General features: G+C 42.7%; 6 protein-coding genes, 2 non-coding genes and 3 pseudogenes across 21 annotated transcripts; 6 read left to right on the forward strand and 5 right to left on the reverse strand.

Annotated features, from left to right (window-relative positions):
- Positions 1–6,346: 6,346 nt before the first annotated feature.
- Rubcn (rubicon autophagy regulator) lies at positions 6,347–64,938 on the reverse strand. Of its 4 annotated transcripts, none has more exons than XM_004671714.2 (20): positions 64,711–64,938; positions 54,472–54,625; positions 47,262–47,345; positions 44,393–44,552; positions 42,899–43,005; positions 41,760–41,916; positions 39,826–40,374; positions 36,285–36,329; positions 29,997–30,112; positions 27,022–27,232; positions 26,111–26,212; positions 18,333–18,393; positions 16,686–16,818; positions 15,543–15,688; positions 14,605–14,669; positions 13,942–14,180; positions 11,568–11,629; positions 10,983–11,136; positions 9,137–9,230; positions 6,347–8,921 (listed from the first exon to the last, which is right to left on the reverse strand). In XM_004671714.2, the coding sequence occupies exons 1-20, from the start codon at positions 64,773–64,775 to the stop codon at positions 8,743–8,745; spliced, it is 2,883 nt and encodes a 960-aa protein (XP_004671771.2). In that variant the 5' UTR covers positions 64,776–64,938; the 3' UTR covers positions 6,347–8,742. The 4 variants fall into 4 exon arrangements, with proteins under 4 accessions (XP_004671771.2, XP_045003509.1, XP_012807457.2 ...); XM_045147574.1 differs by having other exon boundaries at positions 47,223–47,345; XM_012952003.2 differs by lacking the exon at positions 36,285–36,329.
- Positions 64,939–95,008: 30,070 nt separating this feature from the next.
- Fyttd1 (forty-two-three domain containing 1) lies at positions 95,009–154,423 on the forward strand. Its single transcript, XM_004671715.2, has 9 exons — positions 95,009–95,192; positions 97,540–97,668; positions 114,332–114,480; positions 132,610–132,722; positions 135,695–135,791; positions 136,308–136,369; positions 140,322–140,396; positions 145,394–145,520; positions 151,226–154,423. The coding sequence occupies exons 1-9, from the start codon at positions 95,072–95,074 to the stop codon at positions 151,322–151,324; spliced, it is 972 nt and encodes a 323-aa protein (XP_004671772.1). The 5' UTR covers positions 95,009–95,071; the 3' UTR covers positions 151,325–154,423.
- On the reverse strand, positions 108,238–108,365 carry LOC123460327 (annotated as a pseudogene).
- A 2,139-nt stretch (positions 154,424–156,562) lies between the features above and the next one.
- Lrch3 (leucine rich repeats and calponin homology domain containing 3) lies at positions 156,563–275,492 on the forward strand. Of its 5 annotated transcripts, none has more exons than XM_045147420.1 (20): positions 156,563–156,827; positions 186,645–186,789; positions 190,613–190,739; positions 195,398–195,503; positions 202,705–202,841; positions 204,991–205,100; positions 210,933–211,026; positions 213,612–213,732; positions 216,059–216,207; positions 219,194–219,270; positions 234,132–234,183; positions 236,847–236,996; positions 239,218–239,268; positions 244,150–244,203; positions 250,230–250,278; positions 250,794–250,901; positions 252,581–252,687; positions 258,541–258,678; positions 262,965–263,042; positions 273,758–275,492. In XM_045147420.1, exons 1-20 carry the CDS (start codon positions 156,563–156,565, stop codon positions 273,887–273,889), a joined length of 2,250 nt encoding a protein of 749 aa, XP_045003355.1. In that variant the 3' UTR covers positions 273,890–275,492. The 5 variants fall into 5 exon arrangements, with proteins under 5 accessions (XP_045003355.1, XP_045003353.1, XP_045003356.1 ...); XM_045147418.1 differs by lacking the exon at positions 273,758–275,492 and adding an exon at positions 267,578–268,395; XM_045147421.1 differs by lacking the exons at positions 250,794–250,901; positions 273,758–275,492 and adding an exon at positions 267,578–268,395.
- Positions 242,193–242,300, reverse strand: LOC123460483. The gene has a single exon (XR_006637036.1). It is a non-coding gene; the product is annotated as a U6 spliceosomal RNA (small nuclear RNA).
- A 7,654-nt stretch (positions 275,493–283,146) lies between the features above and the next one.
- Positions 283,147–323,650, reverse strand: Iqcg (IQ motif containing G). 5 transcript variants are annotated; one of them, XM_045147665.1, is made up of 11 exons: positions 323,485–323,646; positions 320,049–320,119; positions 318,749–319,007; positions 316,984–317,192; positions 314,376–314,504; positions 313,065–313,146; positions 293,709–293,870; positions 291,264–291,338; positions 286,441–286,572; positions 284,070–284,171; positions 283,147–283,490 (listed from the first exon to the last, which is right to left on the reverse strand). In XM_045147665.1, exons 2-11 carry the CDS (start codon positions 320,054–320,056, stop codon positions 283,356–283,358), a joined length of 1,293 nt encoding a protein of 430 aa, XP_045003600.1. In that variant the 5' UTR covers positions 320,057–320,119; positions 323,485–323,646; the 3' UTR covers positions 283,147–283,355. The 5 variants fall into 5 exon arrangements, with proteins under 5 accessions (XP_045003600.1, XP_045003598.1, XP_045003597.1 ...); XM_045147663.1 differs by having other exon boundaries at positions 323,470–323,646; XM_045147662.1 differs by having other exon boundaries at positions 323,509–323,645.
- On the forward strand, positions 295,832–296,189 carry LOC123460132 (annotated as a pseudogene).
- LOC123460398 lies at positions 311,495–311,598 on the reverse strand. The gene has a single exon (XR_006636963.1). It is a non-coding gene; the product is annotated as a U6 spliceosomal RNA (small nuclear RNA).
- A 217-nt stretch (positions 323,651–323,867) lies between the features above and the next one.
- Positions 323,868–332,187, forward strand: Rpl35a (ribosomal protein L35a). Of its 2 annotated transcripts, none has more exons than XM_004671717.2 (5): positions 323,868–323,980; positions 324,718–324,763; positions 325,022–325,174; positions 330,322–330,466; positions 331,995–332,187. In XM_004671717.2, the coding sequence occupies exons 2-5, from the start codon at positions 324,753–324,755 to the stop codon at positions 332,016–332,018; spliced, it is 333 nt and encodes a 110-aa protein (XP_004671774.1). In that variant the 5' UTR covers positions 323,868–323,980; positions 324,718–324,752; the 3' UTR covers positions 332,019–332,187. The 2 variants fall into 2 exon arrangements, with proteins under 2 accessions (XP_004671774.1, XP_004671775.1); XM_004671718.2 differs by having other exon boundaries at positions 323,976–324,026.
- Positions 332,188–335,832: 3,645 nt separating this feature from the next.
- On the forward strand, positions 335,833–419,679 carry Lmln (leishmanolysin like peptidase). Of its 2 annotated transcripts, XM_045148530.1 has the most exons (17): positions 335,833–336,072; positions 339,049–339,146; positions 340,225–340,255; positions 341,432–341,514; positions 342,178–342,295; positions 345,395–345,573; positions 349,861–349,966; positions 353,824–353,918; positions 365,611–365,728; positions 369,924–370,031; positions 375,883–375,959; positions 384,468–384,578; positions 392,852–392,984; positions 397,750–397,909; positions 405,955–406,085; positions 413,019–413,229; positions 418,259–419,679. In XM_045148530.1, the coding sequence occupies exons 1-17, from the start codon at positions 335,872–335,874 to the stop codon at positions 418,357–418,359; spliced, it is 2,061 nt and encodes a 686-aa protein (XP_045004465.1). In that variant the 5' UTR covers positions 335,833–335,871; the 3' UTR covers positions 418,360–419,679. The 2 variants fall into 2 exon arrangements, with proteins under 2 accessions (XP_045004465.1, XP_045004464.1); XM_045148529.1 differs by lacking the exon at positions 384,468–384,578 and having other exon boundaries at positions 335,849–336,072.
- LOC123460095 lies at positions 411,906–412,630 on the forward strand (annotated as a pseudogene).
- Positions 419,680–464,592: the final 44,913 nt, after the last annotated feature.

The following is a 464,592-nucleotide window of genomic DNA, read 5'->3' on the forward strand; positions in this document are numbered from 1 at the left end:
GCTGTGCGGTACAGTAGACATTGATGTTGTCCAGTGAGCGCGCTGCGCTGCGCTGTGCGGAAATCACTGAACTGCTCCCCCAGCCATGAACTCACTGACATTCTCACCCACCACTGGGCACACTTAGCTGCATTGTGTAGTAGATGGTAATTGTCAACAAACCGAGCTGCATTCTAGTAGATCCTGAGGTCCTTCCCTCCAGAGGGCAGATGGAGCTGTGCTCTATAGTAGACGCTGACATTGTCCCCCACCAGGGAGCCGACTGTGCCTTGCTGTGTGGTAGAAACTAACATTCTCTCCCAGCAGTCTTCCGACTCAGCTGTATCACGTAGCACACGCTGCCCCCTTGCCAGTGAGCAGACTGAGCTGTGCTGCATGGAAAACACTAAGGTTCTCCACCTGTGAGCAGACAGAGCTGCCCTGCGTAGAAGAAAATGACATTCCCACCCACAACTGAACAGAAAGACCTGTACTGTATAGAAGACGGTAATCCTGACACCCCTCAGTGAGCAGACTGAGCTATGCTGTGCAGTAGAGACTGGCCTTTCTCTTCCAGCAGTGAGCTGACTGGTCTGTGCTATGTAGACACTAACGTTCACACCAGCCATGACCACACTGATCTATACTATATAATAGACACAGATTTGCTCCTCACCACAGAGCTGACTTCCCTGTAATGTATAGTAGACACTGGTATTTTCCCCACCAATTAGCAGACTGAGCTGCACTCTATAGGAAACACTGACTTGAGCCAGGCGTGGTGGTGGATCGCCATGAGTTCAATGCCGCCCTGAGACTCCATAGTAAATCCCAAGTCAGCCTGGTCTAGAGTGAGACCCTAACTTAAAAATCCAAAAAAAAGAAGAAGAAAGAAAGAAAACACTTAACTTTCTCCCTTCTCCCCAACCAGTAAGCAAACTAAGCTGTCCTGTATACTATACACAGACATGATCCCCACCAAGAAGCAGACTGCATGCAGTCCTGAACAGTAGACCATGACGTCCTCCCCTCCACCCAGTGTGCAACTCAGCTGTGTTGTATAGCAGTCGTTTTCGCCCCCAAAGCGAGGATGCTTAGCTGTACTCTATAGTAGACGCTGACACTGTCCCCCACCAGTGAGCTGACTGAATTGTGCTGTATAGTAGACAGTCATGTTTTCACTCACCAGTGAGCAGACTGAGCTATTTTGAACAGGAGACACTGACACATTCTCACAACTGAGCTGACTGGACTGAACTGTATTATGTATAGTAGACAGTAATGTTGTCACCAAGCCATGGGCTGACTGAGCTGCACTGTATAGGAGACTCCTGTAGGTGGTTTTTAGCCTGTCACATTCTGTTTGCAGACTATTCGGTGATCCTGCTGACCCTATGTTTTGAGAAGGATACCTGTGCCTTATCCTGTAGTACTGGGAACAGTGCTTGTGGTGTCTGTTCTCCAGTGTTAGGAAGGTCTAATATTCATCTATAGCCATAATCTGCACAAACTCTGCATGAACCCTATACACAGAACTGTTCTAATAACAATCCTGCAAGCTGCTGCCTCTGGGCCCTTGTGCAGAAGAAATCACCTGGAGTCCCCTAGTTCTGTTGACCTTCCCCAGTCTCAGCTCAGTGCCTCAGCACCAGTCATTCAGGACCCGGAAGCAGGGTCAATTGGCACCCAGCAGGTGATGATGCCAACAGGGTGGCGCCCAACATGGGGCACCTGACCTAGGCACAGTGGAACCAAGGAAGGCTGGAGAGGTATGTGGTTCTGGAAAAGCTGCAAGGAACCCACTCCAGGACGACAGGGTAAACATGGGTCAAAGCTAGAGTAAAAGGGTGGATTATATGCGCTTTGTTGCACAGCATGCTGAAAACATTAGGAACAGCAACAAAAAATTTTTTATGAACTCTGAATTATATAGATAAGTATTGCTACTGGCTATCTCTGCAGGGCACTCTGCAGATGCAACAGTGGAAGGAAGTTTTAAAATCTTTGAAGCAAGCTCACTGGAGAAGTAAAATTATTCCTCTAACTATTTGGTCTTTGTGCAATCTTACTACTTTAGCTCTCCAGCCATTACAAACTGCTACCCCACCTGTAGCTGGAGACCCCAAGGGTCCCACAGGCACTGCAAGAGATAAAACTTAATTATGAGGAGGATGGTCTGCCCTCCGCACCCCACCATTGAGGAAGATGAAAAACCTCAAGCCGCCTCTTTGCTTTGAATGGTAAAATCACAGGTTTAAAGTCAACAGATTACAAACAAAAAATAAGCCGAGCGGGGTAGCACACACCTTTAATCCCAGCACTCGAATCCCAACACTTGGGAGGCAGAGGCAGAGGATCACCATGAGTTTGAGGCCACCCTGAGACTCCTTAGTGAATTCCAGGTCAGCCTGGGCTAAAGTGAAACCATACCTCAAAAAAAAAAAAAGGAATGAATACATAAATAAAAATTAAAAATATTATTCTTCAGCCCCGGACCCAGAGACTTAAGGGGGAATGTCAAAGAATTCAGTCTTGAGGACACTCCAATAACATGCCACACACAGTAAGAAATGAGAGGAGGAGGGTACGGGAGTACAGTTTAGATGGGGCAGGCCCAGTCAAAGGATAGGGAATTATATATTCAAACTTCAAAAAGAAAAAAAAAAATAAGATTTTTTTTCTTGTTTGTTTTTCTCTCTAGTCCAGGCTGACCTGGAATTCACTATGTAGTCTCAGGGTGGCCTTGAACTCAGTGATCCTCCTACCTCTGCCTCCCGAGTGCTGGGATTAAAGGCATGTGCCACCACGCCCAGCTATAAAAAATAAGAATTTCTTAACAGAGCAGCCAATATTCAAGTTAAACAGCTGCAGCAAAAGAATAAGGAAAAATTTATAATGAGCTTCCCTTTCTTCCTTCCTTCCTTCCTTCCTTCCTTCCTTCCTTCCTTCCTTCCTTCCTTCCTTCCTTCCTTCCTTCCTTCCTTTCTTTCTTTCTTTCTTTCTTTCTTTTTTCCCAAGGTAGGTTTTCACTCTAGCTCAGGCTGTCCTGGAATTAACTATGTAGTCTCAGGGTGGCCTTGAATTTACAGCAATTCTACCTATGCCTCCCGATGCTGGGATTAAAGGTATGCGCCACCACACCCGGCTTCTTCTGTTTTTCTTTTTTTTTTTTAAATATTTTATTTTTATTGATTTATTAGAGAGAGAAGAGGCAGGTAGAGAGAAAGAGACAGAAGGCATGCCAGGGCATCCAGCCACTGCAAATGAACTCCAGACACGTGGGCCAGCTTTGCAGGCAAGAGTCTTAAATGCTAAGCTATCTCTCTCTCCAGCCCATCTTCTGTTATTTATTTATTTAAGAGCAACAGACAGAGGCAGAGAGAAAGAAAATGGGTGCACGAAGGCCTTTAGCCACTGCAAACAAACTCCAGATGCATGTGCCACCTTGTACATCTGGCTTACGTGGGTCCTGGGAAATGGAGCCCCGAGCTGGGGGTCTTTAAGAGGCAAGCGCTTAATCGCTAAGCCATCTCTCCAGCCCTGTCTTCTGTTTTAAAAGGAAGGATGATAGCATAGGATTCTAAATATATATATAATTTGTGGCCACTTTAATTTTTCATTATATTTTTGGTATACTAAAAGTGTGAATGTAAATGTTTAATGATATATTAAAAAGCCTTGTACATACATATTTATGAACTTAAGTTGTCCTAAGTTTTAATTTTTTTAGTTTTTCAAGGTAGGGTCTTACTCCAACCCTGGCTGACCTGGAATTCACTATGGAGTTGCAGGGTGGCCTCAAACTCACGGCAATCCTCCTACCTCTGCCTCCCGAGTGCTGGGATTAAAGGCGTGTGCCACCACGCCCAGCTAAATTGTCCTAATTTTTAAAACCCTGTAAAAATATTATCTTTATATTTATTATATGTTTCATGAAATCTTAAATGTTACTTGTTTAGGTGATATACTATTCGTTGTAGTGTTCACATGACTATAAAGGTTAATATTAGATACATAGATTTTGATGATTTCCTTCCAAAACAGGTTTTAAAATAATTGTAATTAGAGCTGAAGCAATGGCCTGCAAAGCCAAAGGACCCAGGTTCAACTCCCCAGGACCCACAGATGCACAAGGGGGCACACGCATCTGGAGTTCATTTGCAGTGGCTGGAGGCCCTGGCATGCCTATTTCTCTTTAAAAAAATGGTATTTAATTTTTCAATTGTCATAGCTAATAAAAATATTAAATACCTCTAATATACATTAAGGGTCATTTAATTAATTGGTTACAATGGATTTCTTTTTCAGGATAGATATACAAGTAAGCAAAACAGTCTTTATTTTATAAGCTTGTTGGGGATTTTTATGTTAAACATCTTTTTTTTTTTCTTCAAGGTAGGGTCTCACACTAGCCCAGGCTGACCTGGAATTCACTATGTAGTCACAGGATGGCCTCACAGAGATCCTCCTACCTCTGCCTCCCAAGTGCTGGGATTAAAGGCATGCACCATCTCAACTGGCTAAATGACTTTTTGACAATGGAGATTTCAAATGACTCAATTCCAAAAAAATGGTGACATTCAGAATCTCAGTGGGCCAATTTGAGTGTAATATATATATGGGCTACTTTTGTTTATATTTTTATAATGCTTATATATTATCAAACTGATAAATCATCATATAAAAATATACTGTTGTTAATCCAGATTCCTTCTAAAGGCTAAACATCAAACACCAAGACAATGAATTATTTCTGTTAATTAACATATTTAACTTATTTCTGTTAATTAACATATTTGAGTGAATATTTGCCTAGAGGTATACAGAGTAACCACTGAAAAATGCTTTATATAGCAAGAATGCCAAGATGTTCTGCCGTGTGGGATTACTTAAGTGTTATGAAGATAATAATTATTTAACTTTGTGATTTTTTTTTTCCAAGGTAGGGTCTCACTCTGGCCCAGGCTGACCTGGAATTCATTATGTAGTCTCAGGATGGCCTTGAACTCTTGGCGATCTTCCTACCTCTGCCTCCCGAGTGCTGGGATAAAAGGCATGCACCACTATGCCTGGCATAATAATTTAATTTAGCCTGACAAATTTATAAGCTATAAATTTTATTTGGTCTTTGTGGAATATATATGTGTGTGTATATATATGTATGTCTATGTTGTATATTGCTGCTACAGTAATGTTGCCCTCAGTGGCTGTCAGGCTAGCATTGAGAGCAGCACTCATGTTTAAATTGCCACTTCCTCTATAATGTCTCCTGGGTGCTGGCAGGTGTGCTAAAAGCGGCTTGTCTCATGCTAGGCACTTGGCTATTCCATTCACAAGATTCCTACATTGGAGCCAGTGCGTCAACTCTGCTTCCACAAATACAACTCCTGATAATGAACCAGGAGTGTGGACGGTAATGTCAGAGACATTAAGACATATGCAATCTAAAGGGACGGCGTGGGGGCTGGGGAAATGGTTTAGCAGTTAAGGCATTTGCCTGTGAAAGGATCAAATTTGCTCCAGTTTACCGTTAGGCCTAAGTTTCAGTTTCCTGGAGAGACAGGCAAGACTTCTGGGAAAAAACACAAAGGATGTATGTCCAAGGCGGTGGGCTCTGGAGGCTGAGTCAGTTTCTAGAGACATGTCCCTTTCGGAACCCTTTGCGCCTTCTGCCCCAACCAATCAGAGATGTACAACTTTAACTGCTGCTTGCCTAGCCAATCATTTTAAAAAAGATTACCTAACCCACCTGGAATTCCCCTAGTTGTGTTCCTCTTGGGGCCATTTTGTGTGAATGGTTGACCCCCACATGCTGGCTGTCTCTGCAGAATAAACACTGTTTTTACATACTATTTGGGTTTGGGGGTCTTTCTTCAGCGATTCTTGGACCCTTACATCTGCAAAGCTTAAGGATCCCAGTTCAATTCCCCAGGACCCACATAAGCCCGATGCACAAAGGGCACATGCGTCTGGAGCACGTTTGCAGTGGCTAAAGGCTCTGGCATGCCCATTCTTCTGTTCTCTTTATCTGCCTCTTGCTCTCAGATAAATAATATTTTAAAAGGGAAGGTGTGGAGAAGGTGAAAGAAAAGTGAAAGGTCAGAAGCATGTAGCCCAGGCTGGCCTTGAATTTATATTGGTTCTCCTACCTCAGTCTTCGGAGAGCTGGGATTAAAGGTGTGAGCTACCACACCTGGCCAAAACTCTTGTTTTTCTTGGAGGACCATGTCACACATGTGTGCCTTCAAACACATAAACACACACACATCATAATAGATGAATAAATAAACAAAGCCAAAGATAATGATAATAATAAAACAAAAACTCAAGAGTCATGTGGGGAGACTGCACAAAAACCACAAGTAAATAAATGGCAGGATTTAATTTCCTTAGTTTATTAAAGAGGATTATGAACGGTTAAGCTGTCCAAGAATTACAGCAAGTAAAAACCCAGTTTAAGACACAAGTTGTACACAAACACGACATCTCCGGTTACTCCTTTATGTTAATTTAACAAAAGCTCTACAACCTTGGCAGAGAAGTCATTAACAGCCTCATTCAAGTGGAAACTGGAGTTCTGCTTCTCTGCAATGTGCGGAGTTTTGTCTTCGCCTTGTTAGCAAACTCCTTTTCCCTTTGGGTACAGTCAGGAATGCTTCCTCCCTCCCGCCTCACTCAGAAGGAACTCCCTTCAGTGCATATAGAAGCTTCTCCCACAACAGTGGGGGACTTTCAGATATGGTTAAATTGCAAAGTGCTTTCAAAACACCCCTCTTAGGCCCTCTCTCCCCCACTCCCCTAAAAATAAATAAAGAGGCATTTGGACAGTAACGGCAGCACAGGGTCAGTCAGGGGTACTAAGACAGATAGAATCTAGAGGGAAGGCGAGGAGGAGGTGAAGGAGGAGAGAAAGGCCAGGCGCATGTAAGACTTGAGCTCAGTTTTCACCCCATGTTGATAGGAAACAGGCAGGAGAACAAGACGGCATGCTCTCCTCCAGTGTAGTGACTTGGAGTACGCAGCTGGAGTGGAAATTTAGACCCACGTCGAAAGCGGAGTTGATCATTCTTACAAACCCTAACGTGTAGTGACATCTGCATTTCAAGGGTCATTCTCAAAGCTCCTTCAGAGATGCCATGATTTCTCATCAGCCTTTCAAAACAGGCGTGGCCTTGGCTTTCAGAGCTGCGCCCAAGAAGCGGCCAGCAGCTCCTGTGTCTGATTAAGCGCCGCAGCCCAACACCGCCGTCAGCTCCTAAGCATGAGGCAGAGCCTTTGGCTGTTACTGCAAAGCGTGCCCCCCACCCCCCACTCACTGGGAGACCCCTTGCTTCCTCCATTCAGGTACTTATCAGCTTCCACCAACCATGTGCAACTTTCTGCTTGGCTTCTTGGGCCTGTGCCCAGGCCGACATTTTCCCTCTGACAACCAACTGTGGGAAGACAGGTACACAGAAAGAAGCCCATTCCAGAACAAAACCACCATGGACTCCCGTTCACAGAGCTGCCCTGACCAGTGTTTCACGGGAGGTTAGGAGCCATAATAAATTAAAGGGAACCACAAACATACCTGGCCCAGGCCAAGAACTTTTCCCACCAAGCCACACATTCAATTATGGGGAAAGCATGTTAAAATCAGAAATATGAAAAGAATGATTTAACATATATTAACCAGGCTAGATAAAGAGTTAAGTGCATAAATGGTATAAAGGCTCTTGTTATCTCAAGAAAGCAGAATGTTCACATTCAGAGCTAAGTTCTCCAATGCTGCCAATAGTGGAAGGTTGCTTCCAAATGGAGAAAATGAACGAAGGCATGAGATTAGCCAGCAGGGCTCTCTCAGCTCTGCTGGAGGACGGGAGCAGAGCGGTGACGGATCAGTGGCCAACTCAGGACAGTTCAGTAAGGAACCCATTAATGATGGTGGGTGGGGTTTGCTCTCACCTCGAGTTGGCAACGGAGACTTGCCTGAGCTTGAAGGAGCATGCCTGTACTCAAAAGCCAGGTGAACCGAGAGACTGAACAACCAAGGGGAGGCTGGCAGCTCCTCGGTCTGAATAAATGCTCCTTGAGGAATGGCTGTAGCCTCAATCATGCTTTTGGCAAAGGCTACACAACCTGGCTTATGCCTCGCTTATGCTCATTAAGAGCTTCAAGCCCACCAGAGTACATAGAGCCAGTTTAGGCCATCATGAATGCCTAAGAGATTGCAAGGTCATGGAAAGTCATGGCTGCCTCCTTGAGGTCTCAGGATTCTGGGCAGTACTGCTTCTGTTGGTGAGCACACCCTCCCCCAAATACCTAAGTAAATTGGGCAAAATGCCCACAATGTAGTGCCATTCTCTTGGCTTGGCTTCTTGTCTCTCTCAGGCCTGGGAGAGCAAGCTCCATCTCCTGTCGGCAGCAGAGGAGAAGAGCTGGTGGGAGGAGGCCTGGCTCAGCAGCTAGAGGCAGATCTGGTCCTGGGGAGGACAGCACCGAGTCTCCCAGGCACTCCCCGGACAAGAGGCGCCAGACGCCTCACTGAAGGACCCATGTTTAAATTCTGACGGAAACACCTGGTGCCTGCACATATCTGTCACAACACACTGGACCCATCAACCTAACAAAGGTCGAATGACTTGGACGTTAGACAAGTAATAATAAAAAAAAAAAAAAAGAATAATTTTTTTAAAGGCCCCCAAGGGGGGAAGTCCTTGAAAGTGTGGCTCAGTTCTGCATCATGTGTAACCCTAGTCTCTTAAAGGCCTTAGTGTGCACTCCTCAGGTGGTCTCCAGGACAGTGGCTTCCAGTGCCAAGGCTTCACTGGGCTCCTCCTCATAGTCTGACATGTAGGACTCCAGGCTCTGCTTGGCCAGCAACTCCCGCCGGGCCTGCAGCCGCTCACACCGAGGACAGCGTCCAGACTTGAAGCAAGCTTTATGGTAACACGCTCTGCACTCTACCCGGGTTGAAAAGGTGAGAGAAGAGAACAATCCGAATTATTTCAGGCTCCGTGCACCTTGCCGCCACAGCCCCTTCTCATGGGCACGCTTGGGGGTCCGGTGGCGGAACGGGGAGCGGCTCACTCAGCCCTCATGCTTGCTAATGGGTGGCTCACGGTGATCAACTGACTTTCTGTTGAGCCCCGCTTACCCCACCGGCTCGAGCTCTCACCTTCGCAGGTCCGGCACTTGTGCAGCTCAAAAGGAAAGATGACATCATCCTCATTCTGGCAGAACTCACAGATGAAGCCCTTGGCTTGGCAGAGCTGGGGAGGAAAGACGGGAGCAAGGTGAGGGCCTGGCACAGGAGGGTGGACTCCAGGGAGGGGCTGGCGAAACCTAACTAAGCCTTGGAGAGGATGAAGGGTTCCAGTGCACACAGGGAAGACACCTAGGGATACACTTATTAACAAGACAACCAAACAAGGGCCAGGGGCTGGGCAATGCCAGGCAAGGCTAACAGAGAGGCAGAGACTTGACAAGGCCTCTCACTACAGCAGCTCTCCACGAAGAGAAGATGGAGGGCTTCCTCACACTGATGCGGCAGCCTGTGCACCATGAAGCAGGAAGCACTGCTAATGAAGACACCGATGCCACCAGCCTCTTCTCCAGTTATCATGCCGCACATTCAACTCCCTGCCTGTACAGCATTCCCTATGCATGGAACTTTAATCCCAGAAGTGCCACAGAAACACAAAGCAAAGCCGAGATGGGTACATCTAAAAATGTTATTTCCTAAAAAGCCGGGCGTGGCGGCGCACACCTTTAATCCCAGCACTCGGGGGGTGAGGGGGGTGTGGGAGGGGGAGAGGTAGGAGGATTGCCGTGAGTTTGAGGCCACCCTGAGACGACATAGTGAATTCTAGCCTGGCCTAGAGTGAAACCCTACCTCGAAGAAAAAAAAAAAACTAATAATTTCTTGTGCTGCAGAGATGGCCCAGCAGTTAAGGCACTTGCCTGCAAAGCCTAACAGCCTGGGTTAAATTCCCAGTACCCACGTAAAGCCAAGTGCACAAAGTGGCATATTCATCTATAGTTCGTCTGCAATGGCTAGAGGCCCTGGCATGCCCATATGCACTCTTTCTTTCTCTTTTGCTCTGTATATCACTGCTTGCAAATAAAATTAAAACTAAAAAAAAAAAAAAAATTTGAGCTGGAACAATGGCTTAGCAGTTAAGATGCTTGCCTGGGAAGCCTAAGGACTCCTGTTCTGCTTTCCAGGTACCATGCAAACCAGACACACAGTGACACAGCATGCAAGGTGACGCATGCGCACAAGGGGGGACATGTGTCTGGAGTTCAACTGGAGTGATTGCAGGCCCTGGCCTATCAATTCTCTTGGGCTTGCCTTAAAAAAATTTCTGGATTTCCAGTATGTTGAGTGTCTCATAAAATGATAATAACTTGCACTTGTAGAATAGAATTTTTGCAAAATGCTATCACATAAATTATTCCAACAGTCCTCAAGAAGTACAAGGGGAAAGGACAGTATCTATAGCTATTTTCATTTCAGAGAGGACTGTGGATCTTTTTTTATTTTGGTTTATTCAGATAGAGTTTTGCTTTAGCCCAGGTTGACCTGGAACTTACTATGTAGTCTCAGGCTGGCCTCAAACTCACAATGATCCTCCTACCCCAGCCTCCCAAGTGCTGGGATTAAAGGCATGAACCACTACACCCAGCACAGGAACTTTTTTTTAATTTTTTTTTATTTTGGTTTATCCAGGTCGGGTCTTGCTTTAGCCCAGGCTGACCTGGAATTCACTATGTAGCCTCAAGGTGGCCTTGAACTCATTGGCGATCCTTCTGCCTCTGCCTCTTGAGTTCTGGGATCAAAGGCGTGCGCCACCACGCCTCGCCCAAGCACTTCTTAATTCTCATTAACCTAGGGAACAGCAACCCTGTCCAGTTTCTCTCTGTGTCAACTGGCCATCTCTACAGCTAAATGGCAAGAGTCTTGAGTCCACCAACTCCTGTATCCCTAAGCAAGGGCTCAGGGTAGAGCGAGGCTTTCTCACCATGCATCGCTCCACATGGGAAGCCCCTGCTCTGGTGAGCTCGGCAAGCCGGGGCCCCAGCTCTCCCCTCTTGGTAGCTGTCAGGTCGTTCAGCGAGTATAGGTGGAGATCCTCTGTCAGGTGGCCTGGGACTGTGTCAAAGGAATCCAAAAGCCTACAGAAATTAAGAGGAAGTGTGGGTGGGGAGCAATGAACATTTTGTATGGTACATCCCAGGAGAAAATTCCCTTCAGCAGGGGAGATTAGCTACTGGGGGTGGGCAACCCTTAGCCAGCCCAGGTGCCCCACGCCACCCAGCTTTCTCCCACACTACCATGTGCGTGAATGACAGAAGTTTGTTTATAACCCTCTGCACTTACCACGCCAACTTGAAAAGAGTACTGTTCTGGCCCTGGACAGAATAAGCACAGATATTCCCTCCAGAGAGGACAGAGATACAATTACACCTATGGCTTCTCCTTTAGCAGCTCTGGACATTTTGCAATCCCTCTTCCCCACCCTCTTTCAGGTAATACTGCTTTCAGGTCAACTGCTGGGATATGCCCCTTTCAGAGACAAACACTCTGGCCTCCACACAAGACTCACTCTTTGGCCAGTCGGCATGTCTTAAACATGTTCTTCATGTGACACAGCTGAATCCGCAGCAGCTGAAGAGACAGACGTCGGGTGGAGAAGAGGAGAGAATGGACTGTTAGAAAGGCAGACAATGTCTTCAAACGCAGGGCCAGAGGCTCTGCTGCAGCAGCTACAGCTGGATTGCCTTCTACACCTCTACTCAACAGCTCATTCAAAGTGATCTCTAGCCAAGGAAAGCCCTCTCCCAGGTCGGCATACTCATCCAAACACACAGCCGCCAGCAGCTGAGAACTATGGAATTCACACTTCTGCTCCTTCCTTAATATTTTCAGTGAATGGAGAAATTCCACATTTGACCTCAAATGCTACCTATAGCTTCAGAGCTGCAGTTACCAAGTTTGAGGTGTTGACTAAATGTGTACGTGGGAAACGAGAGAGCTTAAGAAAGCACCTAGGGACTAGAGAGATGGCTCAGCAGTTAAGGCTCGTCACTGCAAAGCCTAAGGACCTGGATTTGATTTTCCAGTATCCTCCTATAGCCACCTGCACAAAGTGGTGTGTGTATCTGGAGTTTGTCTGCAGCAGCTGGAGGCCCTAGCATGCCCATTTTCTCTGTCTTTCTTCTATCTCTCTCCACTTGCAAATAAGTAAATAATTTACTTGTTTCTTTTTAAAGAAAAGGATATTACTGAAGATTCCACGAGCCTGAACTATACAGTAACTGAGAAATCAAGCTGAGCTGAAAACCTGCTCCCTGTAGGCCAGCTGATAGAAAGCTGAAAAAAAGTTGCTCTGGGGCTGGAGAGATGGCTTAGCGGCTAAGCGCTTGCCTGTGAAGCCTAAGGACCCTGGTTCGAGGCTCCATTCCCCAGGACCCATGTTAGCCAGATGCACAAGGGGACGCACGCATCTGGAGTTCGTTTGCAGTGGCTGGAAGCCTTGGCATGCCCATTCTCTCTTTATCTGTCTCTCTCCCTCTCTCTGTCACTCTCAAATAAATAAATAAAAATGAACAAAAAAAAATATATATATATAAAGTTGCTCTGCACGTATCCCTATGGTAGACAGAAGTCATGAGAGGTGAAACCAGTGGGACACTGCAAACTCAAGTTTGGCCAGCTAGGCCAAATGACCAAACCGGTGGAACAGTGGCAGGTCCGCTATGGAGGAAACCAACTGCTCTCGAATTGGACTGGAGGCCAATGCTACTTTCACTTTTGGTTAGAAAAGCTTCTCTTTTCAGATAGCAGTGACCACTGGGATGAGCCAAAAGGCAACACAGTGTTGAGAAGTGACAGAGGAGTGTTCCACACTGAAATATCTTTATGATATCTTGCAAGGCTCAGGGTCCATTGCAAAAGAGGTGGTGGAAAGAATGTAAGAGCTAAAGGGTAGGACTGCTCACAACGCAATCATTCAGACACAAAATGGCCTGCACATCCATGAACTCTCAGTGCTTAGCACTATCTTCACAAGACCCTCATAACAGGAGGAAAAGATGATGACATCAAAATAAAAGAGACTGGAAGGGGGAGGGAAGATGATGGAGAGTGGAGTTGTGAAGGGGGAAGTGGGGGAGGGGAGGGAACTATTATGGTTTATTGTCTGTAAGCATAGAGTTGTTAATAAAAAAAATATTTAAAAAATAGCTGGGTGTGGTGGCGCACGCCTTTAATCCCAGCACTCAGGAGGCAGAGGTAGGAGGACTGCCATGAGTTCGAGGCCACCCTGAGAATCCATAGTGAATTCCAGGTCAGCCTGGGCTAGAGTGAGACCTTACTTCAAAAAACCAAAAAAAAGTTAAAAAAAAGAAAGTACCTAGGTTGGGCGTGGTGGCGCATGCTGTTGATCCCAGCACTCAGAAGGCTAAGGTAGGAGGACGCCTATGAGTTGAAGGCCAGCCTGAGACTACATAGTGAATTCCAGGTTAGTCTGGGCTACAGTGAGACCCTACCTCGAAAAACAAAACAAGCTGGGCGTGGTGATGCATGCCTTAATCCCAGCACTTGGGAGGTAGAGGTAGGAGGATCGCCATGAGTTCGAGGCCACCCTGAGACTCCATAGTGAATTCCAGGTCAGCCTGGGCTATATAGTGAGACCCTACCTGGAAAAATCAAAAAACAAACAAAAAAAAAAAAAGAAAAGAAAAACAAAACAAAACAAAACAAACAAAACAAAACAAAAAAAAAACACTGTAAGAGGCTAGGGTATTGCTAGATGGTAAAGTGCTTGCCTAGTATGCATAAGTTCCATGCTGGCTTTAAATCCCAGCATCAGGAAAAAAACAACACGGAGCAAGGAGCAAGAATCCCAGAAGCCCTGTGTAAACAGAGAGGGAGGAGGGAGAGGTTAGCATCACGAGTTTTCATTTCAGAAGTCTTACCCGGACTTGATTGAGCAGCTTGACCTTCCTATAAAGGGCACTATTGATGTCCTGCACATTGAAGAGTGGGTCGTTCCAGATCTTAAGGAGCAGGTCCTTGGAGAAATTGCTGATATAGTACTTGCTGAAGTCCCACTTGCGCAACACCCGGCTGGGGATGACCATCTGGGCGTTCTCGTGGCAGCACTGGCAGAAGAACCTGCCCAGGTACTCACAGTACCGCAGCCGCTTGATATAATCTGGAAACACGGCAGAGTCAAAAAAGCAGTGTGACTTCCCACCTGTCGGCTGGTAGGGCAGCTCTGTTGAGCCTTCAGAGGACGGGAGGAAGGGCCAAGGGGCTTCTAGCCACTCTGGGCGAGCTCTCCAAAGCTGAAAGAAAGTCACACTGCAGGGCCTATGGCTCCTACGTCCCTCACGGAAGCCAGTAAGGAAACGAAGCCCACCACAGCTGATAAGACCTAGTCTCTAAGAACCCAGCTGCAACTGGCCAATTTCCCCAGGACACAGTTCTGATAATGGGCTGCTCCCTAGCATAACTTCCATACCCTTGTCAGCTCTTTCTCCCCAAGTCTGCTCTGTCACCTCCTCTTACTACCTCCGATGGGCGTGGGGGAGAATGAGGCTCTTGGAATCAGCAGTGTCGTGCCAGAGGAAACTCACCAGGCTCAGTTCGGATGCCGCATCCTGCACAGCGGTAATTCTGCTTGGCTACAGCAATCTTCCTCCTACAGACGGTGAAGGGGGGATTAGCAGACAGCAGCAAAACGGGGCCACTGAAGTGTGAAGGACGAGGACACAAGGAAGATTTTTGTTAAGGATGGAAGAGAGGGATACAACAGTTGAACAAAATGAGAACATACTGAAGGAACAAATTCAGACAATAGAAGGAAAAAAAGCATCTTTATATATTTATTTATTTACAAGGAGAGAGAGATAGAGTGTGTGTGTGTCTGTGTATGGGCATGCCAGGTCCTCCAGCCATTGCAAACAACCTCCAGATGTATGTGCCACTTTATGGATCTGGCTTTATGTGGGTACTGGGGAACCGAACCCAGGCTGACCTGCTTTGTATTGTAAGCAAGGCCTTTAACCACTGAAAAGTGTCTCCAGTCCATCCATCTTAAAAAGAGAAGAAGCCAGGTGTGGTGGCACATGCCTAAACCCAGGACTCAAAATGGAGAGGTAGGAGGATCGCTGTGAGTTAGAGGCCACCCTGAGACTACATAGTGAATTCCAGGTCAGCCTGGGCTAGAGTAAGACCCTACCTTGAAAAACAACAAACAAACAAACAAACAAACAAATATATATATATATGCATATATATACATGTATACAGAGACAGAGAGAGAACGGAGCAAGCTCAAAAGTATTGGGAGGTGTCAACAGGCTGGAAGTAACACTGTTATAAATGCCTTATTTCCAGTTAGGTTTGGTCTGGGAAGGACTTAGATCAAAAGAACTTACCCTCTGCTTTTAAGTGAACATGTTGAACTGTGTGGAAAGTACAAATGGAGACATAAGACAAGAGGGTGAGCAGACAGACCTGACAATCTAAACACGTATCCATTTTCCAAAGGACAGAGCCACTGGGTACTCACGTTGGAGCTGGATGAACATTAAAAATTATCTGAGGCCTAGGTGGAGCCCACTCCAGGTTGCCACGAACACGGATACGCAGCTTATAGATGTCTGCGTGCTGCCCATCATCTGGCGAGATGGGCAGTGAATCAGGAATAGGCAGGAGCTGCAGGAAGAAAGCACAGGTGAGCGAACGTGGACAAGCTGGGCAAATACATATGCTTAAACCTTCTGGCCACCACAGAAGCACAGCTGACAAAACACAGGTAGGAATTATCACAGGCTAAGGACCTCAGGGAACCTTGACCTCAAAGCAAACCAGTTAGTACCGAGCTACTGGAAGCAAAACATGAGGCTTCAAGAAACAAGTAGAAACAGCATCCCAGGGTGCCGGCACCCAGTGCTGATGCAGCCCTGCAGCATCCTCACAGGCGCTGCAGACCTTAACTATTCAATGGCAGAGCAGAGTGGGACAATTCACTTTTGCATAGTGTAGTAGACAGCTTCTCGATGCTGGAATGAGCATCCAGCCAGTGTTTGTGGGAGGAAGCTTACAGATCCAGGGGAAGTTCCATCTATGGCAGAAGAAGCTGGCTCCCTTTCACAGATCCAAGCAGAGAGAAAACCTACTACCACCAAACAGCACACGCCAAAAAGCAGCAAGCACAAAGTGGCAGAAAGCGGGACCCCCCAGAGCTCAGACTGCTCCCTTACACCTTTGGGCTAGAATTCAGATCCACTCCCTAGGGACACCTTAGGGCTGGGCTCCAGGATCCACCCCCAGGGACACCTCCTCAATCCAGGTGGCTGGAGATCCAAGTTACAAGTTTAATTTTAACACCTGAGTCAATGGGGGACATATTCAAACTACCACATATGATATCTCAAAGTGGGCACCAAAATACGACTTCTTCCTCATTACTAGCAGAGCAGTTAAGTAGAACAGGACCACAAAGGAGCTATCACATCCTATTTTGATAATTGCCAGAGAAAACCTAGGCAATAAATTCATTAATTATTCATTCAGCCAGCACCTTTGTAACAAACAGTTGTTATGAATAAGGAAGGGCACAGGCTCATTCCAGACTGGGGCTTCATAAGAAAGGCAAACACAGCCAGAAAGGTCGGGAGCTCCCAGGCGGGCCACGTTCCCAGGAGCCTACCTTCTGAGGCGCGTCGTGCTCTGGGACTAGCCACTCCAGCTCCGAGGCCGCTGGAAGCTGCATCCCTTCAAACTGCTTCAGAAGTCCCATAGCCACTGCCTCAGCAGATGTGGAATGCAGAAAGCAATGGGAGCTGGAAAGGAAAAGCATTAAGCAGAGAGAAAGCTTAGGGGGCAAACAGGAAGATCAGAGGTTTCCCCTTAGGATCTGAGACCATATGCAGTAATTGCTCAAACTAGGAACAATTTCTTTTGTTTTTCTTTTGTCTTTCTCCCTTCCTTCCTTTTCTTTCTTTATTTCTTTTTCTTTTTCTTTTTTTTTTTTTTTTTTGGTTTTTTGAGGTAGGGTCTCACTTTAGCCCAGGCCAACCTAGAATTCACTACGTAGTCTCAGACTGGCCTCAAATTCACAGCAACCTTCCTACCTCTCTCTTCCGAGGGCTGGGATTAAAAGCATGTGCCACCATGCCTGACTGCTTAAATTTTTTTTTTTTTTTTTGCAGTTTTAAAATTGTTTATTTGTTTATTTATTTGACAGAGAAACAGGGAGGGAGGGAGGGAGAGAATGGGCGCGCCAGGGCTTCCAGCCACTGTAAATGAACTCCAGACACATGAGCCCCCATGTGCATGTGGCTAACATGGGTGCTGGGGAATTGAACCTGGGTCCTTTGGCTTTGTAGGCAAACGTCTTAACCACTAAGCCATCCCTCTAGCCCTCAATTTATTTTAATTTTAATTTAATATAATTTTGCCGTGTCAGGGCCTCAGCCCCTGCAATGGAACTCCAGACACTTGCACCACCTAGTGGGCATGTGTGACCTAGCACTTGCACGACTTTTTTTTTTTTTCTTCCCGAGGTAGAGTTTCACTCTAGTCCAGGCTGACCTGGAATTCACTATGTAGTCCAAGTGCTGGGATTAAAGGTGTGCGCCACCACACCCAGCTCTTGCCTGACATTTGTGTGCTTGGCTTATGTGGAGTCTAGAGAGTGGCTCGAACATGGGTCCTTAGGCTTTGCAGGCAAGCATTTTAACTGCTAAGTCATCTCTCTGGCCCTCTGTTCAATTTCTTTAAACATCTTCAGACCCACATGTATAGTAAAAATAAATACTGCTCTTATAGTCTTATAGCCTTAAGTTCAAATCCCAACTACCAACAGTATGTGGCATGGTTAGTTAAGAGAACTATAATTTCCTCTCTGAACTACAGTTTCTTTAACTGTAAACTGGAGACTATAATGCCTGTTTATAAAGTGAGTAAAGCTGCCAACATACTGCCCAGGTGAGCTAGTTTACACGAAAGATCTATTCTTTCTTCCCTTGGGTGGCCACCATCAGGCAGGCTTGCCACTTGAATCTTGCCTCCTAAAATGGGATGGCTTTACCTGTAGCCTTTCCCAACCACAGGCCAGGAACTGGGTTTGTTTCTCCATGTACTCCAAAGGCACTAAAAAGGAAAACACAGCCGGGTGTGGTGGCGCATGCCTTTAATCCCAGCACTCGGGAGGCAGAAGTAGGAGGATCACTGAGAGTTCGAGGCCACCCTGAGACTCCATAGTAAATTCCAGGTCAGCCTGGACTAGACCCTACCTCAGAAAGCCAAAAATAAATAAATAAATAAAAAGAAAAAAGCAAACAAAAGCACTTACAAGTTCTGGGAGGAGATGGAGGATTTGCTGTTTGAGGCTGTGCTTCTTCCTACGTCAGCATCTAAATGGAAACAAGAGACACTGTGACAGGAAGCAGAAAAGAATAATGGAAACCGTGGCGTGGTGGTGTCAGCTAAGCATGCAAGGTGGCAGGCAGGTGCCACAAGCTACACAGGATAACAGGCTGGTGAAGCTCGAGAACTTAGACTCTGGCTCTCTCCAAGTCACAACCAGGCTGAACTGGTGACATGCACAGCCCTGAGAAGGTCAAAGTGGTTACAAAAGTGGTTAAAACACCCACTTAGATCTGACGGAAGATGGTGACTGAGCATTAAATTTGGCCACTCAGGCCAAATAAGCCAATGGCAGCAATAAATGGCACATCTGTTATGGAGGAAACCAACCACTCTCCAATTGGACTGGAGGCCCGTTCCATGGGAGGGAATACATCCCTGATACTGAAAACCTACAACAGGGGTAGTCATGAGCCCTAGGGGTGAATGTCTGCTGCTGTCTGGTTAAATGTATATACTATGTTCATCAAACTGCCTGGTAAGCACTTCATACTTATATATTAATGCTACTCTCACTTTTGGTTAGAGAAGCTTCTCTTCAGATGGCAGTGACCTCTGGGATGACTCAAAAGACACCAATGTGCTGAGAAGAAGTGACAGGAGTGCTTAGTATTGCAATATCTCTATCATACCTTCCAAGGTTCAGGGTCCATTGTGGAAAAGGTGGCAGAAAAATGTAAGAGCCAAAGGAAGGATAGGACTCTTTACAACGTGCTCCTCCACACACAAAATGGCCTGAATATCCACAACCTCACAGTGCCTGACACTACCTACACAAGACCCTCATAATAGGAGGAAAAGATGATGACATCAAAATAAAAGAGAGACTGATTGAGAGGGGGAAAGGGTATGATGGAGAATGGATCTGCAAAGGGGAAAGCATGGAGAGGGAGAGAATTACTATGTATTATTGTCTACAATTATGGAAGTTGTCTTTTTTTAAAAAAGCTAATAATTTCATAGTATTGGTATAAAACCTGTCATGTGTACAAAAATTTTAAGGTTTCCAAATTGGAGAAGGAAGGACTTAAGGAAGACCAAATAATGGTATGTCTTATGAATAAGGCTGTTTGAATAGGTGCTGATGTAAATTAATGTTAGAATAAAATGTAACCGCTCAGAAACAGAATAAAAAGAATCTCATTAACTCATTACTTTTATTTCTCTAAACCTTGATTTAACCTCTGTAATTATGTAAATTTAAAATTCTAACAGTTGGAGCTGGGTAGATGGCTTAGCAGCTAAGGCACTTGCCTGTGAAGCCTAAGGACCCAGGTTCGATTCTCCAGGTCCCACATAAGCCAGATGCACATGGTGGCGCATGAGTCTGGAGTTCATTTGCAGCAGCAAGAGGCCCTGGTACACCAATTCTCACTTTCTCTGTTTCTCTCCCCTCCCCTCTGTCTCAAATAAATAAAAATAAAATCTTTTTTAAAATTCTAACAGTTCACAATCATAAACAATTGTATTAATATGACTAAGATTTCTGGTTCATGAAACTAAGTGTTCCTAATTACAAGTTCTGAGTTATATTTTCAAATCATTTTGAATAGATAACTTTCCTTCTTTCAGCTAGTCCCACCTACTGAAAGCCTCTTTGAATGACAGAGCAATTGATAAGGTCAAACATTTATAGCAGTAACACCTAACTGTATATGAAATATTTAGAAGAGATAGCTCTCTCAAAGTTGGCTCTGCAAATTCAAAATTCAAAAGAGACACAAGGCTTCATGCCATTCTACGCTACCTTTGCTATGTGAACGAAGCTATCCAGTCTTGGAAGGAGCCTACATAGCAGAAGATACAAAGTCCACTCCTGCTGGGTACTTGTGCTACAGTTGTGAACCCCAAGACCTGAGAGATAGGTTTGAACTAAAATTCCTACTCTTGAGCTGGGCGTGGTGGCACACACTTTTAATCCCAGCACTTGGGAGGCAGAAGTAGGAGAATCGCGGAGAGTTCGAGGTCACCCTGAGACTACATAGTGAATTCCAGGTCAGCCTGGGCTAGAGTGAGACCCTGCCTTGAAAACCCCAAAATAAAATACAATTCCTAATCTGACTCTTTCTAAACTTTCACTACCTACATGAGTCACATGACTACTTAATCTAAAATTGTCATTGCAGGGAAAAATAAACAAGAACAAACTTAATGTGAGGGCCGTTAAGAGTTATAGGAGATACAGTACCTAAATTGTTCCTGGGTTATGTTCAATCTTTCCTATTAGTTCTCCAGACCATTAGTCCCTGTAACCCTGACAGGTACTACATGGTCAAATACAAAAGCAGCTTCTCCTACATGCCCATCCACGTTTCCAACACGGGATACCAAGGAACACGGAGGCTACTGAAGCTGAGAGTCCACTCTTAGTCAGGTGAGTCAGGTCAGACCTTCGCTACCATCTGTGTGATAATAATTATAAAAGGGGTCCACCCTTTCGTTTTCTGAAAGCAAGTAGATTGGTAAGAAGACGTCTATACCGCATGTTTTGGGGATTTGGACCAAACTTCTGCTCTAAAAAGAGGGAATGGAGCTGGGGAAATGGCTTAGCAGTTAAGGAGTTTGCCTGCGAAGTCTAGGGACCCCAGTTTGATTCCCCGGGGACCCATGTAAGCCAGATGCACAAGGGGGTGTATGCATCTGGAGTTCGTTCATTTGCAGTGGCTGGAGGCCCTGGTGTACCCATGTTCTCTTTTTTTCTTTTTCTTTTTTTTTAAATTTATTTATTTGAGAGCGACTGACAGAGAGAGAAAGAGGCAGATAGATAGAGAATATGCACGCCAGGGTCTCTAGCCAATGCAAAGGAACTCGAGACGCGTGCGCCCCTTGTGCATCTGGCTAACGTGGGTCCTGGGGAATTGAGCCTTGAACCGGGGTCCTTAGGCCTGACAGGCAAGCACTTAACTGCTAAGCCATCTCTCCAGCCCAAGCTCTTTTTTTTTTTTTTTTTGGTTTTTCGAGGTAGGGTCTCACTCTAGCCCAGGCTGATCTGGAATTCACTTATGGAGTCTCATGGTAGCCTCGAACTCATGGCAATCCTCCTACCTCTGCCTCCTGAGGGCTGGGATTAAAGGCATGTGCCACCACGCTCGGCTGCTCTCTTTTTTCTATCTGCCTCTTCCTCTCTTTCTCTCTAGCAAATAAAATATTTTAATTTTTTTTTTTTAAAGAGGGAATGATTTTTACAAACTTATATACACAGGTAAGGCTCACTCTAGCTTAGAAGAAAGTTAATGCCACTTCTTAAAACCTAAGATAGTGGTACTCAAGTAGATACTTTTTTTTCTTTTTCTTTCTTTTTTATTTTATTTTATTTTTTTTTTGTTTTGTTTTTTGAGATAGGGTCTCGCTCTAGCCCAGGCTGTCCTGGAATTCACTATGTAGTCTCAGGGTGGCCTCAAACTCTCTGTGATCCTTATACCTCTGCCTACCAAGTGCTGGCATTAAAGGTGTGCACTACCACACCTCTTGCTAAGTAGAGACATTTTTGACTGTGGACAGGATATTGCTAGCATTTGGTGTGCAAAGGCCAGTGATGATAGGAAACACCTCATGCATAAGACAGTCCCTCAAAACAAAAGAATTCCAGGACCTAGAGGTTGAGAAACCCTGCTCTATGGTCATTTCCCTTAAGGATGTCTGTTCTGAGCCAACAAGAGAATTTGTTGATTAACTTCAAAAATAGTTCAAACAAGAATGCACGCTGTGGGCTGGAGAGATGGCTTAGTGGTTAAGGTGCTTGTCTGCAAAGCCAAAGGAAGGGTAGGACTCCTTACAACGTGCTCCTCCAGCCATAAAATGGCCTGGATATCCGTGACCTCACAGTGCCTGACACTACCTACACAAGACCATCATAATAAGAGGAAAAGATCATGACACCAAAATTAAAGAGAAACTAATTGAGGGGGAAAAGGAATAAATGGAAAATAAGTTTGTGAAGGGGAAAGTGGGGAGTTGAGGCAGTTATCATGGTTTATTTTCTATAATTATGAAAGCTGTCAATAAAAAAAAAAAAAGAATCTATGGCTTTCATGGATGAAACTTACAGAACTATGTCCTCTAATCATGACGCGGTCATTGGCATTTTGAAATCAGAACAGCTGTGGTTGTTCACATTCAGCAAGACTCCCACAAGGCTGGGTGTATTAATATTCCCTCACAGGATGGGAGGAGCTGTCGTAGTGGTGCATGCCTTTAATCCCAGCACTGGTGAGGCAGAGGTAGGAGGATTGCCACTGAGACTACATAGCAAATTCCAGGTCAGCCTGGGCTAGGGCGAGACCCTACCTTGGGAAAAAAAAAAAAAAGAGGTGAGATCACTAAAAGCTCCAGACCCTCACTCCCCCACATACCTGTAATCAATCCTATCCTAGCTACACATGGTCATGGTCTTCGAAGGTGTTAGTGTCTAGGAGGTGGAAATCTGGAAAGTTAACTGAAAGGACTCCATCCATGCAGCTTTTAGAAGAATGTCTCCCATGCTGGGGTGGGTTTTTTGGTGATGAAGCTGTTTTGGGGTCACCTACATTTCTATAAATAACTCTCCTCCCATGCTAAAAAAATAATAAATAAATTTTACACAGCGGTAAAGAAAAATGAAATTTGCAGGAAAATGGATGGATCTGGATAGGATTATACTAAGTGAGGTAACCCAGGCCCAGAAAGGCAAATGTCACATGTTCTCTCTCATATGTGGATCTTAGTTACAGATGATTGGACTTCTGAGTGAGTAGGAAGAAAACTCAGTAGCAGAGGCCAGAAAACTAGAAAAGAGATAGAAAGGGAGGGAGGGGAGGACTTAATAGGATGGTATTTTATATATGTAAGTAGAAGAACAGATTAATGAGGGTGAAAAGGCCTAAGTGAGGTCAGGGGAAGAGATTGAGTAAAGGAAAGGTAGAGGGAGGGTTAATCAAAATCTAAGAGGATATAAATAAGTCATAAGGAAACTTACTGTTTTGGACAATGGAACACTCACAGCCATAGATTGTTACTAGAAAATTTTCAGTGCCAGGGATGGGATACCTTCCAGTGAGTTGTTGGCCAGGGAGATCCCTGGTGTCCTCAAAACATTAAAGGCTATTGCCGAGGTCCTTGGTTTCCCATCAGGAAGAGATGGTAAGACCCTATTGCTGAAGACTGCACACACTTGGGCTGCAAAGTCACTAAGAAATCCTGTTGGAATTGAGCTGAAAACCTCTATGTAGACCAACTGACAGAAAGCTGGAAAAAGGCAATCTGCATGCAGGTCAATGGGAGAGAGAGAAATCACCAATGAAGATACTCCACAGTGGACACTGCCAGCCTTAAATTTGGCCAAACAGGCCAAATGAGCCAATGGTGTAATAGTGGCATGTCTGTTAAGGGGGAAACCAACTGCCCTCTAATTTAATTGGAGGCCCACTCCATGGGAGAGAGGGAATACATTCTTTTTTTTTTTTAATTTTTATTTATTTATTTATTTGAGAGCGACAGACACAGAGAGAAAGACAGATAGAGGGAGAGAGAGAGAATGGGCGCGCCAGGGCTTCCAGCCTCTGCAAACGAACTCCAGACGCGTGCGCCCCCTTGTGCATCTGGCTAACGTGGGACCTGGGGAACCGAGCCTCGAACCGGGGTCCTTAGGCTTCACAGGCAAGTGCTTAACCGCTAAGCCATCTCTCCAGCCCGGGAATACATTCTTAATACTGAAAACCTACAACAGGGGTAGTCATGAGCGCTAGGGGTGTAACATCTACTGCTATCTATACTATATACTATGCTCACCAAACTGCCCGGTAAGCACTTCACACTCATATATTAATGCTACTCTCACTTTTGGTTACAGAAGCTTCTCTTTTCAGATGGCAGTGACCTCTGGGATGACTCAAAAGACACCAATGTGCTAAGAAGAAGTGACAGAGGAGCGCTCAGCACTGTAATATATCTCTATCACACCTTCCAAGGCTCAGGATCTAATGCAGAAGAGGTGGCAGAAAGAATGTAAGAGCCAAAGGAAGGATAGGACTCCTTACAACATGCTCCTCCAGACACAAAATGTCCTGGATATCCCTGACCTCACAGTGCCTGACACTACCTACACAAGGCCATCATAATAGGAGGAGAAGATGATGACATCAAAATAAAAGAAAGACTGAGAGGGGGAAAGGGTATGATGGAGAGTGGAATTGCAAAGGGGAAAGCATGGAGAGGGAGCACGTTGTAAGGAATCCTACCCTGCTGTGCCCATTCTCTCTCCCCAATCCAAATAAAAAGAACAGGCCTATTCAGGGAGGGCCCTGATGCCCCCAAAACATTATAGGCCAGTGCTGAGGCCCTTGGTTTCCCACCAGGAATCGATGGTAAGATCATGGTGCTGGAAAGAAGTGACTAGAATATTGAGTAATATCTCGATCACACCTTCCAAGGCTCAGGGTCTAATGCGGAAATGGTGGCGGAAAGAATGTCAGAGCCAAAGGAAGGGTAGGATTCCTTACAACATGCTCCTCCAGACACAAAATGGCCTGGATATCCATGACCTCACAGTGCCTGACACTACCTACACAAGACCATCAGAATAGGAGGAAAAGATCATGACATCAAAACAAAAGAGGGACTGATTGAGAGGGGGAGGGGATATGATGGAGAATGGAATTTCAAAGGGGAAAGTGGGGGGAGGGAGGGAATTAGCATGGGCTATTGTTTACAATCATGGAAGTTTTAATTATGAAAAATTAAAAATTAAAAAAATAAATTTGAAAAAAAAATTAAGCCCAATAAATGTATTGGTTTACCAAGATGGGGTTGGAATTATTTCTTTGGTCTGTCACTGATGCCCTATCTGGGATGAACAGAAGTAATGTTATGGGGACATTAATCTGATTGGAGACAAACGCCTTCTTAGTGGTGGCTCTCCCTTTCTCTGCACTGACACTTCTAGCAAGGCTGTGAGGCAACTGTAACACAGGATTAAAGTTAAAGCTCTGCTTTTTTGTAAGCTTGATATCTTTCTTTTCTTTCTTCCCATTGATTCTTCTCATATTTTTTTTCTAAGATTGCAGTAAAGGTCCTTTTGAATATTTTGAAACAATTTCACTTGTGTTATAGGCATAGAATACAGTTCTGATTTTTGTGATGTGGCTCAGCCCAAAGAGCTTGAAGGAGGAACCTGAGAAGCGAACAGAAAGATGCAAATGACCAACAAGCACCAGGGGAATTTCAAGAGCCAGCCACCTGGAACAGTTCCTTTCAGGGTTCTCTTCTGTGAATTTTAATTTTTTTGGGGGGGGGCAAGAAAAGCCATCATTGAGCTGGAGAGATGGCCTAACAGTTAAGGTGCTTAGGTGCTTGCCTGTGGAACCTAAGAATACATGGTCGAATCTTCAGGTCCCATATAGCCAGACGCAAGTGGTACAAGCATGCAATGTTGCAATACACCACAGGGGGCGCACGTGTCTGGAGTTCATTCACAGAGGTGGAAAGGTCCTGGTGCACCCATTATCTCTCCCTCTCTGTTTCTCTCTCTCTCTCTCTCAAAAATAAAATAATAATAATAATAAAGAAAAACTATCCCTTATAGTAACTAACAACATTGGATCATACACCATAATGAAGATGTACTTAGTCTCTCAGCTTGTTTCCAAATTAAAAAAAACAAGTAATAAAAGTTCCCTTGTTAAAACAAACAAACAAAAAACAACAAAAGAAAAACCTGTCACTTCTTACCTTGTATTTCAAATTCATTGACTTCATCAGCAGATCCAGAGTCAGAGAACTGTGCAGAATCATGTGAACTAAACTGGGAGCTGCTGGAGGTAACCTGAAAGCCTGATACATTAAAAAATAATATAAGAGAGGGCTGGAGAGATGGCTTAGTGGTTAAGGCAGTTGCCTGCAAAGCCTAAGGACCCAGATTCATTTCTCCAGTACCCACATAAGCCAGATGCACAAGGTGGCACATGCGTCTAGAGTTTGTTTATAGTGGCTGGAGGCCCTGGCGCACCCATGCTTTTATTTCTCCCCCTCTCTCTCAAATAAATAAGTAAACTATATAAAAAAACAAAATAGAAGAGAAAGAGATCTATCACCTCTCCCAATGTCCCAATAAAAGGGGCCTGGCATGGCTTTTACTAGAAGTGAAGTTCTTCTTGCTGGTTTATTCCTTTAGAACGCTTCATGTAAAAAGGAGGTACTGCCCGGCGTGGTGGCGCACGCCTTTAATCCCAGCACTTGGGAGGCAAACATAGGAAGATCACCATGAGTTCAAAACCACCCTGAGACTACAGAGTGAATTCCAGGTCAGCCTGAACTAGAGTGAGACCTTACTTCAAAACAACAACAAAAAAATAAATAAAAATAAAGGAGGTACTGTAATTGGGAGTCATCTCTGGGATCAGTGGTATTAATTCTTACACTGGAAATCTATTTTGGAAGGAAGCTATTTCTGATGTAGCAAGCGGATGAACTGTAGGATGAATATTCTTACACTGATAGGAAAATAAAATTGAACAACACAGTATTATCTTTCCGACAGCACAGGAACCCTTGGCTGGGGTAAAACATCCAAGTGAGGACCAGAGGTGCATGCAGGGGCCTTTGTAAAGAAGCAGGATCGCAGGCATTCATGGCTAACTCACTGCCGTGCTCTGTCTCCTGGTACGCAGGGAGCAGGTTCATGGTGCGGATCTGCTGGCGCCGAAGGCGGATCTTCTGCTTCAGCTCCTGGATCTCTCTGTCACTATCTTCCTCCTCTACCTCCTCCTCTTCTAAGCACTGGCTCATCATATTGCATTTCATTAGCTCGATGGCAGCAATCAAGGACTCTGAGATACTAAAGTGGGCATTTTCCTGGAAGAAGAAGGGCACCGATTAAGTTGCTTGGCAAGGGCCTAGTTCAGTACTGAAACCCTTTCTTACGCTAATATGGGACAGCAAAGCCATCATGTCATTTCATCTCATGCTTCCTCTTAATGAAGACACCAGGGGAAATACACCTGTCTGCTGAAAGGAACCTGTTCTGGATTCTCTTTGCTCTTTCTTGCTGGCTCTGACTGTCTCCTCCTCTGTTCCACTTTCTACATAAAAATAAGAAGAAAATAAATAAATAAATAAATAAATAAATAAAAATAAGAAGAGAGGGGCTGGAGAGATGGCTTAGCGGTTAAGCGCTTGCCTGTGAAGCCTAAGGACCCTGGATCAAGGCTCGATTCCCCAGTGCCCACATAAGCCAGATACACAGCGTGGCACACACGTCTGGAATTCGTTTGCAGTGGCTGGAAGCCCTGATGCACCCATTCTTTTTCTCTCTCTCTTTTTCCCCCTTTCTGTACCACTTTATCTCTCTGTCTGTCACTCTCAAATAAATGAATGAAAATAAACCAAAAAAATATTTTTAAAAAAATGAGAAAAGGAAGCCAGGCATGGTGGCGCATGCCTTTAATTCCAGCACTTGGAAGGCAGAGGTAGGAGGATTGCCATGAGTTCAAGGCCACCCTGGGACTCCATAGTGAATTCCAGGTGGCCTGGGCTAGAGTGAGACCTTACCTCAAAACAAAAAAAAAAAAAAAGAGAGAGAGAGAGAGAGAGAAAAGAATGTCAGCTGGTCCGCCCAACACCCTCAGAGTTACACTCTTAGTTTCCACACCAACATAATGAAAGAAACCATGGTGAAAAAGTCATCACACTGGAGGCAGTGAGCAATTGTGGGAGAGAAACTTCTCAAGAGAGAAGGTGGTTCACAGAAAAGCCACAGCAGATGCTTAAAATCATAAGTTTCCTTAAAAGGGTAGGCTTAAAATAGTAACTATGGTACTGCAGAGATTAACGTGTTTACAAACCAGGTAACAGTTATATGCTTTCACAACACTAAAGTTCAGGCATCTGGCTTACATTATTATAGGCTTCAGACCCAACGCAACTGACAGAAATGTCATGGTAACTTAAAACAGCTAGGTGCAGACAGTCTAATTTTTTTTTCTGTCTCAATACTTTTAATCATTATGGACACTTTAGAAAATAAAGTCATGTTTAACTATGGCTATGAACAAAATACAAAACATCAGTAATTTTATTTATATATACAGAATCTATAAATATCCACAGCAAGTCCATGAAGCACTTCCACTGTATATATTAAATATATATAAAATGTTTCTATTCAACAAAACTAAGGTATTCACAAAAAGCTGCAGAAAACTCATGCAATTAATGAAAGTTGAAATTGATAAATTAAAAACAGTCTTCTATACATAATGTACAGTTCAGACAGACTAATTTGAAACTAGATGAACTCACTCTGGAGGCAAACTGGTCTCAAACTCACAGCAACCCCACCTTAGCCTTCAGGAGAGCTGGGATTAGAGGTGTGTGCCACCACACCCAGCCTATAGCTAACTAAACTGTTAAGGCCTGGGGAAAATGTGTCAACAAAGGTTAATAAAGTTCTTTGCCTAGTTCAAAGAGAAAAAGACTGAGAGGCAGAATGCCCAGGAATCTCAACTAGCCTCTTCTTTCAGTCATCTATTTGAGTCATTCTATGTTTTTGGGTTTTTGTTTTATTTATTTATTTATTTATTTATTTTTGGTTTTTCGAGGTAGGGTCTCACTCTAGCTCAGGCTGACCTGGAATTCACTATGGAGTCTCAGGGTGGCCTCGAGCTCACCGTGATCCTCCTACCTCTGAGTAAGGAGAGAGCTGCCCCAGCATACCTCAAAAGAGGCCCGACTGAAACTAAGGAAAATTGGCGAAACAAGCAAGGGTGTTTGTTGTTTTCCTGATGAACTGGATACCAGCACAAAGGGGAAGGAGATCAACACAGAAAAATCAGCTCCTATCAAATCAGAGAGCCAGAGCCTCAGTGGCCCCCAACACCTCAGCACTGAAGCAGACCAAAAATGAACCCAACACGGCTCAGGGAAATTTTGCAGAAGAGGGGGCGGAAAGAATGTCAGAGTCACATGTTGGGTCATGGTATGCAGAGACATTTATCGTACCAATAACCGTGGGCTAACTCCACAATGCATGACCCATTTATATCAACAACGAGGGGCCATTGGGAGGGGGTAGGTCATGGATGAGCCTAAACAATGGTACCAAACTGCCTATATTTGCTGAAAAGAAAACTAATAAATTCAATTAAAAAAAAAAAAAAAGGCAGGTGTGTCGGGCTGGAGAGATGGCTTAGCAGTTAAACGCCTGTGAAGCCTAAGGACCCTGGTTCAAGACTCGATTCCCCAGGACCCACATTAGCCAGATGCACAAGGGGGCACATGAGTTTGGAGCTTGTTTGCAGTGGCTGGAGGCCCTGATGCACCCATTCTCTCTCTGCCTCTCCGTCACTCTCAAATAAATAAATAAAAATAAACAAAAAAATTTAAATTAAAAAAAAGGCAGGTGTGATGGCACATGCCTTTAATCCCAACACTCTGGAGGCAGAGGTAGGAGGATCACCATGAGTTCAAGGCCACTCCGAGACTACATATGAATTGCAGGTCAGCCTGGGCTAGAGAGACCCTACCTTGAAAAACCAAAACCCCTCACATTAGAACAAATGACAACAAGCCCCTCAGGCCAGATCCCCAATGCATGAGCTCTTCATCTTTGATTCCTCACCTTCTCCAGGTCTGCACAGCTGCCAAAGTCTTGCTCAGAGAGGTAGCTGATGAGGGACTGTCCTTCTGATGGTCTTCGAAACATGCCTTCTCCTGAGCACAGGTACTGACCACTCTCTGTAGGAAAACAGAGTAGATCTAAAACTTATGATCTAACCATGCTTCCTCAAGATTTCTGAACATTTTAATATACACATGCTCTCAAGCCTTCCTAGGTATAAGGAATTAGAGGGTGAAAAGATGTCTATCTTCTAATGAAACTACCTGGGCCTTTAAGTGTCCCCAGACACTAAGCCACAGGAAGAGTGGAATAAATGGAGAGCCCAGAGACAAATCTTTTACTATCTACTATTTATAGATAATATCCTCTCTCTCCCTCACACTCCATTAAAAAGGAATAAAATTACGGCCTGGCGTGGTGGCACATGCCTTTAATCCCAACACTCAGGAGGCAGAAGTAGCAGGATCACTGTGAGTTCAAAGCCACCCTGAGATTACATAGTGAATTCTAGGTAAGCCTGAGCTAGCATGAGACTCCACCTTGAAAAACCAAAAACAAACAAACAAAAAAAGGAATAAAGCCGGGCGTGGTGGCGCACGCCTTTAATCCCAGCACTCGGGAGGCAGAGGTAGGAGGATTGTCATAAGTTCGAGGCCACCCTGAGACTCCATAGTTAATTCCAGGTCAGCCTGGGCTAGAGTGAGACCCTACCTCGAAAAACCAAAAAAAAAAAAAAAAAAAAAGAATAAAATTTTAAAACGCTGAAACGCTGTGCTAAGTGTTAGAAAAGGACACAGATGCCTTCTCTTATGCGTGATTTCCATGGGAACTTGTCTTCTGTCTGGTAACGACACAAAGGCCTACTGTCAAGCCCCCTGTTGCTCACTCAGAGGACCAATGCACCGGACCAAGAGACACACATGAGGATGACATCCAGAAGCTCCTCGGTGAGGACCAGGAGCAACACTGTGCGATGGTTAGCACAGAGGTGGAAAGTAGCAAACTGCAGGCGAGATGTCTGAGATGAGCTTCAAAGCTCGAAGCTGAGCAGGCCCAAGGGGACAGCAGAGACAACAGGTGGCTTCAGCCCTAGCTTTCCTAATGCTCACTGGCCACACTGCACACTCCACGTACAGAGAGCTGGGGTGCTGACTTCACGGCAGGGGGGAAACAGGCCTCTCAAGTTCCACTATCATTGGAGGAGTCTAGTGGCAGTGACCACCCAAGAAAGTGAAAATATGCTTACAAGGAAGCAACAAACAGGAAAGAGGTGGTACACCAAAGGTAAATAGCCCCAAAATACAGAACATGTGGAGGAAATGAGATGGAAAATCAGTGTACTCTAGGGGAAAGAGAAAGCACCATCAACAATGGAGCAACAGAGGCTGGAGAGATGGCTTAGCGGTTAAGGTGTTTTCCTGCGAAGGCTAAGGACCCATCTTCAACTCTCCAGGTCCCACGTAAGCCAGATACACAAAGGTGAGGCAAACACAAGGTCACACATGCCCACTAGGAGACACAAGCATCTGGATTTTGACTGCAGTGTCTGAGACCCTGGCACGCCAATTCTCTCTCTCTGTCTGTCTGTCTGTGCTCTCTCTCTCTCTCTCTCTTTCTCTCGCTTGCTTGCTTTCCCTAAAATTAAAAAACAATGGAGGGCTGGAGGCATGGCTTAGTGGTTAAGACACTTGCCTACAAAGCCAAAGCACCGTGGACTGATTCCCCAGGACTCACATAAGCCAGATGCACAAGGTGGTACATGCAACTGGAGTTCGTTTGTAGTGGCTGGAGGCCCTGGTGCATCCATTCTCTCTCTATCTGCCTCTCTGTATCTCTCTCAAATAAATATTTTAAAAAATGGAACAACAAAAATATAAAAAACAGCTGGGTGTACTGGTGTATGCCTTTAATCCCAGCACTCAGGAAGCAGAAGTAGGAGGGTCACCATAAGTTCGAGGCCACCCTGAGACTACATAGTGAATTCCAGGTCAGCCTGAGCTAGAGAGAGACCCACCTAAAAAAAAAAAAAAGAAAAGGAACATTAAAATCAAAATATGCTCATTTGGGCTACAGAGATGGTTTAGCAGATAAGGGACTTGCCTGCAAAGCCTGAGGACCCAGGTTTGATTCCCCAGTATCCACGTAAACCAGATGCACAAGGTGGTGCATGTATCTGGAGTTCATTTGTAGTGCCTGGAGGCCCTGGCACACCCAGTTTCATTCTCTCTTTCTCTCCCACAACTCAAATAAATAAATAAATAATAAAAAAACAATATTGTAGGGCTGGAGAGTTTGATTCACCAGGACCCACAAAGCCAGATGCACAGGTAGCATACATGTCTAGAGTTTGTTTGCAGAGGCTGGAGGCCCTGACATGCTCATTCTCTCTGTCTCTCTCTCTCTCTCTCTTTCTCTCAAATAAATAAATATAAGTAAAATACATATATTAAAGTAGTTTAGCCGGGCGTGGTGGTGCACGCCTTTAATCCCAGCACTTGGGAGGCAGAGGTAGGAGGATCACCATGAGTTCGAGGCTATCCTGAGACTACATAGTGAGTTCCAGGTCAGCCTGGACCAGAGTGAGACCCTACCTTGAAAAAGCAAAAAAGTAGTTTAAAAACTAGATTCATTTACCTCTCCTTTCTTCCTTTTCTAACCAAATGTAATACTAGCAAGTTGCAAATCTCTTGACAAATTAATTTAGGAAACAGTCTTCATGTGGCAACACAAAGATAGATATATTTCCAGCACTTGGGAGGCAGAGGTAGGAGGATCACTGTGAGTTTGAAGCCACCCTGACACTACATAGTGAATTCCAGATCACCCTGGGCTAGAGTGAGGACCCTACTTCGAAAAACCAAAAACCAAAGACAGTCACACTGGAATTTTTCCAGTACATTGTTGCTAAAACATATTGCTTTAAAACACTATATTTTAAAATGTTAGCTTTTGCCAATATAGCACCCATGCAAAACAGAAAGCACCTCCCTTCCAAATCTGAAACTGTGCAAAGGCTGTGGACACCAGAAAGGCAGATGAAAGGCACCTATATCCACAAAAAGATCCACACGTGCAAGAGCCCAAGGCACTGGGCCTTATGCCCTGGGAAGGGTGCCCCAGGAGAAACAAGATGACCACCATGTGATCATAAAGTTCCCCTGACCACAGAGTCAACCATGGCGAACACAGAAGACAGCGATACCAAGTCCATTGTGGATGTCAAGGCCAACAACACAGGCTGTGAAATGGATGTGCCAAAGTCAATGCCCTGGTCAGGCCTGACGGAGAGAAGTTACAAGCTTGGCTGGCTCCTGATTACAATGCTTTGGATGTTGCCATCTAAAGTGGGATCTAGGGGCTGGGGAGATGGCTTAGCGGTTAAGTGCTTGCCTATGAAACGTAAGGACCCTGGTTCAAGGCTCAATTCCCCAGGACCCACATTAGCCAGATGCACAAGGGGGTGCATGTCTGGAGGCCCTGGCAGTCCATTCTCTCTGTCTGCCTCTTTCTCTCTCTGTCTGTAACTCTCAAATAAATAAATAGGAAGGAAGGGAGGAGGGTACTTCATAGGTTGATATTGTATATATGTAAGTACAATGATTGTGATGGGGAGGTAATATGATGGAGAATGGAATTTCAAAGGAGAAAGTGTGGGGGGAGGGGGAAATTAACATGGGATTTTTTTTATAATCATGGAAAATGCTAATAAAAATTTAAATAAATAAATAAAAATGAACAAAAAAATTCTTAAAGTGGGATCTCCTGAACGGAATCTAGATGCCTGGTTCTAAATCCATGAGGTATTTTTCACCTTATTAAAAAATGTCAGGCCAGGTGTGGTGGCTCACGCCTTTAATCCCAGCACTTGGGAAGCAGAGGTAGGAGGATCACTGGGAGTTTGAGATAAACCTGGATTACAGATGGAGTTCTAGGTCAGCCAGGGCTAGAGTGAGACTCTACCTTGAGAAAAAGAAAAAAAAAAGTTAGCTGGGCGTGGTAGGCATACCTTTAATCTCAACATTTGGGAGGCAGAGGTAGGAGGATCGCCGTGAGTTTGAGGCTACCCTGAGACTACATATTCTAGGTCAGCCTGGGCTAGAGCCTACCTTCAAAAACCAAAACACAGCCAGGCGTGGTGGCGCACGCCTTTAATCCCAGCACTCGGGAGGCAGAGGTCCCGTGAGTTCAAGGCCACCCTTAGACTACATAGAGAATTCCAGGTCAGCCTGAGCTAAAGTGAGACCCTACCTCATAAAACAAACAAGCAAACGTACAAAAAAAACAAAGCCAGAAGATCTATATTCACTAAGTAATCAAAATAAAACTCAGAAAAGTCCTTAAAAGCAGTATCAAGACAATTCTGGAGAAGCCTCAAAAGCAAAGAAGCTCAGTCACCAGAGAAGGAAGAGAGTGAAGACCAGCAAGGCAGGCATGGGGCACATGCCCGGTAGCTCGGCACTCCCAAAGCTAAAGCAGGAGGGCTTCCATGGGTTTGAAGCCAGCCCAGGCTACATAGTGAACATAAGACCAGCCCGGGCTACTCAGCGAAACTTTGTCTCAACAAAACAAAACCCCAAATCAAACAGCAGTAAGAAAACAAAACAAAAGGAGGCTGGCAAAGCGGAAGGTGCCCATGAATAGGGTGGTGAGAGTGAGGAACAGAGACATAGTGGCTGGTAAGGCCCATAAAGAACAAGAAATGGATGCTCTTTAAAAGCAACACAATTTCCAGTGTCATGTCAGGAAAAGCACAAGGATGCCTCAGAAAGAGTAGTTGGCTCTGGGTGAGAAAATGATAAAGCCGTATCAAACTATTTCCCTCATAAGTAATGCCAACTTGTCAGGTGTTCCTTCCACAAATGTTACTTCAAGGGAAGTGATAATTTGGTGCTCTCCTTGAACATCAGAGCCTTGGCAGTAAGTTCTGCTCCTCACTAGTAAACAATGGGGAACTAGCAATCACTGTGACCCCTTCATGAGAAACCATGAAAGTAGAAGTAGAAGGAGTGCTGTGAGTTCAAGGCCAGCCTGAGACAACAGAGTGAGTTCCAGGACGGCCTGGGCTAGAGAGACCCTACCTTGAAAAACCACAGAAAAGAACGAAAGAAAGAAAGAGAGAGTGAGAGAGAAAGAGGAAGGAAGGACAGATGAACCTATCGTGAAAAAAGACTTCTGAGATCCCCAGTCAAACTCAGAACATACTATAAACTCCAACAGCATGAACTTGTATTTTTTTTTCTTTTTTTTAATTAAGTAGAAATTTTACATGGACTTAACTTCTTATAATATGTAGCTATTCAGCCTCTGCTTACTGAGCTTGCTACCTCCTGAGGCTACCCATTCATCTAATTCTTAGCATTTCTTTATATTCATTCAAAATATGTCTTCTTGGCCAGGCATGGTGGAGCATGCCTTTAATCCCAGCACTCAGGAGGCAGAGGTAGAAAGATTGCCATGAATTCGAGGCCAGCCTGAGACTACCTAGTAAATTCCAGGTCAGCATGGGCTAAAGTGAGATCCTACCTCGAAAAACCAAAAAATAAAAAAATTAAACTAAATTAAAAACTACCTTCTTACAATTTCTTATCTCCTTAAGTTTCTACAGATTTTCTTCCTCTTTAACTTTCTGTTTGCCAAGATAACAACCTCATGGCTTCTCCCAGGACCAGAAGGCCATGGTTCAACTGACATCTATAATAATCACCCCAGAAATTATATGCTCAGAATGGGACACAAATCTCAATTTGAAAGTCACCACAAAAACCATAGAAACAGACTTAAGTCACTAGGAAACATTCAGTGCCTGAAATGGAGTGCAAAGGGGAGTGAAGACAGGTGAAAGAAAAAGGAACCAGGGACTGAGACAAGCAAAAGAACATGCCAGTGTATCCAAGACCACGGAAAAGAAATAAAACACGTTCTGGTGTTAAATCAAGGAAAATAAGATAGTCTATGGTAAATATTCAGTTTTAAGAAACATTCTTCCACTGATTCATTACAAGACCTTAGACCAACAGCTGGCCTCAGTTTCCCTTAGGGCAAAATAGAATTGCTGAGTCTTGATTCGGCCTTCCAGAAGTGCCTGGAAGACTGAGGCATTTGGAAGTCGTAGGCAAAACAATTATCATGTGAAATACTGGTGTCATTTCACATATAGTTTCCAGCATCACAGTGAGACCTGCCTAGCCAGACTTGATTTGACACCAGACTGAAAAAGATGGTTTTGAAATAAACAAGGTCATCACAGAGGAACAGAAGGATGAAGAGGTGAAGGACCAGCTCCCAAACCTGCAATGGGATCTTCAACTATAATGGTGATATTCCTGGGGCCTCCTGCAGGTCAACACGCACAAAGGAAAGTCCAGACAGAACAAACAAGATTAGAGAAGAAGAAGGAAAACACGCCCAGTGTCCTTTTACCTGGTACAAGCGTTCACGTCTCCTAACAGGGAGCCCCAGGGCTGAAGCAGGGTGGACGACACTAAGGGGAGCAAAGCTAACCATGACCGTCGTTCCCTCAGTCTCCTGCATAGGTTTTCCCTGGCTCCCTCCCCCCTGTGCAGGTAATCATCGTTTCTGGAATCCACATGAATTCAAGAATGGGGCCGGGGATGGTGGGGATATAGCTCACTAGAGCTCTTGCCCGTCACGAACAAGGTCCTGGGTCCAGTACTCAGAACCACTGAATAAAAGGGGTACGGACAGAGACGTCTATGTGCTCAAAGGCCAGTGATCTGTAGTGCAGCAGATATCAAACCTGCAGTAGGAAATGCGACAGATGGATCTCCCCCAAACACCCTTCACATGTAAGAAGGCTCATGGCAGGATAGCCTTTGATTTGGAATATTTTTTTCTCCTAAAGAGTTTTAGTTAATCATATCAAATTCTTTGTGGGGGGGAAATAGAGTTAAATAACTGTATCAGGCTGGAGAGATGGCTCAGCAGTTAAGGCACTTGCCTACAAAGCCAAAGGAACCAGGTTCGATTCCCCAGGACCCACATAAGCCAGACACACAAGGTGGTGCATGTGTCTGGGGTTCATTTACAGTGGCTGGAGGCCCTAGTGTGCCCATTTTCTCTCTCTCAAATAAATAAATAAAATATTAAACCAAGAGTGGTGACACACATCTTTAATCCTAGCATTTAAGAGGCAGAGGTAGGAAGATCACTATGAGTTCAAGGCCATCCTAAGACTATACAGTGAATTCCAGATCAGACTGAGCTAGAGTGAGAACCTACCTTGAAAAACTAAAAATTAATTAATTAATTAACATATTTTTTTAAAGTCATTCACAAGGTTTTAGTTAAAACTCCCTTAATTATTTTTTGTTGTTGTTGTTGCTTTTGTTTTTTAATTTATTGGGCTGGAGAGATGGCTTAGCAGTTAAGGTACTTGCTTGCAAAACCTAAGGACCCAAGTTTAATTCCCCAGTACCCACGTAAGTCAGATGTACAAGGTGGCACATGTGTCTGGAGTTCGTTTGCAGTGGCTGGAGGCCCTGGTGCACCCATTCTCTCTCTCTCTCTCTCTCTCTGTTGTCTTTCTGCCTCTTTCTCTCTCTTGCCCTCAATAAATAAAAATAAAAAAGATATAAAAAATAAAAAAAAAGATATAAAAGCTGGGTGTGCTGGCACATGCCTTTAATCCTAGCATTTGGAAAGTCAAGGTAGGAAATTGAGTGAGTTTGAGTCCACCCTGAGACTACATAGTGAATTCCAGATTAGCATTGCCTAGAGTGAGACCCTACCTCGAAAAACCAAAGAAAAAATTTTTTTTTAAATTAAAAAGCCCTTTTTATTGATACTTTCAGATATGTGCATAATGTATTATGATCACGATCCCCTCCCAATACCTTTGTTTGTCCTCCTTCCCCATCCCCCTTCCACTGAATCCCTGTCTACTTTCACTTTCATTTTTTATTTTATATATATTATCCCCTCATCACTACTCCCCTCACCCTGGGGGTCCTCCTCAGTGGGGTTATGGTATTCACTGTGGGGTCATGAAGGCCTCAGTCAGTCCCTGAAGTGTAGCAGGGGGACCATGACTTAAGAAATTACCACCCTTTCTGTGGCTCTTACAATCATTTCACCCCCTCTTCTGCAAAAGGTCCTTAGTTTTCAAGACATCAGGCAGCTCCAGTTGCTGAAAGGAATCCCTTTTTGTCTTACTAAATATGTTATTTTTATTCATTTATTAAAGAGAGAGAGAGGGCTGGAGAGATGGCTTAGTGGTTAAGCGCTTGCCTATGAAGCCTAAGGACCCTGGTTTGAGGCTCGATTCCCCAGGACCCACATCAGCCAGATGCACTAAAGGGTGCACGCTTCTGGAGTTCATTTGCAGTGGCTGGAAGCCCTGGTGCACCTATTCTCTCTCTCTCTCTCTCTGTCACTCTCAAATAAATAAAAATAAACAGAGAGAGAGAGAGAGAGAGAGAGAGAGAGAAAGAGAGAGAGAGAGAATGGGCACACCAGGACCTCTAGCCATAGTAAATGAACTTCAGACACATGTGCCACCTTGTGCATCTGGCTTACATGGATCCTGGAGAATTGAACCTGGGTCCTTAGGCTTCACAGGCAAGCGTCTTAACTGCCAGCTCCTAAATATTCTACTTTTATATTTTATATCTAGGCTTTGTGCACAAAAGCCAATGTTGTACTTGCTGTAATGGGATTCTACTACAAATGACACCCAAACAAAACCTGTCAAATACCACTAACTCAAGAAAGATGATGGCAAGGAGATGGCAAAAGCAATGAGACCCCACCTTTCTCCACAGCTAGGTCTGCTCCCCACCCTCAGCTAATGTTCTATGAGGGAGGGCCTCCTTACCTGACTCTCAGTCTGAATTAATGAGGCAGCAGTCAGCCCCAAATGCTGGGTTACAGGTCACACTGTCCCATACTCACTAGTCATAATTAGGAAACCCTATCATTAGTCTGCTTCTCTCATATTGGTCTTACATCCTGACCAGACTTCTAAGGAATCACAGGAAGAGGAGGAAATTCATGAGCTTACTTATAAAACACTTTAATACTCTCCCTTAGTCTGAGAGGTACTTTTATTTTTAATTTTTGTTTTTGTTTTGTTTTGGTTTTTCGAGGTAGGGTTTCACTCTAGCCCAGGCTGACCTGGAATTCACTATGCAGTCTCAGGGTGGCCTCGAACTCACAGTGATCCTCCTACCTCTGCCTCCCTAGTGCTGGAATTAAAGGCATATACCACTACACCCAGCTTATTTTTAATTTTTTAAATATTTTATTTCTTTTACTTGAGAGAGAGAGAGAGAGAAAGAATCAGATAGAGACAATGGGCACGCCAGGGCCACCAGCCACTGCAAACAAACTCTAGATGCATGCGCCACCTTGTACATCTGGCTTATGTGGATACTGGGGAATCAAGCCTGAGTCCTTAGGCTTTGCAGACAAGCCCCTTAAGCACTAAGCTATCTTTTTGGATTTTTTGAGGTAGGGTCTTGTTCTAGCCAGGCTGGCCTGAAAGTCACAGAGATCCTCCTACCTCTGCCTCCCCAGTGCTGAGATTAAAGGCATGCGCCACCATGCCCAGCTAAGAGGTAATTTTAAAACATAAACTGTAATGAATCCCTCTATCCTCTGAGGCTCAGGTGAAGGAATCTAGGAAAGCAGTTAGTACCTAGCATTATAAAAGGGAGCAGACTGACTCACACTTCTTCAGGACCAATATTGCATTATAAGCTCCATTATAGATCAGAATGTTAAGTCATCAGAAACCTAACTTTTCTGTCACCTGCAAAGCATCCAGAACAAACCCTCCCTCCCACCCTGAGCTGAGGACAGCGGCGCTCACCTGGGGCTCCTCTGGAGGCAATGCTGGTATCTGAATGGGAGCGGATATGACTCTTCTTCGTTCCGCTGGGGACAGTGACTGTCTGCCCTTCTGAGAAGCTTGACCTGCGAAGGACACCGGCTGGGTGACTCTGCCTACCTGACTCTTGGTCTCCTAAAGAAGCAGCAGCAGAATTCAGCTTTTGGGAGCTGCTGGAAGAGAACAAATTAGAGCTGCTACTCTCGGTGCTGCTGCTGCTGCTGCTGCTGCTGCGACTCTGACAGCGTGAGGCCCGGGCGCCGGGGTCTGGGTTGCCGATGGCCAGGTACTCGGGCCCCTCACTGGCATCTCGCGGGGAATCATTCTGGCTGCTGACCCAGGAAGCCTCCATGGGGCTGGTCAGAGTGCTGGGACTCTTCTCGTTTAGGGTCAGTGGGGAACCCTGGGCTAGTGTAGAGTCTGAAAGCAGCAAGGCTTGGACAGTTTGGTTCTCTGCTGGTGAGAGGTGTTCTCTGCCTTCTTGAGGTTTCCGAGGAGGGCCAGAGAGTGAAAAGGAAGTAGATCTTCTCTCTAGGATATAAAAAAGAAAAGCTAAGAGGAGAGAAAGGTGAGCTAGGGCTCACTGGTACTTAGGCAGATCCACAGCAAGAGTGCCTAGGATACGCGCTACCTAAGGAAAGGTAAGTCAATTCAAGCGAACAACTACTTAGAAGCATCTGAAAGAATGGCTTTACTGCTTTTAGGCATGCATCCTTCATGGGTGACATTAATAATAATACAGACCTCGTAGGGCTGTTTTAGGGGTCAAATGTGATAATATAAGCAAACTGATTGTTAACAAAGCCTAGCATGCTGTAGGCACTCAATAACATTAACTATTATTGAGAAACATTATTTGCGATGTGGATTAGAAGCACCAAGAGAATCTAAAACCATCTCTTTCCTCTATTACTTCAATGATTCTACTAAATTATTTTACCATAGCTGCAATATAACTTTCTGGTCTTGGGTGTGGTTGGTGTGTGTGTGTGTGTGGTGTAGTGTGTATGATGTGTGGTGTATACACAAGTGGGTGTACAGATGCACACTCCAAGAATGTGCATATGGAAGCCAGAGAACAGTGGGCATGGTCTTATCACTCGTCCATAAACTTCCTTGGGATGGGGACTCTCACACAACCTGTCCGCAAGCCCCAGTGACTCTCTGGTCCTGCCCTCACCTAGCTGTATGTGCCATGTCCAGCTTTTACATGGGTCTTAGGAAGTCAAACTTGGCAGGCAGTCTCTGACCCCAGACGTCCTTATATATAAGTGGTAGTGCTTTTAACCTCTGAGCCATCTCCCAGCACTGTTTGTTTTTAGAGGTAGAGTCTCATTGTAGTCCAGGCTGACCTAGAATTCACTATGTAGTCTATGTTTGAACTCACGGTGATCCTCCTACCTCTGCCTCACAAGTGCTGGGATTAAAGGCATGAGCCACCATGCCTGGCTTTTTTTTTTTTTTTTTTTTTTTTTTGAGGTACGGTCTCATTCTGGTCCAGGCTGACCTGAAATTAACTCTGTCATCTTAGGGTGGCCTTGAACTCATGGCAATCCTCCTACTTCTGCCTCCCGAGTGCTGGGATTAAAGGTGTGTGCCACCATGCCTGGCTTTTTTTTTTTTTTTTTTTTGATACAAGGTCTCATTACATGGCCCTGACTAGCCTAGAACTCTATATAGACCAAGGTGGCCTTGAACTTGCAGCAACTCCTACTCTGCCCTCCAAGTGCAAGGATTAGAGTAGTGTGTCACCACACTTGACAACTGCTACTGTATAACATTAAAAGATGTCCACTGCTAAGACATCAAGTTTGACAACCAATACTAACCCAAGGTTCAACGCCCAGCCTGTGAACTCTCACAAGAATCCTCTTTCCAGGCCTGCAGAGACACATAATGACCTCCTGCATCCATACCTGAGCTGTAGCTGGGCACGGACTGGTGGAGGCTGGAGGAGGACCCAAAGTAGGCATGTTGAACATAGCTGGTTGGAGGGGTATATGTGGAACCTGGCAGAGCTGTCAGGCTCTGGCTCTTTGTAACCGGCAATGGGCTTTCATGCTTCCTGGCAAACTAGAAATAAAGAAAACACGTCGGGATCAGATGAGAGGCACTCATTACTGTAGAAATGCTACAGAAGCTGGTCTATAGCAGCATGCCTAGACCATAGCAGAACCAGCAGCCACAGTGCAGCTACGCTCCATGGTAGCACACGATTATGAGACCATGTTGTGTGTCACAGCTCCCAGGCCAGAATCCTGCTAGGTGGTCAAAGCAGCACAACGAAGTACTTAAGACTATGCATGTGGCATCAGAAGTCAGAGAGAACAGGAGTCTATCCATACCCTAGCATTTAGCCATTTGGTCTGAACCGGCTTTCTCTGTGTCCTTTTGGGAGTTCAGAAGATAGAGTCTTGCATAGCCTTGGCTGGCCTGGTAGTCACTGTGACCCCCAGGTAGCCTTGAATTTACAATCCTCCTGCCTCAGCCTTCTGAGTGCTGGGATTACAAGCTTAAGCCACCATGACAAGCCCCTCAATGACTTTCTTTACAAAGAGGTTACTTCCTGCTGCACAGAGTTGTGTGGATTAAGATGATGCACGCTTGTCCCATGTACCACTAAGCCACCCGAGGCCTGACACTATACACCCTCCTCCTGATTCAAAACCATCCTGCTTCCCTTCAGCTCTCTTAACCCTGCCTTCAGTGAGGTACAGACTTAAAAGCTTAAAAAACTCTTTAGAAAGTGCTCAACAGTAAGTAACTCTCCATTCCAAGTTTTTTGTTTGTTTACTTGGTTTTTTGGACATAGAGGCTCATACCCCAGGCTGAGCTGTAATTCCTTATGAAGCTCAGACTGGCCTCCACCTGATGATCCTCCTGCCTCAGCTACCCAACAGCTGGTATTATAAGCACACTCTTTCTCAGAATTTTAAATATATATATAAGCCTGTCTGCTAACAACTGTTCAGTGAAGAAATCCTTTGCTACCAACTCCTGTCTCCCAATGAGGTGTGAAGGCCCAGCACAGATGCATGGGTCTTTGTCTCTTTACCATAGATGCGTCAATCTGAGCCAGGAGGCGAGGGTTGTTCTGTTCCACGGCTTCTAGGCACTGGAGCATGGCTGTGACATGTGCGTCACTTAGCAGGAAAGCGCTTTCTAGGAAGAAAAGAGAGACCGAGGTGATGGAGCCCAGCAGGGAAGGCTTGGCCTTCCCCTTATACCCTGAAGAGAAGCTCAGAGAAAGAGGTAGAGTGAAAAGGAATTAAGGAGCATCTGGCCAGGAAAGAGGACCCAGGGCCAAGTAAGGCAGAGGAAAAGCTAAGTCAGTGCATATGACAAAGAGGATACAGTAAACCAAACAGAATTCTGGCTCTGAGTGGCTGGCCAAGTCCCTGAGCCGCTCTGAATTCTGTTTCTCTGGTCAGAAAATAAGGTTACTACTACCCGACCCTTGGGACTACTGGGAAGACCACGGGAAACTCCAGGACTGGTGTTTCTTTCTACTGGCTCATGTGCATCAGCATAGGGGAATACCTTTGCATACAGTTAGACTGAGTTTTGTTTTCTCTTTTTTTTTTTTTGGGGGGGGGTTCAGGGTAGGGTCTCACTATAGCTCAGGCTGACCTGGAATTCACTATGTAGTCTCAGGGTAGCCTCGAACTCACAGCAATCCTCCTACCTATGCCTCCCAAGTGCTGGGATTAAAGGTGTGCGCCACCACACCCAGCTTTTCTTTCTTTTTTTAGTATATTTTTTAATTATTTAAATTTTTATTTTTTTATTTTTAAAAATTTTTTTTGTTCATTTTTTATTTATTTATTTGAGAGCAACAGACATAGAGAGAAAGACAGATAGAGGGAGAGAGAGAGAATGGGCGTGCCAGGGCCTCCAGCCACTGCAAACGAACTCCAGACGCGTGCGCCCCCTTGTGCATCTGGCTAACGTGGGACCTGGGGAACCGAGCCTCGAACCGGGGTCCTTAGGCTTCACAGGCAAGCGCTTAACCGTTAAGCCATCTCTCCAGTCCTAAATTTTTATTTTTAAAAAATATTTTTATGTATTTGAGAAAGAGAGAGGCAGATAAAGAGAATAGATGTGCCAGGATGTGCCACCTTGTGTATTTGGCTTATATGGGTCCTGGGGAAACTGAACTTGGGTCCTTAGGCTTCACAGGCTTTAACTACTAAGCCATCTCTCCAGCCCTGATTTTTTTGTTTTTGTTTTTGTTTTTGTTTTTCAAGGTAGGGTCTTGCTCTAGCACAGGCTGACCTGAAATTCAATTGGTAGTCTCAGTGTGGCCTTGAACTCACAGCAATTCTCCTACCTCTGCCACTCAAGTGCTGGGATTAAAGGCGTGCGCCACCATGCCCAGCTTCTGATTGTGTTTGTTAAGGGAGAAGAGAGGGAAGACTGAGTATGTGTTTCAGAGTGAAATCTGTGGCATTAAGTGAAAATTATGAGGCTCTGGGTTGAGAAGGAAACAGTAGAGAAATAGTGAGACGGAAGAGAGTAAGTACATGCAAAGCCGTAAGTGACATCTTACCTGTGTAGAACTTTCTGATGTACTGCCTGTCCCCAAGCAGAGGCCGCAGCTGGGCAGACAGGCAGTGGCACTGCAAGCTGTGCTGCAGCCACAGCTCTGCAACAGCACGCTCACTTACGCCGTCAGCACTGCTCTGGCCATTCTCATGCAAGCTGATGAACTGGGAGGCAGAGAGGCACAAGTCAAAACACGCATCCTTGGCCGGGCGTGGTAGCGCACGCCTTTAACCCCAGCACTCGGGAGGCAGAGGTAGGAGGCTCGCCATGAGTTCGAGGCCACCCTGAGACTACATAGTGAATTCCAGGTCAGCCTGAGCAAGATAGTAAGACCCTACCTCGAAAAACCAAAAAAATAAAACTAAAGAAAAAGAAATGTATCCTGGTCAACACAGCAAGACTGAGGCTAAATGGCCCAGAGCCTTCCGTTCAGACAGGGAAGGGAAGGCAACCGGAGGTATGAAGGGATTAAACTTGGTTCCCAGTGAGGGACTAAGCAGTTAAGATCTGACATCTAACTCCAGGAGAAACAAAGCTGCTATGCCTGGCTCCTTAATGCTCTCACTTCAAAGAGGCATCTGTTCTGGGATAGCCATGAAGAAGAAAACGGGAGTAAGACAGCTTTTTGTAAGCAGTTAAAGGCAGGCCCAAGCAGAAGCCGCCTGCCCTGGCAGAACTAGAATTCAGCATCTGACCCTGGTTCACCCATGCTGGCTACAGTGCTCCCTACTGCTTCCCCCAGTGCAGCACACCTAGGTGTGAACCAGCCTGTGGGTCAGCCCCGAATCCACAATGCAACCAGGTCTCTCCTTGACACACCGGAGTGTGACGACAAAATCCATCCTCGAGTGCTTGTTACACGTCTCTTGGCGGTGTTCTCCTGACATCGCTTCTTCTTCCCGCTTTCCCAGCCTGGCTTGGGGAGGGAAGGGGAGTTACTAGCTGTCTTCCATTTTGGCAGCCTGACCGACCTGTGCTTCGTTCACCTGAACACCCCAGCTGGGAGATGGAAGGGCTCCTTTTTATTTATTTATTTTATTTTTTTTTCTTTACTTATTTGAGAACGACAGACACAGAGAGAAAGACAGATAGAGGGAGAGAGAGAGAATGGGCGCGCCAGGGCTTCCAGCCTCTGCAAACAAACTCCAGACGTGCGCCCCCTTGTGCATCTGGCTAACGTGGGACCTGGGGAACCGAGCCTCGAACCGGGGTCCTTAGGCTTCACAGGCAAGCGCTTAACCGCTAAGCCATCTCTCCAGCCCTCCTTTTTATTTTTATTTTTATTTTTTTGTTGTTTTGAGGTAGGTTTTCACTCTGGCCCAGGCTGACCTGGAATTCACTATGTAGTCTCAGAATAGCCTCAAACTCACGGCAACCCTCCTACCTCTGCCTCCCAAGTGCTAGGATTAAAGGCATGTGCCACCATGCCCAGGGGGTAGAGCTCTTTTGTTACTTGCCTCAATATTTTTCTGTTTATTTCTTACATATATTTTCTTTACAGATGTCTTTCCACTTTGCTATATGTGTGATTTTTCTTTTGTTTGTTTTGTTTGTTTGTTTTTCAAGATAGGTCTCACACTAGCCCAGGCTGCCCTGGAATTTACTACGTAGTCTTAGGCTGGCCTTGAATGCATGGCAATCCTCCTACCTCTGCTTGGCTCTGCTTTAATGCCCCACCCAGTGCTGGGATTAAAGGTGAGCTCAGGGCCTTCCATGTGTATAATCATTCTCTTGGTTACTCGTTCTATAGCTGTCTGAATTTTCCAGTCTAGCCCTTTGTACTTTGTACTCAGTTACATGTATGATCTCTGACCTCTTGAGTCCTTTGCTATTTCTTAACTCTCTCTGGTCTGCTATGTGAAGGGCAGCTTTTGATTCTTACACTATACCTTCCACGTGTGGGTGTACGCACTCCTCCATCCCCATCTCTCTGTGACGGAAATCCTCTCCACACCCCCCTTCCAGTGGGGCAAGGGGAGGAATTCCCTTCTGGCCTGAGTCTTTTTAAACCTCATAAATCATATTTTCTCCCTAGATAAACTCAATAACTCATAATTATCCTTCCCATAGTCTGTTTTCGCAATTCTTTGTTAAAATAAACAAGAATTCCAAAGTTGGGGCTTATGGGTTATTCTGCATCAGTCACAGGAAAGGTGAGCTTGACCCCTTGGTTGCTCTTAGAGCCTACTATTTCAAGTGGCCTCCAGAAAAAGAAATGTGACAAAAATCTGGGGTGGGTGAAGATATGGAAAAAAATGCTACCAAAGATTCAGCAGCCAAGACAAGCATAGAGGAGCCCAAGCTGTTAGGGACACATGCTCGGTTTCACTTGAATTTGGCCTCCAGGAACCTCGCTTTGCTTTCTAAAGTACTTTCTTGAACAATTATCAGCATATCATGCACATTTCCCTTATTATAACAAGGAAAGTCTTGTCATTTGTGGCAGATTGTGAAGTTTCATTCTGGTCATAGATATACACTTTTCTCACCCCTTTCCCAGAGGAGAGAAAATAATTAACAGATTTGTAAGGCTGGTTGGTTTGTTTATTTATCTAGTTGGCTTTTTGAGGTAGGGTCTCAATCTAGCCCAAGCTGACTTATAATTTACTCTGTAGACTCACAACGATCCTCTTGCCATGTTCACTCTGCTGGGATTAAAGGCATGCAACACCACGGCCAATTTATAAGGGTCCTTTTTCTCTTTTTTCATAGCAAATAATCCTCCCCTCGAAGTCAGGGCTACGGGGATGATTTCCTTTTCTGGTTGGTGGGAACCCGGAGGGGCTCCATCCTAACGAAGAAGGTGCTTGCAACACAGTATCAGGGAAGCTTACCACCACATCCCAGCAAAGCAGCACTTCTCTCGCTCCTACCTTCTCAACATGGAGGGCTGAGTGGGGACTGAGCCACCGGATATCTTTCACAAACTGCCAGTAATCAGCTTGGCGGCAGCACAGCTAGCAAAAGAACAGCAAAGGGAGCGAGTTACTATCATCCAGGATCAAATCTAATTTGACAGTTGACAATGAGAGAGAGAAAAATAAGCTGGGTGTGGTAGTGCCCACCATTTAAACGAGCTTGGGAGGTGAAGGCAGGAAGAACTGGAGTTCAAAGCCAGCCCCAGCTCCATGGCAAGACCTTGTCACCAGAACAAAAACAAAACCAAAGGGGTGGGAGAGGGAAGGAGGAAGACAGGTAGATGAGGAAGGAGAGAGAGAATAGGAATGACCTTCCCTTACTTCAACAAAGATTCTTCAGAGCAATGAGAGGAATATAAACATATGTTCATGGGACTGAAGAGCTGGCTCAGTGTTTAAAGGCACTTGAATTTCGCGTGATGGCCTGGGTTCAATTCCCCACTACCCATGTAAAGCCACATTCACAAAGTGGTGCATGCAGCTAGAGCTCATGTGCAGAAGGAAGAGGCCCTGTCACACCTATTCTCTTTCTTGTTCACTCTCTTGTTCCCCAATAAATAATAAATAAAATATTTAAATAATAGTAATAATAACTTGGCTGGGAAGATGGCTCAGTGATTAAGAGCTCTTGCCACTTAAGCAAGGGTTCTGAACCATGAGGGCCTCTCAGCCCAGAGACTGCCAAGGTCAACTCTCCAGAATCGACACGAAAAGCTGGATGTGGGCTCAGCTGTTGGGACACTTGCCTATAAAGCCTGACAATCCAAGTTTGATTCCCCATTACCCACATAAAGCCAGCACGAGATGGCTCATGAGCCTGTTTGCAACACACACACACACACGCGCACACACACACACACACACACACACACAAAAAGGGGGGGGGAAATGTACCAGCTGGGTGTGGTGGCACTCGTCTTTAATCCCAGCACTTGGGAGGCAAAGGTAGGAGGGAGGATCGCCGTGAGTTTGAGGCCACCTGAGACTACATAGTGAATTCCAGGTCAGCCTGAGCTAGAGTAACACCCTACCTTCAAAAACCAAAATACATAAATAAAAGTTGTGCATGGCCACACACATTGGTAACCTCAAATAGCTCATTAGCACACAGCAGCACTGGGTTGAGGGAAAGACTTTGTCTCAAGGAAACCAGATGAGTGATAATAAAATACCCAGTGTTCCTCTCTGGTGTCCACAGATGCACATGCTACACACAGCACACCACACACACCGTACACATATCCATGCACATACATACAAAAAAATCATGAAAAAATATTGAAACTGGGCTGGACAGAAGGCTTAGTGGTTAAGGTGCTTCCATGCAAAGCCTAAGGGCTTAACTTCAATTTCCCTGTGCCCACGTAAGCCACATGGTGGTGCATGCATCTAGATTTCATTTGCAGCAGCTAGCGTACCTGGTGCGCCCATTCTCTCTCTCACACATAAGTAAATAAATAAATATTATTGAAACTGTTCTTCTAAGTAAGTAATTCATGCATATGACATAGAAGGTACACTAAAAATGTATTCTACACTTCTCTCCACTCAGTATTCTACAGGTAGTTCTATTTTTTTTTTTTTTTTCAATTTTTCAAGGTAGGGTCTCACTCTAGCTGAGGCTGACCTGGAATTCACTATGTAGTCTCAGGGTGGCCTTGAACTCACAGTGATCCTCCTACCTCAGCCTCCCAAGTGCTGGGATTAAAGGCACATGCTACCATGCCTGATGGTAATAATAAGGCAATAAGAGCTGATCAAAACCTATAACCAAGTAGCAGGATACAAAATAAATACACAGAAATCAGTAGCCTTCATGTATGCTAACAACAAACACACAGAGGTTGAAATCAGAGAATAGCTCCCATTCACAATTGCATCAAAAAAAATAAGGTACCTTGGAATAAACCTAACCAAGGAAGTAAAGAATCTCTACAATGAGAACTTTAAAACACTCAAGCGAGAAATTGCAGAGGACACTAGAAAATGGAGAAACATCCCCTGTTCCTGGATTGGTAGAATCAATATTGTGAAAATGGCAATCTTACCAAAAGCAATCTACACATTTAATGCAATCCCTATCAAAATTCCAAAAGCATTCTTCATGGAAATAGAAAAGACAATTCAAAATTCATTTGGAATAACAAATACCTCGAATATCGAAAATAATACTGAGCAACAAAAATAAGGCTGGTGGTATCACCATACCTGATTTTAACCTATACTACAGAGCCATAGTAACAAAAACAGCGTGGTACTGGCACAAAAACAGACATGTAGATCAGTGGAACAGAATAGAGGACCCAGATGTAAGCCCAAGTAGCTATAGCCACCTGATATTCGATAAAAATGCCAAAAATATACATTGGAGAAAAGACAGCCTCTTCAGCAAATGGTGTTGGGAAAACTGGATATATATCTGCAGAAGGATGAAAATAGATTCTTCTCTCTCGCCATGCACAAGAATTAAGTCCAAATGGATTAAAGACCTTAAGATCAGACCTGAAACTCTGAAACTGCTAGAGGAAAAAGTAGGGGAAACCCTTCAACATATTGGTCTTGGCAAAGACTTTCTGAATACAACCCCAATTGCTCAGGCAATAAAACCACAGATTAATCACTGGGACCTCATGAAATTACAAAGAGTTTGCACTGCAAAGGACACAGTGAAAAAAAGCAAAGAGGCAACCTACAGAATGGGAAAAAAATCTATGCCAGCTATATATCTGATACAGGATTAATATCTAGGATATACAAAGAACTCAACAAGTTAAATAATAAGGAATCAAACAAGCCAATCAAAAAACGGGCTATAGAGCTAAATAGAGCATTCTCAAAGGAAGGAATACGAATGGCATATAAGCATCTAAAAAAATGTTCTACGTCACTAGCCATTAGGGAAATGCAGATTGAAACTACATTGAGATTCCATCTCACTCCTGTCAGATTGGCCACCATCATGAAAACAAATGATCATAAATGTTGGTGGGGATGTGGAAAAAGAGGAACCCTTCTACACTGTTGGTGGGAATGCAATCTGGTCCAGCCATTGTGGAAAACAGTGTGGAGGTTCCTAAAACAGCTAAAGATTGATCTACCATAAGACCCAGCTATAGCACTCCTAGGCATATATCCTAAGGACTCATCTCATTTCCTTAGAAGTACATGCTCAACCATGTTTATTGCTGCTCAATTTATAATAGCTGGGAAATGGAACCAGCCTAGATGTCCCTCAACTTATGAGTGGATAATGAAGATGTGGCACATTTATACAATGGAGTTCTACTCAGCAGTAAAGAAAAATGAAGTTATGAAATTTGCAGAAAAATGGATGGACCTGGAAAGGATTATACTAAGTGAGGTAACCCAGGCCCAGAAAGCCAAGCACCGCATGTTCTCTCTCATATGTGGATCCTAGCTACAGATGACTGGGCTTCTGCGTGAGAATGAAAATACTTAGTAGCAGAGGCCAGTAAGTTAAAAAGGAGACATACAGGGAAGAGAAAGGAAGGGAGGAAGGTACTTAATAGGCTGAGATTGTATATATGTAAGTACAATGATTGTTAAGGGGAGGTAATATGATGGAGAATGGAATTTCAAAGGAAAAAGTGTGGGGAGGAAGTAAAACGGGATTTTTTTATAATCATGGAAAATGCTAATAAAAATTAAAAAAACAAAACAAAAAAAACATATTTTTTTTTTATTTGCAAGTGGGGGTGTGTGGAAAGACAGACAGACATAGAGTATGGGTGCATCTGGGCCTCCAGACACTGCAAATACTCTCCAGATGCAAGAACCACTTTGTGCATCTGACCTTATATGGGTACTGGTGAATCGAACCCAGCTCATTAGGCTTTGCAGGCAAATGCCTTAACTGCTGAGCCTTATCTCTAGCCCTTACACATAGTTCTTAATCCTGGTGAAGAGTTATTAGCTAAAAGCCAGAGGTGGGGGCTCGTTGAGTCAGGTTTGCATTGCTGGCAGAAGACACCTGACCAAAAACAGCTTATGCGGAACAAAAGGTTTATTTTGGCTTACGGACTAAAGGGGAAGCTCCATGATGGCAGGGGAAAATGAGGGTACGAGCAGAGGATGAACATCACCTCCTGGCCAACATCAAATAGACAATAGCAACAAAAGAGTGTGGCAAATACTGGGAAGAGGAAGCTGGCTATAACACCCATAAGCCTACCTCCAACAATACACTGCCTCCAGGAGGATTCAATTCTCAAATTTCCATCAGCTGGGAACCTAGCATTCAGAACATCTAAATTTATGGAGGACACCTGAATCAAACCACCATATTATGTTCCAAGCCCCCATAAACTAACAACCATACATGATATAAAATACAACGCATTTAGCCCAACTTAAACAGTTCCCATAGTTTTTATCAATCCCGATGATGTTCAAACATTCCCATAGTCCAAGGTCTTTTAACTGAGCTACAATACCAAAATAAATAAAGAAAAACAAAAAATAATACAAACAAAAATAAACAAAAAAATCATAATGGCACAGAATAAACATTCACACTGCAAAAGATGGCACTAGGCAAAGCAAAGAAATATTCAACTAATACAAGATAAAAACAGGGCAAACATAAAACTCTGTAGCTCCAAGTTGAATAACTAACCAGCGATGACTCCCCAAGTCAATTCTTTTTTTCTTTAAATTGTTATTTATTTATATTTGCAAACAGAAAGAGAGAAAGAGACAGAGAGAGAATGGGCATGGCAGGGACTTTCCATCCCTCCAGCTAGGTTACTCATAGCCCAGTTTCACATGTATTTTAAGAATGAATTCCCAAGCTAGAGAGATGGCTTAGTGGTTAAGGCACTTGCTTGAAAAACCTAACAACCCATGTTCAATGCCCCAGGACCCACATAAGCCAGATACACAAGGTGGCACATGCATCTGGAGTTCGTTTGCAGTGGCTAGAGCCCTGGCACCCCCATTCCCTCTATCTGCCTTCCTCCCTCGCTCTCTCTCTCTCTCTCTCTCACATAAATAAATAAAAATAAAACAAAAACAAAGAATGAATTCTCACTACTCCTGGAAGGAAACTACAATTATTTTTATTCTGTTACTAATTTAAGGTAACAATAATAATAGCAAAAGTCTAAATTTAGAGAAATCCAATTCAAAGAGAGTCAGAGGAAAAAATGATGGCTTATTGGTTAAAGGAATTTGCTCTGCAAGTCTTCTGACTGGAGCTCAGAATCTCCAGCACCCATGTAAAGCAGGATGCAAAAGCAGCGCACCCATCTGTAATCTCAATGTGCCTATCACAATGGGAAGTGGAGTGAGGAGAATCCCAAAGCTTATGAGTCAACTAGCCTGGTCTTCCAACAAGGTGGGAGGAAAGAAATAACATGACAAGATGACAAGATTGTCCTCTGATCTCTACATGCACACCATGGCACATACATGTTCACGCCCACAATTATATAAAGAACACTTTATTAAAAAACAAAAAAAAGCCGGGCATGGTGGGGCACACCTTTAATCCTAGCACTTGGGAGGCAGAGGTAGGAAGATCACTGTGAGTTCAAGGCCACCCTGACACTACATAGTGAATTCCAGGTCAGCCTGAGCGAGCGTGAGACCCTACTTTGAAAAACCAAAATAAATAAATAAAATAAAGAAAGAAAGAACCAAAGTGGCAACTCAGGAACCAGGTTTTGGAACCGGGGTTTCTGGCCTGAGGTGGAGGAGCAGGATGTCAGCACACAGGCCATGTCTCATGCTCATGTCAGTCAAGTGGGAGGGCAGCCCATACTTCCATTAGAATCCAATCCTGGAGCTCTGAACTGGAAGCTTGAATTAAGGGATTTGGGGGGACCACTTAACTGAAGGACTGCTAGCTTTGGAACGTCTTTGTAAGAGTCGGACCGGCACAGAGGCAGCAGAATGGAAGGCTAGGCAACAGGGTCACACTTGTCTGTGTAGCCAAGGACTTATGTTCGTATGTTTGTATGAATTTTTATTCACTTTTCAAATATACTGAAGTGTGACTCTTAGCTGCTGAGCAAACATTTTTGTCTGGTTTTTGTTTGTTTTTGTTTTTCTGTGGCATGGTCTCACGCTAGCTCAGGCTGACCTGGAATTCAATGTGTAGTCTCAGGGTGGCCTTGAACTCATAGCAGTCCTTCTACCTCTGCCTCCACAGTGCTGGGATTAAAGGCGTGCGCTACCATGCCCAGCTGAGAAAACATTTATAGCTTGTGCAATGGTAGAATAGGTCCAAAGCTTAGTGTTGCAACCCATTTTGAAAATAAATATCTTGAAATAAAAATTATTCAAAAAGAGCTGGGTGTGGTGGCACACACCTTTAATCCCAGCACTCGGGAGGCAGAGGTAGGAGGATGGCCGAGAGTTCGAGGCCCCCCTGAGACTACATAGTGAATTCTATGTATGGGCTGGAATGAGACCCTACCTTGAAATACCAAAAAAAAAAAAAAAATTTAGCTGGGCATGGTGGTGCACGCCTTTAATCCCAGCACTTGGGAGGCAGAGGTAGGTGGATCTCCTTGAGTTTGAGGCCACCCTGAGATTACATCGTGAATTCCAGGTCAGTCTGGGCTGGAATGAGACCCTACCTCAAAAAAAAAAAAAATTAAAAAGAGAATGGGAGCTGGAGGGATGGCTTAGTGGTTAAGGAATTTGCCTGCAAAGCCAAAGGACCCAGGTTTGATTCCCCAGGACCCACATTAGCAAGATGCACAAGGGGGCGCATGCATCTGGAGTTCGTTTGCAGTGGCTGGAAACCCTGGCGTGCCCATTTTCTCTCTCCCTCTTTCTCTGTCAAAATAAATAAATAAACAAACATAAATATTAAAAAAAAAAAAGAGTGGCCAGGCATGGTGGCACACACCTTTAATCCCAACACTTGTTAGGCAAAGGTAGGTGGATCACTGTGACTTCAAGGCCACCCTGAGACTACATAGTGAATTCCAGGTCAGCCTGGGTTACAGTGAGACCAAAAAAAAAAAAGGTAAGGAAGGAAAGCAGAGAAAGAGAGAGATACTGGGTATCAATTCTGCCCTCAAGAACTCACAGATTAGTGGCCTTCATCTTGGCCCTGCCAAACCAGCTTAATGCAACTGTTTCTTTCCTACAAGTGACTCAGACAACTAGGAAAAAAAAAAAAAGATCTACATACCTGGTCATGGATGAGCCCATGATAGAGAATGCTCTGCATGTCCCTGCAAAGACGCTCCAGGCCACCGTACTTAGACCAGACATTGGGACAGTTGGCTGACACCAAACCCTCCACTGTAGTCTTCAAGTTACCCAGCAACTGCCAATGCTCCCTCCTGCAAACACATCAATGGTGAGTTAACTTTATTAACCCGAGCTGATCATGCTTGTCAAAGAACATCAAAACCAGAGCTTCCTGCTCCACACTCTAACAGTCTTTCCCTTATTAATTTCTCACTTGGGTACAAGACTCAACTCTGACAGGACTAAAGTTGTAAAGACTAAAATTGGTCTGGAAACATGCCTTAGCAGTTAAGGTACTTGCCTGCAAAGCCTAAGGACCCATGTTTGATCTCTCCAGATCCCACGTAAGCCAGACGCACAAAGGTGAGGCAAGTACAAGGTCGCACATGTGTATAAGGTGGCTCACCCACCAGGAGTTCAACTGCAGTGGCTGGAGGCCCTGGTGTACCAATTCCTCCCCCACCTTCAATCTCATTTTAAAAAAGAAACAAAGAAAAGAAAAAGACTGGAGAGATGGCTTACTGGCTAAGGTGCTTGCCTGCAAAGCCTAAGGACCCAGGTTCGATGCTCCAGGTCCCACATAAGCCAAATGCACATGGTAGCACATGCGTCTGGACATTTGGCAGTGGCTAGAGGCCCTGGCACACCCATTCTCACTCTCTAATAAACAAAAATAAATATTTTTTAAAAAAGAAAAACGAGAGCCGGGCGTGGTGGCACACGCCTTTAATCCCAGCATTTGGGAGGCAGAGGTAGGAGGATCTCCGAGAGTTCGAGGCCACCCTGAGACTACATAGTGAATTCCAGGTCAGCCTGAGCCAGAGTGAGACCCTACCTCGAAAAACCAAAAAAAAAAAAAAAAGAAAAGAAAAGAAAAACGAGGGCTGGAGAGATGGCTTAGCGGTTAAGCGCTTGCCTGTGAAGCCTAAGGACCCCGGTTCGAGGCTCGGTTCCCCAGGTCCCACGTTAGCCAGATGCACAAGGGGGCGCACACATCTGGAGTTCGTTTGCAGAGGCTGGAAGCCCTGGCGCGCCCATTCTCTCTCTCTCCTCTATCTGTCTTTCTCTCTGTGTCTGTCGCTCTCAAATAAATAAATAAATAATATTTTAAAAAAGGAAAAAAAAAAAAAAAGAAAGAAAAACGAAGCTGGGCATGGTGACACATGCCTTTAATCACAGCTTTCGGGAGGCAGAGGGAGGATAGGTGTGAATTCAAGGCCAGCCTGGGCTAGAGTGAGACCCAACCTCAAAAAATCAAACAAACAAAAAAAGAATTTTTAAAGACTAAAATAATAATAATAATAATAATAATAATAAAAACCTCACAGCATTGTACTTTGTAAACTTTTTCTCTCTTGCAATGCCTATACAAGTAGTCTACAGTCCTGTATTTTGAGGAGTACAACCCACTAAGACCCTTTTCTAAACCAGGGTAGTTAGTACATGGGCAAAAAAAGATGAGAGACTTAGCAGAATCAAAAGGCTTGGGGCTGGCGGGATGGCTTAGCGGTTAAGCGCTTGCCTGTGAAGCCTAAGGACCCCAGTGGGAGGCTGAATTCGCCAGGACCCACATAAGCCAGATGCACAAGGTGGCGCATGCATCTGGAGTTAGGCCCTGGCACACTCATTCTCTATCTGCCGCTTTTCTTCAATTCACGTTTTTTTTAAAAAATGTATATGCCTCTGTATGGTGTGTATGTACGCAAGCTCATATGTGTGTGGGTACATGAGTGTAAGGACGTGTGTGGAGACCAGAAGTCAATGTGTATGCGTGGTCTTCCTTAGTCTCTCCACCTTATTCTTTAAGACAGGGTCTCTTGCTAAATCTAGCATGTACACACACACACACACACACACACACAATTCTGCTTTTGTTCCTATACATACACTGCCAATACTAAGGTTAGTGTTTATACTTATAGATTATTAAAAAAAAAAAAAAGGCTGGAGAAATGGCTTAGTGGTTAAAGTGTTTGTCTACAAAGCCAAAGCACCCAGGTTCAATTCCCCAGGACCCACAGTAGCCAGATGCGCAAGGGGGCGCATGCGTCTGGAGTTCATCTGCAGTGGCTGGAGGCCCTGGCATGCCCATTCTCTCTCTCCCTCTTTCTCTGTCAAATAAGTAAATAAATAAAATATTAGCTGGGTGTGATGGCTCATGCCTTTAATCCCAGCACTCAGGAGGCAGAGGTAGGTGAGTTTGAGGCCACCCTGAGACTACATAGTGAGTTCCAGGTCAGCCTGGACGAGAGTGAGACCCTACCTTGAAAAACCAATAAATAAATAAATAATAATAATAATAATAATAATATTTTTTAAAAAGCCAGGCATAGGGGTGCATGCCTTTAATCCCAGCACTCCAGAGGCAGGAGGATCACCATGAGTTCAAAGCCAGCCCGTAACTACGGAGTGAATTCCAGGTCAGCCTGGGCTAGGATGAGACCCTACCTCAAAAGAAAAAAAAAAAAAAGGTCCGTTCTTTCAACTATTTATTAACTACTATACAACACTGTAAATAGCATAAACCCATATTTAAGGAAACCCTGGGGAAGATAAATATCATCCCAAAGCACTGTGGCACTTTGCTTGCCCATATATGGAAAACAGTACAGGCACTCATGATATACAACATGCTAGGGTGAACCTGAAGCTAAGTCAATGCCGGTCCCCAATGTCCCAGTCAGACAGAGGAGCCATGGAAACAGGAAGAGCAAGCCCTGCCTCCGCGATAATCACCCCAGGACGACATGCCCAGCCTGCTTCAACAAAAACAGACTGTGGGGAAGTAATGACTGCACTCTGGCACATACCAGACATTCTGTGAGAACCTGAGCTCACTATTTTTTTTTTTTTTATTTTATGTTTTGGTTTTTCAAGGTAGGGTCTCACTCTAGCCCAGGCTGACCTGGAATTCACTATGTAGTCTCAGGCTGGCCTTGAACTCACGGTGATCCTCCTACCTCTACCTCCCAAGTGCTGGGATTAAAGGTGTGTGCCACCACGCCCAGCTGAGCTCACTATTTTATTGAATTCTTACACAAAGACTAATGCCTCACTCATGCAGGACTCAGTAACTTGACAAAGTTAAAACACACAGGGCTGGAGAGATGGCTTAGTGGTTAAGGGGCTTGCCTGCAATGTCAAAGGACCCAGGTTTGATTCTCCAAGACCCATGTAAGCCAGATGCACAAGGTGGCGCATGTGTCAGGAGTTTGCAGCAGCTGAAGGCCCAGGTGCACCCATTCTTTCTTTCTCTATCCACATCTCTTGTCTCCTCTCTTTCAAATAAATAAATAAAATAAAAATAAAAAGTAGTAAAAACACACACATCACAAGCCAGGCGTGGTGGTAAATGCATTCAGGAAGCAGAGGTAGGAGGATTGTTGTGAGTTCAAGGCAACCCTGAGACTACATAATGAATTCCAGGTCAGCCTGGGCTAGAACAAGACCCTACCTCAAAAAAAAAAAAAAAAAAAAAAAAAAAAAAAAAAAACAGCACATAAGCAAGGGATCAAATAGTTTTAGGATGTGGGAAATGAAGCTAAAAGTACAAAGTTTTGCTCTGAGGGGGTCTAACTTGGTTGATTGAGTGGAAAATGCTATTAACTGATAGAGAACATAAAAGATTTCAGGTGGCTGTAAAGCTTTATTCACATTTCATTATTTCAACTACCTTCAGAAAATACAGTAAAAAGTTGTGTCTTCACCTTCCAAGGCTCAGGGTCTAATGCGGAAGAGGTGGCGCAAGAATGTAAGAGGCAAAGAAAGAGTAGGACTCCTTACAACGTGCTCCCTCCAGACAAAAAATGGCCTCGATATCCATGACCTCATAGTGCCTGACACTACCAACACAAGACCATCAAAAAAGGAGGGAAGGATCATGGCATTGGAATAGAGGAGAGACTTATTGAGATGGGGAGGGCATGTGATGGAGAATGGAATTTCAAAGGGGAAAAGGGGGGAGGGAGGGTATTACCATGGGATATTTTTTATAATCATAGAAAATGTTTAAAAAGTTGAGAAAAAATTTAATTTAATTTAATATAATAAAATTAGTATCAGAAAAAAAAAAGTTGTGTCTGTCCTGCTTAAAAAGGCTTTTGGAACTGGGTGTTTCCGTGGCCATAGAAAGTTTACTACATTTGCAGTGATCAAGCCAGACTGTCTCAATTCTCAGGCACAAGGCACTCCCTTACTAATGCTGTCTGCAGCTGAGGAGGCCAACAGCTCCATGAGGCCTCATTAAATACACATTACGAGTTACAACCAACAGAGGGTAGCTCTGTAACAATAATTTGAGTGATGTTAAGGAGGAAATCCCACTGCTGAAATTGTTTTGACTAAAGCTTTCTAGTTAAGAGGCAAGTATAAAATGGTAATTAACAAGAAAAGATACCTGTGAACAAGCTGTCCTACTGGCTTAAATGACAAGGACAGAGCAGTGTAAAATTTAATACTATCTTGTAGATTTGCCACTTGAACATAATGGAAGACAGAATTGTATAGATATTAAAAGTGCCTGGATAAATAAATAAAATAAATATACATACACACATGCACACACACACAAACATATATATATATATTTTGGTTTTTCGAGGTAGTGTCTCACTCTAGTCCATGCTGACCTGGAATTAATTCATTATATAGTCTTAGGCTGGCCTTGAACTCACAGCGATCCTCCTACCTCTGCCTCCCGAGTGCTGGGATTAAAGGCCTTAGCCACCATGCCCAGCAAATAAAATATATGTTAAAAAAAAAAGGGGGAGGGGGAAGGAAGCCTGGTGTGGTGGCACACACCTTTAATCCCAGCACTCGGGAGGCAGAGGTAGGAGGATCGCTGTGAGTTCAAGGCCAGCCTGATACTACATAGTGAATTAATTCCAGGTCAGCCTGGGCTAGAGTGAAACCCTACCTAAAAAAAGGGGGAGGGAGGCTGGAGAGACAGCATAGTGGTTAAGGTGCATGCCTGAGAGCCTGAGGTCCTAGGCTCAATTCTCCAGGTCCCATGTAAACCAGATGCACAAGGTGGCACATGTGTCTGGAGTTCATATGCAGTGACTAGAGGGCCTGGTGCAACCATTCTTACTTACTCTTTATCTCTCCCTCTCTCTGTATCTAATAAATAAATAAAAATAAATCTTAAAAAGGGGGGGAGTTCTGGAGAGATGGCTTAGCGGTTAAGGCATTTGCCTACAAAGCCAAAGGATTCCAGTTTGATTCTCCAAGACCCATATAAGCCAGATGCACAAAGGGGTGTATGTATCTGGAGTTCGTTCACACTGGCTGGAAGCCCTGGGGCACCCATTCTCTTCCTCTCTCTTTCTCTCTCTCTCTGCCTCTTTCTCTCTCTCTCTCAAATAAATAAATAAATATTTTTAAGTGCCTGTGTGAGAATTCCAGTCCCACCAGGGACTCATCCTATGACCATGGCAATTTATTTAACCTGTTCCTATCTCAGCTTCATCTATGAAATGATAATCATATATCTACCTGATATGATTGTTAAAACATTAAGTAAATTGCTGGGCGTGGTGGTGCACACCTTTAATCCCAGCACACTGGAGGCAGAGGTAGGAGGATTACCAACAGTTCAAGGCCACCCTGAGAATACATAGTTAATTCCAGGTCAGCCTGGCCTAGAGTGAGATCTCACCTTGAAAAACCAAAAAAAAAAACACCATTAAGTTAAAGTTTGTAAGGTTGCCCAGCAGACAAACAAGTGTTCACTAAATAAATTAGACAACTAATGCAACTAATGCAGCTCCAGCTAAATGGGGAAAAAAAAGAAAACACTGAACTTAAATATCTGACCTAGCCTGCTCCACAAAGAAGCAATACAAGAAAATCAAATAACCCTGAACTTTTGTAGACTTTACAGGGTACCTTTTTTCTTTTTTAATTTTACTTATTTATTTATTTAACAGAGAAAGAAAAGGATAGAGACATAGAGAGAGAGAGAGAGAGAGAGAGAGAGAGAATGGGCGCACCAGGGCCTCCAGCCACTGCAAATGAACTCTAGACATGTGCGCCCCCTTGTGCATCTAGCTAATGTGGGTCCTGGGAATCGAACCTGGGTCCTTTGGCTTTGCAGGCAAACGCCTTAACTGCTAAGCCATCCCTCCAGCCCAATTTATTTACTTTTTATTAGTTTTGTACTCAGTGAATACAGTCAAGTTGGTGCCATTGTTAGCCTTCTCCCTGTCCTTTTTCTTTGTTCTTTTTTTTTTGTGTGTGTGTGTGTGTGCTTTTTGTGGTAGGGTTTCACTCTAGCCCAGGCCGACCTGGAATTCACTATGTAATCTTAGGGTGACCTTGAACTCACAGCAATCCTCCTACTTCTGCCTCCCAAGTGTCAGGATTAAAGGCGTGCATCACTACACCCAGCTACTCTTTTTTGGTGTTTTGAGGTCTCTAGCCCAGGCTGACCTAGAATTCACTATGTAGTCTCAGGGTGGTCTTGAACTCACAGCAGTCCTCCTATCTCTGCCTCCCAAGTACCGTGATTAAAGGCATGTGACACCACGGCCCGGCTCAGGGTACCTTTTACATGAAACATGTTACAGACATCCGTGAAAGAATAAATAGCCAAATAAACCTAGATGAAACTGAAAGGTGGAAAAGGGAAGTAAAATGTTCAGTTTCATTTAATACACATTATTCAAAACCTCGGGCTCCAAAGTTCTGTTACTCTGGCTTTGTTCAGCAGAGCCCTCATCAAAGTGGATTCCTGGCAGACAGGGGGATGGCTCAGTGAGTAAAGTGCTGCTGCACAAGCGTCAGGTCCTGAGTTCAGATTCGCAGCACCCACGCAAAAATGCTGAGACTTGCACCGTAATCTTGCTGCTGGGGAGGCAAAGAAAAGGAGTCCCTGGAGCTCACTGGCTAGCCTGTGTTAGCCAGTGAGCTCTAGGTTTAGCAAGAGACTCTACCTTAAAGAAAAAGATGGAGGGATGGCTTAGTGATTAAGGCATTTACCTGCAAAGCCCAAGGACCCAGATTCAATTCCCCAGGACCCATGTTAGCCAGATGCAGTAGGTGGCCCACGCATCTGGATTCGTTTGCAGTGGCTGAAGGCCCTGGCACACCCATTCTCTCTCACTCTCCTTCCCTCCTTCTGTCAAATAAAAAAAAAAAAAAAAAAAGGTTTTTTAAAAAGAAAAGAAAGTAGCTGGTGGTGCATGCCTTTAATCCCTGCACTTGGAAGGCAGAGGTAGGTGGATCACTGTGAGTTCAAGGCCACCCTGAGAGTATATAGTGAGTTCCAGGTCAGTCTGCACTAGAGTGAGACCCTACCTTGCAAAACCAAAAAAAAAAAAAAAAAAAAAAAAAAAGGCGTAGGGTTGGAAAAATGGCTTAGTGATCAAGGCGCTTGCCTGAGGAGCCTAAGGGCTCATGCTCAACTTTCCAGGTCCCACATAAGTCAGACACACAGTGATGCAAACACACAAGGTCGCACATGTGCACAAGGGAGCACAAACATCTGGAGTTCGAATGTAGGCTGGCGAAATGGCTCAGCAGTTAAAGTGCTTGCCTGCAAAGTATAAGGACCTTGATTTTGATTCCCAGGTAGCCACATAAAGCTTGATACACAAAGTGGCATATGTGTCTGGAGTTAGTTTGCAGTGTCTAGAGGCCCAGATGTGCCCATTCTATCCCCCCCTCCCTCTCATAAATAAATAAATATATTTTAAAAAGGCAGTCTGCTGGGCTTACCTCAAAAAAGAGAATAAGGTGGAGAGACTGAGGCAGACCACACATACACATTGACTTCTGGTCTCCATACACACCCTCAAGCATGTGCACCCGCACACATACAAACATGCATGCATGCACATCACACACAAACATATACGCTTTAAAAAAAAGAACACACCTTTATTCCCAGCACTCGGGAAGCAGAGGTAGAAGGACTTCTGGGAATTTAAGGCCAGCCTGAGACTACATAGTAAATTCCAGGTCAGCTTAGACTAGAGTGAGGCCCTGCCTCAAAGAAAAAAAAAAAAAAAAGTGAAGTCCATTAAAAGCAGCAAAATCTTTATTTGCCTCTAGTCTTTGGACCTGAGGTGTTCAGGACCATCATATCTGAAACTACTTCTCTATGTCAAGAAAGACTTTCTTGGACTGGAGAGATGGCTTAGCAGTTAAGGTACTTGCCTGCGAAGTTTAAGGACCCACGTTTGATTCCACAGTACTTACCCATGTAAACTAGATACACACGTGCAGTTGCTAGAGGCCCTGGTGTGCCCATTCTCTTTCCCTTCTTCCTTTTCTCCTTCCCTCCCTCCCTTGGCCAAATAAATAAAAAATATATATATTTTAAATTTTTTTTTAAATTTATTTGAGAGCGACAGACACAGAGAGAAAGACAGATAGAGGGAGAGAGAGAGAATGGACGCACCAGGGCCTCCAGCCTCTGCAAACGAACTCCAGACGCGTGCGCCCCCTTGTGCATCTGGCTAACGTGGGACCTGGGGAACCGAGCCTCGAACCAGGGTCCTTAAGCTTCACAGACAAGCGCTTAACCGCTAAGCCACCTCTCCAGCCCCAAAAATTTATTTTTTAAAGCCAGTTAAAAAAAAGACTCTTGGCTGGGCGTGATGACACATGCTTTTAATCCCAGCACTTAGGAAGTAGAGGTAGCACGATTGTTGTACATTAGAGGCCACCCTGAGACTACACAGTGAATTCCAAGTCATCCTGGGCTAGAGAGAGAATCTACCTCAAAAAAAACAAAAAAGAATCCAAGTGGGGGGGCTGGAGAGATAACTTAGTGGTTAAGGCTCTTCCCTACAAAGGCTTTATTCCCCAGGACTCACGAAAAGCCAGATGCGTAAGGTGGCACATGTGTGAAGTGCCACCCAGCCTGGCCCCTGTTTCTATTAAAAAGTTAAGACAAGCCGGGCATGGGGGCACACACCTTTAATCCTGGCACTCGGGAGGCAGAGGTAGGAGGATGCCATGAGTTCAAGGCCACCCTGAGACTATGTGGTGAATTCCAGGTCAGCCCTGACTAGAGTAAGACCCTACCTCAGGAAAAAAAAAAAAAAAAATTAAGAGAGTCTGTGGGGGGGAGGGAGGGAATTACCATGGGATTTTTTTTATAATCATGGAAAATGCTAATAAAAATTTTAAAAAAAGAAAAACAAACAAACAAAAAAAAAAGAGAGTCTGTCGGGTGCATGTCTTTAATCCAAGCACTCAGGGGGCGGAGGTAGGAAGGTCGCTGTGAGTTCAAGGCTACCCTCAGACTCCATAGTAAATTCCGGGTCACCCTGGGCTAGAGAGAGACCCTACCTTAAAAAAAAACCCAAAACAAAACAAAAAGGTTAAGACATGTTTCTGTTCTTAGGGTGCTGAGGAGGGAAGCAAATGCTTCTGCATACTAGGAAGTAAATGTTCTATCGCTGATCTCCACCTCCAGTTATTAATGATGCAAACCCTAAAAGGGAATCCCACCTCTACAGACAGTCCAACTGATTGTACAGCCAAAGTAGTTTTCAAAGTCTTAAATCCTCTAATTTCTGACAACAGCTGCACAGAGGGAGGCTTTCAGATGTAATGACCGAGGGATCTATCTCGTCAGGGATCCAGGAACAACCAAAGGCTTGCACACAACTTCGGTTCTCATCAGCAAGTCCACACTGAGTGCAATCAGTGACTTTTCATCCACAGCCCCTCCTCACGTGCTCACCCACGTTCCCTGCCTCACCTTCCGAGGCCAGTCATAACCTAAAACATTTGCTCGCGCAAATTCTTACATCACTCTCCTAATACTGGTCTCATTTGCTGTCACAAGTTTCAGGGCAGGGCACCTACCTTGTCCCTGCTCCCATCTACAGAGTCAGGCCTATGAAAGCTCACTAGGGCGCCTCGGCGCTTTTCTCCCCGACTAAAGGTTCAGTCTGCAGCATGTGGCATCTGAGCTTCGCTCCTTGCTATTCCCGGGTCCTCAACGAATCCTACCCGCCCTCCCCAAGCCCCTCTAACCGCGCTCCCCACCTCCTGCTCACCCACGCCCTGACGGTCTCGGAAATTCTTCCCAAACTAGTCACCCGCGGTGGCTGTTCTCAGACCCGTCGCGCCTGGCCTCTCCCTCGGGCTCTTCGAGCCCTGCCAAGCCTCCCCGAGCCCCCGGCCACCCTGCGGCGCCCACCTCCCTGCCCTCGCAGCCCACCGGCTCTCCTCCGGCAGGCGCTCCTCGCAGCCGCCGAGGTCCATCCCCGCGCCCTCCGGCCGCATCGGGGACTGCAGGGGCCCCTCCTTGATGGACAGGGTCTCTCCGCTCCGTCCGCCAGGAAGCGCCGAGACTACTCCAGGCAGAGGCGGCACCCACGGCCGGTGGGCTCGGAAGAACGCCCGGGCGGCGTCAGCTACAAGGACTGCAGTCTCAGCTGCAGTTTCTGCCGGCGCCACCCCCACTTCCGGCTCCGAGAACTACAACTCCCAGCAAGCCCTGGGAGAGGTCCGTCCAGGCGGCGCTCCGGGCGGGCACCGCCCTACGCGATGCGCGGTCGGACTCGCCCTTGCGAGCTACCCAGCCGCGTGCGTGGCCGCTTCCCTCCCCGCTGGCCTGCGGCCACCAGGGTCCGAAGCTCCGTCAAATAAGAGTCTTAGGACTCTGCCGGTGCACTCTTATTACACGTCACTACGGGAGAACGACTCAGTTAAAGGCTAAATTGGGAAGTTAAAGCTGTTTCCATATTCGGTTCACTTCATTTCAGTCTATACTTGTTTTAAAAAAAAAAACCTGTTGGTGGGGAAGGAGAGATGGCTTAGAGGTTAAGGCGTTTGCCTGCAAAGCCAAAGAATCCCGGTTCGATTCTCCAGGACCCATGTAAGCCAGCTGGACATGGGGACGCATGTGTGTGGAGTTCCTTTGCAGTGGCTGGAAGCCCTGGCGAGCACATTCTCTCTCTCAATAAATTAATAAATTACCATGTACACACATACATACATACATACATACATACATACATACATACATACATACATACATACATAGAATCCTGTTAGTGGGGCCAGAGAGATGGCCTAAGGACACAGGTTCAGCTACCCAGAACCCGTGTAAACCAGATGCACAAGGTGGACCATGCGTCTGGAGTTCTTTTGTGGCGGCCGGCTGGAGGCCTTGGAGCACCCATTCTTTTTCTCTCTCAAAATATCTTAGGACAGACAGACAGAGAGAAAGAACTTATCTTCTTCTCTTGGTCATCAAATTCTAACCCCAGGACCTCAGAGAAATCTGCGATGTCATTCATGTCTTTGGTATAAACTGCAAATGAGAGTTTAGCTGGACCTGCTTCCAGGCGAGGGAAATTAATGGTTCTAAAGAAAGCGTGCTTCCTGGGGTCATCAGACTTTTCTTCCATAGTTTCACAGTTTCTGGATACAGTGAGAATGGATGTTTGTGGCTCAAGGTTCTCATGAATAAATATGTCAACCCACGCTGTGAGTATGTGACACTTCCACTGAGGTTGGGATACCTACTTCCTATAATATATATACATATATATTATATATGTATATATATAATATATATTATAAATATATAATATTATACATATATACATACATATATATATATATTTTTTTTTAGAGCCGGGCGTGGTGGCTCACACCTTTAATCCCAGCACTCAGGAGACAGAGGTAGGAGGAGCACCATGAGTTCGAGGCCACCCTGAAACTGAAGAATGAAACCCTACCTCAAAAAAACTAAGTATATATGTGTGTGTGTGTGTGTGTGTGAAATTTAAAAACCTGTTGGTGTTGAAGGGCACAGGTTGCTTTGGGATCACAAAAGAAGAGCAGAAGAAAGACTCTGAGGGAAGATCTTCTGGAGTATTGGTGAGGTAGGGTTTTGCTCTAGCCCAGGCTGACCTGGAGTTCATTATGTATGACTCAGGGTGGTCTTGAACTCACCAGCATGCCCGGCTGGGGTTTTTCTTTTTTGTTTGAGATGGTGTCTTGCTACATAACACAAGTTGACCTCCAGATCCTCCTGTTTCAGCCTCTTTTCTTTGTTTCTTTTCTTTTCTTTCTTTTTAATTGATGAGAGAGAGAGGCAGATATATAGAGAATGGGTGCACCAGGGCCTCCAGCCACTGCAAACGAACTCCAGACTCATGTGCCACCTCGTGCATTTGGCTTACATAGGTATTGAGGAGTTGAACCTTGGTTCTTGGGCTTTGCAGTCAAGTGCCTTAACCACTGATCCCCTCTCCAAGCCCCACTGCTTCAGCCTTCTGAATGTGAATTCCAACAATGCCCAACAAAGCAGTTTTGACGAGTGAGCCAGGAAAAAGAGGAAGAGAAACCAGCTCTGGCATTAGGAAGTATGCTGCTTTGGCAACTGCTGGCTGAGTAGTAATCAAAGCCAGGAAAGGGTGGGAAAACAATGATTTTGGCATTGCCATGTAGACAGACTGGGCCAAGAAGTGACATTTTGAGTTTGGGATTTTAATCTGAAAACAGCATATATCAAGGACGTGCAAATCAAGTGATTTGATCAAACCTGCCTACAAAGCTAATCTCAACAATGTGGAGAGCAGATGGCATACTTTCATTTTAGACAGACCTAAAGTTGCCAGGTACTCTCATTTTTGTTTTAAAAGAAGCTGGAATCTGCCTTTTAAGGTACAATTCCCAAATGGCCAAATGTGGGCAACTGTCTGTATGTGTGTGTGTATGTGTGTATGCATGCATGTATATATAAATGGGCTGGAAATGTTGCTCAGCACTGTATAAACCAGCATGACACTGGGGCGGTAGAGGATAAAAAGTTCAGAGCCATCCTTGGCAATATAGTGAGTTCAAGACCAGCCTGAGCAACATGAGACTCTCAAAAAAAAATGATTTTTTTTTAGGTCGGGTGTGGTGGCACACACCTTTAATCCCAGCACACGGGAGGCACAGGTAGGTGGATCACCATGAGTTCAAGGCCTTCCCGAGACTACATAGTGAATTCCAGGTCAGCCTGGGCTAGAGTGAGACCCTACCACAAAAAAACAAATAAACAAAAAATGTTCTTTTCAAACTTGAGAAAAGTTTTGTGAATGAGGACTGGGGCAGTAGTTCAGTACTAAAGCACTTGGCTAGCATGTGTGTACACCTGAATCGAATCCAGTACAACAAACTGACTTGTTTGGGTCTGGGGAGAGGGTTCATTGGTTAAAAGCACCTGCTTACAAAGCATGCCGACACTGGTTTGATTCCCCACAACCCACATAAAGCCACATGCACAAAGTGGCACATGCATCTGGAGTTCATTTGCATCAGCAAGAGGTACTAGTGTGCCAATTCAAATTCTCATATTCTCTCTAACTCCAACATAAATAAAATATAAAAAATTTTAAAGAGGGCTGTAGACTCTAGATGGCTCAAAAGTTAAGGGCTTGTCTGTGAAGCCTAAGGACCCAAGTTTGATCCCCCAGAACCCACATAAGCCAGATGCACATGGTGGCACATGTGTCTGGAGTTCATTTGCAGTAGCTAGAGGGCCTGGTGTGCCCATTCTCTTTTTCATTCACTCATAAATAAATAAAAATAAAATATTTTAGGGCTGGAGAGATGGCTTATTGGTTAGGGTGCTTGCCTGCAAAGCTAAATGACCCAGGTTTGATTCACCAGGACCCACATAAGCTAGAGGTACAAGGTGGTGCATGCATCTGGAGTTCATCTGTAGTGGCTGAGGTCCTGGCATGCCCATTTATTTTCTCCGCCCCCTTTCTATCTGCCTCTTTCTCCCTCTCCCTCAAAGAAATAGATAAAAAAAAAAATTTAAGTGAAATGAGGGCTGGAGAGATGGCTTAGTGTTTAAGGTGCATGCCTGTGAAGCCTAAGGACCCAGGTTCAATTCTCCAGGTCCCATGTAAGCCAGATGCACATGGTGGCACATGCGTCTGGGGTTTGTTTGCAGTGGCTAGAGGCCCTGGCATGCTCATTCTCTCTCTCTCCCTTGTATGCCCATTCTCCCTCCCTCACTCTCATAAAGAAAAATAAAATATGCTTTTCAAAAGTGAAATAAAAATTGATTGTTGGGCTAGAGAGATGGCTTACCAATTAGATGCTAGCCTGCAAAGCCAAAGGACCCAGGTTTAATTCCCCAGGACCCACGTAAGCCAGATGTACTAGGTAGCATGTGTCTGGAGTTCATCTGCAGTGCCTGGATGCCCTGGCATGCCCATCCTTTCTCTACTCTCTCTACCTGCCTCTTTCCCTCTCTCTCAAATATATAAATAAAAAAATAAAATATTTTAAAAATGTGATTGTTAAAAACATTGTGCTGGCACACACCTTTAATCCCAGCACTCTGGAGGCAGAGGTCCAAGGATCACTATGAGTTTGGGGCCACCCTGAGACTAAGTAGTGAATTCCAGGCCAGCCTGGGCTAGAGTGAGACCCCACCTCAAAAAAGCAACAAACAAACAAACAAAAAGATTGTGTTTTAACTTTATAAAAAAGAATGTTAGGGAAAGGGAGGACTTCCCGTTAAGATGGCGGCGTAGGTACCACGCCAAAGCAGCCTAGGGGGGAAAAAGACCAAAAAAAAACCTCAGCAAAATACACACTTTTACTAAAAAGTGAGGTGTATAGGAAAGTGAGGCGGCAGCGGAGAAGTGGAAGAGTTCCTGAGCATCCAGAGCCTGCACAGGCGGGAACAGTGGCTCCGGGATGGCTCGGCCACCCGCCGCAGCTGCGGAGCGGCAGAAAACCGCCGGACTCTCGGCTCGAGCCGCAGGACAAGCCAGGTGCGGGATTTTCCCCTCACACCGCGCTCTCCGCAACTCGGGAAACGTGAGGGGAGAACGGCAGCGAGCAACGGAGGGAGGAGCAGACCGCGAGGTAAAAGCACACGTGGAGAAGCGATACAACCAGAGCAGCCGCAGCTCCCTCCCCTCCCCCGCTGCCTGAACCCAGCTCCAGCGAACACAGCAGCGGCCCGGGACCGGCCACGCCAACTTGGGCTGACAGCGGGACCCAAGCAGGAGCAGAATTCGGCAGCAACTTCAGCGGCTCCAGCACCGGTACCAGTGGCCCCAGCAGCAGCGGTCCCAGGAGCGGCAGCGGTGGCAGATCCCGCAACAGCGGCTTCGGGGTGAGCAGCGGCGGTGGACACGGCAACGGCAGCTTCAGCAGCGGTGGTGGCTCCGGGGGTGGCAGCTACAACAGCAGCAGAGGCGGCAGCAGTGGCTCAGTTTGCCCCGTAGGAAAAGCAAGTGCCCAGCTCCAGAAATCAGAACAGCAGCCCGACGACCCAGGCAGCAACTTGACTGAGACCACAATCACCCAAGGTAACTGGGATTGCACCAGGGAAGGGTCTCACTTGGTCACAAGCTGACTTGGATCCCTCAACAGACCAGAAATCTAAACCTCTTTATTGATAGAGGATCTGGTCATTATAATAACTACTCTTGCATACATACTCGGGGCTGTTTTTGATGGAATGTGTACAGTGTTTAGTTAAATTTTAGAATCTACCAGTATTTTATTCCACTTAGCCTGTTTGAATACTCCTATAGCAGGGAAACTCAACCCCTAAGAACATCTTTGTAGATACTCTGAGAGTCTTAAGAGCCACACCTAATACCTTAAGGTCCTACCCTGAAAATATATTACATCAAATCAATTGATACAGCTAAGAATACACAGCTAGCTAGAAAATCCAAGCATTAACTTAATCGAAGATGCAAAAATATATACATTATAACACAAGAAACACTAAAAAGCAAGACGATATAAATCCACCTAAAAGTATTAATGCATCAGAAATGTCCTCCAGTGAGAAAGAGTTAGAGGAAATGCCTGAGAAAGAGTTCAAAAGAATAATTATAAATATGTTCAAAGAGGTCAAAGAACACATGAAAACAATCAAAGAAGAAATCAAAGAGGAAATCAAAGAGGAAATCAAAGGAATCAAAGAAGAGGCAGGACACCAATTTAATGAAATAAAGAAGGCAATACAAGACATAAATAGAGAAATAGAAATAATAAAGAAAAACCAGTCAGAATTACTAGCAATGAAGAACACAGTTAATGAAATAAAAAACTCTGTAGAAAATCTCACCAGTAGGATGGATGAGGGAGAGGACAGAATATCTAAGCTAGAAGATCAGGTGGCAGACCTAATGCAGTCCAACAAAGAGAAAGACAAACTTATAGAAAAGTATGAGTGGGAATTTCAAGATATTCGGGACACTATGAAAAGATCCAATATAAGAATTCAGGGCATAGTAGAAGGAGAAGAACTCCACTCCAGAGGCATAGTAGGCATCTTCAACAAAATCATAGAGGAAAATTTTCCCCAAATTGGGAAAGAGGTGCCAATACAGATACAGGAAGCCTTTAGAACCCCAGCCAGACAAAACCCAGAAAGAAACTCTCCTCGCCACATTATACTCAAACTTCCAAACACACAAACCAAAGAAAAAATATTGAAAGCAGTTAGAGAGAAAAATCAAGTTACCTACAAAAGCAAGCCCATCAGGATTACAGCAGATTATTCAACACAAACTTTTAAAGCCAGAAGGGCTTGGAGTGATATATTCCAAGTTCTGAAAGATAACCACTGTCAACCAAGGTTACTTTATCCTGCAAAGTTATCCATCCAAATAGATGGAGAAATAAAGATATTCCATGACAAAAGCAGGTTAAAGGAGTATCTGAAGACAAAACCAGGTCTACAGAAAATACTTGATAGAATCCTACATGCTGAACAAAAGGAAAAGCACACATATAAGGAACCTAGAAAAAACCAGCCATACTCAAATACCAGTTAACAGAAGAGAGCACAGGTAGAACAAGTAACACACACACACACACACACACAAATGGCAAACATAAATACACACCTTTCAATAATATCTCTTAATATCAATGGTCTCAATGCCCCAACGAAAAGACATAGATTTGCAGACTGGGTTAAAAAGCAGGATCCTACAATTTGTTGTCTCCAAGAAACTCATCTTTCTACAAAGGATAGACATTATCTTAGGGTGAAAGGTTGGAAGACGGTGTTTCAAGCAAATGGGCCTAGAAAACAAGCAGGGGTTGCTATCCTAATATCAGACAGGGTGGACTTTAGTCCGAAGTTAGTCAAAAAAGATAAGGAAGGTCACTTTATATTGATTAAGGGCACACTACAACAGGAGGACATTACAATCCTAAACATATATGCACCTAACATGGGGGCTCCCAAATTCGTCAAACAAACACTATTAGAACTAAGGTCACAGATAACACCAAACACAGTGGTGGTGGGTGACTTTAACACCCCACTCTCATCAATTGACAGGTCATCCAGGGAAAGAATAAACAGAGAGGCATCTGGACTAAATGAGGTCATAGAAGGAATGGACCTAACAGATATATACAGGACATTTCATCCAAAGGCTGCAGAATATACATTCTTTTCAGCAGCACATGGAACATTCTCTAAAATAGACCATATATTAGGACACAAAGCAAATCTTAACAAATTCAGGAAAATTGAAATAATTCCTTGCATTCTATCTGACCACAATGGAATTAAACTACATATCAGTAGCAAGAAAGGCTATAGAGCATACACAAAATCATGGAAACTAAACAATACACTACTAAATGATGAGTGGGTCAATGAAGAAATCAAAAAGGAAATCAAAAAATTTATAGAGTCAAATGATAATGAGAACACAACATACCAAAATCTCTGGGACACAATGAAGGCAGTTCTAAGAGGTAAATTTATAGCCTTAAGTGCCTATATTAAGAAATTAGAAAGGTCGCAAGTAAACGACCTAATGCTTCGCCTTAAAGCCTTGGAAAAAGAAGAACAAGGCAAACCAAAAAGTAGTAGACGGGAAGAAATAATAAAGATTAGGGCAGAAATTAATGAAATAGAAACAAAAAGAATAATCCAAAGAATTAATGAAACAAAGAGTTGGTTCTTTGAAAGGATAAACAAGATTGATAAACCCTTAGCAAATCTGAACAAAAGAAAGAGAGAAGAGACACAAATTAATAAAATCAGAGATGAACAAGGTAACATCACAACAGATTCCAGAGAAATTCAAAAAATTATAGGGACATACTATAAAATCATATACTCCACAAAGTATGAAAATCTGAAAGAAATGGATGATTTCCTTGATCTATATGACCTACCTAAATTAAATCAAAATGAGATTAATCACTTAAATAGACCTATAACAAACATGGAGATCCGAGCAGTTATCAATAATCTCCCAACTAAAAAAAGCCCAGGCCCGGATGGATTCACTGCTGAATTTTACCAGACTTTTAAGGAAGAGCTAACACCATTGCTTCTCAAGCTTTTCCAGGAAATAGAAAAAGAAGGAATTCTACCAAACTCCTTCTATGAGGCCAGCATCACCCTGATACCAAAACCAGGCAAAGATAGAACAAAAAAAGAAAATTACAGACCAATCTCCCTCATGAACATAGATGCAAAAATTCTCAACAAAATATTGGCAAACAGAATACAAGAGTATATCAAAAAGATCATTCACCCTGACCAAGTAGGCTTTATCCCAGAGATGCAGGGATGGTTCAACATACGCAAATCTATAAATGTAATACATTACATAAATGGGTTGAAGGACAAAAATCACATGATCATCTCATTAGATGCAGAGAAAGCATTTGACAAAATCCAACATCCCTTCATGATAAAAGTCCTACAGAGACTGGGAATAGAAGGAACATATCTCAATATAATAAAGGCTATTTATGACAAGCCTACAGCCAACATATTACTAAATGGGGAAAAACTGGAAGCTTTTCCACTAAAATCAGGAACAAGACAAGGGTGTCCACTGTCTCCACTTCTATTTAATATAGTTTTGGAAGTCTTAGCCATAGCAATAAGGCAAGAGACACACATAAAAGGGATACAAATTGGAAAGGAAGAAATCAAGTTATCATTATTTGCAGATGACATGATTCTATATATAAAGGACCCTAAAGACTCTACTAGCAAGCTGTTAGAGCTGATCAAAACCTACAGCAATGTAGCAGGATACAAAATAAATACACAGAAATCAGTAGCCTTCGTATATGCTAACAACAAACACACAGAGGATGAAATCAGAGAATCACTCCCATTCACAATTGCATCAAAAAAAAATAAAATACCTTGGAATAAACCTAACTAAGGAAGTAAAGAATCTATACAATGAGAACTTTAAAACACTCAAGCGAGAAATTGCAGAAGACACTAGAAAGTGGAGAAACATCCCTTGTTCCTGGCTTGGAAGAATCAATATCGTGAAAATGGCAATCTTACCTAAAGCAATCTACACATTTAATGCAATCCCTATCAAAATTCCAAAGGCTTTCTTCATGGAAATAGAAAAAACAATCCAAAAATTCATTTGGAATCATAAAAAACCTCGAATATCTAAAATAATACTGAGCAACAAAAAAGAGGCTGGTGGTATCACCATACCTGATTTTAACCTATACTACAGAGCCATAGTAACAAAAACAGCATGGTACTGGCACAAAAACAGACATGTAGATCAGTGGAACAGAATAGAGGACCCAGATGTAAGCCCAAGTAGCTATAGCCACCTGATATTCGATAAAAATGCCAAAAATACTCATTGGAGAAGAGACAGCCTCTTCAGCAAATGGTGTTTTGAAAACTGGATAAATATCTGCAGAAGGATGAAAATAGATTCTTCTCTCTCGCCATGCACAAGAATTAATTCCAAATGGATTAAAGACCTTAACATCAGACCGGAAACTTTGAAACTGCTAGAGGAAAAAGTAGGGGAAACCCTTCAACATATTGGTCTTGGCAAAGACTTTCTGAATACAACCCCAATTGCTCAGGCAATAAAACCACAGATTAACCACTGGGACCTAATGAAATTACAAAGATTTTGCACCGCAAAGGACACAGTGAAAAAAGCAAAGAGGCAACCTACAGAATGGGAAAAAATCCTCGCCAGCTATATATCTGATAGAGGATTAATATCTAAGATTTACAAAGAACTCAAAAAGTTAACTAATAAGGAATCAAACAAGCCAATCAAAAAATGGGCTAAGGAGCTAAATAAAGAGTTCTCAAAGGAAGAAATACGAATGGCATATAAGCACCTAAAAAAATGTTCTACGTCACTAGTCATCAGGGAAATGCAGATTAAAACTACATTGAGATTCCATCTCACTCCTGTCAGATTGGCCACCATCATGAAAACAAATGATCATAAATGTTGGCGGGGATGTGGAAAAAAAGGAACCCTTCTGCACTGCTGGTGGGAATGCAATCTGGTCCAGCCATTGTGGAAAACAGTGTGGAGGTTCCTAAAGCAGCTAGAGATTTATCTACCATATGACCCAGCTATAGCACTCCTAGGCATATATCCAAAGGACTCATCTCATTTCCTTAGAAGTACATGCTCAACCATGTTTATTGCTGCTCAATTTATAATAGCTGGGAAATGGAACCAGCCTAGATGTCCCTCAACAGATGAGTGGATAATGAAGATGTGGTACATTTATACAATGGAGTTCTACTCAGCGGTAAAGAAAAATGAAGTTATGAAATTTGCAGAAAAATGGATGGACCTGGAAAGTATTATACTAAGTCAGGTAACCCAGGCCCAGAAAACCAAGCGCCACATGTTCTCCCTCATATGGGGATCCTAGCTACAGATGACTGGGCTTCTGTGTGAGAATGAAAATACTTAGTAGCAGAGGCCAGTAAGTTGAAAAGGAGACATAAAGGGTGGAGAAAGGAAGGGAGGAGGATACTTAATAGGTTGATATTGTATATATGTAATTATAATGATTGTAATGGGGAGGTAATATGATTGAGAATGGAATTTCAAACGGGAAAGTGTGGGGGTGGGGAGGGAGGGAATTACCATGGGATATATTTTATAATCATGGAAAATGTTAATAAAAATTTAAAAAAAAAAAAAAAAGAATGTTAGGGCTGGAGGGATGGCTTAACAGTTAAGGCATTTGCCTGCAAAGCCAAAGAACCCAGGTTTGATTTCCCAGGACCCACATTAGCCAGATGCACAAGGGGGCACACACATCTGGAGTTCCTTTGCAGTGGCTGGAGGGCATGGCATGCCTATTCTCCTCTCTCTCTCCCTCTCCCTCTTGCTCTGTCAAATAAGTAAATAAATAAAAATAAATTTTTTTTAAATAAATGTTAACAGTTGAAGTGGTAGCTTACTGGCTTACTGGTAAAATATTTGTCTTGCATGGGCAAATACACAATTTGAGCCCCAGCACCACAAAATAGGAAAAGAATTTTAAAATATAATAAGATGAGCCAGGCGTGGTGGTGCACACCTTTAATCCCAGCACTCCAGAGACAGAGGTAGGAGGATCCCACGAGTTTGAGGCCATCCTGAGACTCCATAGTGATTTCCAAGTGTCAGCCTGGGCTAGAGTGAGACCCTACCTCGTTAAAAAAAAAAAAGAAAGAAAGAAAGAAAAAGAAGAAGAGAATATGGGCTGGAGAGATGGCTTAGCAATTAAGGCACTTGCCTGCAAAGCCAAAGGACTCAGGTTCTATTCCCCAGGACCCATATAAGCCAGATACAAAAGGTGATACATGCATCTGGAGTTCATTTGCAGCAGCTGGAAGCCCTGGCATGCCCATTTTCTCTTTTTCTCTCAAGTAAATAAATAAAATATTAAAAAAAAAAAACAAGAGGGGCTAGAGAAATGGCTTATCACTTAAGGCACTTGCCTGTGAAGCCCAAGGACCCAGGATTGATCTCCCCCCTCCACAAAAAAAAAAAAAAAACAGGGAATGGGGGCACAACCTTTAACCCCAGCACCAGGTAGGACAGTCACTGTGAGTTCAAAGCTAGCCTGGAATACAGAGTGAGTTCCAGGTCAGCAATAAGAAATAGTATTAAGCCAAGTGTGAGAAACTTAAAAAAAAAAATAGTATTAAGCTTCATTTATTCTTTGGGGCCTTATTTACTTATTTATTTTTTTGGTTTTTCGAGGTAGGGTCTCACTCTAGCCCAGGCTGACCTGGAATTCACTATGGAGTTTCAGGGTGGCCTTGAACTCATGGCGAACCTCCTACCACTGCCTCCCGAGTACTGGGATTAAAGGTGTGTACCACCATGCCCAGCATTTTCATTGGTTTTTAAGGTAGGGTCTCACTGTTGCCCAGGCTTACCTGGAACCACTATGTAGTCTCAGGATGGCCTTGAACTCATGGAGGTCCTCCTACCTCTGCCTCCCAAGTGCTGGGCAGGAGTTATCTACAAAAATTATTTGTTAATTTGAGTAAGATAGAGAGGCTTGGAGAGGAAGAGAATGGGCACACCAGGGCCTTCAGCCACTGCAAATGAACTCCGGATGCATGAGCCACATTGTGTATCTGGTTTACATGGTACCTGGAGAATCAAACCTGAATCCTTAGGCTTTGCAGGCAAGTTCCTTAACTGCTAAGCCCTGGGAACTTATTTTTAAAATTAATACTATAGTAATAAAATTCATGTCATGTGTCACTATATATAATATATACTTCATTGATTTTTATTATTATTACTTTGGGTGGGTGTTGAAGTAAGGTGAGATGAACTAAACAGACAGTTTATGGGAGGGATGGGATTTATTTCAGGCTTACAGATCCAGGGGAAGTTCCATAATGACAGAAGAAGATGGCCTCCTTTAACAAATCCAAGCAAAGAGGAAAAAAAAAAAAAAAAAAAAAAAAAAACCAGCCAGGACGATAAGCAAGCAAGAAAGCAAACACAATCCTACAGCAACTGGAACCCCAGAGCCTCACACCTTTGCATACCTTAGGCTGGAATTCACATCCGCCCCCAGTGATTCATTCTCCTGTTGCAGGAGTCTGCCTCATAGGAGCAGAAGCTGCAAACTCAATTTTGTTTTATTTTATTGTTATTTTTAGAGAGACAGAGTGTGTGTGAGAGAGAGAAAAAACTAGGGTGCCAAGGCCTTAGCCCCTGAAATAGTCAAACTCCAGATACTTGCACCACCTAGTGAGCATGTGTGACCTTGTGCTTGCCTCATCTTTGTGTGTCTGGCTTAAGTGGGATCTGGAGAGTCAAACATGGGTTATTAGGCTTCACAAGCAAGCATCTTGACTGCTAAGCCATCTCTCCACCCCCTGCAAACTCAATTTCAATAACACCTAAATCTATGGTGGGGGTACATACATTCAAGCGACCACTTTCTGCCCCAGCCCCCAACATCTCACATTGTAAATTTTATTCAGTACAAATTCAAAGGTCTCCATAGTCTTTGTCAACTTTACCATTGTTCTAAAGTTCTAGGTCTCCCTGGGTGTGGTGGTGCATGCCTTTAATCCCAGCACTTGGGAGGCAGAGGTAGGAAGATTGCTGAGAGTTCGAAGCCACCCTGAGACTAGACAGTGAATTCAGCCTGAGCTAGAATGAGTCCCTACCTCAAAAAACAAAGCAAAAAAAAAAAAAAAAAAAAAAAGCTGGGCATGGTGGCGCACGACTTTAATCCCAGCATTTGGGAGGCAGAGGTAGGAGGATTGCCGTGTGTTCCAGGCCACCCTGAGACTACCTAGTGAATTCCAGGTCAGTCTAAACTAGAGTGAAACCCTACCTTGAAAAACCACAAAAAGAAAAAATAAAAATTGAAAATAAACAAATAAAAAATAAACAACCAAGTCTCATCTGAGATTTAAGACTGTCTCTAAACTCTAAGTCCTGTAAAATCACAAGTTACATACTTCCAACATATAATGGCACAGAGTAAACATTTCTATTGCTATAAGGTATAACAAGGAAACTGGACCAATGCAAAATCAATAACTATTAGGCAAACATCAAACAGTTCAAGTCTGATATCCATAACTAGTGACCAGTGGCAAGTCTCTGGACTTTACAATTCTGCCTCTCCAGGTGGGCTGAGTAGCCAGGGAAAACTTCCATCCTGAGCCTATAGCACTTCATGGTAGCACTTGCACAGTTCTGGTATGCCCAAAACATCTTCAGTTCTCCACTGCAAACTATGGTCCATCTTCCCTCTTAGGACTGCCTTCATTATGTCCCAAAAGTTTTGGTATGTTGTGTTCTCATTATCATTTGGCTCTATGAATTTTTTTATCTCCTTCTTGATTTCTTCACTGACCCATTCATCATTTAGTAGTGTACTGTGTAGTTTCCTTGTGATCAGGTAGAATGCAAGGAATTATTTCAATTTTCCTAAAGACTCTACCAGCAAACTGTTAGAGCTGATCAAAACCTACAGCAATGTAGCAGGATACAAAATAAATACACAGAAATCAGTAGCCTTCGTATATGCTAACAACAAACACACAGAGAATGAAATCAGAGAATCACTCCCATTCACAATTGCATCAAAAAAAAAATAAATAAATAAAGTACCTTAGAATAGCTGGGCATGGTGGCACACACCTTTAATCCCAGCACTTGGGAGGCAGAGGTAGGAGGATTGCTGTGAGTTTGAGGCCACCCTGAGACTTCCTGGGCTAGAGCAAAACCCTACCATGAAAAACAAAACAAAACAAAACAAAAAAAATACACACACACACACACACACACACACGTACACACACACTCTCACACCTTGGAATAAACCTAACCAAGGAAATGAAGGATCTCTACAATGAAATCTTTAAAACTCTCAAGTGAGAACTTGCAGAAGACACTATGAAATGGAAAAACATCCCTTGTTCCTGGATCAGAAAAATCAATATTATGAAAATGGCAATCTTACCAAAAGCAATCTACACATTTAATACAATCCCTATCAAAATTCCAATGGCATTCTTCACAGAAATAGAAAAAACAACCCCAAAATTCATTTGGAATCACAAAAAATCCTGAATATCTAAAACAATACTGAGCAACAAAAATAGGGCTGGTGGTATCACCATACCTGATTTTAACCTATACTACAGAGCCACAGTAACAAAAACAGCATGGTACTGGCACAAAAGCAGACATGAAGATCAATGGAACAGAATAGAGGACCCAGATGTAAGTCCGGGAAGCTATAGCCACCTGATATTCAATAAAAATGCCAAAAATACTCATTGGAGAAAAGATAGCCTCTTCATCAAATAGTGCTGGGAAAACTGGATATGTATATGTAGAAGGATGAAAATAGAATCTTGTCTCTCTCCATGTACAATAATTAAGTCCAAATGGATTAAAGACCTTAACATCAGACCTGAAACTCTGAAATTGCTAGAGGAAAAAGTAGGGGAAACCCTTCAACATATTGGTCTTGGCAAAGACTTTCTGAGTATAACCCCAATTGCTCAGGCAATAAAACCACAGATTAACTGCTGGGACCTCATGAAATTACAAAGATTTTGTACGGCAAAGGACACTGTGAATAAAACAAAGAAGCAACCTACAGAATGGGAAAAATTCTTTGCCAGCTATACATCTGATAGAGGACTAATATCTAGGATATACAAAGAACTCAAGACCGCCCTGAGATTATAGAGTGAATTCCAAGTCAGCAAGGGCTAGAGTGAAACCCTACCTCAAAAAACCAAAAAAAAAAAAAAAAAAAAAAAGGTTGGAGAGATGGCTCAGCAATTAAGGTGCTTGCCTACAAAGCCAAACAACCTAGGTTCAATTCCCCAATACCCACGTGTGTGTGTGTGTGTGTGTGTGTATCGCTGCTTACAAATAAATAAAATACTCATTTAAAAGCATATCTTATATACTACATGAAATATAGCAGAAATAAATTGCTATTTATCTGAAACATGGGGCATATCATTGTTCACTGTTGGAAATCTGGCTTTATTGTCTTATCAGTACTTTATGAATTAGGCTTCTAAAGAAGGGGGCTGCTTGAAATGTTAACTTAAATAAACTTGTTGACCTGCTCTACTCCAGGTAAAGAATATATGCCCAGTATCTTGTACAATAATGCATTATCTAAGTAAGCACTCAGGAAATACCTTTCCTTTGCAAACTATGTGAACAGAGGTACTAAATCGATGTTTACCACTTTATCCCCAGAGTCTCCTACTACACCCAGTGCTCAATGAATATATGATTAATTGAATAGCTGACTCTCATGCCCAAGAAAGTTGCAAAGTTGACCTTTGAATTTCAGCTTTTGTAGCTGGATGATAAACAACTTAGTCAAGACCTGGTTTGATTTGTCACTTTCCATTTTTGTATGTTTCTCAGTGGCTATTCTGGCTTGTTTTGTATAGCCTATTAGCTGACCTGTTATTACTACAATGCTTCACTTTTTTCTGTATGTGTATAATTTTTTTTTATTTTTAAATTTTTATTAACATTTTCCATGGTTATAAAAAAATATCCCATGGCAATTCCCTCCCTCCCCCCTGACACTTTCCCCTTTGAAATTCATGCTTCACTTTTGTATTCTTGCCAAGTTTGGAATCTGGGAGATTGTTCTGAATATCTGATACCTCAGCACTTGGGAAAACTTGGAACTCCAAAACACAAGGACTAGCTGGGTGTGGTGGTGTACACCTTTAATCCCAACACTCAGGAGGCAGAGATAGGAGGACTGCCAAGAATTCAAGGGTGACCTGAGACTATATAATGAATTCCAAGTCAGTCTGGGCTAGAGTGAGACCCTACCTCAAAAGGGGGGGAAGCTGGACAGATGACTTCACAATTAAGGTGCTTACTTGTGAAGGCTAAGGACCCATGTTTGACTGTCCAGATCCCTTGTAAGCCAGACACACAAAGGTGAGGCAAGAACAAGGTCAAACATGCCCACTTGGTGGTAGAAATGTCTGGAGTTCTATTTTAGTGGCTGAGGCCCTGGAATGGCAATTCTTTCTCTTTCTCTCTCTAAAATAAAACATTTAAAAAAATTAAAACAAAGAGACAAAAAAACCCAAGGACTGTTAGATGAATTGAAGTATGTCCTAATATGGAGATTTGAGGTATAAGTTTTAGGTACCATTTTTTTTTCTTTTTTTTCTTTCAAGGTAGGGTCTCACACTGGCTCAGGCTGACCTGAAATTAACTATATAGTCTCAGGTTGGCCTCAAACTCACAGTGATCCTCCTACCTCTGCCTCCCAAGTGCTGGGATTACAGGCGTGCGCCACCACACCCGGCTTGAGGTATAGCTTTCATCTTGCAAAATGACCAGGATTAAATGGAATGTTCATTATATTGGTGGTAGGAAGGATTCTATATATTTGGGATACTTGTTATCTGTCCTATAAATACTTAAAATTCAAAAACTTCCAAACTCTAAACATATTTTCTCTCTCTTTCTTTCTTTCTTATTTCTTTTTCTTTTTTTTAGGGTCTTGCTCTAGCCCAGGATGACCTGACATTTACTATGCAGTCTCAGGGTGGCCTTGAACTCATGGTGATCCTACTAACCTCTGCCTCCCAAGTGCTAGAATTAAAGGCATGTGCCATCACAGCTGGTTCTAGCTAAGGCTAGGGGGGAATAAAAAAAGCTGTATCTTGAGATCTCAAACTCCAGGATGCAGATCTGGTGTATCAGTTTTCTTGTAGTTTTTTCTTTTTTACCCAATAAAACTTTGCCTCACATTCCGTGTGTGACTCTGGACCCCATAACATCTTGGGGGCCTTTCTGGGATCCACATTTCAAGACCTTTTAATCTTGGCCTGAGACCCATATCTCCATCTGTCTGCATGTTCCTGGTTTTGGAGTTGGTAGCAAGCCATTGATGGGGAACTTTTTCCTAGGACTGCCAGCCCCCCCTGTATTGGTCTTACAAAGAGTCCAGGAGTCCACTGTTCCAGCAATCAAGGCTGCTTTTCAGACACACCCTGTTTGCCCCCATCCCCTTTCAGCTTGTTGACAGAGTTCAGAACAAGAGATACCACATTGCAACATGGGAAGGGCCCCCACCAGCTCATCCTCACCACTTCAATGGTTGTGAAAGTAGAGGGGAAAAAATAGAAGAGGATTAGACTTACTATTTACTAAACAAGGGGGCCTATGTATGGCTTTAGGTAAAACTTGTTGCCTTTATGCCAGTCAGTTGGGAATAATCCAAAATGCACTGGCTTTAGTTAAAGATAATATCAAAGAAACAGAACTTCAGAGACAAGCCACTAGTAACTGGTTTCAGTCTATGTTTAGTTGGTCCTCATGGCTAAATTGCCTTGTCTCTTCTATTGCTGGCCCCCTGATACTCCTGCTCGTAGGACTTACCATAGGACCGTGCAATATTAATGCTCTAAGTAGATATATAAAGAATGAATTCCATTAAATGCATGGTATTGCAGATGCAATACAGCCCCTTAGATGAAAACACCCAGACACTGTTCTTCACAAGTCAAGGATTTGACTTAGTGTCATATCTGAGGGGGAAATGGAAAATAGAATGTGAAAGGAATGAGATGATCCCTCTGTCTAATGCAGGCGTTTACTGTTACCTAAGGAATAACCTCTCTGTGCAATGTACCATGACCTTCCTATATCTCTTTATTTCTAAATATCTTTGTGATTATATAGCATAGAATGTTTCTTGCCTCAGTTCTGCCTATGTGACCTTTGTAGCCTTGTGACTTCTTATAATATCATCTCCCGTTGTATAACAGTATGTAACTTTGTGGTTTAATTCCCATCCTGTTTTTACTCTAAACATCATGTGGTTATTTCCAATAAAAGCTGACATCCCAAACAGTTCAAGGCTGCATCCTGAGATCCCAACTTCTGGGATGCAGATCTGGTACACCAGCTTTCTTCTATTTCTTTCTTTTTTACCCAATAATTCTTTGCCTCACCAAAAATAAATAAATAAATAAATGAAAAGAAAAGAAAGAAAGAAAACAAGGTAGAGAATGGGAAAATCAAGGCCTCTAAGCCTCTAACCACTGCAAACAAACTCCAAATACACATACTACCATGTGAATCTGGCTTATGTGGGTAGTGTGGAATTGTACCAGAGTCCATAGGTTTCACAGACCTGTGCCTTAGCAGCTAAGCTATCACTCCAGCACTGTTTTTATTTTTTTTTTAATTTTGAAAGTGACCGAGAAAGAGGGAGAGGGAGAGAGAGAGAGAGAATGGGCATGCCAGGGCCTCCAGCCACGGCAAAAAACTCCGGACATGTGCATCCTCTTGTGCATCCGGCTAACGTGTAACCTGGAGAATTAAGCCTCAAACCGGGGTCCTTAGGCTTCACAGGCAAGTGCTTAACAACTAAGCCATCTCGCCAGCCCAAGCACTGTTTGTTTTTATTCCCACTCTGGCATAAATAATCCCTGCTGGTTTTGATTGTGAATATTTCACAGCTGCATTTTGGAATTGGAATATAATTTGCTCCACATAGCCTACCAGAATATGTGAATAACAAGCAAAGCCAATACCTACAGTCACTTCTGCTGCTACACTGTAATATAAGAGCCATACTTGGTGACTTAGGAACTTCTTTATTGTTTGGTTGTTTTTCTCAAAGGAGAGTCTCACTTTACCTGGGGCTAACCGGGAACTCACTCTGTAGTTCCAAGGTGGTCTGGAATTCACAGACCCTCCTACCTCTGCCTCCCAAGTTCTGGGATTATAGGCATGTGCCACCATGCCCTGTAAGATATGTAGCTTCTGATTTACACACCTAAGAATATAACAAATTAGAAAACCAAAGCATTGAATTAACTCAAGATGCAAAAATCTCCACATTATAATGCAAAAAAATAAAAAAAATCAAGACAATATAATTCCACCAAAAAGTATAATTCCATCAGAAATAAAATAAAACCATAAACCAAGATTACAATACCCAGCAAAACTATTCATCAGGGCTGGAGAGATGGCTTAGTGGTTAAGCGCTTGCCTGTGAAGCCTAAGGACCCCGGTTTGAGGCTCGATTCTCCAGGACCCACGTTAGCCAGATGCACAAGGGGGCGCATGCGTCTGGAGTTCGTTTGTAGAGGCTGGAAGCCCTGGCATGCCCATTCTCTCTCTCTCTCTCTCTCTCTCTCTCTCTCTCTCTCTGCCTCTTTCTCTCTCTATCACTCTCAAATAAATAAATAAAACTGAAAAAAAAACTATTCATCATATTTGATAGAGAAGTAAGAAGTTTCCACAACAAAAATGGGCTAAAAGAATGCCACTAAGCCAGCTCTACAGAAAATACTTGAAAGGATCCTTCACACTGAAGAGAAAGAAAAGTGCATATATGAGAAAGCAGGAAAAAATAAGCCATACTGAAATAATAGTTAATGCAAGAGAGTAAAGGAAAAACAGGAAGCACTACGAAGCAAGAAGAATGACAAGAATACATACATACCTTTCAGTAATAAATTTTAATCTCAATGGCGTCAAATTCCCAACCAAAAGACACAGGCTTACAGACTGGATTAAAAGGCAGGATCCAGTTGGATGTGGTGATGCATAACTTTTTTTTTTTCTGTGCAAGTTATTTTCATTATTTTTTATTTCTAAATACTTTTTAATTGACAACTTCCATAATTATAAACAATATCCCAAGGTAATTCCCTCCCTCCCCCCACTTTTCCCTTTGAAACCCTACTCTCCATCATATCCCCTCCCCCTCTCAATCAGTTGCTCTTTTATTTTGATGTCATGATCTTTTCTTCCTATTATGATGGACCGCAGCAGACATTACATTCCTAGGGCTCATGACTACCCCTGTTGTAGGTTTTCCATATCAGGGATATATTCCTTCCTATGGAGCAGGCCTCCAGTCAAAATAGAGGGCAGTTAGTTTCCCCATAACAGACGTGCCACTGTTGCACCCATTGGCTCATTTGGTCTGGCTGCCAAATATAATTTGCATTTCCCTGATGACTAGGGATGTCAAACATTTTTTTAGATGTTTATATGTCGATTATCAGGTGGCTATAGCTACCCAGATTTACATGTGGGACCTGTTCCATTGATCTACATGGTGTTAGCATATAGGAAGGCTACTGATTTCTATGTGTTCATTTTGTATCCTGCTACATGGCTATAGATGTTTATCAGTTCTCACAGTTTTCTGGTAGAGTCTTTAGGTCCTTGATATATAGAATCATGTTATCTACAAATAATGATAATTGAGCTCTTCCTTTCCAATTTATATCCCTTTTATGTGTGTCTTTTGCCTTATTGCTATGGCTCAGACTTCCAGTACTATATTAAATAAAATTGGGGACAATGGACACCCTTGTCTTGTTCCTGATTTTAGTGGAAAAGATTCAAGATTTCCTCCAATTAGTATTATGTTGAATGTAGGCTTGTCATAAATAGCCTTTATTATGTTGAGATATGTTCCTTCTATTCTTAGTCTCTGTAGGACTTCTACAATGAAGGGATGATGGATTTTGTCAAATGCTTTCTCTGCATCTAATGAGATGATCATGTGATTTTTGTCTTTCAGACCATTTATATAATGTATTACATTTATTAATTTACATATGTTGAACCATCCCTGCATCTCTGGGATAAAGCCAACTTGGTTGGGAGGAATGATCTTTCTGATATATTCTTGTATTCTATTTGCCAGTATTTTGTTGAGAATTTTTGCATCTATGTTCATGAAGGAGATTGGTCTGTAATTTTCTTTTTTGTTCTATCTTTGCCTCATTTTTTGTATCAGGGTGATGCTGGCATTATAGAAGGAGTTTGGTAGGGTTACCTTTTTTTCTATTTTATGGAAAAGCTTAAGAAGCAATGGTATTAGTTCTTCTCTGCAGGTCTGATAAAATTCACCAGTGAATCCATCTGGGCCTGGACTGTTTTTAGTTGGGAGATTTTTTTTTCTAAATTTTTGTTAACATTTTCCATGATTATAAAAAAAATCCCATGGTAATACCCTCTCTCCCTCTCCCCACTTTCCCCTTTGAAACTCCATTCTCCTCCATATCCCCTCCCCATCTCAATCAGTCTCTCTTTTATTTTTTTATTATTATTATTTTTTATTTATTTATTTGAGAGTGACAGACACAGAGAGAAATACAGATAGAGGGAGAGAGAGAGAATGGGCGCGCCAGGGCTTCCAGCCTCTGCAAACGAACTCCAGACGCATGCGCCCCCTTGTGCATCTGGCTAACGTGGGACCTGGGGAACCGAGCCTCGAACCGGGGTCCTTAGGCTTCACAGGCAAGTGCTTAACCGCTAAGCCATCTCTCCAGCCCAGTCTCTCTTTTATTTTGATGTCATCATCTTTTCCTCCTCTTATGATGGTCTTATGTAGGTAGTGTCAGGCACTGTGAAGTCATGGATATCCAGGCCATTATGTGTCTGGAGGAGCATGTTGTAAGGAGTCCTATCCTTCCTTTGGCTTTTACATTCTTTCTGCTACCTATTCCACATTAGACCCTGAGCCTTGGAAGGTGTGATCGAGATGTTACTCAGTATTCCAGTCACTTCTTTCCAGCACTATGATACCTTCTGAGTCATCCCAAGCTCACTGCCATCTGAAAAGAGAAGATTCTCTACCCAAAGTAAAAGTAGCATTAATATAAGGGTATGATTATTAAGAGAAGTGCTAACTGTGCAGTTTGATAAGCATAGTATATACATTTTTTCCAGACATCAGCTGATGTTATACCTTAGGGCTCATGACTACCCCTGTTTTAGGTTTTCAGTATCAGGGATGTATTCCCTCCCATGGAGCGGGCCTCCAGTCCAATTGGAGGGCAGTTGGTTTCCACCATGATAGACGTGCCACTATTGCACCTGTTGGCTCATTTGGCCTGGCTGGCCAATTAAGTTGGGAGATTTTTGATTACTGCTTGGATCTCCATACTTGTTATAGGTCTACTTAAGTGGTTAATCTCATCATGACTTAATTTAGGTAGGTCATATAAATCAAGGAAATCATCCATTTCTTTCAGATTTTCAAACTTAGTGGAATATATGTTCTTATGGTAAGTCTCTATGATTTTTTTTATTAACATTTTCCATGATTATAAAATATATCCCATGGTAATTCCCTCTCTCTATGATTTTTTAAAATTTCTCTGCTATATGTTGTGAGGGTGACCGTTTCATCTGTAATTTTATTAATTTGTGTCTCTTCACTCTTTCTTTTGGTCAGATTTGCTAAAGGCTTATCAATCTTGTTTATCCTTTCAAAGAACCAACTCTTTGTTTCGTTCTTTTTTTTTTTGGTTTCTATTTCATTAATTTCTGCCCTAATCTTTATTATTTCTTCCCATCTACTAATTTTCAGTTTGTCTTGTTCTTCTTTTTCCAAGGCTTTAATGTGAACCATTAAGTTGTTGACTTATGACCTTTCTAGTTTTTTTTTTTTTCAAGGTAGGGTTTCACTCTAGCCCAGGCTGACCTGGAATTCAATACATATTCAGAGGGTGGCCTCAAACTCAAGACCATCCTTCTACCTCTGCCACCTGAGCTGGGATTAAAGGCATGTGGCACCATGCCTGGCTTTTTTTTTTTTTTGAGAGAGATACAGAAATAGACAAGTAGACAGAGAGAATGGGCACACCAGGGCTTCCAGCCACTGCAAATGAACTTCAGACACATGCGCCCCCTTGTGCATCTGCCTAACGTGGGTCCTGGGGAATTGAGCCTCGAACTGTGGTCCTTAGGCTTCACAGGCAAGCACTTAACCGCTAAGCCATCTCTCCAGCCCATGTCTGGCTTTAAAAAAAAAAAAACATTTTGTTACTTTTATTTATTTTCTTGAGAGTGTCAGACACACACAGAGAGAGAATGGGCGCACCAGGGCCTCCGGCCACTGCAAATGAACTCCAGACGCATGTTCCCCCTTGTGCATCTGGGTAAGGTGGGTCCTGGGCAACTGAGCCTTGAACTGGAGTCCTTGGACTTCACAAGCAAGTGCTTAACTGCTAAGCCATCTCTCCAGCACTCTAATTTTTTAATATAGGCACTTAAAGCTATAAATTTCTCTTAGGACTGCCTTCATTGTGTCCCAAAGGTTTTGGTATGTTGTGTTCTCATTATCATTTGACTCTCTGAATGTTTTGATTTTCTTCTTGATTTCTTCATTGACCCATTCATCATTTAGTAGTGTACTGTTTAGTTTCCATGATTTTGTGTATGCTCTATAGCTTTTCTTGCTATTGATTTGTAGTTTGATCCCATTGTGATCAGACAGAGTGCAAGGAATTATTTCAATTTTCCTGTATTTGTTAAGATTTGTTTTGTGTCCTAATATATGGTTTATTTTATTTATTTATTAATTATTATTAACTTTTTTTTGGTTTTATGAGGGAGGGTCTCCCTCTAGCCCAGGCTGACCTGGAATTCACTATGGAGTCTCAGGGTGGCCCCGAACTCATAGCGATCCTCCTACCTCTGCCTCCCGAGTGCTGGGATTATAGGTGTGCTGGGGCTTATATTGTCTATTTTAGAGAATGTTCCAAGTGCTGCTGAAAAGAATGTGTATTCTGAAGCATTTGGATGATATGTCCTGTATATATCTGTTAGGTCCATTTGTTCTATGATCTCATTTAATCCAGAAGCATCTCTGTTTATTTTTTGCCAGGATGACATGTCAATTGATGAGAGTGGGGTGTTGAAGTCACCCACTACAACTGCATTTGGTGTTGTCTGTGTTCGGTGCATATATGTTTAGGATTGTAATGTCCTCCTGTTGGAGTGTGCCTTTAATCAATACAAGGTGACCGTCTACCTTGTCAGATATTAGGATAGCAACCCCTGCTTGTTTTCTAGGCCCATTTGCTTGAAATACCATTTTCCAACCTTTCACCCTAAGGTAGTGTCCATCTTTGTAGAAAGGTGAGTTTCTTGGAGGCAACAAATTGAAAGATCCTGTTGTTTAACCCATTCTGCAAACCTACGTTTTTTGGTTGGGACATTGAGGCTGTTAATAATTAAGAGTTATTATTGAAAGGTGTGTACTTATTTTTGCTATTTTTCTTGTTTTGTCCTTCTTCTGGTTTTACTTTTGCTTTCTTGTATTAATATTTGAGTATGGTTTGTTTTTCCAGGTTCCTTATTCGTGTGTTTTTCTTTTTATTATGGAGGATCCTTTCAAGCATTTTCTGTAGAGCTGGCTTTGTCTTCAAATATTACTTTAGCCTGCTTTTATTGTGGAATGTCCTTATTTCTCCATCTATCTGAAGGGATAGCTTTGCAGGGTAAAGTAACTTTGGTTGACAGTTGTTATCTTACAGAACTTGGAGTACATCATTCCAAGACCTTCTGGCTTTGAAAGTTTATGTTGAGTAATCTGCTGTGATCCTGATAGGCTTGCCTTTGTATGTGACCTCATTTTTCTGTTTGTTTTAAATATATTTTCTTTGGTTTGTGTGTTTGATAGTTTAATTATAATATGGCAAGGAAAGGTTCTTTCCTGTTGGGCCTTGAGAGGTCCGGGCGTGAGGCCCTGTGGAACTTCCTGAGCCTAGTTAAAGTTTGGTGATCTGCTTCAGGCCAGCTACATCTAGTGGCTTCTGGCCTGCTACTTCCACATAGGAGTTGGAATTCCCACGCTTGGGACCAATTATCTCAAAGGTTGCGTTTTACTATTGGCCCTTACCTCTTATCACTCCCCATCCTAAAATCCCTGCCTTCATTCTCAACATTATTTAGGCAACTGCTTGTAACAATAAAGTGAGTTCCTGCTTTGACAAGACTCCTGCCTCAGTATGGTTTTTCTCCGGTGACTAGGAGAGGTTCTAAGTCGTCCGATATTCACCCTTCTTCCTTAACCCCTTGGGAGGAACCAGCAGGCCTGGTCCCACCTCAGCACTACCTACCTGTCGGGGAGGAGCCCGCTACTTTCCAGGTTTTGTCTTTTTGGTGTCCTAAAGGCTTCCCGTATCTGCATTGCCACCTCTTTCCCAATTTGGGGGAATTTTTCTTCTATGATTTTGTTGAAAAGGCCTACTATGCCTTTGGAGTGAAAATTTTCTCCTTCTACTATACCCTGAACTCTTACGTTTGATATTTTCATAGTGTCTCGAATATCTTGAAATTCCCATTCATACTTTCCTATTAGTTTGTCTTTCTTTTTATTGAACTGCATTAGATCTGCCACCTGGTCTTCTAGTTTAGATATTCTGTCCTCTCCTTCATCCATTCTACTGGTGAGATTTTCTACAGAGTTTTTAATTTCACTGACTGTGTTCTTCATTGCTAGTAATTCTGAATGGTTTTTCTTTATTTTATTATTTCCTCTTATTTATGTCTTGTATTGATCTTCTCATTTTATTAAATTGGTTTCCTGCATCTTGTTTGATTCCTTTGATTTCCTCTTTCATTCCTTTGATTTCCTCTAAAATATTCATAATCATTCTTTTGAAATCTTTCTCAGGCATTTCCTGTAAATCAGTCTTACTGGAGGTCATTTCTCATGCATTAATACTTTTTGGTGGATTTATATTGTCTTGATTGTCTGTGTTTCTTGTGTTATGATGTACATAGTTTTGCATCTTGGATTAATTTAATGCTTGGATTTTTTAATTAGCTGCACTATTATTAGATGTATCAATCAATCTGATGTTATATGTATCTTCAGGGTAGGAGCTTAAGGTGCTAAGTGTGGCTCTCAAGACTCTCAGAGTATCTGCAAATATGATCCTAGATATTTTAGGTTTGCCTGCTATGAGAATATTCAAGAAGGCTAACTGGAACAAAATACAGGCAGATTCTAAAATTTAATTAAACAATGTACACATCCAATGAATAACAGAACAATGAATTTATGCAAAAGTAGGTATGAGTACTAGATCCTTAAACAAAATCACTGTCCCTTATGATGTGTTTTGCCTCACACCCTTGATCCTGTCAACTAGGAGACTTTCTTGCCTATTGAGGGTTCCAAGTCAGATTGTGACCATGTGTAATCCCAGTTACCTTTTGGAATGATTTTGGTCTCAATTATGCTGTGCTCCTGCTTGGGTCCCTCTTTGCTGTGCTGTGGGTTCAGGTAGGCTGGCTGGGTCACTGGATCACTGCTCTGATTGTCTGTCAGGTGCTGTGTAGGTGAGCTCCCTTACCCAGGTCTCTGGTGCTACCTGGTGCTTATGCTGGCAGTTGGGGAGGGGTGGCTGATGTTTTCATGATGGTCCTCACGATCGCCTTCCCCACGAGCTGCTCCTGCATTCTTTCCTGTTGTCCTCCTTCATGTTTCTTGAATTTATGAGGAGATCTGGTGTGAGTGGAGAGTCTCCTCACCTGGCTTTTCCTGTGGCTCAGGCCAAGCCTTAGAGCTGTGGCCCTGTGGACCTGGTGCCTCCACTGCTGGAGCCCCTTCTGCTTGCCTATGTGGGCTCTAGATGCTCTGGATCTCTCCTGCTTCTCTGCTGCCATTGGCAATTTCTTATACACCTCACTTTTTAGTAGAAGAGTATATTTTGCTCATTTTTTTTGGTGGTGGGGGGAGGCTTTTTCTCCCTTAGGCTGCTTTGGCATGGTTCCTATGCCACCATGTTAACCGGAATACACTATGTAGTCTCAGGGTAGTCTTGAATACATATGATCCTCCTACCTTTGCCTCCCAAGTGCTAGGCAAGTGCCACCACGCCTGGCTTGATGCCTACCTTAAATCCTAGCACTTGGGAGGCAGAGGTAGCAAAATCACAGCAAGTGTGAGGCCACCCTGAGACTCTTCCCACCACCTCTTCTGCAATGGACCATAAGTCCAGACCTTTCACATTAACATTTCCTTTATCCTTTGATAGGCTTGTGCTATGTGATCAACTCTTCCGATTCAGTTATGTAAAGAGAAAGAAAAACAACTTTAAAAAAATAGAAAGGGGGCTGGAGAGAAGGCTTAGTGGTTAAGGCGGTCGTCTGAGAAGCCTAAGGACCTGTGTTCGACTCTCCAGATCCCAAGTAAGGCAGATCCAAAAAAATGATGCACACAGAAAGTCGCTTATGCCCACCAGGTGGTGCAAGCATCTGGAGTTTGATTGCAGTGGGTGCCCTCTCTAAATTAAAAGTGCTTTCTATTTGGTCCAGAGGCCCTCTCTATGAGAAGGAATACATCCTTGATACTGAAAACCTACAACAGGGTTAGTTATGAGCCCTAGGGATGTAACATCTTCTAGGGATGTAACATCTGCTGTCTGGCTAAATGTATATACTATGCTCACCAAACTGCCCAGTAAGCACTTCTCTTAATGTTCATACCCATATATTAATGCTGTTCTCAGTTATGTTTAGAGAAGCTTCTCTTTTCAGATGACAACGACCTTGGATGACTCAGAAGGCACCATGGTGCTGAGAAGGTGAGACAGGAGTGACAGAGGACTCCTTACAACTGTTCCTCTAGACACAAAATGGCCTTCATATCCATGACCTCACAGGGCCTGACACTACCTACACAAGTCCATCATAATAGGAGGAAAAAGATCATGACATCAAAATAAAAGACTGATTGAGAGGAGGAGAAGATATGGTGGAGAGTGGAGTTTGAAGGGGAAAGTAGGGGGAGGGAGGGAATTACAATAGGATATTGGCTACAATTATGGAAGCTGTCAATAAAAAATATTTTAAAAATTAAATAAAAAAATTTTTCTTGGTTTTTTGAGGTAGGGTCTCTCTCTAGCCCAGGCTGACCTGGAATTCACTATGGAGTCTCAGGGTGGACTCGAACTCCCAACAATCCTCCTACCTCTGCCTTCCAAGTGCTCGGATTAAAGGCGTGTGCCACCACGTCTGGCTAATTTAAATTTAAAATAAAGCTGGGTGTGGTGGCGCACGCCTTTAATCCCAGCACCTACCTTTAATCCCAGTACTTGCCTTTAATCCCAGAACTAGGGAGACAGAGGTAGGAGAATCTCAGTGATTTCAAGGCTACCCTGAAACTACATAATGAATTCTAGGTCAGCCTGAGCTAGAGTGAGACCCTACCTTGAAAAACAAACAAAATAATAATAATAATAATAAATATAAAGAGATGGCTAGATCAAAGGAATGCATCACCATGATTCACACTTGATTTTCTTATTTTTTATTTATGAGAGAGAAACACTAAGAGAGAGAGAGGCGGGGAGAAAATGGTTAGAGGTAGGATTGTTGTGAGTTCTAAGCCACCCTGAGACTCTACAGTGACTTCCAGGTTAGCCTGGGCTAGAGTGGAGATTCTAACTTGAAAAAAAAAAAAAAGAGAGAAAAACAACTTGACCTTTTAGAATACGGAATTACTTATATTTCCAAAAGTCTATGAAAAATGATCGTTTTTCTCTAGATGAAACCACCCTGGCTTACAAACGGACAAAAGCCATTGTTTTCAGTTGGGATTGTAATTTGATTTGGCTCTTGGTTTTATCCATGTTACACATACAGGAGAAATTAGCATGTAGGTTTATTGTTGAAAATGACCCGGTAATTGCCACCACAGTCTTTACTTTGAATTCCTACATGAGAAGGTTAGATGACATATAGTGAGGATTTTGTTGAGTAAAAGTGGAAAATAAACTACTAATAAAGGTATTTGTGCATGAGATATATATGTATATATATATTTTTAATTTAATTTATTAGTATTCTTTTCAGTAAATACAGGCAGTTTGGTACCATTATTTAGGCTCATCTGTGATTTACCCCCTCCCATTAGACCCTCCTTGTTAATGAAAATGGGTCGTGCATTGTGGAGTTAGCCCCCAGTTATTGGTATGATAAATGTCTCTGCAAATCATGACCCAACATGTGACTCTGACATTCTTTCCGCCCCCTGTTCCGCAAAATTTCCCTGAGCCATGTTGGGTTCATTTTTGGTCTGCTTCAGTGCTGAGGTGTTGGGGGAACAGGAGATGGCTTAGAGAGATATTTTTAATCATGAGATCTTCAAGCAAAAAGTAGTAGATGGTGTCATGGGGATTGAAGTTGGAAACCACGTGACCTTGTGACACTATTAAATTATATATAGAACACTGGGGTTTTCAGAGACATTTCAGGTTGTCTGGCAGATTTCCCCCTCCCCACCCCCACCCCCATGAAAATGTTTGAGATAGTCTTAAGGTGTTATGAGGGTCAAGTGACATTCAATGTTCCCTCACAAGGGCGTTGTGAAAGGAGATTGTGAAGTAAGGAGACTATCAAGGAGGAAACAAGTTATTAAGGAGGGATTTATCAAATAAATATTTAGTTCTCCTAGGAGGATGATTGGTGGGGAGTGTGTGTGGGGGGGGTGGAGAATGCTGCTATGACAACGCAGCGCATCTAAGCCGACATTAGTACTCACCCTCCCAGGGGAAGAAGAGCTCTTACTATACGGTAGGGCGAACCTTGCGCAAAGGTTTGCAGTGTGCCGCGCGGCCGGTGTAGCAGTTACGGGCAAGAACGTTAGCATCTAGTTTTTCTTGTTAAGTGACGTAAGAATCGCCCCCGCAGCTTCGCGTTCAGCCCGCGCCACAGGTGGGAGACGGCGAGCGAACGCGGCGCCGCAGTCTCCCGGCTCCGAGAGCGCTCGTGATTGGCTCGGACGCCCGGAGGGGAGGGTGGCCGCTCTAGCCGACCGCTCGTCTCGGTGGCCGTGGGAGGAGTGCGCAGCCGCCGCCGTTGCGCGTGCGCGCGTGCGTGCGCGTGCGTGCGCTCAGCCCGTCTGCGTGCGTGCGTGCGTGAGTGGGAGGTGGCGCTCGTCCGACTCCGGCCTTGCCCGGCTGACGGTTTCGGCGCTCCGGCTGTCCAGTCATGAACCGGTTTGGTACGCGGTTAGCGGGCGCCGCGGCCGCCCCGCCGCCGCCGACCACGACGACGACGACGACGAAAGCCCGGAGCAACGAGAACCTGGACAAAATCGACATGTCTTTGGGTGAGAGTCCGAGTCGGGCCGAGTCGGGGTGGGGGGAGGGCGCGGGTGGGCCCGCCGGGCGCGGGGCGGGAGCGGGGTAGCGGTTGCCCGCCGTCGCCCGTGGAGTTCAGGCCGCGGGCGGGCCGAGCTCGGCGGGGGCCGGCGAGCCTGCCGCCGGGGAGGTGGACGCCGCGGACTAGCCGACGGTCCTGTCCTGTCTTGTCCCCCGCTCGGGCCGCCACCCGTGGCCGGTGCCCGGCTCTTTGTGAGGACCACGGCTCCCTTCTCCCCCACCCGAGCGGAGTGCGTGGTACGCGTTTGTTTTTATTTTTATTTAATTTTTTGGGGGGTGGTTAGGGAGCAACGGTTCTGCCTGTCGTCCTGATGGAGGATGGTACACAGCCAGGCTGCGGAGGACATGGCCTCCTACCCAGCTTGTTGAACATGATTTGTGCACAGATTCTCCCTCCCCCCCCCCCCCCACACCACACACATCCCCGGCCGACCCCGGGGCAGGTCCCCTGGAAGCCCTCAGGACAGTCGGACTTGGCTGGAAAAAGCCGTCAGGATTATCTGTCAGGTCAGCAAGGGCCCCCCCTCCCCCTCCGAGGGCTTCGTGTAGGAGGTGACGACCAAAGCACATTCCCCATCCCGTCCTCAAAAAGTTAGCCAGTTAGAAAACAAGCAAGCAAGTAAATAAATAAGTAAACTAACAAAACCGAGGGTTTGCTGAGATGCCAGGTGTTCCAGGCCCATTGAAGGAGGATGTCCGTGATTTGATGCTGATTATGTAAAGAACAAAACAGGATTTTACAATTTTTCTGTTAATCAGGTCTCACACCTACCGAGACACGGAGTCCTCCTCTGTATTTTGCTTATCAGGTCTAAAAGTGATTTTCTCGAGAGTCCAGTTACGCTATTGGACATATGTAGGCAAACTCTGCCTGCCTGTTTATTTTTTGATATTGGAAAGTCAGGGCTGGAGAGATGGCTTAGCGGTTGAGCACTTGCCTGTGAAGCCTAAGGATCCTGGTTCGAGGCTCGATTCCCCAGGACCCACGTTAGCCAGATGCAGAAGGGGACGCACGCATTTGGAGTTTGTTTGCGGTGGCTGGAGGATGTGGTGCGCCCATATTTTCTCTCTCTCTCTCCCTATTTCTCTGTCTCTCAAATAAATTAAAAACAATTAAAAGTCAGTGCCTGACTAGTGAGTTCAGAGGTGTATATAACTTTTTGAAGGATGCAGGCTCAGTGGTTAAGGTGCTTGTCTACAGAGCCAAATGAACTTGGTTCAATTCTTTTTTTTTTTTCTTTTGAGGTAGGGTCTCATTATAGCTCAGGCTGACCTGGAATTTACTTTGTAGACTCAGGGTGGCCTTGAACTCAAGACAGTCCTCCCACCTCTGCCTCCTGAGTGCTGGGATTAAAGGCGTGCACCACCAAGCCTGGCTCTGGTTCAATTCTTTACTACCCACGTAATGGAGTTAGTTTGTAGTGATTGGAGGCTCTAGAGTGCCCACTCTTCTTGTTTGTCTCTTCATTGCTTAAAAATAAATAATTTCTGTAAAAATATCATTCAGGTGGGCAAGAGAGATGGCTTAGAGGTTAAGGCTCTTGCTGGCAAAGCCAAAGGACCCAGGTTTGATTCCCCACTATCTACATAAACTAGATGCACAAGGTGGCACATACATCCATCAGCAGCAGCTGGAGGCCTTGGTGCACCAATTCTCTCTTTCAAATAAATAATAAAATACTAAAAATTTTTCTTTAGGTATTTTACCAAGCATAATAGTTAATTTAAGTTTAGGGAATGAGAGAAGAGGATCAGAAACCCAACCTAGGCTGTATAGCAAGTTCAAGACAAGCCTGGACTGTATACTGATAGTGTCTCAAAAATCCAGGATGATGATAATGATAGAAAAGAAGTTAGGGATCTGAACATGGTGGCACATGTCTTTAATCCCAGTACCTGGGAAGCTGAGGTATGAGAATTGTCCTGAGTTCAAAGTGAGCCTGGGCTACAGAGTAAACTCCAGTACAGCCTTGGTGAGAGTGAGACCCTGCCTCAAAAAAAAAAAAAAAAGAAAAAAGAAAAAATCTAGGGAGCTAGAGGTATGGCTTAGCGATTAAAGCATTTGCCTGCAAAACCAAAGGACTCAGATTATTCCCCAGGACCCACCTTAGCCAGATGCACCAGGGGCCGCATCTGGAGTTAGTTTGCAGTGGCTGGAGGTCCTGGAATGCCCATTCTCTCTCTTTCCTTCTTTCTCTGGCAGATTAATAATTTTTTTTAAAAAGGGACCTAGAAGAAATGTTTCAATTAGTCATTGTTACAATGAGAGTAATTATGACATTTTCTCTATTGGAGATGATATTATCAAATTGAATCGAAAGGAAGGAAAGAAGCAAAACTTTCCAAGACTGAATAGACGACTTCAGCAAACTAGTACCCGTCAATTCAGGATGAGAGTACGATGGGGAATCCAACAGAATTCTGGTGAGTTTTGAAAGTAAATGTTAATAAGATGCTATTATGTATGAATTTGTGGTGTACTATGTTTATTATAGACTTAAAACTTACAGGAAATAGCATTAGTACCTTTTGTAATTTATATTTTATGTATTTATTTGTAAGCAGAGAGTGAGACAAGAGAGAATGGGCATGCCTCCATGAACTCCAGAAGCATGCACCATTTTGTGCATCTTGCTTTTATGTGAGTGCTGGGTAATTGAACCCAGGTCATTAGACTTTGTAGAGAAGCACCTTAGCTGCTGAGCTATCTTTCTATCTCCTGACAAATTATTTTCTAAAATAAGAAACAGATTATTCTTTCTGAAAAATACTTAGGGCTAGAGAGATGGCTTCCTGGTTAAGGAGCTTGCCTAAAATGCTAAAGGACCCAGGTTCGATTCCCTAGTACCCACGTAAGGCAAGATGCACAAGGTGGTACATGCTTGTGGAGATTGTTTGCAGTGTCTAGGGGCCCAGGTGCACCCATTCTCTATCTCCTCTCAAATAAATAAGTAAATAAATAAATAAAAAAATTTTAAGTGTTTTTCAAAAGCTTTGGATTGGAGGGATGGTTTAGCAGTTAAGGCATTTGCCTGCCAAGCCAAAGGACCCAGGTTTGATTTCCCCAGGATCCACATTAACCAGATGCACAAGGATGCGCACGTGTCTGGAGTTTGTTTGCAGTGGCTGGAAGTCCTGGTGCATCCATTCTTTCTCTCTCTCTCTTCCTGTTTCTGTGTCGAATAAATAAAAATACAATATATATAAACAACTTTTAAGTCATGGGCTAGAGAGATGGCTCACTGGTTGCTTGCCTGCCAACCCTAACAACCTGAGTTGTATTCTCCAGTACCCACATAAAGCCAGACACACAAAGTGGTACATGTCTGGAGTTCGTTTGCAGTGGTTAGAGGCCCTGGTATGCCCATTTTCTCTCTTCTGTCTCTCTCTGGTTTTAAAAAAATTGGTAAAAAAATTAAGTCATTCTAAAGATAATTTCAGTGTATTAGTAGCCTAAAATATGTCATGGGACGTAAGAGGTGGATCAACACTTAAAGGAACTTGCTTGCAGAGCTTATCAGCCTGGATTCAATTCCCCAGAACCCATAAAAGCCAGATGCACCAAGTGGCACATGCATCTAGAGTTCATTTGCAGTGACAGGAGACCACGGTGCACCCATTCTTTCTCTCTGTCTCTTTTCCTTTCTTTTCTTTCTTTATTTATTTGGTTTTTCGAGATAGGGTCTCGCACTAGCCCAGGCTGCCCTGGAATTCACTATGGAGTCTCAGCGTGGCCTTGAACTCACGACAATCCTCCTACATCTGCCTCCCGAGTGTTGGGATTAAAGGCATGTGCCACCACACCTGGTTTATTTTACTTTATTTTTGTTTGTTTGTTTATTTATTTATTTATTTACTTGAGAGTGACAGAGAGAGAAAGAAGCAGAGAGAGGGAGAGGGAGGGAGGGAGGGAGGGAGAATGGGCGTACCAGGACCTCTGGCCACTGCAAATGAACTCCAGACATGTGCGCCCGCTTGTGCATCTGGCTACCGTGGGTCCTGGGGAATTGAACCTGGGTCCTTTGGCTTTGTAGGCCAACGCCTTAACCTCTAAGTCATCCCTCCAGCCCCAATAATTCAATTAAAAAAATATTTTTATTTATATTCAAGAAAGAGAAAGAAGGCTGGAGGGATGGCTTAGTGGTTAAGCGCTTGCCTGTGAAGAATAAGGACCGAGGTTTGAGGCTAGATTCCCCAGGACCATATTTAATATTTTATTTTTATTTAATATTTAAATTTTAATTAATTATTTTGTTTTTTTTTTTGAGGAAGGGTCTCACTCTGGTCCAGGCTGACCTGGAATTAACTCTGTAGTCTCATGGTGGTCTTGAACTCATGGCGATCCTCCTACCTCTACCTCTCAAGTGCTGGGATTAAAGGCGTGTGCCACCACGCCCGGCTCAAATTTATTGTTATTTAATATTTTAAAAATAAAATACTAAAATTGAATTCCTTTTTAAAATTTATTTTATTTATTTCAGAGAGAGGGGAGAGAGAGAGAAAGCATGGGTGCGTCAGGGTCTTCAGCCACTGCAAATGAACTCCAGATGCATGTGTCACCTTGTGCATCTGGCTTAACGTGGGTCCTGGGGAATCGAACCTGGGTTCTTTGGTTTGGCAGGCAAATGCCTTAACCACTAAGCCATCTCTCCAGCACCAAAATACATACATACATGCATACATATATATATATGTATGTGTATATATATATATATATATATATATATTTTTTTTTTTTTTTTTTTTTTTTTGAGATAGGGTCTCACTCTAGCTCAGACTGACCTGGAAATCACTCTGTAGTCTCAGGGTAGCCTCAAACTCATGGCAGTCCTTCTACCTCTGCTTTCTAAGTGCTGGGATTAAAGGCATGCGCCACCATGTCTGGCCAAAATATTTATTTTTCTCAATTTTTATTAACATTTTCCATGATTATAAAAAAAATCCCATGGCAATACCCTCCTCCCCCCACTTTCCCCTTTGAAATTCCATTCTCCATCATATCCCCTCTCCATCTCAATCAGTCTCTCTTTTATTTTGATGTCATGACCTTTTCCTCCTTTTATGATGGTCTTATGTAGGTAGTGCCAGGCATTATGAGGTCATGGATATCCAGGCCATTTTATGTCTGGAGGGAGCACATTGAAATAAAATATTTTGTAATATAAAAAGATTTTTAAAGATAATTACTTACTTAGCCAGGCATGGTAGCACATGCCTTTAATCCCAGCACTTGGGAGTCAGAGGTAGGAAAATCCATGCCAGTTCAAGGCCACCCTGTGACGACATTGTGAATTCCAGGTCAGCCTGGGCTAGAGTGAATCCCTACCTCAAAAAACTAAAAAAAAATTATTTTCAAGCAGAGAGATAGAAGAGAGAGAGAATGGGTGTACCAGGGCCTTCAGTCATTGCAAATGAACTCCAGATGCATGCACCACTCTGTACATCCATCTGGCTTTATGTGGGTACTGAGGAATTGAACATGGGTCATAAGGCAAGCACCATAACCACTGAGCAATCTCTCTACCCCTAAATACATGGTTGATAGTTGCAGTAGAGCTTATATACATCATTAGTTCCTATCTCCTTCCCAGTGACATATTATGTTAAAGTTTGATAGATAACTAGCCTGGACTAGAGTGAGGACCTATCTTAAACAAAAGGTCAGCTTTGAAAACCCAGTGGGGCTGAGCTGATAAACTTTAAAGCCTACTTTGACACACCTCCTGCAGCAAGGCTCCACCAGGTAGTAATGAAGTATGAGGCTTAATCACAAACACATGAGGCTGTGGAGGACATTTTACATTCAAACTACCACAGTAGCCAAAAAATTAAATAATAGCGATAAATACCTTTGGGCCTTATTTCCCCTTTCCTGAATGAAGCCATACCATAACCTCTTGAATGACAAAGAAATTCATCTAGTTGCTATGCTAAAGTGACAAACTAGGAAGATGCCAATGGATAGGTGTGTGGTGCCACTTAAATTCACTATGGAGATAAGTCAGGATGAGATAAGAACCAGACAGATGCCTGAGATACAAAATTATGCATCACTTAAATTTTGAACCATCAGTATTTCTGTAGTAGCACCATAATATCAATGTGGGGGTAAGGAGACTGGTGAATATCCTTTGTCCTAGCCATAGGAATAAATTATGAGTCCACTTGAACGTGAAAAAAGGTCCATTGCCCTCCAGAAACTGTCCAGCACCCTCTACTGGGCATCATGCTTGCAGACAGAACAGTAATGTTCCAGACAGGGAGTAGAGGGTAAGTTGGGAGCTGAGCTAAAATAAGTAGATAGTGATTCATCTACTCCATAGCATAATGGGGTTTCCTGTCATGATGAACTGTCATCTCAAAATTATTAATAGGGATACCATACAAAAGAGCTCAAGAGGTATACAAAGTTGCCAGTGACATATGCTTTTATCCTCCCCTTACAGATTCATATTAGTACTGAGCAATCCTACAGTTAAAAAAAAAAAAACAACGGTCATGGTAGCACACGCCTTTAATCCCATTCTCTCTCTCTCTCTCTCTCTCTGCCTCTTTCTCTGTCTGTCACTTTCAAATTAAAAAAAGAATAATTGCTAAGCTGGATGTGGTGGCGCATGCCTTTAATTCCAACCCTTGGGAGGCAGAGGTAGGAGGATTGCTGTGAGTTTGAGGCCACCCTGAGACTACATAGTGAGTTCCAGGTCAGCCTGGGCTAGAGTGAGACCCTACCTTGAAAAAAAACAAAAAAAAAAAAACAGCCAAAAATAATTATTGCTGACCTGGGCATAGTGATGCATGCCTTTAATTCGAGCACTGGGGAGGCAAAGGTAGGAGGACTGCTGAGAGCTTGAAGCTAGCCTGAAGAATACAAAGTAAATTCCAGGTCAGCCTGGGCCAGACTGAGACCCTACCTCAAAAACAACAACAACAAAAAACCTCATTGCTAAAGCATTAAAAAAAAAAAAAAGTTAAAATAGGGCTTGAGAGATGGTTTATTGGTTGAGGTGCTTGCATATAAAGTCTAAGGACCCAGGTTTGATTCCCCAGTAGTCATGTAAGCCAGCTGCACAAGGTGACACATGTGTCTGGTGTTTGTCTACAGTGGTTGGAGGCCCTGGCATGCCCATTCTCTCTCTCTCTTGTTCAACTAAACAAAAAATATTTTTCAGCCGGGTTATAGTGTTGCATGCTTTTAATTCCAGCACTTGGGAAGCAGAGGTAAGAGGATCATCATGAATTCAAGGCTACCCTGAGACTGCATACTGAATTCCAGGTCAGCTTGGACTATCAAGACCCTACCTTGAAAAAAAAAATTAAGTTAAAAAAACTTAAAAAATTGGGCTGGAGAGGTGACTTAGCAGTTAAGCACTTGCCTGAGAAGCCTAAGGACCCCAGTTTAAGGCTCAACTCCACAGGACCCACGTTAGCCAGATGCATAAGGGGGTGCATGTGTCTGGAGTTCGTTTCCAGTGGTGGAGGCCTTGGCACACCCATTCTGTCTTTATCTGCCTTTCTCCCTCTGTCTGTTGCTCTCAAATAAGTAACAAACAAAAAAAGACTTTAAAAAATTATTCTGTGCATTTTGACTGTGTGCATGCACATGGTCGATCATACCAGGGTCTTTTGCCACTAAAACTGAACCCCCATCTGACTTTACGTGGGTGGCTGAAGAATTAACCCAGATCTATAGGCTTTGTAAGCAAGCACCTTTAACCACTGAGCCATCTCCCTAGCCCTCTAAAATACTTTGTTTGTTTGTTTTTGAGGTAGGTCCAGGCGGACCTGGAATTCACGATGTAGTGTCAGAGTGCCCTCAAAATCACAGTGATCCCCCTACCTCTGCCTCCTGAGTGCTGGGATTAAAGGTGTGTGCCACCATGCTTGGCTAGGGGTCCATTTTTTGAGCATGGCAGCACCTCTGGCTGTAAAATGAACCCATGCATCATTGGCATGTCTTACATGCAGGGTGTGTTCCAGGAGAATGGCGATGGAGTTCCCAATCTCTTCTCTATAGGGGCAGTTTTCAGCAATGGAAGTCTGTCTCATCCATGGCTTTGGGAACTTGGCCACCATTCCACCTTTCCAGTGGGGTAGTCTCTATTGCCTGCCCCTGCTCACCAGTGGCTTGGATTTCCAGTTTATCATCCAACATCACAGTCCCATTCTTCTAATGGCTTTGGAAGAAAGGAAGCAAACAAGACTTGTCCTGCACAGGTTGAAAACATGACCACAGAACAAGACATCTGCTCAATGAGCTCCTGCTGTCAATGCTGCAGACAGTCCCTAGCCAGGTGATGGAGTTTCATGTGTGTTTCAGAAGAGCCAGTTCCTGGAGGGAGACCTTCCACTAAACCTCTGTTTAGAAATCCACCTCCTGGGAGTTCTGGTGTTGCTGACAAAATGGCTCAGTCTCTGTGATTTACCAGATATTCTGTGAGAATTCAGGTGGGCTGTATGGACTCCCTAACCAAGAAAGTGGGGGGATGCAGTTTGTACCTTCTTACTGTGAAGACATTACAGATGAGTAGAGAGCCAAAGTTCTAGGGGACCAGAATGTTGGAGTTGTGGAAAACAAAGCTATGAGGTCAAAGCACTGGCCTAGAGTTGACCATGGGTTAGAAGAAAGGAATGGATATAGGACGATTCCCGATGTCCAGTCCTCTGTGTAGAGGAAGCCAGAGGTCAGGATCATTTGGGTAGAAGCCAGAAAAACATGCAGTCAGACATGTGGGAATCCTCCCATGGAAGGCAGCTCCAGCAGGAAAGGCAGGGGTCATCAGCATGGCAGGCAGAGACCTCAGGTGGAAGGTAAAGGTCAGCGAGGGCAAGGGAAAGCCCTGCTCCCCAGAGAGCCACTGGCCCTCACACAGGTCAGTAGCGTGGATGAAGAAGTCCACTTCTGCTCCAGGGTGACTGATGAGCAAAGCCCAGTGTCGTGGCTCTGGTCGGAGGCCTGAGGTAGACTGGGAGGTGCAGGGGGACACAGAGCCCTTGGAGCAGGAGGCTGATGCTGAGGTGTGCAGTACTGCGGAAGTGGCCATTTCAGAAGCTGCCAGCTCTTGGGGGGAATATTCTTGGACAACTGTCTACAGGTGTCAGATGGTGTTTGGCAACCCAGTTGATGAAGCCATTCAGTGTGACGTGGGCTGTTCTGAGAGGCCCTATCTAATGGGCTGTGATTCTTTCAGTTGTGATTGGGAGTCTGAGGAGGAGGTTATTGAAGCTTGCAGCAAATCTGAACAATCATGTGAAGTCCAGGAAGTGGTCCCGTGTGACCTGTGCAGAACTGAGAAGTCACACCTGATGTGCCTCCTGGGTGTGACTCTCAGTCTGACAGAGGCTTGAAGCCTAGTGAAAAAGTCAGTAGAGAAGTCCAGTGTGATCTCCCTGAGAAAGGGGTTCGAGTGGTGGGTCAGCGTTCTTTACTCCATAAAGAGCCAATGGCAGACAGGCCAGCCACTGTGCAGACAGCAATGAGGAAAAGGGGCTCAGATTAGATCAGAAGTAGGGTGCACAGTGCAGGTGAAGAAATGGAGATGAGTGATGAATGTGAGGAGGCCAGGGAGGAAAACATGGAAGAGCTCAAAAGGCACGCAGCCAGAAGCCTTTGCTCTGTCTTCAAATGGAGAGATGATCTGTGTTGAAGAGGAATTTTAGATTGAACGCCATGCTTCCTGGTGATGATGAAGGTTACGGGGATGGTGATGCTGAAGGTGTTGTGCATGAGACAGCGATTTTCAAGAAGCTAGGGGACAGTGTCAGCTGATTGTCCACAAGGGCAGCCTTTATCGAAAGGTAGGCAGTGTGATGAGCTGGGAGTTGAAGCATCCCCTCCCTCCCCTGTTTTCAGTTGGTCATGCTGTGAGAAGGAGCAAGCTGGAGTGTACCACATACGCGAGCATCCCTGTGGCCTCCGGAGTGAATGGGAAGGAGGGCTGTGCAGGTACGGGTGGCAAATGAAATCATCCATGGCCAAACCGGATGACCTGTAGTCCAGAGTTGATAAAGCAACTCATTATGACATGAGCTCTTCTGAGGGGACACCTCTGACAAGATGTGAGCCTTGTAGTACTGATCTGAAGTCTGATGTGGACCCTAAGCTGTACCCAGGGGAGGATGATTCTGATGTGCAGAACAAATTGGAACTTTCATGTGCTGAAGACCCTTGGGAATCACTTGAATGGTGTCCCTTGCAAATGGAAAAGTTGACTAAGGCATTTTCCTTTTGAAGTAACAACTTGTATGCAACAAGCAAGTGAAGAAATGCATAACAGGTGGGCACCATGACGCATTCCTGTAAGCCGAGCTACTAGGAAGACTGAGATGAGAGAGTTGCTTGAGTCCGGGAGTTTGAGATCAGACCCATCTTGAAAAACAAACCTCATTTTGTAAAAGCAACGAACAATAAATTCTTAAAACTGGAAGAAAAAAAAAGAGAGATGAAAATGCCCATTAATCACAAAGATATCTCCCAAATCAGAATTAGGAGGAGAATTCCCACTTTTTCAGTAGTTAACTCATGAAGTTTCTGGCTGTTGCTTTAAGAATTTTTTAAAAAAATTTTTTTAATTTTTATTTATTTGAGAGAGAGAGAGAGAGAAGCAGAGAGTGAGAGAGAGAATGGATGCGCCAGGGCTCCCAGCCACTGCAAACGAACTCCAGACACATGCGCACCTTGTGCATCTGGCTAACGTGGGTCCTGGGGAATCGAGCCTTGAACCGAGGTCCTTAGGCTTCACCAGCAAGCACTTAACCACTAAGCCATCTCTCCAGCCCACTTTAAGAAAATTTTAAAAAATTATTTTGATTTTGATTTTACATTTGCTTGAATGACTTCTTCAGGTAGCTGGCTGGCCTTTAAGTTGATAGTTAGTTGAAGGTGGCCTTAAGTTGTTGTTGTTTTTTTTTGTTTTTTGAGGTAGGGTTTCACTCTAGCCCTGGCTGATTTGGAATTCACTATGTAGTCTAGGGTGGCCTCGAACTCACAGAGATCTGCCTACCTCTGCCTCCTTAGTGCAAGGATTAAAGGCATACACCACCATGCTTGGCAACCTTAAACCCTTGAGTTTGTTGCCTCTACCTCCAGCTGGGATTCCAGGTATGCAATATTTCTCGGGGGTAGGGGGAGAGCTGTTCTGTTCACATCGTTACCTAGTCCCAGGATTCAGGCCTCTCTGGAAATTTCTCAGCAAGCTCATCACTCTAACAGCTGTCGTTACATACTTAATTCCGTGCACCTGCTATTATTGACTTTCTAGTCTTTGCTGCTTCATGTGGTCTGTCCTGAGCTCTGGGGTCAGTTGGTAGGAGAAGGCTGCTTCTATCTCCAGAAGAACCAGAGCCTCCAAACTGTTGAGAGCGGGGAGGGACAGACGGTCAATATACAGCCAATGGTGACTGTTTTACTCATCAGGGTAATGGTGGGGTGATAGAAGCTGAGCATTGATTGGCCATTGGTATGAAAAGTGGGTCCATACCAGTTCTCGAAGTCCAAGACCAAGATTCAGTGTGCACTTAGGGCATGTTTCTTGTGGATGGCACTTCTTCTGTGTTTTCACATGGGTGAAAGGAGGGAAAAGACCACACTGGTCCTCTTTCTGTCCCATTTCTGGAGCTCTTTGTTACTTCATCATATCTCATGCCCATGTCTGAATATCTTCACTGTGGTTTTAGCTTTCAACATACAACTCACAGAGAGGCTCAAACATATAGAACATAGCCATCTCCAAGAAATTCAAGAGCTTGTACTTTGACACAGTCACTTTAAGAAATATTTAAAAATTGAGATAAACTGAGCTGGATGGTACACACCTTTAATCCCAGCACTCAGGAATCTGATGTAGGGGCTTCACCATGAGTTCAGGCCCAGTCTGGGCTACAAACTGAGTTCCAGGACAGGCTGGGCTAGAGGGAGTCCCAACCTTGGAAAAAATAAAAAATAAGAACTGGAATGGAGAGATGTCTTAGTGGTTAAGGCACTTGCCTGTGAAGACTAAGTACCCAAGTTTGATTCTCCAGGTCACACGTAAAACAGATGCACATGGTTGCGCATGTGTCTAGAGTTCATTTGCAATGGCTAGATGCCCTGGTGTGCCTATTCTTTCTCTAATAAATAAATAAAAGTAAATAAACTTTAAAAATGAAATAAAATTGAAGTGCAGTTATTGCCAATCCTCCTATCTCTGCCTTCTGATTCTTGGGATTAAAGGTATGTGCCACTATGCCCAGCTAGAAATACACACACACACTTATATATAATTTTTTTTTGTTGTTGTTTTTGTTTTTCGAGGTAGGGTCTCACTCTGGTCCAGGCTGACCTGGAATTAACTCTGTCATCTCAGGGTGGCCTTGAACTCATGGTCATCCTCCTACCTCTGCCTCCCGAGTGCTGGGATTAAAGGCGTGTGCCACCATGCCCGGCTTTATTTTTGATTTTTTGAGGTAGGTCTCACTCTTATCCAGGCTGACTAGGAATTGACTATGGAGTCTCAGGGTGGCTTCTAAATCATGGCAGTCCTCCTACCTCTGCCACCCAAGTGCTGGGATTAAAGGTATATGCCAACATGCCCAGCTAAAGTAGTTTTTAAAAGTAGTAATTAAGTATAATTAGGTTACAGCTCAGAGGTAGAGTACTTGTTTAGCATGTACGAGGCCCTGGGTTTAAGAACCAGAAAAAAAAAAAAATAGTAACTTAGGCCTGGGAGTTTAGCTCAGTGAGCATATGCCTCATGTGATGGCGATCTGAGTTTCATTCCACGTACCACCAAAAGATAAAGTTGTAACAAAATCTTAATAGTGCCAGGCATGGTGGTACACACTTTAATCCCAGCACATGGGGTGCTGAGTTCAAGGTCATCCTGCGATTACGTAGTGCATTCCAGTTTACTTGGGTAAAGCCAGGTCCAACCTCAAAGTCTTAATAGTTTGGTATGGCAATATGAAACTTAAAATAGAAAGGAATCTTTTATATGATAATAAAATGACTAGAAGTAATTAGTTTACGCACGTGCAAGACTTAGGGGAAGAAATCAGAATTTCTTTTTCAATTTTTTTTTTTCAATTAGCAATAATCGCGCCTCGGATAAACCTCATTGGCTACGATACTGCCACTGCGCAAAGCTCAAATTTTTTTTTATTAACAACTTTCATGATTATAAACAATATCCCATGGTAATGCCCTCCTTCCCCCACTTTCCCCTTTGAAACTCCATTCTCCATCATATCCCCTCCCCCTGTCAATCAGTCTCGCTTTTATTTTGATGTTACGATCTTTTCGTCCTATTACGATGTTCTTGTGTAGGTAGTGTCAGGCACTGTGAGGTCATGCATATCCAGGCCATTTTGTGTCTGGAGGAGTACATTGTAAGGAGTCTTATGCTTCCTTTGGCTCTTACATTCTTTCCACCACCTCTTCCGCAATAGACCCTGAGCCTTGGAAGGTGTGATAGAGATATTGCAGTGCTAAGCACTCCTGTCACTTCTTGCCAGCACCATGATGCCTTCTGAGTCATCCCAAGGTCACTGCCATCTGAAAAGAGAAGCTTCTGTAACCAAAAGTGAGAGTAGCATTAATATATGGGTATGAACATTAAGAGATGTGCTTACTGGGAAGTTTGATGAGCATTTAGCCAGACAGCAGCAGATGTTACACCCCTAGGGCTCATGACTAATCCTGTTTTAAGTTTTCAGTATTGGGGATGTATTCCCTCCAATGGAGTGGGCCTCCAGTCCAATTAAAGTTTAGTAGGTTTCCACCATGACAGACGTGCCACTATTACACCCATTGGCTCATTTGGCCTGGCTGACCAAATATAAGGCTTACAGTGTCTACTGTTGAGTATTTTCACCGGTGTTTTCTCTCTCTCCCATTGAACTGCATGCAGAATGGCTTCTTCCAGCTTTCTGTCAGCTGGTCTACATGGAGGAGGTTATCAGCTCAGTTCCATTAGGATTTCTCAGTGGCCTTACAGCCCAAATATGTGGAGTCTTCAGCAATAGGGTGGCAAAACAAGGGCCTTGGCAATGGCCTATAATGTTTTGGGGGCCTCAGGGACCTCCCTGGCCAACAACTCACTGAAAGGTATTCCATCCCTGGCACTGAAAATTTTCTAGCAACAATCTACAGCTCCTGAGTGTTCCATTGTTCAAAAAAGAAGGTTTCCATATGATTTATTTATTTTTTAATTTTTATTAGCATTTTCCATGATTATAAAAAAAATCCCATGGTAATTCCCTCCCCACCCCCAACACTTTCCCCTTTGAAATTCCATTCTCCATCATATTACCTCCCCATCTCAATCATTGTACCTACATATATACATTATCAACCTATTAAGTACCCTCCTCCCTTCCTGTCTCTTCCCTTTATGTCTCCGTTTCAACTTACTGGCCTCTGCTACTAAGTATTTTCATTCTCACACAGAAGCCCAGTCATCTGTAGCTAGGATCCACATATGAGAGAGAACATGTGGCGCTTGGCTTTCTGGGCCTGGGGTTACCTCACTTAGTATAATCCTTTTCAGATCCATCCATTTTCCTGCAAATTTCATAACTTCATTTTTCTTTACCGCTGGGTAGAACTCCATTGTATAAATGTGCCACATCTTCATTATCCACTCATCTGTTGAGGGACATCTAGGCTGGTTCCATCTCCCAGCTATTGTGAACCTAGCGGTAGTAAACAATGTTGAGCAAGTATTGTTAAGGTAATGAGATGAATCCTTTAGGATATATGCCTAGGAGTGCTATAGCTAGGTCATATGGTAGATCAATTTTTAGCTGTTTTAGGAACCTCCACACTGATTTCCACAATGGCTGGACCAGATTGCATTCCCACCAACAGTGCAGAAGGGTTCCTCTTTTTCCACATCCTTGCCAGCATTTATGGTCATTTGTTTTTATGCTGGTAGCCAATCTGATAGGAGTGAAATGGAATCTCAATGTAGTTTCAATCTGCGTTTCCCTGATGACTAGTGATGTAGAACATTTTTGTATATGTTTATATGCCATCTGTATTTCTTCTATTGAGAACTCTATTTAATTCCATAGCCCATTTTTAATTAGCTTGTTTGGTTTCTTATTATTTTTTTGAGTTCTTTGTATATTCTAGATATTAATCCTCTATCAGATATATAGCTGGCAAAGATTTTTTTTCCCATTCTGTAGGTTGCCTCTTTGCTTTTACAGTGTCCTTTGCTGTACAGAATCTTTGTAATTTCATGTGGTCCCAGTCTTTAATCTGTGGTTTCATTGCCTGAGCAATTGGGGTTATATTTAGGAAGTCTTTGCCAAGACCAATATGTTGCAGAGTTTCCCTTAGTTTTTTCTCTAGCACTAGTTTCAGAGTCTCAGGTCTGTTGTTAAGGTGTTTAATCCATTTGGACTTAATTATTGTGCATAGGGCGAGATTAGGATATATTTTCCTCCTTCTACAGATACATATGCAATTTTCCTAGCACCATTTGCTAAAGAGGTTGTCTTTTCTCCAATGAGTATTTTTGGCATTTTTGTTGAATATCAGGTGGCTATAGATACTTGGACTTACATCTGGGTCCTTTATTCTGTTCCATTGATCTACATGTCTGCTTTTGTGCCAGTTCCATGCTGTTTTTGTTATTGTGGCTCTGTAGTATAGGTTAAAATCAGGTATGGTGATACCACCAGCCTTATTTTTGTTGCTCAGTATTGTTTTAGATATTCTAGATTTTTTTAAATTGTTTTTTCTATTTCTGTGAAGAATGCCATTGAAATTTTGATGGGGATGGCATTAAATGTGTAGGTTGCTTTTGGTAAGATTGCCATTTTCACAATATTGATTCTTCCAATCCAGGAACAAGGGATGTCTTTCCATTTCCTAGTGTCTTCTGCAATTTCTCGCTTGAGTGTTTTTAAAGTTTTCAATGTAGAGATCCTTCATTTCCTTGATTAGGTTTATTCCAAGATACTTTATTTATTTATTTATTTTTTGATGCAAGTGTGAATGGGAGTGATTCTCTGATTTCATTCTCTGTGTGTGTGTTGTTAGCATATACTTCTGTGTGTTTATTTTGTATCCTGCTGCATGGCTGTAGGTGTTTATCAGCTCTAACAGTTTGCTGGTAGAGTCTTTAGGGTCCTTTATGTACAGAATCACATCATCTGCAAATAATGATAACTTGATCTCTTCCTTTCCAATTTGTATACCTTTTATGTGTGTCTCTTGCCTTATTGCCATGGCTAAGACTTCCAGAAGTATATTAAATAAAAGTGGGACAGAGGAGAACCTTGTTGTTTTGTTCCTGATAGTGGAAAAGCTTCCAGTTTTTCCCCATTTAGTAATATGTTGGCTGTAGGCTTGTCTTAAATAGTCTTTATTATATTGAGATATGTTCCTTCTATTCCCAGTCTCTGTAGGACTTTTATCATGAAGGGATGTTAGATTTTGTCAAATACTTTCTCTGCATCTAATGAGATGATCATGTGAATTTTGTCTTTCAGTCCATTTATATAATATATTTCATTTATCAGTTTGTGTATGTTGAACCATCCCTGCATCTCTGGGATAAAGCCTACTTGGTCAGGGTGAATGGTCTTTCTGATATATTCTTGTATTGTTTGCCAATATTTTGGTGAGAAATTTTGCGTCTATTTTCATGAGAGAGAATGATCTGTAATTTTCTTTTTTTTCTATCTTTGCCTGGTTTTGGTGTCAGAGTGATGCTGGCTTTGTAGAAGGAGTTTGGTAGGATTCCTTCTTTTTCTATTTTATGGAAAAGCTTAAGAAGCAATGGTGTTAGTTCTTCTCTGCAGGTCTGGTAAAATTCACCAGTGAATCCATCTGGGCCTAGACTGTTTTTAGTTGGGAGTTTTTTATTTTTATTTTTATTTTTTGTTTTTTCGAGGTAGGGTCTCACTCTGGTCCAGGCTGACCTGGAATTAACTCTGTAGTCTCAGGGTGGCCTTGAACTCATGGCAATCCTCCTACCTCTGCCTCCCGAGTGCTGGGATTAAAGGCGTGCGCCACCACGCCCAGCTTAGTTGGGAGTTTTTTTTTTTTTTTTTAATTATTTATTTTATTTATTTGAGAGCAACAGACACAGAGAGAAAGACAGAGGGAGAGAGAGAATGGGCGCGCCAGGGCTTCCAGCCTCTGCAAACGAACTCCAGACGCGTGCGCCCCCTTGTGCATCTGGCTAACGTGGGACCTGGGGAACCGAGCCTCGAACCAGGGTTCTTAGGCTTCACAGGCAAGCGCTTAACCGCTAAGCCATCTCTCCAGCCCAGTTGGGAGTTTTTTGATACTGCTTGGATCTCCATACTTGTATAGGTCTATTTTAAGTGATTAATCTCATCTTGATTTAATTTAGGTAGGTCATATAAATCAAGGAAATCACTCATTTCTTTCAGATTTTCATACCTAGTAAAAATATATGCTTTTATAGTATGTCCCTATGATTTTTTGAATTTCTCTTGGTATCTGTTATGTTGCCTTTTTCATCTATAATTTTATCAATTTGTGTCTCTTCTTTCTTTCTTTTGGTCAGATTTGCTAAGGGTGTATCAATCTTCTTTATCCTTTCAAAGAACCAACTCTTTGTTTCATTGATTTTTTGTTTGTTTGTTTGTTTCCATTAATTTCTGCTCCAATCTTTTTTATTTCTTCCTGTCTACTGATTTTCGGTTTGCCTTGTTTTTTTCCAAGGATTTAAGGTGAAGCATTAGGTTGTTTACTTGTAACCTTTCTAATTTCTTAATATAGGCACTTAATTAAGGCTATAAATTTCCCTCTTAGGACTGCCTTCATTGTCTCCTAAAGGTTTTGGTATGTTGTGTTCTCCTTAATCATTTGACTCTATGAATTTTTTGATATCCTTCTTGATTTCTTCATTGACCCATTCATCATTTAGTAGCATATCGTTTAGTTTCCATGATTTCATGTATGCTCTATAGCTTTTCTTGCTGTTGATTTAAGAAATCAGAATTTCACTGAGTCAACTTAGTGATGCAAAATGACTTGAATAGGTGAGGAAATCGCCATATTTCTAAGTCAGACGATGCTGTAAAGATGCTTGAAGTTAACTATAAGCAATCTGATATATTTTTTTAAAGGTGTTATTTTCATTTATCTATTTGAGGCAGAGAGGGGGAGGAGAGAGAGAGAGTGTGAGTGAGTGAGAGAATGAGAATGGGCATACCAGGACCTCTAGTCACTGCATGTGCCACCCTGTGCATCTGGCTTACGTGGAACCTGGAGAATCAGACCTGGGTCCTTAGGCTTCACAGGCATGCGCCTTAACCACTAAGCCATCTCTCCAACACCCAAATTTGATAGTTTTACTAAATCAGTAAAGGAAATTATTACTTAGCCACAGAAAACTGGCTTATGAACATAGCACCTCATTAATGAAAGAGTATACATCCTCAAAAGCACATGGGAAATGTTTACTTTCACTAGTAATCTTCAGGTGTAGTGGTGCATGCCTTTGATATTAGTACTTTTTAGGTAGAGGTAGGAGAATTGCTGTGATTCTAAGCCAGTCTGAGACTACATAGTGAATTCCAAATCAGCCTGAGCTAGAGTAAGACCCTACCTCGAGATACAAACAAACAACAACAAAAAGAAAGAAAGAAAAACAAAACCAAGTTTTAGGGCTGGAGAGATGTCTTAGTGGTTAAAGCCCTCAACTGTAAAGCCTAAGGACCCAGGTTCCATTCCTGAGTACCCACGTTAAAAATCCCAAAAAAAGAAATAAAAAAGAAATTTCCAGCTGGGTGTGGTGGCACACACCTTTAATCCCAGCACTTGGGGGACAGAGGTAGAAGGATTGCCATGAGTTGGAGGCCACCTAGAGACTGCATAGTGAATTCTAGGTCAGCCTGGGTTAGAGTGAGACCCTACCTCAAAAAAAAAAAAGTTACTTTTGCACAAATGCAGTATAGATTATCTTATTGAGAATTTAATGATGGTCTGGGGATGCAGTTCAGTGGTAGAACATTTGCCTAACACATGTGAGGCCCTAGGTATGATTCTGAGTGCTCATATAAACCACCCAGCTTGAGAGCTCTCAAATGCATTCTAAATTGATACTCTATTTCTTTTCTTCTCCAGGATTTGGTAAAACTAGTATGACCCGTAGAGGAAGAGTCCTGCCTGGAAAGAGACGTCCTTACGGAGTTATCACCGGCCTTGCAGCTAGAAAAACAACTGGCATTCGAAAAGGAATTAGTCCTATGAACCGTCCTCCTCTAAGTGACAAGGTAGAAGGATGGCTTAATCCTGAACTGGATATCCTTTTCCTTTATTTACACTAATATTTTTATTAGTAAGCTTTAGAGAATTTTGGTTCTTATATATTATTTATGGTGCTAGGAATTGATCTCAAAGCCTTAGACATGTTAAATAAGTACTATGCCACTGAGCTTTATGTCCCCAACCCTGATTTTTAATTTTTTTTTTTCCAGCGCGACCATGTTACTACATTTAATGAAGACCTTGTTTTGAATATTTGGTATTGCATAAAATCTGGTTTTTAATTTTTAAAAAGTTTTTTTTTTTTTTATGAGAGAGAGAAAGAAAGAGAGAGAGGGGTGGGGGAGAGGAAGAGGAAGAAAGAAAGAATATGGACACACCAGGACCTTCAGTCTCTGCAGGCAAACTCGACATGTATGTACCACCATGTGCATCTGGCTTTACATGGGTCCTGGAAAATTGAACCTTTCTCCAGCAAGCACCTTAACTGCTAAGCCATCTCTTCAACCCCTGATTTTTAATTTTTTGAAACAGTCTGAATTAGGCCAGGCTGGTCTCAAAACTCACTATAGAACTGAGACTGGCCTTAAAGTTCTTTCTCTTTTTCTTTTTAATATTTATTGAGTTATTAATGGATTTTTCAGAGTAGGTTCTCAGTCTAGACCAGGCTGATCTGGAACTCACTCTAGTCCTAGGCTGGCTGGGAACTCACAGGGATCCTCCTACCTCTGCCTCAGAAGTGCTGGGATTAACCACCATGCTCAGCTTTGGCCTTGAATTTCTGAATTCCCTGCTTCCACCTCCTAAGTGCTGCAATTATAAGCAGTTTGCTACTTTGTCTAACTCCTGTGATTATTTTGTTTGTTTGTTTGTTTATGTATTTATTTATTTATTTGTTAGAGCGAGAGAGAATGAGGCAGAGAGAGAGGGAATGGGCACACCAGGGCCTCCCACCACTGCAGACGAACTCCAGATGCATGCGCCACCTTGTGCATCTGATTTATGAGGGTCCCGGGAAATTGAACCAAGGTCCTTTGGCTTTGCAGGCAAGCACCTTAATGACCAAGCTATCTTTCTGGCCCCTGTGATTACTGTGAGGGCTGGAGTTTTCTTGCAGTGGCTTGAGGTCCTGGCCCACCCATATTCATATTTTCTCTCTCTCAATAAAATGTTAAAAAATTACTTTGAGGCTTAATAATAATAATTATCATTATTTGAGGTAGAGTCTCACTGTAGCCCAGGCTGACCTGCTAAACCATCTCTCCAGCCCTTTTTTTTTTTTTTTTTCTCAGGTAGGGTCTTCTTCCAGCCCAGGCTGACCTAGAATTCACTATGTAGTCTCAGGGTGGCCTCAACGTCATGGCGATCCTCCTACCTCTGCCTCCCGAGTGCTGGGATTAAAGACATGCACCACCATGCCCAGCTTAAATTTTTTAAAAATAATTTATTGACAACTTCTATACTTAAAACATGATAATTCCCTCCCCTCCCCCACTTTCCCCTTCACAACTCCACTCTCTATCATAACCCCTCCCTCTCTCCATTAGTCTCTCTTTTATTGTGATGGCATTGCCTTTTTCTCCTATTATGTGGGTCTTGTGAAGATATTGCTAAGCACTGTGAGGTCATAGATATCAAGGCCAATTTCTGTCTGGACAGTTGCATGGTAAGGAGTGGTACCCTTATGTATTAGTCAGGGTTCTCTAGAGGGACAGAACTGCTAGAACAAATTATTTTAAAAAGGGAATTTATAAGGCTGGGCATGGTGGCACACGCCTTTAATCCCAGCACTCGGGAGGCAGAGGTAGGAGAATTGCCATGAGTTCGCAGCCACCCTGAGACTCCATAGTGAATACCAGGTCAGCCTGGTCTAGAGTGAGACCCTATGTCGAAAAACCCAAAAAAAAGGGGAGGGGGAATTTATTGGATTAGTTTACGATAGTCCAATAGCAGTTGCAGGCCCAAGAATCAGGGAACCTGGTAGCTGCTCAGTCCATGTGGCCAGATGCCTCAGCAGTCCTGATCCTGCACTGCAGATGGCACCAGAAGGCCTGAAGGCTTACAGAGGAGCCACTGGGTTTTGATTCACTCGGGTCTTCAGTTGATGCTGGTCTTCAGTCCGTGCTCGTCTTCAATCCAAGCTGAAAGGCAGCTAGCAGCTCTGGCAGCCAAGTGGGAAGAAGGAAGGGGCTCTTTTCACTCAGAGCTTCCTTATATGAAGTCCCCCTCTGAGCAGGGCCACCTGCTCTGGGGGAAGGGCTCATTCTGGGGGAAGGATTTCCTCCTTCAGTTCTTGGAAGCAACCTCAAGGATCCACCCAAAAGGGATTTCTGTTGATTACTAAACAGATCAAGTCGGCAACACCTTAACTATCACAAGTCCATCCCTTATCAACTTGACACCAAACCATATCTCCTTTCATCATACTTAAGTTCCAAATGAAAACAGTAACAAGCTCATAATTCCACCTAACATGTTATAACTATCCCACATTCAACAGAAACCAAAAAATCTTCCCCACAACACAAAGCTTAGTCTCTAATATAAATTCAACAACAGTTAGCTAGTGATATAATCTTAATATTGGTGTAGATATGTACAAACACTTCATGTCAAAGTAGGACAGAAACATTGCAGTTACAATCCTTGTTTCTGTACTGGTCATGTGGCCTTAGCTGGTATTTGTAATTGCCTTCTTCTACTACCCATTCTGTATTTTCTCCACCTTCAGCAAGCACCTCAGCAGGTTTTGGTTCTTTACGGGGGGGGGGGGAGGGTGACCCATACCTTCATTCCTGAAGGATCTGGGCCATTTATCACACTACTTCTACTGGGTTGTCGCAATCGTCCATTGACTTTGATAACAGGGCATGGTAACACTACGAGACATCCTAAAGACATCCTGCACTCCAGACATGCTCTTCCTTACCTCCACTGCGGAGGAGTAGTCCAATTTCCCCCTGGTAGTCGGGATCAATCATCCTTGCTATCATTGTAACTCCTTTCTCAGCCTGTTCACTCAAGGGCATTAGGAGTCCAAAGTGACCAAGGGAAAGAGTTAGCCTCCAGTTCAATGGAATGTTCTTTGTGTCTCCTGGCAAAAGCACTCCCCTCTCTGGAATAGACCAGCAGAGTGTAAGGTTGCGGGAACAGGAAGCAAAAATTTAGCTAATGGGCCTCTTGGGGTGATGGTAAGTGGGATCATTCCCATTTCCACCTCTTTCTTTATATAATATTTTTTTAATTTTTTTTAAAGTATTATTTATTTATTTATTTGAGAGCGACAGACACAGAGAGAAAGACAGATAGAGGGAGAGCGAGAGAGTGGGCGTGCCAGGGCTTCCAGCCTCTGCAAACGAACTCCAGACGCGTGCGCCCCCTTGTGCATCTGGCTAACGTGGGACCTGGGGAACCGAGCCTCGAACCAGGGTCCTTAGGCTTCACAGGCAAGCGCTTAACCACTAAGCCATCTCTCCAGCCCTTTATATAATATTTTATTTATATTTAAGAAAGAGAAAAAAGGAGAGAGAGAGAGAATGGGTGCACCAGGGCTTGCAGCCTTGCAGCTAAACTTCAGATGCATACACCACCTTGTGCATCTGGCTTACGTGGGTCCTGGGGAATCAAGCCTCAAACTGGGGTCCTTAGGCTTCACAGACAAGCACTTAACCACTTAACCACTAAACCATCTCTCCAGCCCCCATTTCCACCTCTAGCAGAAACAGTACCATGTATAGGACGCTGATTCAGAACATGTACAGCCTGCTGGAGGACACTCCCCTAGCTCTCCAAGGTCTTGCCACCTGGTTGGCTCTGTAGCTGTTTCTTTAAAAGGCTATTCCACCGTTCTTATCAAGCCAGCTGCTTCAGGATGATGAGGCACATGGTAAGACCAGTGAATTCCATGATCATGAGCCCACTGCTGTACTTCCTTGGCAGTGAAGTGAGTTCCTTGGTCAGAAGCAATGCTGTATGGAATGCCATGATGGTGGAGAAGGCATTCTGTAAGCCCACGGATGGTAGTTTTGACAGAAGCACTATGTGCAGGAAGGGCAAATGCATACCCAGAAAAAGTGTCTATTCCAGTAAGGATAAAATGCTGCCCTTTCCATGATGGAAGTGGTCCAGTGTAGTCAACCTGCCACCAGGTTGCTGGCTGGTCACCCTGAGGACTACCACCATATGGGGGTTCAGAGTTAGTCTGTGCTGCTTTCAAATTTGGCACTCAGCAGTAGCCGTAGCCAGGTCAGCCGTAATTAGTGGAAGTCCATGTTGTTGGGCCCATGAATAGCCTGCATCTCTGACTCTATGGTCACTTCCTTCATGGGCCCATTGGGCAATGACAGAAGTGGTTGAGGAAAGAGTTGACCACTATCCACAGAACGGGTCAGCTTATCTACTTGATTATTACAGTCATCCTCCAATTAGGTCACCTTCTGATGAGCATTAACATGGGACACAAGTATCTTTATATCCTTTGCCCATTCAGAGAGTTCTGTCCACATACATCTTCCCCAAATGTCCTTCTCACCAATTTTCCAATTGTGCTCTTTCCAAGTCCTGGACCAGCCAACCAAACCATTGGCCATAGTCCATGAATCAGTGTATAACTGCACATCTGGCCATTTTTCTTTCCAAGCAAAATGCACAACAATGTGCACTGCCCAAAGTTCTACCCACTGTGAAGGCTTCACTTTGCCACAGTCCTTCAGAGTTGTTCCAGAAAGAGGCTGTTATGCTGCAGCTGTCCACTTCTGGGAGGTGCCCACATAACATACTGAACCATCTGTAAACCATGCCCTTGCCCTCTCCTACTCAATTGATCATAGAGCACACCTCATGATATCATAGGTGCATGCTTGGGAACAGAAGGCATTGTAACAGGAGTAACAGCTATAGGCATTTGGGCAAGTTCCTCATGTAAATTACTTGTATTTTCAGGGCCTGCTGGAACCTGATTACATATATACCACTTCCACTTTATGATGGAGTGCTGCTTTGTACACCCACCTCATAATGGGCAGCTCAGGTCTCATAGTAACTTTATGGCCCATTGTCAAACATTTGGTTTCCACTAAGGCCCAGTGGTAGGCCAAGAGCTGTCTCTCAAAGGGAGAATAATCCCCCACCTCTTCCGCAATTGGCCCAGAGCCTTGGGTGTGATAAAGATGTTTCAGTGCTGGATACCACTCTGTCACTTCGTCTCAGCACTGGGTTGCCTTTTGGGTCATCCCAGTGGTCACTACCATCTGAAAAGAGAAGCTTCTCTAACCAAAAGTAATAGTAGCATTAATAAATGAATATGAACATTAAGTGTAGTGCTTTCAGTGCAGTTTGGTGAGAATAATATATGCATTTAGCTCATGACCGCCCCTGCTTAATAAAAATTTTAAAAAATAAACCTTGACATTCAATCAGAATGTATTTCTGCATTCTCAAATAGTTGTCTTTTGAAAAAATATATTTGTTTATTTATTTGCAAACAGAGAAAGAAAATGGGCACACTAGGGCCTCTGGTTCTGCAAACACTTCAGATGCACGGGCCACTGGGTACTGGGTAATAGAACCAGGGTTGTTAGGCCCTTTAGGCACAGGCCTTAAACATTAAGCCACCTCTCCAGCCTTTTTTTAAAATGATTTAAAAAATATTTTTTATTTTTATTTATTTATTTGAGAGTGACAGAGAAAGAAAGAGGCAGATAGAGAGAAAGAGAATGGGCATGCCAGGGCCTCCAGCCACTGCAAACAAACTCCAGATATGTGCGCCCCCTTGTGCATCTGGCTAACTTGGGTCCTGGGGAATCGAGCCTCGAACCAGAGTCCTTAGGCTTCACAGGCAAGCTCTTAACCGCTAAGCCATCTCTCCAGCCCTTTTTTAAAAAAAAAGTTTTACTCTCTATTTGTTATCTAGATTTTTTCCCTTTTTTTTTTGACAACTTCCATGATTGTAAAAAATATCCCATGGTAATTCTTTCCTTCCCCCCACTTTCCCCTTTGAAACTCTATTCTCCATAATATCACTTTCCCACTCAGTCACTCTCTTTTATTGTCATGATCTTTTCCTTCTCTTATGGTGAGCTTTTGTAGGTAGTGTCAGGCACTGTGAGGTCATGGATGTCCAGGCCATTTTGTGTCTGGAGGAGCATGTTGTAGGGAGTCCTACCCTTCCTTTGGCTCTTTCATTATTTTTTTTAAAAATATTATTTATTTATCTGACAGAGAAAGAAGGAGGGGGGTAGAGAGAATGGGTGCACCAGGGCCTCCAGCCACTGCAGATGAACTCCAGATGCATGTGCCCCCTTGTGCATCTGGCTATATGTGGGTCCTGGGCAATTGAACCTGGGTCCTTTGGATTTGCAGACAAACATCTTAACCACTGAGCCATCCCTCCAACATGGCTTGTACATTCTTTCTGCCATCTCTTCCTCAATGGACCCTGAGCCTTGGAAGGTGTGATAGAGATATTGTAGTGCTGAGCACTCCTCTGTCACTTCTCAGCACTGTGATGCTCTCTGAGTAATCCCAAGGTCACTGCCATCTGAAAAGAGAAGATTCTCTAACCAAAAGTGAGAGTAGTATTAATATAAGGGTATGAACATTAAGATAAGTGCTTACTGGGTAGCTTGATGAGCATAGTATATACATTTAGTCATACAGCAGCAGACGTTATACCCCTAGGCCTCATGACTACCTCTGTTTTAGGTTTTCAGTATCAGGGATATATTCCCTCCCATGCAGTGAGCCTCCAGTACTATTAGAGGGCTGTTGGCTTCCCCCATAGCAGATGTGCTACTATTGGTACCTGTTGGCTCATTTGGCCTGGCTGGGCAAATACAAGGCTTGCAGTGTCAAATGCTGATTATCTTCAGTGAGGATTTCTCTCTCTCCATGCAGAGTGGCTTCTTCCAGCTTTCTGTCAGCTGGTCTACATGGAGGAGGTTATCAGCTCAGCTCTAGCAGGATTTCTCAGTGACCTTGCAGCCCAAGTATGTGGAGTCTTCAGCAGTAGGGTTTTAACATCTATTCCTGATGGGAAACCATGGGCTTCAGCAATGGCCTGTAATGTTTTGGGGGCTTCAGGGACCTCCCTTGCCAACAACTCCCTGGAAGATATTCCATTCCTGGCACTGAAAATTTTCTAGTAACTATCTATGGCACCTTTCCTTTATATCTCTTTTTTAGTTTTTGGCCTCTGCTACCAGTTTTCTTCTTACTCATATAGAAGTCCAATCAATTGTAGCTAGGATCCACATATGAGAGAGAAAATGTGACCTTTGGCTGCCTGGGCCTGGATTACCTCACTAAGTATAATCCTTCCTAGATCCATCCATTTTCTTGAAAATTTCGTAACTTCATTTTTCTTTGCCGCTGAGTAGAACTCCTTTGTGTAAATGTGCCACATCTTCATTATCCACTCATCAGTTGAGGGACATCTAGGCTCTTGCCATTTCCCAGCTGTTGTGAATAGAGCAGCAATAAACATGGTTGAGCAAGTATCTCTAAAGTAGTGAGACAAGTCCTTAGGATATATGCCTAGGAGTGGAATAGCTGGGTTATATGTAGATCTGGTTTTGGCTGTCTCAAGAACTTCCACACTGATTTCCACAATGGCTAGTCCTGATTGCATTCCCACGAACAGTATAGAAGGACTCCTCTTTTTCCATATTCTTGGCACCATTTATGGTCATTTGTTTTCATGATGGTAGCCAATCTGAAAGGAGTGAGATGGAATCTCAACGTAGTTTTTTTTTCTAATTTGTTTTTGATTTATTAACGACTTCCATGATTATAAACAATATCCCATGGTAATGGCCTCTCTCACCCCACTTTCCCCTTTGACACTGCATTCTCCATCATGTCCTCTACCCCTCTCAATCAGTTTCTCTTTTATTTTGATGTCATGATCTTTTCCTCCTATTATGATGGTCTTGTGTAGGTAGTGTCAAGCACTGTGAGGTCATGGATATCCAGGCCATTTTGTGTCTGGGGGGAGCATGTTGTAAGGAGTCCTATGCTTCCCTTGGCTCTTGCATTCTTTCTTCCACCTCTTCTGCAATAGACCCTGAGTCTTGGAAGGTGTGATAGAGATACTGCACTGCTGAGCACTCCTGTCACTTCTTGCCAGCACCATGATGCCTCTGAGTCATCCCAAGGTCACTGCTGACTGAAAAGAGAAGATTCTCTACCAAAAGTGAGAGTAGCATTAATATAAGGGCATGAACATTAAGAGAAGTGCTTAATGGGCAGTTTGATAAGCATAGTGTATATATTTAGCCAGACAGCAGCAGATGTTACACCCTTAGAGCTCATGACTAACCCTGTTTTAAATTTTCACTATCACGGAGGTATTCCCTCCCACGGAGTGGGCCTCCAGTCCAATTAGAGGGCAGCTGGTTTCCACTATGAGAGATGTGCCACTATTGCACCTGTTGGTTCATTTGGCCTGGCTGGCAAAATAAAAGGCTTGCAGTGTCCACTGTTGAGTATCTTCACTCGTGATTTCTCTTTCTCCAATAGAACTGTATGCAGAATGGCTTCTTCCAGCTTTCTGTCAGCTGGTCTACATGGAGGAGGTTATTAGCTCAGATCAAGCAGGATTTCTCAGTGGTCTTACAGCCCAAGTATGTGGAGTCTTCAGCAATAGGGTCTTACCATCTATTCCTGGTGGGAAACCAAGTGCCTTGGCAGTGGCCTATAAGGTTTTGGGGGCCTCAGGGACCTCCCTTGCCAACAACTCACTGGAAGGTATTCTATCCCTGATACTGAAAGTTTTCTAGCAACAATCTACAGCTCCTGAGTGTTCCGTTGCCCAAAAAAGAAGGTTTCCATATGATTTATTTATATCCTCTTAGATTTTGATTAGCCCTCCCTCCACCTTTCCTTTTCTAAGTGTTTTTCCCTGACCTCACTTTGGGCCTTTTCACCCCCATTAATCTATTCTTCTACTGAAATATATACAATACCATCCTATTAAGTACCCCCTTCCCTTCCTTTCTCTCTTTTCTAGCTTATTTGCCTTTTTATGTGTGTCTCTTGCCTTATTGCTCTCTCTAAGACTTCTAGTACTATATTAAATAACAGTGGGGACACTGTTTTATTTCTGATTTTAGAGGGGAAGCTTCCAGTTTTTCCCCATTTAGTAATATGTTGGCTGTAGGCTTGTCATAAATAGCCTTTATTATGTTGAGATATGTTCTTTCTATTCCCAGTCTCTGTAGGACTTTTATCATGAAGGGATGTTGGATTTTGTCAAATGCTTTCTCTGCATCTAATGAGATGATCATGTGAGTTTTGTCTTTCAGTCCATTTATATAATATATTTCATTTATCAGTTTGTGTATGTTGAACCATCCCTGCATCTCTGGGATAAAGCCTACTTGGTCAGGGTGAATGGTCTTTCTGATATATTCTTGTATTCTGTTTGCCAATATTTTGGTGAGAAATTTTGCATCTATTTTCATGAGAGAGAATGATCTGTAATTTTCTTTTTTTGTTCTATCTTTGCCTGGCTTTGGTGTCAGAGTGATGCTGGCTTTGTAGAAGGAGTTTGTTAGGATTCCTTCTTTTTCTATTTTATGGAAAAGCTTAAGAAGCAATGGTGTTAGTTCTTCTCTGCAGGTCTGGTAAAATTCACCAGTGAATCCATCTGGGCCTGGACTATTTTTAGTTGGGAGATTTTTGATAACTGCTTGGATCTCCATACTTGTATAGGTCTATTTTAAGTGATTAATCTCATCTTGATTTAATTTAGGTAGGTCATACAAATCAAGGAAATCACTCATTTCTTTCAGATTTTCATACCTAGTAAAATACATATTTTTACAGTATGTCCCTATGATTTTTTGAATTTCTCTTGGTATCTATTGTGATGTTGCCTTTTTCATCTATAATTTTATTAATTTGTATCTCTTCTCTCTTTCTTTTGGTTAGATTTGCTAAGGGTTTATCAATCTTCTTTATCCTTTCAAAGAACTAACTCACTTTGTTTCATTGATATTTTTGGATTTTTTTTGGGGGGGGGGTTCTATTCCATTAATTTCTGCTCTAATCTTTTTAATTTCTTCCTGTCTACTGACTTTTGGTTTGCCTTGTTTTTCCTAGGGTTTTAGGTGAAGCATTAGGTTGTTTACTTGAGACCTTTCTAATTTCTTAATATAGGTACTTAAAGCTATAAATTTCCCTCTTAGGACTGCCTTCATTGTGTCCCAAAGGTTTTGTTAACATAGTTTTCATCTGCATAACCCTGAACATGGGAATGTAGAACATTTTTTTAGATGTTTATATGCTATCTGTATTCCTTCCTCCCTCCCTCCCTCCCTCCCTCCCTCCCTCCCTCCCTCCTCTTTCCTCTTTCCTCTTTCCTCTTTCCTCTTTCCTGTGTTTCGAGGTAGGCTCTCACTTTAGCACAGACTGACCGGGAATTCACTATGGAGTCCCAGCGTGGCCTTGAACTCACAGCAATCCTCCTACCTCTGCCTCCCGAGTGCTGGGACTAAAGGCGTGCACCACCATGCCTGGCTTTTTGTATTTCTTCTTTTGAGAACTCTCTATTTAGTTCCATAGCCATTTTTTTAATTGGGTTGTTTGATTTCTTATTTAATTTTTTGTGTTCTTTGTATATCCTAGATATTAATTCTCTTTCTGATGAATAGCTGGCAAACATCTTCTCCTATTCTGTAGGTTGCCTCTCCTCTATTCATAGTGTACTTTGCCATACAAAAACTTTGTAGTTTCATGAGGTGCCAGCGGTTAATCTGTGGTTTTATTGTCTGAACAATTGGGAGTTATATTCAGAAAGTCTTTGCTAAGACCAATATGTTGAAAGGTTTCCCCTAGTTTTTTCTTTAGCAGTTTCAGAGTGTCAGGTCTGAAATTAAGGTCTTTGTTCCATTTGTACTTAATTCTTGTGCATGTAGAGAGAAGAATCTATTTTCATCCTTTTACAGATACATATCCAGTTTTCCCAGCACTATTTGCTGAAGAGGCTGTCTTTTCTCCAGTGAGTATTTTTGGCATTTTTGTTGAATATCAGGGGGCTGTATTTACCTGGACTTACATCTGGGTCCTCTATTTTGTTCCATTGATGTACATGTCTGTTTTTGTGCCAGTACCATGCAATTTTTGTTACCATGGCTCTGTAGTATAGGTTAAAGTCAGGTATGGTGATACCACCAGCCTTATTTTTGTTGCACAGTATTATTTTAGGTATTCTAGATTTTTTTGTGCTTCCAAATGAATTTTTGGGTTGTTTTTCCTATTTCCGTGAAGAATGCCAATGTTTATTTTTATTTTTTATTTGAAAGTGACAGACGTAGAGAGAAAGAGGCAGGGGGGGGGGAGGGAGGGAGGGAGGGAAGGAGGGAGGGAGGTAGGAAGAGAATGGGTGCGCCAGGGCCTCCAGCCACTGCAAATGAATTCCAGACACATGCGCCCCCTTGTGCATCTGGCTAGTGTGGGTCCTGGGGAATTGAGCCTCAAACCAGGGTCCTGTGACTTCAGTGGATAACGCTTAACCGCTAAGCAATCTCTCCATCCTGAAGAATGCCATTGGGTTTTTGATGGGGATTGCATTATATGTGTAGATTGCTTTTGGTAAGATTGCCATTTTCACAATATTAATTCTTCTGATCTAAGAACAAGGGATGTCTTTACATTTCCTAGTATCTTCTGCAATTTCTCACTAAGTGTTCTAAAGTTTCATTGTGGATATTCTTTACTCCTTGAGTAGTTTTATTCCAAGGTACTTTATTTATTTATTTACTTATTCATCTTATTTAAAAAAATTTTTTTTGTTTATTTGAGAGTGACACAGAGACAGAAAATGGGCAGATAGAGAGAATGAATGGGCGCGCCAGGGCCTCCAGCCACTGCAAACGAACTCCAGCATGTCCCCTCTTGTGCATCTGGCTAACATGGGTCCTGGGGAATCGAGCCTCGAACCAGGGTCCTTGGCTTCACAGGCAAGTGCTTAACTGCTGAGCCATCTCTCCAGCCTTATTTATTTATTTTTTGGTGCAGTTGTAAATGGGAATGATTCTTTGATTTCATCCTCTGTGTGTTTGGTGTTAGCATATAGGAAGGCTACTGATTTCTATGTGTTTATTTTGTATCCTGTTGTGTGGCTATATATAGGTGTTTATCAGCTCTAGCAGTTTGCTGGTAGAGTATTTAGGGTCCTTTCTGTATAGAATCACATCATCTTCAAATAATGATAACTTAATCTCTTCCTTTCCAATTTTTATCCCTTTTATGTGCATCTCTTGTCTTATTGTTATGGCAAAGACTTCCAGTGCTATATTAACTAAATGTGGGGACAGTTGATACCCTTGTCTTGCTGCTTATGTTAGTGGGAAAGCTTCAAGTTTTTCTCCATTTTGTAATATGTTGTCCTCTAGCTGAGGCTGACCTGTAATTCATTGTGTAGTCTTAGGTTGGCTTTGAACTCACGGCAGACTACCTACCTCTCCCTCCTGAGTGCTGGGATTAAAGGCATTTGCCACCCCGCCTGGCATAAATAGCCTTTTTTGTGTCACTGTATGTTTCTTCTGTTCCCAGTCTCTGTAGGTCTGTTATCATGAAGGAATGTTGGATTTTGTCAAATGCGTTCTCTGCCTCTAATGAGGTGATCATGTGATTTTTGTCCTTTAGTCCATTTATATAATACATTTATCCATTTGTGTATGTTGAACCATCCCTGCATTTCTGGGATAAAGCCTACTTGGTCGGGTGAATGATCTTTGATATATTCTTGTATTTGGTTTGCCAATGTTTTGTTGAGAATTTTTGCATCTATGTTCATGAGGGAGATTGGTGTATAATTTTCTTTTTTTGTTCTATCTTTGTTTGGTTTTGGTATTGTAGGAAAAAAACCCCGCAGGGGGCCCCCACGTTCTGCCCGGATAAGGCGACACCCCAAATCACTCACGAGAAGCGGTCTTGATGCAAACTGCAAGAGGATTTTATTCCAAGCGCGCTGGGGCCCACAGTCGTACACCTCACAGGGGTAGAGGACTGCAGAGCCCCGCATGCAGGAACGGGACAGTTTTTATAGGGTTTCTAACAAAGCCTGTGCCTTAGACCAATCATTTTCTAATATTAGGAGCCCCGCAGGGTGTTAGCCAGTCAGTTGGTGCCACCCCATAGTTTCTAAGCCAATTAGTTTATGACCTTGGTGGTCAGCATTTGCGCAGGTCCTTGGGTGGGAGTAGCAGAGTGTGGTTCCAGTCTTCTATGACCTTGGAGGTCAGCACTTGTGTAATTCCTTAGGTGGGGGTAGCAGAGTATGGTATCAGCCTCCTATGACCTTGGTGGTCTGAGGCAGGCTGCTACAGCTTATGGTGCGAGCTACTAAGGCTAACAGTGTGGGCTATTAAGGCTTATAGTGCAGGCTATTTACAGAAACCAAATAAGTGGTTCACTTCATTACTCATTTCCCATCCTTGAGGGCTATCTCATGCCCTTTTACCTAGTTTTATATTAGGAGTGGGCTCTGATATAATGAGAAGAGGGATTCTTTACTTGCTTCCAACAGAGAGTAAAGCCTGGAGTTTGAGGTATGCAGGGAGCCCGCTTAAGCTCCCCTTGGAGCGTGATAGTATTTCTGAGCTTCTGAATTCTTGGGCCTTTCAGTATCAGGGTGATGCTGGCTTCGTAGAAGGAATTTGGGATGATTCCTTCTTTTTCTATTTTATGAAAAAGTTTAGGGCCGGACATGGTGGCGCACGCCTTTAATCCCAGCACTAGGGAGGCAGAGGTAGGAGGATCACCATGAGTTCGAGGCCACCCTGAGACTACATAGTGAATTCCAGGTCAGTCTGGACTAGAGGAAGACCCTACCTTGAAAAACCAAAAAAAAAAAAAAAAAAAGTTTAGGAAGCATTGGTGTTAGTTCTTCCTTGAAGGCCTGGTAAAATTCACCAGTAAATTCATCTGGGCCTGGACTTTTTTTTAATTGCAGATTTCTTATTTTTATTTTTATGTTTTTGAGGTGGGGTTTCACTCTAGCTCATGCTGAACTGGAATGCACTATGTAGTCTTAGGGTAGCCTCCAACTTATGGTGATCCTCCTACCTCTGCTTCCTGAGTGCTGGGATTAAAGGTGTACGCCTCCATGCCTGGCAAATTGGGGATTTTTGATAACTGCTTGGATCTCTATACTTGTTATAGGTCTATTTAAGTTCTTAATCTCATCTTGATTTAATTTAGGTAGGCCATAGAAATCAAGGAAATCATCTATTTATCCTTTCAAGGCACCAACTACTTGTTTCATTGATTCTTTGAGTGGTTTTTTTGGTTTCTAGTTCATTAATTTCTTCCCCAATCTTTATAATTTCTTTCTGTCTTCTGATACTCAATTTGCTTTGTTCTTCTTTTTCCAAGGCTTGAAGGTGAAGTACTAGGTTGTTTACTTGTGACTCTTCTAATTTCTTTTTTTTTTTTTTTTTTTTTTTTTTTGGTTTTTGAGGTATGGTCTCACTCTGGCTCATGCTGACCTAGAATTCACTATGTAGTCTCAGGGTGGCCTAGAACTCATGGTGATCCTCCTACCTCTGCCTCCTGAGTGTTGGGATTAATGACGTGTGCCACCATACCCAGTCCTTCTCATTTCTTAAGATAGGCCCTTTAAGCTAGAAATATCCGTCCTAGTACTGCCTTCATTGTGTCCCAAAGGTTTTGTTATGTTGTGTTCTCATTATCATTTGACTCTGTGAATTTTTTTGATTTCCTTCCTGATTTATTCATTGATACAGTCATCATTTAGTAGTGCATTGTTTAATTTCCATGATTTTGTATATGCTCTCTTCCTGTTTATTTGTAGTTCAATCCCATTGTGATCAAATAGAGTGCAAGGAATTATTTCAGTTTTTGTTAAGATTTGTATTTGTTAAGATTTGCTTTGAATCCTAATATATGGTCTGGTTTAGAGAATGTTCCATGTGCTTCTGAAAGGAATGTATATTCTGCAGCATTTGGAATAAATGTCTTGTAGGTATTGGTTAGGTCCATTTGTTCTATGATCTCATTTATTCCAGAAGCCTCTCTGTTTATTTTTTTGCCACGATGACCTGTCAATTGATGAGAATATCTTGAAATTCCTACTTATACTTTTCTATTAATTTTTCTTTCTCTTTGTTGGACTGTATTAGATCTTGTACCTGTCCTTTTCATTTAGATATTTTGTCCTCTCCTTCATCCATTCTACTGGTGAGATTTTCTATAGAGTTTTTTATTTGACTTAATGTGTTTTTTATTGCTAGTAATTCTGACTTATTTTTCTTTATTTCTATTTCCTTATTTATGTCTTGTATCGACCTCTTTATTTCATTAAATTGGTTTCCTGTGTTGTCTTTGATTTCCTCTTTGACTTCTTTGGACATATTTATAATCATTCCTTTAAATCCTTCTCAGGCTTTTCCTCTCAATCAGTCTCACTGGATGTCATTTCTGATGCATTAATACTTTTTGTTGGATTTATATTGTCTTGACTTTTTTGTGTTTCTTGTATTATAATTACATTTTTTGCTTCTTGAGTTAATTTAATTCTTAGATTTTCTAATTATCTGCAGTATTACTAGATGTTTCAATGAATCTCATGATATACATCTTCAGGGTAGGAGCTTAAGGTGCTAGGTACGGCTCTTAAGAATCTCAGGGAAACTACAAAAGTGATCCTAGGTGTTTGGCCTGTCTGCTACGAGAGTATTCTCAAGTAGGCTGCGTGGGACAAAATGCAGGTAGATTTTAAAATTTAACTAAACAATATACATATTCAATGAAAAACAGCACACGGTATTTATGCATGAATAGGTATTATGACAACCAGATCCTCTAACAAGTCACAATCCCTTAAGATGTGTGTTGCCGCATGTTGCCGTCCGGTTCACTTTGCTGGTAGAAATCACCCAACCAAGAGTAGCTTCTGGGAAAAAGAGGTTTATTTTGGCTTACAGGCTCGAGGGGAAGCTCCACGATGGCAGGGAAAACGATGGCATGAGCAGAAGGTGGACATCACCCCTTGGCCAACATAAGGCGGACCACAGCCACAGGAGGGTGTGCCAAACTCTGGCATGGGGAAACTGGCTATAAAGCCCATAAGCCCGCCCCCAACAATACACTCCCTCCAGGAGGCGTTAATTTCCAAATATCCATCAGTTGGGAATCTAGCATTCACAACACCTAAGTTTATGGGGGACACCTGAATCAAACCACCACACCGCACAACCTTAGTCCTGTCAAAGGTATGTGCCACCATGCCAAGCCTGGATTTTTTTCTTGTTCTTTTTTGTTTCTGGAGGAAGGGTCTCACTTTAGCTCAGGCTGACCTGAAATTCACTAAGCAGCCTCAGGTTGACTTAAAACTCACATTAATCCTGATACCTCTGCCTCCCAAGTGCTGGGATTAAAGGCCTGTGCAACCATTTTCATCTGGACCCATTTCTCTCTCTCTCTCTCTCTCTTTTAAGGTAATGACAACAGCCTGGCCTTTTTCAATTTTATTCTTTTTTTTTTTTTTTTTTTAAGTGGAAGGAGAGAATGAGAATTGGTGTGCCCGGGCCTCTAGCAGTGTAATCAAACTCGACGCTTGTGCCACCTTGTGCACATGTGCGTTTTGCACACTTGTGTCACGTTGTTCATCTGACTTAGGGGATATGAAAAGTTGAACATTGGTCCTTAGGCTTTGCAGGCAAGCATCTTAACTGCTAAGCCATCTTTCCAGCCCTAATTCTGTTTTTTCTTTTCTTTTTTTAATTTGTTTGCTTGAGAGAGAGAGAGAAAGACACACACAAAGTGAGAGATTGGGCATGCCAGGGCTTTTAAGCCACTGCAAATACAAAGTCTAGATGCATGTGTCACCTTGTGTATCTGGCTTATATGGGTCCTGGGGAATTGAAGCTGGGTCCTTTGGCTTTTTATTTGGGCTGGAGTGGTGGCATCGTGGTTAAGACACTTGCCTGGGAAGCCTAAGGACCTAGGTTCAGGGTTTTGAAGGTGCTAGTGCAAGATTTGGAGTAGAGGATTAGCAAGTCCCAATGCTTTGGACCTATAGTGAGATAGCACATCATGGCAAAAGAAGGTAGTATAGCAAAGTGTTTTCCTCAAGACTAGAAAACAGAAAGCTTAAGGGATAGATTCGCCACATGCATATCCTCGGCCATCTGAGAATATCTGGACCCCTTGATTCTTAGATTCCAGAGTCATATTTCCCCATTACCTGTGCCCCTCTCAGCGATACCTTAGGTATTTTAAGAATAATGTGGAGGGCTGGAGAGATGGCTTAGCGGTTAAGCGCTTGCCTGTGAAGCCTAAGGACCCCGGTTCGAGGCTCGGTTCCCCAGGTCCCACGTTAGCCAGATGCACAAGGGGGCGCACACGTCTGGAGTTTGTTTGCAGAGGCTGGAAGCCCTGGCGCGCCCATTCTCTCTCCCTCTATCTGTCTTTCTCTCTGTGTCTGTCAATCTCAAATAAACAAATAAATAATTTAAAATAAAAAAAAAAAAAAAAAAAAAGAATAATGTGGAGTGCCAGGCCTAATGGCACACGCCTTTAATCCCAGCTCTTGGTGAGGTAGAGGTAGGAGTATCACTGTGAATTTGAGGCCACCCTGAGACTACATAGTGAATTCCAGGTCAGCCTGGGCTAGAGGGAGACCCTACCTTGAAAAAAGCAAAATTAAAAAAATTAACATGTGGTGCTGGAGAAATGGCTTAGGGTTTGAGACGCTTGCCTACAAAGCCTAACGACCTGAGTTCAGTTCCCCAGTGCCCATGTAAAGCCAGGTACACAAGGTGGCATATGCATCTGGAGTTTGTTTGCAGTGGCTTGAGGCCCTGGTATGCCCATTCTGTCTTTCTGCCTCTGTTTCACACTCTAATCAAACAAACAAATAAATAAAATGCTTTTTAAAAGAAGAATAATATAGCATGAGCTAGAGTGACACCCTACCTCAAAAAACCAAAAATAAAATAAAATAAAAATAAAAAGAATACTGTAGTTGTCATCTTTTCAGGTCTTTTTATCCATCTCCCTTTTACGCATATCCAGACAATTGTTGTTCTTTCTCATTTTACACTAAAAATGATTTTTTATAGTAATGAAAATAAATAATCTGATTAACATTTTTTCTTACCTTTTGAAAGAATATAGAACGATATTTTCCTGCATTAAAAAGGAAGGCAAATCTTCTGAAACAAAGTGAAGTACCAAGGAAACCAGTTGCAGTTCTTAAGAGACCTAACCAGTTAAATAGAAAGTAAGTACTCAAATCATTCAAAATTGGGAATTCTGAAAGGTGAATTGGTCATCTAGGCTTGATGGCTGTTAGTTAAATACTGAATTGTTGCTGGCTGGTGGCTTATATCATTAATCTCAGCACTGGGGAGGCCTAGGTAGGAGGATCTCCATGAGTTTTCTAGTCAGTCTGGGCTAGAGTAAGACCCTGCCTAAGAAACGAAACAAGCTTTAATCCCAGCACTCAGGAGGCAGAGGTAGGAGGATCACTGTGAGTTAGAGGCCAACCTTAGAGTACACAGTTAAATCTAGGTCAGCCTGGGCCAGAGTGATAGCCTACCTCGAACCCCTCCCTCACCTCCCCCAAAAAAACCAAACACCAACTCACTGAATCACAATTTAGGCTATACGTGGGAAAAGCAAGTTACAAAGAATTTTACATTAAAATTTGTGGCTTTTTATTTCCTTGTATATTTTGAAATTTGCTACATAGTCTTAGGCTGACTTCGATGTCAGCTATCCTCCTACCTCTGCCTTCTAAGCGCTGTAATTTAAGGCATGCAGCTCTGTTTCTGGCTCTTTTCTTTTCCTTTCCTTTCTTTTTTTTTTTTTTTTTTATTGAAGCACTCTTGCCTGTGTAGTTCTAGCTGATCTGGAATTAATCATGTAGACCAGGCTGGACTCAAATTTGTAGCAATTTTCCTGTCTTGCTTTCCAAATGCTGGGATTTTAGGCACCTGACAGCAATACTTTGTGCATGAATTTTTTCTTCCTTCCTTTCTTTTTTTTTTTTTTCAAGGTAGGGTCTTACTGTAGCCAGGATGACCTGGAATTCACTATGTAGTCTCAGGGTGGCCTTGAACTTACAGCAGTCCTCCTACCTCGGGTTCCCTAGTGCTGGGATTAAAGGCGTGTGTCATCATGCCCCTCTTGCATGAATATTTCTTAAATTAAAACTAATTATACAAAATTGAAAGACATACAAAACCTAAATTTGTGAACTGTTGTGGCAGTGCTCCTGATAAGAAATAAGGGTTACACCCAGGCCCAGAAAGCCAAGCGCCACATGTTCTCACTCATACGTGGATCCTAGCTACAGATGATTGGGCTTCTGCATGAGAAGGAAAAAGCTCAGTAGCAGAGGCCAGTAAGTTAAAAAGGACATATAAAGGGAAGAGAAAGGAAGGGAGGAGGGTACTTAATAGGTTGGTATTGTATATATGTAAGAAGAATGATTGAGATGGAGAAGGGATATAATAGAGAATGGACTTTAAAAGGTGAAAGGGAGGGTATTACCATGGGATATTTTTTATAATCATGGAAAATGTTAATAAAAATGGAGAAAAAAAAGAAATAAGGGTTACATTATTTCAATTTAATATGCCATCATTTATCTTAAAAAACAATTCATGGGCTGGAGGAATGGCTTATCAGTTAGGCGTTTGCCTGCAAAGCCAAAGGACCCAGGTTTGATTCTCCAGGACCCACGTTAGCCAGATGCACAAGGGGGCATATGCGTCTGGAGTTCATGTGCAGTGGCTGGAGTCCCTGTTGCACCCATTCATTCATTCTCTCTCCCTCACTGCTTATCTCCCTCCCTCCCTCCTTCTCCCTCTCTTTTTCTCTCTCCCTCAAGTAAATAATTTAAAATATAACACATAGTAAATAAAACCTATAATGAGGTCTATATCAATGGTATGGCTATAATTGCAATTTTACTTTAGATATCATTTGGTAGTATGTTTTCTGAAAGAGGGACCTTTACAAATTAGAACTTGTCATTTACATGACACTTCCATGTCAACATTGTGCTACCTAGGGAAATTCAAGCCTGTATACAAAGGGAAGCAAGATTAAGTAATCTGCTAAACTCTTGTTACAGATAAGTTTGTTTTTTCATATTAAGTGGTAAAAAGTAAGTTAAATATAATACATTTTAGTGTACATTGTTTTGTCCATGAAAATTAAAAATTAAAAAGTAGAATGTAGTTTTTATATGTACATATAGATGGTTTTTATATATTTGTACCTTTTTTTGTATTTTTCAAGGTTAGGTTTCAATGCAGTCCAGGCTGGCCTTAAACTCACAGTAGTACTCCTACCTCTGGAGGTAAAGTACTGAGAATACAGGTGTATGCTACCACACCTTGCTCATACCTATATATTTTTAAAATTTTGATTAGCAAGGGGGGAGGGGAAGAATGAGAATGGCCACACCTGGGCTTCCTGCCACTGCAGACAAACTCCACACACATGTGCCACTTTGTGCATCTGGCTTTATGTGGGTACTGAGAAACAGAACCCAGGTTGTCAGGTTTGGCAAGCAAGTGCATTTAACTACTGAGCCAGCCCATCATAGCTATTTTTTCCCCTTGCCTTACTGAAAATTGAACCCAGGGTCTAGGCATGCTGGGCAAACACAGTGAAGTACATCCCCAATCATGTTATTTATGTTACCATATAAGGATTTCTAAATCAAATGGGAAAAAAAAGTAAAGGATAGGTTGTTTATTTCAAGTGTATATTTTTTTGACTATGAATGTGTCTAGGTTTGATTTTCTTTGTTAATCATGTACACAATCTAAATTTTTGTTTTTATTACATTTTTGATAAGTAATAGGATTTTATTTATTTTGTGGTAGGGTCTCACTCTAGCCCAGGCTGACCTGGAATTCACTGGTTTTTCAAGGTGAGCTCGAACTCATGGTGATCCTCCTACCTCCGCCTCCCAGGTGCTAGGATTAAAGTCATGTGCCACCATGCCTTGAGCATTACTATTTTGAAGATAAATTAGTTCAAATCAAGTGGTTGTGCTGCAAAGGGAGATAATTTATAAATCAAAATTAGTAGCTTCACATAAATAAGGTAAATTAGGAGTCTTTATGTTACACATCAGGTTTTCAGCTTATAAATTTAACTACTTTTGCTTATTTTCTCAAGATCCTTGAAAGCAAAGTGGGTGAGATTACTCATGATATGTGGTTTTTGTTGCAGAAATAACATCCCAGCTAATTTTGCCAGGAGTGGAAATAAATTAAGTCATCAGAAAGATACTCGTCAGGCAACTTTTCTTTTCAGAAGAGGCCTGAAGGTATTAAACGAGCTTGATTGTGTTTCAATTTACTCACAGTAGATCCTGATCAGCACCCTTAATAATAATTAATAGGCTTGGCTCATGGTTGAGGAAGAGATTAAGTTTTAGGTGGACATTAAGTTAGTTCTTATAAACATACATTAACACACTTTTTTTTGTTGTTGTTTCCTGGCTTTTCTTGCCCTCAGTAGCATCTTGTAAGAATTCAATACACTATTTACTAATAAACTTTTGTTTGCCATTTATTCAAATCCAGGAATCCCAACAGAGTAGGTGGGTTTCCCCCCCCCCCCCCCCCAGTGATCCTCCTACTCCTGCCTGGGATTAAAGGTGTGTGCCACCATGCCAGGCTCCAACAGAGTACTTTTGCCAGAATAGTTTTGGCTCTTTTCCTGCATTCATGCACATACTGCTCTGGGTTACAAAGTTGCAATGCATGATTAGCTGATTGAATTTAAATCCTCTGCATTCTATTAGATCTGCTGGGTTTTTTGTTTGTTTGTTTTTCACTAGGTTCAAGCCCAGTTGAACTCAGAACAGCTGCTGGATGATGTGGTAGCAAAGAGAACTCGTCAGTAAGTTTTAATTTGCCTTTTCCAAATGTCATTTCTAAATGGATGAAATTGGAAATAATTATACTAAGTGAGGTATCCTAAGTCCAGAAAAAAAAAAATCACATGTTCTCTCTCATATGCAGATCCTAACTTAGCATGTAACTAGGGGGTGTGAGAGTGCATGTAGGTTGTGATTTGCCACTAGAGGGAAATGAGGTGACGTGGGTGGGCGAGACTGAAGGAAACAAAGTGTGAAAGCAGAAAGGAGGCTATGATGAAGACAGGGACAAGGGGGCCACGGAAACACCATCATGAAACTAATTCTTTGAATGTTAATAAAGATAGTTTTTAAGCCAGGAATGGTGGCACACGCCTTTGATTCCAGCACTTGGGAGGCAGAAGTATGAGGATCATCATGAGTTCAAAGCCATCCTGAGACTACATTGTGAATTCCAGGTCAAACTGGGCTAGAGTGAGACCCTACCTTGACCCCCCCCCAAAAAAAGAAACTAATGAAACTTAAAATAAAACTAAGGCTGGAATAGATAAGTCTTAGAGCTTCCTCTCCCCACCAGGTAGGGTCTTGCTGTAGCCCAGGCTGACCTGGAATTCACTAGGGAGTCTCAGGGTGGCCTTGAACTCATGGTGATCCTTCTACGAAGCTCTGCCTCCCCAGTGTTGGGATTAAAGGCATGCACCACCATGCCCGGCCTTTTTTATTTATTTATTTATTTATTTATTTAATTTGAGAGCGACAGACACAGAGAGAAAGACAGATAGAGGGAGAGAGAGAGAATGGGCGCGCCAGGGCTTCCATCCTCTGCAAATGAACTCCAGACGCATGCGCCCCCTTGTGCATCTGGCTAACGTGGGACCTGGGGAACCAAGCCTCGAACCGGGGTCCTTAGGCTTCACAGGCATGCGCTTAACCGCTAAGCCATCTCTCCAGCCCCCCCTTTTTTTTTAATGAGAGTAAGAGAATTGTCACCTACGTAGGGCCTCCAGCTGCTGCAGTTGAACTCATGTGCCACCTTATGTGCATGTGTGGCCTTGTGCCCCTGCCCTTGGGATTATAAGGGCACGTGCCATCCATGTACAGCTTTAGAGCTTCTTTTCTCTCCTCAAATCCTTATTTTTTATTTTTTTTATGAGAGAGATAAAGAGCATTCATATGCGACCAGGGCTTCCGGCCACTGCATTCAAACTCCAGGCACGTGCCCCATCTTGTGCACATACGTGACCATGTTTGCTTGCATCACCTTGTGCATCTGGCTTATGTGGAATCTGGAGAGTTAAATATGAGTCTTAAGGCAGGCAAAATTCTTTTTTTTTTTTTTTTAATATACGGAACACGTATTTATTTTCGAACAGTTTCTTTGGGTCAGAAGCATGGGCCCAGCTTAGCCTGGTTCTCCACAGGGCCTCGAACAGTAATCAGGATGCCAGCCAGAGCTGTCATCTCACTTGAGGAGTTGAATGCCAAGCTCACTCGGCCATCAATGTCTGGCTTCAGTTCTCCACAGCTGTTGGGCTGATGGTGACAGTGACGGTGACAGTTCTTTGCTGGGCAGGGCTGATGGTGACCCTGGGCTTCATGCTTGGGGACCTCTCCAGTTCATTTCATCACACACGAGAAGAGGGATGAGGAAGAGAGAGAGGACAAGAGGGAGGTGAAGGTCTGTAACCATCACTGTTTAGGCAGGCAAAATTCTTAACCGCTATAAGCCATTTCTCCAGCCCTCAAAGCCTTTTTGTGGATGTACTGCACCCCAAACCAAGACCGCACATGGTTTTATAAGTGCTGTCACTGAGCTTGTCTCTAGTCCCTCAATGTATTTTGAGTGCTCATATTTCAGTGTTATAACAGTTTCAGTGCCTAGGAATTTACCTTTTTTTCCTATTTATTTCATCTACTGGATCAATTCCTTACTCTAGTCCAAATGTCATGGTAAGAACAATACAGCATGATCATGAACAGTCAGTATTAGGAAAGGAAGCTGAGCCTGACATTGCCATTTTCCTTCAAAACAGGGAACAAAGCAATGGCAACCATAAGGAAGAAAACAATAGCATATTTGCTTATTCAGTAAAGGGGTTGAGATACAATGAAAGTAAAATAATAATACAGTCTTCAAAATTTTTAGAAGTAGATAGGAAGAGGTCTGGGGAGGTGACTCGGTGGCTGAAGGTGCTTGCTTGCAAAGCCTTTCAGGCAGGGTTCAGTCCCACACTTCCCACCCAGTCAGACACAAAAAGTGATATCTGGCTTTCACTTGCAATGGCAGGAGACCCTGGCACACCCATACATATACACATACATGTAAATAAACTTTTTATATTTTTATTTTTGGCAAGAGAGTTAGGGTCTTGGCCAGGCCAACCTAGAATTTACTATGTAATCTCAGGGTGGCTTAGAACTCAAGGCAATCCTCCTACTTTGCCTCTCGAGTGCTGAGATTAAAGGCATGAACCTCCCTGCCTGACTAATGAATTTAAAAAAAAATTCTGGGAAATCATCAAAATTTACCAACAATAAAAAACAGGGAAATTGGTGAATAATGTGATGAGCTTGGTCATCTTAGGAAGATTTTTCTACATAAACATCTGGTTTAGATTAACTGGAAGCAAGCAGTAAAAACAGGAAAGGTCAGAGATGATATCCCTAGGGAGTGGAACTGTTAAGAAGACTGAGGTTTCATTAGAAGCCCTTCTGTATTCATTTGCAAGCAGAGTGGAATAGAGAGAAGAGAGAGAGAGAATGGGTGTACTAGGGCCTCCAGCTGCTACAAACTCCCAATGCATGCATCACTGTGTATCTGGCTTTACATGGGTACTGGAGAACCCAGGTCCTTAGGCTGTGAAGGCAAGTGCCTTACCCGTTGAGCCATGTCTCTAGCCCCTGAATGTTATTTTAATTTATTTATGAGAGAGAGAGAATGGACATGCCAGGGTCTCCTTGGTTGTTAGGCTTCCCAGGCAAGCACATATAACCACTAATCCATCTTTCCAGCCTTAATTTGTTTTTTCTTTTTATTCAAGGTAGGGTCTCCCTGTAGCCCAGGCTGACCTGGAATTCACGTATTCTCAGGCTGGACTCAAACTCACAGTGATCCTCTTACCTCTGCCTCCCAAGTACTGGGATTGAAAACATGCACCAAACCTGAGGTGTTATTGTTATTATTATTTTGTTGTTGTTAAATGTTTCAAGGTAAGGTTTGACTGTAGTCCATGCTGACCTGGAATTCACTATGTAGTCTCAGGGTGGCCTTTAACTTTAACGATAATCTTCCTACCTCTGCCTCCTGGGTGCCGGGATTAAAGGTGTGCACGCCACCATGCCAAGCTCAGAAAAGCATGCACCACCACACCTGATGTCTTATTTTTGAGTGCATATATTTATCGCCGTGAAAAAAATACTTAATACAGCTGAGAAGATAGCTCAGTCAGGAAAGTGCTTTCTGTACAAGCATGAGTACCTGAGTTTGATCCCCAGAACTCACATAGTAAAATGCCAGGCATGGTGATATGTACTTGTAGTCCCAGCACTTGGGAGAAGCAGACAAATAGATCTCTTGGGGTCACTGGCGAGTCAGCAAATTCTCTCTCAAAAACAGTGGAACAGTCTTTTAAGGCCAGACGTGGTGGCACACACCTTTAATCCCAGCATTTGGGAAGCAGAGATAGAATTGTAGTGAGTTTGGGACCACCCTGAGACTGCATAGTGAATTCCAGGTCAGCCTGGGCTAGATGATCCTACCTCAAAAAAAACAAAACAAAACAAAAAAAGGCTAGTAATAAAATATGTAATACAGGTTCATTTACACTATGAAAACCTGGCTCAGTCCCCAGTACATGCATGTGTGCATTTATGGATGTGTACACCCATACATACAAAGAATATGTGTGGGATATGCTTACTGTAGGGCTTAAAAGTTTTCATTTAAAGAATTTTTCATTTCTTTATTGACACTAGATGGCGGACTTCTACCACAAATGGAGGGATTTTGACTGTATCCATTGATAATCCTGGAGCAGTACAGTGCCCAATGTAAGTCTTTATTTTTGCAAAATTTGTAACCTCTTAGCATAGGAGATAAAAGTGTATTGGATTTGTGCTCTGAGTATGATGTCTAAGTCAGCATAAAATGAGATGTAAAGGTAATACTCATGACACAAATTGGAATGGCTGAGGTGTTTGTGGTGACCCAGGACTATAATCCATGTATTTAGGAGGCTAAGGCAAGAGGATTGCCATGAGTTCAATGCCATTCTGAGATACATAGTGAGTTCCAGGCAAGCTTGGGCTACAGAGTGAGAGCCTGTCTCAAACAAAAAGAAAACAAAAAATAATTATAAATAGCATGTGATCCTCTTACCTTTGCCTCCCTAGTGCTGGGATTAAAGGCATGTGCTACCACTCCCAGCGCTGTGTTGGTTTTTTTTGAGGTAGGGTCTTCAGCCCAGACTGACCGGAAATTCACTATGTAGTCTCTGAGTGTCCTTGTACCTCTGCCTCCCGAGTGCTGGGATCAAAAGCATGCACTACCACGCCTGGCTTCCACCCATTCTTTTTGTTTAACTTTCTTCTTTTTTTCTATTTTGGTTTATCAAGGTAGGATCTCAATCTAGACCAGGCTGACCTCAAACTCACAGTGATCCCCCTACCTCTGCCTCCCTAGTGCTTTGATTAAAGGTATGCAACACCATACCCAGCTGAAGTCCACTGTCTCTTGCTGATTTTGGAGCTTACCATGTTTGTTTGTTTGTGAACTCAGGCAGTTTTTAAGTTTCTGCTTCCCATTTGACTGGGCTTCCAAATACATGTGGTTATATCCAGGTGTTTATGTGGATCCTGGGAATTAAACTTTTAACAGTTTTTCAGGCCCTTTGAGGCCCTCATGCTTGTGCAGGAAGTGATTTTTTAAATTTTAATTTATTTATTTGAGAGAAAGAGGTACAGAGAGAGAGAGAGTATGGGCACACTAGGGCCTTTGGCCACTGCATATGAGCTTCAGACTCATTCACCACCTTATGCATCTGGTGTACATGGATCCTAGGGAATTGAACCTGGGTTCTTAGGCTTTGCAGGTGAGTGCAGTAACTGCTAAGTCATCTCTCCAGCCCAGGAAGTGTTCTTTTTTTTTTTTTTTTTTTTTTAAACGCATTTGTATTTCTTTTTTTTTCCCCAAGATTTATTTTTACTTATTTTTATTTTAGGGAGAAAGAGACAGAGAATGAGAGAGAATGGGCACACCAGGGCCTCTAGCCACTGCACACGAACTCCAGATGCATGTGTCACCATGTGCATCTGGCTAACATGGGACCTGGAGAATCAAACCTGGGTCCTTAGGCTTTGCAGGCATGCACCTTAACTGCTAAGCCATCTTTCCAGCCCTATTTTTATTTGTTTATTTGTGACAGACACAGAAATAGAGGGATAGAGAGTGAGAATGGGCACACCAGGGCTTTGAGCCACTCCAAACGAGCTCCAGAAATAGGTGCCATAATGTGTATCTGGCTGGGACCTGTAGGATAGAACCTGGGTCCTCAGGCATTACAGACATGCTCCTTAATGGCTATGCCATCTCTCCAGCTCCCAGGAAGTGCTCTTAACTGCCTTTTGGCAGAGGGGGTTCGAGACAGGTTTTCGAGCCCATGTTGACCTGGAACTCATGTAATTCTCCTGCTTCATCTTTTCAAGCAGTGGCATTAAAGGATATGTGCCTTAACCTTTAAGCCATCTCTCCAGACCCGCCTGGTTTTTTTTTTTTCCTGTTTTTAATTTTTTTTTTCAAGGTAGGGTCTCACTCTAGCCCAGGCTGATCTGGAATTCACTATGGAGTCTCAGGGTGGCCTTGAACTCATGGCATTCCTACTTCTGCCTCCCTAATGCTGGAATTAAAGGCGTGCGCCAACACACCGAGCTATTTTATTTTTTTATTGACAACTTCCATAATTGTAAACAATGTCCCATGGTAATTCCCTTCCTCCCCTCATTTTCTCCTTTGAAACTCCACTCTCTCATATCCCCCTCCCCTCAATCAGTCTCTTTCTTATTTTGATGTCATGGTCTTTTCTTCGTATTATGATGGTCTTGTTTTGCACTTGTTTCTTAGTGATGGAGTCTTGCTATGTAACATATACTGGCCTTGAACTTAGGATTCTCTTGTCACAGTATCTTGAGTGCTGAAATAATAGGCATACACCACCATGCTTGGCTCTTGTATATTTTTGGTTTTAACATTTTCTCTATAGATAGCAAATTATTGTATTTTCCATGGGGGGGGGGGAATGTATGTGTTGAGGCCTGTTGTTGACATTGTCTTTTTAATTGTTCTACCCCCTTTTATTTTAGTGCCAGTGATTGTGCAGATATGAACACACATGACTGCCAGAGGTCATTGTTTGATTTCCCCCTCTGTTGCTTTCCCTTTGTTGAGACAGCATCTTTCACTGAATCCCGAGCTCACTCATGCAGCTAGTTTGCCCTGGGATTTGTCTGTTTCTTCTTCCTGAGGGTTGGAATCACAGGTGTGTACCACCACACTTGGCACACTCGCTCATCTCTCCAATTCCTCTATGCTTTTGCCTTGGCCTGACTGAGATGGGAGAGATCCACCTTATTTTTGAGATAAAATCTTTTTCTAAACCTGTATTTTACTAAATGGGCTAACTTAACTAGCCCTCCTCCTCAGCACTGGGATTACCCGTGAGTGTTATATGTGTGCTCAAGATTCAAATTTAGTTTCCCGTTGCTTGTAATGCAAACAGTTTACATACTAAGTCATTTCCAAGTTTCATTTGCATGCTTTTTGATGTACTTATTTATTTATTTTTTTTGAGGTAGAATCTCTCTCTTGCCCAGGCTGACCTGGAATTCACTATGTAGTCTCAGGCTGGCCTTGAATTTACAGAGATCCTTCTACCTCTGCCTCCTGGGAGCTGGGATTAAACATGCATCACCATGCCCAGCATTTTTTGATGTATTTAAATGAGATGACGCACTATTTCCTACATCCAACCTGATGTATTTTGGATGCCTTCACTTTTTCAGACCTTCTCTTTAAAGAGTACGTAGTATATATTTTCTTATCAGAATGAACTTAACGTAGTTAATCATTTCTTTATAAACTTTCTATGTTTAGGAGTTTCTATTCAATTTGGCTCTCTTAATAAAATTAAAATGAAAGCTGGGTGTAGTGACACATGCCTTTAATTCCAGTACTCAGCAGGTAGAGGTGGGGGATTGCTGTGACTTCAAGGCCTATTTGAGACTCCATAGTGAATTTCAGGCCTGATAGAGGCCCTGGTAGGCCCATTTTGTTTCTCTCTATCTGGTTTTCTCTCCCTCTCTCCCTCCCTCCCTCCTTCCCTTCCTCTCTCCCTCTCTCAAATACATACATACACACATACATAAATAAATAAAAATGTTTTGTTTTCTTTTTTTTAAAGAAATATTTGGGATTGGGGGATGGCTCAGAAAAAAAGACTCCTGCAAAGCCTGCTGCCTGTATTTTGATTCTCCAGAACTCACATACAGTCAGATTCATGAAATGGCACATGCATCAGAAGTTTGCAACAATACATGATAATTTATATTTATTTATTTGACAGAGAAGGAGAGAGAATGAGAATGGGCATGCCAGGGCCTCCAACCACTGCAAACTCACTCTAGACATGTGCACCCCCTTGTGCATCTGGCTAACATAGGTCCTGGGGAATTGAACCAGGGTCCTTTGGCTTTTCAGACAAATGCCTTAACTGCTAAGCCATCTCTCCAGCCCAATATATGATTTTTTTTATAAAAGAAATAGTCTTTGGCTGGGTGTGGTGGCACATGCCTTTAATCCTAGCACTCAGGAGGCAGAGGTAGGAGAATCGCCACAAGTTCAAGGCCACCCTGAGACTACATAGTGAATTCCAGCTCAGCCTGAGCTACAGTGAGACCTTACTTCAACTCCCCCCACAAAAAAAAAAAAAAAAAAAATAGTCCTTGAGGGCTGGAGGATTGTTCAGTGTTAAGGTGCTTGCCCATAAAGCCTAATATTGCAAGTTTGAATCCCCAGTACCTATGTAAAAGATGCACAAAGTGACACATGCATCTGAACTTCATTTATAGCCCTGTTGCACCTATTCTCTTCCTCCCTCTCTCCCTTGAGTGGTGGGCACACACCTTTAATTTCAGCACTTAGTAGGCAGAGGTAGGAAGATTGCTGTGAGTTTGAGGCTAGCCCGAGACTACACAATGAATTCCAGGTCAGTCTGGGCCAGAGTGAGACCCTGCCTCGAAAAACCAACAAATAGATATTTTTTTCTATAAGTATTTATAAATTTTATTCTATAGTAAGTCAAAAGGCTGATACTTTTCTTTTGAAAGCATGATGAAGTAGCTCTAATATATTTGAACATGTATACATGTCAGGAAATTTTTTTTTTTCTTTTGGTTTTTTGAGGTAGGCTCTCACTGTGGTCCAGGCTGACCTGGAATTAACCTCTTCATCTCATGGTAGCCTTGAACTCATGGTGATCCTCCTACCTCTGCCTCCTGAGTGCTGGGATTAAAGGCGTGCGCCACCACACATGACTACATGTCAAGAAATTTTATTTTCATTTTATTTATTTATTTATTTATTTTTGGTTTTCCGAGGTAGGGTCTCACTCTAGGTCAGGCTGACCTGGAATTCACTCTGTAGTCTCAGGGTGGCCTTGAACTCATGGTGATCCTCCTACCTCTGACTCCCAAGTGCTGGGATTAAAGGCGTATGCCACCATGCCTGGCTCTATTTTTTTTTTTTTTTTTTGAGAGAAAGAGAGAATGAGTGTGCTAGAGCCTCCAGCCACTGCAAATGAACTCCCAGACGCATGCACTGCCTTGTGGATCTGCCTTACGTGGGTCCTGGGGAATCGAACCAAGGTCCTTAGGCTCTGCAGGCAAACACCTTAACTGCTAAGCCATCTCTCCAGCCCCCACATCAAGAAATTTTAAGTATGGTTTATCTTTCTGTTCTGTTGTTAAACTAAGTTAATTTTTATTTTTCCTAATAGAACTCAGAAACCACGATTAACTCGTACAGCTGTACCACCATTCTTGACCAAACGAGAGCAGTCTGATGTAAAGAAAGTTCCTAAAGGTGTCCCTCTACAATTTGACATAAACAGTGTTGGAAAACAGGTAAAACCAATAGCAGCAAGGTTTTCTTTATTTCTTTGGACTACTTACTGACAGTATTTCCTTAACAAAAAAATTATTGTTGGCCTGGATATAGATGGCTTAGCAATTAAGGCACTTGCATGTGAAGCATAAGGACCCAGGCCCAACTTCACAGAATCCATATAAGCCAGATGCCCTAGATGACACATGCACACAAGCTCACACATGAGTGTAATGTGGCTCACATGTCTGGAATTGGATTATAGTGGCTAGAGGGCCGACACATTAATTCTCTTTTTTGCTAAAAAAAAAATTGGGCTGGACAGATGGCTTAGTGGTTAAAGTGCTTGCCTGTGAAGCCTAAGGACCTTGGTTCAAGGCTCGATTCCCCAGGACCCACGTTAGCCAGATGCACAAGGAGGCACACATGTCTGGAGTTTGTTTGCAGTGGCTGGAGGCCCTGGTGCGCCCATTCTCTCTCTTTGCCTCTCTGTCTGTTGCTCTCAAATAAATAAATAAAAATAAACAAAAAAAATTAAAAAAAAATTGTTAGCCAGGCGTGATGGTGCACACCTTCCATCCTAGCACTTGGGAGACACAAGTAGAAGGTTTGCAGTGAGTTTGAGGCTACCCTAAGACTACATAGTGTATTCCAGGTCAGCCTGGACGTGAACAAGACCCTACCTTGAACCCCCCCCCCCACAAGACCTCTGTGTGTGTGTGTGTGTGTGTGTGTGTGTATGTAGTTGTGTAGCAAATTAAACAGGCAGTCCAACGCCCCCCTCCCCAAAGCCTAGGCAGCTAGTAATCTTCTGTCCTTTAAGGATTGCCTGTTATGATATTTCATATAAATTGGATCATTTATGATCTTTGTTGCTGGTTGCTTTTTGTAAAAGTTTTGGGCTGCCTAGATGAGGCACTTGATTGCAAAGCATAGGGGATTGGGTTCTATTTCCCAGTACCCACATAAAGCCAGATGCACATTGTGGTGCATGCATCTGGAATTTGTTTGCAGTGGCCAGAAGACCTGGTCTTCTCTCTCTCCCTTCTCTCTCTCCCTTCTCTCTCTTTTTTTAAATTTATTTTTATTTATGTTGAGAGCGACAGAAAGAGGCAGATAGATGGAGAGAGGTAGAGGGAATGGGTGCAACAGGGCTTTAGCCACTGCAAAATAAACTCCAGATGTGAGCGCCCCCTTGTGCATCTGGCTAACGTGGGTCCTGGGGAATCGACGAGCCTTGAACTGGGGTCCTTAGGCTTCACAGGCAAGCGCTTAATTGCTAAGCCATCTCTCCAGCCCTCCTTTCTCTCTCTCGTTGTAAATAAATAATAAGTTTTTGGCTGCTATGAATAATGCTTATTTGAGCATTTTTTTTGGAAGATTAAAAAATTTTTTTTGTTTATTTTTATTTATTTATGCGAGAGCGACAGACAGAGCAAGAGGCAGAGAAAGAGAGAGAGAGAATGGGCAGGCCAGGGTTTTCATCCCCTGGAAATGAACTCCAAATGCATGCGCCCCCTTGTGCATCTGGCAAACGTGGGTCCTGGGGAATCAAGCCTTGAACCAGGATCCTTAGGCTTCACAGGCAAGTGCTTAACTGCTAAGCCATCTCTCCAGCCAGAAACATTTTTATTTATTTCTTTGAGAGAGGGAAAGAGGCAGACAAAGGGATAGTGATTATGCATGTTGAGAGACCTCCTGCTGCTGCAGACGAACTCCAGACACATGCACCACTTTGTGTACCAGGCTTTACTGGGGAATCAAACGGGCTGTCAAGCTTGGAAGCAAGCACTTTTAACTGCTGAGCCCTCTCTCCAAAAAAAAATTTTTCTTTTTTCTCTCTTATTTGCAAGCAGAGAGACACATAGAGAGAAGCAGAGACTATGGCATGCCAGGACCTAGCCACTGCAAACGAACTCCAAATGTATATGCCAGTTTGTGCATCTGGCTTATGTGGGTACTGGGAAATTGAACCCAGGTTCTTGGGCTTTGCAGGCTAGTGCTTTAATTTCTGAGCCATCTCTATAGCCCCTATATATATATAAGTTTTAATGTAAGCATATATTTTTATTTGTTTGCAGTGAATACTAAAGAACATTTGGTAGATTTTGGCAAATTATATGGCTACTCCAGATTTTGCCTTTTAAGGAATTATCAAACTGTTTTCCAAAGAAATAGTTGTGTCTTTTTACATTCCCACATTTACATCCCCAGCATATATGAACTTTCTAAATTGCTCCATATTCTTGGGAACATTTGTTGTTATTTTTTTGGGGGGTGAGGTGGTTTCAAGGTAGGGTCTTACTCTAGCTCAGGCTGACCTGGAATTCACTATGTAGTCTCAGTGTGGCCTCAAACTCATGGTGATCCTCCTGAGTGCTGGGATTAAAGGCATGCGCCACCACACCCGGCTTATTATGTGTTTTTTTTCCAATTAATTTATCTTTTGCTAATAACTTTCATGATTGTAAACAATACAATACCATCCTATGAAGTCCCCACCCCCTCCATTTCTGTTCCCTTTATATCTTTGTGTGTGTGTGTGTGTGTGTGTGTGTGTGTGTGTGTGTGTGTGTGTGTGTTTTGTTTTCAAAGTAGGGTTTCACTCTAGTCCAGCCTGACCTAGAATCTGTAGTCTTAGGGTGGCCTCTAACTCATGGTGCTCCTCCTACCTTTGCCTCTCAAGGCTTTTATTTATTTATTTATTTTTTTTGAGGTGGCGTCTCACTCTAGCCCAGGCTGACCTGGACTTCACTATGTAGTCTCAGGGTGGCCTTCAGTACAAAGTGTTCTTTTTTTATTTTGTTTGGTTTTTCGAGGTAGGCTCTTACTCTTGTCCAGGCTGACCTGGAATTCACTTTGGAGTCTCAGGGTGGCCTGGAACTCACAGTGATCCTCCTACTTCTGCCTCCCAAGTGCTGGGATTAAAGGCGTGCTCCACCACGCCTGGCCCAAGTGTTTTTTTAAAAACATTTTTATTTATTTATTTGAGATAGATAAAGGGTCGTCAGGACCTCCAGCCACTGCAAACAAACTCCAGATGTGTGCACCCCCATGTGCATTTGGCTTATGTGGGTCCTGGGGAGTTGAACCTGGGTCTTTTGGCTTTGCAGGCAAGCACCTGAACCTCTTAAGCCATCTCTCCAGACTTTTGTTTTGTTTCTGATGTCGGGTCTTGGTCTAGCCCAGGCTGACTTGGACTTTACTATGTAGTTTAGCCTGGAACTCACAGTGAGAAATTCTCTTACCGCTGCCTCCCAAGGGTTGGGATTAAAATGTGCCACCATACTCACCTTATATTACCTGTTTTTATTATTACCATTCATGTAAGTTTAAGGTGTTAACTCATTGTAGTTTTTACCATCTGTAGTGTTTGTATTCTTTGATTTTGTTAAATTCATTTAAGTTTTTTAACTCAGTTATTAGATTTTTTTAGTATTTTCTATGTAAATAATCACTGCTCTCTAAATTTGTTTTCCTTATTTAAACCCTTTCTCTGTCTTGTTTTATTCTGATGACTAGCACCTCTATTATAAAAAGAAATGGTAAGCCTTATATGCTTTCCCTTTTCTAAAGCCCGAGGAAAAAACATTAAATGTTTCACCATTCATTCAGTGTAAGACTCTTAGCTTAGTTTACTATAATTTATTATAATAATTATAACTTATAATTTCCCTTTTTCAGATTGAGGGAGCAAGACCCTGTTGTATTAATTTGCTAAGAATTTTTTAAAAATATATTTTATTTATTTGACAGAGAAAGAGGTAGAGAGAATGGGTGAGCACTGCAGCCATTGCAAACGAACTCCAGATACATGTGCTCCCTTGTGCATCTGGCTAACATGTGTCCTGGGGAATTGAGCCCAGATCCTTTGGCTTTGCAGGCAAAGGCCTTAACTGCTAAGCCATCCCTTCAGCCCTTGCTAAGAAATTTTTATAATGAATAAATGTTGGGGCTCATCATATACTACTTTGGAAAGTAGTTAAAACAGTTTTGCAGAAATAGGATGCTGAAATTTAAAATTAGAAGTATGAAAATAATGGAGATATTGTTCAGTGGTCCTTATGCCAAGAAAAAGACAAATTTCATTTGCTTACTTTTATTTTGCCACTATCGTTACTTTGCTTTAAGTTATCTATAGGACATTCAAATATTCAAGAAAATTTATAACTCTTCAGTTTTTTCAAGGTAGGGACTTGCTCTAGGTGGAAGTCACTCTGTAGTCTCAAGGTGGCTTTGAACTCACAACCATCTTCCTACCTCTGCCTCCTGAGTGCTGGTATTAAATGTGTGTACCACCACACCTGGTTATAACAACTCTTTTATCAGAGGCATCATTAGAATTAGTGGTAGTGTGTGCAAAAACCAAAAACATTTTCGTAAGGGTATCTTGAGTATATGATTTAATTTTTTTTTCTTTTTTGATTTTAAAGTTTTTAAAGGGATTCAATAATTTTTTTTTACTGGCAACTTTCATAATTATCAACAATAAACCATGATAATTCTCCCCTCCCCCATTTTCCCCTTTGTAACTCCATTCTCCATCATATCTCCTCCCCCTCTCAATTAGTCTCTTTTGTTTTATTTTTATTTATTTATTTATTTATTTATTTATTTATTTATTTATTTATTTATTTATATTGGTTTTTCGAGGTAGGATCTCACTCTGGCTGAGGCTGACCTGGAATTCACTACGTAGTCTCAGGGTGGCCTCGAATTCACAGCAATCCTTCTGCCTCTGCTTCTTGAGTGCTGGAAATAAAGGTGTGTGCCACCACGCCTAGATCAGTCTTTTTTATTTTGATATCATCATCTTTTCCTCCTATTATAAGGGTCTTGTGTAGATAGTGCCCTACACTGGAAGAGTGCATTGTAAGCAGTCCTACCCTTCCTTTGGCTTGTACATTTTTTCTGCCACTTCTTTCTCAATGGTCCCTGAGCCTTGGAAGGTGTGATACAGATGTCTCAGTGGTGCGCATTCCTCTGTCACTTCTTATGAGCACTGTGGTGCCTTTTGAGTCATTCCAGAGATCAGTGACATCTGTAAAGAGAAGTTTTCCAAGATAAATCTTGCTCTCTAGCCCAGGATGACCTGGAATTCAGTATGTAGTCTCTGGGTAGCCTTTAACTCACAGTGCTCCTTCTACCTCTGCCCTCCCAAGTGCTGGGATTAAAGGCTTGTGCCACTACCTCTGGCTAATTATTTATTTGCAAACAGACAGAATGGGAGCACCATGCCTCTAGACTTTGCAAATGAAATCCAGATGCATGTGCCACTTTACGCCTCTGACTTTATGTGTGTGGGTACTTGACAATGTAGTTCAGGTCCTTAGGTTTTGTAGGCAAGCGCCTTAACTGCTTAGCCATCTCTCTAGCCTAAGTATATGATTTTATATAAGCATTATAGGATGTATTTTATATGGTCTGTAAAATAGGATATTTTTATATGGTATGTAATATAGACATTATAATGATTAGAAGATAGGATTCCTATAATGGTCTATCTATTTAAAATTTAATACTGTAAGCATTTTCAATACTGTACGCAACTCAGTACTGTAAATATCTAATTTTACCTATTCCATAATTTTTCTGGGGTCAATGAAATTATATAAATAACTCAGGGTATGTTAGCTGTTATTACTACATATTAATAATAATAAAATACATTTTAAACAATAAGGTTTTTCAAAGTCTAGTTACTAATTTTTCCTCCTTTTTATAGACAGGGATGACTTTGAATGAACGATTTGGGATACTCAAGGAACAAAGATCTACCCTCACATTCAACAAAGGAGGAAGCCGCTTTGTAACCGTGGGGTAGAGCCCATGTCAACAGAACTTTTAAATACTGACTGTTTGAAAAATTGAATTGCTTGAAGAGTTCATAACAGAATTTCAAGAAACTTCAAAATATTCACAAGGCTAAATAACTTTATTTTTGAAGGTTTTGGTTTCTTCTTCTTCTTTTTTTTTTTTTTTTGTAATGTATAAATAATACCCTGAAAGAATAACAGGGACTATCCCTTTCAGTTCTTAAGATTTCATGTTTGGCCCAAACAGAGTAGTTCTCTGTTGAGTTCTTTGGTTCCTCGTGCAGCAGAAGTAAGACAGAAAGATAGAAAATGATTATTTTTATGATAGTGATATTTAGAATAGTAACCTTTACCCACTTTTTATTTTAAGATTTTGCCATGGTAAATCTTAATTGTCAGAAATATGAGTAGGCCCCTTTGTTGTTGTCACTTGTCCATTAATAGTGTTGATGTAATAAATGCAACCGCCTTTTCTCCATTGAGATAGTTCAATACCTTTTTAAAAATATTCTCAGTTTTGGCTTTTAAGATTTATGGAAATAACTGGAACTTGGTCCATTTTTTCAGGTTGTATTAGCATAAACCCCAGAGTTGTAAATATTTAATGCTGAACTTTTAGCAAGGACTTTGAGTCAAAAATGTTGTTTCAAGACTTTAAATGCATATTTACAAAGTTATTTGATAGGACCTTGATGAAGAAGGTCTGATAAAAGAATCTGAAAGTTTTGTGTTTAATAAATGAAGACAACATGAAAGGAAATAGCAAGTTGAAAGACTGAAAGCAGGTGAATAACTTCAAATCCCAGATCATAGTTACATTCTTTGGATTTAAGGTAGACCTGAGCCTAGTTGCTACAAATTCTATAAATGGTGTTTATTAGAATTACAGTTTTTAAAGTAGATTGAGTCCCTTGGATATTTTGTTACTAAATTTAATAGCCATAAAGTCCTACACTTCATATTCAAAAAGTTAAAATTTACAAGCTTTTCATCTTGAAAAATTAAGCAATTTATAGTTCCTAAAATAAAAATACTTGTATATGTTAAAAAAATACAAAATTATATTGGAGTTACATTGTAATCTCATACTTTTCACTTTATATTCTGTACAATACAAAGTTGAAGCATTTAAGGAGAGAGAAGTTTTTTTTGTCTTACTCTTGAGGGTTGAGAAGAATTAGTCTAATGTGCCAAGAGTCCTCAGATATTTGTATACCATAAGTGGACAGTAAAATGCCAATGTTCAACAAGATATTCCAGCTGGCAGTTAACAAATTGGGTCATTTTGAAACTTGACCTTTTGGTTTTTCATAATTTTCAAACTTCTGAGTAGATGGTGAAGTATGTTTAGTGTTGGCTTCTCTTATAAAACAGAAACAAAGCATTATGCCTTCATGTATTCTAGGCTTCACTGTTTCTCATGTTCCTTGAGCTTCTTAATGGTTTGTGCTGGCCATGTAAAGTTACTGGTAACAGTTCCATGCTTATACCAAAGAATTAAATCTGATTCTTCATATCTGATATTTTGGCAGTACTTCTACTTGACAAAGGATTTTTGGAAGCCAATCACAGAATTTGAAAATAAACAAATTTCTACATAACTATGATGCTTTCATAGAGGCCCAAGAACTTGTTCTAAAAACATGTTTGCTAATACAAATATTTATATTTGGTCAGGAATAAAAAAATTGAGGGTGGTTTAGACTTAATGGTATTTTAAGCAAAGAAAAAGCAACTGAGCACGAGTTTGCTATCTTTAGAACAGTTTATGCAAATATGGTATAAAGATCTTACTTTAATATTATTTTAAATATTGAGAGGTATTAATGCCATCTTTTTTGGAAAACCATTAAATTGCTCTAAATGTTGGCAATAAGTTTATCAAAGGGTTGTCTTTGGTGTATTAAACATTTGCTCTTCATGCATCTTTAATTTTCTTTCAAAGTCAATTTTGCCTTTGAGTGCTTACATGTTGTATATAAACACAGCAATATACTTCGTTGCAGGAAATTTTCCTTTCTTGGAATGTGGTTGTAGTCATCCTTGTTCAGTTCCTGAATTTTGTTTTCTTTTTAAACAGGATGCAATTTATAATTTCCTTTGCATCAAGGTGTATGCAAAACATTGATGCAGTGCATCACAAAATGAAAGTTTGTATTTAATGAGGAGGTGCTTTACACTGTACTTTTTGGTGTTTTTTGGTAAAGGTACATTTAGATCTGAAGCTGTTCATTTTTAACAAATAACATGTAACAGGTTCCACATGAGTTATTCTTAGCTACAGATGTTGAGCTATGGTTTTTAAATTGTTCTGTTAACAAAGAATTTTGTAATCGTTTATATTTATGGTGTTTAGGAATTGAAAACGTACCTATCAACTAAATTGGGTAAATCAACCTATACTCTTCTATTGGTATTCTTTTAATGGTCTTTGGCCATTTTATTCATAACTTCACCATGAGGAATCCAGGTGATCCTCCTGTCTCTGCCTCCCGAGTGCTGGTATTAAAGGTGCGTGCCACCACACCCAGCTAAAAATATATATTTTTTAATGATACTAAAGGGGCTGGAGAGATGGCTCAGTGGTCCAGGCAGTTGCTTATCAACCTTGGTTCAATTCTCCAGTACCCACATAAAGCTAGAAGCACACAGTGGCATGTACAGGAGGCACTGGCACTCACTCTCTCCCCACTCCTCAGAACTCACATAAACCAGATTACATGGTGGCACGAATTCATGCCTGGTACTAAAAACACAAGTCAAAAGCCCGTGGCTGGCTAGTCAGATGTGGCAGCATATATCTTTAATCTAAGCATTCAGGGACAAAAGGAGGATCACTGTGAGTTCAAGGCCAGCCTGGGGAAGAGTGAGAATCTACCTTGAGAAAAAAATGAGCTAATGTCTGGGAAGGTCATAGGCCCTGGGAGGGAAGCTACTGTTGTTTGGCTAAATGGATATGTTGTATACATCAAATATTTACTTCTGTATAAACTCACCTTTAGTCAGAGGTGTTTTTTTTTTTTTCTCTCTTGCCCCTAGTGGTGACTACTAGGGAAGCTCAAATCTCATCAAGGTGCTTGGAATAAATGACTGTGCTCAGTGCTAAATGAGATCTCTATATTACCTTTTCTCAGGCTCAGGGAACATTGTGGAAGAGATAGCAGAAAGAATGTAAAAGCCATAGGATGGGAAGGTGTGCTATGAAATGCTGTCTGTTGCATTCCTATTGAAATGCCATTATATGCACAAGACTTGCTGCCCAACTGGATCCAGCAACATTCCATCATGGTTGGTGGAGAGGGCAGCCTCCCCACCCCACAAAAAAAAAAAATCAAGGTAGAAGGACTAGTTGGAAAGGAGCCAGTGGAAAGTGGCTGGGGGACTTACTATCAACATACTAATTATATATGTGTATGAAAAATGCCAATAAAAAGCTCTTAAAGCCGGTTGTGGTGGCAAGGTAGGGACTCATTCTAGCCCACACTAACCTGGAATTCATTATGTAGTCTCAGGGTGGCCTCAAACTCACAGTGATCTGCCTACCTCTGCCTCCGCAGTGCTGGGATTAAAGGCGTGCGCCACCACACACTGCAACGTTTTTAATCCCAATATTGAGAAGCAGAGGTAGGAGAATTGCTATGAGTTCAAGGCCACCCTGAGCATACACAGTTAATTCCAGGTCAGCCTGGATTAGAGTGAGACCCCTACCTCAAAAAAACAAAAATAGGGCTGGAGAGATGGCTTAGCGGTTAAGTGCTTGCCTGTGAAGCCTAAGGACCCCGGTTCGAGGCTCGGTTCCCCAGGTCCCACGTTAGCCAGATGCACAAGGGGGCGCACGCGTCTGGAGTTCGTTTGCAGTGGCTGGAAGCCCTGGTGCGCCCATTCTCTCTCTCTCCCTCAATCTGTTTTTCTCTCTGTGTCTGTCACTCTCAAATTTAAAAAAAAAATTTAAAAAAAATCCACAAAAAAACAAAAATAATAACAAATAATAAAGAATTTTGTCTGGCCAGACACACAGGGTGACCCATGTGCACAAGGTGGCACAAGCATCTGGAGTTTGATTACAGTGGCTTGAGTCCCTGGTGTGCCAATTGTCTGTCTCATTAAAGAAAAAAAACAAACCTAGAACAGGATTTTATTGAATGATTTCAGGCAAAAAATAAAAATAAAAAAGGAAAACTGGGACAAAAGACAGTAATATTTGTCACAAGTACTTGGTATTGTCATTTTCAGAGGGGAAAGAAATTAGGACATTCAAAGAAATTTCAGATGCATGAGCCACTTTGAGCAACTGGCTTTATGTGTGTACTAGGGAATTGAACCTGGGCTGTCAGGCATTGCAAACAAGCACCTTTAACTGCTGAGACATCTCTCCAACGCTTGAGTGTCATTTTTTCAATCAAAAAAAGCAGGGCTGAAGAGATGGCTTAGCGGTTAAGTGCTTGCCTGTGAAGCCTAAGGATCCCTTTTCGAGGCTCTATTCCCCAGGACCCACATTAGCCAGATGCACGAGGGGGCTCATGCATCTGGAGTTCGTTTGCAGTGGCTGGAGGCCCTTGTGCGCCCTTTCTCCGCCCCCCTTTTCTCTGTCACTCTTAAATAAATGCCCAAGGTAGCAAATTGTCTTTTCTCTTTCAAACAAATTCATATATTTTAAAAAACAATTAGGTAATCTGATCCGGGCGTGGTGGCGCACACCTTTAATTCCAGCACTCAGGAGGTAGAGGTAGGAGGATCACCGTGAGTTCAAGACCACCCAGTCTACATAGTGAATTCCAGGTCAGTCTGAGCTAGAGTGAGACCCTCCCTTGGGGGGGGGGGGAGAAAACTGAAGCCTAAACGACTCTTTTCCTCAAGTACTAATAGTGCATCCACACATCTTAGTTTAGTTCATGTGGAGGAGGTGAAATGGACAAACTGAGAAACGCTTTAGGTCCTACGTTAGCCCAGGGTCCTCTTGCTGCCCAGGTTTCTGACGGCAGCGGTATTTAGGCTCCATAATGCTTCATCTAACCCCCTACCACTGAGGGAGGAAGGCAGGGAAGCTTCTTTGAGAGTAGTTACTGATATTTTACGAACGCTGCTGGGAGCCCAGCGCAGGGGCTGCAGCAGATCTCCTTTTGGTTGCTCTTGGAAACCTCGCCGTGGGCGGGGCCGGCCCGCAGCCCCCCCCTCGCCCCGCCCACCCGGCGGCCCCGACGCGCCGCGCGTGCGCGCAGCCGGGCCGGAGGCTTGTGGGCTGGGAAATGGCGGCCGCTGGCTTGGTGGCTGTGGCGGCGGCTGCCGAGTACTCTAGCCCGGTGGCGTCGGCGGGCAGCCCGGCGTGTGCTGCTCACTGCGGTGCGAACGCCGGGGCAGGCTCCGGTCCTGGGCCGGGCTCGTGGAGCCGCTCCATCGATCGAGCGCTGGAGGAAGCGGCGGTCACCGGGGTGCTGAGCCTGAGCGGCCGGAAACTGAGGGAGTTTCCCCGGGGAGCGGCCAACCACGACCTGACGGACACCACCCGGGCCGGTGAGCGGAGCCCGGGCGTCCCCGCGCCTGGGGACCCGGCACCGGGGCGGGAGGCAGGCCTGCGGGAGGCGCTGCCAACCGGGGCGTAGGCTCCGGCTCCGGCTCCGAACCGGCTAGCGGGGAGGAGGAGGAGGAGGACTGCCCGAGCCGCCCAGCCCTCCGGGCCCGGGGCCAGACCCGAGCCTGGGGCGCGGCGGCAGCATCCCGGGAGGGGCGCGCAGGCCGAGGGCCGCGGTCCCGTGTCCTCCTGCGGGCGCCGGCGGAGCCCCTTGCTCCACCCTGCTTTCTGCAGGCCTCCTCTGGCTTTGGAATGCCAAGCGGACTTGGCGAGGAATTGGGGAACGTTCATCCCGCTCTTCGGTCCCGCTCAGTAGTAGTACGGTGTCGCTGCATTGCATTGTCGGGGGACCCTTGTCCGCACTGGTGCTGGTGTGCGCCTGAGTGTGTGTTGTGTGCGGGCGCTGTAACTCCTTCCTCTGCCTCCATTGGGCTGTCTTACCCCCCCCCCAAAAAAAAAAGACTTGTAAAAACAACCCACCTTTAGGTTCACATATTACTTTCATCGCCCACTTAATATTCTCCAAGAAACGTTGAAAGGAAGAAAGCTACATTGAAGACACATTGTTTACCATATCTGTACTTGACTGGCTTTTCCCTTTAAATGCATGACTTGGCTTAATACATATTGTTGAGCACAGGAAAGAGAGTAAGAATAAGTATTACTTGGTTTCCTTAGTTGTAGGGAACAATGTCTGGTGGCTGAGGTATTCAACATACTTTAAATATGTTCCTCTTGTGTTTATAATATAGGTTCCTCAGAGAGTAGATTTAAAAATCGAGTCTATTCATGTTTTGCAAAAATACAAGGGGAAAATCCCTTAGGACTTGGTTAAATATTTTGTGTTTTATACAGTGCTTTTGCAACCAAAGAATTAGCAGCACTTTGTGTCATATTCATTTGGTTTTATTTTAAAATCTTAAGGTTAATACTTTTTTGTTGTTCTTTGGTATTGCGAGGTAGGGTCTCTAGTTCAGGCTGACCTGGAATTCACTATGTATTCTCAGGGTGGTCTTGAACTCATGGGAATCCTTCTGCTCTGCCTCCCAAACTCTAGGATTAAAGACGTGGGCCACCATGCCAGGTTAATGCTTTTCTTATACTTGTGTAGTCATTAAAGATTGGTAATAATTACATACGATCACTCATATTGAAACAGCAAACAGAACTGTTAAGGTACATCAATAATTTTTTTTTTCAAAGAAACCTTTGCTGCAGTGAAAAGTGGAAGAAATTAATTGACTTGGTACTTAAGCTTACCTTTGGAATCAGTTCTGATTTTAATTTGTATTTTATATTAAGTGAATGATACTACAATCTAAACACTTACTTGTTAAAGTGAGCAGCTACTTGACTTTTGTATGGGTTTTGGTAGCTTCTAAAATTCTCATTCATCCGAGGCTGGGAAGGTGGCTCAGCAGTTAAAGGCACTTGCTTGCAAAGACTACTGTCTCCTCAATTTGATTCCCCACTGCCCACATAAAGCCAGATGCACAGGGTGGTACAAGCATCTGGAGTTGGTTTGCAGAAGCAGGAAGCTTTGGGGCAACCATACTCACTCACCCTCTTTCTCTGCTCATAAATAAATATTAAAGGGGTTGGGGATTTGGCTTACTGAATGAGCACTTGCCTAGCAAGCCCAAGGCCCTGGGTTCAGTCCTTAGCACCAGCAAAACAAGCAAACAAACAAAAAACCAATATCACAAAAAGACCAAACAAAAAAACAAGGGAAATAAATATTAAAAAAAATTAATAAAATTGTCACTGGGCGTGGTGGTGCATGCGCCTTTAATCCCAGCACTTGGGAGGCAGAGGTAGAAAGGTCGCCTTGAGTTCAAGGCCACCCTGAGACTACACAGTGAATTCCAGGTCAGCCTGACCTAGAATGAGACCCTAACTCAAAAAATCAAAACATAAATAAATAAAAATAAAAAATAAAATAAAATTGTCATTCGTGCTCACATCTATAAATCCAGCACTTGGAAGGCTGAGGTGGCAGGATCACTGTGAGTTGGAGGCCAGCCTGGGCTCAAGTGAGACCCTGCCTTAAAAAACAGTAACGAGTCAGGCGTGGTGGCGCATGCCTTTACTCCCAGCACTCGGGAGGCAGAGGTAGGAGGATTGCTGAGAGTTCGAGGCCACCCTGAGACTACATAGAGAATTCCAGGTCAGCCTGAGCTGGAGTGAGACCTTACCTCAAAAAACCAAAAAAAAAGAAAAAAAAAAAACAGTAACAATAAAAATGTCATTAATACACCAAATGGTTTTATATTGTGACTTATTTCAGTACTACAACATTAACCCTAAAACTAAAGGAAAACTTGATTATAGGAGTCTATCTAGTTCATTATCTTGATTTTAAATAATTCTAGGAGCAATATGTTGAGCCTTCAAGATTTTTTTTGTTTTATTTTCAGAGGTAGGGTTTTAATCTAGTTTAAGGTGACCTGAAATTCACTATGTGGTCTCAGAGTGGCCTCAAATTCACAGCAATCTGAAATCCCTACCTCTGCATCCTGAGTGCTGGGATTAAAAGCATGTGCCACCACGCCCAGCAGGAAATTTTTAAAAATAAATTTTATTTATTTGCAAGCAGAGAGAGATAGAAGAGACACACAGAGAGAATGGGCCTCTAGCCAGTGCAACTGAACTCCAGATGCATGTGCCCTTTGTGCATCTGGCTTAAATGGGTCCTGGGGAATTAAACCTGGGTCCTTTGGTTTCACAGGCAAATGCCTTAAGCTATCTCTCCAGCCCTATATAGGAAAGTTTTTTATCATAATGCTAAATTTTATGTATGTTACTACCATCCTTTGATGCTCTAATTTTTTTTAAATGATTTGAGAGCAACAGACAGACAGAAAGAGGCAGGGGGGGGGGGAGAGAATATGGGTGTGCCAGGGCCTCCAGCCACTGCAAACAAACTCCAGATGTATGTACCACCTTGTGCATCTGTTTACGTGGTTCCTGGGGAGTCGAGCCTTGAACTGGGTCCTTAGGCTTCACAGGCAAGTGCTTAACTGCAAAGCCATCTCTCTAGCCCCTCTAATTTTTATGTGAACTTTTTTGTTTTTGTTTTTTCTAGGTAGGGTCTCACTCCAGCGCAGATTGACCTTGAAGTCACAGTGATCCTCCTAACTCTGCCTCCCAAGTGCTGGGATTAAAGGGGGTATGTGCCACCATGCCCAGCTAATTTCTTAAAACAAGCAAACAAACAAAAAAAAAAACAACAACAACCTTGTACTTGGCAGGGTGTGATAGCACACTTCTTTAATCCCAGCACTTCAGAAGAAGAGGAAGAAGAGGTAGGAGGATCACCACTAGTTGGAGGCGAGTCTGGGACTACAGAGTGAAATCCAGGTCAGCCTGGCCTACAGCATGATCGTACCTTGAAAAGCCTGCCCCCCACTCCTCCCCACCCCCCGCCAAAAAGCACCTGTATTTGGCTGGGCAAGGTGGTGTTTGCCTTTAATTCCAGCATTCAGGAGGCTAAGGTAGGAGCATAGCTGAGTTCGAGGCCAGCCTGAGACTACATAGCGAGTTCCAGGTCACCCTAGGCTAGGGTGAGACCTTACCTTGAGAAACAAAACAAGGGCTGGAGAGATTGCTTAGTGGTTAAAGCGTTTGCCTACAAAGCCAAAGGGTCCCCATTTGACTTTCCAGAACTCCAGATGCACAAGGGGGCTCATGCATCTGGAGTTCATTTGCAGTGGCTGGAGGCCCTGGTGTGTCCATTTTCTCCCCCGCTGTGCCTCTTTCTCTCAAATAAATAAATATATTTAAAAAAAAAACCAAAACAAGGGCTGGAGAGATGGCTTAGCAGTTAAACGCTTGCCTGTGAAACCTAAGGACCTTGGTTCGAGGCTCTGTTCTCCAGGACCCACGTTAGCCAGATGCACAAGGGACGCATGTGTCTGGAGTTCGTTTGTAGTGGCTAGAGGCTCTGGTGCGCCCATTCTCTGTCTCTGCCTCTTTCTCTCTCTGTCTGTCACTCTCAAATAAATAAAATAAAAAAATAAATATTTAAAAAAACAAAACAAAAACTATATTTGATGTGTGTCCAGCTTCTTGTGTATGAGAACATGTATGTGTGGAGGTCAGAGCAATTTTCATGTGAGTCCTCACCATCCACCTTGTGTGAGGCAGGGTCCTTCTGTTCTAGATTCCAGGAACTTCTCCTGTCCCTGCCTCCCTTATTGCTGTAGGCACTCTTGGATTACAGAAGCCTACCATCTCTCCAACCCTTCCAAAGTGTTTTAAACAGATAATTTAATGCCAGTAACATTTACTGAGTATTCATACTTGCTATTCATGTTCAGATGTTTCAAATTAAATTGCCCTGTTATATACACACAACCACCTATGGATTAAATATTATTATACCCACTTTACATGTGAGGAATAACTCAGAGATAATAGTAGGATTCTGTGTGTAGTAGAAATTCAGCTCATATCCATGAAACTTTCTCCATTGTATGAAACAAGTTCCTTGTGTACAAGGAAGTATTATTTTTCCTGTTTTTATAGATAATGAAATAAATGCTTAAAGATGTTAACTGTTTTGCTTAAGTACCAGAGGAGGAAGGTGTTCTCTTGGATTGAGACATGTTTCAGAGTACTCCATACCTCACAGTCATTATTTTATAGCAGGTACTTTACAAATGCAAACTTATAATAGCTAAAATGTTTTGGTTAGATTCTATAGAAAATTTAAATTAGCCGGGCATGGTGGTGCGCACCTTTGATCCCAGCACTTGGGAGGCAGAGGTAGGACAATCATTGCAAGTACCAGGCCACCCAGAGACTACATAGTAAATTCCAGATCAGCCTGAGCTATATTGAAACCTTACCTCAAAACAAAAAGAAAAGAAAATTTAAAATAAAGTCGGGGAAAAAATGTTAGGGTTGCTGTCTTTTTTTTTTTTTTTTTTTTACTTTTTTATTTTTGAGGTAGGGTCTCACTCTAGCCTATGCTGACCTGGAATTCACTATGTCATCCTCAGAGTAGCCTCACAGCCATCCTTCTACCTCTGCCTCCCGAGTGCTGGGATTTAAGGCATGTGCCACCATGCCCGGTTTTCTTTTTTTTTAAATGAGAGTTGGCTCAGGTCCTCCAGCCACCACAGTCAAACTTCACATACGTGCACCACCTTGTGCTCATGTATGACTTTGCATGCTTGCATCACTTTTTGTGTCTGGCTTTTGTGGGACTTGAAGAGTTGAACGTGAGTCCTTATGCTTCACAGGCAAGCGTCTTAACCGCTAGACCATCTCTACAGCCCTGCTGTCATAAGAATTGACATCCTAAGAAACAGCATGCACATATCATTTATAATTGGACGTTAGAATTTGTTAGGAAATGTGCTTGAAATTTTTTAAAGAGTACGTATATATTTATTGTTATTTATATTTTGCAGTGCTGGGGACTAAACAGTGAATTAGGCTTATTGGGCAAGTGTTATACCACCAAGTCATGCACTGAGCTCTAAAAAAATAGACTTAGAAAAGGGAAAATGTTTGAGAATAGATCACTTAATCCAGTAGACAAGGAACATCTTAGAAGAAATCAGAGGAGAATTTCTAGAGCAAAAAAAGGAAACAAAACAAAACAAAAAAACAACACTTGGGTTGGGCGTGGTAGCACACGCCTTTAATCCCAGCCCTCAGGAGGCTGAGTTAGGAGGATCCCTGTGAGTTCGAGGTCACCCTGAGATTACATAGTGAATTCCAGGTCAGCCTGGGCTACAGCAAGACCATACCTTGAAAAACAATGCAAGAAAAATAAACAAGTAAATAAATAAAAATACAGATGTGGAGTTTTATAGTAAAGTTAGGGCTGCAGCATACACATTCAAGAGAATCACAATGAAAGTCCTAAGATTCATATCTATGAATCTTAAGATTCTTCCACTCAGATAATAGAAAAAGCAAGTCACCAGCATTTTAAAACAGGAAGAGGAATGGGCTCGAGGAAAGAACAAGCAAGATTCATCAGTAGCTAGGCCTGTTCTAGAATTTATAGAATCCTAAAGCCTGAAGGAGCCATTACAACCACGTAAACTATTTTATAAATGAGGCACATTCTTAGTTTAAATGATGTGCTTAAGGCCGCACAGTGAGATACTGTTTCACAGGCAGCAAACATGAGTCATAGTTGAAGCTGTGACAAGGGAGAAAACAAGAAATCAAGGTCTTGGTATTGGCAACAACCCATGGTTGAGGACAGAATAGTAGTGGGAAATAAGGAATAAGAATGCATACATAAAAAAAAAAAATTGAGATGTAATGGATGTACCACTTTAATGCAGTGTTACTGAAGTCCTAAGAACTGGGACGTGGGCTGGAGAGATGGCTTAGTGGTTAAGCACTTGCCTGTGAAGCCTAAGGACCCCGGTTCGAGGCTCAGTTCCCCAGGTCCCACGTTAGCCAGATGCACAAGGGGGCGCACGCGTCTGGAGTTCGTTTGCAGAGGCTGGAGGCCCTGGCGCGCCCATTCTCTCTCTCTTCCTCTATCTGTCTCTCTCTGTGTCTGTCACTCTCAAATAAATAAATAAATAAAAATTAAAAAAATAAAAAAGAACTGGGACGTTAAATAAATACTGGGCTGGAGAGATGGCTTAGGGGTTAAGGCACTTGCCTGTGAAGGCAAAGGGCCCAGGTTCGATCCCTAAGGACCCACGTAAGCCAGATGCACAAAGGGGCACATGCGGCTGGTGTTCATTTGCAATAGCTGGAGGCCCTGGTGCACCCATTCTCTGTCTCTTCTCTTTCTTTCTCTGCTAGCAAATAGATAAAGTTGGGTTTTTTTTTTTTTTTTTTTTTTTTTAAGAAATAAATACTGCCTCCGGGCATGGTGGCACAGGTGATCCCAGCACAGGGGAGGCTGAGGTAGGAGGATCACTGAATTCAAGGCCACCCTGAGACTGTAGAGTAGATTCCAGGTCACCCTGAGCTAGAGTGAGACCCTACCTCAGAAAAAAAAAAGAAAAAAAAAAGAAAGGAATACTTATTTCCTAGGAAAGAAGAATGAAGATTGTTCAAGGATATAGTCTGTTAACTGGCAAAGGTATGGTTTTTGTAAATTTTGCAAATAGGTACTGGAGTGCCAAGCCTTAAGTAGAAATATGCATTTTTTTCTAGATTCTTATTGGACCATTTTGTATATGTACATGAACTTTTCTAGAATTGTGCTTTTCAGTGTGACAGTAGCTATAGATGGGTACTGTTAAAAATCAGTTATTTGGGGGTGGAGATGATAGATAGCTTAGCAGTTTATGTGTATGCCTGTGAAGCCTAAGAATCAGGTTCGATTCTCCAGGTCTCACGTAAGCCAGATGTACAAGGTGGTGCATGTGTCTGGAGTTCGTTTGCAGTGGCTAGGGGCCCTGGCATGCCCATTCTTACTCTTTTATCTCTTTCTGTCTCAAGTGAATAAAATAGATAAATGTTTTTTAAAAATCAGTTATTTGTAAGTATGGTTGCACATGCCAGTAAGCCCAGCATTCTATAAAGCTAAGGCAGAAGGACAGGGAAGTTTGAGGCCAGTCTAAACTAGATAGTGAGACTTTGTCTAAGCACATACATAAGTGTACAAACACACACACACACACACCTATTCATCCATGAATTGCATACACACATGCATAATATCAAAAGAAATGATTTTTTTTATAGTGTTTCAAGGTAGGGTCTCACTTTAGACCAGGCTGACCTGGAATTCACTACATATTCTCAGGCTGGGTTTAAACTAACAGACTAACAGAGGTCCTCCTACCTCTACCTCCCCAGTGCTGGGATTAAAGGCATGCGCCAGCATGTCCGGCTTCACAGTTTTTAAAATTATAGTGTGTCCCCTCAACAACAAAGAACAGCATGATATAATAGTGTCCCTCTGCAATCCAGCAGTTGGGAAGTGAAGACAGGAGGATCAGAAATCAAGGTCATCTTCAGATACATAGTGAGCCTGAGTACGTGAGACCCCTCTGAAAAGCAGACAGAAAACAGAAAAGGAGTGGGAAGAGCCAGCAGCCTTAGCAAGTAAATGCATAGAACTGCAGTACTATCTCTCCAGCCTCATTATACTTTCTTTTTTGAAAAAAAGATCTATTTACTTATTTGTTTATTATTATTTTTATTTGCAAGCAGAGAGATAGAAGAGAAACAGAGAAGAACAGTGTGCCAGGGCCTCCATTCACTGCAAATGAACTCCAGATGCATGCACACCTGAACCTCGTTTTAGATGGGTACTTGCTATCAAACTTGAGTCATTAGGCTTTGCAGGCAAGGACCTTAACTGCCAAGCCATCTCTCCAGTTCTCATACTTAAAGAATTTTTTTTTTTTTTTTTTTTTTTTTTGCAAGGACAGAGAGTCAGAGAGAATGAGAATAGGCATGCCAGGACCTCCAGTCGCTGCACTTGAACTCCAGATGCACATGCCCACTTGTGCCTTAGCCGCTGAGCCTTCCTATTTGTATTAGTCCATTTTGCACTAACAGAATATCTCTGGTGGATCTCTGTGAGTTCAAAGTCAGCCTGGGACCACAGAGTAAGTGCCAGGTCAACCTGGGCTAGAGTGACACCCTACATTGAAAAACCAAACAAACAAACAAAAATTAAAGCTGGGCATGGTGACCCATGCTGTGAGACTGTATAGTGAATTCCAGGTCAGTCTGAGCTAGAGTGAGACCCTACCTCGAGATAGAGTCTTACTCTTGTTGAGGCTGACCCAGATCTCACTCTGTAGTCCCAGGCTGCCTGTTGAATTTATATATATATATATTTAGGGGCCATGCATTTAAGCTACCACACCACATTAGTCAGATGTACAAGGTGGAGTGTATGTTTGGAATTCATTTGCAGTGCCTGGTAGCTCTGGCACACCCATTCTATCTGCCTCTTTCTCTCTTAAATAAATAATAAAGTATGTGTATGTATGGATGCACATGCTAGAGCACACATGTGGAGGTTAAAGGACAGCTTTGGGCTATCTGTGGTCCACCTTCTTTGAGACAAATAGTCCCAGTACTTGGAAGGTAAGGATATAACTTAATGATAGATGTCTTGCCTAACATGCATAAAATCCAGAATTTACAGGCTGGAGTGATGGCTCAGCGGTTAAGGCACTTGCCTGCAAAACCTAATGACCTAAGTTTGATTCCCCAGTACTCGTGTAAAGACAGATGCACAAAAGGGTACATGCATCTAGAGTTTGCTTGCAGTAGCTGGGGGCCCTGGACCTCCCATTCTTTCTCTGTCTCTTTCTCTACTTGGAAATAAATAAATAAATATATTTTTTAAAAAATCCAGAATTTGAGCCGGGCGTGGTGGCGCACGCCTTTAATCCCAGCACTCGGGAGGCAGAGGTAGGAGGATCGCCGAGAGTTCGAGGCCACCCTGAGACTCCATAGTGAATTCCAGGTCAGCCTGAGCCAGAGTGAGACCCTACCTTGAAAAACCAAAAAAAAAAAAAAAAAAAAAAAAAAATCCAGAATTTGAGCCCTACCACCAAACAGGGAGTGAACATAGGGAATAAGGCTCCAAGTTGACGATTTAATAGTTGACATACAGGCTGGTAACATCTTTCACAAGGCTCTTTCACAGTTGTATGATATGACCACTTGCGGTTTAAATGAAATGTTCCCATAGGTTCATGTATTCTGAATACTTGGCCCCCAACGCGTGGCAGTTTGGGAAAATTGTGGAGCCTTTCAGAGGTATAGTCTTAAACACCTTGTTGGAGGAGGTATATCTATGGAGTCAGGTTGTGAGCCCTGAGTGTACCTGTCCTGGCTCACTCAGACTGTTTGCTGTGCTGTGACCAGATGTGATGCCCCAGCTGCCTGCTGTACCATGCTTTTTCCATGGTATGTAGCCCAAGCACCCTAAAACCAGTCCACGCTTCTTTGCCAAACGTTTTCATATCCTTCTGCTCTGTATTTTTGTCCACTAAACACACTAGTCCATTACTTCCAAACTTCAAGTTTGCTCAAGTTCTCAGGACACGAACAGAACGTAGCCAGCCTCCTTGCTATACTATACCGCAAACTGCCTCCAGCTCAGTTCCCAACATGGTTCTCCCCGCAGGAAACCCTTCGCAGTCCGTGGTTCTCTCTACATTCCTGTCTTGCAAATGCCCATCAGAATGGCCCATTAAGCTCTGCTTCTCTAATCCAAAATTCTGAGACTTCAGAAGTATAATAAACTCATCAATCACCGAAATATCTTTATTTAATGGGCTTTTTAAAATTCTTTCTGCTTAATATTTAGCCTATTGGAAGCAACAAGGATAGTATTATGGTTTTATTTCATATTGAACGTGTAGTTTAGAAGTTCTTTTCATCATGTAGTCTCAGGCTGGCCTTGAACCCACAGTGATCCTCCTGCCTCTGGTTCTGGAGTTCTGGGATTAAAGGCGTGTGCCACCACACCTGGCTTAGAAGTTCTTTTCAGTAGTTTGCTTTTGCAATTTCTTTTTTAGGTTGCTCACTGTTCAATGTATAGCAATTATTTGTTACAAGCTCTGGCCCTCTTACATCCACAGTAGTGAATGTTCTCATAGAAAGTGATGGAACAGTATGTGAGTATTGCATAATAGGCTTTATTTAGTCAGGATGATGTCATTGTATGGGATGCCCTGAAGGAATTATTAAAGAACACAAGACTTTTTAAAATGCTAGCATTTTCCAGTAAATACCATACTGCTGAAAACATTAATTTGTGTTTGGACTAGAATGAACCTAGGATTTCTTGGTTTGGCTATTGAGATTCAGAAGTTAGAGAAATAAAACATATTGTCATTATAAAATATTAAAACATTTTTCCTTGGCAAAGACAAATGAGATTAGAAAGGAAAAAAGTAAGTAACAGTTTCTGTTACACAATTATAAGACTAATTTTTGAGTTTTAAGTTCAGGAATTTGGATTTTTGTCTCTGTAGTTTGTGTTACTTAGTTTGTTGATTATTATAAAAACCTGTAGTTTTAAAGATTTTTTTAAAAAATTATTTATTTATTTGAGAGCGACAGACACAGAGAGAAAGACAGATAGAGGGAGAGAGAGAGAATGGGCGTGCCAGGGCTTCCAGCCTCTGCAAACAAACTCCAGATGCATGTGCCCCCTTGTGCATCTGGCTAACGTGGGACCTGGGGAACCGAGCCTCGAACCGGGGTTCTTAGGCTTCACAGGCAAGCACTTAACCGCTAAGCCATCTCTCCAGCCCTTAAAGATTTTTTTAATGTTCTTATCACTAATAAGGTAGGTTGTGTTTCTACTTTGATTGCTATACATTTCATTTTAGTTACTTGAGAGAGAGAGAAAGAGGCAGATAGAGAGAATGGGTACACCAGAGCTTCTAGCCACTGCATACAAACTCCAGGTGCATGTGCCAACTTGTACATCTGGCTTTCCATGGGTACTGGGGAATTGATCTTGGGTCCTTAGGCTTTGCAGGCAAGTGCCTTAAGTGCTAAGCCATCTCTCCAGTCCTACATTTGAATTTTTTTGCTTGTTTGTTTTTTGTTTTTCGAGGTAGGTTCTCACTCTAGCGCAGGCTGACCTGGAATTCACTATGTAGTTTCAGGGTGGCCTCAAAATCATGGCGATCCTCCTACCTCTGCCTCTCAAGTACTGGGATTGAAGGTATGCACCACCATGCGTGGCTAAACCTACATTTGATTTTTGATTTATTTTTATTTTTATTTATTTGAGAGAGACAGACACAGAGAGAAAGAAGCAGATAGATAGATAGAGAATGGGCACATCAGGGCCTCCAGCTGCTGCAGAACTCCAGATGCTTGCACCTCCTTGTGCATCTGGCTAACGTGGGTCCTGGGGAATCGAGCCTCAAACCAGGGTCCTTAGGCTTCACAGGCAAGCGCTTAACCGCTAAGCCATCTCTCCAGCCCCTAAATTTGATTTTTATTGCAATAAAATAGACATGATAGGGCTGGAGAGTTGTCTTAGCAGTTAAGGCACTTGCCTACAAAGCCAAAGGACCTTGGTTTGATTCCCCAGAACCCACATAAGCCAGCTGCACAAGGGGACTCATGTCTGGAGTTCATTTGCAGTGGCTGGAGGCCCAGGCAACCCCATTCTCTCTCTCTCTGCCTCTTTCTCACAAATAAATAAATAAAAATATAAAAAACAGACATGATAGAGACTTTCATTTAAAATGTATATTATTATACACCTCTATCTACATCCAACTCCAGAACCTTTTCATCATCTAAACTGACATAATTGTAACCACTAAACAGCTATTTCTTGTCCCCACCCCTAGCTCGTAGTAGGCTCTCTAAGAACTTTATGACTTCGTTTTAGTAGCCTTATATGGATGGAATCATGCAATCTATGTCTGTCCTTTGGTGTCTGATCTATTTTACTTAGGTTAGTGTGATGGTTTATTTATTTATTTATATTTTTATTTATTTGCAAGCGGAGAGAGGCGCACTAGGGCCTCCAGCTACTGCACATGAGCTCCAGATACGTGTGTCATTTTGTGCATCTGGCTTTATGTGGGAACTGGGGAGTTGAACCTGGGTTGTTAGGCTTTGCAGGCAAGTGCCTTAACCACTAAGCCATCTCTCCAACTCTAGCTTTTTTTTTTTTTTTTTGGTTTTTCAAGGCAGGTATCTTTTAAGTAAGAAATTATTTTATTTAAACTGGGTGTGGTGGTGCACACCTCTAATCTCAGCATTTTAGAGGCAGAGGTAAGAGGATTGCCATGAGTTCAAGGCCACCCTGAGATGACATAGTGAATTCCAGCTCATCCTGGACTAGAGCGAGGCCCTACCTCAAATATATATATATATGTGTGTGTGTGTGTGTATTCTTTTTTGTTTTTCAAGGTAGGGTCTCACTCTAGCCCAGGCTGACCTAGAAGTCACTCTGTATTCTCAGGGTGGCCTTGAACTCAGAGCAAATCCTCTACCTCTGCCTCCCGAGGGCTGAGATTAAAGGCATGTGCCACCAAGCCTGGCCAAGAAATATTTTTTTAAATATTTATTTAGCTGGGCGTGGTAGCACATGCTTTTAATCCCAGCCCTCGGGAGGCAGAGGCAGGAGGATCGCTGTGAGTTTGAGGCCACCCTGAGACTACCTAGTGCGTTCCAGGTCAGCCTGTGCTAGAGTGAGACCCTACCTCGAAAAACCAAAAAAAAAAAAAAAAAAAAAAAAGCCAGGTGTGGTGGTACATGCCTTTAATCCCAGCACTCTGGAGGCAGGGTTAGGAGGAGTACTGAGCCCACCCTGAGACTACACAATGAATTCCAGGTCAGCCTGAACTAGAGTGAGACCCTACCTTGAAAACAACAACAACAAACAGAAAGAGAATTGATGCACCAGGGCCTCCGACCACTGCAATGGAACTCCAGACATGCACAACACCTTGTGCACATTCATGACCTTGTGTGTCTTGCTTACGTGGGTTCTGGGGAGTAGAACATAGTTCTTTAGGTTTGTAGGTGTATTAGTCAGGGTTCTCTAGAGGAACAGAACTGCTAGAATGAATTATTTAAAAAGGGGATTTATTGGATAAGCTTATAGTAGTCCAATAGCAGTTGTAGGCCCGAGAATCACCGAACCTGGTAGCTGCTCAGTCCTCGTGTCCAGAAGCCTCAGCAGTCCCGACCCGGCACTGCGGATGGTGTGGGGAAGCCTGGTGGCTTCCTGAGGAGCTACTGGGTTTCGATCCACACGGGTCTTAAGTTGATGCTGGTCTTCAGTCCGCACTGGTCTTCAATCCATGCTGGAGGTAGCAAGCAGCTCCGCCAGCCAAGTGGAAGGGAGGAAGGAAGGAAGGAAGGAAGGAAGGAAGGAAGGAAGGAAGGAAGGAAGGAAGGAAGGAAGGAAGGAAGGAAGGAAGGAAGGAAGGAAGGAAGGAAGGAACTCTTTTTACCCAGAGCTTCCTTATATCAAGTCCCCCTCTGAGGGGTGCCACCCACTCTGGGGGAAGGGCTCACCCTGGGGGAAAGACTTCTTCCTTTAGTTGAGCCTTCCTAGAAGCAACCTGTGGATTACTACACAAATCAAGTTGACAACACCTTAACTATCACAGTACGCAAGGGCCTTAACTACTAAGCCATCTCTCTCTAGCCCTGAGGAAATATTGTAATTAAAAAATATTTTTTGGCTTTTCGAGGTAGGGTTTCTTGCTCTAGCCCAGGCTGACAAATTCCTATTTTTTAATTTTATTTGCAAACAGAGAGAAAAGAGAGAGAATGGGCATGCCATGGCCTGCAGCCACTGAAAATGAACTCCAGATGCATGTGCTATCTTATGTTTCTGGCTTTACTTGGGTACTGGGGAATCGAGCTCAGGTCATTAGGGTTTGTGGACAAGTCCCTTAACTTCTGAGCTATCTCTCCAGCCCAAATTCCTATTCCCCCCCCCCAAATTGCTGTTTTATTGCCAAATAAATTCAAAGAAAAATAAAAGTTTGTAACTGCAGATGGGCGCACAAGCAAGTGAATCAAGACATAAATAATTAAGCAGAGGGCAGAGAGATGGCTTAGCAGTTAAGGCACTTACTTACCTGTGAAACCTAAGGACAAAGGTTCAGTTCTCCAGGTTGCATATAAGCCAGATATATGTGGTGGCACATGCGTCTGAAATTCGTTTGCAGTGGCTAGAGGCCCTGGTACACCATTCTCCCTCTCTCTGTCTCAAATAAATAAAAATAAAATAAAAAATAAGCAGAGATGGGTTACAACCCTCAGAGTACAATAGGAATAATGTACTATATGACCTTAGATCCTAAAATACACCCAGAAGTATAAAATTTTTGAATTCATGGTCTCTGTTAATCTATTTAAAAATACATATATGTAAACTCATTTATTTGCCTACTACCTGCATTTCTGTAATCTACGGTGATTGTTATGTATTTATTTGGTGCATACTGTCCCAGATCTTGACTACTGGAACAATGTATCTCCTGAATCTTTTTGATATGTCGCCCTCATTTTTCTTTTAACACAAGATGTTCCCGGCTTATCTTACAACTTCCAAGTCCTGGTTCTGGAATTAAGCTATTTTCTTTATTCATATGTAACAGAAACTTCTGTGGCAAGTTACATTTGGGTGGGCCAGGAGAGGTGAAATCACCAACCCTGAAAGGAGTAAAATGAAACCACTATTATTTATGCCATTGTTTGGAGTGTTCTATGAAACAGCAGTGGCAGAACAGACCAGACATTGATATCTGTAAGCAGAAGGTTAGTAGACACTGGGACCAGGAGCCACACAGAGCTTATTAGTGGAAGGTAGAAATGTAGTGAGCCAGATGCTCCTGAAGACTGGAGAAGAGGCAATCTTGTTCTGCTGTAGAACCATGAGAGAAATGACAGCGTGCAGCACTATGGCAGATGCACTAGGAATGGAAGGGATATAAACGGACCATAAAGACATGCTTTGCAGTACTGGGGAATCAAACCTAGGGCCTTATGCATGCCAGGCAAGCACTCTGCCAACTGAGCAACACCCTTGCCTCCATAAATACAGAATGTGAGTTATGTTTGCTGAACTTAAGAAATACGTGATGGCCTGAAGAGGTGGCTGAGCAGTTTAAGGCACTTGCCTGCAAAGCACATGCATCTGGAGTTTATTTGCTGTAGCTAGAGGCCCTGTGTGGTGGTTTGCATAGATTAGATGGCCCCCATATATTCAGTTGTTTGTTTGTAGTTTGCATTCTGTAGCCACCTGGCTGGAGGCAGTGTCACTGCCTGGATCTTTAGGTGTGGTGATGGGTTTCAGATTTCAATCTAAAGATAGCAAAGTGTGCCTAGCTGGAGTTCTTGAAGTGTGCTGTGGCTTTTGACCTTTTGGCTTATACTTCTCTCTATCTGCTTGGGCCTCTAAAGGCAGGCCAGCTTCTTCTACCATTTATGGAACTTCCCCTGGATCTGTAAGCTTCAATAAATATCCCTTCCTCCATAACTGTGTCTGGTCTGAAAGTTCATCTCAGTGAACTTGAAGCTGTCTGCTACACCCTGGTACACCCGTTCTTTCTGTCTCAAATATGTATATGTATATATTTATTTATTCCTTATTATTATTACTATTATTATTTTAGGTAGAGCCTCGCTGTAGTCCAGGATGACCTGGAATTCACTATGTCATCTCATTGTGGCTTTGAACTCATGGCAATCCTCTTACTGCTGTCTCCCAAGTGCTGGGATTAGAGGCATGCACTACCATGCCTGGCCCCATTTTTCACATTTATTTGAGAGAGAGAGAGAAAGAAGGAAGGAAGGAAGGAAAGAAAGAAAGAAGGAAGGAAGGAAGGAAGGAAGGAAGGAAGGAAGGAAGGAAGGAAAGAAAGGGCTCACCAGGGCCTCCAGCCACTGCAAATGTACTCCAGACACATGAGCCACCTTGTACATCTGGCTTATGTTGGTACTGGGGAATCAAACCTGTTTGGCTTTGCAGACAGGTGCCTTTACTGCTAAGCCATCTCTCCAGCCCTATTTTAAATATTTGGATGTCTATGGTGTTTACCTTTTGTGAAAGCAAAGATAATAATACAGTATTTCTTTTATGTTTATATGTGCATGTGGTATGTGTATGCATGTTCATATGTGTACAGTGTGTAGAGTGAACATGCATGATTCTGTATGTGGAGACCAGATGTCAATGTCAGGTATCTTCCTCGGTCATTCCCTACTTTATTCTTTGAGACAGGGTCTCACTAAATCTTGAGTTTGATTTGGTTAGACTGGCTAGTCACTGAGTCCCAGGAATTCCCTGTCATGATCTCCCCAGTTACTGGGATTACAAGTGCATACCACTATGTATGATATTTTACATTTGTACTTGGGAACCCGACTTGGGTCTTCATGCTTGTAGAACAAACACTTTACAAACTGAGCCATCTCCCCAGCCAGTGATAATGCTTTTTTTTTTTTTTTAATTTGACAGAGAGAGAATGGGTACGCCAGGGCCTCCAGCCACTGCAAACAAACTCCAGATGCTTACGTCCCCTTGGGCATCTGGCTAACGTAGGTCCTGGGGAATTGAACCTGGGTCCTTTAGCATTGCAGGCAAACGCCTTAATCACTAAGCCATCCCTCCAGCCGCAGTATTACTTCCTTTTGATGACCAATGATTATACAGCTTTCTGTTAAGTTACTTGTTCATTTCTGATCTGTTGCTATCAACCTTCAGCTGACTTAGGCTATCCTTTCATTTTCTCCTGAGTGAAAACAATATTCAATTTCCATGTATTAATTACTTAGTTTGACTTATAGAGTTATAAGAGGCACTGATAGAAAAAATCAAGTGAGGGCTGGAGAGATGGCTTAGCAGTTAAGCGCTTGCCTGTGAAGCCTAAGAACCCAGGTTCGAGGCTCGGTTCCCCAGGTCCCACGTTAGCCAGATGCACAAGGGGGTGCATGCATCTGGAGTTCGTTTGCAGAGGCTGGAAGCCCTGGCGTGCCCATTCTCTCTCTTTCCCTCTATCTGTCTTTCTCTCTGTGTCTGTTGCTCTCAAATAAATAAATAAATAAAAATTAAAAAAAAAAAAGAAAGAAAAAATCAAGTGAAATGAGTGGGCTAAACTGACACTTCACCACCATGCCTGACAGCTTATTTTTCTTTAATTTTATTTGTATTTATTTTTAGTTTTAGTTTTTGGTTTCTCGAGGTAGGGTCTCACTGTAGCTCAGGCTGACCTGGAATTCACTATGTAGTCTCAGGCTGACCTTGAACTGACACCAATCTTCCTACCTCTGCCTTCTGAGTGCTAGGATTAAAGGCGTGTGCCACCACGCTGTGTTATTTTTTAAGAAGCAAGAAGCCTGGCATGGTGGCTCATGCCTTTAATCCAAGAATTTGAGAGGCAGAGGTAGGAGGATCAGCATGAGTTTGAGGCCACTCTGAGACTACATAGTGAATTCCAGGTTAGCTTGGGCTAGAGTGAGACCCTATCTCAAATCCCCCCTCCATAAAAAGGAGCCAGGCATGGTGACACTCACCTTTAATCCCAGCACTCAAAAGCCAGAGAGAGGAGGATTGCTCTGAGTTCAGAACCAACCTGAGACTACATAGAGAATTCCAGGTCAACTTGCACTAGAGTCCTACCTCAAAAGAAAAAAAAAAAAAGAAAAAGAAAAGAAAAGGAAAGAAAGAAAGAAAGGCTTTCATTAGCAAGCACCATAAAAAAATAAAGTTTCCAGTTGCAAAGTGGAAGAAGCTATATAAACTCTAACTGACAAATGACATCCTTTGTCCTCTTTCAAGTCCACATATTCAGAATTTATAAGATCTAATACAAAATAAAAGACTTGAGCTGTCACTTCACAGGAAACAAAATCTTCACAGCCAGTAGATATTTGAAAAAATATTCTAGCTCATGAATAATCATGGAAATGAAAAAACCCATGAGATCATGATGTACAAATGTACAGTTGAGGGGTACAGCCCTGGAACTGTAGGAACTAACGCTTGGAATTACTTATCCAAGTGTGGGGTAGCTGCTTATTATAGCAGAGCCTGAGGGATAGTAGACTAACCCTTGGAGTTACCCAAGAGTGGATTAGCTGCCTCTAGCAGCAGAGCCCAAGGAAAAAGAAATTGACCCTTGATACATTTTAGAGGAGGTGGTGGAAAAGATTTGAGAGCCAAAAGAAGGGTAGGACTCCTTACAATACACTCTTCCATTCACAAAATGGTCTGAATATCCATGACCTTGCAGTGCCTGACACCACTTACACAAGGCCTTCATAATAGGAGGAAAATCAGATGCCATCAAAAATAAAAGAGACATTGATTGAGAGGGGGAAGGAATATGATGGAGAGTAGAGTTGTGAAGGGGAATGTAGGTGGGGAGGGAATTGTCATGTTTTATTGTCTATAATTATGGAAGTTGTCAGTTAAAAAAAAGATGAAATTATCCCAACACTCTGAAAGCAAAGGTAGGAGGATCGATGTGAGTTTGAGGCCACCCTGAGACTACATAGTAAATTCCAGGTCAGCCTGGGCTAGAGTGAGACCCTACCTCAAAAAACTAAAAATAAATACGTAAATAAAAATTAAATTAAATTAAAGCAAAAGCACCCTTAGAGTTGTTTAAACCAAGTGAACCCACTGTACCTCCCCTCGCTGCTGCTTGGTTCCTGTGGCTGTGCTCTTGCTCATTAGGATTTTTATTGAAGAGCCAAAAAACATAATATGTGAACAAGTTGAACTTTTCATGAACACAGGGCAAAGAACTTCTGATTTGGATAATCCTTAAACATGTGTTAAAGGAAAGGATTTAGGGGTGTGGCTTGTTGGACTCTGATGATCCAGAACTCACACACACTCAGTTCGCAAAAGTAATCACGCTATGCTCAGTAGTTCTGGACATTTCATTACTGGCCGCATTGTCTTCAGCACTATGGTCAGCACTTCTCACCTATGCACAGTTGTTCTGGATCAAGTGTGCAACCAGGACACTGAGGAAAGTGGGCAAAAAGCATAGCTTAAGATCAGTCAGCATCTATAAACATTGCTTGTCAATGTTGGTTATCTGTGCTATTCAGGCCAAAGGTACACGAAGGCAAGGGAAACCTAGTCATGTTGCTTCAAGCTGATGGATTCCATGGTTAAAAGATTGGCTTCAGGGCAATTTACAAGTCAAGAATTCAACATTTCACAACAGTATTCTCAGAAAAGTGATTTGTAAGGTCCATAAGAAATATGCCCACAGTTCTTTCCCACATACAAAAATCAAAATATAAGTGATGGGAAGGGTATGAAGCCACAGAAACTCTTTATACATGTGACAGATTTATAAATTGTAAAATGTCACCACTTTGGAAACTAGCTTGGAATTCTCATGTGAAGTTGAAGATACATCATTACATAGCACTTACATATTTACATCTATTTCTAGATCAGTATATAATCAAAATGTTTACCATTAGAATAACTAGACTAGCATATCACTATAATAGTATACTATGAAGAGAATAAAAATTAAAAGATGAAGAAACTATTGCAATATGTAACAACCTGAATGAGTCAAAAAATAATCTACATATAGTATGCTTCTAATTTTAGAAAATTCAGAGGCATGGAAGACAGAATCTTGCCCTCCCTCACTCAAGGTGTGTTCTTCCTTGGTTTGTGTGTTTGGTAGTTTGATTATAATCTGGCGAGGAGAGGTTCTTTCCAGGTTTTGTCTGGTTGGTGTTCTAAAGGATTCCTGTATCTGCATTGGCACCTCTTTCCCAGTTTGGGGGAAGTTTTCTTCTATGATTTTGTTGAAGACGCCTATTATGCCTTTGGAGTGAAATTCTTCTCCTTCTACTATACCCTGAATTCTTATGTTTGATCTTTTCATAGTGTCCCGAATATCTTGAAATTCCCATTCATACTTTCCTGTTAGTTTGTCTTTCTCTTTGATGGACTGTGTTAAATCTGCCACCTGGTCTTCTAGCGTAGATATTCTGTCTTCTCCTTCATCTATTCTACTGATGAGATTTTCTACAGAGTTTTTTTTATTTCATTAACTGTGTTCTTTATTGCTAGTAATTCTAACTGGTTTTTCTTTATTATTTTTATTTCCTTATTTATGTCTAGTATTGACCTCTACTTCATTAAATTGGTGTCCTGTGTCTTCTTTGATTTCTTCTTTTATTCCTTTGATTTCTTCTTTGATGTCTTTGAACATATTTACAATCATTCTTTTGAAATCTTAGGCATTTCCTCTAACTCTTTCTCACTGGAGGTCATTTCTGATGTATTAATACTTTTGGTGGATTTATATTGTCTTGATTTTTGGTATTTTTGTGTTATAATGTATATATTTTTGCATCTTAGATTAATGTAATGCTCTGATTTTCTAGTTAGCTGGGTATTATTAGATGTATCAATCAATCTGATGTTATATATCTTCAGGGTAGGAGCTTAAGGTGCTAGGTGTGGCTCTCCAGACTCTCAGAGTATCTACAAAAATGTTCCTAGGTGTTGGGTTTGCCTCCTATGAGAGTATTCAAGTAGGCTGAGTGGAACAAAATACACATAGATTCTACAATTTAACTAAACAATGTACACTTTCAATGAAAAACAGCACGAAGTATTTATACAAGAGTAGGTATTATGACAACCAGATCCTCTATCTACAAGGAGGTTAAGATTTTTGGTCTGTTGAGGGTTCTAAGTCATCTTGTGACCAGGTGAGAGACCCTTCCTTAATGTATAACAGAAGAGGAAATAAAGCCACTATAAATCAAGAAGCAACAAATAACAAGCCCAAAATATAACTTATTTAAGAATGGCAAATCTGACCATTCATCAGATTTAACGTATAATTTTTCCTGATATGGAAGGTGCAATTAGCACTTCCGGTTCAGGGCTATATACCAGGTGTATTAGGCGGTACAGACCTGGTGTAATCCCAGTTACCTTCTAGGATGATTTCGATCTCAGTTATGCTGTGCTCCTGCTTGGGTCCCTCTTTAGTGCACTGTGGGTTCAAGTAGGTTGGCTGGATCGCTGCACTGGCAGTTGGGAGGGGAGGCTGTGGATGGTGGCTCTAGTTCTCTCGCTGGTCCATGTGATCCTCTCCCTTGTGTTCTGCTCCTCCGTTGTTCACTGCTGTTCTTCTTTCACGTTTCTTGAGTTTGCAAAGAGCTCTGGTGTGAGTGGAAAATCCCCTCACCTGGCTTCTCCTGCAGCTCAAGCCAAGCCTGGCTGCTGTGGCCCCGCAGACCTGGCGCCGAGCCACTTCTGCCTGCCTGTGTGGGCTCTGGATGCTCTGGATCTCTCCTACTTCTCTGTTGCCATCTTAATTTCTGGGTTTTTTTTTTGTTTGTTTGTTTGTTTGTTTTTTGGTTTTTCGAGGTAGGGTCTCACTCTAGCCCAGGCTGACCTGGAATTCACTATGGAGTCTCAGGGTGGCCTCAAACTCATGGCAATCCTCCTACCTCTGCCTCCCGAGTGCTGGGATTAAAGGCGTGTGCCACCACGCCCGGCTGCCATCTTAATTACTTATACACCTTCATTCTCTAGTCTCAGGGTGACCTCGAACTCATGGCAATCCTCCTACTTCGGCCTCCCGAGTGCTGGGATTAAAGGCATGAGCTACCATGCCTGGCTTTAAAGTCATTAATTATTTTACCTAAAAATGGGAAAATTAGTCAGGATTTTTAAGGGCAGAGGCATATACAAGAGGCAGATAAGGTCACAGTGATCCGTACAAGTAGAAAAAGAAGGTAGAAGATACACAAGTAGAGATTTCAATGAATTAACATTGCCACAAAAATGGAGGGACGAGGGGGCAAAAGAGATGGCTTAGTGGTTAAGGTGCTTGCCTAAGAAGCTTGAGAACCTAGGTTCAATTCCCCAAGACCCACATAAGCCAGATGCACAAGATGGTACATGTGTCTGGAGTTCATTTGCAATGGCTAGAGGCCCCAGTGTGTCCTTTCTATCTGCCCTTTACTCTTTCTTTTGCAAAATAATAAATATTTTTTTAAATGATGGAACAAGGCCAAGGAAGGTGAACAGACAGAAGCTAGAAAAGGAAAACTAGGGACTATTTCATAGTCCCAGTAGGACCTTAATATCATTGATACCTTGGTTTTAGCCTAATGAGACTCATTTCCACCTTCTGACCACCAGACTTATAAAATAACTTTTTCTAAAGTTTTTGTTTTTAATTAATTAATTTATTTATTTGACAGAGAAAGGGCACACAAGGGCCTCCAGCCACTGCAAACAAACTCCATACGCATGCACCCCCTTGTACATCTGGCTAACATGGGTCCTGGGGAATCGAACCTGGGTCCTTTGGCTTTGCAGGCATACGCCTTAACTTAAGCCACCCCTGTAGCCCATGTAAAATAACTTGTGTGTGTTTGTGTGTTGTTTTTTGGTTTCTAGAGGTCAGGTCTTGCTCTAGCCCAGATTTACCTGAAATTCACTATGTAGTCTCAGGCTGACCTTGAACTCAAGGTGATTTTCATATCTCTACCTCCCCAATGCTGAGATCAAAGGTGTGTGTCATCAAGCCCAGCCAATTTGTGTGTGTGATTTTGAAGGTAAGGTCCAGTTCAGGCCAACCTGGAATTTGCCATGTCTTCTTGGTGGCCTCGAACTTATGGCAGGCCTCCTACCTCTGCCTCCCCAGTGCTAGCATTAAAGGCATATGTCATCACGCCTGTCTTAATTTGTGTGTTTTAAGCCCCTAAATTTGTGACAATTTATTTATTATAGGAACAATAGCACAATAATATAGGAGGTAGAAATGTGGATAACAAAGTTTGTTTATTTATTTATTTAATTAATTTGCTTTTTTGAGGTAGGGTCTCACTCTAGCCCAGGCTGACCTAGAATTCACTATGTAATCTCAGGGTGGCCTTGAACTCACAGCGATCCTCCTACCTCTGTCTCCCAAGAGCTGGGAGTAAAGGCATGTGCCACCATGCTCGGCCCTTTTTTTTTTTATTAACAACTTCCATGATTATAAACAATATCCCATGATAATGCCCTCCCTCCCCCCACTTTCCCCTTTGAAACTCCATTTTCCATCATATCCCCACCTCCTCTCAATCAGTCTGTCTTTTATTTTGATGTCATCATCTTTTGCTCCTATTATGATGGTCTTATGTAGGTAGTGTCAGGCACTTTGAGGTCATGGATGTCCAGGCCATTTTGTGTCTGGAGGAGCACGTTGTAAGGAATCCTACCCTTCTTTTTGCCACGTCTTCTGCAATGGGCCCTGAGCCTTGGAAGGTGTGATAGAGATATTGCAGTGCTGAGCACTCCTGTCACTTCTTGCCAGCACCATGATGCCTTCTGAGTCATCCCAAGGTCACTGCCATCTGAAAAGAGAAGATTCTCTACCCAAAGTGAGAGTAGCATTAATATAAGGGTATGAACATTAACAGAAGTGCTTACTGGGCAGTTTGATAAGCATAATATATACATTTAGCCAGACAGCAGCAGATGTTACACCCCTAAGGCTCATGACTACCCCTGTTTTAAGTTTTCAGTATCAGGGATGTATCCCACCATGGAGCGGGCCTCCAGTCCAATTAGAGGACAGTTGGTTTCCACCATGATTGACATGCCACTGTTGCACCTTTTGGCTCATTTGGCCTGTTTGATCCAATATAAGGCTTCAGTGTCCACTGTTGAGTATCTTCACTGGTGATTTCTCTCTCTCCCATTGAACTGCATGCAGAATGGCTTCTTCCAGCTTTCTTTCATCTGGTCTACATGGAAGAGGTTATCAGCTCAGTTCCAGCAGGATTTCTCAGTGGCCTTACAGCCCAAGTATATGGAGTCTTCAGCATTAGGGTCTCACCATCTATTCCTGGTGGGAAACCAAGGGCCTTGGCAATGGCTTATAATGTTTTGGGGGCATCAGGAACCTCCCTGGCCAACAACTCACTGGAAGCAATCCCATCCCAGGCACTGAAAATTTTCTAGCAGCAATCCATGGTTCCTGCCACTCAGCCTTCTTGAATATTCTCATAGCAGGCAAATCCAATATGTAGGGTCACTTTTATAGATACTCTGAGAGTCTTGAGAGCCAGGGCCTTCATCCGCTGGAAATGAACTCCAGATGCGTGCACTCCTTGTGCATCTCACTTATGTGGGTTCTGAGAATTTGATCCTGGGTCCTTTGGCTTTGCAGGCAAGCGCCTTAACCACTAAGCCATCTCTTTAGCCCAATGCTTGGGTTTTCTAATTATCTGCAGTATTATTAGATGTATCAATCAGTCTGATGTTATATATCTTCAAGGTCGGAGCTTAAGGTGCTAGGTTTGGCTCTTAAGACTCTCAGAGTAATTACAAAAGTGACCCTAAGTTTTGGGTTTGCCTGCCCACACTCCTTAATCCTGTCAACTGGGAAGCTAAGATAAGATAAGATATCTGGTAGTGGATTCCAAGTCAGCTTGTGATCAAGTGAGACCCCTTCCCCAACAAATGACAGAAGAGGAAACAAAGGTATTATAAATCAGGAAACAACAAATGATAAGCCCAAAATATAGGTTATTTAAGAATGTCAAGTCTAACCATCCATTGATTTAAACCATTAAATTGATTTAACATATCATTTACCTTGACATGGAAGGTGCAATTAGCACTTCCGATGCAAGACTATATACTAGGCTTATTCTGCATGTACTGACCTGGTGAAATCCCAGTTACCTTTTGGGATGGCTTTGGTTTCAGTTATGCTGTGCGCCTGCTTGGGTCCCTCTTTGTTGGGCTATGGACTTAGGTAGTCTGGCTGGGTCAGTGGGTCATGATCTGATCACCTGTGCCAGGTGCTGTGTAGGTGAGCTCCCTTCTCCAGGTTTCTGGTGCTTGCTGGAGCTTGTGGTGGGGGGAGGGGAGGCCTTAGATGGTGGCTGAAGTTCTGCTGGTCCTCATGATCCTCTTCCTAACTAGCAGTGCCCTGCTGGTCCCAGCCCTCCTCCCTTCTTGTTTCTTGAGTTTGCAAGGGGGCAGGTATGAGTAGAAAATCCCCTCACCTGACTTTCTGTGGCTCAGGCAGAGCCTGGCATCCGTGGCTACACAGACTTGTTGCCCCCACTGCTTCTGTGGTCTCTAGATGCTCTGGATCTCTCCTACTTCTCCTCTGTAGTTGATAATTATACACCTCCACTTTTTAGTAGAAGAGTGTATTCGGCTTCTTTTTTTTTTTTTTTTTTTGCTTTTTTCTTCCCTATGCTACTTTGGTGTGGTTCCAATGATGTCATCTTAACCAGAAGTCTACTTTTTGTTGTTGTTGTTGCATATTTTTATTTATTTATTTGAGAGCAAGGGGGGCGGTGATGGATGGGCACGCCAGAGCCTCCAGCCATTGAAAATGAACTCCAGATGCATATGCCCCCTTGTGCATCTGGTTTATGTGGGTCCTGGGGAATCGAGTCTTGAACTGGGGTCCTTAGGCTTCACAGGCAAGCATTTAACCGCTAAGCCATTTGTCCAGCCCCCGAAGTCTACTTTTTAACCTAATGTTCATTAAATTACCAATAATTATTTTTGGGGGCAGAGTGTCAAGGTAGGGTCTCATTCTAGCCCAAACTGACCTTTAACTCACACTGTAGTTCCAGGCAATCCCACTTCTGCTGGGATTACAGGCATGCACCACCATGCTCAGCTAAAACACAAATTATTTTATTATAACTCCTTCACACGTCTTTAATCCCAGCACTCCAGAGTCAGCTGTAGGAGGATCGTTGTGAGTTTCAGGCCACCCTGAGAGTACATAGTGAATTCCAGGTGAGCCTGAACTTGAGTGAGACCCTACCTTGAAAAACAAAAGCAAGAACAAAAATCAGGACAGAGAAAGAGAGAAGGGAGAGAATGGGCACACAAGGGCCTTTGCCTCTGCAAACAGTCTCCAGATGCTGGCACCACTTTGTGCATCTGGCTTTATGTGGGCTCTTGGGGAACAAACTCAGGTCATTAGGCTTTGTAGTCAAGCACCATAACTGCTGAGCCCTCTCTCCAGCCCTTAAATCTTAGGTATATTTTTAATTTATTCTTTCATTGCTTTTGTTTTTTCAACTCACTGCAGCCCAGGCTTTTTCAAACTCAGAGCTAGCTTCCCACTTCAGCCTTCTGAGTGCTGGTATTAAATGGATGAGCCACCATTCCAGGCTATAGTTTTTCCTCTTCCAAAATCATTTCTTGGCAGGTGTGGTGGTGCACATCTTTAATCCTAGTACTCAGGTTACAGTGACAGGAGGATTACTGTGAGTTCAAGGCCAACCTTATACTACATAGTGAATTCCAGGTCAGTCTGAGCTAGGGTAAAACCCTATGTTGAAATCAAACGAACAAAATTATTTCTTTTCTTATTCCAAATTTACCTTTGTAAAAAGAATATGTAGAGCCTGGCATGGTAGTGCATGCCTTTAATCCTAGCTCTTGGGAGGCTGGGGTAGAAGGATCTCCCAGAGTTCAAGGTCCTGAGACTACATAGTGAATTCCAGATCATCCTGGGCTAGAGTGAAACCCTCCCTCAAAACCAAAAAATAAAAATAAATTAAAATTAAAATTATTTTTAAAAAGATACACAGTTGTAGATATGGAGGAATTCAGTTCTGCATGTAGCTAAAGTTAGTGAAGGATTCTCACCAGTGGTTTCCTAAAGGGACGTCAAGATCTCTCCTGTGCCTGCCTCTCTCCCCGACAGACAATAGAAAAGAGAAAACCCCATGGACAAATGAATTTCATGCATATTTAATTAGGATGGATAATGATTAGCATTGGCCTTTGTTCTTTCATTTCCTAAAAGTTTGCAGCTGATTCAAAAGCTTCATTAGACTCACATTCATGTTTTAGTTCTTCTAGTGGAAAACATAATTTTTCTTTTTTTTCCTCAATTTTTACTAACATTTTCCATGATTATAAAAAGTATCCCATGGTAATACCCTCCCTCCCCCTCACTTTCCCCTTTGAAATTCAATTCTCCATCATATCCCCTCCCCATCTCAATCAGTCTCTCTCATTTTGATGGGAAGATATAATTTTTTTTTTTTTAATTTTTTTTTAATTTTTATTTATTTATTTATTTATTTGAGAGTGACAGACACAGAGAGAAAGACAGATAGAGGGAGAGAGAGAGAATGGGCGCACCAGGGCTTCCAGCCTCTGCAAACGAACTCCAGACGCGTGCGCCCCCTTGTGCATCTGGCTAACGTGGGACCTGGGGAACCGAGCCTCGAACCGGGGTCCTTAGGCTTCACAGGCAAGCGCTTAACCGCTAAGCCATCTCTCCAGCCCGGAAGATATAATTTTTCATTGTTTTTTTCTCCCCTTCTTCCCTTTCCTCCCTTCATTTGCTGTCATTTTGATAGTTGTAGAATGTAGCCCAGGCTAGCCTCATACTCAAAATCTTCCTTGCCCAGCATCCTGAGTACTGGGGTTGTAGGCATGTGCCACCGTATTGAACTGGTTCTGATGGCCTTTATTTGTTTATTCATTTTTTGGGGGGGAGTTGTGAGGTGTGGTCTCACTGTAGCCCAGATTGGCCTTGGACTCATGGCAATCCTCCTACCTCTCTCTGCCTCCTGAGTGGTGGGATTAAAGGCATGTGACACCATGCCCAGCTCTGATGGTCTTTTTGTAGAGTTAACCATTGATGCTCTTATTCTCGGTTGCAAAGTGGTTATATCTTGTCATTTTTATTTATTCCTAACTAAAATGTTTTCATACCAGAGCTTTTCATTATAACTCTAAAAATTAGATAATACTCATGTTAAATCAATGATGTCTTCATGTAGGAAAGGCAAAATTAATGTTTGATTCTTCACCTTGTTATTCCATTTTAGATGATAAGTTGGTTTTTTGTCATCTTTTTAGGAAAGTATCATCATAAACTCATGTAGTTGAATATGCATGGATTTTAAGTCTATCTTAATAGATTTTTTGTTTGTTTATTTTTATTTATTTATTTGAGAGCGACAGACAGAGATAGAGAGAGAGTGAGCAAGCGAGCATGGGCACGCCACTGCAAATGAACTGCAGATGAAAGCACTACCTTGTGCATGTGGCTTACTTGGGTCCTGGAGAATTGAGCCTCGAACTGGAATCCTTAGGCTTCATAGGCAAGTGCTTAATTGCTAAGCCATCTCTCCAACCCAGTATTATAGCTCAGAGACCTCTGGGAACAAAGAAGTTTCATGTGACTATTTTAACAAAGGGCCCTGATTATCTTAGTCAGGTAAAGAATAGGACACCCCCTCTTCCCCTGTTTAGGGTCTTATTCTAGCCCAGGCTGACCTAGAGTTCATTGTATAGTTTTTTCATGGTTGCCTCAAACTCATGTGATCTTCCTACCTCTACCTCCTGAGTGCTGTGATTAAGTTTTTGGTGTGTTTTTGTTTTGTTTTGTTTTTCGAGGTAGGGTTTCACACTAATCCAGGCTGATTTGGAATTCATTGTGTAGTCTTAGGGTGGCCTCGAACTCCTGGCGATCCTCCTACGTTTGCCTCCTGAGTGCTCGGATTAAAGGCTCGTGCCACTGCTCCTGGTTTGGGATTAAGTTTTACTTTGTTCTTGCTGTTCTAAAATCCCAAGATTGTGGTCTGTGCCTTTGAGAAGGTAAATTTTTAGGGGTCTTTTTATTTCTAGGATATTTGGTGATAGCCTCCTTGGTGTAATTTTTAGGTGGATGGCTTAGAAATTAGGATGGCTTAGCAGTTAAGGCGCTTTCCAGCAAAAGCCAAAGGACCCAGGTTCACTTCCTCTGTACCCACATAAAGCCAGATGTACAAGGTGGCACATGCATCTGGAGGCCCTGGTGCTCCACTTCTCATCCCCCACCCCTACTTCTTACTCTCTCTCAAATAAATAAAGTATTTTTTGAAAAAATGAAGACAGGCGTGGTGGTGCATGCCTTTAATTCCAGCACTTGGGGAGACAGAGATAGGAGGATCGCCAGGAGTTCGAGGCCACCCTGAGACTACATAGTGAATTCCAGGTTGTCCTGAGCTAGAGTGAAACCCTACCTCAAAGAACTAAAATAAATAAATAAATAAGTTAATTAGTTACAAAATAAAAATAAAAAAGAATAATGGTTTACTTTTTTAAAATATGTGGAAATACAAAAGGAATCAACATTTCCCAGCAACAAATGTAGAGATTGTGTTAAAATATTTACTTAGCCAATTGATAAGTATTTGAATGCTGATGCTGTATCAGGTTCCACAGTAGGAACTTTGGAGAATTCAAATGATTATGATACATTTTTAACATTTCAATAAAATGTATTCCAAAGTCTGATTTTAAAATTTATTATCTTTTCTTTCAGATCTGTCACGAAATCGCCTCTCAGAAATTCCTATAGAAGCATGTCACTTTGTTTCTCTTGAAAATCTTAACCTATATCAAAATTGTATTCGGTATATCCCAGAGGCAATTCTTAACTTACAAGCTCTAACATTCTTGAATATTAGGTAAGGATATTATTCCTTTTTAGAACATTTTTGGTTGTATACGGTCTTTAATTTCCTCTTTCTTACACTAAAATGCTTATAGTTATTTACAGTATTTATTCACATCAATTTCTGTGTTTTGTTTTTAGTTATAGGACAGTATTTCATAATTCCTCCAGTTTCTTTGCTTTTTTTTTTTTGTTTGTTTTTTTGAGATATGGTCTCACTCTAGCTCAGACTGACCTGAAATTCGCTATGTAGTCTCAGGGTGGCCTCAGACTCACTGCAATCCCCCTACCTCTGCCTACCAAATGCTGTGATTAAAGGTATGCACCACCACACCTAGCCCTCTCTTTATTTACTTTTTTATTTTATTTTTTTCGAGGTATGGTCTCACTCTAGGCCAGGTTGACTTGGGACTCACTCTGTAGTCCCAGGCTGGCCTGAAAGTCACAGTGATCCTCCTACCTCTGCCTCTGGAGTACTAGGTTAAAACGTGTATACCTTCATGCCTGGCTTCTCTTTTAACTTTGTATTCTAAAGACCCTTCCTAAATGGCTTACAGCAGCCTTGTAGTAGTTATTTTCCAGTTACATTTCAAATTAGCTTCATCAAATAAAAATGCCTTAGTCGAGAGCTGGGCATGGTGGCTCATGCCTTTAATTCCAGCACTCGGGAGGCTGAGGTAGGAGGAGTACCGTGAGTTTGAGGGCACCCTGAGAATACAGAGTGAATTTCAGGCCAGCCTGGGCTAGGTGAGACCCTACATCAAAAAACAAACAAAGCAAAACAAAACAAAAATGTCGTCGTTGGTATAGCACTTGCCTGGTATGAGTGAGGCCCAGGTATCAGGGAAACAACACTAGATCTGAAATTACTTAATTTGGCTCTTATGGGGTGTTTTGTTTGTTTGTTCATTTGTTTTTTTCAAGGTAGGTTCTAGCTCTATCCCAGGCTTACCTGGAATTCACTATGTAATCTCAGAGTGGCCTCAAATTCACAACAATCCTCCTCTGCCTCCCAAGTGCTGGGATTAAAGGCATGTGCGACCACACTGGGCCAATTTGGCTCTCATGGCCATGGATTTTTATATATTAAGTTTTGAATATATAAATGCATTATTCAACCTACCTTCAGAGAGCATTCTTAGAAGTTTATTGGAACAAGCCAGTTGTGTCTGCCTGACACCTGTAACCCCAGCACTCAGGAAGCAGTGGCAGGAGGCTCTTTGCAAAACGAAAACCATCCTAGTCTACAGGAGGGAGTTCCAGGTCAGCCTGGGCTAGTAAGTTGTCTCAAAAACAAAGAATCAAAGTTGGGAGCCAGGCATGGTGGTGCATACCTTTAATCCCAGCATTTAGCCTGAGCTAGAGTGGGACACTACCTTGAACAACCAAAATAGAATAAAAGTTGGGCTGGAGAGATGGCTTTGTAGCCCAGACTGACCCAGAATTCACTGTGTAGTTTCAAGGAGGCCTCCAACTCACCAGAAGTGTGTGCCACCACAGTAAATGAAATTATTTTTAAAACATTAAAGATGTTTTCCCCTTGCCATAAAATAGTCCTAGGAAATACTTTTCTAGTAACCATTTTGTTTCCCAATTTATATACTTTTAAAAATGGAAGTCGGTAAGCTGGGCATGGTGGCGCACGCCTTTAATCCCAGCACTCGGAACTATAGAGTGAATTCCAGGTCAGCCTGGGCTAGAGTGAGACCCTACCTCAAAAAACCCAAAAACAGCCATCTTAGTGGGAGTTGGTTCAGAGGTTAAAGGTACTTAACAAGCCTGTTGATCTGGGTTCAGTATTCCTTAGCACCCACATCAAGCCAGACTCAGAGGATTTATACATCTGTAATGTCACCATGCCTACGGCAATGGGAGCAGAGGCAGGAAAATCTGGGAGCTTGCTAGCAGCAGCAGCAAGGGTGGAAGGAGAAGGAAACTGTTCCACGTTGTCTTCTGACCCCCACATGCAGGTGTATGCCCAATCACACACACATAAATAATAAAAATAGAAAAATTATTTTTGGCCAGTTTTTTACCATTATAATAATAACACTAGTATGCTGGGTGTGGTGGTGCACATCTTTAACCCTTGCATTTAGGAGGCAGAGGTAGGAGGATCGCTGTGAGTTCAAGGCTACCCTGAGACTCCATTGTGAATTTCAGCTCAGCCTAGGCTAGAGTGAGACCCTACCTGAAAAAATAATAATAACAACAACAACAACACTAGTAGAGAATTTGTATGTGAATTTTTTTCTTTCCCTTAGATATGTGTCTAGTAGAATTACTGCACTGTAAATAAGGTTTTAAACCTTCATCATTTGTATTAATCTGCAAAAGATCTTGAAAAATGGGGAAAAAACTGTGTCCTAAAAATATTATGAGGTTAGATCAACATAAAGTATTAATTTGTCTTTATTCTAATAATAAATGTATTTTATTGTTTTACCTTAAGTTCTGAGTTTTATATAAATAAAAAAAGATTCCGTACCTATAACTTAGTAGTAATATATGTAGTAACAACCTGTTACTTGTTTTCCATAGTGCTGTATTTGAACCATTTATATATATTGGTTATAATTTTTTTGTTTTGGTTTGGTTTTGAGGTAGGATCTCACTCTAGCCCAGGCTGACCTGGAATTCACCATGTTGTTTTAGGGTGGCCTCAAACTCAACAGCAATCTTTCTACCTCTGCCTCCTCAGTGCTGAGATTAAAGGCATGTGCCACCACACCCAGTTTTGATTATAATTTCATAATGAAAGAATTAAATTATAAATGATTTTATAATTTCTCATAAGAAAGAAAAATAGGGCTGGAGAGATGGCTTAGCGGTTAAGCGCTTGCCTGTGAAGCCTAAGGACCCCGGTTCGAGGCTCGGTTCCCCAGGTCCCACATTAGCCAGATGCACAAGGGGGCGCACGCGTCTGGAGTTCGTTTGCAGAGGCTGGTAGCCCTGGTGCGCCCATTCTCTCTCTCTCCCTCTATCTGTCTTTTTGTGTCTGTCGCTCTCAAATAAATAAATAAAAATTTGAAAAAAAAATTTAAAAAAAAAGAAAGAAAAATATACTCTTTCTAAAATAGTTTTACTTAAGTTTTTTTTGTTTGTTTGTTTGTTTTTCGAGGTAGGGTCTCACCATAGCCCAGGCTGACCTAAATTCACTATGGAGTCTCAGGATGGCCTCAAACTCATGGCAATCCTCCTACCTCTGCCTCCTGAGTGCTGGGATTAAAGGCGTGCGCCACCACACCTGGAAAAATGTATATATTTTTAAAATATATTTTATTTTTTTATTTGGGAGAAAGATAGAGATAAAAAGGCAATTGGAGAGAGAGAGAATGGGTGAACCAGGGCCTGTAGCCACTGCAAATGAACTCTAGACACATGTGCCACCTTGTGCATCTGGTTTATGTGGGTACTGAGGAGTTGATCCTGGGTCCTTGGGCTTTGCAGGTAAGTGCCTTATCTACTAAGCCAGCCCTCCAGCCCCAAATTTCATCAGTATTGTGAACAATCGAGCTCAGCGGCTTGTCCTTGCTGGATGAGTCCTCTCCCACAGAGCTTAGTCTCCAGCTCTGGCACTTCATTCTTTGTGGTGGAGTTTCATTGTTTATCAGCCTTATGACATAGGGGAGATATTAAAATCCTCTAATTATACATTTAAAAAAATAAGGTAAGTTTATTTAACAGCTGAAAACCAATTAAATGAAAGCTGGACCTCACCTAATATCCTGGTTGCTCCTTTTAAGAGTGTATTTTTTTTTTAAGTCTAAAATGATAAAAGATTGAAATTTTTTCTTCAGTGTTCTGACTGATCTTTTTCCTACTTGCCCATTTAGTCGGAACCAACTATCAACATTGCCAGTACACTTGTGTAACTTACCATTAAAAGTCTTAATTGCGAGTAATAACAAATTGGTCTCACTTCCGGAAGAAATTGGACATCTCAGATATTTAACAGAGCTTGTAAGTTCATATTTTATCTATCTATTTATTTATTTATTTTTTAGGTTGGGTTTCATGCTAGCCGAGGCTGACCTGGAATTCACTATGTAGTCTCAGGGTGGCTTCGAACTCATGGCAATCCTCCTACCTCTGCTTCCCGAGTGCTGGGATTAAAGGCGCGCCTAGCTAAATATATATATATTTTTTGATTATCCAGTATACCTTTGGTTTTCTGTAATGGTAAATATCTGTTCTTAAGATGTGTTTTTATTTTTTTTTTCCAGTGTTGTTTTGACATAGAAATAAGAAGGTATGGGGGGGGGGAACTAAGGGGGTAGAGAATGAATTGAAAGTATAAGTCTAGTAGCCCACACTAAATGGAAAAGTATTATTGTTTATTATCTAACCAATATTAAGTGATTTCTGTATTATTAACCTTTCAAGATATAAGTTAATAATCCATTTGATTTTTTAAATGAAATTGTTAATTTATCACTTTTGTAATTTTTAGTTAGCTCCCATGGGAAAATAGGCACTACAGAGGTCAGGCTTTGGGGTGGGGTAGGAGGGTGCCTTACATACTCTGTTTGGAATCCATAGCCAACTCTACTACCATGTATTTTTCTAAGACATTACTTGAATTTCACCTACCATTCTTTAAGAAACCATCTCATGCGTATTTATGTTCTGAGTTTAATAGTAAGACATTTTTCATTGCAATCACCACATTAATATGGGCACTAAAATTGTCTTTATTTAAAATCTCCCCAGCTTCATTTTTAAATCAAGGAATTTAGCACTCACATTAGATAATTTGCCCAAATAGGATTTGAAATCAGCCTACTTTCAACTCTAAAGCCCATGGTTCATATTTCTAAAATGATAAAAACAGTTATGTCCATGGAGATTTAGGAGTATAGTTCCACCTCGGTCTATTAACAAATGTGGTTATTATATAGAATGGGGGAAATGACTCAGTCAGTAAAGCACTTGCCATACGAGTATGAGGCCCGCGTTTATATTGCCAGCTCCCATGTAAACGCTGGGTGGGTGTGGTGGCCAGCCTGTAAACCTCAGCACTAAGGATGCAGAAACAAGGGACCTCTGGGTGAAGATGGCTAGACTAGCCCAGGGAGCTCTGGTTCAAATGAAATCTTGTCTCAATAAATTAGTTGGCGGGGCTGGAGAGATGGCTTAACAGTTAAGGCGCTTGCCTGCAAAGCCAAAGGACCTCAGTTTGATTCCCCAGAACCCACGTAAGCCAGATGCACAAGGGGGCACATGCATCTGGAGTTCGTTTACAGGGCTGGAGGCCCTGGTGCACCTGTTCTCTCTCTCTCTCTCTCTCTCTCTCTCTCTCTCTCTCTCTCTCTCTCCCTGCCTATTTCTGTACCTATCTCTCTCTCTCAAATAAATAAAGAAAAATAAATATTTATAAAATAAATTAGGTGGAGAGTAATTCAGGAGATTATCCAACATCAGCAAAAATTAACAGAAAAAATAAATCTAAAATGTAGGGATTAGACTGTTTGGCATTCTTCTCATTGTAACCCAGGCTGACCTGGAATTCACTCTGTATTCTCAGGGTGGCTTTGAACTCATGATAATCCTCCTACCTCTGCCTCACAATTGCTGGGGTTAAAAGTGTGTGCCACCAAGCCTGGTCCCTTCTTAAAATTTTAAAATACATATTTTTATTTATTTATAAGTAAGGAAAGATAGAATAGGGGCAGACACAGAGAATGGGTACACCAGGACAGCTTCTGCAAATGGACTCCAGATGCAAGTGCTACTTGGTGCATCTGGCTTTATGTGGGTTCTGGGCAACTGAAGTCCAGTTTTTAGGTTTTGCAGGCAAGTAGTGCTTTAACTGCCAAACCATCTCACCAGCCCTTCTTCTGAGCCTTTTCTTAAAAAAAAAATGTGTGTGTGTGTGTGTGTGTGTGTGTGTGTGTGTGTGTATGTATGTGTGTATAATTTGTTTATTTGAGAGAGAAAGAGGCAGAGAGAGGGAGAGAATAGGTGCTCCAGGGCCTCCAGCCACTGCAAACAAACCCTAGATGGATGCTCCCCCTTGTGCATCTGGCTTACATGGGTCCTGGAGAGTCAAAACTGGGATCTTTTGGCTTTGCAGGCAAATGCCTTAACTGCTAACCCATCTCTCCAGCCCCTCTTCTGAGCTTTTTGTAGTATCCTTGCTTTCTCTGTACTCACTCCTTTCATTTCTAAGTGAAAGTAACTTGCTGTTCATATTGATATTTCCTGAGAGATACATTTTAAATTTCTGAAACCTCTTAGTTCAAACTTAATTTTCTTATACCCTTTGACTTGGTTTACACTGCTGTTTTCTTTTTTTAAATTGTTTTTTCAAGGCTGGGGATGTAGTCAGTAATAAAGGGCTTGGGTAGTGTGATAGTTTTAGTGGATGTCCCCCAATAGATTGAGGAGCTTTTATACATACATACATACATACATACATACATACATACATACATACATACATTTATTTATTTATTTATTTATTTTAGAGAGCGAGAGGGGAAGAGGCAGAAAGAGAGAAAGAATGGGTATGCCAGGGCCTCTAGCCACTGGAAATGAAGTCCAGACACATCCCTTGTGCATCTGGCTTACTTGGGTCCTAGGGAATCAAACCAGGGATCTTAGGTTTATCAGGCAAATGCCTTAACCACTAACCATTTCCCCAGCCCTACAATACTTTTTTTAAAAATTTTTTTGGTTTTTCGAGGTAGGGTTTCACTCTGGCCTAGGCTAACCTGGAATTAACTATGTAGTCTCAGGGTGGCCTCGAACTCATGGTGATCCTCCTACCTCTGCCTCCCGAGTGCTGGGATTAAAGGCGTATGCCACCACGCCCGGCTCCTATAATACTTTTAAACTGTGATTCTTAGAGCATTGGAATTAAAGTCTGGTCTTTGGTTCTACTTCAGTCATTAACTACGTAGGAAAGTGAAAATTGTAGTTTTTTTTCTTTTAAAAATATTTTATTTAGGGCTGGAGAGAGGGTTTAGTGGTTAAGGCACTTGCCTGTAAAGCTAAAAGACTTCAGTTTGATTCCTCAGGACCCATGTAAGCCAGATACATAAGGTGGCATATGCATCTGGAGTTCATTTGCTGTGGCTGGAAGCCTGGCACGACCATTCTCTCTCTCTTGCCCTGCCTCTTTCCCTCTCTCAAATAAATAAATTATTTTTTATTTAGCTGGGTGTGGTGGTGCACTCCTTTAATCCCAGCACTTGGGAGGCAGAGGTAGGATCGCCATGAGTTCGAGGCCACTCTGAGACCACTTAGGGAATTTCAGGTTAGCCTGGGCTAGAGCGAGACCCTCAAAATAAAAATAAAAATTTTTAAAAATATTTTATTTAGCTAGGCATGGTGGCACATGCCTTTCTTTAATCCCAGTACTTGGGAGGCAGAGGTAGTAGGATTGCTGTGAGTTTGAGACCACCCTAAGAATACATAGTGAATTCCAGGTCAACCTGAGCTAGAGCAAAGCCCTACCTCGAAAAAACAACAAAAAAATTTTTTTTTCCTATTTATTTATTTAAGAGAAATGAAGAGGCAGAGGGCAGATAGAAAATGGGTATGCTAGGCCTCCAGCCACTGCAAATGAACTCTGGATGCATGTATTACCTTGTGCATCTGGCTTATGTGGGTACTGGGGAATTGAACCTGGGTCCTTAGACTTCACAGGCAAGCACTTTAACCGCTAAGCCATCTGTCCAGCCCTCTTTTTTAAAAAAATTTTTTTAATTTATTTATTAGAGAGGGAGAGAGAGAGAATGGGTACGCCAGGGCCTCCAGCCATTGCAAAGGAACTCCAGATGCATGTGCCACCTTGTGCATCTAGCTTATGTGGGATCTGAAAAACTGAACCAGAGTCCTTTACCTTCACAGGCAAGTGCCTTAACTGCTAAGCCATCTCTCCAGCACCCCCCCTTTTTTTTTTTGTTCATTCTTTATTTATTTGAGAGCGACAGACATAGAGAGAAAGACAGATAGAGGGAGAGAGAGAATGGGCGCGCCAGGGCCTCCAGCCACTGCAAACGAACTCCAGACACATGCGCCCCCTTGTGCATCTGGCTAACGTGGGACCTGGGGAACCGAGCCTCGAACTGGGGTCCTTAGGCTCCCTTTTTTAATTATATAGAAAATTTTATTCTTGGGCTGTAGGCCTAAGGACCTAGGCCTCTGGAGTTCATGTGCAGTGCCTAGAGATCCTGGTGCACCCATTCTGTGTCCTCTTCACCCCTCTCTTGCTCTTTAATAAATATGTTTAAAAAAATAAAATTGTATTCTTTTTGTTTTTTCGAGGTAGGGTCTCTCTCTAGCCCAAGCAGATATGGAATTCATTCATTATGTAGTCTCAGGGTAGCCTCATACTCACGGCAATTCCGTTATCTCTGCCTTCTGAGTGCTGGGATTAAAAGTATGTGTCACCATGCCCAGCTACCAAATTAAATTGTGATATACAGAATGAATCAAAAACCTTATAATTAAAAAAAATTAATGAAAATATAAACTGTGATTGTTCTTAGGCACAAAATCATAATATTTTTATGTTAAGAAGGACAGGGTATAGCTAATCTCATTTTGGAAATAGTTTAAAGCAGTCAAATTTGTAATTAGAATACTCTTTCCACTGTACTCTTTTAAAATAGGATGTGAGCTGCAATGAAATTCAAACAATACCTTCCCAAATTGGTAATCTGGAAGCCTTGAGAGACTTCAATGTAAGAAGAAATCACTTAGTACGTTTGCCTGAAGGTAAGAAACTGAAATGATTGCTTTATTAGTACTTGCCTTTATTTTAAAAAAATTTTTCAGGGCTAGAGAGGTGGCTCAGCACTTAAGGCACTTGCCTGCAGAGCCCAGCAACTCGGGGGCTTTGTTTCCAGCGGCTACAGGCTTTGGTATGGCCATTCTCATTCTCTTTTTGCTCTTGCACGCTCGTTCGTTCTCTCTCTTTCTCTCTCTCTCTCTCTCCCTCCCTCCCTCTGCTTGCAAATAAATAAATAAATAAAAATCTCTCAGACAGATGGATACCAGTCAGAAATGTGTACAAGTTAGAGCCAGTGTTTGGGATCTAATGGTTTATTGTTTGTACACAGGTGTGGAGGTGCATGTGTTTAATCCCAGCACTTGGGAGGCTGAGGTAGAAGGATCACCATTAGTTCCAGACCACCATGAGACTGAATGAATGTTTGGAAAAAGTGTTACCATATTGAGAGCACTTAATCCTAACTACTAGCATGCTGAATTAAAACAACACACAGCCAGGCATGGTGGCACACACTTTTAATCCCAGCACTCGTGAGTTTGAGACCACCCTGAGACTACATAGCGAATTCCAGGTCATCCTGGACTAGAAAGAGACCCTATCTTGGAGAAACACACACACACTATGACACATCATCATAAACATTCAGCATGGCAGGAAAAACAAGGAAGATCTTGAAATCTTCCAGTGGGAGAAAAGTTTGGACCCAAAGGAATGGGATTAGAAATCACATCATATTGATTTCAGCTGCCTGTTTTCAACAGTAAAAGCCAAAAATAAAAAGGAAAATTTTCAAAAGCTTTTAACCCAGAATCTATAATCAAATTACAAATTGAGAGAATACAGAATAAAGACATCTTTTCTTTCTTTCTTTTAAATTTTATTTTATTTTTCTTTTATTGGTTATATACATACTCAGTGTATAAACAGCACATGTTGGTACCATCATTAGTGTCTTCCCTGTCTTCCCCCCTCCAAAGGGACCCTCCTCATTAGGGATTGTGGGTTGTGCATTGTGGGGGTAGCCATCAGTTATGGGGAAGAAGCAATATCTCTGTGCATAATGTTCCAATCTGTGGCCCCTACAATCTTTCCACCCCCTCTTCCGCCAATTTCCCTAAGCCATGTTGGGTTTGTTGTAGGTCTGCTTCAGTGATGAGGTCTTGGGAGCCTACGTGTCTCTGGACATATGGTTTGGTAGGAGTTGAGTGTTCTCTGTGTCTATCTCCTTCACCCTTGTGCTGATAACCAGGTTCACCAAAAAAGCAGCACTCTTGCTCATTTTCCCAATTATCTATGGTTTCAGCTGGGCCACTGTTGAGGTGCAATGGGCTGATTCTCTCCTCTGGTTCTGCATCCATCTTTCCTTCCCTACGAGGTGAAGCATAGTTAGGCAAACACCATCTTGACATGAAGTCTAACATCTTTTCTAAAAAAAAAAAAAAAAGAAAAAAGTTAATTTACTAATAAGCAATGAATTGGAGATACCAGAAATGAGACAAGTTACATAAGAAAAATCTTGACTAAAACTGTTTCATCACATATAAAAATAGAGGTTGAATCTTAGCAGTTAAGGCACTTGCCTGGGAAGTCTAAGGACCCATGTTTGACTCTCCAGGTCCCATATAAGCCAAACGCACAAAGTAATACAAGCGGGCAAGGTCGCACATGTGCACAAGGTGGTGCACACATCTGGAGTTTGATTACAGTGGCAGGAGGCCCTGGTGTGCCAATTTTCTCTCATTAAAAAAAAATACATAAAACAAAAAACTGTGCATGGTGGTGCACACCTTTAATTCCAGCACTCGGAGGCAGAGGTAGAAGGATCACTGTGAGTTCAAGGCCACCCTAAGACTAGTGAATTCTAGGTCAACCTAGGCTAGAGAGAGACCAAACCCCTACCTTGAAAAACCAAAATAAATAATTGGACAAACAGAGGCCGGGCATGGTGGCACATGGCTTGAATCCCAGCACTAGGGAGGCTCTTGATGGTCTCTTTCAGTTTCACAGAAGAGTCTGAGAACTACATTCTAACAAAGCTTTAATAACCTTAGATAAGACAGAAAATAGAGAAAGAAAACCAAAATTACAAGCTATTGTTATTTTGCCTCAAGACACAATGTGATAGACATGGTGTAAAGCCTCAGTAAGCCTGGGGACCTCAATATCATGCTGTCAGCCACGACACACAAGGTCCCATTGCAAGTGGCATTGTATAGCTTTTTAATTTTTTTTTTTAGAGAGAGAATTGGCATGCCAGGTCCTCAGCCACTGCAATAAATCTCCATTCTCTTGCGCCACCTAGTGGGCATGTGCCACTTTGCACTTGCCTCACCTTTATGCTTCTGGCTATCAGGGATTCTAGAGCTGCGAACATGGGTCTTTAGGCTTTGTAGGCAAGCACCCTAACCACTAAGCCATCTCTTCAGCCCTGTATAGTAATTTAGAACAGAGAGAGCCTATACATAAGGTACTTTCAAGATTATATTGGTAACCAAAGAGTCTATGGAATTAAGTCCTTACTGATGAGGCTCATACCAGTTCAGGGATTACGGGTTTATTCCCTTACAGATGGGACCCTAACTACAAGTCTAAGCTACCCAGTCCATAGCTTTGGCTACTGTCCATACCTGTCTCCACGGCCAATAAACAGGGTTTCATAAAGGTTTGTCTGTGGGGTCCTCATTTTTCTGCTTCCTAGGGCCTACAAATTTAAGTCCTCACCAATGAATGGGCCATTATTCCCCTTCCTGCCGCCAGAGAACAGGGCCTCGAAATGTCTGTCTGGAGTAGAGGTCATCTTGTCAGTGTGAACCTCTGATCTCAGCCACACATTTAGCTTCTAAGCATGCTTTTGTTTGAAGCAGTACTGATGAGTAAAGAACTTAGAGGAGTCAAGCAAATCTCCTTTGTAATTAAATAGAATGGCAGCATAAACTTCTGGAATAGACACAATGTAAACATTCCTCATCTAAAATCTGTTAGACTGCCTGAATTAAGAAAGCCATATTGGGACTAGAGAGATAGTTTAGCAGTTAAGGCACTTGCCTTTGAAGTCTAAGAACTCAGGTTCAATTCCCCAGGACCCATGTAAGCCAGATACAGAAGATGGCACATGCATCTAGAGCTCATTTGAAGAGGCTAAAGGCCCTGACACATTCATTCTCATTCCTATTCATTCCCTCTCTGTCTGCTAGCAAATAAATAAAATATTTAAAAAAATTAACAGGTATAGTGGCGCAGGCCTTTAATCCCAACACTTGGGAGGCTGAGATAGGAGAATTGTGAGTTCAAGGCCAGCCTGAGACTACATAGAGAATTCCAAGTCAGTTTGAACTAGGGTGAGACCCTTCCTTGAAAAAGTAAAAACAGAAAGAAAGAAAGAAGAAAAGAAGAGAAGAGAAGAGAAGAGAAGAGAAGAGAAGAGAAGAGGAAAAAAAGGCGAGCCAGGAGTGGTGGCGCATGCCTTTAGTCCCAGCACTTGGGAGGCAGAGGTAGGAGGATCACTGTGAGTTCAAGGCCACCCTGAGACTGCATATTAATTCCAGGTCTATCTGAGCTAGAATGAGACCCTACCTCAAAAAAAAAAAAAAAAAAAAAAAAAAAGAAAAGAAAAGAAAAGAAAAGAAAGAAGGAAAGAAAGAAAGAAAGGCATATTTTTGAAACAAAATGTTGTTTATAGTCAAAACATCTAATTTCTCCAAAGCCAGAAACACTAGCAGATACCCGACATAGTCACTAGCCAGCATCTCTAATCATTAAGCCAATTGTTTAGCTCCCAGATGAAAAACATTTAAAAATATAGACCAGAGAACATCAGGAAAATAAATCTCTTAAGGCTTCTGCCCAACAAGTCAAAGCCACGTGGTTACTCCCTGTAGGGTCTGAATGTAGTGTGCTACCCCATCTTCATTTGTTGCCTGTTTAATATGGATTGTAGCCCTTCAAGATCTGGATGTCCTATTAATGCAGAATTTTGGGGTTTAGGAAGAATCTCCCAGAATTTATGAACTCCATTTTGGGTTCTGTCCTACCTTTAATTAAGAATTAGGATTGGAGTGATCCTTGGAAGTTAAGATGCTTTCCTGCAAAGCCTAACGACCCACAATTCATTCTCTACTACCCACATAAAGCCAGATACACAAAGTGGTGCATGCGTCTGGAGTTTGCAGTGTCTGGAGGCCCTTTTCTTAATGTTTATACCCATATATTAATGCTACTCTCACTTTTGGTTAGAGAAGCTTTACTTTTCAAATAGCAGTGGCCACTGGGATAACCCAGAAGGCATCATAGTGTTGAGAAGAGGTGAGAGGAGTGCTCAGCACTGAGACAGTTCCATCACGCCTTCTAGAGCTCTGGGTCCATTGAGGAAGAGGTGACGGAAAGAATGTAAGAGCCAAAGGAAGGGTAGAACTGCTTACAGTGCAGTCTTACAGACACAAAATGGCCTGAATATCCATGCCTGACACTGCCTTACACAAGACCCTCATGAAAGGAGGAAAAGATGATGACATAAAAATAAAAGAGAAGCCGGGTGTGGTGGTGCATGCCTTTAATCCCAGCACTTGGGAGGCAGAGGTAGGAGGATCGCAGTGAGTTTGAGGCCACCGTGAGACTACATAGTGAATTCCAGGTCAGCCTGAGCCACAGTGAGACTACTTCGAAAAGCCAAAAAAAAATAATAATAATAATAAAATAAAAGAGACTAATTGAGGGAGGATATGATGGAAGGTGGATTTGTGAAGGGGAAATTAGGGGAGGGGAGGGAATTATCATAGTTATTATCTATAATTGTGGAAATGGTAAATAAAAAAAGTTAAAAAAGAAAAGAGGTCTGGAGAGATGGCTAAGTGATAGGCGCTTGCCTGGAAAGCAGAAGGACTCAGGTTCAATTCCACAGGACCCATGTAAGCCAGATACACAAGATGGCACACGTGTCTGTAGTTCATTTGTAGTGGCTGGAGGCCCTGGTGATCCCATTCTTTCTCTCTGCTTCCTTCTCTCTCTCTCTCTCTCTCTCTCTCTCTCTCTCTCTCTCTCATAAATAAATGAAAAATATGTTTAAAATTGGGCTGAAGAAATGACTTAGTGATTAAAGCACTTGCCTGCATATCCATTCTCTCTCCCTTTCCTGCTCTCTCTCTCTCAAATAAATAAAAAAAATATATAAAATATAAAAAGAGAAAATATCACTAAAAAGAAAAATGAAAGTTACAGGAAACATCCCAGGAGTAGACTGGGTATTCCATGTGGGAGGGGGGATAGAGAGCATGTCTCGAAGTTAATCTTTTACATCCCAATATCCAGGCCCCAATAAAAATAAACAGAACAAGTTGGGCGTGGAGGCGCACGCCTTTAATCCCAGCACTCAGGAGGCAGAGGTAGGTGGATCTCCATGAATTTGAGGCCACCCTGAGACTACATAGTTAATTCCAAGTTAGTCTGGACCAGAGAGAGAGACTCTACCTAGAAACACCAAATAAATAAATAAACAAACAAACAAACAGAACAAACAAAAACAGATTCGTACACAACTCAACCAACATTTAACATTTTGTTACTTGATTTACAAGCAGTCAGATAGAAAACAAAAGTCTCTCAGAAATTTCTCAAATTTACCATCTATCAAATATTTATTTATTTCTTTGACACAGAGAGAGAGAATGAATGGGCCTGCAACGGCCTCCAGCAACTGCAAATGAATGCCAGACACTTGTACATCTGCATATGCCAGACACTTGTACATATGCCCCCTTGTACATCTGATTAACGTGGGTCCTGGGAAATCAAACCTGGGTCCTTTGTCTTTGTATGCGAACACCTTAACCGCTAAGCCATCCCTCTAGCCTCTTTATAACGTTTTTTAAATTTTTTATTATTAACAACATACTTCATATGGATACATCATGACCACTTCCATAATTATAGACAATAAACCATGATAATTCCCTCCCCTATTTTCTCCTTCACAAATCCACACTCCATCACATCCTCTCCCCCTCTCAATTAGTCTTTTTCATTTTGATGTCATCATCTTTTCCTCCTATTACGAGGATCTTGTGTAGGTAGTACCAGGCACTGTGAGGTCATGGATGTCCAGGCCATTTTGTGTCTGGAAGATTCCATTGTAAGCAGTCCTATCCTTCCTTTGGCTCTTATATTCTTTCTGCCACCTCTTCTTCAATGGACCCTGAGCCTTGGAAGGTGTGATAGAGATGTGTCAGTGCTGAGCACTCCTCTGTCACTTCTCAGCTCTGTAGTGCCTTTTGAGTCATCCCAGAGGTCACTGCCATCTGAAAAGAAAAGTGCTTATGGACTGGAGAGATGGTATAGCACTTAAGGCACTTGCCTGTGAAACCTAAGGACCCAGGTTCAGTTCCCTAGTACCCACGTAAGCCAGATGCATAAGGTGGCGCATGTATCTGGAGTTTGTTTGCAGTAGCTAAAGGCCCTGGCACACCTATTCCCTCTCTCTTCTCCCACCCTCTCAAATAGATAAATAAATAAAATATTTTTTTTAAAAAAAAGAAAAGTACTTTTACAGTTTGGTAGGCATATTATATGCATCTACTCAGACAACAGTTGGCATTACTCCCTTGGGCTCATGACCTCCCCTGCCCGAAGCTTTTGACTTTTTGTTTTTTGTTTTTTGAGGTAGGGTTTCACTTCACTCTAGCTCAGGCTGCTCAGGCTGACCTGGAATTCACTCTGTAGTCTCAGGGTGGCCTTGAACTCATGTCAATCCTCCTACCTCTGCCTCCGGTGTGTTGGTATTAAAGGTATGTGCCACCACGCCTGGCCTTTTGACTACTTTTTCAGCATCTAGCATGTGTTCCCTCCTGTGGAGCAGGCCTCCAGTTCACTTAGAGAGCACTTGGTTACCCCCATAACAGACATGCCACTACGTGGAAGCTCTTGTTAAAAAAAAAATGTGTAGCTTAGAAGTGGGGGATGGCTCAGCCATTAAAGGCACTTGCTTGCAAAACCTGCATGTCCATGGTTCAACTCCCAGTACCTTGTAAAGCCAGATGCCCCAAGTGATGCATGCATATCAAAATTCCTTTGCAGCAACAAGGGCTCTGGTACACTTATACTCATTGTCTTCTCCCAAATAAGTAAATAAAAATGTTTAAAATGTGAACTTTAAAAATATCATTAATTGTTTACTTCTATTTTATCTCCATGCAGAGCTTGCAGAGTTGCCGTTGATACGGTTAGATTTCTCATGCAATAAAATTATAGCAATCCCTGTTTGTTACCGGAACCTCAGACACCTGCAGGTGATCACCCTTGATAATAATCCACTACAATCGCCTCCTGCACAGGTAAACCTTAGGTGGGGAATATTACATGCCTTTTTTTTTTTTTTTTTTTTTTTTGGTTTTTCAAAGTAGGGTCTCACTCTAGCTCAGGCTGACCTGGAATTCACTATGGACTCTCATGATGATCCTCCTACCTCTCCCTCCCAAGTGCTGAGATTAAAGGCATGTGCCACCACATTTCTTTTTTTCTTTCTCACTTTGAAATTTTTTCTTTTGTTTTGTTTTCGTTTGTCAAGGTAGGGTCTCACTTTTAGTTCAGGCTGACCTGGTATTAATCACAGGGTGGCCTCAAACTGATGGCAATCCTCCTACCTCTGCCTCCTGAGTGCTGGGATTAAAGGCATGTGCCACCATGTCCAGCTACCTTGCAATTTCTTTTCCTTTTTTTTTTGAGGTAGGGTTTCACTCTAACCCACCGCATCCAGTTTAAGCTTTACTGTTTTATCATTTCCAGCTCTTCTCTTTAGAAATCAGGATCAATACTATATTTACACATTTGGAAATCAAAAGTTGTCAATAAGAACTATTGGAGAATAATTATTAAACTTCTGACTATGTATAACCAATCAGTGTGTTAAATTTGCTTGTTCTTCACTGGGCATGGTGGTGCACGCCTTTAATCCCAGCACTCGGGAGGCAGAGGTAGGAGGATCGCCATGAGTTTGAGGCCACCCTGAGACTCCATAGTGAATTCCAGGTCAGCCTGGGCTAGAGTGGAACCCTACCTCGAGAAACAAACAAAAAAAAAAAAATTTTTTTTTTTGCTTGTTATCCTAGCAGTATTTATTATTGTAAAAACCTAAGATAAAGCTGAGTGTTGTGGTACACGCCTTTAATCTTAGCACTCAGGAGGCAGAGGTAGGAGGATCAACCTTGAGTTCAAGGCCAGCCATTGACTACATAGTAAGATCCAGGTCAGCCTGGGCTAGAGTGAGACCCTTGCCTTGAACACCCCCCTCCCAATACAAAAACAAAAACAAAAACACCCTAAAATATACACTGACTTCATTTGTTTGTTTTTCCAAGGTAGGATTTCATACTAGCTCGGGCTGAACTGGAATTACTCTGTAGTTCTAGGCTAGCATCGTACTCATTGCTATCCTCTACCTCTCCCCATCCACCATGTTCTGGGCTTGAAGGTCTGTGCCACCATATATATATATTAACATTTTCCATGATTATAAAATATATCCCATGGTAATTCCCTCTATATTTTTAATTATTACAAACTTGGGCTGCAGAGATGCCTTAGTGGTAAAGTGCTTGCCTGTGAAGCTTAAGGACCCCAGTTCAAGGCTCAATTCCCCAGGGACCCACGTTAGATGCACAAGGGGGTGCACGTGTCTGGAGTTCATTTGCAGTGGCTGGAGGCCCTGGCACACCCATATTCTCCCTCTCTCTCTCTCTCTCTCTCTCTCTCTCTCTCTCTGTCTCTCGCTATCAAATAAATAAATAAAAATAAACAAAAACATTAAAAAAATAATAATCTTATTACAAACTTAACAGAAATACTTTTGAGTTTACATTACATAAAAAGCTAGTTGTTATTTTTTTATTTTTATTTATTTATTTTATTTATTTTTTTCCAAGGTAAGGTCTCACTCTAGCCCAAGCTAACCTAGAATTCACTATGTAATCTCAGGCTGTCCTTGAACTCATAGCCATCCTCCTACCTCTGCCTCCTGAGTGCTGGGATTAAAGGCATGCGCCACCACACCCGGCCTATATGTCCTTTTTAACATTCACAACTATGCCGGGAGGCAGAGGTAGGAGGCTCGCTGTGAGTTCGAATCTACCCAGAGACTACAGAGTGAATTCCAGGTCATACTGGGCCAGAGTGAGACCCTACTTAGAGAACCCCCCCCAAAAAAAAAAAAAAAAGGACATATAGGGCTAGAGCAGTGGCTTAGTCTTTAAGACACTTTCCAGCAGTCAATAGGACCTGGTTTGATTTCCCCAGGGCCCATATAAAACCAGGTACACAAAGTGGTACATGCATCTGCAGTTTGTTTGCAATGGTTAGGGGCCCTGGCATGCCCATTCTCTTTATTTGCCGTTTCTCTCACTCTCAAATAAATAAATAAATAATTTTAAAAGGACATATATTTCGGGTGGGTTATAATTTGTTGCATTTATATTTTATTATATTTAGATATGTATAAAAGGAAAAATCCACATATTTAAATACCTGAACATCCAAGCCTGTAAGATTGCTCCAGATCTGCCTGATTATGATAGAAGACCTATGGGTTTTGGCTCCTGGTAAGTATGTTCTATTATGTATCTTATTATATCACACAGAGAATCATAAACTGAATCATTCAATTTGTCTGAATGTTGATTGAAGAGAAATAGAAAACATTCTTATTCGCAGTATACTGGTATTAAGTGTAAACATGATTACATAGATCCAACAAAGTACAGTTCTAAGTCAGGATCTCTCGACCTGGACATTCCTGACATTCTAAACCATAAAATTGATAGCTTTGAAGGCAGTTTTCTACACTGAGAGCATCCCTGGCAAGCCCTTAGTACTAACCTTAGCTCTGCTACCTTAAGCCTTCCTGATGTATGACAAACCATGTGAACATTTTGGTCTTGATGTTCTTTAGCTACATACCACATGAGTGATAATATCATTCACTTGGCATTTCCTGCCATCTGGAACAATCTTAAAAAAAAAAAAAAACATTATGTGTATGTGTGTGTGTGTGTATATATATATGCATATATATATAAATCTATATATTTATTTATGAAAGAGGCAGAGAGAGATTGAATGGGAGCACCAGGTTCCCCAGCCACTGCAAGCCACTGCAAACAACCTACAGATATATGCCCCACCTCGTACATCTGGCTTACGTGGGTCTTGGAGTATTGAACTTGGGTCCTTTGGTTTTGCAGGCAAACACCTTAACCTCTAAGCCATCCCTCCACCACTGGAACAATCTTAAATACAAAAATTAAATTAAAGGGCCTTTAAACAAGCAAGATAGATGCAGTAATGCTCCTGGACTTTATACAAGTAAACCCCTCAGGTCTTTGTGTTAGATTTGGGTAAATACCACAGTTCTAATAAGTGCTTTTCTGCTTACTAGCCCAAAACAAATTAACAAATTTTCATGTGGTTTCTAAAGATAGACATTGCTATGGTATGTCAAATATATATCATTTTCAGAAAAGGTAAATATGTGGTTTGGTTTAATTTGTTTCAGCATTATACAGTAAGTTTTCAATAAAATTGCCTTAAAAAATAAACTGAGGCCACTCATGGTGGTGCATGCCTTTAATCCCAGCACTTGAGAGGCAGAGGTGGGAGGATCGCCGTGAATTCGAGGCCACCCTGAGACTACATATTAAATTCTAGGTCAGCTTGGACTAGGGTGAAACCCTACCTCAAAAAAAAAAATTAAAAAGTAAATAAAGTAAATTATTATTAGGCTAGAGAGATTGTCCTCAAGAAGCACACAATGGCAGAGTGATAAGAAACAACTAGGAAAGGATGTGTGGGAAAGTAGAAAAGACCTCTTAATGATAGGGGACAAAGGTGTTGTCTTTTGTCAGAATTATACAACTAAGATCTGTGTGTTTAAATATATGTAAATTTTGTCTGAAAAATAAAAAAGGCAGGAGCTGGAGAGATGGCTTGACAGTTGAGTGGCTTGTCTGCAGAGCCTAATGACCCAGGTTTGATTCCCTAGTACCCACATAAAGCCAGATGCACAGGGTGGCACATGCATCTGGAGTTCGATAGAAGCAGCTGATGGCCCTGGCATGTCCATCCAACCTCTCTTCCTCCTCCCCTCCCTTCCTCCCTTCTTGAAAATAAATGAATAAAACATTTTTTAAAAAAAGTATTGTGAGGACTGGACAGATGGCTTAGTGGTTAAGTGGCGTGAAGCTTAAGGACCTTGGTTCGAGGCTCGGTTCCCCAAGCCCCATGTAAGCCAGATGCACAAGGTAGTGCATGCATTTGGCGTTCTTTTGCAGTGGCTGGAGGCCCTGTCACTATCTATCTGCCTCTTTCTCTCTGTCTGTCGCTCTCAAATAAATAAATAAAATAAGCAATAAAATAAAATAAAAATAAAATTTAAAAAACAAAGTAGAGCCAGGCGTGGTGGCATATGCCTTTAATCTCAGCACTTGGGAAGCAGAGGTAGGAGGACTGCCTTGAGTTCAAGGCCACCCTGAGACTACAGAGTACATTCCAGGTCAGCCTGAGCTAGAGTGAGACCCTACCTTGAAAAACCCCAAAAAAAAAAAAAAAAAAAAAAAAAGGATTGTGGTGACATACGCCTCTTTATCCCAGTACTTGGAAGGTAGAGGTAGGGGATCCCTGTGAGTTTGAGGCCTGCCCTAGACTACATAGTGAATACTAAGTCAGGCTGGGCTAGGGCAGGACTACCTCAAAAATATATATATGTAATAAATTTAAAAAAGCATTGTTACAAGTACATCCAAAGCTGTGAGTAGTGGCTCACACCTATAATCCCTGTACTCACGAGACTAAGGTTGGTGGATCACTGTGAGTTCCAGGGCATCCTGGGGCTATAATGAGACCCTGCCTCAAAACAAAGTAAAAACAATAGAATAGACATGGAGAATGGTTCGAAAATGCTATAGAGGAAAGAAGAAATTCAGAATGGTAGAGATGTCTGGGTAAGATGACAGACTAGAGGCTGCCAACTAGAGCTGGTAAATGAGAGACAGACTATGACAAATAGACATTATCACAAAGAGAGAAATACAAAAAAAGCTTCATAAATCCATGGAGAAAGTATAAAGATCAAAACAAACAAACAAAACCCAGAGACAAAAAAGCATGCAGAGAAGGAATCCAAGCACAGCCTCAGCATGCTGTCCCTGGCAGGGGGAGAGGACTCAGAAGCCACCTTTAAAAGGAAGACTGAAGAATAAGCTGCTCTAGCTGCCCAAGTGGGTGGGTATCGCTGCCCCCAGAAGCCGTATGTCATTACAGGAAAATCCTCCCCGTTGATAGGTGAGATACTTCCTAGTGTGCTATTGGACAGAGAGGCCTATTGCGGACGGCACCACATAAATCAGCTCCAAGACTCTGAAGTCGAACTGCAACTAAGCTGGCAGCCTCCTCCCCCTACTGGCTAGCTCTTATAGTGCTAGAAAGGACTGTGCCACTGCTGGGGGAGAAAGGTCGTCAGTCTCAACCAGCAGTGGATTCTGTGAGCTACACCACCAATCAGCCAGGCGAGATTTATCTACTTGTGCAGCTGTGACACGATCACTGTGACGGTTAAAAAAAAATAAGTAAAAGGACAGATGGAAAGAAAGGAGGTGGGAGAGGGGACAAAAGAAGGTAACAGTGGGATTTATGATCAAAATGTATACACCGGGACTGGAGAGATAGCTTAGCAGTTAAGGCATTTGCCTGCAAAGCTGAAGGACCTTGCTTCAATTCCCCAGAACCACGTAAGCCAGATGCACAAGGTGGCACATGTGTCTGGAGTTCATTGGCAGTGGCTGAAGGCCCTGGCACACCCATTCATTCTCTCTCTCTCTCAAATCAATAACGAAATATACATACATACATATTTGGAAAAAAAAGTAATGTGTTTAATAAGTACCCCTCTCGAAAAAGATGTGAAAATCACAACACAGCAACATAACCACAAACAAGCAAGGCAACATGACTCCTCCAGAAGATCATAACTTGTTAAGTACTGAGCTAGGAAAAATGCCAGATGAAGATTTCAAAAGTTTTCTGGTAAAGAACTGGAGAGGGCTGGAGAGATGGCTTAACGGTTAAGCGCTTGCCTGTGAAGCCTAAGGACCCTGGTTCGAGGCTCGGGTTCCCCAGGTCCCACGTTAGCCAGATGCACAAGGGGCGCACGCGTCTGGAGTTCGTTTTGCAGAGGCGGAACCCCTGGCGCGCCCATTCTCTCTCTCTCCCTCTATCTGTCTTTCTCTCTGTGTCTGTCGCTCTGAAATAAATAAATAAATAATTATAAAAAAAAACAAAAAACGGAGAGATGGCGCTTAGAGGTTAAGGCGTTTGCTTGCAAAACCAATGGACCCAGGATTGATTCCCCAGTATCCACGTAAGCCAGATGCACAAAGGGGCACATGTGTCTGGAGTTTCTTTGCAGTGGCTGGAGGTCCTGGCATGCCCATTCCCTGTCTGTCTATCTGTTTCTATTTTCTTTTTTCTTCAATTAAAACACGTGCGCGCGCGCGCACACACAGACACACTTTAAAAATAGGGCTGGAGAGATGACTCAGCAGTTAAAGGTTCTTGCTTGCATAGCCTGACTGCTCAGGTTCAAATCCCCAATACCCACATAAAGCCAGATACACAAAGTGTTGCATGCATCTGGAATTTGTTTGCAAATGGCAGAAGGCCCTGGCATGCCCATTCTCAGTCTCTTTCCCTCACCTCCCTTTCTCTCTCTCTCTGATTGCAAATAAATAATAAATAAAAATTTTTAAAAGATGACAAAGGAAGCTGGGCATTGGTGGCACACACCTTTAACCCCAGCACTTGGGAGGTAGAGGTAGTAGGATCACCATGAGTTTGAGGACACCCTGAGACTACATGGTAAATTCCAGATCAGCCTGGACTAGAGTAAAACTCTACCTCAAAATAATAATAATAATAATAATGAGGAGGAGGAGAAGAAGAGGGAGACAAAAGGGACTGAAGAGATGGCTTAGCAGATAAGGCACTTGTCTGCAAAGCCAAAGGATCCAGGTTTGATTCCCCAAGATCCACTTAAGCCAGGTACACAAGATGGCACATGCATCTTGTTGGTTTGCAACGGCTGGCCCGGCACACCCATTGTCTCTATCTGCCTCTTTCTTTCTCTCTCCCTCATAATAAATAAATACAAATAAATTTGTTGTTGTTTTTCAAGGTATGGTCTTACTCTAGCCCAGGGTGACCTGGAATTAACTATGTAGTCTCAGGGTGACCTCAAACTCTTGCCGATCTTCCTATCTCTGCCTCCCATGTGCTGGGACTAAAGTTGTGTGCCACCACACCTGGCCTAAAAGAAAAAAAAATTTTTTTTAAATAGATAAACACCAATTCACAAAAGCAGAAACAACTGAATAACATGAGGTGTCTCTTCAACAGCACTCAAAGTCAGGAAAGTTGGAATTTCAAGCCCTCAAAGCAAATAGCTGCCAACCAAAAGTGCTTTGATATAGAAAGACTTCCCCTTTAAGCTAATGAAAAAATAAAGGCTTTTCAAAACAAACACAAGCTAAATAAAGTACTCATGGCAACCATTGCAGAAGATACAGAGGAGGAAGAAAGGCAGTCTTAACATGAGAGCACAGGAAGGAACAAATTTCATGAGTGGTCCAGTGGAGCAAAGGAGAAGCTAGGAGGAATCCTTCATGTCCACCATAGTAAACTAGCAAAGTCTTTATGCTCCCACAGGAGAGAAAGTAAAGAATAAGCAAAAATCCAACCAGCCAGGATAAAAACCAATAAAATTATGTGACTAATAACCTTACATGTAAATGTCCTCAACTCACCAGTAAAGTGACTCAGACTTGCTGACTGGATTAACAAACTAGGTCCAGGGCTGGGAAGATGGTTCAGTGGCAAGAATGTTTTCAGTTTACATATGAGGGTCTCTGAGAGTAGAAGACTGTCCAGTTGGGTTCATCAGGACCCACATAAGAAACTGGGCATGACCAAACACACCAGCCCAAGGAGTGCAGAGACCTGAGGATCGCTGGAGTTCTCTGACCAATAGCAGCTCTGGATTGAGGGAAAGACTATGTCTCAAAGTAATATGTAGATGAGCACACACATGCATGAAAAAGGAAGAGGCCATATAGGCATGGTGGCACACTCCTTTAATAGCAGCATTTGGGAGGCAGAAGTAGGATCGTTGTGAGTTCAAGGCCACCTTGAGACTACATAGTGAATTCCAGGTCAGCCAGGGCTAGAGTGAGACCCTACCTTGAAAAAAAGAAAAAAAAGTTAAAAGAATATTTTCTTAGTTCTAATGTTTATGTGACTTAGTGCTATGAGAATGTTGATTAATAAAATTGTATCTTCTTAATTTTAAATGTTAATTTTTAAAATATCCAACTTCATTTGGACAGCCATGAAGACCTCTACTCAGGTCGTCCTTATGGAGCCCTGGATTCCGGCTTCAATAGTGTGGATAGTGGTGATAAGAGGTGGTCTGGGAATGAGGTAAGTGTTTCGTTCACAAGACTGGATTAAGAAAAACTAAAGTGATGGGAAGGGTGAAATACATTTATATACAGGCATGAAACTGCCTTTTTTTGCGGGGGGGGGGTGGTTTCAAGTTAGGGTCTTACTCTAGTCCAGGCTGACCTGGAATTCACTATGGAGTCTCAGGATAGCCTTGAGCTCACAGCGATATTCCTACCTCTGCCTTCTGAATGCTGGGATAAAAGGTGTGTGCCACCACACCTGCCTGAAAATGGCCTTTAATAGTCTAATATAATAGTTTAGAAAATGGCTAGGTATGGTGGTGCACGCCTTTAATCCCAGCACTTGAGGCATGCAGAGGTGGGAGTATCACAGTGAATTTCAGGCCAGCCTCTGCTAAAGTGAGGCCCTTCCTTGAAAAAAAAATGTTTAAAAGGGAAAATGTCTAAATTAGATTCAAATTATTATTATATAAAATATAGAAACTTCAAAGAAAGGACAAAAAAATCCCTTACAGAAATTCATTGTTTGGGCTGGAGAGATGGCTTAGCACTTAAGGCACTTGTCTGTGAAGCCTAAGGAACCATGTTCTACTCTCCAGATCCCACATAAGCCAGATGCACAAAGGTGAGGCAAGTGCAGTGTCACACATGCTCACTAGGTGGCAGCATCTGGAGTTCGATTGCAGTGGCTGAGGCCCTGGCATGCCAGTTCTCTCTCTCTCTGTGGCACTCTCTGAAGTTATTTTGTTTTTGTCTGCTGTAGAGTCTCTCTCTACCTCAGGCTGACCTGGAATTGACTATATAGTCTATTGCCTCAATCCACCTACCTCTGCCTTCTGAGTGCTGGGATTAAAGGCATGAGCCACCACTTTCGGCTTTTTTTTTTTTGAACGTAGTATCTCACTGTAGCCCAGGCTGACCTGATAGGCACTCTGTATTCTCAGAGTGACATCGTACTCACCATGATCCTCCAGCCTCAATCTCCCGAGTGCTGGGATTAAAGGAGTGAGCCACTGTGCTCGGCTTTGTTTTCCATCCTTTTTTTTTTTAAACCATGTGTGTTGTGAAAGGTATATTATTTTGTCTCTGAATAAAAGTTATTCTGGAAAGCCAAATAGGAATTCAGTTAGTTAAAACTGAAGCCTACATGGGCTGCAGACATAGGTTAGCAGTTAAGGTGCTTGCCTGCGAAGCTTAAAGACCATGTCCAACTGTCCAGGTCCCACGTAAGCCAGATGCACAGTGACACAAACGAAGGTCGCACATGTACGCAAGTGGGTACGTGTGTCTGGAGTTTGATTGCAGTTGCTAGAAGCTCTGGCATGCCAATTCTATGTGACTAAAAGGAGGGGGTGCTAAAGAAATGGCTTTAGTGGTTAAGGCACTTGCCTGCAAAGCCAAAGGAGCTTGGTTCAATTCCCAAAACCCATGTAAGCCAGATGCACAAGGGGCACATGCATCTGGAGTTCATTTACAGGGCTGGAAGCCCTGGTGTGCCCATTCTCTCTCTACCTGCCCATTTCTATATCTCTCTCTCAAATAAATAAATAAAAATAAAATATTTTTTAAAAACTGAAGCCTACAAACCTAAAACATTTAACTTTTCTATAATCCTAGCATTCAGGAGGCTGAGGCAGGAAGATTAAAGTTTGAAGATAAATCTGACCTTCAATACTGAGTTCCAGGACAGGCTGGACTCCATAATGAAATACTATGTAAAATAAGACAGTAATAAAGAAAACCTTGAAGCCTAGGGCTAGGTGATCTGGAGTAAAGATGGCAGAAGGGTTCCTGGAAGGAACTAATGGGTAAAGAAATGAGAACGTGGGTTGCAATATTAGTTCAGTGCTCAAGGTCCTGTGTTTAGTCCCTACTACCACAGATGGCAGGAGGAAGGATCTTAGTGAAATTTATTCTCATTTTCAAAATTATTCTTTTTAGGCCTGGGGAGATTGCTTAGTGGTGGTTAAGGCCCTTGCCTATAAAGCCAAAGGACCTAGTTTCTATTCGCCAGGACCCACGTAAGCCAGATGCACAAGGTGGCACATGCATCTGGAGTTCATTTGCAGCTGCTGGAGGCCCTGGAATGCCCATTCTCCCCCCCCCCCCCTTTGTCCTCTCTTTATTTGAGAGAGAGAGAGAGAGAAAGGGAGATAGACTCACAGTGATCCTCCTACCTCTGCCTCCTGAGTGCTGGGATTAAAAAGTGTGTGCCACTACACCCAGCACCAAGGCACATTTTAGTTATCAATAAAATGATTAAATGAGCTTTAATTGTATGTGTGTATGTCTGGGTGGCTATATATGTAAGTATGGCTGTGTACATGAATTATGTGGATAACTTTAAATATATATACATTTACCTATAATCCTGAATACCTTCTATTTATTCTTTTTCTTAATTGTGTTTTCACAATTTTAAAGTGCGCATTTCAGTTGTAATAAATACATTCACAGTGTTGTATAACATTATTCACTGTCCATTTCTAAAACCTTCTTACTGTTTCTTCTTATATGTAAGTTTTAGTTTATATCATATTCATAGTTTAAATATGTTGTCTAAAGTTCAAATACTATTTTTTAATGTTTCTACTATTTAAGCCTACAGATGAATTTTCCGATCTGCCTCTTCGAGTAGCAGAGATAACTAAAGAACAGAGACTGAGAAGAGAAAGCCAATACCAAGAGAATCGAAGCAGTTTAGTGGTGACGAATGGTGGAGGTAAACAGTTCTGAAGACATCAAAAGTCTTCTTAATCAACTCTTTTTTGTTTTGTTTCAGACAAGGTTTCAGTCTGATCTCAAAGTGGCCTCCCCCTGCTAGTATAATTACTGGCATGTGCTGCTGTACTCGGTTTGTGTGCTATGAATTGAATCCAGGGCCTGGTTAATGTTAGGAAAGCAATCTACCAACTGAGCTAGCTGTACTGCCAGCCCCAACCTTCACTTTTTTTCTTTTTCTTTTAAAAATATTCTTGCCAGAAGAGTTAGAGGCCACCCTGAGACTACAAAATGAATTCCCTGGCGAAACCATCTTAATAACAAGTTTTTTTTTTTTAAATTATTTATTTATTTATTCGAGAGCGACAGACACAGAGAGAAAGACAGATAGAGGGAGAGAGAGAGAGAGAATGGGCGCGCCAGGGCATCTAGCCCCTGCAAACGAACTCCAGACGCGTGCACCCCCTTGTGCATCTGGCTAACGTGGGACCTGGGGAACCGAGCCTCGAACTGGGGTCCTTAGGCTTCACAGGCAAGCGCTTAACCGCTAAGCCATCTCTCCAGCCCAAGTTTTTTTTTTTTTTCTAATGTGCTATTTTAATAGGTTGTTAAAAGTACTTAATTTTAGGGTTGGAGAGATAGCTTAGTGGTTAAGGCATTTGCCTGCAATGCCAAAGGATCCCAGTTCGATTTTCCAGAACCCGTGTAAGCCAGATGCTCAAGGACTTGCGTGCATTTGGAGTTCTTTTGCAGTGGCTGGAGGCCCTGGCGTGCCCGTTCTCTCTTTTTCTCTTTCTGTCTCTTTTACTCTCTCAAATAAATAAATAAAAATTTTTAAAAGTACTTAATTTTAAACTTTAAAGAGTGTATTAGAATTTACCAGCTTAAACACTTATATGGCTGTATTGTGCTTGCTTCTCCTCATGATAATTCCTCACATGATTCCTTTTTATTAACAAATTGATGCAAAATATCTCACAATAATTTTATGAATAGGAAAATCTTTGTTCTGGTTATTAATTTTTTTAATGTATAGGCAGTGAAATGGTGAATAACTTTCTCCAAGTCCATTTTCTTCTTACCCCATCTCCTTTTTTTAAGTCTTCCCCAGCTTCTCAAAGAGATATTATTAAACCCAAACTAAAACATTATAAGAAGATTCAGCTTTCATTCTTTTATTTGTTTGTTTGAATTTTTTTGTTTTATTTTGTTTTGTTTTGGTTTTTCAAGGTAGGGTCTTGATCTAGCCCAGGCTGACCTGCAATCAGTCTTAAAAATTATTCACCCTCAACCAAGTGAGGTCGCTCACATCTGTAATCCCAACACTCTGGAGGCTGAGATAGGTGGGTAATGGTGATTTTGAGGCCAGTGTGGACTACAGAGTGGGTCCCAAGTTAGCTTGGGCTACAGTGAGACCCTACCTCCAAAAAAAAAAAAAAAAAAAATTAGTCATCTTCTCTATCTCATAAAATTGATCCTGTCTTATTTAAAACACTATAACTGGCCAGCCAGGCATGGTGGTACATGCCATTAATCGCAGCATTCTGGAGGCTGTGGTAGGAAGATGGCTGTTGGTTCAAGGCCAGTCTAAGACTGCAGAGTGAGTTCCAGGTCAGCCTTGAAAAACCAAAAAAAGTAACATCAGTGGTCTGTATTTCAATCAGTTGCCATCATTTACTATATTCTTCATTGAATTAGCTCTATGGTTTTCAGGAGACTATTTTGTGAGTTGCCATTCATTAAATAATAAAAGGCTTATTTGTATGAAATTTATCTTTCCTTCTACTTTTAAAATAGAAGATGTTGGCTGCCCCATTATAAAAACAAAGGGGGAGTTATGCACTGCCAGGCACAGGCTGGAGCCTTTAGGAGAGGGGCCTGAGCTTCCAGGCAGGGCTAAGGACCCCCAGGCTACAGGAAGCCACTCCCTCTCCAAGCCTGGCACTCCTGAACTTAGGCTGTGCCCATAGCCCTGTAACCTTTGGCCAGTTGCCTAGGAAAGTCCTTATTAGCCTTCACACAGCCCATCCCCCTGAGATCCTAGATCACCTGAACCCCCCTGCCATTGCCTACATGCTAGCATGAATGTTCCCGCATGCTGATTAGACATCAGAAATGAACTTGGTATGTCCAATTGCCTTAGGACCCTTCAACCCACCCTCAGATGCTTATAAACCCATTTCACTGACAGTAAACTGAGAAAGCTGTTCAACTTTCAAAAAAAAAAAGATGTTGGGAGGGTAGAATATAATTTAAGGAAATGTTTTTTATTAGATGTCTAACTTGACACATTTCTCCCTCCCCCACATCCTTTTCTGTTTGTACAGTAGAACATGACCTGGAGCAGATTGACTACATTGACAGCTGTACTGCAGAGGAAGAAGAGGACGAGGTCAGACAGGCCAAGGGCCTAGACGCAAACAGTCTCAGTTCACAATTTATGGCATATATTGAACAACGGCGAATCTCTCATGAGGTAATGCACCCAATTGAACTTAAATATGTTAGAATTCTCTAGTGAAAATGATGCACAGTGGTATAAACTTCTGTCAGTAGTGGTTTGTTGATTGAGACTAACTGTTTTATTATAACTTCTGATTTTAATCCCAGATTTTTTTGGCCATTTTTCTTTTTTGTTGCTCCTAATTGACAAGTCATAATTTAATCAATAATTAAGAATTAAACAAACCTGGGCCTGGTGGCACACATTTTAAATCCCAGCATTTGGGAGGCAGAGGTAGGAGGATCTCCATGAGTCTGAGGCTACCCTGAGACTGCAAGTGAAGTCCAGGTCAGCCTGGGCTAGAGTGAGACCCTCCCTCAAAAAAACAAAATTAAAAAAAGTTGAATTTTAGAGGAAAATAAAAGTTGAATTTTGAAGAAATATTCACCATACCCACAGAGTATTAATAATAAGCTCAATTGTATTGGTGCTGCTTTTCTCCTAAGTTAACAGAATATAAATTGTTGCTATTAAAATTCTTGGTTGTCTTACAGTGAAGCATTGAATTGCGTTAGAAAACAAGTGAGCATTCAGCCTACTGCAGAATCTCTGCCAATCCCCCAAGGGTCTCAAGTAGAATTACATTCTTCAATATATCTAGTCAGCATAATAAAATGGTTTCATTTTAGTGTTTGAGATGTTGATGTCTGGAGTTCATCTGAGGCTGTGTGTAGGGATTATTTGAGAAACACTAGGGGCCTTTTTAAAGAATGATACATTCTAAACAAACAAAAAAAAAGCAGAATGATACATTCTGCCTTTTAGAAATTGAAAATTAGTTACTTTAAGTAAGGCATGTTATGGAGTGGCATTCTTTGAAAAGAACCTTATGATTTTCCTACTTGGTAGTGTTCAGAAGACATTAATATCAAAAGTTAGATAAAGTTACATAAATCAAATACCTCCTCCAAGAGATGATAGACATGTGATTTATAAAACTGCTTGTGGTTCAGGCTGTTAACCTCTAAGCTGGAACCAACAATTTAAAATAACAATGCTAGGGCTGGAGAGATGGCTTAGTGTCTAAGGCACTTGCCTGTGAAGCCTAAGGACCTAGGTTCGACTCCCTAGAACCCACTTAGGCCAGATATAGATGGTGGCACATGTGTCTGGAGTTCCTTTGAGGTGGCTTCCTAGCTGTGTGTGATGTACTTATTTCTTCAAGTTATACTGTAAAATGTTTTGTATTTGCAACTTTCTGAAGTTGTTTTAATTTTCTTTGCTGTTGAAATAGAACTGTTATTTCTGTAGAGTATCATTTGACAAAATGCATACTGTGGGAAATAAATAACCTTTAGTTCTCTGTTAAGTGCATTCTGTTTTCCAGTATGTTGTTCATACCACTTAAGCAAGTTTTGTTTCCTTCAGTGGTGCTTCTGGAGATTACTTTTAACTTCTCAATTAGTTACATGGCCAATAATAGTTTTCTTTTAATTAATATTGTATTATTTACCATATGTTGACATTACGGTTTGTTTCACCCTGATATTCAACCAGCATTCCCAGTAGTATTTGCATAAATAAAATATGAGAATTAGCAGTGGTGAAGATGGAAAGAAATATACTCTGAATAGGAGGAAAAAGATCATGACATCAAAATAAGAGAGATACTGATTGAGATGGGGAGGGGATATGATTGAGAATGTAATTTCAAAGGGGAAAGTGGGGGGAGAGAGGGTATTACCATGGGATATTTTTTTATAATCATGGAGGTTGTTAATAAAAAAAAATTGGAAAGAAAACTATTAAAAACCGCAACCACCCAGACTTAGGCCAGCTGTTCTCTTTCTCTCCCTCCCATGAGAGAGCCTGGCAGCTCAAGCCTACAATAAAAAATTTTTTTCTTGGGCTGGAGAGATGGCTTAGCAGTTAAGCGCTTGCCTGTGAAGCCTAAGGACCCCGGTTTGAGGCTCAATTCCCCAGGACCCATGTGAGCCAGATGCACAAGGGGGCACACGCAGTGGCTGGAAGCCCTGGCACACCCATTCTCTCTCTGTCTCTCTATTTGCCTCGCTCTCTCTCTGTCACTCTCAAATAAATAAATAAAAGTGAACAAAAAAATAAAAAAATGTTTTTTCTTACCTCAAAAAAAAAAATATATATATATATTCTGTCCAGTTAACTCCCTATTGCTATCAGTACTCTTATTGAAGAGAAACTGGGCATATGTTGGGGCAAAATAGGCAGGGACTCCTGTCCTAGATTGATGCTTGTATTTCTAAAATCCTTATCATTACTAAATATTACCATATTTGATTATGAAGGGAAATCTTTAAAGTAAATACTTGGAGAGTGTGAGTATTAAGACTAGAGCCGGGCATGGTGGCACACTCCTTTAATCCCAGTGCTTGGTAGGCAGAGGTAGGAGGATTGCCATGAGTTTGAGGCCTCCCTGAAACTATATAGTGAATTCCAGGTCAGCCTGGAATGGAGTGAGACCCTACCTCAAAAAAAAAAAAAGCTGGAGCCGGGTATGGTGGCATATGCCTTTAGTCCCAGCACTCGGGAGGCAGAAGTCGGTGGATCGCCATGAGTTTGAGGCCAGCCGGAGACTCCATAGTGAATTCCAGGTCTGCGTGGACTAGAGGGAGACCCTACGTTGAAAGGGTTGGAGCTATGGCTTAGTGATAAGAGTACTAGCCTACTAAGCATCAGGACCTAGGTTCAATACCTTATACAATAAAATTTATTTTGAGAAAGAGTCTTGCTATATAACCAAGTCTGGCCTCAAATTACAGTCCTGCTTCAGCCTTCTTAGTGTTGGAATTACAGGCTTGTGCCATGGTACACGCAGACAGCCTACATGCTTTCAAATATAAATTCACATTTGAAGATCCTATCTAAATTTTTACTTAGTGTACTATGCAGTTTTCTAAATGTTAAGGTAATGTGAGTAATGTGATCACAATGTTTTGGATACATATATTAAATTTTTTTATTTATGCTTGTTTTGGTCTAGGGCTCACCAATAAAGTCAGTAGCCATTAGGGATTTTCAAAAAACAGAAGACATGAAAAGATGCTCACATCAAAACAGGTTTGAAAAAGCAATTCTACTCTTTTCTTCCTGTCTTAAAACTCAATATTATAATTGTGAAATTATTTTGGTTTTAAGGAGATCCATGTATAATGAAGGTGTGTTTCAGAGACCATGTTTATACCTAGACGACAGAGTGCTGTTGTGATAGAAGAAAAGTTAAATTGTTTTAATGATTCCAAATCTAGATCATCTAAACAGTTATCTCTTACAAGTAATTGATTTGATAGTACTTAGTAGTAATAAAATGTGGTAATAATGAGTGGATATATATATAGTGAGTATAAAGATTTTCAGAAGTTCTCAATTTTTTTTTAAATTTATTTGAGAGAAAGGGAGAGTGGGAGAAAGAGAGAATAGGTGCATCAGGGCCTCCAGTCACTACAAATGAACTCTAGATGCATGTGCCACCTTATGCATCTGGTTTACATGGGTTCTGAGAAATTGAACCTGGGTCCTTTGGCTTTGCAGTCATGTACCTTAACTGCTAAGCCATCTCTCCAGTCCAGAACTCCTCAGTTTTTTAACTTAACAGAAAGATGAGGACAGTGTTGTATAGTCTCACTCCTCACTCCTTTTAGTGCCTTAACCACTGTGCAATCTTTCCAACCCAAGCCTACTGTCTTAAGACCTCAAGATACAGGAGGCAAAGATTAAAGGTTGAAAAAAAATTAACTACTGTGGCACTATTTTTGACCACAAACCATTTGGAATTCAAGAATGAGAGTAAGCATTGAGCCAGATGTGGTGGTACATATCTTTAGTTCTAGCTTTGAGATAGGAGAATTGCTGCCTGTCTGAGGCCAGCCTGGGGCTATAGAGTGGGCTGCAGTTCAGTGACATTGCCTTGAAGAAAGCAACAAAATGGCGGGCTAGAGAGATTGCTCAGTGGGTAAGGTACTTGCCTGGAAAGGCTGAGGACCCAGGTTTGATTCCCCAGGACCCATGTAAGCCAGAGGCACTAGGTGGCACATGTGCCTGAAATTTGTTGCAGTGGCTAGAGACTCTGGCACATCCATTCTTAATTTAATTTAAAAATTCTATGGAAGCCGGGTGTGGTGGCGCACGCCTTTAATCCCAGCACTTGGGAGGCAGAGGTAGGAGGATTGCCAGGAGTTCAAGGCCACCCTGAGATGACAGAGTTAATTCCAGGTCAGCCTGGCCCAGAGTGAGACCCTACCTCGAAAAACCAAAAAAAAAAAAAAAAAAATTCTATGGAGATGGTTCAGCATTAAAGGTACTTGTTTGCAAAGCCTGGCAGCCTGGGTTCAATCAGTACCTATGTTAAGGCAGATGCACAGAATAGTTCATGCATCTAGAGTTCATTTGCAGTGGTAGAACGTCCTGGTGTGCTCATCACGTGCCTTTGCAAATAAATAAATAAAAATATTTTTTAAAAAAGCAACCAAGGAGGGAATTATGATTTATTGCCTATAAGTAGAGAAGTTGTCAATAAAAAAATATACATTTTAAAAAAAGCAACCAAATGGTCACTTAAATTGTTGTTGTTGGGCTGGGGAGATGACTCAGCAGTTAAAGGCACTTGCTTGCAAAGCCTGCCAGCCCATGTTCAGTTCACCGGTACCCATGTTAAAGCCAAATGAACAAAGTGATGAATGTATCTGGAGTTCATTTGTATTGGCTTAGAGGCCCTCACACACCCGTTCAACCCCCCCCCGACTTACTAATAAATAAACAAAATATTTAAAAATTATATTTAAAAAACCACAAGGCTTCATAGGCCTGTTCTTTTTTTTAATCTTATTTTATTTTTTCTCAATTTTTAAAAACATTTTCCATGATTATAAAAAATATCCCATGGTAATACCCTCCCTCCCCCCTTTTCCCCTTTGATATTCCATTCTCCATCATATCCCCTCCCCATCTCAATAAGTCTCTCTTTTATTTTGATGTTGTGATCTTTCCCTCCTCTTATGATGGTCTTGTGTAGGTAGTGTCAGGCACTATGAGGTCATGGATATCGAGGCCATTTTGTGTCTGGAGGAGCACGTTGTGAGGAGTCCTACCCTTCCTTTGGCTCTGACATTCTTTCCGCCACCTCTTCTGCATTAGACCCTGAGCCTTGGAAGGTGTGATCGAGATGTTTCAGTACTCCGGTCACTTCTTTCCAGCACCATGATCTTTCCATTGATTCCTGGTGGGAAACCAAGGGCCTCGGCACTGGCCTATAATGTTTTGGGGGCATTTTATTTGGATTGGGAAGAGAGAATGTGTACAGCAGAGCCTCCTGTGAACTCCAGATCCCTGCACAATTTGTGCATCTGGTTTTACATGGGTACTGAAGAATTGAACTGGGAATGTCAGGCTTTTCAAGCAAGTTCCTTTAACTGTCCTGATAAGCTTTGGGTTTTTGGAGGTAGAGTGTCCCTCTAGCCCAGACTGACCTGGAATTCACTCTGTAGTCTCAGGGTGGCCTCAAACTCATAGTGATCCTCCTACCTCTGCCTCCTAAGTGCTGGGATTAAAGGCGTGTGCCACCACACCTGGCTCTTTTTTTTTTTTTTTAATTTTATTTTCATTTATTTATTTGACAGCGAGAGAGACAGACAGAAAGAGAATGGACACACCAGTGCCTCCAGCCACTGCAAAGGACTCCAGATGCTTGCACCACCATGTATTTGGAGTTGAACCTGGGTCCTTAGGCTTTGCAGGCAAACAGCTAACATAACATAACATAACATAACAGCTAAGCCATCTCTCTAGCTCCTGATATGCCTATACCTAAATGACCACAAATTTTCTCTGCAGTATTTGTCATTCGTAAGTTTTTTGGTTTTTTTTTTTATTTATTTATTTGTGAGGTAGGGTCTCACTCTAGTCCAGGCTGACCTGGAATAATTCACTCTGTATTGCTGTGAGTTTGAGGCCCTCAAACTCACAGCAATCCTCCTACCTCTGTCTCCCAAGTGCTGGTTTAGGTTTAAAGGAGTGCGTCCCCACACCCAGCCATACATAGTTTTTTATACTCTCGTGGAAACTATATAAAGTTGTCTGAGGGACTGTTGCAGCTACCTTCTTGTTGCTGGGATGAAACACCCAACCAGAAGCAGATGATGGAATAAAACTGATTGGTGTACTTTTGTAGTGGTGAAATTGGGGTTCTAGGGTGCTTTCTGGAACCTCAAGCCCTAAATTCATATCTGCAAACTAACTAAAGATTTGACAATTCCAGATTCAAGAGAGTGATCTGTAGTATACCACATTTTATTCAGATTTTACAAAGGGGTGTGGGAAGGGGAAGACTGAGAGGTAAGGAGAAACAAAGTGGGGAGAAGAGAAGTGCACCATGTGGAGCCCAAAAGCTCATGTGCGCTTTGTGTAGCTCAGGAGTCCATGTGGCCAGATAGGGATCAGGGGAAAACAGCGTGGAAAGAAAAGAGAAAAAAAGTTCAAGGAGCTCCTGCCACGTGGAGAGCTGGAGAAGATAAAGAACCCATGCAGAGAATAAGGGCTTGGGGTCCAAGGGAAAACCTCACCACAGCTGGAAGTTCCTAAGTGATCAGGGAGCCAGAGAGCCTGCCCTCCCCTTGCCCAAGGTATTTATAACCTTAGGGTGGTGGGGTGTCTTTTGGTTTGGGCTGCAGGCTGTCTCAGGAATAGATTAGCTCCAAGGACTGAACTTGACCAACCAGTGTTTAATTTTTTATTTTATTTTATTTTATTTATTTGAGAGAATGAGAGAGGGAAAGAGGCAGAGAGAGAGAGAGAATGGGCATGCCAGGGCCTCCAGGCATTGCAAATGAACTCCAGATGCATGTGCCACCTTGTGCATCTGGCTTATGTGGGTCCTGGGGAATTGAACTGAAGTCCTTTGGCTTTGCAGGCCAATGCCTTAACCGCTAAGCCATCTCTCTCCAGCCCCATACATAGTGTTTAAGTTTATGAAAGACCTCCTTCCTAGGAGAGGCCCTGACTGAAAAAACAGTTCTTTGGAACTAGGCAAGAGATGAGAAAAACTTTCCTGCCCTTTTTACTTTTCGGGGTCCAGTCACCCTAACTCTACCTATACCCTTCACTTTGGCTTACAGTTTCAAGAGCAAGCTCCATGATGGCAGGGAAAAGGCATGGCATAAGCAGTGGCTGAACATCGCTTGTTCCACAGAGATGGTACCAGCAGCAGGAGTGAGCTGAATCTAACAGTGAAGCTGGCTGTAACACCCCTAAACCTTGACTTTCAACAACACCCACTCCTCCAGCAAGGCTCCACCTCCCAAATGGCCACCAGCTAGGAACCAAGCATTCAAAACACATGAGTTTATGGAGGATACCTAATTCAAACCACAATGGGGGTGGAGGAAAGGGTGCTGGAAAAAGGGCTTAGGGGTCAAGGCATTTGCCTGCAAAGCCAAAGGATTTCAGTTCAATTCCCCAGGACCCATATAAGCCAGATGCACAAGATGGCACATGCATCTGGACTTCACTTGCAGTAGCTGGAGGCCCTGGCATACCCCCATTCTCTCCCTCTCTCTACCTCTTTCTCACTCTCAAATAAATAAATAAGATTATTTTTTAAGATAAAAACCACTACAGGGATTATGATATAGATGGAATAAGAAAATGTAGGAAGAATACTAAAAGGATAAAACATTATAATTTGGTCTGGGATTAAAAGCGTATATCACCATGTTTAGCTACTTTAAAAAAATATATTTATTTACTTTTTTTAGAGAGAGAATGGGCATACCAGGGCCTCCTGCCACTGCAGATGAACTCCAAATGTATGTACCACCTTATGCATCTAGCTTATATGGATGCTGGGGAATTGAACCTGGGTCCTTAGGCTTTGCAGGCAAGCACCTTAAACCACACAGCCATCTCTTCATCCACTTTACAGGTTTTGTTTTTATATCCACTTCATTATTTTTTATTTTATTTATTTGAGAGAGAGAGAGAATGGGCACATCAGAGCCTCTAGCCACTACAAACAAACTCCAGATGCATGCTGTCCCATGTGCATGTGACTTATGTGGGTACTAGGCAATGGAATCTTGGTCCTTAGGCTTCACAGGCAAGCACCTGAACTGCTAAGCTATCTTTCCAGCCCTGCACCCAGCTTTTAAATTTACTATTGCATGTTTTTGTTATCAGAGTCATTAGAGTTATTTTACTTTGCCACAGTGCTAAAGCTAAACCATAATTGTTTTTAATATTTCAAATCACTGGACATAATATAGTCCTTGTAAGAGAACTTCCATGATTTAGCATATAGTGCATTTGATTATTTGGCATATATTTATGAGATGTTTATTTTGTACCAAGTACTTTTCCCTAAGCATGAGGACTTACAGTGCACTTCAGTCAGTTCTCACCCTCCTGGAGCTCACATTCAAGTGGAATACTGAATAAGAACTCAAAAAGCCAGAGTCATCCGGGCATGGTGGTGCACACCTTTAATCCCAGCACTAGGAAGGCAGAGGGAGAAGGATTGTCTTGAATTAGAAGACTTGCTTAGTCTACAGAGTGAGTTCCTGGTCAGCCTAGAGTGAAACGATAGCCCAAAAAACAAAGCAGACAGGTTCATCTCAAAAACAACTGACAGCTCTCAGGTCCACAATATTTATCTGCAACTAGAATAATATGTTATCAAGAAAGAATGTAAAGGCCGGTGTGGTGGTGTAAAGCTTTAATCCCAGCACTCAGGAGGCAGAGGTTGGAGGATCACTGTGAGTTGGAGGCTAGCCTGAAACTACAGAGTGAGGTGCAGGTCACCTTTAGCTAGAGTGAGACCCTACCTAAATGAATAAAATGAATCTGAGCCAGGTGCAGTGGATCATGCCTTTAGCCCCAGCACTTGGGAGGCAGAGGTAGGAAGATAACCATGAGTTCAAGGCCCCTTGGAAAGTACATAGTGAATTCCAATCACTCTGGGCTAGAGCAAGACCCTACCTCAAAAAAAAACAAGAAAAAGAATGTAGAGTCCTTGGCCTGTGCTCCCCTGACTAGGGACACCAGAGCTGATGCATGTGTCCCAGGATCCACATGGTAGTAAATATGAGGGAGAACCATTAGTATGACAAGAAAAGAAAGCTGACTGCCTAGCACGGACGAGTCATCTCTATCACAGCTGCCAGAGCCCTGGAAACATTACAGAGGAAGTTGTGCATTAAATATGAGTGCTGCTTTCACTGCTAGCCAGAGAACAACCTCCAGAGAGATGGCAAGACACTGGGGACACTCAAAACACATCCTGCTGAGAGAGCTCAACACTAGAGACATAAGTCCTCCAAGGCTCACAGAACATTGTGGAACAATGTGAAAGAATTCTAGGAAGACTGTAATAGCCACAGGGTAGGATGTGTACTCTGTCCCCCCCAGAGTCTGACTGTGCATTCATGACCCCACAATGATTACTCATAACCCCAGTGAAGAGGGCCATTAGTGGAATGGAGCTGGTTGGGGGGAGGCAGTATAAGCATATATCTTGATGAGAACATGATCATTTTGTACTATTTCATACAATAGTTTGAAAGAGAAGGGTGGGAGGAGGGGAGAAGAGTAAAGAAAAAATCTGTAATCCCAGTTGCTCCAGAGGCAAGAGTGTTGCAGGTTCAAGGCCTGTGTGGGCTACAGAACGAAGTCAAGGTCATCATGAGCAACGTAGTAATACTTAGGGAAACCCCTATCTCAAAATTTAAAATACAACAAAACAGGCTACTGATAGAAGTTCAGTGATAGAAGGCGTGCCTGGCAGCTGTGGGGCCCTAGGTTCAATTTCCAGTGCTGCCAAAAAATTTAAGCAGCTGTGGAGACATACAGCTCACCAAGTGTTGAGAAAAGTGACAGCGGAGAGTGTTCATCACTGAAAAAATGTCTATCACATTCCCCAAGGCTCAGGAACCATTGCAAAAGGCAGTGGGAAAGAATGTAAGAGCCAGAGGAAGGGGAGGAGTGCTTTGCAATACTGCATTCTGACACAAAGTCGCTGTAATCGTGATCTCTGGGGAGCAGCTTTGCTGGCTCGCAGTGGAAACGGCACTCTTTCTTTCAGCCACTTCTCTGCAGTGCTCCCTGCCTGGCGGGTGTGCTGGAGGTGACTCGTCCAGCGCTCAGCTCTGGGCTTTCTCTTCCTGTCACCTTGATGTGTCTTGGGTCTCTCCAGTTTTCCCTGTCAATTGTAAAAAGAAGCTTCTCTACTAAAGTGAGAAAAGTATTAAGCAAAAGGCCTAAAAGTTTATATATTTAGTAGAATTTTTGATGCTCATAACATCTCAAATTAGTCAAAACACAGTGATAGTTTTCCTATAGGGTGTATCACCTTTCATGCCATTCTCTTTTGACTCATTTCTCAGTACCAGACCTGAATTCCCTCCCACTCAGCGGGCCTCAAATCCATTCAGAGAGCTGTAGATTGTCCTCGTACTTTATATGCCACTGTTGTTCCCATGGGCACGTGTTGTGTAGCTCTTGTATAGCTTGCAGGATCCACGGTTTGTTCAGACTGTTGACGACTTTTCACTCACTAGGCAACACAGCTCTTTCCAGCACGTTGACAGCCAGCTGAAAGGGAGATGGCTTCCATTTCTTTTCAGCTTGACTTCTCAATGTCCTGGCATCACAGCACGTGGCGTCTTCAGTAAAATGGTCTTCCCGTCTAGTGCTGCTGGGTAACCAAGCGGAAAAGCGACCATTTGTATTTCTTATGTGTCCATTTCCTCTGTGCTTTGGAGAAGGGTGTCAGTGTCATTCTTGAGCATAGTGATTCTAGCTCTATTCTGGCTTCCTGCTGCCTTAGTTTCATTTGTTTGCTTGTGGTTTTTACTTATTTATTTATTTATGAGAGATAGAAAGAGGCAGATAGAGCGCACACGCGTGCGAGAGAGAGAATGGGCATGCCAGGGCCGACAGCCAATGCAAATGAACTCCAGATGCATGTGCCACCCTGTGCATCTGGCTAATGTGGGTCCTGGGGAATGGAAGCTGGGTCCTGAAGAGCTAGACATGTAGCTCAGTTGGTGGAGTGCTTGCCTAGCATGCACAATGCCCTTGGTTTGATCCCCAGTACTGCCAAAGAAAAGTTTAAAAATCATGATGACTTTTGAGCCAGGCATGGTGATGCACACTTTTAATCCCAGCACTCAGGAGGCTAGGGGTAGGAGGATTGTTGAGAGTTCGAGGCCACCCTAAGACTACATAGTGAATTCCAGGAGCTCCTGGACCAGAGTGAGACCCTACCTCAGAACAAAGAAAAAGAAAGAAAGAAACTGAGGAGAAGTGGGTGTACAGCTCTAGAACTCTAACAACAGACCCTTGGAGTCATTTGAACCAAGGGTGCACCCCTGCATCTGCTGTCACCACTGGTCTGATGCTCTGCACCTGTAGCGTCTGCTCACAGGTGCTCTTTAGTGTTGCTGTGGAGCAGCCAAAAGTCTAATACGTGAACAGTTTGAACTCGGCATGGGCAGAGAACATTTATTATTATTACTATTACTGGTTTTTGAAGTAGCTTTTTGCTCTAGCCCAGGCTGACCTAGAATTCACTATGTTGTCTCAGGGTGACTTCAAACTCACAGTGATCCTCCTACCTTTGCCTCCCAAGTGCTGAGATTAAAGGGGTGTACCACCAGACCCGGCTTTTTTTTTTTTTTTTTTTTTTTTTGAGGTAGGGTCTCACTCTAGCTCTGGCTGACCTGGGATTCACGTTGTAGTCTCAGGGTGGCCTCGAACTCTTGGCAATCCTTCTACCTCTGCCTCCCCAGTGCTGGGATTAAAGGCTTTAAACCTTAAACATTTCTTAAAGAAAGGGATTTAGGGGTGCTAACCTTTTAGACTGCTGATCCAAAAAACATACACACACACTTTCCACTCAGTGTAATCACACTACCTTCACCTGTTGTCTTCAGTAGTTGTGTGGGAAATTTGTCACTGCTCACACTGTCTTCAGCACTATGGTCAGCCCTTCTCACACATGTGTGTTTGTTCTGAGTCAGAGTCCAACCAAGTCACTGAGGAAATGTGGCAACAAGAGCATAGCTTTATTTCAGTCAGTATCTCTAAACATTGCTTGTCAATATTGGTTATCTGTGCTGTTCAGGCCAAAGGTACACAAGGCAGGGGAAACATCATCTTGCTTCAAGGGAGTGGATTCCATTGTTCCAAGGTTAGCTTCAGGGCAAGTTACAAGTCAAGAATTTAGCATCTTGAAACAGTATTGTCAGAAAAGTGATTTATAAGGTCAATATGAAATACTTCTACAGTTCTTTTTTTTTTAATGCGAGAGAGTAAGAGATTTGGTATACCAGGGCTTACAGCCAGTGCTGTCGATCTCAAAACGCATGTGCTCCCTTATACACATGTGCGATCTTACACCTGTATCACCTTGTGTGTCTGGCTTATGTGGGACCTGGAGAGTTGAACATGGGTCCTTAGGCTTCACAAGCAAGCACCTTAACCACTTAGCTATTTCTCCAGCCCCACAGTTCTTTTTTTTTTTTTTTTTAATTGTGTTTATTTATTTGGAAGCAGACAGAGAGAGAGATAGAGAAAGAGAATGAATGAGCATACCAGGGCTCCTAGCCACTGCATATGAAATCCAGATATATGTGCCACTTTATCCATCTGGCTTTACATGAGTACTGGGAAATTGAACCCTGGTCATCAGGTTTTGTAGGCAAGTGCATTAACTGCTGTACCATCTCTCCCCAGTACCTCCCATAGTTCTTTCCCATATTACAATCCCATATTTCATTCTTTTTTTTTTTTCAAGGTAGGGTCCCCCTGTAGCCCAAGCTGATTTGGGTTTCACTATATAGTCCTAGGCTGATCTTACACTCATGGTGATACTTCTTACCGCTGGCTCCCAAATGCTGGGATTAAAGGCATGTGCCACCATGCCCAGTTTGGCTGGCTTTTTAAAAATATATTTTTATTTATTTATTTGTATGTAGAGAGAGACAGAGAGTATAGGTGTGCCAAGGCCTTCAGCCCCTGCATAAAAACTCCAGATGGATGTGCCACTTCATGCATCTGATATTATGTGGGTACTGGAGAATTGAACCCAGCTCGTTAGGCTTTGCAAGCAAACACCTTATTTGCAGAGCCATCTCTCCAGCCCCATGGCTTTTTATTTTTATTTTTTCCCCTTGGCTTCTTAAAGAAATATTGGTACTGGGCATGGCAGTGTACATCTTTAATCCCAGTACTCAGGAAGCTAGGAGAATTGCCAAGAGTTTGAGGCTACCCTGAGACTACAGAGTCTCCCTCTGTCTCTATCTGCCTTTTCCTCTCTCTCAAATAAATAAAAATTAAAACAACAGTAACAACAAAAACTGTCTTGATAGTAAACTTTTAATAAATAAATAAATAAAATAAATTCAGGAAAGTGTAAAGTAGACTATTGTTTTACAACAGAGTATAATTCCACTCTCTAAAGGATATTTGAAAACACATTTCTGCATTGTGGGAATTGGTTCTGACCTTCAGATTTAACTACCTGTACACATGCAGGATAATCTTATGTAAAAACTTACCTTATTTGAAATGTCACCAATGCCTTTATTGAGAAATGCATTCAGAAATGGTGAAGTCAGGCCACATGAAGTGTCACAGTGGCACTGGAATAACACAGCTGTCGTGGCCAACATTAGTGTTGTGGTGTGAATTAATGTCCTCCAAAAACTCATGTGTTCTGAATGCGGGTGCCCAGCTGATAGCAGTTGGGGAATTGGAACCTTGAGGGAGGAGGGGAGGTATGTTGTTGGAGGCAGGCTTGTGAGTGTTATTGCCAGCTTCCCCTTGCCAGTGTTTGGCACACACTCCTGCTGCTGTTGGCCAGAAAGTGATGCCTAGCCTCGGCTTAATGCCATGTTTTCCCCTGCCATCATGGAGCTTCCCCTCAAGAGTCTAAGCTAAAATAAATGCTGTTCTCTCATAAGCTGGTTTTGGTTGGATGCTCTGTGCCAGAAACATGAAGCTGACTGCAGTAATTAGCATCTGGGAATTGTTATCCAAGAACTGTCAGTGCCCTGGTGTCACCCACTATCCCTCATACACCAGGCTTCTCTTCAACTTTTCCCAGCTTAGTTTGTTTTTAAAATTATTATTTATTTATTTATTTTTGTTTGCTTGTTTTTCTTTTTCGGGGTAGGGTCTCACTGTAGCCCAGGCTGACCTGAAATTCACTAAGTAGTCTCAGTGTGTCCTCGAACTCAAGGTGATCCGCCTACCTCTGCCTCCCCAGTGCTTTGCAAGCACAGAGAGATAAGATAGAGAGAATGGGAGCATTAGGCCTCCAGTCCTCCCCTCCCCAGCTTAGTTCTTGATATCACATTCTTGTTTTTTCAGTGTGTGTATCCCTGTGTTTTTAAACCCTGGTGTTCTTCCCCTTCTCAACTTCTCCATGCAGAGTGGAGAGAAAATGCCACAGTAAAAGGAGCTCTACACTACTAGTTAGGCAGCTTAATCTCTGACCTGTGCTCTGCTAGTAAGCAGCTGTTTCTTAGCCCTGGAGGGTCTCATTTTCCTCAGCTGCAAAAGGAGTGGCTGCCTTCCAGTTCTCATAAGTGTCGTGGTCGTTGAGATTACAGAACCATCGAGGTGGGGGGTCAAATCCTACTTTATAACTTACTGGCTGTGTTGCTTTAGAAAGTTACTTTGTGCCTGAGCTTTCTGTTTTCAAAAAAATAAACTGGGCCAGGTGTGGTGGCTTACACCTTTAATCCCATAACTCTGGAGGCAGGGGTAGGAGGATCGCGGTGAATTCCAGGTTAGCCTAGCCTAGAGTGAGATCCCACCTGGGAAAAAAGAAAAGAAAAGAAAATCAAAATCAAAAATTAACATTGATAACACTGTGAGGCAAGTGGTACTTTTTTTTTTTGAGGTAGGGTCTCACTCTAGGCCAAGCTGACCTGCAATTCACTATATAGTACTTTTTTGTATACACTTTTTAATATCAAATAGGGTTTCATTCTTTTTTTATTAATTACTAAGTTTATTTAAAGGGAAATCACAAATTGTGGGGTCTATTTAAAGGGAGAAGTTACAAATTGTGGAATTTAGGAAACACGCTCTCATGTGGAAAAACCATATAGTTTATAAGAGTCACTTAAGAGAAATTCAGATTTTTTTTGTGGGGGGAAACTGGAGTAGAGTCTCAAGCATGTGGAGGATAGAACTTAGATGTATATGTAGGGAGATGTAGCCCACACATGGCACCCACCATGTGCTTTCCTGAAGAGGGGAAGTATCATAGCAGAAGAGAAATTCAGGTTTGGGGGAGAAGAAACTGGAATAGAGCGTCAAGCACGTGGAGGAGAATTCACAAAGCTCATTTATGAGAAATGGAGGCTATTAAAGAATTAGGGTAAAGCTGCAGGCATGTGGAAAGCTCACTTAGGAGAAACTGAGGCTTTTGAAGAGGGATTTGAAAAATCAGATACCAGGAGATTCAGAGGAAAAATGAGGAATGAAGAGGCTTGCACTCATGGTTACCCTGAGTTTAAAGAAGTTACACAGGTAGCAAGCCTACAGTTGGTGAGAGCACCCATGTGGTAGAACTGGAGCGTAAGGGAAATACAACCGTGGTACATTCAGAAACCAGAGGAAAATTATACGTGTAATTAAAATGAGAAGCTACCCCAAAGTATAAAGCAGAGGCAAGCAGTCAAGTTCTCCAGGACCGAGAATCAGTTTTATGTTCTCCCCCCTTGCTGCCCCTAGCCATGCTGGCTGGGCGGGAAGCCAGACTCACATGTATTCCTGTGGCAGGAATGAAGAGTGGGGGCTGAGCTGAGGAGAGGTAGAGTTGGGGTTTCGTCTTTTTCCTAAGGTTAAAAATCAATACAGGGGCTGGAGAGATGGCTTAGCGGTTAAGCACTTGCCTGTGAAGCCTAAGGATCCAGGTTCGAGGCTCGGTTCCCCAGGTCCCACGTTAGCCAGATGCACAAGGGGGCGCACTTGTCTGGAGTTCGTTTGCAGAGGCTGGAAGCCCTGGCGCGCCCATTCTCTCTCTCTCCCTCTATCTGTCTTTCTCTCTGTGTCTGTCGCTCTCAAATAAATAAATAAATAAATAAATAAAATTTACAAAAAAAAAGAAAAAAATCAATACAGTCTGCTTTTGTTAGTAAACTTACCAGTTCCTGTAGTATTCTAGATTTCTTCCTTTCTTTCTTTTGTTCTTTTTTTTTTTTGCTTTCTTGTTTGTGTTTTGTTTTGTTTTTTCAAGGTAGGGTGTCACTGTAGCCCAGGCTGACCTGGAATTCACTAGGTAGTCTCAGGGTGGCCTCGAACTCACAGTGATCCCCCTGCCTCTGCCTCCCCACACCCAGCTATATTCCAGATTTCTGTTAAAAATGGCTTTGTACATTAAAGGATCTTTTTTAAAAAAATTTTTTTATTTATTTTTATTTACTTATTTGAGAGCAACAGACAGCAAGAGAAAGAGGCAGATAGAGAGAGAGAGGGAGAGAATGGGCGCGCCAGGGCCTCCAGCCAGTGGAAACGAACTCCAAACGCGTGCACCCCCTTGTGCATCTGCCTAACGTGGGTCCTGGGGAATCCAGCCTCAAACCGGGCTCCTTAGGTTTCACAGGCAAGCACTTAACTGCTAAGCAATCTATCCAGCCCTATTAAAGGATTTTAATTTACATATGTCTTGTTTAATAATGGTAGGAAAATAGATACAGTTATGTGTTAAAAAGAGATGAGCTAGCCAGGCATGGTGGTGCATGTCTTTAATCGCAGCACTTGGAAGGCAAAGGTAGGAGGATCACTGAGTTCAAGGCCAACCCGAGACTACCTAGTGAATTCCAGGTCAGCCTGGGCTAGAGCGAGACCCTACCTTGAGGAAAAGGAAAAAAAAACAAAAAACAAAACCAGAGGGCTGGAGAGATAGATGGCTTATTAAGGCATGTTCGTGCAAAGCCAAAGGACCCAAGGTTCCATTGCCCAGGACCCATGTAGGCCAGATGCACAAGGGGACACATGTGTCTAGAGTTTGTTTACAGAGGCTAAAGGCCCTGGTATGCCCATTCTCTCACTCTGTCTCTCTTTTTCTCTCTTTCAAATAAACAAAAATAGACTTAAGGCCGGGTGTGGTGGCACGTGCCTTTAATCCCAGCCCTTGGGAGGCAGAGGTAGAAGGATTGCCATGTGTTCAAGGTTACCCTGAGACTACATAGTGAATTCCAGGTCAGCCTGGGCTAGAGTGAGACACTACCTCGGAATTTGAGAGTGATTACACTGTCTGAAAAGTGATCTTAGCTAACTGTCATTTCTATTGGCTGACAGAGACAGTTGTTAATAGTAAATCAGTGATACCCACACATGAAATGGGACATGGAGACATCAGATAGGCTCATGGTTTAATTTAACAACTTGAGCTTAGTTTTACAAAATTTACTTAATCTTTCAGTGCTAACTAAACAGCTTGCCTGATTATTGACAGAAAGCTACATTAAAAATAAAGATTTCAGGGCCGGGCGTGGTGGCGCATGCCTTTAATCCCAGCACTTGGGAGGCAGAGGTAGGAGGATTGCCATGAGTTCAAGGCCACCCTGAGATGACAGAGTTAATTCCAGGTCAGCCTGGACCAGAGTGAGACCCTACCTCAAAAAACAAAACAAAAAATAAATAAATAAATAAATAAAAATAAAGATTTCAGCCGGGCGTGGTGGCGCACGCCTTTAATCCCAGCACTTGGGAGGCAGAGGTAGGAGGATCGCTGTGAGTTCAAGGCCACCCTGAGACTCCATAGTGAATTCCAGGTCAGCCTGGGCTAGAGTGAGACCCTACCTCGAAAACCAAAAAAAAAAAAATAAAATAAAATAAAGATTTCACTTACCCTTTCTATGCCTATCTAGTTATCAAAAATAATTTTTTCCTTGTTTGTCTTTTTTTGGGGCCAGGTTTCCAGTTGAACCATCATCTGTCTTGTCACTGTCACCAACTCATAATCAGGTAATTGTCACTGGATTTATTTCTGATGTTTTAATTTTGATTTTTTGTTTTTTTGCTGTTTACTAATGCCTTTATTCTTGAAAAGAAAACATTTCATCAGCATTAAAAAAATATATAGGCCAGCTGGAGAGATGGCTCAGTAGTTAAGGGCTTGCTTGCGAAGCCTAAGGACCCAGGTTTGATTCCCCAGTGCCCACTTAAGCCAGATGCACAAGGTGGCAGATGCATCTGGAGTTTGTTTGCAGTGGCTGGAGGCTCTGGCGTGCATGCCCTCTCTCTTTTTCTCTCTCTTTCTGCCTATTTCTCTCTCTTTCAGATAAATAAAATATTTCTTAAAAATATTGTTCATCATTACATGATTGTCAAGTGACTGTGAAAAATACATAATTAAACTCAGTGACTTAAACAGTCACTACCTTGATTAAAAAAAAAAAAAATAGGCAACTAGTGATAGAAAACCAAAGGTTCAGAAAGAACTCTGGGAGTAGCAGTGGAATTGTGAGCCTTGGTGCTGAATTCTTGGGGGCAGGGCCCCCATGGGTGCAGAAAAACTCAGAGTGTACTTGGGAGACACTCCAGGAGAGGTCTGGACTACAGGGCCCATCATCTACCTGGCTGACAAAAACTTCTTCAACTCAGCCATGATTGGGGCCCTGACATAACCTTCACCAGCCCAAGGCAAAACCATCAGTTCCCGCTGCTCCATGCCCTCAGTGCCAGGCAGGACCCAGGGCTGTGGCTCCATGTTCCTGAAAACCTAGCCAACAACTACAGCCCCTATGCCTCCACGGAACCTGGCCCTTGCTTCTGCAGCGCCTCGTTTCCCTAATGTTGATTGTTTTTAAAATTAATTTATTTGAGAGAGAGAGAGAGAGAGAGAGAGAATATGGGCACACCAAGGGCTCCAGCCACTGCAAACGAACTCCAGATGCATGCACCACATTGTGCATCTGTCTTACATGAGTCCTGGGGAATCAAACAGCCCCTAATTTTCATTTATTTATTATTATTATTATTTAGTTAGTTAGTTAGTTTTTGGTTTTTTAAGGTAGGTCTTACTTCAGCCCAGGCTGACCAGGGATTCACTATGTAGTCTCAGGGTGGCCTTGAACTCACGGCGATCCTCCTACCTTTGCCTCCCAAGTGCTGGGATTAAAGGTGTTCACCACCACGCCCGGCTCTAATTTTGATTTTTTAAACTAAAGTTGTTTGTTTTATAATATTTACCTGTAAATTTTCGTGTTTGTCTTCTTAGTCAGTTCATAAAGCCGGTAAGTAAGATAATTTCTGTTCTCAGCCACTGGAAAAAAAAAAATCCAAAACTATGTCTTTACTTATAATGGTGGTATTCATAGTGTTTTGGTTTTTTGTTTTTTTTGTTTTTCGACACAGGGTCTCACTCTAGCTCAGGCTGACCTGGGATTCACTATGGAGTCTCAGGGTGGCCTCGAACTCATGGTGATCCTACATCTCTGCCTCCCAAGTGCTGGGATTAAAGGTGTGCACTACCACACCTGGCTTCATAGTGCATTTAAGAACAGTGTGGTGGGGGAACATGAGCAATAAGCTGTTTGCTTTTTGTTATTTTCAAAGCAGGGTCTCACTCTAGCCCAGCTGACCTAGAACTCATTCTGTAGTCTCAGGCTACCCTTGAACTCATAGTGATCCTCCTACCTCTGCCTCTTAAGTGCTGGGATCAAAGGCATGCACCATGAGGCCCAACAAACTTTCATTTTTAAAAATATTTTTATTTTTGATGGAGAGATGGCTTAACTGTTAGGCATTTGCCTGGGAAGCCTAAGGACCCCAGTTCGAGGCTTGATTCCCCAGGACCCACATTAGCCAGATGCACAAGGGGGTGCACACGTCTGGAGTTCATTTGCGATGGCTGGAGGCCTTGGAGTACCCATTCTCTCTTTCTCTCTCTCTCTCTCTCTCTCTCTCTCTCTCTCTGTTGCTTTCAAATAAATAAAAATTAAAATTAAAAAATATATATTTTTTATTTATTAGAGAGAGTGATTATGAGTAGAGATGTACCAGGGCTTCTTGTTGGTGCAGATTAACCCTGGCTGCATGAGACATTGTGCATCTGGCTTTACATGAGTGCCTGGGAACTTGAACCTCAGCCAACAAGCTTTGTCAGCAAGTGCCTTTTACCACTAAGCCATCTCCCCAGGCCAAAGTTGTTTAAAAAATAATAATATATATGTGTGTGTGTGTGTGTGTGTGTGTATACACATACATACGCACACATACATACACACACATATATGTGTATATATACGTGTATACATATATATGTATATGTATATATATATACACACACATCTATACATATATATATTTTTTAATTTATTTATTTGAGAGAAAGAGGCAGGTAGAGAGAATGAGAGAGTGGGCATGCCAGGACCTGTAGCTAGTGTAAATGAACTACAGGTGCATCTGGCTTCACATGGGTACTAGAGAATTGAACCTGGGTCCTTTGGTTTTGCTGGCAAGCACCTCAACCAGTAAGCCATCTTCCCAGCCCAAACTTGGTTTTTTAAATGATAGGTCTACAAAATAAAAATCAGTGTTCAATCCCTGTATTGATATTGAAAGAGGCTGTTAGTAAATTGGTTCTTTTCCCCGCTTGCATGTGCAAAATGATCCCTGTATTCCAGCTTTTACACACAGACGCAGAGCTTTATCGGAGAAGAGAACAGTTAGTAGAGCGTACTCGGAGAGAGGCACAACTTGCTGCCCTACAGTATGAAGAGGAGAAAATAAGGACCAAGCAGATCCAGAGAGATGCTGTCCTGGACTTTGTCAAGGTAAGTTGGAGAAGTTCATTGATACTCTTTTTTTGTTGTTTATTTTTATTTATTTATTTATTTGAAAGTGACAGACAGAGAGAGAAAGAGGCAGAGAAAGAGAGAGAGAGAGAGAGAGAGAATGGGCGCACCGGGGCCTCCAGCCACTGCAAACTCCAGATGCATGCACCCCCTTGTGCATCTGGCTAACATGGGTCCTGGGGAATTGAGCCTTGAACCTGGGTCCTTAAGCTTCACAGGCAAGCACTTAACTGCTAAGCCATCTCTCCAGCCCTCATTGATACTCTTGAAGTTTTTTTTGTTTTTTTTTGCCATAATTGAAATAACAGTTACTGGGCTGGAGAGATGGTTCAGTGGTTAGGGCACTTGCCTGCAAAGCCTAACAACCCAGGTCTGGTTCCCCAGCACGCATGGAAAGACAGATGCACAAAGAGGGTCATGCCTCTGGAGTTCGTTTGCAGTGGCTGGAGGCCCTGCCACACCCATTCTCTCCCCCCGCCCCCCGCCCCCGTCTTTCCCCACCCCTTGGAAATAAAAATTCTAAAATAGCAATTATAGCCAGGTGTGATGATACTTGCCTTTAATCCCAGCATTTGGGAGTCAGAGGTAGGAGGATTGCCATGAGACTACATAGTGAATTCCAGGTCAGCCTGACCTACAGTGAGATCTTACCTGGAAAAACCAAAAACTTAAGATAAATAAAACAATTATTTTCTCTCATAAATTACCTTTACTAAATAGCAGCACCTCTCCTACTTGTGACTAATTATAAGCCAATAAAAGCTATTATTTTACTATTTTTATTTTATTTATTTGTGTGAGAGGAAATTGGTGTGTTAGGGCTTCTAGCCACTGCAAATGAACTCAAGACACATATGCCACCTTGTACATCTGGCTTACGCAGGTCCTGGAGAATGGAACCTGGATCCCTAGACTTCTCAGACAGGTGACTGGTGCCTTAACTGCTAAGCCGTCATCTCTCCAACCTATATTGTCTTGGTTTTTTTGTTGTTGTTTTGCTTTTTTGTTGTTGTTGTTGTTGTTGTTGTTTTCCAAGATAGGGTCTCCCTCTAGCTTAGGCTGACCTGGAGTTCACTATGCACTCTCAGGGTCACTGATCCTCCTACTTCTGCCTTCCCAGTGCTGGGATCAGGCTTTTGTCTTGCTTTTTAAACTAATCTCTTCTTAGCAAGATAGCATTGGACAGACCTTTTCTTTTTTTTCTTTTTTTTCTTTTTTTCTTTTTTTTTTTTTTTCGAGGTAGGGTCTCACTCTAGCCCAGGCTAACCTGGAATTCACTATGGAGTCTCAGGGTGGCCTCGAACTCATGGCAGTCCTCCCACCTTTGCCTCCCAAGTGCTGGGATAAAAGGCGTGTGCCACCACGCCCAGCTAGACCTTTTCTATCTAGCTGCCATTTCTTCCATCTCACTACACAGTTGTGGGTTTTTGTTTTATTTTGTTTGGTGTTTCAGGGTAGGGTCTCACTCCAGTCCAGGCTGACCTGGATATTACTATATAGCCTCAGCTCATTTCTTCAATCTCAGATGTCATAGTGAAGGTCATAAGTGAAAGTGCCAGCCATGGTATGTGATGCCTTTAATTCCAGCACTCAGGAGGCAGAGATAGGTGAATTGCTATGAGTTTGAGGCCAGCTTGAGACTACACAGTGAATGTTGTTTTGTTTGTTTTTGTTTTGAGGTAGGGTTTCACTCTAGCCTAGGCTGACCTGCAGTTATGTACTCTCAGGACAGCCTCAAACTCACTTCAATCCTCCTGCTTCTGCCTCCCTAGTGCTGGGATTAAAGGTACCCACCAGGCCTGGCTTAAATTTATTATTTCTGAATGAAGATGATTATTTATCTTTCAGAGTAAGAAAAGTCATTTGAAACCAGGTGTTTTGGTTTTTCGAGATTGGGTCTCACTCTAGCTCAGGCTGACCTGGAATTCACTATGTAGTCTCAGGATGGCCTTGAACTCATGGCAGTCCTATTTCTGCCTCCCAAGTGCTGGGATTAAAGGCCTGTGGCACCACGCCCAGCATACTTTTCTTCATTAAAACTAAAATGTTTAAGTCAGGGCCATAAGCTTTTTTATATTTATAAAAGTAGTATGTGTGAGGAGTAAAAAAAATTAATGTTTCATAATTTATTATTTGTTAATAGAATTTATCATTTCTAGTTTTCTGTATTCTAACTAGCTTCCCTTTTTTGGGTATATAGCAAAAATCATCACAAAGTCCACAGAAACAACATTCCCCTGCAGATGATGAGGTAAGTGTGCTTGGAAGTTGTTATTTTTGTCACAAAAATGAAATGTTTCATATGGGTTTATGATGTTTTCAGCAATCAGAATGTTTCAGTTACCATAAATGCCTTTTTGGCTGGGTATGGTAATACATGCCTATAACCCTGTCACTCAGAAAGCAGAGACAAGAGTTAGGGTTCAAGGCTAATTTAGACATGTAGTGTGTTTTTGGCCAATCTGGAATACATGGGAGATCTCATCTTAGTCCAGCCCTGACCCTCAAAATTGTTTGTTTTTGTATCACTAAATTTTGTGCTTGAAGGGTAATTAAAATACAGGGTAAGAAGTTTATCATAGGTTAAGATTATATGCTTTTTCATATAGAGATTATATTTTTCTCCCTCATCTCCAACAGAAGCATCTTCCTTCACATATTTCTGAAATGTGCTTCAGCCAATAAAGTACTTGCCTTGCACACATGAATACCTGAGTTTGATCCTTAGAACCTGCATAAAAAGTCCTGGGAGTGGGAGGCTAGGTATGTGGCTAAGTTTGTAAAGTGCTGGTTTCTATGTATGAGAACTTGAGTTTGGATCCCCAGCACCCACATAAAATTCCAGGTGTTACAGTATGTGCTTGTAATCCCAGCACTGTAGAAGCTGAGACACAATTCCTGGGGCTTACTGCCTAGCTGGTCTAACTGAGTCTGTGAGCTCTAAGTCAGCAAGAGAGACACTTTATTTCAGAGAATCAAATAAAGGGCTGGGCCTGACATGGTGTCGCAAGTCTTTAATCCAAGCACTCGGGAGGCAGAGGTAGGAGAATCACTGTGAGTTCAAGGCCACCCTGAGACTCCATAGTGAATTCTAGGTCAGCCTGGGCTAGAGTGAAACCCTAACTCAATAAATAAATAAATAAATAAAACAAAGAACAATTGACGATGACATTTGACATTGACCTCTGACCTCCACACACAGGTGCACCTGCACAGACATGTGCCCTTACATATGAACATGCATATACATGTGCATCCATACCACCCACATTTTAAAAAATCCTGGGTGTGGTGTTGTGAGCTTACAGTTTTAGTGCTGGGAAGATAGAGACAGGTGGGATCCCTGGTGCTCATTAATCAGCCAGTCTAGCCCACTTGGAAAGTTCTAGGCCAGTGAGAAACCCTGTCTCAATAAAAGATAGATGGTATCAGAGGAACAGCACTCAAGGTTGTCCTGTGACCTCCATGTGCACATACATGTTTGCATACCATCCACATGTATACCCCACTCCCCCATACACACAAATAGAAGTGTATGGGGCTGTAGAGATGGCTCACCAGTTTAAGGTGCTTGCCTGTTAGGCCTACTGGCCAGGGTTCAAGTCCCCAGTACCAAGAAAACAAAGCCAGATGCACCAAGTGATGCATATAGCTGGAGCTCATCTGCAGCAGCAGGAGGCCCTAGTGTGCCTGTACTCACTCTTGCCTGTCTGTCTTTCTCTTATTCTCCTCTCATATAAATAAATAAATAATTTTTTTTTAAAAAGAAGTGTACCATGTGATGAGATAATCCTGAGAACTGTGTGTGACACAGAGAAAAGGAGTTGGTAATAAACAAAAAAAGACTGTAGTATTTCAGGTTCAAATGTTATTTCCATGTTATCAACTATGTGAATTTTGACTGTGCTTTCTTTAAAATACATTATTTGGAAACAGCATAAAGTTTTTATAGCACAAATTTTTCTGGTATAAGAAAGTATGCTATTTAAAATGTTATAAACTGGGCTAGAGAAATGGCTTAGCAGTTAAGGCACTTGCCTGCAAGCCTAAAGACCCAGGTTTGATTCTCCAGGTCCCACATTATGCATTAGGAGTTCTTTTGCTTGCAGTGGCTAGAGGCCATGCATGGTGCGCCCATTTTCTCCCTCTGTCTCTTTCTCTCCTTCTGTCTGTTTCTGATAAGTAAATAAAAAATAAAGTATTGTAAATTATGCCTGGAACTAGGGTTAGTTCCAGATAAGCATGGGCTACAGTGAGACTTTACCTCAAAAAATTTCAAAAGAAAGCCAGGCGTTGTGGCACACACCTTTAGTCCCAGCACTCAGGAGGCAGAGGTAGGAGGATTGTCATGAGTTCAAGGCCACCCTGAGATGACAGAGTTAATTCCAGGTCAGGAAGGACCAGAGGGAGACCCTACCTCATAAAACCAAAAAAATAAAATAAAATAAAATTATTAGTGGGCCAAGTATGGTGGCACACACCTTTAATCCCAACACTTGTGAGACAGAGGTAGAAGGATTGCTGAGAGTTCAAGGCCACCCTGAGACTACATAGTAAATTCCAGGTCAGCCTGGGCTAGAGTAAGACTTTACCTCAAAAAAAAAAAAAAAAAAAAAAAAAGGTTGAAATAGCAAGATCAAGACTTCAAGGTCATTCTTGTCTACATAATGAGTTTGAAGCCAGCCTGTGCTACATGAGACCCTGTTTTTTAAAAAAAAAGGTTCAGGTGTAGTAGTGCATGCATTTAATCTCAGCACTAGAGGGGCAGAGGTAGAAGGATTGCTATGGGTTCAAGGACAGTCTGGGACTACAGAGTGAGATCCAGGTTAGCCTGAGCTAGAGTGAGACCACCTTGAAAAAATGAGAAAGGAAAAAGTAAATACTTGTATAGAATTATTACTATTTGATGCAAACTGAAAAATACCTGAGTGACTTAGGTCTTATGCCAATATATAAAGTTCTTATATAAATAGAATAAAGGCTCAGGCTGACCTGGAATTCACTCTGATGTCTCTGGGTGGCCTAAAACTCAAGGTGATCCTCCTACCTCTGCCTCCCGAGTGCTGGGATTAAAGGTGTGTGCCACCATGCCCAGCTCCAATGGAATTTTAAGTTATCTTCCTAATAAATAGCTGTGTGCCACCACACTCAGCTTTCTTTTTTTTAAATTAATATATTTTTATGGAGTGCTTCATGAATTTGCTTGTCATCTTTGCATACAGGCCATGCTGATCTTCTCTGTATCGTCCCATATGATACATGATATGTTCTGCTAAAGTGAGCAATTTATTTTTAATTTTTTTGTTTATTTATTTGAGAGTTACAGAGAAAGAAAGAACTGGGTGTGCCAGAGCCTCTAGCCATTGCAAATGAACTCCAGACACATGTGCCACCTTGTACATGGAACCCGGGGAATCGAGCCTCAAACCGGGGTCATTGGTCTTCACAGGCAAGGGCTTAACTGCTAAGCCAATTCTCCAGCCTCTTTTTTCGAGGTAGTGGCTCACTGTAGCTCAGGCTGACATGGAATTCACTATGTAGTCTCAGGGTATCCTCAAACTCACTGCAATCCTGCTACCTCTGTCTCCCAAGTGCTGGGATTAAAGGAGTACGCCATCACGCCGGGCTTATTTATTTATTTATTTGAGAAAAATAGAGGCAGACAGGGAGAGAGAAAGAGTGTAGGCATGCCAGGACTTCCTGCTATTGCAGACGAACTCCAGATGCATATGCCACTTTGTGTATCTGGTTTTATATGGGTACTGGTGAATCAAACCCAGGCCATTAGGCTTTACAATCAAGCATCTTTAGCCACTGAACCATCTCTCCAGTCCCCTACCTTCACATCTTGAATCCTGGGATTACAGCTGTGTGCTTAGCTACATCTAGCTAATATTTTTTTTTTTTTTTTTTTTTTTTTTTTTTTTTTTTGAGAGAGAGAGAGAGAGCGCGTGCGTGCGAATGGGAGCACTCTCAGCTGCTGTGAATGGACTCCAGACACATGCGCCTCCGTGTGCATATTTAAGACATTGCATGTTTACATCAGTTTTGCCTCTGGCTATATGTGGGACCTGGAGATTTGAACAAGTGTTCTAAGGCTTTTCAGGCAAGCATACTAACTGCTAAGCCATCTCTCCAGCCCATAGCTAATATTTTTTTTATTATTTACTTTTTCCAGGTAGGGTCTCATTCTAGCCCAGGCTGGTCTGGAATTCGCTGTGAAGTCTCAGGCTGACCTCAAACTCATAGCAATCTTTCTACCTCAGCTTCCTGAGTGCTGGGCTTAAAGGCATGCACCATCATAAGCAGTTTAATAATCTCTTCTTTGATGTTCTCAAGTAATTCATAGTCTAAAATCTAAAGTTTTGGAGTACAAAAAGCAGACAGAGAGAAGGGGGTTGGAAAGGAAGGTAGTAGGCGGGGTTATAACCAAAAACACATTACATTATGTACATGTATGCAAAGTACCAGTGAAAGTTTTGAATAGTTAAACCTTCCAGGAAAATTTTATATGCAGCTGTAAATTTCCCATTTGTACCTTACTTGTCTGAGAAAATTAGCCTAGAGGTATCTAGAGAGTAATTGTGACACTCGGGCATTATTTTTAATTTGTCAGTAGGTTACAACATGACCACAAATTTGATATTGTTGTATCAATACTTTGGCTTTCTCTCCTGCAAACAGAGACTAACCCTTGTTCTGTCCTTTTTTTAGAAGGATTTAAGATAGTAAGATTGCATTTGAAGTTGTTTAAATTCTTTGGAAGAAGAGCAGTACTCAGAATCAATGTACTGACGGTTACTCCAGATGATTGTGACTGTGGTCCCAAGTCAGCATCTTTCAAAGTGTGTCTTAGACAGGTGTGGTGGTACACATCTTTAATCCCAGCACTCAGAAGGCAGAGAGGATCACTGTGAGTTGGAGGCTACCCTGAAACTACATAGTGAATTGCAGAGTTAGAGTGAGACCCTGCCTCAAAAAAAAAAAAAAAAGAAAAGAAAGTATGTCTCAGTATGTTGCTTTCCTGCTTTCCTGTATGTGTACTTGTGAAATGCATCACTTGTGTGAGTAGGGTGTTTTGTTTGTTTTGTTTTGTTTTGTGACATTGCTTCATTTTTCTTCACCTCTCCAGTGTCCCTTCCCATCCAGAAGGTCTCAGCACACTGATGATAGTGCCTTGTTAGTGGTAAGAGCTTATGCAAAATGGAGTTTTACATTGCTGTTATGAGAAATGAGAAGAGTAGCTGTTGTGCTTTTAATTTAGAAATGATCTGAATACCATGACACATGATGGGCATCCTTACTAAATGCTTCATAAGTGACTAGAGAACTGGGCGTGGTGGTGCACACCCTTAATCTCAGCCCTCAGGAGGGAGAGGTAGAAGGATTGACATGAGTTTGAGATCACCTGAGACTACATAGTGAACTCCAAGGTCAGCCTGGGCTAGAGTGAGACCCTACCTCAAAACAACAACAACAACAAAAATAACAAACTAAGTAGAACTGTTTCCCTACATTACCATTCGTGATTTACCCAGGGTTCTCAAGTCTGGAAGCTATGATTCACATATCTTTGCTCATACTTTCCAAGGTAAAACATTTGTGTTGAGATCCCTATTGGCTTTGTATGCGCAGAGGCATAACATAATATTAGTTTGTAATGTCTATTCTAATTCTGGGTGCACCTCATTCATCATTAATGTGGCTCATGAGTCACCTGTATGGTAAATGCAGTCCCTCATGAAGTACTAATTATACAACTAGGTTTAGTAACCTACTTTAATTTGTACTTGACACTACTAAAAATACTATGCTTAGGTTTTGTCTTGGGTTTTTTTGTCAACTTATTTCTTCTGCAAGAAGCTCCTCACTGCCACACATTTTGTATAAATGCAAGCAATGTCACACATGCACACAGGCACTAGAAAAACCCATTGGTTGCTAAGACTGGAGACTATTCCAAAGGTCTTATTTATAGACTTAGTTTTTAAGTACTTACATGTGTATGGACATTATTTCTCCATGCTTATATTTTAAACTCAGAAAAACATTAACTAGAATGCTATCTACTCATCTTTTAAAAAATATTTTATTTATTTATTTGAAAGAGAGAAAGAGGCAGATAGAGCGAGAGAGAGACAAATAAATGGATACACTGGGGCTTCCAGCCATTGCATGCAAATTCCAGACACATGTGCCACCTTGTACATCTGAGCATCTTAACCTCTAAGCCATCTCTCCAGCCCTCTACTGATCATTTTTAATACTGGTTTCCTTTATTGCCTGTTGTTTTAGCCACTAAAAGTTAATATATTAATATTTTTTGGCAGCCTGCAAGAGACTTTCTTTTTTTTTTTTTTTTTTTTTTGAGGTAGGTCTTGCTCTAGGCCACGCTGATCTGGAAGTCACTATATAGTCTCAGAAAACTGATGGCCATCCTCCTACCTCTGCCTCACAAGTGCTGGGATTAAACATGTGTGCCACCACACCCAGCTCTTACAAGAGAACTCTAACCATTTATAAAATTGTTTTCCCATCATTTTAAAATTTATTTTTGTTTATTTTTATTTATTTGAGAGTGGCAGACAGAGGGGGGTCAGATAGAGGGAGAATGGACACGCCAGGGCCTCCAAGCCACTGCAAATGAACTCAAGGTACATGTGCCCCCTTGTGCATCTGGCTTACACAGGTCCTGGGAAATCAAGCCTCGAACTGGGGTCTTTAGGCTTCACAGGCAAGTGCTTAACCACTAAGCCATCTCTCCAGCCCATTTTTAAATTTTTATTTATTATTTATTTGAGAAAGGATGAGGCAGATAGATAAGGAATGTGCACACCAGTGCCTCTAGCTACTGTTAAGGAGCTCCAGACTCATGCGCTTTCTTGTATTTCTGGCTTTATGTGGGTACTGGGGAATCACCCTTGGTCCTTTGGCTTTATAGGCAAATGTTTTAACTGCTGAGCCATCTCTCCAACCCACATCATGTTTTATGTTGTTATTTTTATAGCAGTATTGAAGACTACCAGCTCAAAATTTAGTGTCTGTATCAACTCCTGTCTCACTTGCTAGTAACTGCCATTGTGTGCACTGTGTGGATTGCATACTTTAGTGTGATGTTCTTCCAAACAGAGTTCCGTTGTTTGTTCAAAATCTCCTTGTATTCTGCCATCTTTGTTTCTGTTAAGATAAAGCATATTTCAGCTGGGTAGCCTTTAAGGTGAACACAGCCACCAGTCTTAATTTCAGTAGTTAATTTGCATGCAAAGTAGTTAATAATGGGCTGGAGAGATGGCTTAATGGTTAAGTGCTTGCCTGTGAAGCCTAAGGACCCCAGTTCGAGGCTCGATTCCCCAGGACCCATGTATAGCCAGATGCACAAGGGGGCGCACGCGTCTGGAGTTCGTTTGCAGTGGCTGGAGGCCCTGGCATGCCCATTCTCTCTATCTCTGCCTCTTTCTCTCTCTGTCTGTTGCTCTCAAATAAATAAATAAAAATAAACAAAAAAATTAAAATAAAAAAGTAGATAAATAATAATAATAAGAAAATATTGAGGGCCTCTGATGGTCCAAACATAGGAATATCTCTTTCACTCTTCACTCCATCCTTAAGAATTAAGGCTTGGGGGCTGGGCTTAGTGGCCACCCTGAATCTACATAGTGAATTCCAGGTCAGCCTGGGCTAGAGTGAGACCCTACCTCGAAAAGTACAAATATATATATATATATATATATATATATATATATATTTTTTTTTTAAGGCTTAGGCCAGGCATAGTGGCATACAACTTTAATCCCAGCACTCAAGAGACAGAGGCAGGAGGATTGTCATGAGTTCGAGGCCATCCTGAGACTACATAGTGAATTTCAGGTCAGCCTGGAATAGAGCGAGACCCTATCTTGAAAAGGCATAGGGCTGGAGAGATGGCTCAGTGGTCAAGGTGCTTGAACTTCTTAGAGAGCATGAAAACTTTTGTGAGCTCTGGCCACTCTACTCCCTATCTCTGTATTCTCCCCTGCCGACTTACTCAAAAACAGGTGAGCCATTTCTTGGGATTTGTGTAAATGCAGTTCCCTGTGGACAGCATCTCTTGACCTTCACTTCTAGATTGGTTCATACTCATTAATCAAGTGTCTGTTTAAATGTCACATCTTCTTTCTTTTGTTTTGTTTTTGTTTTTTCGAGGTAAGGTTTCACTCTAGCCCAGGATGACCTGGAACTCACTATGTATTCTGAGGCTAGCCTCATACTCATAGCAGTCCTTCTACCTCAGCCTCCCAAGTGCTGGGATTAAAGGTATACACCACCATGCCCAGCTTATTTTTTCTTTTTCTAAAAGGATATTTTATTGTGTGTGTGTGTGTGTGTGTGTGTGTGTGTGTGTGTGTGTGTGTGTGTTTATTTATGTATGAGTGAGAGAATGGGCGTGCCAGGGCCTCTACCCACTGCAAATGAACTGCACACTCATGTGTCACTTTGTGCATCTGGCTTACATGGATTCTAGGGAGTTGAACCTGGGTCTTTAGTTTCCTCGTGCAAATGCCTTCACTGCTAAGCCATCTCTCCAGCCCCTTACTATTTTCTTTAGAATAGTTTTTTGTTGTTGTTGTTTCTTTTTTGTTACGGTAGTTTTTACATATATACTTTCTATATATTTCCACCACTCTGTAACACCATGGGTACAAGAATGTTCTGTTACATTTATCTTACATACCCAGTCCCCACCATAAGTTTCTAGGAATATTGTTGGTGCCCAGTAAACATCCTGAGTGAACATGTAAATGTTGCACATCTAAAACTGCCATTATATTTTCCATGATGAACACTGGCAATACAGCAAAGAAATACTGAGTTTGGTTAAATGGCTTTAATGCTTATGATTTGACCTAAGTATTGGGAACATTTAGTGTCAGTTACATTAATATTCTGTTAACACTGCATCTTGGGAGCCTGCTGCTTTCATGCGTACCCCAGTTCATAAGGAGTGTCTAAGGCTCACATCACTCCTTTTTCTACTTCTTGGCTAACATAATGGGGTTTTACCTCTTTTTTTTTTTTTTTTTTTTTTTTGAGGCAGGGTCTCACTCTAGCTCAGGCTGACCTGGAATACACTCTGTAGTCTCAGGTTGGCCCCAAGCTCACAGTGATTCTCCTACCTTTGCCTTCCGAGTGCTGGGATTAAAGGCGTGTACCACCACGCCTGGCCAGGGTTTTAGCTTTTTTATATTTCAGACTCAACAATAGCTCTGGTACATTCAACTAAAATGAAACCTTAGAACATTAAATAGGTAAAGCAATCAATGTCTTATTGTTGTCTCAGTCTTATTTCTTTGTATAGTATTTTTTTCTTGCTTAAAGACATATTTTGTTGTAGTAATACATTGTATATTACATGTTGTTGCCAGAAGAAAAAAGATACTACTATTAATGTTATTAATGTGCCTGCAATCTTAGCTCTTTAAGAGGTTGAGGCAGGAGAATTGTTTGAGCCCATAAATTAGCAATGTAGTGAGACCACACCCCCTCAAAAAAATAACATGAGGCTAGAGAGATAATCTTGCACTTGCTCGCAAAGCCAAAAGACCCAGGTTCAATTCCCCAGGACTCACATAAACTAGATGCACAATGTGGTATGTGTCTGGAGTTCATTTGCAGTGGCTAAAGGCTGTGGTGTACGTATTCTCTGTATGCCTCCCCCCACATATATATACATATACATGTAATCTTAAAACACAAACACTTATATTTATTTTATTACTATCTGTGTAAACTTTTTCTAAATGCCTATGTGCTTGTTTATTTATCATGATTAAGAATTTATGGTCCTAGCCAGGCGCGGTTATGCCTGCCTTTAATCCCAGTCAGCACTCGGGAGGCAGAGGTAGGAGGATCACCATGAGTTTGTGGGCACCCTGAGACTACATAGTGAATTCCAGGCCAGCCTGGACTAGAGTGAAACCCTACCTTCAAACACCAAAAAAAAAAATAAATAAATAAAAAGAATTTATGATCCTACCTTTTTTGTTGTTGTTGTTTGTTTGTTTGTCAAGCTAGGGTCTCGCTAAAGCCCAGGCTGACGTGGAATTCACTGTGTAGTTTCATGGTAGCCTTGAACTCACAGAGATCCTCCTACCTCTGCCTCTCGAGTGCTGGAATTAAAGATGTGCACTACTACGGCTGTCTTAACTTCTTTTTAATTTTCATTTTTAAATATCAGTTATCATATACAATAAATACCTACAATGACTATCTCTTTTATTATTATTTGTTTTTTATTTGAAAGAGAAAAAAGCAGAGAGAGAGAGAGAGAGAGAGAGAATGGGCATGGCAGGGTCTTTGGCCACTGCAAGTGAACTCCAGACATATGTGCCACCTTGTACATCTGGCTTATGTGGGTCCTGGGGAATCAAACCTAGGTTCCTGCCAGGCATGGTGGCACATGCCTTTAATCCCAGCACTCGGGAGGCAGAGGTAGGAGGATGGCTGTGAGTTTGAGGCCACCCTGAGACTCCATAGTGAATTCCAGGTCAGCCTGGGCTGGAGTGAGACCCCACCTTGAAAAAAACAAACAAACAAACTAGGTTCTTTTGGCTTTGCAGGCAAGCATCTTAACTGTTAACCCGTCTGTCTCTCCAGCCCCTTTATCTCTTTTTAATTTTAGATTTGTTATGATAGAGTCTTGCTCTAGCCCAGGCTAACCTGGAATTCACTATGAAGTCTCCGGGTGGCCTTGAACTCACAGCTATCCTCCTTCCTAGGCCTCTTGAGTGTTGGAATTAAAGGTATGTGTGACCACGCCCAGCTTTTAAAATTTTTATTTAGCTATTTATTTATTTGCGAGTAGAGAGAGAGAAAATATGAATAAATGAGAATGCCAGGGCCTCTTCCCAATGCAAACGAACTCCAGATACATGTGCCATTTTGTGCATGTAGGTATACATGGGTCCTGGGAAGTCAAACCCAGGCCATCAGTCTTTCAGACTTTGTAAGCAAAAAATACCTTTAATATATGAGCCATCTCTCCAACCTAAAAGTTTGTTGTTGTTGTTTTTTTAAGAAAAATTACAAAATGAGTTCATTCAATTTCCATCCTAGACTTAATTTTGAAGGAAAGTTGTGTGGTTTTTTCTTTTATAGGCCCTAAGTTATTTGAAGTTATATGAACAGTTACCTCTTCTTGCATAGTAATTGTACTATACTTTTGTTTTTCCACAGAGTGAGAAGAGAGCTAATGTCATGTCAAGTTTACCTGCAACAGAAACAGGTAACACACAGAAGTGCTATGTCAAATTAAGATTCTATTTTCGTGCTGGGATTAGAGGTATGCGCCACCAGCCAGCACAAGTAGTACTCTTCCCCGGGCGTGGTCTTTTGATCAGCTAGTTGGCTTGTTTTTGGGAGGTGAAAATCAGACACAAAATTGACAACTTTGTAAACATTTTCTAGTTTTGCATTTAGTTAGCTGTCCAACTATTTAGCCATCTATTAAGGAAAAATGAGTGTGAACTAGGAGTAGTAGGTTTTCAAGAGCTATGTTCAGTTATTAACATTTATTCTCTATTTACTGATATATTAACCATAAAATGTTTGAAAATAAAAAGCAGCCTCTTTTTCAGGATTTTTCTACATGAGAACCTTTCATTAACAAATAGTCATTCTTTTATAACATTGCTATGTTTGATTTTCTATTTATTGGACTTTTGTGACTGTTTGTCAGCGTTATATTTGATTTGCCTTCCATCTCCTTTCATCTCATTTTGCTTTTCCATGCTGATTCAGTCCATCATCCCCCTCCATGTTCTTATGGTGCTGCTATCCACAGAAGTCAGCCCCAGCGCCCTGAAAGCTTCCTTTTCCGAGCAGCCGCTAGGGCAGAGACAAATAAAGGTAGGCCTTAGAGATTTTAAAGGGCAGAGCAGAGTGGGGGGGGGGGGTAGTTTTATACAAATGACATTAACTCTTGGATGCTTTTTGTTGTTGTTTGTTTGTTTGTTTGTTTATTTTTGTTTTGTTTTTTTTGAGGTAGGGTTTCACTCCAGCTCAGGCTGACCTGGAATTCACTATGAGGTCTCAGGGTAGCCTCGAACTCACGGTGATTCTCCTGCCTCTGTGCCAGGCTCCGCCGGTGGGGGCAGGTAGTGCTGAGGGAAGGACCAGGCCTGCTTGTTCCTCCCAAGGGGTTAAGGAGGAAGATGAGCATCAGAAGACTCAGACCACTCCTAGCCACGGGGGAAAAACTACACTGAGTTGGGAGTCTTTTTGAAGCAGGAACTCACAGGAACTGGCTTTATTGCTATAAGCAGTTGCCTATATGTTGGGGACCAAGGCGGGGATTTAAGGGGGGGGAGAGGTAAGGGCCAATAGGAAACTGTAACTATTGAAATGGTAATTTCAACTGCCAAGCAGAGGTGGCAGGCAAGAAACCACTGGGCCTCTTGGTGATTCCTAGCTGGCCAGAGGACAGGTCGCCAAACTTTAGCTAGGTTCAGGAAGTTCCACTAGGCCTCATGCCTGGGCCTTTCAGGGCCCAACACCTCTGCCTCTGCCTCCCAAGTGCTGGGATTAAAGGCGTGCTCCACCACGCCTGGCTTCTTTTGCATGCTTTTAAACACGTATACTGAGCTATCACTTTGGCAAAAAGTTTAAACTCTCCAAGTATATGTGATCTCACTAACTTTAAATTGGGAGCATTTTTGAATTTCTTTTCATTAGAAAGTTTCTTAGTACCATATAAAGCATGTCAACTAAAATCAGGCATGATGGCACATGTGTGATGTCCCACTACTTAGGAAGATTAGACAAGGTGATCAGAAAGCCTGACTCTGTTACATACCAAGATCCTGTCTCAAAAGTAAAAATTGAGGGCTGGAGGGATGGCTCAGCACTTAAGGCACTTGCCTGTGAAGCCTAAGGACCCAGGTTTGATTTCCCCAGTTTCCACGTAATGCCAGATGCACGAGCTATCTTTGCAGTTCTTTTTACTTTTTCCAAACTTTATTTATTTACGAGAGAGAAAAAAAAAGAAGAGGAGGAAGAGGAGGAGAAGAAAGAAAGAGAAGGAGAAGGAGAGAAAGGAGGAGGACAAGAAGTAGTGCACCAGGTCCTCCAGCCACTGCAAATGAACTCCTGGTGCATGTGCCACCTTGTGCATCTGGCTTATATGGATACTGGGGAAAAATCTGGGACCCCTGGCTTTGCTAGCAAGCACTTTAACTGCTAAGCTATCTCTCCAGCCCAATTTTTACTTAAAAAAAATTATTTTATTTATTTGTAAGGAGAGAGAGAGGGAGGGAGGGACTATGAGAATGAATTGGCACCCCATGGTCTCTAGTTGCTGCAAATGAACTCTAGATGCATGTGCCACCAGGTGCAGCAATAATTTTTATTTTTAAGTCAGTTTATAGCCTGGCGTGGTGGTGCACACCTACCTCAAACAAAGAAACAAGCAAACAAAAGCCAGTCCAGAAAGTAGAAGGTGTTAAGCTGGCAAGAAGCTGTCGTTCGACAAAACTATTTTACTTGTTTTGGCGGTCAGTCTTCCTATCCTACATATTCATGTTTTCCAGGTCAGACTTCAACGCCTCTCGTGTCTTCTGCACCTACTACTGATTCTACAGAGTCCCTGACAAGACAGAGAGAAGAAGAGCTGGAATTAATAGATCAACTACGGAAGGTGTGTATATTACCTTTAAATTGCAGCGTTTCATGACTTTGTGATAGTCCATAGCCTTGTGACCATTTGTTTATATGACCTACCATTACTATAGAATCAATAAGTGCCCATGGTACACCGTGTTTTATGATGAACATAAAAGAAATTTTGTCAATTAAGGAAATTCTTTTGAACTTTAGTTACTAAAAAAAAAATGAAAAAAGGGGTTTTTCAAGAGAGATGACTTAGTGGGTAAAGCTTTTGCCTGCGAAACCTAAGGACCCAGGTTCGATTCCCCAGTACCCACATAAGTCAGATACTGAAGGTGGTACATATGTCTGGAGTTTGTTTCCAGTGGCTAGAGGCCCTCTCTTTCTGTCTCTCTCAAGTAAATAAATAAAATATTGTTTTAAAAATGGGGGGGGAAGCCAGGCATGGTGGCGCACACCTTTAATCCCAGTACTTTGGAGGCAGAAGTAAGATGATTGGCATGAGTTTGAGGCCACACTAAGATAGGTCAGCTTGGGTTAGAGCAAAGCCATACCTGACAAAAAGAAAGAAAACAATGGGGGAAAAAATCCTATGAAGCTAGGTGTGGTGGCACAGGCCTTTAATCCCAGCACATTTCAGAGCTGGAGAGATGGCTCAGTAGTTAAATGCACTTTCTTACAAAGCTTGACTTGGTTTGACTCCCCAGTACCCACGTAAAGTCAGATGCACAAAGTGGCGTACATATCTAGAATTCATTTACATTGACAGGAGGCCCTGGTGTGCCTATGCTCACCCTCTTTCTCTCTGTCTGTCTGTCTTTCTCTCTCTCTCTCTCTCTTTTTCAAATAAATAAAGTTACTTAATTAAAAAAACTTCTTGGGCTGGAGAGATGGCTTTGCGGTTAAGCGCTTGCCTGTGAAGCCTAAGGACCCCGGTTCAAGGCTTGGCTCCCCAGGACCCACGTTAGCCAGATGCACAAGGGGGCACATGCATCTAGAGTTCGTTTGCAGTGGCTGGAGGCCCTGGCGTGCCCATTCTCTCTCTGTCTCTCTTTCTCTGCCTCTATCCCTCTGTCGATCTCAAATAAATAAATAAAAAGATTTAAAAAAAAACTTCTTAAGCTGGGTATGGTGGCACATGCCTTTAATTCCAGCACTCGAGAGGCAGAGGTAGGAGGGTCACTGTGAGTTCCAGGCTACCCTGAGACTACATAGTGAATTCCAGGTCAGCCTGGGCTACAGTGAGACCCTACCTTGAAAAACAGAACAAAAAAAAAAACTAAAAAAGTTTATTTTCTGCTTCATGTTATAAACAATTCTTACGCTGGCCATGTGACACTTTAATCCCAGCACTTAGAAAACAGTAGTGTAGGAGGATCACCTTGAGTTCAAGGCCACCCTGAGACTACATAGTGAATTCCAGGATAGCCTAGGCTAGAGCAAGATCATACCTCAAAAACCAAAAGAAAAAGGGATTTTTTAAAAAATAAGAGTAATAATTTAGGGCTGGAGAAATGGCTTAGCATTTAAGGCGCTTGCTTGCAAAGCCTAATTACCCAGGTTCAGTTTCCCATAAGTACCCATGTAAAGGCATATAGATAAAGTGGCGCATACATATGGAGTTTGCTTGCAGCAGCCATGATAATATGTGTCTATAATCCTAGCACTTGAGTCTGAGGCAGAAAGATTACCAGTTTGGACCACCCTGTGCTACAAAGCAAGATGAAAGAGAGAATATGTGTGTACCACATACACATATTACCCATCTATACTGAAAGATTGGTTATTTTGTTTTTGAATTGGGTAAAAATTCAGTTTTGGGTTTTTGTTGTTTCTTGTTATTTTTTCCCCCTAAATAGTTTATCTATTTATTGGGGAGGGGGGGCAGGCTGATAGAGAAAGAGAATTGGCATACCAAGGCTTCTAGCCATTGCAAATGATCTCCAGATGCATGTGCTACCTTGTACATCTGATATACATGGTTACTGGAGAATCGAACCTGGGTCCTTAGGTTTCTCAAGCAAGTGCCTTCACTGCTATCTCCCCAGCCCTTTTGCTTTTTTTTTTTTTTTTTAAATACTCATTTCAATTTCTTTTAAGGAGGGGAATAGACTATGGCTGTACCAGGGCATCTTGCCACCCAAATGAACTGAAGACACATGCATCAGTCTTGTGGCACTGGGGAATTGAACCTGGGTTGCCAAGTCCTACAAGCAAGTACCTTTAACTGCTGGGCCATTTCTCCAGCTCCTCGTTCCAGTTTTACTTATTTATTTGCATTTGTGTGAATGAGTATTCTAGGGTCTCTGCTGAGTGCATCCAACTTTACATAGGTACCAGGGAATTAAACCCAGGTGTTGCCATCAGGTCAGTATCTGCACTGGGTCTCCATTGCAACCAACAGCTCAGCCTTATTACTCCACTGGGTCTCCATGCAGGCAATCCAGCAAACCTTTGCACTGCCCATGGCCATTTCCAAAACACAAGATCATGCTGCAAATTCAATAACCCTCTCTCTCTTTCTTGCATTTTTTATACTCTATAAAAGCAGGTGGAGTGCCAATTTGTTAGTCCAGGGGGGAATAAAGCAGATTTTGAAGAACATTGAAGAACAGAACACTCCTTGAGCATTCAGGCCCCTTCACAAAAGTCTACATTCTCAAACCAGGCATGGTGGTGCATACCTTTAATCCTAGTATTCAGGAGGCAGAGGTAAGAGGATCACCATGAGTTTGAGGCCACCCTGAAACTACATAGTTAATTCCAGGTCAGTGTGAGCTAGAGTGAGACCCTACCTCAAAAAAAAAAAAAAAAAAAAAAAAAACTACATTCTTCCTGTTGCCCCAGTGCCCATCAACTGGTCCAATCTCAATGGTTGTCATCTCTCATACAATTGCAGCTGCATTCAGTTTCAGGCAACAGTTTCATCCCAAAGTTTTCATTTTTGTGCCATATCCTTCTGCTCACACCAGTCCCATTTCTACACAATGCACAAATTCTCAGGACATGGGCATAGCAGCAAGCCTCTCACACCAACTGCTCCTGGCCCGGTTCAGGCAACGCTTTCTCACCTTCATAAGTCAAACCTAACAGTTCATAGTTCTTACTGCATTCAAGTCTTTCAACTCAGACCAGGATATACTTACAGTGCTGCAAGGCATCTCTTAGGCCAAGATTTCAAATCCTTCTACATTCCTCTTGAAAATCAGCTCCAAAGGCCAAAGCCACATAATCAGTTTTCAAGCAGCAATGACCCCACTCTTGGTACCAACTTTACTGTTGCAGTCAGGTTTGCAGTGCTGGCAAAAATCACCTGGCCAAACCAATTGTGGTGGTGCACACCTTTAATCCCAGCACTCAGGAGGCAGAGGTAGGAGGATTGCCTTGATTGAGGCCATGCTGAGAATACACAGTGAATTCCAGGTCAGCCTGAGCTAGAGTAAGACACTGCCTCAGTGCCCACCCCCCAAAAAAAATCACCTGACCAAGAGAAGCTTGTAGAAAAAACGGTTTATTTTGGTTTACAGACTCGATGGGACACTCCATGATGGCAGGAGAAAATTATGGCTTGAGCAAAGGATGGACATCACCTCCTTGAAAACACCAGGTGGACAACAGACAGGAACAGGAGAGTGCCAAACACTGGCAAGGGGAAACTGGCTATAATATCCATAAGCCCACCCCTAACAATACACTGCCTCCAGGAGGCGTATATTCCCAAATCTCCATCAGCTGGGAACCTAGCATTTAGAACACCTAAGTTTGTGGGGAACCCCTGAATCAAACCAGCACACCAGGCTAGAAGGCTTTGCAAGCAAGCATCTTGAACCGCTGCGCCATCTCTTCAGCCCTTTTTGTTGCTGTGTTGTTTTAAGATATTGTCTCATTATGTAGCCAGACTGGCCCTGAACTCAGTCCTCCTCCATGTGGTTTTCAAGTACTGGAATTATAGGTGTAACAGGCCTTTCCCAACTGTTTTTGTATATCTTATTCATTTGTTTGTTTATTTAACAGGCAGATAGAGAAAATGGGCCTGCCAGGGAATCCAGCAGCTGCAAACAAACTCCAGATGCATGTGCTACCTTGTGCATCTGGCTTATATGGGTACTGGGAAATAGAATCTTGGTCCTTAGGCTTTGTAGGCAAGTGCCTTAACCTCTCAGCCATCTCTCCACATCCCCTTTCCACATTTTTGTTGTTGTTCGTTTGTTTTTTCCGAGGTATGCTCTCGTTATCCCAGGTTGACCTAGAATTCACTCTGTAATCTCAGGGTGACCTAAGACTTATGGCGATCCTCCTGCCTCTGACTCCCAAGGGCTGGGATTAAAGACATGTGCTAGCATTCCCAGCCTTTTCCAATTATTTTTTTTTAAATATTTTTTTGTTCATTTATTTATTTATTTATTTGAGAGCGACAGACACAGAGAGAAAGACAGAGGAAGAGGGAGAGAATGGGCGGCGCCAGGGCTTCCAGCCCCTGCAAACGAACTCCAGACACATGCGCCCCCTTGTGCATCTGGCTAACGTGGGACCTGGGGAACCGAGCCTCGAACCGGGGTCCTTAGGCTTCACAGGCAAGCGCTTAACCGCTAAGCCATTTCTCCAGCCCTCCAATTATTTTTTAATCATGCAGCTGTATGTGAATTTCTTTTGAATTTTTGTACTATGGCCTTGTTGCAGTTCATATGGATTGGATCTCTGTGAGTTATTGATTTGAGATAGAAGATAAAATAAGGAAGGGGCTAATGTTTTAGCTCAGTTGCTAGCATACATGCGTAGCATGCTTTAAGCTCAAGTTCAATCCTTAGCGCTGCCTAAATTGGGCTTGTTGTCCTCTTCTCATAGAGCCTTTTCTCTTTGATGTCTTTGTGTGTGTGTGTGTGTGTGTGTGTGTGTGTGTGTGTGTGTGTGTGTGTGTTGGGGTGAGACCCCATCCACTCTCATACATATCTGTACACTCAACTCTGGGAGTTACATACAGGAGGGTTAGAAGTTCAAGGTCATCCTTTACTACATGATCACTTAGAGGCCAGACTGAGATAAATGAGACCTTGTCTCCAAAAATAATAATAATAATCGTGCATGGTGGCACACGCCTTTAATCCCAGCACCAGGGAGGCAGAGGTAGGAGGATCACTGAGTTCGTTTGAGGCCAGTCTGGGAATACAAAGTGAGTTCCAGGTCAGCCTGGGCTAGAGTAAGACTCTACTTCAAAAAAACAAAAAAAGCCAGGTGTGGTGGCATACACCTTTCATGCCAGCACCTGAGAGATAGGTTAGGAGGATCGCCAAGAATTTAAGGCCAGCCTGAGACTACATTGTGAATTACAGGTCAGCCTGAGCTAGAGTGAAACCCTACCTCAAAAACCAAAAAAAGGGCTGGAGAGATGGCTTAGCCGTTAAGCACTTGCCTGTGAAGCCTAAAGACCCAAGTTCAAGGCTCGATTCCCCAGGACCCACGTATAAGCCAGATGCACAAGGGGGCGCACGTGTCTGGAGTTCATTTGCAGTGGCTGGAGGCCCTCATGCACCCATTCTTTCTCTCTCTGTCTCCCTCTTTCTCTATTGTTCTCAAATAAATAAATAATTTTTTTTTAAAGAACAAAAAAAATAACAAAACCAGTAGGAATTGTAGCATATAAATCACGTCCTTTTTCTCTGGATTTTTGCTTGCTGTTTGGGGACAGAGTCTCACTGTAGACTGGCCTCGAGCTTGCAGTGGTCCTCCCACTTCACTAGTCTCCCAAGTGCTGGGATCACAGGCACATGCTACCGCATCCGGCTTTCTTCTGGGTTTCTAATGAAATGTACCCCATTGTCATTCCTTTCTATCCTATGTGTTAATCACTCTTCAGTTAACGCATTACATTTTCCTGTCTTTGCAGCATATTGAGTACCGGTTAAAAGTGTCTCTGCCTTGTGATCTTGGAGCAGCTCTAACTGATGGCGTTGTTCTTTGCCATTTAGCCAATCATGTGCGCCCTCGCTCTGTGCCCAGTATTCATGTCCCCTCACCAGCTGTGGTAAGTTACAGTGCTGCTGCTCATCAGACATTGTTCAGCAACGTGGCAGGTCCTGTGCTGGATGCTAGGCCTTTATTCCTGCTTTCTTGGTCTCATTGCTAGGGAAAAAAAAGAAACACATAAATAAAAATTTACAGCAGTACATTAAATGGGTTAATAAGAGGCCAGGAGTCTCCCAGCACTCAGGGGGGCTAGAGTAAGACCCTACCTGGGCAGAGGGGTGAGGGGACTGAAAAAGTGATGGGGCCGGGCGTGGTGGCGCACGCCTTTAATCCCAGCACTCGGGAGGCAGAGGTAGGCGGATTGCCGTGAGTTCAAGGCCACCCTGAGACTCCATAGTGAAGTCCAGGTCAGCCTGGGCTAGAGTGAGACCCTACCTCGGGGAAAAAAAAAAAAAAAAAAAGAAAAAGTGATGGGGCTGGAGAGATGGCTTAGAGGTTGAAGCACTGCAAAGCCTAAAGACCCAGAACTCACATAGGCCAGATACACATGGTGGTCCACACATCTGGAATTCGTTTGCGATGCCTGGAGGCCTTGATGCGGCCATTCTCATTCTCTCTCTCTCTCTTTTTTTTTTGTGTTTTGTTTTTCGAGGTAGGCTCTCACTCTAGCCCAGGCTGACCTGGAATTCACTATGGAGTCTCAGGGTGGCCTCAAACTCATGGCAATCCTCCTACCTTTGCCTTCCTGAGTGCTGGGATTAAAGGTATGCGCCACCACACCCGTCTCTGTCTGTCTAAATTTTAAAAAGAAAAGAAAAAGTAATAATAGATGTGTATGCTTCCAGACCTGAATCCATCTTTGAATCCTTTTTTAAAAAAATATTTTTATTTATATATTTGCAAGCAGAGAGAAAAGAGACAGAAAAATAATGGGGCACTTGGGCCTCCAGCCATTGCAAATGAACTCCAGATGCATGTACCGCTTGTGCATCTGGCTTTACGTGGATACTGGGGAATCCAACTCAAGTAATTAGGCTTTGCAGTGAAGTGCCTTACTGGCTGAGCCATCTATCCGGCCCCTGAACCCATTTTTACTAATAATTTATTTCTTTTTCTTTTTTTTTTTTTTTTTAATTTTTTTTGTTTTTATTTATTTATTTGAGAGTGACAGAGGAAGAGGCAGAGAGAGAGAGAGAGAGAATGGGCGCGGCAGGGCTTCCAGCCTCTGCAAACAAACTCCAGACGCATGCGCCTCCTTGTGCGTCTGGCTAACGTGGGACCTGGGGAACCGAGCCTCGAACCGGGGTCCTTAGGCTTCACAGGCAAGCGCTTAACCGCTGAGCCAATCTCTCCAGCCCTATTTCTTTTTCTTTTCTTTTCTTTCTTTCTTTATTTGAGAGAGAGAGAAGATCCTTTTAATTTTTATTTATTTATTTATTTGAGAAAGAGAAGCAGGAGGGAATGAGCATGACAGGAGTCTCCAGCCACTGCAAACGAACTCCAGATGCATGGAGCACCTTGTGTGTCTGGTTTACATGGATCGTAGGGAATCAAACCTGGGACCTTTGGCTTTGCATGCAAGATCCTTAACTACTAAGCCATTAAGCTCTCCCCCCCCCACCTTTTTTTTGGTTCTTCTAGATAGGGTCTTGCTTTAACCCCAACAAACCTGGAATTCACTGTGTAGTCTCAGAGTGGCCTCAAACTCACACTGATCCCAAATGTTGGGTTTAAAGGCATGTGCCACTATATTCAGCTGTTCTTTTATATTTTGTTTCATATAGAAACATAACTATATTTCTACCTATAAAATCAGGCCTGTCTCACTCTGCCCTTCTATCAGTGTTGGTGTTGGGACAGTGAATTTTCAGAAACTTAAGTTTCCCTTATTTGTAGAACAAAATGTCCATGTTGGGCTGGAGAGATGGTTTAGTGGTTAAGGCATTTGCCTGCGAAGACAAAGGACCTTGCTTTGATTCCCCAGGACCCGTGTTAGCTAGATGTACAAGGGGACACATGCGTCTGGAGTTCATTTGCAGTGACTGGAGGTGCTGGCGCATCTATATTCTCTCTCTCTCTCTCTCTTTCTCTCTCTCTCTCTCTCTCTCTCTCTCTCTGTGTGTGTGTGTGTGTGTGTGTGTGTGTCTCCCTCTTTCTCTGTCAAATAAATAAATATATTTTTAAATTTTCTTTTTATGTCCATGTTCTTTTCTCCTAGAGCGTCTCCTCCTTAGTGTGTGCATGTGTATGAGTGTGTGGGGACTAGGCACCCCACGCACTCTTCTGCAGCTGGGGATACTGATCTGTGGTGTAGCCAGAGTGTAATGTCTGGTGTCCTGTTTCATTGCTTATCCAACCAGTCCAGTTTTTAATTTTTTTTTTAATTTTTTTTTAAATTTTTATTAGCATTTTCCATAATTATAAAAAAAATCCCATGGTAATTGCCTCCCCCCCACACTTTCCCCTTTTTATTTTTTTTTGTTCATTTTTATTTATTTGTTTGAGAGTGACAGAGAGAAAAAGAGGCAGATAGAGTGAGATTGAGAATGGGCGCCCCAAGGCTTCCAGCCACTGCAAACGAACTCCAGATGTGTGCGCCCCCTTATGCATCTGGCTAACGTGGGGCCTGGGGAACCGAGCCTGGAACCAGGGTCCTTAGGCTTCACAGGCAAGTGCATAACCGCTAAGCCATCTCTCCAGCCTGAACCAGCCTAGTTTTGAGCAGGAGTCTCTCTACTGATTCTGGAGATTGAGGTGCTCTGATGATTTCTTTGGTCTCTACTCTCCTACAGCACTGAGGCTACAAGTGTCTGTGGCCACACCCAGCTCTTTACTTAAGATCTGGAGATTCAAACTCTGGAGGCTAATTCCCCCACACACCCTCATGTTGTATATAGGAAGCACACTTAACCGCTGAGACATCTCTGCAGCTTTCTTCCTTTCTTCCCTCCCTCTGTGTGTGTTTGTGTGTGTGTGCACATGCACACATGGCATGGACATAGGCATGTGTGGAGGTTTTGGGGCAACTTCTAGGTGTCAGTCCTTACATTCCACCTCACTTTGAGGTAGGGTTTCTCTCTCATTCTCCCCACCCCCTCCCCATGGTAGGGTCTTACTCTAGCCCAGGCTGACCTGGAATTCACTATGTAGTCTCAGGGTGGCTTCAAACTCACAGTGACCCTCCTACCTCTGCCTCCCCAGGGCTAGGATTAAAGGGATGCGCCACCCCACGCAGCTCTCTCTCATTCTTGTTGTCATTCTCATTGTTGTTTACTTCACTTGCCTTGAGCATGTGGAAAATTTTTGTCTTTGTCTCCTATGTTGCCATCAGTGTGCTGGGATCTATAATCTCAGCCTGGGGTAGAGTGAAACCATACCTCAAAAACAAACAAACAAACAAAAAAATGGCTGGAGAGATGGCTTAACAGTTAAAGCGCTTGCCTATGAAATCTAAGGACCCAGGTTCCCCTGGACCCACATAAGCCGGATGCACAAGATGGCACATGCTTTTGGAGTTTCTTTGCAGTGGCTAGAGGCTCTGGCGCACCCACTCTCTCTCTCTCTCTTTCTGTCTGTCTCTCTCTCTCTCAAATAAATAAATTAAATATTTTTTAAAAACAAGCTTAGCTGCTAAGGTGCTTGCCTACAAAGCCAAAGGACCTAGGTTTGATTCTCCAGTACCCTCATAAGCCAGATTCACAAGTGTTGCATGTGTCTGGAGTTTGCAGTGGCTGTAGGCCTGGTGCATCCATTCTCCCTCCCCCCCCCCCGCCCCAGATGAGGAAATACAATAAAATATTTATTTAAAAAAACCAAAGTCGGGTATGGTGGTACACACCTTCAATCCCAGCACTTGGGAAGCAGAGATAGGATTGCCGTGAGTTCAAGGCCACCCTGAGACTCCATAGTGAATTTCAGGTCAGCCTGGGCTAGAGTGAACTCCTGCATTGAAAAACAAAAAATGTTTTTTTAAAAATAGTAATGATAAATAAATAAATAAAAACTAAAATAAAATGTTTTCAGCCTGGCATGGTGGCACACACCTTTAATCCCACCACTCTGGAGGATCACTGTGAGTTTAAGGCCCTCCCGAGACTAGCTAGTGAATTCCAGAGAAAGAATGAGCACAGCCACTGCAGACAAACTCCACACACATGTGCTGCTTTGTGCATGTGACTTACATGGGTCCCGGGAAATCGAACTTGGGTTGTGCAGTTTTGCAGGCAAGCACCTTAACTGCTAAGCCATCTCTCCAACCCTGGGAAAAAAAAAATTTTTAAGTTTACAATTTTTTTTAGTTCTTTTGTGATACTACAGTTTTCCTCCTTTCTTTTTTCATTGCAGCCTAAATTAACAATGGCAAAATGCAGGCGAAATGTGGAGAATTTCTTAGAAGCTTGCAGAAAAATTGGTGTACCTCAGGTAAATTTATTCATGTTTCTATGTTGCCTAAATAGATTGGGGTACTATTTTCTTAAAGTCCATCAGAAATGCAAGGCATACAATTTTATTAGGACTAGCTCTGAACTAAATTGGTCACCACTAACAGGATATTGTGTTATGAGAATAAAACCAAGGGCTAAGCATGGTGGTACATGCCCTTAATCCCAGAACTTGGGAGACAAAAATAGGAATACCAAGTGTTCCAAGCCAGTCTGGGACTACACAGTGAGTGTCAGGTCAGCCTGTGCCAGACCTCGGTGTGGTGGTGCATGCCTTTAATCCTAGTACTCAGGAGGCAGAGTCTGTATGAGGATCACCAAGAGTTTGAGGCCACCCTGAGACTACATAGTGAGTTCCAGGTCAGACTGAGCTAGTGAGACCCTACCTCAAGAAACCAAAACAATAAGTCAATTTTAAGTTTCCCTTATTTCCAAAGACATCATCATCATCATCATCATTATTACTACTTGAGAGAGAGAATGAGGAAGATAGAGAGAATGGGCACTCAGGGCCTATAGCCACTGCAAATGAACTCCAGAAGGATGGACCACCATGTACATCTGGCTTTATGTGAACCTGGGTCCTTAGGCTTCACAGATAAGTGCCTTAACCACTAAACCATCTTTCCAGCCCCAAAGACCTTTAAAGAAGTCAAATATGGGCTGAAGAGACAGTTAAGGCGTTTGCCTTTAAAGCCAAAGGACCCCAGTTCGATTCCCCAGGACCCACGTTAGCCAAAAGCACAAGGGGTGCAAGCATCTGGAGTTTGTTTGCAGTGGCTGGAGGCCCTAGTGCACCCATTCTCCCCTTCTCTCAAATCAATAAAAAAAATTTAAAAATAAATCAAATATACAATTTTTTAATTCTTTTTTTTCAAATATGCAAATTTTAAATAATTCTAAATTTGGTTTTTTGGCTTTTGGCTGACCTGGAACAGGGTGGCCTCAAACAAACGGTGATCCTCCTACCTCTGCCTCCCGAGTGCTGGAATTAAAGGCATGTGCCACCACACCCAGCAATAATTCTAAATTTGTAACTAGTGAAAAGATACTATATTATCTTAAATACCCCCATTAACTGACTTAAGTATAACTACACACAGCAGGATCTATTCTTTTGACACCAGTATTTCTCAGATGAGAATGCTTCAGTTGGGTTCAATTTTTAACACTTCCCCCTCCCCCGCAGGGATAGGGTCTCACTCTAGCCCCAGGTTGACCTGGAACTCACTCTGTAGTCCCAGGCTGGCCTCAGACTCACAATGATCCTTCTATTTCTGCCAACACTTGCTTTAATAATTTTTTTTTTTTAATTGGGCTAGAGAGATGGCTTAATGGTTAAGGCATTTGCCAGCAAAGCCAAAGAACCTGGGTTTGATTCACCAAGACCCACGTAAAGTTCCCCGTGCATAAGGTGGCACATGCATCTGGAGTTTGTTTACAGTGGCTAGAGGCCTTGGCATGCCCATTTTCTCTGTCTCTCAAGTAAATAAATAAAATATATTTTTAAAAAAATATTTATGTATTTATTTGAGAGAGAGAGAGAGAGAGAGGATCGGCTTGCAAGGACTCGACTGCTAAGCTATTCTTCCAGCACACCACTTGATTTTAATATGTTTAAATAATATGCTGATTTTGAAATAACTTTAGACTTCTAAAACTGTTACCAAAATTGGATTGAGTTCCTATGTACACTTCACCCAGTTTCCAGTGTTGCTAACATGTAACATGCCCAAGTACAGAAGTCCTTACCTAGTGTGGTGATCTGTGCCAACAGGCAGTTGCTGAAGAGATGATATTGGAGAGTCACAACTTTGAGGTCAGCTTGGGCCATAATTTGGGGCCTAGAAAGATCTCCCAGTGGGTAAAGTGTTTGTTATGCAAGCATGAAGACATGAATTCAGATCCCAATACCCATGTAAAAGCCAAGCATAGTGGCATGTGCCTGTAATCCCAGTGCTAGGGAGTTGGTAAGCAGGAGGATCCCCAGGACTTGTTGGCTAGTTAGTATAGCTGAATCAGTGAGCTCCAGCTATAGTGAGAGACTCTGTCTCAAAAAAAAGAAAATGGACATTGTGGCACAGGCCTTAATCTGGCCTTTTTTTTTCTTTTAACTGATTCTTTTTTTTTTTTTTTTTTAATATATATTTTATGGGCTGGTGGAATGGCTTAGTAGGCTCCAGGCCTCACAGCTGTAATCTAGGATTGGCCTGCAAAGCCAAAGGGCCCAGGTTCAATTCCCCAGTACCCACGTAAGCCAGATGCACAAGGATGCACATGCATCTGGAGTCCTTTGCAGTGACTGGAGGCCCTGACATGCTCATTCTCTCCCTCTCGCTCTCCCTCTTTCTCTGTCAAATAAGTAAGTAAAAATAAAATATTTTATTTATTTATTTATTTAATTGAGACAGAAAGGGGGAGAGACAGAGTGAGAGAATGGGCACACCAGGACCTCCAGCCACTGCAAAGGAACTCTGGCTGCATGCACCCCCTTGTGCATCTGGCTTACGTGGGTCCTGGAAAATTGAACCAGGATTCTTTGGCTTTGTAGGCAAAGGCCTTGACTGCTAAGCTATCTCTCCAGTCCTTTTTCTTTTTAATTTTTTTTGTTTATTTTTATTTATTTATTTGAGAGCAACAGGTAGGTAGAGAGAAAGAGAGAATGGGTGTTCCAGGGCCTCCAGCCACTGCAAATGAACTACAGGTGCATGTCCCACCTTGCGCATCTGGCTAACGTGGGTCCTGGGGAATTTAGCCTTGAACTGGGGTCCTTAGGCTTCACAGGTAAGCACTTAACTGCTAAGTCATCTCTCCAGCCCTCCCCCCTATTTTTAATGTAAGAGGGAGAGAATTGGCACATCAGGACTTCCAGCCACTACAGACTCCAGTCGCACGCACCTCCTTGTGCCTGTGTGCAACCTTGCGTACTTGTGTCACTGCCTGTCTGGCTTACGTGGGACTTGGAGAGTTGAAATGAGTCCTTAGGCTTTGCAGGCAAGAGCCTTAATCACTAAGCCATCTCTCCACCCTACAATATGTTTTTTTAAGAAATACTCCTATTTATTTATTTGAGAGAGGGGAGGGTAGAGGAAGAGAGAAAATGGGCACACAAGGGCCTCTAGCCAGTGCAAATGAACAGACACATGAGCCACCTTGCATATCTGGCATCATGTGGGAACTAGGGAATTGAGCGCAGGTCCGTAGGCTTGGCAGGCAAGTGCCTTAATTGCTGACCCATCTTTTCATCCACTGAGTCCAACATTTTATGTAATAGAATTCTTTTTTTTTTTTTTTCCTTATAGATGATGGAAAATTTATTCTTTTTTTTTTCTTTTTTGTTTTGTTTTATTTTCTTTTTTTTTTTAATTTTTATTAACATTTTCCATTATTTTAAACTATATCCCATGGTAATTCCCTCCCTCCCCACCCCCACACTTTCCCATTTGAAATTCCATTCTCCATCATATTACCACCCCATTACAATCATTGTAATTACATGTATACAATATCAACCTATTAAGTATCCTCCTCCCTTCCTTTCTCCACCCTTTATGTCTCCTTTTCAACTTACTGGCCTCTGCTACTAAGTATTTTCATTCTCACACAGAAGCCCAGTCATCTGTAGCTAGGATCCACATATGAGAGAGTACATGTGGCGCTTGGTGTAATAGAATTCTTAGATGCTGTGTATTAAAGATTACTTGCAGGTGGTCAAATTCAGTGGGATTTTTGAGTTTTTTATATATTAGTATGTGAAATACTCACTTTGAAAGGCCTCTTTAATGTCCCTCACTGCTCTACATTTGTGTTGTACATAGAAGTGAACTAGACTTGGTTAAGGTGGACTTAATTTGCTTTTTTATTTAGAAAGAGAGAGAGAAGGGAGAGAGAGAGAGAGATGGGCATGCCATGGCCTTTTGCAAAGAAAGTCCAGACAAATGCATCAATTTGTACATGGGCACTGGGGAATCGAACCCAGGCTGTCAGGCTTTGCAAGCACTGATCCATCTCCCCAGCCCTTTGATCTGACTTTTAGAGGAATACAAATCACTGGGTTCATTGACCCCTTAACTGCAGGGCTTTCCTCACTCTGAACCTCCTTGATTAGTCTGGCTTCCCTCCTGAGCCCAGCCCATCTCTGTCCTTGCTGTGTGACCTAGCCTTTCTCCACTGATAGGAGCAATGAGGGTGGAGAGTGGAGATTGCCTCCCCACCCCCAGGCCTCACAGCTATAATCTAGGATCCAGCTGTTTATTGATCCTAACAGTCACACTGGCCACCATCATTGTATTCTGTGTTGCTATTTGGTAATAAAAACCAGTCTTTCTACCTGCATGAGTCTCTGCAATTTTGTTTTTCACTGTTTTCTTTTTTACTGTTCATAATAAAAGTGTATTGGGACTTGTGTCTCTGAATATAACTGAAATGATCATATTGAATTCTATACTCAAATCTGCAGTTCTGATCCACTAACTTTGTTTTTCTGTTTTCCTTTTCTGCTCACACTTTGGACAGGACAATATTTGTTCCCCTTCTGACATCCTTCAGCTAAACCTCAGCGTTAAAAGAACTGTTGAAACACTGCTTTCTCTCGGGGCACATACAGAAGAATCCAGTTTTGTCTGTCTGTCTGTCCAACTTGTGGGTTTCGTGGCATTTTACTGTGCTCTAATGTTAGCTCTCTGCATGCTTTATTACCGGGCCTTCCCCTTCAGTTGAGTGCCTTCCAGTGCTAGCACCTCACTCCTCTGCCTGCTGAAGGAGATTCGTTTCTCATGCAGAATCATATATAAGAGGTTTTTTCCTCCCTCCTGGTCATCAAGCACTAAAATCCTTTCTCACTGCATCCAGAGGAGCAGCCCATCACGTAAGTAAGCAGTAATGATGGCTGCCACAATGGGAGATCCACATTTTCTCTCTGGTTGTTGGTCCATGCCCCTTGTCCTGTGGCCTTGTTTCTCATATAAAGAGTAAAGCATTTCTCTATGAATACAGTCCCCATATGACATAGAGACCTTTCTCTGGTCATTTTCCATACCTCAACATAACTTAAGTTGTGAAGTCGTGAGCTGCTGAACCACTTCAGCAGCTGCTCCTAAGGAGACTATGAGTGCCTTTTCTGGTTTATGGCACTGTGTCATTCACATCTCTCCTCTGAGGTCCTGTGCTTGCCCTTAGTTGGCAGGCAGAGATATATGTAAAGTTTGAATGTGTGGACATTTGGAAGGCATGGGCCATTTAAACTTAGCAATTTTATTTGGTCAGAATTTTCAGTTTAAAAGAGTTTTATAATAAAAAAAAAAAAAAGCAAAGAAAAAAGAAACCAAGTGCCAGTGTGGTGGCGCACACCTTTAATCCCAGCCCTCAGGAGGTAGAGGTAGGAGGATCACTGTGAGTTAGAGGGCAGTCTGGGACTAGAGAATGAGATTCAGGTCAACCTGGACTAGACAGATACCCTACCTTAAAAATACATATATATCAGCCAGGTGTGGTGGCTCACGCCTTTAATCCCAGCACTCAGGAGGCAGAGGTAGGAGGATCACTGTGAATTCGAGGCCACCCTGAGACTCCATAGTGAATTCCAAGTCAGCCTGAGCTAGAGTGAGACCCTACCTCCAAAAACCAGAAAAAGAAAAAGAAAAAAAGATTTTGTAGGTTCCCTATATTGATATTCTGAGCTGGTGTGTCCAATTACGAGAGTGCCCATTAAGCCATGGATCCAGAACTCACCTCTCAGGAGTAGGTAGGTACTTTTCCATGTTTACTATCTTGAACACATTCCCATCTAGAGTCCTATTTAGAATGTAAGATTTTGGCGTTTTTGTAATTTGTAATATATTTGAACCATCCTTATAAGTAAACTTTGGGCTCTTGGGGAAGTAAGATGTGATCAGTAGCAAGTCAAGAATCAAGCTGAAGTCTCTGTTCTATACCTCAGGCAGCGAATGTCATCTCTTCCAGGTTGCTTAGCACGTTGTTTTCTGGATCTTAATACTGAAAACTACATTATAATTGTATTCAGATTCCAGTTCTCATAGTGTTTCTAACCATTCGGGAATCTTCTGAACTCTATTAACAGAACTGCATATAACCTAAGTATAAAGGGAAATTGTGATTGAGTGTAATAACCTGTTGAAGAATTCAGCCCGGGTACCTGATTGTTCTGATTTTACCCTATATTAAATGGGATGGTTATTTAACACATTTAAGGTTTTTCATTGGTTAATAAAAAGATCAGTGTTATACAGTAATGCCTTCCAAAGTTTCATGATTTAGGGTTAGTTTAGTTTAGTTTTGTTTTGTTTTGATTTTTTGAGGTAGGGTCTCATCCTACCTCAGGATGACCTAAAATTCACTACATAGTCTCAGGGTGGCCTTGAACTCACAGCAATACCTCTGCCTCCTAAGTGCTGGAATTAAAGGCACACCCCACCATGCCGAGCTCTAGGTTTTTGTTTGTTTGTTTGTTTAGTTTTTTTAGTTTTTCAAGGCAGGGTCTCACTCCAGGTGGGGCTGACTTGAAATTCACTATGTAGTCTCAGGGTGGCCTCGAACTCATGGTGATCCTCCTACCTCTGCCTCCCGAGTGCTGGGATTAAAGGTGTGCGCCACCACGCTCTAGTTTTAAGATGTCTTAGAGTCAGTGATTATTGTCTGAATTCTGTAGAGATTTGTCCCTTTAAATACACGTGCACACACATGCAGGTGTGGTGATACATGAGGGACTGGAGCAAAGAATTGTTAAGTTTGAGGCCAGCCTGGGCTACACAGTGAGTACAAGGAGAGCCAGGGCTACATAGTAGGTCCCTATTCTTTTTTTCTTTTTTCCAAGGTAGAGTCTCACTCTAGCCCAGGCTGACCTGGAATTCACTATGGAGTCTCAGGGTGGGCTCGAACTCACAGTAGTCATCCTACCTCTGACTCCTGAGTGCTTGAATTAAAGACATGTGCCACCACGCCAGGCTTAAGACCCTATTCTTTAAGTAGAAGAATAAGAAATCCTATACAAGCCCCGTGTCAATAGAGTAGTAGTTATGTGTTCTTAGGAAACACAGGGTTCCCCTGGCCTTGCTGGATAGTAAAGGTGTTTATGGTAAGCATCCCTCTCTGAACACTGAGTGCTTCAGGCCCAGGTGCTGCTAAGGAGACAGCAGGAGATCAGCGCTGGAGAAAATACCTCCCCCTCAAGAGCAAACAGCATGCAGACTCATCTTAAGTATAGTTACTTTTTAGTAAATCAGTAAATCAATTAGTAAATCAAAAAACTGAGAGCTGGGCATGCTGGTCATGACTTTAATCCCAGCACGCAGAGGCTGAGGTAGGAGGATCGCCGTAAGTCGAGGCCAGCCTGAGACTACAGAGTGAATTCCAAGTCAGTCTGGGCTAGAGTGAGACCCTACCTCCCCCTCAGAGAATGACCTTGTTGTATCAAAATAAATATTAAATAAAAAAAGAAAATTAAGCCGGGCATGGTGGCGCAAACCTTTAATCTCAGCGCTCCTGAGGCAGAGGTGGATGGATTGCCATGAGTTCAAGGCCACCCTGAAAAATTTAAAAAAGAAAGAAAGAAAATTAGAAAGCACAAGTAGCAATAACTGCCTCAAAACAAATACTTGCTATTTTTTTTAATTTTTCTTTTATTTATTTATTTAAGAGAAAGAGAGAATGGGTGCACCAGGGCTTCTAGCCATAGTAAATGAACTCCAGACACATGTGCTACCTTGTGCATCTGCTTTACGTGGGTCTTGGGGAATCCAACCCAGGTCCTTCAACTTTGCAGGCAAACACTTTACCTGCGGAGCCATCTCTCTAGCCCCAATACTTGCTACATTTATATTACTAGTATGCAAAACGTCCAAGTAACATGAGTGCCAATGAAAAACCAAGAAAATCCAGTTTGTTCTTGACAAATATGTATAATTTCTCTTTTTTCTTTTCTTTTTTTTTTTTTTTTGAGGTAGGGTCTCACTCTAGCTCAGGCTGATCTGGAACTCACAGTGATCCTCCTACCTCTGCCTCCCAAGTGCTGGGATTAAAGGTGTGAGCCAGCACACTTGGCTTTATAATCTCTTTTTGTATTTTATTTATTTATTTATTCTATTTATTTGCAAGGAGAGAGAGAATGAATGGGTATGCCAGTGCCTCCAGCCACTGCAAACAAATTCCAAACAAATTTTGCATTTGGCTTTATGTGGGTACTGGCGAGTCAAACCCATGTTAGTAGGCTTTACAGGCAAATGCCTTAACTGCTGAGCCATATCTCCAGCCCTGCAATCTCTCTCTCTCTCTTTTTTTTTTTTTTGGTGGCTAGCAGGGGAGGTTCGAGGTAGGGTCTCACAGTAGCTGAGGCTGCCCTCGAATTCACTGTGTAGTCTCAGGGTGGTCTCAAACTCACTGTGATCCTCCTACTTCTGACTCTCAAGTGCTGAGATTAAACGCATGTGCCACCAAGAAAAAAATTATATATATATATATGTGTGTGTGTGTATATATATATAATATATACACATATATATTATTTTTTATTTTTATATATTATTTATTTGACAGAGAGAGGCAGATAAAGAGAGAGTAGGCATGCCAAGGTCTCCAGCCACTGCAAACAAACTTCAGACACTTGTGCCCCCTTGTCAGCTGGCTTATGTGGGTACTGGGGAATTGAACCTGGATCCTTAGGCTTCTCAGACAAGCACCTTCACTGCTAAGCCATCCCTCCAGCCTCCTAATCTCTCTTTTTTTTAAATGTTATTTATTTGTTAGAGACAGAGAGAGAGAGAATGGGCACACCAGGGACCCCAGCCACTGCAAACAAACTTCAGACACTTGTGCCACCTTTTGCTTCTGGCCTACGTGGGTCCAGGAGAATTGAACCTGGGTCCTTAGGCTTCACAGGCAAGCCCCTTAACTGCTAAGCCATCTGTCCAGCCCTCCTTAATCTCTCTCTTTTTAAAAAATCTCTCTTTTTTAATGGAACTAGATTTCTACTTTCTGAGTGTAGTCTCTTTTTTTTAATTTTTTTATTTTTATTTATTTATTTGAGAGCAACAGACAGAGAAAGAAAGAGGTAGAGAGAGAGAGAGAATGGGTGCGCCAGGGCTTCCAGCCACTGCAAACGAACTCTAGACGCATGTGCCCCTTGTGCATCTGGCTAACGTGGGTCCTGGGGAATTGAGCCTTGAACCGGGGTCCTTAGGCTTCACAGGCAAGCGCTTAACTGCTAAGCCATCTCTCCAGCCCTGAGTGCAGTCTCTTTCTACGTAGTCAACACAAAAGCAGTGTGTACCAGGGTATGGTGACTGAAACCCCACTACTAAGGAGGCTGAAGTGGGAAGATCTCAAGTTTTAAGCCAGCCTTGGCTTTATAATAAGTCCATGTCTCAAAAAACCTCAAGGACTAAGGATGTAGCTCACCAATGTTTTCTTTGCTTACCATGCAGAGGTTCTTGGGTTTGATTCCCCAACACCATAAAAGAAAAGCCAGTGATAGCTGGGTGTGTTCATGCAGGCTTGTAATCACAGTGTTTGAGATTAAGCAGAATTGTCTTGAGTTTGAGTCCAGATTTGGATACATAGTAAGTTCATGGTCAGTGTGAGCTACGTAGCAAGACACTATCTCAACTAAAAACAAATTTTAATTTATAAAAAAGGGAAGTCATTAATGAATGTTTATGCTTCTTACAAGATTGAGCAGACAAGTAAACAGGCACAAACAAGATGCATTTAACTTCCTTAAGCAAGCATGTAACACTTGTCACATATTAGTAACTAAATATGACTAGCCAAGCTCACATAATAGTTCTCTAACCTAATTTAATCTATTCGAGAATATAGACCAGGCATGGTAGCATGTGCTTAACCTTTAATCCCAGCACTGGGGAGGCTGAGGTAGGAGGATGGCTGAGTTCAAGGCCAGTCTGGAGCTACAGAGTGAGTTCCAGGCCAGCCCTGGATAGAGTGAAACCCTACCTCAACCGTTATCCATCCTCCCCCCCCCCAAAAAAAATAAAATTCTAGGATATGAAGTACATTTTTTCAATTATAGTTTAATTTTATAATTCCAATTTTCAGTTCAAATTGGGCCTTACATGAGTTTGCCAAGTTAAGGGAAAGTTTGTCAAGCGCATGTAAGTCTCAGGAGCCCATCACCCACTTAGCTTGCTCTTGTGTGTGGTCCTCGGCGTGTCTGAGAACTCACTTTGCAGAATCAGAGTTGTCACGTAGGTCGCGGGCTTCCCCTTTCATGTCGTATTCTTGTGGTCTGTAATTTCCAGAATGCATTCTCCTAAGGTGTTCTCTCTTTAGACTTGCGCCATCTGGTAACTTGGCACTGTTTTGGTTTTGTCTGTCTGTCTGTTGTTTTTATTTCCCACCTGCTTGTTCTGTCTGCATCTTTTATTATTAGGTATTGTCACTGCACAGAATTCTGTCTCCTCTGTTGTATGTGTAAATATGTGCTATGTGTCAATTTTCCAATTTTCACTGATCTGTATGTACTTTTAAATTGTGTCAATAAAGCAACAGTGGGTGTCAGACACCATGTTTGCCTAGTTGGGTGACAGGTCACATCCTCAGGCACTGACTTCGCGTCCCACTGGGCTGTTGGAAGGAGAGAGGGCACACTTAGGTCCCTTTCAGTTCTGTGATGTTCATCCTGTTTTCTCTTGTTTGTTTTCATGTTACATTGTCCCATTTCAGGAGCAATTATGTTTGCCTCTCCACATTTTAGAAGAGAAAGGGTTGAGCCAAGTTGCTGTGACAGTCCAGGCTCTCCTGGAACTTGCCCCACCCAAGCAGCAGCAGCAGCAGCAGCAGCTCTCTGCTGTTTAAGGACTCCCCGGCGCGGTGCGGAGCGGGGCCTCGGCCTGGCCCGAGCGAGGAGCGGACACGGTGATTGCTGCGACCAGCCGTCTACTTAACAAAGCTCCCGTGTGTTCTTAGAGGAAACTGTCTCCATGATTCCTACTGGGAATGTTTTGCTTCATTTCTCCATTTTAGGGGAGGTTAAACCCATTTCCTCTGAAAAAAAAGAAACTTTTTTTTTTTTTTTTCTAAATGAAGACACAGTTTTCTCAAGTGAAATGTCTCTTTACTGAGAACCTGACACCGAAGCCTGGGCTGCCTGTGCTTCCCAAGCGAGCAGGCTTGCCTCGCACGCATAGGTCTGCTTCCCAGGTGAGTGCTTAGCTCCTGGAAGGCACAGCCAAGCTGTTACCTGCACCGGTCCCCGAGACAGCTGAGGCTCACTGGCTTCTCCCGGCGGTGCTCTGGAGACCCAGCTTTGCAGACAGGAGGTCTGCGGTGAGGCCTAGGGATCTGCATTTTCAACAAGACATCACAGGGGTTTTCAGGTAGTGGAGAGCAATTCCAGGACAGATAGCTGCATGGTTCGGGGTAGTACTCGCTGCACTTTCAACCACATTTCAAATCAAAGACGATGTGATGACCCGGGCTCTTCTGTTAAAGACAGAACAGAAGTACCATGGAAGGTGGGGAACACCATCCAATACCGCCGTGTCTGCGGCAGCGCCCTCGGCCTCTCCAGCTCCGCACACCATCTCCTCGTGGAGGATGCTCTGCTCAGCATCCTGCTGTTAGCAGGCGCTCTGCCCGTCGGGGGTAGATGTGTATCAGCCCCCACGCTGCAGCAGGGTATCTGGACCTGTGGCACCTTTGGGACATACCCAGCTCCCCAGCTAGTGGGACCGTGAAAATGAAGCAGAGGGGCTATATGCACCAGCCGTGGTTCTGCTGTGTCCTTCATCTAACAGCCAGCGTCCTGCCTCCACCTCGCCCTCGTCCAGACCCACCGCTAGTGCCTTGTGTTCCCACCCGCGGAGGATAAGGAAGGGCCAGAGGCTCACGGCCTTACTCAAGTTGGAACCACATAGCTTTTTCATCCCCTGCATTTTGCATCATTTTTGTTAGTGATATCTTTCCTGTTCACAGCCTTTGTAAACCAGTAAAGATGCTTGTTATATGGGGTTTTTTTTTTTCCCCCTTCTGTAATTGGTAACTTTTGGATTTTTTTCACTGATGCATGCATTTGAGCATAGTATTTTCCCTATGTGGTATGTCAGAACAGCTTTGGACAAAATCATTTTGAGTATCTGGTCAAAATACTGTTTTCTTCTTGTTCATGCAGAGGTCGTGTGTATGAGAACATTACTTCTTTGGCCATGTTTAGAATAATACGACATAAGCCAGGCATGATAGCACATGTCTGCAACCCCAGCACTTGGAAGGCTGAGGCAGAAGGATCTTGAATTCCAGGTCAGATGGGACTGTGTAATAAGACTGTCTTAGCCAGCGTGGTGACACACACCTTTAATCCCAGCACTTGGAGGCAGAGGTAGGAAGATTACTGTGAGTTCCACGCCAGCCTGGGACTACAGAAGGAATTCTAGGTCAGCCTGGGATACAGTGAGACCATGCCTTGGATGGGGAGAAATAAAAAAGATTCTGTCTGAAAAATAAGTAAATGAAGCCAGGCATGGTGGCACACACCTTTAATAACCCAGCACTCGGGAGGGAGAGGTAGAAGGATCGCCTTGAGTTCGAGGCCACCCTGAGACTACGTAGTGAATTCCAGGTCATCCTTGGCTAGAGCAAGACCCTACCTCAAAAAACCTAAAATAAATAAATGAGTAAACATTACAAACCATCTGATGACATCAAAATTAAAGAGAGACCAAATGAGGGGGAGAGGATGTGATGGAGGCTATTTTTGTGAGCGGAAAACGGGGGAAAGGAGGGAATTAGGGCTTATTGTCTGTAATTATGGAAGCAGTCAAAATTTTTCAAAAAATAAAATATCTGAGCTCAAAGACCAATCCTCCAGGATCATCAGAATAAAAGTAAAATGTTTTTAGAAGTGATAAGAGCCAGACATTTTGTTTGCAATTCCATATAGACCCACCACCATATAACTTGTTTAGAACGTAACTACATTTCTGAACTATAGGTATTTTTCTTTCTAGTCAAAACTTAATTAAAATACCTAAGTTGCAGATTTTATGGTGATGTGGAAAAAATAAGTCTAAAACATTTTATAATGCTGTCTATAACTAACGTTTTCATAGAATCAAATGGAAATTTCAGTGTTTCAGTTTCATGTGTAATATGAAACCTTAATGTATTTTATCAAACTAATTTAAATTGGTTTTTAAAAATCTGTACATTCTGAGGCCGGGCATGGTGGCACACACCTCTAATCCCAGCACTTGGGAGGCAGAGGTAGGAGGATTGCTTTGAGTTCTAGGCTACCCTGAGATGAGATAGTGAATTCCAGGTCAGCCTGAGCTAGCAAAACCCTACCTCTGGGGGTGGGGGGAACTTGTACATTCTGACAATAAGGAAAAATATCAAGTATGTTGAAGTTTTGTCTGTGTCAACATGCAAAACTAAATCAAAGTATTTGTTGGAGTATTTTTGTAACCAGTATTTCACACATTTAAAACTGGAAAGGACAATTTAATATTACTATTTAGCCGTGCTAGACTCCAATATAAAATGAAGATGGCCTCATCACGTATCTCCTACCTGAAACAGTGATCGTGCCAGCACTGAAAGTGTGAAATGAAGTGCCCACCTGGTATGGCCTCTGCCCACCTACCGAGATTTTCTATCAGCAGTTTCCATGCTTCCCATGGCATGTCTGCTTAGCCCTCCAAATCAGTATTCTCCTGTAATAAGCAGGTCTGGGAACAACTCATGGGAAGAGGGGCCTTTGATCCTGGCTAGAACACAGACTAGGAAAAAAGGGAGATCACTTTCCCAAGTAGTGTTTTCAATGCACCCTTGCCACACGTCAAGGAGTCTATAATTTCTTTAGCGTTCTGCAGTCAGCAGTGACTAGTGAAAGTGTGCCTATGTTGGTGACGGATGAGTTTTGGAGAACAAAGTACTTAAGTGGTGATAGAAATGAAGGAAAATTGGTTATTTAGAAGTTTTTATGTAGCATTGCAGTAAGATTGTTTATAACAGACTTCATTTTATTTCTAAAAATGTTATAAACATGTAACTAGTGAAAGATTTTATAAAGCACTGTCTTATATTTGTATGTCTGTAAATATATTACATAAGTTCTAAGTACAAATATGTCCATATCATGTATTTTATTTTAAGTTACCTGTATGCCACATTACATTAAAATAAAAACCAATACTTCAGTAACATGTAATAAACTTTTTTTATTAAGAACATACTTAATATGGATACATCATGTGTTGATCCCATCTTTTCCCTCTTCCCTGCCCCCATTCCACTGGGGTCCTCCACAGAAGAGTCACGGGTATTCCCTATGGGGTTGTAGGTTATGTGTTGTGAGAGGAGCAGTCGGTTATTTGGGGTTGGGGGTCAGTGCCTCTGGGTATGATGTCCCAAACTATGGCTTTTAAAAATCTTACCACCTCCTCTTCTACAAAATTCCCTGAGCCATGGTGGGTGAGTTTTAAGTCTACTTCAGTGGTGAGCTCTTAGGAGTCTCTGGATCTCTGCTTTGGCATGTGGTGAGTGCCCTCAGGGTCTGTCTCCTCCTTGGCGCTGCTTGGCAGGCTCACCATGGAGGCAGCACTCTTGCTCATCTCCCCACTTCCTCTGTAGTTTAGCCTGGGCCTTCGCTGAAGTGTGAGGAGTGGTTTATCTCCTCAGATCTCCAATGGAGAAGGAAGTCAGCATAGGTTAAATGGGATAAGCGTTATTGATTTAGGAAGAATTTGATGGATATAGCCCCTATTTTAGACAAAAATCTAGTGGGAGCTTGTCATTAGAGAGTGTAGTCACTGTCACCATAGGATTCTGACCTGGTTCCTAATTCCAGATATGGGTTCCTTTATACTGAACAGATCTCTTAGCCAATCAGAAAGCTATTGGGCTGGGTGTGGTGATGCACACCTTTAATCCCAGCACTAGGGAGGCAGAGAACTACATATGAGTTCCAGGTCAGCCCAGGCTACAGTGAGACCCTGCCTTGGGGGGGGGGGGGAGAGAAAGATGCTTGGTGGGCTGGAGAGATGGCGTAGAGGTTAAGGCATTGCCTGTGAAGCCTAAGGACCCATATTCTACTCACCAGATCCCACATAAGCCAGACATACAAAGAAGAGGCAAGTGCAAGGTTGCACATGCCCACTAGGTACACAGAGTTCGACTTCAGTGGCTGAGGCCCTGGTGTGCCAATTCTGTCTTCGCTCAGAAAAAAAAATAAGTAATGATAAAAGGGCTGGAGAGATGGCTTAGTGGTGAAGGCGTTTGCCTACAAAGCCTAAGGATCTAGGTTTGATTCTCCAGGTCCCACGTTAGCCAGATGCACATTGTGGCACATGCATCTGGATTTCATTTACAGTGGCTAGAGGCCCTGGCATGCTCATTCATTCTCTCTCTGTCTAATAAATAAAACAATAAAAAATATTTGAAAAAAAAGAAAGTTATTGGTTACCCACCAAGGCTGCATGCCACCATTGTTCTGGTGTGTACAACTTGTCAGGTTGGTTGTCTGAGTAGCTTGGACCCCTGCTTGCTCACACCGTTGGCCACCTGCCCCCAGTAGCTTTTGTTTCCAGCATAGACAGGCTGTCTGGAGACTGGCTCTCTTCCGGATTCCAGCCAGTGTCTTGGTGTTTTGTCTGACAGCAGCATATGGTGCCTTCAGCAGTATGTAATAAGCTTTTGAAAATGTCAAGCCCAAAGCATGGTTTCCTTGGCAAAGGTGAACCAAGGTAAGGTACTTAATTCACTGAAAGAACACCCATAGAAACTAAGCATATTAGGCTGGACAGATGGGTTAGGGGCTAATGCGCTTGCTTGCAAAGCCTTAAGGACCCAGGTTTGATTCCCCAGGACCCATAAGTGGCATGTGCATCTAGAGTTCATTTACAGTGGCTGGAAGACCTGGCGTGCCGATTCTCTATCTGCCTGCCTCTCTCTCTCTCTCTCTCTCTCTCAAATAAATGCATATTTTTTGTTTTTCGAGGTAGGGTCTCACTCTAGTTCAGGCTAACCTGGAATTCACTATGTAGTCTCAGGGTGGTCTCGAACTCAAAGCGATCCTCCTACCTCTGCCTCCCAAGTGCTGGGATTAAAGGTGTGCACCACCAAGCCCATCTCAAATAAATACATTTTAAAGAAAGAAACTAAGCTTATTAAAATATGCCTTTAAGGTTTATGTGCTTTTTTTTTTCTTTTTGCTTTTTCAAGGTAGAGTCTTGCTCTAGTCCAGGCAGACCTAAAGTTCACTATGTAGTCTCAGGATGGTCTCAACCTCATGGCAATCCTCCTACCTCTGCTTCCCAAGTGTTGGAATTGAAGGTGTGTACCACCATACCTGACTTTGATTTTCTTAAATAAATATTTTATTGTATTTACTCATTTGGGGGGATAGAAAGAATGGATGCACCAGGCCTACAGCCACTGCAAACTCCAGACACATGCACCACCTAGTGTATTTATTCATTTATTTGAGAGAGAGGCAGATAGAGAATGGGCATGCCAGGGTCACTAGACACTGAAAATGATGTTCAAACAACAGTACCACCTTGTACATCTTGCTTACATGGGTACTGGAGAACTGAACCTGGGTCCCTAGGCTTTGAAGGCAAGCACCTTAACCACTAAGCAATCTTTCCAGCCCACTTTCCTTATAGATAGATGATAGATACACACACATGTATTTATAATTTTTATTATTATTTATAATCAGAGAGTAGAGAGAATGGGTTGCCAGGGCCTCTAGCCAATGCAAACGAACTCCAGGCATATATGCTACCTTGTGCATCTGGCTTTACGTGTACAGAGAAATTCAACCTAGTTCATTAGGCTTTGCAGGTGAGTGCCTTAACCAATGTGCCATCTCTTTTGTTTTCTTTTTGTTTGTTTTTCAAAGTAGGGTCTCACTCTGAGTCCAGACTGACCTGGAATTCCCTATAGTCTCAGGGTGGCCTCGAACTCACAGCGATCCTCCTACCTCTGCCTCCTGAGTGCTAGGATTAAAGGTGTGCGCCACCACGCCCGGCTTATGTGCCCTTTCTTAAGGAAGCACAGACATCAAGATTGTCCTCTAATAGGATGGAATAGAAGGTTTAATTCAGTCACAAAGTGACTCAATAACAAAGTGCTGAGTGCTTCTGCCATTTGTGTGCAGTGGCATAAGGCCCTGGTGCGTCTATAACCACTCTCTATGTCTGCCACTTTGTCTCTCCCAAAGAAATAAAATACACTACAAAATTATTTGAGAGACAGGAGAGTGAGAGAATAGGTACACCAGGACCTCCTGCCACTGGAAACTGACTCCAGACACATGCACTACTCTGTTCATCTGGCTTTACATAGGTACTGGGGAATCCCAGGCCATAGGCTTTGCAGGTAAGTGCCTTTTACCACTGAACCATCTCTCCAGCCCTAGACATTCCTTTCTGAATAATCACTCTGGCGCTTGCTCTTGCTCTCTTTTTTTTTTTTTTTTTTTTTTTTGGTTTTTCAAGGAAGGGTTTCACTCTAGCCCAGACTGACCTGGATTACACTCTGGAGTCTCATGGTGGTCTTCTTGAACTCACGGTGATCCTCCTACGTCTGCCTCCCGAGTGCTGGGATTAAAGGCATGTGCCACCACGCCCGGCTTACTTGCTCTCCCTCTGAAAAAAAAAGGCTAGAGATGGTTCGATTCCCCAGCACTCACATAAGCCACATGCACAGGGAGCACATGTGTCTGGAGTTCATTTGCAGTGGCTGGAGGCCCTGGCACACCCATTCTCTCTCTCCCTCTCTGCCTCTTTCTCTCAAATAAATAAAAATAAAAGTTTTAAAAAAATATTTAAGGGGCTGGAGAGATGGCTTTGCAGTTAAGGCATATACCTACAAAGCCTAAGGACCCCAGTTCGATTTTCCAGGTCCCACATAAGCCAGATGCACATGGTGACGCATGCATCTGGAATTTGTTTGCAGTGGCTAGAGGGCCTGGTGCGCCCCATACTCATTCTCTGCTCTCCCTCTCTGTCTCAAATAAATAAATATTTTTTTAAGTTTAAAAATATATATATTAAAAAGAGAAAGCCTGGTATGGTGGCACATTTCTTTAATCCCAGCACTTGGGAGGTGGAAGATCACCATGAGTTCAAGGCCACCCTGAGACTATGTAGTGAATTCCAGGTTAGCCTGGGTCAGAATGAGACCCTACCTCAAAAAAAAAAAAAAAAATAGTGATATGACAGACTCAGTTTTTTTTTTTTTAAGCAGAAGAGGGAAAATTATTTAAAAAGAAAGAAATCTTTACTACGTGTCAGACACAGGTTAGGTATTTTCACATACCTCATCCCTGTTAGTGCTAATATCCCAGAAGATAGAAATAGTTTAGTTTCATTTGTCAAAAATATCTCTTAAAAGGGGTTGGAGAGATGGCTTAGCGGTTAAGCGCTTGCCTGTGAAGCCTAAGGACCCCGGTTCGAGGCTCGGTTCCCCAGGGCCCACGTTAGCCAGATGCACAAGGGGGCGCACACATCTGGAGTTCGTTTGCAGAGGCTGGAAGCCCTGGCACACCCATTCTCTCCGTCTCCCTCTATCTGTCTTTCTCTCTGTGTCTGTCACTCTCAAATAAATAAATAAATAAATAAAATTTCTAAAACAAAAAAAATCTCTGAGCCAGGTGTGGTGGCACTCGGGAGACAGATGTAGGAGGATAGCTGTGAGATCAAGGCCACCCTGAGAGTACACAGTGAATTCCAGGTCAGCCTGAGCTTATAAAACAAGAATCCACCTGGTAGAGGGGAATTCTCTGAACTAGCCTACGTTTGTCTTCCATACCCTTTTCTATTCCTAAACATTTGCTAGAAAAATTTATTGTAAGACATATGGCCTTTAATCCCCGTACTTGGGAGGATCGCCATAAATTCAGACTACAGCATTAGTTCCACATCAGCCTGGGATAGAGTGAGACCTTGCCTCAAAAACAAACGAAAAAAAGATATATTAATGTGATGATAAATCTAAGACAAGCAAGAACCAACATTTATTAAAACTGTAAAGTAAGGCTGGAGAGATGGCTTGGTGTTAAGCACTTGCCTGTGAGGCCTAAGGACCCCAGTTCGAGGCTTGATTCCCCAGGACCCATGTAAGCCAGATGCACAAGGGGGCGCACGCATCTGAAGTTCGTTTGCAATGGTTGGAGGTCCTGGCACGCCCATTCTCTCTCTCTCTCTCTCTGCCGCTGTCATTCTCAAATAAATAAACAACAAAAAAAAAATTTTTTTTAAACTGTAAAGTTAAGCCTGGCATGATGACGCATGCCTTTAATCCAAGCACTTGAGAAGGAAAGGTAGGAGGATCGCCGTGAGTTCAAGGCCACCCTGAGACTCCATAGTAAATTCCAGGTCTGCCTGGGCTAGTGAGACCCTACCTCGAAAAACAAAAAAAAGAAAAAAGAAAAAACAACTGTAAAGTTAAGACTACATAACTTTAAACATCATATTATAAGTCTTATTGAACATATCACTTTAATTCCTAAGAGGTCTTCACTGTGACAGTTGGGAGGTAGCTCAGTGGATAAAGTCCTCACTGTGCAACTCTGAGGACCTGAGTTCAGATCTCCAGACCCCACGTAAGAAGCCAGAAGCTGTGGCAGGCTTCGGCAGTCACAGAGCCCCTACGGTGAACAGAAGCAGCCAGGAGCGTTTCACAAGTGGAGACCACAGCGAACAAGAGGCCCTGCTTCAAAATGAGGGGGAAGCTTCTTCTCACCCCACACGCATCGTGCTCCCACACGTACATACACACATATACAAAATAATTTTAGGGGTTTTTGTTTGTTTTTTTCAAGGCAGTGTTTCACTCTATCCCAGGCTGACCTGGAATTCACTATGGAGTCTCATGCTGGCCTTGAACTCATGCCGATCCTCCTACCGCTGCCTCCCGAGTGCTGGGATTAAAGGTAACAAAATAAACAAAATAATTTTTACAGATTGTAGATAAAGTAAGGATTTGTTTTTTGAAAAAGTGTTTAAATTTGGTAAAATTGGATAAATCAAAGACATTATAGGAATGACAGATTTAATGCATGCATCACTCTCTTAAGTGAAGCAGCTTTTTTTTTTCTGGTAAGAAAGAGCAAGAGGAATTTTTAAGAGTTTAAGAGGAATCTTTATAAGGCTACTAAACACTCTTGTTCAAATCACATAGGAGGAAGCCATGCGTCAAAGTCATAGACCTCATCAGAATTTGTAGACTACTACGTCGTACGTGGGCAAAGTGAAATTCCAAGGCCTCCTTCACATCTCCAGAGAAGCAGAGGAAAGGACAAGAGATTACTGAGTCACTTCTTGCCTCTCCTTTTTTCCTTCTCTTTGCCTTTCCCTTTGGAATCCTTGCTATCATCTTTCTCTTTCCTGGGCAGCCGGAATCCTCCGATTTCCCTCCGTACCACTGTGCCTCGCCACCACGCCTGGAGCTGGAAGAGAGGAGGGAGGGAGTTCAGTCACAGTGCTCCTCTAGGGACCGCGTTCTTTTCGTGGAAAGGAAACTTCAGCACAACACCTTGTGTCTGCAGAACAGGGTCAGACTGGAAGGGTCTAGGCTGCTGTCGCTACAGCAATGCTTTCTGGCCCTACAAGGCCCAAAGATAAGCTGTGGACCCCAGTGAGGTTCAGGTAGGAAGGAAAATCAAGAAGAGAGCTGGAGGGATGGCTTAGCAGTTAAGGCATTTGCCTGCAAAGCCAAAGGACCCAGGTTCAATTCCCCAGGACCCACGTTAGCCAGATGCACAAGAGGGTGCACACTTCTGGAATTCGTTTGCAGTGGCTAGAGGCTCTGGTGCAGCCATTCTCTCTCTCTCTCCTGGTGCAGGCATTCTCTCTCGAACCCATGGTGATCCTCCTACCTCTGCCTCCCAAGTGCTGGGATTAAAGGCATGCACCACCACGCCCGGCTCTCAAAAATAAAATATTTTTTTAAAAAATCCTCATGTTCCTAGGCATTACCCGAGCTGTAGTAGTGATGTGACCCCAAGATTCTAATTGTGTCTCTCTACCTTGATGATGCTCTTGAGTTCCAAGCCATCCTGCTCCATCTTCATCCTGGTCTTCTCCTTTTCTATGCGATCTTCAATAATGACCTGCTCATACTCCCTGATCTGCAAAAGTGAACATGAACTACAAGTTGCAGTCATCTCATGGGTTAGCTATGGCCCAAGAGCCCTGCCCTTTTCAAAAAATATTTAAAATAATATATATAAAGCCAGGCATGGTGGTACACGCCTTCAATCCCAGCACTCAGGAGGCAGAGGTAGAAGGACTGCCATGACTTTGAGACTACCCTGACACTGCACAGTGAATTTCAGGTCAGCCTTGGCGAGAGTAAGACCCTCCGTCAAAAAAAAAAAAAAAAAAAAAAAACAACCAACCAAGAATTCCAGGCTGGAGAGACGACTTAGCAGTTAAGGTATTTGCCTGCCAAGCCAAAGGACCCAGGTTCCATTCCCCAGGACCAACATAAGCCAAATGCACATGGATTTCAAGTTTGTGTAGAGTGGCTGAAGGCCGTGGCATGCCCCTTCTCTCTATTTGCCTCTTTCTCTCTCAAATAAGTGAAGTTTTTCTTAAAAAAAAAAAAAAGAATTTGCTGGGTGTGGTGGCACACGTCTTTAATGTCAGCACTCGGAGACAGAGGGAAGAGGGTCAACAGGGATTCAAGGCCACCCTGAGACTACAGAGTGTGTTCTATGTCAGCCTGGGCTAGAGAGTGGAACCCTACCTCAAGAAAACAAAGGTAAAATATATATAAACTACACACACACACACACACACACACACACACACACACACACACACACATTTTTGTTTTGTTTTGATTTTTGAATCTAAGGGTCTCATTCTAGCACAGGCTGACTTGGAATTCACTCTGTAGTATCACCAGGGTGGCCTTGAACTCATAGCGATCTTCCTACCTCCGCCTCCCAAGTGCTGGGATTAAAGGCGTGCGCCACCACTTTATACACATATATTTCTTACATAAACATGAAGTGCTGTGTGTGGAGGTCCATACCTGTAATCTCAACACTCAGGAGACAGAAGCAGGAGGATCACAGCAAGTTCTATATTCACCCAGTGATAAAGCTGCTTTTTTGTTGTTGTTGTTGTCCATTTTTATTTATTTATTTGAGAGTGACAGAGAAAGAGGCAGAGAGAGAGAGAGAGAGAGAGAGAGAGAGAGAGAGAGAGAGAGAGAAAATGAGCGCACCAGGATCTCCAGCCACTGCTAACGAACTTCAGATACATGTGCCCCCTTGTGCATCTGACTAACATGGGTCCTGGGGAATCGAGCCTCAAATTGGGGTCATTAGGCTTCACAGGCAAGTGCTTAACCGCTAAGCCACCTCTCCAGTCCAAAGCTGCTTTTTATTTATTTTATTTATTTATTTTCAAGGTAGGGTCTCACTCTAGCCCAGGCTAACCTGGAATTCACTGTGTCGTCTCAGGTTGGCCTCGACTCATGGCAATCCTCCAACCTCTGCCTCCCCAGTACTAGGATTAAACCATGCCCAGCTAGAGATGAAGCTTTTTATAAATCATTTACAAATTGTCTTCAGAGTCCATAAAGTAGAAAGAGTAATACAGTATCTATCCAGGTGTGGCACTCAGGATGCTGAGGGAGGTGAATGGCCATGAATTCAAAGCCACTGTAGGTTACATAGTTCCAGGCCAGCCTAGGCTACAGAGTGAAATCCTTTCTCTAAATAACAAAACAAAAGTAACATGGACATGGGCTGCAGAGATAGTGGTTAAGCGCTTACCTGTGAAGCCTAAGGACCCCGGTTCGAGGCTCAATTCCCCAGGACCCACATTAGACAGATGCACAAGAGGGCACAAGCGTCTGGAGTTCGTTTTCAGTGGCTGGAGGTCCTGGAGTGCCCATTCTCTCTATATATGCCTTTCTCTCTATCACTCTCAAATAAATAAATAAAAAATAAACAAAAAAATTTTAAGTTCCTGGACAACAAGCCTTATATAAATGTTAATGCTGCTAGTCTTGTCCTAATTGTCTTGGGAAGAATCCCTTTGATTTACAGGCATACGTCCACTTTTTCTTTTCTTTATTCACATTCACAAGGAGAGAGACACTCGAAGAAAGAGTGTGTGATAGAGAGAGAATGCCAGAATGGGCACACCAGAACCTCCAGCCACTGCAGATAAACTCCAGACACATGCACCACCTTGTGCATCTGGCTTTATGTGGGTACTGGGGAATCCAACCTGGGTCCTTGGCTTTGCAGGCAAGTGCCTTAACCACTAGGGCATCACTCAAGCCTACAGAGTTCCACTTTTGACCCAAAATGGCTTTTTCCAGTTCCTATAGCTTAGCCAGCACTCAAGTCCTCCAGGAGCATTTCACCACCTCCTTACCATCTTTGCTAGTTCTTGAAGGTGTGACAGGTCGCTGGCCTTTGCAGCTTTGAGAGCATTTAATTCATTTTGCTTTGCTTCTGTGTCTTTATCAAATTTCTCCATCCAAAACTCTAGCTTCTCTTCAAGTTTCTGTTTGGAAAGAACATTAAAGGATGGCCTTATGACACAAAGCAGCATGATGCCAGTAGGTAAAGTCCAAGAACAAGCAAAACTTTTCTGCAGGGGTGGAAGTCAGGTCAGAGGTCATTCGCGGTGGAGGGAGGGTAAAGACTGGGTGTGTTCCTCTGTCCTCTGTGCTCGGGCATAGCACCCAACGGCAGGCAGCACCTGGAAGGGGAAAGGCTTAATCCGGCTTACACGTCCAGAGGGTACAGCCCATCGTGGGGGCAGAACGTGGCAGGGGCAGGAAACCAGTGTGAGTGTCGCACTGGCAGACAGAAGCGGAGGGAGGACAGAAACTAAGGCTGTGCTGTGAGACCTCCATTTCACTACCCAGATGAACCTTTCCTCGGCAAAGCTCCACCTCATAAAGACTTCACCATCTTCCCAAATAGTTGGGGACCAAGGGCTTAAATGCACTAACTTATGGGGGCCATTGTACCTTCAAACCAACACATTCTACATTTGACCCCCATAGACTCCATAGCCATCTCATGATGCAAAATACAGTCAGGCTGGACTAAAAGGCCCCATCATCGATCAGTTCCAAAACTATTCAAAAGTCTAAATTCTCAGCCAGGCGTGGTGGTGCCCGCCTTTAATCCCAGCACTTGGGAGACAGAGGAAGGAGGATCACCATGAGTTCAAGACCCCCCTGAGACTACATAGTGAGTTCCAGGTCAGCCTGAGCCTGAATGAGAACCTACCTCAAAAAAAAAAAAAAAATTAAAAATAAAAGTCTAAAGTTTCATATGAGACTCAAAGTAGTCTCTTAAGTGGGATTCCTGAAACTGTTACATGTTAGCCAGGTGTAGTGGCACATACCTTTAATCACAGCACTGGGGAGACAGAGAAAGGAGGATCACTGTGAGTTTTAGGCCACTCAGAGACTACATGGTGAATTCCAGGTCAGCCTGGGCTAGAGCAAGACCCTACCTGGAAAAATTGGAGGGGCTGGAGAGATGGTTTAGCAGTTAAAGTGCTTGTCTGCAAAACTAAAGGACCTAGGTTTGATTCCCCAGGACCCACATAAGGCGGGCGCACAAGGTGGCAATACATCTGGAGTTTGTTTGCAGTAGCTGGAGGCCCTAGCATGCCTATTCATTCTCTCTCTCTCCCCCTCTTCCTCACTCTCAAATAAGTAAAAATACAGTATTTTTAAAAAATATATGTATTTTGTTGTTTGTTTGTTTGTTTGAGGTAGGGTCTCACGCTAGGTTAGGGTGACCTAGAATTCACTATGTAGTCTCAGGGTGGCCTTGAACTCTTGGCAATCCTCCTACCTCTGCCTCCAGACTGCTGGGATTAAAGGTGTGTGCCACTATGCCCGGCTCTTAAAAAATACTTTTTAAGAAAGAAAAAAAAGTTAATTAAAAAAAAAAATACAGGTGATAGTAGTTCTCTAATTATTGCCCAGCACTGTAGAAAAGAATATTGAGCCAGAGAAGATAGATGACTCAGTGACAACCTGATAAATCCATGCTCTCTCTCTCTCTCTCTCTCAAATAAATATTAAAAGATAACAAAATCAGGCATGGTGGTTGGGAGGCAGAGGTGGGAGAATCTCCATGAGTTTGAGGCTACTCTGAGAGTACACAGTGAATTCCAGGTCAGCCTGGGCTAGAGTGAAACCCTACCTCAAAAAGAACAAAAATAAAAATTAGCAACAAGCCATGCCTTTAGTCCTAGCATTTGGGAGGCAGAAGTAGGAGGATCACTGTGAATTTCAGGCTAGCTTGAGACCACATAGTGAATTCCAAGCCAGCTTGGGCTAGAGCGAGACCTTACCTTAAAAAATAACTTTGGCTGGCCAGGCATGGTGGCGCATGCCTTTAATCCCAGCACTGGGAGGCAGAGGTAGGAGGATTGCTGTGAGTTCAAGGCCACCCTGAGACTCCATAGTGAATTTCAGGCCAGCCTGGGCTAGAGTGAGACCCTACCTCGAAACCCCGCCCCCCAATAAAATTAATAAAATAACTTGGGCTGGAGAGATGGTTTAGCAGTAAAGCACTTGCTTGTGAAGCCTAAGGACCCTGGTTCGAGGCTCGATTCCCCAGGACCCACGTTAGCCAGATGCACAAGGGGATGCACGCGTCTGGAGTTCCTTTGCTGTGGCTGGAAGCCCTGCTGCACCCATTCCCCCCCCCCTTCTCTCTCTCTCCCTCTGCCTCTTTCTCTGTCTGTCGCTCTCAAATAAATAAATAAAACTAAAAAACAAAAAATTTAAAAAATAACATAAGGGCTGGAAGGACAGCTAAGTGGTTAAGGCATTTGCCTGCAAAGCTAAAGGACCCACATTTAGTCCCCAGGACCCAGGTTAGCCAGATGTACAGGGGGGTGCATGCATCTGAGTTCTTTTGTAGTGGCTGGAGGCCCAGGTGGCCCAAGCTCTCTCTTTCTCTCTTTCCCTGTTTCTCTGTCAAATAAATAAATAAATAAAAATAAAAAATGAAACAAAGCCAGGCGTGGTGGCGCACACCTTTAATCCCAGCACTTGGGAGGCAGAGGTAGGAGGATCGCCATGAGTTCAAAGCCACCTGAGATGCAGACTGAATTCCAGGTCAGCCTGAGCTAGACTGAGACCCTAACTTGAAAAACCAAAAAAAAAAAAAAAAAAAAAAAAAAAAAAACCATATATATATGTGTATATACACATTTATACATACACACACACACATACACATACATACATACATACATATGGCAACAAAAACCCCAAAAGCAACCAACATATTAAGTTACAGATTTAAAAATATTTTAAGGGGCCAGGCATGGTGGCACATGCCTTTAATCCCAGCACTCAGGAGACAGAGGTAAGAAGATCACCATAAGTTTGAGCTACCCTGAGACTACATGGTTCATTCCAGGTCAGCCTGGACCAGAGTGAGACTGTACCTCAGGGGAAAAAAAATTTTAAGGGCCAGGCATGACAGTGCACACCTTTAATCCCAGCACTCGGGAGGCAGAGGAAGGAGAAGTGCTGTGAATTCAAGGCCACCCTGAGAGTCCATAGTGAATTCCAGGTCAGCCTGGGCTAGAATGAGACCTTATCTCAAAATCCCCCCCAATAATAATAATAATAATAATAATAAATAAAAATAATGTTTTAAAATAATTTTTTAAAAATCAGGACACACAAATAACTTTTTCTTTTCTTTTCTTTTTTTTTTTTTTTTTTTTGAGGTAGGGTATTGTGCTAGCCCAGGCTGACCAGGAATTCACTATAGAGTCTCAGGGTGGGCTCAAACTCATGGCAACCCAACCTCAGCCTCCCAAGTGCTGGGATTAAAGGTATGTGACCCCATGCCCAACTATAAATAACTTTTTTTTTTATTATGTAACTTTTTCGTTTGAGGTAGGATCTCGCTACAGCCCATGCAAACCTAAATTCACTCTGTATTTTCAGGGTGGCCTCAAACTCACAGCAATACTCCTACCTCTGCCTCCCAAGCACTGGGAATAAAGGCATATGCCACCAGGCCTGATCTTAATCCGAAACTTTTAAACCAAGCATGGTGCCTCACACTTATCTGAGCATTTAGTTGGAAAGGAGGATCACCATAAGTTTGAGGCCAGCCTGTGCTACAGGGTGAATTTCAGTTCAGCCTGGGCTAGCATGAGTCCTTGCCTCAAAACAAAAACCAGTTCATTTAGTAGCAAATTATGGCCATGAAGCAATGTAAGAACAAGCAACCTTGTGTGTGTGTCGAAGCATGCATGTGTACGTGAAAGCTAATTCTTTATTCCTTGCCGGTGCTGGAGGCCAGGGCCTTTCTCATGATTGGCACAGATTCTACCATTGAGTGACATCCCTGGTCTTGAGCAAACTAGTTCTTACACAAGCTGAACAAAATCCAGGTGGCACATGCATCCAGTCCAGCACTGAAGTAGGATATTCTCTGTGAGTTCAAGGCCAGCTACAGAGCTACAGAGTGAGTCTGAGGTCAGCTGGGGCTACAGTGAGACCCTAACTACAAACAAACTAACTAAAAGATATTTTTAAGTTTGTTTCCTCAGTTTTTTTTTTTTTAGATTTTTTTTAAACTTTTTTATTTATTTATTTATTTGAGAGCGACAGACAGAGAGAAAGACAGATAGAGGAAGAGAGAGAGAATGGGCACGCCAGGGCTTCCAGCCTCTGCAAACGAACTCCAGACGCATGTGCCCCCTTGTGCATCTGGCTAACATGGGACCTGGGGAACCGAGCCTCGAACCGGGGTCCTTAGGCTTCACAGGCAAGCACTTAACTGCTAAGCCATCTCTCCAGCCCTAGATTTTGTTTTTTGAGGTAGGGTTTCACTCTAGCCCGGGCTGACCTGGAATTCACTATGGAGTCTCAGGGTGGCCTCGAACTCACAGTGATCCTCCCGAGTGCTGGGATTAAAGGTGTGCTATTCTTATTCATTTATTTGTGACAGAGAGAGAAAGGAAAAGAGAGAGAGAATGGTCATATCAGGGCCTTCAACCACTGTAAACAAACTCCAGAAGCTTATGCCACCTTGTGCCTCTGGCTTTACGTGGGTTCTGGGGAATTGAACTTTAGGTCCTTTGGTTCGCAGGCAAGCGCCTTAACCCCTAAGTCACCTCTCCAGCCCCTCCTCAGTGTTTTTATGAGTGGATTTTTTTTTTTTTTTAATCAGGGGATTATTTCAGTAACTCACCTGCTGCTCTTTTCTAAGAAACACTTCAATGTCCATATGAGCTCGGTTCTCTTCTTCAGTTTTTGTCCGTAATTTCTGTAAGAACAAGAATCAAACACCAGCACTTCGGTCAGTAAGGCTGGGATCACTGCTCCTCAGGTGCATGGAGTTCCAGGAGGGTGGCGGCTTTGTTCCAGAATGTGGCATGGCTCCCTTCGACTCCCTCTGTCTTACACAGACACTGCAAGGTGGGCCTGGGGAGTCCTTGAATTTGTGGGGGCGGGGGTGGGGGAGCTGTTAGACAAGCAGACATCTCAAGGTAGGTTCTGCACACCCACTTCCTCTGTTTCCCTTCAGTGGCTCTTCACCCTATTTGTGAGACATGGACTCTCACTGAACATGAAACTCACCCATTCAGCTCGACTAGCTAGCAAGCTGGCCAGCCCCAGAGAGCCTGCTCAGTGCTGGGAATATAAGCATGTGCTACCCCACCTGGCAATTTGTTTGTTTGTTTGTTTTATTTTTTCAAGGTAAGGTCTTACTCTGGCTCAGGCTGACCTGGAATTCACTACTCTGTAGTCCCAGGATGGCCTCGAACTCATGGAAATCCCCCTATCTCTGCCACCCGAATGCTGGGATTAAAGGCATGCGCCACCATGCCCAGCTTCACCTGGCAACTTTTTTTAGAAATATTTTATTTTTATTTATTTATTGACAGAGAATGAGGGAGAGAGAGCAAGAGAATGAATGGGCATGCTAGGGCTTTCAGCCACTGCAAATGAACTCCAGACGTGTGCACCCCCTTGTGCATCTGGCTTATGTGGGTCCTGGGGAGTCGAACCTGGGTCCTTTGGCTTTGAAGGCAAATATGTTAACCACTTAGCCATCCCTCCAGGCCTCTCACCTGGCAAGTTTAAAATGTATGGGTGCATGCATGCATGTGTGTTTATGTATGTGCAGGTAGACATGTGTGTACATGTTTGTGGAAGCTAGAGGGCGACCTCAAGTGTCATCCTTAGCAAAGCTGTCCACCTCCTTTGAGACAGGGTCTCAAACTGGCCTCCAGGTCACCAATTAAACTAGACCAGCTGGATGGTAAGCCCAAAGGATATTATTGTCTCCACCTTCCTAGCACTCGATTACAGGCACATGCCACAATGCCTAGCATCTTAGGTAGGTACAGAAATCACACTCAGGGACTGAAGAGACTGCTCAGTGGGTAAGGTGCTTGCCTGAGAAACCTAAGGACCCAGGTTCAATTCCCCAATACCCATGTAAGCCAGATGCACAAGGTGGGGCATGCATCTGGAATTTGTTTGCAGTGATTAGAGACCCTGGCACACCCAATTCTCTATCTGCCTCTTTCTCTCTCTTCCAAGTGAATATATAAAATAAAGAAATCAGCCAGGCATGGTGGCACAAGCCTTTAATCTCAGCACTGGGGAAGCAGAGAGGTAGGAGGATCACCTTGAGCTCGAGGCTGCCCTGAGATGACACTTAAATACGTAAAATATTTGAAAAAATAAAAGATTTGCCTTATGCCATCCTGAGACTACATAGTGAATTCCAGGTCAGCCTGGACTAGAGTGAGACTCTACCTCAAAAAAAACAAAAAAAGAAAAGGAAAAAAAGAAATCAAACTCAGTTTGCAAGTTGGTAAACCTGTATCCCCAGCCCCTACACCTGGCATTGTTCTGTGAGATCTGCGGACTAACCTCATGTTGTCCTATTTGCAAGGCAAGTATTTCACTAAGTAAGCTATCTCCCCAGCATGAGGGCAAAAGAAATATTTCTTTTTTTCTTTTTGAAGTAGGATCTCCCTCTAGCCCAGGCTGACCTGGAATTCACGATGTAGTCTCAGGGTGGCATAAGGCAAACCTTTTATTTTTTCAAATATTTTACATATTTAAATATGAGAGAGAAAGAGACAGAGAAGAGAAAGTGACAGATACAGGGAATGGGCACTCCAGGGCCTTTAGCCACTATATAGGAACTGCAGACACGTGCGCCCCCTTGTGCATCTGCCTTGTGTGCATCCTGGGGAATCGAACTCGGGTCCTTTGGCTTCAGAGGCAAATGCTGTAACCACTAAGCCATTTCCCAATTCCTATAAGGCAAATCTTAATCTTCCTCTCCCTCTTTTTCTATTAGCTGAGACCACATCAAGGATTAACTGGGCATGGTGGCACACGTCTTTAATCCCAGCATCTGGGAGGCAGAAGTAGGAGGATCACCGTGTGTTCAAGGTCACCCTGAGACTACATAGTAAATTCCAGATCAGCCTGGGCTAGAGCAAGACCCTACCTTGAAAAACCAATGGATAAATAAATAAAAGAATGACTTTGTGATGGTCACATGACATCACTTACTGCGTTCTTTGTGAAGGCACGTGAGGACTGCACCAAGGCCTGGCATATGCTTCTGCACTGGGCTCGATCCCCTACTGGCCTGGTGGGTAGACATTACCTCAATCTCGTCCAGCAGAAACTCCTCCGCTTTGTTGCACTTTTTCTGAGTCTGAGAAATTTGCAGCTCACAATTTCTTTTCATATAAAGATTCTCCAAGTTGGTCTTCGCCTTCATCTCTTGCAGCTGGTCCTTGAGGTGAGCAATATATTCGTTCCTGTTCTGCAGAGAAGTAAGACCCAGTTTCTAAATTAACACTTCACTTCGATTCAGTTTGGTCAGTGCCTTAAGTTTACCACTTAAGCAGAAGAAAACTCTGAATCCTTATTAACACCTTGTATTAGATCAGCATGTTTGTTAAATGTTGTCCATATAAAAATATACTTTCAGAGAGACCCAACCTTGAAAAACAAAAATAAACACCAATAAATAAAATAAAGTATATATGTATATACTTTCAGCACTGGAGAGATGGCTTAGCAGTTAAGGAGCATGCGTGCGAAGCCTAAGGACCCAGGTTCAATTCTCCAGTATATACATAACCCAGATGCACCTGGTGGCACACATGTCTGGAGTTTGTTTGCAGTGACTATAGGTCCTGGTGCATCTATATTCTCCCTATTTCTCTCTAACAAATAAATAAAAATAAAATAAAATAAATATGGGGAAGGGAGGGAATTACCATGGGCTATTGTCCACAATTATGGAAAATGTCAATAAAAAATAAATAAAGGCCAGGCATGGTGGCACACATCTTTAATCCCAGCACTCAGGAGGCAGAGGTAGGAGGATTGCCAAGAGTTCAAGGCCACCCTGAGACTCCATAGTGAATTCCAAGTCAGCCTGGGCTAGAGTGAGACCCTACCATGGAAAACCAAAAAATAAATTAAATAAATAAATAAATAAAATAATTGTTTTAAAACTATGTTATAACTTGTTAACTGTTAAGTTGACCTCTGGTCTTCCCTCATCCCCAATGTTAAACAAAAGAAACCACAACTGAGGTCTGGAGACCTGGCTCAGGAGTTAAGGTACTTGTGTGCAAAGACTAACAACCTGGATTTGAGTGCCCTGTACCCACAGAAACCAGAGTGGCACGTGCATCTGGAGTTCATTCGCATTGGCAAGATGCCCCAGTGCATCCATTCTCATTTCTTCTCTCTCTGCTGAAAATAATCAAATATTTTTAAATGCCCTCCACCCCACAATGACTGAGCGCTGCTCTCGCAACTCAAAACCTACAACCCCATGGTGAATACCAGCAATTCCCCTTAGGAGTGCCTCAGCAGAATGGGGGCAGGGAGATGATGGCACCAACATATGATACGTCCATACAAAGTTTCTACTTAATAAAAATGATAATTAAAAAAAATTGAGTCTGATGTGGTGGCGCATGAATTTATTCCCAGAACTTGGGAGGCTGAGGTAGAAGGATTGCTGTGAGTTCAAGTCCAGCCTGAGACTACATAATGGATTCCAGGTCAGGATGAGCTAGAGCCAGACCCCTACCTGGAAAAAAATGTATGTGTGCATGTGTATGTGTTTAAAAAGATTTTGTTGTTGTTGTTGTTTATCAAGTCATGAACCATGTTAGGCAACAATGGATGCTACAAGCTTTAACTGGCCATTCAGGCCAAATGTGCCAACTGGGGCAATAGTGGCATGTCTGTTATGGGGGGAACCAACCACCTTCTAATTGTACTAGAAGCCTACTGCAAGGGAGAGAATACGTCCTTGATACTGAAAACCTAGTCAAAAAGCTGATGGTGGGAGCTGGGTGTGGTGGTGCACGCGTTTAATCCCAGCACTTGGGAGGCAAAGGTAGGAGGATCACCCTGAGTTTGAGGCCACCCTGCAACTACATGGTGAATTCCAGACCAGCCTGGTCTAGAGTGAGGCCCTACCTCGAAAAACAAACAAACAAAAAAACCTGATGGTGGGACTTCTGGTTAAGATGGCAGTATAGGAACAATGACAAAGCAGCCTAGGGGAGAAAAAGAAAAAAAAAAAAAAAAACCAGCAAAATATGTTCTTCTAATCAAAAGTGAGGTGTATAAGAAATTATCAGGTCCAGCGCTGCCGCCTCCTTCTCCTGCAGCTCTGGGTGCTGCTTGTGTGTGCCTTCGGTGCGGACCTGGTACTTCTTTTGTGAAGCAGCTGCTGAAGAGACCCCAGCACTCACCATGGCCGACGAGAAACCCAAGAAGGAGTCAAGACTGAGAACAACGATCATATTAATTTGAACGTTGCGGGGCAGGATGGTTCTGTGGTGCAGTTTAAGATTAAGAGGCATACACCACTTAGTAAACTAATGAAAGCCTATTGTGAGTGACAGGGTTTGTCAATGAGGCAGATCAGATTCTGATTTGACAGGCAGCCAATCAATGAAACAGACACATCTGCACAGTTGGAAATGGAAGATGAAGATACAATAGATGTGTTCCAGCAACAGACAGGAGGTGTCTACTAAAAAGGGAACCTGCTACTTTACTCCAGGATTTTGTTATAGACCAAGAATACATTCTCAATTAGAAAACTGCAATTTGAGTTTAAGGCCATCCTGAGACTACATGGTGAACTCCAGGTCAGCCTGAGCTGGAGTAAGACCCTACCTTGAAAAAACAAACATAAATATTTACAGAACTAGGAAAAGATGTCAAGAAAAAGAGAGGGGGACTTCCGGATAAGATGGTGGCATAGGTACCATGCCAAAGCAGCCTAGGGGGGAAAAAGACCAAAAAAACTCAGCAAAATACACACTTTTACTAAAAAGTGAGGTGTATAGGAAACTGAAGTGGCAGCGGAGAAGTAGAAGAGTTCCAGAGCATCCAGAGCCTGCACAGGCGGGAAAAGCGGCTCCGGCAGCTCGGCAAACCGCCGCAGCCGCGGCGCACCAGAAAGCCGCCAGACTCAGCTCAAGCCGCACGAAAAGCCAGGTGCGGGCACTTCTCCTCACACCGCGCTCTCCGCAACTCGGGAAACGTGAGGGGAGAGCGGCAGCGAGCAGCGGAGGAGCAGACTGCGAGGTAGAAGAACACGTGGAGCAGCGAGACAACCAGAGCAGCTGCGGCTCCCTCCCCTCCCCCACCGCCTGAGCCCAGCTCCAGCGAACAGAGCAGTGGCCCGGGACCCGGCCACGCCAACTTGAGCCGATAGCGGGACCCAAGCAGGAGCAGAGTTCGGCAGCAACATCAGCGGCTCCAGCACCAGTAACAGTGGCCCCAGCAGCAGCAGACCCAGGAGCAGCAGCAGCAGCAGACTCGGCAACAGCAGCTTCAGAGGGAGCATCGGCAGTGGACACAGCAGCAGCAGCTTCAGCAGCAGTGGTGGCTCCAGCAGTGGCAGCTACAGCAGCAGCAGAGGCAGCAGCAGCGGTGGATCCAGCAGCAACACCTTCAGCAGCAGTGGCTACAGACCCAGCAGGGGCAGCTTGAGCAGCAGCTGTTCCAGCAGCAGGGGTGCTGATCTGCAGGGCCACACTTGCCAGGCTCGGTTTGCCCCGCAGGAAAAGCAAGTGCCCAGCTCCAGAAATCAGAACAGCAGCCCGACGACCCAGGCAGCAACTTGACTGAGACCAAAATCATCTAAGGTAACTGGGATTGCACCAGGGAAGGGTCTCACTTGGTCGCAAGCTGACTTGGATCCCTCAACAGACCAGAAATCTTAACCTCTTTGTTGATAGAGGATCTGGTCGTTATAATAATTACTCTTGCATACATACTTGGGGCTGTTTTTGATTGAATGTGTACAGTGTTTAGTTAAATTTTAGAATCTACCTGTATTTTATTCCACTCAGCCTGCTTGAATACTCCTATAGCAGGGAAACTCAACCCCTAAGAACATCTTCATAGATACTCTGAGAGTCTTAAGAGCCACACCTAACACCTTAAGGTCCTACCCTGAAAATATATTACATCAAATCAATTGATACAGCTAAGAATACACAGCTAGTTAGAAAATCCAAGCATTAACTTAATCCAAGATGCAAAAATATATACATTATAACACAAGAAACACTAAAAAGCAAGACGATATAAATCCACCTAAAAGTATTAATGCATCAGAAATGTCCTCCAGTGAGAAAGAGTTAGAGGAAATGCCTGAGAAAGAGTTCAAAAGAATGATTATAAATATGTTCAAAGAGGTCAAAGAACACATCAAAAAAATCAAAGAAGAATCAAAGAGGAAATCAAAGGAATCAAAGAAGATGCAGGACACCAATTTAATGAAATAAAGAAGGCAATACAAGACATAAATAAGGAAATAGAAATAATAAAGAAAAACCAGTCAGAATTACTAGCAATGAAGAACACAGTTAATGAAATAAAAAACTCTGTAGAAAATCTCACAAGTAGGATGGATGAGGGAGAGGACAAAATATCTAAGCTAGAAGGCCAGGTGGCAGACCTAATGCAGTCCAACAAAGAGAAAGACAAACTTATAGAAAAGTATGAGTGGGAATTTCAAGATATTTGGGACACTATGAAAAGATCCAATATAAGGATTCAGGGCATAGTAGAAGGAGAAGAACTCCACTCCTGAGGCATAGTAGGCATCTTCAACAAAATCATAGAGGAAAATTTCCCCCAAATTGGGAAAGAGGTGCCAATACAGATACAGGAAGCCTTTAGAACCCCAGCCAGACAAAACCCAGAAAGAACCTCTCCTCGCCATATTATAATCAAACTTCCAAACACACACACCAAAGAAAAAATATTGAAAGCAGTTAGAGAGAAAAATCAAGTTACCTACAAAAGCAAGCCCATCAGGATTACAGCAGATTATTCAACACAAACTTTTAAATCCAGAAGGGCTTGGAGTGATATATTCTAAGTTCTGAAAGATAACAACTGTCAACCAAGGTTACTTTATCCTACAAAGTTATTCATTCAAATAGATGGAGAAATAAAGACATTCCATGACAAAAGCAGGTTAAAGGAGTATTTGAAGACAAAACCAGCTCTACAGAAAATATTTGATAGAATCCTCCATGCTGAAGAAAAGGAAAAGCACACATATAAGGAACCTAGAAAAAACAAGCAATACTCAAATACTAGTTAACAGAAGAGAGCGCAGGTAGAACCAGAAACACACACACACACACAAAAATGGCAAACATAAATACACACCTTTCAATAATATCTCTTAATACCAACGGCCTCAATGCCCCAACGAAAAGGCATAGATTTGCAGACTGGGTTAAAAAGCAGGATCCTACAATTTGTTGTCTCCAAGAAACTCACCTTTCTACAAAGGATAGACATTATCTTAGGGTGAAAGGTTGGAAGACGGTGTTTCAAGCAAATGGGCCTAGAAAACAAGCAGGGGTTGCTATCCTAATATCAGACAGGGTAGACTTTAGTCCAACATTAGTCAAGAAAGATAAGGAAGGTCACTTTATATTGATTAAGGGCACATTCCAACAGGAGGACATTACAATCCTAAACATATATGCACCTAACATGGGGGCTCCCAAATTCGTCAAACAAACACTATTAGAACTAAGGTCGCAGATAACACCAAACACAGTGGTGGTGGGTGACTTTAACACCCCACTCTCATCAATTGACAGGTCATCCCGGGAAAGAATAAACAGAGAGGCATCTGGACTAAATGAGGTCATAGAAGGAATGGACTTAACAGACATATACAGGACATTTCATCCAAAGGCTGCAGAATATACATTCTTTTCAGCAGCATATGGAACATTCTCTAAAACAGACCATATATTAGGACACAAAGCAAATCTTAACAAATTCAGGAAAACTGAAATAATTCCTTGCATTCTATCTGACCACAACGGAATTAAACTACAAATCAGTAGCAAGAAAGGCTATAGAGCATACACAAAATCATGGAAACTAAACAATACACTACTAAATGATGAGTGGGTCAATGAAGAAATCAAAAAGGAAATCAAAAAATTTATAGAGTCAAATGATAATGAGAACACAACATACCAAAATCTCTGGGACACAATGAAGGCAGTTCTAAGAGGTAAATTTATAGCCTTAAGTGCCTATATTAAGAAATTAGAAAGGTCGCAAGTAAACGACCTAATGCTTCGCCTTAAAGCCTTGGAAAAAGAAGAACAAGGCAAACCAAAAAGTAGTAGACGGGAAGAAATAATAAAGATTAGGGCAGAAATTAATGAAATAGAAACAAAAAGAACAATCCAAAGAATTAATGAAACAAAGAGTTGGTTCTTTGAAAGGATAAACAAGATTGATAAACCCTTAGCAAATCTGACCAAAAGAAAGAGAGAAGAGACACAAATTAATAAAATCAGAGATGAACAAGGTAACATCACAACAGATTCCAGAGAAATTCAAAAAATTATAGGGACATACTATAAAAGCATATACTCCACAAAGTATGAAAATCTGAAAGAAATGGATGATTTCCTTGATCTATATGACCTACCTAAATTAAATCAAAATGAGATTAATCACTTAAATAGACCTATAACAAACATGGAGATCCGAGCAGTTATCAATAATCTCCCAACTAAAAAAAGCCCAGGCCCGGATGGATTCACTGCTGAATTTTACCAGACTTTTAAGGAAGAGCTAACACCATTGCTTCTTAAGCTTTTCCAGGAAATAGAAAAAGAAGGAATCCTACCAAACTCCTTCTATGAGGCCAGCATCACCCTGATACCAAAACCAGGCAAAGATAGAACAAAAAAAGAAAATTACAGACCAATCTCCCTCATGAACATAGATGCAAAAATTCTCAACAAAATATTGGCAAACAGAATACAAGAGTATATCAAAAAGATCATTCACCCTGACCAAGTAGGCTTTATCCCAGAGATGCAGGGATGGTTCAACATACGCAAATCTATAAATGTAATACATTACATAAATGGGTTGAAGGACAAAAATCACATGATCATCTCATTAGATGCAGAGAAAGCATTTGACAAAATCCAACATCCCTTCATGATAAAAGTCCTACAGAGACTGGGAATAGAAGGAACATATCTCAATATAATAAAGGCTATTTATGACAAGCCTACAGCCAACATATTACTAAATGGGGAAAAACTGGAAGCTTTTCCACTAAAATCAGGAACAAGACAAGGGTGTCCACTGTCTCCACTTCTATTTAATATAGTTTTGGAAGTCTTAGCCATAGCAATAAGGCAAGAGACACACATAAAAGGGATACAAATTGGAAAGGAAGAAATCAAGTTATCATTATTTGCAGATGACATGATTCTATACATAAAGGACCCTAAAGACTCTACTAGCAAGCTGTTAGAGCTGATCAAAACCTACAGCAATGTAGCAGGATACAAAATAAATACACAGAAATCAGTAGCCTTCGTATATGCTAACAACAAACACACAGAGGATGAAATCAGAGAATCACTCCCATTCACAATTGCATCAAAAAAAAATAAAATACCTTGGAATAAACCTAACTAAGGAAGTAAAGAATCTCTACAATGAGAACTTTAAAACACTCAAGCGAGAAAATGCAGAAGACACTAGAAAGTGGAGAAACATCCCTTGTTCCTGGATTGGAAGAATCAATATTGTGAAAATGGCAATCTTACCTAAAGCAATCTACACATTTAATGCAATCCCTATCAAAATTCCAAAGGCTTTCTTCATGGAAATAGAAAAAACAATCCAAAAATTCATTTGGAATCACAAAAAACCTCGAATATCTAAAATAATACTGAGCAAGAAAAAAGAGGCTGGTGGTATCACCATACCTGATTTTAACCTATACTACAGAGCCATAGTAACAAAAACAGCATGGTACTGGCACAAAAACAGACATGTAGATCAGTGGAACAGAATAGAGGACCCAGATGTAAGCCCAAGTAGCTATAGCCACCTGATATTCAATAAAAATGCCAAAAATACTCATTGGAGAAGAGACAGCCTCTTCAGCAAATGGTGTTTTGAAAACTGGATAAATATCTGCAGAAGGATGAAAATAGATTCTTCTCTCTCGCCATGCACAAGAATTAAGTCCAAATGGATTAAAGACCTTAACATCAGACCGGAAACTTTGAAACTGCTAGAGGAAAAAGTAGGGGAAACCCTTCAACATATTGGTCTTGGCAAAGACTTTCTGAATACAACCCCAATTGCTCAGGCAATAAAACCACAGATTAACCACTGGGACCTAATGAAATTACAAAGATTTTGCACCGCAAAGGACACAGTGAAAAAAGCAAAGAGGCAACCTACAGAATGGGAAAAAATCTTCGCCAGCTATATATCTGATAGAGGATTAATATCTAGGATATACAAAGAACTCAAAAAGTTAAATAATAAGGAATCAAACAAGCCAATCAAAAAATGGGCTATGGAGCTAAATAGAGAGTTCTCAAAGGAAGAAATACGAATGGCATATAAGCATCTAAAACAATGTTCTACATCACTAGGCATCAGGGAAATGCAGATTAAAACTACATTGAGATTCCATCTCACTCCTGTCAGATTGGCCACCATCATGAAAACAAATGATCATAAATGTTGGCGGGGATGTGGAAAAAGAGGAACCCTTCTGCACTGCTGGTGGGAATGCAATCTGGTCCAGACATTGTGGAAAACAGTGTGGAGGTTCCTAAAGCAGCTAGAGATTGATCTACCATATGACCCAGCTATAGCGCTCCTAGGCATATATCCAAAGGACTCATCTCATTTCCTTAGAAGTACATGCTCAACCATGTTTATTGCTGCTCAATTTATAATAGCTGGGAAATGGAACCAGCCTAGATGTCCCTCAACAGATGAGTGGATAATGAAGATGTGGAACATTTATACAATGGAGTTCTACTCAGCGGTAAAGAAAAATGAAGTTATGAAATTTGCAGAAAAATGGATGGACCTGGAAAGTATTATACTAAGTCAGGTAACCCAGGCCCAGAAAGCCAAGTGCCACATGTTCTCTCTCATATGTGGATCCTAGCTACAGATGACTGGGCTTCTGCGTGAGAATGAAAATACTTAGTAGCAGAGGCCAGTAAGTTGAAAAGGAGACATAAAGGGTGGAGAAAGGAAGGGAGGAGGATACTTAATAGGTTGATATTGTATATATGTAGTTACAATGATTGTAATGGGGAGGTAATATGATGGAGAATGGAATTTCACACGGTAAAGTGTGGGGGTGGGGAGGGAGGGAATTACCATGGGATATATTTTATAATCATGAAAAATGTTAATAAAAATTAAAAAAAAAAAAAGAAAAAACAATCCAAAAATTCATTTGGAATCACAAAAAACCTCAAATATCTAAAATAATACTGGGCAACAAAAAAGAGGCTGGTGGTATCACCATACCTGATTTTAACCTATAGTACAGAGCCATAGTAACAAAAACAGTATGGTACTAGCACAAAAACAGACATGTAGATCAGTGGAACAGAATAGAGGACCCAGATGTAAGCCCAAGTAGCTATAGCCACCTGATATTCGATAAAAATGCCAAAAATACTCATTGGAGAAGAGACAGCCTCTTCAGCAATTGGTGTTTTGAAAACTGGATATATATCTGCAGAAGGATGAAAATAGATTCTTCTCTCTCGCCATGCACAAGAATTAAGTCCAAATGGATTAAAGACCTTAACATCAGACCGGAAACTCTGAAACTGCTAGAGGAAAAAGTAGGGGAAACCCTTCAACATATTGGTCTTGGCAAAGACTTTCTGAATACAACCCCAATTGCTCAGGCAATAAAACCACAGAGTAACCACTGGGACCTAATGAAATTACAAAGATTTTGCACCGCAAAGGACACAGTGAAAAAAGCAAAGAGGCAACCTACAGAATGGGAAAAAGTCTTCGCCAGCTATATATCTGATAAAGGATTAATATCTAGGATATACAAAGAACTCAAAAAGTTAACTAATAAGGAATCAAACAGGCCAATCAAAAAATGGGCTAAGGAGCTAAATAGAGAGTTCTCAAAGGAAGAAATACGAATGGCATATAAGCACCTAAAAAAATGTTCTACGTCACTAGTCATCAGGGAAATGCAGATTAAAACTACATTGAGATTCCATCTCACTCCTGTCAGATTGGCCACCATCATGAAAACAAATGATCATAAATGTTGGCGGGGATGTGGAAAAAAAGGAACCCTTCTGCACTGCTGGTGGGAATGCAATCTGGTCCAGCCATTGTGGAAAACAGTGTGGAGGTTCCTAAAGCAGCTAGAGATTGATCTACCATATGACCCAGCTATAGCACTCCTAGGCATATATCCAAAGGACTCATCTCATTTCCTTAGAAGTACATGCTCAACCATGTTTATTGCTGCTCAATTTATAATAGCTGGGAAATGGAACCAGCCTAGATGTCCCTCAATTGATGACTGGATAATGAAGATGTGGAACATTTATACAATGGAGTTCTACTCAGCGGTAAAGAAAAATGAAGTTATGAAATTTGCAGAAAAATGGATGGACCTGGAAAGTATTATACTAAGTCAGGTAACCCAGGCCCAGAAAGCCAAGCGCCACATGTTCTCCCTCATATGGGGATCCTAGCTACAGATGACTGGGCTTCTGTGTGAGAATGAAAATACTTAGTAGCAGAGGCCAGTAAGTTGAAAAGGAGACATAAAGGGTGGAGAAAGGAAGGGAAGAGGATACTTAATAGGTTGATATTGCATATATGTAATTACAATGATTGTAATGGGGAGGTAATATGATTGAGAATGGAATTTCAAACGGGAAAGTGTGGGGGTGGGGAGGGAGGGAATTACCATGGGATATATTTTATAATCATGGAAAATGTTAATAAAAATTAAAAAAAAAATGGGCTATGGAGCTAAATAGAGAGTTCTCAAAGGAAGAAATACGAATGGCATATAAGCATCTAAAAAAATGTTCTACGTCACTAGGCATCAGGGAAATGCAGATTAAAACTACATTGAGATTCCATCTCACTCCTGTCAGATTGGCCACCATCATGAATACAAATGATCATAAATGTTGGCGGGGATGTGGAAAAAAAGGAACCCTTCTGCACTGCTGGTGGGAATGCAATCTGATCCGGCCATTGTGGAAAACAGTGTGGAGGTTCCTAAAACAGCTAGAGATTGATCTACCATATGACTCAGCTATAGCACTACAGGCATATATCCAAAGGACTCATCTCATTTCCTTAGAAGTACGTGCTCAACCATGTTTATTGCTGCTCAATTTATAATAGCTGGGAAATGGAACCAGCCTAGATGTCCCTCAACAGATGAGTGGATAATGAAGATGTGGCACATTTATACAATGGAGTTCTACTCAGCGGTAAAGAAAAATGAAGTTATGAAATTTGCAGAAAAATGGATGGACCTGGAAAGTATTATACTAAGTGAGGTAACCCAGGCCCAGAAAGCCAAGCGCCACATGTTCTCTCTCATATGTGGATCCTAGCTACAGATGACTGGGCTTCTGTGTGAGAATGAAAATACTTAGTAGCAGAGGTCAGTAAGGTAAAAAGGAGACATAAAGGGTAGAGAAAGGAAGGGAGGAGGATACTTAATAGGTTGATATTGTATATATGTAATTACAATGATTGTAATGGGGAGGTAATATGATGGAGAATGGAATTTCAAATGGGAAAGTGTGGGGGTGGGGATGGAGGGAATTACCATGGGATATATTTTATAATGTAAATAAAAATTAAAAATAAATAAATAAATATTCAGGAAAAAAAAGGAAAAAAAAAGAAAAAGAGAAGGCCTACTAAGGAGCAGTTGGGGATCCAGAGACTTATGGACATAACAGCCGTACCAGCGCACGTAGCAGGAGACTTCAGCGTTCAGAAGCATGCTGGCTACCGGGGCGTGGGGGGGGGGGTGGGGGGGTGGGCTGTAGCCTTTTCTCGGTTGGGTCGAGAGTTTTGTTTGTTCACTTTGTGAGAGAGTCTCATTACGTAACCGAGGCTGGCTTCAAACTTTTAAGTTTTCTTGCCTCTACCTTCCCAGTGCTGAGATTACAGGAATGTGCTAAAACATAAAAAAAAAAAAAAAAAAATGCAATTTGGTTTCACCACATCCTGACTACTACAGTATAGTTTTCTCTATTCTTTTATTATCCCCTTCCCTATTCCTTTATTGTACATAAAGTTACTGATGTATGTGCACAAGCGTATTGCGCTTTTCTTTTTCTTTTTAAACTAAATGGCCAATGTTTTGGTTGACATCAGATGGAGATGACATGGGGAAAAGTACTGGTTCTGTGAAAATAACCCCTCTCTCCATTCGTGGGATGCTCATTCAGCTCTTATCTTTATATTCCAGTAAGTTATTTTGCTCTCATTGTTTTAACAAAAAATAATAATAATAAATAAATCCTTACATACCTTATTTGATTGGAGAATTTTAATGTTTTTCATTTATCATTGTAAAACAAAGGACAATTTTATAACTTTTTTGTACATAGCTGTTACATGTAGGGCAATCTGTCTTTAATTACTCTAAAAAATGAATCCTAGTTTTCCCTTCAAGTCATGCGTCTTGTTTAAATAAACTTCTTGTTTTAAAAAAAAAAAGAAAAAGAAATTATCAACTGCAGCTGAGAAGTAGGAGAAATCCAGAGCATCTAGAGACCACAGAAGCGGCTCCAGCAGCAGAGGCACCAGGTCCGCTGCCAACCTCACCCCGAGCCTCAGGAAAAGCCAGGTGAGGGGATTTTCCACTCACACCAGCCTCCTCGCAAACTCAAGAAACATGAAGGAGGACAGCAGGGGCCAACACAGCAGCTCCTGAGAAAGAGGATCGTGAGGACCAGTAGGAGAACTTCAGCCACCATCCACAGCCTCCCCTCCCCCACTGCCAGCGCCAGCAAGCACCAGAGTCCTGGGGAAGGAGCTCACCTACACAGCACCTGGCACAGGTGATCAGAGCAACGACCCAGCGGCCCAGCCAGCCTACCTGAGCCCACAGCACAGCAAAGAGGGACCCAAACAGGCACCCAGAATTGAGACCAAAGCCATCTCAAAAGGTAACTGGGATTACACCAGGTCAGTACCTGTCAAATAAGCCTGGTATATAGGCCTGAACCAGAAGTGCTAATTGCACCTTCCAGGTCAGGGTAAATTATATGTTAAATCTCAGGGATTGTCGGATTTGCCATTTTTAAATAAGCTATATTTTGGGCTGGTCATTTGTTGCTTCCTGATTTATAGCGCCTTTGTTTCCTCTTCTGTCATTCATTGGGGAAGGGTCTCACTTTGTCACAAGCTGAGTTGGAACCCACTACAGACCAGAATCTTAGCCACCCAGTTGACAGGATTAAGGGTGTAGAGCAACACACATCCTTAGGGACTGTGACTTTGTTATCTGGTTGTCATATTACCTACTCTTGTATAAATACTCTGTGCTGTTTTTCATTGAATATGTACATTGTTCTAGTTAAATTTTAGAATTTGCCTGTATTTTGTTCCACTCAGCCTACCTGAATACTCTCATAGCAGGCAAACCCTACACCTAGGGTCACTTTTGTAGTTACTCTGAGAGTCTTAAGAGCCACACCTAGCACCTTAAGCTCCTACCCTGAAAATATATAACATGAGATTGATTGACACATCTAATAATATTGCAGATAATTAGAAAACCCAAGCATTCAATTAATCCAAGATGCAAAAATCCCGAGCTGGGTGTGGTGGCGCACTCCTTTAATCCCAGCACTCTGGAGGCAGAGGTAGGAGGATCGCCATGAGTTCGAGGTCACTCTGAGACTACATAGTGAATTCAGGGTCAGCCTGAGCTAGAGTGAGACCCTACCTCAAAAACACCAAAAAATAAAATAGAATTATATATATATATGGAACTGAGAAATACAAGATTTATTTTATTTTTTGGTGTTTCTGAGGTAGGGTCTCACTCTAGTCCATGCTGATCCGGAATTCACTATAGAATCTCAGGGTGGCCTCGAACTCATGATGATCCTCCTACCTCTGCCTCCCGAGTGCTGGGATTAAAGGCGTGCACCACCACGCCTGGCAAGATACAAGATTTAAAGTTGGAAAAATTCAAACAAGTTGTTTAAAATTACTGGCACAGGGGGGACAAGTTGCAGGTTACTGAAGCTGCTATTATTAAGGATGGCCAAGCACTTACACTGACACAATGGGAAGGGAAGGAAGCCTGAGGTGATAACACCCAGGGAAGATGGAGTGACTAGGGATGAAAACTCTTGAGAGATGACTGAAACATAACCTGCTCTTTGAGATCATGATTTATTCCCGCAAAGTGGCAGTGTCCTGCACACCTGGTATTGATGTTGGAAGCATGAAAAATGTACTGAAGTGGTCATAAAGTTCAGACAGTTCCAGAAGCTTCTGGGGAAACAGGATATTACGGTTTCAAAGGCTGGAAAGGACAGTGTATGGAGTAGAAGATGGACCATGTTACAATTGAGACCTGAAGATGTTTTGGATAGACCAAGACTGTGCAAGGGTTACTGTGGAGTGCTGCTAGCTCGGGATGCAAGTTTCCCCAGCTACTCAGCCCAGCTGGGCATGTGGGCATGGTGGCAGACACATTTAATCCCAGCACTTGGGAAGCAGACGGAGCAGTGAGTTTGAGGCCAGCCTAGGGCTACAGAGTAAGTTCCAGGTCAGCCTGGGCTACAGTAAGACCCTGCCTTGAAAAAAAGTAAAACATAAAAAGAGCTGGAGACATTGCTTAGTGGGCAAAGTGCTTGTTGTATGAGTGAGGACTAAGCCAGGCGTGGTGGCGCACGCCTTTAATCCCAGCACTTGGGAGGCAGAGGTAAGAGGATCGCTGTGAGTTCGAGGCCACCCTGAGACTACAAAGTGAATTCCAGGTCAGCCTGGACTAGAGTGAGACCCTACCTCAATAAAAACAAGAAGAAAAAAAAAGAGTGAGGCCTCGTTGTTACTCTCAGTGCCCATATAAATGCTGGGTAGATGTGGCAACTACCGCTAATGGCAGCATTTAGGAAGGAAACAGGTTTCTTCCGCAAGCTGGCTAGCTAGACTAGCTAAATTGGTAAGCTCTGGGCCCACATGAGACTCGGCCTCAGTAAATAAAAGGGAGAGCAGTCAAGGAAGATACCTGATATCAACCTCTGATCGCCACAGGTACACACATGTGCACACACACAGTTATACACGTAGGGCACTGGTGGTGCAGTGGTGAGCATCCTGCCTTCCAAACACTTACACATACACGCTGGCTACACACTGACTGTTTTGTTTGTTTACTTGTTTTTAATTTTTTTGGTTTATTTTTATTTATTTATTTGAGAGTGACAGACAGAGAGAGAGGCAGACAGAGAGAGAAAGGGCACGCCAGGGCCTCCAGCCACTGAAAATGAAATCCAGATCGTGTGCCCCCGTACCCCCTCTGCCCCTGCCATGCACCTGGCTTACGTGGGCCCTGGAGAATTGAGCTTCAAACCGGGGTGCTTAGGCTACACAGGCCTAACCACTATGCCCTCTCTTCAGCCCTGGTTTTGTTTTTTTTGAAGTGTGGTCTTACTCTACCCTAGGCTAATCTGGATCTCACCCTGTAGTCCCAGGCTGGCCTGGAACTCACAGCAATCCTCCCATGCGTTAGGATTAAGGGTGTGTCCCACTATACCTGGTTGACATACTCACTGCTAATTAAAACAGGTTATTAGTCATTTTACAGAGACAGTTATCTGCTATTATAGCCTAAACTTGGTTTTGCACTTCTTTAGAGAAGCGAATTACAGATTGGATTATGTCCTAAAGACCACCAAAGTTTATTTATTTATTTTTTTTTTAATTTTTATTTATTTATTTGAGAGCGACAGACACAGAGAGAAAGACAGATAGAGGGAGAGAGAGAGAATGGGCGCGCCAGGGCTTCCAGCCTCTGCAAACGAACTCCAGACGCGTGCGCCCCCTTGTGCATCTGGCTAACGTGGGACCTGGGGAACCGAGCCTCGAACCGGGGTCCTTAGACTTCACAGGCAAGCGCTTAACCGCTAAGCCATCTCTCCAGCCCCACCAAAGTTTATTAAAGCCAGTTTGAATTTTGTTGCACTTACCTTCTCATTGCTGGGACAAAGCACCTGCCACAAAGCAGCTGAGGGGAGGAAAAGCTGTATTTTGGCTTACAGTCTTGAGGGGAAGCTTCATGATGGCAGAGCAGAGGCGGACAGCACCTCTGCCCCAGCAGAAGGAAAATGGCAGCAGGAGAGTGAGCCAAACACTAGCAAAGGGGAGCAGGCTATAACACCCCTAAGCGTGCCCCCAGCAACACATCTCCCCTAGCAAGGTTCCACCTCCCAAACTGCCATCACCTGGGGATCAAGCACCCAAAGCTCACGAGTTTATGGGTACATCTGGTTCAATTCGCCACATGTTTGAAGTATAATATAACTGGCATTATTAAACTTAACCATTATTAATCTTTATAAAATTGTATTTATTTGAGAAAGAGAGAGAGGCAGATAAGAGAGAGAATAGGCATGGAAGAGCCTCCAGCTGCTGCAAACAAACTCCAGATGCATGCGCCCCCTTGTGCATCTGGCTCATGTGGGTCCTAGGGAATTGAACCTGAGTCCTTTGGCTTTGCAGGCATGTGTCTTAACCACTAAGCCATCCCTTCAGTCCTCAAGCAATTCTTTATGATTAATAATAGTTGGGCCTGGAGACATGGCTTAGCAGTTAGGGCACATGCCTGCAAAGCTAAAGGACTAAGATTCAATTCCCCAGGACCCACATGAGCCAGATGCACAAGGGGGCGCATGCATCTGGAGTTTGTTTGCAGTGGCTCCTGGCCCTGGCCTGCCCATTCTCGCTCTCTCCCCTCCACGTTCTCTGTCAAATAAATAAATAAATAAATTGCTTGAGCTGGGTCTAGTGGAGCATACATTTTATCCCAGCACTCAGGAGACAGAAGTAGGAGAATCGCCTTGAGTTCAAGGCCACTCCAAAACTACATAGTGAATACGAAGTCAGCCTGAGCTCTAGTCAGAGACCCTACCTCAAAAAATAAAAACAGAGGGCTGGAGAGATGGCTTAGCGGTTAAGCGCTTGCCTGTGAAGCATAAGGACCCCGGTTCGAGGCTCGGTTCCCCAGGTCCCACGTTAGCCAGATGCACAAGGGGGCGCGTGCGTCTGGAGTTCGTTTGCAGAGGCTGGAGGCCCTGGCGCGCCCATTCTCTCTCTCTCCCTCTATCTGTCTTTCTCTCTGTGTCTGTCGCTCTCAAATAAATAAAAAATTTAAAAAAAAATAATAAAAAAATAAAAACAGAAACTAAAAAAGGAATTGGGGCTAGGCATAGTGGTGTACCCCTTTATTCCCAGTACTCAGGAGGCAGAGGTAAGAGGCTTGCTGTGAGCTCGAGGCTACCCTGAGACTACAGAGTGAATGCCAGGTCAGCCCCGGCCCATTCTTTCTCTCTCTCTCAAATAAATAAATAAAAATTTATTCTTTTTGCTTTTTAATTTTTTTTTATTTATTTTTTGAGAGCGACAAACACAGAGAGAAAGACAGATAGAGGGGGAGAGAGAGAATGGGCACGCCAGGGCCTCCAGCCTCTGCAAATGAACTCCAGACGCGTGCGCCCCCTTGTGCATCTGGCTAACGTGGGACCTGGGGAACCGAGCCTCAAACCGGGGTCCTTAGGCTTCACAGGCAAGCACTTAACCGCTAAGCCATCTCTCCAGCCCCTTTTTGCTTTTTTAAATTTTTATTTATTTATTTGAGAGCCACAGACAGAAAGAGGCAGACAGAGAAAGGGTGCACCAGGGCGTCCAGCCACTGCAAACGAACTCCAGACACGTGTGCCCCCTTGTGTACCTGGCTAACGTGGGTCCTGGGGAATGAACCGGGGTCCTTAGGCTTCACAGGCAAGTGCTTAACCACTAGGCCATCTCTCCAAAAATATGGAACACTTCACGAATTTATGTGTCATCCTTGCACAGGGGCCATGCTAATCTCTGTATTGTTCCAATTTTAGTATATGTGCGGCTGAAGCAAGCACAAATAAGGAATTTCTTAATGTCTGACCTAGGATGTTGCCCTAGGAGGCCCTGCCTGAGATTAAGTGTCCTGTGCTGAAAGAGGAGCGGATGTGCTTGCAAAGGAATAACAGAATAAGAGTTCTACTCAGAGCTCTATTTCAGACATACTTAATGTTATGCCCAAATCAGAGTCCCCAAAGACCACCGAGGGTCTGACATGTATGCAACAGCAAAGAGCTTTATTTCGGGCTGAAGCTCTGACTCTTGACTTCACCAGTGCAGTGGATCCATACAAGAGCCCCGAGCAGCAGGGGGCAGGTTTTTTATAGGGATTTGAACAAAGAAGTAGGGAGAAGTAGAATGGTTACATGATTGGTTGATTGAAGCAGTAACTGCACTTGTATTTTTCTGATAGGCTTAGGATACTGGTGGGCAAAGCTGGTAGCCAGGGGCCTAGGGGGCTTCCAGGCAGATTAGGTACCTTTATTGTAATTGGCTATGTGTATTTGAGGAACTTTAAACAAACTTATTTTAAGCAAACTTTATCTATGACCATAGGAACGCATGGTGCAGTCTATTCCCCCTTACCAGGAAACTGACCTTGCTGGGAAGCAGAATCTTAGGCCTATTGATGATTCTGAGGCTTATTATGGCTTCCTGAGTCCTTCATTCCCCCTCTACTTGTAACTTAGGAGGACCCATCCTTGGGTCCTTATTAGGGAGAGGTTGTAAAGGATGGTACTGGGTACTTAGCACCATGAATCGCATTCATTCATTCCCTGACAAAAGAGATTTATCCAATGATAACGCAGGGTCCAAGGGTTAGTAACAACAATAATAGATAGAATCATGGGTCCAGCTAGGGCTGAAAGCAAGGTTGTTAACCACAGGGCCCAATCAAACATGGATTTATATCAATTTTGATTCTGCTGTCTAGCTTTAAAGCCCCTTTCTCTAGTTTCTTATGGACCATGGCTATGGACAGTTTTCTAAGTTGCTACTAGCAGTGGTAAAGACACCATAAGGGAAATAATGGTCTTTCTTATATAACTGCTGAATTAAAGAGAAAAATGTTTTTTTTTTGGCTTTTCAAGGTAGGGTTTCACTCTAGCCCAGGCTGACCTGAAATTCACTATGGAGTTTCAGGGTGGCCTCGAACTCACGGCAAAACTCCTACCTCTGCCTCCTGAGTGCTGGAATTAAAGGCGTGTGCCACCACGCCCGGCAGAAAAATGATTCTATACAGCTATTTTAGCTCAGTATCTTTTTTTTGGTTTTGTTTTGCAAGTTAAGATCTCGCTCTAGCCCAGGCTGACCAGGAGTTCACTGTGTGCTCTCAGGGTGGCCTCTAACTCATGGCAATCCTCCTACCTCTGCCTCCTGAGTGCTGGGATTAAAGATGTGCGCCACCATGCCCGGCTTTAGCTCAGTAACTTCTGGTGTCATCCAGCTAGTACTTTTTACTTTTCATCGAGGTAAGTCTTACCTGTACTTCAGCTTGCCGCTCTTTTTTGACATCGACTAGCTGTTTTTGAAGAGATTTTATTTGTTTTCTTCCTTTTTCCTCCCTGGACAAAGTAAGGATGATTTCTGTTTAAAACAGTGCTTCTCCACACTTAAGATTAGCTTTTTTTAAAAAAGCAAGTTCTAAACCAGGCGTGGTGGTGCACACCTTTATCCCCCAGCACTTGGAAGGCAGAGGCAGGAGCATCTCCATGAGTTTGAGGCCACCCTGAGACTCCATAGTGAATTCCAGGCAGCCTGGGATAGAGTGATACCCTTCCTTAAAAAACCAAAAAAATAAAGAAATAAAACAAACAATAAATAAAAAGAATGCTGAGCCAGCCGTGGTGGCGCACGCCTTTAATCCTTGCACTCAGGAGGCAGAGGAAGGAGGATCACCATGAGTTTGAGGCCAGCCTGAGACTACATTGTAAATTCCCGGTCAGCCTGAACTAGAGTGAATCTCTACTTCGAAAAACCAAAAGAAAAAAAAAAAAGAATGCTGAGATTATAGAATCCCGTCATATATTCTGCCTTCTCTGTGGGGCCTAAAGGGTGGGACTCATGTAGTCAGGCTTGAGAGGTGAGCACTTCATCACTGAGCCGCCTCCCCAGTCATTAAAACATTACATTTAAAAAAAAATCACATTCTTTTTTTCTTTATTTACTTGACAGAGAGAAAGAGAAGCAGATAGATAGAGAGAACAGGTATGCCAAGGCCTCCAGACACATGGCCCCCCTTGTGCATCTGGTTTACATGGATACTGGGGAATCAAACCTGGATCCTTAGGCTTCATAGGCAAACACCTTAACCACTAAGCCATCTCTCCAGACCCCAGCTTAGCGGTTAAGGTGATTGCCCTGAAGTCTAAGGACCCAGGTACTATTATCCAGAGCCCATGTAAGCCAGATGGACAAGGTCGCCCATGCATCTGCAGTTCGTTTGCAGTGGCTGGAGGCCCTGGCACACCCATCCTCTCTATCTGACCACCACATCATCATGTAAACAGCTGGATGTGGCTGTGTGCACTTGTAACCCCAGTCCTGCAAAGGGGAGCGGAGACCAGGAAAGATTACTACATGGACTTGTGAAAAGAGCCAACTCTGGCATCAGTAATAGACTCTTGATCACACAAGGACAAGCAGAACAGCAATGGAGCAGGACACCTGACGTTCTGCTACAACCACGCAGGTGAGCATGTTTATGTGCATATACCACACATTACATACACACATTCACACAATCAAAAAAGGAAAAAAAAAGCAAAGAAAATAAACCTAACATTGCTCTGACCTTGCAATGATATCATAGAAATGCATTTTGTTTTCCCTTTCTTGGCTCAGGGCTTCCAGAAGATTTGTGAAAGTGCCTGAATTGTATAACTCCTTCATGGTATTTGCAATGACGTCACTGAAAAACTGCCTATAAAGGAAAACAATCAAAAATTAAGTTCAGCCAGGCATGGTGGAGCACACCTTTAATCCCAGCACACCAAAGGCAGGGGTAGGAGGATCGCAGTGAGTTTGAGACGATCCTGAGACTACATAATGAAGTCCAGGTCAGCATGAGCTAGAGTGAGACCCTATGTCAAAAAACAAAAACAGGGCTGGAGACATGGCTTAGCGATTAAGCACTTGCCTGTGAAGCCTAAGGACCCCGGTCTGAGGCTCAATTCCCCAGGAACCACATTAGCCAGATGCACAAGGGGGTGCTCATGTCTGGAGTTTGTCTGCAGTGGCTGGAAGCAATGAGGCGCCCATTCTCTTTCTATCTCCCTCTTTCTAAACTCTCTGTCTGTTGCTCTCAAATAAATAAATAAATAAAAATAAACAAAAAAATTTAAAAAAAGAACAAAAAGTTCATGCTGGGCATGGTGGCACATGCCTTTAATCTCAGGGCTTGGGAGGCATAGGTATCATTGTGAGTTTGAGGCCAGCCTGGATCTACAGAGTGAGTTCCAGCACTTGGGAGGCAGAGGTAGGAGAATCGCTGCAAGTTTGAGGCCAGCCTGAGACTCCATAGTGAATTCCAGGTTAACCTGGGCTAGAGTGAGACCCTACCTAAAAAAGAAAAAACAGTGAGTTCCAAGTCTGAGCTGGAGTGACACTCTGTCTTGAAAAAAAAAAAGAAAAGAAAGAAAGAAAGTCCAGGGGTGGCAAAGATGGCATAGCAGTTAAAGGCACAGCTTGCAAAGCTTGGTAACCCAGGTTTGATTCCCCAGTACCCATGTAAAGGCAAAAGCACAAAGTGGAATGAGGCCCTAGCATGCCCATTATCTCTCTCTCTCTCTTTCTCCTTGCAAATGAATAATACTAATAACAAAAAGTTCATAAATATATTTTCCTACCCTCTCTAAAAGCTGCAGAGGTCTGACTAGTAAAAAGCAAAAGAAGGCTGGAGGAATGGCTTAGCAGTTAGCTTTGCCTGCAAAGCCAAAGGACCCAGATTCAATTCCCCAGAACCCACAGAAGCCAGATACACAGAGTGGCACATGTATCTGGAGGAAGAGAGACAATGAGGCACCAGGACCTACAGCTGCTGCAAATGCACTCCATATATATATATATTTCTTTTTTTTTTGTGGAGGGGGGTTTGAGGTAGGGTCTCACTCTAGCCCAGGCTGACCTGGAATTCACTATGGAGTCTCAGGGTGGCCTCACACTCATGGCAGTCCTACCTCTGCTTCCTGAGTGCTGAGATTAAAGGCGTGTGCCACCACGCCCAGCCCAAAATTTTTTTTGATAAAAGTTTTCAGGAAGCTGGAGAGATGGCTCTGTGGCTAAGGTGCTTGTCTGCAAAACCTAACAAGCCAGGTCTGATTCCCCAGTACCCCATAGAGCCAGATGCACAAAGTGCCATCTCTCTAGCCTGCCACCATGCTTTCACTATATCATTGACTCAACTCAGTTTCTCCCTAACCCTGTTATCCGCAGTCACTTTGAATTTCCTGACAAACCACAAGAAGATAATAGCCACCTTGAAAGCTACTCTTTCACCTGTGTGCAGTACATGTCCAAGTACACTGGGCGTGGTGGAACGTGCCTTTAATCCTAGCTCTCAGAAGGCAGAGGTAGGAGTGTCACTGAGAGTTCAAGGCCACCCAGAGACTACATAGGTCTACCCCAGGTCAGCTTAGACTAGAGTGAGACCCTACCTCAAAAATCAAAACAATCAAAAAAAATTTTTTATACATTTAAAAATATGTACTTTTAATGTTGTTTTGCTGCTTTTATAATGCCCTTCATTATGAACTCTTGTTTCCTATTAGAATACTCTATGTATTATACCAAAAAAAAAAAAAATCAAAACAAGAACGGGGTTTGGTGGTGCACACCTTTAATCCCAGCACTCAGAGGCAGAGATAGGAGGATCACTGTGAATTCAAGAATTCAAGGACACCCTGAGACTCCATAATGAATTCTAGGTCAGCCTGGACTAGAGTGAGACCCTACCTCAAAAAAGCAAAAAGAAAAAAAAAAGGAAAAAAAATCAAAACAAGGGGCTGGAGAGATGGTTTAGTGGTTAAGGCACTTGCCTGCAAAGTCAAAGGCCGTGAGTTCAATTCCCCAGCACCCACGTAAGCCAGATGCACAAGATAGCACACGCACCTGGAGTTTGTTTGTAGTAGCTGGAGGACCTGGGATGCACATTCTCTCTCTCTCTCTCTGCCTCTTTTACTTTCTCAAATAAATAAATAAATAATCAAAAGAAGCCAGGCATGGTGGAGCAGAGCACGCCTTTAATCCCAGCACTCTGGAGGCAGAGGTAGGAGGATCTCTGAGAGTTCAAGGCCACCCTGAGACTACATAGTGAATTCCAGGTCAGTCTGAGCTAGAGTAAGACCCTACCTCGAAAAACAGAAAACAAAGCAAAACAAAAATATTTCCAAGTATCTTCTTACCTATCACTCTGAATTTTCTTCATTGTCTCTGTGGTCATTATGGTCTGCCTTGTAGGTCTTTTAAATATAAAATTCTTCCCTTTGTTAAGTTCTGAAGAAAACTGGCCTCCTTGTTTGACTTCTGGCAATGTGGACTTTTCTTTAGATGACAAAGCAGTAGATATTTTCCTTGTGCTTGAGAGCGCTGAAATTTTTTCTAGATTGCTTTTCTAACAATAAATAATAAGAAATATTTTTCAAAAGTAAGATAAGGGCTAGAGACATGGCCTAGAGGTTAAGGCGCTTGCCTGCAAAGCCTAAGGACCCATGTTCAACTTGCCAGGTCCCACGTAAGCAAGATGCATGGTGTCACAAGTGCACAAGGTCACACATGTGCATTAGGTGGTGCGTGTTTCAGGAATCTGATAACAGTGGTTGGAGGTCCTAGCATGCCAATTCTCTCTCTCTCTCACTTACATTTCTTTCTTTTTTGTTTCTCGAGGTAGGGTCTCACTCTAGCTCAGGCTGACCTGGAATTCATTATGTAGTCTCAGGGTGGCCTGGAACTCACAGCAGTCCTCCTACCTCTGCCTCCCGAGTGCTGGGATTAAAGGCGTGTGCCACCATGACCGGCTTTCTTTTACTTTTTTAATACAAGAAAGGAGAATGAGGAGGATCTTTGTGAGTTCCAGGCTGCCCTGAGACTACATAATAAATTTCAGGTCAGCCTGGGCTACAGCGAAACCCTATTGCAAAAAGAAGAAAAAAATTTTAAATTTTTTTTTTTTTGAGAGCGACAGACACAGAGAGAAAGACAGATAGAGGGGGAGAGAGAGAATGGGCGCGCCAGGGCTTCCAGCCTCTGCAAATGAACTCCAGACGCGTGCGCCCCCTTGTGCATCTGGCTAACGTGGGACCTGGGGAACCAAGCCTCGAACTGGGGTCCTTAGGCTTCACAGGCAAGCGCTTAACCGCTAAGCCATCTCTCCAGCCCAAGAAGAAAAAAATTTTAAAGCCAAGCTAGGGATTGAATCCAGGGCCTTGTACCTCTTAAGCAAGCACTTGGCCACTGAATTATACTCCAGCCTTTACCACATACAAGGTGCTGAGATGGCCCAGCTGAATCTCCTACCTCTGGGGTCTAGCTTGCTTTTAGCAACTAAGAAACCCAAGATAGATGGGAAAATCCAGTCATCTGATCTTCTCAGTATACTTTTTTGTTTGGTGGGGGGGGGGGTTGAAATAGGGTCTCACTCTAGTTCAGGCTGACCTGGAATACACTATGTTGTCTCAGGGTGGCCTTGAACTCATGGCAATCCTCCTACCTCTGCCTCCTGAGTGTTGGGATTAAAGGCCTGCGCCACCACGCCCAGTCTTAATTTTTTTTTGAGGTAGGGTCTTACTCTAGCCAGGCTGACCTGGAATTCACTTAGGATTCACAGGGATCCTCTTATCTCTGTCTCCAAAGTGCTAGGATTAAAGGTGTGCACTACCATGTCCAATTTATTTAAGCCTTTTATCTGAGATAAAAGTGCCATTTTCCAAGCTAAATTTGTCAACTCAAGTACTAAAAATCATAAAAGAAAAGCAATCCAAGCCCCGATGTGGTGGCACATGCCTGTAATCCCAGAAGTAGGAGGATTGCTGTGAGTTTGAGACCAGCCTGGGACGAAAGTATAAGACCCAGGTCAGCCTGGGCTAGAGGGAGACCAAACCTCAAAAAACAAAAACAAAAACAAAAATAAAAAAAAGAGCAAAACAGCCATTTTATTTTTTATCTTTTTACCGTGTTGAGACTCTGCTTCCTTTCATACTGAACAGGCATGATATATCTTAGAATAGAGAGCTGGTCGATGATGTCTTCCAGAACTACAGAGACTCTCAGGACATCCAGTAGGGACAGCGGCTCTATGACCTTGGGGGCAGCTTCTACTTCCACTTCAGGAGCCACTGCTTCTTCCTCGGCACTAGGTGGCTCACCTGTCACCAACATCACAACGGAATGCTCACCTTGTACAGGACCGAATGAGGCGTCTAAGCTGTCTCTAAGTAAAAGAGTGAAGGTGAAATAAACCAGTGACCAATGTTCAAGCAGTACTTAAACTCACACACACAGGCAGCATTGCAGACCAGCTCTTGTGAAGTTCATACTATCAAAAGACACATAGCCAGGTGTGATGGCACATGCCTTTAATCCCAGCACTCAGGAGGTGGAGGTAGGAGGATCATCATGAATTCGAAGCCATCCTGAGACTGCATAGTGAATTCCAGGCCAGTTTGAGCTAGAGTGAAACCCTACCTCGAAAAACTTAAAAAAAAAAAAAAAAGTTTAAGTTTGTTCGAGAGCTACAGAGATGGCTTTATGGGTAAGGTGTTCACCTGCAAAGCCTAACCACGCAGGTTCAATTCCCCAGTAGTTCATTTGCGGTGGCTACAGGCCCTGGTGCACCCATTTTCTCTCTCTACCTGCCTCTTTCTCTCTCAAAATAAACAAATAATTTTTAAATTAAATTTGGGGCTGGAGGGATGGCTTAGCGATTAAGAAGTTTGCCTACAAAGGCAAAGGACCATCATGGAAGCTGTTAATAAAGAAATTAAAAATAAATTTAAAAAAAAGGCAAACGACCCAGGTTTGATTCCCTAGGACCCATGTAAGCCAGATACACAAGGGGATGCATGTCTCTGGGGTTCATTTGCAGTGGCTGGAAACTCTGGCGTGCACAATCTCTCTCTGCCTCTTCCTCTCTCTCTCTCTCTTTCAAACAAATAAAGAAATAAAATATTTAAAAAAAAATAAATTTGTTCCAGGCCAGTCTGAGAATACATAGTGAATTCCAGGTCAGCCTGGGCTAATGTGAGACTCTATCTTGAGAAACAAAACAAAAGCAAAATGACACCAAACATAAATGGTCTGGCTAAACTGTTCTCACGACCCACAGAATCCATGTGAAAAAAAAAGTTTATATTTAGGTCACTAAATTTTGGGGTAGTATGTTACACAGTGATAGGCAAGCAATACACAGAATTTAGCAGATGGAATAATTTAAAAACAATGTAAACAAAATAATTTGGAATGTTGAACATACTCTTCCATTGTTCCTGAATTAGTTTTGTTACACTTTGCAGTGGGTTTATACTCTCATAAACATGCAGTTACCTACAGTGGGAAGAAAACACTGAGATTAGTGGAGGGGAATGCTAGATCATGAGACAGTCATTTCCATGCTCTTTCATTACAAGAAAATTATACAATTATAAGCTCTCCAGTTTGCCACCCTCCCCATGTAAAAAAAAAAAGAGTCACTGAAGGGCCCGGCGTGGTGGCACACGCCTTTAATTCCACCACTTGGGAGACAGAGGTAGGAGGAACGCTGTGTGTTCGAGGCCACCCTGAGACGACATAGTGAATTCCAGGTCAGCCTAGGCTAGAGTGAGACCCTCCCTTGACCAAAAACCAAAAAGAAAGGCTGGAGGGATGGCTTAGTGGATAAGGTGTTTGCCTGCAAAGCTAAAGGACCCTGGTTAGATTACTCATGACCAATGTTAGCAAGACGCACAATGCACAAGGTGGCGCATGCATCTAGAGTTCGTTTGCAGTAACTGGAGGCCCTGGTGTACCCATTCTCTTTCTATCAATACCTCTTTCCCTTTCTCTCTCAAATAAATAAATATTTAAAAATATATGTATATGTATGTATGTATGTATGTGTGTATAAATGTTTGTTTGAGGTAGGGTCTCACTCTAGCTCAGGCTGACCTGGAATTCACTCTGTAGTCTCAGGATAGTCTTGAACTCATAGCAATCCTTCCACCTCTGCCTCCCAAGTGTTGGTTAAAGACATGTGCTGCTGGGCGTGGTGGCACACGCTTTTAATTCCAGCACTCGGAAGGTAGAGGTAGGAGGATTGCCATGAGTTCGAGGCCACCCTGAGACTACAGAGTGAATTACAGGTCTAGCCTACCTTGGGGGGGGGGGGGAAAGACATGTGACTGGCTGTTTCTTTTCTTTTCATTTTCTGTTTTTTTTTTTTTTTTAAATTTTTTACTTTTGGATGTTGTTTTTTGAGGTAGGGTTCACTCTAGCCCAAGATAACTTGGAATTCACTATGTAGTCTCAGGGAGACCTTAAACTCACGAAGATCCCCCAATCTTCTGGCCCAACAACATATTTTACATTTAAGAGAGAGAAAGAGACAGAGGGAGGGAGAGCATAAGCACTGGCCAGGGCCTCCACCATTGTAAAGACACTGCAGGTGCATGTGCCACCCCGTGCACCTGGCTTTACATGGCTGCTTCGGCTTTGCAGACAAGTTACCATTAAGCCATCTCTCCAGCCTATGTGTTTTTGTTTTTTTTTTTTTTTTCTGGTTTTTCAATTTTTTTTTTCAAGATAGGGTCTCACTCTAGCTCACTCAGGCTGACCTGGAATTCACTCTGTAGTCTCAGGGTGGCCTCGAACTCATGGCTATCCTCCTACCTCTGCCTCCCGAGTGCTGGGATTAAAGGTGTGTGCCACCTTGCCTGGCTTTTCTTTTCTTTTCTTTTCTTTATTTTTGAGGTAAGGACCCACTCTAGCCCAGGATGATGTGGAATTCGCTATGTATTCTCAGCCTGGTTTCAAATCACAGCAATCCTCCTACCTCTGCCTCCTGAGTGCTTGGATTAAAGGTGTTTGCCACCATGCCCTGCCAGTGTTTGCTTTTTTGTTTGTTTTTTGTTCTTTCGAGGTAGGGTCACATATGGAGCCCAGACTGACCTGGAATTCTTTATTCTCAGGGTGGATTCAAACTCATGGCGATCCTCCTATCTCTGCCTCCTGACTGCTGGGATTAAAGGCGTGTGCCACCATGCCTGGCTTTCAGAGTTTGCTTTGAAAAAAATAAAAAGGGCTGGAGAGATGGTTTAGCCATTAAGAGCTTGCCTGTGAAGCCTAGGGTCCCTGGTTCAAGGCTTGATTCCCCAGGACCCACATTAGCCAGATGCACAAGGGGGCGCATGTATCTGAAATTCGTTTGTAGTGGCTGAGGGCCTTGGTGTGCTCATTCTCTCTCTTCCTCTTTCTCTCTGTCATTCTCAAGTATATGTATATAATTAGGGCTGGTGTGATGGCTTAGCAGTTAAGGCACTTGCCTGCAAAGCCTCATGATCCATGTTCAACATAAACCAGACGCAGTGAGGCGCAATGTCACACATGCACACAAGGGGGTGCAAAAAAATGGCTACTCTATTCAGCTTGCCTTAAAAAAAAATTTTTTTTTAAATTTATTAGAGAGGGAGAAAGAGAAGGAGAGAGAGAATGTGCACACCAGGGCCTCTATGCACTGCAAAGTAACTCCAGGTTCCTGCGCCGTCATGCATCTGGTTTATGTGGAATCTGGGGAATTAAAAACCTAGGTTTCTAGGCTTTACAGGCAAGCACCTTAACTGCTAAGTTATCCCTCCAGCCCGGTTGCTTTTTTTTTTTTTTTTTTTTTGGTTTTTTGAGGTAGGGTCTCACTCTAGTCCAGGCTGATGTGGAATTAACTATGTAGTCTCAGGGTGGCCTTGAACTCAAGTCAATCCTCCTACCTCTGCCTCCCAAGTGCTGGGATTAAAGACATGCATCACCACGCACGGCTTAAGTGTTTGCTTTTTGTAATTAATTAATTATTTTTGTTTTTTCAAAGTAGGGTCTCACTGTAGCCAGGCTATGTAGTCTCAGGTTAGCCTCGAACTCACAGCGATCCTCCTACCTGTCTCATGTGCAACCGTTGCCAGATAGTGTTTGCTTGTTTTTTTCTGTTGTTTTTTCAAGGTAGGGTCCCACTGTAGCTCAGGATGACCTGTAATTCACTCTGTAGTCTCAGGCTGGCATTGAACTCACAGCGATCCGAATACCTCTCTCTATCATGTAAAAATATAAATAAGGGCTGGAGAGATGGCTTAGCGGTTAAGCGCTTGTCTGTGAAGCCTAAGGACCCCGGTTCGAGGCTCGGTTCCCCAGGTCCCACGTTAGCCAGATGCACAAGGGGGTGCACGCGTCTGGAGTTCGTTTGCAGAGGCTGGAAGCCCTGGCGCGCCCATTCTCTCTCTCTCCCTCTGTCTTTCTCTCTGTGTCTGTTGCTGTCAAATAAATAAATAAATAATTTAAAAATATATATAAATAAAATGAGCCAGGCGTGTTGGCGCACGTCTTTAATCCCAGCTCTCGGAGGCAGAGGTAGAAGATCACTGTGAGTTCCACGCTACCCTGAGACCACATAGTGAATTGCCTGGACTACAGTGAGGCCCTACCAAGAAAAAGCAAAAATCAATCAATCAATAAATAAAACACACACACACACACACACACACACACACACACTATAAAGGCGTAGAGGGTGGGAAAAAAATGCCGGGCGTGGTGGCGCACGCCTTTAATCCCAGCACTCGGGGGGCAGAGGTAGGAGGAACGCCGTGAGTTCGAGGCCACCCTGAGAGACTCCATAGTGAATTCCAGGTCAGCCTGGGCTAGAATAAAAACTCTACCTCGAAAACACACACAGAAAAAGAAAGTTTTAATTCTGCCTTTGTTCTTCGGCGCTTGTCTCCTTCCATCCAGGGTCGGAATCTCCCTTGCTCCGTCTGCGGTGGGAGACCTGGGAACAGCCGGGCTCCCTCTCGTTCCCTTCCGCGCAGCCTCACCGCGTCTCCCCGCCGCTCGGCTGGGGGCGGCGCCCTGCTTCGGCGTTGCCACGGCAACGCGCCGGGCGGTCGGCGGGGCCTTTTCCCTCCGCTCCCTGAGCTGACCACCGCTTTGCCTTCCTTCGTCCATAAATAACACGTGTTGCCGCTTTCAGCGGTGGAATGAGCGACCTGGGAAGCGCCCGCCCGCAGCGCTCTTGAAATTGGCCGAGTTCGGCGTGCGAAGACCGCTCCGAGGCGCGGGCCTGTCCGCCGGCGGTGGTAGAAGACGCCTCATCCGGGGCAGTGCTCATCCCACAAGGCCTTGCGGCGGGGCCTGGCCGGCCTCTTTTCCGCCATCTTGGCCCCCGTGCAGGTGAGTGGAGTTCTGCCGCTCGGCCTTTGGGGGCCGGATAACTGGGGTGAGTGGGTCGACAGGATTCGGCGAGGCGCTCCTGCGTGTCGGAGACGCTGCCAGCTAGGGGTTCCTCTGGATTCCAGGGAGCGGGAGGACGGGATGGAGGCGATGTGTGGCGGATGGTGCTGGCGCCAGCCTGTCCGCGGACGGACGCTCCCCGGAGCCGGAGTTGGTTCTTGGGCTTGAGCCGAAAGAACTGGGTGCATCTTGACCCTGGGCTGTAGTTCCCCTCCAGACCTGGCTGGGGTACCTTAGCTGTGTGCCTCACTGCTTGCTAGCATTTTTTTCTTTTTCCTATGAGGTCTCACTCGAGCCCAAGCTGACCTGGAATTCACTATGTAGTCTCAGGCTGGCCTCGAACTCACAATGATCCTCCTGCCTCTGCCTCCTGAGTGCTAGGATTAAAGGCTTGCTGGCGTATTTTACTCAAATTCCGATCGGGGTTTCTAGGAGTTGAGCCTTTTACTTGGAGGTTCAGCACTAAGCTTTGCCTTACTCGAATGGTGTGGTTGACACCCACGGAAGTGTGTCTTGCTAGGTTCGGCTGCTGTCCATGCCTATGGCATATGTAAGGTTTCTCCATATGTGAAATGCTGGTAATGCAGGACTGCTCCTAACTGGCTGGAGAAATACAGAGAAAATAGGGTGGAAAAGTCAAGTTGCATGGTGTTAAATCGCGTCTCTCTTGTTTTAAGGCCTGCTGGGAACAGGACTTCTAAAAGGCATAAATATGTCTGGGAGGTATGTTTTTCTTGAATGTATCTGCCCTTTATCTTTTTTTTTTTCCCCCTCAAGTAGATTTTACAATGAGAAGTTAAAATTGGTGCTGGTGGGGATGAGCCAGGTGTTTAATGTAGGTAACTTGAGTAAGGGTTCCCACAAGACAAGTCACAGGGGTGGTTTGTTGGAAGTAAAGGGTTAATTTTATTTACTTTTGTTTATTTTTCAAGGATTTATCTTAATAGCTTTTCTTTAATGTTGCCTATCTTGTGTCTTAAGGCTTTGGTGCAAGGCCATTTTTGCTGGCTATAAGCGGGGTCTCCGGAACCAAAGAGAGCACACGGCGCTTCTTAAAATTGAAGGTGTTTATGCCCGACATGAAACTGAATTCTACCTGGGCAAGAGATGTGCTTATGTGTACAAAGCAAAAAAGTAAGTTTATATCTTTACGCTTTTTCATTTTTAGCTGACATCTCCCTATAGTAGTTGCTAATTTTAGGGCTTCTGTTTCGGGACTATGAAGAACTTCATGGGCAGTTATAGGTTGTATACCAGTTTGTTCTTGTTGCAAACAAGGGATGCTCGTTCTTTTTTTTTTCTTTTTCTTTTTTGGTTAGTCCAGGTAGGGTTTAACTCTAGGCCAGGCTGATCTGGAATTCACTGTGTAGTCTCAGAATGGCCTGGAACTCACAATGATCCTTCTGTCTCTTGACTCCCAAGTGCTGAGATTAAAGTGTGCTTTTTACATGCGGTTTTACATAGGTGGCTTAGAATTGGAGCCCAGGACAGCTTTTTGGTTCCGAGCAGGTTACTTTTTTCAGTGGTGTTGCATTTAAATAAATTCACGACTTGGAAAAATTAGTGTTGGGATGGGGATGTAGCTCAGTGTAGAGTACTTTCCCGAGCGTTGCCAAACCCTGAGTTCAATCCACAGCATAGCAAAGAAGGGGAGAGTTGTTGTTACCTTGTATTGTCCTTTTAAAGGCTTTATAGAATACTTAATATGCTTTGGCTAATTTTAATTTCTTAAATTTATTCCTGGTTTTTTGAGGTAGGGATTCATTCAAGCCCAGGCTGACCTGGGACTCTCTATAGTCTCAGCTGGCCTTGAACTCAAGGCAATCCATCACTCACAGCCCTTAAAAAATACATAAATACATATATGTATGTGTGTGTGGGGTGTTGAGTTAGGGTTTCGTTATAGCCCAGGATGACCTGGAAGTCACTATGTAGTCTCCACTAGCCTCCCAAGTCACGGTGTTCCTCCTCCCTCTGCCTATCCATTGCAGGGATTGAAGGCATGTGTTACCATACCCTCCTTAAAATATTTTGTAAAAGTTCAAATTGGAAATTTTCCTTTATGTGTGTCATGTGGTTTTATCATCCTATAAACCTATAACTTTGGTTTGTTCCCCAAATTCCATTTACACCAAACACCTTTCCTGTTAACCCTTCCAACTTTTTTGTCCCCCTCCCCCAATCATGCATGACATCATGATGTTAAAGAAAGCTGCTGGAGGTCATCCATGTAATGGCCATTTTGTGTGGGAATGGCAGTGTTCTGAAGCCCTTCTCCCAATCATTTGGGTCATATTTTTTTCTCCAACCTTTTCACAATGACCCCTAAGCCTTGGAAGGTAGGATAGAGAGGTCTCATTAGTGCTGAACACCACTGTCACTTCTCAGCATGTTGATGCTTTTTTTTTTTTTTAATTTTATTTATTTATTTGAGAGCGACAGACACAGAGAAAGACAGGTAGAGGGAGAGAGAGAGAGAATGGGCGCGCCAGGGCTTACAGCCTCTGCAAACGAACTCCAGATGCGTGCGCCCCCTTGTGCATCTGGCTAACGTGGGACCTGGGGAACCGAGCCTCGAACCGGGATCCTTAGGCTTCACAGGCAAGCGCTTAACTGCTACGCCATCTCTCCAGCCCATGTTGATGCTTTTTTTAGTCACTCTGGTAGTCAACACCATCTGAAAAGAGTAAGCCACAAGTGAGCACAGTATTACTATATAGGCATAAACCTAAGATTTGGAAGGCAGTTTGGTGAGCCAAACAATAGTAGTTTATTCCTGGATGCTATGACCTCTCCTGTTAAAGGCTTTTAGTACCAAGCATGAATTCCCTCTTGGGCAGTGGGGCCAGTGGTCCTCAAATTCAGTCAGAGCAGTTGGTTACCCACATAACAGACGTCATTAGTGCACTAGTGGAGCTCATCTTGACTGGCTAGTCAGTTTTGTGCTTGTAGGATCCATTGATGACGTTTCTTCCACCAGCAGTATGACAGCAGAGAGGCTGTAGTGTCCTACATCTGGTGTCTTCAGCAATAGGATTTTGACATCTATTTTTGGTGGTCAACCAAGACCATTGATGGTGGTATTGTTTTGAGGCCCCAGAGGCTTCCCTTACCTCTGAGCTTAGAGGGAGGAATGCTAGCCCTGGCTCTGCGGTTTTTCCGGTGTCAACCTATGGCTTCTGGACACAGAATTATCCTCCCCCACAGAAAGTCTTTATATAGAAAACTGTGTGTATATATGTGTATGTATGTATGTATGTATTACGGCAGGGTCAGCCTATACTGACCTAGGCCAGGCTGAACTGGAATTCAGTTTGTACTCTCAGGGTGGCCTTGAACTCATGGCGATGCTCCTACCTTTGCCTCCCAAGTGCTGGGTTTAAAGGTGTTCACCACCACACCCAGCTATCTAGACATCTTTTGAAGTAGGGTCTCACTCCTGCTATAAATTGCATTCTTTTACAAGTAGAAAGATGGCTGAGCTGTTAAGGAGCTTGCCTGCAAAGCCTAAGGGCCCAGGTTCAATTCCCATGTAAGCCAGATGCACAAGGTGGCTCATGCTTCTGTAGTTTGCAGTGTCTACAGGCCAAGGTGTGCCCAACCCCCTCTGCCTCTTTCTCTCCCGCTCATAAATAAATAAAATTAATAAATGACACATTTAAATTAGCTTACAAAGAAGTTGGTGTGTGAGTATTCATAACATCATTAGTTTAGATTAGTCCTCTGTGTGCTCCTTACCCCACTTATTTTGTATATGTTCGCACATTCTGTAAAATGTGCCTAATCTACAGCATTTGTTCTCTCGCATTTTTTTCCCGTTGGAAATTGAGTTAGGGCTTTTTTATTTTCATTTATTTTTTATTTATTTGAGAGCCAGAGAGAGAATGGGCACACCAGGGTCTCCAGCCACTGCAAACGAACTTCAGACGTGTGTGCCCTCTTGTGGATCTGGCTAATGTGGGTCCTGGGGAATCAAGCCTTGGACCGGGGTCCTTAGGCTTCACAGGCAAGTGCTTAACTACTTAAGCCAACTCTCCAGCCCAAGATAGGGCTTTGTTGATGCTCTACCAGTGATCTATAGCCCACCCCATCCTAGGACACTGCTTATATTTGGCTTTTATTACTTATTTTGTTTCATACTACTCAGGCTGACCTGGAATTCACTGTACAGTTCCAGGATGGCCTTGAATTCACAACTGTCCTCTTACATGTGCCTCTTGAGTGCTGGAATTAAGGGTGTGTACCAACACACCTGGGTAATATTTTATTTTTATTTATGAGAGAGAATCAGCATGCTAGGACCTCTAGCCACTGTGAATGAACTCCAGACACATATGTCACCTTGTGCATCTTGCTTACGTGGGTTCTGGGGAATCGAGCGAGGTCATTAAGTTTGCAGGCAAGTACCTTAACCAACCACTGAGCCATCTATAGTCTCATGGCAATCCTCCTACCTCTGCCTCCCAAGTGCTGGGATTAAACAGAGCACTTTTAAAAATAACTTTGATTTCCTTTTTGTTTTTAAGGTGCAGTAAGAATATTTTGTTTATTTGAGAGAGAATGAGAATGAATGGGCATGCCAGGGCCTCTAGCCATTGCACATGAACACCAGACTTGTGGACCACCTTGTGTATCTGGCTCACATGGGTACTGGGGAATCAGATCTGGAGCCTTTCATTTTGTAGGCAAGCACCTTTATTTACCACCACTAAGCCATCTTTCCAGCCCAACTTTGGATTCTTGACCCACTGTAGACCATCAAAACCCTCAGGGGAAGTTTTCCTCAAGGTAGCATCTTACCTAGACTTACCTGGAACTGAATGTGTATTCCCAGGTTGGCCTTGAACTCATAGTGATCCTCCTATCTGATGGGATCAAAAGTGTGTTTCTCCATGTCCAGCTTTAAGGGAGGCCTTTTTTTGCTCCCATTATTATTTTTTTGTTTAATTTACTCCTGTTTTTGTTGGCTTTTGTTTTTCTTACTGTGTAACCTCCTGTTCTATCATAGGAACAATCAGTTCCTTTTCAGTGAGGATATCTTTTTTTTTTTTTTTCCTTTTTTAATAATGAACTCCAGACATACGTATCACCTTGTGCATCTGGCTTATGTGGGTTCTGGGAAATCAAACCTGGGTTCTTTGGTTTTGCAGGCAGTTGCCTTAACTGCTAAGCCATCTCAATTTGACAGTGAGAGCTCAAGGATGGGTTAATCTGGACACACCTGCCAACTTCATTGTACTGCCTGAATAGCATACGTTACTTCTTTTTTTTTTAAATTTTTCATTTATTTATTTGAGAATGACTGACACAGAGAAAGAGGCAGATAGAGAGAGAAGGCATGCCAGATACCTGCACCCTCTTGTGCATTGGCTAACATGGGTCCTAAGGAATCGAGGCTTGAACCTTAGGCTTCACAGGCAGGCACTTAACTGCTAAGCCATCTCTCCAGCCCACATTCCTTCTACTTGGTGAATTTTTATATATTATTTAAAATATTTTTTATTTGTTTGAAAGCAGAGAGAAATAGTAGAGACATGGAATTCTCATGCCTACGCCTCCAACTGCTGCAAACAAACTCCATATGCATGAACCACTTTGTGCATCTGCCTTTATGTAGGTAATGGGGAATCAAACCAGAGTCCTTAGGCTTTATAGCTGAGCACCTTATGCACTGAGCCAGCCCTTTGGGGTGTTTTTTGTTTGTTTTGTTTTGTTTTTGGTTTTGACAGAAAGAGGGAGAGAAAGGTAGAGAGAAAGAATGGGCGTGCCAGGGCCTGCACCACTTAAAACGAACTCTAGGCACGAACTCTAGACACATGTGCCTGCCCCTTTGTGCATCTGTCTAATGTGGGTCCTGGGGAATTGAACCTGGGTCCTTTGGCTTTGTGGGCAAATGCGTTAATTGCTAAGCCATACCTCCAGCCCCGTCTGCAGGTTTGTCTCCCCCCCCCCCCCCAGTGTAGGGTCTCATTAGCTCAGGCTGACTTGGAATTCACTGTGTAGTCTCAGGGTGGCCTCGAACTCACAGTGATCCTCCTACCTCAGCCTCCAAGTGCTGGGATTAAAGGTGTGCACCGCCATGCCCGGCTCCATCTTAAAAAGCATGCTATTATATGCAGTGGTCATCCTTATAAAAGTGCCTAGCATGCATGGTGTATTAAGTTCCTTGGATACTTTCAAGTTGAACTGGGGGTTGAAAGCCACTGGGTCTATAGTGGCTATGTTTAATTTATATCATACTGATTGCTTGATCTCTCATGTCTATTCTGTTTTAAAATCAGCAATACAGTGACTCCTGGTGGCAAACCTAATAAAACAAGAGTCATCTGGGGAAAGGTAACTCGAGCCCATGGAAACAGTGGCATGGTACGAGCCAAATTCCGAAGCAACCTTCCTGCCAAGGCCATTGGACACAGAATACGTGTGGTAAGTAAAAACACCACATATCTTTTGATTAACTGATTTTGGTCAAGGTGTTGGGCTGTGACTTTTATGTTTTTTTCAAAGTAGGGTCTCTTAACCAAGTTAGAACTCACTATGTAGTCTCTCTCATGTTGGTCTCAAACTCAGAACAATCCTCCTACCTCTGTCTCCCCGGTGCTGGGATTAAAGGTGTGCGTCACTTTTATTGTAAAATGACTAAAGATATTTAAGAATTTTTTGTACATTGTTATTTATTTGAGAGTGACAGACCGGGAGAGAAAGGTAGAGAGAGAGAGACTATGGGCGCATAAGGGCCTCCAGCCACTGCAAACGAACTCCAGATGCATGCGCCACCTTGTACATCTGGCTTATGTGGGTCCTGGAGAATTGAGTCTGGAACTGGGATCCTTAGGCTTCACAGGCAAGCACTTAACCACTAAGCCATCTTTCCAGCCCCCTTTTTGAAATTTTTTTTATTATTTATTTATTTATTTGAGAGTGACAGAAAATATTTTAAAACAATTCTTGGCATGCTAAAGGAAGGTTAAGGAAAGTGTTAATGAATTTATGTTAAGTTTTGGATTTTGCTAAGATACCTGGGAGGAAAATTTTTGTTTTTTAAAATATTTTTGTTTGTTTGCAAGCAGAGAGTGTGTGTGAGCATGAGTACACCATGGCCTCTTGCCACTGCAAATGAAATAAAAGCATGCGGCACTTTGTTACATCTGATTTACGTGGGCACTAGGGACATGAACCAGTCTTTAGGCTTTGAAGGCAAGTGCTTTAACTGCTAAGCCATCTCTTCAGCCCAAAAACTATGAGATTTTTTTTTTTTTTCCCCCTCCAGGGTAGGGTCTTACTCTAGTCCAGGCTGGCCTGGAATTTACTATGTTGTGTCAAGATGGCCTGGCTAGTGCTAGAATTAAAGGCATTTACCACTATGCCCAGCTTGGTTTGTTTTTGAGATGGGTTTCCTGTAGTCCAAGCCTGGAAAGGTGCTATGTTGAGAGATGACTTTGAACTCCTGATCCGCCTGCCTCCCCCTCAACAATTAAAGAGATTGTAGGTATATGTGGCCATGCTATATTGGTTTTCTTAAGAATTCTTTTTTGCTGGGTGTGGTGGCATACAGTTTTAATCCCAGCACTTTTGGAGGTAGAGGTAGGTAGGAGGATTGCAGTGAGTTTGAGGCCACCTTGAGACGGCATAGTGACTTTCCAGTTACCCTGGGCTAGAGTGAGACTGTACTTCGGGAGGAAAAAGCCTACTTTCGGAACTGGGTCTCAGTGGTGGAGCAAGTGTGCACAAGGCTTAAGGATCTAGCACGAAAAAGTTCTACATCTCCTGCAAGCTGAGGGCTGTAAAGCCCCTCAGCAGCAAGTTGCTAATCATCAGGAATAGCATGGGCAAGCTAGGTTCCATGCAAAAAGATATGTCTTGGAATAATAGATTTATTCATGTTTTGGTATGCACTATTGATCAGTTTGTAGATAACCTGTGTCTAATGTTTTCATATGTTCTTTTCCCCTAGATGCTGTACCCTTCAAGGATTTAAGAAAAGTCAATAAATAAAAGTGTATTTGTGCTCTTGTGTTTCTAAGTGCCTTTAAAAACTTTATGTCATTCGGCTGGAGAGATGGCACAGCAGTAAGGCCCTTGCCTGCCAAGCCTGAAGGAATGGGATCAGTTTCCCAGTACCCAAGTAAAGCAGGTTACACAAAGTATCCCATGCCTCTGGTGTTTGTTTGCAGGAGTTGGAGACCCCAGCAAGCCTGTTCTCAAAAAAAGAAAAACTTTGTTCTAAATTAAATTGCTGTGTGCTTAAAAGGTTGGATGTCTTGCATGTTCAGAATACAAGGCAGTCAGATGTATGCAGTGGTTAGTATAGGGCAGTTGCATAAATTTAGGACATACTGATTGTAACATGTCCTAAATGCTTGGGTCATATTGGTAGTGATAGTTCCTTACTGTAAGGTTCATGAACAACCAAAGACCACACACAACCATTCTGAGACAGGAAAATATCTACTTATTAGGGCTCGAGTTGTTGGGCTGTCTCACAAGAGGGGAGTAGCTGGCATTAAGACTAGATAGTTTGGAGCCAAGTGTGGTGGTGCATGCACGCCTTTAATCCCAGCACTCAGGAGGCAGAGATAGGATCTCCATGAATTCCAGGTCATCCTGGGCTAGAGTGAGACCCCACCTGAAGAAAAAAAAAAAAAAAGACTATATAGTTTGTGTTTTTATAGAGCTTTTCTCTGTCTTTTTTTTTTTTTTTTTTTTTTGGAGGGGGTACAGAGAACATAGGAATTCAAGGTAGAGCAGGGAACAAGCTGAGGTGGTATCAGAGAACGGATTGCCATCACAAGAGGAGCAAGGTTGTGTGGTAGGAAAACTACCCAGGGGATTGTTAGGTCAGGGGAGTAAGGGCTATCAATCACATTGCTGCTGCTCCCCCTCTTTATCTCAGCTCCATCCTGGGAATCACTTGAGACTGGGACTAAACACTGCATGGTGTGCCTTGGGTTTGCTCTCCACTGCCTGGGTAGAAAGAAACTTGTCACGCTCTTGCTCACACAGGCTTGTTCACTATAGATTAGTTGGATTAAACTGGAATTAGTTTAATGTACCTTTCAGCTCACTCGGTCTTGGGTGGTATGTTTTGGGTCTGATTGAAACAGCCATTTCTGTATATATTCTAGGAAACTAGTAAACTCAAGCTAGTACAGTTCCACCTCAGGGAAAACTGTTCTGTCAGGTAGCTTTCCTAGGGTTGGTTTCATTGCAGTGTAATGCAGCCTAACTTACTTGCAAAGGAAAGCAAGCACGGTTTCAATATAATTGAAATCTTGACTAGCATGCTAGGAATGTATTCTGGGGGAGAGCTTTAAAGTTGACATCCTGGAAATAAACTTGGATATACACTAAACAGCTCATCCGCTTATTAATGGGGAGTGTGGTGTCAAGGCAAAAGCCTGGGGCCATTGGTCAGCTATGATGTTTTCACTAGATCTGAGCTGTGCATTTCACAGCTGCAAGTTAGAAGCCTCAGTAAATTGATGCTGGAAAATTAGGCTCAAGAGTAAGAAGTGCCAGTCTAAATCCATTGAGATTGAGCCTTCATCCAGAAAGTCAGTGTGATACCCATATTCCAATTAGGATGTGGTTGACACTTAGGCAGAGGTATGAAATAAGAGGCATCAAAAAGGCACAAAGAGCCAGGCATGGGAGGCAAACGTAGGGTCCCCTGAGTTCAAGGCTACCCTGAGACCAGATAGTGAGTTCCAGGTTATCCTGATACAGAATAAAACCCTACCACCGACAAGAAAAAAAAAAAACGCATAAAAGGAACTATTTAGAGAAGTTGACTATTGGTTGGGTGGACAGTTAAGGAAATTCTACAGATGAGCTTGTGTGACCTTGGGTGTGTGGAAGAGAAGGGACAACTTTCTTGAGGCAGGGTTTCTCCCATTTATCAGGAGAATTTCCTGTCCTATCTTCCCATCAGCGTGCTGGGGTGGTTTCCTACGTTTTATGTGGGGTTAGTGGCTTGCTCTTTATCCTGTGAGCCATCTGCCCATCCTTGCATGACCGTAATTTATTTTTACTTCTTTGGGTTTTCGAGGTAGGGCCTTATTCTAGCCCAGACTGACCTCGAATAAACTGGAGTCTCAGGGTGGCTGCAAACTCCATGGCAATCCTATCAGCTTCATGAGTGCTTGTGTCACCAAACCTGGCTTTTTATTTGGACTTTTTGAGGCAGGGTTTCACTCTAGCCAGGCTGATCTGGCACTCTATAGCCCCTCCAAGAGTGCCCTTGAGCTCAAGAATCTTCCCCATTGATGCAATTAAAGGTGTGTGCACACTTGTCTCAAACTCTTAAAAGTAGGGTTGTAGATTCTCTAAAGATCCTGTGTTGGGTCAGTGGGATACTGACGTGCTTACACGCAGTAATCATTGCAAACAGAGCTATGGATTTTGTCTAGGAAAATGGGATTTCATTTTGGACTAGCTATATAGGGGAAGTGGAAGGGTAACTTGAGTTCAGTGAATAATCGGTCCAAAAGTCTTACACAGGTAAACCTCCTCTGCACACATCCCTCCTTGCTTACCCTGCTGTTGTGAATGATGCTTCCGGTCTGCTCCCACCCTGCTTTCCCTACTTGATGAAAACTTTCTCCTTGAAACTGATTTGGAAGGAAACTCATTTCATAAACTGTTTTTTATTTATTTATTTTATTTGAGGGCGACAGACACAGAGAGAAAGACAGATAGAGGGAGAGAGAGAGAATGGGTGCGCCAGGGCTTCCAGCCTCCGCAAACGAACTCCAGACAAGTGCGCCCCCTTGTGCATCTGGCTAACGTGGGACCTGGGGAACCGAGCCTCGAACCGGGGTCCTTAGGCTTCACAGGCAAGCGCTTAACCGCTAAGCCATCTCTCCAGTCCCATAAACTGTTTTTGATCGGGTGTTTTGTTCTACCAAGTGAGATGGTAACGCAGTATATTTTTACATTTACATGTACAAAGGTTCTCAGTTTCAACAGGTGCATTTTTAAAAAATTTTTTTGTTGTTTATTTGATAACGACAGATAAAAGCAGATAGAGAATGGGCGCGCCTCTAGCCACTGCAAAGGAACTCCAGACGCACGCGCCCCCTTGTGCATCTGGCTAACGTGGATCCTGGGGAATCAAGCCAGGAATTCACTATGTAGTCTCGGTGTGGCCTCAAACTCAGGGTGATCCTCCTATCTGTGCTTCCCAAGTGCTGGGATTAAAGGCGTGTGCCACCACGCCCAGCAAATAAATAAATACTATTTATTTATTTGAAAGAGAGACAGAAATAGGCAAGTAGAGAAAATGGGCGCGCCAGGGCCTCCAGCCACTACAAACGAGCTCCAGATGCCTTCTGCAGCTGACTTACGTGGGTCCTGGGGAGTCGAACCTGGGTCCTTTGGCTTATACAGGCAAGTGCCTTAACCGCTAAGCCACCTCTCCGACACAGCAAAATTATTTTTAACACTACTAATAAAGTAATAGGACTAGAACTGGTGCCCGGGTAAGAAGTAAATATGAATTTCACTCAGCACATAGTGTCTTCTCGCGTTCATCTGAGCGCCGGCCAGCTAGCGGACACAGATGCAGGGAGCGAATTAGAAGAGCATAAGGCTGAATCCCTGAGGACACCCACACCTCCGTCTGTTACCACTAACTCCCGCTACCTTTTCCTGCCCCTAACCGGGCTCCCGCGGGCCGCTGCACTGCACGTATTGGCCCCCACGGCGCACGGGCGGCGACCCCGGAGCGAGCCGCAGCCTATCAGGACGCGGCTCTCCGCCGGCCCCGCCCCCTCCGCCGGCCGTAACGTCGCGGGGCGTCTGCACTCCATGGTAACGACGCTCGGCCCAAGATGGCGGCCGAGGGGGCCGGGGAAGCGGATTACTCCGCGACAGGCCCCAGCCGGAGGCGGTGGCGGTGGCGCTGGCACGGTTCCTTGTGGGTCCGGGGCGTCTTGCTCGTGCTGGGCGGGCTTCCGGCCGGCGCCACAGCCGTTCCCGTCTCCTTGGGCGGTTCGCCTCCGTGCCGGCACCACGTCCCTTCGGACGGCGAGGTAGGGCGGACGAGGAGGGCGCGGGCGGGCCTGGGCGGCGAGATGGAGGAAGCGGAACCGAGCGTTAGTTTATACTCCCCGGCGCTCCCACCACGTTTCCCGAGCTCTCTACGTTCTTGGCCTCACGGTGGCCTACTGACATCACTCCAGAATGTTCTCTCACTTGCGGGCGCCAGCGCCGCCCTGTCCTCGGCGCTTAGCCGGCGCTGGTCCTCGGGCCGCCTTTGAGCTGTCCTTCCCCGTGCTTGTCCCCGAAGCGCATCAGTCCTCAATTAGCATTACTGGGAAGTACGGCTGCGTGGTGGGCTGGGCTGTTTCTGTGCCCTCCCTGCTTTTCTAGTAAGAAACTTTCTCCTGGGAATTATCCGTTCAACCCAGAAATCTAAGTGTACTCATTTTGTGGCGTTCTCCCTCCCTCTCTCCCTTCTTCCCGAGTTTGCATCTTCAGCCCCTAGCAGGCCAACTCCTTGTATAGGGTGTGTCACTGGGGGTGGATCTGAATTCCAGGCTAAAGTTCTGCAGAGAGGTTTTGAGGTCTGGCTGGGCTTGCTTGTGGTGCTGGCTGTTTTGTGGTGTCTCTTGGTTTGGATTTATAAATGGGAGCCAACTTCTGCCATTTGATGAAACTTCCCTAGGTATATAAGCTTGAAATCAATCCCTTCCATAAACTGTGTGTGTGTGTGTGTGTGTGTGTGTGGTTTCATTTATTATGTTCCTCTTAAGCCAGACTAAGTTTTTTTCTGTCTGTAATCTTGATTCATTTTTAAAAATTTTTGTTTTTTATTTATTTGAAAGCAAGAGGCAGAGAGAGAAAAGAGGCAGGTAACAGAGAGAGACAGAATGGGCACGCCAGGGCCTCTGGCGACTGCAAAGGAACTCCAGATGTGTGCGCCCCCTTGTGCATCTGGCTAACGTGGGTCCTGGAGAACCCGGGTCCTTAGGCTTCACAGGCAAGCGCTTAACCACTAAGCCACCTCTCCAGCCCTTGATTCATTTTTTAAAATATTTTATTTATTTATTTGAAGGCGCGGGGGGGGGGGGGAGAAGCAGATAGAGAATGGGTGTGCCAGGGCCTCCAGACACTGCAAACAAACTTCAGACCCATGTGCCACCTAGTGCATCTGGCTTTCGTGGGTCCTGGGGAATTGAACCTAGGTCCTTAGGCTTCACAGGCAAGCACCTTAGCTGCAAAGCCATCTCTGCAGCCCTTGATTCATTTATTATAATTATTAGATGTATTTGTTCTTCATAATCTTAAGGTGAAGGACTGTATAAATTTTATATTTGCGTGCAAGTACCTACCATAGTGCCTTGCATCTGAAAAATTCAGAAGATTAATGTAATCTTAATGGTTCAGTGGTAGAGCACCTCTCTAGCCTGCTGAAGGTTCTGGACTTAATCCCTAACACTATACAACAGTGACAGAGCAAAGCTAGAAAAACAGCCAAAGCCCTACTGTGGGTTAGAAAGGATGAAGGAAAAGACTGGAGGCAGGATGTCAGGACACTACAATAAAGTGGGCAATAGGTATTGTCAAAATTTATGAGTCATGTAGTATTAGATCAGAGTCATACAGTACAGCTATTGTTCTGTAAATCATTTCAACCAGTTTTCATTATACAAATCTTCAGAAATATTGTGAGAAAAAATGTGATTGTTCATTGCTAGAATTATAAGAATGCATACATAGAGTTATAAGTACAAAGCTTACTTTTGGTTTAGCTAACACTTTTTTTTCTGTACTTCGTGGGTTACACAAAGTTGTTGATCTTACTGGAACCTTATTCTCTTTTAATCTGTCTTGACAAATACCATGCAAATGAAAGACAGAAGAAATACAAGAGCTGGGAAGATGGCGCAGTGGATAAAGTGCTTGGGCAAGCGTAAGGACTAGCGTTCCAATTCCTAGCATCCCCATAAGTACTAGCTCTCTTGCAACTCTAGCTCAGGAAGCAGAGTAGGAGGAAACCCAGAGCAAACTGGCTAGTTAGAGTAGCTCAATTGGCAAGCTAAGTTTCAAGTGGGAGACCTCACCTCAGTAAGGAAGGTGGAGAGTAGTCAAGGAAGACACACAGTGTCAACATTTGGCTTCTGTACACATACACACAGTGCACATATGTGCACCCACATGCATGTGAACATGTGTACATGCACCATATGAACAAAATGAAAATACAAATGAAACACTCTTGTAAAAAAAATTGTCCACTTTATTTATTTATTTATTATTATTACTTGTTTTTTCAAGGTAGGGTTTCACTCTAGTTTAGGCTGACCTGGAATTCACTATGTAGTCTCAGGATGGCCTCAAACTCATGGTGATCCTTCTACTTCTGACTCCAAGTGTTGGGATTAAAGGTCTGTGCCACAACACCCTGCTCTCTTTATTTTTATTTATTCATTTTTTAAAAATTTATTTGAGTCAGAGAGACAGAGAGAATGGGCACATCAGGGCCTCCAGCCACTGCAAATGAACTCCAGACTCATGCGTCACCTTGTACATCTGGCTTAAGTGGGTCCTGAGTAATCGAACCAAAGTCCTTTGGCTTTGCAAGCAAATACCTTAACAGCTAAGCCATCCCGCAAGCCCCCTATTTATTTATTTATTTGTTTGTTTTTTCTGAGCTAGGGTCTCAGTATGCTGAGCTGGAACTCATTCTGTACTCCCAAGGTGCCCTGCACACGCAGAGATCCTCCTACCTCTGCATCACCATGCTCTGCTTTGTTCTCTAGCCCAGGTTTACTGGAATTCACTCGCTGTGTAGTCTCAGGGTGGCCTCACTCCCAAATGCTAGGATGAAAGGCATAGGCCACCACACTGGCTTCTTGTTCTCTGTTTATTTTAAGATACTTTTCATCTGTTCTGGTTCTTTCTTTTTCATTTCTCAAGGTAGGGTATTGCTCTAGCCTCGGCTGACCTGGAATTCATTGTGTAGTCTCAGGCTGGCCTCAACTCAAGACTATTTCTTTTTCCAGGTCATAAATAAAGTTCATCTTAAGACAAATCACGTTGTAAAGAGAGATGCTGAGGAACACTTAAGAATCAAGACTGTGTATGACAAAAGTATTGAAGAGTAAGTATGCTATTTTTAAGGTTTTTTTGTATGAGATAGGATATTGCCCAAGCTGGCCATCAACTCAGTGTATAGCTCAAGTTGGCCTGAACTCACTACCTTCTTCCTTCAACTATGTGATCTTGGCAGTCTAAATGTTAAAGGTACTTAGTGCATTTATCCAATGTAAAGTCCGTAGGTAAGACTAACAAAGGGCTAATGTAACCTTATGGAATTAAGCTGAAATTGCTTTTTACTCTGAGATGCTAAAGGCCATGGTGTGTAATTAAAGTCTATATCGGGAATAATTCAGTGTGGATCTATTTGGATATTGCCATTATAGAACTGGAAGACACTTGTCAATAAGTACTTGGAGGAAACATGAGAGGAAGCACTAATATAAACCATAATAATAAAGTTTACAAAGTCATTGACTGGAGAGATTATACAGCATTTTTATATAGTGTAAGAGGAGTCCAGACAACAGATAGGTTATGAGTATGTAGTAGTTTATGAAGAACTCGTAGGAACAATTGATGTCTTTCTCTCCTTAGCATTCCATATGAATTACCTAGCATATGATGATAGTGCCATGCTGGGACACAGTAATGTATCATGGATAATCCCCATGAAGCAAGTGAGATTTTGGAACAGAGATACTCCAAAATATACAGTTGTTTATTTCTGTATATCATTTTTAAGGGTTTGTTTGTTTCTTTGTCTTGAGAGAGAGTCAAACCAAAAGAATGGGCATGACAGGGCTTGTAGCCACTGTGATCAAACTCCAGACGCGTGCGTCCCCATGTGTGCTCATGTCACTGTGTCTGGCCACATGAGACCTAGAGATTCAAACATTCTTAGGCTTTGCAGGCAAGCGCCTTAACCACTAAGCCATCTCTTCAGCCCTTGTATAGCATTTCATAGGACTCTGAACAATGAGCCAGCACTCTGCCTTAGAGAATTGGCAGTACTCTCCCATCCGTTTTGTGGTACTAGAGATTGATTAGAGTTCTCATGTGTACTAGGCAAGCATTCTGCTACTGAAGTATGTCCCCAGTCCTTGGAGTGGCAAATCCTACGTTTTTGTTCTCCTTTTCAGGTTGCTCCCTGAGAAAAGATATCTTGTAAAGGTATGTAACAAATACTCAAGAATTGGGTGTTTAAGACAAGCATATTTTTAAAAAATTATATGCAACCAGATATGCGTGTGTGTGTGTTACCAAGACAGAGAATGGGTGTCCCAGGGCCTCTAGCCACTGCAAAGGAACTCCAGACACATGTGGTACCTAGTACATCTGGCTTTATGTGGGTACTAGGAAATTGAACCTGGGTCCTTGGGCTTTATGGGCATCTTTACCTTTTTTTCAGGTATGTTGTCCTATGTTGTTGTTATTTTATTTATCTATTTTTCTTTTTGGTTTTTCAAGGTAGGTTTACACTGTAGCCCAGGCCGACATGGAATTCACTATGTAGTCTCAGGGTGGCCTCAAACTCATGATGATCCTCCTACCTCTGCCTCCTGAATGCTGGAAGCTTTCCTTCTTTGCCTCCCTGTTCTTCTTTTTTTTCAAGGTAGGGTCTCACTGTAGCTCAGGCTAACTTGGAATTCACTCTATATTCTCAGGGTAGCCTCGAACTTACAGTAATCCTCTTACCTCTGCCTCCTGAGTGCTAGTATTAAAGGCATGTGCACCACCCCTGGCCTCCATGTTCTTCTTTCCCTCCCTCCCTTCCTTTCCTCCCTTTTCCTTTTCTCCTTCCTGTCTTCCTCCCCCTCTCCCTTCCTCCCTCCCATCCTTCCTAGGGTCTTGCTCTAGTCCAGGCTGGCCTTGAACTCATAGTGATCCTCTTACCTCATCTTGCCAAGTGCTGGAATTAAAAGTGTGCACCACCATGCCAGGGGTGGGCGAGAGAGTAAGCACACCAGGGCCTTTTGCTGCTGCAAGTGAACTCCAGATGCTTGTACATCTCGCTTTTTGTGGGTACTGGGGAATCAGTTCCAGTCCTTAGGCTTTACAGGCAAGTGCCTTAACTGCTGAAGCATCTCTCTAGCACCGCCCCCCTTTAGAAGTAGGATCTCACTCTAGCTCAGGCTGACCGTGAACTCACTCCGTAGCCCAGGCTGGCCTTGAAGGCCCGGCCCTCCCCCCTCAGTGTTGGGATTAATGGTGTGCACCACCGCTCCTGGCACCCTTTGTTGTCCTGTACTTGTAGTCATTAAAACCTGCCTGTGTTTACTTACTTAAAGACAATTTATCCTTTGACTATAATTCTAACTAGCTCTTTTCCTTTCAACTTTTATTTAGAACAAACTTTTCCCACAAGCTATTTCTTATTTAGAGAAGACTTTTCAGGTTCGTAGACCTGCTGGCACTATCTTACTTAGCAGGTATGTCATCACCTTGAACATGGGATATTTTCTTTTTAAATATATTTTATTGATTGATTGATTTGAGAGAGAGAAAGACAGAATGGGTGTGCCAGGGCCTCCAGCCATTGCAAACAAACTCTAGATGCATGTGCCCCCTTGTGCATCTAGCTTATGTGGGTACTAGAGAGTCGAACCGAGATCCTTTGGCTTTGCAGGCAAATGCCTGAACTGCTAAGCCATCTCTCCGGTGAAGATGGGATATTTTCTTCATTCATTTAGCACTGTGTCCTTCACATTTTACAAGTATGGCAGTGTTTAAAATTTATACTGGAATATTTATTTCACTGTGCTTATTCTTAAAGAGCAAATGCAAGGTGTTTTAAACAGAAAAACAAGGTACTACTGAATGATCACTGTACCTGGTACTCCATTATGAGGTGCCTTCTCTTCACCACGCCTTCCTCTTCCTTCATGTGGCTATAGTATTGGCTTTATGAGGTATTTGGATGTCAGCACCCAGATCAGATTTCCTCATAGAACCAAGTCTTTTCTTGGACTATCTTCCTAGCTAAATAATAATCTTTATTAATGAAATACTGTAGCAGTTACTGGTGTATTACTTTTTTAACTATTATGAACTTTTTTTTTTTTTGTAAACTTTGATGTATGAATGAAACAAAGGCAATGTGCAACGAACAAGTACGTACGGAAAGAAAATGACCCTCATATATACTGTTCCGGGGAATGTGCAGTACACACAAAATGTGGCCCAGTTATAGTACCTGAAAAACACCTCCAGGTAATTCTTCCCGCTCTTGGATTTAAGTACAAAAGAACTAATTTTATTTTATTTTTATTTGGGGTTTTCAAGGTAGGGTTTCACTCTATCCCAGACACATGTTTCTGGCCCTGTGCACCCAATTTTTGTGTCTCTTCTCACAATCTGTCTCTGCTTACGTGTGTCACTTTATGCATCTGCCTCTATGTGGACACTAGGGGAATTGAACTCAGGTTGTTAGGCTTTGCAGGCCAGTGCCTTAACTGAAAAGCCATCTCTCCAGCCCATCCTTTTTCTTTTTTTCCAGGTAGGGTCTTATTCTAGCCCAGACTGACTGACCTATAATTCACTATGTAGTCTCAGGGTGGCCCTGAACTCATGGTGATCCTTCTACCTCTGCCTTCCAAATGCTGGGATTAAAGGTGTGTGCCGTTACACCCAGGTTTTATTTTATTTTTTGTCCTTTTTTTGATGGAATTTTTATTATTTATTATTTATTTATTTATTTGACACAGAGAGAGAATGGGTGCGCCAGGGCCTCCAGCTATTGCAAATGAACTCCAGACGCATGTGTCCCCTTGTGCTAACATGGGTCCTGGGGAATTGAACCTGGGTCCTTTCGTTTTTCAGGCAAATGCCTTAACCACTAAGCCATCCCTCCAGCCTTTTTTTTTTTTTTTAATTTTTTGAGAGAGAGAGAGAGAAAGAGGCAGAGAATGGACATGCCAGGACTTTCAGCTGCTGCAAATGATCTCCAGACTTGTGCATCTCCTTATGCACATGTGTGACTTTGCACAGTTGTGTCACTGTGTGTCTGGTCTGGAGATTTGAACATGAGTTCTTAGGCTTTCTGGCAAGCACCTTAACTGCTAAGCCATCTTTCTATGTATTCACAATCAGAGAGAAGAAAGACAGAGAAAAGGTATGCCAGGGCCTCCAGCTGCTGCAAATGAACTCCAGATGCATGCATGACTTTGTGCATCTGACTTTATATGAGTACTGGGGAATCAAACCCTGGTGGTTAGGCTTAACAGGTAAGCATGCCTTAACTATTGAACCATTTCTCCAGCTTCCTATAAAGCTGATTTTTCTGGTGGCTTTTTTGTTGTCATTGTTTGTGTGTTTGTTTTTTGGTTTTTAGGAGGTAGGATCTCACTCTAGCCTAGGCTGACCTAGAACTCACTCTGTAGCGCCAGGCTGGCGCTGAACTCAAAGTGATTCCCCTCCCTCTGCCTCCTGAGTGGTGGAATTAAAGGTGCTACCTCACTCTGCTGCCACCTCTGCTGGTACTGCTGCTATTTCCTCTTTCTATTATTATTATTATTATTATTATTATTGGTTTTTCGAGGTAGGATATCAGTCTAGCTCAGCCTGACCTGAAATTCACTATATAGTCTCAGGGTGGCCTTGAACTCAGGGAAATCCTCCTATCTCTGAGTGCTGGGATTAAGGGTGTGTGCCACCATGCCCAGCTTTTTTTATTTCCCCAGAGTTAGGGTCTCACTCTAGCCCAGGCTGACCTGGGATTCACTAGGTACTCTCAGGGTGGCCTGGAACTCACAGTGATCCTCCTACTTCTGCCTTCTAAGTGCTGTGATTTAAGGTGTGTGCCGCCATGCCCGGCTTGTTTTTATTTTATTTTATTATTATTATTATTTTGCTTTGTTTTTTAAGGTAGGGTCTCACTCTAGTCCAGGCCAACCTGGAATTCACTATGTCATCTCAGGGTAGCCTCAAACTCACAGCAATCCTCCTACCTCTGTCTTCTGAATGCTGGGAATAAAGGTGTGCGCCACCATACCTGGCCTTAATATTTTTATTTATTCATTTTCAAGCAGAGAAACCTAGATAGAAGAAAGGCAGACAAAGAGAATGGTATGTCAGGAACTCCAGCTGTTGCAAAGAAACTCTAGATGCATGTTCTATTTTGTGCATCTGGCTTTATGTGGTTCTAGGGAATTGAATCTGGGTAGTCAGGCTTTGCAGGCCAGTACTCACGTAAATCCAGATGCAAAAGAGGTGTATGCATCTGGAGTTTGTTTTCAGTGGCTACAGGCCCTGGCATATACATTTTTTCTCTCTCTTTGCTTGCAAATAAATGCAAATAAGATAAATAACATATGTAAATAAATAAATGTTATAGGAACATATTAGAGAAAGAGAGGGATATATTATGGTTTGGGGTCTTTTGGGCTCTTTTTTCTTTTCAATTTTTTTATTAACAACGTCCATGATTATAAAAAATATCCCATGGTAATGCCCTCCCTTCCCCCACCTTCCCCTTTGAAACTTCATTCTCCATCATATCCCCTCCCCCTCACTCAGTCTCTCTTTTATTTTGATGTCATGATCTTTTCCTCCTATTATGATGGTCTTGAGTAGGTAGTGTTGGGCACTGTGAGGTCATGGATGCCCAGGCCATTTTGTGTCTGGGGGAGCACGTTGCGAGGAGTCCTACCCTCCCTTTGGCTCTTATATTCTTTCCGCCACCTCTTCTGCAATAGACCGTGAGCCTTGGAAGGTGTGATAGAGATATTGCAGTGCCAAACATTCCTGTCACTTTCCAGCACCATGATGCCTTCTGAGTCATCCCAAGGTCACTGCCATCTGAATAGAGAAGGTTCTCAGTGTAAGAGTATTAAGAGAAGTACTTACTGGGCAGTTTGATAAGCATAATATATACATTTAGCCATACAGCAGCAGACGTTATACCCTTAGGGCTCATGACTACCCCTGTTTTAAGTTTTCATTAATAGGGATGTATTCCCTCCTATGGAGCAGGCCTCCAGTCCAGTTGGTTTCCACCAAGACAGACGTGCCAGTGTTGCACCCGCTGGCTCATTTGGCCTGGCTGTTGGCTCTGTTTTTCGAGATAGATGGTCAGTGTGTGTTCCTTGATTTGGCCTAATACATCTGGGCTCAAGTGATCTTCCTGCCTCAGTGTTCTACTCACAGGGACTATGGGCTTGGATTCCATGCTGGATGAGTTACAGATCTGTATGAAAGTTCAGGAATAATAAAAGTTGATCAATTTATATCTGTAGTCTGTATTTTCTATGAAATTGTCACATCTGCTAATCTTGTTTCTGATCTGATTTTTTTCTTCATCTTTGGGTGCAGCAATGCAGGGTTTGCCGAGAGGGTAAGTGGTCCTGTGGAGCTGTGGGTGTGCTAGACCAAGAGGGCGTTCCAGATGCAGACTTTGTTCTTTATGTTGGTGCTCTGGCCACTGAAAGATGCAGCCATGAAAACATCATCTCTTACGCAGCCTATTGTCAGCAGGAAGCAAAAATGGACAGGTAAGGTTTCCTCTGAGATTTGCTTTCCGAGATATAATAGGAAAACTAACCTTATTCCTTCCTTCCTTCTTTCTTTCTTCCTCCCCTCTCATATTTATTTATTTATTTATTTTGAGGTAGAGTCTTACTCTAGCCCAGGCTGACTTGAAACTCATTCTGTCATCCCCAACTGGCTTCCAACTCACAGCAGTCCTCCTACCTTTGCTTCCTGAATGCTGGGATTAAAGGCATGTGCCACTGTATCTGTTTTTTACTGGTGTGTGTGTGTGTGTGTGTACATATGCATGCCAAGGTCTCTTGCCACTACCAGCATCTGGCTTTATATAGGAGTTGGGAATCAAACCCAGGCAGTCTGACTTTGCAAGCAAGTGCTTTATCCACTGAGAAATCTCCTCAGCCCTAATATTAGAACTCTCAAACCATCTTTTTTTATTATGATTATTTATTTGACAGTAAAGATGGAGAAGAGAATGCATGCCAGGGCCTGATGCCACTGCAAATGAATTCCAGTTATACACACTACTTTTGAATATCTGGATTTACATGGGTACTGGCAAATCAAGCCTTATTAAGCTTTGCAAGACTCTTTCCAGCCATTAAACTATACATACATGCATGCATGCACACACACATACACATTTTTTTCATTGTATTTTTATTTATTTATTAGAGAAAAAGAGAAGGAGAGAAAATGGACACATCAGGGCCTCTAGCTACTGCAAATGAACCCCAGATGCATGTGCCACCATGTGCATCTGGCTTATGTGGGTCCTGGAGAATTGAACCTGGGTCCTTAGGCTTCGCAGGCGCCTTAACCTCAAAGCCATCTTTTCAGCCCTAAACTATATCTATATCTATATCTATATCTATATCTATATCTATATCTATCTATCTATCTATCTATCTATCTATCTATATATATATATATATTTTTTTTTTTTTTTTCTTTTTGGTGGCAGTGTTTCACTCTAGCCCAGGCTGACCTGGAATTTACTATGTAGTTTTAGGATACCCTTGAACTCATGGCAGTCCTTCTACTGCTGCCTCCCAAATTCTGGGATTAAAGGCATGTGCTACCACCCCTGGCTACTGTAATATTTTTTTTAATTTTTTTAAATTTATTTATTGGAGATTGGGACAGAGCATGGGTGTGCTAGGGCTTCTAGCCACTGTAAACAAATTCCAGAGGTATGTACCACCTTGTGTGGCTAGCTTACATGAGTCCTGGGAAATCGCACTTGGGTCCTTTGGCTTCGCAGGCAAGTGCCTTAACCACTAAGTCATCTCCCCTGCCCCCACAGTATTTTTTGTTTGTTTATTTTATTTATTTTTTAAAATATATTTTATTTTTATTTATTTATTTGAGAGAGGGAAAGAGGCAGAGTGAGAGAAAAAGAGGGAGTGGGCGTGCAACAGGGATTCTAGCAAACAAACTCAAGATACATGTGCCACCTTGTGCATCTAGTTTATGTGGTTCCTGGGGAATCAAACTGAGGTCCTTTGACTTTTCAGGCAATGACTTAATCACTAAGCCATCTCTCTAGCCCTTGTTTGTTTATTTTTATTTATTTATTTATTTGAGAGTGACACACACACACAGAGAATGGGTGTGCCAGTGCCTCCAGCCACTGCAAACAAACTCTAGATGCATGCACCACTTTGTGCATCTGGCTTATGTACATCCTGGGGAATTGAGCCTTGAACTGGGGTTCTTAGGCTTCATAGGAAAGTGCTTAACCACTAAGCCATCTGTCCAGTCCCACAGTATTTTTTTAATTATTTATTTGTGGGGCTGCAAAGATGTCTTATGAGGTACTTGTCTGCAAAGCTTAATGACCCAGGTTTGATTTCCTAGTACCCACATAAGACCAGATGTGGAAGGTGGTACATGCATATGGAATTTATTTGCAGTGGCTGAAGGCCATGGCACACCCATTCTCTCTCTGCCTATTTCTCAAATAAATGAATGAATAAAGTATTTTTTAATTATTTATTTGGGGACTGGAGATATGGCTTTGCGGTTAAGGCACCTGCCTGTGAAGCCTAAGGACCCAGGTTCAAATCTCCAGGGCCATGTAAGCCAAATGCACATGGTGGTGTATGTGTCTAGAATTCATTTGCAGTGGCTAGAGGCCCTGGCACACCCATTCTCCCTCTCCCCCTCTGTCTCTGTCTCTAATAATCAATAAATAAAAATAGATCTTTAAAACAATTATTTATTTATTTGGAGAGATGGCTTAGCTAAGACACTTGCCTTGGAAGCTTAGGTACCTGTATTCTCTCTAGATCCTATGTTAGCCAGATGCATAAAGGTGAGGCAAACACAGGGTCACACATGCCCAATAGGTGGCGCAAGTGTCTGGAGTTGGATTTCAGTGGCTGAGGCCCTAGTGTGCCAATTCTCTCTCTCTCCTTTCTGTCTATCTCACCCTCTCTAAAAAATAAAAGTAAATAAATAAACAAAAATTATTTATTTGTTCATTTGGACTTAGGTATGTATGTGCACACCAGCATCTCGTCCCTGCAAACAAATACCCATCCAGCTTTATGTGGCAAATTTAACCTTGTGCCCATATACTTTGCAAGTAAGCACCTTTAAACAAGGAGCCATCTCTTGCTTTCCCCCTCCTCACCCAAGAAACTTGTATTTGCCGCATTACCTCTATTAGTTAGAAATAGTCTGTGCACTTAGGAGGCAGAGGTAGGAGGATCGCTGTGAGTTTGAGACCATCCTGAGACTACATAGTGAATTCCTGGTCAGCCTGGGCTAGAGTGAGACCCTACCTCGAAAACAAACAAACAAAAAGGAATGAGAGTTGTCATCCTTTTTGTCCCAAACATCCACATTGGGGCTGGGAACTCCTCTCTTATTCATGATGTCTCAGTATAAATGAAATTTGTTATTTGTAGTGATTAATGAATATTACTTGATAAAATGAGATTACTGTTTTAAAGTAGCTGTCTTTCAGAAATACACCTTTGCAATATTAGTGCTATAAAGTCATGATTCAAACTAAGCCCTGTGGCTTGTACACACACAAACTCTTGATGAATATAAAGCTGCAAAAGAGCATTGCATAACTGAGTACTTTGTATTGTTCTGTATTAAACAAAAATCTGTGTGTGTTAGGTTGGAGAGATGACTTAGTGGTTAAAGCCTTTGAAGCCTGAGGACCCATGCTCAGTTCTCCATGTCTCAGTGTAAGCAGATGCACAAGGTGACACAAGCGTGCAAGGTAGCACGTGCACCTGGAGTTTAATTGCAGTGGCTGGAGGTCCTGGCATGCCTATTCTCTCCACCCTCTTCATAAGTTTTTGTTTTTTTTTTTAATCTATGTGTGCTTCAATGTACCAAGGAAAAGAGTCAGGAATGCATAAAATTGAAAATCATTCTCAGTTTTCCTATACTGCCTTCATTTTTACACTGAAAGTCCCCACATTCCAGGAACTGTTCAATCATGAGTCAATTAGGATGGATTAAAGCTAATATATATCATATTGGCGGTAGTAGTTGCCTCTGGCATTGGAATTTAATAGAGGTAGGGCATATGACATTTTTCCTTCTCCTTCCCCCTTCCTGTCTCTCAGTATCAGTGACTTTCTCATGGCTGGAACAAAACATCCAACAAGAAACGAAATAGGGAAGGGAAGAGCTTATTTTGGCTTATAGTTCCAGAGGGTAGAGTCCATCATGGTGTGGAAAGCATGGCTGGCTGGAAAAAATAGCAATGAATGGACTCCAGAGTGAGTTACAGATAAGCCTGGGCTACAGTGAGACCTTGCAGAGGTAGGATTGCCATGATTTCAAGGCCACCCTGAGACTCCATATTGAATTTCAGGTCAGCCTAGGCTAGTGAGACCCTACCTTGAAAAAAAATTATACACACACACACACACACACACACACACACACACGCATATACATATATATACATGTATATATACATATGTGTGCATATATATACACATATGTACATGTGCAAATACATATGCATGTATATGTGTGTATACATATATATATTGTTGGGCTAGGGAAATGACTTAGGAGTTAATGTGTTTTCCTATGAAGCCTAAGGACCCCAATTTGATTCCCCAGGACCCACATAAGCCAGATGCACCAAGGGGGCACATGGTCTAGAGTTCATTTGCAGTGCCTAGAGGCCCTGGTGCACCCTTTATCTGTCTCTTCCCCTCTCTCTCTGTCTCTCTCAAATAAATAAATAAAATAATATATATATGTATATTGCTCTGAAGTGTAATTTAAAAATGTAATGTCTATTTTAACAGGCCTATAGCAGGATATGCTAACCTGTGTCCAAATATGATCTCTACCCAGCCTCAGGAGTTTATTGGGATGCTGTCTACAGTGAAACATGAAATCATTCATGCCCTGGTAAATGTTGCTACCTACTACCTTTGTTTCATGCTTACTATGCTGTCATTTTGATGCATATTTTAAATGACAAGATTATGTGAATTCTTAGATTTAGCTTATTGAAACCTGATTAATTACTGATCTTCCAATAAAGAACTTTTAGTGAATAGGATTGTGGGGAGCCTGCATTTTGTATCTAAGTGTAATTAAATAAATCAACATTCCTTTTTTTCTTTAAATCAACTTTTCTGTTGGGTAAGTAGGTCTTCTGAGTGAATGATTAAGCTTCTGAAGATAACACTTAAATATAGGCCTGGTGGCAGATGCCTGTAACTCTAGCATTTGGAAGGCTGAAGCAAGAGGATTATTAAAAGTTAGAGGCCAGTCTGAGTTCTATGATGAGACCCTATCACAGAATCAAAAAAAAAAAAAAAAAAAAAATTCAAGGATGATAATAAATAAATATTTAACAAACCTTGTACTTCCTATAAAGTTACATATGGTCATGGCTACCAACCAGGCATCTATGGTACTTTATTTATATTTACTTATTTATTTATTTTGAGGTAGGGTCTTACTCTAGCTCAGTCTGACCTGGAATTCACTATGTAGTCTCAGGGTGGCCTCGAACTCTTGGTGATCCTCCTATGCTCTGCCATCTGAGTGGTGGGATAAAAGGCATGTGCCACCATGGGCTTTCCATGGTACTTTGTATACTAGATGAGCCACTAAAATGTGAGTACCTTTAGAGATGTGTACAAGTTACTCAGTTGAAAATAGAATAAAAAATTTGGTGAATTAAGCCTGGCATGGTGACCCAGGCCTTTAATCCTAGCACTTGGGAAGCAGAGGTAGAAAGATTGGTATGAGTTCTAGGCCAGCCTGAGACTATATAGTGAATTCCAGGGCAACCTAGTCTAGAGTGAGACCCTACCTTGACAAAAATTTTGATAAATTATTTCAGTAAATTATATATTAGAAAGCTAGATTTCCTTAGTTGGCCCTATTTTTCTTTTTCTAATTTTTTCTCAATTGATGTTTAATTTATTCATTAATGCAATCATTAGTTCATATGTTCAGTGTCATAGTTTTACCATACCCCCCACCCTAAATATAACTACATGTCCTCAGTTTGGTATTTTGACTGAAAGAATCATTCCAGTTTTAGTGTATGTGCTGCTGAAGCGAGCACTCTATTTTTATTTTTTTATTTGTAAGCAGAAAGAGAGAGAGGAAGGAGATTGTAGGTGCACCAGGACCTCTTGCCACCACAAATGAGCTGTAGATGAATGTGCTGCCCTGTGCTTCTGGCTTACGCTAGCACTGGAAAATTGAACCTAGCCATCAGGACTTGCAAGTGTGCATCTTTGACCACTGAGCCATCTCTCCAGCCCTTTAGTACACTCTATTAAGTTGACTCATCTTAAGGAACTAAAGAAGAGAACATATACAGATAAAAGAATGGTCTAGATTCCATCATTCATTTTGGAAAACACAGAGACTGCAGTTATGTAAGTAAAGAAAATTTCCAAGGAAAGCCGAGCGTGGTGTAATCCCAGCACTTGGGAGGCCAAAGTAGAATCTCTTGAGTTCAAAATCAGCCTGAGACTACATAGTGAATTCCAGGTCACCCTGGGCTAGAGTGAAAACCCTACCTTGCAAAACAAAAAGAAAACAAGCCAAGCATGGTAGATGCCTTTAATTCTAGCACTCAGGAGGCAGAAATAGGAGGATCTCTGTGAGTTTGAGGCTACCCTGAGACTACATAGTGAATTCCAGGTCAGCCCAGGCTAGAGCAAGACCCTACCTTGGAAAAAAAAAACAAAAAAGCACAGCTGCAGGAGAGTTAGTTCAGCTGTTACGGTGCTTGCCTTCAAAGTCTAAAGTTCAATTTCCCAGTATTCCTGTAAAGCCTGATGCACAAAGTGGGGCATGTATCTAGAGATCATTTGCAGAGGCTGGAGGCCCTGGCCCACCCTTTGTGTCTGTCTGTCTCTATCTGTCTCTCTCTGCTTATAAATAAATAAAAATATTTAAATCAGGCATGGTGGCACACGCCTTTAATCCTAGCACTCGGGAGGCAGAGGCAAGAGGATCGCCATGAGTTCAAGTCTACCCTGAGATTACATAGTGAATTTCAGGACAGCCTGGGCTAGAATGAGGTCATACCTTGAAAAACTAAATGAAATAAAATAAAATAAAGGAGCTGGGCATGGTGGCACACGCCTGTAATCCCAGTACTTGGGAGGCAGAGGTAGGTGGATTGCCGTGAGCTCGAGGCCACCCTGAGACTACATAGTGAGTTCCAGGTCAGCCTGGACTAGAGTGAGACCCTACCTCGAAAAACAAAACAAAAAATAATAATAATAATAAAAATATAAACAAATACAATGTTAAAAACACAACACAACATATGATGCTCCTGTAGTATGTGTCTAGAAGTATCATTTTAGCATACACTTGATGTTTATAGTATTTATACAGAAAATAATTTTTTTGGAGGGGATGAAGTAGGCTATCACTCTAACCCAGGCTGACCTGGAATTCACTATGTAGTCTCGGGATGGCCTTGAACTCATGACAATCCTCCTACCTCTTCCTCCCAAGTGCTGGGATTAAAGGCATGCACCACCACACCCAGCCTCAGAAAATAATTTTAAAATACATAATGTGCTTTGGAAAAACTTCTATTAAACCTGTTTAATTCAAGTATTTGAAAATTTATAATTGGGAGCTGGAGAGATGCCTCAGCAGTTAGGGTATGCCTGTAAAGCCTAAGGACCCAGGTTCAGTTCCCCAGTACCCTAGAGCCAGATCCACAAATGGTGCATTTTTCTGGAATTTGTTTGCAATAGCTGGCATGCCCATTCTCCCTCCCTCCCTCCCTCCCTCCCTCCCTCCCTCTCTCTCTCTCTCTCACTCATGTATTTGCAAGCATAGAGAGGAGAGAGAGAAAGAGAGAGAGGAAGAAAGAGAGAGAGAAAGAAAGAAAAGAAAGAAAGAAAGAAAGAAAGAAAGAAAGAAAGAAAGAAAGAAAGAGAGAGAGAGAGAGGCTCACTAGGGTCTCCAGCCACTAACAGATGAGCTTCATGTGAATTCACCAACCTGTGCATCTGGCTTTATGTGGGTACTGGGGATTTGAACTGAAGTTGTTGGGCTTTGCAGACAAGTTCCTTAACCACTGATCTATCTCTCCATCCTTCTCTTAAAAAAATTTTTTTTTTAGTTTATTTGAGAGCAACAGATAGAGAAAGAAGCAGATAAATAGAGAATGGGCATGCCAGGGCCTCAAGCCACTACATACGAACTTCCAGAGGCATGTGCCACCATGTGAATATGGCTTAACATGGGTCCTGGGGAATCAAGCCTCAAACCGGGGTCCTTAGGCTTCACAGGCAAGCGCTTAACCACTAAGCCATCTCTCCAGTCCCCCTCTCTCTTTAAAATTTTTATTTATTTATTTATTTGTAGAGATAGAAGAGTGAGTGACAGTGAGAATAGACATGCCAGGGCCTCCAGCTGCTGCAAACGAACTCCAGATGCATGTGCCATCCCATGCATCTGGCTTTATGTACGTACTGGAGAATCCAACTTAGGTCATTAAGCTTTGTAGGCAAGCACTATAACTGCTAAGCCATCTTTCTAACCCGCCCTCCCTCCCTCCCTCTCTCAAATAAATATAAAAAAAAATTAAGAATTGTAAATTCATCACAGTTAATTATCCAGTTCAAGTGTTTGAGAATTTCCTGCAGAAGCTTCAGCATGGTGTTTTTATGTACTGTTTTCACTACTCTGTTTTGATTGCAGACATCTTATGACACCTGTAATCAGGCTTAACAGTTTCACTTTAAGACATTTTAAACTTTTCCTTTCAGGGTTTCTCTGCTGGGCTTTTTGCTTTCTACCATGATAAAGATGGAAATCCTCTAACCTCAAGGTTTGCAAATGGTCTCCCACTTTTTAATGATAGGTATTTGCCATTTTTATTCTTGTTCTCTTTTAGGAAATACTAGAATTAGAATCAGATAATCATAGTGAGCTAGGTCCTATGAATAAGAGTGTCTTTATGGCTAACTGAAGAATATTTCAGGTCTTATAATAAAACAGACTATAAGAGATCTTTCATCTTCCTGACCTGGTCATAGAACCAGGATTCAGCCAGACAGGGCTCTTTTATTTGTATGTACGTACGTACTTACGTACGTACGTACGTACATACATACATACATACATACATATATATATATATATATATATATATATATATATAGTTAACACACACACATATATATAGTTTATATATATATATATATATATATATATATATATATATATATACATACACATTTTTTCAATGTTTTGTTTTTATTTATTTATTTGAGACAGAGAGAATGGGCGGGCCAGGGCCTCCAGTCACTGCAAACAAACTCCAGATGCATGCACCACCTTGTGCATCTGGCTTACATGGGTCCTGGAGAATTGAACCTGAGTTCTTTGAATTTGCAGGCAAATGCCTTAGCAACTAAGCCATTTCTCCAGCCCTAAAAAAAAGTATTTTATTTTTATTTATTTGAGAGAGAATGGGCACACCAGGCCCTCCATCCAGTGCAAACATGCTTCAGATGAATGTGCTAATTTGTGCATCTGGCTTAGGTGGGTGCTGGGGAATTGAACCTGGGTCTTTTGGCTTGGCAGGCAAGCACCTTTACTACTAAACCTATCTCCCCAGTCCCATAAAAATTTTATATTTTAAAAATATTTTATCTGTTAGAGAGAGAGAGAAAAGTTGGCAGAGATAGAATGGGAATGCCAGGGTCTAGCCACTGTAAACAAACTCCAGACACATGGACCACCTTGTGCATCTGGCTTACATAGGTACTAGAGAATGGAACCTTGCTCCTTATGCTTTTCAGGCAAATGACTTAACTGCTAAACCCTCTCTCCAGCCCCAGTCAGGGCTCTTATATAACCTACAGTATAGTCAGGTTGTGGGAAAATGTGAGTTTGTTATATTTTGAGTATTAATAATTATTGCTAAAACTTGTTTATTTTCCAGCTGGATTTGTTCACTATGTTTAAAATAGCCTTCCCTAGTTAAATAGTGAAAAGAATTAATAACGGTCGTGCATGCCTTTAATCCCAGCACTGAGAAGGCAGTGATAAGAGGATCACCATGAATTTGAGGCCACCCTGATACTACATAGTGGATTCCAGGTCAGCCTGGGTTAGTGTGAGACCCTGCCTCAAAAAACCAAAATAAATAAATAAACAAAACTCTCTAAGGCATGATTGAATGAATAGATACAGTATACAACAAATATCGAAAGAAAAAGATGGGCTGGAGAGATGGCTTAGTGGTTAAGTCACTTGTCTATGAAGCCTAAAGATCCAGGTTCGATTCTCCAGGTCCCACATAGGCCAGGTGCACATGGTGGTATACATGTCTGAAGTTCATTTGCAGTTTCTAGAGGCCCTGGCACGCACATTCTCTTTCTTTCTCTCCCCATCCCCCACTCACTCTCTCTAATAAATAAAAAGAAAAAGAATTATTTTTTGCCTGGCGTGTTGTCACACCCCTTTAATCCCAGCAGGATCACTGTGAGTTAGGGGTCAGCATGTGAGTACAAGTTTCAGGTTAGTCTGCTAGAGTGAAACCCTGCCTCAAAAGTTATTTTTTAAATATTTTCTTACATATTTTCAGAGAGAGAGAGATGGAGAGAAACAGGCAGACAGAATGAATATGGGTGCAGCAGGGCTTCCTGCTACTGCAAACTAACTTCCGAGGCATGAACCACTTAGTGCATCCAGCTTTATGTGGATACTGGGCAATCAAACCTGGGCTATGAGACTTTGTAATTTAGTGCCTTTAACCACTTAGCCATCTCTGCAGAAGCTCCAAGAATTATTTTTATTTTGAGAGAGAGCCAGAGAGAGAGAGAGAATGGGCTCACCAGGGCTTTCAGCTGCTGCAAACAAACTCCAGACATATGCGCCCTCTTATGGTGCATGTGTGACATTGTGCACTTGCGTCACTGTGCGTCTGGCTACGTGGGACCTGGAGATTTGAACATAAGTTCTTAGGCTTCACAGACAAGTGCCTTAACTGCTAAGCCATCTCTCCAGCCCGAATTAATTTTATTTATTTTTTTGTTTGCTTGTTTGTCTTTCAAGGTAGGGTTTCACTCCAGCTCAGGCTGACTTGGAATTCACTGTTATCTCATGGTGGCCTCAAACTCAAGGCTGGGCTCCTATCTCTAACCCCTGAGTGCTGGGATTAAAGGCCTGAGCCACCACACCTGGCCTGAATTAACTTTTTTTTGAGGCAGGGTCTTCATGTATCCCAGGCTGGTCTGAACATTTGTTTGTTTGTGTGTGTGTGGTGGTTTATATTCGGGTGGGGCAGATAGAAAAAGGGTACCGGCCTCCAGCCATTCCAACCAAGCTCTAGACACATGTGCTACTTTATACATATAGTTTATTGGAAAACTTTTTCTTTTGTTATTTTTATTTGCTTTTCTTCTTTTGTTGTTGTTGTTCATTTTTATTTATTTAGTTAAGAGTAACATAGAGAGAAAGGGGCAAAGAGAGAGACAGAGAAAAAGAGAGAGAGAGAATGGGCACGCCAGGGCCTCTAGCCACTCTAAATGAACTCCAGGTGCGTGCTCCCCCTTGTGCATCTGGCTTACATGGGTCCTGGGGAATTGAGCCTTGAACCAGGGTCCTTAGGCTTCACAGGCAAGCGCTTAACCGCTAAGCTGTCTCTCCAGCCCATTTTTATTTGTTTTTGATTTTTTAAAATTATTTATTTATTTATTTGAGAGAGGGAAAGAGTCAGAGTGGGGGGGGGAGCGCAAATGGGCACACCAGGGCTTCCAGCCACTGCAAATGAACTCCAGATGCGTGCACCACCTTTTTTTTATTTGCATCTGGCTTACATGAGTCCTGGGGAATTAAACCAAGGTCCTTTGGCTTTGCAGGCAAGTACCTTAACTGCTAAGCCATCTCTCCAGCCCCATTTTTGATATTTTAAAAGATTTTATTTTTATTTATTTATTTATTAGAGACAGAGAGAGGGGGAGAGAGAGAGTGAGTGACAATAGGTGCACCAGGGCTTCTATCCACTGCAAACGGACTCCAGATGCATGTGCCACCATGTGCATCTGGCTCACATGGGATCTGGTGAATCAAACTGGGGTCCTTGGGCTTCACAGGCATGCGCCTTAACTGCTAAGCCATTTCTCTAGCCCCCATTTTTGATTTTTTAAATTTTTTTTGGTATTTATTATTTTTTATTTATTTATTTGAGAGCAACAGACAGAGAAAGACAGAGGGGAGAGAGAGAGAAAAAAAATGGTTGCACCAGGGCCTCCAGCCATTGCAAACAAACTCCAGATGTGTGTGCTCCCTTGTGTGTCTGGCTAATGTGAGTCCTGGGGAATCGAGCCTTGAACCGGGTTCCTTAGGCTTCACAGGCAAGCGTTTAACTGCTAAGCCATCTCTCCAGCCCTGTTTCTGATTTTTTGAAGTAAGGTCTCCTAGCTCAAGCTAACCTGGAATTCACTGTGTAGTCTCAGGGTGGCCTCAAACTTATGGCAATCCTCCTACCTTCATCATCCACATGCTCGGATTAAAGGTGTATGCCACCAAGCTCATCTTTTTGTTGTTGTTGTTGTTGTTGTTGTTGTTTTTGGGGGTAAGGGGGGGACAGGGATTTGAGGCAGGGTCTCACTCTAGCCCAGGCTGACCTGCAGTACATTATGTAGTCTCAGGGTGGCCTCAAACTCACGGCGATCCTTCTACCCCTGCCTCTCAGAGTACTGGGATTAAAGGTATGTGTTACCATGCCTGGCAACTTCTACTGTTTTTTAAATTTTTATTTATTTATTAATTTTTTTATTTTGAGGCAAGTCCAGGAAACTGGCCTTTATTTTATTTTATTTTTATTTTATTTTATTTTATTTTATTTATTTTATTTGAGAGCAACAGACAGAGAAAAAGGCGGTGGGGTAGGGGACCACTCCAGGGCTTTCAGCCATTGCAAATGAACTCCAGAAGCATGTGCCCACTTGTGCATCTGGCTAACATGGGTCTTGGGGAATCAAGCTTTGGGCCAGGGTCCTTAGGGTTCACAGGCAAGTGCTTAACCACTAAGCCATCTCTCCAGGCCCTGTTTTTTAAATTTTTATTCACTTATTTTGTATGTGTGTGTGTATGTGTGCATGAATATGTGTGCACATGTGTGTATGTAGGCACGCCAGGGCCTCGTATTTATTTGAGAGTGACAGACAGAGAGAAAGAGGCAGATAGAGAGAGAATGGGCACATCAGGGCCTCCAGCCACTGCACACAAACTCTAGATGTGTGCGCCCCCTTGTGCATCTGGCTAACGTGGGTCCTGGGGAATCAAGCCTTGAATTGGGGTCTTTAGGCTTCACAGGCAAGTGCTTAACTGCTAAGCCATCTCTCCAACCCAACATAATTTTCTATAATAAATGGCGTGTTTGTTTATGTGCGATAGAAGTTGAATTATTGATTTACAAATATATTTACACTCGGGCTGGAGAGATGCATATTGGTTAAGGCACCTGCAAAGCCTAAGGACCCAGGTTCAACCCCTCAGTAACCACAATAGCCAGATGCACAAGGTCGTACATACATCTAAAGTTCATTTGCAGTGGCTAGAGGCCCTGGCATCCTATTCTCTCTATTTCTATCTACCTCTTTCATTCACTCTCAAATAAAATAATTAATTTTAAAATCTACTCTAAATTTTTAACAAAACTGCCATATTTTCCTACCCTTCTGTGATAGTTTAATTCAGGTGTCATCCATAAACTTAGGTGTTCTGAGTACTAGGTTCCCAGTTGATGGAGATTTTGGAATTAACGCCTCCTGGAGGGAGTGTATTGTTGGGGGCAAGCTTATGTGTGTTATAGCCAGTTTCCCCTTGCCAGTGTTTGGTACATTCTCCTGTTGCTGTTGTCCACCTGATGTTGGACAGGGTTTGATGTCCACCCTCTGCTCATGCCGTGGTTTTCCCCTGCCATCATAGAGCTTTCCCTCGAGCCTATAAGCCAAAATAAACCTCTTTTTCCCACAAGCTGCTCTTGGTTGGGTGATTTCTACCAGCAGTTCGAACCTGACTGCAACAGTAAAGTGATACTGACAAGTGGGGTTGCTGCTAGACACCTGACTGTGGCTTTGACCTTTTTGGAACTGATTTTAAAGGGAAATGTGGAAGGATTTGAAACCTTGGCCTAAGAGATGCCTTGCAGTGCTGTAAGTACAGCTTGATGGTCTATTCTGGCCAGAGTTGAAAGACCTGAATGCAGTAAGAACTATGGACTGGAAGGTTTGGCTTATGGGAGTGAGAAAGCGCTTTGCCTGGTCTGGGCTAGCAGTTTGTGTGGGAAGCTTGCTATTATGCCTGTGTCCCAAGAAGTTGTGTAGGGTTGCTCTGCATAGAAATGAACTGGTGTGAGTAGAGTGATAATGGCACAGAAAGAAAAATCTTTGCGTGAACTGCAGCCCTTTCAGCTGCAATTGAGAGATTACACCTTTTGAGATTGGGCCAGATGATCTGCACTGGGGCAACTTTTGGAGGGGCCTGAGTGCTCAAGGAGTGTCCTGTTTTTCAAGTCTGCTTTATTCCCTCTTGGATTAACAAATTGGCCCCCTACCTGGTGGTGTAGAGTATGAGAAATGTAGGAAAGAGACGGTCACTGAGTTTGCAACACGGTCTTGTGTTTTGGAAACGGCCATGGGCACTGTGAAGCAGGTTTTCTGGATGCCTGCATGGAGACCCCGGACTGTGAGGATGAACCATGGCTTGCAGTGGAGATCCAGTGGAGATGCCGGGAACACGAGATGGCTGCTAAGGAGCTGCCGGCCCCTATGGAGTTTTCCAGGACTGTGAGTAGCCTAGCTGGAGGGGCGGAATTGGAACGCCAGAGACTTGTTGCTGGTTAGAATTATCAGACTTGAAAATTTGTCACTGGCTAGAGTTGTTAGATTTGAAGCTACAGAGTTTGATGTTTGCCCTGGTTGTTTTAAATCTTACATTGACTGAATATTTCTTTGCTATGTCAATGCCATCATTGACATATGAGTCTATATTCTGTGCTATTATGTTTTTTTTTTGAGGTTTTTAGTATTATGGCTCAGTTAAAAGATCTTGGAGTATGGGGATGTATGAACATCGTTGGAACTGATAAAAAATATGGAGACTTTTTTCATTGGATGAATGCATTGATTTTAAAGCATGGATAGTAATCAGTTTATGGGGACCAGGGGTAAAATATGGTAGTTTGATTCAGTTGTCCCCTATAAACTTAGGTGTTCTGAATGCTAGGTTCCTAGTTGATAGAGCTTTTGGAATTAACATCTCCTGGAGGGAGTGTATTGTTGGGGTCAGGTGTGTTATAGCCAGTTTCCCCTTGCCCGTGTTTGTCACGATCTCCTGTTGGTATTGTCTACCTGATGTTGGCCAGAGGGTGATGTCCACCCTCTGCTCATGCTGTCATTTTCCCCTGCCATCGTGAAGCTTCCCTTGAGCCTATAAGCCAAAATAAACCTCTTTTTCCCGCAAGCTGCTCTTGGTTGGTGATTTCTACCAGAAACGAGAACCTGACTGCAACACCTTCCCTTCCCTCCGTTCCTCTTCTCTTCCCCACTTCCCTTCTCCTGTCCCCTCCCTTCCTTCTTGCCTTCTAGTCCTTTTTCCTGTGTATTTGTGTGTGTATGAATGTGGAGGCAACTTCAGATGTCGTTTCTCAGGCACCTTCCACCGTTTTTGAAACAGGTCTCCCACTGACCTGGACTTGCCTAATTAGACTAGACTGGCTGTCCAGGGAAATCCAGCCCATCTTCCCCTATCCAGTGCTAAAATTATAAACTTGTACCACCATGTTGGCATTTTGTTTGGATTCTAGGGTTTGAATTTAGGTCTTCATTCTTGCAAGGCTGATTCACTACTAACTAAACTATATCCTTAGCCCTTTTTTCTGGTGTTGTAGACCCCAGGGCTTCACACATGGTATGCAAGTACCCTAGTACTGAGCTATCCCATAGCCTGAAGACATGTGGAGTGAATTTTCATCAGCACAGTATGAATGCTTTTGTTATGTTCGTACGCCTTGGTAGTGCAGTGCAGGTCCACTTTGCTTTGCCTCATGCCTATTTGATGTGTAAATGGTATTTTTATTTTGTTTATCACATTACTGTTGCTGCTTTGTTACAGTTTGTCTTAGTATGCTCCCTGTTTAGTTTCATTGTCTAATGTTTTAGGTTCTTTTTCTTTTCTTTTCTTTCTTTTTTTTTTTCTTTTTAATTGAGCCAGGGTCTCTGTAGTCCCAGACTGGTTTCAATTTATTGTGTTCCTACTACCTCTGTGTCCTGAGTGTGCTGGGATTAAAGGCCTGTGCCACCATGCCTGGCTTTGCCTTTCTTCTTAAGTTTATTTATTAGATAATGGGCACAACCAGAACTTCCAGCCACTACAAACAAACTCCAGACACATGTGCCACCTTGTGTATCTGGCTTACGTGGGTACGTGGGAATAAAACTTGGGTCAGTAGGCTTCACAGACAAGCACCTTAACCACTAAGCAGTGTCTGCAACCCTTAAACTTACTTTTATGTAGTTGCCTCTTCCCAGTCAGTGTATAAATTCTATATAAATTGAAAACATTCATCATATTTTTATCATATGTAAACATTTAAAATTTTATATTATTAAATTAATCTGCTTTTTCTATTTTGACTCTAAGGATTTTTGTCCCCCCCTTTTTTTGTTTGTTTGTGTATGTATGTGTAGTATGTGTGTGGTGTACATGCATGTTTGTGCCCTTGTGACATCCTATGTGACTGCATGCAGTAGCTGGAATGAAAAGTCAGGTATCCCACTACATACCTTTACCACCCTTCTCTTATTTCTCTCTCCTTTCCTTTTTTTTTTGTTGTAGTTGTTTTTTTTTTTTGAGATCTTTTTTTTTTTAATTTTATTTATTTATTTATTTATTTGAGAGCGACAGACACAGAGAGAAAGACAGAGGGAGAGAGAGAGAATGGGCGCGCCAGGGCTTCCAGCCACTGCAAACTTACTCCAGACGCGTGCGCCCCCTTGTGCATCTGGCTAACGTGGGACCTGGGGAACTGAGCCTCGAACCAGGGTCCTTAGGCTTCACAGGCAAGTGCTTAACCGCTAAGCCGTCTCTCCAGCCCGTTGTTTTGTTTTTTGAGGCAGGGTTTCACTCTAGCCCAGGCTGACCTGGAATTCACTATGTAGTCTCAGGCTGGCCTTGAACTCATGCTGATCCTCCTACCTCTGCCTCCTGAATTCTGAGATTACAGGTGTGAGCCACCATGCTAGGCTCCTATCCTTTTCAGGAAAACAAAAATTATATATATATTCGAGAGAGGCAGTGAATAGACATGCCAAAGTCTCTTGCCACTGCAAACTTAGGCATGCATCTAGCTTTATATGGGTTTTGGGAAATGGAACCTGGGCCAGTAGGCTTTGCAGGCAAGCATCTATAACTACTGAGCCATCTCCCCCTCCATCTTTATGTTTTATTTTTCTTGGTTTTTCGAGGTAGGTTCTCACTCTGTCATGCTGGCCTGGAATTCACTGTGTAGTCTCAGGGTGGCCTTGAACTCACAGCGATCCTCCTACCTCTGCCTCCTGAGTGCTGGGATTGAAGGCATGTGCCACCACACCTGGCTATCCCGCTTTTCTTTTTGAAAACATGTATTGTGTTGGAGGGACAGCTAAATGGTGCCAACAGACCCTGGTCTGATTCCCCAGGACCCATGTTAGCCAGATGCACAAGGGGGCGCATGTGTCTGGAGTTCGTTTGCAGTGGCTGCAGGCCCTGGTACGCCCATTCTGTCTCTCTCTTTCTCTTTCAAATAAATATATATTTTTAAAAATGTATTTATTTATTTGTGTAAGGGTATGCCAGGGTTGCTGGAGTCTCTGTGTTTGTTTGGGGGGCGGTAGCTTACTCTGTAGCCCAGGCTGGCCTTGAACTCATAGTGATCTTCCTACCTTAGCCCCCCAAGTACTGGGATTTAAAGCATTTGCTATAACTCCTGGCTGGAATCTCTTACTGATCCTGGAACTTTCTGTTCCAATTCCAAGTCTCTGCTCCCCTCCGACTGGGGTATTGACATGGCCATACCTGCTGTTTTAATTTGGGTTTTAGGGCTTCAAGTTTGGTTGGTCTTATTTATTCTCTGGTCCTCATGCTTGCAAAAGGACCATGTTTAGGGCTGAAGCAAAGGCATTGTGGTTAAGGTGCTTGCCTGCAAAGCCTAAGGACCCAGGTTCGATTCCCCAGGACACATATAAGCTAGATGTACAAGGTGGCACATGCATCTGGACTTCAGTTGACCCATTCTCTGTCTGTCTATCTGTCTGTCTCTCTCTCTCATATAAATAAATAAAAATAAGAGGCATGTTTACCCACTGAACTCTCTCTTCAGCACATGACCCTCTGAAGATTATAAAATATTCTGTGGAATTTCTTGTAGCTTTGTTTTTTCTTTTATATTTATTTATTATTATTTTATTTTTATTTTTCACGGTAAGGTCTTCTAGACTAGACTGATCTGAAATTTACTATGTAATCTCTATGTAACTCATAGCAGTCCTCCTACCTCTGTCTTCCAAGTGCTGGGATTAAAGGTATCCATCACCATTCCCACCCAGCTTTTTATTTACTTTTTTGCTTTTGAGGCACAGTTCTCACTTTAACCCATGCTGACTTGGGATTCACTTTCTAGTTCCAGGCTGGCTGCAGGGATCCTCCCATCTCTGCCTCTTGAGTGCTGGGATTAAAGGTGTGCACCATCACACCTCGGTTCTTCTAGTTTTTCTCATTATGACTACTCCTGTCCCACCCCTCAATACTGGCAATTGAGCTCAGGACCTTATCATGCTAGGGGAGCATCCACCATTGAACTAAATGCCCAAACTTATTATTTCAATTTTATTTTTATTATTTTCTTTTGTTGTGTGTAGATGTGTTCATGCTATGAGTATACCTACAGAGTCCCGAGGAGAACTTTGGGTTCCTTCTGTTGCTCATCTGCATACTTTCTTGAGATGGGATTTCTCCCTTAACCCAGAGCTTACATTTTTTGGTGAGCAAGCCACAGCAGTTCTCTAGTCTCTAGTACAGAGATGCATGACATACCCAGCTTTTTATGTGGATTCTAGGGAGTCAGACTTGATCACTCTTAACACTCTTAAGCTCTCCCAATACATCATGTTTAACCAGCAAGCTCTGAGCCATCTCCCCAGCACCAATTATTTTTATGTTAGTTTACTTTTTAATTTTTATTTATTAATTTACAAGGAGAGAGAATATGGGTGTGTCAGGGCCAATAGCCACCACAAATAAAGTTCATATACATGTATGTACCACTTTGTGCATCTTGCTTTACTGATTACAGGGGAATCAAGCTGTGGTCGATAGGCTTTGCAGGCAGCACCTTAACTGCTGAGCCAACTCTCCAGCCCTTATTTTTTAAAAACCTTTATTTATTTTGAGAGATAGGCAGAATGGGCATGCCAGGGCCTTTAGCCACTGCCAGACAAAGCCTAAGTACTCAGGTTCAGTTCTCCAGTACCCACATAAAACCTGATAGACAATGTGGTGCATGCATCTGGAGTTTGCTTACAGTGGCCAGAGGCCCTGGTATGTCCATTTTCTCTCTCTGTACCTGCCTCTTTCTCTCTCGCTCTCTCTAATAAGTAAATAAAATGCAAGAAAAGTTTCTTGTACATTTATACTTAGATCATTTTTTGTGCTTTTTTTTTTTTTTTGTTTGTTTGTTTGTTTTTAGAGGTAAGGTCTTGCTCTACCCCAGGCTGACCAGGAAGTTGCTATATAGTTTCAGAATGCCCTTGAACTCTAAGCAATCCTCCTACCTCTGCCTCCCAAATGGTAGAATTAAAGGTGTGCACCACCATGCCAGAAAATTTCATACATTTTTCATAAATTGATGCAAAATTTTGGTTAGTTTCTAGGGTTCTGAAAAAGTTGAATTGGCTGGTTCTTTATTTCATAAAGTAATTTTCAGAGTATAATGCTTATATTCTCAAAGAGCTGTTTGAAGGACTGTTAGAAAATTTTTATAAGTACTTTACATGGACATGATACATAGTAAGCTTGCAGATATTTTAATTTTACATTAATACTTATAAATAATTTTACATTTAAAGTGGTAATGTGTTGGGGAAAATGGCTTAATGCGGGCTAGAGAGGTGGTACATTGGTTAAGGTGTTAGCCTGCAAAGCCTGATGCCTCGAGTTTGATTCCCCAGTGCCTATCAGCTGGAAGCCCTGGCATGCCTATTCTCTCTGTCTCTCTCTGCTTGCAAATAGATAAAAACATCTTAAAAATGAATAAATAAGGGGCTAGCCCAGCACGGTGGCACACGCCTTTAATTTTAACACTTGGAAGGCAGAGGTAGGATTGCTGTGAGTTTGAGGTCAGGATCCACATGAAGTCAAATATACAAGGTGGTGTATGTGTCTGGAGTTTTTCTGCAGTGCCTGAAGCCCTGGTGCACCCATTCTCTCTCTCACAAATAAATTAATTAAATTTAGAAATTTAAAAAAATAAAATGACTTGACTTTTTATTCTATAATTACAGTCTTGGATTATATCAGTGGAGTGATAAAGTAGTTCGAAAAGTGGAGAGATCATGGAATGTTCGCGATAATAGGATAGTACATCACACTGTGTATCTCCTTGTAACGCCTCGTGTTGTTGTAAGTATTAACTTCTTTGTATCAGGAGACATCTTCCTTCATATGGTCTTTGCTTTAATAATTGTTGTTTAAGAACTTGTGATTGAATTTTGGAGTCTGTCAGAGAAAAGTAGTATAGAGGCAGTTCAGTAAAGCATTAAGCCAAGACAAGATGAAGACAGGGAAATTTGGCAGCAAACTTTCTGTTCCTTGTCCAGCCCACTGTTTTCATGCACTGCTACATTGTTTTGATAGCTGGTATGATTTCCATAGTTGCTGATCACTTCACCTCAGTGTTTATGTTCATCAAGGATTTCTAGAGAACAAGCATGAGATCCTGCATCAAAACAACAGTAAAGTAAGTGTAGAAAGAAAATCGAAAATTCAAAGAAGGCAAAAGAAATAATTGACCAAAGGCTAAGCACTACTGGAAGTAGTGCCATGCTGAGAAGATACAAATGAAGGAGACTGCCAAGATGGGTGAAGCTGGTGGTAGTTCCTCTTGTCATCTCAGCATTACAAGGCTGAGACAGGAGAGGATTGGCGCCTGGCTGAGCAACAATGAGGTAAAGTCTCAAACAAAAAAATAAAAGGTAGATGAAAAGGGAAATAGTAGTCTAAGAGTATAGAATTTCAAACAGGAGGAAGAACTTTTACAAAATGAGATGTAGTCGGTGTGGTGGCATTTGGGAAGCAGACATAGGAGGATCACCCTGAGTTCACAGCCACCATGATACTACACAGCGAATTCCAGGTCAGCCTGGGCTAGAATAAGACCATACCTTGAAAAACTCAAAAAGAGAGAGAGAGAGAGAAATCTGCAGTGATTATAGTTAATACAGATTTCAGCATTGCTAAGGAGTAAATTTCAGATATTTTCATTCTAAAAATGGTAAAATTTGAAGTGATAGATATGTTAATTAGCTTTATTTAACTAAACAGTATTCATAAATCATAACATCACTTTGTATCCATCTTATAAAAATATATAATTCTAAATAACCAATTTATAATAAATAAGGATTTTTTATATTGTTGACATAAAAGTTACAAGTAGGGCTGGAGAGATAGCTTAGCAGTAAAGGTGCTTGTTTACAAAGCCTAAGGACTCATGTTTGACTCCCTAGATCCCACGCAAGCCAGATGCACAATGTGTAAAGTCACACATTCACACAAAGTGGTGCACATGTCTGAAGTTTGATAACAGTGGCTGGAGGCCCTGGAATGCAAGAACAACATTTTAATATCTTCATGGCTTAATTCTGTAGAAAGTTCCTTTGCCAAATTTCCAAAGTGGTCTAGTAGAAGACCAACATTTACCCAAATTTCACCTGGTTTGAATGTTTTTCATATAGTATCAATATAATCAATTACATTGTGAACTGTGTCTATGAAGAAACAGGTGGCAGTGCAGTCCTAGGTATTGCATTCTTAATAAATCTCCTGAAAATGTATCATCATAAAAAAGTTGGAAGCCAGTCGTAGTGGTGCATGCCTTTAATCCCAGCATTTGGGAGGCAGAGGTAAGAGGATTGCCATGAGTGCAAGGCCACCCTGAGATTATATAGTGAATTCCAGGTCAGCCTGAGCTAGAGTGAGACCCTATCTTGAAAAACCAAAAAAAAAAAAGAAAAGAAAAGAAAAGTTAGAAGCAGGGGGAAGACTGTGGGGGTCAACATCAAGGAAAAAGATGGGTTGAATCTGATCAGCTGATCTCTGATTTTTGTATGTATGTTTCTGCTTTTGATTTTGCTTTTCAAGGTAGAGTCTCACTCTAGCCCAGGCTGACCTGGGGTTCACAATGGAGTATCAGGGTGGCCTTGAAATCATGGTGACCCTCCTACCTCTGCCTCCCAACAGCTGGTTTAAAGGCGTGCGCCACCACGCCCGGCCTTCTAACTTTTTTTATGACAATACATTTTCAGGAGATTTATTCAGAATGCAATACCTAGGACTGCACTGCCATCTGTTTCTTTCTTCATAGAAGAATTCCATCAGCCTGCAGAGTGTCAGATTACATGAGCTTGCCACCATGATAAAGCTATGACTTAATATCATTTGGCCTTATTGTTTCATTAGGTTTTCTCTTAAGTTTGTTTTGTTGTTTTGTTTTTTTTTTTAATTTTATTTATTTCTGCGACAGACACAGAGAGAAAGACAGATAGAGGGGGAGAGAGAGAATGGGCGCGCCAGGGCTTCCAGCCTCTGCAAACGAACTCCAGACGCGTGCGCCCCCTCGTGCATCTGGCTAACGTGGGACCTGGGGAACCGAGCCTCGAACCGGGGTCCTTAGGCTTCACAGGCAAGCGCTTAACCGCTAAGCCATCTCTCCAGCCCTGTTTTTTTTTTTAATTGAGCAAAGGACATAGAGACTGTGGGCCTGCCAGGGCCTCTTACTGATGCAGAGGAACTCCAGATGCATGTACTGCTTTGTGCATCTGGCTTTACATGGGTACTTGGGAATCAAACCCAGGCCGTCAAGCCTTCAAGCAAGTTGCCCTAAAGTTTTTTTTTGGAGGGGGGATCAGGGGAGGTTTCTAGGTAGGGCTAGCTCAGGCTGACCTGGCATTTGCTCTGTAGTCTCAGGGTGGCTTTGAACTGACGGAGATCCTCCTAACTCTTGAATCTTTTTAAATCCTGAATTCTGAAATGTTTTAGTTATTTAAAAAGTTATTATATATTTTACTTTTAAAATAACCTAGCTAGAGCTGAGCACAGTGGTGCATGCCTTTCATTCCAGCACTCGGGAGGAAGTGGTAGGAGGATTGCCATGAGTTTGAAGCCACCCTGAGACTACGTAGTGAATTGCACGTCAGCCTGAGCTAGAGTGAAACTTACCTCAGAAAACTTAAAAAACTTAGCTAGCCATTGTGAAGCACATCTTTATCCAAGCACTCTAGAGCCTGAGGTAGAAGGATTGTTGTGAGCATGAGTTACAGAATGAGTTTCTGGTCAGCCTGGCCTACAGTATGACCATTAAAAATGTTAATACTAGTAAAAGCAGAAAAATAACAGTATAATGAACCTCTGTTCACTACATATCTTTAACAATGAGTTGACCTTTTTAGATATCTGCATTGTTAGGTTGAGTAGATACTATCATAATGTACATTGTTTACTAATCTGAATATAAACAAAATCATAACAGTAAAATATAGCCAGTCATGGTGGCCTACACCATTAATCTGAGCACTTGGGAGACAGGTAGGAGGATTGCTGTAAGTTCAAGGTCACCCTGAGGCTACATAGTGAATTCCAGGTCAGCCTGGACTAAAGCGAGAACCCTAGCTTAAAAAACCAAATATATATGTTTAAAACAATTTAACAATTTTTGCTTTATATATGTTATGTCAGGATATACTCTTATATCCCCTTGTTCTGGCTCCCATTACCTGGGGGACCCTCCTCAGTGATGTCATTCTAATCACTGTGGGGACATGAAGGCCTCAGTCCCTGTGGAGTAGTAGGTGACTATACCTCAAGGTATTCTTATTCAATCTGCTTGCTCTCTGGCTCTTAGAATCTTTCCACTCTATCTTCCACAGTGTTCCCTGAGCCATGGCAGGCCTTGTTGACAGTCTAATTTAATGTTGAATTCCTTGCAACCTTGAGTTCCTGCTTTGATGAGTTTTAATTGATCGTTGTGTCTTAACACCATCACCCTGGAGGCTACCAGTAAGAGCAGTATTCATGTTGCTGCTTTCTTTTCTCCTGGGCCCTGGTAGATGTGGTAGAGGTGGCAAGTCTTGTGGTGGGCAGTCAGCCATCTTCTTATATTATCCATAAATCTTGGCTCTCTTCCATTTTCTCTGCCATTTGTGAAATAAGGCAGATTCTCCAAGAACAATTTAATGAGAGCAGTTTGGTTAAAGGGAGTATACAGAGTTATTTGAGAGGCGTTTTGTGGTGTCAGCCCACTCTTCTTCTCCACAAAGCAGTAGGGACGTCTATCTAAAGTCTGAGTTTCCTGACCAAGGGATTCTGACTTGGTTTCCAGTACTGGATATGAGTTTTCTCCCACTGATAGGCCTCAGGTCCAATCAGAGAACAGTTGGGTGCCCACAGAGGCTGTTTGCTACTATTGCACAATGTGGACTTCTTGTCTATCTGGTTGATTTTTTTTTTTTTTTTAAGAGAGAATTGGCGTGCCAAGACCTCAGCTTCCAGCCCTATCTTACTGTACTTTTGTGGATTTACTTATTTTTCTGATGCATAGGATGAAGCACGAAAACATTTCAATTGTCCAGTTCTGGAAGGAATGGAACTTGAAAATCAAGGTGGAATGGGCACTGAACTCAACCATTGGGAAAAACGGTTATTGGAGGTCAGTTTGTTTTAAAATTTTATTTATTTGTATGTATTTACTTTTTTTTTTTTCTGAGGTAGGACCTTACTCTAGCTCAGGCTGACCTGGAATTAAGTATATAGTCTCAGGGTGGCCTTGAACTCATGGTGATCCTCCTATTTCTGCCTTCCAAATGCTGGGGTTAAAGGCGTGTGCCACCACACCCAGCTACTTTCTTTTTTTTTGAACAAGGCTGTCATATAGCCCAGGATAGCCTTAAACTCACTGTGTAACCAAAGATGACCTTCAACTTCTGATGGTCCTGCCTCTACCTCTCCAGTGCTGAGATTACAGACATATACCAATACGCTGATTTTACATGGTGTCTGGGATCTATCAGCTGAACTGTGTCCCCAGCCCCTAATTTTAAGTTACGCTGGACTTTATTTGTAGTACTGTTCATGGCAAGTGTTATTCAAACAGATTATAAAGTAAGAACTGAGAAGTTCCTTTCTCCCTTTATCTTTCCAGATTCAGTTTCCAGAAGTTGCCCAGCTATATGAGTGTATGTATAAACTTACATACATACCCACACAAAGAGGTCTTTAAATGAATTCATTATGCAACATTTTGTTAAAGGCAGTCAGGTGCCTCCATTATCATGGCAATATATACTTTCCTAAAAGACCTCTTTCTACAAAACTATACACTGAAAGGAATAAACTTATAAGGGAATAAAGAAAAAAACTTAACCAGAGCACTGAATATTAAGTCATAGTACAACTAGTAGCTCAGTTTTAAACCATTTAAGATATAGTGATTTGTTTGTTTGTTTGTTTGTTTGTTTTGTTTTGTTTTCTGAGGTAGGGTCTCACTCTGGCTCAGGTTGACATGGAATTCACTATGTATTCTCAGGGTGGTCTCGAATGCATAGCAATCCACCTACGTCTGTCTCCAGAGTGCTGGAGATTAAAGGTGTGCACTACCATACTGGGCAAAACATGGTGTTTCTTGTGTTTGCTGAGCCTAGTGTACTTTTATTTTATTTTATTTTTTTAGCTTTTGGAGGTCCAGACTGACCTGAAATTCACTATATAAGTCTCAAGGTGGCCTCGAACTCACGGTGATCCTCCTACCTGTGCCTCTGGAGTGCTGGGATTAAAGGCGTGCACCACCATGCCTGGCTCAAAAAAAATTTTTTAAGTACACTAAATTCAAGCCAGGCATGGTGGCGCACGCCTTTAATCCCAGCACTCAGAAGGCAGAGGTAAGATGATTGCCTTGAATTTGAGGCCACCCTGAAACTAATTCCAGGTTATCAGGACCTAGATCTAAACCTTATCTCAAAAAAAAAAAAATTATTTGTACCCAGAGAGAAAGGAGAAAGACAGAAAGAATGGGTATAATAGGTCCTTTAGCCACTGCAAATGGGGATGTATGCGCTACTTTGTGCACCTTAACCGCTGAGCCATCTCTCCAGCCCTATTGTGTAGTTGTTTTTTTTTTTGTTTTTTTTTTAGTTTTAATTATTTATTTGACAGAAAGAAAGTGGGGGAGAGAGAGAGAGAATGGGTGTGCCAGGCCCTCTAGCCACTGCATATGAACTCCAGATGTATATGCCATCTTGTGCATCTGGTTAATATGGATTCTAGGGAATCAAACCTCAGTCCTTTGCAAACACCTTTAACTGCTAAGCCATCCCTCCAGCTGTCTACTTTTGTGAAGGATACTTTTAAAAAATATATATTTGTATTTATTTGCAAGTAAAGAGAACGAAGAGAGACAATGTGGCTGCAAAGAAACTCCAAATGCATGTGTTACTCTGTGCATCTAGCTTTAAGTGGGTACTAGGGAAATGAACCTGGTTGTTAGGCTCTGAAGACAGCTGCCTTAGCCAGTGAGCTATCTCTCTAGACCTTAGTGTATTTTTTAAAAAATATATATTTTTTTTTTATTTGACAGAGGAAGAGAAAGAATGGGCGCTCCAGGGCCTCCAACCTCTGCAAATGAACTCCAGGCGCATGTGCCCCCTTGTGCATCTGGCTAATGTGGGTCCTGGAGAATTGAGCCTGGGTCCTTTGGCTTTTCAGGCAAATGCTTCAACTGCTAAGCCATCCCTCCAGCCTAACTTAGTTTAATTTTTATTTAGCCTCTTGCCTCAAATCAAACATTAACATCCAGGGAACAATCATGAACTAACATGGTATCCTGCTGTTACTTCCTTTTCAGTGATTCTTACATGAGCTTGTTCACATGGCCAAAAACGTGTATTAGTAACAAACTTGGAGCTCTTTATTTATTTTATTTTTTTCAAGTATTTTATGTTCTCATTTATTTGAGAGAGAAAGAGAGAATATGGATGTGCCAGGGCCTCTAGCTACTGCAAATGAACTCCAAACACATGCACCATCTTGTGCCTCTGGCTTACATGGGTAATGGGGAAACAAACCTGGCTTATGTGGGTCTTGAGGAATCAAACTTGAGTCCTTTGGCTTTACAGGTAAGCACCTTAACTGCTGTGCCATCTCTCCAGCCTGCATCTCCTTATTATTTATTTATTTACTTATTTTAATTTTTTGGTTTTTCCAGGTAGAGTCTCACTGTAGTCCAGTCTGACCTGGAATTCACTAAGTAGTATCAGGGTGGCCTTAAACTCACGGTGATCCTCCTACCTCTGCCTCCCGAGTGTTGGGATTAAAGGCATGTGCCACCACACCCAGCTGGATCGCCTTATTTTTAAGAGCTGTATGGTAATAAGCTCCTTTTTTGTGTATCTGGCTTATGTGGGTCTTGGAGAATTAAACCTAGGGCCTTTAGCTTTGCAGGCAAGTGCCTTTATAGCTAAGCCTTTCCTCCAGCTCTATAAATAACTTTTTTGTTCTTTCATGGTAGGGTTTTGCTGTAACTCAAGCTAACATGTAATTCACTGTATGGTATTGAGGTGGCCTCCAATTCACAGTGATCCTGCTACCTCCACCTCCAGAGTGCTGGGATTAAAGGCATGTGCCACCATGGCCTGCAATAAACAACTTTTAAATTTTATATATTTTTGGACTGAGGAAATGGATCAGTAGGTAGGAGAATTTGCAAGCATGAAGACCTAAATGTGACCCCAAGCATCCTTATAATGTTCTTTTTTTTTTTTAATTTTTTGTTCATTTTTATTTATTTCTTTGAGAGAGAAAGAGGCAGAGAGAGAGAGAGAGAAAGAATGGGTACGCCAGGGCTTCCAGCCACTGCAAACGAACTCCAGATGCATGTGCCCCCTTGTGCATCTGACCAACGTGGGTCCTGGAGAATCGAGCCTTGAACCGGGGTCCTTAGGCTTCACAGGCAAGTGCTTAACTGCTGAGCCATCTCTCCAGCCCCCAAGCATCCTTATAAATAGTTGGGTATAGCCATGCATATGTGTCACTGCAGAAACAGGAGAATGGCTGGAGCTCACTCCTCATCCAGACTGAAAGTGGCGATTCTAGGCTTAGTGAGAAACTCCATCTAAGAGAAATAATGAGGAAGATTAATAGAGGAGGACAATTAACGCTCTCTCTGGCTTCCACATGTGTGTACACAGGGCCTGTGCATGTATACACCACACCACATATATATATATAATTTATATGTTTAGGTCATTTGAGACAGGGTCTTATAATCTACCCCAGGCTAGCCTTGTTGTATTGTCCATACTAGCCTTGAACTTGCATGGATCTTCCTGTCTCTGCTTTCTGGTTGCTGGGAATTACAGATGTGTATCACCATGCCTGGCTAAAACTCTATAAAATATTTATTTGGGGCTGGAGTCATGGTTCAGCTGTTAAGGCGCTTCCTTGCAAAGCCTAATAACCTGAGTTTGATTCGTCATTGCCCACATTAAGCCAGATGTACAAAGTGGCACATACATCTGAAGTTTGTTTATAGTGTTAGGAGGCCCTAATATGCCCATTTTCCCTCTGTCTCTCTTCTGTCTCTCTCTACTTGAAAATAAATAAAAATAAAAAAATAAGCCAGGCATGGTGGCGCACACCTTTAATCTCAGTACTTGTTGGGCAGAGGTAGGAGGATCACCATCAGTTCAAGGCCACCCTGAGACTCCATAGTGAATTCTAGGTCACCCTGGGCTAGAGTAAGACCCTACCTCGAAAAAACCAAAAAAGAAAAAAGAAAAAAAAGAAAATCCCATCACTTGGGAGGCAGAGGTAGTAGGATCACTGTGAGCTTGAGGCCACCCTAAGACTACATAGTGAGTTCCAGGTCAGCCTGAGTTACAGCAAGACTCTACTTCAAAAATAAATAAATAAATAAATAAATAAATAAATAAATAAATAAATAAATAAAACAAACAAACATATATATAGCCAGGCATGGTGGCACACACCTTTAATACCAGCACTTGGGAGGCAGAGGTAAGAGGATTGCCATGAGTTTGAGGCATCCCTGTGATTACATAGCACATTCCAGGTCAGCCTGGGCTAGAGTGAGACCTTACCTTGAAAAACAAAAACAAATTTAAAAAAAAACTAAAAAATAAAATATACACACATGCATACATATATACATACATATACATATACAGGGATGACTTAGCGATTAAGGCACTTGTCTGCGAAGCCTAAGGATCCATGTTCAACTCATAACATAAGCCAGACGCACATGATGATGCAAGTGTCTAGAGTTTGATTGCAGGAACTCTCTCATAACAGTAAGGGCTGGAGAAGATGGCTTAGCAGTTAAGGCATTTGCCTGCAAAGCCAAAGGACACTGGGTCGATTCCCCAGGTTCCATGTAAGCCAGATGCACAAGGTGGCACGTGAATCTGGAGTTCATTTGCAGTTTCTGGAGGCCCTAGGACACCTATTTCTTTCAAATAAATAAGCCATATTTAGAATAAAATAAAATAAATATAGTTATTTATTTGAGGGAACAGAGATGTATGCATCACTTTGTACATCTGACTTTCTTTGGGGGGGGGGAGGGTAATGTGTCACTGTAGCCCAGACTGACCTGAAACTCATTTCTCAGGCTGGCTTCAAACTCATAGTGATCCTCCTACCTCTGCCTCCTGAGTGCTGGGATTAAAGGCATGTGCCACCATGCCCGGCCATACATCTGACTTTTTATGTGTATACTGGGTAATCAAACTTGGGCTATCAGGCTTTGCAAGAAAGCACCATTAATTCCTGAGCAATCCTCCTTAGCTCCAAAGGCCTTAGCCCAGGATAACCTGGAATTCACTATGTAGTCTCAGTGGCCTCAAACTCATGACAATCCTTCTACCTCTGCCTCCTGAGTGCTGGTATTAAAGTTGTGTGCCACCACACCTAGCCCAAAAACCTTTTTTTTTTTAATGTGTGTGTGTGTGTGTGTGTGTGTGTGTGTGTGTATTATTTACAAACAGAGAGAGAGAATGGGCATGCCAGGGCCTCTAGGTATTGTAAACAAACTCCAGATTCATGCACCCCTTTTATGCATCTGACTTTATGTGGGTATTGGGGAATCAAACTCTGGTCATTAGGTTTTGCAGGCAAGTGCCGTAACTGCTGAGCCATCTCTCCAGCTCTAAAGGCTGTTTTTGATGGATTGTTTTGCAGTTCTGGGGATTGAATTCAGGGTGTTTTATATGATAGGTAAGTGCTGTACTCTAGATATGTCCCGTTCTAAACATTAAAAAAAAATATTTTATTTGCCAGGCATGGTGGCACACGCCTTTAATCCCAACACTCAGGAGGCAGAGGTAGGAGCATTACTGTTGAGTTTGAGGCCAGCCTGCGAATACATAATGAATTCCAGGTCTGCTTGGGCTACACCCTACCTCAAAAAACAAAATGAAAAAGAAATTACCAGAAGTTGCAAAATAATTTTCTAATTAATAATTGATAATTACTATAATTTTCAGAATGAAGCAATGACTGGGTCTCACACACAGAACCGAGTCTTGTCTCGAATCACTCTGGCATTAATGGAGGATACTGGGTAAGATACCTCTGAAAATATATGAATTTTTTATTAAAATGAAATGAGTATTAAGCAAGATTTGGGGGCATATGCCTTTAATCCCAGCACTTGGGAAGCATAGGTAGGATGGCCAGCCTTGTTTAGAGTGAGACCTTACCTCGAACGGAAAAAAAAAAAAAAAAGAAATGAATATTAAGATTATATGTTAAGTTAATATGGACACAATCATTCAAGTGGCTTACACCTGTAATTTCAGCATTTGGGAGACTGAGGTAGGATCATCATGAATTCAAGATCAGCCTGGGCTACAGAGTTAGTTCCAGGTCAGTCTGGGCTAGAATACAACCCTGCCTCATTTTACATGAAACCAAAATGTACTTACTGTTGTGCATTTTGGCACATGCCTTTAATCTCAGCACTTGAAAGGCAGGTCTAAAGGTTTATTACTTTCTTGACCCAGAACATCCCACAAAATCATGCAAATCAAAGGGTTCAAATCTTCGTGTTCACTTTAAGAACACCAGTGAAACTGTCCAGGCCATACCACAGGTATGCATATGTGAAAAGCCACCAAGTGTCTGAAAGGTGTCACTTTAAAGCAGCATGTGTCATTCTGGCGGTATAATGGTGGAATTGGTAGGTGTGCCCAGGCAAAACAGTAGGACCAGACACAGGGTTGGTGGCCCAAAAATGAGTGCTGAATTTCTAGTGCACATGCTTTAAAATGCAGAGAGAAATGCTGAACATAAGGTGCTAGATGTGGATTCTGTGCTCACTGAGCATATCCAGGTGAACCAAGCACCCAGCATGCACTGCTGTACCTATAGAACTCATGGTTGGATTAAGCCATATGAGAGCCGTCCCTGTCACATTGAGATGATCCTCACTGAAAAGGAACAGATTGGTCTTGAGCCAGAAAAGGTTGCACAGAAGAAAAAAATAGCCCAGAAAAAACTGAAGAAATAAGAAGTTATGGCATGGGAGTCAATTTAGCATAAAAATAATGGGAAAAAATTTTTTTGAAGAATGAAAAAATAAAACATGAAAATAGTTGATATTGCTAGGTGTGGTGGCGCACGCCTTTAATCCCAGCACTTGGGAGGCAGGGGTAGCAAGGTCACGGTGAGTTCAAGGCCATCCTGAGACTACATAGTGAATTCCAGGTCAGCCTGGGCTAGAGGAGACCCTAGAGAGAGAGAGAGAGTTGATATTGCCTTAATTATCGGTGGGAATCAAAGAAAAGTAAGGATTTAAAAATTTTTGGTTGTTGCTAACTCTGAGAACACTTTCAATAAAAAGAAGGGGTAGTATTCAGATGAGCACAACCCCTGCCCACTTGGGTATAGCCCTGGCCTGTATATGCCCAGATTGTGGATCAGGCTCATTTGGTGCCATCTTTACTGCCCAGCTCATTTGACAGAACCCACCCTGAGCAGATACCATTAGATTAGACCTTCTTTGCACTAGTCATACTCCCTAGGTCACCCAGCATAGTCCCTTGCTGCCCACCCAGAAAGTAGGCTGCTCAGTTTACAGTGTGGCCAGCCCAGGCCACCCCAGCCAGAGGAAGGTGGATCAAGTCACTCAAAACAGGTCACACTATTATTGCATTCTCAGCAACAAAGGGAGTATCTCCAGAAGGACAGACCTTGGAAGGCAGAGGTGGGAGGATAACCATGAGTTTGAGGCCAGCCTGAGACTTCCATAGTGAATTCCAGGTCAGCCTGGGACAGAGTGAAGCCCTACCTCAAAAAATAAAAAAAGGGGGGGGGGTGTGAGGGGCATGATGGCACACGCCTTTTATCCAAACACTTTGGAGGCAGAAGTAGGAGAATCACTATGAATTTGAGGCCACCTTGAGACTACACAGTTCCAGGTCAGCCCGGGCTAGAGTGTCTACCCTGAAAAGCTAAAATAAATAGAGAAAGAGAAAGAGATAGGTAGATGCACTCTATAGAGGTAGAGAAAGAGAAAGCTTTACCTTAAAACCATAGTCTATTACTAATAAATTCCATTGGGCTATTCTCTATAGTGAGCTGTTGGTCAGGGAGACCCATGAGGCTCCCCAAAACAATGCAGGCCATTGCCAGAGCACTTGATTTCCCACCTTAACTAAATGTTAAAACCCTAGTGCTGAAGATCCCTCAGGATGCAATCACATGATACTGAGAGGTCATGCTAGAACTGAGAAGGAAGTCAGCTCCCCGAGAGTTGCTTAGAGATAAAAGTCACCAACAGTATGAACAAGTGGTGTTTCCTGCAAGCAACAAATTCAACCAGCCAGGCAAGGTGTACCCAGTGGTGCATAGGTTATGGTACTTAGGTTGTTAAAGTAATCAGCTGCTCTCTGGTTGCCTATGAGATCCACTAAGTGAGAGGGAATTTCATGGCTTGTACTGAGAACCAATTCCAAAGCCTATATAGTTCAGAAGGACTCTAGAGGGAAGTTTCCATGTTTTGTGGTAAAAGAAGAGGTTATACCCATCAACAAGTTTTCTAAGAGTCTGTCTTTATCCACTTTTTAAGATCCATGCTGCTCTCACTCTTGACTAGAGCATCTAGTTTTAACAAATGGCAGTGAATCCTGGGGTGATCCATTAGAATGACAAGACTCGTTAGAAAGAAAGCTGACTGCCTAACACAAGATGAGTCATCTATCACAGCTGCCATGACCCAAGAAACATTACAGAGGAAGTGTACATTAAATTTGAGTGCTGTTCTCACTGCTAGCCTGTGGACCTCCTCCAGGGAGATAGTAAGACACCGAGGAGACTCAAAACTCATTAAGTCAGAAAAACAGAGGCTACTGAGATTGCAACACTAAAGGAGACTTTTAACAAGCTCTCCAAGGTTCAGGAAACATTGTGGAAGAGGGATGGAAGAATTGTGAGACATGGGGTAGGGAGTGAGTATCCTGAAGTATTGTTTCCCTCACAGAGACTGGTGCATTCATGACCCCACCAGTGTATACCAAAACCCCACCTAGGAGGGTCCTCAGCGGAATGCAGATGGTGGAAAGGGGACAGAAGTGGATAACTTGATGGGAATATGACCAGTTTGTAATATTTTCACATACAAAATACTGAATTCCAGGTCAGCCTGAGCTAGAGTGGGACTCTACCTCGAAAAAGAGAGAGAGGAAGCTGGAGAGATGGCTTAGCAGTTCAGGCACTTGCCTGTGAAGCCTTAGGTCCTAGGTTCAATTCCCCATTAACCATGTAAGCCAGATGCAAAAGTTAGTGCATGTGTGTGGAGTTCACTTGCAGCAGCTGAAGGTCCTGGTACTCTCATTCTCTCTATCTGCCTCTTTCTCCCTCTTTCTCCAAAAAAAAAAAAAAATATATATATATATATATATATATACACACACACACACACACACACACACACACACATATACATATGTATACACACACACATACACACACACACATATACATACACACACATACATACATACATACACACACTTTTTTTTCCCTGGTTTTTCGAGATAGGGTTTCACTCTAGTTCAGGCTGACCTGGAATTCACTATGGAGTCTCAGGGTGGCCTTGAACTCACAGTGATCCTCCTACCTCTGCCTCCCAAGGGCTGGGATTAAAGGCATGTGCCACCACGCCTGGCTAATAAATATATTCTTTAAAAAACTAATTTCGGGCTGGAGAGATGCCTTAGTGGTTATGTGCTTGCCCATAAAGCCCAAAGACCCCCTGTTCAAGGCTTGATTCCCCAGGACCCCTGTAAACCAGATGCATCCGGTGATATATGCATCTGGAGTTTGTTTGCAGTGGCTGGAGGCCCTGGTGTACCCATTCTCTCTCTCTCTCTCTCTCTCTCTCTCTCTCTCTCTGTTGCTCTCACTTTCAAATAAATAAATAAGATAAAATAAAATGATCTAGGGCTGGAGAGATGGCTTAGCAGTTAAGGTGCTTGTCTGTAAATCCTAAGGACCCATGTTGGACTCTTCCAGGTCCCACGAAAGCCAGGCACACAAAGGTAAGGTAAGCACAAGGTTACACATTCCCACTAGGTGGTGCAAACACCTGGAGTTCAGTTGCAGTGGCTGAGGCCCTAGCATACCAATTCTCTCCCTCTGTCTTTCTCCTAAAAAAAAAAAAATTAAAATCTAGCAGACGTTGTAATGGCACATGCCTTTAATCCCAGCACTTGGAAGGCTGAGGTGGGAGGATCACTGTAGTTTGTGGTCAGCCAGAGACAATATGGTGAATTCCAGGTCAGCGTGGGCTAGAGTGAGACCCTACCTCGAAAACCAAAAAAGAAATAAAAAATCTAGGGGCTGGAGAGATGGCTTAGTGGTTATGTGCTTACCTGTGAAGCCTAAGGACCCCAGTTAAGACTCGATTCCTCAGGACGCACGTTAGCCAGATGCACAAGGGTTGCACGCATCTGGAGTTCATTTGCAGTGGCTGGGGGCCCTGGCGCGCCCATTCTCTTTCTTTCTGCTTCTTTCTCTGTCTGTTGCTCTCAAATAAATAATTTTTTTAAGAAAATGAACCAAGAAGAAAGACCCAATCATTGTCACTTAAGAAAAAAAAATCTAATCTAGCAATTGTGTTCTGTGACATTTACTCAGATATATCAAAATCAGCCAAGTGTGGTGGTGCATGCCTTTAATCCCAGCACTTGGGAGGCAGAGGTAGGATGATGACATGATTTTTAGGCCAGCATGGGACTACAGACTGAAATTCCAGGTCACCCTGAGCTAAAGGGAAACCCTGCCTTGAAAAAGAAAAAAAAGGGCTGGAGAGATGGCTTAGCGGTTAGGCGCTTGCCTGTGAAGCCTAAGGACCCCGGTTCAAGGCTCGGTTCCCCAGGTCCCACGTTAGCCAGATGCACAAGGGGGCGCACGCGTCTGGAGTTCGTTTGCAGAGGCTGGAAGCCCTGGCGCGCCCATTCTCTCTCTCCCTCTATCAGTCTTTCTCTCTGTGTCTGTCGCTCTCAAATAAATAAATAAATAAATAAATAAAAGAGATGTGTTTGTTTGTTTAAAAAAAAGAAAAAGAAAAAAAAAAGTTGAAATATGGCCACACAAAATCCTGCATTCAGACATTTATATTAGCTTTACTCATAATTGGCAAAGCATGGAAGCTGTCAAGATGTCTTTCAATAAGTAAATTCACAAAACTGTGCTACATATGACAAAGCAGTACTATTCACTAGAAAGAAACCATCCAAAGACATGACATGACGGTCAGTAAGTGAAAGATGCCTGCATGAAAAATACTGTACAGTTTCAATTATGTGATGAAAGGCAGAACTATAGAGGCAAGGTAAAGATTAGTGGTTGCCATGGTTCGTGCAAGAGGGAATGATCAATATGTAGAGAAGAGAGAATCTGAAGGACCCAAAAAGCTACCCTGTATTTATAGCTATTAGAATAATGTCTCTCATCTATTAAAAAATAAATAAAAAAGAAACTATCCTGTGTGACACTGTAATGATAGATGAATCTTATTTAGTGTTGAGCTACAGATCAAACCTAAGGTATTAAGCATGTGTGTTAGGGAAAATATACACACCTACAGAATGAATAGCATGAAAAGTGATCCCTAGTGTAAACCATGAACTCGAGGCAATAATGACATACCAGTGTAGATTCACCAGTTGTAACCAATGTAGTGCTTTGGTAGGGGCTGTTGAAAGTAGGGAAGCTGTGAGTCTATAGAGATAGTGAGTATCTGGGAACGCATTGTGCCTTCTGCTCAATTTTGCAATAATCATTATACAGCCTTATAAATAAACTTCAAAACATTATGAATGAGCATTTTGTGTTGTCTAAATTAGATCTCGTTTTTTTTTTCAATTTTATTTTTATATGACAGAGAAAGAGGGAGGGACGAAGGGAGAGAGAGACTGGGCATGCCTGGGCATCCAGCCTCTGCAAATGAACTCCAGATGTGTGTGCCCCCTTGTGCATCTGGCTAATGTGGGTCCTGAGGAATCTTAACCTGGGTCCTTTGGCTTTGCAGGCAAATGCCTTAACTGCTAAACCATCCCTTCAGCCCATATCTCAGTTTTTTAAACAAACAAACATATGTATAGACAGATATTGAAGCCAAAACTTAAAATCCCAGGCATTGCTACTACTTTTGCCTGTGTCTGAGTTCACTCCTTTGTAAAATAGGGATAATATGGGCTAGGGAGTTGGCTCAATAATTAAAAACACTTGCCAGTTAAATAGGGATAACAGTAATACTTGCTTCATAGAGTTTCATGAGTCATAAAGGAGTTACTATATGTAAAAAAAAATAGTACAATGCCTTGGCACATTGTAATTGTCAACTAAGTTACTAGCATTTTCTATAAAACCTGAACCAGTCTCATGAGAAAATATTTACCTTTACTGTCTTCAGTGTAGTTGTAGTCCTTCATGCTGCTGCTTGTGAAAGCCAAAAAAGAAATGTTAATCAAAGTCCACTAAGTTGATGTAACAGCTCAGGTAGGCCACTAAGAACCCCACTGGGTGCCAGTGCTGCCCTTGCTTCCTTAGCCAGCTTGTGCTTCCTCTGAGCACAGCTTAAATTTGCATCCTCAGAAAAACCACATAATTCCCCTGACTAGCTCATGTTTTCTGTTATGGTTCCATTAGCAACTTTTACTTACCTTTCATGATATTCAAGACTTAAAATATTTTGTTTTAAGCCTGGCATGGTGGTGCACACCTTTAATCCCAGCACTCGGGAGGCAGAGACAGGAGGATTGCCGTGAATTCAAGGCCACCCTGAGAATGGAGAGTGAATTCCAGGTCAGCCTGAGCTAGAGTGAGACCCTCCCTTGAAAAAAAAAAATTGTTTTAATATCTGTTTTCCTCAGTTGGCTAGAATTTTTATAAGTATGTTTATTCACTCTAGTAGCTTATCATTAAGCAAATGCCTCCTATATAACACATGCTATGATGAAAGGGTATTAAGAGAGAGAGCCAGAGGCCAAGGGGTGAGACCATAGTTCTATCCAGAGACTCAAAGCAAGTAACTAGCTACATGATCAGTTCCTAAAGAGTTTTGAGGACTGGGCTGGAGATACAGCTTAGCAGTTAAGGTGCTTGCCTGTGAAGCCTAAGGACCCATGTTCAACTCTCCAGATCCCATGTAAGGCAGACACACAAAGGTGAGGCAAGTGCAAAGTCGCACATGTCCCTTAGGTGGCTCAATCGTCTGGAGTTTGATTGCACTGTCTCAGGCCCTACCGTGTCAATTCTCTCTCTCTGTCTCTCCCTGTCTAGAATAAAATAAGAAAAAATTTAAAAGAAGGTTAGAGGACTTAAAAAAAAAAAAAAGAAGAAGGTTAGAGGACTTAAAAAAAAAAAAAGAAGAAGGTTAGAGGACTTAAAAAAAAAAAAAAGAAGAAGGTTAGAGGACTTAAGAGAAGTGTATTGATAAATCTGTTTACTGGTACACTGAGTGAATTTAGGAAAGAAATTGGCTATATGGCAAAAACAATTTATGATGGAAGCTCAGCAGCAGGAAGTGGCAAATGTTCACAGATCTCTTTGGTCCATGTTATTTTGATGATTCTGATTTTGTTGTTGTTTTCATAGGTAGGATCTCATTCTGTAGTCCAGGCTGGCTTGGAACTCATAGCAATCCATCTACCTCTGCCTGATGATTCTTTACAGACAGAACTTGAGATCTGGGCATGGTGGTGCACACCCTTAATCCCAGTACCAGGAAGGCAGAGGTTGGTGGATTACTGTGAGTTCCAAGCCAGTAAATAAATAATTTGTTGGAAAATTGGTGTAACTGGTGATAATAATTGTAAGATATTCTAAGACAACTGTGTGTTTTTTCTCATTTGTGGTTTCTAGATTTTTTTGCACTTATGTGTGTATAGTATATGTGCATATGTACATGTTTTTATGTGTTATGGACATGTGTGGAAAGGAAGGGGAGAAGAAAGGAAGGGATAGAAAAAAATTAAGGTCTTAGTGATTAAGGCATTTGCCTGGGAAGCATAAGTAAATAAAATACTTGTAAAAAATTAAAAAATATATAATATATAATGAAAGTAGAAGTGAAATTGTTTAGGGAATTGGGGAAGGTCTAAAAAAAGGAGGAAAACAAGCCACATGTGGTGGTGCACACCTTTAATCCCAGCACTGGGGAGGCAGAAGTAGGATTGCCATGAGTTCCAGGCCACCCTGAGACTACATGCTGAATTCCAGGTCAACCTGGGCTAGGGTGAGACCCTACCTTGAAAAAGAAAAAAAAAGATAGTAAAGAGATATGCTTAACATACAAACTAGAGCCTGTTGAATCTACTTTCCCTCACATCAAACATGGTAAATATGTCTTGCTCTCTAAACATAAAAGCACCTGACACAGGACAGGCTATACAACCTTGCTGCAATGATCTTGTGTGATCCTGAAGCAGGCTTTGCAAATACTCAACTGTGGCCATGACCTTCAAAGTCCCCATTTGTGCATTGTTGAGATTTGTAATGGGCATGCTAAAGTCCATTTTTAAACAGCAGTGATAAAAGTGTTCTGTTTAAATTATTTCTGCAGTTGGTACAAAGCAAATTACAGCATGGCTGAGAAGTTAGACTGGGGCCGAGGAATGGGCTGTGACTTTGTCTGGAAGAGTTGTAAATTCTGGATTGATCAGCAGAGGCAAAAGTAAGCATGCATCTTCTCACAATATCTTTGATTATAAAATTCATTTCTGATGTTCTTTACCCCAAGCCTAAAATATCAAGTATTATCAAAGTATGTTTGAGCAGTTTGATTTCACAATGTGTAGAAAACCTTCTATAGAGATCTCTAGGGCTGGAGAGATGGCGTAGCGGTTAAGCGCTTGCCTGTGAAGCCTAAGGACCCCGGTTCGAGGCTCGGTTCCCCAGGTCCCACGTTAGCCAGATGCACAAGGGGGCGCATGCGTCTGGAGTTCGTTTGCAGAGGCTGGAAGCCCTGGCGTGCCCATTCTCTCTCTCTACCTGTCTTTCTCTCTGTGTCTATCGCTCTCAAATAAATAAATAAATAAAATTAAAAAATAAAAATAAAATATTTTTTTTTTAAAAAAAGAGATCTCTAGGGATCTGGGGAGATGGCTCAGTACGCTTGCTGCACGATCATGAAGACATTGGGTTTAGTCCCACCATCCATGTGAAAATCGTGCATGCCTGTACCCCAGTGCTGAATGGGGCAGAGCCAAGAGGATCACTGGTCAGCCGGAAACTAGCAGAAAACCCCAGCAGCTCCAGGTTCAGTGAGAGATTCCATCTCAAGGAAATAAACTGGAAGAGCTGTAAAGGAGGACACCCAGCATTCTCCCCTGGCTCTGCACCATGCATACAGACATGCACATCTGTACACACGTATGCGCACATCATACCACACAATGCAGCAAAAAGAAAAGATAAAGCCTTTTGGAAGTACTTGCTAATATATCATAGTAGTAAGAATAATTGTGCTTTTTAAAAAAATATTGTATTTCTTTACTGGCAAGCAGAGAAAGAGCAACAGGGTTCTCTAGCCACTGCATATGAACTCCAGATGGATGCACCACTTTGTGCATCTGGCTTTATATGGGTACTGGAGAATCAAACCTCAGTCCTTTGGCTTTATAGGCAAGTGCTTTAACCACTAAGCTATCTCTTCAGCCTTGTTTCTTTTTTATTATTTTTAATTTTTATTTATTTTTATTTATTTATTTGAGAGAAACAGACATAGAGAGAGAAGGGGCGCACCAGGGCCTCTAGCCCCACTGCAAAGGAACCCCAGATACATGCGCCCCCTTGTGCATCTGGCTTACGTGGGTCCTGGGGAATCACACCTTGAACTGGGATTCTTAGGCTTCACAGGTAAGTGCTTAACTGCTAAGCCATCTCTTCAGCCCCCCCCTTTTTTTTTAACAAAAAAAAAATTACTTTCAGGCTGGAGGGATGGCTTGGCAGTTACGGCATTTGCCTACAAAACCAAAGGACCCAGGTTCAATTCCCCAGGACCCACGTTATCCAGATGCACAAGGGGGCACATGCACTTGGAGTTCCTGGCACGCCCATTCTCTCTCTCTCCCTTTCTCTGTCAAATAAATAAACAAAAATGAATTTACAAAAAAAAGACTTGCAAGCATAGTGAGAGAGAACATGGCATGCCAGGACACCTAGCCACTGCAAACCAGCTCCAGACGTATGCGCTACCTGTGCATCTGGCTTTGTGTTCATACTAGGGAATTAAACTTGGGTCCTTTAAGCTTTTCAGGCAAGCACCTTAACCACTGTGCCATTTGTCTAGCCCACAGAATCGTTTCCATTTTTTTCTAGGTAGGGTCTCACCCTAGCCCAGGCTGACCTGGAATTCACTCTGTAGTCCATTCTGGCCTCAAGCTCAGGGTGAACTTCCTACCATATGTACTCAAGGATGACCTTAAAATCCTTTTTTGTATTTTATTTTATTTTTTTTTTTCCAAAGTAAGGTCTCAGTTTAGCTCAGGCTAACCTGGAATTCACTATGTAGTCTCAGGGTGGCCTTGAACTCATGGCAACCCTTCCTCTGCTTCCCAAGTGCTGGGATTAAAGGCGGGCACCACCATGTCTGGCTGTCCTTAAACTCTTGATCCTTCTGCCACTACATTCCAAGTACTGGGATTCCAGTATTTCAAAACGAAAATATAGTCGCAATCTTGGCAAAATGACTCAGACACACCATTTAAGGACATCTGCCTTATGTGGGTCTTGGGAATCAAACACGAGTCCTTTGGCTTTATAGGCAAGCACCTTAACTGCTAAGCCACCTGCCCAGCTTTGGTATTGGAACCTAAGTTGTACAATGACTAAAATGGTTTGCCTTTTTCTTTTTGATTGCTTCAAGATTACTAATGACTGTAGTATGTAGATGTTGTCAATTTAATAAATTGTTGAATAAAACTTTTTTTTGGCTTGGCATGGTAGCACACTCCTTTAATTCTAGAACTCAGGACATTGAGTTAGAGCCCAGCTTGGGCAACTGAATTCCAGATCAGCCTAGACTAGAGGGAGACCTTTACAAGGCTCAGGGTCCATTTGCAGAAGAGGTGGCAGAAAGAATGTAAGAGCCAAAGGTAGGGTAGGACTTCTTACAGTGTGCTCCTCCAGACACAAAGTGGCCTGGAGGGATGGTTTAGCGGTTAAGGAATTCGCTTGCAAAGCCAGAGGATCCCAGTTTGATTCCTCAGGACCCACGTTAATCAGATGCATAAGAGGGCACACACATTTTCAGTGTCTGGAGGCCCTGTCGTGCCCATTCTCTCTCTCTCTTTCCCTCTTTCTGTAATAAATAATTTTTTTTAAAAAACAGATGACTTTAAAAAAAGCACAAGCTGGAAGGGTGGCCTAACGGTTAAGGTGTTTGCTGTCAAAGCCAAAGGACCCAGGTTTGATTTCCTACACCTATGTTAGCCAGATGCACAAAGGGTGCACGAGTCTGGAGTTTGTTTGCTGTGGCTGGAGGCCCTGGCGTGCCCGTTCATTCTCCCCTCCCCTTTCGCTCTGTCAAATAAATAAATAAAAATAAGTATTTAGGGCTGGAGAGATGGCTTAGCGGTTAAGCGCTTGCCTGTGAAGCCTAAGGACCCCGGTTCGAGGCTCAGTTCCCAAGGTCCCATGTTAGCCAGATGCACAAGGGGGCGCGTGCGTCTGGAGTTCGTTTGCAGAGGCTGGAAGCCCTGGCGCGCCCATTCTCTCTCTCCCTCTATCTGTCTTTCTCTCTGTGTCTGTCACTCTCAAATAAATAAATTTAAAAAATTAAAAAAAAAATAAGTATTTAAAAAAACAAGCACAAACAAAATGGCTTGGATATCTATGACCTCACAGTGCCTGCCACTACCTACATAGGACCATCATAATGGAAGGGAAAGATCATGACATCAAAATAAAAGAGAGACTGATTGGGGAGGGTGGGATATGATGGAGAATGGAGTTTCAGAGGAGAAAGTGGGGGAAGGGAGGGAATTACCATGGAATATTGGAAGTTGTCAATAAAGAAATTAAAATTAAAAATCTTTGTTTTTAAATTTTGAGACAGTGTCTCATGTAACACAGGCTGATATTTAGCACAACTTTTTTTTTTAAGTACTTATGTATTTGAGGGAGAAACAAATAGGGAATGGACATGCCAGAACATCTAGCCATTGCAGACAAATTCTAGATGCATGTGTCACCTTCTGCATCTGGCTTTACATGGTTACTAGGGAATTTAACTCAGGTCTTTATGCTTTGCAGGCAAGCACTTTAACTGCTGACCCATACCAACAGCCCAACCTTAAACTTCTTTGTTTTTTCGAGGTAGGGTCCAGGCTGACCTGGAATTTACTATGTAGTCTCAGGCTGGCCTTGAATTCACAATGATCTTCCTACCTCTGCCTCTCCATTGCTGGTATTGAAGTCTTGTACCACCACACCCAGTTCCAATTTTGTACTTCTTGATCCTCCTGTCTTTACCTCCCAAGTGGTGGGATCATAGGCATGTAAATTCTTTGAACTCAATTATGGAAAAATCCTTCCCTCCCTTCTTTCCTCTCTTCCTTATTTCCTTTCTTTCTTCATTTATTTATTTGTAATCAGAGAGAGATAGTAGAGAAACAAACAGGGCCTGTAGCCACTGTAAAAAAAAAAAAAAAACAAAACAAAAAAAACAGATGCATGTAAGCCTTTGTGCATTTGGCTTTATATGGACACTGGAAAATTGAACCTGGATTGTTAGGCTTTGCAGACAAGCTCCATAATCGCTAAGCCATCTCTCCAGCCCCAAAAATTTCACTCTTTGAGGCTACAGGAACACCTGCCCTCTCTTTTGAGATTCTGTTTACTAATTGTGTAGATTTTAGGCCAAGTTCTGGAATTTAACTTGTTGGCATTGAAACTACAAGGTGTCTGGGCTTAGTGGCTTTTGGTATCTCTCACATATCTCTGGAGGCAGAGGCAGGCAAATCTCTGTGAGTTTCAGGCAAGCCATGGCTACATAGGGAGACTCTGTCTCAAAAAGACAAAGTAACAAAGAACTACAATGCAGATCTACAAAGTTCAGATTTGTTGGCAAAAGTAGAGAATAACTGGGTGTGGTGGTGCAACCTTTACACTCCAAACCAAGACAAACAAATCCCAGCACTCCAAACAACAAAATAAATAAAACAGACAGTAGGATATAGGGTTTTTCTGTTTGTTTCTTCCCATGTTTTTGTTTGTTTGTTTGTTTTTGTTTTTTTGTTTTGTTTTTTCGAGGTAGGGTCTTGCACTAGCCGAGGCTGACTTGGAATTCACTATGTTGTCTCAGGGTGGCCTCAAACTCAGCAATCCTCCTACCTCTGCCTCCTAATGCTGGGATTAAAAGTGTCCACCACCACACCTGTCCCCTAGAATATTATTTTTTGTTGTTCATTTTTATTTATTTATTTGAGAGTGACAGAAAGAGAGGGAGAAAAAGAGACAGATAGAGAAAGAATGGGTGCGCCAGGGCCTCCATCCACTACAAACAAACTCCAGACACGTGCACCTCATTGTGCATCTGGCTAACGTGGGTCCTGGGGAGTCAAGCCTTGAACCTTTGTCCCTAGGATTCACAGGCAAGCGCTTAACCACTAAGCCATCTCTCCAGCCCTCCTAGAATATTTTTTTAAATATATATTTATTTACTTGTTTGCAAGAGAGAGAGAATGGGTGAACCAGGGCATCCTGCTACTCCAAACAAACTCCAGATGCATTTGCCACTTTGTACATCTGGCTTTACTTGGGTACTAGGGAATTGAACCCAGGATGTCAGGCTTTGCAAGCAATTACCCTTAACCACTGAGCCATCTCTCCAACCCCCATATATATATTATTATTTTTCCCCCCCGAGGTAGAGCCTTGCTCTAGCCCAGACTAACCTGGAATTCACTAGGTAGTCTCCAGGTAGCCTTAAATTCATAAGTCCTCTTACCTCTGCCTCCCTAGTACTGGGATCAAAGATGTGCACCACCAAGCCCAGCTTAGGATATTTTTATATGTTTGGTAGTTTAATTATAATGGTGAGGAGAAGTTTTTTTCCAGGTTTTGTCTATGTGGTGTTCTAAAGGATTCCTGCATCTGCATTGGCATCTCTTTCCCAATTTGGGGGAAGTTTTCTTCTGTGATTTTGTTGAAAAGACCTACTATGCCTTTGGAGTGAAATTCTTCTGCTTCTACTATACCCTGAATTCTTATGTTTGATCTTTTCATATTGTCTGGAATATCTTGAAATACATTCCCATTCATATTTTCCTATTAGCTTGTCTTTCTCTTTGTTGAACTGTATTAGATCTGTCACCTGGTCTTCTAGTTTAGATATTCTGTTCTCTCCTTCATCCATTCTACTGGTGAGATTTCCTATAGAGTTTTTAATTTCATTGACTATGTTCTTCATTGCTAGTAATTCTGGCTGTTTTTTCTTTATTTCCTTATTTATGTCTTATATTGACCTCTTTATTTCATTAAATTGATTTCCTGTGTCTTTTTTGATTCCTTTGATTTCCTCTGACTTCTTTGAACATATTTAAAATCATTCTTGTGAACAAATCTTTCTCAGGCATTTCTTTTATCTCATTCTCATTGGAGGCCATTTTTGATGCATTAATACTTTTGGGTGGGTTTATATTGTCTTGATTTTTGGTGTTTCTTGTGTTATGATGTAGATATTTTTGCATCTTGAGTTTTCTAATTAGCTGCAGTATTATTAATGTATCAATCAATCTGATGTCATATATCTTCAGGGTAGGAGCTTAATGTGCTAGGTGTGGCTCTTAAGATTCTCAGAGTATCTACAAAAGTGACCCTAGATGTTGGGTTTGCCTGTTATGAGTATTCAAGTAGGTTGAGTGGAACAAAATACAGGCAGGTTATACAATTTAACTAAACAATGTATGCATTCAATGAAAAACAGCACACAGTATTTATGCACGAGTAGGTATTATGACAACCAGATCCTCTAACAAAGTCTCAATCCCTTAGGATGTGTGTTGCCCCACACCCTTAATCCTGTCACCTAGTATGTTAAGATTTCTGGTCTTTTGAGGGTTCCAGGTCAGCTAGTGACCAAATGAGACTCTTCCCTAATTAACAACAGAAGAGGAAACAAAGGCACTATAAATCAGGAAGCAACAAATAACAAGCCCAAAATATAGCTTATTTAAGAATGGCAAATCCACAGGGGCAGCGCCTGTATAAAGCCTGTCGCTCTTCCTGTGCTCCCAGCACCGAGCACTGCGGAAGGCACCCGCGGCGCCTGCTGAGAGGACAGTGCGCATCTGAAGATTGACTTCTGAACACTCCAGCTGCTCGACTGCTGGGGCCGAGGCGTGCCTTCTTGTTGATTTCCCCCGGAAAGCACTGAAAGCCAGCCTGCATCCTTGGCGCTAGGGTCTGTGTGAGTGTCCTGTCCCTAGCGATTGTCTGTGGGTCCGTCCTGCAGAGGCCTTTGGTAGTGACTGCTCGGTTCCTAAGCAATAAAATTGATCCTGGTGGAAAAAAAAAGAATGGCAAATCCAACCATCCATCAAATTTAGCATATAATTTATCCTGATATGGAAGGTGTAATTAGCACTTCCAGTTCAGGTATATATACCAGGCTTATTTGGTGGGTACAGACCCTGGTATAATCCCAGCTACCTTTTGGGATGATTTTGGTCTCAGTTAGGCTGCACTCCTGCTTGGGTCCCTTCTTTGGTGCGCTGTGGGTTCAAGTAGGCTGGTTGGGTCGCTGCTCTGGTCGCTGGTGCTGGGTGCTGTGAGCTCCCTTCCCCAGGTCTCTGCTGCTTGCTGGCGCTTGCCCTGGTGGTGGGGGAGGGGAGGCTGTGGATGGTGGCTCTAAGTCTCCCGCTGGTCCACGTGATCCTCTTCCTCGTGATCTGGTCCTCTGTTGGTCACTGCTGTCAGTCCTACCTTCATGTTTCTTGAGTTCTTAAGGAGCTCCGGTGTAAATGGAAAATCTCACCTGGCATTTCCTGAGGCTCAATTTGAGCCTTGCAGCTGTGGCCCCATGGACCTGGTGCCACCGCTGCTGGAGCCGCTTCTGCCTCTGTGTGGGCTCTAGACGCTCTAGATGGCCTCCTGTTTCTCTGCTGCCATTGGTCATTTTTTATACCCCTCACTTTTTAGTAGAAGAGTATATTTTGCTGGGATTTTTTTTTTTTTTTTTTTTTTTGGCTTTTTCTCACCTAGGCTGCTTTGGCATGGTTCCTGCATCGCCATCTTAACTGGAAGTCATAATATTTTTAAATAAGGCATAATAATGTTAGATTGTATCTTGCATTAATCTTACACATCTACATTAAATAGTTCTTCTCACTTTTTGTAAAGTGTTTAAGTCCTGATTAAAAAAAAAATTATTACAGCCAGGTGTGGTGGCACATGCCTTTAATCCCAGCACTCAGGAGGCAGAGGTAGAAAGATCACGGTGAGTTCGAGGCTACCCTGAGACTACATAGTGAATTCCAGGTCAGCCTGAGCTAGAGTGAGACCCTACCTCAAAAAACCAAAAAAATAAAAAACTACCATAAACTATTAAGGTATATTGAGGTTGGGCTGGAGAGGTGGCTTAGCACTTAAGGTGCTTGCCTACAAAGCCACAGGACCCAGGTTCAGCTTCCCAGGACCCACGTAAACCACATGCATAAGGGGTCACACACATCTGGAGTTCGTTTGCAGTGGCTAGATGCTGTCATGCACCCGTTCTTTTTCTCCCTATACCTGCCTATTTTTGTATCTCTCTCCCAAGTAAGTAAATGAAAAAAAACTATTAAAAAAATATATATACATAGAGAAGTTAAGATTAACAAAATAAGCTCTATAATGAAAGTGTACTATTTTCTTTAAAATTTGATACCAATATGCATAATCTCTCTCTAATGCATTATTAGCATGAAGAATAACTTGATAGCATTTTCTTATCTTTGTATGCAGGAGGCAGATGCTGAGCCCTTACTGTGACACCCTTAGGAGCAATCCATTGCAATTAACTTGCAGGCAGGACCAGAGAGCAGTTGCTGTCTGTAATCTGCAGAAGTTTCCTAAACCTCTGCCACCAGATTACCAGGTAATACTTGCCTTTTAATCTCCATTTTAGGAATGAGCTTTATTTTATTGCTGTATGTGTATGTGTGTAGTATGTATACTGTGGTTTGGTATATGCACATGTGTATGCAAATGTGTATGTCCTATGCAGAGACCAGAAGAGAACATCAGGTACCATCCTTTTTCACTCATCCATGTGTTTCCTTGAGACAGTCTCTCATTGAACCTGGAGCTGCCCTTTTCAGTCAGGGTGACTAATCAGCAAGCCCCAGATATTCTCTGGTCTCTGCTCCCCATAGGACTGGGGTTACTGTGTGTGTGGTCAAACTCAAATTTGTTTTTTTTTTTGTTTGTTTTTCAAGATAGGGTCTCTTTCTAATCCAGGCTGACCTGGAATTCATTATTTGTCTCAGGGTGGCCTTGAACTCAGGGCGATCCTCCTTAACTCTGCCTCCCGAGTGCTGGGATTAAAGGCATGCACCACCACACCCAACTACACTCAACTTTTTCTTTGTTTTATTTTACTAGTTGTGTATGTGTGTGTGAGACAGAAAGAGAGATTGAGAAAGAGAGAGAGAGAATGGGTGTACCAGAGCCTGTAGCTGCTGCAAATGAACTGCAGAAACATGATCACTTTGTGCATCTGGCTTTACTTGGGTACTGGGGAATTGAACCAGGGTCCCAGCCCCTTACCCACTGAGCCATCTCTCCAGCCTGTATACTCAACTTTTTATGTGTGTGCTGGATCGAATTCACATTGAATCCGGCCCTCTTAGACCCACAGCAAATCCTCCTACCACTGAGCCACACCCCAATCCCTGGGAATCAGCTTCCTTTTTTTTTTTTTTTAATTATTTTTATTTTTGGTTTTTGTTCAAGGTAGAGTCTTGCTCTAACCCAGGCTAACGCGAAATTCACTATGAAGTCTCAGGGTAGCTTCAAACTCACGGCCATCTCCTCACCTCTGCCTCCCAAGTGGGTGGAATTCAAGGTGTTCACCATCACACCTGGGCTCTGGGAATCAGCTTTTTAAAAAAGTAGCCTCCATTTCAAATTAAGAGAGCAAATTTTGGGCTGGAGAGATGGCTTAGCGGTTAAGCGCTTGCCTATGAAGCCTAAGGACCCCGGTTCAAGGCTCGGTTCCCCAGGTCCCACGTTAGCCAGATGCACAAGGGGGCGCACGCGTCTGGAGTTCGTTTGCAGTGGCTGGAGGCCCTGGCGCGCCCATTCTCTCTCTCTCCCTCTATCTGTCTTTCTCTCTGTGTCTGTCGCTCTCAAATAAATAAATAAATTAATTTAAAAAAAAAAAGAGCAAATTTTGGCTGGAGAAATGGCTGAGCAGTTAAGGTGCTCACCTGCAAAGTCTAACGACCCACTGTGCATTAAGGCTAGATACACAAAGAGGCACTTGTATCAGGAGTTTGTTTGCAGCAGCTAGAGGCCCTGTCATGTCCATTCTCTCTGTCTGTCTCTCTCTCTTACCTGTTTCTGCTTGCAAATCAATAAATGAAAAAAGAAATTTTAATGGACTGAAGGGATGGGTTACTGGAAAAGCCAAAGAATACAGGTTTGTTTCCCCATTACCCATGTAAGCCAGATGCACAACATGGTGCATGTGTCAGTAGTTCACTTGCAGTGGCTAGAGGCCCTGGTGCACCCATTCTCTCTCTCTCTCTCTGTCTCACATAAGTAAAATTGTTTGCAATGGCAAGAGATCCTGGCATGCCTCCCCTACATGTATAAATAATTTTTTTTATAAGCCAAGTGTGGTAGTAGCATGCACTTGTAATCTCAGCACTGGGAAGGCAGGGACAGGTAGATCCCTGGGGCTTTTTGGCCAAGTACTCTAGCCTAGTTGGAAAGTTTCAGGCCAATGAGAGACTTCCTCAAAAAAGATAGACAGGTCTGAAGAGATGGTCTAGTGGTTAAGACATTTGCATACAAAGCCTAAGAATTTGTGTTCAAATCCCCAGGTCCCACGTAGCCAGACGCACAGTGATACAAGCGTGCAATGTCACACATTGGTACACTCATTATCTCTCTCTCTCCCTTTCTTTCTTTCTTTCTTTCTTTCTTTTTCTTTCTTTCTTTCTTTCTTTCTTTCTTTCTTTCTTTCTCTTTCTCTCTCTCTTTCTCCCTCAAAATAAAAACAATTAAAAGATGGATGATGCCTAAGAAATGACACGAGATTTTCCTATGATCTCTGTGTATACATACAGGCACACATAAAATAGCTAAATTTTTACTTTCCTGTGTATATCTGACCTCGCTAGGTACTCAGACACTATAAAGTGGCAAACGCATTTGTAAAGATGGTGCTTTTTTAAGTCAGTAGGTCAGTATAAATGTGAAAGGTTGTTTTTTTAATATTTATTTATTTATTTTGGTTTTTCAAGGTAGGGTCTCACTCTAGCTCAGGCTGACTTGGAATTCCATATGTAATCTCAGGATAATCTCCAACTCACAGTGATCCTCCTACCTCTGCCTCCCCAGTGCTGGGATTAAAGGCATGTGCCACCACGCCTGGATTTTTTTTTTTAATATTTATTTATTTGAGAGAGGAGAAAGAGGCAAAGGGAGAGAGTAGGTATGCATGGTCCATAAGCCATTGTAAACGAACTCCAGACACATGCGCCACCTTGTGCATCTAGCTTATATGTGGGTCCTAGGGAATCGAATCTGGGTCCTTTGGCTTTGCAGGCCTTAACTGCTAAGCCATCTCTCTAGCCCCATGTGAAAGGTTTTTTTGAGTCTTAGTTTCATGTAGCCCAGGATGACCTCTGAGAATACAGGCATATGCCATCATGCGTAGTAAAAGGAAATCTTATCTGGGACCTTGTTCCTTTGGTATTCAAAGTATTTTTATATAATCTTATTTTCTTAAATTTATTTATTTAAAAGCAGTGAGAGAGAAGAGAAACAGAGAAAATGGGCACACCAGGGCCTCCAGCCTCTACAAACTCCAGATGTATGCAGCACTTTTTGCGTCTGGCTTTACCTGAGTAGTAGGGAATTGAACATACCTAGTATGTTTTACTACACATAAGTAAAATTGTTTTACTTTATGGTCAAGTGCTTTGACCACTGAGCCATTTCGGCAGTCCCCAAAGTGGTTTTCTTGTTTCTTTTTTTGGTTTTCAACGGAGGGTTTTACTCTAGCCCATGCTGACCTGGAATTCACTACAAAGTTTCAGAGTGGTCTCAAATTCACAGTGATCCTCCTACCTCTGCCTTCCAAGTGCTGGGATTAAAGGTGTGCACCACCATGATTGGCATCCCTAAAGTATTTTATGTAATCTTATTTCTCAATTTTTATTTTTTCAAGATTATCAAAACAATATATCAATTAAGTCTCCCAAAACCACTTGTACATTTTGTACGTTTACTATTTTTCATTTATTTCATCAGTTAGTTGTTAGTGACAAGGTGTTGCTGAGTTGCCCAGGCTGACCCAAACTTTTGGGCTCTAGTGATTGTCTTGCCTCAGCCACCCTAGTAGTTGGAATTATAGCCACATAACATCATGCCTTGCATTTTATATTTAAAGTATCTTAACTTTATGTTAGTTTTATGTTATGTCAACTCCTGACTCTTGCTGAGTTTAATTCTATTTTGTCCTTTTAAAACATTAATCAGGGCTGGAGAGATGGCTTAGCAGTTAAGCGCTTGCCTGTGAAGCCTAAGGACCCCGGTTCGAGGCTCGATTCCTCAGGACCCACGTTAGCCAGATGTACAAGGGGGCGCACGCGTCTGGAGTTCGTCTGCAGTGGCTGGAAGCCCTGATGTGCCCATTCTCGCTCTCTTTCTCTTCCTCCTCCTCCTCTCTCTGTCACTCTCAAATAAATAAAAATTTAAAAATTAAAAAAAAAAACATTAATCAGGGCTGGAGAGATGGTTTAGCAGTTAAGCGCTTGCCTGTGAAGCCTAAGGACCCCGGTTTGCGGCTAGATTCCCCAAGACCCACGTTAGCCAGATGCACAAGGGGGCGCACACGTCTGGAGTTCATTTGCAGTGGCTGGAAGCCCTGGCGTGCCCATTCTCTATCTGTCTCTCTCTCTCCCTTTCTCTCTGTCACTCTCAAATAAATAAATAAAAATGAACAAAAAATATTTTAAAAAAACATTAATCACATTTGTCGTATTAATGGATAACTTAGGGCAGGAGAGATGGCTTAGTGGTTAAGGCACTTGCCTACAAAGCCAAAGGACCCAGGTTCAATTCCACAGGACCCACAAAAGCCAAATGCACATGGTGGCACATGCATCTGGAGTTCATTTGCAAGTGCTGGAGGCCTTGGTATGCCCATTCTCTCTCTCTCCTCTCTTTCTCTCTCTGTCTCTATCATTCTCAAATAAATATTTAAAGATTTTAAATATTATTTTAAAAATAGATAACTTACTGGGTGTGGTGGCGCACGCCTTTAATCCCAGCACTCGGGAGGCAGAGGTGGGAGGATCACTGTGAGTTTGAGGCCACCCTGAGACTCCATAGTGAATTCCAGGTCAGCCTGGGCTAGAGTGAGACCCTACCTCGAAAAACCAAAATAAATAACTAAATAAATAGATAACTTAATAATCTTACCTTGCTTATTTCTAAAACTATGGTAACCTCAAAACACCAGTCATGTGGTGTATTGCTACATTTTTTTGTTAAAGTTTATCAAGAAAACTACACTGATGTCTGTTCGCATTAGAAGAGTGCTGTGAGTTGCCTGTCAGCATTGTTTTGACTATAGAATGATTCTTCTGTCCTCCCATCTTTATTTATTTATCTATTTTTTTTTTCAGTACTTTGATGAACTCAGTGGAATACCTGCAGAAGATTTGCCTTATTATGGTGGGTCAGTAGAAATTGCTGACTACTGCCCTTTCAGTCAAGAATTCAGTTGGCATTTAAGTGGTGAATATCAGCGCAGCTCAGACTGTCGAATATTGGAGAATCAACCAGGTTAGTAGTTTAGTGAAATGAAGTGTTGTATATAGAGTAATATTTTATATTAGCAGTATAAAACAGTCCTTGGAGCCAGACTATCTTGACCTTATGTAGACTCAGGGTGGCCTTGAACTCTTGGCAATCCTCCTACCTCTACCTCTAGAGTGCTGGGATTATAGGGGTGTGCCACCACGCCCAGCTAAACTGCTTAAACTTGTGTTTGTGCTACTTTCCTTTCTTGCCCATCTAATAATGTCTATCTCATTGAGTTGTTACAAGAATTATAATGTAGTGAGTGCTTAGAACTTAGTCTGTGCACCAGGTGTGGTGGCACACGCCTTTAATCCCAGCACTCAGGAGGCAGAGGTAGGAGAATCGCCATGAGTTCAAGACCACCCTGAGACTGTATAGTGAATTCCAGGTTAGCCTAGACTGAAATGAGACATTATCTTGAAAAACAAAACAAAACAAAAAACGAACTTGTTTGATACTTGGAAAGGATTGTGTTCTGTTAGATATCTATTCGATAGATAGGCATGCTGTGATGGCTTAAATGAGGTGTACCCCATGAACTCATGTGTTCTGAATGCTTGGCCCACAACTGGTGGCAATTTGGGAACTGGAGACTTGCTGGAGAAGGTGTGTTGTTGGGGTAGGCTTACAGGTGTTATGGCCAGCTTCCCCTTGCCATTGTTGGGCCTCATGCTGCAGTGTTCCACCTGCTGTGACAGAGCTGATGTCCAGCCTCTGCTCATGCCATCCTTTCCCTGCATCATGGAGCTTCCCTTGGAGTCTGTAAGCCAGGGTAAACTCTTTCCTTTCACGAGCTGCTTTGTGCACTGTTGACTGCAACACATGCATATGTACTGCATCCTGGCAATCCCCTAAGTCTGTGTGCTGCTTTTCTTTTACAAAAACCTCTTATGTACTTTTCTGTCTTATCATTTCATTTTACTAAAAACCTTTGTGAGAGACATAAAGAAGATACTCTTGTGTTTTACCAGTGAACAAACAGATACAAAATAATATAGTTAATTGGTGTTGGTACAAGATCCTCCACTGCATGGCTTTTTGTTTGTTTGGTTTTTGGTTTTTTTGGTGTTTTTTTTTTTGTTTTTTTTTTTTTTTGGTTTTTCGAGGTAGGGTCTCACTCTAGCCCAGGCTGACCTGGAATTCACTATGTAGTCTCAGGGTGGCTTCAAACTCATGGCGATCCTCCTACCTCTGCCTCCCAAGTGCTGTGATTAAAGGCGTGCGCCACCATGTCCGGCATGCCTCTTTTAAAAAGATTTTTTTTTTTTTTTGGAGATGGATGTAGTGCCACACACCTTTAATCCCAGGACTCGGGCGGTAGGAGGATCACTTTGAGTTCAAGGCCACCCTGAGACTACATAGTAAATCCAGGTCAGCCTGGGCTAGTGTGAGACCCTACCTCAAAAAACCCCTGACTTGAACTCACAGTGATCCTCCTACCTCTGCCTCTCAAATATTGGGATTAAAGGTATGCACCACCATTCCCGGCTTCAGTTCATTGTTAAAAGAAATGCACAAATCTTTCCATTGTAGATTTGCCAGAGATCACTTGTTATTGTTTTAAAGCTAAGGTCAACATACCTTTCTTTTTCCTAGCTGAACTCCAGATGCATGTGCCTCTTTATTCATCTAGCTCTATTTGGTTCTGGACAATCTAACCTTGGTCTTTAGGCTTTGCAGGCAAGGAAGTGCCTTAAGTGCTGAGCCACCTCTCCAGGCTTGTGGTCTTGTTTTTTCCAGTGCTGGGAACTCATGGCCTCATGCTCACGAGGCAAGTGTTGTACCACTACCCAGCCCCTCAACCTTTTTTTTCTTTCCAAATTTTTTTTATTGACAACTTCCATGATTATAAACAATATCCCATGGTAATGCCCTCCCTACCCCCACTTTTCCCTTTGAAACTCTATTCTCTATCATATCCCCTCCCCCTCTCAATCAGTCTGTCTTTATTTTGATGGCATGATCTTTTTCTTCTATTTTGAAGGTCTTGTGTAGGTAGTGTCAGGCACTGTGAGGTCATGGATATCCAGGCCATTTTGTGTCTGGGGAGAGGGAGAGCATGTTGTAAGGAGTCCCACCCTTCCTTTGGCGCTTGCGTTCTTTCCGCCACCTCTTCTGCAATACACCCTGAGCCTTGGAAGGTGTGATAGAGATATTGCAGTACTGAGAATTGCGGTCACTTTCCAGCACCATGATACCTTCTGAGTCATTCCACCCTCAAACTGATTTATTTATTTATTTATTTATTTGTTTGTTTGTTTGTTTGTTATATATTTTACTTATTTGAGAGAGAGAAAGAAAATGGGCGCGCCAGGGCCTCCAGCCACAGCAAACAAACTCCAGATGCATGCACTCCGTTATGCATCTGGCTTACATGGGTCCTGGAGAATCAAACTGGGATCCTTTGGTTTTGCAGGCATACGCCGTAACTGCTAAGCCATCTCTCCAGCCCCTCAAACCTTTTTTCCTTTTTTTTTTCTGCTCTGCCCTCTTCCATGTGAATGACAAAAGGACAACATGCAAATGAATCAGGGTGTAGGATTTGGTCTTAGGGTTGTCATTTGCTTGGACCCTGTTTTGCACACTAATCACTAATGCTTTTTAAATATTTTAAGACACATGAATGAAAGCTATAAAGAGTTTGGTTTTACTGCTTTACATTTTCTTTCTTAGCTCATGAAATTAAATTTTTTTCAAAGCTGATATAAAATAATTATCCTTACTATTTCAAAATGGGCTTCTTAAGCTTTTAGTGATGGCAAAAGCTTTTAGACCAGGCACAAGCTTTTAGACCCAGCACAAGGGACGCTAGGGTAGGAAGATCTCTGTGAGTTAAAGGCCAGCCTGAGGCTACAGTGAGTTCCAGGTCAGCCAGGGCTAGAGTGAGACCCTATGTCAAAAACAAAACAAAACAAAAAAAACAGCAGCAATGAAAAATGGGCCACTTAACACTCTACTTCTAGAAGATGGAACTTGTAGAGACTAAAGAGGATGTATCATTGCTAGGTTTTATTAGCTTCATTCTTTTGCTCAGTAAGTATTTAGAAGCCATTCGGTCTCAGACTAGATCAGCTTGTGGTTGTCAGGAGGCAGAAGTTGAAGAGATAAGAAAGTTTGGACACAAGACCATCATAAGAGGAAGAAAAGACCATGACATCAAAATAAAAGAGAGACTGATTGAGATGGGGAGGGGATATGATGGAGAATGGAATTTTAAAGGGGAAAGGGAGGAGGGTATTACCATGGCATACTTTTTATAATCATGGAAAATATTAATAAAAATTGAGAAAAAAATTTTAAAAAGAAAAGAAAAATGGCTAAAAAATAATTAAAAATAAAATTTAATTTAATTTTTTTATTTTTTTTTAATTTTTAAATTTTCATTAACATTTTCCATGATTATAAAAAAATATCCCATGGTAATTCCTTCCTTCCCCCCGACACTTTCCCCTTTGAAATTCCATTCTCCATCATATTACCTCCCCATCTCAATCATTGGACTTACATATATACAATATCAACCTATTAAATACCCTCCTCCCTTCCTTTCTCTTCCCTTTATGTCTCCTTTTTAACTTACTGGCCTCTGCTACCAAGTATTTTCCTTCTCACACAGAAGCCCAATCATCTGTAGCTAGGATCCACATATGAGAGAGAACATGTGGCACTTGGCTTTCTGGGCCTGGGCCTCACTTAGTATAATCCTTTCCAGGTCCATCCATTTTTCTGCAAATTTCATAACTTCATTTTTCTTTACCGCTGAGTAGAACTCCATTGTATAAAGGTGCCACATCTTCATTATCCACTCATCAGTTGAGGGACATCTAACTGGTTCCATTTCCCAGCTATTATAAATTGAGCAGCAATAAACATGGTTGAGCACGTACTTCTAAGGAAATGAGATGAGTCCTTTGGATATATGCCTAGGAGTGCTATAGCTGGGTCTTATGGTAGATCAATCTTTAGCTGTTTTAGGAACCTCCACACTGTTTTCCACAATGGCTAGACCAGATTGTATTCCCACCAGCCATGTAGAAGGGTTCCTGTTTTTCCACATCCCTGCCAACATTGATGATCATTTGTTTTCATGATGGTGGCCAATCTGACAGGAGTGAGATGGAATCTCAATGTAGTTTTAATCTGCATTTCCCTGATGACTAGTGACATAGAACATTTTTTTAGATGCTTATATGCCATTTGTATTTCTTCCTTTGAGAATGTTCTATTTAGCTCCATAGCCCATTTTTTGATTGGCTTGTTTGATTCCTTATTATTTAACTTTTTGAGCTCTTTGTATATTCTAGATATTAATCCTCTATCAGATATATAGCTGGCGAAGACTTTTTCCCATTCTATAGGTTGCCTCTTTGCTTTTTTCACTGTGTCCTTTGCAGTGCAAAATCTTTGTAATTTCATGAGGTCCCAGTGATTAATTTGTGGTTTTATTGCCTGAGCAATTGGGGTTGTATTCAGAAAGTCTTTGCCAAGACCAATATGTTGAAGGGTTTCCCCTACGTTTTCCTCTAGCAGTTTCAGAGTTTCAGGTCTGATGTTAAGGTCTTTAATCCATTTGGACTTAATTCTTGTGCATGGTGAGAGAGAAGAATCTCTTTTCATCCTTCTGCAGATATATATCCTGTTTTCAAAACACCATTTGCTGAAGAGGCTATCTTTTCTCCAATGTATATTTTTGGCATTTTTATCGAATATCAGGTGGCTATAGCTACTTTGGGCTTACATCTGGGTCCTCTGTTCTGTTCCACTGATCTACATGTCTGTTTTTCTGCCAGTACCACGCTGTTTTTGTTACTATGGCTCTGTAGTATAGGTTAAAATCAGGTATGGTGATACCACCAGCCTTATTTTTGTTGCTCAGTATTATTTTCGATATTCGAGGTTTTTTGTGATTCCAATTGAAGTTTTGGATTGTTTTTTCTATTTCCATGAAGAAAGCCTTTGGAATTTTGATAGGGATTGCATTAAATGTGTAGATTGCTTTAGGTAAGATTGCCATTTTCACAATATTGATTCTTCCAATCCAGGAACAAGGGATGTTTCTCCACTTTCTAGTGTCTTCTGCAATTTCTCGCTTGAGTGTTTTAAAGTTCTCATTGTAGAGATTCTTTACTTCCTTGGTTAGGTTTATTCCAAGATACTTTATTTTTTTTTTGATGCAATTGTGAATGGGAGCGATTCTCTAATTTCATCCTGTGTGTGTTTGTTGTTAGCATATATGAAGGCTACTGATTTTTGTGTATTTATTTTGTATCCTGCTACATGGCTGTAGGTTTTGATCAGCTCTAACAGTTTGCTGGTAGAGTCTTTAGGGTCCTTTATGTGTAGAATCATGTCATCTGCAAATAATGATAACTTGATCTCTTCCTTTCCAATTTGTATCCCTTTTATGTATGTCTCTTGCCTTATTGCTATGGCTAAGACTTCCAAAACTATATTAAATAAAAGTGGGGACAGTGGACACCCTTGTCTTGTTCCTGATTTTAGTGGAAAAGCTTCCAGTTTTTCCCCATTTAGTAATATGTTGGCTGTATGCTTGTCATAAATAGCCTTTATTATATTGAGATATGTTCCTTCTATTCCCAGTCTCTGTAATTAATAATTAAAATTAAAATAAAAATTAATTTTATTTATTTTATTTTTTTTTAAAAAAAGAAAGTTTAGCAGTTTCAGCATATCTGTAATCTCAGCCCAAGGGTCCTGAGTTCCAGGCTCAGTTTGGACTACACAGCAAGGCACTGTCACCAAACTGCAGACAAACCAAACTTGAAAAGGCTTTGCTTATATAAATCTTTGGCCTTGTCTTGTTTCAAGTCACCTGGAAAGGGTTCTTAGTCAGGTCACTGCTGAAGGTGGTTCTCATTTGGTATCTAGTGATCCAGTGACTTTTTAACTCTAAGTCCTCCACATAATTAACCTGGATACTCTACACCCAGTCTTACTACCACGTTTCTTACGTGGGTTTGTGTGTGTATACATGCACTTTTGTGTATGCCAGTGGTTGACAGAGATGTCGTCTTCATTTGCTCTCCACTTAATTTTTTTTACTTTATTTTTATTTATTTATTTGAGAGACAGAGAAGAGGGGGAGAGAGATTGGGCACACCAGGGCCTCTAGCCACTGCAAATGAACTCCAGACACATACGCCCCACCTTGGGCAGCTGGCTTACGTGAGTCCTGGGGAATCGAACCAAGGTCCTTTGGCTTTGCATGCAGACGCCTTAACCACTAAGCCATCTCTCCAGCCACTCAACTTACTTTTTATTGACAACTTCCATAATAATAGACAAATCATGATAATTCCCTCCCCTCCCCCACTTTCCCCTTCACAAGTCCCCTGTCCATCTTATCCCTTCCACCTCTCAATTACTTTCTTTTATTGTGATGTTGTCTTTTCCTCCTATTATGAGGGTCTTGTGTAGGTGTCAGGTGCTGGAGGTCATGGATATCCAGGCCATTTTGTGTCTGGGAGATTGCACTATAAGCAGTCTTCCTTTGGCTCTTACCTTCTTTCTGCCACTTCTTCCACAATAGAACCTGAGTCTTGGAAGGTATGATAGAGATATTTCAGTGCTGAGCACTCCTCTATCACTTCTCAGCACTGTCTCCACTTATTTTTTTTCTAATTTTTTAAAAGATTTTATTTTTATTTATTTATTAGAGACAGAGAAGGGGGGGAGAGAGAGAGAATGGGCATGCCAGGGCCTCTAGCTTCTGCAAACGAACTCCAAATGCATGCATCCCCTTGTGCATCTGGCTAACGTGGGACCTGGAGAATTGAACCGGGTCCTTAGGCTTTGCAGGCGCATGCATTCTGTATGAAAATACAGGATAAATAAAAAATTGAAAAAAAACACCCAACAGGGGTCCATATTTTATACTGTAACTGCTCAAGTTAATGTTTTTTTTTTTTTAATATTTATTTATTTGACAGAGAAAGGGGGAGAGAGAGGGTGGGAGAGAGAGAGAATGGGAATGCCAGGGCCTCCAGCCACTGCAAGTGAACTCCAGACATGTGCGCCCGCTTGTGTATCTGCAAACGCCTCCACTTATTTTTTGAGACCAGGTCTTGCACTGAACCTCCTGCACACTGGTAACCCTAGGGATCCTTCTGTCTCTGCCTCCTCAATGTGGGATTTCAGGCACACACTGCCACGCCTAGTTTTTCCATGGATACTGGGAGCTGGGCCCAGGTACTCATGCTGGGTGGCAAACACTTCACTGCTAAGCAATCTCTCCAGCCTCTAGTACAGTTTTCTCACACTAATTCCTTTAATTGCAACACAGTTGAGTTTTCAGTCCTGTTTGTCCTGTTTGTTTGTTGAGGCTGCAAAGCCAACAGTCCCAGGTTTGATTCCCCAGGACCCACGTTAGCCAGATGCACAAGGGGGAACATGCATCTGGAGTTTGTTTGCAGTGGCTAGAAGCCCTGCCACACCCATTCTCTCACTCTTTTTCCTTCTTTCTCTGTCAAATAAACAAATTTTAAAAATATTTTTAAAACTTATTTACTTATTGAGGAGAGAGAGAAAGGCAGATAGAGAAAGAATGGGTAGGCCAGGGTCTCCAACCACTGTAAATGAATTCCAGATGCATGTGTTATCTTATGCATTTGGCTTATGTGGATACTGGGGAATCGAACCTGGGTTCTTAGGCTTTATAGACAAGTGCCTTAACCACTAGGTCATCTATCCAGCTCTTGTTTATCTTTTTTATTTGAAATTTTATGTTCAAAAGTTTGAATTTTTGTTTGCTTTTGGTTTTGAGCCAGCCTCACTCTGTAGTCAGGATCACCTGGCCATCAGTCCACCTGTTTCATCCTCTTGGGAGCTTTATGTATTTATTTAGTTATTTATTTTTGGGTGCTTTAATTATAGGTGTGAGTCCTCATGCTTGGTTGTTTTTGGAGACCCTATATAGTTTAGGCTGGTGATCCTCCTGCATCTGCCTCCTTAAAGCAGCCATATTTATGAACATTTCTTCGATTTCTTGTTCTTTTGGCTTGCTGCAGAAAATTTTAAAAACTATGGTGCAGAGAAGTATGGACCTCATTCAGTTTGTCTACTTCAGAAATCAGCGTTTGTCATGGAGAAGTGTGAGAGGAAGCTGAGCTACCCAGACTGGGGAAGTGGATGTTATCAGGTAAATCACATGTTTATAATTATACCAAATGTACAGTTTTTTTCTTTTTTTCCAAATATACAATTTTATGTTGTATTTTTTTTAAAAAACTAAGTTCTTTATTTCTTCATCTGTAAGAGATAGTAAGGAAGTGAGGGGGAGAGAGAGAATGGGCATGCCAGGTCCTCTATCTTCTGCAAATGAACTCCAGACACATGGGTCACCTTGTGCTTCTGGCTTACATGAGTCCTGGGGAATCGAACCTGGGTCCTTAGGCTTTGCAGGTAAGTGCCTTAACCACTAAGCCATACCTCCAGCCCTATGTTGTATTTTTTTTTTATGTTTTAAATTATATTTGATATATTTTAAGTAGATAATTTACTGTTTTGTTATATAATTAATTTGAATATTGGTGGTTTGAAGTATCATTTCTTTGCATGAAATTGCTTTTACTATTTGTATAAAACTATAATTGTTAATATAGTAGTAAGTTCTACAGTAATTTTACTTCTGGGCATAAATCTTTTTTTTTTTTTAATTTAATTTATTAGTTTTCATTTCAGTGAATACAGGCAGTTTGGTACCATTATTTAGGCTCATCTGTGATCTACCCCCTCCCATTAGACCCTCCTTGTTAATGAAAATGGGTCGTGCATTGTGGAGTTAGCCCCCAGTTATTAGTATGATAAATGTCTCTGCAAATCATGACCCAACATGTAACTCTGACATTCTTTCCGCCCCCTCTTCTGCAAGATTTCCCTGAGCCATGTTGGGTTCATTTTTGGTCTGCTTCAGTGCTGAGGTGTTGGGGGCCTCTGAGGCTTTGGCTCTCTGATTTGGTAGGAGTTGATTTTTCTCTGCGTTGATCTCCTCCCCTTTGTGCTGGTATCCAGTTCACAGGAAAACATCACCCTTGCTTATTTCACCAGTTGTCCTTAGTTTCAGTTGGGCCCCTTTTGAGGTATGTTGGGGCAGCTCTCTTCTTAGGATCTGCATCTATCTGGAAAAGAGAAGCAGATTCTCCAACGGAGAGTAAGTTAGCACCCGGAAAATTGAGATAACACTTACTTTTTTGATAGACAGTTTGATAGGTGTAGGCTCTTATACCCCGTGATTGGTGGTAGCTTGATATTGTAGAGTGGGCTTGTGTTTGGGTATGGTTCTGACTTGTTTCCCAGCTCCAGCTAAGGGTCTAGTACCACTGAGTGGATCAGTTAGCCAAATCAAGAGCAATTGATTCCTCACCATGGCTGTGTACCACTATTGCACTTGTGTGGGCATCACATCCCGTTATTTGTTGCTAATTAGGTTAAACAATGTGTTGCTTGGACAGATCTTGGTCATTTCCCCCAGTCGCCTATGTAGCGCCTTCTGGCACTAGACACGCTGACTGTCTGGGGACTGACTCTCTCCTGTCTTCCAGCCATGTCATTCCATTTTACGCGTCAGCTGTGTATGGAGTCTTCAGCAATAGGGTCTTATCACTGGCCTTTGGTGGGTCATCAAGTACTCTGACAGAAGTCTGTCATTGTTTTGGGAAACCTTGTAGGTTTCTCTGATCAAAAGCTCATTGTGGATGGTAGGCCCAAGCTGGAAGTGCGGGTTACAGGTCAGTGTCCACTAAGAAATTGAGGAAAAAGATAACTTATATACAAGAGTTAGAGAGGAGAGAGATAGAGGGGAGAGGGGGAGAGGGAGGGAGGGAAGATGTAGGAGATTTAGGTCAGTCTTGATCCTACCCTCTCCAGTGTCTTGTGGTTCAGATGTTTCCTGTAAGGGTCTAGTGAAGGTTCAGCCATTTGGTCTGTCTTTTAGGAAGTAGAATTTTATGGTACCATTGCCGTTTGGGTGGACATAAATCTTAAAGAAATTAAGGTAAATGTATACTTTACTTGAACAAATTGTTTTGTTTGTTTTGTTTTTCAAGGTAGGGTCTTGCTCTAGTCCAGGCTGACCTGGAATTCTCTGGGTAGTCTTTGGGTGGCCTTTAACTCACAGCAATCCTCCTACCTCTGCTTCCCAAATGCTGGGATTAAAGGCATGCACCATCACACCTGGCTCTAATTTTGCAATGGAATAATGCACAGTTTTATGTTAAAAGATGTATAAGTGTGCCAAGCCAGACATATAGCTCCATGTTTGAACACTAGCCTGGTATGCACAAGGCCCAAGGTTGAATCCCCCCCCCCCTTTTTTTTTTTGGTTCATTTTTTTTTTGTTTTGTTTTTTTGGTTTTTCGAGGTAGGGCCTCACTCTAGCCCAGGCTGACCTGGAATTCACTATGGAGTCTCAGGGTGGCCTCGAACTCACAGCAATCCTCCTACCTCTGCCTCCCAAGTGCTGGGATTAAAGGCGTATGCCACCACACCTGACGTTTTTTTGAGGTAGGGTCTCACTCTAGCCCAGGCTGGCCTGGAATTCACTATGTAGTCTCAGAATGGCCTCAAACTCATGGTGATCCTCCTACCTCTTTCTCCACCATGCCCAGCTCTTCCCATTTTTTAAAAGGAATATTACAACAATATTACACATTTTAGCCATGATGGCTCACACCTATAACCAACATTCTGGAGGCAGAGGCAGGATTGCCTCAAGTTCAAAGCCAGCCTGATCTACATAGCAAGTACCAAATCAGCTAAGGTTGCAGAGTGAAACCCTATCTTAAAAAATTATAAAAGGAGCCGGGCATGGTGGCACATACCTTTAATCCCAGCTCTTGAGAGGCAGAGGTAGGAGGATCGCTGTGAGTTCGAGGCCACCATGAGACTACATAGTGAGTTCCAGGTCAGCCTGAGCTACAGTGAGGCTCTACATTAAAAAACTAAAAAAAGTGTGTGTGTGTGTGTGTGTGTGTGTGTGTGTATTTTTTTTTTTTTTTTAGAGAAATAGGAAATGAACACACCAAGGCCACTATAGTCAGTACAAACAAATGTATGTGTCACCTTGTACATCTGGCTTGTTTTTAATTTTTTTAATTAATTTTGTTTTGTTTTGTTTTTCGAGGTAGAGTCTCACTTTCGTCCAGGCTGACCTGGAACTCACTATATAGTTTCAAGGTGGCCCCAGTGATCCACCTACCTCTGCCTCCCAAGTGCTGGGATTAAAGACATGCGCCACCACGCTTAATTAATTAATTTTTTTGAGAGCACAAGAAAGGGGAGAGAGAGAATTGGTGTGCCAGGGCTTCAGCCACGCCTATCAAATTCCAGATGCTTACGCTACCTAATGGGCATGTGTGACCTTCTGTTTGTCTCAACTTTATGTATCTGGCTTATGTAGAATCTAGAAAGTCAAGCATGAGTCCTTAGGCTTCACAGGCAAGTGCTTTAACTGCTCAGCCATCTCTCCAGCCCATATCTGGCTTTTTACATGGGCACTGGGGAATTGAATTTGTGTCCTTGGTGTTGCTGATAACTAAGCCATCTCTCCAGCCTTTGAGGCCTTTTTTATACAGGCATTAATCTCATCCCCAATTATTAGCTAATTTCTTCTCAAATTCTTCAATTCCTAATACCATATCACATTACAGATTTGGTTTCAGCAAATGAATTTTAGAGAAACACAAACATTAAGGCCGTATCAGTCCCTGTTCAAGATTGTCACTTTTCCCAGTGATATCCTTTTAGCAGTAGGGTCTACTCTGATATGACATTAGTCTCTGCTCTGATACCACCATAGGCTGTACTTCAGTAGCACAATAATTATACTCGAATATCACCATAGGGTCTATTCTAGTATTACAGGTTGCATGTAGATGACTCACTTCCATTCTCCTTTGATTTGCATCAGATTCTCTGTCATTCCTGATTTACACAACCTTGATAATTGTTTTGTTTGGTAGTGCTGGAGATGAAAGCCAGGGTATTACATGTGGTAGGCACTCATTTCTCACCACTAAGCTATGCCTTTAACCCCAGCGTTGACACTTGTGTTTGGTTGGTTTTTTGTTTTTTGTTTTTTTTTTTTTTTTTTTTTTGAGAGAGAGAGAGAATGGGCATGCCAGGGCCTCCAGCCACTGCAAATGAACTCCAATGCATGATCCCCCTCGTGCATCTGGCTTACATGGGTCCTGGATAACCGAACCAGGATCCTTTGGCTTTGCAGGCAAACACCTTAACCACTAAGCCATCTCTCCAGCCCCTGTGTTGACACTTTTTTTTTGTTGTTGTTGTTTTTTGAGGTAGGGTCTCACTTTAGCCCAGGCTGACCAGGAATTCACTGTGGAGTCTCAGGGTAGCCTCAAATTCATGGCAATCCTCCTACCTCTGCCTCCCGAGTGCTGGGATTAAAGGTGTGCACCACCACGATTGGCTATGTGTTAACATTTTTAAAGCTTTTAGGTCAACACTTTTCTAAGATGCCTCAGTTGTTTTTCTCATGGTTAAGTAAGAACACATTTTGGCAAGAAATATGACAGAAATAACACTTGTTTTCTCCTGGTGGTACATTCTTCTAATTTGGATCTTTCCTGGTGTTATTCATTTGTTGGTCTCTCCTAAGTTTCTCAAACTCTTGCATTACTTAACACTAACATAATTGCAAACCCTTCTCCCACTTGGGTTCATCGTTCTTCAGTATACTCAAATATGTTAGATGGTCTCTCAGTTTCATCCTCAGGAAATCTCAGGAAACTTGTGACTTGTACTAACGTGTGTGAGGATCAAATCCTGTAGCATGGCTGTCACCTGAGATCTCTGGTTGTGACCATCTTAGAGATCCCTTTGCTTCTCTCATAGTGAGCCTTGTGTCATGGATTTGTGCCATATTCTACCTTAGTTTCTCCTAGGTTTTGGTATAGTGTATCATCTAGTGGATCTTTTTTATTTTATTTTGTTTTTAAATATATTTAATTAATTTATTTATTTGAGAGAGAGAAAGAGGCAGAGAGAGAGAGAATGGGCGCACCAGAGCTTTCAGCCATTGTAAACGAACTCTAGATGGCATGCGCCACTTTTTGCATCTGGCTTACTGGGTCCTGGAGATTCAAACCAGGATCCTTTGGTTTTGCAGGAAAAGGCCTTAACAGCTAAGTATCTCTCTAGCCCTTTTATTTTATCTTATTTGAGAGAGAGGGAAAATGGGCACACCAGAGACTTCAGGCATTGCCGATGAACTCCAGATGCATGTGACACGTTGTACATCTGGTTTACATGGGTCCTGGTGAATCAAACTTGAGTCCTTTGGCTTTGCAAGCAAGTACCTTAACTGCTAAATCATCTCTCCAGCCCCTAGTGGACTTCTGAGAGAGTCCATAGAGAGAATAATTTCCATTCTTCACATATCTGAAAGCATCACTATCTTGCCATACCTAATAATAGCCGCTGTAGAATCTCCTGCTGGCCCTAAGTACTAAATTGACAGAAGAAAGATCAGCATGGGAAAGTCATCTAACTTTTTTAATGAAACTTTATATGACATAAGACCCTTCATGAAAATGTAAAGAAGTAGTAAAAAAGAGTCTAGAGAGATGGCTTAGTGGTTAAGGCACTTGCCTGCAAAGCCTAACTACCTGAGTTTGATTCCCCAATACCTATGTAAAGCCAGATACACAAAGTGGCATATGCATCTGAAGTTGGTTTGTAGTGGCTAGAGGCCCTGGTATACCTATTCTTTTTCTCTCTCTTCTCTTCTCTCACTCTCTCCTTCTGTTTTCAAATAAATAAAGATATTTTTAAATATAAATAAATAAGGCCCAGTAGGTGCTGCCCAGCAGGTCCCCGCAGCTGGAGACTGGTTGCAGCAGCTCAAGGTCTCTGCAGGCCACTGGAATCTGGTCCTAGTCAGAAGTGGCCTGCAGTGTCTGGTTCCCTCAGCTTCCATAGCTCTGGCACAGTCTGTGCAATGGGTGACTGAGAAAGGCTAGAAGTGGCTGCACTCCAGTCAGAGGAGTTATCTTCAGATACCAGTGAAAATGAAACTGGGCCAAATGAAGAGCCCCTCCTCCAAAAGAGCTCCCTCGTATTTGTCATTTTTCCAATCCACCCTGATATTTGGAAGATGTATAAGCAAGCCCAGACATCCTTCTGGACAGCAGAGGAGCTTGACTTATCAAAGGATCTCCCTTACTGGAACGCGCTTAAACCAGATAAGAAGAATTTTATCTCCCACATCTTAGCCTTTTTTGCAACCAGCGATGAAATTGTAAATGAAAATTTGGTAGAGCGCATTAGGACGTGCACGTTTCAGAGGCTCACTGTTTCTATGGCTTTTAGATTCTCATGGAGAATGCTCACTCAGAGATATACAGCTTACTGATAGATGCTTACATCAGAGATCCCAAGAAGAGAGAGTTTTTATTTAACACAATTGAAACAGTGCCATCTGTTAAGAAAAAAGCAGATTGGGCCTTGCAATGGATAGCAGATAGAAAGTCTACTTTTGGGACTTCACTGTGACTTTGCTTGCCTGATGTTTCGGTACTTAGTAATAAGCCTTCAGAAGAGAGAGTCAAGGAGATCATAGTTGATGCTGTCAGGATTGAGCAGGAGTTTTTAACAGAAGCCTTAGCAGTTGGCATCACTGGAATGAACTGTGTTTTGATGAAACAGTATATGCTGGGATTATAGGTGTAAACTACAATACCCGGTTTCTAATGACCATTTTCAGATATTTAATAATGTTGGAATCAATAGATTCTTTATAATTTGCCTTCCAGATTCTCTGAAATCAAATTGCTGATCTCAAGTTTAAGAAGTACTATTGCAGAATGGATTGCTTTTAGAACTTAAATATCTCATATTACATGAGTTAAAGATATGCCCACGTCCCAAATTGTGCTTTTTGTATGTGCTCTGTCTAAGATTACAGGTGCTTGCACTATAGCTCAGGTTTATGTGGGTTCTAGGGATCCAAACTCAGCACTTGATGCACTGATCCATCCCCCCAGTCTCACTTTCAGTAAATTTTAACATTTACCATAGAATCTTATTTATTTTTTTTCCCTCCTTTTTGAAGGTTTCTTGTTCTCCTCAAGGTCTGAAGGTTTGGGTCCAAGATACTTCATATCTGTGCAGCCGTGCTGGGCAGGTCCTCCCCATCCGGGTTCAAATGAATGGCTGGATTCACAATGGGAACCTACTCTGCCCTTCATGCTGGGACTTCTGTGAGCAGTGTCCACCAGAGACTGATCCCCCAGCTGCTAACCTGACTCGAGCTCTTCCTCTAGGTGAGTACTCTTACCATGGAGGAAAGATGACTTTCCTCACAACGGGGTTGAAATGCCCTTTCTTGGAACTCTGGAACACTTTGCACCTCCTTTGTTCTGCTTGCATTACTATGGCAGAATTCTTCCTGCCATCTTTAGAAATCTGAAGAGGGTAAATGATACATCTGGCCAATATAGCAAGATTGGGAAAGGGATCTCGGGAAAGAACCTGACTTGCTACTGATAATTCATTCAAGATTATAAAAGTAGGACTGGCTTAGCAGTTAAGGCACTAGCTTGCAAAGCCAAAGGACCCAATTCATTTTCCCAGGCCCCACGTAAGCCAAATGCATAAGGGAGCTTTTATGGTTTGTTTGTAGGGGCTAAAGGCCCTGGCATGTCCATTCTTTCTACATATCTTTCTCTCAAATAAATTAATTGAATAAATAAATAAATACTCCTCTCCTTGCAAATACACAAATAAAAAAATTTAATTATAAATGTGGATGTTATATCTGTTCCCCCCCCCCGCCCCAAAGGTAGGGTTTCACTCTAGCCCATGCTAACATATGTAGTCTCAAGCTGGCTTTGAACTCAGTCCTCTTACCTTTGCCTCCTGAGTTGGCATTAAAGTTGTGTGCCACCACACTGGCTTTTTTTTTTTATTGTTTTATTTATTTATTTTACATCTATTCATTTTGAAACAAAATAGTAAACAAAATTCTGCTTAGCCTCCCAAGTGCCTGCAGGCTTCTGATGTCTGTTTGACAGAGATTCAAGCCAAAGTATTTAACAATTTTAGAATCTATAGAATTTTTTTATAATTTGGATTCCAAGGTTTTTGAATTCTGATAGCTGAACTCAACTAAATGCAAAAATGAATAAATATACTTTAGTTATAAGTAGATGAGATAGAAGTAAGGGAAAGGATACTCAAAAAGTAATTGATATCTCCACAAAGAAAAGGTACAAGACATAAATACTTGTACAGAGTAAGATGGAAAGTCATTGGCTTGTAAGGTGGGTTTTTTTTTAATTTTTTTGTTTTTTTATGTTTATTTATTTATTTGAAAGTGACAGACAGAGAAAGAGGCAGAGAGAGATAGAGAGAGAATGGGCACACCAGGGCTTCCAGCCACTGCAAACGAACTCCAGACACCTGCGCCCCTTGTGCATCTGGCTAACGTGGGTCCTGGGGAATCGAGCCTCGAACTGGAGTCCTTAGGCTTCACAGGCAAGCGCTTAAGCACTAAGCCATCTCTCCAGCCCGACAAGGTGGTTTTACTAAAGGGTATTACAGGTTGAAAATCTCTTCTCTGCAGTGCTGTACTGGAATTGTTTTGGAATATTTGAATGTTGTCCTGGAAATAATTTAGAATATTTACATATATACTGGTCTCATCTTTGGGATGAGACCAAGTATAAACACAAAATTCATTGATATTTCACATATACCTTATACAAATAGCCTGATGGTAGTTTGATGCAGTATTTTTAGTATACCTGTGTCTTGACTTTGACTGAACACAAGGTAAGATGGGAATTTTTCATGTGTTGGGTCTTGTCTGTACCTGGAAAATTTTGGATTTCAAACTTGTGAATTAGGGATACTTAATTCTTACATTCAATATATGAGACTCAAGACAGTAGAATGGAGACCAGAAATTGAAGTTTTAAGGAGACAAATTCCAATTGAGTCCTCTAGAACTGGGAGGCTTTGGAAAAGTGCATTCCTTATTGCGTGTATTCACACTGAGGTGTGAACCCACCACTAAGAGAATTTATAAATTTATGAGTTTGTAATTTAAACTGAGATTTACCGATCTGTGTGATTTGATGGCAATTTATCCTTATAGAATATTAACAATAAAAATTTTACTCAGAACCAGGTGTGGTGGCACACGCCATTAATCCCAGCACTTGGGAGGCAGAAGTAGGAAGACCACTGTGAGTTTGAGACCACTCTGAGACTACATAGTGAATTCCAGGTCAGCCTGTGCTAGAGGGAGACCTTACCTCAAAAAAAACAAAAATAAAAAAATTTACTCATTTTTTTTTTAATTGTCAATATGTTAAAAATTAAATTACCCTTTCTTTGCCTGTGCCATGCTATGGATATGGTCCTAGATTTAACTATAACTGTCTACATCCAAGAAGTTATTTCTATTTAAAAAGTTGAAGGGCTGGAGAGATGGCTTAGTGGTTAAGGCGCATGCCTGCAAAGCCTAAGGATCCAGGTTCAATTCTCCAGGTCCCATGTAAGCCAGATGCACATGGTGGCACCTGCATCTGGAGGTCGTTTGCAGTGGCTGAAAGCCCTGGCCGGCCCATTCTCACTCTGTAGCTCTCTTTCTCTCTCTCTCTCTCTCTCTCTCTCTCTCTCCCTCTCTCTCTCTCCCCTCCTTCTCCCTCTCCCTCTCCCTCTCTAATAAATAAACAAAACTTAATCTTTTAAAAAAATTAAAATATTTAAGCCAGACATGGTGGCACAAGCCTTTAATCCTAGCACTCAGGAGGTAGAGGTTGGAGGATGACCAGGAGTTCAAGGCCAGCCTGATTCTATATAGTGAATTCCGTGTTAACATATGCTAGAGTAAGACTCTGCCTTGAAAAAAAAAACTTTATTGCCCACCACATTTATAAAAATATTTGATACTTTAAATGTACAATTATCACCTCTAATCTAGCTGTCTTATGAAATAAAGTATTTTTTAGTTATTAAAACTATTAATATGCTAGGCGTGGTGACACACACCTTTAATCCCAGCACTTTGGGAGGTGGAGGTAGGAGGATTGCTATGAGTTCAAGACCAGCCTGTGAGATAGTGAATCCCAGATCAGCCTGAGCTAGAGCAAGACCCTGCCTCGATAAACCAAAAAAAAAAAAAAAAAAAAATTATTAATATGCCAGGTGTAGTTTCTCACACCTTTAATCCCAGCACTCAGGATGCAGAGATAGGAGGTTTGCTGTGAGTTTAAGGCCACTCTGAGACTACATAGTGAATTCTATGTCAGCCTCGGCTAGAGTGAGACCCTGCCTCAAAAATGAAGCAAACAAACACAAAACTATTAATATTAAAACCACTGGAGAGATGGCTTAGCGGTTAAACACTTGCCTGTGAAGCCTAAGGTCCTGGTTCCAGGCTCAATTGCCCAGGACGTACGTAAGCCAGATGCACAAGCAGGTGCATGCATCTGGAGTTCTTTTAGAGTGACTGGAGGCCCTGGCGCACCCATTCTCTCTCTCTCTCTCTATGCCTCTTTCTCTCTCTGTTGCCCTCAAATAAATAAAAACAACAACAACAATTAAAAAGGCATGTACCATCATGCCCAGCAATAAAAAAAAAAAAGAAAACTTTAAAATATATATATAAAGGGCTGGAGAAATGGTTTAGCAGTTAACGTCCTTGCCTGCAAAGCCAGAGGACCCAGCTTCAATTCCCCAGAACCCACATAAACCAGATGCACAAGGGGGCACATGCATTTGAGTTCATTTGCAGTGGCTGGAGGCCATGGTGCGCCCCTGCCCCTCTCTCTCTATGCCTGTTTCTCTATCTCTTTCTGTCAAACAAATACATTAGAAATTAATATTACCAACAGTATTTAACTGGGCATGGTGATGTATGCCTATAATCCCAACACTTGGGAGGTAGAAACAGGAAGCTTATGAGTTCAAGGTCAACCTCACTCATATAGCTAGTTTGAGGTCAGCCGGGGCTACATGAGTCTTTGTCTCGTAAATACCCTGCTAACATTCTGGAAGCAGTGTAAAATGATATTCATGTACCCAAACTCTTTGTTGTTGTTGTTGTTTTTAGTCAATTTGTTCCATGCCTCCTTACAAGTTGTATCTTTCAGAATATTCTCACCTTCTGGGCTGGGAGTCTGATTCAGTCAGTAAAGTGTTTGCCATGCAAGCATGATAGCCTGGCTCAGATCTTAGCTCCCACATAAAAACTGTGTGCAGAGGTGTGCCCCTGACATTTTAGTGCTTGAGAGGTAAGGGGATCTCTGTGGCTTGTCTGGCCAAATCAGTTCAGTTCAGAGAGATCCTGCCTCATATAACAAGGTAGAGAGTGACTAATGAAGACACCCAGTGTTGCCCTCTGGCCTCCACATTCCACACATGCACATGTACACCTGCACTCACACACAAATGTACCATATGCATATAAGCGTGTGAACATGCAACACATTTTCTTCCGCATATATGCTATTATTCTTAAATATTAATATTTTATTTATGTATGTATTTATGAGAGAGAGAGGAAGAGAAAAACAGAGAATGGGCATGCCAGAGCCTCTAGCCACTGTAAACAAACTCCAGACACATGCACTACCTTGTGCATCTGACTTACATGGGTACTGGAATTGAACCTGGGTGCTTAGACTTTGCAGGAAAGCACCTTAACCACTAATCCATTTGTCTAGCCCTTAAATATTTTATTTATTTATTTATTTATTTGAGAGTGTGTGTGAGGGAGCAACAGAAAGAGAGAAAGGGACAGAGAATGGGTGTGCCAAGGCCTCTAGCCACTGCAAAAGAACTCCAGACACATGTATAACCTCATACATCTGGCTTACATGGGCACTAGGGAATTGAACTCTGGTTCTGAGGCTTTCCACACAAGTGCCTTAACCACTGAGCCATCTCTTCTGCTCACTCTTCTTCTAATACTTTCCCCCTCCCTCCCTCCCTCTCTCCCTCTCTTCTTTCTCTCTCTCTCTCTCTCTCACCCACACACACACTGAGCTGGGCATGGTGGCCAGCCTGAGACTACATAGTTAGCTGGAGAAAGAGGGAGAGTATGTGTGGGTGTGCCAGGGCCTCCAGCCACTGCAGACAAACACCAGTTCCGTGCTCCCCCTTGTGCATCTGGCTAACATGGGTCCTGGGGAATTGAACCTTTTGGCTTCGCAGGCAAACGCCTTAACCGCTAAGCCATCCCTCCAGCCCTCTGTGCATCTTCTAATCACCACCTTTACTCATTTGTCAGTGTTTCATTGATACGTCTATAGAAAGTCATTATGTTTTTGTTTTCATCCCTAGATCTCTGTTCCTGTTCCTCTAGCCTAGTGGTCACCCTCTGGCTTCTGCTAGGAAATCTGTTTCCTCTGCTGGCTGGATTTCTTCTGTGTGTATGGCACTAGGAATGTAGAAGTGATGCTGCTTTATGTCATGTTCCTGTGAACACAGCACAACTCTGAGTGAATGCCAACCTATACAGATGGTGGTAAAGGCATTCCTGACTCTGGCTTGGATGTGCTGACCACACTCCAACTTGAAGCAGTGTTCCAGGCAACCACTCGTCAGCTACACAGTCGACTCGGAGCTCGGAGAAAAGGAGTCACAAGTCACCAAGTCCCTTTATTTTTCAGGATTTATAATCTCCTAGAAGTTCTCCTTTGAATACAGGACAGCTAGTGGATTTTCAGAATGACACATACCTCAGCATTTTCATTGAGAGACAGTGATGGGGAAGTTCATCAACACTGCAATAACTTGAATAGCAGCTCATTGTTAAAAGATTTTAAGTTGTGAAGCCGGGCGTGGTGGCGCACGCTGAAGGCAGAGATAGGATTGCTGTGAGTTCCAGGCCAGCCTGAGACTACATAGTGAATTCCAGTTCAACCTGAGTTAGAGTGACACCCTACCTCAAAAAACCAAAAAGGAGAAAAAAAGATTTTAAGTTGTGGATTCCATCCTCAAAAGTACAGAAAATAGAAGCTCGGTGTGGAGGCACACGCCTTTAATCCCAGTACTTGGGAGGAAGAGGTAGGAGGATCACTGTGAGTTCCAGGCCTGCCTGATACTACATAGTGAATTCCAGGTCAGCCTGGGCTAGAGTGAGACCCTACCACAAAAAAAGCACAGAAAATAATAATTGAGACTTCAGATTTTTGCATCACCATTATGCTTATATTGAATTAAGTGGCTGTTGATGACATACTAGTCATTATTCTGAAAACTTGAAGAATTTTCAGGAAACTATTGCTGAATCTTATGATTTAATCATGCCTACTCCCCCTTGCCCCCCAGGTAGAGTTTCACTCTGGCCCAGGCTGACCAGGAATTCACTATGTAGTCTCTAGGGGGCCTCAAACTCATGGTCATCTTCCGACCTCTGCCACCTGAGTGCTGGGATTAAAAGCAGGTGCCACTACACCTGGCTCATGCTTACCTATTTTTTGCCAGCCATGTGGCAGTTTACTACTGAACTGTGGACAGCGTGTTATTGCTCCTCTCTACTCACGCATCTTCATCTCAGCTCAACTACCGCTTATTTTCCTCATCAATTTACTCATAACTTAAAAATACGGAACTAGAGAGAGTAAAATACACTTGAAGACATTACAAACAGAAAAACAAAATTGTATGTTTTTCAGGTTAGTTTCGTTTTGTTTTGTTTTTCCAGGTAGGGTCTCAAAGTAGCCCAGGCTGATGTAGAATTCACTCTGTAGTGTCAAGATGGCCTCAAACTCCAATTGATCCTCCTACCTCAGCCTCCTGAGTGCTGGCTTTAAAGGTGTGTGCTACCACATCTGGCAGAGAGAGAGAAAATGGGCACACCAGCGCCTCTGGCTGTGGCAAAAAAAAAACCAAAAAAAAACCTCCAGATGCATACTCCACTGTGTGCATCTGGCCTTATGTGGGTACTGGGGAATTGAACTCAGGTAGTTAGGCTTTACAGGCAAGCAACTTAACCACAGAGCCATTTCTCCAGCCCTTCAAGTAATTTAAAATATTTTTATTTATTTGCAACCAGAGAGAGAGAGAGAGAGAAGAGAAACAGAATGGGCACCTAAGAGCCTCTAGCCACTGCAGATGAACTCCAGGTGCATGCACCACTCTGTGCATCTGGCTTTACATGGATACTGGGAAATTGAACTCAGTTGTTAGGTCTTGCAGGCAATGCCTTAACCACTAAACCATCTCTCCAGCCCTCAAGTCATTTTTTTTGTTGTTTTGTTTTTGTTTTTCAAGGTAGGGTCTCACTGTAGCCCAGACTGATCTGGAATTCACTCTGTAGTCTCAAGATGGCTTTGAACTCACAATGATCCTCCTACCTCTGCCTTCCACCTGCTTGGGATTAAAGGCATGCACCATCACACCTGGCCAGACTGTCTTTTCTGGCCAATGTAGATAAGAAGAAATTCAGATGTGGGCTATACAGATGGTTCAGTGGTTAATTTTTTTTTTTTTTAATTCAAGGCTGGAGAAGTGGCTTAATGGTTAAGACACTTACCTCCAAAGCCAAAGGAGCCAGGGTCAATTCCCCAGGACCCACATAAGCCAGATGCACAAGGGGCACATGCATCTGGAGTTCGTTTGCAGTGTCTGGAGGCCCTGGCACGCCTGCCTATTTCTCTCTCTCTCAAAAATAAAATATATTAAAAAAAAGAAAAGATGTTTAAAAAAAAAAGAAATTCAGATGTAGACAGATAACTCAGTTATTTCCAAGTAGACTAAGAAATTTTTACAGACGATTCCAATATTGGAAAGTGATCTTAATGATAAGTCTAAAGCCGGGCATGGTGGCACACGCCTTTAGTCCTAGCACTTGGGAGGCAGAGGTAGAAGGATTGCTGTGAGTTCGAGGCCACCCTGAGTCTCCACAGTGAATTCCAGGTCAGCCCTGGCTAGAGCAAGACCCTACCTCGAAAAAAAAAAAAAAAAAAGATTAAAGATGATCTGGATTGTTTATTAATGGCTAAGTATAGATTTGGTATACAACTTATCCACTAAGGTCCACAACATTGTCTTTGCTTTATTTAAACATCTGTTGCCTCCATTTAACACTCCTTTTGCTACATAGGTTCTGTGAAGCATTTCTATTCTGGCAGCAGAATTTGCCAACCTCTCTTAGTAATTCAACTGAAATCCTTCAATGAGGGATGGTGGTCCATTTTTCTCTCCAAAGTAATCATTTCCTATGGCATTATAAACCCAACATTTAGACAACTTCCCTTCCCTCCTCCTGTCTATTTGACATATAGTTATTTAGTACTTCCATTTAAGAAATTGTACCAGTGAATCTGGATGTGGTGGTGCATGCATGTTAACCTAGCACTTGGGCAGTAGTGGCAGGAGGATCAGCAGTTCAAAGTCATCCTCAGCTACATAGTGAATTTGACTTTGAAGCCAGCATGGCCTTCATGAGACACTGTCTCAGGGGAAAGAAAAATAAAAGCAATTGTGCAAGTGAGCAAAGCAGCATTAAGTGCTGAGAGATGACTCCAACTGACTGACACTGCAACCAAACAGCAGTCACAGAGTAAAGGAAAGTCACATTTTTAAAATGCAGAAATTTAAAATATGTATTTACATGTAGCATATGTTGAGACATTTGTCATTGTGAAAAGCTGAGGGTCCCAAACATAGTCAACTTTAGCTAAAGAGAAGTAACTAATGGTCTACAGGCCAGTGCTCAGTGTTTTGCCAATATCGTGCATTCATTAAATTGTATATAAGGTCAGAGGAAAATGGAATCTATTTTTAAAGAAATATACAATTAATTTATATATCAACTATGACTATGAATCATTTGCCAAATTCTATAAAGAATTTCACCAAAAACACAGTAGACTAATAATGCAGGTGAGATTCATGGTGATAGCTTTGCTGTGCAGTAACGCTATTTAGGTAGCATTGTTCCCAAGCATGGTGCTTTTTATACTGGAAATATATTTTTACTTTATTTTTGAATTGATGTAATTATATTTGCACTAATGACTTTCTGGAGAACATATTATAGATGACATTTTGTGTGTATATTTATTAAGCTTGGAATCTGGCATCCCAGTGTTTTCTGTACACAGATGCAAAACCTATTACAGTATGATGTCAAGAAATCTTAAGTTCGTGCCGGGTGTGGTGGCGCACGTCTTTAATCCCAGCACTCGCACTCGGGAGGCAGAGGTAGGAGGATCACCATGAGTTCAAGGCCACCCTGAGACTACATAGTTAATTCCAGGTCAGCCTGGACCAGGGTGAGACCCTACCTCGAAAAACCAAAAAAAAAAAAAAAAAAAGAAAAAAAAAAGAAATCTTAAGTTCCTGAGGTTAACTAACCACATCAGTGTGTCCTTCCCACTTTAGTAAGGCTTGAGTGAGATTACTTCTCACTGTGTCCACATGGTGTACTCTGAAAGACTTAGATGGACACTCAACCTATAAGAAATTTTCAGAGGCACATTTAGTCACTTAGGTTGTAACAATGAGGTAAAAATGCTTTTAGAATCTGAGATTTTAGTGTGGCATTACTGGCCTAAAATTCAGCTGTGAATTCATGAATTTAACATGGCCTAAATGCAAGTGTTGTGGGGCAGTTTAGTCCCTTTATGTTAGCAAAGACAAAACCAGTACCCCGTTTAAGAGACCAAACAGGTGGTGAAAAGAATAAGGAATGGATAGCTAATTTCAGACTAAGTGGTCAAGTGCTTAAAAAGAACTGACTACCTCGGTTTTCAGTTAAGGCTTAAATTCATTTTGGTTGTTTAAGGTCCAGGTGTCAAAAATAATCAAGTGAATTGTCTCAGGTTTTCGGAACAGAATTTGCAGTAAGGAGCAAAGCCATCTCAATAGGCTTGAACCTGGCAAGCAGCTTGATAGTCTCAATATAGACTCCTCTTACCATTCTCCTGCAAAAGATCCTCTTAGTAACTCTTAGTTTTTTTCTATAGGATGCTTTTAAAGACTAAATGGATATGAAAAATGCTATAAATTCATCAGGTATGGTGGTACATGCCTTTAGTCCCAGCACTTGGGAGGCAGAGGTAGGAGGATCACTGAGAGTTCAAGGCCAGCCTGAGAGTACATGGTGAATTCCAGGTCAGCCTGAGCTAGAGTGAGACCCTACTTTAAAAAAATATATATCCTTAGCATTATTTTCAGCCTAAATTGACTTAAGAGTTTGTTTTTGTTTTTGTTTTTGAAATTTGAAGTCAAACCATAATTATGTGAGGTTCAAATAGTTTTAGGAAGATATATAAATAGGTATATCAGAGTTTTCCATAAATTATATCAGTACTCTCTTCACTTTCAGACTTAGGATTTAGCCAGGCATGATAGCTCATGCCTATGATTTTAGCACTGGGAGACAGAGCAGGAGGATCATGATTTCAAGGCCAGCCTGGACTCAAGAGTGAGACCCTGTCTTAAAAATAACAGGAGACTTTCTGATGGAAGCCACGTGTAAAACAAAGGATGGTTTTTAGAATCTGTCCAGCTCCGAAATTCTATAACTAGTACTGGGAAGTGCTAGGCCACTGCTGGCTCAGCTCCAGCTCCTGCAGGATACCGATTTGCACGTTGTAGTCACTACATCACAGAATCTGATCCTCAATGCCTTGTCCTGTCCAAGCACGTGGACACAGATGAACAGAGAAGAGCCCGTCTCTAAGGGCAGTTGAGTACTCATGGCAGGAAATGGACTTCAGTGACAGCCCTGTCGTCCACCGTGGGTGCTATTCTGCCATGACCCTGTGGCCCAGGAGAGCTATATTTTATAAGGGAAAGTCTGTGCTTGTCATTGTCATAATGAAGAAAGAACTTACTGAGAGGAAGTTTGCTTTCTTTTTCTCAGTTGGGGCAGGGCTGGGGAGGAAACAAATTAATTATTTTATGTTTACATTTTTAATAATTAAAATGGATTTATTATTTATGGTATTGAACTTTAAATGTAATATATTCCTTGTAAAACATAACTTTAATAAAAATGGAAATTAATTTGTATCTTGTCTTTATGTAATACCATCAGTTTTGTTTTTGTTTTTGTTTTTTTTCTTTTTCCAAGGTAGGGTCTCACTCTAGCTCAGGCTGACCTGAGTTCACTATGTAGTCTCAAGGTGGCCTTGAACTCTTGGCAATCCTCCTACCTCTGCATCCAGAGTGCTGGGATTAAAGGTGTGCGCCACCACACCCAGCTCCATCACTTTTTTTTTTTCAAATATTTATTTGGGAGAGAGAGAGAAGAGGGGTGCCTGGGCCTGTAGCCACTGCTGATGAATTCATGCACCACCTTGTGCATCTGGCTTTATGTGGGTACTGGGAAAACAAACATGGCTCATTAGGTTTTGAAGGCAAGTGCTGAGCCATCTCCCCAGACTCCAGCCATCAGTTTTTTTAAATCTGGAACACTAAGGTGGCTATGAAATCTTATTTGAGAAAGATAGGTATATATTATGAAATAAAATTCAGTTTTTGCCTGGCATGGTGGTGCATGCCTTTAATCCCAGCACTCAGGAGGCAGAGTAGGAGGATCACTGTGAATCCAAGGCCACCCTGAGACTACATAGTGAATTCCAGGTCAGCCTGGGCTAGAGTGAGACCCTACCTTGAAACACCCCCCCCAAAAAAAAAGTGTTTACTTAAATGTGAGTAAAATTATACTTCCAGAATGGGGGCAGGTTATGTGGAAAGCTATAGAGAGTAGCCCTCAAAAAATTAAGCCAGCTAGGTATGGTAGCATACTCCACATATGTGGTGGCTTTTAATCCCAGCACTGAACAGGTCGAAGTAGGAGGATCTCATGAGTTTGAGTCCACACTGAGACTACATAGTGAATTCCATGACAGCCTAGGATAGAACAAGACCCTACCTCGGGGAAAAAAAAAAAAAAAAAGCAAACTAAGCTAGTGCATGGAACGACTCGTTCCATGCTGCAGGCCATGGCTGTGGGGGTCCCTTCAGGCACTATGTGGTGCCATTGAACAGACCACAGCTGTATCATAGAGTGTAGACTGGAGGGATGAATGTTGAAGGGTAAGTTGGGGAATAGAGGCACAACATGATCTCAATTTATAACTGGGTAATCTCACAGGATGAACTCCCTCTCGCTGGAAAAGCTCACCGCTGAAAGGAGAGCTGGCCTTTTTATTAGGAAAGTGACATCTTGGTTACTGCCAAGATTATAAATTTAAAAGTTCAACTAGTAAGTAGTTAAGGAATTTAAAGAGCACACATCTGGGATTATTTCTAAAAGCTAATCACCAGAGGAGTTTATACTTGAAAGAGTATCAACCAGAGTAGAGAGGAATTGGAGCAGAGATGGTGGTTGACATGTCTGCCTGTTGTCTTTTTTATATATATATTTTTTTACCTTCCAGTGAGTTGTTGACTACGGAGGTCCCTAATGTCCCCAAAACATTATAGGCCATTGCTGAGGCCCTTGGTTTCCCATCGGGAATAGATGGTAAGACCCTATTGCTGAAGACTCCACATACTGCAAGGCCACTGAGAAATCCTACTGGAACTAAGCTGATAACCTCCTCCATGTATACCTGCTGGCAGAAAGCTGGAAGAAGCCATTCTGCATGCAGTTCAATGGAAGAGAGAGAAATCACCAGTGAAGATACTCAACACTGGACACTGCAAGTCTTAAAACTTTGCCAGCCAGGCCAAATGAGCCAACTGGTGTAATAGTGGCACATCTGTCATGGTGGAAACCAGCTGCCCTCTAATTGGACTGGAGGCCCGCTCCGTGGGTGAGAATACATCCCTGATAATGAAAACTTAAAATGGGTAGTCATGAACCCTAGGGGTGTAATGTCTGCTGGTGTCTGGCTAAATCTATATACTGTGCTTATCAATCTGCCCAGTAAGCACTTTTCTCAATGTTCATACCCATATATTAATGCTACTCTCACTTTTGGTAGAGAACCTTCTCTTTTCAGATGGCAATGACCTTGGGATGACTCAGAAGGCATCATGGTGCTAGAAAGAAGTGACAGGAGTGCTCAGCACTGCAATATCTCTATCACACCTTCCAAGGCTCAGGATCTATTGCAGAAGAGGTGGCAGAAAGAATGTTAGAGCCAAAGGAAGGGTAGGACTCCTTACAACATGCTCCCCCCAGACACAAAATGGCCTGGATATCCATGACCTCACAGTGCCTGACACTATCTACACAAGATCATCATAATACAAGGAAAAGATCATGACATCAAAATAAAAGAGAGACTGAGATGGGGAGGGTTATGATGGACAATGGAGTTTCAAAGGGAAAGTGGGGGGAGGGAGGATATTACCGTGAGATATTGTTTACCATCATGGAAGTTGTTAATAAAAAATTTAAAAAATATATATTTATCTATTTGACAGAGAAAGAGGGATACAGAGAGAGAGAGAATGGGCATGCCAGGGCCTCCAGCCACTACAAACAAACTCCAGACGTGTGCGCTCCCTGGTGCATCTGGCTAACATGGGTCCTGGGGAATTGAACCTAAGTCCTTTGACTTTGCAGGCAAATGCCATAACTACTAAGCCATTCCTCCAGTCCTTATTTTTTAATTTTTTTTACAATTTTTTAAATTTTTTATTTGAGAGTGACAGAGAAAGGCAGAGAGAGAGAATGGGCATGCCAGGGCTTCCAGCCACTGCAAATGAACTACAAATGTGTGTGCCCCTGTGGGTCCTAGAGAATCGAACCTGGGTCCTTTGGCTTTGCAGGCAAATGCCTTAACCAAGCCATCCCTCCAGCTCTTCTTTTAAAAAAAAAAAAAATGTGTTTTTTTTTTTTATTGATAGCATCCATAATTGTAGACAAGAACTCATGGTAATTCTCTCCCTCACCCCATTTTCCTCTTTGAAACTCCACTCTCCATCTTAACTCTTTGCCCTCTCAATCAGTCTCTTTATTATTTGTTCTTATTTTTTATTTTTTTTAATTAATTAATTTATTTATTTGTGAGCAACAGACACAGAGAGAAAGACAGATAGAGGGAGAGAGAGAGAATGGGCACGCCAGGGCTTCCAGCCTCTGCAAACGAACTCCAGACGCGTGTGCCCCCTTGTGCATCTGGCTAACGTGGGACCTGGGGAACCGAGCCTTGGGGTCCTTAGGCTTCACAGGCAAGCGCTTAACCGCTAAGCCATCTCTCCAGCCCTTATTTTTTTTTTTTTTTTTTTAAACTTTTGTAGTTCAAGTTTAATTTAACCAGAGACTGACTGTCTAGATTTTTCAGTTTCACCTCTCCAGCTGGACAGAGTAACCAGGGAACATTTCCATGTTAGGCCAACAGTGTACTTACTTCATGGTAGCCCTTGCACAGTTTTGGTATATCTAAAACATCTTTGGGTCTCCATGTAAATCACAGTCTATCTTTTAAAGGCTCTTTCAGCCTATCAGGGTTACCACGCCCTGTCTCATGCCACATTTCAGCAGTTCCAGCCCTTATTTTTTATTTTTATTTTATCTTATTTTACTTTTTGGTTTTTCAAGATAGGGTTTCATTCTAGCCCAGTCTGACCTGAAATTCACTTTGTAGTCTCGGGGTGTCCTTGAACTCACCATGATCCTCCTACCCCTGCCTCCGAGTGCTGGGATTAAAGGCATGTGCCACCATGCCCAGCCAGTCTCTTTTATTTTGATGTCATCATCTTCTCCTCATATTATGAGGGTCTTGTGTAGGTAGTGTCAGGCACTTCAAGATCATAGATATCCAGGCCATTTGGTGTCTGGAGGAGCACATTGTAAGGAGTCCTAGTCTTCCTTTGGCTCTTACATTCTTTCTGCCACCTCTTCCACAATGGACCCTGAGTCTTGGAAGCTGTGATAGAGATATTTCAGTGCTGGGCACTCCTCTGTCACTTCTTCTCAGCACCATGGTGCCTTCTAAGTCATCCTAGGGTCACTGCCAGCTGAAAAGAGAAGCTTCTGTAACCAAAAATGAGAGTAGTAATAATATATGGGTATGAATATTAAAAGTACTGAATCTTTATTGAGATGACTTCCAAGTATTATGTGATATGATGGCCAGTGTGGGGTAACAGTGCATAATCCAGAAAATCAAAGCTACTTGATAGCATATAAAGAGTCACAGCTCACCGGGTATGGTGGCTCACGCCTTTAATCCCAGCACTCGGGAGGCAGAGGTAGGAGGATTGCCACAAGTTCAAGGCCACCCTGAGATGACAGAGTTAATTCCAGGTCAGCCTGGACCAGAGTGAGACCCTACCTTGAAAAACAAACAAACAAAAAAAAAAATTCACAGCTCATGATTTCATCAGCTAAAGCATTACAGCATCGTGAAGAACTGATTCAGCAGTACAACCAAGCCGAGAACAGTATATGCGTAGCTGACAATAAACCTTTGCCTTACCAAAATGTAACTAGTCATGTGGGCAAAGCAGTGGAGGACTGCATGAGGGCCCTCATTGGGGTGTGGCTCAGTTTAGCTAATGATAGTGAGTGGGGCGGCACCAAAACAGGAGAGCAGGATGGTCTCATAGGCACAGCAATGAACTGTGTGCTTCAGGTTCCAAAGTACCTTCCTCAGGAGCAAAGATTTGATATTCGAGTGCTGGGCTTGGGTCTACTTATAAACTTGGTGGAATTTAGTGCTCAGAATCTACACTGTCTTGTCAACATGGAAACATCCTGGTCTTTTGATTCTTCCTTCTGCAGTGGGGAAGGAGGTGATGATTTAAGGATAGCTGGACAAGTCCATGCTGTTCAGGCTTTAGGGCAGCTGTTCCTTGAGCGAGAGCGAGCAGCCCAGTTGGCAGAAAGTAAAACAGATGAATTGATCAAAGATGCTCCCACCACTCAGCATGATAAGAGTGGAGAGTGGCAAGAAACAAGTGGAGAAATACAGTGGGTGTCAACTGAAAAAGCTGATGGTACAGAAGAGAAACGTAAGGAGGAAGATGATGAAGAACTTGACCTCAATAAAGCCCTTCAACATGCTGGCAAACATATGGAGGATTGCATCGTGGCCTTCTACACAGCTCTACTTCTTGGGTGTCTCTGTCAGGAAAGTCCAATCAATGTAACCACCGTGTGGGAATACCTGCCAGAAGGAGACTTCTCTATAAATGACAGAGATTGTTGCAGTCTGGGTTGCATTGCTGTTAGAAATCACCTAACCAAGAGCAGCTTCTGGGAAAAAGAGGTTTATTTGGCTTACAGGCTCGAGGGGAAGCTTCACGATGGCAGGGGAAAACGATGGCATGAGCAGAGGGTGGACATCACCCCCTGGCCAACATAAGGTGGAACACAGCAACAGGAGGGTGTGCCAAACACTGGCATGGGGAAACTGGCTATAAAGCCCATAAGCCCGCCCCCAACAATACACTCCCTCCAGGAGGCATTAATTCCCAAATCTCCATCAGCTGGGGAGCTAGCATTCAGAACACCTAAGTTTATGGGGGACACCTGAATCAAACCACCACAGAGATGCTTAAAAAATTCCCAAGCTTCATGAATCTTACCTGTGCTGTTGGAACCACAGGCTAGAAGTCTATCTCTAGAGTGATTGAGTATTTGGAACATTGCTAGCTGCTTTACCTTTGCTTCAAGTGCTTGGTAATGCTGGAGCTATCCTTAGACAAAGAAAAGTTCTACAAGAAGTCACTGAAGATATACCAAGAACATTCATCAGTATCATTCATGTTTGGATTTTTTTAAGACCACCTGATTTCTTCGTTATGCATTCTGCATTTGCTAAACGACAGTTACTACATCAATCTGCAACTATCAAAAATGAGGGAAAAGGTTCAGGCTGTTAACAATTCAATGCAGTATTTGAATACACTTACTTGGCAGAGTCTATACACTCCCCTTGTTTTCTTGCTTTATTCTGGGCAAGATTTAAGGGGGAAATTTGTGCTGCTGTTAGTGCAACTGCTGTGTATGTTGAGCCACTGTTGTCATGCCAGCCAGGTGCAAAGGCAGCTTAGCTACTGAGGTATTGAATGTTCTGAGGACATTCTAGACAACAGCTCAGTTCCTTTTACAGGCTCATTTGCTTTTGCTTTTTTTGTTGCTGTTGAATGATTCCAATCATAAGTAAAGCTTTTAATAATTTTGTGAAAAAAAAAAGAAGTACTTACTGGGCAGTTTGGTGAGCATAGTATATACATTTAACCAGACACCAGCAGATGTTATACTCATAAGGCTCATGACTACTCCTTTTGTAGGTTTTCAGTATCGGGGATGTATTCCCACACATGGAGTGGCCCTCCAGTCCAATTAGACAGTGGTTGGTTTACCCCATAACAGACGTGCCACTATTGCACCCACCTTTATTTTTTTATGCCACAGATAGCGTGTGAGAGAGAATTGGCATGCCAAAACCTCTAGCCACGGCAGCCAAACTCCAGATGTGTATGCTCCCTTGTGCGCCTGTCTGACATTGTGCACTTGCATCGCTGTACATCTGACTTACATGGGACTTGGAGGTTCAAATGTGTTCTTAGGCTTCACAGGCAAGTGCCTAAACCATTAAGCCATCTCTCCAACCCATTTTTTAAAATATGTTTAACATTTATTTATTTATTAGGAGGAGGGGTCGAGAGAGGAGGAGAGAAGGCAGATTGAGAGAATGGACACACCAGGGCTTCCAGCCACTGCAAATGAACTCCAGACGCATGTGCTACCTTATACATCTGGCTTATTTGGGTACTGGGGAGCTGAACCTTGGGCCTTAGGCTTCACAGGCAAGTGCCTTAACTGCTAAGCCATCTCTCCTGCCCTTATGATACTTTTATTTTTTGCTTGTTTTTCGAGGTAGGGTCTCACTCTTATGATACTTTTTATTACAATTCACAGAACACAATGCCGGGCATGTGGTGCATGCCTTTAATCCCAGTACTCAGGAAGCAGAGGTAGGAGGATCACCATGAGTTCAAGACCACCCTGAGACTAGAGAGTGAATTCCAGGTCAGCCTGGACTAGAGTGAGACCCTACCTCAGGAAAAAAAAAAAAAAAATCACAGAACACAAAAATCACTGGGCCCTGGAGCACCCACTCACCCTCTCTATCAATTTTTTGTTTTTGTTTTAGTTTTTCGAGGTACGGTCTCACTCTAGCCCAGGCTGACCTGGAATTCACTATGGAGTCTCAGGGTGGCCTCAAACTCACAGCGATCCTACCTCTGCCTCCCTAGTGCTGGGATTAAAGGCGTGCACCACCATGCCTGGCTTTTTTTTTTTTTTTTTAAGTAAAATGAGGGCCAGAGAGATGGCTTCGTGATTAAAGCACTTGCCTGCAAACCAAAATCTCAGGTTTGATTCCCGAGAACCCATGTAAGATAGATGCATAAGGTGACATGCATGTCTGGAGTGTGTTTGCAGTGGCTGAATGCCCTGGCATGCTCATACCAACCCCCTGCCTCTTTTAAACAAGCAAATAAATAAAAATAAAACTTTTTAGATAAAAGTAAGATGAAGTGAGTAACAGGTGAACCTCACTCTAGTGGAGCACGTTACTCATTGCCCTCATGAAATCCCCAATGCTAGGTCCTGCTTTAATTTTTTTTGTCAATAGGTGACTTGCATTTTTAAATACTTTTATTTATTTGTGGGAGTGAGACAGAGAATGGACATACCAGGGCCTCCCGCCACTGCAAACAAACTCTTAAATGTATGTGCCACTTTATCTATCAAGCCTTTAGACTTTGGTAGAAAGCACTTTTAACCACTGAGCCATCAATTTCTCCAGGCCTTTTTTGGGGGTAGGTAGGCTTCAGGTAAGGTCTTGCTGTTGTCCAGGCTGACCTGGAATTCACTATGTAGTCTCAGGATGGCCTGGAACTCAACGGTGATATTCCTACCTCTGTTTCCCGAGTGCTGGGATTAAAGGTGTGTGCCAGCTTAAGTTAGTTAGTTAGTTAGTTAGTTAGTTTGCTTGTTTGTTTGTTTGTTTTGAGGTAAGGTCTTACTCTAGCCCAGGCCGACCTGGAATTCATTACGTAGTCTCAGGGTGGCCTCAAACTCAGGACTATCCTCCTACCTCTGCCCCCTGAGTGCTGGGATTAAAGGTGTGTGCCACCATGCCCAGCTTCCTTAAGTTTTTTTTTTAATTTAATTTAATTTTTTATCTTTGCACAATTTTCCTTAAGTTTTTTGATGACCCTGTGTTTCAGTCAGGTTCGCATTACTGATAGAAATCACCCAAATAGCTTGTGGGGGAAAAAAGAGGTTTATTTTGGTTTATAGGCTTGAGGGGAAACTCCATGATGGCAGGGGAAAATGATGACATGAGCAGAGGGTGGACATCAACCCCTGGCCCACATAAGGTGGACAATAGGAACAGAAGAATGTGCCAAACACTGGCAAGGGGACACTGGCTATAACACCCATAAGACCACCTCCAACAATACACTCCGTCCTGGAGGCATTAATTCCCAAATCTCCATCAGCTGGGAAACTAGCATTCAGAACACCTAAGTTTATGGGGGACACCTGAATCAAACCACCACACCTTGTATTTTCTGACACATATCCATCATCTTTGACCATTTTGGGGCATTTGTCTTTTGCTTACTGATTAGCATGTGTTTTTCATGTGTATTGGGAGGATGAGCCATTTGCCCATCACGAACATCTGCCTTTGGAGGTCCTTTTCCCTGTTCCTGGAGCTCCTTGGGCTCAAGCCCTGCCCACACATCCGCTTTCCCCCAGTGACTTCATTGTCTTCTCTTGCTCCTTATTTTATGTAAATATGTATGGTCTCTGTGCACTGTAGTGTGTGTGATGTGTAGCGTCTGCACATGTATGTGTAGATTCACATGCCACATGTGACATGCATGCCTGCAGAGACCAGAGGAGAATGTTACATGTCCTTCTCTTATTGCTTATCTGTGGATTTTAGTGAGTCGGGGTCTCTGAGTGGGTCAGAAAATCTCCAGTCCCTGCTTACCCCTCCCACACACACTAATTGGTGTCACAGACATGCATGCTATGCCCAGATTTTTATTTGGGTTCTGGACAGTCAAACTTGGTGCTTTCTGATTACTCAATGGCCCAAGAGACCATCATCATGCTTGGCAGACCCTGGCCCAGAAAAGACTTCATGCTGAAGTGACAAGCACTGTTAGCTGCTGAGTCATCTCCCCAGCCCTCCCTGTTTTAGCTGAAAAGTGGGAAATTAAAGTAAACTTGATATGAATAATTTCTACTACTTGTCTGCTTCCCCACCTTTACCATTCCTGGCTTCCCAAGCTCCCTCCCCCTATTCCTCCAGGTGAAAGCCCTTTCTGATTTCCGAAATACAATCTTACTGATTTTTGGTGTTTTTTTTTTTGTTTTTTTTTTTTTACTTATTTATTTGAGAGTGACAGAGAGAGAAAGAGGCAGATAGAGAGAGAATGGGCGCGCCAGGGCCTCCAGCTACTGCAAAGGAACTCCAGATGCATGAGCCCCCTTGTGCATCTGGCGAAGGTGGGTCCTGGGGAATCAAGCCTCGAACCAGAGTCCTTAGGCTTCACAGGCAAGCGCTTAAACACTAAGCCATCTCTCCAGCCCTGTTTTTGTTTTTGTTTTTTTTTTTTTGAGGTAGGGTCTTGCTCTAATCCAGGCTGACCTGGAACTCAGTGATACTCCTACCTCTGCCTTCTGAGTGCTGGAATTAAAGGTGTACACTGCCACACCTGGTTCAGGAATGCAATCTTAAAAGGAGCGTAACTGGGTATGCCAGGTCCTATTAACTTTATCTGGTGTTACCAAGAACAATTTATGAGCCACTGTTTATGTGCCACCCAGAGTAGAACAGAGTCCCTATCTTACCATGTGCTACCAAATGATAAGAAAAAAGGCTGTCACTGAGAGTGGGGGCTGGGTGTGGTGGCACATGCCTTTAATCCCAGCATTAGAGAGGCAGAGGGTGGAGGATTGGTCCACCCTGAGTCTACAGAAGGCATTACAGGTCATCCTGGGCTAGAGTGAGTACCTACTTAGAACAAAAACAAACAAAAAATAGATGTGGAAAAGAAAATTAACAAGTTCACAGTGGTTCTCAAAACCTACAGACTCTTGGTGTGAGCCCAAAATTGTGTATACCTCAAAAAAAGAAAAAGAAAAAAGAAAGTAAAAGAAAAACCTGACATTAGAGCCCGAGTCAGAGCCATGATCTGAGTGTTCACCTAGCAGATCACTTCCCTGCAGATCTGTTTCAGAGGTTTAGGATCACTCATAACCACCTGTGAATTGGTCAGAAGATGGACAGATCAGATGGACAGAGCCTTGGGTTCAGGGCAAGTCAAGTGTGGGTTCACATCTCTGCTGCTTCTGGCTGTTTCCCATTCCCTCCTATGAAATAACAATTCTTGGGATCCAGGTGTAGTGGCACACACTTTTAATCCCAGCACTTGGGAGGCAGAGGTAAGAGGATCACTGTGAATTCAAGGCCACCCTGAGACTACATAGTGAATTCCAGGTCAGCCTGGGCTAGAGCAAAACTCTACCTTGAAAAAAAGAAAAAAGAAACGAACAATTCTTGTTTGTTCCACATTACCAAGTGTAGTAGACAGCGACACGTCCCTGGGGTGAAGTTCCATACCAGACACAGTTATGGGTGGAAGAGATGTATTGAAGACAGGAAGTTTCTAATGGCAGAAGAAACTGGTCTGCTTCCATAGGTCCAAGCAGAGAGAAAAGCAACCATCAAAAAGCAAGCAATGTGAGAGAAAAGGGTTTATTTTGGCTTACAGACTCCAGGGGAAGCTCCACAATGGCAGGGAAAACGACGGCATGGGCAGAGGGTGGACATCAACCCCTGGCCAGCATCAGGTGGACAATAGCAACAGGAGACTGTGCCAAACACTGGCAAGAGGAAGCTGGCTATAATACCCATAAGCCTGCCCCCAACGGTACACCGCTTCCAGGAGGCTTCAGTTCCCAAATCTCCACCAGCTGGGAACCTAGCATTCAGAACGCCTAAGTTTATGGGGGGCACTGAATCACACCTCCACAGCAGGCACATGCCACCATGGCTGGTTGACGTAGTGCTGAGGATGGAGCCTGGGCCTTTGTGCATGTGGGGCAAGCACTGTGTCGTTTAAGTCACTTCGTCTAATGCAATGCAAGCGCTATGCAAATAACGTTGTACTCTATTGTCTAGGGGACAGTGGACACAAAGAGTCTACACACGTTCAGTAGAGTTGCATTTTTGTCCCAAATATTTTCAACTCTCGATTGGTTGACATTACGGAGTCGATGAATGCAGAGGGTATACATTATTGTCAAATGTCAAATTCTTGGTTTCCATATGGTATTAGAGTTATGCAAAATGTTGGGGGAAATTGAGTGAAGGGCACATGGAATCTCTATAATATCTTGCATCCTGCTGTGAGTTTGTTATTTCCATATAACAAGGACCGAAAAAAGAGCTGGCAAAATAAGTACATTGTGTGTGTGTGTGTAGATCAGAGGACAACCTTGGGTGTTATTCATTAAGAATGCTGTCTGGGGCTGGAGGGATGGCTTAGCGGTTAAGGTGTTTGCCTGCAAAGCCAAAGGACCTTGGTTCAATTTCCCAGGACCCACTTTAGCCAGATGCACAAGGGGGCGCACGCGTCTGGAGTTCATTTGCAGTGGCTGGAAGCCCTGGCACACCCATTCTCTCTCTCTCTCTCTCTTTCTCTGTCAAATAAGTAAAATAGATAAAAATAAAATATTTTTTAAAAGAAAAAAAAAAGCAAGCAAAAGGGCTGGAGAGATGGCTTAGCAGTTAAGCGCTTGCCTGTGAAGCCTAAGGACCCCAGTTCGAGGCTCCATTCCCCAGGACCCACGTTAGCCAGATGCACAAGGGGGCGCATGCTTTGGAGTTCCGTTTGCAGTGACTAGAGGCCCTAGTGCACCTATTTTCTCTCTCTCTCTGTCCCTCTGGACCCTAGGATCTGCCCATAGGCAGTTGGAAATCCAAGAAGCATTAGTTGAACTGAACATATTGGGGAACCTCCATTCAAGCTACCACACCAGGGAAAAAAACTAAAAAATATAAAAAACAGGGGTTAGGAGAGGTACTGCTAAAAGGGAGTCTCCTGGCCTGGCCAGTCAGCATAGTGAAAATGTTCAAGGTTACTCACCCTTAGGAAGATCGGTGCAATGGCAGAAGTGTGACATTGGAAAGCTCATGCAGGTGCCTCTCTGAGCTGTCTATATCCCACATCCAATGCCTCTAGTCCTACATACCATGGAGCTGCCCTTCCCTGGGGTGGGACAGAGGTCTGGCTAGACAGGCCAAACTGCTCCAGCCTTATCCAGTTCTCTGTAATTCAGGATAAGCAAGGCTTCAGCCAGCTATGTTTCCCAAGCACAGAATAGAAATTAAATGCTCCCTACTTGTGACTTACCATAGCACACCACAATTATAGCATATAGGATGCCATCTTTTCTTTATTATTAACAACTTCCGTGAGTGTAAACAATATCCCATGGTAATACCCTCCCTTCCCCCACTTTCCCCTTTGAAACTCCACTCTCTATCATATCCCCTCCCATCTCAATAAGTCTCCCTTTTATTTTGATGTCTTGATCTTTTCCTCCTATTTTTTTTTCAAATATTTTATTTATTTATTTGAGAGCAACAGACACAGAGAGAAAGACAGATAGAGGGAGAGAGAGAATGGGCACGCCAGGGCTTCCAGCCTCTGCAAACGAACTCCAGACGCGTGTGCCCCCTTGTGCACCTGGCTAACGTGGGACCTGGGGAACCGAGCCTCGAACCGGGGTCCTTAGGCTTCACAGGCAAGCGCTTAACCGCTAAGCCATCTCTCCAGCCCCTTTTCCTCCTATTTTGATGGTCTTGTGTAGGTAGTGTCAGGCCCTGTGAGGTCATGGATACCCAGGCCATTTTGTTTCTGGGGGGAGCATGCTGTAAGGAGTCCTACCCTTCCTTTGGCTCTTACATTCTTTCTGCCACCTCTTCTGCAATGGACCCTTTGCCTTGGAAGGTGTGATAGAGATGTTGCAGTGCTGGGCACTTCTCTGCCACTTCTTCAAGCCGGGGGTGGCACACCTTTAATCCCAGCACTCACGAGGCAGAGGTAGGAGGATCGCCATGAGTTCGAGGCCACCCTGAGACTCCATAGTGAATTCCAGGTCAGCCTGAGCTAGAGTGAAACCCTACCTTAAAAAAACAAACAATTTCCATTCTCTCTCTGCCTCTTTCTTTTGTTCTCTCTCTCTCTCAAATAACTTTTTTGTTTTGCTTTTTGGGGGTAGGGTTTCACTCTTGCTCAGGTTGACCTGGAATTCTTCCTCTTTTTTTTTTTCTTTCTTTTTTTTTTTTTTCTTTTTCAAGGTAGGGTCTCACTCTAGCCCAGGCTGACCTGGAATTCACTATGGAGTCTCAGGGTGGCCTCGAACTCACGGCGATCCTCCTACCTCTGCCTCCCGAGTGCTGGGATTAAAGGCGTGCGCCACCACGCCCGGCTTTTTTTTTTTTTATTGGTTTTTCAAGGTAGGGCCTCACTTTAGCTCAGGCTGACCTGGAATTCACTATGGAGTCTCAGGGTGGCCTCAAACTCACAGCCTCCTGAGTGCTGGGATTAAAGGCATGTTACCACCATGCCAAGAGGGAATATTAGAAACAAACAAACAAGACAGTCTATAGCTTCATGACACACTCCATTGACCCAGCACTTGGGAGGTGAAGGAAAGAGGATCAGTATTTTACAGTCATTCTTAGCTTCGTAGCAAATTTCAAGTCAGTCTGAGCCCCATGAGAGCTTGTCTTTCTTTGGTGTTTTTTTTTTTTTTTGCATTTTGTGAGGTAATGTAATGTTTTGCTGTAGCCCAGGCTGTCCTGGAATTCACTATATAGTCTCAGAGTCACTTTGAACTCACAGCATTCTTCTTACCTCTTCCTCCCAAGTGTTGGGATTAAAGGTATGCACCACCAAGCCCAGCTAGGGATCTTGTCTTTTTTTTTTTTTTGATTTTTCAAGGTAGGGTCTCACTGTAGCCCAGGCTGACCTGGAATTCACTATGGAGTCTCAGGGTGGCCTCGAACTCATGGCAATCCTCCTACCTCTGCCTCCCGAGTGCTGGGATTAAAGGCGTGCGCCACCACGCCCGGCTTAGGGATCTTGTCTTTAAAAAAAAAAAAGGGCTGGAGAGATCGCTTAGCAGTTAAGGCATTTGCCTGCAAAGCCAAAGGACCCAGGTTCAATTCCCAGGACTCACATAAAGTCAGATGCACAAGGCAGTGCATGAGTCTAGAGTTCCTCTGCAGTGGTTAGAGGCCTGGCATGCCTATTCTCTCTCTCATACTGTTTCTCTCAAATAACTAAATAAAAAAAAATTTTAAAGCCAGGTGTGGTGGCACACACTTTTTTCCCCAGCACTGAGGAAGAAGAGGTGGGAGTATTGCTGTGAGTTCAAGGCCAGCCTGGGACTACAAAGTGAGTTCCAGATCAGCCTGGGCTAGAGTAGAGACCCTACCTCAAAAAAGATAAAATAAAAGACAAAGTCTTTGAGGTTTTTGAGTTCTTCAGAGTGTAACCATCTTATTCCCCTTATGGGAAATTTAAAATGTTGCCCATAGCCGGGCATGATGGCGCATGCCTTTAATCCCAGCATTTGGGAGGCAGGGTGGCCGTGTGTTCAAGGCCACCCTGAGACTACAGAGTGAATTCCAGGTCAGCCTAGGTGTTGTAGTCAGGTTCACATTGCTGGTAGAAATAACTTAACTCAAAGCATCTTGTGGGAAAAAGAGGTTTATTTTGGCTTACAGGTTTGAAGGGAAGCTCCATGATGGCAGGGGAAAATGATGGCATAAGCAGAGATGGCCAACATAAGGTAGACAATAGCAACAGGAGAGTGTGCCAGACACTGGCAAGGGGAAGCTGGCTATGACGCTCATAAGCCTGCCCCCAACAATATACTGCTTCCTGGTGGTGTTAATTTCCAAATTTCCATCAGCTGGGAACCTAGCATTCAGAAGACCTAAGTTTATGGGGCATACCTGAATCAAACCACCACATTCCACCCCTGGCCACCATAAACTGATAATCATTTTACATGATGCAAAATGTAATGCATTTATCCAACTTTAAAAGTCCCCATAGGGCTCCAGAGATGGCTTACTGGTTAAAACATTTTCCTGCAAAGCCAAAGAATCTCAGTTTGATTCCCCAGGACCCATGTAAGCCAGATACACAAGGGGGCGCACATGTCTGGAGTTTGTTTGCAGTAGCTGGAGGCCCTGGCACACTCATTCTCTTTCTCTATCTTTTAAATAAATAAAATAAAATAAAAGTGCCCATCATTTATCAATTCCAATGATGTTCATAAATCCCGATAGTCCTAGAACATTTTTTGATTTTTTTTTTATTTTTAAATTTTTATTAGCATTTTCCATGATTATAAAAAAATCCCGTGTTAATTCCCTCCCTCCCCCCCTCCCACTTTCTGCTTTGAGTCCTAGAACTTTTAACTGAGCCGTAATACCAAAAAATCCCCCCAAAACCATAGTGGCACAGAATTAAAAACTCACACTGCAAAAGATGGCATTGGGCATAGCAAAGAAATATTCAACCTACAAGATTTAAAACAACCAGGGAAAACATAAAATTCTGTAGCTTCAAGTCTAACAACTCTAGCCAGTGACAAGTCTCTAATTCTAACTAACAAGTCTCTGGAGTGGAGTTCTAATTCTGCCCCTCCAGCTAGGCTACTCACAATCCTGGAAAACTTCATCCAGGGCCGGCAGCTCCTTGGCAGCCATCTCATGGTCCTGGCATCTCCACTGGGTCTCTACTGCAAGCCACGGTTCATTTTCATGGCCCCATGTGGTCTCCATGCAGGCATCCAGCAAACCTACTTCACATTGCCCATGACCATTTCCAAAACATATGACCATGTTGGAAACTCAATGGACCTCTCTTTCCTGCATTTCTTATACTCCACAACTAGGTAGAGTGTCAGTTTGTTAATCCAGGGGAGAATAAAGCAGATTTTGAAGAACAGAACACTCCTTGAGCACTCAGGCCCCTCCAAAAGAGTCTAAATTCTTCCCATTGCCCCAGTGCTGGCCCAATCTCAAAGGTTGTAATCTCTCAATTGCAGCTGAATGGGCAGCAGGTCATCCAAAGATTTTTCTTTCTCTGCTCACACCAGTTCATTTCTATGCAAAGCAACCCTGTTCTCATACAAACTGCTAGCCCAGTCCAAGTAAAGCTCTTTCCCACCCTCATAAGCCAAACCTCACAGTCCATTGTTCTTACTGCATTCAGGTCTTTCAACTTTGACCACAATAGTCCATCAAGCTGTACTTACAGCACTGCAAAGTGTCTCTTAGGCCAAGGTTTCAAATCCTTCCACATTCCTCTCGAAAATCAGCTCCAAGAGGCCAAAACCACACAGGTGTCTAGCAGCAACCCCACTCCTGGTACCACTTTACTATTGCAGTCAGGTTCACATTGCTGGTAGAAATCACCCAACCAAGAGCAGCTTGTTGGGGGGAGAAAAGGTTTATTGTGGCTTACGGGCTCAAGGGGAAGCTCCACAATGGCAGAGGAAAATGATGGCATGAGCAGAGGGTGGACATCACCCTCTGGCCAACATAAGGTGAACAATAGCAACAGGAGAGTGTGCCAGACACTGGCAAGGGGAGGCTGGCTATATTGCTTGTAAGTCTGCACCCAACAATGCACTGCCTCCTGGAGATGTTACGTCCCAAATTTCTATCAACTGAGAACCTAGTATTCAGAACACCTAAATTTATGGGGGATGCCTGAATCAAACCACCACACCGGGTCAGAGTGAAACCCTACCTCTAAAAACCAATAAATAAATAAATAAAACGCTGCCTGAGAGTAATTCTGACAATGCCTGGGTTTTGCCCTAAACACATGTGTCCTTGAAGGATAGAGCAAGACCTAAAACACAAAGATGCTTTGTAGTTTCAGGACAAGAATTGATAGATCAGCTGGGCGTGGTGGTGCACGCCTTTAATCCAGCACTTGGGAGGCAGAGGTGGGAAAAATCGCCATGAGTCCAAGGCCACCCAGAGACTACATAGTGAATTTCAGGTCAGCCTGGGATAGAGCGAGACCTTACCTTGAAAACCCAAAGGAAAATAAAAATTAAAAAATACATATGTTCCCAGGAATACAGCATTAACGATGGTTTTTCCTGACTTTGCTGAGATGACTTTCAGAAGAAACTATATCAAGTGGGCCGGAAGTCATTTTGGAGCAGCTATGTGAGCTTTCTGTAAGAGCCTCCATCAGTGGGAAATGCCACTCAGTTGACCCTCTCCATGTCCATGTACGAACACCATGATTACAAAACGTTTTGAGCCAGATGTACTTTCTTTTCTACAGATGCACTTTAAAAGAAACTGGCTGGCTGGTACCTTCTCAAGAGCACTTTTCTCTCCATGGGTATCTGGCCTTCTGTCAAGTACTTGGGCTTTCCACAGTCCTAGTTGATGATCACCATCAACTTCCTCCTATAACTTCCTTAACCTAGAACTTCACTTGACTGTTAACTCTGTTTCTTTGGATATTTAGGGCAATGATCCTTGCAAGTGATGTGCCCCTTATAGGAGAGGAGAGGAAAAGCGAGTTGGGGGGGCCCTGGGTCGTTAGAGGCTGCAGCGTTGGCACACGCATTCACAACTGCCCAACAACTATCCTGACTCAGCCATCTGAGAGAATTGCCGCGTTAGGCTCCTGCCCTGGGAGGATAGGGCAGATTTGAGATCTCATCACAGGAGCCTGAGATCTGAGAGCCCAGCAAAACATCAAAGCCAGGGTCGTCCGTCTGCTTCAGCTGAAGGGAAAATGGAGATGAGATGGCTTCATGACAAATAGTCTAATCTAGCCGTGACATTTTAGGATTACTTTGTTAGTGTTGACAGCACTAAGGAAGAGCCCTGGGCCTCACACATGCAAGGCAAGCTCTCTGCCCTGAGGGAGGCACCCCATCCTTGTCTGTTCGGTTCTTCCAACTCACAAATGAGGAATCTAAGGTCTCAAAAGAGGAAGCATATATCTGAAGACCATCCACTTGTGTGCACTTGCCTGTGGGCAGAGAGGAAATGAGAACGCTGCCCTTGCCTCCTGACTGACAATTCACTGTTTCTCAGTAGCAGTATTTCCTCCCCCTCTCTGCTCTGTGTGCTTGATGTTCAGCAGTTCCTCTTCCACCAGAATGCTGGGTCAGGATGCTTGCATCTTTCTTGGCCAGTCACAGTGTTTTCTGGAACCTAAGTTTTTTTTTTTTTGTTTTGTTTTGTTTTTGATTTTGTTTTTCAAGGTAGGGTCTCACTCTAGGCCAGACTGACCTGGAATTCACTATGTAGTCTCAGGGTGGCCTTGAACTCTTGGCGATCCTCCTACCTCTGCTTCCTGAATGCTGGGATTAAAGGCGTGTGCCACCATGCCCAGCTCTAAACTTTCTTTATCTGCCTAAAACTGCAATGAGATTGAAATAAGGTAACGTGAACAAAAACATTCAAAATAATCCCCAGCTAATAGAAGGTGACACTATTTGGGGGTTCTGGAGCCTGTCAGAAGGTTTGTAGGGCCAGGCGTGGTGGCACACACCTTTAATCCCAGCACAGGGGAGGAAGAAGTAGTTGGATCATTGAGACTACATAGTGAATTCCAGGTCAGCTTGAGCTAGAGTGAGATTTTACCTTAGAAAAAAAACAAAACAAAACAGAAAGACAGACATAGTTTGTAGGCCTGGAAAAATGCCTTAGCAGTTAAGCTGCTTGCCTGTGAAACCAAAGGTCCCAGGTTCAATTCCCCATGACCCATGTAAGCTAGATGCACAAGGTGGTGCCTGTGTCTGGAGTTCTTTTGCAGTAGCTGGATGCCCTGGCCTGCCCATTCTCTCTCTCTCTCTTTCTGCCTTTCTCTCTCTCTCAAACAAAAAAAATAAAAATAAAATATATTTTTTAAAAAGAAAGAGTTTGTATAGCCAGGTATTGGTGGCACACGCCTTTAATCCCAGCACTCAGGAGGCAAAGGTGAGAGGATCACTGTGAGTTCGAGGCCACCCTGAGACTCCATAGTGAATTCCAGGTCAGCTTGGGCTAGATTGAGACCCTACCTCTAAAAACAAAGCACACACACAAAAAGAGTTTGTATTTTTGTTTCAAAATAATACAGGTTAGCTAGGTATGGTGGCCCACACTAAAATTCTAACACTTCAGAGGCTGAGGCAGGAGAATTGCCATGAGTTTGAGGCCATAGTACTAAGACAGCACAACCTGGACTACAGAATGAGACCCCATCTCAAAAACTATATATGGGTAGACCTCATAGGTTTGTGACTATAGAAGCAGATGTCATATTTTAAACTATTGAGCAAGACTCTCTCAGAATTGACCCATCTGCTATCAGGAAATAAGATTGGGACATCACTTGACTAAGTAGTGCTGAACAATGTGTTCTGGAGAGTATCATGCAAGTCACTTTCCAAAGCCATGTGTGGTGGCTCATATGTATAATCCCAGAACTCAGGAGACAGAGGTCTGTCTGGTCTACATAATGAGTTCCAGGCTAGCCAGGGCTATGGTGAAATCTTGCCTCAAAAATCCATGAAGGGTAAGTTGAGTGTGGTGGCACATGCCTTTCATCCCAGCACTTGGGAGGATCACCATGAGTTTGAGGCCACGCTGAGACTACATTAGTGAATTCCAGGTTAGCCTGAGCTAGAGTGAGAAGTGAGACTTACCTCGAAAAGACAAAAGCAAAACAAAGCCATGAAGGGCTGGAGACATGGCTTAGCAGTTAAAGTGTTTGCCTGTGAAGACTAAGGACCCGGATTTCCTAACACCAACATAAGCCAGATGCACGAGGTGGCACATGCATCTGGAGTTAGTTTGCAGAGGCTAAGAGGCCCTGACACACCCATTCTTTCTCTTTCTGTCTTTTGCTCTGCCTCATAAATGAATAAATAAATAAGTTGTTCTTATTTTTTTAAAAAGCCATAAAAACATAGTAGGTAGTCACCTAGTATGCAAAAGGCCTTCCATTCAATTCCAGTACTACTTAAAACCATGCATGGTGACACATGCCTATAATCCTAGATGGAAGATCAAAAGTTCAGAGTTGAGAGCCAGGTGTGGGGGTGCACACCTTTAATCCCAGCACTTGGGAGGCAGAGGTAGGAGGATCGCCATGAGTTCGAGACCACCCTGAGACTACATAGTAAATTCCAGGTCAGCCTGGGCTAGCACAAGACCTTACCTTGAAAACAAAACAAAAAATGTTCAGGGTGTGGCTGGGGAGATGATTCAGTGGTTAAGGTACTTACCTGCAAAGCTTAAGGACCCTAATTAAGTTCCCCAGGACCTACATAAAGCCAGATGCACAAATTGGAACATGCACCTGGAGTTCATTCACAACAGCCAAACATCGCATGTTCTCTCTCATATGTGGATCCAAGCTACAAATGTTGGGACTTCTATGTGAGTTGGAATAAAACTCAGTAGCTGAGACCAGTAAGCTAGAAAAGGGATACAAAGGGAATAGAAAGAGAGGGAGGCACCAAGTTTATAATCTGACTTGTATAATAACCAACACTGCCACGGGGGAAATTGCCTACTCCAAATCACATCTTGCCCCGCGGAGAACCTGGTTTCCTGATTTGATCTTTGACTTCCATCAACTAGTGGGTGACTCATGGGACTCTGTGGCGAATCAGGAAATTTCTTATTTCTATGTATGCCCTGGGCACTTAGGGAAAGCAGCAATCAAAGGGGGCTGTGGGAGATCTGAAGCCTTCTACTGTGCTGGCTGGCAGTGTGTGTCTACCAGAAGGGTATACTGAAACCCACCTACTAAGAGGGACCTTATCACCATGACACTGAACCAGACCAGGGACCAAAATGGACCATGTTACCTCCCTCCCTTGAAAGGAAATGAGACCTGTAATTTCGTTTCTCTCAAGTTTACAGAAAAAGGGAGACAAGTGTCCTGGGATAATGGAAAGACCTGGGGAATAAGACTGTATGTTGCTGGGTATGATACCGTTGCCTTATTTACTGTCCTGTTGGTGACAACATTTCCCAATGCAGGCTGGAAGGGGCAGGAACAGGCATTCAGCACTCACCCTTAAAAGGAAAACATTATAATGAGTTGAGAGAAAGTATAGACTTAGACATTCAGAGGCTGAAAACGTCCATTACTCACTTAGAGAAAAATGTAGATTCCTTAGCTGAGGTTGTATTATGGAATAGATGGGGGTTGAACTTATTATTCCTCCAGCAAGGGGGACTATGTGTGGCCTTAAGCAAAGAATGTTGTTTATATATCAACCATTCAGGTATAAGTAGAGACTTAATGGTGAAGGTACGAGAGAATGTGGAAAAGAAAGAGAAGCTGATAGAGGATGGTTGACTCATGATTCAGTCAGTCCCCATGGTTAACAACTCTGCTGTCTGCTTTAGCAGGGCCATTACTTTTATTTTTGTTGCTAATCACAGTAGGACCTTGCATTATTAATAGATTATTAATAGATTAATTGCTTTTGTTAGGGAACACATTAACACAGTACAGCTTATGGTTTTAAGATCACAGTATGTGCCATTAGACTCCACTCATTAACTCAATTGGGATCCAAGATTGGCTCCTCATGGTACAAAGGTGGGGGGGATGAAGGACTCAGGAACCAGATGGACGCCATGACAGGCTTCAGAGTCCACAGTAGGCCTAAGTTTCTGTTTCCCGGCAAGATCTAAGGGTGGGTTTAACACTTACTGGAAACTGATTACACCATACATTCCTGTAGTCACAGATAAGTTCAATTCCCCTAGCCCCAGCCCACCAAAATCCTAAGCCAATCAGAAGAGTGCAAGTTCACTTACTGTTTAAATCAACCAATCACATACCCGTCCCCTTCTTCTATGTTCAAATCCCTATAAAAACCCTACCCTGCCACTACTTGGGGCTCTTGTAGGGATCCACTGTGTTGGTGAAGTCAAGAGACCGAGCTTAAGCCCGAAATAAAGCTCCTTGCCCTTGGGGAAAAAAAAAAAAGAAAGAAAGAGAGGGAGGGAGGGGAACTTAAGATGATGGTATTGTATATTTATAAGTAGAAGAACAGATTATTACAGGGGGTAGAAAGGACTAATTGAAGTGAGTGGAAGAGGTTGAATAAAGGGAAGGTCAGAGGAGAGCTAATCAAAATCTAAGAGGGTATGAATAAGTCATATGGAAACCTACTCTTGGACAATGGCATACCCAGTAGCCACAGACTGTTAGAAAATTTTCAGTGCCACAAATGGGATACCTTCCAGTGAGTTGTTGGCCAGGGAGGTCCCAAAACAGTACAGGCCATTGCTGAGGCCCTTGGTTTCCCACCTAGAATAGATGGTAAGACCCTATTGCTGAAGACTGTACATACTTGGGCTGCAAGACCACTGAGAATTCCTGCTGGAGCTGAGCTGAAAACCTCCTCTGTGTAGACCAGCTGATAGAAAGCTGGAAAAAGCTACATTGCATGCAGTTCTATGGGGGAGAGAAAAAACCCAGTGGAGATAAACAACAGTGGATACTGAAAGCCCTAAATTTTGCCAGCCAGAGGGCTGGAGAGATGGCTTAGAGGTTAAGCGCTTGCCTGTGAAACCTAAGAACCCTGGTTTGAGGCTCGATTCCCCAGGACCCATGTTCGCCAGATGCACAAGGGGTGCATGCGTTTGGAGTTCGTTAGCAGTGGCTGGAAGCCCTGGCATGCCCATTCTCTCTGTGTGTCTCTTTCTCTCTCTGTCACACTCAAATAAATAAATAAAAATGAACAGAAAATTTTGGAGCTGGGCATGGTGGCACACGCCTTTAATCCCAGCACTCGGGAGGCAGAGGTAGGAGGATCACTGTGAGTTTGAGGCTACCCTGAGACTCCATAATGAATTCCAGGTCAGCCTGGGCTAGAGTGAGACCCTACCTCGAAAAAAAAAAAAAAAAATTGCCAGCCAGGCCAAATGAACTAACAGGTGCAATAGTTGCATGTCTGTTATTGGGTAAACCAACCACTCTCTAATTTGACTTGAGGTCTGCTCCATGGGAGAAAATACATGCCTAACACTGAGAACCTATGGAAGGGGGAAGTCATGAGCCCTAGGGATGTAACGTCTGCTGGTATCTGGCTAAATGTATTACTAGGCTCACCAATCTGCCCGGTAAGCACTTTCCTTAGTGTTCATATCCATGTATTAATGTTACCCTGGCTTTTAGATTTGAATTCCAGCTCTGTCCCCACACCTTAGGGCTAGACCCTAGGATCCACCCACAGTGACCCTTCTTCCAGCCAGGCAGCTGGAAATCCAAGAAGCTTTGATAAACTGAATCTGTCGGGGGTCATCCATTCAAACTACCACATGCTCCCACGTCATGAGGCCACAGGAGATGATGGGACAGTGCTAACGTGGTTTATGCTGGTCCTCTGGTACATCATCTGTCTTCCTGATAATGGAGCACACAGAGACCCAGAAACAAACAAACAAAAAAATTGGTATACAGTCTACTGGAGAATCACAGCAGAGGGAAGTCCGTCCTTCAGGCTTCCCAATGGAGTGAAGACCACTTGTTAGCACAGCCCTGACCCACCCTAACAGATGACAGAGAGCCTTAGTGCTCCTTCCAGATCCCTAGAGTCTCTTAGAGAGACTTTTTGCTTATTAGTTATGTACATACTTTTAAAATTTTTTTTTATTTATTTGAGAGCGACAGACACAGAGAGAAAGACAGATAGAGGGAGAGAGAGAGAGAATGGGCGCACCAGGGCTTCCAGCCTCTGCCAACGAACTCCAGATGCGTGCGCCCCCTTATGCATCTGGCTAATGTGGGACCTGGGGAACCGAGCCTCGAACCGGGGTCCTTAGGCTTCACAGGCAAGCGCTTAACCACTAAGCTATCTCTCCAGCCCATAGTTATGTACATACTTAGTGTGTAAACAGCCATGTTGGTAACCATCATTAGCCTCCTCCCCAATCTCCCCCCTCCGAAGGGACCCTCCGTGTTGGGGAGTGTGGGTCATGCATTGTGGGGGTAGCCATCAGTTATGGGGAAGAGGCAATGTCTCTGTGCATAATGTCCCAACATGTGGCTCTAACAATCTTTCCACCCCCACTTCCGCCAAGTTCCCTGAGCCATGCTAGGTTCATTTTAGGTCTACTTCAGTAATGAAGTCTTGGGAGCCTCTGTGTCTCTGGATCTCTGGTTTGGTAGGAGTTGAGTGTTCTCTGTGTCTGTCTCCTTCACTCTTGTGCTGGTACCAGGTTCACCAAGAAAGCAGCACTCTTGCTCATTTCCCCAATTCCTCTTGGTTTCAGCTGGGCCCTGGTGAGGAGTGATGGGCTGAATCTCTCCTCAGGTTCTGCATATATCTGAAAAAAAGAAGCAGATACTCCAATGGAGAGTGAAGTCAGCACCAGATAAATGGGATAACAATTATTATTTTAGAGAGAATTTAATAGGTACAGGCCCTCTTGTAGCCCAAGATCAGTGGGGAGCTTGATATTTGAGAGCAAACTCAATTTTTGGAAATGATTCTGACTTGTTACCCAGCTCCAGCTATGGGTTCTGTTCTACTGAGTAGATCCGTTAGCCAAATCAAGAGCAGTTGTCTGGAAAGGATTATACTAAGTGAGGGAACCCAGGCCCAGAAAGCCAAGCGCCACATGTTCTCTCTCATATGTGGATCCTAGCTAGAGATGACTAGGCTTCTGCGTGAGAAGGAAAATACTTAGTAGCAGAGGCCAGTAAGTTAAAAAGGAGACATAAAGGGAAGAGAAAGGAAGGGAGGAGGATACTTAATAGGTTGATATTGTATATATGTAAGTACAATGATTGAGATGGGGAGGTAATATGATGGAGAATGGAATTTCAAAGGGGAAAGTGTTGGGTGGGGAGGGAGGGAATTACCATGGGATATTTTTTTATAATCATGGAAAATGTTAATAAAAATTTAATAAATAAATAAATAAGAGCAGTTGGTTTCCCACCATGGCTGTGCACCACTGTTGCACTTGTATGAGCGTCACGTCAGGTTGTTCACTGCTGAGTAGGTTAGACCACGAGTTGCTTTCACAGATGTTGGTCCTTTCCCCCCAGTTGGTCATGTAGCACCTTCGGGCACTAGAGAAGCTAACTGTCTGGGTACTTACTCTCTTCTGGATTCCAGCCTGGTCTGCCAGAGCCTGCCGGCTGAAAGGGTTCAAGCCTGATGGGGAGTGAGGATTAAAGAAAGACAGGAGAAAGAATGAAAGCAAGGACTCCAGTCCAGGACTGAAGCACCGTTTATTTCTCAGCAATACTTTTAAATTTTTTTGATTTTTTTAATAGTTTTTTATTTATTTATTTGAGAGCGACAGACACAGAGAGAAAGACAGATAGAGGGAGAGAGAGAGAATGGGCGCGCCAGGGCTTCCAGCCTCTGCAAACGAACTCCAGACGCTTGTGCCCCCTTGTGCATCTGGCTAACGTGGGACCTGGGGAACCAAGCCTCGAACCGGGGTCCTTAGGCTTCACAGGCAAGCACTTAACCACTAAGCCATCTCTCCAGCCCAGCAATACTTTTTAATATCTTCTTGCAAACAGTATGCCCATGGACAAAAATTCCATGACCTTCACACAAGTTTCTATCAAAACAAATTCTTTCTGTTACAGAGTTATGGACCTCGACCACTTCTCAGTACAAAAGATTATTCCAAGGTTGGGAGAGAAACAAACCCTCTGTTCCCAGCAATACAAGCATAAATGTTCAAGGAACGGTCAGCTCTTGCCAGTAGCACTGAATGTACATAATCTTGCTTACTTGCAGATGCAAAAGTCTTGTTGCCAAACAGCCCAATGCTATGGATTCAAGGCCAGCCCAATGGCCCCTGACACTGGTCTCTCCATGTTCTGTACCAATAGCATATGGTGTCTTCAGCAGTAAGGTCTTACCACTAACCTTTGGTGGGTCATCAAGTACTCTGACAGAAATCTGTTTTCTTTTGAGAAACCTTGTAGGTATCTCTTGGTCAACAGCTCACTGTGAATGTTAACTGCATCCTGGTACTGGGAGTTACAGGCCAATGCCAAGGGAAAAGAAGGAAGAAAAAGGTAAGTAATATAAAAGAGAAAGAGAGAAGAGGGAGAGAGATAAAAAGGAGAAGATTAAGGTTGGTCTTCATCATACCCTCTCTAGGCCCCTTTAAATCAGGTGTTCCCTCTAAGGATCTGATGAAGATTCAGCCCTTTAGGCTCTCTTCCACAATATAGGATTTTACGGTATCTTTTCCATTTGGGTCCAGTTTTGTGTCCCTTCCTCTCTTTTGCCCTCCCCTCCCGTCCCATCCTCCGAATTGTCCGGCCCTTGAGACGCCTATTAGTTATGTCAGCACCTCAGGCAGATCCAGGTTAGGAGCCACAGATGCATGAGACCATGCAACAATTGTCTTTCTGTGATTGGGAGAGTTCACTGAGAAAGATCTGTTCTAAGTTTGACTATTTTTCTTCAAATTTCATTGTGTCAAATTTCCTTACTGCTGTGTAGAATTCCATCATGTAGATATACCACATCTTGGTTATCCATTTGTCTAATGAGGGACATCTGGGTTGATTCCAGTTCTTAGCTATTATGAATTGAGCAGCTATAAACATGGTTAAGCAAATCAGGAGAGCCATTATTGACTTCCAAAAGTATATCCATGATTAAAGTTTGGCTACAAAACACAAAGGGGGGGCTGGAGAGATGGTTTAGTGGTTAAGTGCTTGCCTGTGAAGCCTAAGGACCCCGGTTCGAGGCTCGGTTCCCCAGGTCCCACATTAGCCAGATGCACAAGGGGGCGCACGTGTCTGGAGTTCGTTTGCAGAGGCCGGAAGCCCTGGCGCGCCCATTCTCTCTCTCTCCCTCTCTCTGTGTCTGTCGCTCATAAATAAATAAATAAATAAATAAATAAATAAATAAATAAATAAATAAATAAAAAACACAAAGGGACACATCAAGTCCAAAAAGAAGACATAGATAGTTAAATCTTCTCTCCCTCCTATCACAAAATGACTTCTTTTCTTTTTTAAATAGTTTATTTATCTATTTAAGAAAGACAGAGAATGGGCACACCAGAGCCTTTAGCCACTGCAAACAAAATCCAGATGCTGCCGGGCATGGTGGCGCACGCTTTTAATCCCAGCACTCGGAAGGCAGAGGTAGGAGGATCACCGTGAGTTCGAGGCCACCCTGAGACTCTATAGTGAATTCCAGGTCAGCGTGGGCTAGAGTGAGACCATACCTCAAAAAATAAACAAACCAGGGCTGGAGAAATGGCTTAGCGGTTAAGCGCTCGCCTGTGAAGCCTATGGACCCCGGTTCGAGGCTCGGTTCCCCAGGTCCCACGTTAGCCAGATGCACAAGGGGGCGCAGGCGTCTGGAGTTCGTTTGCAGAGGCTGGAAGCCCTGGCGCGCCCATTCTCTCTCTCTCCCTCTGTCTTTCTTTCTGTGACTGTTGCTCTCAAATAAATAAATAAAAAATGAACAAAAAATATTTAAAAAAAAATAAAATAAAATAAACAAACCAAAAAAAAAAAAAATCCAGATGCTTCTGCCACCTTGTGCAACTGGCTTTATGTGGGTTCTAGGAAATCAAACCTGGGTCCTTTGGCCTTGCAGGCAAGTGCCTTAACTGCTAAGCTATCTCTTCAGCCCTCTTTTCTTTTTTATTTTTATTTATTTTTTTAAAGTTTTTTAAAAATACATTTTTATTTATTTATTTGAGAGTGTCAGAGAGAGAGAGAGAGAATGGGCATGCCAGGGCCTCCAGCCACTGCAAATGAACTCCAGATGTGTGCGCCCCCTTGTGCATCTGGCTAACGTGGGTCCTGGAGAATCGAGCCTGGAACCAGGGTCCTTAGGCTTCACAGGCAAGTGCTTAACCACCAAGCCATCTCTCCAGCCCTCTTTTCTTTTTTAATTTTTTTTTTTTTATTTGAGAGCGACAGACACAGAGAGAAAGACAGATAGAGGGAGAGAGAGAGAGAGAATGGGCATGCCAGGGCTTCCAGCCTCTGCAAACGAACTCCAGACGCGTGCGCCCCCTTGTGCATCTGGCTAACATGGGACCTGGGGAACCGAGCCTCGAACTGGGGTCCTTAGGCTTCACAGGCAAGCGTTTAACTGCTAAGCCATCTCTCCAGCCCTCTTTTCTTTTTTAAAATTTATTTATGTGAGAGAGGAGAAAGAGGCAGATAGAGAGAATGGGTGCACCAGGGTCTCTAGCCACTTGTAAATGAATTCCAGATGCATGCACCACCTTGCACATCTGGCTTATGTGGGTACTGGGGAATCAAACCTGGGTTCTTAGGCTTCACAGGCAAGGCCTTAACTGCTAAGCCATCTCTCCAGTCCAGTATTCTCCTTTTAATTGACTCATTTCATGGGACAATAAATTTGCATGCTATTTTGGAGGCTGATCCACATAATTATGCTCCACAATTCATACCTCTGCTATTTCATGCTAATAAGCTGTTGCAGTCAGCTCTGAGTTGCTGCACAAAGAATCTGACCAACAACAGCTTATGGGAGAAAAGGGCTTGTTTTGGCATTCAGACTTGATGGGAAGCTCCATAAGGGCAGGGGAAAATGATGGCATGAGCAGAGGGTGGACATCACCTTCTGGCCAATATCAGGTGGACAATAAGCAACAGGAGAGTGTGCCAAACACTGGCAAGGGGAAGCTGGTTATAACACTCATAAGCCCACCCCCAACAATACATCACCTCTAGGAGACTGCAATCCCTAAATTGCCACCAGCTAGGACACATTCAGAACCCTCAAGTTTATGAGGGACACCTTAATCAAACCACCACATTCCCTCATAAACTAATAACCACACATGATGTAACATGCAAGGCATTCAGTCCAATTTAAATAGTCCCCATAATTTTTACCATAATTTTTATCAGTCCCAGTGATATTCAAACATCCCCATAGCCTAAGATATATATATATATATATATATATATATATATATATATAGTTTGTTTTGGTTTTCCAAGGTAGGGTTTCACTCTAGCCCAGGCTGACCTGGACTTCACTATGTGGTTTCAGGGTAGCTTCAAACTCATGGCGATCCTCCTACCTCTGTCTCCCAGAGCTGGGATTAAAAGCATGCGCCACCATGTCCAGCAAACCCAAGATCTGAACTGTGATAGCAAAAACAAAAACAAAAACAAAAAAACCTTAGTGGCACAGAATAAACATTCACACTGCAAAATTAACACTGGGCATAGCAAAGAAATATTCAATCAATACAAGATTTAAAATGAAAAACAGAAGCTGGGCATGGTGGTGCATGCCTTTAATCCCAGCACTTGGGAGGCAGAGGTAGGAGGATTGCCATGAGTGAGGCCACCCTGAGATCACATTGAATTCCAGGTCAGGCTTGGCTAGAGTGAGACCCTACCTTGAAAAGCCAAAATAAATAAATAAGTAAATAAATAAATAAACAAATAAAATAAAAAAGAGCAAACATCAAACTGTGTAGCTACAAGTCTAACCAGTGACAAGTCTCCAAGTCTGATAAGTCCTTTTTAAAATATTTTATTATTTTATTTATTTATTCATTTGAGAGTGAGAGGCAGAGAGAGAGAAGGGGCATGCCAGTGCCTCTAGACTCTGCAATCAAATTCCAGATGCATGCACCATTTTCTGTATCTGGCATTCTGTATGTATTGGGGGACTGAACTTTGGTCTGTAGGGTGAGTTAACTTCTGAGCCATCTCTCCAGCCCCCAAGTCTGATAATTTTTTTTTTTTTTTAATTTTAGAGGTAGGGTCTCACTCTAGTCCAGGCTGACCTGGAATTCACTATGGAGTCTCAGGGTGGCCTTGAACTCATGGTGCTCCTCCTACCTCAGTCTCCCAAGTGCTGGGATTTAAGGCATGCACCACCATGACTGGCCGAAGTCTGATAATTCTAACCAGTGACAAATGTCTGTAGTTCCAATTCTTCCCTTCCAGCTAGGCTACTCACAGTCCAGTGCCAGCAGCTTTCCTTGGCAGCCATCCATATTCCTGGCATCTCTACTGCAACTTATGGTTCAGCCTCATGGCTCCATCAGGTCTCCATGCAGGTAATCCAGCAATCCTGCTTCTTACTGCCCATGGTCATTTCAAAACAACAAATCTGTGTTGCAAATCCAATGACTGTCTCTTTCCTGCATTTGATATTTCATAGTACCAGGTGTATTGCCAATTTGTTAATTGAGGGGTGACTGAGCAGATTTTGAAGAACAGGACATTCCTTCAACATTCAAAAGAGTCTACATTCTTCTTGTTGTCCCACTGAAGGTCAGCTGGCCTATTCTCAATGGTTGTAGTCTCTCAAATAATTGCAGCTATATGGGCAGCAGATTCAGTCCAAAGATTTAATTTTTTTCTGTGCCATGTCCCTCTGCTTGCACCAGTCCATTCCTATGCAATGCAACGCTGCACAAGCTCTCAAGACAAGGGCATAACAGCAAGCCTCTCACATAAACTGCTTCTAGCCCAGCCCAGGCAAAGCTCTTTCTTCCCCTTATAAGCAAACCTCACAGTCCTTAGTTCGTTTGTTTTGTTTTTTTGAGGTAGGGTCTCACTCTAGCTCAGGCTGACCTAGAATTCACTATGTAGTCTCAGGATGGCCTCAAACTCGTGGTGTTCCTCCTACCTCAGCCTCCCTAGTGCTGGGATTAAAGGCGTGCACCACCACGCCTGGCTTCAGTCCTTAGTTCTTACTGCATTCAGGTCTTTCAACTGTGACAAAATAGTCTTTCAAGCTGTACTTTTGGCACTGCAAGGCATCTCTTAAGCCGAGGTTTCAAATTGGTTCATATTCCTCCTGCAAAACAGTTGTAAAAGGCCAAACCACAGAATCAGGTTTCTAGCAACAACAATCCCAGTTCTCAGTACCAATTTTACTGTTGCAGTCAGCTTGCTGGCAGAAAACACCTAATCAAAAGTAGCCTGTTGAAGGAAAGGGTTTATTTTGGCTTATAGGCTCAAGGAGAAGCTTCATGATGTCAGGGGAAAATGATGGCATGAGCAGAGGGTGGACATCACCTCTTGACCAACATAAGGTGGAAAACAGCAACAAGAGAGTGTGTCAAACACTGGCAAGGGAAACTGGCTATAACAGCCATAAGCCCACCCCCAAAAATACATCACCTCCAGGAGACTCCAATTCCTAAATTGTTACCAGCTAGGGACTTAGTATTCAGAACACATAAGTTTATGGAGGACATCTGACTCAAACCACCACCTAAGCATTGAGTGCTTTTTCTTTCTCTCCTTTCCCATGGTAACCCCTGGCACATGCTACTTCATAGAGAGATGATACCCGAGACTGCAATTTTATGGGCTTTCCTGAGCAAAATACCAACTGTAGTAGCCAGAAGTCTAAAAATGGACAAGAGAGACACATCACATAGAAGGAGCTCATGTTCTCATTTTCTCGTGCATTTTTTTTTTTTTTGGCTATTAAGACAGTTTTTATTAGAAATACAATAATAGTACATAATTTAGCCCTTGCTGAAGGTATCCAGTAAGAAAATGTTGATATTATTACTCTCAGGAAAAAGTTACACTTGCTCTCTTTAGTCCCCAGCTACTTCTGCATCTCTTTTTGCACAGTTGTGTGCTCATCTCCCTAGTGCTGGTGGGACATCCCTTCTCTGTGCACCTCTGGGCCATGGCTGCTGGTATCCTTTCTTCTCCTCCCCTCTTCACTGGGGCTCCACTGTGGCCGATTCTGTGTCTCCCTTTGTATAACTACCAGGGCTCCTGCTTCGGCTTCTCCTTCTCCTCTCATCCCTGCAATGGCTCCGGCTTCCCTCATTTCTTTCAGAGCCTCTCTTCTCTGTTTCTCGTGAAATTTTAAGAGCTAATTTTGAAGTCTACTGGGCACTAAGTGGCATACTTTTAAGTTCAATAGGGATCCAGGAAAAAGGTGCTCGGAGAAGCAAACAATGGGAGAAAACCTTTCATCTTACCAAAATCTGAGCACAATAGCTGATTCTTTTAAATACCTATCCTTGCTCTCGCCTCTCAAACATAAGTACCAACTGCTTCTAATTCCTTTATTCCCACAGCAAGCTTTGGGCTTTACAGGGAGTACTTCCAGAGGAATGCTGCTGTCTTGGAGCCCTATAGTGAAAGCACTCCACAGGCTGGAAAATTGCTAAAAGGTTTCTGCCCACACTGGTAGAAGCGGGTGGGTAAATGTCTGTGTGGAGGGATGGGGGTTGGAAATCCTGATTAATTGCAACTATTTCACTAAAGTAATACATCTTTTTGTAATTTTTTGTTTATTTTTATTTATTTATTTGAGAGCAACAGATAGAGAGAGAAAGAGGGAGAGAGAGAGAGAGAGAAAGAGAGAGAGAGAGAGAGAGAGAGAGGATGGGCGTGCCAGGGCCTCCAGCCACTGCAAACGAACTCCAGATGCCTGCGTCACCTTGTGCATCTGAGTCCTGGGGAATTAGGCCTTGAACCTACGTGAGTTCCAGGGAATCAAGCCTCAAATTGGGATCCGTAGTCTTCACAGGCAAAAGCTTAACCACTAAGCCAACTCTCCAGCCCCAACATCTTTTTTTTTTTTTTTTTTTTTTTTTTGAGGTAGGGTCTCACTCTAGCCAGGCTGACCTGGAATTCACTATGTAGTCTCAAGGTGGCCTTGAACTCACAGCAATCCTCCTCCTACCTCTGTCTCTGGAGTGCTGGGTTTAAAGGTGTGTGCCACCATGCCCGGCTTTATTTATTTTATTTTATTTTTTTCTAAGAGAGAGAGACAGAGGCAGACAGAATTGGGCACACCAGGGCCTCCAGCTGCTGTAAATGAACTCCAGATGCATGTGCCACCTTGTGTGTCTGGCTTATGTGGGTCCTGGGGAATCGAACCTGGGGCTTTTGGCTTTGGAGGCAAGCACCTTAACTGCTAAGCCATCTCTCCAGCCCAGTACCATCTAATTTGAATGGGAACATTTTGCTCCCTCCCTCCTTTCCCCTGTCTTTCTTCATTTTCTGCTTTTTCAAATTACACTCATGGCATTGCTTTCCTTTTATGCGACCCACACTGCTTCCCAGACACTATTCTGGACCCTTTTACCTCAGTTTTTCTGAGGCCTTTCTTTTTCATTCCAGGTGTCATAGCATTGGCTCATAGCACAAGCAGGTATCTCCCCCCACCCCCCCGCCAAGGTAGGGTCTCACTCTAGTTCAGGCTGACCTGGAATTCACTATGTAGTCTCAGGGTGGCCTTGAACTCACAGCTCTGCGTATCAAGGACAGAGAGGAAGCGAGCATAAAAAAATGCCCAGCTGTGAAGTGCTGAGCAGCAGCCAGGTTCTTTCAGCCTGTTTCCTTATCTCATTGTATTTTCATTTTATGCATGAGAAAACTGAGGCTCACCAAAACAGTTTGCTCAATCACACATATGTTAAGTCTCAGTGCCAGCTTTTACAGTCTGATGCCAAAGTTCATGTCACCTCACCCCAGCTGTGGCACTGGAAATTGAGTCCAAGTCTTCACACATTCTGGGCAAGCCCTCTGCTACTGAGTCATGCCCACAGAGGTCATGTTCTTACACTGGGTATATGTGTTCATTCATCCAACGCAGTGACCAATTACTGGGGACGCAGGAGTGCAAGAAGGGTTGACCCTTGAATTGTTTCATATGGAGGTCACATTCCAGTGAGGAACAAAACAGCACGTAATGTCAGGTGTTATGGAGAAAACTAACGGGCTGGAAATGTAGCTTGATGGTAGAAGGAAGACAAAGCTCCAGTCTTAGTCTGGACCCTAGGAATAGTCAGAGAATGTGCTTTCACATCACTTGGAGACTCCATTCCCCCACAGCCGCTTGGCTGCCAGGCCAGTGGCTCAAAGGGTCAGGAGTCTGCATGCAAGGCTCTTGTGACTCAGTCCGTGAGAGTAATCAGGCAAAACCTACTTCTGAGAGCCGGTGAGAACCTTTACTGAAGCTTCATATGTGGACCTCCACTAGCTAATGTCAGAACAGAAAGAGGTCCCAAATACTGATTGTGCTGGAGTATTTCTTTAAGCCTTCTTTTTTTCTTCCATTTTTCGAGGTAAGGTCTCACTCTAGCCCAGGCTGACTTGGAATTCACTATGTAGTCTTAGGGTGGTCTCGAACTCACAGTAATCCTCCTACCTCTGCCTCCCAAGTAATGGGATTAAAGGCGTTGCACTACCACGCCTGGCTTTTGTCACAGAATTCTTGTTAGTGATCAGAAAGTTTTGAAATTTTATTTTATTTTATTTTAATTTTTATTTATTTATTTATTTGAGAGCGACAGACACAGAGAGAAAGACAGATAGAGGAAGAGAGAGAGAATGGGCGCGCCAGGGCTTCCAGCCACTGCAAACGAACTCCAGACGTGTGCGCCCCCTTGTGCATCTGGCTAACGTGGGACCTGGGGAACCGAGCCTCGAACCGGGGTCCTGGCTTCACAGGCAAGCACTTAACCGCTAAGCCATCTCTCCAGCCCTATTTTTTTTTTAATGTATGGTTTAACTCTAGTTCAGACTGACCTTGAATTCAGTATGTCGTCTCATGGTGTCCTTGATTTCATGATGATCCTCCTGCCTCTGCCTCCTGAATGCTGGGACTAAAGGCATGTGCCCCATGCCTGGCCAGAAATGGTTTAATGGAATCTCCCTTGCTGCAGTTTCAGAAGAGGAAGTACAGTATCTATTGCTTCACCAAAAATCTTAGGCACATTTATATTATTTTTTATTTTTTTCAAAGTAGGGTCTCTAGCTCAGGCTGACCTGGAATTCACTTATGTAGTCTCAGGGTGGCCTTGAACTTACAGCGATCCTCCCACCTCTGCCTCCCAAGTGCTGGGATCAAAGGTGTGCGCCAGCATTATGATCTGGTTATTATCCATGTATGAGGTTTTTTTGCATGTGACATGACATTTACAGGTGACATGAATATTCTATTTAAGGTAGAAAGTGATATTAGTATAGAGTTGGGTAAGGAAGAAGGAGTTGTCAACTTGGATGGGAGGTTAATTGGAATTTGTGGAAATATAAAGATTTGGTTTTGGTAAGGAAGGACGTATAAGAGAATACTATTGAAACAATATTTGAAACATCTTAAGTTTTTTTGAGTAGTCAGAATTTTAGCAGTAGGAAATATAGGTATAGCTCAATTTAACTTTGATTTGAAATATGACAATATAAATAAATTTATTAACTTATTATAAAGAGTAAAGTCTGAACTATATGAACAATTAAGGTGAGAAAAAATATGGAGAATGAAAACTTTTAAGTTCGCCCATTTTACCATAAGCACCCAACCCTTCTTCAGTTTAAGTCTCATAGCCGTTTCATATCATTTTTTAAAATTATACAATTTTTATTTATTCATTTGAGAGACAGAGAGAGAAAGAGGCAGAGAGAGAGAGAGAGAGAGAGAGAGAGAGAGGGAGAGAGAATGAGCACACCAGGGCTTCCAGCCTCTGCAAACGAACTCCAGACACGTGCGCCCCCTTGTGCATCTGGCTAATGTGGGTCCTGGGGAATCGAGCCTCGAACTGGGGTCCTTAGGCTTCACAGGCAAGCTCTTACCCACTGAGCCATCTCTCCAGCCCCCGTTTCATATCATCTTAACAACGTACCTTACAACAATCTTTCATCTTATAAAGTATTTTCAGATCCAAAATATATTTCTTTCTGTAGAAGCAAGGTTAGAATTTGTTATATAAATCTATCTATTATTGTAGTAAGCATGAACAGACATGTTGTCAAAAACATAGAGGTTAAGTATTTTAAATATATTGTAAACCTGGTTTTTTTTTTAAAATATTTTATTTATTTATTTATTTGAAATTAACAGACACAGACAGAAAGAGGCAGATACATAGAGAGAGAGAGAGAGAGGAGAGAATGGCCTCCAGCCACTGCAAACGAACTCCAGACGCCTGAGCCCCTTGTGCATCTGGCTAAAGTGGGTCCTGGGGAAACAAGCCTTGAACTGGGGTCCTTAGGCTTCATAGGCAAGCGCTTAGCTGTTAAGCCATCTCTCCAGCCTGTAAACCTGGTTTTAATAATTTAACATCATCTTAAAATATATGAGCATCAGAACATTTAATGACCATAAGCATTGGAACAATTAATAACCATAAGTTTAGTCATACATAAGGACAGACTACATGAAACATAGAACATATGACATGACATGGTTGGCCAACATGAAACATGAGAACATGAAACATGGAGAGACTTTTTTAAAACATTTTTTGTTTTATTTATTTATTTGAGAGTGACGGACACAGAGAGAGACAGAATGGGTGTGCCAGGGCCGTTAGCCACTGCAAATGAACTCCAGACGCATGCACCCTCTTGTGCATCTGGCTAACATGGGTACTCGGGAATTGAGCCTCAAACCGGGGTCCTTCACAGGCAAGCGCTTAATGGCTAAGCCATTTCTCCAGCCCTGGAGAAACATTCTTTTTTTAATTTTTATTTTTATAAAATTTTTTTTGGTTATTTTATTTATTTATTTGAGAGTGACAGAGAGAGAGAGAGAGAGAGAGAGAATGGGTGCACCAGGGCCTCCAGCCACTGTAAACGAACTCCAGATGCGTGCGCCCCCTTGTGCATCTGGCTAACGTGGGTCCTGGGGAATCGAGCCTGGAACCAGGGTCCTTAGGCTTCACAGGCAAGCGCTTAACCGCTAAGCCATCTCTCCAGCCCTGGAGAAACATTCTTTAAAGATTTTTAATTATGTTTTATATTGGTGAGGACTTAGCCTTAACAGGCAACAGCCAGTAGTTTGAATTTAAAGTTGACATTTTTTTTTTATTATTATTGGTAGCTTGTAATGAAAAGAAGGGGAAAAGAGAAAAGAATGGGGGGAAAAGCCCTAAAAGCTGTTCAGTGATTTTAACTTTTAGCAAGGAGAGAAAAATTTGATATCCATATGTACAAGAAGTTAAGGAGGCCCAGTAAAGACAGAAGTGTCTTTAGGAGGGCAGAGTTTGTATTTGATTTCATGAGATGGCTTGAATTTGGAGTGAGAGGGAGAGACCCTGGCAAGTCACAGCCAGATGGCATAACTGTGTGTGAGAGGTAGAGTTTTAGAAGGGGCAGGATCTTAGAAGGTTTTGGTGACAGAGGGCAATTTGGCAGGTAGTACAAGAAGTGCCAAGGAAGTGTGGGACCTGAGGAGAAAGAATCCCTGAAGGTAGGAACCTTGGACCACGTGCCGTGTCTTCTGAGGAAGTTAACAAGATGAATAATAATATTAAAATCAAAATATCAAATTCTGGCCAGTAGTGGATGTTATCTAAGCAACATTGTGGCCAAATTTGAATAGAGAGTCGGAGTAATTTTGGCAGGCAGGAGCTCAGGGAGTTTCTTTCAGTTAGCCTTGAGACATGTCAAGGGAGTGTCTTTTGGAATAGATAATTTAGAGGCCATTTTGGAGGACAAGGACTAGAGTGGCCAATTTTGCCACCAGGGATGTCTCCCAGTCTTAGGGAGGACAAACAAAAGCCAAGGTCTAGGAGGGAGCGTCCTCGCACTAGTAATGCTTGGGCTGTCTGGTAGAATAACACATGGAGGCTCCCAGAGTCTCTGATCATCCACAGACTGAAAAGTGAGAAACTCCCAGAGTTACTAAGGTCTGGGATGGGGTGCCTCCGCCACAGACTAAGAATTCCGCGCTCTGAAGTTGTAATTTCATGAGGATGTGGATGCAGTGGATCACAGGGCCAGAGGCTTCTAGTCTGGAGTTCAAAAGTCCGGTGGGAGAGGGTGAAAAGAAGAAAAGGAAGAAGCCTCCAGGTATCAAGCTGGAAAGAATGGAGGTTTCAGGTCACAGGTGGCTGTTTAGTTCAGAGGAGTGAGCATAGTGAGTTTTGCTATTCCTGAGGGAGTGAAGAAACATTGGCAGGGAGGTGGAGAGGAGAGAGGAAGTTGGGGGGCATGCAGCCTGAAAGCCCCAGAGGGCTATCCGAGTCACGGCATCAGAAATGTAAGGAAAGTAATGTAAGAGAAAAGCAAAAGAGAACACTGGATTTGATCTCTATAGACAAGACTGTTTTATTTAGAGAAAATAGCGAGGGACCTCAGCTTTCCCGTGGGATGAAGGCTGAAGCACTGAGCCAGGTTAGGGTGCAAGTTTATAAGGAAAATCCTAAGAAAAGCAGACTGTACTAGGTGCAGTTGATAAGAAAATTGTAGCTGTTTGTGTCCTTGTTCAGAACAGGCTTCTTCAGCCAGGAATGTCTAAGGGAGGATGCTCAGATAGTCTCTGGCCCTTCAAGGCCATCTAGACTAAGGAGAGTACATCAATCAGGGAAGGGTGCCAAACTTCTTTATTACCCACAAGCTTTAGGGATAGCTATTAACTCTTTAGCTCCCTTGACTTTCAGGGAAGGCTATTAACCCATCCAAGTGCTGAGATCAAAGGTGTGCACTATATGCCTGGATCAGTTAGGTTTTCTTATAAGCTTGGATGTATAAATTAGGCATCTGGATGAGATGAGCCTCCGTGGTTCAGTCTAAATGTATATGGAAGACCATGATTGGTTGGTGGGTTAGGGAGGGGAGCTGAGATTCAGGACTCTGGAGGACAGAGGGCTGGGAATAATTAAGAAGGAAGAAGGCTGGAGAGATGGCTTAGTGGTTCAGGTGCATGCCTGTGAAACCTAAAGACCCAGGTTCAATTCTCCAGGTCTCACGTAAGCCAGCTACACAGGGTGGCACATGCATCTGGAGTTTGTTTGCAGCGGCTAGAGGCCCTGGTGTGCCCATTCTGTCTCTCTCTCTCTAATATTCCCTAATAAATAAATACATAAAAATAAAATCTTAAAAATTTTTTAAAAATTAAGAAAGAAGAGCCAAGAAGATCTTCTTTTTCTTCTTTTTTTGAGGTAGGGTCTCACTCTAGCCCAAGCTGACCTGGAATTCACTATGGAGTCTCAGGGTGGCCTCAAACTCATGGCAATTCTCCTACCTCTGTCTCCTGAGTGCTGGGATTAAAGACGTGTGCCACCATGCCGGGCTCGAGGAGCTGTTCTTGATGGCCATCTTGAATCTGACTAGAGCTATCCTCTAGTCTCACCAGGGCAGGTTGGCATCTACATGTTCCTCACGAACTACCTGCATCTTATATGTATCAATACAGCCAGTGCTGGTATTATAAGGTGTAGGCTGTTAGATCTGAGTCTGGGATGAGAACCAACTGGGGCGACATGAATGATACATAAAATCACACCTCAAATGTCCATAGATTGCTTTATTGGAGTCAAAGTGGTGAAGTGAGTGCCATACCTCTTTTTGGCCTTGAGTCTGCAGTGGCATATTTACAGCTGAAGTGACAGTTATACCAAATGAGGGGCTTGCCAGGCATGGTGGCGCAGCCTTTAATCCCAGCACTCGGGAGGCAGAGGTAGGAGGATCGCCATGAGTTCGAGGCCACCCTGAGACTCCATAGTGAATTCCAGGTCAGCCTGGACCAGAGTGAGACCCTACCTCAAAAAAACAAAACAAAACAAAACAAACAAAAAAAAAATGAGGGGCGAGAAGAACCTAAGCAAGTATGCAGGGAAAATAAGATAGGAACAAGGCCATTTCCCTCACTGATGAAACAGTTACAACTTTTAAGAGTAAGCTGTACTGGGCTGGAGAGATGGTTTAGCGGTTAAGCGCTTGCCTGGGAAGCCTAAGGACCCCGGTTCGAGGCTCCATTCCCCAGGACCCACCTTAGCCAGATGCACAAGGGGGCGCACACGTCTGGAATTCATCTGCAGTGGCTAGAGGCCCTGACGCGCCCATTCTCTCTCTCTCTCTGCCTCTTTCTCTGTATGTCGCTCTCAAATAAATAAATAATAATAAACCAAAAAAAATTTAAAAAAAGATTAATCTGTACTATCTTCAGGATATGAATATGTTATTGTAGAGAATAGTGGCTTTTCATTGGGCATGTGTTTCTGTTTCTTTCTGGGGCCCAAGGTCTGGGGGTGTGTTATTACCAAGGTATTTGACCTTCATTCACAAGCCTCCGTTTTAGGGCCGGCTTGTCTCAGCAACTTTAGAACTTTTAGTAACTCTTCTAGCAACTTCAGGGCTTCATTAGCCATTCCTAGGCTACTTCATGCTGCCCTAGATTATACATAGAATTCCCAAGACATGTGAGAAATCAGAATTTACATTTAAAATATTTTATTTATTTATGAGATAAGCAGAAAGAAAGAGAGGGAGGGAGAGAATGGGCATGCCAAGACCTTCAGCAACCTTGTGCATCTGGCTTTTGTGGGTACAGGGGGATTGAACCTGGGTCCTTTGGCTTTACAGGCAAGCTCCTTAACCGCTAAGTCATCTCTCCAGCCCAGAATTTACATTTAGAAGGGGCTTTAGAAATCTAACAACCACTCTTATTTTACAATTCAAAAAAAAAAAAAAAAAAAGAGCGTGAAAGGTTTATCTGCCACAGCTTTGTTTTTACTTCTAAGATTAACTTACCTAATTTATTTATTTGTTTTTATTTATTTGAGAGGAGAGAGAGAGAGAGACACACACAGATAGAGAAAGAATGGACACGCCAGGGCCTGTAGCCACTGCAAATGAACACCAGACTCTTGTGCCACCTTGTGCACCTGGCTTAACGTGCGTACTGGAGAGCCGAACCTGGGTTCTTCTGCTTTGCA

The sequence above is a fragment of the Jaculus jaculus genome, chromosome 4, assembly GCF_020740685.1.
Source record: "Jaculus jaculus isolate mJacJac1 chromosome 4, mJacJac1.mat.Y.cur, whole genome shotgun sequence".
In the NCBI taxonomy this organism is placed as follows: domain Eukaryota; kingdom Metazoa; phylum Chordata; class Mammalia; order Rodentia; family Dipodidae; genus Jaculus; species Jaculus jaculus.

Excerpts from the sequence above, each read along its gene's own strand:
- Rubcn (XM_045147574.1), bottom strand. The coding sequence starts at position 64,775 with ATGCGGCCGGAGGGCGCGGGGATGGACCTCGGCGGCTGCGAGGAGCGC. Across the intron at positions 40,375-41,759 it reads CGTGCCCAGCTACAGCTCAG|AGAGAAGATCTACTTCCTTT; the intron begins GTATGGATGCAG and ends TTTATATCCTAG. Across the intron at positions 8,922-9,136 it reads CAAGTGCCGGACCTGCGAAG|AGTGCAGAGCGTGTTACCAT; the intron begins GTGAGAGCTCGA and ends CAACCCGGGTAG.
- Fyttd1 (XM_004671715.2), top strand. The coding sequence starts at position 95,072 with ATGAACCGGTTTGGTACGCGGTTAGCGGGCGCCGCGGCCGCCCCGCCG. Across the intron at positions 97,669-114,331 it reads GGGAATCCAACAGAATTCTG|GATTTGGTAAAACTAGTATG; the intron begins GTGAGTTTTGAA and ends TTTCTTCTCCAG. Across the intron at positions 140,397-145,393 it reads GGAGCAGTACAGTGCCCAAT|AACTCAGAAACCACGATTAA; the intron begins GTAAGTCTTTAT and ends TTTTCCTAATAG.
- Lrch3 (XM_045147418.1), top strand. The coding sequence starts at position 156,563 with ATGGCGGCCGCTGGCTTGGTGGCTGTGGCGGCGGCTGCCGAGTACTCT. Across the intron at positions 211,027-213,611 it reads AGAGGTGGTCTGGGAATGAG|CCTACAGATGAATTTTCCGA; the intron begins GTAAGTGTTTCG and ends CTACTATTTAAG. Across the intron at positions 219,271-234,131 it reads AGATGCTCACATCAAAACAG|GTTTCCAGTTGAACCATCAT; the intron begins GTTTGAAAAAGC and ends TTTTGGGGCCAG.
- Iqcg (XM_045147665.1), bottom strand. Across the intron at positions 314,505-316,983 it reads AAGAAAATTCAGAGTGATAG|GCAGTTTTTCAGTGACGTCA; the intron begins GTAAGAAGATAC and ends TTTCCTTTATAG. Across the intron at positions 291,339-293,708 it reads TTCTGCTGGACGAGATTGAG|AAATTACGGACAAAAACTGA; the intron begins GTAATGTCTACC and ends TTGTTCTTACAG.
- Rpl35a (XM_004671717.2), top strand. Across the intron at positions 325,175-330,321 it reads TATGTGTACAAAGCAAAAAA|CAATACAGTGACTCCTGGTG; the intron begins GTAAGTTTATAT and ends TTTTAAAATCAG. Across the intron at positions 330,467-331,994 it reads TTGGACACAGAATACGTGTG|ATGCTGTACCCTTCAAGGAT; the intron begins GTAAGTAAAAAC and ends CTTTTCCCCTAG.
- Lmln (XM_045148530.1), top strand. The coding sequence starts at position 335,872 with ATGGCGGCCGAGGGGGCCGGGGAAGCGGATTACTCCGCGACAGGCCCC. Across the intron at positions 341,515-342,177 it reads GGCACTATCTTACTTAGCAG|GCAATGTGCAACGAACAAGT; the intron begins GTATGTCATCAC and ends AATGAAACAAAG. Across the intron at positions 353,919-365,610 it reads CTCCCACTTTTTAATGATAG|TCTTGGATTATATCAGTGGA; the intron begins GTATTTGCCATT and ends CTATAATTACAG.